The 501,924-nt window shown below is 39.6% G+C and overlaps 6 protein-coding genes and 3 long non-coding RNA genes across 20 annotated transcripts; 4 read left to right on the top strand and 5 right to left on the bottom strand.

Moving 5' to 3' along the window:
- Positions 1 to 2,395: 2,395 nt before the first annotated feature.
- On the bottom strand, positions 2,396 to 32,849 carry AMPD3 (adenosine monophosphate deaminase 3). 2 transcript variants are annotated; one of them, XM_027737149.2, is made up of 15 exons: positions 32,690 to 32,849; positions 29,301 to 29,526; positions 26,587 to 26,782; positions 25,977 to 26,142; positions 23,416 to 23,635; positions 21,287 to 21,416; positions 13,744 to 13,938; positions 13,376 to 13,507; positions 12,322 to 12,485; positions 11,025 to 11,151; positions 10,047 to 10,210; positions 7,912 to 8,032; positions 5,751 to 5,924; positions 4,587 to 4,697; positions 2,396 to 3,653 (listed from the first exon to the last, which is right to left on the bottom strand). In XM_027737149.2, the coding sequence occupies exons 2-15, from the start codon at positions 29,519 to 29,521 to the stop codon at positions 3,477 to 3,479; spliced, it is 2,298 nt and encodes a 765-aa protein (XP_027592950.1). In that variant the 5' UTR covers positions 29,522 to 29,526; positions 32,690 to 32,849; the 3' UTR covers positions 2,396 to 3,476. The 2 variants fall into 2 exon arrangements, with proteins under 2 accessions (XP_027592950.1, XP_027592947.1); XM_027737146.2 differs by lacking the exon at positions 32,690 to 32,849 and adding an exon at positions 32,301 to 32,366.
- Positions 31,155 to 40,428, top strand: LOC113996288. The gene is made up of 3 exons (XR_005563964.1): positions 31,155 to 31,300; positions 33,933 to 34,052; positions 40,341 to 40,428. It is a non-coding gene; the product is annotated as an uncharacterized LOC113996288 (long non-coding RNA).
- Positions 40,429 to 40,460: 32 nt separating this feature from the next.
- LOC120323483 lies at positions 40,461 to 54,129 on the top strand. Its single transcript, XR_005563966.1, has 3 exons — positions 40,461 to 40,481; positions 45,878 to 46,116; positions 53,200 to 54,129. It is a non-coding gene; the product is annotated as an uncharacterized LOC120323483 (long non-coding RNA).
- Positions 54,130 to 66,449: 12,320 nt separating this feature from the next.
- On the bottom strand, positions 66,450 to 69,385 carry ADM (adrenomedullin). 2 transcript variants are annotated; one of them, XM_027737289.2, is made up of 4 exons: positions 69,313 to 69,385; positions 68,609 to 68,719; positions 68,145 to 68,285; positions 66,450 to 67,641 (listed from the first exon to the last, which is right to left on the bottom strand). In XM_027737289.2, the coding sequence occupies exons 2-4, from the start codon at positions 68,704 to 68,706 to the stop codon at positions 67,326 to 67,328; spliced, it is 555 nt and encodes a 184-aa protein (XP_027593090.1). In that variant the 5' UTR covers positions 68,707 to 68,719; positions 69,313 to 69,385; the 3' UTR covers positions 66,450 to 67,325. The 2 variants fall into 2 exon arrangements, with proteins under 2 accessions (XP_027593090.1, XP_027593096.1); XM_027737295.2 differs by having other exon boundaries at positions 66,450 to 67,638.
- Positions 69,386 to 75,503: 6,118 nt separating this feature from the next.
- On the top strand, positions 75,504 to 334,181 carry SBF2 (SET binding factor 2). 5 transcript variants are annotated; one of them, XM_027737251.2, is made up of 42 exons: positions 75,504 to 75,711; positions 124,300 to 124,385; positions 183,983 to 184,120; positions 196,271 to 196,384; positions 198,039 to 198,149; positions 200,433 to 200,538; positions 220,937 to 221,069; positions 222,642 to 222,750; positions 223,487 to 223,600; positions 224,409 to 224,486; positions 226,708 to 226,821; positions 227,339 to 227,467; positions 228,236 to 228,334; positions 230,517 to 230,721; positions 232,939 to 233,048; positions 234,577 to 234,726; positions 259,924 to 259,992; positions 277,366 to 277,536; positions 278,828 to 279,090; positions 280,330 to 280,502; positions 280,762 to 280,835; positions 281,218 to 281,413; positions 282,578 to 282,705; positions 284,945 to 285,120; positions 286,033 to 286,178; positions 289,971 to 290,169; positions 291,774 to 291,970; positions 296,872 to 297,009; positions 298,152 to 298,247; positions 301,709 to 301,780; positions 304,406 to 304,590; positions 307,808 to 307,984; positions 310,940 to 311,041; positions 312,225 to 312,410; positions 318,765 to 318,891; positions 319,942 to 320,069; positions 321,994 to 322,227; positions 326,843 to 326,947; positions 328,340 to 328,533; positions 328,941 to 329,028; positions 331,221 to 331,352; positions 331,629 to 331,858. In XM_027737251.2, the coding sequence occupies exons 1-42, from the start codon at positions 75,657 to 75,659 to the stop codon at positions 331,725 to 331,727; spliced, it is 5,706 nt and encodes a 1,901-aa protein (XP_027593052.1). In that variant the 5' UTR covers positions 75,504 to 75,656; the 3' UTR covers positions 331,728 to 331,858. The 5 variants fall into 5 exon arrangements, with proteins under 5 accessions (XP_027593052.1, XP_027593043.1, XP_027593070.1 ...); XM_027737242.2 differs by having other exon boundaries at positions 75,505 to 75,711; positions 124,297 to 124,385; positions 331,629 to 334,181; XM_027737269.2 differs by lacking the exon at positions 301,709 to 301,780 and having other exon boundaries at positions 75,505 to 75,711.
- A 37,140-nt stretch (positions 334,182 to 371,321) lies between these two features.
- Positions 371,322 to 383,405, top strand: LOC120323484. The gene is made up of 3 exons (XR_005563967.1): positions 371,322 to 371,398; positions 379,891 to 380,134; positions 383,337 to 383,405. It is a non-coding gene; the product is annotated as an uncharacterized LOC120323484 (long non-coding RNA).
- Positions 383,406 to 391,139: 7,734 nt separating this feature from the next.
- SWAP70 (switching B cell complex subunit SWAP70) lies at positions 391,140 to 430,300 on the bottom strand. Of its 2 annotated transcripts, none has more exons than XM_027737626.2 (12): positions 430,106 to 430,300; positions 421,519 to 421,659; positions 415,878 to 416,051; positions 406,783 to 407,010; positions 403,576 to 403,722; positions 403,207 to 403,315; positions 402,326 to 402,507; positions 398,096 to 398,203; positions 396,461 to 396,627; positions 395,476 to 395,674; positions 393,937 to 394,033; positions 391,140 to 393,228 (listed from the first exon to the last, which is right to left on the bottom strand). In XM_027737626.2, the coding sequence occupies exons 1-12, from the start codon at positions 430,202 to 430,204 to the stop codon at positions 393,119 to 393,121; spliced, it is 1,761 nt and encodes a 586-aa protein (XP_027593427.1). In that variant the 5' UTR covers positions 430,205 to 430,300; the 3' UTR covers positions 391,140 to 393,118. The 2 variants fall into 2 exon arrangements, with proteins under 2 accessions (XP_027593427.1, XP_039238403.1); XM_039382469.1 differs by lacking the exon at positions 430,106 to 430,300 and adding an exon at positions 423,245 to 423,295.
- Positions 430,301 to 443,021: 12,721 nt separating this feature from the next.
- On the bottom strand, positions 443,022 to 453,562 carry WEE1 (WEE1 G2 checkpoint kinase). The gene is made up of 11 exons (XM_027737305.2): positions 452,875 to 453,562; positions 450,588 to 450,796; positions 450,026 to 450,092; positions 449,770 to 449,942; positions 448,778 to 448,899; positions 447,996 to 448,142; positions 447,511 to 447,606; positions 447,344 to 447,429; positions 447,073 to 447,243; positions 446,837 to 446,982; positions 443,022 to 444,389 (listed from the first exon to the last, which is right to left on the bottom strand). Exons 1-11 carry the CDS (start codon positions 453,433 to 453,435, stop codon positions 444,239 to 444,241), a joined length of 1,929 nt encoding a protein of 642 aa, XP_027593106.1. The 5' UTR covers positions 453,436 to 453,562; the 3' UTR covers positions 443,022 to 444,238.
- A 7,753-nt stretch (positions 453,563 to 461,315) lies between these two features.
- On the bottom strand, positions 461,316 to 500,478 carry ZNF143 (zinc finger protein 143). 5 transcript variants are annotated; one of them, XM_027737337.2, is made up of 16 exons: positions 500,405 to 500,478; positions 487,728 to 487,846; positions 486,888 to 486,980; positions 486,348 to 486,431; positions 486,046 to 486,126; positions 484,804 to 485,000; positions 480,901 to 480,975; positions 476,501 to 476,620; positions 475,390 to 475,465; positions 473,491 to 473,616; positions 470,338 to 470,517; positions 469,012 to 469,239; positions 467,710 to 467,858; positions 465,891 to 466,052; positions 465,294 to 465,440; positions 461,316 to 463,296 (listed from the first exon to the last, which is right to left on the bottom strand). In XM_027737337.2, exons 2-16 carry the CDS (start codon positions 487,837 to 487,839, stop codon positions 463,213 to 463,215), a joined length of 1,914 nt encoding a protein of 637 aa, XP_027593138.1. In that variant the 5' UTR covers positions 487,840 to 487,846; positions 500,405 to 500,478; the 3' UTR covers positions 461,316 to 463,212. The 5 variants fall into 5 exon arrangements, with proteins under 5 accessions (XP_027593138.1, XP_027593111.1, XP_039238381.1 ...); XM_027737310.2 differs by having other exon boundaries at positions 487,716 to 487,846; positions 500,405 to 500,473; XM_039382447.1 differs by having other exon boundaries at positions 487,716 to 487,842; positions 500,405 to 500,455.
- Between the last annotated feature and the right edge of the window lie 1,446 nt (positions 500,479 to 501,924).

Below are 501,924 nucleotides of genomic sequence, written 5' to 3'. Positions count from 1 at the left end.
CCTGGTGCCCAGTTTGGATGATCAGGGAACTGGGGTGGGCACCAAGAGAGGGGGGACAAAATGCAATTTCACCTTCAGAACTTAATGCCAGGTCTGAACAGCTGGTTTTCATTAATAGCTTTAATTCAGCTAAGCTTTTAGCACCTTTTCTTAAAATATTGCTTGTGATCTTCTTTCTCTCCACTGGGGTGTTTTTCAGTTTTCATGCTGTGGTAGTCCTTTAGTTTGGTTTAGTCTTCTGTACTGCTAACAGTTTAATTGCACAGGTTTTTAGCTCTACTTAAATGTGGAGATTTTGAGGAGCTGGAATTTTTTTGAGAGGTACGCACACAAGAAAATGTAACCATATTCATTGACAATTCATTAGTTTAATGCTTCCACAAGAGGCAAAAGATAAACATCATTTAACCCCGGCACAGAAAGAAGAAGCAGTTTTTACAGACACCTTTTCAGACTTGCATTTTAACTAGGCAAAGAGAACAGAAAGGTTTAGCCACATAAGAACAATGATATGAGAAGATAAGGTGACTATGGGGTGAGAAAAAAATTATTATCCCGTAGCAGAGCAAATGCCTGAAGTTTGCTAAAGTAACAGAATGGAAAAGAATCACTAGAAATCGTTCAGGTAGATAGGCTGTAAACATCAAATAACCATAATTAACCATTTCAGCTGAAGGTATAAAATGCTCTGAGCCAACAGATTTAAGGGAGTCTTGAATAATGTTTGAACCTTACCCCCAGTGCAAATAAGAGAAAACAGGATATTCTTCCAATCTGAAGCCACATTTACCCCATTCCCCACCCACAGTGATGTTCTTTCAGTCCCCTTCAGTGTGAGTCAAACGGGCTGTGTTGTAACCAGGGAGGAGTGAGCCACTGCCCTGTCCTGCTTTTGAGCCAGTGTGGACAGCAGTGACTCACACTGGATCTCCCTTTCATTCCAGCCACAGCTGAGACCACGAGGTTATTGGGAGCAGCCTCCCATTAGCACAGAAGTGCAACTTTTTAAAGAGAAAAGGTGGCAAAGATGAAGAACTGAACTTGGGAATTAATAACTTCTGCCTAATTAAAAGAGGACCAGAAGAGATGCAGTAGTGGAAGCTTGAAAGGATGTTGCTTTGTTTCCCCAAATATAATACTATTAGCCCAGTTTATCCTTAAAAGCAGCACACAAGGAAGCACAGAAAGCAGAACTTGTGGTCGTGACCACTTCTGTGTTATTGTGGTTATTGTCAAAATCCCAGTTTCTGTCCATCAACTGAATATTCAAATCCAGTTTTCCTTTTTTTTATTTTTTTTAATAAGAGCTACAGACCTATTAAAACCTGATGTGTTTGAGGTAAGGAAAGCTGAAAAGGTATTAAACATACACAAATTTGGTATAATAGTAAGAAATGTGCCAACAAAAGCAACACTGACAGTGATCTTCAGGTAAAACAACCCAAGTAAAGCAATGTTAATCAGATGGAAATACTTAAAACTGAAATTCTTCAACCGGTCGTGTTGCTTATTTAGCCTGGATGCAGATGTTTTTCCCAAGTAAATTATGTTATGTTGATAAAAATTTATTAGGAAGTTGTACTGATGAAAACAAGATATCTGCATTTTATGCAGCTAAAATGCTTGAACCATGTTTTCAGACTTCATCCTAAGAACAATTACACTCACCAATCCTGAGATTGCATTATATGAGCTGCTAAAGTTTCTGACAGTGAGGCCAACAGGCACTGCTGACTAAGAACTTTGGACCATTTTATTCTCATACAGTTGAGCTGCATTACATGGTTGCACTTGATTTTTAGGTGTACAAGGAATAGAAAATCTGGCACTAGTTGTACACTGCAGACATCAGGCACTGAAGAGCCTAAGTCAAGTCTCCCACCACCTGTGTGCAGCCCTGTTTTTGGATGAAGAACACGTGCAATCACTGCAGGTCCCTGTGCATGACAGTGGCTGCCTGTGATGGTGGCTGGAGGGCCAGAACTCTGCTCCTGTGTCTCGATCTCCCTCAGAGCAGCCTTATTTCCAGGCTGCTTCCTAACAGTCTTTAGGTTTCTCTCTCTCTTGGGGTTCTTGCAGGGCTGCACAGCCTATAGGAGGTGATAAGGAATTCCTCCTTCCCTTTAGTGCCAGTTCCCTGCAATCACCACTCAGGACAGCAGGTACATTAAAAAAGTGTCCCAAGGTGTCCTACCTTAGGGACTGCAGGCCTTTGAATTGAGCAGTGCAAGGTTGGACTCACAGGACCCACTGCTGCCCCTGGCCTCGAGTCTGTTTTGCTGTGGAACTACGTGCAGCTTCTACAATACACAGATGCCATCATGTTATTACCTTCAATCCTTTCTGAATGAGTAGTACTGTGTCTTAAGGATGATCAAATAGAAACGAGATGAAAAGTGATAAATTTTCCAATAGCTGTATTTTACTAACTGCTCCATCACAAATAAATAGTTTAACATGACATGATTTGAAACGACAGATTTCAAGTGGAATAACTTCTGTATAAATAGACAGCTTGACTTCCCGTTCAGCTCTGATCGACTAAAATACAGACTAAAACAAATGTGTAAAAATATGTCAGAAGTAGGACCAGAACCCAGGTCTGGCGTTTCTACCACTGATTCATAAGAACACTTCCTTTTTTCAAGTAAAAAATTTCCCTTTACACGCAACCAAAATTATCTGCATAAGTAATTTGAACTGGCATATCCACATATTCCCATTACAAAGCAATAAAAAAAGTGTTGTCAACTTTCAAGGCAAAATTTGTCATGATATAATTAGGCTCATTACAGTGTACAATAGTGATTTTGACACCATGTTTTGTACTTGCTAGATTAAAAAGCATTTATCTGTTGTTCTTCACTGACATCCTACATAACAGGAATTAATTAATTAGTCACCGAACAAGATTACCCGATTTTGGTTTTCCTTGTTTTCCAATATAACTGCTGAAACATTAAGTTAAAAACTGTGTCAGAACACCGTCCAGAACGAAAAGGTAGCCTTAAAATTATGCACCCCCATACAAACTGTTAATGAATAAAGGGTTAAACTTAGGAGTGCTAAATGCCATGATTGGCTTGCAGGACAAAGCCAGGTGTGTGTGTACTGTCAGCATCTGTGGCATCCTCAGGTGCATGTCACAGATGCACTATGGATGTTCTCTCTTGTTTCCCAAGCTACAATGCAGGGCACAGTTAAGACAGTATGAAACAAATATTACATGATTCTAAGTTTGCATTTAATATTTACAGCAATTTTAAAAAGCCTAATGTTCCTGGAAATTGAAGTCTTTGCAATGAGAATAATGCAGGAAAAGACGGCAGCAAACGCTGATTACCTTCCACAGATACTCTCTTTTTTCTCTGTACTGCTCAGTTCTGTCCTGGTAGCATCAAAGACAGATGATTTGATGTTAATTAGCATCTTATCCTGCGTAGGGGTGAAATGTTCTGGTTTCTCTGAGTTCATAGCTACTTTGACAGAGTAGAAATCTCTTCTGTTCTCATGGCATCTGACAGGAAACTGAGTTCATTGCACAGTGTCTCGTACCTGAAGGCCATCCGGATCTGTGCAACATTTGTCTTTCGAATGTCGTTTCCCTCAGGCCCTTCTTTACAATAATTCACCCCTAAGAACTTCTGTTTTTCCTGTGAACGGGATTAAATGCGAAAAGGAAGAAGTCAGTTCAACTGCTTTGATTTACTGCAGAAATGAGTGTTTGTTAGTTGAGTGAGTCCAGTACAAGTGAAAAGAGCAGCTTCGACCAGCTGGCCATTGAACTCTACTTCAGAGTCTTAACCAGTTTTGGAGATTTTAAGGCCAAAGTTTATACTTTTAATCACTCAGAAGTGCACTCAGTCTGGCTTGCTAAAACCCTCGGTGCTAGTGTTTGGCCTTCACTGCTACATCTTTCATGTTAGAGGTCAAAAAGAGGCTTAGGTTTCCTTTGTTAGTTAGATGTTGCACAAGAGGAAAATGAGTAGTTGTCACTAAGGGAGTATTGGAAGAAACAACAGAATATACTTCTGAAACCCCTTCACATAACAGCTCCTCGAGAGAAATGTTCAAAAGTGACAGATGAGAGGATGTTCTAAAATAAGTCCTAGAGAAAGCCTTGGCTGTATAGAATTTTAAAGCCAAAAGGGGATTTAATCTAATCTGACTGCCTATCTAAACTGGAATATTTTCTGTAGTTCTCTCTTCTAAGCAAAAATACGTCTTGCTTATGACAGGCAGTTTGTTTTTACTTAATGCAAGATATGATGTATAAAATTACTGGCAATGGGATATCACCCAAATAATTAAAAGTTTGGAACTGGAGACAGAACTGAGTTTAAACAGGCATCTGGTCTCTCTACATGTTTTGGGAATTCCAAAACAAAGCTAAAGGGGAAAAGTAACTAATACTTTACACGTAAGGAAGACTGCATAGCAGATAGTCTGTGAATATTTCTGGAAAAGAGGACAGGGATGTGCATAAATACACCACAGAAGCACCTGCTATTCAGTGTTCAGACTGCTGACTGCTCAGTTCCAACTTGTCCTAACATTCCCAAAAGGGATTTTCGAGCCATAATTACCTTATCTGACAAGCCACTCTGTAGGACGCTGTTTCTGGCTATCTCACACAAGTCACAGGTACTCAGTTTCCACACCTGGGCTGCAATGGCATATTCTTCCATGAGAGCTTCCTGTAGCACCAAAATACATTTAAATTATATGTAAATAAGATATAAATGGGGATATGTACTCATTACTAATTAAGGAATTTATACATGCTCTTTAGACAGCTGTGAAAAATTAGAAGTTTAAAACTTTAAAATCACAATTACTATGAACATAACTGTTTATTTCAAGTTTCCCAAGGACTTCTGTTAAAGAATTAATAGGCACGGGGGATCCAGTTGTCCTAGTCTAAGAAATTACAGCCTGCAGTCCAGATCCTTAGAGGCATTTATTAGGCAATTCCAGAGGAGATCCCAGGGTATATAAACACCTTGGAGGACCTAAATCTTCACTGAATATGCACATGGACAGGTAGCAGGGCAGTGTCTGGCTCTGGCCCTTCCACACCAGGTGTGGCTCTCGGGGGCTGTCCCAGCTGGGGCCCTTCCACACTGGTGTGACTGGGCTGGTGCTGTGGGACATCCACACGGAGTCTTTTCCAGCAGAGACAGGTCCCAGGCCAGGAGCCAGCCCGGGTACAGCACACCAGAGCTCAGCCTGTCCTCGGGACACAGTGGCTGTGGCACAGCACGACTCCAGTCGGTGCCAAGCACAAAACGAGGCCATCAGAACCAGTGACCAGGCACTTCTGTCCTGCCAGGCCACCCAAGGGCAAGAATCTGTTCCAGTTCAGTGAGCAAACAGCTCATATGTCATCTTGAGATTCCACATCATGTTTCTGTAATGTACTTCCCCAGATTTATTAGTAAGGAAACTGGACTTTCCTGGCACTCTAGAGGCTTGTTTATGAAGGCTCAAACCTCCCTTCAGCCTCATCCTTCATTCTATACTTCAACAGCCAACACTGGAGAGGCAAGAGTACAAAAGAAACATAATTAGGAAATCAGACATTTCCCTCTGAAGCCTAACACTGCCTGAAAATGAGGAAGAGGAATGAATGAAGTGACTGAAACCCATGACACTGTATCCTAAGCATAGATACAAAAGAGCTTCCAGGTCATTCCGGACCTGCGTGGTACTGTCCAAATTCAAAGCCAATGCTTTTTTACAACTCTTACCTTTGTGTAATGAAACTGCATCGGATCATCTGTGGAGAGAGAGACATGCAGTCCCTTATGGAGAAATTCCCTTAGTGGATTTTTGGAGTACTCCAGGAATAGGCTGTTGTTACTAAGTGGAGACATGGCAATGGGTATTTGTGCAAGATAATAAAGGTACTGGAGGACAGGACTCTGCAAAATAACACAGTTGGCATTTAATGGTGCTATGGGATAATGAAAAAAAGAAGGATTTCCTTTGGATGAAATGGAAACAGCACTACAGAGGGAGGACTAAGATAAAAAAAGTTGACATTAAACCCTGACTTCTCTAGAAAATACTTAAAAGTCTGAATTTTAAGTGTTACTGATCTTTTTAAAAATAATTTACATTCTTCAATATATGTCACCTTTTTAAAAACAAGGTGATGTAATACTACTGTCGATTAGTAAGTGTATACAACTATTATATTGGCACTGCATTTGATACTAACTGTATGCCTTCCCCCAAAACCTGAAATTCACGCACAACAGATGTACAGGAACTGCTAAGCAATTTGTTATTTTCAAAGCTGCAGTCCAATAGGTCAGTTTTAGGAGCAAAAGAAGTTTTAATTAATTAGAAGGCATGTGTTGCTGTTGTACGTAATATAAATGATCTGTGATTGCCTCATCTTTATTATTATTTTGCCTTAACCAACCTAGGAACCTAAAAAGTGCCTTTATGAGTGTTATTATTTGTAGTATCTGCTGTGCCAGCTTATTGCACCAGGTCAAACAGGAGAGAGTGAAGAGGACAATGCTTTGGTCACACACAGCCTTAGTACTACTTTATTTTAGGAATTACTAGTTGTGAGCATAGTATAGACATAATTTTAGGCCAACTTTTTCTTTGTTCTTGGGTACGTTGAAAAATACGAAGATTTTTCCAGCATTAACCAAAAAAAAAAATACAACTTTTGAGGGAACTCTTTCTAAAAAATTACAGTACATTCAGTGCAAGTCTGCCACCCACTGACCGATTATTTTAATTATGAAACAGTGCCCTGCAGATGAACTGAGTGATGGTTTTTATTAACTACTGTGCCAGGAATTATAACATTTGTTCTGTCATAACAGTCGAGTTCTGTCTAAAATACTGCTGTGTTGTTCAGCTATGTTAAACTTCTTGATCAAAATAATCAAACCCGAATGAACCCTGAAGTACAGAAATGCCAGTCAGGCAATATGACCTTTGTCCCTGTCCAGAAAAAACCAGAGCTTTCCTTAAGCTCTTCTGGGACCTAAACCAGGGAGTAGTAACAAGTCTAAGCAAGTCTTGAATTTTTTCTATGTAATTTTAGCTCTGCTTGGAGTAACCAAAAACAGGTGCTGCCAAGTCTTTGACATATCTGAACAGTTGATCTTCCCTGTAAAGACATAGCTTTAAAATACATGCTCAGGAAAAGCTCTCTTTTTGTAGCTTAAGAAATAGGAAGTTCAGTTGAGCTTATTAATTTCATTGAATCATGAAATAGTTTGGTTTAGAAGGAACCTTAGACATCATTTATTTCCAACACCCCTGCTGTGGGCAGGGACAGCTTTCACTAGACCAGGTTTCTCGAAGCCCCATCCAGTCTGGCCTTGAACACTTTCCGGGGATGGGGCATCCACAGCTTCTCTGGGCAACCTGTTCCAGTGCCTCACCACCTTCACAGTGAGGAATTTCTTCCCAATATCTAATCTAACCCTGCCCTTTATCAATTATTCTTTGTCTATCACTGCCTACCCTTGTGAAAAGCCCCTCTCCAGCTCTCTCAAAGCCCCTTTAGGTACTGGAAGGTGCTACATGGTCTCCACAGAGCCTTCACTTCTGCAAGCTGAACAACCCCAACTCTCTCAGCCTTTCCTCACAGGAGAGATGCTCCAGTCCTCTGAACATCTTCATGGCCTCCTCTGGACTCTCTCCAACAGATCCAATGTGTTCTTGTGTTGGGGTCCCCAGAGCCCCCAGCACTATTGCAGGTGGAGTTTTTGACCAAACTGAAGAGTTACTTGTGCCTTGCTAAGAAAGTTAATTAATGAGGCAGCCCAATAACTAACGTGGGCTGCCCAGATAAAGTCAGTTTGGTGGCTGCTGTTTGAACCAGTGACTGATATCTAAGCACACAGTGATTAGTTTAGGTGAGCAACCAAACAATACCTTCTTCAAGAGCAATCCGTGGGAGATGTTGTCTGCAGTCAGGAAGGCTGACACAAGGTGTGTGATAGACCCAGCTTCTCCACAGTGAGGGCGAAACAGGAAAGTGCACATGCCTCTTTCCCTGAGGAGATTAAAAGCAAGTTCCACTCACAAAAGTGCACTGTTCTTTATCTATTTGGTATATAATTGTCATTAATGTAGTAACTTAAAAGAAGAAAATTAAAAGTTACACATTCTCATAGTTGGACGTGACATCTAATCAGGCCTACCTGTGGGCTGCTGTCTAAATGGGCCCCTTCCACCACCTGACATATTTGTGTCTTCCTCCTTCTTTCCTGCCCCAGTTACACCTCATTTAGCAATTGTCTGGCTACTGGGTGAACAGTTACTGAACAGAATTCAGTTGAGGGAACTGACAGATGGAAAACTAAGTGAAGCCATGCAACTTGTGGCCACAAAATTCCTCATTCAAAATGAGGGAAGAAGTGAAAGCACATTGCCAAGAGTTACCTAACACTACCTAGTGTGAAGAGAACCTGCCATCTAACCAGGTTAAGTGTAGCATAAAACCACACCCTGAGAAGCAGAGATGACCCTGGAGTGTTAGGTATTACACTAGACTGTAATTTCTAGAATTATGTTATCATCTATACTAAAAGCAATGTTGGGGTTTAGGTTTTAATGGACCCTGTTATTCAGTGTAGACAAATGTCCCATAAGTATTTGGAGATGTTCAAAACAAAGAATTTCAACAAGGAGTGCTAGAGTATAAGTACAGATGTTTAGTAACGTTTCTCCTGAAAATAGATGTGAGGATGTAATTAATCCATCCTCACTAATACCACCAAAAGTATACAACAGTCTTGTCGTGGACTGGCTGTCTGGACTCAAATACTCAGTATGTTTAACAGGGTGAACAGTTTTACTGACTCATTGATTAATTGTGTCATTACCTCACCTAGTAAAGAATATTTAATGATTATCTGGGGGGATTTTAAAACAGTAGTTGAAATGACCTTGAGGTAAAAAAGAAATGTGTAAGTTCTGACAGAAACTGTCTTTGGAATAGAAAAAGCATGTAGACTACAGAGAATGTAAAAGAAGAGAAAGGGATGACTTAGTTATCTAAGTCACATCTTAGTGTGTCCTTTCCATTACAGAATTAAAACTAACAACCAGGCCTGTTTGTTGCACATACAAGGTAATTTAAGGTGGGCGTTCTTATTGTGAGTTTGGATCAAATAGGACGATAGAGAAAGAAATGCTTCAAGTAGCAGTGGGAGAGAAAAACTAACATTTTGAATGTTAACTTGGATGAAATGGTAAAATGACAAATCTATGCACCTTTTGTGAGAAAATCCCCAAACGTTTTACAAATAATAATGAAGCAAATCCTTGCAAGGTAAGTGATGGCACCATCATATCAATGGACAACCTCACTGAGCCTCAGCTGGAGTCAGTTGTGCAGATCACTCAGTGAGGCAGCTGCAAATTTAGCAACATAACCTCATGCTGAATTTCAGGCTTTACTGAGCCTGATGCCAAAACCTGCTTTGACAGTCTGACCTCACAGTCCTGCATTACTCCCTGCATTACTTGCCCAGACACTGGGCTCAGAGGTAGTAAAACTGAGTGACTCAACAAGCATGCTAAAATAAGTTAGCTAGAGGTGCAGTTTATAATTGTGTCCTACTTTGTCTGATAGCAGCAGCCCTTAAACCAGTATTTTACAACAGAACTTAAATTACTCTTAAATGACCAGGAAGCTACCAAGAGGCAGGTACATTATATTTGGAAATCCACTGTGAAACCAAGCAAAGATCAGTAAGTCAGCTTTGTGGGGTTTCTTCTTTTGTTTTGCTTGATATATTCAGCTTTAAGGAATTAAAAAAACCCACAAAAATACACACAAATATCAAACCAAGATATTAATCTGATGACTTTACAATTTCTGAGTATTTCATTTGAATTAATTTTGTAGTTAGTATTTTCAAAATAACTCACGTACTCCTCTTGGACTCTCTAAAATAATTCAAAATAACTCTTGCTTCAGAAGATATGTAATCTAGACATGTAGTTAGAGACCAAGATACTGATTTTCTGGAAGCTTGCAAAAGAGAAAAGTGACTACTTACCTCCTAAGGTTGTTTAGCAACATGATGTTCACATACATATAATACAAATAATAGCTATATGGGGGATTCTTCTCACTGGTCCAGAGGTCAGGGTTAAGGCTCTTGTCAGAGAACATATGGCCACTGTGTTTGGATTCATCATCAACACTGTCAAAGCCAGTCACCTGGTGGGAGGAGAGAGTCACAGAAATCAGAGTTTTCAAGAAGCAAATTTGAAATGTCACTCTTGTTTCAGGACTTGCTTGAACAAAGCCTCCACTCCCTCTTCCTTCGTCTCCCTCCTGTGCCAGCAGTCCTGCTGCCCTGCCCTCCTACCATGCCATGCAGACAGCAGGAATAACATGTTTTCTTGAAAGAAGTTTCACCATTTTTTAGTTCTGAGACAAACAGGAAGCCCAGGTGCACAAAAGCCTTCAGGCTCCTGTGGGGGCTTACAGGGCTGTAGGACTCCCTCAGATCCAGACTGTAATCCTTTGAACTCATCTGCTTTGTTATTTGATAAGCAGCTGAAGGCCAGAGGCTCCCAGGAAACCTCAGAGTTCCGATTTGGGGCACACTCAGACATGTCTCTCTTAACCTTGTCCCAGCAGCGACATCCCCACCTCCCTCCTGAGTTCCACCAGGATCTACACAATGCCTCCTTTCAGCTGCCTCCCTTTTGGAGGCCAGTCCCAGAGGAAAGCTCCAAGTACACATCCTGGACTGAGATGCAGGAGAGCATGCAAACATTTTTGGTCATGGCTGAAAGAATAAATAAATAGCTGTTGAGCTGTTTCAGAGGAAACAAACAGCAACTATTTCACAACAGGACCTCACTCAGACTTCTATTAAATTACAAGCAATACAGTAATCTAATAATACAAGCAATCCATGCAGAAGGAAACGTTTTTAGTGTTTGGGAACAGCTGTGGATGAAAAAAGAATTATGAGTAGAAGAGGATCCATTTCATATAAGACAGGAAACCCAAACATACTTACATATTTAAGGAATAGGTGCAATTCTTTGTGGTCTTTGGGATTGATTGTTGCTTCAAACAAAGGTAAAAAGATGTTCTCCAACATCTTCCCAAAACTAGGCAGAATATTTTTAGACCTAAATATGTCACTGAAGGGGAAAAAATAGACATATTTTTTAATTAGCTTGCATTTTCCTCCACTTTCATATTTTCTGTTATTTGTGTATATTCTACAGCTTCAGTTCCACCAGGACTGAGAAACTCAAAGTTTATGTCAGGGCAGGGATCGTCTTTGTGCTCTTTTTCCTGCACTGCCTGGCACTCTGCTTCATCCAGGCTCTGCTGAAGCTCTCGAGTGCTCCAAAAATAGAGGCAGTATGCAGGGGTAGATGGGGTCTAACAACAACCTGCTGCCTCGGTGGCCCTTTCCCTTACAGCAACCCAAATACTAATGGGAGATAAGGAATTACCTCCCGTGAAAGCTGCTGTTTTCTGGGGCTGTAACTACTCCAAATGAAAGCAGAATGTTCTGCTGTAGTGAGCCCCTCAGAAAAGAGGGACAGTAGTTCTGTGAGCCCTTAAGGGCATGACTTACTCCAAGTGCCGACTGCACTGTGTATGCAAGGAATTGCTACGTAAGAAATTAAAGGAGAGAAACCTTCTCCCCAGCGAGAAACACACTCTGGGGGATATATGTGACTGTGACAGCTCTGTCTCCACTCATATTCCAACTGTGCCATTTCCAAACATGAAGCTCAGCTATTAAGGCTGACGAGATTATCAGGGGAGACTGTATTACAATACACAGTATTGGAAACAATGAAATCCCAAAGGATGCTTAAAAACTAAGAAAAACTGATACTGATTTTAGCTTGTAAATCATCAGTCTGGGTTGTGTTTCCAAGTTCGCTGTTATTTAGTCACTGATCTTGACAGTAACAATTTTACAGAGCATTTTCTACTCCTTCATGGAATTCAAGAGTTGATTTATCTCATTAGTAAATTATATCTTAACTTGCCTTTGAATGCAGCTTGATTTCACCCAGTTGTAAGTTTTGGTTTCAGTGTCTTCAGACTTACAAATAATTCACAGTAGTTTCGAGTAGCAGCTTCATAAAGAGTAGATTCAAACCCCATCTCCTCTATTCCACCCCCAGACTGTCAGGAAAACTGCACCAACGGCCAAAAATAAATTCCCCAAGCTACTGCTTACAAATAGAACTACAGGACAGCTAATGAGCCATCTAAATATTATCAGAAATAAAGTCATTGGTATGATTTCAAACTATGAAAATTACCAAGAGCTCCTGATTACTTACTAGATTCTGGGAACCTGAATTATCCAGCGCATATTAGGGGAATAAACTTTATGCTTAATGAACCATTTTGCCAAGTTCAGCCATTCATCTGGAGACCGTCCATAAATGGATAAGCGGGGTTCTGTATACTGGTACTTACTTTCTTCTAGTTCACGGGCTACTTCCTAGTAAGTAATAAATATATTTGCTTTAATATGGATACTGAAGATCATTTACAGCTAGTAATAGACTTATCACTGTATTTTCCTCAGACCAGACATAACTGTATTGACACCCTTTAAAAATAAAGGGAATCTCATGTCTACTAAGCTACTATTTTATTTTAGGCATCTTAATAATCTACCATCAAGCTATCTCATGTCATTTGAGTATAACCGTATATATAACTGAGTATAACTAACATCTAGATTTAGAGGACAATATTCTTGTGCAGTTATTACTAACACTCTTGTCAAGCCCATGTTTAAAGTTGGTAAATCAGAGTTACACTATTTAAACTGCAGTAAATGTCTACATAAAATATGCAGACCAATTGAGAATCTGACCCAGAATCCATGGTAGTAAGCAATTTTAAGGAAATTTATTTTAGACAAGTACTTCTATGCATTTAAGAAGAGGTGACACTACATCACAAAACCTACTGATTTTCTTGTTCTGAGAAATTAATTTGAAGCCTGTTGCAGGCGTGTGCAGACAGAGATTTCTGCAGAGGCACTTCCCTAGCTCCTCCTTCCCCAGCAGATACCACTAACCAACTACATCCTAACAAAATATTAAGCCAGTGATTTGACCCTCGGCCACTCTCCATTAGTTTGAAACTGCCCACAGCTCTGCTTTGAGCTCATACACAGCTTATGTGCATGTTCTAACTCATCAAATTATTCAGAAAGCAGCAGGGGCTGACTTAGCAGAGGTCTTTCTCTGAGGAATTGCTGGAGCGAGACCAGTACTTGGAATCACTTAACCACAGTGTTACCTCTAGACACAAATGTCATCACAAATCTATTCCAAACCTTCATTTCTCTACAGCTGGAAAAGCTTGAAACTTATTTACCTTGACCATACGAGCAAAATATTCACCACCAATATAGTTCTCAGTTTTCAAATACAAGTCCCTCAGCTCACTGGCACCAACTGGATTGTACTTGGAATTGAATTTGTCAAATCGATGAAATGTTTGACGACCCTGGAGGAGGAAAAAACCCAAGTAACCATGGTTTTAAGAACACACAATAGTTTATAAATTAAATTGCCTAGCAATAAAAGGCACAAAAAGAAAAAGCCTGTGCAAACTTCCTTCAGACATGCAATGTAGTCAAATTCTGATTTAATAAGTTATCACGCAAAAACTGTAGAAACTAGAGTTTCACACTTGGAAAACGTCTCTTTTTCTCATTTATTTTGTCATTTTACGAGACTTACTGCATGGACATCTAAAGAGTCCACAGTGAGGTCATAGGGGTCCATGTGAAGGCTTTCAAAGACTTGCTTTAAAGTCATCTTCCTGCCTTTTTTCTCTGCAACAATCCTGTCAGGCTCCGTTTGATAGGTGTGCTTAATAAACCTCAGTAAGTGCTTCTGGTTCATGCAAGCAGCAGCGTGGATATGAGTATCAACCTGAAATCAAAAGGTTATTCATGCTTATCATCCACAAACTTCAGTTAGCAAAGTATCCATGTCAGTGACAACAGCGACTAAAGCCTTCTAAAATATTCCTTAAGTAATAAATGGATTCTTGCCTAAGCAAATCAAAATGTTTCAGAACCCTGAGATTTTGATTTGGGGGGAATTATTCAATAAGCAGAACTATAAGTAAAGTAGCCCTAAGAAAATTTCAATGAGATACATTCTAAGACCCTGGGTTCAGATTAAATTGGATACTTCCTTAAAGGACACCCTGATCCTTTAGTATCCCTTTTTTCCATTCATGAATCAACAAAGTCTTTCTAGTTATAGACTGCAATTATAACTATCTTTTCTGACTGAAAGGACCTGGAGTTCTCGGCCATTTCCAAAAGCACAGTTCATTTTTGTATTTCAACCATATGAAGTACCTTAGGTCACCAGAACCAAAGAATATATGCGTGAGAGATTTTGGTCACTATTTTTTCCAAGTTTAATTATAATACAGCAACTCATAATGCTGATTTATTTTTCAGATCTCTTTTCTTAGATCTCCTCACACACTAAAGGAAGTGCATATTCTAACTAAAGACCAGAATGTAAACTTAATCCTAATCACTTAATTGTTTATCACTGCCTAATTCAAATATACCAGACACATTAAAGCTAAATGAACAAGCAAGAAACATTTTGCTATCTCAAAGTACAGAACATAAAAGTACATTACTAATGCACAATAAATAATACTGTGTCTAAAACAGTAAAAAAAAAAAAAGCTATGCTTAACATATCACACTCCTCAGAGTACTTGTATAGATATTTGAGCCCAAGTGCATTTTATACATGTGTTAATTCAGGTTAATAAACATTTTCTGGTTTAGCTTTTTGTTTACTATAAACTATTCCTGGATCAGTGAAATACTATTAGACTTGGTCAGCTTGTATGGGAGAGTGAAATAACAGTTAAGAGATGCCCCACAAGCTCTAAACATTCAGGAAAAGCAAGTCACAAGCACAGAATACAGGTGTAAGGAACCTGAGTAAGTGTAGTTTATTTAATTTCAGAATGCCCTGGCCTCAGCAGTGGCTCAGCTACTGGAATTAATGAGTCTTGAAAAAAAGCCAGAACAAAACACAACACAACACTTCCTCTTTATTTAAATCCACATGAATTCGCTGCTGTCAGGAGAGGAAGGAGGGAAAGCAAGGACGGGTTTTGTTTCTTTTGTTTGCCTGTATGCAAGGATCACATGACACGGTAGTAGCTGCACTGCTTTTAAAATCCTGCTTCCCCTTGAGAAATCATTCTCTGTGCCTCTGCCAGTCAGTGAGCTCCTGTGACACCTTCTCCACTCACCACAAACACATCACATGCAGCCCTCCAGCTCAGCTAACCAGGTTTATTCTGAGAACCGAGATCTTCTTTGTTGTTTTTTTAACTCCTCCTTCTCCCTAAACATGTATATATCCCAAAAGTTAAGAGACCTTTCTGAATCTCCTTCATGCTTTTTTTCCAGAGAATATGCAGTACTTTAGCTACCTTTTTTTATTACCCAGTATATTCTGACCTTTAAGTAAGCAGCAACTTCAGTAACAAAGAGTCGTAAGACTCAAGTCAAAAGTCATAAAAGTATCACAAAGCTTTTTGACTTCATTGTTTTTTAGGAGCAATGCAACTTTTTGGAAAGTTTCAATGACTTAAGCTTTGAGCTACCCAAGGACATAGGAAGTTACTGTTAATGCTCTTGTGTATTTTCACCATTCAGGGTGCAATCCTAGCTAAATGAAGTATCTGAACACAGAATCCTCAGACATAGCATAGATGGGCTGATTTGGTGAGGGATATTGTCATTATTGTTGTTATTTGAAATGTTACCATGCTAAAGGACTGTTACTAATTTCATTGTTATTTATTTTGAAAGGCTTCTACTAAAAGAATTTGAACGCACTGAGTTCCTATAAGGGTGACAAATGCCCCCTTTGCCTCCTCCCTGTCCCCAGAAAAGACAAAATCAGTTCCATTTTAAGCTGTTACTATTTCATTCTTCATACACTACATGAAGTAAGCTGAAGCTTTTCTGGGCCATGAGTAACAAGCCCCTGCCACAAGGCCTACTTGCTTCTATTTGCAAACATTCTGCTTGCATTTTCAAATTAGCTACAGTGCCACTCCAGCCCAGTTTCTCCTTAGTGGAAAAAAACAGGGCTGCATGCCCTTAGCCAGATTTCCTATTGCATTTCTTATTCTCCCATCCCCCCAGGACAAAACCTTTCACTCAAGGTCACATTAATCTTCAATGAAAGGAAAAACAGAATGACCAACAGAAGCCTGTCTTGGAATACAACATTGTATCTTCAGTGAACTCATTGGTTTAAAAAATGAAAACCACTGTTAACATAAAGGTTTAATTCTTTTAATTCCATCAGCTTTCTTGCAATTAAAGGATGGTAGAATTCCCTTCACTCAGCAGTTCTCCATGTAATGAAGACAACCTTTCTTCTTCTGCGCCTTTCAGTTCAGACTGAGAAGGGGCCACCTTCCTTTCCTTATTGACCTGCCCACCCCTGCACTTCTGCCTGCAGGCTTTGGGCTCAAATGCACACACTTCTCAGTCAAGGTGGCTACATCTGTGTACGACTTACAGCTTGAAAGAGTTCCCATTGCCCTCCAAATCATGTCTCACCAGCACCAACTTCCATAAACCACTCTGCCTCCTCCCTTATCTTCCCACATTCCTTCCACTGTCTCTCAGATCTCCACAAAACATCCATCTCATATCTATTTGTGGATGCTTATCTGTGCATATCAGACACAGTGTTGCACTGAATTAGGCACATGAGAAGTGGTAAGTACAGCAAAAAGAAATGCCGAGGCTGCCCCAGTGTAATGCCACTGAACTTTCCCAGTGTGTAGGTCAGTTGTACCCAACAGCTGCACGCTACTGTGTTTGCTAAACACATAGACTTGAATTTGGAAATACTTCCAGCCCAGGAGCTCTGGGCTGCATGGACTTGGCACTGAATCCTCTGCAGGCTTTACTTCAGTGCTGGATTGAAAGGAAATCATTCCACATCCCACTGCTAGATTCCCTGCTCACCAATACATCCATACTGCCTTAGCTCTTCAGGGAAGATGGCAACAGCTTTATACAACACACTCCATTCTCTCCTTGCAGTTCTGTAACAGGCATGACAGAAGCACAAAATACTCTGCCCTAGGGTAGAGCAGGGATGCTCCTGGCAGCAGAAATAGTCCCTAGAGCTCATGAGCTTGCCTAATTCATAATTATGGCATCCAGAGCAACCCAGAAACCAGAAGAGACGAGAATCCCTGTGCCTCCAGCTTCTTGTTTGGCTGTGCTTGCAAAACATGGAATCAACCCCCAGAGTGTTTGTAATTCACATAAGTACAAAAATACACTGCTGTGAAGAGAAACAAATCTCTTTTTCTGTTACTTTGATTACTAAAAGAAGGGATAGAGGAAAAGCTTTCTTGATGGTCTCTACAGAAATTCTGCATTATAACAATTGATGCCTTTACACCTGATCATAGTTTGTGCTCACTTGCAAGACTGAGGGTGGACACAGGGATTTATCTCAGCATCTATTCAAGACAGGAGGGCAGAAGTAGCACTCCCAGTGCTTTGAAAGCACAACATACAGCTCTGCTGCCAGTTAGCAGTGGCAAGGCACCACCACATGTCATGCTAACCAAGGTGCACAGGGGCATTCCCTTTGGATCTCATGCTAACCCATAAGTCTTCCCATTCACTGTCACTTTGGTTGATATGATGAAACTGAATTTCAGCACCCAAGTCAGTAAGTAGGTACTGAGGAAAAAAGAAAAATTAAAAAAAAAGAAAAAGAAAAAAAAAGCTAACTGAATGAATCAAAGTTCAGGGAAGTTAAGGTATAGATTCAGTGTTCATTCATGAGGCTTGTAATCATATATTTAAAAAGCAGACATCTGTTAATTTAATTCAGTATTTAGTGAGATCTATAGAATTTAGTATTATATAAACCACTTGAACTTCCTTTCTTACAAGTAACAAGTGGTATTTCAACTCTGTGGTCGTAAAAACCAGCTAGAATTTACTTCCTTCTTGTCTAACCAATAGTTACTTAAAAAAATCAGTTGCAAGAGCCTAAATGCAAACAGTGAGTCACAGCAGCAGCCGGCTATTGCAATACAGCCTTCAGCAGGGCTGGGTGAGACACTCCAGCAGCTGCCTTCTTCCACACCCAGTTCCCCAGCCCCAGCCAAAGCTCTGCTGCCACACAAGGCTGGGCACCTGAGGGAGCCTACGGGCAGGAGAATGTGACATGCAAGGGTCACTGCTAGGACATATCCCCTCAGGTCTGGTTTGCTGACACACTGAAATAATGGCTACACAGAGAAAGAACATCGGAAGAGGCTTAGGCTGTAATTGTTTCATCTTTAGAAAATTATATCGAAGCTATTTGCAGTGAAGGAAACCTCCTGCAATTAGCAATATTTTAATAAAACTAAAATAATACTCATGTGTAGGTCCTTTATTTGAAGGTATAGTTCAGCTAAAAAAATTAACTGTCTGCTCTGAATTATCTGAGGCTGTTGGGCACTGAGGTGTTTTGGAAGCCCTGCTCAAAGAAAAACCCTCACCTACTTGCTTTGGAGAGCAAGACACTCTGATACCTAAAGGTTAAAACCCAGTTCTGAGTTTGTCTGCCATAGACCTAAACTCTTATTCCTTAATTTCTTCCCTAGTACAGGAGTTATGTGGAGAATGTGTGTTGACTGCACTTTGCTGTGCATCAGCTGGAGGACATGGGAGAGCCCTGCTGATGGCACACCCAAGGGTCTTCTCTAGAGTCAGCACTGTCCTATATAGACACTTGTCCACCTCCTGTGGGGAGCCAAGTGGAGCCAGCCACACTGCCTTACCACCTGTGGATTCTTGCCTGTCTAGAGAAATATGTGCATCTCTATTAAAGCGCAATTTTCCAGGTCCATCTTGATCAAAACATATCTTTGGTTGCACTCTGGTTAAGTTCAATACAGAAGATATACACATACACAGGATTTATGAAATAGGTCAATTCACTGGAGGAAAACTCCTATTAAATCAGGAAAAAAAAAAGGAGGGGGAGTGGGCAGGGGAAAAAACCCAGTAACCTTTGGTTGTCATGCCAGCAATTAATCCTGGCAAGCTTTCTACTGTACCTTCCTAAATGCAGTAATACATGTTCATTGACTGACCTTGCCACTGCATTCACAACTGTTCTAATTTTGACATTTTCCACCAGTTACTTTGGCTCTTTTATACAAGCAGACAAGTTTTACCAGGATCTCCACACTAGTGTCTGAGGGGTGTGATAGACAACTTCACCAACCCTTTTGGAAGGTGAAGCTTGTTTCTTGCTTTCCTCGTGAGCAGTATGCACTGTCTAGGATTGACTAACAGAGAGACAACTTGAAAACATAGGCCAAGAAGTGTTGCTTTCAAAAGTTTCACTACTGATACTGTTATTAGGGAGGAACCACTTCAGGGAAGTTACGGTTTCAAACATTACTTGGGTTAGCAAGAGATACGGAAAAAAGATTATTTAGGGGCTTACAGGAACTCTGTCTTTCCTGAGTGCTTCAGAAAAATACTACTTGTAACCTTGCTTCATAAAAATACTTTGAGTAAGATTAACTCTGTGCAGCAAGAATTTTTAAAGCAGTAACTGGCAGTAGAAATGATCTCTGGCAGAGGACAGCAAGCTTGTTCCTGCTCTCTTGAATGTGGGTGTTGCCAGAGGGGAAGCAATGCACATTTTGTGCTTTTGAACAGCATGAATCCATTTGTAGATGGACTTATTTAACAGTATATAATTAAAAAATAATTAAGATACGCCCAGAGACATTGGACAATTGCTTTTAAATCAAAAGCTGAACTTAGCAAGTACAATATTGTTAATTACAACTTCTCAGCAATCAAATTGATTGTGGGAGTTACCCGACCCACACCTCTGTCCTCTGTGTGTGTCAGTCACCATGTGTTTTATTATTAAAGTCCCTGTCAGCTAGTGAAGTGTTTTATCTGAATGTGGCACAAGGAAGTATCTTGTCCAGGGTTATGTCAATTTAGGAGCTGAGTCTCTGCCACTTGAGCCCTGCTTGAGTGAATTAGCTGACAGATCCTCCCATCCCTACACTTAACAGATGGAAGTGTGCAATGCATTAGAATCTACCTGACAGCTCATCTGCTTCTACCCTTGTGATGGCCACTGGAACAGCCACCAGGCACTTTTGTTTAGCAGATTTTGTCTTTGACAGTTTGTTATCACAACAGTAACAAGCATTCAGTAGGCAGCAAGCACACCGAACACTACAGGGAAAAGCCAAGAGGACCTTTCCACGTACTAGCACTAACCAAAACCTAACGAGAAGGATTAGTAAACCCTGAAGCTACAAAATAAGGATTGCCATTTCCACTTGCATATAGAAACAATGCAAAATGGACCTGAAGTGGTTAAAAACACCAGCAACAATTACTGCTTTGTGAAGAAATCTCACCTATCAAACCGAAGCATTATCGCTTCAGTAACTTCCTCTTCACTTCAGGAGAGGGAAGCAAAGGAAGCAGCCTAACACTGTTGCTTCCACGCTTTGAAGAGAACACAGTTCCCATGGGTGTGAATATGACAGGAAATTAAATCAGCTCCTTGATTCCCTACCTGTCTCCTAATTACATCCCAGTGCATCTCAGAGGCAGCCAAGACTATGACTCAAATAACAATCTTTTTACTTAATATTTCACAGACTTTCTGTACCAGATACTGGTGGCAGCATGAACCCTCAGTTCAGTTTCTGTGGGAGGCCTTTTGACATGTATTTAAATATCTATTTTCAATATGAAGTGCAATAATTACCTAAAATCTATACAGCTGTTCCTACTACAGTCTGGTAGGATTTACCTACATGAAAGCAGAAAAATGCACTTGACTGTCTTTAAGTGAGTTCATTAAAATTAATTAAACCTCCACGTGGATATTTTTATACATAATCCAAGTGAGCTTCATTTGATTAACTCTGTTTCACTGCTTTAAAGCAATCTACATACAATTAAGCCCCTTTGATTCTGAATAAGTAAACAAATTAGTTTAGCATAATCCATTTAACCCATTTACATTCAAGTTAATTTTCCTGGAGTGTTCCCATGTAGAAAAATGTTAATATTCTTAAAATAACTTAATTCTATTGAGTGGTATGCACACACCACTTCATGCATATCATCTACACCTCCCATAAGAAAGGCAAAATTGCTGCAACTCCTACTAAAAACAATGTCATGCCTTTAATCCTTTTCACACTTACCTTTCTCACGTTATAAAAGTCTCGATGGGGATTACTCTTTAGTTCTTTAAATTCTGACATTTCATTTAACATCTCATGTAAACTAAATTTAGACTCTAAAAAGTTAAGCCTCCGGTGACAATATGTTTTTCTGCAAAAGAAAACACAAAAATTAGCTGTGACTTAAAACTACTTGTATTTTAAGTCGAGAAAGAACACTGAAGTTTTTGCAGTAAAATCCTCACAATTTATTTGCTTTTTCAATTGAATATGAGAAGTCAAGACAAGATGCGATATACTTTCATTTTTTTATGCCTTAAGAACACATATATTGTGTGGAAATACCTTTTTTTCCCCACAATAATTTCTTGTGCCCTTTTTAGAAAATCATGCTGTTTTGTTCCTGCTTGCCTACTCAGAGCTCTGCCTTCACTTTCATCTTCTGTCATGTTTCTCATTCTATTTTTAACCAATGACACGGTTTTTCTCTTCACCATCTGTCAATTCATATTGACTCCACAATATTTTGGTAGCACTATTAATGTAATAGCCTTCTTTTTCCTGCTTTATTGTTGGCAGTCTCTCCTCAATGGGACACAAATCCCATTATGGTTTTGAAAGTCCGATTCAAGCATGGTCTCACTTTATCCCACACTGATCAAGCCCTGTTTGCCCACTGCAGGAAATCTTTGTTGGGTTATATTATTATCCAAGAGACCAGAAGCCTGAGGAGTAGGGGTGAGATTTCATCAATTTACCAGCAGCAAAGATTAAAGAACAGTGGTTCTTGATCTCCAAGCGGCCCCATGTGTGATGGGCATAACTGAGGAGAGCACTTGCTGCAAACAGGGAAACAATACCATAAGAAGAGCTTATGAAACAGGATTACTGGAAAGACCTTTTTCTTTTGGTTTCTGCATATTTATCAGAGAGTGGGAATCAGCCTGCAAAAGCTTACTGTGAAGAAGTGAAAGGACCAGATGATGGCTCCTACATTGCCAAAGGTGCTGAGTATTCTAACTTGTCCTACCAAGGCCCTTCTTACTTATGGCTTCCTGTTAAGACTGTTAACAGTTAACTTAAACCTTAGAAGACAAAAAGAAGGGTCTTCAGCACGACTTTTGTTTTGAGTTTTTCCTCCTTGTCCTTTTATTGTCTCATTATCTGTCCCCTGGAATATAACGCACTGGAACTGGAAATGCATTTATCCATTGCATACTGTATCCAAAGCCTACTCAAGCTAGCACAGAGTTGGAGCAGGAGTGCTGATAATGCTGGCAGAAGCACAGGGTTTTGCTCTTGAAAAAGGGCCTAGGGAATGGGACAGGTCTGTTTAGCCCACATGCTCTGCCACTATCAAAGCACAAGGCAGACAGACGGACACAGGTGTCAGACACAGACTCGAGGGGGAAAGAATGCATCAGGTGTGACCAACTGTTCACATTGGCAGTGGTGATCTCTTCAAGGCAGAAGGACTCGGAATGCAGTGCTGGCAGAGAGGGCAAACAGCTCAGAACCATCTGGGTTCCTGATTAGTTCCACCCTAAAATGGATTCTTTTCCTTTCCCAGTGCTGAGGCCATGCTGTTTCCAAGCCCCAGCTGGGAAGTAAGCTTAAAAACTGGATGCACATGCTTTTATTATGCACTGGGCAAGGACACTGCTTTGTCATGAGTGTGTCTGTAGTGACTGTACTAGACTAGTATATTTCCAAGAGACTTTTTTAGAGACTTCCCAGGAATTTGATGGTTCTGGGATATTTCAGGACCTATTTTGATTGTGCAGGCACGAGGCAGTTTCGCAGCATATAAGCAGTTATTTCACATGTGAAGAAATTGGAAGTTTCAGTTCCCATGCTTCAAGAAATTTGGGTCAGATTTGACTTGAATGCAAACATTTGACCTATTTCTTGCTGTTAACTGCTTCTTGTTTTGCCATGGTTGATGCAAAGACACCAAAGAAATTAAATATAGCCATATGTGGCATCGTATTTCCTCCTTTTAAGTTCTTCCACAATGCATTAATGCTCAAGAAAGGCAAAACAAAACATTACTGAGTATGTTGAGGACTTAAGTATCCCAAAAGAGAGAAGTACTAAACTAAAGGTAACCAGCAGCCTGAAAGGCAGAGAATAACAAAAGAGAAACATACGTTGGACCATCTGCAATCAGAGCAAGAACGTGGCTCAAGTCAAGGGTGTAGGTCTCCAGGTCGGGATACGGCAAACTCCGAGGCTCATTGAGTTCCATCATTTCCTTGTTATCATAAACAAAGGGAATGCCACCTTTCAGCTTGATAACATAATCCAAGTTGTCTGGAGCATCATCAAGATTGTAAGGATCTTCATTTTCTTCTGGGGGTGAATGGAAATCTGAAAATAAATTTACATTACATTTAGAAGAAATAACCTACATAAAAGGCAAAACAATTACAAAAAGAACTTTCTGCTTCTATAATGCTTCATTTCCAGCAGATCTTCATACTTTCATTAAAATCACATTTTCAGTTACTATAAAAGATCTGCTGTTACAACACAGCTTGATTCTGACAGGCTTGAACGGCAGTCCCTTTCTAAATTAAGTGCCTATCTTAATTCAAATGTCATATGTTATAAGAGTTCTCTTCTGAACCAATGTATACACAGATTTAGTGCTATTCTTTAGAACGTACGATGGAACGATTTTCAAGAAGTGTTTAAACTAGGATGGTTGAAAAGTACGGTTGAGATTTTCGAACAATAAAATAGTTGTTGACTTCATACCCACCTTCATTATTTGCTTTTCAGCTTCTGACTCACTGCAGCAATTCTGGAAGTTTGTATTTAACCACACAGTAATGCAGGTGTTCTCACAGTGAGAACAGCAGTCAGGAAAGAATAAGCTGTGCCTTACTGCTTCACCTCTGCCCTCTCAACTGCCCTCACCACTTCCTCTTGACCATCAGTGAATGTGCCTCACTCATGGCTGAGAACGAAATAACTGGAACACTGGGGACTTCTCCCTCTCATCAAAGCAGTGGCCGGTTGGCAGGTTTTGGAGGGGCCTGTTTAATCAGTTGGTTCTGTTGTGTTTTGATTGGAGTTTTTCGGTTTGTGGGAGTTGGTTTGTGTTTGATTGTGTGGTGTTTTGGGTGGGTTGTTTTTTTTTTGGTTGGTTGGTTGGCTGGGTTCTTTTTGTGATGACGATCTTGTTTGAGGTTTTTTTAATAAAACCTTTTTTTTTTTCAGTTGCTTTTGAATAGAAGCAAGAAGCATAGAAGCCAAAGACAGTACAACACAACTCTAGTTTTTCCCTTGACCAGAATCAGAAAGTGCCAGAAGCATGGTTGGGATTTGTTCAGCACAGTTTTGTAATGCCTTTACAAAATGACGATTTTCTTTTCCTAAGAATCAAGTAAACACACATACTTCTGTCTAGGAGATTCAGCTCATGTGAACTCAAACATTATCGCTCATGTTCGTGAACATACATTGCTTCTTTTACAATATCTTACTAATGCAACTAGCACAAAATAGGCTTCTTGACTACATTTATGTCAACTGAACTACGTTCTTGCTCAGTCTTATCAGTTTTACCTGCTCAGTTAAGCCAAGACAGACAAGTAATTAACCAGTCCTTTTATTGACCCAGAGCACCTGAACGTATGTTATAAACTGATGCCACTCTTATCTCTGATATTCGTAACTATCTAGCTCAAACTTGTGCTAATTAAGATACTGTGTAATGAGACTGGTGTTGTACATTTGAAACCATAACTGTAAAAAAGTTATAACGTAATAATAGCCTGGAAATATCTCCCTGGCAGCTGTTCCAAAATATTTCTGTCGTGAATATTCAGTATACTGTCCTCTTTACACTCTTACTGGATAAAAACCACTTGAAAACACATTCATTCCCCCTCTTTCAACCACTGAGCCAGAAGGTAATTGATTCAAAATGTCACTTTGTGGCTGAGAATAAATTGCCAGCAATATGGACACATCTGCAGTGGCACATCTGTACAGACCAAAGGTGGCTCCTCACAGGCTAATCCAAAACCGAGCAGCACAAACAGCTGAACGCACAAGCAAAGCTTTCACGACACAACCCACCTAAGTGACAAATATAGTTTGTGACATACAGTGGGGGAATATGTTCAACCTAATAAGCCTTGTTGAGAAATCAGAGTTTATTTATCCAGGCAGAATGCCCAACAAATATGACTACACAGCTTCCAGCCTTGACCTGGCAACTGTACCCTGCCTGTGAAATTCCTGAGTCAGGGCTTGCTAACTGGCATGTCTGTATCATGCTTCCATTTACGATGTAGATAAGCTCATCATCCCTTTTATGCTTTAGTTCTGTGTGCCAAGATGAGGAGGAATGACTTTTCCCTTTAAACCATATCCATGTAGCTTTTTCCTGGGGGAACACAAGTGTACTACTTAACATCCCATTTGCTGCGAGAAGAAAATAATCAATGAGAGTCTAGAATGGGTTTTTAAGTTTTGACAGCTTCAAAGTTTCAGATTAGACCCAGGATTTATAACTCAAATCTGTCAGTGATTCTCCACTCACTAACAGAACAAATTACAGAGGCAAAGACACTCCAAAGAGATCACCACAAAAATCCAACTTCCCTTTTACTACAGCAGTGCACGGGTTTAATTCTGTATTTTAAAATAATTTTGAAATTTTTAGAATATAATTCCCTGTTTTAAAAAGGACATTGACCTGGACACACTTCATCTTCAACCTTCCATTTTTCATCCCTCATGCTGCACAGGTACTGAGAGGTTGTCCTCGGGAAGCGATGGTAGGCAAGGCGGGAATACTTTTCTCGAATGAGAAGAGCTTTCACCAGGCTCTTGGCAGCTTGTTCATAGTCATCAACTGTCACCTGAAAGGAAAACCCGGATAAATACTGACAAAAATAAAACAGCCCTGTTAGCAACAAACCAAATCCACGCCAGTGACAAGGAGACTGAATTCCCAGAAGTATTAGTGTATGACCATAAGGATCTTGCCCCAGGTGTCAGGAAGCCAGTGATAGAAGCAGAACCTAAATACCATAGGCAAAACAACACACATGATTTTTTTCTTCCTACCATACATTACCCATTTGTTGAGTATCTGATTATGTTTTTACCCAATATATTACTATAAAGAGTATAAAACAACCTGACCTTGACTTTAACTGTTTTACAAATCACTGCATCCACAAAGCAATTTAGAGTTTGTTGCAGAAAACCATCATATATTGGCATTTTACACTTCATATACATATATGGGATTTTCTTTTCCCCCTCTAGATATAGAAGGGGGAAAACCAATGGTTTCTTACCCCTGCACAGTAGTCCCCACTAATTGAAACTCTCTGGAATTCTGGTACATCATATGGCACTTGGACTGGCACAAAAGCACTTGGAAGAACTGGTGTTGCTGGAGACAGGACAGGATTGGCCGGTGGTGCTTTCCATTCCTGAGATGGAATTTGTAATGACAAAGACTGGGATCGAATCATCTTGAAACTTTTCTTCCTAGGGATTCACGGTATAAGACATAAAATAAGCCATGGTATAAAACACTAAATACACTGGAAAACTGACCACATCAAAGAAGTCACTCCCTAGGAAATTTTACAAATTAAATTTCTCATACCGCAGAAAAAATGTCGGTCACAAAGTATTTGTGCTTTTAGCTTTTTCCTATTGACATTTCCCACGATATACAGTACACACAATTGCACTTACCCTCCACGTGAATCCAATATGCCATAATTTATTTACAACCACCCTAAGATGCTCTAAGGTTTTTGTTTCACTTCTTACAAATTCAGTTTCAGCAAGTCACTGTACAGAAGGAAAACGTGATCACTGTGCTCACTTCAGTAAGAGTCAATTCTTAGAGACTGGCAGCATCAGAATTTGTGAAGTATGAGACAGAAACAAGTGAATGTTACCTATGGTAAATCTCTTAAGTTATCATGCTTCTACACACTCTTCTCATTCTTCCCAAAACAGCAAGACTTAAATCTCATCTAGCTGTCAGACAAGACTATGCATCAAAATGTCACATATAGTCATTCAGTTAAGAATGACTTGTAAGTAAAACAAGGAGCACCTAGTTATTCCTTAGGCAGTGTTTGATGAGATTGGAGCAAAAGGCTGATGTTGTTTATCAGAGTGATAACATAGTATGGCTTTCATATGTGAGTCTTTTCCTCCCCTCAGGAGGAACTCCCATGAATTTAAAAACGTTGCCCTTTCTCAGCAAAACTGTGATAGATGTGCACCTCAGATAAACCAGCTGAAAAAAGAATGCTGTGGTTTTTTCAGTGAAGTAATTGTAATGCCTGAAGTGGAGTTTTGAAATATCTCTGAAGATTTAATTCATTTTCCTTACTCGGTTTAAATGTATTTAAATGTATTTTAAATACTCATATAATAAATAAACATAGTAGAAAATAGTCCCTAATTTTATAAATTAGATACTAAAACCTTAAAATGCTAGTAAGAACCACTAACAAAGAAAAAGGAACACAGAAATAGTCCATAGTTTTATAAATTAGATACTAAAACCTTAAAATATCAGTAAGAAGCACTAACAGAGAAAAAGGAACACTGGCATACTCTCTGAAAGTTGCATATTACTTCTTAAGAATAAGAACATGCAGTGCTGGTACAATTAACATCCTATAACCAAATTCCATGTTCTTCAGTACTTGTAGCCCTCTTGATATTAGTATGAAATTCTTGGTATCATTGATCAAATGCAGCTGAAAACAACACAAGTTGTACTGGTGTCACTGTCCTCTAGTATGCATCAGTCCTGCAGGACAGGGATGAATACTTGTTCTGTTCCCACATGTAAACAATATATATATAATATCCTGATTCCCACAGCTAAACTTGTACAAAACTTCAGTTTGTTTGAGAGAACATATTTCCACGAGATAATTCCCCAAATTAAAGTAAAACTTATTGGTTCAGGAGGAAAGATATACCAAACATTTGCTTGAATGAAAACATCTGCTTTTCCCTTCTGTGCCTGTTTATGTCTATGAACATGCCAACTGGGAAACCCACTTGCACAATTCAAAAACCAGAAGTCTCAGCCTGTATCATCAGTGAGTCATACCTTAATTTAACTAAATTGACTCTTCTCCCTTCTGTTCCAGAAATATGATTCCCAGTGTTGCCCAACTGACTGCGTGCAGCTAACCAGGTACATGTGTTTAATATCACTTTCAAAGGCTTTCTTGTTTGCCTGCTTTTTGAAGAGTCTGTACACATCCACCCCATTTGGTGTCAGGCTGCTGCTGGGCTCACGTGGCTCCAGGAACAGCCCAGCAGTCCTCTGAAGGGAAGACATGGGAACAACCTGACATCAGGGGAAGGCTGCCTCTCTCACAGAAGAAAAATCATAAACCAAAGCAAGTTTGGCTTCATTAGAGTCCTGGATAAACCAGAGGTAGAATGCAATTTATTTTGTTTTAATGTGCACTTTTATGGCTGGCAGTGGTTAGATTTTCTCTCTGTGAGTAAAGGAAACCTACGAATAACCTCATTATGCCAATACCACTTTGCACCTTCTCCCTTGATCTTAAATGTAATGTCTCGGCTTTCATCTATTTTTACAGAGACAAAAAGAAATATCATGCCACTGTCATTTTCTGTGTGTTAAAATTTTCCATTTCTCTTAATGAAACTAGAATAAGGTGAGGGGAGTGTTTCTTTTACTGACTCTTCTTACATTAAAGAGTCTTAGGGTTGTGTTCATTTCTACCCAGCTGTGCTGTTTGGTAAACTTGCATGAGCAATATCTGCTATTGCTGGAAACACAGCTGAGAGAAGCTCACCAGTCCAAGCTCCCTAGGGCCCAGCCCCACACCTTCTCCCTGGGACAGAGGAACATCACACAGCTGCCCTAGGTACCTGCTGTTCACCTGTCTCCTCAAGTAATAAGAGGCAGAATGTTATTTCCCAGGTATTTCAATATTAACTCAACCTTATTTAAAAAGTTATTTTCCACTAAGAAAGCAACTACTGAACAAACCTCTTAGCTGTTTCCAGGGACTGCTGTTCTGCCAGTTCCTTCTGCAGTTCCCTTTCCTTGGCCTCCTTCTGCCCAATAGGGCAGTCCTCAGGCACAGTGAAGAGTGACAGTGCATCTTTGCTGTCTTCTTCCCGCAGAACTTTAGCAAAGACCTTCTCTGCCAGAAGTCGCACGTGCTCGTCAACCTCCGAGATGTTCAGCTTTGGAAACTGTCGGGGCATCTCGGCTGGGAAGGGAGATAGGTGACAAAGTTATATAGCTACAGGAATGCAGATATGAGGGAGACTGGGCTTTTTTTCAGAGCTTAGGGCGAAAGCAGAACAAAGGAGAATGCATAATTTAAACTAGTATGAAGTACGCAAGAACCACGGATATCCACTCCACTTTTGGAGCCATGCTAGTTTTCACGCCAGGAACTCCTCAGTATGTCCACAAAAATTCCTAAGAAACGTATGTAGAGCTGTGCCAATAGATTCCACTTACTTGCACAATCAGACAGGCTATTATCTGTGATATAGTGCACACTCAGCTGTATGTACTTGCACTGAACGTGGAAATCGCATTCACTCAGTTGCCTGACTTCTTCCTTGCTCAGCAACTTCAAACCAACAGGCAAGTTAGAAAAGAAGGCTGCACATTTCTACCAAACCCCCTCCCTTCCACAAATCAGTAAGTCACAGAGCTGCTGTGAAGTAAAACAGTTGCAGAACAGGAGCAAATATGCTGTAGTTAACTCCGTGACTTTTTTCCGTTCGTTTTTAGCAGTTCATATCTTGCTTTTGAATGCATGTGGGAAGCAGATAGGATATGGACTTTCATTTCTGCTTGGCATTTAAATATTATTTTTCAAAAAGAAAACGTTTTATACTTTAAATTTTTAAATAGCCTTTCATCACAAAACACTTCCATTTTTTTCCAACATCACTACTAAAACACCATCTTTAGAGTTTCTTCTGTAGTTTCCTGGCTTTATTTTTATTCTGTTTTCATACAACGAAGAAGGTGAATTTTAACATAACTTGTAGGATTCCACAGGGAAAAAATACAGTGCTGGTAAGCTACTGACCAGCATTATTTATTACGTACTGTAATGCTTTCTGAGTGCCTTCAGTATGATGGAGTTTGTAACAAATAAGATTAAATTCTTATTACATAAGTTAAAAATAGCAACAAACATGTCACAACAAATGGATCCAAGCACTGCCAGAATGTGAAGTCTGGGTCCAAAACTGGAATTTCAGAATCCTTTTTGGTTACAAAAAGGGAAACATATTCAGTAAGACAGTATTCATTAAGTAACGACATATGCTGGAAGTCAGCACAGAGCGTGGCAGTTTTTTATCACTCCAGGCACAACTTATCAGGGCCCCCATTACAATTTTTCTGTAGGCATGCTGCAGGTTTCACATGCTGACATGTGATCCTTTCGATACATGAGCCCCTTTTCAGCCTAAAAGACTCTAATTAATGTTTACTTGTTTTCACAGTTGTTTTCAGAGCAGTGTTGCTGTTATTCTAAAAGCCAGTATAGTATAAAAAAATTGGTAAAACTTATATTGGACCATAACGTGGCAATTTAGTGATCACTTACATTACTTGTCATTCTTATTTTGTGAGAACCAATTCACAGCCCAGTGGAAAAGCATGGTGGGTGTTAAAAGAACTGTGGATCTGACTTTGGGCCAGTTTTCTGCCTGCAGAGTACTTGTTTTTTAATCAGTATCAAGTCCTCATAAAATCCAGTATAACTACAGAAGAAATTTAAAAATGCATTCATGTTTAGCTGAATGATGACAATGCACTACAATGCCTCAGAAGCATCCAAACTTAGATTCACTTTCTCTATTTCAGCCCCCAATGAAGTCATAGCAGTCTTTCCACTGACCCCAGTGAACACGGCTGTCAGCAACAGTACCTGCCTCACATGCTGCTGCCAGCAGGAAGGGCCTTTGGGGACACTTCAGCCGGGCAAAAACTGTCTTTGTGGCTACTGAACTACGGTAAGAGTTCTAGCAATGCTAGTTCAAAGTGAAATAATAATGTTTCTGCTGCTGCTAAATCAGCAATTTAAATATTTTCGGTACTAGCAGGAAAAAAAAAAAATCAATGGGCTGTATGTTTATCATTGGCTGAACATTTTTCTAGTCTAAAGGAACTTTTTCCTAGAGCATTGTGATCAGAACCAGAAAAGCAGTAGGAAACATACTGCATGAGAAATGATACTGTATTTTAAATCCTTACAATAAGGCAGTGAGAAGGCAGAAAGTATAGACATAAGTACAAACCTCTACTGATCAAAGTTTTTTTTTCTTACTCCATTCTCCACTCAAGCACAACAGAAAAAGGCATAAAACAGTTTGAAAGGCAGGTTCAGCCACATCACTGATAGGTCATGTCACTGAAATGAGTCTAATAAACCTAAAATAGTCATAAGGCACTTTGTGCAATACTCGTGCAAGCTGTGCCATCCCGAACTGGAAAAGGGATGAAGCCCTTGTATCCAAGTATCCTTCTATAGAAGTGCTGTCCTTTGCCCAAGGTGAACGACAACTACACATCTTAATGGGATGGGGAAGGGTAGGAATGCCCTCCAGTAAATGCTCTTTTGCTAAATATCTCGGTCTCACAGAAAAGCTGCTTTGGGTGCTCTTTAGCTCTGCACCTTTGCGGAAGAAGAGAAACCTATTTCCCCTGAAGCAAGCCGCATTAAAAAAAAAAAAAAAAAAAAAAAAAAAAAAAAAGCGATGGAATGATTACTTAAAAAGCAATTATCGAGCAGGAATTTAATGGGCTTGCACACATAAGGAGCACACGCCGCGAAAGCCGCCGCCGCCCCCGGTCCCCCGCGGGCAGCGCCGGGCGCCGCATCCCCGGGCAGGTGGGGCCGGGCCCGCGGGCGCCGCCGCCGCAGGAGCCCCGCGCGGGTCCGTCCCCGCCGGGGCGGCGGCCACCAAGGTCACCATCACCGCCCCCGCCCCGGGCAGCCCGGCGGGCACTTACCGAGCGGCCCGGGCAGAGCCATGCCGGGGCCGCGCCGGGCCCCGCACCGGGGCTCCCGCCGCCCGGAGAGACGCCGCCGGAGGAGAGGGAGGAGCCGCTCCCGCCAGATGCCGCCGCTCCCGCTGCCGCATCCACCCGCCGGCCGCCCCGGTACCGCAGTGCCGCGCCGGCCCTGCCCCGGCCCTTTATGGCCCCGGGCGGAGGGGCCCCCTCGCCGCCGCTGCCTCCGCCGCAGGTGGGGCGGGCAGGGGTGCAGCCCCCGCCGGGCGAGGCTCCGGCCCCAGGGCCGCCCCCCGCGCCCTGCCCGCGGCCCCGGGGGGGCTGCGCTGCCCGGCCCGGCCCCGCCCCGGTACGGGGGGCGAGCGGCGGGCGGGGCGCCCCGTCCCTACCTCGGTGCGGGGTCTCCGGGAGGACGCGGCGCTTCGGGCTCCGGTTGCACCTGTGGCGGGGCAGGGACGGCGCCTCCCCCGCGGGGCCGCGGCCTCGGCGGGAGCCGGAGGAGCGGAGGGAAGTCTGCTTGTTCCCTTCCCCGGCCCCTTCCCCTTCGGCGGCTTCGAGGCAGAAGTGGCTCTGTCACATGTCCCCCGGCCGGCGCGGCGGGGAAGGAGGGCGGGAGGGGAAGGAGGGACGGAGGGAGGGAGCTGCCGCCCGGCCCACCTCAGCCCGCCCGGGCTCGCCTCAGCGGTGCCGCCTTCCCGGGCGCCTCTTTCAAAACTCCTCAAAAGGCGCTTTAATGCAGAAAAACTTTGGTTCGAGAGCAGAACATCGCGAGGCTGGTGCGGAGGTGACAGCCGAGGGGTGTGCTGGCCATGTGTCCCCACAAGAAGTGTTCTCAGCGGTGTCCGCCCCTCAGCGGAGCAACGCGGTTGAGGCGCTCGTCTATATTTAAAAAATAAGAAAAAAACCCGCCAAACCCCGAAAAACTTAGTGGGTAAATAGCCCAAGGCAAATAACTGAAGCTCAAAACAAGCGTGACTCAGCAGGTATGAGGATATTAATATGTGAAATATTTTGACCTTATTTTGAGAGGTTCTGGGCCCCAAAGCTGAAAACTTTAGGCACATGTTTGATAAGTTTTGGTTACAATACTTGGAGTCCAGTCTGAAAACATTTAGGTATAAAAGTATCTTTATGATGCAGGGAGGCACTGGGAATGAAGTGAGTGAAGAACAAGATACTTTCTGTAAAAAGACAATCAGAGTAAAGGTAGATCTCCCAAAACGTGAGGGATCAGGTAGTTCTGCGTCCCCCCAGCTTGGTAAGCATAGAAATGCTCCATTCATAAACCTCAGGGGATTTTGGCTTCAGAAACTCCTTTACTTCACACAGCTAGTGAAAACGCGGAAATGAAAAGAAAGGAGGTGACCATACCAAGTCTGAGTTGCAAAGAAGACCGGATATTTTGACTCTTTACACTGATATCAGCACAATCACCATCATATGCTCGTAAAAAAGGCTAAGGATTATGGCCCCAGCTGTTGTATGAGACGTGCACCAATCCAAAGCATTCAAAAATGAGTCAGCCATAATAATAATAAAAATTTTTAGAACAGCGTTAATGCTACAAAAATAGGCATTGTTTCTTAGCTTGAGAAAAAAGACTTATGCTGCGTGTACGTGTTTCTCCCACAGTCACTCTGAATGGCTTCATCAGCTGCTGCCGGCTACACCCAGACGAGCCAAACACCACCCGGAAAACTGCATTCTGGAAGTGTCTGTGTGTGACTCACGGCTGCCCTGCCCACTTGATATGTGAGTAAAGAACACCTGTTGCTGCTGCCCATTCAGTGCACCCCTTGATTGCTGAGCTGTTAGTGCTGCATCCTCTCTCCCAAGCGCCTGCCTGAACTTGCCCAAACTTGCCTGCTGTCGTTTGCCTGGCAGTCTGGGCTCCTTGCTGTCCCTCTAATCGTAACTGTGCCCTGCCTGCTGGACTCGGGTATCCCACGGCTTCTCTTCTCAGCTTGACAAATGGGGCTTGCCTCCACGCTTGATCTAATCTGCCTTCTGTGGGATGCAAGAGCCTGGAATAGTTCCCTCTTGTGCTGACTTCTGCCAACCGCAGTGAAAAAAATAACGGTCTCGGAGATAACTGTGTTTCTGCAGTTTTCTTTCATGAAAAGGGACAGCTCCGTATTCCCCTAGTGAAGAAAACCTTGCAGTGTGAGTTCACATATTACAGAAGCCAGAGAATTAACACGGAAATGAGACCTTAGAAATGCCTTAATAAAAAGAAAAAACAAACACTTCTATGGGCACTGAAGTGCAAATCCGTAAAGATATAGGACACTTTTTCTAGGTAACCACGAGTATTTAAACGAACTTTCCTTTTGTAAGAAGTTGGAAACTCTTAAAGGCAAACTGAGATCATAACTTAGTAAATGCATCTGTAGTAATTGAAGCATTCAAAAGATACTATTGCAAAATTTGTAATAAGAGCAGGATGGATTGTAAGAATAGGCTAATGGTAATAAATTAACGAGAAAATACTTCAAGTCCTCCCACATTTTGCAGCAGCAATTACTATGACCAGTAATTTTACAAGCTGTGTTCAAAACATACATTTGACTGGTGGGTCCAGTTTCCTGTCCCATCTCTGCTCTCATAACGAACAATTCACATGTATCTTTGGGGAATGGAAGTAACATTAAGCTGACAGCAATGAAATAGCATATTTTCAACACAGATGTTGTTGTACTCTTCCATTGGCACCTGCAAACCATAAAGCATTAAACTTTGCATCCAGACTTAGAACACCTCATGGTTACAGTCAACACCTTGTTAAACATGTGCCCTCTGCCCCATGAAGGAGTCTTTCTGCCAGTCCAGTTTGTGGGTAGGCTATACTTTTATACAACATACTGAAAGTAGTGCAAGTGTCTCCATAATTATTTCAAACGTTGTGATTCCCATTGCAAAATGTCAGTACTTTCTGAAGCCATCTGGGTGTTAGTTCTCCTCTTTTGTGTAACAAGCACTACTTCTCTCAGGTAAACTTTGCTATACAAGAAAAAAGTTATCCACTTCCTTTTACCACAAAGTTACAGCTGATCACATTTATTTATATGATTTTTTTTTTTAAAGTCTGTATTTCTCTTGTGTCTTCAGCTTGTTTTAAGCCTTATTTAGAGCTTACTCTTGTGGTGACAGTATGATTGTTCCAGCACACATGGTATTGGACTGCTCTTTTGCAGTCAGTCTATTTTAACAAAAGGAAATGCAATAAAAGTTTTAAATTCCAGCATTTACTGAGGAATGCAATAAAATAACAAAAAAGCCCTAAACATACATTATTACATTATTAACAATTATTTTTAGAAACAGACAAATCTTGTCTGGGAGATGATTAAAGCTGGAATGAATACTCATCCAAAATGGTCTCTCATTTTCACTTGAGATTGTTTCAGCTGTAATAACATACTGCTTTCATTTGAATGGTGCCTTAAAAGCTAATGGAATTTGAATTCATTTTGTAAATAGTTTCACATAACTGACTGTGATATTGATAACAACAAAACAACTAATGGATCAAATGAAATATTTCAATCTATAACGTAGCCATTAGTGGCACCCAAGCCATATTGGACCTGGTACTTGCTTTTCTGATCTTCAATCAGTTCAGTTAATGATATGCTTGGAGCACATGCATTTACTTATTGAAGACTTACTGATATTCCAACAGCAAAAAACCCCATGGTTAAATGAAGTTATCTCCAAAAGCCAGAGGGGAGGTTTGTGCCAAACGTGAAATGTAGATGAATGGCATTATCAAATACTCTCCACTATAAAGGAAGAATCATTCAACTTCTTAAATGAAATAATATAGAAAATTGTAATCGTTCAAAAAGAGAGAAAATTGCTCCACTCAGTTATTGAAATGATACAAAGCAAATCATATATGTTCTTTTTACAAAGCCAAAAAATCAGAAAGCATCATCTTTCTTATCCACTGCTTTTCATAAAGCTTGCAGAAATTATTTGGGCATATGAGTATTCAGTGCTGTAATTGAATTAGAGCAGTTAAGAGCACTTGATACAGATGTTTGGGTCTTTCTCAGTATTGAGTTAAAGAGGAATTTGAAAATCCAGAAGCTTGGTTCCTACTCTAAATATAAGCAGCAAATTTTCTGTGTTTTGGGGATTGCCCAAGGCCATTCCAGAAGGTATGTGAGAGCAGAACAAGGAGGAGAAACCTTGATTAGGCCAGTTTTTTCACAAACTCCATCTGGCATAGTGGTTGTGTTCAGAATACAACCATACAAGGTACAGCTACGCTTACAGAAAGTGCAAAATGTTTTTAAAATCACTTGCACTGACATTAGGACTGAGAGTAGGTTTGGAATCCAGTTTCTTGGGCTTTTTAAGTCAAGTGACATTCTCCCTTCTGAAAGGATACCTGTGAGTATAATTGTCCTGTAGTATGTTATTATGAAATAAAATACATATAGTATGCAAATATAAGTCTGTTTAAACCAGAAATAGAAGTGGGAACCATAGACATTGTAAAAGGATGTGACCGTTCAGCCACTGCTTTAAAGCTAAAGTGGGAAAGTTTCTGTACAGTCCGAATAATAGGACTCTGAAACAACATAACAGAAGTTTTCCATGGGTTTATAAATGGAATATACTGTAATACTTTGCTGCACAAGAAGGCTTTACAAGCAAGATGGGACATTTTGGTGTGTTTGGAATTGTAAGCTGCCCTTTGGATATTTGGAAAGCTTTCTTTCCAGCCACTTGGCAAATTCTTTGCTGGCATCAACTACCTTACCTTGTCACAACATATAAAACACTGATTTAAAACCAGCTTGCCTGAAACCTACTTAGCTTGGACTTTGCAAGTAGTTCCCCTTGATGGAAGACTGCCTTGCTCTGACTTTATACATAATTTATCTGAAATTCTGGAACTGTTCAAAGAAGGAGAGATCTGACTGCATTAGCCAAACCTGTATGTGTAGCTGAATGACCTTAAATCTGATTCATAAAACAGAGAATTTTTGGAAAGTTACATTTCACCCCAGTTATGTGCAACGCAGTAGAAATAGTTTTTAACCACCCCTCTGGTGTATAATGCTGTTTTACTCAGCTTTGTTTTAAGAGGAATTTTGTTTGCTCGGAATGCACATAAAATAAAATATTCAGCAAGCAACGGTCTAATAAATTAGACACTGCCAGGGCATGATAAATAATGAAACAGTGTAATTACAGCTCACAGAGGGGAACCCTTTGGTCTATTTTGGAAATCCCTAAAATAAAGAATATTCTGAATTAGGTCATTTCTGCAAAAGTCGGTACTGGAATCTAACCCGTATGTTTAGAATCGGTTTTACATATTATGTTTGCAGTGGAAACGCAAATAGTTCCATTAAGTGCTACTCATTTCTGCATTTGTATTACTTTTAGATGGCCACTGAATTTTTTTGTGATAATTTGTGCTAAGGGTTTGCATCTGGGTTCTTTGGCCCTCCTGTTGTAAGCTTCCTTCCCAAACAACAGGTATCTGTGTGGTGCAGATGGAGCACATAACTGCCCAGAAACCGGGAAATGCGAGATATGGTTTAGATGTGACTTTACACAAAGGTCACGTATCCTTAAATGAACTCTGGGCTACATGTTGAACTGCAGTCTTCCCTGTCCCCACTGTATCCCCCCTCTTCTCTCTGTTTTACAAGTATATTTTCCAAGTCTCTCCTTTCACAAGAGCAAGTGAAACTCTGCAGCCTCCAACCCAGGAGTTCATTTGTACGTAGGGATTCCTGCTGACCACTTACAGCCCAAATAAACCTTCTCTGTGTTGCCTGTGTAGCACTAAGCAGGCAGAGTTGGCAAGAAACCCAACACAAAATTTTTGTATTCTCATGTAAGAACCTAGACTTTCACCTGGGAGTGGGAATTGCTTTATTATTTTATCCAGTCTGTCTGTGTAAAAAACAGTCTGACTGAGTAGCCAGGCCTGTGCTTATATTTATGTTTTCACGGTGGTCAGGCACTGGAATAGGTTGCCCAGGGCGGTGGTGGAGTCACCGCCCCTGGAGATGTTCAGGAGGTGTCTGGATCCAGTTCTGGGCAATGTGGTTTAGTGGTGTAGGGCTCATACTGGCGGTGTTGGGCTGATGGTGGGACTGATCTCAGAAGTCTCTTCCAACCTTGATGATTCTACGGTTCTGTGATTTTAGATGCGAAATGACTTACAAAGCCCCTGTCCTCTTTCCATAAAGCCCGTCTAAGCTGTCAGCCGTGGCGATCCGCAGCCTGTGACACTTCCCATCTTTCTTGTTCCCTAGCCCGTGGGCAGAGCGCGGCACGGTTTGTTCCTGGGGGCGGTTCTCCGGGAGGGCCTCTCTGGGATGCTCCGTGCGCTCCGCTCCGCTCCCGCGGGGGCCGCTCGGCGCCCTCCCCGCGGCCGGGGCCGGGGTTATGTAAAGAGCCGCGTTACGCAAGGAATGCAGATTTACCTTACGTAACAGCCCGTGCCTGCCGGAGCCTCCTCTGTGCGTGCCACCAGCGCCCAGACATTAGAGGGAAAAGCGGTGTCGGCGCTGTCAGAGATCGCTCCGTCCGGCTCCGGAGTGACCTGTTTGCTGCTGTGGCTCTTTTCGCTGGGGCGGTTTCCTCTAACTCCCGCCTTTTCCTTAGCCTTGGGGGACATTCCCTTCGGTGAAAACAAACAGCGCACATACCTGAGTCGTATTGGTGCCCTTCTCTGGGGATCTAAGGAAGACTTTACTGGTTTATAGTTATTGCACGGAGTGAAGTTAATCCGGTGTGGACAAAGGGAAATTGCAAAGTCCTGGGCATCTCGAGCACTATGTTTCAGCTGCTGCCACAGTCAGAGGACCTGATTCCAATGCCTGTGTCCAAAGGAAGATTTCCAAGTCACTTAAGTGTCTTCAGGGCTAGAAAAAAGACCCCTATAGTTCAGAACTCTGTCTCTAGGAGATATTCGGAGAGATTCCGGAGGTGGGGGCCTGTTGCTGTTTGTTTGCCCTCTTGTGTGCAGGCAGAGCATCCTCGAGTGCTGAACACTTGGGATACTTTCATGGGGTAGTAGGTACTGTCAAGACTTCTGTGCTCGATGCCTCACTCAGTTCCCTCTGTACTAATTTTTGATCTTGCAACTTTGCACATCTTTCCTTCCTGATTTAGTGACTGATAAGTTAGGGTAGGTGTGTGCTTTGTTTGGGGTGTTTGGGTTGGTTGGGTTTATGTGGTTTGGGTTTGGGGGTTTCCCTTTCCTTTTTTCTCCATGGAAAGGCCCTGAATTCCTTAGGCACCTTGAAGGATTGGTGTACAGGAGTGCTCAGCTCAGGGCTTTGCTCTGGTTCTCTTCTTGGACATTTTTGACCACACACCTTCATACCCCTTCCCTTTTTCACTTGTTGCTAATGCCCAACCTACCCCATCAGGAAAACCCTGGATGAACAGAAACAACAGTCAATAGACGGTGTCAAAGACAGAGCAACCCTTTTCCTGTTGTGCCTCACCTGTATTGCTTTATAATCTTTACGAGCTGGAGCTGGAATCTGGACTGTCCTGATTGTTATCAGTCAGTGAATGTCTTCCAAAAATGAGCCCAGTTCCGTTTTCAACTCTGTGTGTTTTGGTGTCCCAACCATCCTATGCTGGTGAGCTCCTTCTCCAGCTTCCCTGAGCGCTGTGAGTGGGGGGGTGGACGTGAGCCAGCCGTGACCCAACAGTTGTGTGACCAGACACAGCACAGCTCTTGGAGCTTTTTGCTTTTGCTGGTTAAGAACAGCCCCAACCTGGACTAATCTCTTGGAGACTCAGGTAGCCAAAAGAGACTGGAGTAGGTGAAAGCAAATATGAAATGAAAGGTGACCTGCTGGGTTAGTCAGCTGTTTGAGTGGCTTATTCCTGTTGTCTCCTGTACAATCCAGTGGGATAAGCAGAGAGTAGGGAAACAGCCAGTCTGCTCAGATCCAGACAGAAGTGGGAGAAAAAAAGAGCTTTTAAACTGAGTGCCTGCCTTCCCTGTTATTGAGTTTCTGAGTTTCAATGAACTTTTTGTTTCCAAAACAGGAATATCAAAGGAGTCCAGAACCACCTGAATTTCAACAAGGGGAAGTGCTGGATGGGGAAACCCTGGATGTACAGCCAGCCTGGGGAATGAGAGGCTGGAGAGCAGTGCTGCAGAAAGGGACCTGGGGGTCCTGGTCAATGGTAAGTTGAAGGTGAGACAGCAGTGCCCTGACAGCCAGGAGGGCCAACCCTGTCCTGGGGGAATCAGGCAAAGCATCACCTGGGGTCACCAGGGATCACCTGGGGTCATCCAGCAGTCAGCCAGGAGTCATTTGGGGTCATCTTGGAGTCATGCACAGGTCACCTAGGGTCATCCAGGAGTCACCTGGCATCATCCAAGAGTCATTTGGGGACACATGAGGTCATCCAGGAGTCATTTGGGGTCATCTAGGGGTCCCCTGGGGTCATTAAGGTCTCATTTGGAGTCATCCAGGAGTCACTTGGGGTCATATTAGGTCATTCAGGGGTCACCTGAGGTCATCCAGGAGTCACCTGAGGTCATCCAGGAGTCATCCGGGAGTCACCTGGGATCGTCCAGGAGTCACTTGAGGTCACGAGATCATCCAGGGGTCATCTGGGAGTCATCCAGGAGTCATTTGGGGTCACCTGAGGTCATCCAGGGGTCACCTGAGGTCATCCAGGAGTCATTTGGGATCACCTGAGGTCATCTAGGGTTCACCTGGGAGTCATCCAGGGGTCACCTGCAGTCACTTGGGGTCATTCACAGGGTCACCTGAGGTCATCCAGGAGTCATTTGGGGTCACATTAGGTCATCTAGGGAGTCATTCAGGAGTCATTTGGGGTCACCTGGGGTCATCCACGGGTCACTTGGAGTCACCTTAGGTCATCCAGGGGTCACCTGGGGTCATCCAGGAGTCATTTGAGATCACCTGAGATCATCCGGGGTCACCTGGAAGTCATTCAGGAGTCATTTGGGGTCATCTGGAGTCACTCGGGGTCACCTGAGGTAATCCAGGGGTAACCTTAGGTCATCCAGGAGTCACTTGGGGTCACCTGAGGTCATCCAGGGGTCACCTGGGGTCATCTTTGGTCACCCAGGTGAGTTTGAGGGTGTCTCTGGTGAGGTGGGTGTAACTTTTGTGGGGGTTTGAAGAAGGTGGGTGGGATTTAGGGGGGGAGGGGCTTCTTGGCTGTCCCGTGTGTGAGTGGGCGTGGCCTGTGAGCTCCTCCAGGTGAGAGGGTGTGGCCTTTGGACCAATCCAGGTGGATCTCAGGGGGTCTCAGGTGAGGGGATTGTCCCGCTCTGCTCTGCACTGGGGTGGCCGCACCTGGAATATTGTGGCAGTTTTGGGCACCACAATATAAAAAAGACATGAAGCCATTAGGGAGTGTCCAAAGGAGGGCTGTGAAGATGGTGAAGGACCTTGAGGGGAAGCTGTGTGAGGAGCAGCTGAGGGCACTTGGTCTGTTCAGCCAGAGAAGAGGAGACTGAGGGGAGACCTCGCTGCAGTTACAACTTCCTCGTGAGGGGAAGAGGAGGGGCAGGCACTGATCTCTGCTCTGTGGTGCCCAGTGACAGGACCAAGGGAATGGCCTGAAGTTGTGTCAGGGCAGGTTTAGGTTGGATATTAGAAAAAGGTTCTTGCCCCAGAGAGTGGCTGGGTACTGGAACAGGCTCCTCAGGGCAGTGGTCACAGCACCAAGCCTGACAGAGTTCCAGAAGCATTGGAACAACACTCTCAGGCCCATGGTGTGACTCTTGGGGGTGGTCCTATGCAGGGACAGGAGCTGGACTCAAAGATCCTCATAGGTCCCTTCCAGCTTGGCACAGTCTGTGATTGTGTGGTTCTGTGAAAAGTTACTCACCCATAGTGACTGCCAATGCAACACAACTCTGAACGGTATTTACTTTTCAAAACTCTTGCAGGCTTGGGAAATGCTGTATTTAGAAAGCCAACGGAGCCATCTAGTGTTTAAATTTAAAATTTGCAGTTCTATGTGTTTTGGACTTCTGTGTGCAGGAGCAAGGTCCAGGTGCAATCTTAACAGTAAGAGAAGGAAAGCAGCTCATAGAGTTTCATATTAATCCCTGACAGCTCTTGATCCTTACAAACCATACAGTTATTGTGCTGGAATTAAGAGTGTTATATTGTAAGTGAAGATTTCTATTAATTCGTTAGAGACGCTCAAGATGGGAAAAAAGATTTTTCTGGTATTTATCCTTCATATTCTCATTTTCAGTTATACGCTTTTGTTTCTGCTCGGCATTTCAATCCTCCCCATGCCTGTGCTGCTTTGTCACCTGCTGCTTCAGGGCATGGACTTGATCAGTTGGTTTCTGTGGGTTGACCTTCCCTTCTGTGAACTGTCCTTTTGGCAGTCTGGCCTCTCACATGCTCTGGAGTTGGTCAGAAAACTGGGAAGAGGCCACATCAAACGTTTCCTACTTTTTCCCTCAAAATTCAGCACCAAACTTCAGTGGCTGTCATCTCCCTCCCCAGCAGTCAGCATGCAGGCAGGCACAGGAGACATGCACATGGGTTGCACTAGGTTTTTTCCTCATCATTTCTCATGCTGAGCTCAGATATAACTGCTCCACATTTGTCACCCACAGTCATTCCCCCTGTTACATGTTCATGTTGTCATTTCCTGCATCTGCAGACAACCTTTAGAGAAAAAGAAACATGATTTTTATGGTTATTTTTTAAATACTTGGGCTGGCTTTGTTCTCCTGATGTAGCCTTGGAAGGTGAGTGCAAATGAGCCAATGACCACAAACAGGCAAACCAGAATTTTGCGGCCCTATGGATTAAAAAAAGGGGGTCAAAGCAGAGCTGGGACCGTGACTGAGCCAACCCAACCTTCTGCTGGCACGGGAGGTGCAGGATGGAGGACAGAAGGAAAAGCCACTGATGTTTCTGAGGCAAAGCACCTCTTCCTGGGTCCATGTCAGAAGTCACTGTCCCAGAATCATTCTACTTTTTTTCCTTTTTGTCTTTCCTTTTTTTTTTTTTCCCTGTCCAAGTCTGGTCTAACCATATGGATTACCCAGACAGCATGCAGTGAGTCACTTAAATCCCAGTGTCTGCCTAGCCATCCAGCATATGTGTAAATTCAAAGGTAGGGCAGGCTCTGGGGGACAAGAACTGGTCTGACCTAACTTTAGATGTTTGAAAGACAGTTGACTAAATCTAAGCTGGTGTTCTAAAATTCTTTGTAGTCCATCAGTTGAAGCAAACACTGTCAAAACAATAGTTTATTTTGGTCTCTGCATGGGTACCTAAGGATGCTGGAGTCAATCCCACATGGCCAGCAAGAATTACTGAAAATCAGTTGCTTACCAGGAATCTCAGAGTGAGTCAGAATTATCTGAGTTCTTTTGGAAGCTACTTCTGGATGGCCATTTTAGACAGGAGGGACTATGATTCTAAGAATCATTTAACAGCTGGACTCCTTTAAGGATTTGCCCAGTGTGGTCAAGAAAGAAAACTGAGTGAGTCTTGTGCTTTATAAACCTGTTTTGGTTATCATTGGTGGTTCTTCTGCCCACTATATATTTAAAGGTTTTTAAAACATTGGGAGTTTTGTCAGTGGTAATATTGCCAAAAGTCAAAATTAAGGTTCTGATAATATCACAGAGCATTGCTGCTGTGTTATGTTTACTGAATCCCTTCAAAGGGACTATCGTATTATCACCGTGACCTCAAAAAAATGTTAGTCTTGTTTAATCATTAGAACAAAGAGCTGGAGGCCAGAAAGATCATAATACAACCATTAAGGACAGAGGAGAGCCAACAATGTGGTTCATAGAAAACAGAGACCACAAAAGACCTATCTGAGTCTGTGGAGTGTTTCCATTTTCCCCAGCTGATGTACTGCACAAACCCATCATAAATCCAGTTTCTCCAGAAGTGAAGTTTACATTAAAGCAGATCCTGTGCCAAGCTGTCCTGTTCACAATGCTTTTGTCCACACGAGGAAATGGATGGGTACATGGCATAAGCTACTTCTGAGCTATTCTAAAAGCTGCAACTAGTTATTTAAGAGCAACTATTGTGGAATAGCTTATGCTACACTGGTTACACCCATCACTTTCCCTGGAGAGAAGAAAATCCATTGCAGTATTCTAAATGTGAACTCATTGTAAACTTTTGCAGCATTTTCTTCAGGACCTCACAAATAGGCGACTTGAAATAATATTCTGAATCACATCAGTTGTCCTCGACCAGTTAACTCTAAAGTCTAATGGCATGACTTGGAATGCTTAGCAAAACTTTGATTGGAGGCAATTAGAATTAAGCATGAGAAGAAAGAGGAATTATTACAGGGAGGAAAACTCCAAGGGAAGGGAAGAGAAAGACAGAAAAGCAAATGGAATGAATGAATAGCAACAGAAGGAAAACTGTAAAGAAAATGCAAGTGCAGAAATAACAGTGGAAGTCAAGATGGGAATGTTTCCTCAACTGAGAAATAATCATGGTTGTAAGCCTGAGTCAGCTCCCACAGCACAAAGGGACAGGATTCCTCTAGAGTTTAGTGCCTGGGCCCCACTGGTACCAGTGTGCCTCGTGCTGTTCATGAATTCAGGCAAGCAGTCACTAAACGTGGCATTTGGCCTTCTCTGCAGAACGACTTTTCACATCCCCAGTGCCAAGACAGTATTTTCTCTACTGCATGCCCATGTTTGTTCTGCCAGCCTTTTCATTGCTTGCTTCTTTTACTCACAGTATGTCCAAGCCTGACTCTGGGACATTTCAATCTGAGTATCTTTTAAAAGAACTGGGGGCTTTCGATCTGTTTTGAACAGGACAGAGCAACTTGCTGTTTGCTTCCATCCCAATGGCAGAGACTTCTTTCTCCCTAGCAGACTTAAATATCATGACAGATTGAAGGAAAAGGAGCTGATTAAAGGTTACCTTGATCAAAAAATATAATCACAGTTGTGATATTTGAGGGAATGTAATCTACGTAATGGAAATTTTGTGCCCGGTTTTTAAGGTTTAGGTGTGTTTTAAGTACCTGTGCGTGAATGTGCACCCACATCTGCTAAGAAAGCTTTTCTGTCTGAGATTAGGAATGAAAGGGAGTCCTTTGTTTGAAACCTTACGGTTTGACCAAGCAGGGAAGTTGGATGAACGTTTTACTCCAAATGTTTCTGCAGGGGAATGAAACTTCAGTGAGAAACCAAAGAAGCCAAGTGGTGTAAATGGATATATAAAGTGGAAAAGTCTCAAGCACATAAAAGTACTGGAGAAAGAGATGGAAGGACTTCATATAAGGTGGAACCAAAAACAGGGGATAGGATGTGTGAATTAGCTGCAGGAAGTGAGACCTGAGCAAGTGAGCTGGGCAGGACTTTGGCTGGAGCTTTCAGAGCAGGGTTCTGGATAACTCCAGACAACGTGGCATCTGCATATAACAAGTCATTTAGGATGTGTCAGAAAAATACACACTGTGTCTCTTAGGTTATCCAGGGGAAGAGCAGTAATGTTTTAAAAACCCATGCAATGTGTGTACATTTTCCACCTTGGATACTCCCTGAGGTGTAAAATGTAATTTCAACTGTTGCTTTGCAGGAAGTGCCTTGAGGCTCCCTTGGGGTTCTGAAAAATTGGAAACAGATGAGTTGTTGGGCCTGTATCTGGGAAGGGGACCAGAGCACCTGAGCCCAGGAAATGTGTGATGGTGAGGATTGATGGAAGAGGTGATGCTGTAGGCTCCTAAGAAAAGCCTGGTACTGCTGGTGGTGTGAAATCGAGCTCAGAGGTTTGGGGAGCTCACGTCGGTGCAGTTTGGACAGATCTGTGGACCAAAGGTGAGTAGAGGAGTTCACAAACAAGTTCTTTGTGTGAAGTTATCACAGCATAAAGACATTCTGGCATCTTTAATGTTGCAGAAAGAGGGAAAAATGAGAACCAAAGGCAGTAGGGGGAAACCAGCCCATTCAAATGAAAAGCTGCACATGCTTTTTAACAGTGTGAATGATCATAAGTGTCAATTAAGTTGCTGTTTTCTACCTCTTGGTGTTCTCACTTCAAAGCAGTGTAATTTTCTGGAAGCAGTGCTTTGGCTGAACAGAGTTGTGGATCTCAGCATAGTAGTAAATGGGTAAAATGTAATTGCCTTGACAAACAGAGGTCAAGCTAAGAGAGCTATTGTTTCATCCTGGCCTGAAATTCTCTCAATCTGTGAAATTTCTTAGACAGTTTTGACTTCCTCATCCTAGATTTCATATTGCTTCTTTCTGTATGCAGTTTAATGTTTTAAATTTGTGCCTGAAGGCCAGAGGTGCCTTTTTTTTCTTGTTCTTTAAACACTAACTGAAGGCTGAAAACATCCCTGTTTTTCCAAATCTGGAAAAACTCAGAATGGTCATATTACCAAGGGGAGAGAGGGGGAAAAAAAAAAAAAAAAGAAGGAATACTGTGTACCCAACAAAACAGAGGCAAGAATGCAAGAATGCAGGAATGTAAATGTGTTACAGGCTGTTATTAGGATTTTGGATGCAAAAATAAAACTTAGAAAAGACTGAAGATTTGAAAAGACATAATACAAACCAATTTATTTCGACTAGAAATTGCCTTCCCTAGATTGCTAAGGTGACAGGAAAAAAAATATGAAAGGAAGGTAATTGTATTTGTTTTAAGTCTGGCAGTTTCCACTGAAATGCCTGTCTCTCTATAATAGTTTTTCTGAAGAAGTGCCTTGGGGAATTACTAGAAAAATGATCTTTATGGAGTGTTCATGGCCATCTGAACTACCCACCCATCCAGTATAAATGTGTTCTGGCAAAACAAGTGTTTGTGTTGCCATGGCCTTTCCCGTGATGTTATTTTCTTAAGCAAAAGCATTTTTCTAGCTGAGATCTTAACAAGGACACAGGCAGGGCGCCATGATTCAGTCCTTGAAGAGAAAAATAATGATTTGGAGGGAATGGTGAAGGAAAGAGATGGTCTCAGAGGGGGTGGAACAGAGGACTTAGATATCTGGTGACTCTTTTGCCCAAGAGAAACAGTGATTCCTTCCACTAATCACTCCAGCTCTGCGGGAGACTAGTGCGGCCTCTACCAGCCCTGCAAAAACACTGATGAGCCCAGTGCTAAGATTCTCCTGAGGCATCCTCAGTACAGGGAAAATCTCTCTTAAAAATAGCAGCTCAACTGTTATTTGCTGAGCAAATCGTGTGCCTCAGATCCGGGCTTCCAAAATTCAGGTCGTAGGGCCCTGTGCTGTGCTCAGGTACAGGGATACTGCACACAAATATGTTCCTGAGATCTGTGTGGGTCCATATGATGTATCTCCAAGATTTTAACTGTTCTGTGTGCTGGTTTGGGGATTTTTTCTTCTGTTGTCCTGCAAAATCACTTCAGGAAGGTCCTGCCTAAGGGTTTCACATTGGTTTCTGTTCTCCGGTGAATACTTCTGCAAACGAAAATGATTGTGAATTTTACATTGTTTATGGATTTATACTCCAGTTTTAAGTTAATATCAAAGTGTTGTATCATGAAAACTAGTAAGCTGGTCTCATTAGCTTTGAACAATATTATTATATAGTTAGTGTGCATCACAGTGACTAAAGCAAAACTAGGCTTACATGAAGTGCATAAGGACAAGGCAGGTATTGAGTCACCCTTTCTCTGCATATCTTCCCAAATTCCAGTGATCATCACCGTGTGAGGCAGAGGTCATATCTGAATCCTTCTGCTTCCCATCCACCATGGGGCCACTCCTTTCTAAAGGAATAAAACACAAAAAATAAACAACAGCAGCACCAAAGGCTGGGCCTTAGATCTCATAGAGTTTTGATGAGATCTGAGCATTTTCCTTCCTTCAGCTCCTGTGAGACACCTCTCTCAAGCTACTTTCATACCTGTGTAGCTCCACAGGTCACGTCAGGACATTGATCTCACCAGAGAAAGTAAATGGGATAAGGTCCATGAGTGCTAAATGTAGGTCCAAATCCAAATCTGTTTGTAGGAGAGAACACATTGCAAAAAAACCTAAGTAAATAAAAATAACAAGGAAAATAAAAATAGAATAGGCCTCTAAAAATAGAGCAGGCAGGGTCATCTTATCCCCCCCAAATTAATTTTCTTTGTAACACAAACCACACTGTGGGAGGATGAGCAGTTCCCCTTCTGTTTGAAGCAACCCAGTTCACATCTCACTGACACCTGAACACACAACACCATTTTAGCAAACAGATCAAGCACAGAACTATGGCAAAACAAACAAAGCAACATAGATTATCTTATTTGCCATTAAATACAATTAATTAGCATGAAGCTAAGACAGCAAATAGCAGTTGATATAAGTAACAAAATATGCTAGGACTTGGCTCCAAAAAATGTGTGATGTGTTCTCCTAACTACTGAGACCCATTTAATCTCATGCTCCTGCATTGGAATTACTTTTAGAAATCCCAGGAACTGAGCTCTGCTCCATCCTCTGAGAAACAATTCCTCAGCCTATCACCTCACACCTCACCTAACATCTCACTGATCTTGCTGAAGCATCTTCAATAACTCATACTTGTCACCTCTCATATTCGTACTCACTGGAAAAAAAATCACAAGATACCTAATCTAAAGCTAAAAATCCACAGAAAGAACTTGAGCTAAATCCAGCTTGCTTTGTGAACTAATTCCAGTGAAATTAAAGAGCTACTTAGGGGAGGGAAGCCAACTTACAGTATTACGTAACACCAGACATATCTTTGATTTTTTTAATATGACCTTTTGAAATTAGATTAGAAAGAAAATTCCAAATCAAAATTGAATCAGTTAAGTCTCTGGCTTTTGCAGTTGAGGAGGGACATGTCTGATGCATGAAGCAATACTGGAACTGCATATTGTGCAGGCTCATGGTCCTAAGGGGATTTAGTTATCACGGTGTGGTGTAGGCAGTTTCAAGCTCCATTCAGCAAGAAAAGATTTAACCTGGATAGTGATTCTGGAACAGAGGGAAAGGGGGTGAGCTGTAGGGGATGACAAGGCTGCCAGGAGAGCAGCAAAGATCACTCAGAACATAACATCACTTTAAGGGAGGCGTTTCTAAGCTGATGCTGACAGGAATTCAGAGAAGTGGGCAAACCAAGACAGGGATCTAGAAGCTGGAGATAGGGCTCTAAATTGAGTAACTGGTGTTTATCTTCTGCCACAAACAGTGACAGGAATTTATAGGTATACCTCAGTTGTCAGAATTCCCCCATGTTGCTTGTAAGAACTCTGGAGGGATGGTCTGTTCACATGCACTTCCCCTCTGGAAGTTTACAGCCCCTAGAGCAGTAAGTGCCCAATGCAGGTAGTGTTCTCTACTTCAGCTACAGGTGAGGGTATTAGCAAGAGCTGCTTCTGGTTTCATCTTTGAGAGGATCAGTCTTCAATTTGAGACTGCTGAGGGAGTGGATATGCTTTCAATTCAGCCATTCCTACTACTGAAACCATAAACCACATGGCTGGGGTGGACCAGGCTCAATGACTTCAACATCTGAATAGAAAAAAAAAAAGGGATACATTTGTATGTGTTAGGAAAATTGAGTTAAAATAACCTCATGAACAGTGAAAGCAGTAAAATAGTCCACCTTCACAAAATGCTGAAGAACACAATGTAATTAGAGTTTACTTCCAATTATGTACTTTTTTATTATGAAAATTAATAGTACATTTAATTAATGTGGAATTATTTGGAATGACATGTTTTACTGAGGAAATAATGATGGATTTCTGAATGTTAGATATAAGTTATGTGGTTCCTATGATAAAATATTTTTAGCTGCTTAGCATATGGAAGCACTTAGAATTGTCCCAGTTTTTTTACTGGAAAATAATTTACTTCATGAAATACTTTAAAACTATTCTTATATAATTTGTTGGGAACTCACTGGGCTTTTATTAAGCTGGAATGTTAATCAAGCACACACATTGCCTAATCATAGAATCATCAAGGTTGGAAGAGACCCTTACTTTCCAGGAAGTGCCTGGATATCACTTGCTGATAGGAAGCAGAGAATAAATCTTTTAGTTTTCCTTTGTACACAGCCTTTGGTTTTGCTTTATTAAACTGCCTTTTTCTTGATCCATGAGTTCTTTTCCATCTTATTTTCTCCTCCTCTGTTCTGCTGAGGAGCGATAGAACCTGGCTGCCAGATAAGGTCAACCCCCTTCACTATCTCAGAGATGTTACGGAGATGTTGTGATGAACTTTATTCAGGTTGGATGCATTTTTATACCTATAAAGATTGTGATAAGGCCCAGAAATGGAGGTGTACTCTTTTCCAAATTCTGTGCTTTTTCTCTGTGTCTGAAGGACTAAACAGGGTTCAGTTGTTGATCAGAAGTTGGAGGAGCTACCAGAATATGCTCCTCTAATACTTATGAATTACATGATTTCAAGTATCATGTTGCCAGCTTTTGAAACGGTGCTGAGGTATGTAAATCTCTGGTATGATCCAGAAATTACCTACAGTGTGAATCTAACCAGTTACTGTGAAGGAGGACAACCTTAGAACACTGTGGCCCCTCACTGATGTTACTCAGGAGATGTTTGTGAATTTGAGAATGCGGATCCCAGATCTCCAGTGGATGGTGGATGGTCACCTGCACTGCCAATGTGCTTGGGGTGAAATCTTGGCTCCTTGCAAATCAGTGCAAGCTTGCAGTAGCTGCTTAGTAGTAAGAACATACAGCTGAATGGAAGGGGTGTTTCTCTGTGTTTTGTAGTTGGTTTTGATCTGAGGCAAATTAGCCATCAAGGTGTTACCAGTTCTGTAAAACAATGACCCCTCTTGTTCTGCTCTCTGGGATTTCCTGTAATTGCATGAATGAAAACCAAAGAAAACGGTCTCTGTATCTTGGAACCTTCGGAAGGGGAACTGAGGCCAGTGAAAGTGTCTGCTCCTTTCAGGAGGTTGTGATGTGGTTGCTAGTCTTGGAGATGGGTTTGAGTCACACACTATCTCAGAGACAGCAATTATAAAATTAAGCCACTCGAGGTCATGTCAGCGTTGCCAGGCACTAGACAGCCAAGCTTCTTGGTGCTGGGCCGTTCTACAGAGCCTGCCTTGGGAGATATCCCAAGGATGCCCACTGAATAGGAAAGGAGCACTCAGCCAAGAAAAGCAGGAAAAAGTGTTCTTTAGAAGTGGGGGAAGAGATGCTGTTTGTTTTCTGATTTTAAGCTGTAGGAGTCCAAGAAAGGGAACCAAAAAAATTAAAGAGTGGGAGGACTGAACAGGAGGGGTGGAGAGTAAAAGTATCTTTTTACATCAAGAATGGCCAGAGCAAACCACTGTTTAAACCTTGGAACTTCATTATTGTTGATCCAGCTGGCAGACTGTTGGAAGAGTCCTCCTGACTCCTGGGTATCCACATAAGTTTGGAGAAATGCAGGTTTTCCCATTTCCATGCTTGCAAGAGCAACAATTTCATTACCAGAAACACCCACGAGGGGAAAGCTACATATCTGAAACTCTGTCCTAGAGTAAGGACAGAGAGAGCTCTGTTGCTGTTTCAGGAGCCCAGATGGGACATCCAGTCCATGGCCAAGAGGAGTGTGTCAGTGTTGTTGCTGAAGACAGTTAACTGACTGCATTGTGCCTGTGCTCACAAAGATTCCCTCAAAGTACCACATTAGTCAAAGCCTCTGCTGTAATGTACCAGTTAGACTTCCAAAGGTTAACTGCTCTCTGCCAGAAGAGACTGGTTTCTGTCTCCTCGTTTCCTGCAGAGTTCCAGAAGTAGGACACAAGCCTGTCACTGGAGCCACAGGAGGTGGGTGGTTTGTCTTGCCTGGCAGCCCCTGAAAACCCACGTCTTCCCAGATACTTTTTTTCCTGACTGTTTGAAAACATGTCACTGGAAGGTGCTTGCAGGCACTAGACATTTCTCTCTACTGTTTCAGTAAAAATGTCCATCATGGCAAAATGTAATGAGACAAACTGTGATGCTGCCTAGAGAAGGAGTGTCAGCCAGGGGCTTTTTCCAGTGGCCAGTGGCAGTGGGAGCAGACTTTACAGTTCTCAAGGTGAAGTGGAGGGTTTGCATCTTCCCTGGCACAGCAGATCCAGGTTAAAGTGTTCCTTGAGATTGCCATGAGACCAGGGAGTGCTTCTCTTTATTATCTGTATTCTTTTCAGTGCCTTCTAGTAACCAAAAAGACAGGCAAGGGGTCCATCAAATGGCATATAAAGGACAAAAGAGAAATATGGGTCAGAAAAGGGCACTTTTCTGAAGGAAAACTGAAGATTGTGGGACATAAACTGAGCTTGATTTTGTTAATTGTAAGTTCAGCAACATAAACCACAAGCCTATGACTTTTTAAAATAATACTCTCTGTTGTAATATAAAACAGTCTTTATGAACTCTCTTACTACCTTGTGTTTCAAGACATTTTGAATTTAAAAGTCTGCTGTCCAAGCAAGGACATATCTGCATGCACCAGCTCTTTAACCACGTATATGTACAATTTTTTTAAGAATTGTACATAGAGGGAAAATAACCAAAGTAATAAAAACAGACAGTCCTGAAACCTTAATACAACAGGTTCTAGCTTGATGCATTTCCCATTTTCTTAAACTTCCAACCAGCCTTTTCCAAAGCTAAACAGTAACACATAAACACTGCCATACACATGCAGATTTCATTTAGAATTTTCAAAGGTCAGTTCAGAGTAACTATGTACTTTGGAAATCCATTTAGGGGCACAGATACTATTCTTGGACAGTAAACAAGTGAAGATGGACATTTATGCCTCTAGCTGAACATTCCACGAACTTACAGAGAAGTCCACACCTAAATACATTTAATATTAAATATTGTGGTATTCTTGGATTCTATGTGTTCTATATATTTTATAACTTCTTGGATACATTTATTTAATTCTTGTTATCTTGGCTCAGGCACCAGGGATTGCTCCTTGGAGAAGATGTCTTAATTCATGAAGGTGCAGCTGCTCTGTGTCCACTTGGCTCACACGTTCCCCAGAGTATCCTTGTTTCCTGTTCTCACCTTAGTATAATAGTGGTGACTATTTCCTTGCCCAGTGAGTTCCATTGCTTTACAAAATGAGTGTCAGGTACGCAGTAGTATGAGAAACCATAAACAAACAATCTGTCTCCAAGCCCAGGAAGAGTAAGGTTTTGCTAAAAGAGGTAATTTATCTTAACAAGTCAGGGAGAGAAACATCCCCACAAGCTCATCATATCAGCTGTGCCATCATACCACCTCAGCTTTCTAATTCTGTAATTTCTGAACTATTTAGCTGCATTGAAGACTGTTACCTCAATTCCTAGGTTATCTGTGTAGCCACATTCTTCAAAGGTGGCAGTGAGTCAAGAAAGTAATTATAATTTAGCATTTGGAAAGTTGGCATACACTTTTATGTCAGCTTCCCTTTTTAGCTAAATGCTGTTTCAAAACTCTTGCAAGTTAGACATGGGTGAAAACAACTCAAAGGTTGGAGGAGCTTCTCAGACAGGAATCAGCAGAAACAAAAATCCTACTCTACCTCTGCACAGTACGAGCAATATTTAAATAGTCCAGGCATTTTCACAACAGTTGGAGTTGCAGAAAATCTGTACTGAACACAGACCATAATCTTTGTAATGGCATTTAAAATTCGCTGAGCACGTTGGCAGTTAGCCAGTTGTCTGACAATATTACAGGAAAGGGGTTAGGTCAGAATGACCTAGACACATCCAGGAAAACCATCTCAAGGCATTCTGCTTGGGATGATAATTGTGAAACCTACAGCAAGGAGTGGATCATGTCATAGCAGTGAACTGAGGACAGAACACCTGGGCCTAGGAGTGCTGCAAACAGGCAGAAGTGTTGATACTCTTGTCAGTGCTGCCACTGAGAAAGAGCCCTGAAAGGCTGAATGCTGTGTAAGTGGAAAGGCCTGGCAGCCTGTGTCTGGAACCAGAGTTGCTTACTGGCTCAGGATAATTCTGTCAGGCAGCATCTCAGGGGACCAGTGTGGGCTTTTGGGCTCAGTGGGAAACGCTGTGGTTCCAAAGTGCTGTATCCCTTTCAGACTGGGAAAGAACAGCTGTGAGCAGTATGACTGAGAAGTTGCTACCAGACTGTGCTGAACAGAGCTCTAAAGCTCTAAAGCTATGCCATGGCCTCAAAACTGCAGTTTGGTATGGTTCCACCCCACCTATTTGGGGGACAAAAGCCCTCTGATATATTTATTTTTCCCTCTCATTTCTGTGACACTAAATGTTTGAGAGAAGTCCCAAGAAATCCAGAACAAAACACTAAATGTGTCATGATAAGCAAAAATATTTCCCTCCTCATCTTGATTCTGAGGCTGTGAGCTAAATCATGATGTTTGCTTTCCTTTGCCATCCACTTCCAACACACAAGTAAAGCAACAAGTCTTCTGTTGCAGTGTGTCTGAGGTAGCTGTGATCCCCATGCTGGCTGACAGCAATTGGTATTTGCTTTGATCAGATTTAAAGTCATGCTAATTAAAATTGATCTTCCTGCTCACACATTGAAGGGAACCAGTATCTGGAGGCAAGATCATGTTGTCCAGGGAAAACTTGAATAAACCCTCAGGCACCAAAGTCTGCCTCCCTCAGAGTTGACAGCAGTAGCTTTCATGTTCCAAAAGAACATCTTGTCATACTGTTGTGATTTAACCCCAGCCAGCAACCAGCACCACACAACCACTTCCTCAATCCCCCAAGGGATCAGGGGGAGAATGGGAAAGGTAGAAGCTGGAAAACTTGTGAGTTGAGATAAAGACAGTTTAATAGGGGAAGCAAAAGCTGTGCTCACAAGCAAAGCAAAACAAGGAATGAATTCACCACTTCCCATGGGCAGGCAGGTGTTCAGCCCTCCCCAGGAGAGCAGGGACCCATCACATCTAACAGTGACTTGGGAAGACAGTGTCACTCCAAACATCCCCCTCTTCCTCTTTTCTTCCCCCTATTTTATATGCTGAGCATGATGTCATATGGTCTGGGATATCCTTTGGTCAGTTTGGGTCACCTGTCCTGGATGTGTCTCCTCCCAACCTCCCCCACATGTCTCCTCCCCCACAGCCTCCTCACCAGCAGGGCAGCACAAAAAGCAGAAGAGGTCTTGACTCTGTGCAAGCACAGCTCAGCAACAACAAAAACATCTCTACATTATCAGCCCTGTGTTCAGCACAAATCCAAAACACAGCCCCACACCAGCCACTGCGAGGAGAACAAACCAGCACACATATTCTCTAGGCTCTTGTCCTCTAATTGTGCATCAGTGATTCTACTAGTAGGACAAGGAAAGTTTATTCTGTCCATTGGGCATTTGTGTGAAAGCCAAAGATATTTACCATTTTTTCTGAAGTTTTCTTTCTCCAGCACTTCACTGGAGCACTTTCTTGAGCGTGCATACCGTGGCCAGAGACCTGTAGAACGGGGATTAGAAAATACTGAAACAGGGGGGAGGACTAGGGAGCACAGTGTGCAATTCCTCAGGTGTGGGTTTTAGTCAGGGCACTGGGATCAGTACAAAACGCCTAATAAACTCTTTAATTGTGGCATGATTTAACAATGTCTTCAGTGGTCTGTGGCCATCCTTGTTAAGTTGGTTCCTTATGGAATCAGCAGGAAGCTCTCACCCTTGTGAAGCATCAGCACTGTGTTGTGCTGCTTCAGCTGGGTGGGGGCCAGTCAGCCACTCACTGGCTACTGACATTTGATGAGATTGGAGTCAGAGGCCTCAGAACAAGAGGATGTCCTTGTTTTGTAACCTCTGTAAAGACTTTAAGGTGATTTGAAATCTAGCAAAATAGTTTTCAGAGGACGCCTTGCAGTTTCTTAGGGTGTTACGTGTTTTCACTTAAAAAAAACTTGAAATAGGTGCCAGGAAAACTAAAATAAAGAACTTGAAAATCAGATTAAATAGATACCGGTAAATTTTCCAGGACTCTTCAATCCTTCATTTTCTAACTTATTCATACAAATGCTTCACAAGAAGGAGGTCAGTACTAAAAAGAAAGTTATAGTGTTTGGGTCTTGTTCAATTTTAATTAATGCTGTGTTATTTCATCACTGTTTTTAATAAACCACTGATAAAACTAAAGATGTACTTGCTTTAACATCCTCCTTGAGATGTTGCCAAACTCATGTTAAGTATGTACAAAGATTTTAAAACTAAGGATACATATGCATCATTTTATGTATGCTATCATTTGACAGCATTGTCATAAAATGCTATTTTTAGTGCCACTGTTGTCTCCTTTAATCATTTTAGAGTTTGTTATTCTGGCAGATGCGAAACTTGCCTGAAAATACACAGAGAACCACAAAAATCGTAGGTTCCAAATGACTACAAGAACTGCAAGATGTCATGATTAATCCAGATTTACAGCATGAATGTTAGCTTTTTCATTGTTCCGTAGTATAGGACCACGCAAAGAAAATAAACTTATTATGCTGGTGTCAGACGTTTTGACAGCTTGGTAGACATTGCATTCCTATTTTCTTTCCTGTCTCATGTGGCATTACTGTCTTCCATACCATTTAGTAGTTGCATAATTGTTCCCTTTCAAGCATACAAACAATGAGGTCAACTTGAGTCATGTCAAATAACTGGAGCAAATACCACATATGAAACCATTTAAGATAACAAGTCATGTGATCACATATATTACCTCTCGCCTGGATTTTTTGGATCATACTAGAAGTGTGTTGGAACACACAAAAGCAACAGAGCTTACCAACTGACTATGATAAGCAAATGTTGAGCACTTTATTGCAAAGTATTTAAGACAGACAAGCTGGAATTGAAAGTTACCTTCCTCTAAATCATTATGCTTCTTCTTTACACTGACCTTTTCAAGGCAAAACCTGTTTTCCTGCACAAAGAAAAATATGACAGGGATAAAGGTTTAATTTTATTCTAGTGGTTTTAATAACATGTAGCTATGTTACATTTTAAAGCTGCCTAATTATCAGATGTAACATCTGGGATACAGTATCTATCAGACTGTGTTTTATCCAAACTGGGCACAGATACAAAAAAGTGTTATTTGTATTTATTAATTGGAACATACAGAGAAAGGTCAACACTTTCCCTATTCATCCTTCATCAGCAGAGAGGCTGGTGAAAAAGCAGGGTAAAAATAAAACTCCCTAATCAACAAAAACTTGTGCCTTCAAAAATATGCAAGACACATGAAAGCAAAGAATAAGGTTCTTACCCGAGCATTTTTTCTTTCATTGAATGTCATTCAGTTCAGTTTTGCTCATAGGGCACATCACAGACCTCTGCTGTTCTCAACTGAAGCCAAAAGAAGTGGTTTCTCTCTTGCTACAGTGGTTGACAAGAGGAAAGCATTAAAACACTATTCATAAACAAGCAGCCATTAAGAGAAAGCAGAACATGGTTAAAGCAGTTCCTATTAACATGTTTTATTCCACTCTGAAGTACTTTTGAAGTAATTAAACTGGTGAGTTGCTTCTATAACCCTCCCAAGTGTTTGTGGTAGTAGTAACCATTACTGACTCTTCAATGCAAGTTGTTCTGCCTCTTGTCCAGAGATTTTGTGTTTCTCTTTTGCTACCTACACTGCAAGGCCTCACAGAGAAAAGGCAACTTTCTTCTGACCTTTTTGTACTAGAGAGTTTTGAGCTGCTGCTGGAGGGTGTGTGGACAGAGAGATGGAACAATCCTGAGATTCTTCTCTCTCTTCTTTTTTTTTTTTTTGACTTGCTAATGCCATCTACCTCCACGGCCTCTCAGGACAAAGAATTCCAGGAATCCACAAACGACTGTGTAAAAAAAAAAAAATAAAATTTCTTTTATCAGTTTTAAACCATTTCCCTGCTACTTTCAGTGAGTGACCCCCTCCCCCAGCTGTAATATTACAAGATTTGATGAATGACACTTCTGCATTCACCTTACCAACCACCTTAATGATTCTCAGTAACCTTCCCAATGATGTCCAACACGCTGATTTCTTGCTGCTGCTGGACACTGAGCTGCATATCTGATTTGGCCTACAACACCTGTTCTTTCTAAAAGAACTGGGCTTTTCCGGTCCCTTTCTCCATCATAGATATTTTTTTTCCTCCAGTCTCATGTACTTTGAGTACATGAGAGCTGCCAGCGTTAAAAAGCAATCTAATTTAGCAACTGGTAGCTTCAAACTGCTGTGTTTTTAACCGGAAAGCAGAATGGAATCCTAACTGGAAACCAAAACTGGATCTAGAAAAGAATTTGAAAGACCATTTTGAAACCCTTTCCAGACGTATATACAATTTACTGTTTCAAAATATGAATTTGACTGAGATCTGACATCCCCTGGCAGGTATTTGACTGTCAGATCAGGAGATCTGACATCCCCTGGCAGGTATTTGTGCAGTAGAAGGGCTGTTTAGACTAGGTTTTGTTTCCAGACTGGAGGAAGGGTGCCCTGGCTGCTCAGTGCTGTTCTTTAGGTTCTCACTGGGCTTGTTCACGCAGGGGCCTCCTCCAGGGATCTCCAGTAAACAGCCTTTAATGGAAGAGGGCTGACAGCAACTTTGATTTCTGTCTTCCCGGTCTTTCAGCTGTGTGGTTATCACTGATGGTGTATAGATGGCAGGCCTAAATCTCTCGTGCCTGTGCCTCACTGGACAGGTGTGTTTTCATGTCTGTGTTTCTGGGCTTCCATGGTCAATATGTGAGTGCATTCATCTCTTGAGTAGTGGTGGTTCACCCTGTTCATCAGTCCTGTCTCCCACTCCTCTCCCTGAACTGGCAGTAGTTAATTGTGATGCTCCACCGTATTTGCAGCCTTAGGCCGAGGGAAATAGTTTTTCTGGCCTGGGAAAAGGACTGATGCCTGTCCTGAGGCAAGGAAGCAAAGATGTGGGCTGAAGTGATCTCCTGGCTGAAGGTCCATGCTCCAGGTGCGCCCCTACAACCATTCCTACATTTCCATTCTCCTGTTTGTAACTGTAAACTGGGTGGGCTGAATGAAGCAACTAGGGAATCACTGTATATCCAGCAGAGAGCAAATTTAACCAGCACTGATTCCAAACCAGATGTAAATAAAAATATACCATTTCAACTACTTGTTTTAAACCCGTTTTGAGTAAAAGGCTGAATGTTGTATGTCAGCATCATATACAATATAATTTTTGAAGAATCTCTGTAGTCATAGAGATGAAAAGAGATACATTGATGGAAGGCCATTTTTCAATGCCTGGTTGAGTTACTCAGCAGGATTAAAAATAAAATTTAAAAATCCCTCACATAAGCCAAGAAATCTTTACAATCTTTTACAAGTCATCTCTGTCTTTAGCTTCCTCAGGTAGAATCTAAAGCAGTCTTTCATACCAGATATACTACTTTCTCCTTGTGTGAGTATCACTGGATTATGTGTTATAATGAAAGTATTTTGCAGTATTAAAATAAGAATCCTTGTATTATACTGTGTATAACACACAATTATGTAGAGTGATTTCAATCCAGCACAAAAATTATATTTTTTTTTTTAGAAAATAATCTCTTCTATTTTTAACAGAGGAACAACTTCAGTTCTGTGATCACAGAAGCTGACAGCTCACACCTAACTACTGAGATGGTGTGTTGTTTATGCCTTAGGGAGATGGGAGAAGCAGTTCAGTCTGACTCAGCACACTGTTCTGATTCCTGCCTTTTCAAGAGCTCTGTGTCTAGAAATGAAGAGCATGTGCACATCTCTCTGATCATGAGTTCTCGTGAAAAGGCAACAGTGGTCTTTTCTAACTTCAGCCTTCTTTACTCATCAGTAAATAGGTCATTCCTGTAACACAGGAGCCAATGTTCCCCTTTGATCCCTTCATGTAATACCTTGAAAACAGTATTTTCTCAAAAAAACGCTGCTGTGTTCAGTGTTCTCTCGGTAGCCCACAGTGGCAAAAGTGGTATCAGGACAGAAGCATCCAGGCATCCATTGGGCAAAGTGTAACCCCTGGGCTTACTCAGAACAACAGAAACAACAGAATAGCTCCTTTCTTCATCTCCTTGAAATAAGTAAATGTATTGTGCTGTTCCTGCTTTTTCTGAGTAAAGCTCAGGAGGAATGAAAAATGTCAGTCTCTGCCTTACTCAGCATATTGAGTAACCAGCCCAGGCCAGCTATAAAGTGCTTTTAAAGCCAGGCCTCCCCCCGATTCTGGCAGCAGCGCCTGCCACTGGCATCCAGCTCTCATTTTAGAGAGTGATTTGTTTGTCTTCAGGAGGCAGCAGATGGCAGCAAAGTTGTACAGATGTGCCAGACCAGTTGAAGAAGAAAAATATCTTCGTGCACACGCTCTAACAACATTCCATGGAAAAATCGTCTCATTTGTTTCTGTCTGTCTTGCAGTGTGGTTAAGACAATAAATCAGGTTTAATGGCCCTCATGCACTTGTAACGTGAGGGGTTGTTTTTCCCCCATTACCAGGAGTTAATGAAACCAGGTTGGGGTGAGAGGATGTGAATTGTCGTTCAGCAAATCGTCACTGTACGACTCACTTCTTTGTGCAAATCTTTTTGTATCCTTCATTAAACTGATTGCTTCATGCAAATATTATCACAAAGTGCTAGTGTGTGCACCCTGAGGGATGCAGGAGCTTTGACTGCCAATCTCTGCTGTGAGCTATGTAACCACTCACTCTGATTCGAGTTGTCTGGACACATCCTTTTCCGGTGCTCCAAAACAGGTAGTGAGACTTTTCTTGAGACATAAAGAGAAGAAAGAGAGGAGGAAGGAAATGCTACTGTATAAAGTCTTGATGTTTAAAACACTTCACAAAGTCCTACTGCATTAAATAAAAAATGAAGTCTGGGTTTTGGACAAGAACACTGGAAGTTTCTGGGATTCCATCCCTACTCACGAACACATTTAGTGACGCACTTGACACATGTATGTTTGTTGAAGTTGTCATTGCCAGCAGCACCACATCCACTTAAGAGCAGCAGCAATAAGCATACATTGCTGAACTCACTTCAAATTGAACTAAGAGTCTGGATTTGAGTTGCTTCTTTTTGACACGGATCCCATCCCTTACTTCTATCTTTTGGTAGTTTCTTCAGTGTTCAAAACCAGAAATTGTGCGAATAAGTGAAGTATAAAGCAAAATTCAGAATACAATCTTTTGGTATAAAAATAGACATGTTTTTGAAAGAAGGCTGGGGCTTAGATTTTCTTCCTGCTGAAGTCAGTAGAAGTTTTGTTTCAATTAGATGGGATCAGTTTCAGGCCTGGGATTTGGTGTTGAGATTCCTATCTGGCTCACCAGTTCATCACACCAGAATGCCTGATGTCTGTAGGCAGTAAGGAGAATAATGATATATGCCAGTTGCATATTTGTCATGTTGTTTATCAATAAAGGGCCAGACTATGAATGTGTTCCTTATGCAGAATGAGATGCAGAGCTGCACAGCCTCGGGAAAAAAATGACTTAGAAAAAGTGATTTAAAAATCCATCACTTTTTCCTTGTCTCCAAAGAGAACAAACTTACTTTACAAGGTGCAGCTGTCTTCTCCCAGTGTGCAGCCTCAGATCTGAGATCCAGGGCGCTCATACACAGGCAGGGAAGTGTGGTGGCCCAGATCTGAGAGTCTGCTGCTTTCTAGCAGGGAGTCACAACAGACTTGGGTCACGTAAGGGGAAGTGAGGAACCCACACACCCTCCTGTCCTCTGCTGTGACAGCGCTGGGATGAATTGCACGGTGCCCTTTTAGTCTTTGAGTGATTCAGTCTCGTGGTAACCCCCGTTACAGCACCCACCTATTAAAAGGACAATAAGCATGTTTGTTTGATGAACTGCTTGGTTTGCTCCTGAACTAACAGATAAGATCCGGTTTGTTTGTTCTGCCGTTTCTGCCAATACTACTGGACATCAGAGATTAAGACCCAGACACTTGTTTGTTTATTTTTACACCATGCAAAGTATGAAGAAAATATAAACCTTTTTATAATTGATGGAAAAGTTGCATGTAATTCACAAGAAGTGACAATTGACTGAAAGTATTGGAAAAATATTTATTTTGCAAACCTATTCTGAGAGTCAGAATTTATTACAAAATATGTGCCTTCAGTGGGGTTGATCTGTCCTGTCTTTGGAAAACCCCAGGATTTTGTAAGTGGATGGGAGAGTCGAGGAGGTCTAGTTAAATGTTTTGTAAAAGTTATCACAGAATCAAAAAAAGTCAAAAGATTTCATTTGGCCTCCTCATTGCTGTTGCATTTGCAAGGAATGTTGCAAGCAAAACACTCCAGTCTTATCAAATCATTAACATTGATTCTAGTCTTAATGGGACCATTTGTTTTTCATTTGGAGACATTATCAAGCATTTTGACTGGTGTATATATACTTGTAGTAAAAAGGCTTTTACACAGCAAAGTTCTTTACCTCATGAAAAAATTATGCTCCTTCTCCTCGTGAAGGATACATGGCCTCACTCCAAAGAATTAAGTATTTTAAAATTAAAACAATTTCAAAGCTGACACAAATTATTTGGTGAAAAGTAAACAACTGTTCTTTAAAAAACATTTGGATAATAAAAGCAAACTCTTGTGAACACAACAAACAAATTTTAGTTAGGCATAAGTGGATTAGTTATTGGTTGTACTCAGTCATGCTGGAATTTTTCCTCCTGATGCCTGTGTGCTCTACACTACTTAAGTATGATGTGAGATAATATGAAACGGTGTATTGACGGCACAAGGAAACTATTTGGATGGCTGTCTGGAGTTGCCATTATTGGCTTTAATTATGACTTGCTGTCCTTTGGGTACTAAATGAGCCAGAAAAGGCTTCATATGTGCCAAAGTATTCATTACTATTCCCCTTTCTGTCGTTGTACTTGCAGAAGAAGTTTTAGTCTGGCACCTGACTGCAGTTCTTCTTAGCATGGACCAAGATGCTTTGCAGATTTTGATAATCATCTAAAAGCACACCAGCGTCTCTACTTTTTGGATACAGTAGAAGTTGTTCCTAGGTAACAGTGGCACAACTCTGACCACTTTCTGATGTAACTGGAGAACAAACACTTTGCGCAGTCATCCAGTGACATGGCTACTTAAAGTCAGTCTTGTGGTACCAACTGGAGAAATAAAAGTAATTCCTTGTTTCCCTCTTCCAGGTTAGGGGACCTGCATACCTGCATTAGGCTTTTTGGGAAAGTTCTTGTATATCATCATTTTAGGCCCCTTGCCACAGTTCCGTATAGACTTAATAATGAAGCCACAAAAATCTTTCTGAAATAAAAATAGCCTTTGGAATCCATTTTGGTAATGAAAAATTGTCTATAGTGAAGTAGTTTTTTCTCTGCCGTGGAGTGTCTCTTGGGTAGGTACAGAACAAAATAATCCCTCATAAAGAATATTCCATGAACTCCTCTGACACTTCACTGTGGAGGCTCTGCTGAGTATGGTGACCACTCCTTTGGCATCCACTCTTGAACAGACCAGTGGACAAGGATGAATTCCTGCTCCAATACATATTTACCTTTGCAAAACTTAATTTTAATTTAGAACCTTGTTTGAACCGAACTTCAAGTCGTAGTTTTAGCACCCTTTGAAATACTGTCCTGTGGGACGCCAGACTGTTCTTAGAAATCAATATTTTTACTAAGGTGGTGTATAAACAGATGCTCCTCATTTTGGAGGCATTTGATGACATCTTCCACTTCTCATCTGTCACATTAGAGCATAAACTGGCCTTGACTTAAGCACATGGCTCTTCTTGAACTTCTATGACTACAGGAGGATGCTTACTTTCGTGGGCTGTTTCACAGCCTTGTTCTCCCTGAAACCTGAGATCCTCACACTTTTCAGAGATTTTTATCTAGTTCATGTAGGGATTTCAACTACTGTTTGAGCATTCCTACCCAATATTTGCTTTGTGGGGTGTTTGTAGTGAAAAGATGCTTAGCCAGAGATCTTCAGTGTCATCCCCTGCTTGGGCAGGAGGAAGAGCTTTCACCTGGACAGCTTGCACCTGGGGCTGGTGCGGAAATGGATGAGAAGGAAGAATGCTATCTCGATATATTTCAGCCCTTATAAACCCATGGCCTGGAACCTGGAACTCAGTTGTGATATGGGGTTAGCTGCACAATGGGAAGGAGTCCCTGCCTGCCTGCTCTGTCATCCTCCCCCTCCTTATCTAGCCTAGGTTAGCCAAAATACTCTGTTATGCTGTTTCTGGGGTTTCCTTTCTTTCTTTCAAAGAATGTACAGAGGCACAGGGCTCCTCACTACTTTCTGCCACTGTTGCTCTTTATACTTTCTGAAACATAGTTTCAAAGACTGGTGGGGGGAATGGAGGGAAAGCAAATCTTTCTTTTCTTTAATTGCTGTTTATTGCAACTGCAGAGTTTTGCTTCTCCCTACAAGCGCGGCAGGTGGTGCTCTTGGTCCTTCCAAACACAAGCAGCAGCACTTCCTAAACTCCAGTCAAGTCAGAATTGTGCCATCCTGCACCAGCTGGCTGGTTTTAGCCCTGTCACATAAGGGCAAGATCTTTCAGCTTTGGGTGAAGTGTTTTCTACCAATGAAGGGGAAAGAAGAGAAGAAAAGGTACTTTAAGTAAGGACTGGATGTTGGCAGTAGATGAAGAAAAGATCAATACAAACAAAAGTAACTAGTTGGCAAGTACATCCTTAATTACCACACTATAGCCCAATCCAGCATCCTGTCCCAAATTTAGATGTATAACCCATAAGGAAAACATTGTAGCTATTAAATTGAATTATTCTGTTGAGGTCCTTTCTGTTTTGCTGTTGTGCTTTAAGTAGCATCCTGCTCTCACCTACACATTGTAATTTCCCACTGCAGGCACCCCAAAACTTGTAACAGCAACTCTTCCAGTGTCAAGGTGTTCCAGGATTTTAAGAGTAGCCACTTGCTTGTTTCTCAGCTGGTAGCCATACTCTGCCCTGAAGATCATGCATTTGCTGTCACCCCTTACATCTTACAAAATCTGGATCAGAAAGGCCATCATCAGTAGAGAGGTAAATTCTCTTCCAGCTGTTAACAAAGAGATGGTAATTAAAATTGGCAAGTGTTATTATACTTGCTTTTTATTTCTTTTAATAGCATTTCAAGTGGAAAACGTGCCTCTCAAGATTTCGAAATTCTTAGCTGAAAATGTTTAGGAAAGTAACTAAAAATAGGCAATTCTGAGCAGAACTTCAAAGTTTGGGGAGAAAAATTATGAATACATGCCAGATATGTAGTCACTCCATCCTTACCCAAGCTTTTTTGCAGCAGTCTTCCTGGAAAGGCATCATTGCCAGTTCTTTCAAATTTTTCTTGTAAATATATGTTCCTGAGGCATTTAGTATTAGGTGAAAAAAAAAAGTAAATTCCCACTTCATTTATTCTAGCAGCATTTAGTTCTGCTGTTCTCCAGTCCTCTTCTGTGTATGTTAACTGTGCTCGGAGATATGGTAAAATAGGGGAAATTGTATGTGTCACCCAAGAAGTTATTTAAATACACTTGTTTTTAGGTTTGTTTTGTTGGAGTGCAAGTAGTATGTACCAATAGATGGTGCTGTTGGTGCATTAATTAGGTTCGGTTTCACATTTGTTTTCTGGTCTGTGGTTGGAATTTGTTTAAAAAAAATAGACAAAACGAAACCCGAAAAAAAAAAAAAAAAAAAAAAAAAAAAAGAACAAAACAACAAAATCCCCAATGCTAAGCTTTTATCCAAAATGTTCTCCCTGCACTGAACCGGTCACCGTTTAACTTTAACCTGAACTGTGGCCCAGGAAATCCTTCAACATAAATAACCTTGGAAGCTGCCATGACCGTTTTTGGAACGCGCTCCCTCAATAAATCTGTTACTTTGTTGTGCAATGTTGAAGTGTGCAGTTGTTTCTCTGATTAATTAGGGCAAAAAATAAACTTGCACGATCAATGCAAGCTGTGACACGTTTCAGCCCTGGCTGGAACATGTGGGCAGAAAAGAGCCTTAGAGCCCTCTCTGCAGACCTGCCCTGGGATTTTAAGATGCATGCTGGTTTGGAGTTTACTCCATTTGATGAGATAAGGTGGCTGCTAACAAAGTCCACAGTGGAAGAGTTTTGGTCTGTCCCAGAACTGCCACGCTAGGTTAGCACGGGTAGGACTGAACACAGTAAGAAATGATTCATCTTGACCACTGCCCCCGCTAAAGACAACATAACAGAACTGTTTTATGTAATTGTGTTTATTTTATTTCACATATTACCCATGGAGAACAGCTGATACATTCTCTACATCTTTCACCAGTCTGGAATGCAAGATAAAAAAAGGTATGGAAAAAGAGTTTAACGTTTGACATTCACGATATGAAAAATAGAGGGGATACAATGTTTTAAAATGCCCGTATGCAATATATATATATATATATATATAAAACGTATAAAAATAAAATATATTTTTCAAAAAAAAAAAAGATACAAACATGACATGACACAGAACAACCTTAAATACCGATACGTATCTCGTGATCCACACACACCGCACTTATAATTAACAAAAACCACGTACAATTGCACTTTTCCTCTCTGTGACGTTCAAGTATATCGCAGTCCCCGCAGGGACTAGTGAGTGTCCGATTCCCTGCCGGGTGCAGATAACGCAGAGGGTAGAGCAGATGTGGGCGACCTGTCCTTGCCCGGGGCTGACGGGCACCCTCAAACTCCCGGAGGCAGAAGGCGAGGCCGGGGCCAGTCGCCCGCCAGCGGGTCCCCCCCGGCGGCGGGGCTCCCCAGAGCATCCCCTCCTCGGGGCAGGGCTCCGGAGGGACCGCCCGGCCCCCCGGGTGCAGCGGCGGGCGGGGGGCGGCTCGGCGGCGCCTTCCAGCCCCGGGCGGCTGGTGCGGGAGCCGGCGGGGCCTCGCCCGGGGAGGGTCGGAGTGGGCGGCTTGCGGGGGGCGCAGCCCCGGCGGGCCCGGCCCTTCACAGCTCCCCCGCGGAGGGCGCGCCGGGTCCCGCCCGGGCGGGCGCTCTCCGCGGATCCTGCCGGATCTCGGTCCGCGCCTCAGTCCATGCGTCGGGGCGGCCTCGGCCGGGGCGTGCGGCGCTCACACCTCCAGGACGGGGTCGAGGGGCTGCGCCCGGTGCGTCCGTGGGCGCCGCCCGGCGCGGGGGGAGCGCGCTGGGCTGCGGCGCTCGGGCAGGGACCGCCGCCGCCGCCGCCCGTAGCCCTGCGGGCTGATCTTGTTGGGGGGGGCGGTGTCGTCCTTATCCTTATTGCCGGTCGTCCTGTGGATCTCGTCGACCAGCCTCTGCACCGTGCACGTCCCGAAGCGGCACCCCATGCGGATGGCTTGGAAGTGGGGGAATCTGTTAATGCTCTGGCGGTAGCGCTTGACGCGGATGTGAGCATCCTCCCGGCTGCTGCGAGGCAGGAAGAGAGAGAACGGGCATGAGAACAGCGCAGTGGGCCCCGGAGGAGGGGACCCGGCGGACGCGGGAAGGGGAGGGGAGGGCAGGGAGCCCCCCAGGCTGGAGACGGGGTTGTCCCGAGGTGCCCAAGTGCCTCCCACCACCCCCGGCTCTGCCCTCCGGCGAGCGGCGGGAGCGCGGAACAGAGCTTGCTGTCCATGGGGGGAGAGGCCCCGCCGGTTTATGGCTGTTACTTTATCTATGGATCCAGAGCTCAAGTTACTATTTATATCTGGCTTTCGCAGTAAAGGCGCTACTATCTCCCGCCGGCTAAAGAGCGCGGGGAAAGGGAGGCGGGAGGCTGCTTTCAGCGCGATGTGCAGCCCGGGCAGGACCTGCCTCCGGGTCTGGGGGGACCTATAGCGAGAATAACCCGAAACACCCGGAAACGAGGGACCCTGAAACTTTGCACCGCCTCGAGCAAGTGCCCGAGCCCAGAAAGGGCTGGTATTTACCTGGGATGCGAGACTCGGAGATCCTCTTTCACGTCCTGGGTTCTTACGAGAGGCAGCACATCGGCGGCTGCCCCCAGCCCTCGGAGCACGCCCGCAGGCTTCACGTCCCGCTTGGCTCGGCTCAGTGCCCATTTTGTCCATCTGAAAGGAGCACAAGGGAAGAGGACAGCCTGTTAGCGCAAGCCTGCAGGGCGGGAGCCAAACCAAATAGATTCGAGGGGCCAAAATCTTTGCCAGCGCCGAGATTTCCCACCCCCCCTTTTTCTTTTCTTTTCTTTTTTTTTTTTTTAATTTTTTCCTCCCAATGTTTCCTGAAAGGGCATGAGGCCTTCAAGGAGCTGTGCAATTCCCATAAGGAGTCCGGTCCCTCCGATCGCGGCCGGAGCCCGGCGCGGGGGCGCGGAGGCTCCGCAGCTCCACGCGCGGTACTGGGCGCTGGCAGGAGGGCGCGCTCCGATACTCACTTTCTTTTGAACTCTGTCGCTACGTCCACCCTTGCAGCATCCACCCCGAAGAAGGTCACAGAACCGAGATAGAGCAGAGCGACGTGAACTAGTTTCATTCTGGCTGGGCTCCTGGTGGAGGGAAAAGTGAAGAACCGTAAGCATGCTTGCTAATAAAAGTCAAGTAAGGACTGTCCTTTATTTCTGGTGATTCCAGAGGGCTCCTTCCCCCGCAGAGCCCCCAGGCTACCGGGGACTTTGTGTCTGATATGAACCAGAAGCTAATATTTGCTCAACAACTTATCACAGAGCAAATAACAGAGCCTCCAAAGTTTACGTTTGCGGAGAGTTTTACTTGCAGAGGCGGCTGAAAACCAGCAGGATTTCCAGAGTACCCCCAGCGGCTTGCACTAGGATTTAGCAAACCCATGAGATTAGAGAGCTGGCTATCGGACGTATCGTTTCCAAACTCCAGCAAGTGTTTTGCTGCCTGGAAGTTTATCCCCCGATAGCTCCTCTTCCCACTTCACACGCAGAACCAGCTAGTTCTGGATCTTATGTTGTAAACTGCAGCTGATGCCAAGAGCCAGTGCAAGACTTCGCAGCATAACTCCAAGCTCTTCAAAACAGTCCAGATTTAGTAGATTCTCACTTCCTCTCCACCTCCCCTGAATCTTTTTGTTGTTGTTGCTGTTAAGGTGGGGGGAAAAAAAAATAGTTCTTACCTGACAGTGAGGATAATCCACTGAGACAAATGTTTTTGTAGTAGCGATCCGAGCTTGCAGGGTTTCCTGAGGAGCGAGAACTCCTCCTTTGTGTGTCTGAAGTAACCACTGCCGAGCTGCGCTCCACCGCTCCCTCTTATAGAGCAGCGCGGGGGAAGTGGGTGGACCTTGGCGTGGCTGGGCAATTTTTCTTTGACACTTACCCCCACCCCCACATTTCAAGCACTCCTTAAGCATTCTAGCCTGGATTGGGGGCAACATATACTAGGGTAAAAATAAGAGGATTATTGAAAATTATCTTAAACAACCCTCTTGGTATTTTGTTAATTATAACGGCAGCTTTTAGGTGTGGATTCCGAGTAATGGCATAACTTGCAAAATCTGATAAGCCCCTCAGTCTGTTTTACTGGGGAGAGGCTTTGTAACTGCTGATATATAATTATATTTGCATGGTCTGTAGCATAATTTCTCATTCTAGACATCTTAACTTCAGGTGGGTGGAAGCAGGGGAGTGGGAACCAGACTTGATCCATTTCAAAATCCATGAAAATCCATCAGATACCAAAGTTCCAAAAATAAACCCATATTTGGACAAAGTGAATTATAATGAGTAACTGTAATGAGCGCCAGCCCTCTTTACATAATTAAGAAATATCAGACATCATTAATATTTACGACCCAGCTTGGGTGCATTTTTTATCTAACAAAATGTATTTGATTTACTTGATCGATTCAAATAAATCACAATTCAAATGGTTTTGGAAGATGAAAGTTAGAGCCCAGTTCTGTACCTTGGAACAGAGGAGGCGATATTGCTTTGGGGCAAACACGGGGTCACTGAAACGCTTGGGATTAGGGAAGACCTGCCGTGCCTTGTGCTATTCCCAAACCTTCACAGACGTGAGTGCGCTTACTTCCCCGGACATCAAGCTAAACCAGCTCAGGATCAGGGTCTCTAACAGCATTCTCCTGGCTGGCCAGCAGCAAAACCTTAGTCAGATCACCTTGTTGTTTGGGGGTTTTTTACAGTTTTTGAAGTCTTTGCTCCGTGACGCTTCAGAAATGCAGAGGTCCGGCTTCGCAGGGAGTGCTGGAAGCCATCCCCAGATGGACCGTGTCCCTGCTCGCATGTCACCATGCAAATTCGGCGAGACCGAGCGAAAAGCCTCGGGAGATCTGTGCCCTGGGGCGTCGAGGTCCCCTTCCCAGCAAGAGACACTCGGGAGGAAGGAATGAGCCGGTGAGATGTTTCTCTCACACAAAAACACTTTGTTTCGCCCCAAGCAAAGTGTTTCAAAAATCAGGTGAGCATGTGCTGGTGACTCTGCCTTTTGTAGATAACCACGGTGGATAACAACACCCTGGAGAGGTATGTGCAGGGGGATGACGGAAACTTTCCTGTACGCGCGGCTGACTCGGTCTAAGGTGCTCCCTCCCTCCCCCCGCTCTCCAGCAGCGTCTGGGCATCTGGAGGCTTCAGTCTCCGGCATCTACCTGTGCGGGTCAGGCTGGCGCGGCAGCCGCCACCCCGCCGTCCCTCCCACGCTCCCAGCACTGCCTGTCTCCGCTCCCCATCGCATCCCCCGGCCGGCCGCCCTTCTCCCCCGAGCCCCCGGCGCGGTCCCGCGGGGCGAGGCGGGTTCCCCGGCCGTGAGCGGCCGCCGGGCGAGCCCAGATCGGCTCCTCCGCCGCACCTGCCCGGCCGGAGCGCGGGGCGGGACCGGCGGCGGCTCCGGAGCGCCGGGAGCCGCCGGGGCAGCGCGGGGGCAGCGCCGGGGCTCCCCCGCGTCCCTCCCGCCCGCCGGCTCGGGCAGCTCCGCGGAGCCACAGCCCCCCGTGCTCCGGAGCAGGAACGCTCAGAGCGAGGGCTTGGGCTGGAAGCTGGGGGAGGAAGGAGTGGGAAAATAGGTGGTGTAGAACGGGACCGGTGTCATGACCAGAGCTGCCCCACGGCATCAGTCCGCGATGGCTGGGTTTTAGAGACCTCATGAGGCAGTTCAGGCTCGAGCGAGTTCAAGCGTTTCCTTGATCAGCAGAAGCTGAAACTGAATCTAACTTTTTCCGAATGGGAAGGCAGGATTTGGTGTGATAAGCACTGCTTTGACTCAAATTAGGTCTCATGTTCCAGTAAAAAAAAAAAAAAATCACACATTTCCTCAAATGCTGGAAAATCCCTCATTAAAATCCTTGTCTAAACGGGAAATGTATTTTGTATACTCTTAGCCAAACAATGCAGAAAGAATCCTACACTGCTTTAGTAATAGTAAGAACAGTAGTAACACAACTCACATATGACTTCCATACTGACTACAAATCTCATCTCACTGATGGAAATCAGCTCGTTCAAATTCATGAGGTACCAAACTTTGGCACATAAATTATCAGTTTGTTGCTGATGTGATTTTTGAAAGGGTTTCAGCAGGTAAAGCTGGTTCAAATCTGACACAAAACATTATGTTCTTTGTTCAGATGCTCATTTTGTTCTTCCTAAGAACTTGCATTACCATGCAGTTTGGAAATGAGCAATAGTCACAGAATTTGTACTATGAGGTAACAGTGATCACTTCTAAAAATATATATAATAAATAGTGAGTTATTTCCACTTGAAAAAAAAGTTACATGCAATGTTCCACAGAAATATTCACAAACTATCAGTCTGAGGCAATGCCATGCAATTCAGCAAGACTGGGCTCTGATATGAAGTGTAGGATCTCCTCTGGATGCTGCCTCATCCATTGTGGGAAAGTTATCCTGGAGGAACATCCAGCTCTTGTCCTTGTTTACTCGGGTGTGTCTTTGAACCTCTTGGTGTTGCCATATGTACAGAAGACTTTACAACATGCATCTCTTCTGGCAGGGAGATTGTGATGATTAGTTGCTATTTATAGAGCATTTTATTCAGGCTGAGATTTATTCCAAAAGGAAAGGTCTAAAATCTCTAGATATCGATGGGGAATCAGTTTGAGGCAAATATTCTGTGCTGATTATGGAAAAAAGCTGCTGTTTGAAGCCATTGGAAGTGCTTTTGCATGTTTCACTTTGGCTTTAAACAAATTTACTGAATTCATATGCCATAGACTTGACTGTATTTCAGGCTGTATGAAAACAGCAGAAAGACAATACTAATAGAATGGCACCCTATGAAGGATATAAAACCTCACTCAAGCTCCACACAGAAAAGCCTCACTGTTAGTGTTTGCACTCAGCCCGTTTCCTCTATGCTGAGGGCACAGCATCAAGGAGCACAGTCTGGTAGTGCCACTGGAGGTTGTTTTGGTGAGCCTTATGTCTGATAGGATTGGGTACATCAAACAAAGCCTCCTAAATGAGGGTGGGAAAACCTGTTCAGGATCACGGCTGCTTCCCTGTTCTGGCATGGGGTGAGGTGACACTGGATTAAGAGACTGCAGCAGTGTGACTTTTGTGTTTCTCGAAGGAGTTACCTGTAGAAGGTATTGTGAACCTTCACAACTTTTTGTTGGCAAGTGCACAGTTTGAGTGTGGCAATAGTGTCCCTTGAGTGCTTTCAGACTCTTGGGGAGGCTGCAGCCCCACAGTTCTTCCCCTGGGGTAAGTACATGACTGTGCTTCTGGAGACCTAGGCCTTGGTGTCCTCTCAGAGCAGATGGTCTGTGAGCCCCTGGCTCACAGAGGGAATTCAGTTTTCTATGGTTTGGATGAGTATTCAGTTTATTTTGCATTAGGCTTTAGGTGAAAAAATACTGTGTCTGTTCCACTTCTTCTTTTGTCCTATAAGAACATAAGATTTCTCTATACTTAAAGGAAATTGCTCAGAGAAGTTGTGGCTGCCCCATCCCTGGAAGTGTTCAATGCCACCCAGGCTGGATGGGGCTTTAAGCAACCTAGTGTAGTGGAAGATGCCCCTACCCATGGCAGGGGGTTGGAACAAGAAGGTCTTTAAGGTCCCTTCTGACCCAAAATCACATTTCATGTGATTCTATGAAATAAATGAGCTCAACTGTACTTCCTATTTCTTATTTAAGATGCACTACCTCTTATGACATGATTTATAAACTTTGGCTGTATTGGTCTAGACAGAAGAAGGAGCAAGGCTGTAAAGTGGGCACAAGCAGTATTGGGGAATCAATAAGTAAACAACTTCCTCTTGAGCCAGCATTTGTAAATGCTCTGGGAAAGGTGTGAGCTGAGAGACAATATTCTCCTGCTAGAGGTGCTGTGTTAAAAGAGCAGCGAGACTTAACTATGGAGAGTTTTTATTACATATTGAATCTTCTTATGAGTGCAGATATGATAACCCTAAGGTCCCATTTCAGCTCCAAATTAAACTTTCCCTCCAGGTTTAGCTGTACAGAACATCATCCCTCGTTTTTGTAAACTGTTGCATGTCCTGCAACCAAAATGCCCATGCATGATTTAACAAAGGTACTCCGAACTCCTACCTAGTGTGACTGACCCCACAGAGTGCAGCTCTTCCTCAAAAAGTGAAGTCAGTCTTTTCAATGCATATATTACATTTTTCTTTACTCCTAAAGTTAACAGGCAAATGTATTAAGATTAGATCTTTATACATGTCATTTGCTTCAAAACAGCCATGCCACGAAGTTGATTACCCCGAGGAGATGTCGACCACTTTGATCCACTGGGAAGTCACGAGTGGGAATTCTGCTGGATTGTCAAAGCTTATCAACTAATTTGCATCTGGCTTATCAGCAAGACACTGCATCGGTGTGTCCCAGCTAAGAGGTGTAAGACTTGCGTGTTTGAAACAGAAATATCTCTGAGACCACTAATGACTGACTGCTGGGTCCCTTGTCATGATGAGTGGTCAGGAGCAAATCCAGCGAGTTTGCTGCAGTTCCACATGCATCCTGGTACCCATGGCTGCTACAGCTCCTCACTGTAGTGCAACCGATGTCCTTAGTGCTGTTCGTTCTCTCCATGCTGTCAAACAGGACGTACATGGGAGCTCATCAGAACGTTTTTGCAGACTCCACCAGCTGTCCATCATCATCATGGCTAGGCTTTATGAACAAAGATTTCAGAAGGGCTCTACCCACATTTGGTACAAGCGCGCTGGTGGCTAAAGAGGCCAATGTGAGATAGACAAGACCGGTAGCAAAAGGCACAGCAGAAAGACTCCTTGGACGGTATCGGCAAGACACGATTCTTTCTGCGTTGTCTTTTCTCTTCGATGGTGATCCTGCGGGCGTTCTCAAAGGAAGCAGCAGCGTTACAGACAGTGTGTCTCCAGGACTCCCGACTGGATGCCAGAGTAGACCAGCGATGAAGATCAATGTGACCAGCTACCCAAACGCTGTGCTGTCAGACACCACGTTCGTTCATCGTGAGCATCTCTGCCACTGCTGGCAGAGCCCACCGGGATTTTGGGGGCGACAGTCCCAAAGTTGTCGGCCTCGTCTGTACAGTATAAGCAGCAACACGGCACCTCCGGCACTGCCACCGCCCGTGCCCGGCCAGCCTGTCCGGGACCAGGCGGGTCAGGCCGAGGCACCGCCGGCCACTGCCCCGCCAGGCTCATCCCCCGCCTGAGACCCCCCTCCGGGGCCGCGGCCGCTGCTGTGAGGGGGGACGGGGGCCGAGACCCTCCCTGTCCCTCGGCACCGCCACAGAGCCCGGCCGAGCCGCGGGACGGCTCCCCCCGCGGCGGCACGTCCCGCACATCCCGGACGAGACGTAAACAGGAAACATCCTGGAAGCGCAAGTCCCGGTTCCCGAGGCCGGGCTGGCGGGGATGGCACGAGCTCGCATTAGCCGGGTTCCATTTTCGCGGAGCCTCGGCGGGGGCGATGCCCGGCCCCGGCAGCTCCTCTCGGGAGCGGTGAGGTGCGGTCCTGCCCAGGCACCCGGCTCTGCCCGGGCGTGCGGAGCGCTCGGCCCCGCCGCGTTTGTCTTCAGTAACGGGGAGCGCGGCCCGGTCCCGCTGCCCCCCGGGCGGGCACCGCGCAGGGCGGCTGCCGGCACACAAAGCCCACCGCGGGCGGGGCACGGACCTCCCCCACCGGGCCCTCCCCGCCCGCGGGGGGCTCCGAAGGGAGGCACTGGCGCTGGCACCGGTTCGTGCCGGGGCAGCGGGCGGCCCGGGATAGCGGGACAGCCCAGGATAGCGGGACCTCGGGAGATGCCGGGACAGCGCGGCCGGGCCGCCCCAGCCCCCGCCCAGCCCGCGGGGTCACGGCGAGCGGTCCGGGCGGCGCGCAGGCGCACGGCGCGCCCGCGCCTCCAACATGGCTGAGGTGCTGCCGCTCCTCCTGCGGCGGGCGCGGAGCGGAGGATGCTGAGCCCGCCCGGAGCCGCCGCCGCAGCCGCAGGGGTGGTGAGGCCGAGGCGCGCCCCGCGCAGCCATGGCCAGGCTGGCCGACTACTTCATCGTGGTGGGCTATGACCACGAGAAGACAGGTAGGTGTGGCTGCGCGCAGCGCTGCCCCGCCGCGCCTGGCCGCTCCCCCCTGCTCCGCGCTCCTGCCCGGCCCCGGCCCCCGCCCGCCTCCGGCCGGGCCGCGGGAGGAGGAGACTGCGGCGCACACGGGGCGCGTGTCCGGCCGCGGGAGGAGGGGGCGAGGGCAGCGGGGCCAGGGGAGGGTTAATGCCCCTCTCCCGAGGCGGAGCGGGGCCGGCGGGGAAGCGGAGGGGCTCTCGCACCGCCCGGCCGGGGCGCCCCCCGGCCCTGCCCCGCCCGCCGGGAGCGGCGGCGGATCCTGCCCGAGAGCGCGGGCAGGTTAAATCGGTGCCCACCTGGGTCCCGGGGCTGAGCCGCGGACAGCCGCGGCTCCCGGGAGAACAAAGGCCGGGGGGGCCGGGGAGCAGAGAGGTGTTTGCCCCGTCTCATTGATTATCTGCCGCCTGTTGAGCTGTGCCGCGGGAACCCCGGCGAGGCTCTCGGGAATGGCTCCCCAGGAATGGCTGCTTTTCCTTAAGGCTCGGGATGCGTTCTGTCTGCTCGGGGGGAAAGGGAAGTGGTGTTATCGGCTGTCGCTTTGTGGGGAAAGAGAGAGTGGTTTGTGTTACGTAACTGCCCGTTGTGATGCCAGGGAGACCTTAAATCAGTGCACGAACCGATTCGAAAATGAAGTGATTGTCAACTGGTGTGCGCTTGTCCGGGTGTTTCAGAGTGATCCTTTGAATGTATGTTGTTAATAAACAATATTTTAAACAGTTGAATGTCCCCTGATTTATTTGTCTGTGCATAAACCAAGCAACACTCAAGTTTGTTACTCAGAGTAGTTCTTTGAAGTAGCAATTGCGTGTAATCCGTATTTGTTCATTCTAAAAGCGTAGCTAATAAACTCGGACTAAGAATTATTTTTCTTTTAAAGAAGTATAACGTTTAGAGAAACCGTTGTATCTATGTGTTTAAAGATACAGTGTCTTACAAAGTTCTGCTAAGGGTCTCTTGGGTTTTACTATACCAGTATTATTATTCCTTTAATTGTGGCCTGGTTCCCCCTCCCACCCCATTTGGTAATAGGCTTGTCCTAATTGTGCTGTCAAAATTAAGACGTGAAATGGAGAGTATTTTATGTTCAAAATAAAGATCTCCCTTTTTGCCCCTCTCCTGTTTGGAACTTTTCCCCGACAAGGCAGAGAGGCCCAAATCAAAACAAAGAAGCAACCAAAAAATCGAGGTGTGCTTTTAAGAAGACAAAGCAAGTAGGCTGCTTACTTCAAGGGTATGATCAATCTGACGTAGCCAGTTTGTGAAATGAAATTACAGATTGCATTGGAAAGCTTTCTATTTGTAAAATGTCTTCATCTGTAGGTTTAAGTATGTGTTTAACTTCCTGTACATAAATTGTCTCGTGAAGGTTGGTAGAACTGCTTGCACGGATGAAATTGAGCAGATTCAGAAATAAATCCAAAACCTTAATTTGAAAAGGTCATGCCCAGAAAGTAACTATTTAGACTTCATTATTTAAATTATTTGTTGCTACTTTAATGCTTCATAATAAAAATGCTTGAAGGAACAACATTCTGTTGAAGACTAGGCATGCATTGTTTTCCAAATTCCTTTACCCCCACATGCAATCCCATAATACATGGAGTACTGACCTTTATTTTTCTTATAAAATGGTAGTTTCTTGATGCATTTATTATGCTTCCTCCCATATGAAAAGCACAGACAAGCATTTCTAGGATTATAGGCTTGCTGCTCTTGAAGCTTTTATATTTTTAAGTATGTTCTCCTTTTTTTTTCATCTTCAGCAACATTCTGGCTTGGGTTTAATGTGTTTGATTTTAATGTTGGGTGTAATTACATTTTATAGTGTTGTGGGTTTTTTTCAGGCACAGTCTGTGGAGTAGCTTTGTGTAAACAAGCAAACAAAAATCCTGTAATCTTCCCCCTTTTCCCCAACCTGTATGTCAGCAGCAGTTGGGATAATGTGCGCTTGTGGTTAATGCAGAAGGAGGTTTATGGTAGTGACTGTTCTCCCAGAAAAGCCCCACTGTGTCTGCAGTCTCTCTGTAGGAGCCATCATCTGCTCTGGCTGGTTATATGGATTTATTTACATGTGCCAATATCTGCAATACCACTGAAAATGTGGTAAATTTATTGCTTTCCTGCGCAGATTATCTGGCTTTATTCAAAGCCAGTTTGCTATAAATGTCTAAAATGCAGCGTCTGTGCACTTGTGCAATTTAGGAGCAGATTTCTACAGTTTTCTTGTTGCAGAACAACTTTGTTATTGAGGTACTACAAGTTTTTGTCCAACACAGTCTTAAGAGGAAGTGAGCGTTTTTTTTGTCCTCGAATAAACCAAAGAGTGTATCCTTTGGGAGTCAAACATATGAAAGTCCATTCCTGGTCTGGTCTAGGCCTGTGTAAACTGATGTTACAGCAGTCCTAGTGCTGTCATTCCTATTGTGTTAAATCTTCCTTTCATTTTCAGCTTGCTTTAGGATGGTGACCTGTCAAAAAGGCCATTCTTGCTGAGCATTTTGCCTGTGTTGCTGTATTATTTTGTTCTTGGGCTACTTTTCTGCTAATTTTTCAAGCAGAGCTGGCTCACCGGGATGTCAGATGAACGCCGGGATTGGCATAAAGGATGATCAGGAGCGTGCCGGAAGATTAGTGCACCCTGAACGTATATCAGCTTAAGTGGTCCTGAAACCTTGGGCAATGTTAGTGAGGTGCCTTAGTCTCCTACATGCTCCAGGGAAAGTAATGGAGGCCTCTGGATAGTTTGCCTAACAGGCAGTTTATTCACGCTTGGCAGGACGCACGGACTCCGCCTGAGCGGAGAATGAGCTTTGCTGGTGACAAATGTCAGTAGAGTTGCAGGCACGTAGGAAGTTGAGAAGGCTTTGTGTTGTAAAGGATGACCTGATTTGCCCAGCTTTTTACGTTTTTCAGGAACATTTGTCCGTGTTCCTACTTAAGTCTGTGCCTTTCACCACAAAACTGAGCTTAGATATATCACAGTTTTAATTGCTGTTGTGTATTTTGAGAACTCGTTCTGAGCCACTACAAGGAACTGCAAGAGCAGTAGCTCCTGTCAGAAGTTCATGTTCATTGTCCTGAGAAACCAGATTAGATAAATCCCCCAAATTTAATAAAACCCCATTTTTTGTCTGAACAGTGGGAATATGAAGGATTTCAATCATAAACTAAGGTTGATTGCTTTTCCCTGTTTATTTTGCCTTCAGCTGAACCTTGTCTAGGGTAGATAACCACATTTTCCCCCAACATATCAGCACACTGTAAAACTATTATGTAACTGTTATGGCTACAAAAGGCGCTTACAGAAGTCTCTGAAGGGAACAAAGGTGCTAGAAAATGTAGGCATTCTGGGTTAACAGCTAGAAGAAACCCCAGAAGGCCTTTCTGTGTATCCATTTTATTTTTGCATGGATTTTTGAAGTGCGTTTGATGTGCTTCACCAAAACATTCCCATTTAATATGTTTGAATAATGGAATGTGGATGGGATTTAGGAAGAACACAGATGTTTGCAAAGATCGCAGAAGGGCATGAGAAAATGCCTTTTTGTTTGGTTTGGTTTTGGTTTTGCTGGTATAAGCCCCAACCATAAATCTCTCCCTAGAGAGATTCCCTAGAATATACGTATGGTGATACTTGGAAAAGGTAGAAGAACATTTTGTGTCTTTCTTAGCTCAGCAGCTGAAAGGTAAGGAGAAAGAAGTGAGGATCCAAATACTTGCCCATACACCCATAGCAGCTTTCCTGTAGGGTGCTGTTGTGTACCCAGCAGTTCACTGAGAAAACCTGTGAGGTGGGACAGGGTATTTTTCCGTGAGGCTTGGTCGCTGTAAGACAGAGGGATGTTTTGTTCTTTCTTATGCATGCAGTTGCAATGTGTATGACAGAAGGCTTGCAACAGTATAGCAGTTTTTTTTGGCTGTTGTCATAACTGATAAATGCTGGTATAACATGTGTAGGCTCTGTTGTGGTTGTTTCTGTTCTGATTTTTATCAACTTCTTTTCAGGGAAGCCTTTGTTGTCTAACATAGCTTCGTATCTTGGTGGATTTTGAAACAAGACAAGTGATTCTTGATAGAGGGGGAGAAGTTCCTAAATAGAGTTGTCTGATTCTTTTTTTCTTTTTTTTTTCCATGAGCAGATTTTACCTGTGGAGAATAGAATATCATGGAGATTTTTTGGTGTATTTGTTATATGTTCATAGTTGGGCTTTCCCCTGGGCTAGCATATGTATAAGGAGCAGATGATTTCTCTCTGTCTTGATATGCAACCTCTGTAGAAGAGAAAATGTAGAAAAATAAGAGAATAAAGCTGTTACTTCAGTGACTTTCTTATCTGTGCTGTGGCTTAATTTAATTCAAATACAATCCACGGAAATCTGAAAGGGGTTAAAAAACCCAACGAAACCGAAGTCCTTCGTCTTGTGGCAGGAGGTTCTTGTACCTGTTATGGGATGATACATCAACTGTCATTGCTGTTTCCCTCTATTACAGTGTAGTATCACAACTGGAGCAGAATGTGTGTGTTGGTGAGAGATGACTGTAGTTGGCTGTGGCCGGGTAGGGCATGGCTGCCCGAAAACTTCGTCAAACAAATTAGTTGCTCTAGTAAATGAAATTATCTCTTCCTACAGACCTCCTCCTCTTGTTTTCAAATACAACAGATTCCACAATGCTATGCTGAAATGAAATGAGAAAAGAATATTTCCATTGCATGTGGTTTTGTTTGTTTGTGAGGGTTTTTTTGTGGTGATGTTTGTTCATTATATATATATATTTTTTTTTTTTTGATGAGCTAAGGCTGTCTTGAAAGTCTGCTTGGAGGAAACCTCCCTCCCAGTATTTTTTGGTAGGATGTCTTCATAAAAAGGTATTTGAGCAGTTTCTTCTGATACATAGTGTTGACTCAAAAAATATTGTTATTTTGATTCATGGATTTGTTTTCATTTTAGAGAAATCTTAAAATCAATACAGATCACGTACCTTTTCTTTCCCTCAAATGAATGAATGCTAATGAATATTTCTAAAGAATTTACAGTAACAGCAATAAAAATACATTTTTTTCAGCCTTTCATTTTAAACCAAGACATTCACGGAGGCTGAATTTTTTCTCCATGAGTTGTCTTCATTGGTTCTCAAATACGAGGACACAGACTGTGTTGAGGGAAGTAGCCTTTCATATCTTTTTGACCAAATTGCCATCAAGGAACTCTCTCCTCTTTTCTGTCCTGGATTAGCTTTGTGGATTATTAGACAAAAAGACACCTTTCCTGCAGCGTGTTCATGGAAAACAGATTGTTATGCAAGTTTGTTAAGCACTGGCCTTCTATGACCACAAGCATATTTTTCAGTGGAGGGACAATGAGACTGACATTTAATTTCTGCAACGTCACAAACATAATAGTCTTGTCTTATAACACTGAGGACGATAATTATACTGCTGTGGTAGTTCACTGACATGAATTTAAAGTACCAACCTTCCCAGCTGCTGGTACTTAAAAAATAAAAAACAAAGGAAACCCCAACATCACTGTGGAATCATTTTGAAAGTGTGTAACAGTAGATTCACTGTTCAACCTTGATAAATGTCAGTGAAAGTGGTATCATACAAATATAAGTAAATAGGAAGCTTTCCTTTGATTCATCTCTCCTTTTACTCCTCCCTGGCAGTAACATGAGACTTTTAAGCTCCTTGCTTATATAGTGAAAAAAAATTATTTCTAACAATAACACTATCAGTCTTGATGAGATTAATTTTCTTCTGCTTGGTGTTGTATTCCAGTTATATGTATTTGTTGAAATAAATTACTCCTGTGGTGTCAGTGGTATATTCTGAAGTCAAGGACAATCCAATTAGTGTTGATTGGGATTTGGCAGCTAAATCCCTGCTCATTGAGCCAAGAACATGCTGGTTATTGCTTATCTGTTAGTGACTAGATAGATAATGATTTCATGTCTCTAATGTTTACAATTCTCAGTTTTCAATCTTCTGCAAGTTGAATACTGTGAAAAAATGAAGTCATTGAATGCAGTTTGAATTCTTTGCTTTGTAGTAGTCTTGTGCTCAAGGTGACAAAGTAACTAATCACAAAATTTCCACTAAGCTTGACATAAGTGACAGGCTCTCAGTACTGCAGCCAAAACCAGTAGTTGGTGACAGTACGGTCTGAGGTTTTGTGTAGCTGCCCTAGAGGAATGCTAATATACAGGAAAAACAAAAATCATTGTAATTTTGGATACAAATTCAGAATAGTGTCATCCAAAACCCCATTGGACCATGGGAAGCCTCAATGGATAAAAAGAGACAAAAGGAATGTTACTGGGCTTACAAAATCAATCACTCAGAAATTCAAGGGGGGGGGGGAAAAGAAGGTGGGAATAATATCCTTTTACTGTGCTTCATATGTTGTTTCCTACGATTTAGAACCTCAGAAAATTCATTATCTGACCCTTGGATAGATCTTCAGCAATATTGGAAACATCTTTTTAAATGTTGTACTTACACATTGAGTCTACTGGAATAGCAACTGGAAGGAAAATGAGACATTCTAGCAGAGGATTTCTCAGATACTTGTGGATGCAAAGGGGGATGACAACTTTTCTTTCTAGAACCTTGACTTCAGTTGTGGAATATTGTGCATTTGGAAGATGGGTTTTGTTGAGCTACTTTTACCAGATGCCATAAATAATAGTGCCAAGAGTATTGAGTGTTGTTGGCAGTGTCCCCTTCACACTCTGGAGTGGGCTCCACATTGCTTCCATGTGGTTTGGGAACCCTGCTCCATCAGACTGGCCACCCCCTCTCATTACTCTGTTTGACGCATTCTGGTATTTGGAAATTCTTTGTCTTCTAATTTGGTTTTCTAGGTTTACCCCAGAAGAATCTCTTACAGTCTCTTTTGCTTTCTCCTTCCTTCTCTCACTCTTAATATCTGTTTAACCCTTTTTATCTGCTCTGGTTTTCTGACATGAAGTCCTCTTGGCCAGTCAATCTGATTTCTTATGGTTTTGATCTTTAAATAAAGAAATGTCAATTCATCACATAAACGACAAGGCCAGGTTTTGTCCCTGCTGTAAATTTTGGGCCTAAAAGAGTGTTTGGTAGAATTTTAGTTAAGGCAAAAATTGTGCTTTTCCCTCCAGTCTTATTTCTTAGAAGCAGAAAAAGTATGTGGTGTGAAGTTTTATTGAAGTAATGGAGCTAGAGACAGATGTTAAGCATTGGAACTTTAGATGGTACATTTAGTTTGGCTATATAAAAAAAGAATTGAAAATAGCTATAGAATAAGAGGTCAGACCACCATTAGTGATGCTTATGGCTGTGAGCTATGTGTGTGCCTAAAAAACATCACACTCGTGTTTCTCAGTTTCTTGTAGCTGCACCAGTTGTAGCACAGTAAAGCTTTTAACTTGACCACTCTGTTGTTAAACTCTTTCACAGCTTAAGTTTGTACATTTAACATGTGTATTTTTGCTTTGGACAAAGAAATGCAGACACTCATCCTTTTTTGTCACTATTGTTCTGTGAACTATAAATCTAATTCCTAACTGGCAGTAAGCATAAGCTGACTGTGTGACTAACAAAATACTCAAGACTCAAAGGACAAGGTTGTGATCTTGTCATGAATACAACTGTAATGGACTTTTAATTCTTGGAATACTCTTGAATGGGCATACTGTATTTTTTTAAGAAAGGTTAAATTAGGAAATATGTACTTTTTCATTCTCTTACACAGACTGCTTTTCATAAACACGCAAATTGCAATTGCATAAAAACAGAAGAAGAAAGCCACACGCTTTGCTCCTGCAGAGCTGTTTCTTCATAAATAGTGTATTTTCCCAGAAAAATATATAGTAGTTTTGTGAAGCTTGTGTGATGACTAGGCTGTTAGTGGTCTATATTGTTTGTATATGCTATTTTTAAACTAACACAAATCATTCTAGTAGAAGTTACAGGAGGATTTCCATTTTCTTCCTTTTTTGATAATTTCTGAAGAGAGAACTAGTAGGTTTCATATTTTTTAAGAACGTAGAATTTTTTTAAGAAGATTTCAAACAAAAATTGATCATACTTTTCCTTCCTAAAGCACAGATTTAAACCCGCATTTTTTTCCCCATATAGGTAATTAAATCTATTTCTGAGGTCTCTCTTTTAGAGAGATTTCTTAAAACCTTCAGTCTGTGAGGATTTTTTCTCTTCACTGTATTTTGTTTAGTGATGGACATAGCTCTCAATACTGATCTGTAAGAGCTGGTAGTGGATCCTAATGTGGCTGATGGGAAATTGTTCTTGAATTCATTGTGCCTAGTAGAAGGGTCTAGATGTGGCCTTGATATTGTCTTCTATCCCAGCTCTGAAAGCTCACAGTGCTGGTAAAGCCTGGAGCTGGCTTTGTGCAGTTGGGAAGGTCAGTGCTCATTTGGTGGAGCAGTGGGGCCTTTCGGAGTTCCTGCTGCTGTGGCTGCTGTGGCTGCTGCCAGGCTGCCAGGCACAATTTGCTTTTTGAAGGTATCTTAGCCTGGGGCCTCTGCCTGAGCCATAGATTGTGCCTGGCTGCAGCTGAGGAACTATCTGGAATTCTCTGCTAAGGGAGGGAAGAGCTGCTGGCTGAGTGCTGCCTTTGGGATTCACCCCACGTTTCTTAGAAATGCAATTATTGAATTATTCTTAATTCGATAGATTCAGCAGTGGTAGAAAGCCCAAGATTTGGAATGGATGGTGTTTCTGAAACAAATAAGATAACGAGGCGTATACACAGAATAAAAGGCTGTTTTCTGTGGTAATAAATAGTCAGAGTTTGCGTTCAGAAATCCTTGCAAGGTCTGAGGGTTCAAGGGGCTGCAGAGAAGTGTTTCTTCCCTAGATATTTTATAGTAGCTAAAACTTAAATGCTTATTTTCAGTAGTAAATTCTGGTCCACTTTGCTAAAGTGAGTTAAGGTAATGGCTGTGAAAGTCTCAGATGTGCCCTTTAGCTGGAGGCAGCTTCCCCTACGGCAATTTTAGACGCTGGTGGCAGTTCAGTGCTGCTTCCACTACTGAGCTGAGGTTTTGACTCAAGCTGCCAGTGAACGTGCCTTAAGCTGGGACACCTGGAGTGATCGAGGCATGGGGCATACATTCCCTTTTCCAGCTCAGAGGGGTTAGTTGTTAACAGCAAAGAGGACTAGAACATCCCAAACTCCCTCAGTGGGCTGTCCTGGGGCCGGAGTGGCCGAGCCGTGGTGTGTGAGCTGAGATGGCACCGTGATTCAGCGGGACGGCCAAAGCAAGTGGCATGTTGTTTCAGTTACAGGCAAGAGAAAAGAAAACAAAGCCATGGAGAGCCACATGTTTGTGATTTGGAATTCAAAACTCTTCTTTCAAAAGATTCTCTTTCCTGTTTGATTAGTGTGCATAAATAATGATACCAGGTTTGCCACTGAGTAAACAGTGTTGATTCAAGTAGTGATACTTTTGTGAGGTTGTTGTTTCAGTACTGTGTTTTCCAAATATTTTGTTTATAGTGTTTATTATTAAGAGAGATGAGATCATACATATTTAACAAAATATTCTTGTGGAGGCTGCTTTTTATTATTTTGTTCTCTTTTGCCACATGGCATCTTTTTGGAAGAAACAAGCTGAAGCTTTTTATTTTTTTTGTGAGAGAGTGGTCTTGAAAAGTACCCAGAAAACATGCTTGCTGCCTTTCTGACCTCATGAGATCTTTTGGCATTTAAAAAAAAATTGTTTACGTGCATACTGATGAGTTTCTTTCTTTGTTTGTTTTTAATTTTAAGAAAATGTGGTTCAGTTTTTTTAGTAAATGGCCATTTTTAGAAAACTGCAGTTCAAGAACGTGGCTTCACTTGCCTAGTCTGTAGACATGGTCATTGATAACCATAGCTGCTCTTCTTGCTGGTAGCCCAGTAGAAGACAGAAGGTAACAATTTACATCCATACTTAATTCTAACAAAGATGAGGATTGTTCCACCTTACAATGAAGTAGGATTTTAGAGGCCTGACTCAGAATAACTGTTGTTTTCATAATCTGTTGTTTTCTTCAGAATATGTTTACCATTACTTGAAGTTAGAAAACCCAGAGGTGAGATGTATATAAAAGGAATAATAACAGTAATAATTTTTTTAAAAAAAGACCTTAACTGGACTGCACCCATCGTTTCTGTCTTACGGGAGTGACCTTGGAGATATTCTGTTTTACAGAGTTGTGATGGTTAAGGATAGGATGCTGAAAACTAAACCCATGCAACTCCTATCTTCCTCTGCAACTGAGTGATGTGTGTTCTGTTTATTCTCAACCAGTGTTTCTAAAGTTATAGTAAGATTTGTGGGTTGCATTGTCTTCTTTTACTGACTTCTTTCCTCCTTCTCCTCCCTGATGCCACAAAAATCAGTAATTTTTCTTGTTTTAGGTTTCTTATAAAACTTAGGTCATGGCTACTAATAAAATACTTTGAAATCCTGAAGCAGAAGACTCAGGATATAGTTCTGAATTAAAAACCAGTTCCTGTTTTATAAAGAGCATTTTTACCGATTCATCTTTGGGTTGAAAAATCTCAAGGGTAAAAACTTAGACTATAAAGATTGATTAGATATTCTGATGAGTTTCTGTGATGTATCCTCATGTTTGATAATCATCTTTATCTTCCTGCTATCTGATTTTCCACTTTTTTCTGCCAAACTACACAGGTTTTGTAGCAAGAGTTATTATTCTGCAAAACTCTGTGAACCCCGAAAGGACAAGCATGTGGCTTCTGTGAAAAATCTGATAGAGATGTCTGTTTTAAAAATCCCCTTATGAAGTCTAGAAATCAGCAGTAGTTGTTGAGTAGTAGGAAACCCTCATTACTTACTGTCTGGTATGTACTCCCTACCTAATGTGTTTTCTTAAGGATTTGAAAACAGATTTGCAAAGACCAAAATATAAATTCTGTGTTTTATTAGATTTATGATTTTATCAAGACTGAATCTTCTTTAATTCTATTGCATTTGACAATTACCAAGAAGAGATTTGGACTGCAGTGATCTTAATGTAGCTGTACAAAGCACCATATGCTTTCTACATTTTTTAAAGCAGATGGACAAATATGTTTATCAACATGGTCTTACCAAACTTAATTGGCAGCACATTTTCATATCTGAATCTAAGCTGTTCCTGGTTTAATGGTGAGAGTCTCAGGAGCTACATATAGATGAAAGGATCGTAGAATCATGGGATAGTTTGGGTTGGACCTTAAAGACCCATCTGGTTTCAACCCGCTTACCTTGGGCAAGGACACCTTCCAGTAGATCAGGTTACTCAGAGCCCCATCCAACCTGACTTTGAACAATCCCAGGGACTGGGCATTCACAGCTTCTCTGGGCAACCTGTTCCAGTGTCTCACCACCCACACAGCAAAGAATTTCTTCCTAATATCTGATCTAAATCGTCCCTCTTTTAGTTTAAATCCACTGCTTGTCCTATTGCTACAGGCCCTGTTAAAAAGTCTGTCTCCACATTTCTTGTAAGTCCTCTTTAAGTACTGAAAGTCTGCTCAGGTCTCCCTGGAGTCTTCTCCAGGAAGAAGAGCTCCAACTGTCTCAGCCTGTTTTCATAGCAGAGGTGTTTCAGCCCTCTGATCTTGGACTCCAACAGGTCCACGTCCTTCTGATATTGGGGCTCCCAGAGCTGGATGCAACACTCCAGGTGGGGTCTCAAGAGAGTGGAGTAGAGGGAGAGAATCACTTCCCTTGACCTGCTAATAAGTGATAGATCCAAGTGGCCATTAGGCAGAATTGGTAGCATGGATCTCAAAATTAGTTTTGCAGTCCTTTTTTGTTCGACTTGTAAATATCTAGTAAGAAGGGAGGTGGAATGGTTAGTGAATGAGACTTGGAGATGATTAAAAGAAATAATTGAAGTAACGGCTGAATCTAAAGCTTGTGCTGAAGGGCTCCAGAAAAATCTCATGATACTGATTGACTAGATGTTAAAATTTTGGATGAAATGCAGTTTTGATAAATGCAAATACAGTCAGTGGTGAGAAAGGATTCATAGCAATGGTCTCCAATTTAGCTGTTGTCACTTAGTGGAAAAGTTCTTGGAATTTGCTGGGACAGTTCTCTGTAAAATTCAACTTAGTGTCTGGTGTGGCATCAGTAAACTCAGACATAAACAGTTTGGAATTGTGGAAAAGAACCCGCCCAAAAATATTGTGGTTTTGCAGCCTAGGGGACCTGAATGGATTGGGTGAATCCTCGAGGTCCTGTTTGACCCTGGTTTCTGTAGTCCTGGGTCTTAAGAAAATCTGGACAGGACCTCTGGGAGTTGCCTGATCCATTCTTCTCTCCCAAGGCACAATTAGCAGCTGTAGCCTTTGCTGGTTGGGGGGACAGCTTTGTTTAACTCATTCTCAGAACCCCTCAATAACAGCACTTCCACAACCTGCTTTGTCAGTCTATTCCAGTGCTCCTCTGGCTGACTTTTTAGAAGGCTTTTTGTAGTGTTTGAGTCATGTGGGTTTTGGTATAGTTTTAAGCCTGTTATTTCTGTTCTCCTTGAAGTGTGGTGACCAAACTGGATGTGGTAATTTACATGAAATTGTACCCAAACCGAGAGAGAGACACTTATTTGCTGGTTTTTCAGGCAGTTTTGTACATAGACATGACCCTCCATTTTTTTAAAATTATTTTTGTTTCTCAACATAACAACACCGAGGATCACTTTGTGGTCCACTTTAACCTTGTAACTAAACCACTGCTTGGCCATCCCATATATGTGCAATGAGGTGTTCTGACCTAACTCTGCAGCCTTGCAGTTCTCCTTAGTCATACTCTTAATGTTTTTTCATAACTTTTTCCAGTCTTTCAGGATCACTTTGAATTCTTATCTCGTCCTCTACTGTGCTTATTATCTGCATTTTCAGAATGTAATAAATTATTTATGTGTATATATAGACATATAAAATATATGAATGTATATATGCTTATATACATATTAAAAGAACAACTTCAGATATGCACCGTGTACCTGCAGTGACTTTAATCAAAAACAAAACAAAACCCACTGCAAACCATAACTTGAGCATTAAAGCCCATAATAACTCATATATCATGTCTGGGAGATGGAATTAATGCTGCTGTAAATATGATTGACTGTGTAGTGAGTAAATTTGCAGAAAGTATATTCAGTCAGTGTTCCTGAGCATATTAAATTTGAGGTACTTTGTGATATATTTAAATAGGATTATATTTTAAGAGTGAGAGAGTTTCAGAAACAACTTAGCAAATTATTTCCTAAACAACAGAATTAGTCACATATTCCTGCACATTTTTGTCTTTTGTCTGGAATGGCCCTGGTAGTGCTGCTACGGACAAGGAACAGGGTGTCTTGAATACTAACTTTTCTTCACATCAGGATCATCGGATGTTTATTTATTTGGGTTAAAGGCAGTTGGTCACACAAACCTCGTTTCTGTAGAAAACCTCTCTGAAAGTAGCAATCTTACTTGAGAGAACATGGTTTACTGTCACTTGGGAGAATATTTGCCTTCCTTTGTGACAGACACATTATAGTATGCTCCAGTTAATATTCTGGGCCTGCCACAGCCTCAGAAGGGAGAGGTTATGTTCTATTAATTAATTATGGTCTTGTAGTCAAGTGGCATTTAATTGTTTGCTAGGATATGAGTTTGGCTCTGTTTTCTTCATTTGTGCTCTAATTTCAAACAGCCCATTCCTTCAGTTTCTTACACTTGCAAAGTATGGATTGAGGATTAAAAAAAAATATTTTTACTGCTGATGGTGCGTGCACTGGAAGTGCATTTGGATGTGTAAAAATCTTGGCAGTGTAGCTTATTTAGGGGGTAGGAGATGGCAATAAGGAAATGGATGATTTAGCACATAAGCACGGAATCACACTTTTTCCTTGCATTACAGTTTTAGAAGAACTGTCAAAAACCCTGAAATAACAAAATAAATTTGTCATTTAAAACAATTATTATAGGCCCTTCAATTTGATTGTTTTTTGTTTGTTTTGGTCAGGTAAGTATTTAGCAACTTTTGCTGTACCTGTTTGACTATGCTTGGAGATCAGGTGAAATAGTGTTATGCTACATGGACAAAATACAATTCACATTATCCAAAGGTCAGCTATAGTGAGGACTGCTGGTGTTAGAAGAAACACAAATACGCAGTAACACTTGTAATGTTTCGTAGTTCATGTCTGTGGATTTAAAATAAATTTGCATACAGCATGTTATTTTTCAGCATTCACATTCTTTGTGTTGATCCCCACTTAAATTAAGTCACTCTGGCAGCAGTGTTTTTGGGCGAGGAGGGAATGAAATAAACTGTTAACCTTTGGGAGTCAGAACACAAACAAATAATGCTTAACTCGGGGGCAGTTGTGGGTATTTCGAACAATGGTGTTAATTTTGATTGCCTGTTTGAAGTAGACCCTTTCTTTTTGTTCTTGGTTGGGAAGAACTTGTTGTTTGTAACTTCTCTGCAGCTGCGAAGAACAAAGTTTGTCATACCGTAGTTGAGCAAGGTGACATCATGAGATGATTTTGACTCCTGTGGCAATCTGCTTGGGTTTGCCCTTGTGTGAGCGTGATCAGTGGCATGTGTGGGTTTCCTTTGGTATAAATCAAGCAGGCACTGGTGGAATTGCATTCTGTGGCTATTTACTTGATCCCTTGTTCCGGGGCTGTTGTTGTTTTGACCTGAAAACCATTCCACTGCATCTCGGTTCCAATTTGTTGTCCAGGTAAGTCCTCTTACTGTAGACAGCAGAGCATTCCCGTAAGGCTCCGTGGGGCTGTCAGTGGGTAACTGGGGGATGTCTGCACGGAGACACACCGGCTCTTTGGAATTCTGGCATGACAGAAGGCCAGTGCCTTGGAGCCTTGCTCACACTCCCCCGTATCCCTGGCTTATGGAGCACTGGAGAATGCGGAGCAAAACGTGCCTAAGCACTCGGGGCCAAATTCTCTTGAGATCATCTCCCATTGCTTTACAATATTGGATTGCACATACCAGTTTGGGGCTTAACTGGTACATAGCATGACCAGCCTGAGTGTTGGCGTTAAAGACATTCTGGCAGGTGGGTAAGGAACTACTTTTTACTAAATACATATGGACCATAAGATATGCTCAACTTACTGGAAACTCTTTGTTTTTGCTCTGTTTTTAGTCTATAGTCAGTCCAGACAAAATATTTGGCCTACCAGGATATGTGAATCATTCTTCTTTGTAAAGCATCATTTATCATCTGTGCTCTGAAAGTGTTTAGTATGAGGAAAACATTGAATGCACTCAGTAATTTTATTGTTAACGTGCGTTTTTACAGCTGCTGTGTAAAAATCTTGCTTTGGTAAGATCAAAATATTATTTAATTGTTTTAGCCTACTGGAATCACAGGAAATATACAGGGTGGGAAACTCCCAAATGACTTGTCACTCCTCATCACCTGTAGGTGAGCAATGACACAACGACTTAAATAAACAAATCTTAGCAGCTGGTTAGTTCTGGGAAAAAAGAGAAAAGTTGCTCCTTCATCCTTTATGTGTTGCTAATATGCATTGAGTAGAAGAAGAGCTTTAAAATTCCCTTGATCAATGCAAAAGTAAATGTGCAGTACAAAACTGTTGTTAAGGCTTGAGTGAACAGATTGACTTGTGTGAGGGATTGTCTTTGTAGTCTGGTGTTAAAAGAAGCTAATGCATGTGAATGCAGCTGAGGAGGGCACTGGCTAAAATTCCCTATGGACTTTCAGTGTGCATCTCAGCAGCCAAAGGTCTGCAGCAACTGCTAGGAAGTTAAGGGGAGAATAATGTTGTAGTAGACCTTCCAGTCGCACAATTCTGTAGGTTTTGAACAAATTTTAAATTAAGTATGACATCAGGATATACAGATATGTGAATGATGTCTGCTGGGGCATGAACATGTATGGCTCTGTGTGCCAGGTCCTCTCACTCAGGGACTGTGGCTCTGTAAACGCTTGGAGACAGAAAGCATAATAGAAAAATGGTATTTTAAATAACAATAAGGAATGAAAAAGAGCAGTGGAAGAGGAACTGAGAGATTATGAACACTGTCTCTTAGAGAGCAAATGTACTGAGGAAGAATCCTGTGAAGGTAGTGGAGAGATAACTAAAGGACTTGGAAGATGAGGCAGCTTCTTGTTGCAGAGGATTGGAAAGAAGATCAGGAGGAAGTGAATTTCAGAGCAAACATCTTTCATGTTGAGATCTGCTAAAAAATATTTACGGGTTGGGTTTAGATGTGGGTAGCTTGAGCAATCTGTGAAACAGGAATTTGCAGTGATGTGTGATATGGAACTACAAATAAAGACTGGATTTAAGGCTAATGTGGGGCAGTTGGAGAAATGAGTTGCATTGTATCTCTGTGGCACTGTCACAGTGTGGGCTGTCAAAAAAGCCCCTGTGAGGATGATTCCTTCTTTACAAATTTCAGATTTGGGGAGGACTGTTTTGATTTGGGGCAGAGGAAAGAGAGATGTGTGTGAATATACTGCTTTCAAAAGAAGGAAGGGAAGACAGAAGGGATTTATCTGTGTTTACTGTCTCAACTATGTTGTCATTCACAGGCCCCGTGTTGAAAATTTGAAATTTGGCTTGATCTTATATTGCAAGAATATCTTGAACTCACAGAGATGTTAATTTTTAACATAGTTGGCAAATAGTATTCAAAAGTGATTTTAAATCATGATAGTTCCCTAGCTCTAGAGTGACAATATGTCCAGTGTAAAGCACCATTAAGTTACACTGATGTTGCAATTTAACAGGAAATGGGGATCTTTCAAATAAGATTTGGGTCAAGTATGTATTTCCTTTGATTCCAAGCAAGTGCTTTTTGCTAAACATCAATGTGTATATTTTTGATATTATGGAAATATTCCTTTTATTGGTCAATGAAATGACCAATAAAATGGTCAACTCATTTCCCAACCTGGAAATGAGTTACACTTTGCTGTTTATGTGGAGTATCTTTGTGGTATTGAAAACATCAACCCACACTATATCTAAACGTCCAGTAGACTTAGAGCTTTGTTAACCTTCACCTTGAACTTCAAAAAGTTCATTACCTTTGGTATAAAGAATGTTATTTATGAAGGATTTTCCCATGTATTTTAGAGCAAGATGCGTATTTAACACATGCTTATTTTGGTTTCTGGTTTCTTGGCTTGAAGAGAGGACCACTATTTTGCTGCTGTATCTTTTACATAGATGTGCATTTTGCTTCATTTCACTTTAATCCTTCATGTACACATTGATGACAAAGAAGTAAAAGAGCCTCCTTTACAAAGCAGTTGGATGCTTTACTGTGTACCAAATCATCACTTTGAACTCTGTGAAAAAAATGAGTTTAATGAAACAGCTGGGTTCCAATCAGGTCAGAATTGGATTTGAGTATAAACATTCTGCATTTTCAGCTGCTCTGTGCAAAAATAGTATTTTGGAACATGAAATATGTAAATACTATGTGTGAGAAGATGCAAAGCACTTTTTATTTGATGTAAACACTATCATAATGCTCCATGTTCTACTTTACTCCGGTGTTTATGATTACTTATTTACACTTTATGTTATTTGGTAAGGAGGTATAAAGAACTTCTAAAGAAACATCACAAAATATTCTAGATTATCTCGAGGATAATAAGGAGATATTCTTCATAGCAACCTTTCCTTATTTCTGTGGGAAAAGATGTACAATTTTTAAAAAAAACAGAATACAAGCCTTTGCCTTTTCAGTCATTAACCGGACATGAAGCCCAAATCCTCAAATTCAGGGAAAAAACACTACTCTGTCACAACAGAACTTGTCATTTTGATCTGGAGAGGTCTGTAGAGCTTGTCAGCGCAGTCCAAGGCAAATCCCGCTCTGCCAGTGGGACAGTACAGTGAAACAGTTGAAGGAACTTGCACTGGAGGATATGCCTGCCTAGGTCTCCACTGTGAGTGTTGCCATGAGGGGATACAGTTTGCATATGTAAGGATGTCCAGAAAGACCTGGAAAATCTTGAGTAAAATTATGATTAGTTCATACTCTGCCTATAAATACTCAGCTCTGAGGCAGCAGATGGAATGTGTGTGTAGGGGCAAAGGGAGAGTGTAGAAATTCCAGTGTGCATTGCAAGTGTTCTGTTGTAGGTGAGGATGTGGAGGTGCACAGGCAGGTTGCTGGGACTGCTCGGTGTTCTGCTGGTATGTTCTGCTCTGTGGATCAGCTCATCAAGTAAGATGGTGTGAAGCTGGACATTCATGCTGCCAAAATACAGATCGTGTGACCAGGGGCATATTCTGGGTCCGTTATGTTGTTTCTGCCTTATTAGATCTTGTAGCACTGAACTGCTGTTTTGTCCTGGTGGGGAACACAAGAAGAGTGGCTTTGGCCTCTTCAGTTTAGACTGAAGGTCGTAATTAAACTTTTTTCAATAGTTGTTCTGTTTGGTTATGTTCTGGTTTGAGTCATGAAGGAGTTGCTGAGTTGCCTTTTTTCATTTATTCTGATGGACACAATAGAGTTGGGTCTGGTAGGATTAGTAAGGCAAGAAAAATTCTAGTTGGAGATACATTGGGAATTTTTTTTTCTCCTTTTTTTTCCCTGGAAGGGAAAGATGCTTACAAAAATAAGTCAGGATCCATACACTTAGCACAACTTTTATTTTTTTCTTCTTTAAAAAGGACAGTAGTTATTCTAGTAAGTTCATAACTTCCTTTCTGTTTTCTATAGCATTTAATGTACCTGCATCAGAAAAATTGGGGGCTTGCCATTTTAGTTACCTGTCGTGAGATTTGTTGTTTCCAAAGCAATGGCTGAACATTCTGAATTTTCTTTAATGCAAAGCCTTGGATTTTTTTTTTTAATTTTAGAAGTCAACCCTTAACTTTGAGTACTCAAACTTCAGTACTTTCAGTCTCTAACAAATTCTCTTTTCCTCTGCTTTTCCGTTGACAATAAACTTAAGAAAAAAGTCCATGAGGCTAAATAAATAATGACAGGTACAAATACAGGAAAAGGGTAATAGAATGACGTGTGCAAACCCTATAACTCCTTTTTTGTACACGTCTATTAAATTACGTACTTATTAAGTAATACAAGTCCTCAGAGGCCTATTGTGTGTGAGATGTGCATACAACACTCAAAAGTCATGGTTATGGCAAAGAATATTGGAAGTTCCTACTAAAAATTAACACTGTTTTCACTGTATAACTGGGCACAGAATGTACTGTAAAGCCAGGGATACTGTTTCATGACTGCTGAGTTATCAGTGTATAATCTGTTGAGATTTCTGAAAAACAGCTCCTCTTGAAAGGCTTCAGGTTTTTACCAGCTGCTGATAAATTATTTCTGTATGACTGTTTTGCTAAAGCAAGAGAATGACAATAAATTATGGCTGTTCCGTAGTAAAAGGTCTGTTGTATCTTCTCTATCTGCAGGTTTTCTCAATAATTGTAAAAATATTTTTATTCCTGTTAGAAAGCTTTGAGTAACTTTGGTCAACTGCCACTTGAACAAAAGTCAACCCCAGAATCCATAGGGTAGACAAAAACAAGAGAGACCTTGAAAGTCTCACTTCAGTGCCTGGTAAAGATATGGAGAAGTTTATTCTGGGAAGTATTAAAAAACACCCAAAAGACAACACAGTCTTTGGTCACAGTCAGCACAGCTTCATGAGGGGAAAGTCCTGCTTATCAAACCTGATTTCCTTTTATGGGAAGGTAACCTCTCTGGTTGATCAGGGGAAGCCAGTTGATGTAATCTTTTTGGATTTCAGCAAAGCTTTCGATACTGTCTCACAGGATCCTTGAGGACAAAATGTCCAGCCCACAGCTGGATAAACACATCATGTGGTGGGTGAGCAATTGGCTCACGGGTCGAGCACAGAGGGTGACAGTGAACGGGGTGACATCAGACTGGTGACCTGTCACTAGTGGGGTTCCTCAGGGCTCTTGGGCCCTGTGCTCTTCAACATCTTCGTAAAGGACTCGGGCCCAGGACTGGAAGGGATACTGAGCAAGTTTGCAGAGGACACAAAACTGGGAGGAGCTGCTGACTCCCTTGAAGGCAAGGAAGTCACTTGGTCTGTGCAGCTGGAGGAGACTGAAGGGAGACCTCACTGCAGTTACAGCTTCCTCATGAGGGGAAGAGGAGGGGCAGGCACTGATCTCTGCTCTGTGCTGACCAGTGACAGGACCAAGGGAGTGGCCTGAAGTTGTGTCAAGAGAGGCTTAGGTTGGATATTAGAGATTCTTCCCTCAGAGTGTGGTTGGGCACTGAACAGGCTCCCCATGGAAGTGATCACAGCACCAAGCCTGTCAGAGTTCAAGAAGGATTTGGACAATACTCTCAGGCCCATGGTGTGACTCTTGGGGATGTTCCTGTTCAGGGCTAAGTGTTGGACTTGATGATCCTCGTGGGTGCTTTCCAACTCAGCATATTTTGTGATTCTGTGAAGTACCACCACAGAAAACCAACCAAAGAAAAACTCTCAAACCACTACCACACAACCCCTCCCCCAAAACCAAACAGAAAACCCCAAAGCCAAAGCCATAAACTAAAAAAAACCCCCAGCAATAACTTCTTTCATTTTCCACATATGCGTTCTCTAGAGTTTTGGAGCCTTCAGATCCACAAGTGGATCCTGTAATTTAATTCATTTAAGTAATGGCTAGCAATGGGTTTGGTAGTGAATGTGTTCAGCCACTTGAGGAGGCAATACACAGAAAGCAGGAGAATGAAAAGACAAGACCTGCTTCTGCCACACAAGAGGGTTTTTACCTCTGTGTCAGGAAGGCTTTTTTGTTATGTCAACCTCTTGTGTGGTTGAGATGCTGTTCAGTGATAGGGTAATGACATGTGGAGCATTGTGCCTTGTTGAACTTCTGTTCTGCAAGCTGGTGCTCTAACTGAAGCATAATGAGAGTATGTGCCTCGTTTGGTGCTGTGTACTCTGCATGCAAATTAAAATACTTGTGTGTTTCCAGTTTCCAGGATGGGGGAAGGAAGAAAGCAGTAGGGACAATATCTTGATTTTTTTTTTTTTAAATGTGTGTGAGCTGCCTTTTAGGGATTGTTTTGGATATGTTTCTCTTTTATTTCATTGTAGCTCTGCATTTAAATCTTTCTCGCTACTATTAATCTCAAATTAATGTATTTTATGGTTGTATTGTGCGTAAGTAGGGCACAACCTGAAACCTGGCTGGAATACATGGAAAATTGCTTTGGTTTAAAGACAAATGATTTCTTTGTGAGTTACACCTTAGAATATTTGTGTTGCCATATTAATTATGTTTTTGTCATAGTAATTGATGAGGTGTGACATAGTAAGTCTGTTGAGGGCCAGCGTACTGACTATCCACAGTGCCTTTATGATTTAAAGAAAAACCTTCAGGACTCACTGGTGGATTTTTTTCACCTCTTACATTCTTTCACAGTACCTGAGACACTAACAAATAAATGAGGAACCTAATCTAGCGGGTTTTTTTTCCTGATTAATTTAAAGTTACTTTTATTCAGTGCCATACCTATTTGACATACTGAAAAACAGGTCTGAAGTTGTAACTCAGACTTTTCTGTTGCAGTGCACTAATAGTTACACTTGTCATCATGGGTGCAGGAAAGTAAAAGATAAGTAATGAGGTGGATTTGAGAAGGTTTGCTTCCATAAATTTGAGACTGGGGTAAATGAGAAGCAAAGAGGAGTGAAAAATAGAGGTATGTAGGGAGTGTGTGTGCCTGGCTGAGCAAGGTGGGCAGGAGCTGTGCTGTTACCTTAATAGTTGAAATAAAGTAGATGTTGTACCTTCAGGTAGCTCTTGCTGTTTTATTAGTATTGATGCTCCTCAGACTCCTTTTCACTCTGACAGAGAGGTTCTGTTTTTCCTCTTAAGTCTCCATGGAGACTTTTTGGAGTTGAAGTTAGGAGAGGTTATGTACACACAACGTTGTCTTGTCATCCATAACTTCTTGGTTCTCTAAACTAATCCCAAGCATTTGTTAAGTGGGTGATGGCTGGATTGTGATGCTGCACGTAAGAGAAGACATGTTAGAAAGAAGGCGTCTGTTTGTCTTGGGCAGTGTGTTTCTGCCATGCTCTTTTTTGGTGTCAGGGTTCTGACTGATGCCAAATGCTGGTTAGATCAGTAAAGAAGCTTGCAGCTTATACACTTAGAGAGCAGCTCTCATATGTGTTTCAGTTATTTGGCATGCTAAACCAGAAAATCAGAGAAGTAGATTTCAAAATGCTGGGACTTTTGCTGATAGCAGAGTGCTAAAACTTTTTCCTTTCGCAAACACACTGTTTGCAAAATAGTGTTTTAGGTTTTGCTGATGATATTTATCACGTAGAATACCTGTTAATCCTTTGTTCTTGTGGCCCAGTGTTAAAATGTCCTTTACAGAAGGTCCAGGGGAAACAATTTTCAGTGTATTATGTGGCATATTTCCTGAATTTTAAGTTTACAATAGTTTCTTATTTCTAAAATAAGATGTACCAAGATATATATTTCTAAAATATTTGCTGTGTATGGATGTATTTTTGGGGTGACATCTGCAAATATTGTCATCCTGAATAAACTACTAGGCCATAGCTTTGTTTGTTTGTTTGTTTTGTTGGGTTTTTTTGTTTGTTTTATATTTGTCTCCTTTCATGTTGCCTGTATCAGATGTTTCAGTGGGAGATGTAGTTTGTGTAATTTGTCTATGTTGTGGAGGGATTTTTTTTCTCCTCCCTCTAGCCCTCCAGTAGCCACTGGTTATGTAGGGAAGGTTGGAAAAATGAGGAAAGGATAAACCTGAAAGTGTAGGGCATTTTTCTTACATTGTAAAAAATAATTTCCTTAGTGAATAATGCAGTTAAACAAGATCTTCCAGGTCAAGTGAAGAGAAATTCAGAGCTGCTGCTGCTGCTGATTAATATTATTATGGAATTATAAAGCTGGAAGCTTTCACATTATGTCAGAAATAGATGTGACATAGAATACTCTGGTTTTCAGTGGATTCATTAACTTAGAAAGGAGAGATTTCAGGTTGGCTGTTACTACTGATGTGTTTGCTTGTAGTACAATGGTGGGAGAGTTTCATACTTTATTTGTTGGGTTAAGAATGCAGAGACCTAGAACTGTGGTGATGCTCAGTAATTTTATAGCTGATGAATCGTCAGTGAAAGAAACTACTGTGCTCACGCTGTCCTGGCAGTTTCCAGCTTGTGAAACAGCCTCTTGAAGGGCATGTTTAAGAACAGCCCTTGGGCTTTTGGAGCACAACACTGAGGATTGGTCTTATTCCTACCAGGCCAAGGGTAAGGGAAGTGAAATGGTGGCTTATAACCAACATCCACTTGCCCTCTGGTCCTGTGCTGCTGTTCTGGGGCTCTGGGCCAAACAGACATAATGTGAAAGGCTTGCTAGTAAACCACAGTATTTGAAGATAGAGAATATATGCAATTTGCAACAATTTGTACATATTATGGAGAAGGTTGCATTTAATAAGCAGCTAAGAAACAAGGTTATGCTAGAGACTCGTTTAAGTATGTGAGTATTTAATGATAATGTGCAGTTTGCATCTTGGTAGTCTTAAAAAAATTAGTCAAAGTACTTCCAGACATGTTAGTCTCATGTGACAGACTCTTCATTCATCAGGAGTTGAAATCTTGCCTTTCTTTTCCCCCACTAGAAAGTAGTAGCTCCTCTGTACTCCCCTCGTCCCAAAGGCATTGTACATTCTAAAGAATGTGAAAGGTATTTCTTAAAGTAAATTCTTTTGTACTCAGGGAAGGTGTTTACCTCCACTGTTTAAATGTTTAAACTTGACTGAAGAACAAAACAATATTTTAGTGTGATTTGTAGTTAACGCGGATTCTGTCATTCTGGTTGTTCTATACTTATTACTCGGAACATTTTCCTACTAGTTTCAGTTTTTTATCTTGGACATCTCTGCTATTCCAAGGTCTAGAATGTCCTCTTCTGCAAAAAAACCCCCAAATGACTCACCCCTGCAAGGGAAGCACCTCCAGCACCTGCCTGTCCTTCCCTCCCCCCTTGAATGTTGTTATTCTCTCATGGCACACCGGTGTCCCTGCTACAGGTGAGGCTAAAGTCGTTCAACTAAGACTCTTTGCAGGTCTGTCTTCTCTCTCCTTCCTTTTCTGTGCAGGACTCAATTTGTTACCAGTGGAGTATCATTTTCAGTGTATCAGGACCTAGTGTTGCCTTTATTAATGATATTGTGTCATTTGAAACCAGTTTTTAAGTGTGTTCTGTCTTTGGCATGCTAAGCTACAGCATTAGCTGTTCTCCAAAACATAATTAAATGATTGGAAATTATTGCTGCTAAGGGAGAGAAAGCATCTACTGTTCATCCAGAAATAAAACATTATAACAATTCAAGCCAAATAGGATAAATAGCCCCAGGCTATTCTTATAAAATGTCTAGGTCAAATGCCTAAACTTTAATCATGAAACTTGTTGGTATGTATGGAGATGTTTACAGATATTTCTGTGTTTTTTCTCTTCAGACTTGACTTGTATTTGAAGGCTTTTTTTACTTTTACTGAAAACAATAAAACTCTGTGCTGGTATGCATTGGTTTAAAATATATAGCATATTTATGTAATAACCCAGCTCTTATGGCTTTGTTTTCTTGCTTTTGTAAAATGCTGTGTGATTTAAAATATTCTGATGCTTTTACTCAAGCAGAAGAACTCCAGAAGGACTGCTGAAGTTGAATCTTTTTGTTGCAGTTACTGTGCAAATTGGAGTTGTTCCAGTACAGGAATCCTTGAGGTAGATGCTGAAATAAGTGTGCTGTATTTAATTTAATATGGAGTAATTGCATCATCTCTGAAACTAATAGTAGTGTGAAATAGATGAGAATTTTTAAAAAAGTTATTTAAAGCTTAAAATTATTTAGAGTTAGGTCATTCCTTTTTTTGTGAACTCAAAACTCTCCTTTCTTAAGGTAATGTTTACTTTTAAACCTATGGCAACCTTCCTCTAAATTGTACATTGTCTACCTCAAAGCTGCATTAGATCATTCATTCTTTTGTTAATGAATCACTAGAATTATTTGTTTGACAATGAATCACAAAGCAGGTTTGAATGAAGCTTATTGAGGAGTGTATTATTATCAAATTTGCATCACAAATGCTGCAACATATATTTCATTTGGTTTCATAGAGTAACTGATCCTGTTTTTCTCTGCTGCTTCTTTCTCCCCACCCTGCCTCAATATTATCTCATTCTCTGAAAAGACTGCTTGAATTCAAACTTCTTGCCTCTGATAGCCCTTGCATTTTCTTTCTATTGCTTTAAGGTGATAATTTGCCAACCTATCACTTCTGTAGATAAGAATCTGCCCTGGCTATAAAGTGCATCATATACTAATACAGTATTTCTTACAAGGTTAGATGAAAAAATATTTTTATTACACTGAAATTACCTGAGTAGATGTTCAGAAATCTATTAAAAGCAGAATTTTGTGCCATAAAATTTGCCAAGAACGTAGATATTATCTTCTAGGTCGTGTTAAAAAGAATATGAACTGCTAGTGCCTGGATGTAGTCTACACTTCTGTGTTGTCTGTGGAGGTGTATTATTCGAGTTTAGGAGTTAAATCATTGGTAGTTTCTAATAGTACATTTTTTTTGGTATTTTTTTATGTGAGTCAGATTTTAATTACAGGTGTGCTTTGATCTTCAATAAAATCTATGCTATCTTCAAGAGCTTTTTCCTGTTCTTCAGACTTGCAGTAGTGTGCCCCGTTGTAACAGTTTCACAGATGGCATCTTAGGTGGCATTAACACCTCTGAGAAAACAGCATTCTGAACGTGTTGGTCCAGTCAGTAAACCCCCAGAACATCTTTTCTGCTATAGGTGTGCCTGGTTGGTTCAGCATCTCTAGCTATTTCTGAATGTCCTTGATTCTTGATGCAGGAAAATTGGGTAAAGGTAAACTGCTGTGAAGTAATGACTGGGAAGTTCATAATGTGCTGAGATTTTGTGTGGTCGTTTGTTTTTTTTCTTTTCAGAAGAGGAAAAACTTTAAAAATCAAAACAGAATAACAGAAAACTTTCAACACAAGTGTAGAAGTTATGGGTTAGCAGAAAACCCAAGTGTGTATATGTATTATAGTAACAGGCATTACATTTTTATTTACTATATGTCTTGACACTGTGTCTCTGTACAGACATTTTTTCCCCTGAAAACCTCTGAGCTAAACAATAGGCAATCAGAATGTGTAGTTTTTTCCATATTCATACCCTTCCTTCTGTTTCTCCATCCGTTTGTCAGGATGTTCAGGATCCAGCCACTGAGATGTAGAGCTGTTTCTCTCTAGGTGTGATATTTGGGTTTGCTCTTTCTCGAGGATGTCAAGACATGCAGCAGCCTCTGCTGCCCTCTCCTGCTGTGCTTTCTGGCTTCTGTGCTTGGAAAAGTGAGTAACTTCCAGGATGGAGCCAGGAATTGGCTTTGGGAAGTGACAGCGTAGAGGGTTCCATGCACCCTGGTGCTCTTCTATGAAATGGAGATATTTAGAGTTTAGTACAGATTCCTCTTCCCCCTCATCGGTGTTAGTTATGGGCTGGGGAGAAAGACCTCAAACACATGACTTAGATTAATGTGAAGGTGAATAAAAACCATGTGAAATTCTCATGGTAGTTGTGATGGTGGCACAGTTCCTTACATTTCAAGTAGTAGGCTAATCTTGCATGTTCAGGAGCTGGTAATATAGTTTTTCATATTCCTGGGTCACTATTCCTAAAGTAGTAGGAAAATCACCTTAAATCTATTAGTGGTACACGAAAAGAAGATACTGGGCGAGTGAACGTTTTGTGTGTAATTTTGGGTGATCTGGGCAGTGTTTGACCAGATGCAAACTGGAATAACAGTTTCCTTTCCTCTCCAAAAAGGCCTAATCTCTCATTTCATAAAATGTTTGCGTATCTGCTTAAAAAGAGGAAAATATTATTGAAAGGTTTGAAAATGAAAATTCTGTGTAAAAAATATGTATTAAGATACGAAAACTTCTATGACAATTCCTTCTCAGGAATTAATTGCTCTGAAGATAGTTGGTGGGAGCACTAAGGAAGGGATTAAAAGCATGTTGTGGAATAAGAGCCATTTGGGGTTTTATGTATATACCATTAAATGGTTTAACAGTACTTTTAAGGGCTCCTGTTTTGGATAACAAATAGAAACACAATTTAGAGAGAGTGTTTGAAAACTCACTTAATTGAGTGTTGTATAAATATGCACTGAAGACAACTGGGACTTGGATGACATTGTACAGGACAAAGAGTACTTGAAGTGCAGACCTCTGTGGGAAAAGTAATGCTTGCTGCAGAAAGTATGGTCTGTCAGCTTGATAAATAAAGTTTAACTGGTGTAAATTTCTGTTATAAAAATCTGCTTATGTGAAGATGCTACTAGAATCTAATTGCTAGTAAAACTCTTCTGAGTGTATTAATCTGAGGTGGGAGTATCTGTTTGGTCGTTTTTACGTGTTTGTTCTCTCTAGCTATATTACAAAATATGTTTTATTTGTTCAGCATACTTTTGGCTTTCAAGTTCCGGTACAAGAGACTTCAGCACTTTGCTGATTCCCAAGGCATTTGTCTCGTGTGGAAATTGGTCTGACAATCCTGAAAATAAAAATACCATGTAAGCTGTTATCTCTCCTCTGGGGAACATTGTAGGTGCATTTATGATATTATCAGTGGCTGCTGGCACGTGCTTGAACGAGCAGCCTGAGATCACAAAATCATATTCTTCCCACAGCTGAGACAAGTTCCTTTTCCTCTGTGCTGCAGGTGATGTGGACTTCACTAAAGGATTTGGGAAGACTGTGTATTCTACAGTAGGCATTGAGTAATTAGTTGGGTGTCTAGTGCATGCTGATTGACTCTAATTTCCTGAGTCTAATTTGCATCAAAACTCATTCTTGAAGGTAAGAGTTTTGAAAAGTTTTAAAAGTAAAGCTAGGTAACATCTTGTTTAACTCAAGTTGCTGTGCTGTACTGTTAGACAGCATTTGGTAGGTTTTGGACAACCCTGAAAAAAATCCATTCTGAATTAAGGTGACAACATGTGTGAGGAAGGATATCTTGAAATAGTGTGATGGAATATTTTTTTGATGTGGCACATGCAGAGAAATTCTTGTCTCTTTGTAGTGGTGTTGATCTGGAAGGATACATTTAAGAACAGTTGGAAGTAATTTGGCAATTTGATGCACAGACTGTATTACATGTTCAATTCCCACAGGATTTCACAGTTTGTTGGGCTTTTGCACTTTAATAGCCTTTTGCATGTAGTGGCAGGGCTGGATAGTAGTGTAGTACTTTAGTTTGGAGGTTGCAGTGGTGCCTGTAGCCCCAGGAGTTCTTCAGTGATAACCTTCTAGGTCAGGAATCTGGGAAACAATGCCATAACAGTTTGTTCTTGTTTTGGTTTTAGTGTTTTAAAAATAGAAGTACCACTTCTAATTGGGGATTTATAGTGGAGTTATGGGCATAACAATAAAAGCAGATGAATAAACTCTAATGTCTGTATTGCTGGGTGATGATTCTGAATAGTTCCTTAACATTTCTGTTGAGTGCTATGATTGTGGTATATGCTGAATCCAGGAAATTACGATTATTTTTGACTTGGACATTTAGACACTTGTAAATGACCTGTAGATCAAATAGAAGACATGCCAGAGTCATAGCCAGTAGCTGGGATTGGAATATGGTAGTTTATATGAATACATGAATGCTATTTTTTTTGTTTGCAGATAGCATAATTTTAATAGTAACAAATCTGGTGTGCCACAGTTCTTCACCATTTTGCAATATGTGCATATGGATGAGATACAGAAGTGAAGCAATCCTTAATTTTCCTAGTCATTCATTGTCTCTGAGGTTAGCTCAGTTGGTTGAAGCTAAAAACACCAAGTTCATGGGTTTGATCCATGTATGGGCTGTTTGCTTTGAGAGCTGGACTCGATAGTCCTTGTGGGTCCCCTCCAACTCAGAGTATTCTGTGATTAATCACTCTTGGGGCTTTGTCAGCATGTTTGGACTAACAGAATTTAAGATGATTCTAGCCTAAGTCAATATTCTTTATATACAGGTGATACTTATTTCTGGAAAAATATTTGGATAGTCTTTCCACAGAAAATCCTGTCCAATGATTTTCCTTTGAAACAGTTGCAATTTTCATTTAGTTTCTTTTGGGAGGTAAGAGTGACACGTTGGCTTCAGTTTCTTTCCTAGACTAGGTTTTTCCCCTGGGGTTTTGTTTTGTTTTGTTTTTTAAATTTTTTTTTAAATATTCTCTCTGAGTGACTGCAGCTTGTCACTGATAAGTAGGCAGCTCTCCCAAATTAAATATTTAAAGCTTAGTCATTTTTAGTCATGTAAAGCAGATTTTGCTGGAGTGTGCCAAAATGAAAAGACTTATTCTGATACATATGGTTCTGTTTCACTATTGAAATTCTTGTAGGGTTCAAAAATAAGAACAAAAGGTAACAGAGAACACCAGTACAGAACAGTTGTCCCTGATTATACTTTTTTTGTCCTTTATTCCAGAGGGGTAAAAATCCTTTTGGTTGATACAATTTTTCTGCAGTTACAGAAGGAAGGCTTCCTGAGATCTTTAATAATAATATTTCTTTTATAATGCCTTTTTCCTATAAAGTACTACCAAATTTGTAGTTTTATATTTGAATGTAGCCTGCATGAATTTGAACACACCACTTACACTTGCAAACTTGAGAAAAGGGAATTTTTTTCCTTGTACAGACTCTGTAGATGGAACATTCATGCTCCATGCGTGGAGAATGAGAAAACACATGGACACAGTAACTGGAATGCATCTGGCACGTCTCTTCCTTGGGGAGATGGAGTGTTCCATAGCTGTGAGTTGTTTTCTTTTCGGAGTGGCAGAAGGTTGTTCCATATTTGTTCTTTTTCCAAGATATTCTGGCTCCCTGAATTCTTCTTTTGCAACTTTAGAACTGACTCCATCTTGTACTCCACATGTGTTGTATCCCTATTACCACAGAGATGGAAATCTTAAGATGCTCCACTGTTCATCTTTAGTCAAAACAAGAATGACCAAGATCTTTACATTGGAAGTTGTCTTCTTGGAAGGGGTCTGAACGTCTCCCTGGATCTGAGGGGCCTGTGGGTGTCACGAGTTGACATCACCTGAAGTCAGAGCATTTAGCACTACCTTTAGTGGCAGGCAGCTTTTGTCAGCAAGCTCATTGGGTGCTGCCATCCTAACAAGTCCATTTTGAGGGTATTACCCCTCTGAGCACATGATAAATTTGACAACTTCTTCAGCACGAGGCTGTTCAGTAAAACCCAGGAAGAAAAAGTTAATGTATGCTCGAGGTGCTGTGTTTGCATACCTTGGAGGGCACGGCTACTTGTGAAACCAGGAAACTGGAACTGTGACAGTGGCAGTCATCCTCCTTCCCTGTGAGTTCTAGATTTGCCTCCATGACACCCATGTTCCTTTTCTGTGGCTACAGACCAGCCATTCAGCCAGTGTATAGTGGTTACAATTCACTATCACAGAGAAAAATAGTATAAATTTACTTCATTTTAAGCAAGTTTGTCTTTACTTTTTCAATGAAAATTCTTCACCTCTGTGGAATTAGTATCTCAGAACCTTTCCAGTGGGCAGTGTCTGTTGGAACTGTTATTTTTGTCTTGGAAAAGATGTACTGCAGTAATTAAACTTGCTTAAATAAATGCAGGATCCTACACTGAAGGAGTCCTTCAGTGTGGAAGTGGAACCATGCTTTGTAGTCATGGTGTATGCTGCCTGGATGTCACTGGCTGTGAAGGAAATCTGATTAACCTCCTGAATCCTCTCAGTGGTGGGTTGACCCTGGCCAGGGGCTAAGCTCTCACCCAGGTGCTTGTTCACTTCTCTACAGAGATACTGGAGAGAGAATCAGAAGGGCAGGAGTGAGAAGAACTTGTGGGTAGAGATAAAGTTCAGTAACTGAAGGTGTGGGAAGGAAGGAAAGGAAGCAAGGAAAGAAAGGAAGGCAATGCAAAAGTAATCAGTCTCCATGTCCCACCAGCAGATCAAAGCCCAGCCTATCTCCAAGCAACATCTGCTTTGACTGGAAAAACTCTCCTAGTTTAACTAATGAGAATGATGTTACATAATGTTGGAATATCTCTTTGGCCAGTTTGGGCCAACTGTCCCTCCTCCAAACACCTTGCCAGCCTCCAGCCCTGCTTGCTGAGGGGACAGTGATGCTGTGCAAACTCTGCTGAGTGACAGCTGAAACTTTGGTTTATTATCAACACTGTTTCACTCACCTACCTAAAACACAGCACCCTACAGGCTGCTGCGAAGGAAATGAACTTCATTGCAACTATATCCAGTACACTCTGTCCCAGTACACTCTGTCCCAGAAAGCCTCTAAATTATGTTACTTCACTGCCCACAGAGTAAACGGGGAATACCTGGTTTTCAAGGAAGTGGACACTTGCTTTAATCCTTCTTCTTAGCTAAACCTTCCAGGTCCAGAAGCATTTGCAGCACGAGGCCGATTTCAGTGAAGGCGTTTGTTCCTTTGGCTCAGTGCAGTGGGGCTGTCAGATTGTTTAACGCTGCTTTCCTGAAGTGACCAAGCTGTTCTTCTTTGACTTCTTGCCCACTGAAACCAGACAGAATTAATTCTTATTCCAAGTTGTCTTCAGGACATTTCTTCAGGAATTATTAAAGGAGACCTAGATGATACTGGTCTCTGGAGTTAGCTGTTGTGCAAAACCTTAAACACTGTACAAGTTGTGGAGTAACTGGATGTATTCTTGAATCCAGAGTCAGGAGAGATTTCCTTTCTATAAAACTGATCCCATTCTTTAAGTTTGGTTCTGGGATTGCATACTTTGCTAACCACTATGGTAAATTGGTATGTCTTTTGTTTAAAACAGAAGACCCATTTATCTTACGTGACTCATTGCACCAAACGTTACCTCAGATGACTTGAACTATCTGGAATTACTCTGAGTTCTTCTGGCAAGGATTCCTTTGGTCAGTGGGTCAACATTGTTCCAACTTGTTGTGATAATATTGTTCAGCACTTGAACTTCCCTGAATCTTCTGAAAAAAGTGACATCAGTTGTGTTTCAGCTGACAGTTTCAAATGACAGTTGGGAAGCTCATTTTCACTGTCACGTTGTGCAAGGTCTGTGGTCTTCATTAGAAGAGGCATTTTACATCAATGCTCTAGGGCTCTGCACTCTTGGAAATAAATGAAAGCTTAGATAAGATGGTCGACCTCAACTGCCTATTACTAGATTGACAGGTAACATAATGCAGTCATTTATCTTTTAATAAGCAAATTGTTTTTTGGGATAAGGACGTAGAAATGCGCCTGCCAGCAACTAACCCACGTGGAGCTTCAAACTGTGATATGCAAATAAAAATATCTTGCTCCTAGACCATGAGCAGCAGATTCTAATTACAATGTTGAAAGTGGGGTGTCAATCTGTTTTCCCTCCTACAGCAACTGGAAGCTCTCCTGCTCCTTAATGAGTTTGTAGCCAAACTTTCTTGGGTACGCTCCCAAATAAATCAGTATCTGCCCATGCTTAGTGCTCCACTGTTGAAAATCTTTATAGCCCAAAGAAAGACAAGGTATGTCACTGGTAATCCATATAGGTGAGAAAATTTTGGGGTTTGGACCTTCTGCTATTTTTTTTTTGTGTGAAAGAGTAGAGAAAATTCAAAGTCTTGCTCAGCCTTGTGGTCTTTCACATGTGTTTATGCACCTTATTTTTCAAGACTGGTTGAATGCATTTCTTACTGTTCTCCAGACTCATGTGACAAGGTATTCAGCACTGGATGAGCACTGCTCAGGTTCTTGATGAGTAAACTTCCTATAGAGTTATTGCACCTCTGTTGTTTTGTGATATTTTGTGTGGAGTGTAGAAGTCTCTTTCAATCGCAGTAATTTGCCTTGTTGTCTGTCAAGTAACTGAATTACGAGGCTTTCTATGACTTAGAATTCATATTGGGTCATTTAATTTACATCCTGGCAGGACTTCAGAAGCATATAAGAGTGTTCTTGGCTGATGTTTTCTTCAAAACTACTGCATAACCAAAAACTCTCTTGGAGAATCACCATCTAGTGCCTGTCATACCACTGAATTCTTCTCACTGTTACATTAAGAAAAATGTTCTATAGGTGGCCTACATAAGAATGCCACAAAACTAAAGAGAATTATTTATTAAACTTTAAAGAATCCCTGTTATTAGGCCACAGCTGAGAAAAGGTTGTGGTAAGAATTGTTTTCTCTGGCAATAGTACTAATTAATAAAAATGGCTTTTGTAAGAGTTTAACTGTGTGGGGACATGGGGACTAAACCCCTTAGTAGAGACATTGGACATAAGTAGCTGTAGCTTTGTCACTTGTGGTTTTACGCAATTAATCTTTCACTGAGTGTAAAAAAGGGGGGGGATGTCCCTGTTTTGACAGGTCATCTGTCTTCTGTTAGAAGTGTTGTGATATTATAATGGAAAGTGTCTTATAAGTTGTGACATTAATTTTGTGTTCTGACATCTGGCGCAAGAAAAATGTCTTCTGAGAGTAGCTGTTAAGCTGAAGAGAAATTAGTAGGCAAAATCTTTGAAAACCAAACAGTTTCTCTTTAGATGGGATGGTCCAAGATAATGATGTATTTAGTAGGCAAAAAAAAGAAAAAGTGTGAGGGATGAGCAATTAGCTTCCATCTCTGTGAGTCACCCAAGGCAACACAGCCTCATGGCACACGTTTTCTTACCTCCCACTATGTGGCCACTGCTGGATTATACCCAGTTTGCTGCACTGAGGTTCAGGGCTGCATCTGCAGCTGGGGTAGGGATAGGTATTTTATATCACACTAATGAAGCAGCTCAATCAACTCAGCAGCACTCATTACGAGATTTTGAAAGAAAGTTTCTAAAGTGATGCAGATGCTTCTCCTTTATGTGAAGTAGGGTTACTAGAAGTAAAAAGTTTCAAATCTGAAGCTGATATGATTCTGTTCATCTGATGAAAAAATTCAGTAACCACCGTTGGATCTGTGTGTGTGTGTGTGTGTGTGTGCTGGTGTGTTTTAACTATTGGCATCCCACCTATTAAAGTTTGTAAGGTCAAGTTAATTTAGGGAAAATAAAAGCTGAAGGATGTTAGGTTGTAGTTCCTCCTTACTTATGAGTATTTAAGCACTGCATATTAAATTGGAACCTTACATTTTTCCTTCCTTTTCTTTCCATATTTAAAACAGTGTGCTCTTACATTCCTTCCCCTTGACTGCCTTAAGAATCATAGAGCGGTTTGAGTTGGATGAGACCTTAAAGGTCACCTACTTTCAACACTCCTGGCCATGGGCAGGGACACCTCCCACTAGACCAGGTTTCTCAAAGCCCCATCCAACCTGGCCTTGAACACTTCCAGGGATGGGGCAGCCACAGCTTCTCTGGGCAACCTGTTCCAGTGCCTCACCACCCTCACAGTAGAGAATTTCTTCCTAATATCTGATCTAAACTCATTCTCCTTCAGTTTGAAGACATCTCCCCTTGTCCTGTCACTACATGCCCATACAAAAGGTCTCTCTCCAGCTCTCTTATAGCCCCTTTAGGTACTGGAAGGCACTCCAAGGTCTCCCTGGATCCCTCTCCAGCCTCAGCAGCTCCAACTCTCCTACACTGTCTTCATAGGAGAGGTGCTCCAGCCTCTGATCATGTTTGTAGCCCTCTGGATTTGCTCAAACAGGTCCAGCTGGGACCTCACTAGAGCAGAGGGGCAGAATCCCCTCCCTCGACCTGCTGGCCACAGTCGTTTTGATGCAGCCCAGAATACATTTGGCTTTGTGGGCTGAGAGCTCACATTGCTGGGTCATGTTGGTCTTCTCATCGACCAACACCCCCAAGTCCTTCTCCTCAGGGCTGCTCTCAACCCGTTCTCCACCCAGCCTGTGTTTGTGCTTGGGATTGCCCCGACCCAGGTGCAGGAACTTGCACTCGGCCTTGTTGAACTCCATGAGGTTTGCACAGCCTCACCTCCCCAGCCTGTCAGAGTCCCTCTGGAGGCCATCCCAGTGTGCTGACCACACCTCAGCACGCCACAGGAACTTGTAAGTGATGGATAGGATTATTCCTATGGAGAGCAGGGTAATACAGTTTTCATCTGAGATCTTTGTGTGGAAATGGAACAGGGTCATGGATTCTCTGCAGTGTGTTGACCAAAGAGAGTTACAACTGGTAACTCAAGTAACACCTGTGTACCTGCTAGAAGAGTTAGAGGAAGCTCTTTGGTTTTCTGCTACTGCAGTAAGCTTAATTTATTTGCTCAGCTAGATTTGACATTGGCATCAAACCAATAAAAGTGTTAAAAAAGAGATTCTGCAGGTCTGCCTCATTAGCAAGCTGATATTCAAGGAGATTAACTAATATAACTTAACTCTGCAGAAAGAGCCAGCATTTTTTAATGTATGAGTAATCTTTCAGGTGATTTACATAAAAATGAGACATCTAAGTAGTGACCAATGGCTTGGCTTTAAAATCTCAGTTTGTGAATTTTGTTGATTTTTTATTTTTAAAGGAAAAATCCATTTCTTATTAGCTTTTTATGTGTTACAGATAGCTGCAAATGTTTGGCTGTCAAGATATTTTAAAAAACATTCACAAAGGTAACTTGAAATGCTGTGCCCATTTATCTCAGTATTTTTGCTTGGAGGTCAGATACGTGAAGCTATGAAACCTATAACTTCATGTTTCTTTTCCTACCACAGCTGTGTTCTTTCCATAAGCCAGTTAACTTTAAAAAGTATATGAAGATTTAAGGAAAGGTAGAATGTATTCAGTTTAAAAGGGGAAAAAAGATGTCTGATTTGTAGTAAAGATTAGTCTTTAAATATAGAGTCCAGGTCTTCTAATTCAAATATGTGAGGTTGGTGTAGCTAGAACTGTCTTCTAATGCTGTGTTTGCTCTTCTTCATGGGATGGAAAATCTTTCCAGAATCTTCTCTGTGCCTCTCAAAGAATGTGTGTGTCTCTGCTTCCTTATCATGGGTCTGTGTGTTGGGGAGCCCTACACTGAAATGCAGTTATCAGCCAGCTCTGGGAAGTATTTTGCTTACTCTTTTGCAACATTGCATTCCCTGTTAATTAGATACATCCGACTCCGTGGTGCCTTTGAAACAAGTCAATGCTTGAGAAGACACATTTGGTCTTGTGCAGTGACAGTTTTTCTCATCAGCAGAATTTTCAGGTGATAATTCACACTGGCAATCTAATTTTATCTTTTTTTTTTTAAAGATAGACTGTGGTAGGGACAAGATTCCTCTTGCAATCTGAGTATTTACTTCAAGTCCTTCTGACAGCAGGTCTAAATGGTGTTACTCAAGCCACTGTAATTTTTGAGCAAAAAGTATTTGTGTTCCTCTTAGTGGTTTTTTATGCATCTCTCTAACAGGGCAAGTATGTAATTTTATGTACATTTTGAGAACCCATTTGCTTTTCATTGTTTCCACTTTTTATTTCGACATGCAGCAGGCATGAAATCTTTGTCTTTTGTTGGGGAACACTCTTTTGAATCACCATTTTTATGAGACATTTTGTTTCAGAGCTCTTTATGACTGAATTTGAGCTCTTTGGCTCCCTCCCTCAAACAAAACCACTTGTTCAGACCATTGGATACAAATGTGAGCTTCAAGGGAAGTCTCATTGTTTGCCCAAGAATGTCTTTGTCCAAGAGTTTACACATCTTTTCTAAAAGAAGACCCAACCTCAAACTTTGTGTATGCTTATTCCACCCTGTGTATCCAGCTACTACTGATCTTACTCTCCCAAACAGAGTAGATCTAATAATATTCTGTTACCAGATGCATCAGTTTGGGAAGCATTTGTTGAACTCAAAACACTGTTTCTGTAAAATAATTGGATCTTGGAATACGCAACACAAAAATAAGTGTGATGATGGGTTGAATTTAAAAGTAACTTTATCTTATTGATATACTTCAGGGTTTGCGTTCTGCTTTTTTGTTGTCAGTATGTTTATAGCTGCGAGCTGAAGGGGGTGGAGAGAAGCTGATAGACAGCACAGTGTGCACTGCCCAAACCTCATTTCCTTAGGAAACCAACTGGGGGAGGGTGAAGATATCCTGCGAGAGCCAAAGGGCGGCTCAGGGGATACTGGAAGCCCTGAGTTCAGACAAGTCTCTGGGAAGTTGGTGGACCAATAGGAGAACTGTACAAGTATTCAAAGTTAGCAAAAGCTCACAGTGCAGTAGCAGTGCACACCAGGCTGTGTGGAGCAGGTGTTACAGGTGCCAGAGAAGTTTATCAGAGCCTTAGAGCGAGATTCTGTGTGGGATCAAGGCTTTCAGGAATTCAGCCTTCAGTAGCTTGTTGCTCACAGTGCTGCTTGTTCTTCCTCACCTCATCTGGATTTTTAGTGTGTTTCTGTAGTGAAGTTTTGTGGATTTTTTTGTTTGTTTTTTTTCCCCTTATTTTTTATTGAGCAGTTTTTAAAATGGAAATAGAATTGCAGTGTTAGGAAGCTTCTTTAGAGTTTTTGTTTAGAATTTAGGCTGCAACTTGCCTAGATTCTATAGGGCTTGAAAGGACTTAGAAAAATTTTAATTTCATGATGATATATATATGGATTTTCAAAATCAGTAATTTATTATGATACTGTAGATGGCTCTTAAAATGAAATTACTTCGAGTAGCATTTTATCTTTGTCACATGACTCTCTCCTATTCCCACAGAATGTCACAGAAGGAATCTCTCTTTGTATTGGCTTTATAACCTTGTTTATCAATGTTCACACAAGTAGGAATGATGAGGATTTCAAAAAACCCCTAAACTGTATTCTTAACAATTTCAGTAGAGCACAGTAACATTTTTCCATATTCAGTTTGATAGTCTGAATATTATTTAGGATTTTTATCTATATTATGTCGTTCATAGACCTAATTATGACTTCTCCTGAATATGACCAAACGTGCTTGCAGAAGTTATTTTATATATCTGAACAAGTAGCATATAGTCAGTAAAATTATAAATGTGGGATTCCTTCCCTCCAGCCCCAATTTAGCTTTGTTTCCACTCTGCTCCTAGGAAAAAAAAAATGTAATAGGAAAAAAACTCCACATAATAGAGGTTAAAACCTGATTTACTTAAATATGCTGAAACACTTCATTTATTTTTTAATTTAGGGTCTGTTTTAATTATTGCATTTTGACCTGAATATTCATATTCAGGAATCCTGTAAATGAATACTGATAGAGAGAACTGTTGTAGATAGTCTTCCTTACCTATTATTCTCCTGTAAAGCGATTTAGAAAAATAAGTTTCAGCATAGGAACGTACTTCTTTAAGAGTTAAATGTAGAAAGCCTTTCTGTGAAGTCGTGTCCTTGCTGAATTTTAGAATATGAATAGCTTTCTTTATACTCAGCAAAATCAGATTACAGTTACAGCAGCTTACATCTCTGGACTGTAAATGTCTGTAAACTTATTGTAACCTTGCCATGTGTGTTTGGTTAAAAAAACAACCATACAAAAAGTAAAAAAGGTAGAAGGATTTACTCACGCTGGTTTTTTTTTTTAATGCATTCAATTTTTCTATGCTGTGTTGATTAATATGTTGAAATAATAATATTGAAAAGGTAACACCATTTTGGTAAACCTAGAATGTTATATTTAGGAAATTTCAAAGTGGAGCTTAATTTTTATTTATGGGATATCTCAGTTAAAGATAACTCCAAAGGATGGTTGTAGAAGGAAGATAACTCGCTGAAAACAGAGATCGTATTTAGTAGATAAGGCAGGGTTATTTTTAAAGCTGAGTAGTACATATAATTTGTTAGAGCAGTATATGTAATTTGTTAGAACTGAGAAGCTGCCTAAATTTTTTTTTTTTTTTCTGTGAGCAGTCTGTGAAACTTGAGACATTGATTCAGAGTACAAAGCTGAGTGTGGTTTTGGCATCCTGTTTTTTATACCTTCCTTGAAAATAAATAAAAAATATTTTCTCCAGGACAGCTGGGAAGTCTTTTTCAGTCCGGTGTGTTCAAAAGACTGTTTGTTTAACAAAGCATGTTTATTTTGAAGTCTGATCTTCCCTTCCTATGCAGAAGCTGGCAAAAGTGATTTGTTTGCAAACAAGAAGGGGAATTGTCAGTGAGCAGGAAACTTTCTCCCTGCCAACTGCCCAAGCTTTTTCCCAATTTCTCGAATATCGTGCCCACCACTAGATAGGGAATTACTTGAAAATTATGTAACATTAATTGTTGCTTTCTTGTCTGTTGTTTTCTTTTAAGACTTTTGGAAAGCCCTGTTACTGTCCACCCAGCAAAAATACAGTGTTTGTCCAGAAGTGTGTTATGTCCCAACCTTCTGTTTGGAAGGAAGAGTCCTGAGGTCCAGCTATTGCAGCCAAGCTGCATTAATTGTATCAGTAACTTATCCAGGTAAAATTTTGGAGGAGTTGGAATGCTAGTGAGGGTTCTTCAGTAGTAACTGGCACCTTCATTGGTTTATAGGACAGAAAAGCTTTTTAAAGGACAGCTCATGCCATTGCAGAAGTTCCTCCACGAGCTCTCAAAGACAGTGGGTGCAACGGCAGCAAAAAGAAGCAGCTTTTTACAGAACTCACAGTTGAAAAACATCAGTGAGGTCATTGCCACTGGTCAGTACAGTTTTGTTCTCAAGCATGGCTTTCTGAATGAGGCAGCACCTTGCATGGCTGACGGTTTTCCAAGGGTAATACTGAATTTGTGATGTTTGGTACGTTCCTTCAGAAGGGTTGGACACTAATGGAGCCTTGGCCGACCAAATCATCGTGTGCACCATCAGCCAGTGCTGGTGGGCTGGATCCTGCTGAGCAGAGTTAGAGGGACACTACTGCTGTAGCTAAATATGCATCTAACCTATGGTGATGGTTATGACATCCCCTGTTCTTCCTCTTCCTTCTGCCCATGCTTCACTTTTCTCTATTTACTTCCTCTTCTGCATTTTATGGTATTTATCCACTTTCATTTCCCTTGGCATTGGTACAACTTCAGTGGTTGAAGTTCATCCATCAATGTGAATTTTCCTTAGACTTTTCAAACCTCTTTTAGAGGTTTCCTAACTAAGTATTTGCCACTAACCTCCTTTCAGCAGAAACACCGGTTGATTTAGTGGAATGAGATATGGCATGTATTGCCATTCCCCCTTCTGCCACCTGCTTTAACTTAATCAAAAGCTAGAATAGTTTTCTTCCTTTATTTACAAAGCATAGAAATGACTTCTGATACTTAGGAGTAATGAAGATTATTGTTGACCTGTGTAGGAGAATATCTATTGCAATAGTGGGAAGGATGATCCTGTGAATAAGGTGCTAATCTGAGATTCAGGTGAGGTCAGTTGAGCCTGCTTTTTGTACATCCTTGGGGTGTAGAACCCTTTTTCTGTGCTTCCTTCTCTCGTGTATAAGATGGGTTAATGGCTCTGCAAATTACAAAACTGCCAAAGTCAAATAAATATTGAGGCATTCAGGATTTTGGACCATCCAAGTATTTCAGGTAGTCCTGACTAACAGTGCCAGTACACTTTGGGAGAAGATTGAAATGCTACTTTTTCTTTTTTTTCCCTGCTAAGTTCAACAAATTTTTCCTGTTTACAAAGAAAAGGGCCCGAGGATCGTCTTATCCTATTATTTGTTGCATCCTTGATAACATGGCGAGCCTCCAGAACGTCTGTCGTTCAAATTCCCGGGATTGTTGCATGCGTTTCTTTGACCTGATTAAGATGAACTGACTATGAGTTGTGCCAGTTGTACAAATAGTGTCTGTGGTCACTGTGCAAAGCCTGTCTTCATTCCATCTTCCTAAACGTGCCAGCATTTTGTTTAACCTTCGGTGGCTATTAGGCTGCAATAAAATCTTTATTCTCTAGAATACATCTGAGTTAAACACTTTTATGTAAATGTCCATGTCCAGGCTACTTCAGACTTTGGGATGCACATGGCCTGTGTTGTAATGGGGTTGGACAGATTTTTTCAGAATGCCATGCCATGTGTTTTAGGCCTATCAAAGAAATATTTTCCCTTCTAGTTGTTTAATGTTAGTTCTCCTTTGGCCTCTTGTTCACTTAGGTTTCAGCTCTGATTTCTGTAAAGGGGCTGAGTTAAAATGGGGATATCTGTGGTATTTTCTGTCTTCTGGCATCATGATTTCTGTAGTGATGTTTTTAAAGGTAGAGGGAGACCTCTGGTACATTTCTGTTCCCTTTTACAAACGGAGATACAAGATGGAACATGAGTTGTCTTCATGCTTCCGTGAGGAGCTTTTCCGGAACTCCTAAAAGTGACAAGAATCCTGGATAGTTTAAAACTTCTGCTGTTTTGAAACTAAGAACTTTGATTTTACCTCACAGCAGATTTTAGTGATGTCTTTAGCACTAAGTACTATTTTGAGAAGGATAAATGGTACTGTGCTCTGCCACCTGCATCTGTGCATCTTTCACACACTGTTTCTAACTCCCAACATGTAAAGTTGTGCTTCTGCATACTGAAATTATTTGTTACCTTTACATGTAGGATCTATTAAAGTATTTTCTGTGGCATAGCTGCTGATGTTCTTTGTGATCTGTAGTGTTCTTCTCACACCTGAAAATGATACCTTTTGTATCAGATCACCGAAGTGCTTCCATTCAAAGCTTTGTGTGTATGGCTAACAATACTTAGTGCTCAAATGCATTTTTATCAGGGGTTTGTAAGTGAAAAGACAGAGTTTATCACAGTTCTCATTAATTTGGAATGTAAGTTGCATTAACAGCTCGCTTCTGGAATTTCAAGGGCAAGCAAGAGATGGCATGTGACCTTTCATGGGGAAAGATTTATATAAGAAGGGAGTTTAGGGGACTAGGGTTCAGGAACCAGCAAATTATGCCAGAATTTTAATGTGTTGCATGCTTGTATTGTTTAAAGGAAAAGATGGGAAAAGGAGAAGGAGAAAAAGGGCAGATCAGAAGAAGTTAGTTGGGGAGAAAAGTTGCTTCTTCCTTACTAGCTTAAGGTATAGAGTGCTCGTTCAGAATTCTTACAGGCTGAAATTTGGGGTTTGGTCTTGGGCAATTCACTGCGTGTATGTATTGTACAGGGACAAGAATGAAAGGTCTAAAAATTTGAAACCTGATTTATTTTCTAGTCAACTTCGATGGATTAAAGAGTTAAACCATCTTAAAGGTAGAGATACTGTTGGATGGCGGTGATGATGGTGATTATTATTACTTGGCACCTTTAGTGAAAATGAAAATATGATTTTTTGCCTTAGGCGCAAAATTACAACTTTGAAAATTGCTGCAATACCTTTACATTGTCACTTTATATGATAAACAAATACTCTACTACAAAATGAAAGAAAATGCAAAGTGCTTGAATTATTGGGATAGTTTTGTTTTTGTAGGAATAACTTTATTAAGAAAACAATGTGGGTCTATTTATGGTTTTAATGATAATAATGGCAGTAGTTTTGTTGGAAATATGTCTTTTGAATTCATGTTACTTCCAGGCATGTTTTGTAAATATAATAAATAAAGAAAGCAATTCCTGGTTTACATGGAACACATTGTTAATATGCAGATTGTTTGTGCTATGGTCACACACGTGTACTGTATTAAGTAGTTTGTTTTCTGAGTGGTGTGTATAGTATATCTGAGTTTAAGTGGTTTCAAAAACCTCCAAAAACTTCTGTCTAATTGATTTGAATTCAGTGAGCAGTGCTAGCTATGGGCTTTCCAGCATGTTTTTGGGGCAGATTGCACATTATTTGAAAGGATACCAAAAGACAGGAATCCTGGTGATACAAAGGTCCTTCTTGCTGGCTGTGGTTATCTGAAGTCATTGACACTGGACTAACCTATTTTCTAATTTAAAAGCAAGGTGTCAGTGTTAATGAGTGCCAGTTCACAGAATCACAGAATCAATTAGGCTGGAAAAGACCTCTGAGATCATCACCATGTCAACCAGACCATGGCACTAAGTGCCACATCCAGTCCTTCCTTAAAACCTCTAGGACAGTCACTCCACCACCTCCCTGGGCAGCCAATTCCAATGTCTAATCACCCTTTCTGTGAAGAAATTCTTCCTAATGTTCTTAAAACCTCTGAAATCTTGGTAGATCTGTGATCTGTAAAGCGGATACGAGCAGGCACAAACTGAGGAGGTTGCTGCTGGTGTTCACTGTCTGTTCACTGTGTGTGTGTTTTTAATGTGGTGTCACATTTGTTTAATTAGCTTTAGTTAATAGCAGTTTCACTTGGATATTGAAGGAATGTCCTTCTAGTGTTAATTAATAAAAAGTGCTTGAAAGAAGACTGGATACAGAGTGGAGGGAATGTGGTTGAAATATGAAACTTATTAATGGGAAAATCTTCATCACCTTTTTTTTTTATTTTGTCATCATGTGGCCTTGATATTTTTGCAAAGTTGTCAGTAGTTACCAGTAGCATATATTGAAACAAATGATAGTTGTTGAAATCCCATGGTCTGTTTTTATTTTGTTTCTGCCTGTTGTGCTAAAGCAGTTGAGAATGCAAATTCACTTAGGTGTTGAGTTGCAGCCATCTCTTGAATGACCTGTTATCTTCAAACATAACTTCTCTGCTGCAAGTTGGACTATTTAGTAATAAAGTCAGCTGAAGGCAGCTGTCTTTCACACCCCCTCACCCCAAACCATGGGATTTAGGGACTTAGTACAATTCTGCTGTTATGCAACTAGTTGGATTGAAAAATGCCAACAGAGAATCAACAGTAATTGAACTATAAAGTATTGGGAAAATGTGGTGAGCAGACTGTACTGAATTGGTGTGACTATTAAATAGAAGTGCAGCTACCAGGTCTTCTCTTGCACAGGTTTTAACCTGGTGTAGCAGCATTAAGGGAATTAACTTTACTTGCATTCATGGGAAGGAGTACAGTCAGTCTATCAGACAGACCTTTTCTGCTTATCTTTTTGCTTCTGTATAAGGAATAAATGGAAATTTCTGTATTTGGGTAAAGTACACTTCCAATCCAAGTTAGAAGCTTCTTGTGGCAAGAGCAGGCCAGGTCCTTGCTGCTGTAGCACTGAGATTCTTTCAAGTGATCCTGGGTCTAAACTTCTCACCAAGTAATTTCTGTAATTGAAAAGAATAATTCTATTTATTTTCCAAATTTATCAAATTACAATGAATTCTGTTTCATAATTGCAAACATACAAAACTCTGATACTCGGAAGGATTGCCTTGATTTTGGAAGATTGCAGATTCATTAAAAAAAAAAAATAAAGGCAAACACAACAATTCCCCCAAAGCAAACCAAAGTTTAGTGGGATGGAAAGAGTGTTTCCCATCTATCTGTATTTTATACAATTTAAGAAATCATGTGAAATAGTTAGATTTTATGGATTATTAGTAGATTTGTAAATCTCTATCACAGGACTTTTCTGTGGAAGGATTAACTGTGCTTTTTCTGTTGGCGTTTTGTTTTGGTTTTATTTTTTCACTCACATCTGATGGATGTGAATACTTATTTTTCTCTTCTAATGCTCACATCTTGGATACAGAACCATTGATTTTTTTTTTCCTTTAAAATGTTGCATTTCTGTGATATATTCTACGTACACCCTTCCATGAACTCTTTTTCTAAACTTTGAACTTTCTCTTTACTGCTGTGGGCCTTAACTTTGACTGTTTAATAACTGGAAAGTTTTTGAGGATCCTGTGAGCTGTTCAGAAAAGGATCCTTTTCTAAAGTTTTTGAGAACTTGGATACCAAATCAGTTGCACTTGAACTAGAGGGAGATAGAACATGTTCCTGTTTTTCAAGAGTGTTTTCCCAACAGTGACCTCCAAGACATTTGATCCCAGAAGTGAACCGAAGTGCAAGTTCAGGTGGCATAAGAAGTTCATTCTGGCTTTCAGAAAATGTTCAAAAGTGCATTTCTTTCAAGTAAATTCCTATGGAGGTTTAGAATCCTTCTTGAAAGCAAAATGGAATTACATACATTAAGGTCTAACATTGGTGGCCAACATTGGTGGCCTTCTAAGGAAAGTAACCTAAAAAACCTGATAACCTTTTGGCATAAAGGAGAGACTATTAAAAATTTAGAAAAAAAAATTGTGCATTTCTTCATTCTGAATTAAAAGAAGTTCCTATACTGTAATGTAGGGAGGGTCTTTGTAGCAGTCAAATAAAAAGAGAACTGGAAGGATTGATAGCTTCAAAATATGATTTCGTTATTTATAAGTGTAGTTGGTCGTGTCAGAGGTCTCAGTCTTTTGAGATCTGCATTCAGAGTAAAAGAAAAAGTCGCTTGTGTTCCCACAGAGAAACTTAGGGGGCTTAGACATAGCAGGGGCTGATTGCTGCTGTAATTCTTTGATACTTCCTTTTCTAGGAAGTCTGGATATCTCAGTTCACCTTGTGCCTTCTACCCTTTCTTGCTGTTGGCTTCTCAACCACAAGTCCTGCTCTGCCTGGAAGGTGTCGATGCTCACTGATGCCTTGGATGCATTTGTTTGCTGTATCTTCTTTGTGCCACCTGCCAGCCCTAGAGCAACTATAGGAAGAAGAGATTTGATAAAGATATGACTTAGAAAAGTAGATAACATGGTAATTTGAGACTTTTAAGTCAACAAGAGAAGAAGTTCTGATACTGAGTCTGTGAGGGGACAGCCCTCTTGGAGTGAAAAAGAGAGTAGTAGCATCTATCAAGTAATTCACTGCATAAAGGAAAGATGAGTTCTCTGAGAAGGGTACCAAAGGTAAAGGGTGAGAGGAAAGCACAGAAGGCTGAAGGCTGTTTGTTGCATGCTGGCAATAAAATACATATCAATTCCTGGCATATCTAGTTAAAAATGTAGCTGTTCTGTTATTTTTTTACACGAAAGAAGAAAACAGAGACTGGATGTGTGTAGAAGAAAGAAGGAATGCTGGAGTGTGTTTGCCTGCCTTAGGAGGGAAGGTGTGTGGCTCTCTGCTCTTCCCAGAGCTGTTTAGGGAGGGAATGGTAAAGCCTTTCCCTTTATGCCTCCTCATTTTGGAAGGATGTTGAGATGAAATGGTGGAGGGGAGAAGAATGCTAATTCAGTAGAAGATGCTGTGAAAGAGTACATAAGGGGAACACTTGATCTTAAAACAAGTGAAATGAGCGACTGGTGACCCTATTCAGTTCCTACAGTCTAATAGATATGGAGCTCTTTTTCCCTACAAAAACTGAGGCTGTAGCCATATCTGTATTTGTTCCTTGGTTTCTGGTACATCTTAGCTCTGCTTTCTGGGCATCTCTGCAGCTTCTCTGTAATGGAATGTCTCCTTTGGCTTTTGACTTGCCAGTTTTATCTTTTACTGCTACTTAGATCTCATGGCTAACCCAGTCTGATTGCAGTCCTTCAGCAGGCTGCCCTTGGGAATCACAGTCAGTGTGTGCTTTTGTGGGGGTAAGATTGCTCTTGGGAGTTTGCTCTTTGTAGTTGATATGCCCGTTCTGCCAAGAACATCTGTTCCTAAATTATTTTCAAGAGACAATCAGAGAAGGTTAAGTGTAAATATTCATAAACTGGAGAAAATGCTTCTTAATAAACCATAAGATTGGGTTTACCTAAATATCCTGCAAAAATTATGGTGGGTTTTAAGATAGCAGCAAACTCAAACTGTAAATTAGCAGGCAGCTTAAAGGAAGCCTATTTTTTTTTTTGCACCATAGCACTGATTTGTGCTGGCAGACTTGAATCGTGTCAGACTGAAAATTGTTTTCTGTGGTAAAGTCAGGAGAATAATGTATTCATTGCTGCTGCTTGGGTGTCTGTGGAGGAAGCAGCACATGGACTGCTACTACTAATGCAGAATTTGTACTGCCTCATAATATCAAAGTATAGCTTTGAGAATTTATAAGAAAATGTTTAAAAATTTTAATGTTTAATCTCAATTTTAATTGTAGTATGATTTTAGAGAAAAGGTGATCCAATTGAATGCGATGGGTCAGCTATTAAAAGATGGTTTAAATGGTTGCAAATTTCAGCTTTGCTGTTGATGTATTTACAGACTGGGGAATGAGAGACTGAAAAGCAGTGCCATGGAAAGGGACCTGGGGGTCCTGGTCGATGACAAGTTGAAGATGAGTCAGCAGTGCCCTGGCAGCCAGGAGGGCCAACCCTGTCCTGGGGGGCATCAGGCAAAGCATCACCAGCTGGTCGAGGGAGGGGATTGTCCTGCTCTGCTCTGCACTGGGGCGGCTTCACCTGGAATATTGTGGCAGTTTTGGGAGCCACAATATAAAAAAGGCATTAAGCCATTAGAGAGTGTCCAAAGGAGGGCTGTGAAGATGGTGAAAGGCCTTGAGGGGAAGCCGTGTGAGGAGCAGCTGAGGGCACTTGGTCTGTTCAGCTGGAGGAGACTGAGGGGAGACCTCACTGCAGTTACAACTTCCTTGTGAGGGGAAGAGGAGGGGCAGGCACTGATCTCTGCTCTGTGCTGACCAGTGACAGGACCCGAGGAAATGACCTGAATTTGTGTCAGGGGAGGTTTAGGCTGGGTATCAGGAAAAGGTTCTTCACCTAGAGGGTCATGCTTGAAATGTGGAAAACATAAGTTGGTGGCTATTGATTGCAAACTTTATCTTGTGCACTGCTCAGTTCTAAATGGTCCTAGTTTTCAGCATTTCTTCTGGATAGTATTGATTAATGTCAAAATGGCTTTCACTTTGCCGTGTTCATTTGTTGGTGTATCCCAGAGCTAAAATCCAGTTAAAAAAAAAAAAAAAAGAAAAGAAAGTTATAATTTTTTCAGTACTTACTCCCGACTTCAGAAGGTGAGGAACAGAATTCATGTTTGTATGTGCATTCCTGTACCATCCAGGATGATGCAATGCTACAGTTGTGGTGTATTTGCGGTGTTTCCAAGGGGCTTTCTATCTATACCATTGTGCCTTCCTGAAAAGGAACGGGTAAAAAAAGAAGACCATTGCATCAGAGAAGTTATCAGAAATTAGCAGCTTTCTTTACATCTTTCTGTCTGGAAAACCACTGCTGACTTGTCTAAGGAAACCAACGAGAAATACTGGCAAGGAGCTAGTGTGTCCTAGATGAATCATGTTGGTTTTTAATCTGTAGACTTCTTTCAGTCTGTAGGCTTCTTTTGGAAGACCGCCGGTTGACAACTGTGTGCTTTCTTTTCTAAATATCACATTATCTGTTTTATTAGTTTTTAACTTACTACTGTTTGTAGAGAGAGACTAGAATTATCAGTAATCATCTGTCATTTTGAAAAGACACACGATGGGCAGAGGCTGGATGCAGCTCCTGGCTTTTTTTCATGTAGTGACTCCTCGTGTTACCGATGGAGAACGTTAAGACTGTGTTTGTTATGTGACGTGCAAGACATATTTGAGGGTCCTGTTCTGCCTCTTGTGGTGAAAAATTTCCTAATATTGAGTATATTCTAAAAATTTTCTTAAATGTATGGGTGATTTAAATTCCACCAGTTTACCTTTAAGTAATAGAATTTTATCTTTCAGCAGGACCAACAGAAGGTTTGGGGAAAATAATACAACGGTTTCCTCAGAAGGACTGGGAAGACACTCCTTTTCCACAGGGAATAGAGTTGGTAAGTTTGCATTACATTTCGTGATTTTTAGAATTTCTTTTGCATCCAATTGTGAGATACATCTACCTCCATGTAATGATCTGCCTTATCTTACCCAGCAGGGAATGGGTGGAAATTATGCGCTTAGAGGGGATAGGAAATAGCTTTAAGAATAATAGTTTTGGCTAACAGAGGCTAGTTTATTCTGGTCTGTGAACACTGAGTAAACATTCTAGAGTGTGGAAAATGTCTGCTGCAAATTTAGAAACAGCGCATTTAAAAGAAATGTTTGTTTGTGTCAGTAGGTGTATAATTGACTACATTTTTAGGAGCATCCCTCAGACAGCAGATGACTTTTCATTGTCATGTTCAAATAATTGCAAACGTGTATTTGTATATTGTAGATTTAAAAAAAAATAAAAATAGTTTCCCATATAAACTGAATTTATTAAGGTGGTCAGTTTTTACCCAGCATTCTGTCCTTGACAGATGCTGTAAGAGCTGCTTCCACGAGCAGTGCACTGAGCAAGGCTGGTGAGCAGGGATCCATTTTAAATAGACAATTCTCAAGGTGCCGCTTCTTTCCTTTCCTTGGTCTCATATTGTGAGATGCAGTGAAAAGGTGTATCTTACTTATCTGGATCAAGGATTCACTAAGCATCTGGTTCTAAAAATCCTGAAGAGGAATGAAGGACTGTGGCCATATTCTGCAAATTAGGTTTCTGAGAAGTCAGAGTGAAACTTTCACTGCTGTGAACTTAGTAACTTCTGGGACAGGATGAGCTAGAGAAGGAGATGGCCAGTAGAAAATAGAAGTCTGTACAATGGGGCAAAATCAGTGGCAGAGGACAAAGACACTTCACTGAGTTGGTTACACCGATACAGCAAGCAAAGGGAGCTTTTACCAGTACGATCCCTCCCAGCCAGCGCTCAGCTCCCTGGCTGCTCCCCGGGGCAGCAGAGGGGGGTGTGTTGTTCCCTGTGCTGTGTACATGACGGGGTGCTCGTTTCCTTCAGTGGTGTGGTTTCGTTTCTTCACGACCAAGGCCAATCCCTGTGTTTCAAGGGGATGTCAGGCAGGAATTGCCGGGGTGAGCAGCGCTTCCCACACACGTGAGGGATGGTTACAGCGTTTGCGGTACACTTGCATAACTCTGCATTTGGCAATGCGCTGCTGTGCTGAAACAGGGGAAGCTCCTGCCTTCTCTGAAGTGTTTCTATTACTTTACAACATTATACCACTCTCTATAGCAATTGCTGTTTGCTCTAGCTGGTAATTCTCTACTTAATACATTCCTGGCCAGCATATGCTTGCTGACTGCTGCCCAAGTTCAGATAAGTACACACAGTTGTAGTTCATTAGAAGAGAAATAAACTTGGATACCAAAGCTTAGAGATGTTTTCTTTTTTTAACAACTCTCTTGAGGTCGAATTAGGTGGTTTGATCTTGCCTTAAACAACTGCAAGAGTTTGAGTCATAGTAAAATTTATACTGTCACACAAATCTCCCTTACCTATTTCAAAGAAAGCAATGTGTCTGACTTCCAGTGATAATGTGAAATAAATAAGCACAGCTTCTCTTAAAACAGTCAAGCTTAAGGGATATATCTGTACCCATTTAATTTATCTCCCATGTAATTTTAATTCTAGGATGTTAGCACTACAAAAAACACCTTTCTAAAGGAAGATTTTCTTTTTTTTTTTTTGATGGGACAAAACATTATTTCTTTATCAGTTCTCAAGTGACTCAGGCAAAGCCATTAAGATTTTAAACTTTCCAAGTAAAACGAAATTTGATGACTTAAAAGTTAAGGACATTGATTCAGCCAATTGGCAAAATCAGTCAAATTTTGATCTGCTTTCCAAGTGTGGTAATAAAATTTTAGTTAATGAAGATTGAGGAGTTAGAGATATTGCAAAGATCCAAGTACTAAAGTAAATCACTTATGAAAGTCAGATTTTGGCAGGATGTTTTTTTCAAGGTTTTGGATGAATGTAACATGAATCAACATTAATTCATGGAAAGGAAAGGAAGAAAATCTGCGTTACCATTTTCTGTTTGTCACCTTAAGGGCAGCTTTAATATCATTAAGGGGGTAACAGGCAAACCTTGAGGAAAAAGAAAAGGAAAAAAAGGTAAGAATAGAATAGCTGACAAATGTGTATGAGACTGAAGATAGACATATTTATTAATAGCACTTAGTTCTATGAGTAGTTTGCATTAAAATCCTCTTAAATGTACTTCCTCTCCTTTGAGTGAAGGATCTATATGGAATTAAATGATTTCTGTTAAATGAGAATAAAAGCAATGGTTTATATCTGAAAAACATGTCAAACTCCCTTCTCTATCTTCTTATGAAGGAAAAATGCCAAAGCTTTTCATGCTTAGTGATAGCACTGAAGGGAAATTCGGTGTTTGAATCTTGTCTTCTGTCAAAGTTAGTTCTCCTGCTGTGAAGATCTTCAGCTGATTATTGGTGATGATTTCAGTGTGCCACACACAGAGCTCTTTGCAGCTCTTTTCACAATGTGAATTCTTTGAATTTAGACATTTGGAGGGGTTTATAATTTCGAAGTAGTAGAGGTTGAATCAGGTAATTTGTATGGGCATGTAGTGGGTGATACGATCACAGAATCACAGAACAGCCCAGGTTGGATGAGACCTGAAGTATGATTTGGTCCAGCCTTTCATGGGAAAGGAAGCATAGCTGAGATTATCTGCCACCCTGTCCAGTCTCCTCTTGAAAACTTCCAGCGATGGGGACTCCACTACATCCCCGAACCGTCTAATAGTTGTTTCCTATTCGTGTTGTTAATGGCATTTTATGAAACAGGGTGGGGGGAAATAGTGGAAAAGAGCTATGCACACCCCCACCCCTCAGGCTTTAATACTTTGAGATGGAAGATGCCTGCTTGGACCCCTTGTGATCTCTGTAGCTTCTAGAGATGCTGTTGGTCAAGCTCCAGCCAAAAAGCTTATAGACAAAAGTCCTCTGAGAGTTTTTTGGAGGGCTCTTCTCTTTCCCCAGCCCTGCGTGTCCCCCACCCTTCTGGGCTTGGATTTATATAATCAGATTTCTGAGACATAAAGACAGTATAAAGAGTGGAGTTTTGTAGGTAATTTTAAAAGTTCGATAATAAAACCAGTGCAAATAATATTTTTCATTTTGTTGAGGCCAGTTTTGAAAAATGGGCTAGCATGGGAAAAACTGTGCCTGCTGGACCTGCCTTTGACTGCGTGAGAAGGGATCATTTTGGGAACATCTTTTCTAGGAAAGATGAGGACCCAAATTCAACTTTTACTTTTAGCCTTGACTGTATTTGTAGTTTTGGTAATTTGACACAACTATGTAGAGAATTGGGCCATTATAAAATGTAATTGCAGTTTGAACTCTACTGAAGAATGTTATATTTGGTGTATATGTATTCTGTATTAAAGGATTAAGAATTACTTAAACTGTTTCTATTTTTGTGTGTGCAGCATGATAGCTATGTTCTGGTCACAAACACATGAAGTTAGGGAACAAACACATTGTCCAAAATTCAACAGAAATGTACTTCATGAAATTTTATTGAAGTCAAGTACTTTAATTTGTCTTGTTAAACAAGTTTTGTGTCTTCTGGTTGTCAGTGATAAATGAGCAAAGCCATGAGTCCCTGTTGAGGGAACGATACTGTCAGTAGGTCTCGGTCAGTGTGTCTTCTTAGACCTTCTGCTTGTCTGCATCTCCTCAAATGACCTAAAGAGATTGTCCTTAATCTTACACTCTTTGCATTTGCCATTTCTCTAAAGGCTTCACAGCTTTTGGTTTTGTTCTGCTTATAACTGAATTTGATAAGTGAGCCACCTGCAAACTGCTGCAAAAGGTGCCCAAAGTCTTTTGTAATGGATTATTAATAATTACAGTGATTCCTCAAGTTTCATGGAAGTAAGTTGACTTTGAGGAGTAAAGAGATTGATATTTATTCTTAATAAAGCATTTGGCTCAGAAAAGCCTTTTAAGTCGTTGGTTTTCAAAATAACGCATTTAGAATGTACCAGTCTAATAGCTGCCCCTCCTGATATTTTAAATGAACCTCTCTGGGTGTCCTTCTCCATAGTCTTTTCAAAGAATTTGTTTCAGATACAGCTTAAGTTTAAAAATAACCCTCTAAAGTCAGCTGAGACATATAGAGCAGTTTAAAATTAGGATAATCAAACTTCTTGTTCTTGCTTGTAGAAAGAACGCATGAGAGAGTATGTTGGGTGAATGAGTTTGCTCTACATTTCTGCATATTTTCCATATTTATAATCCAGTTTTTATTCCATTGTATGCCTTTCTAGACATCATAATTAGTTATACATCAAAGAAGGAAGCTTTGGTATGTAATGTTACACTGTAAACTCACTTTTGCCTCAGGGCTAAATTAGCTAAACTGAATGTCATCTGCATTACTCAGTGTTGGGAGGCTAATATTAATGACGCCAATGAAAGTCATACCTAGAAATAGGTACCATGTCTGAAGTTTAAACTAGATAAAATGTGTTTGTGCAGTTTGTGAGTAGTAGGGAAGAAAATTTCCCACTGCACGGGGCGGTGGTAGTAGTAGTAGTGTCATGAATTAGTAATTTGCATTTAAAGTGCATGCAAGTATGGAAGTTAACATACATTTCTAGACAAGCTAATCACTTATCCAAATAATTACTTAAATTAGAAAATGTAATTTGTAAAAGCAGCTGTTTAATACACCCATTTGAAGACAGCTTACCTGTGTTATGATGCTAAAAGAAGTGCTTCTGAAGAAAGAAAGGCTGCCTGTTGTCCCTTTGAGATCTGGTAGGATTCCTGCTTCCTCCTAGAGGAGGAGGAGTTGGTGCTGTTAGAATCAGCTTATTACTCTTTTGTGTAGAGCCTTTGCTGCAGAGCTTAGTGTTTCTGCACCTTTGAGTAGCTTCAGATATGAACTCTTAAATTGATGTGAAGGATGTCTTTTATGGAAAAATGGACTCAACTTTCAAGTTCTGACTAACCTAAGGTGTGAAAAAACCAAATGAATTAGAGTAAGGAGTGGTATTTATATATTTTCAAAGTATATTTGTATTTTGATTTACCTTAGTCTTGTACAGATATCCCCTTCATTCTGACATACATAGATTATGAATGAGAGCTATATCTCTGAGACCTTAACTGATATTCACTCCTGCTAGAGCTTCACAGTTGGGTTGGGGAGAAGAAAGATATCAAAAATCCCCCACCAAACCCCAGCTTGTTTGTCTTCAGGCTTGCAGCCAATTGAAGACATTTAAAAGTAGGCCAGAATTTGAAGTAGAAAAGTTTTCAAGAACTCCTGAACTTTTGGAGATTCCCAATGCAGAGTCTCTGGAAATCATTACACGTGCAGTCAAAATCAATACTTTTAAAATTCAAGTGCTAGTCACTTAGTGCTGTTTTTGTTTTGCCACTTTGGTATAAGGCATCTTTTCTGAGAAAAAAATCTGATGCTTGAACATTTTACTATTTATTTTAAGTAAGACATGAGAGACAAACTGGGTTGCAGATTAGACAGTTAAGGCCTGAAGTGATTAAAGTTTTAAGGGAGTTAATCTTTAAATGCTTCAGTCTTAGCTAGCTGATCTGTAAGCCAATTTTCCTGCAACATTAATGCTTTTAAGGACCTGAATAAAGAGTTGTCTACAGCATCCATTTAACCTTCAGTGCACTAGGTCAGCTGCAAAGATTTTGATTTTGTTGAGGTTTTTTTCCCCCCTCTTTCCCCTCAAACTTTTTTACCTCTCAAGAGTCATTACATTATATAATTCTTTAATGAACAACTGCATGGTAGAGCTCAGTGTAGCACTTATAAGTGCATTTTGTTGTTTTAATTCTCATTCTGTTACAGTGCAGGTGCTTTCAACATTAGTAGAAAACAGATAATAGCAAAAGTACAGTGGTTTTTTTTATCAGAGTGTTTCTGGACTCAGCTTGTATTTCTTTAACTTGTCTGTACTTGCCTCCACTAGAAATCCTGGAGCACCATAAATGTGATGTATTGTACAGTAATGTTTCTGCTGTGCTGTAAAACAGTTATATTCTGGTTTTAGAATCCCACTGCTTTTACTGAATGGATGTTAGCTTCTGGATTTTGTCGACTAGTGGGATAAAATAATTTGATATTGATATCTAAGGACTCGCAAGTAATCCTTGCTTAGCAAAACTTCAGCGTACTTAAGTGCTGTGAAAGGGTGCAATTAATATGTTTTGTCAATTCTTTTTTGTTTTGTTTTGAGTTGGGAAAAAAAACCCAGAGCACTTTGTATTACAGTCAACGTTTTTAGTAAAAATGGTGAAATATTGAAGTGACACCTGTTTGGAATTTCAACACTCTAATCTTTCCATGAAGTATATTGAAGTGTAACCTTTTTTTGTAATTATCAAGGTGTTTTAAGATACATTGCTCCCTCATTTTCAGTTAAATTATTTTCAGATCTTCTGGAGGAGAAAGCCATTTTTATAAGCTTTCTTAAGAAGTGCAGATGTTTTTAGAATCATAAAATGATTTGGGTTGGTTTTCTTCAATCTTTGTAGCTGTCATCTCCACAAATAATACTTGACTGCATAAGGTGGTCTTGTCCACCTAAGTTTTGCATTTGATTCAGTATCTTTATTACCTCTCCTTAATTTTTCTCATCTTCTTTAAAAGTTAGAGGAAAGACTACAGCGTGGACTTCTCTGTAAGTCTCTGGTTGTGGGATTTTTTCACTTAACAGTCAGCAAAGGAGATTCTGAGACCTTGGTTAAGCTGAGTTAAAGTGGTTGCATGAAACAAAACTCTGGGTGTGTCTTGGTGTTTCCACCTCATAACTAGTAGACTTGTCTGTGAGAAGTGTCCTGGAGACCCTGCTTTTTCTAAATGTTCTGAAATTTTGAGTATTAAATGTTTTTTGATGTTCCTTGTTAAAAAAAACCAAAAACAAACAAAACACGTGCTTAGTATGTAATGAGGGACGTGATGTAGGTACTCACTGAAGGTAGTGATGCAAATGCAGTTGTGCTTCATTTAAACAGTGTTACCTTGATGGGTCTGTATCAGTATCATCTTTCTTCCTCTTTGAGTTCCCTCTCCTGCAGGTGTTTGAGAGTGATCTGTAATTCTTCCTCTCCACAGTCCTGTGTGCCTGTGCCCAGCCAGTCTGGGTTTCTCACACAGGTGTGGTGATTTTCTCTCACCCTGTGCTTTGCTGAGATTTGAGTCTGTGGGATTACAGAATGTTCTTTATGCTCTTAAGTTTCTCAGGCTACAAGACTAGACTGTATAATACCCTTGGAATATGTGGTTTTGTGGCTAATATGTTTCTGTAGGAATTTTTTCTCTATCAGTTTGTCTTGTTATCTCTATGTACTCAGTGTGAACATGTAAACATTTTTGAATATTTTACATGCTTATTGAGAGGAGCTAAGAAATTCTCTTGACTAAAAAGGGAGGGCACCATATGTGTCAAACACACTATATGAAAATGGGCTATATCTCCAGAAACTGAAAGAGCAGAAATCCTATTGTATTATATATGAGAAGAAAAATTATAGGAAAAAATGATGGTTTTAATTATTTTCAGCTTTATGTGTAGCCTGTTTGTGGATGTGCTTTGTCTTTTTCCAAAAATATTCGTTTATACTTGAAAGTTAACTGGATGAATGCAATGTGTGACAGTATAGCGACACATTTTTGAATAGCTGAACATGTTCTTAATATCAGAGGAGGTTCTTTAGCCTAAATGACTTATTCCACTTTGGACTAATCATCAATGAAAATTATTTCAGAATAATTCTGCGTGAAGACAAATCATATAAGTTTGGAATGCAAGCAGCATTTGTCCAGAAAAACACAACTCAATGTACACCTTTAAGTCAGTTAAAAGTACTGTAGGTGCTGCAGCTTCGGAATTTACAGCACTGTTTTTATGTTGACCCAAATGCACAGAGATTAACTGAGCCGTATTTTTGTGCACTACGACATCTAGACCTGCTGTTGTACAAAACTTCTATTTTCCAATTGTTCCTTGTGCCACGTGCAGTTGTGACTGTACCTGTCCAAGTTACTCGTGTACAGGTGCCAGCACTTCTCCATCCATGGTGTCTCCACAAGCAAGAGTGTTGTGCATCTTGAGCTAAGCGTGAATCAAAGCAGTTAAGCTTTTGAAAAGAAGGTAAGCACTATTCTGAGATGGCCAGGAGTTAGACATGAGAAGACTTCAGATAAATAAAATGAAGAGAATAAACTGTTCTCCTTGTCCTGCAGTGAGTGATGGTGAATGGATTCGCTAGCAAAGATTTGGTGTAAACAGGAAGAAACGTTTAAACAGATGGAGCTCATGCTACTCAGAATGAAAATTTTGAGCAAATTTTGTTTTTAATGTTTGATACCTAGGAGGAATGACCTGTGTGAGGCTAATAGAATTGGATGGAAAGGAGAATAACCTGGATAATCTCTATTGCCTACTTGTTTGCTTCTCTGCAGAGAGGGACCCTATAAATCATTGGGAAGGTACCAAACTGAGACGTCAGAATGGTGATGAATGAAGAAATCTCTGTGAGTTGCCATGAGAGATGAGACCTGGTCTTTAGATGGGATTGTCAGGTGTTTATCCTTGCTGTTAACTCCAGCAAGCTTTATGTCACTGTTGGATCAGGTCCCTGTGACTACCAGAGAGGAGGAGAGAAAACTGGACAAATGTAACAATCCAGTAAAGCACTGAAGTACCTCAGAACCACTTAGCAGTTTGTTGTTTAAAATTCTTATGTTTTGTTTCAGCTCGTTATTACAGATTATCTGTCAGCTTTCTCCAAGAAGCTGGAACTTCTTTTACGCTTGAAGTGCTGTAATTTAGACAATTTTTTGACTGACGCTCCTGGGGTTTTTTTTGTTTGCTTGGTTTGGTTTATCCATGTGTTTGTGCAGGGAGCTGAGAATTTGTGTGGGTTTGGAGAGCCAGAAAGCAAGACTGTTGTGTATTGAGTTTATAACTATATATCCAGTTGTCACAAAGCAATCCTTTCTTGGGTTGTGCGAAGGAGCAGAAAGGCAGATAATGTGCATCTAATCAAACACAGTCTATTGGGCTGAATACAAGATTGTGAAACTTGAACTGGGTCGTTGAATGTGTTCTGGGAATCCAGAAATAATTTATCTGTGAAGTTGATTCCTGTGACTGTAAATCAGTTTGGAATGTTTTCTAATAGCTCAAGAAAACAGACTAATGGAAAATAATGGTTGTTTTACGTTTTTTCTGAACGAATTTGCTAATGGTTTGTGTTTTGTTGAAGCCGACACTTTTCATGCTAAGAATTTCTAATAGTACTTGTAAGTGATTGTACTCCCCCAACCCCCCAATTTGATTGACCTTGTAATTTATACTCTTCACGTAAATTTTGTAGCATTTTCATGCAGGTTTCTTCTGCTGGCTTAAATCATCTCAGTGCTTTTAAAGCTTGACTTGTTAAACTTGAAAACTTCTTTGAAGCCTTTATACAGTTTAAGTCCTTATTCATAATAGTTTATAAAAGGTGTGTCCTGGTTGTGTGCATCAAAGCAAAAAAGAACGTTAATAAATCTTATGATGATCCCTCACAATTTTGCATATTCTGTGTGCTCATTTTATCGTTGTATTATCCAGTTAGAAGCCAAGCAGAAACATCAGTGCAGAGACTTTTTGCTGTTTCCAATTCATATAACTCCTGATTTCAGGACTCTGCACGGGGCAGAGTGGGTGTGTGCTCTGAGCATACACCTGGCACAACACCTACACAGCAGCTGATTCCAGTGGTTCAGTGGCTGACTGGGACTGAGCCTTTTAGAATCCTTGGGAGAGGACTTGGAGGATTACTACCAATTTTTTTTTTTCCAAAGTAACATGTTGGCCTCCAGCACCATCACTAACTGAAGTCTCAAAAGGAGCTCAATTTATTAATCCTGAGGTTGGGATGTTGGTTTCTTTGTTTATAAAGCAAAGACTAGTTAATGTTGTTTCAGTACCGCATGTTGGTGCTCTCTTTTCACTTAATTGCATGGAATTGGAAAAATCACTTTCAGATCCTTCAGTTTTTCTTGTACAGCATTTTTAGGCTCTTGTCTATTTCCCAGTAACATACAACAAATGGTTTTCTTTTGTACAAAACCTGAGATTTGTAGATGGAAAAAGAAGTTTAGGAATGAACTTGCAGGTTAGAAGATCTGTAAGGGAGCTAGGCTATTTAGATGGCCCTCTTCCTCCTGTATTATTCTTTAATAATGTGGTATTTCATAATTTCGGTTATAGTTCTGGTCCTGATTTCTATATGGATTTGGCAAAAGACTACAAGAATTTTACTGAAGAAACGTGTTTTTAAGTAAAAGTCAATAAATAGTAATTTACTATATATTTGTTATAATAGGTGTTTGCTTTATGGTCATAATAATGTAAAAAAGTAAAGAGGTAATGTACTTGTATGTATTGAGAGGAAGAAGAAAAAGATAAGTATATCCGGATCTGTTTTGTCAGTGCTTATTTTAGGGCTAGTCACCAATGAAACTTTTTGTCTTTGATTGAAGCTCTCCTGAGTGGGGATCTGCCATAAGCATGGCTTCTTTTAATGAATTCCAAGTGTGGAACCAGGACTGTGGAATCAGTAGTTTTGCCAGCAGTTTACCTGGACTGGTCCTAACAAAATGTTTTCTTCTTTCTCTGTCTTTGTTGCTCTGTGAATGTCAGAAATAAACTGATGCAGGCCAAGACCTTTAGAAGTGGCAGATTTCTGAGATGAGAGTGTTAATGGTGCAGCTGATCCATGAAGTGTAAAAACTTTATTTAATGTTGCTAAGAGAGACCTCTCCTGGGGATGTTTGGTTGCAGTGTCTTTCTGTTTTTCAAGGACGTACTATCAAGGGATCACTTGAACAGGTGCTTTTATTTAGCTGCCATGGATACCAGGATAAACTAAAAAGGATTTTTATTATTTTATCAGTAATAGAGTAGTACATTAAGCATTTGAGCTGGCTTCTAGTATGAGTCTCTAAAGCTCCAACTTGCAGATTTGGAGATGAGGCAGTTCAGGCTTCAGTTGTGGATAATGCTACTTGTATGGGGATCCTTTTACAGTTTGTAGTTCTTGCTCAGCCTGCAACTCATTAAATCCAGGCTGCAGAGGGAACTTGGGCACAGGGGGAGAACCCTGACACCCAAGTCTTCCTTTGAATGGCATTTGGAACTTGTTCTCAAGAGATTCCCTGTCCATAATACATCACAAGTCTTGCAGCCTTTGAAGTGTCGCCTGCGCTCTGTACGTTTCCCAAGCATAAAGCAAATTCCCTCACCTCCCCCCATCTTTTTTAGATTTATGTATCTAACTAAGGTACCCAAATTACTTGCTCATCTTTCCCTTGCACTCTCTGGTTCCTTAACCTTGATGAGAGATGATCTTTTCTTTATGTCATGAAAGGAGATTGGAAAAGGAGATCACGCTCAGATGCTGAAAGGTATCAGTTATCCTCAAGTAAAAAATGTCTTTATTCTTTTTTTTTGTTGAAAGTATATATTCTGATTTGAATCTCTGCCAAGTTACTTGAACTAAAGCAACTAGTACCTATATAAAATTAAGAATAAAGCAATTTTATTGTGATAAATAGTGGGTAGTCACACTCCCCACCTCAAAATAAAATGATATGCTGTATTATGGTGCTGCTAGTATTCCTGTTGTCAGTCTGCCATAAATTGTGAGGAATTTAATATAAGAACTGGCTTTAACTTTCTGGTCATGTCTCACTACACCCCCTCCCCCCCCTCCCCCTTGTCTCTGTGCCTTCAGAACTCACAGTTTTAGCTCATTGTCTAAATAAAGGCAGTTCAACACAAATCCATTCTAGAGTGTCTGTAAAATAAACTGGTGGGACAAGGTCAGATTATGTAATTAGTTTTTATAGATTGATGCAGTATCATAATCAACCAGATATGTTTTTAGTAATAAAATGCACAGTGCAGTTATGATTTTGGTACTTTATCTTAGGCTCACCTGTGAGCTAGGAGTGGAGGGAGCATTATTCTAAAAAAATATAAATAAATTCAAAATTTTGATCCGAGAGAGAATATCTGTTTTCATAGTTTACTGAAAAATCTGTGGTATAATGTAGTATTTTAAAATCAAGCAATATTCCCCTTCTCTATGTGGCATATACAAAATCAACCTCACTTCATTTTTTAACTGTATTGTTTCCTTTTTGACATGTGTTATAGCATGTGGACAAGAGAGATGTTCATTAAAATCATGGCTTATAAGCTTAGAATGAAGAATGAATTAGATTTAATGTCAAAATAGTGGGATAAGAAGTGAGTACTAAAGTTACAGCGTGCATTCGTGACCTCAATGTTTTTAACATTCTTTGAATACCAGATTTGTCTAGTTCTCGGCATCACCTCATGATTATTTGCTATAACTGCATACCAGAAAAGCTTATTTCACAAGGATTTTCCTGCATTCTGGCCCAGTAATATACTTGTGGAGACTTGTTGGCATTTGCAATTTCGAAGATTTGTTGTTGGACCATTTTCATATCTGTTTTGTGTCTTGTATATTGAATTTGATCTCCCAAAAAGCAGAGGAACTGGCAAGACCTCTCAAAAAGTGGGTGGAGAGTACATTTCCCCCTCTGCCCCCCCAGTTTCAATATTTTGCTCATATGTCCAATGTGTGTTAGCAGCAGCCACTTCTGTAGGAGGCTTTCAGTACCCACAGCGAGTTGTCATATTTGCACTGAGTAACAAAAATTACTTGGAAAAAAAAAATCACTTGCTGGTTTTGGTTGTGGCTGAATTATATAAGCACGTCTTTAAGTTTTCGGTTTTGAAATTCAAGGTTTGATTCTTGTTACACTTTGATCAATACTGTTGCTTAAAAAGATGTGTTTTGGTCATTTCATTTCTGAATGTCTTTCATCTAAAAGATTAGCAGCATTTCCAGCTGTGTAGCTGAAAAACTGGAAATATTGTAATAAATGAGTATATACAATTTTCTTTGGTTTTGGGTAATGCAGTTGTGAGAACTTCACATGATTTGGGAAACTGTTTCCATTGTATATAACCAAGAGCAGTTTAATGAATGGAAAGACATTGAATAACACTATTTTGTCAAGTTTGATTAGGCTTGAAAGATTGTTGTTGTTAGTTTTTTGTAACATTATGCCTTAGCTGAAGAAAGTAAGTAGTTGAGTGGTTGAGTTGAGAAAAGCATTTTGCAATAATAAATTCTGTAGATTTATATGTGATTAATAAATATTTAAATATATTTCAGTTTGATTTAAGATAAAAGCATATCAATGTTAAATTTTGTTTATTCTGGCTGCCACAAACATAATTGTGTTTGTATTTTGTGTGGCAAAGTCTAAGTAGATAGTATTTGGTTAAGTGTTCTATAATACATTTTCTAAAATGTTAGAGTTTACTTCCAGGGTGAACAGTTATATAATTATGGAAAATTAATTAAATGTCAGATTTTTGTGCTGACTTTGGCTTTAGACTCTAAGTAGTTCAGCTAAACTCTAAGAGTTCAGCTAAAACCACTAAACTCCTCAGCCCCTGAGCTCAGACTGAGAATTAGCAGAGAAAACCAAAGTGGGATGTTTTTATTGGGCAGTTTCTTGGGCTGTTGAAATGGAAAGGTGGAACCACTTTAACAAAAAAACTTAAGAACTTATTTAAAGGTTTTATCTGCACCTTGTCTTTCAAAACTCATCATTGAGCTTTCAAGGACATTTCAAAATTGCGCAAAACAAGAGATTCTTCTCAGTGGCTGTCCTTCCTTTTTTAAACTCTTTTTGTAGGAACTGAATGCATTCAATGATGCAAGTATTTTTTAACAGTCTGCGTTTGTAATTTGATGATAAAAAAAATGGTTGGAAGTGGTCACTTGAGCAGGAATATTTGGTGGTATGTTTTATGGGGTTTTCCTGCTGGGCAGTGTTGTTGGGTTTTTTTGGAGGGGGGGAGGGCAGTTTGTTTGGGTTATTTCTATGAAACATTTTGATGTTATCAGCCACTAAATAGACATCTTTTCTGCATATCCTAATTGCATTTCTTAAATACATAGATGTGATCTATGCTGAAGCAGTTTAGGGTGTGTAGTATGGGATAATGGTGACATACTTCTTAAGGTGTGTCATTATTACAGCATATGCACACCCTCTTATGTGTTACTGCTTAAATATGATAATGCCTATAAGCTTTCCTTTTTAAGTATTAATTTACTACGATGAGTTGGGTAACAGCATATTTATGTACACTGTTTTACCTATTATGGATAATACCTTACCTGTCTGTTGCAAGAGCAACACTAGAGTGGAAACCATATTTAAATTAGGCATTGAATTAGTGGTGGTTTCTGAAGGGCGTTCAAAGAAAGAAAGTTAATGACTCCTGCTCTTCAGATTGCTGATTTTAAGTGTGGCAGAAAAGAATGCACCTTTTCAGTTTTAGTTTCACCATATTTTATGTCTCACACTGAATGAAGTAAGAATGTAGTGGTCCTGAGTCATCTACCATTTTGTTTTAGTATGACTTAACGCTTCTTCAGGTTTTCTTGTCTCAGAGTGTGAGGATCCTCTGTGCCAGCACTGATCCAGAGTGAGGGGAGAAAACAAATTGCCTCACATAAGTTGCAATCTAGAAATGCGTAAATGAGACTTGTGAAGTGAACTTACATATTTCAGACCCCAGTAAGAGAGGCAGTGCAGACAGGGTGTGTGCTTTCTGCTGAGACAGCACAGGTATTGTGAGAAGCAGGTGGAGGGAGTTGATTCTCCCTCTACTCCGCTCTTCTGAGACCCCACCTGCACTGCTGCATCCAGCTCTGGGGTCCCCAGCACAGGAGGGAGGTGGACCTGTGGGAGTGAGTCCAGAGGAGGGATATCAAGGTGATTAGAGGGATGGAGCACCTCTCCTGTGAGGAAAGACCAACAGAGTGGGGGTTGTTGAGCCTGGAGAAGATAAGGTTCAGGGGAAACCTTCTAGCATCTTCTAGTGCCTAAAGTGGTGTTACGAGAGAGCTGGAGAGGGACATTTACAAAGGCAGGGAGTGACAGGACAAGAGGGAATGGCTTCAAACTGAAAGACAGTAGGTTTGGATTAGGTATGTGGCAGAAAATCTTTACTATGTGGTGAGGCACTGGCACAGGTTGCCCAGAGAAGCTGTGGACGACCTATCTCTGGAAGTGTTCGAGGCAAGGTTGAATGTGGCTCTGAGCAACTTGATCTAGTGGAAAGGACCTCCATGGCAGGAGGATTGGACCTAGAGGATCTCTAAGGTCCCTTCCAACCCAAACCCTTCTATGTTTCTATGAATTCCTGTTTAAATTTCAACCTCGTGGCAAAACACTGATGGTGCAGTTTCTGCAAGGTTGTCTTCTTGCTAGTCTATATGTGTTACCTTCCCCTTCCTAAATTGTCTGTTTTACTGCTATAGGAACCATATGAATTTTGGAAGGCTATGCATTAAACAGCAATTTTAGCAGTGTAACAGATAAATAGATTTAGATCTGCTCATTCTGCTACAACTAAAGATATTATGCTGTCGACTGATGAGCTCGTTCTGTGGTCATGCAAAAGGCTCATGGGAAGATGCTGAAAACCAAGTCTTGGCTTCTTGAAACCCTTCTGATAATTACATTAAATAGCAATAGAAATATTGATACCAAGGTCAGAATAAAAGTGGATCAAGCTTATTGTCCAGAATTGAATGAGAATCAGCAGTGAATAGTTTGGGAACGAGTGTAAGATATCATGAGATGAGACACTGTTGCTTGTTTTGCTAAATACACTGGCATGTGCTGCTCCAGGTTTAAGAGGCTTCAGCAGTAGTGGATACTTTTTGGCCAAGGTATATGTGAGTTCCTCAGGAGCTTCTCCCCCATTTCTCTGTCTGAAAGTTTTTAAGCCCTTTACATTTGTCCTTCATAACAATCTGCAGTTTTACTGTGTTTTGTGGAAGACTTCCATGCATTTTATACCAACGCACAATGATTTTATATAATGATATCTATTTAATTTTCATGAAAAATCATGAATTATTATGTATTTATATTGTTGATTCTGTTCATAAGTACAAGATATCTTCTTGTATTCCTGTCTTAGAGCATGTTTTTTCCAAGGTGGAGAAACCCCTCTGATACAGTCTTTCCTTGTAAAGACCTTTCAAGGCTCTGCATAGGGTTGTTTTTCTCTGTGACTTTTAGTTCAAATGTATCTTTTTGAAATGCAGGTAGCAAAATAGCGAGTCTTACAGTATGCATGTACCTCCCAGTTCCTTTCCTGATGATTTTGAGCATTTGAATTTTTTTTCCCCATGGTTACTGCAGGTTAAAGTGAACCACATGTCAAGTTCCCTTTCCTGAGTGGTAACAGTGTGTGCAGTCTGTTATTGCATATACATCTTTAGGATTTTTTTTTTAATTGGCTTTAGTTTCCTCTACTAAGTTAGGAAACATGTAGTGCTTTTTTACCCAATTGTCTGGTATTGGGAGACCCTTTCATGTACTATCACAAAAGACTTGAGCGTTGACTGTTCCAAATACTTTTATTGTCCATAGACTTGACAAGTTTATTGTTGAACCTTTTTGATATGTTCAGAAATTGTCTGTAGAAAACAAAACAAAAAACCTAAAGTCAATCAGCCCTTGCTACACATGCACAGAGCCCAGCAGAGATCTGATCTGCCTCCCTTGGGGAAAATTAACCATTATTCCTACTTTGAAAAATGGGTTAGTACTTCAAAAGAGAACTGTTCTCCTATACCGTGACAATTTAGTTTAATTGAGATTTTTTTGTTGAGAATGTTCTTGCTAAACGATTTTTTATTAAGTGACTCTGTAGTTCTATTTAGTACATCCATGTTAATAGATGAATGACTTACGATCTTGCTGTAGAGAAGCCTTTCTGATTTTTTCCAGTGTAATTTTTTTATCTGTAGGTTTACTAGTTCTCTAACTTGAAATTTTCTGCAAGTTTGCTACATCTAAGCAAAGATTCTGCATAACTTCAATGCTCTTTAAAAATGGACGAAACATTTACCCATCTTCCAATAACCCTCTCTCGTCTCCAGAAGTAGAAAGTGAGACCCACAGTCTATAACTCTCTAACTTTACATTTTGATTACACAGAACACTTGGAGTCATACTGTCTGATCCTTTCATTTTCGTTTTCCAAAATCTTCTATATCTTCCCCTCCAAAATACAGTTTTGTTCTAGGGACTTCCTCAGATATCTCTCTAGGGAAGTATAATATAGAAGGAATTCCTAGTGGAGTTTTTTTGAGCTCTAGATTAGTTCTCTTTGAGTGATCATTTTACCTTTGTACTTATTTTAGCCATTGTCATCATCAGTTTTTATAAGCTTTCTACTTCTGATGCATGTTGAAACATATCTTAGTGGTAATTGAGGTGATTGTCCTGCTCTACTCTGTGCTGGTCCAGCCTCACCTTGAGTCCTGTGTGCAGTTTTGGGCACCACAATATAAAAAAGACGTTAGGCCATTAGAAAGTGTCCAAAGGAGGACAGTGAGGATGGTGAAGAGCCTTGAGGGAAAGCCTTGTGAGGAGCAGCTGAGGGCACTTGGTCTGTTCAGCTGGAGAAGAGGAGACTGAGGGGAAATCTCATTGCAGTTACAACTTCCTTGTGAGGGGAAGAGGAGGGGCAGGCACTGATCTCTGCTCTGTGGTGACCAGTGACAGGACCAAGGGAATGGCCTGAAGTTGTGTCAGGGCAGGTTTAGGTTGGATATTAGAAAAAGGTTCTTCCCCCAGAGGGTGCTGGGCAACAGGCTCCCCATGGAAGTGGTCACAGCACCAAACCTGACAGAGTTCAAGAAGCATTTGGATAACACTCTTGGGCACATGGTGTGACTCTTGGGGGTGGTTCTGTGCGGGGCCAGGAGTTGGACTTGATGATCCTTGTGGTCCCTTCCAACTCAGGATACTCTATGATTCTAATTTTTATTTCTTTGGAGGTTTCTCCACCAAATTTCTCCATTAGTTTCAGTGCTAGTCTTAACTTGCTGGAGTTTATGCACATATTGATTTTCCTTATCTTGGACAAGACTTTTTTTCCCCTCTGATGCTTAAATGATTGTTTTCAAAAAATAATTATGACTACTGTGTAGTGCACTCTGACCTCAGCAGACTTCAAACTCATCACCACTTCTTTAGGAACAGTCAGGTCTACGTGAGGTTTGTCACACTGACATCCAACAAGCCAATTGTTACAGTTCTTGCTGGTATCAGTTCCATTCCTACTCCCCTGCCTTTAGAACACACTTTCCTTACAAGTTGTGTTCATTGCTACTGTGAGAGTGTCCTCTATCGAAAGAGGTCCAAGGCCTGTGGTACGTAGGGTCCTGTCTTCGAGTAGTGCTCTCTTAATGTGAGACTTTTCTGTACTGAGAAAGAAAGAGAGGCTTGAAGTGGGACTGCGTTGTGTGGCCTTGCCGGCCCAGCATGGCCTGACTGACCTGCTGCTTTCCTGGCACAGCAGCAGCTGCATCATGTTCCAAGGAGCAGTGCCTGGACACAGCTTGCCAAGGGAACTGTGTGGGCCACCACTGGGATGTGGCAGGAGGAGGAGGGAAGATAAAATGGTTATTCTGGATGTTGATCTTTCAGCTTTTGTGTACTTACTGTCAATTTTTTTCTTAACTTTTCAATTTCTGTTTGATTCAGGAAAGTGTAATTAAAAAGTGTTTAAATGTTGAAAAGAGTGAGTTTTAATGAATTTTCCCAAGCAGGAAAATTTGTCTCTAAACTTTTCAACCAAGCTGGCAAAAGTGTGCTTCCATAAAAGCCTGTGGCCAGCTCAGCTGTGTTCATTTGGAACAGAACTCTGGAGCTTGGGGTGCTTGTCACTGCCTGAATTTTCCTCAGTAGGAAAAGTTTTGAGATTCCCATACTCAACCTCCTGTGGTTATCCTTCCTGAAATTAGTTTGTGTACTTTTTCACTGCATATTGTATCTTTATGCTGTGTTTACATTTTCTTCAGGTTTTACTTCAAAATAATGTACCTTTCCTGAAAATATCTGAAATTGTGAAAATGGTGTTAATTTTTTTCTTGCTTAGACATGTATTTCAGGTATTGTAGTAAAGATCTCTTCAACAAAGGAATATTGCAGGTATTTTCATACCAGAGTGGGAAGACTGTACATGGTACTGTTAAACTTGAGTACTTGTCTTGACTTACTTATACATCTTTTTTGGGATTCAACTGTGCCACATGTGTGGACTTTACTGAGGTGGGAAAACAGAGATTTCACTTAAAAGCTGTAGCAGTATTGTGGCACAGAGTACTGTTGTTGGGGGCCTTGGTGTCTTAGGATTTTTGTTTGTTTTTTTTTTTTTCTTTTAAGATTTCAGGCTCTAGTTTCACTGCCACATCCCATAAATTTTGCACAAGACTGCAATTTACATGCAATGTTTTCTACTACAGTAAACATTATTAATAACCTCATCTAGAAAAGAATTAAAATGCCAGAGGTCATGAACCTAATTGTTGGAATGCCATGGGTCATAGTTAGATTTGACTTCAGTCAGTGTGACTGAATGAATACATGTATGAATATATGTGAAATAAAAATCTGATAGTTTTTTTCATATATTCCTTATTTTTTAGAATTTCTGGGTAGTGAAAGAAAGGGTGACTGAGAGTTTTATTGTGTTTTTACCATGGCTTTTAAAAGGCATGTGAATAAGTAACTGCATACTTTAAATGGAAACAACATAAATGCATGGAGTGCTGTTTACAATTTTTGTCTCACATATACTATCTCAATATGTTGTTTTCAAGGAATAGAATAATTTATTCACTATTCAGTAGCTGGTATTTTATATTTAGTTTGGTTTTATTTTGAATTAAATTGATCTTGGTCTTAAATTCTGTTCAAGATAAAAATTTGTGTAATACTTTGTTTGGTGCAGGAGGGAGAAGCTTTTTAAAGGTTGTTGAATATTGATGTACATTTCCACTGGACTTTGTGAACACTTTGATGTAGATTCATTGGAAATGACCAGACAGGGTATTTTTCTTAGAATTTTTTTCCCTTTCAGTTGCCAGTATTTCCTTCTAAGTTTGGTTTTTTTTAAGATTGTTCTTTTCTGAGGATACTGTTTTTATATTACAAACCCAAAAACCTGCTGTCTCTGGAAACAGTTATCTCAGATGAGAGATTAGAATTATCAATAAATATTGACACTCCAATTTTTTCTTAACTTTGAAGACTTTACTCCTTATGTATTTTGAAAAGTAAATTTACTCGTTACTTTTGATATGATAATTTACTCTTTATAGCATCATTATTAACACTAGTTTTGCAAAACAGACTAGCAGGCCTTAGGGAAGTCATTCATGAGTTCTGTTTGCACGTTTCTGTACAGCATGCAGTGCAAATATGCAGGAGTGTAATATTTTATCTTGTGCTTTTTCTGGTTCTGGTGCTGGCATTAAAAGAATATATTTAGTCAGGCATTTACCATTTCAGGATATTTTCATTGTCTTTTTCAAATATCTGACCCTCAGCGCTCCAAAGTGTGTCTTTGTTGAAGTGAATTGACCTTTAGGAACCCCTCTGTTGGAGGAACCAGTAGAAGTTGGTTAGCACCGGTTACAGGAAGAAACCACAAGTATCTGGCTTCCAGCAGATACTGAAATCTGGTACTGGAAGATACACTCAAGGGCAGGGCTGCCATCCAGAGGAGCTTGTATAGGCCGGAGCAATGAGCCAGTGAAAGCATTATGAAATGAATCAGGGAGAAAGGCAAAGCCTGTGTTTGGGAGGGAAGAACCACCTGTAGTGTTTCACCTTGGAGACTGACTGGCCGGGAAGCATCTCTGCAGAAGGAGCTGGAGGTCTTGGTAGACAGCAAGTTAAACGTGAGCCAGCAGCGTGCCCTGGCAGCAAAGGTGACCGGCAGCATCCCAAATGGCATTAAGAGGATCACAGCCAGGAACCTGAGAGAAGTGATTATTCAAGTCCTTAACTCAGCACCTGATAGATCCCATCTAAAAAACTGCATCCAGTTTTGGGCTCCCCAGTGCAAGAAGGATGTCCATTAACTGGAGCTATTCTAGAGGAGGGCAGCCAAGATGGTCTGGTCAGGGCCCAGACGACTTGCTCCATGAGGAGAGCCTGCAGGACCTGGGCCTCTTCAGGCTGGAAAAGGGACATCTTTGGGATGACCTAACAGCAGCCTTCCAATACCTACATGGAGGCCATCATGAAGATAGAGCCAGGCTCTTCTCAGTGGCACATGATAGGAGAACAAGAGGCAACAGGTATAAATTGAAGTAAGAGATCTTCTAGCCAAGTAAGGGAAAAGTTTTCATCATAAGGAAAGTCAAGCATTGGAATAAGTTGTTCAAGAAACTTTATGGTCTCCGTCCTTGAAAGTTTTCAAGTCTGACTTTGTAAATCCCTGAGCAATCTGGTCTGAATTTGGCATTTATCATACTTTGAGCAGGAGGTTGGACTGTACACCTTCCTGAGACCTCCTGCTGTCAGCACAATCTTGTGTGTCATACATGTGCAGAGTCTGATGAGGAGAAGGAAGAACTGTGCAGGGAGATTACATCTGAGTTAAAGCAACTGCTGCATTGCAAAATGGTCCTGCTACTGAGCAAGAGGGGCAGAGAGGAATCCCAGCACGTAGCTCACTGAATGGCTGGTTAGGTCACACACATCATACGATTAACTTTGTGGTAGGTCTCTTATGAATAACAGTGTAGAATTGTTTTCCAGCTCTCCTTGTTGTCCCTGCCCAAGATCCTAAGGGTACTTAGTCCGGGAACTGTTTCTGGGTGCTGTTCATCAGTCTGACCGTCAGTACCAGCGGATTTCCATCAGTGGCACAGAACAAACAACAGCTGCATTTGCTGCTGTGGCCTGGTAACAAAACCAAAGTGCATATTCCACCTTGTAAAAGTCCTTGTTGGAAATAAGTGCTTTTTTAAAAACAGAGGGGATAGACCTATTTATTGCAAGATCTCCAGTGTTTTCCTCTAACTGTTGGCCTACTTGACAACTCTGCAGGTGAAAAAATGTGGAGAAGAGAGCAACTAATTTTAAAATACATTTTTCCTTCTTAATATTAATTATTAACCCATCAAGTTATTGATGGGTTGTGATATGGTTTTCATTACTCCATCCAGTCACTTGGTTTCTGTCACTTTTTCATGTGTAGAAGCAGATATATAAGGTGTTGTTTTAGTAATTGCTGTGCCTCAATTTGTGGTATAAAACAGCATCTCTTTTACAGTGATGTGCAGTGTTCCTAGAAACCTGCAGAAGCAGAAGATGCCACTTGTAGCTTACCAGATTCCTCGGTCAAAAGTTATTAAAGGCCTGGAAGTTCTTCCCAACAGGCCTGCTATCAACCCTGTCTAGAAACAGAATACATGGTTCATTGACTCAAGATAACTGTTCTTATGATAAATCACTTTGATTCACTGGTAGATTGTGTGTTTCTTAGGTGAGCATGGTTGTCTACTGAGAAGGTAACATGAAGGTAAAACTGGCAAAGTTAACAAGTGGTTGGTCTGAATATGTTTTCACATTTTGCTGTAGAAAGAGTGTGTGTTTTCCATGGGAGGTGAGGGAGGTTGTTGTGTATAGTGTGGTCCTTCTCTTCATCACACGTGCATTGCTTGTAGTTGTGGCACTTACAATGTGAGAAACAGCAACTGTGAAGATTGAGGAAATAAATTCATCTGCCTTATCACACAGTGATGTGATTTTCAGGGAAAGAAACCATAAGTAGAAATTTGTTTCATTGTCAGTGTGTCAACTTGCTAATTTTCTTATATCTTCTTTAAAAGTATTGAATGGTTGCTCTTTTCATCTTTCATATCAATATCTTTTGCATTCAAAGAGTGCCTATTAAAAGTTCTGTGGGAATTGCTTTGAAAGACATCTAGATACCTTGAAGATGTAAACTGTGAAAGTGTGGTTTTGCATCTCATAGCAGAAATCTAATGTTTTCTTTCAGTTGAAAATAAGAGGCTTTTTAATGTGCCATCCTGAAAAAGTGTTATTAAAACCAGGAAAGTGAAAATATCTCAATGTTTATATTGCATTTATTAGTACTGGAAGATTTCTTTTACTATAGAAAGAGAGTGCTCAACTTCAGGCTGAGACTCTTTTCCAGTCCAATTCGAGTTTCAATAATTTTAGTGAATAGGTTCCATGAGGAAAATGAAAATGAAACTTAGACATGTGCCCCCCTGCCTCAAACAAGAATGTGATACAGATAAAGGCAACTTTATGGGTAATCTACGGTTCATGTAAATATTTTTTTAAAAAATCTGTCGCGTATCTGTGTTTTATTTCATGCGAGGCTTGCGGGGCAGACCTGACTGGGGGTTCAGCAGATAGTTATGCATGGAGGTATTTATCTGGCAGAGGCTGCTTGACTTTTTAAACTCTTCTCATTGTTCAGCGCGGTCCCAGCTGCAATGTGGAATGCAGCACGAGCTTCCGGGAAGCACTCGAACACTGCTTTAGAAAACGCCTAAATAGGAGTATCATCAGCTGGTGACTAAGGGCAACTGAGCTCAGCTTAGCAATTCTTTATTTCTTTTGTTTTCCTGTCCTGCCGTGAGACGTGGTCTTGGCAATGGGTGTTGTGATAAAGGAAAAGAAGGGTGAACGCTGCTCCTAAAGCAGGAACTGTAGGAGGCTGTGTTTGTTTCTCTTTCTTGTTTGGTAATGAAATCTGTTGTTTCAGTGAATAAGCAGGCGGCAATGACATGCAGAATTGCACGTTCTAGCGAGATACTGACCTGCCAAGATTCCTTTCATTTACAGCATATTCCAGAAAAAAGCTTTTGACCAGAAGCATCGTGTTACTACTTAGAAAGCTCATCTTAGAACAAGAGAACCCAGCGTTTCTGAAACTGGTTTAACATCTTAGTGTAGGAGGATAGTGTGATTGTAATCAGAAGATTGTTTATGTAGTGTTGTAAAATTCAATATTTTACATGTTTTTTTAGTTACTGCTCTATATACTACTTATAGTTGCAATATTTGCTCACATTGTAGTAAAGTTTTGAAAGTTCACTTTGTTTTTTCCATTGTTTTAAGATCTTTCACGTGAAAAGAGGTACCATTATTTTTCTTTGCACCTTGAGAGAAGTTTTTTTGGTGCTGTTTTACTGATGGTGGTGTGTTAGAGTTAAAATTCATTGTAGTTCATAACTGTACCTTGCAGATGGTAAATGAAGTCTTTTATTTAGGCGAGTAGTAATATTTTCATGACACAGAAAAATTTATAGCTGTGTGTACTAGCTGCCTACATGCTTCTAGTAATACACTTAATGCTTACATATTTGTAGTAATTAAGAACACCAAATCCTGCAGGAAAGACATCATTACTACATAAAACATGCTGAATGATTTAATGATTTAATAAGTACTGTACATGTTGGACCTTAATTGCACAGGTGATTAGAGCTCTGTATGGAGAGTGAAATGGGCACTTTTTCTTAGAGACTGTCTAGTGCGTTCCTTTTGTGCTAATGAAGCTGAAAGCATCAAATCGTAGAAGTGTGTGCCCTGAAAGGATGGTAGAACTTAACCAGAACAACTAATGGAACTGATCAAACAGCAGATTTACTTTTTTTTTTCTTTTAAATAAAGAGGAAGAAGATATCAAAGAAGAAAAAGTCAATGGTTCCACAAATGAAACTGCCTGGTGAATCTGTTCACGTTTGGGTGCACATTCCAAACTGGATTCAGCTGTACAGTGATTCATCCCTCTCTCCTGCATTCCATTTCAGTAAATACTTCCATCCCCATCACCATCCAAAGCGATTTTGTTGGTTTGTTGGGTTTTTTTTTTGTCGGTTTTGAAGCTATTTAGGGAAAGCCCAGAAACAGCGTCCGCATACAGAAGGATGCATCCTGCTGACATGTTCTTCCTTTTCCAGGAACTGACGTTCTCTTCACATTGAGTGACAAACGCAAGGGATATTAAGTTTTTAATAGTTGTGTGAAATAAAATAAAATAAAAAGGGGGGGGACTGCAGTGTGTGGGAATTTGGTGAGTAACGTCAGTTACAGTCTCAGGAGTTGTTTCATTTTGTAATTAGACTGCTAATTCAAATACGTGGTTTTAAAAAATTATAGCTGAACAAAATACAGAGCAAAGTTCTCTTGGTTCCACGATGCAAAACTATGGCTTGCTAGTCTGTTAATATTCTCTGAGTGCATAAACCAAACAGTGGATACAGCTGAAGTCGCCAGCATAGTTTATTTGAAGATTCCGAGTCCTTTGCCAAACCCCTTCAAAACAGGTCAAGGAAATTAGAAGGCAAGGGGCAGTCAGGACCAGGAGAGCTGAAAGGTGCAAAACAAAAGTGTTCATCACAGCAGAAGTGTTCCTTGTTAGAGATGAGAATGTTTATATGCAATAAATATCAGGTATGGGATTAACAAAATTGCAGATATTAGAAAACCCTCGGGGGAATTTTGTGAGAGCAAGTTAGTTGGATAATTAGCAAGATGGCAGATGAAATTCAATGCTGATGAATGCAAAAGCATGCATAGTGAAGGAAGTAATTTGAATTGTACATAAGCTTTGCTGTGTTAGGAATTAATTTTACAAATTTAGAAGGTATCTGAGCAATGTTTTGGACAGCAGAGTTGAAGATCTCTGGCTTGGCAAGCAACAGTTTGTGGTAGAAAAGCAAAAGCTAAGATCTGCTAAGAATAGAACTATGGTAATAAAATGCATAAACCAATAGTTTGTAAAACCACAGAAACAAGAAATTTGGGTATGTTTACTACAATGACAAGGTAGATGAAAAGTTCATAGAGGTGTGTATTGGAGGGAATCTGAACATTTGGACCTTTTTGCCTTGAGGAATAGCTGTTACAAATTTGGGAAAAGTGCAAATTTTGATTGAGAAGCTCTGAAACAGCACAAAGACCTTTCTGCTCATTATGAGCACAGCCAGTTACTAGAACACAGAGCTTGTGAATGCAGACCCTGCAAAAGCTTCTGCTCTGGGTAATGCTCAGCTGTGCTCTGACAGCCACCCCCAGGGGTTTATTCTGGAGGTGAAGAGTTTATTTAGATTTTAAAATAATTCCTTGGTAGATGCATGAATGTAGACAATAGGAATGGCTCAAGAGAAGAGAGTTTGAAAAGATTATAATTTCTGTGCTGTGCAAGAACTCCAACACCTAATCCATAATAGGTGGAAGGAAGCATTTATTGAGACATGTTATTTCATTGCAACACACATTAGGTGGGCTTTTTCTTTCCAAAATGGCACTCAAACACTATTCAAGTTTAAAATATGAATCAAGAGTAGCCAATTTGTTTCAAATTACAGATTGTGTACTTTCTCCATCAAATCACCTTTTTTTTTTTCCCCTCGACTGTTTTACAGAAAAGTAATACTTGAAAAATTTGAAAATATGTTGGCTATATCTTTCTCTATCTTCTGGAACCTGGTATATTTTTATCTCTTGTGTAACAAAGACTTATGTTCCTATAGAAGATGAAAGTCAGAAGACAAAAATTGGAAGCAATGTTAAATGCTCAGAAAAACATTTTTTCAACAAGAAGTAGTAATTGTAAGATCCTGTTATATGTGTAGGAGAAGAACAAGTTCCTTATTTTCACCAATGGATGCTTGCATTTCCATGTTTATAGAGAAACATGCAGAGTAGTTTTAAAGATTTGCAGGTCAGTGAAAAAAACCCTTTTAATTCAGCTGTAGTAAGTTTTTGCAAATCCTTTAACTCAGATACATTTAACTTTGGATAGAAATTCCATAAGTAGGGGAGGGATTTTTTTTTTTGTATTTTCTGTACTATTGTAACAACCTGTGTGATTTTATATTTGCAGTGAGGTACCTGTATGGCAGCCAGGCTGGAGCTGAGCATTGTGTAGGTACACTGTTAGCCTGACTCCTCACTTTCTTACTCAGTGCTCATCTTTGTGGTTTAAAAACTGGTGGTGGCCTTTTAATTTATAAGTCACAGTTTATTAGAGGAATTATATCTGAGCATCTCATCTGAATAATAAATGTTCTTCTTCCTGCTTGGAACAAGTGAAGCAGAAATCCTATTAAAAATTATGGTACTAATCAATGAGGTGCTTTTGATTTAAATCATGTCTATGAGTAAATCCTTTGTAATACTAAACAATCTTGTTAGATGCATAAAGTTAAATTTGGGCTTCACAGTGAATTTTAGGAAACAGCAAAATGCAGCAAATACGCTGGTGCCATTTCTGAGCAGCAGGAGAACTATTTTAAAAAAGCTTTGTGGTTCAACTAAATTTCTGCCAACAAGTGTTTTTCTGTCGCCTTCTCAACGGTGAGAATGACTGTTATAAAGAAATGTGCTGACTGCCATGGCCACTGCACACCTTTCTGATTCTAGGTTCTTGCTTGGCACCATTGCCAGAAAAAACCAAACCATTACAAAGGTGCACATGATACCGTCTTGCTTTGCTGAGTGATGCAAACAATTGTATAGATAAAACAGATAACTGAGATCCAGGTATCTGTTACTGGTAATTGTATTATATGCATTATTAAGGCATAGATGGATTAAGCATTGGTTTGTTTTCTAGAAACTTTATGTTTTGGAGGAGAGACTGACTTTACAACTGTGTCTGTAGGAAAGTACTTTGGAAGCAGTGTGGCTCTGTGATACATTAGATAAGTACTAATGACTGCCTTTTTGAGAATAATTTCTCATTATTAAAAATAAATGTTCTTCATATGTTTGTAGCTGATACAGGATTTTACCATTTGGATTCTAAAAATTTGTGTCCTAAATGGAAACTTTTCGTATTTAGTGTGTGTGTTGGTGACGTTCTTATGCTCAAAGGTATAACTAGTGAAATAAAAGCTTGGAAAAGCCACTGCTTCTTGATTTTGGTCCAAGGCTAATATAATGTTTGCCAACTTTCATTTCTGAATGTGGTTTTTTCTTTCATCTAGTGTGTTTCAGTTTGCTAATTAATTATAATTTCCATTGTGCTAGTATTTCTTCTATGTGTATCTCTCCTAAAGAGGTTGTTAGAACTCAAAGTCTTTGGTTCTGGGAATTACTGGGAGTGCAGCTCTTGCACACTTAACATTAAGGATTGCCTTCACTGTTCAAATCCTTTAGCAATATAATGAGTGGATATGTAAGGAGCAGAGTGACCACTTTAATTTTTCAGGAATTAATCCAACAGAGTGTGACAGAAGACAGAGAAACCATTTCACATAAAACTGGACAGAATGATCATCCTAAAATACAGACCAAGGTGTAATAGACCCTTCTGTTCTGAAGTCAAGAAAAGGAACAGGAAGGAACACATCATGGAATATTTGGTCAATCATCAGATGATTCTGATAATTACAAAATGCTATTGCTCTGTATTTGGCAAATGAAGGTAAGCAGTGATTGCAGGATATTGTTGTACAAGACATTCTGTCTGTGGAAGAAGAGTGGTCGGTAGCTGGCAATATCTGTCATAGTTCTGCTGTCCTGGCCATTGGGTTGTTCTTCCAGTTCCATTATCCTCATGTTATCCTAGGAAACCCAGGATGCCAGGGAGGGTAATATTTAATGAATACGACTATTCAAGTTTTCAGGCTTGGTGAATCCTTCTATTCAGTGCTGTAAAACTGTATTTGATATCCCCAAATTCAGGGATTACTTTTCAAAATGTCTTTTCTGCATTCCACAGCATGGATTAACATATGGCTTACTGACACGTCTAGAACACGTTTTTCTGAAAGGCAAGGCTCGCTTATCCTGGATAGAAAGCACAAACCAAGTAGCAAGTGCAGAGATTTGCAGTTAGGACTTCATGTTCCCAGTGTTTACACAATGCTCAGCAGGTGTAGTGTATCACCTTCCCTTTCCAAGAGCTATGGCCTTTCTCTGGGCTCCCTGGATGCCCCATCGGTTGTCTCAGCTTTTCATTCTGCAGTTGAACTGTCTGACACTCCATGTCTCAAAGAAGCAACTCCTCTGAGCAGCTTCCTATGCTCCCCATTCGATAGCTTCCTCTGCTTAGGTTGTCATTGGTTTCCTGAAGGAGATACTGGGTCTGCCTCTGTGCCTAAAGCTTGATGCCTCTAAAACATCAGTCCTTTTAAGGTTGGCACTAGCTGTAACAAGGGAAATTTTTCTGTAGGAAGGGAGGAAGTTATGTCAGCATGTTACTATCCCAGAGGCTGCAAGTTAAAAATGGAACAAACCAGAAAAGCCTACCATCACCAGCCAGAAAACCCTTAAAAATCTGCAAGGCTTTTCCAAGGCTCATTAGGCTTGGCAACAGTAGGAGAACTTAAGGTTATATATGTAGAGCTGGTGCCAGAATAGGAACAGGTATGCACAGATACATGTGAAGCATTTACCATTCTCTCTTGGGCAGTACAAAAGCGTTGGGAAGCCATGGGTGGCAGGTTAACTCAGTTGGATTGTCTCCTGGATTTTGGTATTGGCTAAATGCATTTGGCTAAGAGTGTACAAGGAGATCTGTTTGTTCGTGTGATAAAGAAATTCTTTTGCTTATTAAGCTGAATTCAATCTATCTATATATGCTTATGTGTGTTTAAGTCATGCAGAAATGATCAGCCTTTGTGCATTGCCACCTGTTTTTAGTTAGAGGAAATCTAGGGTTGTCTGAAGGTACATATTTTCAGGCCTCATTTCCTTTGGCAAAAATGCAGGCTGGAGATGCATATTCTTCTGTCCTAGGAATACTGACTGGTTACATTTAGGACCTTCTTAAGTTCCTGTATACGTTGTATTTAACTGCGTAGCGGAACTTTTCAGCCTTCATTAGAAGATTAAATGTATTTCTCTGCATGGCTGGTTAATGTCTCTCTGCTGTTGTGAATATGTGCATTGCAGTTCTGTCATCTAGAATATTGATTTTTGAATTGTGTTCAAATGAGAGTATCACATACTAGCGTCGACTCAATTGACAGATTTAGGATATGAGAATATATCTCTGTGTGTAATTTCACTTATGTCTGCCTCTTTAATGCACAATGTTATTAACCCTTATTAATGTTAATACTTTTAAGCATCATAATTACATTTAAAAAAACCATTCATCCTTTCTGTGTTATATCAATTTCAGGCAGAAGTGACTGATATGAAAAGTGCTCTGCTAATTAAAAATAGCTTCTCTGTTTATATGCTTACACTACTTTATCTTATACAGACTAGTGATTTGCACTGAGGTGGTCATATTAACATATTCGTGCCAGTGGCAAACTTCTAAGCACATATATTGCTTGGAGGATTAAGTGTTCCCTATATCATGGAGCTCTTCATAAAACAAACAAACAAACTCCAAGGTTTGGAATGTAGTCTCTAGTATCACATTGCCTATTTGTCTCTGTACTACTTATGCAACTGCTTATGCATTGTGCTTTTTTCGTCAGAGGAATGTATGGTGGTTAATTTCAACTTTTGTTTTCAATTTATTTGTTTTATAAGTATAACCCAATTATTTGTCCTTTTGAAAGAGAAGAAAGTAAAGATACGTAGAAACATTAGAACTATGCTTTTAAAAATCTGACATTACATGGTAAAAGCTAGTAAAAATTGTAATTTAGTGAATTGTACCATGTGTCTCTGTTTTTGATGCTGAAGCTTGTCAGGGAAGAACCCTGTTGACTGCAGAAAGATATATGTTGAGTCCATCATCAAAAACTGAAAAACAGTGTCTGGACGAGGCAGACTGCAGCACAGTCAGGTTTGCAGATGATATGAAACCGAGGGGTGCAGTTTGATGCAAAGATGTCATTCGGATGAACCTGGACAGGCTGAAGGAATGCACTGACAGGAACCCCAGGAAATTCAGCAAGATCGTGTGTAAAAACTTTTGTACAGGTCAGCTTCATCTGGTTAAGTTTATAGGGCTAAATGAAGCTACCATTCAGGTCCAAACCCCCACAATGTTACACTCTGACACCCAGTTCAGTCACCAGTTCCATGACATAGTTAAAGTTTTTGGAGCAACTCATCTTGGTTTCTCTATTCTGGGGTATGCAAACCCATAAAAATGTCCTGCTGAGCTGCTGTCCTTCTTCAAAACAGCCCTGCTTCACTGATCAGCAGCTCCCAGACAGGACAAACAGCTGAGGGTGCAAACCCTTTGGCTTCTTTGAGCTTTCCACTCAACTGAGTCAAAAGAAGCGTTGCTGCATCCAAAGCACCGTGATGAGCAGGTCAGGGGAGGGGATTCTCCCCCTCTACTCCACTTTCATGAGACCCCACCTGGAGTGCTTCATCCATCTCTGGGTCCCCAGCACAAGAAGGACATTAATCTGTTGGAATGAGTCCAGAGGAGGCCACCAAGTTGATTGGGGGATGGAGCACCTCTCCTATGAGGAAAAGTGGAGAGGATTGGGATTGTTCAACCTGGAAAAGAGAAGTGTTTCGAGGTGACCTAACTGTGGCCTTCCAGTACCTGAAAGGACCCTACAAGGAAGATGAAGAGAGACTATTTAAAAGAGCGTGCAGTGACAGGACAAGGGTAAATTACTTCAAACTGAAAGAGGGTAGGTTTAGATGAGATATTAGGAAGAAATGCTTTACTGTGAGGCACTGAAACAGGTTGCCCAGAGAAGCTGTGGCTGCCTCATCCCTGGAAGTGTTCAAGACCAAGTTGGATGGGGCTCTGAGCAACCTGGTGTGGTGTACAGTGTTCCTGCCTGCAGCAGAGGTTTGGAACTAGATGATCTTTAAACCCCAGCCATTCTTATTATTCTATGAACTTTTATAAACTATTGACTGATAGGTGTACTGTGTCCCTGTGTAATTCTTCACAGAGACTCAATTTCTCCTTTTCCTCTGTTGGGTCTGAGCTTATTCTTTCACTTCAGAAACCTGAGAACCACTGACCAGCACGCCTGGCGTTGCGTGCTTCATCACTGATAGAAGATTTTTAAGTGATGAAGACTCTGTTAATGCTGATATGAGTAGAGATTTCCCTGTAACCATGAATGGTTCCTATTAAACAGAAGGACTTTCATATCTGTTGGGTTTGACTGACTAAAAATAGCTATCCGATATGCAGAATTTATAGTGGTAGTGTAATTTTTGTGTTTGTAATGCCTTTCTGTTAGTACTAAAAAAAAAGGAAGTTAATTTTTCATTTAGATATACTGAACTTGAAAGTTGTGGAATGTAGTAAAGATTGCAGCAAGATTATGACGTGCCTGGTCAGTATAAATATGCATCGTGATGGTTTTATGCTTTAGTAAAGTCTGCTAAACCTTCAGCAGCGCATTGAGAATCATCCAGAGTGAATTTTCATTACACTTATCCAAACAATTTTTATAATCTTAGCAAACATACTCCGTCCTGAGGTTTATTTAGATGAATAATGGTTCAGATTTAGCTGATCAAGATAACTGCTTGGGAAAAAATAGCTCTTTATGTGGAAAGATTGCTGTCCTTTTCAGTGCTTGTCTCTCTGTTTGCTGGTACTGGGCTCAATAAAAATAACTTTCTTCATCAGTACACTCAGGGTAGGTGTGTGTTCCAGAGAGACCTGCAAACCCAGCTCCCACTGAGTGCAAATCAAAAAAAAGTGTAGGAATGCATGTTCCTCCAGCTCAGGGGAAATTCCAGAGCAAACTGGGTAATCTCTCTGTTGTCTCTTCAACTCTTCTGGCTGTTTGGTGTTTTCTAAACCTTAACAGGAAAGTTTCCCGTCACTGCCATTTTTCCAGGATTCCTTAGTGGGCTACCCCCTGTAGAGCACCAAGAGTGCTTTATTGGAGAAGGCATAACATGGCTCTGGCCTCTCTGGCAGCCCTTAAACTATGCCTGGTTCATGAGATTATTTTTATATAGGCATTTTCTCAATTTTTAAAGAGCAGCATATTCTAGGGAAAAGCTGTTGTTTTCAGGACTTGTGCCTAGAGGACTTTGCAGTGGTATGTCTGGGATCACTTGAGAGGATGGGAGGTGGCAGAGATGGACTATTTTGGGAAATTGGACCATACTGGAGTGATTCTTCTTTCGGGCTGGTCTGCTGTCCTCTGTTGTCTAACAGAGATTGGGGCTGTGACAGGGAGAGTATTCATTCCTGAGATCACTTGCTGTTTGGGGCTCCAGATTTTAGGGTATTCTTGCTCTTTCTCCTGGTGTGTGAGGTTGGAGACTTACCTGTGTCCTTGCTGGGCCACCATGAATCCTGTCATCAGCTTTAGGGCTACACTAAGCTGTTTGCATCATCAAAGATAGATGGCTTTCCAAAATTGTAATTTCAATAATGAAAAGGTGGTTGGTAGTGAAATTGTAGATTTGAACTGTGCTGGGGACCTGAAACATAAGGCATGCCAGTTTTATTCTGCATTCCATACGAAAATGTGGTAAGGGGGCCAAATTTCTATCTTCAGAGGTTTTGTCCTGTTTATGCTGTCTTTATTTTCAACAGAAGAGATTCTAATTCCAGTGACTGTAAATGGAGTTAGACCAGTTCGTCACTGGGAAGTCAAGATTCTTTCTCTTTGTGTTCTTATATCCGTGTTTCATTTCTTAGAATTTTAAGCCGCAGCTGCTGCTCTGCAGAGCTTTGGTGGTTGGTGGTAAGTTTTCTTTAGGAGCAGAATTGTTGCATCTGCCAGAGGAAAGCAATTTGGGGTAAGTGCAAAAGGATTTAATGCAAATAATGTGGAGGGTTCCATATGAAAAGGGGTGGAAAAAACCACTAGAAGGTATGTTCAGTCAGTTTCTTATAGTAATTAAAAATACAGCTGATAAAACTAGGTTTATATTCAATAAAACTTAATAACACTGCCTAAGATTTATAAAAAAGATACGTGTCTCTCTATTTGCATACAAATTTCTTACTATGGCAGGACCTTTGATGTGCTTCCGAGGAAAGCAGGGTACGAGTCCTTCTCTGGGCTGCACAGCTGCTCTGACATGAGACAGCCATAGCCCTGCACAGAGCTGTCCATGCTTAGGGCAACTGAGTTACAGATTAACCGTGGCCTTGATGCAGTTCCCGTAAAGTGGTCACTGCTTCCATGTTACCTTGCTTTAGGAAACAGCATCACCCTTCTCTGCCTGTGTGCAGGGGAAGTGATACTGGCCTGGGGCTGATTCTGCCTAGAATCTGCTGGGAAGTGTCGTGTGTCTAAATCTGGAGCAGTGGCACGTGCAATGTAGAAATTATTTCAGCGGTTTCTGCGTTGTCAGCTGGAGTCTCGCTGGGTTTGTTAGCTTCAGATATGAGCTCAATCCCTGTGAGACTATTCTCACAATATTCACTTTCCAATGCTCAGACTCAGGCAAGCTGTCTAGAATTGGGGTTGTCATGGTCACTCTGGAGTGAAATCAGTAAGTTCCACCCCGGAGACTGTGTAAAAGTTCTTCCCAAATGGCGATGTTGTTGTTAGTGTTATTGATCTATAAGCAATTTTGTTATCAATTTGTAACCTAACAGAGCGAAAAGCAGAAAACTTGAGTCTCTGAGTAGAGCTGAAGGAGGGTTGTTTTTTTGTTGGTTTGGTTTTTTTCTCTTTGTTTCTGAGCTTAGAAAGGAACGTAGTCGATTGAATTCACATCTGGTTGGCTGATTTTCTTCATGGAGAAACTCCAAATTCATTGTGAAGATTAGAGTAAGCGTTTATGGGTTTTCAGGATTTTGAATGGAATTTGAAGTATTGTGTTTTCAAGCAGTGGGCAAATCAGTTTTCTCATAGGTATTTGTTCATGTTCTAATTTTGGCATTTCTTTGTCTACTTTCTAATTTTAAAATTTTTTTTTATACTTCATGTTTTGTCTTGGGATTTCATAATGTACTCACTCTTTTTGCAAAAATGCACACAAATTCATTGGAAGTTCCTCATGACAAAAAGTTCTCATCTAAAAATCATTGCCAAGTTAGTTGGAATCAACATATTTATCAAAATAAGCTGTTTATTAATGAGAGTGGAATTTGCAAATCATAAAAAATTGATGACTGTGTTAATATGCACGATTTGCTTTAAAAGAGTACAAACACGCTATCATACTGTTGCCTTATTTACCTCATCATAATGGTTAACAAATGTATCTGAAAGAGGTCTCATGAGCAAGATAAAGAAAAAATGGTTAGCCTGTAGAAAGTGCTTGCCAGCTAAAAAAGTTTTTCCTCTCAAGCTTTATGAATCCCCTCTTTTGCATTTAAATTCATAAATTATTAATTATGTAGGTTTTTTTTGGTACAAATTCCTCTGGAGTTTCTGAATGTCCAGCATTGCAAAACTTTAGAGTTTTCCCCAATTTTTGGCTGGACATTATTGGCTTGTTTCTGGCATATCTCTACATCTTTATTCATGTCTATTTCCTATAAGTGTACTGTTTTCCAGGAAGTTCAGAAAGTGGAATCTCCCAGTAAACTCTTCTTGATCCTCTCTGAAAAATGAAAGTTTTCCTTGATTAAAATTAATTCAAACTAATGCCTCAGATTTTCTCGTTCTTCGTGTTTTAGATGTCTGTTGTTTTCTAAAGTGTAAGATTGTATAGAAATTTTTGTCTGGTCTGTGCATCTCTCTGCTTGTACAGTAGCCAAAAATTGTGTTTGAACCTTTGTGCTATGTCACACAGGCAGACCAGTTAGGCTACATTATTTCATATTAAAAAGCAACCATTTGAGCCATCAGGTTGATAAAAATATCGTAAGTATCTTTACTTGACTATAAATAAAACAAAACAGTTGTATGTTAAGGATGTGCAAGAGTGGGATGCACATATTAGTAAAATACTTAATTACTCATTTTGATAGTTGTGATGCAAATGGCATCACGGTAAAATGACCATGTGGTCATATTTGATATTTGAATTGGTTGGTTGAAGATATGTTGTTTATTCTGGCTAAAGAATCACAGAATCACAGAAAGGATGAGTTTGGAAGGGACCACAGAGGGTCATCTGTTCCAGCTTCCCTGCTCAGGCAGGGTCATCCCAGAGCACATGGCAAAGGATTGTGTCCAGATGGTTCTGGAATATCTCCAGTGAGGGAGATTCCACAACCTCTCTGGGCAATCTGTTCCAGTGCATGGTCTCCCACAAAGCAAAGAAGTTCTTCTTCATGTTCAGGTAGAACTTCTGTGCATCAATTTCTGCCTGTTGCCTCTTGTCCTGTTAAAAAGGATACACGTTTTTATTGGAAGTTCATTTCCTAAAGAGGCCTAACAATATTTTGTTGTTTTTTTTTTCAATCTCTATTATCTTCAGTTTCAGGAGGAACTTGAATATTGTCAACAGCTTATTGCAAGACATCTATGGACCTGAAATCTAAAGACTAAGTTCAAGAAAAACTCTCGCTGCCAAGTGCCAGATATTTTTATAAGGAAGACTTGAGGAGGTTTAATTACTATAATATTTCTGGGACTTTTCCCCAGGTCCTCCCTGTACTTTACACAGTCAATGTAGGAGGCATTTCTCTAGAAATCTGTCTCTAGTTAGCCCTGTCAAAACAGAAACACCCTCCCGAGGTTTTCGTTACAATATGGTTATCTAGAGAAAGAACTGCACCAAACAGTCACTCAGTGCGCTGTCCTTCTAATTTCATTTTAATTTCTACCCTGTGTTGAGCAAGAACATCTCCAGATTTGTTTCGACCTTGAATCGGTTCAAAGAAGAGAATACCAATAGAATGATGCTGTTCTGGGTTGATGATCAAGTCTGTGTTGTCAAATTCTCTGGTGTTGGTCTCGTGTCCCTGAAGTATTGTCACCATTTAGCTGTCACAGTTGATGAAATGAATGGGGTGTTGTGGCTTGACTAATGCTGTTTGTTCTAGAAATGGTTGTCATCACATTGTCCCGCACTTCTCTCTTTAGAAGGACATTTTTAATGGTTTTTTTCCCCCCTAGGATAAGTATTAGAAAGTCTTAACTTTTTGTAGATTAGAATAAATTTTAGTTCAACACTCAGACTGAAGTAGTGAATCCCTTAGAGGTGATCAGAAATGAGTAAGATCACTTAAAATTCTAGGTAAATCTAGATCGTCATCTCCTACTCCAGCCTCTGATGTGTTGAAGGCCATTGTGGAAAGTCACTTTCTTTCCTGTAAATTGTTGTTCCTGACACAGGGACAGTTAGTTTTTGTTGAGATTTGACAATTCTAAGTCTGCAGCAACTTTGCCAAATCTCAAATATCTATGACCCAGTTTTTCCATACGAGTATTATTGCCGAGTTTCCTGCCAAAGGTTAAAATGCCACATGTTAAAAAGTATGTCTGCTCAGCATTTCTGAAAGTCTGGCTCTGTGACTGTGGTGTTCAGTTGTAGCAATCAGGGAATACCTGTAAAAAAGTGTCTTTTCAACATCACAGGGAAGATCAGTGGCAGAGGCACAAGGTTATGTGCTAGTCCCTGTGGTAGCAATTGGTCACCTGTGTGGCTGATCAAACACATGTATTGTTTTACCATACAGCACTTCCCTTGGTTTCTTTTCTGCTTATGACTGCCCACCTGTTGCAGCTGTTCTTTTCCTCTCTTAGCAGCAATGAATGTTCTTTGGAACATTTGCATGATTACCCCTGGAATTAAGAAACTGCCTTTAAGTTTCAGCAATGTCAAATACAGAATTATGTGTTTTTCTTCCTTATTTTACAGGTTACTCACAAATGCTTTTAGAGCAAGGGTTGTCATGAGATGTGTTTGGATATTTTTTGCCTTTTTGTTTTTGTTCAGTTTTAGGTGTTTTTTTTTGCTTTTAATTCTATGCCACTGTGTGTTGTGGCATAAGATAGAGTGGCCATTTACTTCTTGGCTTTCAGGGTGGTTCTTGTTTCACAGTCTTGGCTGTAGGCAGTCTTGGTTTCATTATGTAGGTTGTAGAATATGTCCTTCAGTGGTCTGGGGTGCACAAGAGCATGGTTCTGCCACAGCAGGGTTGTCTAAAATCCTCAACAACTCTCAGCTTCATTGATGTACAGGAATCTCAGTGTGCATTATACTGCCAGTGTTTTCTATCCAAATCACCTCACTTCTTTTATCAGATGATATCAACTTTTGCCTGCTCCTTCACTAGTCCGAAGTTTCTTTTGCTCACAAGTGATACATTTGCAGGTGCAGAATTTGTATCTAAAATTGGCTTGCTGTGCAACAAGGAACTGTGAAGTCATCTTTATATTCTATCTGAATTTGCTCATTTCTATAAAATGTTTCTAGTAAACTAATTAGCAAATGGCTGTAGTCAGTTGTTTGGGGAGTTGAGTAATTCTCCTCTCCCAGCTTTCTATTACTGGGAAGTAGTAGTATCAGTTTATGCCCTACTTTCTGGAGTTTGGAACAGTTTCCAAATCAGTGTGGAAATATTGGATTTGAAATAATTTTCTAGTTACGTGTGGCTTTCTGATGTGCTGAAAGATGCAAAGTATGTAGTTGAGCATCATTTTGTCTCCTTGAACTTGTTCTGAAGTACAGTTGTGAAATGTAAAAAAAAAAAAAAAGACGAGGGGGAACATTTTGTGGTTCTGTAATGGTTTTAGAGAAGTGCAAGCCATTAGAACAGTTGAAAACAATTCTTGTTGCATTTAAGTAGTGCAAGAGGTCGATGACACTTTGCAAAGATGATTAGCAAAAATGTTAAGTGAAGGAAAAATGTTATGGTGCAACTTTTAAATGCGTATTGAAGGTGCATTTAATGTTACTTGAAGGTTTATAGCTTTTTAATCCTAAGAATACTGGCATCAAATCACGAAGTGTATCATTAAATCTGCATTCACTCATGAAATGTGTCTGGTAATTACACCGCTGTTCGCAAGTCATGGGGCTTAGAGAGACAAGGATATGATCCAGGCTTTGTGTTTAGCACTTATTTTCCTTCTAGTAAGTTGTTTTGCAAAATCTTGAGTTGCAAGCTGTCATTCATACTGGACACTTTTTTAAGGCACATGTAATTCACAGTATGAAAATATGTATAATTTTATAAATAGTTTTCTTTCTTGGCTACAGTTTCTACTTCACTGTGGACAGAATGTAAACTGAACTGTTAGAGACTTGGAAAAGTGTCAGCTGGTGTAAAGATTCCCAACTTTTTTGTTTCATTCCTAATTTAAATCTTTTGAAAACCAAAGTAGTTAGTTGTGCAATATTCTCTTTTTTTACTATATTATAAGCAAGACACTGTTCTCAATCTTTTTCTTCACCCCACAAGCACAGCTTAATTTTCTGAGTAAGCTGTCTTGGCGGCTGGTGTTGAGCACTTGGAAACAAAAAGAGAAAATGGACAGTGGAATGATAGTTTTGAGGAACAAGTGGACCTAAAGACTATTAAGATCGGAAGAATAACTCTAGTTTTGATTGTAACCACATTTATTGGCTATCATGCTTTAAACATCACTGTATCTGGGGATTTACATTAAATCCTGCAGAAATAGATGTGTTTTGGTTTAGAGAAAGAAGACCTGTGTGTTCTTGTGTATGTTGCTGACATTGCACTGGTAGCTGTGAACACACCTGGTGGGGTAATGCCACATTCTCAGTGTTGGGGTGTTCTTCTGTTATGTTTTTACCACCAAGTAAATCAGAGAAGTAAGGAAAAGTCTTTAGCAACTGGAATTAAAGATGTTAGTGAAGATCTGAGTTATTTCATCCGAGAATATTAAGCAAGTGTTCTTAAAACTAGAAGAGTCTTAAATCATTTAGCTAAGCACAAGTGCACCTTACTAAATGCACAGTCACCACAGCAGTGGAAGAACGCCCGGATTGTTCCAGTCCCATCATATCATTCCAGAAGTTGTAATCACCATTATTACTGTCAGAGGGTGCGGTCAGTGCTTCAGGCAAGAGGTCACAAGTCGTGGAGTGCTGTGCCAGTTTTCTGGAGATGGGTTGGCGGAAGTGTACAGCGTTAGGCAGTTTAAATTGGACATCATTTTCTTATTAATGTGTGTTGGAAGATCTTTGTCTTGTAATCGACAACTAAAGAACTGTGATTTTGTCTTTAGGGTTACTTTGATGGGTTACTTTGTTTGTGAGGCAAGGTGCAGCATACCAATTTCATTTTTACCAAATGTGAATTCTGTCAAGGAATTGTTCATCCCCAAGACTCTTTGGGGTAGGATGCTCGATATATGCAAAGAAGCATCAAATACAATTCACAGTGGTACAGGGAGAAGGTGACAGTTCTCTCAAGGCTGACTTATGACTGCAGCACTGCTGTCTCTTTGTGCTTTTGAGGGAATATTTTTGGAATGGCAGCTTTCTGTCAGGCATAAAATTGAGATCTGCCCACTCTAAGCACTGAAGATCTGTCCATGCAAAGGTGGGAGTGTTATCCACTTTGTTTTCCTTAAACTTCTTCCTTAAGTAATGACATTCTGCCTACATTTCTCCAGCACCTTTCCTGTGAATTGTGTTGTGTCCAGCTTTAAAAGTTTTGAAATTCCTGAATGGAGGAAAAAGTTTCAAAAAGGGCATATTAGTTGCTCTTCTTTAATGGGACACCACCAAAGTGTCGGATCAAAATGAGCACTGTTGAAAATCAAACTGGATTGGATTGAAAAAGGTAGTGAAGAGAGAGTTCTTGAGCTGTACAAATGGCTAGAAAAAGAAATAGCAGGACTCTGTTACAGCGTGAAGTTTGGATTACAGGGAAAGATCTTTGTACAGTCCCACATGAAACTGGTACAACTGTCTGTAACTGCTGTGGTAAACGTGGGTCCAAAGGCAAAATGACTAATGAGAAAAGAACTGGAAAGTAGCATTGCATCTCATACCTCACTACTAGCAGAGATTTGATTTTAAGGTTCACTGCAGTGCTGTAGGTGGCTGACTGAATAAACTGAGGATTTAGAAGTGCTGCTGCAAGAATTAAGGGAATCATGACCGGAAGTCTTAATTTAACCAAACCTTTCACAGAAGGACAGCTGAGACATGACAAGGTTTAAGACACATTTGAAGGCTTTCCAGTGTATAATTATTTTGGGAAGCTTTGAAGAAAATGAATACCTGCATGAAAAAAAGTACGTTATTCCGAAGTGTGAACATGCGTAAGGGTTTGTGAAAGGGGAAAATAAATTGTTGGTCTAGTTTTTAAAATCTTGATGTTGCTAAGTAAGAGATAACACAAGAAGGGGTTCTGCAAAGGAGCTGATGTATTTGGAGCAAAGATAAAGCAGTTGCTGAGCAGGATTTAAAAAAAAATAAAACGGTTAAAATTACAGTGCTTTAGTTCTTGAGTAAAGAACTTATTGTGTACTTATAAATAGAATGTGAAGGGAAGATGTTTCTTAGAGGTTATAAAGGAAATGGTGTAAGGTAAAGTAATATTAGAGTCAGAGGTAAGTGAAGAATGGGTCAAAAAGATCTGAGTCACTGGGTGACAGGAAGAGAAGGTAGTCAGCTATGGCAGAAAATTATGTTTTCTTGGATGCTGGTGGGAATATCAAATGAAACAGACTTTGTGGATAATGACTCAAATTTTGGTCTGCCACTCAGTCTGTAAACATGTTTGTATACCCAGTTCTTACTCTGAAGTGCTGATGGATCTTTGTATATTGCTAATTTCTTTTGGCTTAACGGAAATTAAATAGGTGACATCTCTTTGACCTTTCCCTTTTTCCCTAGTGTTGCTTTTTATCTCACTGGTTTTGAACCATAAAATATTTGAATCAGTTGGTGAATTGAGGGCAGGGTGTTGTCAGTTTTGTTACTGGCAGTGTGGAGGGGTCTGTTTGACAGCTTTGCTATTTTATGTGACATTTGGGGGCAACTTCTGTGACTTGGAAGTACTGCTAAGCTGTGGTTTACAAATGAAGAACAGCAGTCTGTGAGGTCTCTCATAACCTACAGTTTCAGAAAACATTGTCTAGATCCTGACAGAACTGTACTTCCTGTTCCCTCTCCCTCATTTTGATCTGGTATTGTGGTATGTTTTTCTTTCCCATATCTGCCACTCATCTGCTTAAGTCACTTTTCTTTTTCATTCACTTGTTTATTTTATTTCATTAAAAAAAAAAAAAAAGGACTTATGGGGCAACATTTTTAAAATGCGTCAGTTGTTCCATGGTAATACCAACAAAATTTTTCCAAGTTTAGCTCTGAGAGGTTAAGTGATGAGAAGAGAGTTCAGAATTTTTGATGGTTTAGTAGATTGCGGTAATTGCTTGGAGAAGGCTGCAAACATTTTGAGTAGGCTTGTATGTCAGCCTGTCTGTGTTTGCTGTATTGCATGGCTTTCTGTATCTGCAGGGAACTGGAAGTTAAACCAGGTCTTTAAAAATCACTGCGCAGTAACATGTAGGTCAATGCACTTGTGTAGTTTTCTTTTGAGAACTTCCTGCGCAAGCGCAGGACTTTGCAGTTCCCTTTGCTGAACTTAATGAGATCTTCTCTACATGTGAATCTAGGAGAATTCTTGGATATAAGTTGCTTGAATCTAGGTTCAAGATTTATAAAAGTCAGAACTATAACTAGTGTCATTGAGTTGGCATTTTCAGTATACACACACTAGAGCGTTTTGTTATTCCAGTATGGACTATCTCTGAAAAGACAAATTTCAGTCTTTCAAGCCAGCAATGCCAGTGTGAGTATTATTAACAGTAATACCAGAGGAGCTGGTTCCTAGCTCTAGGCATAATTTTGTGAAAAAGGAAAATCATTAGGACATTTGACTTTCAGGCTTACTTTGACGTATTCAAGATTTGAGCTCAACTAAAAAGAAATTAGGACATAGTTCTGGCTTTATGTGGGGAGTTCTTTTTGTTCTGGGTGAAGAGTAGTTTACAAAATGAAGTACAGTGACTTTCTGACCACTTGCAGAAATGTGTAGACCTGTGTTTATGACTTGGTCTCCATACAAGCAGTGTTTTCAAGTTGTAGTGTCTTAGATTTTTAAGGACACAGTTAGTATTCTAAATATCTGGGGGGTAGGGAATACTATTTCGTGAAGAATAGTCTGTTGGTTTCTATTTTAGTACAAATCTGTGCATAATCAAAACATCACTTTGGCAATCTACTCTGAGTTTATCTGTGTGGGCCAAAACCATTAGGTAGTATCTACTGCCCGTTACGCCTTTTTGTAAGAAAAAGGAATAGTTTCTCAAATCGCACGGTGTTGACTAGGAAATATGGAAATGGCAGGAAATTTTTGTAATGTTTTAGAGGGTCCCTGAATCCCCAAATACTCTGAAAGGTTGCTTTTCTTCTGTGCCTTTGGAGGTTGTGCGTAGGACACTGTTGTTAGCTGTTCAAGTGTCGTAGGTCAACACATGTTTCCTGGTATGCAACTGTTGAAAGGGGGTTTTTCTGCTTGTTTTTTGGTCCTTTTTTTCTAATGTAATCCATACACACATTGTCAAAGCTCATCTATTATTCTTCTAATGTTTGTCCAGTACTACATAGTTATTTTCAAATTTTCACTTAATTTGTTTGGAGTTTACAGCAAATATTTTGGGTTTTTTTCTCTTTTGTATGATCTGTTTCATATTTTGGAGACTTAGGAATGTAGGAAACATTGATGCACCAGGAAATGCTGCATGCAGTAGGGTATTTCTGCTCATCTTGTATCATTTCTCCTGAGACAAATGGATGACTGTGCTAATATATTTGCAGTCAGCTTTGCAGTCCTTGCTGCTCAGACGAGACCATCATGTCTGAGATGTTGTCATCGGCGGCGCTTACGGCGTAGTCGTCATCTTACTGACCTAGGTTGTGTCTTGTAGTACCATTTTATAAATATCTTCCTGCTAAATTGAATTTTAGTTTTACTCTGAGCGTATCACTCAGTATCTAAGCTGTATGCAATTATTTCTCTATTGAAATGTTACCAGGCATTTTTTGTTTGGAGCAAAGGCTTCAAACCTTTCATGGCCTTGTATGTGTCAGTGTTGAACTACTAATGCATTTGAAACCTTAGGTTTCACTATCCTTTCAAACTAGACCATAGCAGCAGTGATTTGCTTGGCTGTGGGTAACTTCTATAAGTTTCAGAGTCTTCTAGAGGTGTCTTTTGCCAATATAGTAATATTTTATTTTAGATGCGGGATAAAAATAAAAGAACAAGAAGTAGTTCAGTGTTTCACTGGAACAGTGTATAATTTATTTTTAGTTGATAAAAAAAAAACCCTGAAAGTTTTCAGGTGATTTTTATGTTGTCTGTATCATGAAAGAATAAGTAGTCATTCTTTTAAAAGAACATGCTGTCCTGGATAGCTGTATTGCACAAGTGATGTCCAAGGCAAAAGTATGATTTTTTTTTTTTGGTTGTTTTACTTTTTATTTTTCCTGCAGATGGCTTCCTCTTGGGTATAATTTGGAATAAAATTCAGTACTGTTAAGTGTTTTGGCTCTTTATTTTATTCAAAGTATGTAAGGCATTACAGATGCCTTGAAATATTTCTATTTCCTCTGTATGCTTATGGGACAATAGAAGGGAACCCCCCACGGTTGACTAGTGTTTCTATTTTTATATATAGGAGTACCACTAACATTTGATTAATTTGGGGAAGGAAACGTGTTACTTATTTAATGTTTTCAATGAGAATGTGATCTTTACAATGTAATTTTCCATGTATTAATTCCTACTATTCAATAGCCTCCTCTGTTGTGTAATAATTATTTGGCAATAATTTGACCCAGATGATGATGATGATGATGATGATGATAATGATGATGATGGTAATAATAATAATAATAATAATAATAATAATAATAATAATAATAATAATAATAATAATAATATATTCTCCCCATTTCTTGTGAAGTTTACATGTGCTTTCTCTTTCTACTCCCTGTATCTTATGAGATGATCTATAATTGATGATGTTCAATGATATTCAGCTTCAAAGAACTGTAAGGGCAGCCCAGGTCCCTTTGGATATAAGAGGCTGAAATTATCCCACCAGTAAAGAACTAAGAGTAGACCCTTTCTGGGCATGCTGTCCCTGCAGAGGGCACTTGTATGCAGCTGGAATGTGCAGTTCTTTCCAGGGGATATTTCGTCTGCACTTGTCAACTCTCTTGGGACACAGGGGGAAAGGCATGTTTTTTCTGAACAGTAAAGTTACCAGCTTACATTTTTCAACTCTCTTAACATTGCCTTGTTTTAATTAATTACCAATAACTGGCATTTATAAGCAGTAAACTCTTTTACAAGTATTGAGTCTGACCAATTGTTTTGCATTAAATTATCAAGACAAGATAGAATTATATAATCCCTACCAATCCACTTGAAAAATGTTTATCCCTTCACGTCCAGTCCTGCTCAGAACTTTCCAAGAACCAAATTTTATGATATGAAATGATATAATGATTTAAGTATGTTGCTCAGAAACAATATATTTTACTTTCTTTTTTAAACATTTCAGTTTATTTTAAAAAACTTTTTTCCCTCTTTTTGGCTTCACAGAGGAGACCATATGTGATACATCAGTTTATTTAGTCTGACTAGAGTCTATTAATTAGCACCACTGATTTGTGATACGATGTTCAGCAATTCTAGTTATTCCGGCTAGTTTCAGTTCTGTCCAAATTGATAATATTCTTGAGATTAGGATGAAACCAGAGCATCTCCTGAGTTTAAGGGAATTGATTATGCTGATGATACTAACATGCCATATGTTACAAAGGAGAAGAAACAAATAAAATAAATCCCTGAATTCCTCTCAGATGATTTGGTAGAAAACTCCTTCTCAGCCCTTGGTTTGGCATACAACTTACAGTCACATAAGCAAGACAGGCCAGCCAGACTCCTCTGCAAGTACCTGCCAGCCCCGTGAAGTGCTGGATCGCTGCCGCTGGCTCTCTTGCAAAAACCTGGATGTCCAATTATGTATCCAGGTGGAAATTCTGTCTAAATCTCTATGCTTGAATGGTCAAAGCTCTGAAGTATGAGATCTGATTATAATCGTATCATAATGTAGAGCTTCAAGTGCTAAGAGCACGTTCAGACCCTGAAAAGGAAAGAACAAGGGGTTTCATATACAGATTTCCAGGTCCCACACTGATCTGAGCTGACTTGTGCTGGCACACATGGACTAAATACTGTCTTCCAAAAGCTGTTCAATTTTACTTGAAGGACTCCAGCTCCAACTGAGAGGAGCCTAATGCTCACTGTCTTACAATGCTTACTTGTCTGATAACCTGGTACAGTTTTCTGTCCCCTTAACTGACTAGAGAGTGACATCTTACTTTGAGATTTGATTTTTTATGATAATGACTTCTGGATCTAAAAGACTTAGTCTGAAATCTTCCTACTAGCAAACAGCTTATCTACATATAACCACTTTATAATTTACTTCTCAGTTGTCTGCAATAAACTCCAAAAGCTGAGCTCTTTTAAACTCATGGTATGACACTTGTTTTCCAACCCCAGCATTGGTTGTTTTCTTTTTTTTTCTGTCTTACTTGGAAAACCCTTTTGTATTCTCTACACTGTGTTCTAAAGTGATATTTTTGCCAGCTCTGTGACTGCCCAATTATGACACATGGGACAGGATGAGGATTTTTAGCTGGGGACAGGGTGGGGAATTAGAGAATGCTTCTTCAATAGAGGTGACTCCACTGGTGTGTGTCTCTGGTAAGGGTTATCTTTTCCAGTCTATCAGCAAGCTCATCTTTTAATCTATGGAATATGTGCTGTGCTAATGACATCCAGTATGCTTTTAAAATATAATTGCCACAAAGGATCAAGTCAAATACTTTTAAGAAGACAAAAAGAAAAAGTCCGGGTATATACTATGTGGTTGTGACTGCATTTATCAGCTGCATTTATTGCTATTACCCCACCCCCCCAAAATTATTTTAATGCCTTGGTTTAATACCAGCCATCATTCTATTTGTATCTTTAATTTTTGTCTCTGATACAGCTTTAAATTACCTCCTGTTAATTTACATGAATTTACTGTTGTGCTGAACTAGTAATTAATTTCTTATGGATCTTCTTTTTTACCCTCTTAAAGCATAAGAGTAATGTTTGTGGTCTCTAGGCCTCTGGGATTTCCCCATTTTGGAAAACTTTTGGAATACTATGTTTATTGGTGAAGAGCTCCTCAGCCCTTTCCTTTACCTGAACCAGTTTGCTGGAAAATGTTGACTTTTATCAGAGGTTCTCACATTTTGTCTTCTATTTTTTTATTTTTTTTTTTGTTCCAGTAACATCTTACGACAGAAGCCATAAAAACTTCTAATACTCTGTTTTGTTCTGTTTTAATTATCATGTGGTGGAGAACAGAAAACATACACGTTGAAGTTTTCTGGTGATTGTGCACAATTCAGGTTTAGGATGTCGTCCAAACACGGAGTACACTGGAGAGAAGCCGAAAGGGAGGAAAAGGCGACTACCGTGGTTAGATAGGAACTTGCAAGTACAAACTTCCTCAATGACAAACCTCCCTGAAGTTTAATTTTGACAAGTTTTGGAATCTCTTATGATCTTAATTCAGAAACTGCTAAATTCTGCAAACCTACCTGGAGGAAATGCAGTCTCTTCATCAGAATGGCTGTTTCCTGGCATGCCAGCAGTGCATGAGAACATCTGCAGTGGCACAAAGCCTTTTTGTTTATAGTGGAGCTTTTGCCAGACACGCTTGCTTACCACACCCATTAAAGATATCCTGTAATGTAGTCCAGTAGTAATGCCCACTGGTTATGATACAAGCCCCAGTTTTATGGGAAGAGAGGACAAGTATGTCTCATATTGTTGGTCCCAGTTTTCTGCACAGGAAACTGAAACTCAGTGGAAAGCACCAAACTTTTCAGCGGTCTTTTCATGTTACTTATTTTACTCTGTTCTTGGTGAGAGTGCTGACAGGAAATACATTTCATATTTTTCTTAATTAATGCTGTGGAAATGTAGAATTGAGTAGTAGCAGCCAATGTACAGAACTGCATTAGTGGGATACATTCATGTCACAATCCAGTTGTTTGTGGTTTTTTATTTTAGCTCCCAGCCTCTATTTCACTTACATAAGATGTTTCTTTGTGAGATTTTTAGTCACATTAATTTTTCTGTGTTTACGTACTTACTCTTCTGTTTCTTTGTAGAAACTCACACTTGCAAAAGGGGAAAACGATTGTGACTGTAAGTGGGAAACAATAACACAAAGCATATAAGAAGTACCGTTACATTCCCCAAATTAACAGACCAGAAATACGCTGTCCTTTCTATAATTTCCTTTGCTTATTTTTAATTTAAGTTCTCCTGACTGAATCAAGCTTTGGGTGCAGTGAACTGCTGTTGTTCAGAGGTGCAGGAGACAGAGAGATCTGAGGGCAATGCTGAGCAGGCAATGTGAGGTGTGGTGCTGGTGGGAGTGGTTGCTGCCACTACACATTTGACAAGGTGGCAGGTTTTAGGAGGTGGGTCTGGACATGCTCTCCTTTCAGACCTTTCACCACTTCATAGAATCACAAACTATGCTGAGTTAGAAGGGACCCACAAGGATCATCAAGTCCCGTTCCTGGCCCTGCACAGGACCATTCCCAAGAGTCACATCATGGGTCTCAGAGTATCATCTCAACACTTCTTGAACTCTGACAGGCTTGGTACTGTGACCACTTTCCTGAGGAGCCTGTTCCAGCACCCAGCCACTCTCTGGGTGAAGAACCTTTTCCTAATATCCAACCTAAACACTCCTGACAGAACTTCAGACCATTCCCTTGGTTCTGTCACTGGTCACCACAGAGCAGAGATCAGTGCCTGCCCCTCCTCTTCCCCTCACGAGGAAGTTGTAACTGCAGTGAGGTCTCCCCTCAGTCTCCTCCAGCTGAATAGACCAAGCGCCCTCAGCTGCTCCTCACACGGCTTCCCCTCAAGGCCCTTCGCCATCTTCACAGCCCTCCTTTGAACACTCTGTAATGGCTTAATATCTTTCTGATATTGTGGTTCCCAAAACTACCACAATATTCCAGGTGCGGCCGCCCCAGTGCAGAGCAGAGCAGGACAATCCCCTCCCTCGACCAGCTGGTGATACTTTGCCTGATGCCCCCCAGGACAGGGTTGGCCCTCCTGGCTGCCAGGGCACTGCTGACTCATCTTCAACTTGTCATCGACCAGGACCCCCAGGTCCCTTTCCATGGCACTGCTTTCCATCTCATTCCCCAGTCTGGCTGTATATCCAGGGTTGCCCCATCCCAGGTGCAGAATCTGGTACTTTCCCTTGTTGAACTTCATGTGTTTGGTGATTGCCCAGTCCTCTAATTTGTCGAGGTCTCTCTGAAGGGCCTCCCTGCCTTTGAGGGAGTCAGCTTTTACATGGCTAGAGGGCTCATGCTGGGCTAGGAGACTGCCAACCCATTTAAACTTCCCCAGGCCTTCCAAAAGCCCCTTTCCCATGTCAGCCATCCCCTTCTCCTTTCCTTGATTTCCTCTAGCTGGATGCAAGCACTGATGTTGGGATGGACATGCTCTCTCTGGGATAAATTGGCAGAAAGGTACTCGGGGTGTACCTGTGTTCCAGATCTTGGAGGCGCCCTGGATTATGACATTATTTGGATTTGAAAATAAAGGAGTAGGACAGGGCAAGTTAGATTATGTATTTTAACTTGATGTGTGGCATCCAAAACAATTAAAAGAGATACTGATAATTCACAGAGGTAGATGGCACCACCATTTCCCTGGCATTATTTCTGGAGGATGGTTAGACCAGAAGACTTAGATCTGTTCTCAGGAAACCCATTTGTTTCAGTCCATGGAAGGGAGATTTCAGCCAAGGTAAGATTCAGAGGTTGGTTGAATCTTGTGCAGGTTGAGTATGACCTACCCAAAAGCATGGAGATTTTATATAAAATGTGAGCTTTGGAACAAACTCTCTGAGAGCCAGATCTATATATCCCTTCACAGTATTATATTTGCTAACTTGCAGCCTGCCTCTTGTATTGATCTGGGTTCCTATCATGTGTTCTGCTGCACCAGGCACTTTTTGGAACTCAAAGTGAGCTTGAGAGTTGTGTTGTGAAGGAGTATATTTCAAAAAGAAATTGATTATCACTTTGGACCAAGTGCATTTTATTTAGGGAGTTTTAGGTATATCTTACCCTTTTTGTGGTTTGCTCTATAAGTTTATGTTCCAGTACAATTTCTACTCTCTATTTTAAGAGCAAATCCTGACATCAAATTAATTTGCCTATTTCAAGACTTCCTGTTCTGTATTTTGTCATCTTGAGGCTGTTGGCATCTCTTTTGAAGCTCTTAAGTCTATTTTGCTGCAGCAGTCACAGGCCTTTTAGTTGCTGGGCCTCTGTCAGGTCAGATCAATGTTCTGCATTGCCACATACTTACACACACTACCCCCGGCACCTGTGTGCTTTTTTCTAAGTGTTGAGACTTCAAAGCTGTCTCTGGCAGATATATTCTAAGGAGTTGTAAGATGATGAATACAAAAATCCTAACACAAGGCTGCCTGAGCTCTTTTTACAATTACTAGAGAGAAACAGAAGGAATCTTCAAATTGTAGCATCGTCATATTAATGGTGCGGTTCAATATCTGATTGTAGAGGTGTAAGCTATAAAAATAAGATAAGGAGGACTTTGTGTATTACAGTAGTATTTTATATAACATTGAGCAGTTCTCTGGAGCAGTATTAATCATTAACATAAATCAAAATTTATGTTTGTCTAAGTAGCTTACTGTTTGGCAGTTGTAATGGTTGAGTGATGTATGTTAATTACTCTGCTGTCCTTTTTTTTTTGGACCTTCAACCAATGCAATAATGGTACTTGTACATGCTGTATGTATTTTGAAAGCTAGTTTATAGTATTATCTAGTAAATGAGTTGGGAAGTCACTACAAACTGAAAAAATTTATGGCTGCTGTTGCAACACAGTGCTACTACTGCCAAAAGAGTAAAAGAAAGAAAGAAGGAGAGAGACAAGAAGAGGAAAAAGAGCGCATTAGGCAAGGTTTATATTTCATGCTTGACTAATAATTGTGCATAACATGCTCATTTATGTTTCTAAATGGAAACTGTTTTTCTAGGTTCCTATAGCTCAGATGACTACCAATCTTTCCAAGGGTATAGACAGTGGTCATTAAAAATAGGACAAATCCCAAACCCCAAAATAAAAAAGCAAGCAAAAAAACCCCCAGAACAAATTAACCATTGTCTCAATGTCACAATGTATTTTGGAAACCACTCCTGAACAGTGGTTGTTGAAAAAGTTGAGGGACAAAGATGCCTCTTTATCTATTTAGTGCTGCAAATTAAAATGCAAGTATTTAATAAAAAGAATCAGTTTCTTTGGTAGTGGTATTCTTTCATAGTCCTTCAGTGTTGCCTCAGGAATATTCTAAATATCAGAAATTTTCCAACCATACTGTCTTTTTTGTCTCATAATCAAACACAGTGCATTCACTGTAGACCTGGATTCTTCAGACTGAAGTATAATTTGCTAGTCATGTCTCACTTTAATTTATTGCTGCATTGAAATTGTGTTTTCTGCTTTTATACATAGTTGAATACTTAGTTTCCAGACTTCTCATTATTCTTTTGACAACAGTGTTGTTGGCAGCAATTATTGCTGACTGGTAGATATTGCTTCATAAAAAAAATTTTGAAGATGGAGCTCTGTGTTCCTGAATTTCATTTGCAAGACCTGAGTTAAAATTTTTGACTTCTTAAATCTTTGATGAAGTTTAAAGTGAATGTTTTAAAAAAATATATAAAATTCTCTGGCATAAAATATGTGCTTCAGACACCTAATGTACTGATACTTGGTTTGACATACTGATGTACATCTGAGAATTCCTGGTTACTGTCCACAGTGCTTTCTTTGCCTGAGGTAGCCCAGAGCATGGTATTGGGTTTTGTTGGGGGTGGATGTGGTAAAAAAATATTCTGAGTCCAAAGATGTCAGCATTTTTAAATTTCCATAAGATTTTCTTCGTAGCACTTGGCTGAAATCAAGTAGAGGGACCATGGTTTAAATAGATTAAAAAGTCCAAACTTAATTATTTGCACAAGCCCACTAAATTTATAGTCTAAATAAACTTGATTAGAGTAGAGGTGTAGGAAGTTCATTTCCTGAATAAAACCCCATTTAATGTAACCATTAATCCTGTACTATTTCTAAAATAAAGGCATTAGCATGCAGTACTTACTCTAAATCACCATATCTGTAGTCTAGTTTGGTTTTGTTCAGAAATGGTCAGAGGATGATTTCACAGATTTTGTTGTTGTTGTTTTAAATAAGGCACTGGGATGGCAATACTGAGTGTTCTGAAAACACAAGAAGAAACTGTTTTCCCAGTGGGTATAGTTTACTTCCTAAAAGCCAGTGCAACTATTTTTTTAGAAGATAAACTAGGAACACAGTTGTTGTACAAATGCTTTTTGCAATTTGGGTTTTCTTCATAGCAATTCATTAAAATGACACAGTGTTATGAGGTTTTAAAAAGACAAAGCAATGCACTCAAAACTGATTTTTATTTTCATGTGCATGTGTAGATGTTATATATTTACTAGTACGTGGGGGAAGTTAACCAAGTGCTTCAGTAAAAGACTTCTCTGTCTCGGTGACTGGGGGATGAATTAACTGGTTTTAGTTGAGATGTTCCCAAATATTTTAACTTTTCTTGTTTTGTTGAACTTTACTGCAGGGTGTCTGTGACAAGCTTGAGCATCTGGTTATTGAGGATCACTTTAATCTGTAGCTCCAGTTAGAGAATACCTCGTCTGTCACTTGTGCAGGATTAGTGCCACTGAGAGATCTTTCAGCAACTTTCAGCCTTAGGAAGCTCAAGAATGAGGTTGAGGATCTTTTCTCTGCAGGGAAGCGTTTCTTAGTGTCTGTTTTCACATGTTTTAAACGTTTGAATGAGGAGCTGACTGCTGAGGTGGAAATGTCCACAGTGCCTGGGGAGAGTCTGTCCCAGGCAAGGAGGGGAGAGATAATTCACCTCTAATATTCTTGGACATGTCACCTTTAGTCACAAACAACCCTCCTGCTGCTTCTCATGTGATTTCCCCTAAGTACTGCAACCAATTTCAGGGTGAGAGGCTAAGGACAGGTAGTATCCGATTACACCAGCCCATGCAGGCACCTAAGTGTGGTTTTTCAGTTTGCCAAGGGGAGAAAAGCAGTCCCTTGATTTTTTCACATGAACACTGCCTATTCACACTCATTTTGGCTTTCCCCTGTCTCTGGTGTCATAGGTTAGAAAGTGTGAAATTAATGAAATATGTTAATGTTGGCTTCTTAACCTCTGTTCTGGCTTCAGCACCCCGGTAGCCTCTGGACTGGGTGAGAGAGGTGGGCAGCTGGTTTGCCAGGCACCTTTGTGGGAGATCCTGGCAGCAGGTTCACAGTTCAGGGGTGCAGGCAGGTTCACAGGTGCCACAAGATGAGTGTGTAAAGGTTCATCTCAGAGAACTCTGCATTTCAGTTGATCCCAAGGTAGAAAAAAAGGCCTTTCTTTTCTATTTTTTATAGCTTTAAGATTAAAAGCTATTTTTTTCTTTATGAGTGAGTTTAATTGTTTACAGTTGATCATCAGAATATTCTACAACACTTGAAATGGGCTTTTACCTGGAAATAATCTAGAGTATACTTTAAGTACGCTGGTTTTATTTTAGACTAGGCTGAGGATAAATACAAGGTTTCTTAGATACAAGATGTTGAAAGGCAGGAAGCTGTTACAAAGATCGGTGTATATTTTGTGTTCTGTTTACATTCAGAGATATCCAAAAGCTCCCAGCGTTCCTTCATATTTACAGCTTCATAACATTATTTTTTTATTATGCCAGTGAGCACTGTAATTGTTTTGTTTTGTTTTAGGTAGAGGTATGCATCTGAAAAAGAAAATTCCCTGTGCCAAAATTCCATACATAAGTGAATGGAAAAATGGTGAAATACTCAGCAGCTGGTGCTAGGTCATGCAAGTCCAGATGGAACAAACTTTCTTCACATAATGTCCAGAACATGGCCCTTTATTTTTAGGAAGGCTTGTAGAAAAGATGATGATGATACATGTTAGAAACAAAGCATGGTTAAAGTAAAAGAAAGCCTACGGAAGCAGGCTTAATAAAATTAGTCTTTGCACCCAGGATGGTTCAAGGGAGAATCAGATGTTTGGTGAAAAAGTTAAATTAGAAAGGAAGGTAGATAACTCTGTCAGATGTTTTAAATTCTAAGATCATTTTGGGATCTTCTAATTCAAGTCTTGTCAATGGAGTTCCTGTTTTCTATTTTATGTGCATCCAGATAGCTTTGGCTTTTATATGACAAGAAAGAAATGCACAAATGTATTTTGAAGAAAAAAAACAGTGTAAGAATATATTTTAAATATAACTATATTAGTGCAGGATTCTGTAATGCTGTGTCACAGACCTTGTCTACTGTTCTGTGTAAACTCTTCACAAAATGCTTTCAACTAATGACTTGCTGAGAATGTATCATGTCTTAAACTTTCTGAACAAGCTTTTTCCCCTTTCTACTTTGGTAGTGCCATCGAAGGTAGTGAATTTCTGATGGAAAGCTGACCGGATCGTTGACACAGAAAACAATATAAAGTGCAGAGAGAGCAGTCTGTAGCTACACAGACCCAACTAGAATATTGGTTCAAGTTTTGTTGTGGATTTGGTTGTGCTCGGGGTGCAAGCCCAGGAGAACATAAATACCTAACATGCAATTCAGCAACTGAGTAATTTCTGATCAACAGATCAGAATGTATTATAGTTCTGCCATGATAGGGATAAAAAAGAACTAAAGTTTTTCTTTAATGAGACTTGAATACTATATAATTACTATTCATTACAGTAATACTACTTAATCTTCACATTCACAGTATCTAGTAAGCCTTCTACCTACATCCCAGTTCCTCCAGTGCTTTAATAGAAATTGTGACTATTTTGACATTTTCTTCAATTTTCAACAGACTGGGTGCCCCAGGGGAATGGTCATGGCCTCAGGTTTGTGGGTGTTCAAGCCCTTCTCTGGACATGCTCTGCTGTCTCCATGTCGTTTTTGAAGTGAGGGGCCCAGAACTGGACACAGCACTCGAGGTGTGGCCTCACCAGTGCTGAGTACAGAGGGACTTCACTTCCTTGGTCCTGCTGGCCACACTATTCCTGATCCAAGCCAGGATGCCCCTGGCCTTCTTGGCCACCTGGGCACAGTGCTGGATCATGTTCAGCCGCTGTCAACCAGCACGTCCATGTCCCTTTGTGCCGAACAGCTCTCAAGCCACTCCTCCCCCAGCCTGTAGCACTGCAGGGGGTTCTTGTGACCCAAGTGCAGCACCTGGCACTTGGCTTTGTTGGCTCTCATGCAGTTTGTCCTCAGCCCATCGATCCAGCCTGTCCAGGTCGCTCTGCAGAGCCCTCCTACCCTCAAGGAGAGCATTCTTACCCTCCAGCAGATCAACACTCCCACCCGCCTGCAAACTTACTGAGGGTGCACCCAATCCCCTCTTCCTGATCGTTGATCAGGGTGTTAAACAGAACTGTCCCTGACACTGAGCCCCGGGGAACACCTCTTATGCCTGGTCACCAGCTGGATGTAACTCCATCCACCACCACTCTGGGCCTGGCCATCCAACCAGTTTTTACCCAGTGAAGGGTGCCCCTGTTCAAGCCATGAGCAGCCAGCTTCTGCAGGAGAATGCTGGGGGAAATGGTGTCAATGGCTTTACTGAACTTTAGGTAGACAACAGCCACAGCCTTTCCCTCATCCACTAAGGGTGTCATTTTGTCATAGATGGAGATCAGGTTGGTCAAACAGGCCCTGCCTTTCCTAAACCCATGCTGACTGGGCCTGATCCCCTGGGTGTCCAGCACGCTCTGTGTGATGGCACTCAGGATGATCTAGTCTGTGACCTGTCCCTTTCAATTCAGGATTTTCTGGATTCTAGACACCAAATCTGTATACGGTATAACTAAGGGATATTCTACTTTATGCAAATTATTTCTTTTAATAGAGAAGGACAAAGCAAGCAGTAGGAATACAGCCATGGCTCTAGGTTGGAGAGAAAGAACAAACCTATGAGTCAAGCAAAGATGATGTTTTTAGCTCATAAAAATTAGAAGAAAGAAATGTCACTTTTAAACAATTAATCATGTCTAGACTTTAGAAAGAAGGCTTGTGGTGATGACATACAAATTTTTTAAAGGTAACAAACCCAGCTACACTGTTACAAAACACTGCTTCATTTTTAAATCTGTCTGGTCTCTTGTTTAGTCTGAAAGCATTTGTGGGAATAATTAAGAGAAAGTTCTTTGCTTTGGTGGTCCCCTGCAGTTTCAAAAAATACAGAAAATGTAATTTCAGCACCTTGAGTAAAATATCTGTTGCATATTTTTCAGTGCAATTTCTGGATATCTGCACCAGATTTCACAAGGTAATCAGATGTAACGTGGAGTTGATCTGAAGCACTCACCACCATTAGGGCCTTATTCCTATGAATAGTGAATTGGACAATCTGATTGATCCTAATTTTCACGGTCTTTGATAGAAGTTACAGTCTGGTTCCAAGAATTCTGGCAAATAAGTGAAACAATATGGGAGCACATTCGTTCTTCTGGGTTTTTTCTTGTTTACTGAAGAAGCACATGACCTTTGAATTACATTCACAGTGGTGATTTTGTCTGTTTTGGTATAGCATCTGGTTTGGTAAGGAAACATTTTTCTGTTCTTAGTAGCCAGAGCGTGCTGGTAATCATACTGGATAGTAGCTTGTATTTATACTAATTTGGAAAGTTCTTCTCAATGCTGTTTGCATTTCAAATATTGCACTAGTATTTATTACCTTATTTTAAGGAACTGAGAATCACTCATTGTTTAATCTCTTGGAGGAGCATGTTGTCTTTATCCTCAATCTCTGTATTTATAAATTCCTTCCAGTTTATTTGAAAACACAGATTCTCTGTGTAGCCATTGAATGTACTCTACTTCAGCTGTTTTTTTCAACAATCACTAATTGTTGTTTTCTAGTAAAATACTTAAAACTATAAAGCATATGTGATACACAAGAGCACTTGGAAATTGGGAAGAATTCCCACTGAGATGTGAGTAGGTTTTAGACATGCATAAAGACTGAGAGATTGCTGTTGACATCAGCCTGCCCAGGTCCACAGTCTCTTCTGATAGTTTAGCTGTTTGGTTTCCCTTTGCATTTCCCAGTGTACCAAGCAGATGTTGGTCTAAATTTTATGCAGAAACCTGCTAATAATGCATTATTACAATAAAAATAATTATTTTAAAATTTAATTTTATTTCAAAATAAATACAAAAAGTATATTCAAAATTAACTTACCAGTACCTCCAAGTTCAAAACTGGTGGATTTTGAGTGTATCATGTGGAAATCAGCTCTGCATAACCCAGCTCCCTCATTTGTCATTTGGGTGCAGAATAGCCTGTGGATTATTTGGATATATCAGCTCTTCTGAGAGTGTTTGATGTGTGCAGAATGGCCCTTTGTCCAGGAATTCCAGACACTCCAAAATCTGATAGATTGCCATTTACAGGAGCGAGATGGGACATTACCTGTAAAGCTGAAGGGCAGTGGCAGCAGCAGGGAGCTCCTGTCAAAGCTGGTAGACTTGGCAGATTTGAAAGAGTGTTAAGATTGTAAACTCCTTAAGAAGCTCAAGCTGGGACTGCTTGAACAGCCTTTATTTGACCTACCTTGTATGGATGATTTGGTTCTAATGGCATAGGTTTTATTTATTAACAGTCTTACTGCATTCTTTGCATTTTGGCTCATACTTGTTGAACAAATTCAGAGTTTTGGGGGTTATCTTATTGAACCGTGGACTCCAGGCTTCATTTACTACACAGACCCCCCCTAAACTCTGAAATACGTACAGAACTCTAACGATTTTATTGTCAAAGTTTTTAGTGATGTTTTGTTATAGTGTCTGTATATGTTGACCATATTACATTATCTTTATAGCAGTCCTGCAAGATTAATAGCAGTATCTTCTTATTTTTAACTGACATGAGATGAAAAACAAAGGGAGATTAGGCCAGTATTATCAAAATCATGGACTAATGCTGGATGCTTAGCTTGGAATGACTAGGATTTCTTTTCTCAGAGTACTTTTTGATGTTCAGAGCAGTTATTTTCAGATGCAGAAGGGAGTGCTTAGCACTCCCAAGGATACAGACTCAGAAGTGTTAAGCTGACTATCTAGAATTTGAAGAATGTAACATAAGAAAACTTTGGTTTTGAAGATTTTCCCATGATCATAAAAGAAACTGTATATCAGAGGCAGAGTTTTAACTGCTGTTCACCTAAGACTACCCAGGTTTTATTGTAGAGGCTCTAAAGATGAATCTGTAGTGAATGTTTGTTTGCAACTTACTCTTCATGCTCTCTCAGTTTTCAACATCTGTCTAGGGAAATGAAGCAATTTCTGGAAAGATGAGATTTTAACCTAGCTCTTTTGTTCCTTTGGTATCTGCACTGTTTAACAATCTTAGAAATTTTTTGTGTGGTGTTTTGGTTTTTTTTATTATTTTTTTCTTATTCCTAATATGTCCAGGGGCTATTACCTTTGCTGCATGTAAATTCTAGGTTTATAATTTTGCTATTAAAAATGTGCCTCTGAATTCTTAGTGTATGTGAATTTAGCCTTCAGTAAAAGAAAGGGAGAATACAATATTCCATGAAGGGCATCTCAAGAATGTTCAGCAGGCTGATTTCTGAACTTCAGCACATTCTTCCATTATAGAGGACAAGTTATTAAGTGGTGTTGTACTCTAGTCATCTAAAAACAAGAAGAAAAAACATACACTTTCCACTTTGCTGTTGAACTGTATTTCTCCTTTTGTTCATGCTGCTTGTACACTTCTCTTTCGAGGTCAGAATTGCTGCCTTTGGTGCTGGTGGCTTGTACTGCCATGGCCCTGGTCAGCTTGAAGGAAGAAGTACTGAAAGGACTTAGGCTTATTTGACATGTGTTTTAAGTTCTGCACAGATTTAGTCACTGCTCACTGGGACAAGGACTTGGAAACGTGCTTATGAAGTATCTGGAGAGCTGCAGCAAGTGATTTTCTTTGTCCCTGAGAGTTATGAAGTCAAGAACTTGAATGTATTTTTCACAGTGGTGGCAAAACTTGTATCTCTGCTGTAGTATGACTTCTTATAAAATTTCGAATGTTCACAATGAAGTTTATAGAGGTAATCAATAAATAGATGAAAAACATTGCTCTATGAATACTCTTTTGTAAGAGCAACTATTGAATAATTTTGCAAGCAGGTGTAAGTGCAATATCTTATGTTTGATGAGGTAAATTAATGAAGAAGTAGGAGAGAAATTAGAAATGTAGAGACATTCCAAGTCACAAGAATTGTAACTTCAAATTGAAACCTGTTATCCAAGTAAAAGCTGCATAATGTATCAATCTTTTCCTGTTGTTGCCTGTTGAACTCTGCAAAGATGATCCTGAATACTGAATTCAAAGGAACACATCTTCACTTTGTGCAGTTAATTATATCTCCCTTGATGTTTATAGGGTTGGATTTATATCTGGCCAGCTCCAAGACCTACTGGATTTTCCTCATTTTCTTCAAATTTCGCAGCCTTGCATATGTTCACTTCAAATGAAATGAGCTTCTTGATAATGATCTGTGACATTGTTTAAAAATCTTTTCCACATTTCATAAAACAACTGGTATTACTGCTTAACTATATGTCTCTTTTCTTGTTTCCTTAGTTTTGCCAGCCTGGAGGATGGCAGCTTTCGAAGGAGAGGAAACAGCCAACGTTCTTCGTGGTGGTTCTGACTGACATAGACTCAGAGAGGCACTACTGCTCCTGCTTAACTTTCTATGAAGCAGAGATTAACCTGCAGGTAAAAACTTTACAATAAGTTACAAAAATGCAGAAAAAGGTGTCTAGAAACAATAGAGGGCAACTCTAGAAAATATTTTGCTGTTCCTCTCATACAGAAATCCATGTATTTGCACGAAGGTGAGCTCGGTGTACTTCTTTGTGGGTTTGGGGGTTTTGTCTGTTTTGCAATAAAAAAAGCAACCAAAAACATCTCATAGAATTTCTTGTGGTGGTTTTTTGTTTGGTTGGTTTGTTTTTGTTTTTTTTTAATGAGACAGGCAATATGGTGTTCCTTTTATTTCCCTTCGTGTTTGACATAGCATGGATGATTCTAAGCCTTGTTCTAGGAAAAAGTTTATTAACTTATGCTCCCTCTGCTGGCCTGCTCCATGGATATACATATTTCTGTAAGTGCATTTATTGGCAAGGTTTGTGTGGGGGTAAATGGCAAGATTTTAAAACTGATAGAGTAATTATTCAGTTGTTAGTTAGGTCAGATTTTAGGTGTCAGCCACTTGGCAGTGTTTGTTTTTAAGCATGTATTTAATTTTTCTTTTGGCAACCTTGTTCTTTCAAAAATAGACATTTTGTTTCCCATTTAATGTAAAGTCCTCCCTAGAATCTCTGCTGTGACTTAATACTTGGAATCTTTAGAATCTATAACCTAGGGAAAACCTAACCCAATCTGTAATTGCAGACTATCATTGTTATGTTTTGAAATATTTTCTTTCCTACATAAAAATTAAAAAATAAGTAAGACCTTGGCACTAAGTATAATAGAATTAGTTCAGATTAAATAGATTGCTAAGTAAAGTATTTTTTTGTTCTTTTAGTGAAGAACTGTAACATTATTGATTATTTTAAGAAAGTGGTTTTTAATAAAACAAGAGTACTCTGTTCATTTAATACTGGAGCTGAAATTTTATTTGTAGAATATTTGAAAGATGTGGTGTAGTAATAATAATGTTGTGCTTTTTCTAGGCACAATTGGAAGCCAGAGAATAATAGTTGTTCTTATTTCATTAGCACTACAGTTTAGGTGGATATTTTTTGTAGATTATTAGAAGGAGTTAAAAGCAGAAATGTACCCAAAAATTAGACGTATTTTAGTCTTAAATTTTAGTGTAGATCAACTGACACATTCCTATTAAAAATTCTAATGTCTAGAATTCTAATGTCTAATTTCCTTTATTTTGTAAGTAGAGAGTGAAATATTCTATAGCAATTCTTTCCCAGCTGATAAAAATTTACAGTGGTTGACTCTTCCTCCACTCGATGTATTTCATAACATATACTAAATTTAGCAAACTTGTTATTTATCCTGTGGTTTCCAGCAGCTGCTTTTGATTCCCTATGCACATCTTTGAAGTAATGGTCATCACAAAACATCCAGTATTAACTACAAGGGGTTTTTTTCTTATATTGCCTAAGTATTAATACAAAAAAACCCAAAGTTAAAAAAACCCAAAACAATAAAAACTGAGTGCAGCAGGATGTTGGTTCTCATAATGCCATTCCTGGCTGTGTTGTAAAGAATGCATATTTTTCAGATGAACTTGCTGTGGTGAAATTTATTCTATGACTGCATTGTTTATAGCCAAACTTCCTGTTTCTTTCTGAAACCCAAAGAGAATAATTGAACGTGCCCTGTTACATGGTCATTAGGCAAGAATTCAGCACATGTACAATCTGTAATGAAACATAAGCTTGTGAAGCACTGGACTATGACAGTAATATTGATTTAACCATTCAGATTCATGCCTCATTAAACAGTCCATGAAACATAGGGTACAGGACTTGAAATGAAATATGGGCAGTACTTTTCACAGTTAAATACAGTTCATTCTTTTTTTTTAACTGAATTATATAACTTGCTAAGACAAAAGTTAGATTAAATTTCAAAAAAAACCCACAGAACCACTTCTTTCCCAGTAGGTTTCACCAGGTGAACCTTGCTGATACACGAGACTGGTCGGAATTCAGCCAGAGCAGATCAGATATTTGGCTTGGCAGAATCATCTTCACAAAAAAAAATGAAATCAACCACTTGGAAGTTTCTGTGGTCAATTAAAGTGGGAATTGAAAACAAACTGATTTCTTTACTTGTGAAAGCTAGAAGAGAGCAATCAAACCTTTTTTGAGCTTTCTGCTTAATAATACAAGAACCTTTTAGACACAATGGGTCCTGAGAAGACTCCTCCTGTAGCTTTGGTTCCCTTCATTCCTGCTTCAGTTGTTTGTTACAGGATGATTTGTAAATAAATGCCACCTGAAAAGTAAGGAGTTTGTACTCACATGGAATACCTTGGTGGTACCCATGATAACCTAGGGTGCAAGATTAAGGTAGCAACTATAAAAGCTATATAGTCTGCAGGAAAAAGATACCCTCCCTGAAAGGCTTTTTCTGCAAGCCCTGGATTCAGTTTAATCTCTTGGCAGTTGCATGTCATAACAAGTTTTTCAGAGGAAAGCACAGGCTCTAGGTGTCAGCTGATGGCCTGTTTTCAACTTTGTACTCCTAGATAGAAAATAAAATGTTGTTTTATTAGTTGGTATCTATGAATCATAGTGATGAAGTGACCCAGAGCTTATTATCTGCCTGGGTGCTGGTCAGTTTGATTGGCAGTCAACTCTCATAAAGTTGTGGTAATCTATAAAAAGGATTGATGTTATCTTTAGTTTGATTAATTCTCCCTATCTGTGCTCACGAGGAAGATGAACATGTGATATTCCATTAAATAGGGGAATAGAACTCACTTGGTGCTTTGTGATTTCAGGTGATACAGCTTTGCCATGTAATCCTTCATGAATTGTTCTGTTTTATGATGCCAGTCTCACTTAATTGTCCCAGTAACATTTGCTAAAGCTGTATAAGGTTATGTTCCCTATACATCTGGGTTTAAAAAGGAACATTAGAAAGTTTGACCTTACCAGCAGTCTAAATTTTGGAATGTGAGTATACTAGTAGGGGCAGTCTAATACTGAATGAACAATGGTAAAGCTGGTCTCATTGAAAGGCATCTCTAGTGTGTTGCAGAGTAGTTTTATGTGCAAGATTTCTCTCCCACCTCAAGTCCCTCCTTGAGTGTAAAGAAATCTGAAATACTGAACTGATTTCTCCTTCCAGCTTTTTATGTTTCCAGCACATGCTTAAGGTGCTGTTCAGATGCTCTAGCAAATAGAGCTGGATGCAGTATTGACTTGCATGTATCTGCAGGAATTAGGAGGAGAGTAAGTTGAAATATATTTTCTCTTCCCTCACAGTGCCTTGAAAGCTGATTGGGGTTTTTATGGGGGTGCTGAGGGAGTGGGGATGGATGTGGAGTTGTGTAGTGTCTCATTGCTGTATTTTGATCATTTCTGTGGACTTCAAATTTCATTGTTTTGAAATCCACTTGAAATGTCATTGTTTTTCTCCAATGTCATTGGAGAAAACCTTGTCCTGTCAACAGAAAAAAATAGTCTACCCAGTTTATTTTTCTGGCAACTGAAGCCAGAAGCTGCTGAGCAGCCAGTGGGTATTGAGAAGAATCATAACTGACATCTACACCCATAAAACACTGTTTGTAGCTTTATTAGTCATTAAAACAAACAAGAAAAAAGAAGCATATATATACACACACATGCATGCATACGTTAATTTATTAGTATATGTAGTTCTGTGTGGTGTACACACTGCTTGCAAAAATGGGGCTCTTATTTCTAACAGCAGTTTCTGGATGTTGCCACTTAGAAGACAAAGACTTGATTTAATGCTTTTGACTCAGCAGATACTTCTACTGACCTCAGCTGTGCTTCTTACCAGTCATGCAGTTAGAATTTATACTGACAGTGCTTGGAAGGGCACCACAGATAGAATCTTTTTAAAAAATGTCGACTCGCATAATTTGGGAACTTAATGGTCAATTTGTACATCGCTTCGCACTTGGAAAGAAATTTGCCCTCTCTTCCCAACCCCACCATCAACAAATTAGAGAATGATTTATGCCGGTAATTGAGCCTGTGCAACTGCATTTCTTGCATTACAGAAAATCTGGTCGACGAGATCAGCACAAACCCCCAAACATTTGTTTATAACAATCTCATTATAAGATTGTATCATTCTTGTGTGTTGTCTTAAGCGTATGCATGTTAAAACATTGTGATCACAAAGTTAGTAAGATTAAATATATCATTCTGGAAAATGGACATAAGTAATAATTCACAAGTCTCCTGCTTCCTGCCATTCACATTGTCTTCCTCTGTTTGCCCTCCCCTGCAAAAAGAGGAAAAAGAACTTGTAAAAATCCCAAACCATAAAATGGCAGATTCACAACATTCACAGATATTTCCTGAGTCAAGGGAAAAACTGCCAACAAAATGACTTTGCTTCATAAAGTTATAATTTTTCTGCTTGGACTGGAGGGTTGGTGATCCTGCTGTGCTAAAGCATATGCTGCTCCATGAGTCACTGATGTTTGGTTTTTGGCAGAGGATGAGAACCCTCAGTTCGGTTGTACCCATTTTGTGCGTGAAATCTGACTCCCCTCTGGATATTAGATTAGCATGTTATTCTTAAGATGAAGTTTTTTTGAATATACCAAATGTTAAATTTATTCCGAGAATTAGTTTTTACAGTCAGTGCCCCAAAATCACAATTTGTGTTAAAAAAACTCAATCTAAAAAATAATATTTGGTATTATTGCATCATCATCTTTCTGAACCTACTGAAAAATGGCTGGTATGACATCACAGAGAGATTTAAGTAATGCCTTATTTCCTTTCTATGGTGGCATAAACAGAAGGCTGCAGATAGTGTTCTATATAAGAAACAGACTTGTATTTTAATGTCCTTTTATACATTTAAGGTCCTCTTTAGACCAGAATTTACAGTTAAGAACAGCTGTACAAAGGAAAGCATATTTCCATCTTCCTAATAACTCTGGCAATAATTTCTCCTGTATTGTTTATCCTCTGGCCCATGCCTTCACACACACATCCTCAATTTGAACTCATGCTGTTGCAGGGTACAAAAACTTGTGTTGGGGAAAGGTCACCTTTTCCTCTTAACTCCTGCACCGTGTCTATATAGCAGCCCCAAGTCTCAGCCCACAGGACAAGGCAATACTGTCTTTTAAGCAGAGACATTTCTTTGTCAGTGGAGTTCAGATAATTCATGTGACTTTCCAACAACAGCAATACTAGTTCAGCAATTCATTGGAAGTCTTTTCAATACCTTTCCCCATATGTAATATAAAGGAATTAACTGTGTTTTAATTAAACAAAACAATAATCTGTGCGTGTAAAATTTTGCCTTGGTGTACTTATACATATACTGTTCTATATTATTTAAAAACCATTATACTGAATTAAAATAGGGTACGAATTACCAACTTTCTTCAGTTAATTTGAATTTTCTCATTTGTTCTGCTTATGTTTCGTAGATCTCTACAGTCTTCTCATCTTAGTTTAGTATGTAAAGCTTGAAAGGGTGGAATTCATGGATCAAGTTTGCTGCCTTTGGGTAAATTCAGGAAGATTTAGTAAACTCCAAGCTCTGAAGTTATGTCTGTGTACACACAGTTCTTGCTAAGGACTTGGTGCTGTAGTTGTTTAAATTCCTCAGTGCTAAGGTTAACATGTTAAAAGCAGTTCCTGAATGCTATTGATTATTGCCCATGGAATTTCAGCATTTGCAGGGCAACTCAATGACATTACCTTGGACTTCCCAGGTCTTTTGGGGCTGGACATCCTAATGGCCTCCTCCAGAGGGATGCTTTGGCTGATGGCTGTGAAAGCTGGACTGAAAGGGGGAGAGTGTGGGTATGAGGTTACTTTTGTTCCTCGATGTATTTAGATAATAACGAATATCAGCACCTTCTGGAGTTTTCAAAGTGAGGTGCGTTGAATGGTAAACATCTAATAGATGGTGGTGGTGTCAATTTTGTGTAATGCTGGAAGGGGCATTGCAAACTCCTTATTATGACTTAGTATTACTCTGAAGTGTCACTAATATTTAGGGAGTGAGTGAGCTGATCTGCAATAGCGACTTGAGGTTGCTCTATTTGATAAGTTCTGATCTTCACATAATTTTCTATCTTTGATCCTTACCTTTTTTAGTCGATAGACTCCCTACTGTGCATTACTACAGTTTATTGTCCCATTTTGAAATAATTAAATCAAGATAATGGCTTTTATGCTGGTTTAATTTTTCCAGTATAAGTTTAGCTGCAGTGGTATGACTCTGAGTGTGTAGACAAGCCATGAAGCAGATCTGTTCACCTGTGGTTTTAGTTCAGTATAGCATATTGTAGGCAGGATGCAGATTTGTCTTCTGGAAGCAGTCAGCTAAGTTTATTTTAACTTTCATACATGTGTTAGAATTTATTGGATACATGCATTTTTATAATCTGGAAAGTAAATAAAATTAATTGATGCTGAATGTTTTTTGGCCTTTGTTAATAAACCAACTAAGAGTGTATTTGGCTGCAAGTAAGACCAGCAGAGACCAAGTCACATGAGGAGAAAGGGATCTGTCCCAAATGAGCAATTGGCATAAGATTACTAAAGTAAACTTCAAATAATTTTTCTTAAAATAAGAAATCATGCGTGGTCTCTAAATCTTTGCTGGGCAGTTAGTAGAAAAACAACAGGCCTGCTGAACTTGGCATAATTTCAATGCAAAATTTTGCATAGGGCAAACTGTTTTTGACATAATGAAGTACTAGAGTGCAAGTTTTGTAATGAAAGATGTTTGTTCTCTTTCTGGGGCTGAATGAAAGTACAATTCTGATTTCATTTTCTGTTCACATTTGATTTCCTTTGAGTTTCAAATAATGCCTGCCAGCTTCAGAACAGTAAAGCTGCATCTAATGCTTTGTGTTTTCTGACTTTTGTACTAGTTCCTCAGTTTAAATTGATTTACCTTCCTCTGACATGAAGATAAACCTAATTTTTCTCCACTCAACATTAGGCAGAATGAAATTGCACTGGCTTCAGTAGCATATTCCCCTGGAATGGAGATGTAGGGTCAGCATGCCTGGCTTGTCCTCCTGTCTGAATGTGAGTGGCATCTCTGACAAAGGGAATTCAAAGACCCAGAGGGACACAGTGGAGGCAGAGCCAGTAAGTGAAGACTGGATAGACCGCTGATAGTCTTGGGGAGTTTGCTAACAGGTCAGAGCTGCTTTATCTAGGAGCCTTCAGTGTTGGAGGTTTGCTAAATGGCAAATTTGGCCATTTGTGTTCAAGTGTGAAGATGGACATGTCCAGGGTCTGAAGATGGGGATGAGAAGATGGGAGAGTAAGGATGGTTATGGTCTGTATGTAATTCAGCTGCATGTCGATGGAGCAAATGCTGACCCGTCCCTGGAAGTGTTCAAAGCAAGGCTGGATGGGGCTTTGAACAGCCTGGACTGGTGAAAGGTGTCCATGCCCATGGCAGAGGGGTCGGAACTAGATGACCCTTAAGGCCCCTTCCAACCCAGGCCATTCTATGATTCTGTGATTCTGATGTGTTCTCAAGCTGTCTAAGTCCCTTAACACCAGCTACATTCAGTAGTAGTGAGAATTTTTTTGGGCTCTGTTGGTAGGTAATTTTCATCTTAAAAAATTTACGTTAGCTTTAATTGTAGATTTTGGCTACATTGTTGTTTTTAAGTTAAACGTCAGTATTTAGAAGCAGAGCTGACATGTTTTAATAATATGATTGCTGTGGCAAAATCAGATTTATAGAAGTTCAAGAGGAAACCTTAAAGTTTGAAGGCTACATCACGGCAATTAATATCTCTGTTTAATGAAAAATGATAAGGTTAATATGAGTAAAGTTTTCTTGGCTACCACATGAGTTGCAGTTTTTCACTGAAGTAGCACAAAATCAGTCACTTTTTTCTTCTAAAGGTTTTAACATAATTTCTTAAGCAGAAATTGCTGCTTACATGAAAATGTCTGTTTATGTGCTGATTTACCACATGCAACATTGAAGGACATTGAGTGTCAGCCAAATGTGACTGACACGAGAGATCTTGTACTTGCAATGGTTTTTATGGAAGTGGATGGGTGGGAAGCAGAAGGATGTTTCGTAGTCCACTGCCATTTGGGGGAAAAACTTGGAGTGTGGGGTCAACCTTCGTCAGGCATCAAGTAATCCACAAATGTTTTAACTTGAGACTGTGGTGAAGTTTTGAAATGGTATCAATCGTATGTTGTTAAGCTAAGCTTGTGCACTCTGCATTGCATGATTTCATAGATTTGCAGTGTTCATTACATTCCCTGTAACATCTCCCAAAACAGATGGGCACAGGTACTGAACTGGAGAGATGTGTGACTGCTCAACACTTGCTCCATTACAGTGTGTAAATCATTTTTCCACAGGACCCTGTGTGTAGCATAAGAAGAAAATATTTAATATACATCTCAGTTTTAAGAAAGTTTTTTGCTCTTGGCTGACACCCATTTATTTGAGGAAAATATGCCATATTTTATTACTTAAATTATCCTTTGTTTTATAATTTTTCTTCTAATATCAAGCTTTCAAAATCTTATCTTGTTACTTGATAAAATGCTGCAAACTGTGCCCAGCTTTACACTTGGTTATAAATGTGGAGGGACTTTTAAAGCCAAAGGACACCAATTAAGCAGTTGTATATATATTTTAGTGTAGCTGTGGATGTGAACATTTGTTAAAATACATGAAAACAATTGAGTTTAAGTATATATTGGTCTGCTTTAAATGTACAGAACACACAAACACACGCACTTTTTGGCCAGTCTCTTAAGAGGCCACTTTATAGCTATAGCAAACAAGTTGAACAAAATGAAGTTGAATCATATGTCCTTCAAAAGAAGTTTCACCATTTTCTGAGTTTGTTTATCATATATTATTTATGCAGAAAAAGAGAAGGGAAAAAAGAGGGCAAGTAAACAAAACAAACACTCTGCTGTAAAGCCAGATAAGATTTTCTGTTTGAACTTATGATATATTCTCAGCCATATCCTACCTATACAATAAACTGTTTTGCACTCTAGTGGTACATTTTTCTAATCTCAACTGTCTTCAAAGTCTGCCTTTTTGTAGAAAAAAAACCCAGAAAAATAGAAAAAAAGGAATCTCAATATTTAGTTGTAATTAAGAACATTCTATATCTGTTCTATGGTAGGATGCAGGCAGCAATAGTCAGCAGTATAGATGAGAGCTATAAGGGAAGCCCCATAGCATTAAACCAAATACCATTATCATCTTCTTCCAACCAGTAAAAGCACAAAAGCAAAACTATAGTAATCAACTAGATTAAAAACAAAAAAAAGAAAAAGAAACTAGCAATATTTTACTTCTTAATTAACCAATTCACATCCAGGCAAGGGCAATGAAGCTGGTGAAGATTCTAGAGAGTAAGTCCTGTGAGGAGTGGCTGTGAGGGAGCTGGGGGTGTTCACCCTGGAGAAAAGGAGGCTCAGGGGGACCTTATTGCTCTCTACAACTACCTGAAAGGAGGATGTAGCCAGGTGGGAGTCAGGCTCTTCTCCCAAGCAACAGCGACAGGACAAGAGGAGTTGGCCTCAAGCTGTGCTAGGGAACCTTCAAGTTGGACATCAGGAAGAATTTCTTCATGGAAGGGGTTGTTAGACATTGGAACAGGCTGCCCAGGGTGGTGGTGGAGTCACTGTCCCTGGAAGTGCTCAAGAAACAATTGGATGTGGCACTTAGTGCCATGCTTTAGTTGACAAAGTGGTGATTGCTCAAAGGTTGGACACAATGATCTTGGAGGTCTTTTCCAACCTAAATGGTTCTGTGGTTCTGTGAGTCTGTAATTTAAATTCATCTTTCAGTCTATGTATTTTTAGCAAGGTTTTCCTCAACATGCGTTTACTCTGAAGTAAGTTGTAAACTGAAGGCTACGTTTATAAAATAAAAAGCTATTGTGAAAAAAAAAAGACATAACCAACTCCTTTTTTTTGTTAATTTTGATTAGATAATATTTTTTCCTTGGATGACCAAAAGAATAAAGAATGATGAAATGTGCATGTGTCTGAGCAGAAGTGGAAATAGAAAGAATTACGTTTGTGGCTTTACTGCTTTGTAATTAGTATTGCTACATAATGCTTATGCTGTTAATACTTTGCTTGAAAAGTAGGTTAAAAGTCATGTGTTTGAAATGATTATCTACTTATTCTACTGACTCCTAATAATGTGCCTGCGTGCCTGTCAGAACGTTGAGCTGGGGAGGAAATATGGCCTGACACACTGCATGTTCTGTAAATCTTTTATGAAGTAAGAGAGAGTGGCTTTATAGTGTAAAAGATCTGTCAATCAATATTGTGCTGCTGTTGTGCCCTGAAAGTTTTAAATTAAATCTAATTATGAATTAATTCAAGACTTCACCTGAAGTTGAGTAGATTTTTATGAAAATGGTCTTTTACAGAAACTCCTCCCTGGCTATGCACCCTGAGTTTTCATTATCTCAGTACCATGTGAATATAGAGGAGCTTCCATATTCCCTTGCCTTTAGTAATGTGAAATGTGTTTTAATTTAATTTTTCCTAATTTCAGGATCCACGATTTGTCAGATATCCAGAATCTCTTGCCTTTATGCCTAGAACTCATAATTTCTGTTTAGAGCAGTTGATACAGTAAACTTGTGTTGGTAATTTAACAATTCTTGGACTTCTGGGGGCAGCGGGAGGGAACTGTAGTTCCTGTAAAAGCTCCCTCCTGTCAACATTAAAATGGATGAAAATAAATGAATGTGTGGGACGTGCAACTACTGAGTTATTGTGTTTCTCTGTGAATTTGTGCATCACAATTTTAACCTAGAAATGAGATGCAAAGTAGGCTAAACGCATACATTGCTAATGTATTGGTTGCCATTTAGGTAAAATTTAATGTACAAAGACAAGTGTTTTCCCATATGTGTATATATATTTTTGTGCCAATTGATTTTATTTTGGTATGAAAATGTTATACTGAATCAACCAAGTTATTTTGATTAAAATCTAAGTACTGTCTTTTTGAGTAACTTTTACTTGAATGCTGAGTGTGGGTTAGCGTTCACCTAAAGAAACTGTGCATTCTGAGTTGAGGTTGTGAAATAAAGCTCATGAAATAAAGCTCACAGCATTCCTGGCATTTAAGGGGATTTCTATCAGGTTTCTTCCATTTAATAGAAAAGTGATGTTGGATTTTTTTTTTTTAATAAACTGAAACGATGGCTAGTAACATGACAGAAATAGAAGGCAGATATTTCATGCTGTCATATGGAAATGGGAGTAATTCCTCTCATATTCCTAATTAATATAGTGATTTTTGCTTGGAAGAATGCTCAGTCAGAGGAACAAATAAAAAAAATGTGGTGGGTGGTGTGGGAGTGGAGAGAATTACATGCAAAAATTGGAAAGCACGGACATTCTGTCATTTGAAAACTTACTCAGTTAATGAATTTTTCAAAGATTGTGTGGAATTTTAGAAATGAAAATATTTAGTGACATCCTTAGTTTTGGCTATGAATAATAATAAACTATTTGCGATTGAATAATAACCGCTGGCAAGGAGGTTGTAGCAACTTGCACAATACCATGAACAACTGCAAGTTTATCTGCACTGTGCCTTTTTTTTTTTTAACCTTAGTGATTCCTAAGTGTGAGGAATCTTTTTGAGAAATCTGAACTAGTCTTCTTGTAAAGAAATTCCTTTAGATTCCAAATTCACTAGGTCAGGCTGGAGATGACTTTATAGATAATTTTAGCTATAATGTTTTTGGAAATTCTGAAAGAAACTGGATTATATTAATATGAGGATGCCAACCAAACATTCTTTTGTGAAATATGTGATTTCGGTATTTGGAGCATGGTTGATTGTAAATCAGCTAACACTTTGATGTGAAAGGATCCTTTCTATGGTCTACTTCACTATCTAAAATGTGAAGTGGGGTATTTAATGTGAACCATTGTCCTGTTAAACTGCTGTCTCAGAGAACTGTGTTTCAGGTACATTGGTGCACGAGTTCCCGGGTGAGTCTCAGTAAGTTGAACTACATCTAGAAACTTCCAGGGAGTTCAGGCAACCCCTGGAATGTGCTCTTGTTAGTTGACTTCGTTGCCGGTTCCAAATAATGCAGTTATTTTCTAAAACTGTGAGAATGCTAACATTTGAGGTTTCTTTCTGCCTATTAATTGAAGTGTTTTTTCTTTCAAGGGAACAAAAGAAATTGAAGGTGAAGAGGAGTCTGGTTTAATTCCGCCTGCAGAAGTATTCGCTCCTAAAAGTCTGGTCTTGGTGTCCAGACTAGATTATCCAGAAATTTTCAGGGTAAAGAACTTGCAATTGCCATTTATAATATATGTCAGCAGACAGATCTGTTTTTAATGAGTAGCTGTGGTAGTACTTTTGTATTAAAACATCTCAGGATCGATTTGGGAATTTAAAAGCAAAAGTTGGTTAAGACTGAATTAGATATAATTCAATGTCTGTGGCAGTAAGTAGCCCCTGTAGATTAAAGCAGTGCTTTTTTACCCTTCAGGCAGTTTTAAAACTATATAGAAGATGTGATAGAGCTTTTTCTGGGTTCAGTTTACTGTATAATGAAGTGAATTATTAGGACAAAATCAGACTTGCTCAGGTAAAACCAAGACATTAACAATATTTGATTAACTATATAATAGTAAATTGATAGAGACATTCTACTTTTCTTTCATATGTAAGGCAAAATGTCCAAGCCTCTTCCAGATCAAATTAAGATGCATGACAGAGATTTAGAATCTTGGATTACTCTCAGCTGATGAAATATGACTTATCAGAGATAAATGAAAAGCTTAAGTTTTTATTAAGCTAATACACAGTAACAGAAACAAATAAAGTTCAGTTTATAGATCAAAGGACGAAATCATTCAGCAATTGTCATCAGACATTAAGAATGGCGGTACCAAGTAAGATTAAAAGTCTGTGTAGCCCAGTATTTTTCTCTGATAGTGGCCTGTAGCAAATGCAAAGCAAAACATGTCAGAATAGGACTGGCTGTAGAAACAATTCTACAAAATACTTTGCTAATTCAATGTGAATAATAGTTAAATTATGTCCTGAACCAGAGGTGTCAGTTGTGTGGGGTTTTTTCTATAATTTGTCCGCTTTCTTAACATTCAGATTTTACAACAACCCGTGGCAGGGAGTTTCGCTGTTTAACTAAGTGTTTTATTAACAATTACTCTTGGGATTATTTCTAAGAAGAGAATTACTAAAATATTTGCTGATTCATCAAAGGTACAGCAGTTAAAAGGCACCAAAAGGATTCTGTGGAACAAAGTTATTTCCTTTCTTCCAAAGGCTTCTTAGAATGTCATGTTGAATGGTCTTCATTAAATTATTAGTAAAAATGCTAGAGCTGTGTCTGTGATTTCTCAATCAAAACTGGATCCATTGAAGAAAAAGGAAATGCTGAAATGTTAATAAACTGTTATTTCAAAAATATATTTATATCGATATAATAAAATAAAGAATGTAAATTAAATAACATATAGAATTGTTGAACATTGATACTAATCTTAAAATGAGCCTCAAAAGCTCATTGATTCATCAGTGTTCTACCCTAGAAACCAGTCAGGTTTAGATCCACAGAGTTCAAAGCACTGAAGCTGTGTTGATTTTTATAACTTTTAGAAGTAACTTCTAGTAAAACACTTTTTGTGTAATAAACAAAGCAAAAATATTATACATAAAATTTCTTTAAAAATATATGTATATCTACACCTGCCAGCACATACAATCCTTCTAAACAGCCAAGCTAATTTTTTTAAATTAAGGATTGCTTCCGTAGCAAATTTCTCTGTCTTCACTTGGAAAGTACTTTACTACATTAATAACTATTAAGAAGAACGTATTTTTAAAAAATTATATACGTAGATATTTAAATAATTTGACATCTGCCTTCCCCTTATAGCAGACTGATGTATTTTGTCTACCTTTCTAGGCTTGCCTTGGCCTGATCTACACCGTGTATGTGGACAGCCTGAACGTGTCACTGGAGACTCTCATTGCAAATCTGTGCTCATGCCTTGTCCCTGCTTCTGGAGGGTCTCAGGTAAATAGGGAAAAAAGGGTATTTTTCCAGTTAATTTAATTTATGAAGAAAACAAAAAATAAATTCTTGAAATATTTTTGAAGAAAAAAAAGATCATAGTTCAGCTGAGTGCTTTCCCTGTGGCCTGTGAGTGCTTTCCCTGTGGCCTATCTTCTAAAGACAGCAAAAATTCCATTCCAGGATAAGGTCAAAGGGTTAATTTTGTTACTGAGTTGGCTTTTTACAGGGCACATTAACAAATCAAGCAGTTTGTGTAAGTTTAGTTTTTAATAGTAATGTGTTCAGGAATATTTCTGCTTGCTACAGGAATTTTTTAAAAGGCTTTTTTTCTGTGCCATTTTTTAACATAACCTTCAGTTCATTTATGCATGTCTTCTCCTTGATGAAGTTCAGGACTCCACTGTTTGTTTCATAAGTAACTTGTTTAAATTTCTATTTTCATAATTTTTTTTTGAAATGCTAAAAACCATTAACTTGAATGTGGTTTTCTCAGAGGTAATTAAATATTGCTGGTAGCCCAAAAATAAGAATAAAGTTTTCCAGAGAATACACTTCTTTCTACTTTTTACCTATGCTTTCTGTAAGCAGAAAGTCAGGTTTGTGTGTTGATTTCCTTTATATAAATTATTGCTGTACATTTGTGGGTTTCTGATAAACCAGGTGGGTCTTATGTGCTTGGCCTTCACTTTGTGCTGTGACACTGCTGGGAAATTATGGTCCTTATCATGAAATGTACCTGGAAACTGTATACACAAATGGCAACATTTGAAAGTCAGGTACATGCACAGCTTCCCACTCAACCTATGGATTCTCAGCAGTCTTGAAATCCTACAAATCCCTAATCCTTTTCTGTTTTTACCTGGCTGCTTTGAAATTTCTTTTAGTGTTGTTGTGTCAGAATGTCCTCTCAGCTTAGTCAAGGTCTACCTTATTGCTCTCCAGGCAGCCACCTCTCTGCCTTTTGGTTTTGAAGGGGAGTAATTAGATTGTATCTCCTCATCAGAAACCTTCTTCAAGGGTATTTGAGCCTCAGATTACAGGTTTTGGTGATGCACTTGGAACTTCTGGCTTCACTTCTATCCTCTTTTTTATTTCTGGTTTTTTTTCCCCCATTCATAAAAACAGCTTTTCTCAGTGATTGTTTCCTCTGCTAGAAGAGGAAGGAAAAGTCACATTCCTCTGGTTGTTCCTCCTTCTTCTTTCTCTCTTCAAATAACATGCACTTTCAGTTCAAACTTTAATTCAGTTCAAACTATCATTTCAATCAGAAATTGAGGTTTCTCCTTTCTTTCTTAAGCCTCAGGCTTCTAGGGCTAAGTCTGAATTAGAATGGGCGCACTCTTCTGATGTTTATTTTCAGAAGTCCTCGAGGAGCCTCCCAGGTTATTCATGTGTCCTCCACCATTGAAATAATCAGCTGTTACTGACCTGCATCCAGGTGTGCTGAGGAAGAGCATCTCTGCTTCAGCTCAGGGGCTTGTTTTTCTGGGGAGCATTTTGGTTTCAAATACCTGCTGTGCAGCAGCTAGAGCTTGCTGCCTTCATACATTCAACATCTTTGCTGCCACACAGAGTGGGGCTGTACCACACTTAGTGCTTGTACAGAAATGCCCCCCAGCCCATGGGAGTTACTGCTTAGAGGTAACTGCTTGAAATCACTCACTGCTTGACTGTCATGTGGATTTACCCAGAGGAAAGCAAGGTTATTTTGCAATTACAATGCTGTTTGGGATGTGATACACCAGTGCATTCCTTTCACTCCCATTTCCTGCCTCCCTCAAGGGAGATATGTTCTTGTTCTGGAAAGGTAACTGAGGTTTTAATTCTATTTTAATGTGCAGAGCAGGAACACAGGAATAGCAAAACTGTCCTCTTCAATACCCACATATCACAAATATGTTCATAGTTAGTACATGGATCCAGACAGCAGATAGCAAAGAAGTTCAGTCAGTTAGTAATAATATACATTTTTCTGATTTAAATGGGTTTTAAACCTTTTGTGTTATTAGAAATATGCTATTAACTGCCCTAAAAGCCATAACTATTTAACTAATTCAGTGTAAATGCCAGGGAAACACCATGATGTTATACATTCAAGGAGACATATCACTGTCCTCAAGTTGTATTTCAGATCTCTTTTTGTCAATTCAATTATTCGTATGGACTTTAAATTTCTGTGTACAAAACAGATAATTTTTGCAATATTAATCACTTATCTGTATGATGACAGCTTGTTTCTTCTATATAAATTAAATTAAATTTTTTAAAATATTGTTTCTACAGAAATTGTTTTCTTTGGGAGCTGGGGACCGACAACTGATACAGACTCCTCTACATGATAGCCTTCCTGTTACAGGCACCAGTGTGGCTCTTCTCTTTCAGCAACTGGGTATGTCTAGGTCTGCTTTGAAAAAAATATATTTTTTTAAATTACAGAATGAGGTATTTTCTGTTCTAATTCAGTTCTAATCGTGTGCCAAGAAAGCTACATGGTAAATATTAATTTCTTTTGAATGAAAAAATGACTAATAGGGCTTTTATCCCTTAATGAGGCATTCATAGAACCTTTTTGTACATCCTGCCTGTGGTAAGTTATCTCCAGTATTAAAGAATCATGGAATAGTTTGGGTTGGAAGGGACCTTTAACTATTTAGTCCAACCCCACCATCTAATGTCTGCAAATGTACTGGGAACAGAAGTGAGCCTGGCCTCTATTTAAGTGCAAAAGCATTAATGTAAAAAGATTCCTCCCCTTTTGGTACTGTACAAACTCCAAAGAAAACCAAGGAGGTTGGTAATGAAGCTGGTGTAACTGAAAAGGTTAGTGGAAAGGACACCATGTACAGGTTTGAGTAACTATGTGGAATTCATATACTTCTGTTGTTCTCTCTTATTCCTTATCTTTCAAGAAGATGACCTAACACAGTCCTCATCAAATGCTTACTTGTTCATCACAATTACAATGTTGTGTCGCTGTTGCCTGGGTACCTCAATACTAATCTCCTGTCTGTCATTAAATTCATTAAATTTTAATGCTCTGTTAGTCTTCATTCCATTGGTTTGTAAAGTGACTTGGAAACACGAACTTGTAGTAACCATGGATAAGGGCACAATTAATAATCTTTTCTGAACCTGTGGATCTCATGTTTAATCTCAAGTAATCAAATGACCTCAGAATATGTTTTGGTCATCCATTCTTTTCATAAATGGACAGTAAGAGTAGTGAGGAACAGTAGGAGTTTATGTCACAGAAAGCAGTCTCAGATCTGATGAGCCCAAGGCCATCTGCTTCTAAGAATATTTAATTGTATCTTTCCAAGAAGAATATTATTCCAAGAGGAATGTTATAATTTTACTGATAGTAGTTTAAATTAAAAAAATATGGCTAACATGGCGTATAGATGTTACTTAGCTTCACCACAGTCCCTGAGGTTTTTAGTTGACTTATCATGTCAAGACTCATTAGGATTACTCTAATCAGATTGCAGGCAATGTTTTAAATGTGGGTAGGCCCAACAACTTTCCCCCTTTTCTGAAGACACAGAATGTGGTGTGAGGTACCGTATGTACAGTATGTTTTGTTTGGTAAATATGGTATGTAATAACTAAGTTGAGGCAGTTTGTTTTAGGCAGTTGTAGATGAAAGTTGCTATAAATTCACAGTTCCAAAAATGTCAAAGAAAGTGAGGCTCTCAGCTAGTGCTTAGGTAGGTTAACTGTCTTGTGGCACTTGGCTTTTGTATGGTAAGTTGTGATTGTAGCATTTCATCACTGGATCAGTCTCAGGAAGGCAACAAAGGCAAATAATCTGAAAAGTCATTGTAAGCATCAGATTTATACAGGGAAACTGTGTAAAGATGGAGTGGAATGTAAATATGTGGAAGAGAAAACTGAGGGAGGGCCATCTCTTCCTCATGGTTTCTTAGAAAGAGCGTTTTTTGCAAGGCAAGTTTTTTAAAATTCCTGTCATTGTGTATAAAAATGAATTGTAAAACTTTCACATGAGAATTTAAAATTTCTTTCACACACATACGGTTTAAGTTAATGTTATTAACCACATTTTATTAATGGGTTAATACATGCAGATGGATGTCATGTAACTCCCTAAATCTACTGTAGCAGAGTACTGAAGAGTTTGGAGAGTCCTGTAACCAAAACTCCTAGACTGTTGTGCTACCAATCAAAGATCCTTTACCTTTATATTTTGAATTTGTGTCATTCCTTATTAGCTCATATACACTTTCCAGTACCTATACCCCTGATTTACTCTTTATCTACCATCTCATCTTTCTTTTTCTATACTCCTTTAGCCTTTTTGCTGTCTGGTTTCTGTGGTTTTGCTGCTCTTCTGCCTTTTTTCCCCGACTTCCAGTAAATGTTTGGAGTTCCGTCTTTCTTGCTTTTTGGTGGCTTGTGAGAAGTATGAGTCAGTAAGCCCACGCCTATCAGAGGCCCTTTGCAGTTACAGTGCACAGAAGGATATGAAGATCAGCAGAAGGAGGGGGAGAGAAAGGGAGGTACAGAAGGAAAACGTGCTCGTTGCTCACTCTTCTGGTTAGTGATGCTTCAACTGGCCCGAAGAAGAGAGAGACTGAAGAAAGTATGTGGTTATAAAACTTGGCAAATCTTCCCAAAGACAAGCTTATAGGCTTACATCCTGTTTCTTTGAAGGGGATAATGCAAGTTCATGGAAAAAAAAAATTATCTCAGTACCCCTTCTTTTCTGTTGGGGCAGAATTTTCTCTTTTACAAGACTATAAGAACTATGAGGAAGAGCTTGTCTGGTGGCCTTGTGTAGGTGGTGTTTCTGTGTCTCCCTATTCTTTGGTGTGACAAGGATGGTAGTAGTTGTTTGGGAATGGGCCTGATCCTGGCTAAAGAATAGGCAAGTAAGTTTGCAGGTAAATTTTTTTTTAAAGCAGCTACTTGAATGCTTTGCAGAAGGCTACTTTTCCCACTTCCTATTTTTGACCACTGTTTTTTTCATTTCTTTGGGTTTTGGGGAGTTTGATTTTTTTCCCCCCAAATGTGCCTCCGTTCCCAGCTGATATATCTAAGTATCTGGGGATATAGTACAATGGTAGAATTGCCTTGTATCACTAAGGACACAGATTAGAAAATGCTTGTGTTTCCATAGTGTACCACACTTTACAGAATAACACAAAGTTCCTTTCCCATGTAGGTGGTGAGCTGTCATCGTGTTCTTAGTGCCAAGGCTTGTTAATGCTAAATTTCTGTTTGGATTTACTAAAAAAAATAAGTTGTTGATACAGCTGCATATGTCCGTTTACAATGGTTGTCGAATATAAAAAGAGGACCAGGAAATCTGAACAGAGTGTTTTAAATAAATTCTCACTTTTCCTGTAGTCTTAGGAAGAGTTAAAGACAGTGAGTCCGGAAGAATGTGGTAGAACCTATTGGTTCATCCCTTTGATGAACCTAAGATAAGGCCTAATCTTTTCTGCTGGAGATCATAGTTGAACTTGTCAGAAGTTTTTGTGCTTTTTGTAACAATATTCACACTCACTCTACTTCTCTTGTCCCGTTTGAACAAGAGCTTAATGTGTATTTGTCTCTACAACCTGGGCATAAACATTCTACTCCTATTGTCCAGTATTGTGTTTATAATTTCAGTGACAGCTGTTATCCCATCAAATAGGACACAAATATTGACTAGACCTTTTGTCAAGTAACAACACGTTCAGTTATTTCTCTTCTGGTACAAGTCACTTAGTCCTATCTAAATTACTAATAGAAAAGTGAAGGGTAGCTAGAAAAATATTTGTGAACTGCATAAATCACCTTTTTAAAAATAGCTCTTTCTTTGAGGAAGATGGGCAGCAAGACAAAATTTATCACTATGAATAGATACAAAAGTAATGTCAACATTTATTTTGAGAAATATTGTGCAATAGTATTCTCATCATGCTTTTTCTGCTTGGCAGGATAATACCGTGTCAGCAGATGACCCTCCCTGTCCGCAGCAGATCTGGAAACAGACCTTATTTTTATTTAGGCGTTAAACTACAGTTGGGAAAAACATCCCCAAAGGTTTTAAGCTTGATAATAAGAAACAGCACTGTTTGACATTTTAAATCGTACATTCTTTTTTTTCTTTTCATTAAAAAAAGGTAGTATATAGGAATAATGTGACAAAAGCCAGGCCTTTAGCTGGATCACTAGAAATTATTTAATCAACGAAGGATTAGATGGAAAAACAGGAATTATAAAGTTACTTTGAAAAATTATCTGTGGTAGATAGAAGACTTCCAATACTCTTCTTGTCTGTTAGAAAGATGGCAGGTATCTATAGAAGCTTCAAATGCAGGAGCCTTCTTCAGGCTCAAAGGAGATTTAGGTTATATTTCTCTGTCACTGTATTAACAGTACATTTCTGGACTTCTGCCTTAAGCTCTTTTCTCCAAGCTCCAACCCTATTTGCCTTCTCCATATGGTAATTAGGCACTGACGCATTCAGTCATTTGAATCTGAGACATGCACCTCCATCTCCCCAAGAGGCAGGTTTTTTCCAAAGAACCCAAGACAAAAGTTATATTAGGGACCTAAGAAGCAGAGCAAACCTAAGGTTTAACCAGCACTTTTAAGTTTTGCACGTTTCAAGGGCTAGTAGCATAATTCACACTGCTAAACTGAGCAGAACAATTATGAAAATTTATTTTCCAGAAGAATTAATGTTTCTCTCTCCTTTCCAAACACTTAGTCAAAGACAAAAGGGTTTTCCTTCTTTTCCTTCTTGTTTAGTCTCATATCAGGACTGTTTTCCTATCCCCTTATTTCCTCTGTTCTGTTCAGTTTGTCTGTGCTTGTCTTCCTCCTCATATCTTAAATTCACCACTCAAGTATTTTCAATAGAACTCTGACTTTATGTTAAAAATAAAGTAATATTTGGAGTGGCAAAAATGAAAATTTGAAGTAAATTCTACTTTGAATCTTCTGATGAAGACACAAGGTAAGGGTCTTTTGGAATCCAGGGCTGTGCAGAACAGAGATTCAATAGATGGAATTGCATGAAGATGAATGGTAATGCCAGGTTGAGCCAGATTGCTTGGCAAACTTGTCTTTGATTTGTCCAAACTATGATGTAACTTAAAGTGCTAAACATCGTTACCCTTCAACCTTTTTGTGTATCTTTAAATATTTGTAACTAGAAATTGTGTGTGTATATGAAGCCTCTAAAAACAAGTACTTCAAAAATAATATAATATAGTTGAAGACTGCTGTGTCATTAAATATATGTAATTCCAGATATCAAAAGTGATTGATTGATTAAACTTCTAAAGATTAATAAAGTTGCACAAAATATAAATACTAGGGCAAATGTTTTTGATGATGGCAGAGTTGCTAAGAAGGGAAGTACTTCAATACAAACACTGAAATGCTCCACTCTGCTATTAGCGTAGTGGTATTTTAATGTGACTATTCAATTCCAAATTTCAGCACTATGACTTGAGACTTGAGAATTTTGGAGTGTTATCTTTCTCCCTGCTTGCATATTCTTGCCTTTCCTTTTGCATCAGAGCAGATACTTCTCTGACACCATAGAGAGCTGCCTAAAATTAAATAATTAATCAACAAGCAAAGCAAATAGAACAAGGAAATAGAAGTGAATCGTTTTCCACATATTTCCATGGGGTGACACTGTCAGTGATGATTTTTATTGGTTTAAAGAGTCATGGAGCCAAAACCCGTTCCTGCTCTGTGGTGATAAATCCAGTCAAAACGTAATGATGGGATCATATATTAACTATCATACCCGTTTGTAATTTTTTGGGATTGTGTATCAAAGTGTACAGAAGTAAAAGAAATTCTCATTTCTCAGATTTGTTAGACACTAATGAAGAATTGATGGAGGGTTTTGGTTGGTTTTTTTTTCATATAATAAATTTACTAAAATTGCTTTGTGTTCAAAAATTTGTTTTGGGGAAAGGTCTTAATAACAGCAGCATTATTTTAATTATTTTTTATTAAAAGTACACTGCTCCAACTCTGTCTGGAAGTAGATATTTGTTTGTGTAGAGGGATTTTAAACTGATAGACTTGCACTTCATAGTTTTGGTTAACTAGCTGAAACCTACACTTTTTAAAATGGTTCTGTAGTTGTGCCAATATCATTCAGCATATGTTCTGCTCTCAGAAGACATGAAATAGGCTGATAGTTTAGCGGGCTCTGTCCTTGGTTCTTACAAGTATTTCCTTTGAAAGCTCATGTCAGGGCCCTGAGCACATGGCCAGCCCCCCAAGCCCCTCCTTGCTGCGATGAGCTGCCTGTGCTCGAGGTCAGCCCTGATGTGGCACAGCTGTGGGACCTCGGCTCAGGCTGTTGAGGAAAGAGCTGTGTGAGGGATGGGAAGTGCAGGGGGCTGTACTTAAGCTCAGGTCCTTGCCCGAGCCATGTTGCAGCGATACTTGCCCAGGCAACACACCCAGATCCTTACCCATGGATTGGACATCCTGGCTTGGTCTCAGCTCTTCTTCGTCACCATGGACCTGCCTGGTGACCACCGTGACCGACCTGGCTGCCTTCGCTGGACCTGGTCCTCACCTTGCCATTCCAACTTGACTTCCTGGCTTGCCCTCAGACCTTCCTCATCACTGTGGCTTTGTCTGGCTATCTCAACTTTTGGCTGAACCTTGCTGCTGTCAACAGACCTACCCAACTCGTCTTTCTCTGGGTACTGTGGGACTCCACCACTTTTTGGTGAGGGCACTGCCCCTTCCCACCTTGTTCCTTTCTTGGCACCTGCTTTGCTTTCTGTTATGGAGCAGTATGCCAGTGCTGATCCCTGGCAGCTGGTGGTTCTTCAGTTTTCTCTGCTTATTTCTAAAAGTCTTGAGTTGATATTTTGGTATTAGTTCTTTACAGTAAGTTTTGATCCCTTTGATGCTAAAAATCAAGCTTTGCAAGTCCTACAAGAGATATAGTTCTGCACCACTTCTTCCTGCTGTAGTTTGATCCTGAGGAAGAAATCAAGATTTTAAGATTTTCTTGGTCTTAAAATAGGCACTCTGGTAAGAATTTCAGGATTCTGCAATAGAGCTGGCTTCATCTGTTAACAACCTTTCTGACTTTTTACTTTTTCCCAACACCCTGCCTCAGATATTAAGATCTGAGCTCCTGGAGTACAATTGTTTATGTACCAAGATGCTAAACATACCACAGTTCAGTAACTGCTGACCTGTGGAGAATGCAGAGAAGTGATCTGGTGGAGATGATCTGTAATCTTTCATTTCAGTCTTAACTACAAAGAATCACTGTGCTGAGTCAGACCTCAAAATCATTAGGCAGAAGGGAAGTTCAAGTGTGAGGTATTTTGCTTTGGTAAAGAAGAGGAAGATCTTGTAATCTGTACTCGCTGTGGCAAATTATTAGACACAGATATACCAAAAGAGAGCAATGTTAGCAGTGCTGTCAAAGGTGACAGGTTTGCAGGGCTGTTATAGTTAAACTGCATCATGTATAGGGGAGAGAGTGAAGTGTTTAGTTGAATGTTATATGTAGCCTAAGAATAAGAGAACCTGAATGCTTGGGAAAAGAGCACTCTCATGTGAGATCATAACACACTGCTCCAAGTGCCTTCCATCATAAGTTCTTACCTTATTCTTTTATGAAAAAGAAGGGTGGAGGTTTTCTAAAATACTCGTATCTGAACACTAGTTTGCATTTCTGATAGTCAGCAGCAAGCAGGACACAGGTATTTTGACTTCCCCAGGAGCACAACGCAATTGTACAGTTTTGTCCTTGTGCTTTGTTTCAATCTCTGTTTTCAGTGACCCTGGAATATGACTTTCTTAGTGCTGAGCTAGCATAAACTACCTTGGTGCTCCTTCACCGATAGTCTTTAACTTTCACTGTTGTTGGATCTTTTAGCTTTTTAGAATGTCAAGTAGAGGAACTGCATTCTGGACTACGCAGAGTTGTTTGAGAAAGAACCCAATTGTATTAAAAGTATTTCACTTTCACTACTGTGAATGGAACTACTTCAATAATTCTTCAGTTTCAGAGGACAGTAGAGTGCAACATATGCAATGCTGGCTTGACTGTAAGTCAAAGGATACATGTTGGCTTAGTGGCGTGATAGAGGAATGACACTTTCTTCTAGTTTATTTTTCCAATAGGTATATTTGGTCCATAGTTAAACATTGGGATAATTAGTCATAAAAAAGCGTTAGTAAGTGACAGATCATAATGTTTGTTCAGCTGCTAATTACTTCTGATTGTATTATTGTTAATAACTTAAAATAAACTTTACCTTTTTTTTATTAAGAATGATGAAACCAAGACATTTCTCCTGTTACCCATACACAGCAAGACTGGGCATTTAAGTGTGAACTTGCAGAAGTAGCAACTGGTAGTTGTGAGCTATGCAAGATTATCTGCAGTGATTTGCACTTTGGGAAAACAAAGCTAGTTGTCTTGAATGATGTGGCAGTTGCTCCTTCACAGTGATTATGTGCCTGAGTTCCTTGGTTCTTACCATGATGGAGCTTGTATAGAACTTTAAATAAACTGGACTGAAACAGATCTCTGAAAGTCAAAAGGTCCAGTTCCATACTCTAAGAAGGCCCACTTTAGAGACAAATCAAGTTGGTCTTGTAGACACAGATTGTGGAACAACTAAAGCATATTGGGAGTTTGAGTGTTTCTTCAGGCTGTGGGCAAAAGTAGGAGACACTTTTAATTTAATTAACTTTTTAGTTGTTTGTAAACGTAAAATTTTGGCACATGACTTCATCTTTAGCAGTCCACTTTGAATATATAGCTCAGCCAATTCTTGTTCAGATACACCTCAAATAGTTCCTAAGATAGGTGGATCTTATACTGAACTATGTTCAAAAACCAATAGGAAACCAGAACTTACTACTTTTGTGGTTAAAATTTTTATGGTAAGAGTTGTCATTTTTTACTTAATGGAAAAACAACCAATGACTCTTTGTATAGTGTTTTCAAATACATTTCATATAAATTCTATAAGATTATATAACAACATGAAAATAAAATTTTCCCATTATTGTTAGAAAATACCTATTAAATCAAAAGGCAAAAACCTGAATTATAGTGTTCCTAAAATTAGCTTATTTTTGTGGTAGCTAATTTTTAAATTCACTGTACTCGTAGGACATGCTATGCTTTACATTTTTACTCTGAATTAAATTTAAAGTAGTTCTCCTGCTTAAAAAATGTAGCTTCCTTTAGAAAACCTAAATCCCAAAATAACTTAGAACCTGAAAGAAATATTTAAAATATTGGTCATATTATAGATGATATTGGCTTTTAGAGGCTGCGTTTTGAACAGTGTTAGATTTTTCTGCTGTATTTTATCTTTCTATTTTGCTCTGTATCATAGACTATATGCATTACCATGTGCTGCTTTTTACATCAGTATTGTTCAGAGAGAATTCATAAGTTACAGAAAAAAGGGAGCACCAAGAACAGGCTCATAAAAAAAGGTCATGAATCAATTAAGGCTGGAAGTTAAAAGATGGTTTCTAAATGTAGGGCAAGAAAAATTCTGAAACACCTTCTGTTTTGATTAGTAATGGAAAGCACTATCACTACATTTAAGATGAAGCTTGATCAATTTGGGGTTGTCTGATGCAGTCGTGATGGCAAAAGGCTGGACTCTTTCACTGTTTATAGACCCTTCAGTCCCACATTTCTAAATCCAATATATATTAAAATACCCAGAATTTTTGCTTTTGGCTGCATTTGTTGACACTTTGAGGAATGTTTTCTGTCATATAATAGTTTCTCTTTATTTTAATTCTGGTTTAGGGGAGATACAATGTTCAGTCTCTCGTAGTGTACTTTATGCCAACAGATGACAACACCAAATTACTGTATAAATGGGAAAAGACATTCCTGATAAATATATATGTGTATTTATATGGCTGGGAGATATTATGGAAGGGTCACTGCACAGTCAGCACGTGAACTGGCTTATACTTGTTGACTAAGAAAATCCTGATGTCTTTGACACAGAGCAAGAGTGGTTCATGTTCTAATATTTCATTCTGTAGGGCAGCGAAGCAATGAGAAATTTAATCTGCAGAGCATATGAAGTGACCAAATGCAGCATTTTCAGTACAGTAATACCTTTAACTGGCAGATGCACTAAGCATTGATGTGGTGCCCTTTCCACATCTTATGTTTGTTATGAGATTTCAGCTGTACAAACCAGTTTTTTTACCTCTATCAGGTTGTTTTCAAACTTGTTACCCAACTCACTGAATTTCTTCTCTTTCCATGAAACTTCATGTATCATGTGATGGGAACATATATGACTTTTTTGGGATCTTAGAAGCATGTGTAATTAAATTAAGACTGTTTTATTGAAGTATATAAACTTCTAATCAGTCTTTGACCTTAATAAATTTGTATGGTCTCCAGACTATGGAACCTGGCATCATGTGCTCCATGAGTGGATACTGCTGGCTTATGTTGTAGTTTCAGTTAAAATCCCACTGGGCAGCGAGCTGCAATTAGCTCTATAACCCAGCAAAAGAGAATTTGCCATTTGAGCTTTCCAAGTAGATTTGTGTAGTCCTTTCCAAGTAGATTTGTGTAGTCTGTCAAAGAACAAATAGATTACCAAGGGATTTGATGTGGCATTTACTGCTAATGGGCCCTTACTGCTGCAACAGCAGAACAAAGGGAAAGTATTCTTTTAGATGCTGTAGGAAATAAAGGTATATTGTCATACTGAATTTTGTACAGGGAATGGTCTGCATTTCCCAGTCGTGGCACTTTGTAGACAGTCACTGAGGCTTCATTTCCCCAGCAGCATAAACTGTCAGGCAGATGGTCCTGTTTGGAATGTCCAGTTCCAGTTGCACAGTGCTGCCCCATCTCCTGTACCAAAGTGGTGCTTGACTCAGCCGTGCTGAGCTATTTTGTCTCACCAAGTTAACAGAAAGTATTTGGAGGGTGGAAGGAGGGAGAATCGCATCTGTTTTCTGTCAGCAGTCCCAGGTTGTGGTTTGATGCTGTGGTTAAATCATTCTAGTAACCAAGTGTTGCAACAGGAACATCCATCCCTTTTCCAGTCTGAACTCACTCACTCTTGTGAGCTTTGCTGCAGGTGTAAGGAAAGCAGCAGTGGTGTGTGGGTGGGATAAGATCATCTCTTTCAGTGACAGCCGTTAGAGCAGATTCCAGTCAGGTAATGTCAAAACTATCCCTTCAGGAGGTGCTGCTCAGTTTTTTGTTTGCTTGTCATGTGTGGGTACCCGGAGAGCTGTGTGAGTGACCCCTGTAGTGCTGGTGCTGTGGTGGCAGCTGTCAGTAGGCAGGATCCTGAAAAGGGTTCAAGGCACTGTCCAATATTTCTTGCAGCATTCACTGTTTTGCAGAAAAACAAGGCATGTGACATAAGATGCTCACTTACTTTTTATCCAGTCCGAACTTGTAATACTCTTTCAATGAGACAAAATGTGCAGTAGTTTATTTTAAGCAAATTATAAATCTGAGAAAAAAAAGTTATCTGACAAGTAAATAAACTTGAAGCTGTGTATTTGATAAAGTGCTATAGTTAATGAGCTGGTTTTTTAAAGGAAACATTTCAAATAAGCGGAAAAATAATAAAATTATAGACTGCTGTTTGCTCTATAACAATTTGGTGAAATTTATTTCAACTATTAAGTGAAAATTTGTTTTGAGATATTTGAGAAGAGAGTAATTTTCTATTTGCAGCAGGACTTCAGAAAACACCTCTCAGAAGAGTGTAAACAAATTACTGTTTTCCAGAGATGAGCAAAATGTAAACTCCAAAAAGCAAATGTCTAATAAATAAACAAGCAAATTTCAAAAAGGCCAAAGAAGCTTACCTCTGCTTATAGAAAATACTGAAAAAGATCCTACTGGGAACAGATTGCTTTTCTTCCTACTTTTGCTGGTATGAGTGCTGGTATAACTTCTCACTATTCTAAAGCAAACTTGGTAGCTGTTAAATCATAAGAGCTTGCAAAACTATAATTTTCAAAACTTTAGTATTAATACTCGTGGTGAGAAGAAGAGAAAAACAGTTCTGTAGGCATTTACTTCTATATATTTGTTCTTGTAAAATCATGTTTAAAGCATTACTCTTTAGTTTGAGCTGAAGTATCACTATCTCAGGGGGTCAGGAGAATCTGAGACAATTTCAGAAAGAAAGAATTTTTAAAGATTGCTGAATGTTTTGCAGAGAATCCGAGCGCGATCTTTGAAGAAAATAAAGTGATTTTAAAAATTTTTGATGTTTATAGTGTTTCACAGTTTCCTCAATGGAATATTTGTCCTTTTATGCTCCATGAACATTAGCCAGCAGTGGCTGAAGGCAGCTCTAACAGAATATCCTGATCAGCCACGTCCGTTCTCGTTGTCTTTGCATTTATTTGGTTCCGTTAATGTAATGCTTCAGTGGCTGTGAGTTCCTTGAGAAAGACTTTGTAGTCCTTTGGCAGGAAACAGGTATGTTTGTAGTTCCTTGTGTATCCTTGACCATTTTTCCTGTGTACAGTTCAAGAATGACAACACTCTCCTCATTCTTAGATATTGTCTTTCTAAGGATCCTAATGGTATTACCCTTGCAGGACGTTGTTTTGTTAAAGGACATTTTTCTGCTTTGAATGAATCCAGTCAAATTACGAGTATGCATTTGCTCCATCAGGATTTAATTTGCAGAATTTCTACTAAGAATATTTTACAATCCATAACACATGGCAGTCTTTCCCATGTGTTATACCATTCTTTTTCATATTTCAGCTACCCATAATTTTGTGGGTTTAATTCTCTATTTTGCCTATCTGTTCTTCCTTATTCTTACCTATGGGTGAAATACTTGCTTTTGAAATTTTGTGTACATAAATATTTTATGTACATAAATATTAAACTGAAATTAGTCATTGCAGATCACTTGAGACTGTTTTATGTAACTGTGAAGATGAAAAAATATTCATCAAAGTAAAAAGTCACTAAGTGTGTCATACACTTCATGGGTTGGTGAAAGCTAAATATACTGATTCCATACATATAACATATGCTTTTGTATTTTCAGAAATTCTGATTTTTCACATTGTGCCTATGAGTAAATAAAGGTTAGGGTGTCCAGATCAGGCTCTATGATGTGCCAGCACACATCACCATGCATACTTTGCCAATTAGCTTATGTGCAGAATCGTTTCCAGTAGTCTCTAAAAAGTCATGGCTATGACTTTGCTTTCTTATTCATCCTACCACGGCTTTGAATCTGTGGTCAGAGAAGTTAATATTTCTTTGTTGTGATGTTTTTCCTGATTTCTGACATGAAGTTTTAAAAGCAAAGTGGGGTGTTCAAAAGCTTTTAATGCTTCTTTTGAAGTTTAAACTTCTGAACTTTAAAATGTCTGTTGATGGCTGAACAGAAATCCTCCTTAACTTTCAGACAGTTAACCATATTTGAATCAATTTGGAGAGCTGGAAAATTGCTCTATCTATTTTTGATTACTTAAATACATCAGGAGTTGCAAATAATTTAACAAATCACAATTTTAGAATAAAGATAGATAATTTTGGCTAATCAAACCGCTATAAATATTTTTTTTATAACATGTGTGGTTTTTTTCCCAACATATCTCTTGATGTATGTGGTAGAAAAGGTTTCACAAAATATTTGGTGCAAACAATAAATTCATGTTTCTTGAAAGGGCAGTTCTAAAGAATAAAAGAAAGAAATATGAAATATGGAAATACGTCGTAGCACTCTTCCACCTCTACTCAGGGAAATTGGGCAGCATTTCAAGTCACTGGTGTGTATCCATTATCCCAGTCCACTCAAAATTCTTTTGCAGAATTATTTAATTGAGTTTTGGTTCATGTGGGCCTGTGAGGGTTACACAGAAATTCTGCATACTGATATTAGTTTTGTACAGGATTACTGTTTACCTCTACTTAGTATTTTTCTCAGGGCTTCAATAGTAGATATTTATGGGATAAACATCCAAAACAAATAGTGTCCTGTTTTAATTACCTTACTAGATAACTAAATAACTAAGGAGAGGATGAGATGTGAAATCAAAAATCATATTTCAACAGAGTAGGCTGTTACCGAAATGTTAACACCTGCATACATATACAGACAGACAGAAAGAGAACAAAAACTTCTGGTTTAACCTCATAGTTAACAATTCAATATTGAGAAGTATTGCTTGCCACCCTCTTTGCATAAGAGAAGATTATCTTCCCCTTAACAGCATATTTTTTGTGCAAACCTACTTTGACATTCTTTAGGCGTTTATTCTTTTCTGGACTGTGGTTTTAATGTGTGTTCAGTAAAAAAAAAAAAAAAAAAAAAAAAAAAAAGAAAAAAATACAAACCCAACATTGAAAATAAAGTAACTAAATCTATTTTTTGTAGCACCTGTCAAACCTAACCTGTCTGTATGGGCCAGACATGCAGTCAGTAACAAGGCTTTAATTGGTGATGCAGGTTATGTTTGTGTAATTCAGCTTACTGCTTTCATGTAAATTTGGCATTTGCCTCCCTGCCATGTGAATACTTTCTGTATATGAAACAATTATATGTCTGTTTTACCTTCCTTTGTCTTTTCTAATTTGTTGAGAAAATCCACTTAATGCAGTCATAGTTACCTTGAGCTATCAGTCTGCCTTTGAATATGTGTAGCTTTAAAATGTGCATAAGAAATGTTATTGCACTTCTTATTTTCAGGGATGAAAATCTTATTACCTAAATCTTCTATTAATAATTGTCCTTAGTTTTATCGTTGTCTCTGGAAAAGTTGGTAATCGTGTTCCCTCAGTGTATTGGCAGAGTTGTATTTGAAGGCTCAAGAAATCCAAAGGGCTTTTGCAGCTTCTTTAAGTAGGTCTGCAGAGGGATTTAATTGAATTAGCAATAATGAAGTCATATCAACATGCAAATGACAGGCATCACTGAGTGTCCTCCTAAGTAGATCATACACTGTGCTTAATCCCTGTTTCCTTGTGCCTGTGTAATTTAGGGTTTGCTTGACGATCATCTGCTTGACACAGTGTAGGCAGAACACAGTGGATACTGTTGAACTTGGGGGGAGTGATAGCTGTTGGAATATTTATTCATCAGCTGAAGACATCTTATATATATATATATATATATATATATATCCCTGGTTTTGCAGTTTCTTTGATATTCTGTTCAGTGATCAGTTGGAGTTTATGGCATTTATACCAGCATCTTTCTGTCTGGTCCTCCTTTTCCTTACCTCTTCCCCCAAAGGCTGGTTTGTAGAGAAACCTTCTTTCCGACCTTTCTTACGTGGAGCATTCGTGGTTCAGATTCTGAGTTGCCTTCATGTCAGTTCCAAAATCAAAAGTGTTTCTCTAGAAATGGAGGTTGGTTTCAGCACTGAGTGTCACACCTCTGTTTGCTTCTATGGGCTCAGAAATCAGTATGAATGTGTTATTCATGAAATGTTTAATTCTTTGAGGGAGTCTCAGCTGAAGGGTCTGTGGTGTAGAGACTTCCTTCCTCCTGACTCTGACAGCGACCACATAATTTAATCTCTTGGGGTACTTGTCTGACTCATGTTCTCTGGTGCCCAGCCAGAAAGCAGGATAAATTAACCCTCACAAAGCTCTCTGCTGGCACGGCTGCCTTGCTCTCCATTTGTGAGCAAGCTTGGCTATGATTTAATGGTGTAGTGTGCAGTCCTGCTCCAATAACTGACCTGCATACTTTTCTAAGTATGAATTGATCCTGAACTGAGTGACATAGCAGTCTTTTGGGTTTAACTCTATGTAGCTGATTGGAGAAACCGTGTAATTTATGGGTGGACAAACGAATGCCATTTGGCAAGAATTACCTATAAGAGTATTGAGTACAATTGTTGCCTCTTATTATTAATTAAGCTTGTATTTTGTTCATTAGCAGTGCTATGCAGCCACATCTAAAAATAAAAATGAAAAGAGTTTTGTTTTTCTCTACTTTTTTCCTAGCTATCTTTAGAGCTTGACACTGCCTGGCACAGAACTTGTACTATGCAGTCTCCAGTGGCCTTTCAGAAAGGCTTTTCAGGCTTTGTTGACCCGTTTCCTGGATTAGTCTGGCTAAGTTATGGATTATTTTGTCTATTAAGCTTTTTCTTGTGTCCAGTAATTCAAGAATGGCATATTGGCATAATAATGTGTTCCACTAGTTCAGTTTCCAAATCCACGTTTATAACTCTTTACAAAAGTCTGAAGTGATAGTATTTTGATTTCACACAATATAGAGAGCAGTTAATAGTTTGTCAAGTACACTTTGTGTTTGGTTTTTTTTTTTAATCATGCTTAAATAAATGCTTAAATTCTAGAACAACAGGAAGCAGGCAGAATGATACATTTGTTGATGTAGGATGTCAGATAATTTAGTACAAATTACAGATTCTTTAAATACTTGAAAACAGTGAAGGTCAGGAAGCCTCCATTCAAAATTTTCCAGCGTATGTATAATATTTTACAGGATGTCTGTCTGTAGACTGCAAAAGAGCAATCTGTAAAAATCAACTTGTTTGTTGTTTTTCGTGTTGTCTATTTATGCCCTGACAAATGAGCATCGGATGTAGTGCGGAGCCTGCAGACCAGTGTAGGGTTCAAGGTTACAGACAGACACGATTGTGTCTTGTAGCATGAGGAAACTGGGCTCAGGCTGTGATTTGGAATGGTTTGTTTTCAGTAAACAACTTGCGGGGCTTGAAACAACACCTTGGTGGCTTGGTCAAATAATTTAATCAGTTGTTTAAGTGGTTTAGAAAAGGAAAGTAATCAAAAGTCATACTGTGTATAATTTGTTGGATTCTATCAGGTAAAAGTTTCCTTCCCAGTCATAATGCTGATATTCCTGAAATAAAGTATTTCAAAGTATGTGTGGAGCAATAATTTTGTATTGAGTTAGTGGCTATCATCTTGAAATTAAGAAAATTCCAGATTAGGTGTCTATATTGTACACTTTATTGTATTTATTTTATATTCTTCTGTATTGTATTCAGAGCATTAAAAAAAAAAAGATGAAGAAGAAAGAAAGAAAAGGGGAGAGAATGAAAACACTGGTTCCAAAGAGACTGTCTGCACTATACAAGCTTCTCAGTCAGTGGAAGTGGTTGGCCTGGGTTTCACTGTCCAAATGTGTTTTCAGACTGAATAGCCTGTTTTCAAGAAGTTGGTCAATGTTGGTGATTAGCTTTTCAATGGATGAGCATTCCTATTACGCAGATAAAAGCCCTAAAACAAAGCCCACCAAGATTTCAGAACCTCTCCTTAAATATAAGTTTAGTATTTCTTAGGCATTTGGGAAAGAAAAGGGTAAGAGCCAGAGATGTTCTCACTTTAAACTGGCTTTTGGGAAAGATACCAAAAGAAATTACCCTGGTTATTGGTTTGGTGTTGTTTTTTATATAGTAATGTTATTTCTTGTTATTTAGGCATTTTTAGATGAACTGATTACACAGACCAAGTCAAATACTCTCACTGTGGTATATTCATTTGTATTGTAGGTACCTTGTTAAAATGAAAACACTTTTGTTTCCAATGGATGCGCACAAGATTCCTATTGTCTTTTTTTCCTGTTTCTGCCAAGATAAAGCCATTTTTTGTGAGGTTACTTTCTGCTTTTAATACATTCAGAATGCAGGAAAGGGTCAAGAGAGTGTAGAAAAAACTTAAATGGAAATTGAAAATTCCAGATTCAGCTTGAAACCTGGAATGGACCCGCTAACTTGGACGTGTGACAGGGTTTGCCAGACTGGAGAGACGATGCTTCTTTCCCTTCTGCCACATGAGCAGTTGGCCAGCGAACTTCCTCTGCAGATTTATTAGAGATGTGTTTAGGTACCCTCAGTTTTGGTCTCTTCCGTAAGTGCTGCAAATAAAGCAAGGCTTTTGTCTAACTCAGCAAAGCTGAGGCTACATCAGGTGCATTCATATCACAGTAAACATTTCAAATTCATCTTCCATGGCCAGTTAAAATGCAGTGAATATTTGGGAGGCCAACTTGCAGAGACTGGTAAAAACATTTGCAGTACATCTTCTGCTATGTGGCATCAAAGCTTATCTATGGGAAATAGCTGCTAAGAGTAGTCATCTTAAATATCAAATTATGTTGGTGCTGATTAAGCTGCACTGAGAAATGCCTTTGTAGAGTACAAACTGAATCTTTATCTGTAGCCGCTAAAATGCAGCAAAACCAGACTAATTTCCCCAGTGAAACTATGAAAACCTCACAGACTGTATCATCACTGCTTAGTAATTTAAATGAACTTTGTGCTCCATTGACGAGACGTCCGGAATTTTCTGTAAATTGAAGACATTCAAAAAATCCATTTCTCACAATGGTAAAGATAAAAATTGGACAGACATATGGTTTAACATTACATATGAGCATGAAGATTCCCTATATTATCCATACAATAGTGTATCATTTTAGTAGTCCCTAGGAGGCAGTGTGATCTACAGCCACCATGTTCAAATACTATGAAGTACTTGCAGGTGTCCTCCTTATACATAAGCAAAATCCTGATTTACACTTCATTCATGTTTTTTGTTAGTAAAATTTTTGCAAAAGCGCTCAGTTATTGTGTACTCTTGAGAATTGTGTATTGTTTTGGTATCTGATGAGGAGGCCTATATTCACAAGAGATTTCAAGTGAAAAATGCTGATACTGGATAAGTTATAGGACTTGTAAAGGTATTAGAATTGACTCTTGAATCCTTATAATTCACAGCAAAATAATATAGCTAAAAATGCTATTTTTTTACACAGCTTGATTTCAATTGAATATCCTCAGTACAGGAATGCTCTTTAATTCTTTGCAAAAAAGAGTTCAAAATCAGTAACATCCAGAAAATATTTTAGAACTTTTACCTCTCAGCCTAGATTCGAGTTTTAGGATGTGCAGAATGGAAAACCATCTCTTTCAAGAATTTTTAGTTATAGCTATTTTTATCACCAGACGGGCTTTTTAAGAGCATTTCATTGTACAAAATGTTGTGAATATTTGTGATTACTTTTGGTGTTATTTTCCTCAGTAATAGCTGCCAAAACATTATAGGTTTATAGAGGGTTTTTTGAGAATTTTTGTATCTGATTGTCAGAAGAAATTGTCAGATGTTTTAAAAATATGTATTCCTAAATATCTTAAGAAGATATTTGATGTGGAATGAAATGGTGTAAAAAGCCCACTTAGCTTGAAAACAAAGACTTAGCTTAAAACAAAAAGTATACTCCAAAACAGTCTTTAAAATGTTCTGGGAAAGGAACAAGGGCAGTTTTGCATAAAAGGGGCAGTTTGAGTTTTTAGACTCTTAGAGAGACATTTTTAAACAGGCAGGAGATTCTAACTTTGTGTTTAAATAAGTACATGCACACAAGGAAGGACACTATGTCCAGTTAGCTTCTAGCCATTCACTGCTGAGTGCTATTTCATTCACTTAAGGAAACTTGTTGGAATTTTTTTCTTTAACACCCTCCTCACATTGTGTATTACAAAGCAGTTTGTTTTCTACTAGCACAATATTAATTATGCCACTGCAAACAACAGCAGTCGTTTGCAACAGTAACTCACTCAGCCTTATAACAAAGCCTTCTGTCCTCGAGTCCTCTCAAGCCTCTGCCTTTGGTTGTGCGAGTGTCTGCAGGAATCCTGGAGAATGGAGTTCGAAAGCACAAGCTTTCAACACAGGATTATGTTGCTGGTCTATGTTCATCCTAAGAATTAAGTCTTTTTTTGTTCAACAGCCCTCTCTGAATCCTTGTCCCTTTATGTTTATGAACTAAGCTTCACTCCAGAGAAGAAAATTTGCATGTATCATAAAAGAAAAAATATTTATCCGAACATAAAAATTACATAAACAAAACTAAGTGTTAATTGTCATATGAACAGAGTGGCTCTACATAGTCACACTTCTTATTGGGAAGGTTATTGTAAGTTAAGCAATAGTTTTGTGAAGGTAATAGAGGCTGTCTTACTGATAACACAAGCCATGTCCTCAGGGAAACATCATACATTCCAGCATATTGCAGGAAATTTCATAAATTTCAGCATATCTCACATCTCAGACATGTCTGCTTCTCAGGATGGGACTTTGTTTTAAAGGAAATATATTTTTGGTTTTCCCTGAAAGCACACAGCTTTGTCTCCTAGGTAAATTATACTGTCTTAAAAAATCCTCCAAAGCTCCCCATCGTCTGATTCATGAGTCTTACCTAAATCTAGTGGGGCTTGTTTAAACAGTCAGACCTTCTCAGTGACACGTATTCTCCTACTGCCCTTTTATAACCTTGTGACTCCTTGAATGCTCTTTGTGGATAAAGTATGAATGTATTTACTAGGAAGTCTTTGTCATTTTCTTTTGTGCTCAGCAGTATGATTTTATTATTTTTTCCCTGCTTGGAGATACAGAAAGGTTTAGAAGTTAAGCCTGGATCAGTGACCAGAATTGAATACTGGATACAGAGAAGGCTATGCAGAAGATACACATAATACTGTTTGAAGTCATTATTGAGCATTGCTGGGATTTGTGCTGAGAAGTGGAAATCCTTCAAAGTGGTATTGAAAGGGAGATGTAATACAATATATTTGAGATGTAGAAATACATTCAGATAGTATTTTAGCAACCTGAAAAACAGAAGGAAGCTGCACTAGTTAAATAAAAGGTAGAAAAACTTGGTACTTGACAATTTATGCAGTTATCATAGGCTTTTTGAAAATTCCTTTTAATGTCATTTTGATTCTTTTGGCATGTTGCTACAGTTCTTTCTTATTACTTTATTTTTTTTAAGGAATCCAAAATGTACTCAGCTTGTTCTGTGCCGTGCTTACAGAAAATAAGGTTCTCTTTCACTCAGCAAGTTTTCAGAGGCTCAGTGATGCCTGTAGGGCTCTGGAGTCTTTGATGTTTCCCCTCAAATACAGGTGAGTTGGGTTTTGATTCTTTTTACTCGTTAACTAATTTTATAACACATTTTATAACTTCTGTTACACTGTCCTGTACAAAAGGAGTTCTACTATATTGTTCAAATAAGCAGAGATTTTCATGATCAGACATGCAATTCCTAGTCTGTACACATCATTAATAAAAGTCTGATTGCATCATGGCAGTGGAAACAATTAAGGGGGAAACACCCCACCTACAAATACAGTAGAAACCCTGCTCACAACGTCAGTTGGATGGTAAAACTTGACAGCGATGGCCCATGAGTAAATCATGGAAAAGATATGGAGGAGATCTAATAACAACCTGGCAAAAAGAAAGAGGAGGTGTGTGGCAGAAAACAATGGGGTCATAAACTGAAACAGGGGAGAGGGAAGTTTCTGACCGTACACAGGGAAAATGTGTTTTATTATGAGGATAATTAAGGAGTGAAACAGGCAACCTGTGGAACTTCCATCCCTCTAAGCTTGCAGGAGCAGCTGGACAGAGCCCAGGACAACTTAATCTGGATTCAGTCTTGACCCTGCTTAGAGCAGTAGGTTGGATGAAATGATGTCCTGAGGCCCTTTGTAACCTGAAGGATTCCGTGGCTCAAAAGTAACAGCTGCAGTGATGTGTGTCACAGTTTTAAGTCACTGACAAATGTCCACCAGAGAAGGAATTTAAGTCAACAAATTGATGCTCTCTGAAAAGCTACATGTGGATGCAGCATTTTGAAATGGAAAACTTAATGTCAAGCTGTTTGTTTTTTTTAGGAAGAAGACATCTAATCCTGACTCACCTGTTTCAAATCATGTCGTATTTTAATAGCTTGCTTTATTTAAAATATTTCAGAGATGGGCTTCATTTTAATATAGAATAGGTAGGAAGAAAATGGAAAATTAGTTTTGGAATGTGTTTCTTCATGCTAAAATAGTAATGAATGTGAACTTTAATAACTATAAATTAGATGTTGAAATGCATTGATCAATTTAGATCCGGATTTTCATGTTGCTCTACTGAAACCACTGTTTTATTTTTTTTTAAATAATGCAATCAAGTAAACAATATCTGAAATAGAGTTCTGTACATAATATTTAGTTGTCATTTCAATATCAAAGCAAAATATTTCCTTTAAAGATTTCTTACTAATGATATTTTACAAAAGGCTGAATTGTAGGTGTCTGGCCAAAAATTAGCCATGTTTCTAAAATGAAGGTATTATCCATAACTTTAGTGTCCCTGGCTACTTAAAAATTGTGGACAAATGTAATGTACACATAACATAAATGTTACAGATACAAATAGGCTTCTCTTTTTTTGAAAAATACACTGGTTTGCAATAAATTGTGGACCCTATAATAAATTATGGAGTTTTAATGACATGTTATTTTAACAGCATACTAGTTAATAAAGAAGTATTTAATTAATACTTTCATCTTTTGTATTTTTGGAATAGTTATTTCTAGTAAATTTAACGCGTTAAGAGGAAGGGGTTTTTTTTAAGAAAAAGGTTACCCTATGTGGAAGGATAGCCAGAAGCTTTTATTTTATTTTATTTATTCTTTTCACAGTTATCCCTATATTCCAATTCTTCCTGCACAGCTGTTGGAAGTTCTCAGCTCACCAACACCTTTCATCATTGGTGTACATTCTGTCTTTCGCAATGACATTCATGAGCTTGTAAGTATGTCTGGCCAGCTCATTCATACTCACAGTGTCTTTTGTGGTGCTCAGCTGCAGAGATTTTCTGTGCTTCAGAGATGTTTGTATGAGAAATTCATATATATGTTCAAAATATTATTGTAGAAAGCAAGGCAAGACAATCAGGAGAAGAAAAAAGGGAAAAATCATCAATTCTTTGGTAAATACATTGAGGCTATAAAGTAGAGGAGGGAACCTGTTTGATTCTAGTGCAGGATGGGAAGGAATGCATCCATTTCCAGCTTTGTCATCTGTTTGTTGTGAGTTTGAGCATTTCACTCAGGATTTTGAAGTGTATTTTCAATGGTTTTATTTTGTCCTTTTTAAGCATCTGCTTGGAGAAACTGAAGCAGGGTTACGAGTGCTTAGAAACACATAATTTTAATTATAGTTACCCTCCCTGTGTTCTTTTGCAAAAAGCTGATTAGATATCACAAATCTCTGAACACAGACCTGGAACATCCAGAAACAAAAATAATTTTTGAAAGTCTGGCCTCATTTCACTTTCTTTGGTTTACATTTGTTTTTCGTGGCTAGATTCAGTAATAGGAAGTATTTGGAGTATTTCCTTTATCAAAAGCATTCTGTACATTGAAGTTAGTACTGGTTTTAATTTGTTTACTTTAACTTATGTGCAGATCATGAAATTTGAACTGTTGTGTTTTTAAACTATGCTCACAGTATGCACTACCAATAATGTGTTTGTCCCTTACAGTTAGATGTAATCATAGCAGACCTGGATGGAGGAACAATTAAAATTCCTGAATGTATTCATCTGTCTCAGCTGCCAGAGCCACTGCTGCATCAGACTCAAATGGCACTTTCTCTAGTATGTTTTGATACAAACCCCATTTTCCAACCTCTCACCTCTTTGTAAAAAACGAAATATAAATTTCAGTATTAAGCTTTCAAACATGTGAGATTTAAAACTATGATACATGCCAACATTCCTGGTTTTAGAAGAGTTTATTATCTGAGTTTAGAGTTAATATAATCAATAATTTAATACTAAAATGTATTTTTTACTATTCAGGAGATAGGTAGTGATTTTTCCTTCTTAATAATGATTTTTTAATAAGAGCATTGTTACCATTCAGTTTTGCTGCTTTTCTGTTTTTATAAATTCATTTCAACTGTACATTGTCTTGAAATTTAACAAATTAATTACCATTTAGTCTTAAAGTTTGTTTGTGTGATACCCCTTTTTCACTATTCAAGAATGATGTATTCTACATTAGGGAATCACAAAAAAATGTAGTTCAGTTTGTTTTTTTACTATCATTGTAGTAAGCTAGAAATCACCTTATTTGGAGGCTTCTCAGCAAATCTTTTTATCTTAAAGAGAAGAATTATCTATCTGTTAATCTGTTTCAGATGAATTGACTCTAAAATCTCTAATGGTATTGACTACCTTCATGGGCTGCAATCAGAGTTTTTGATAACTAGCTCATTTTGAGAAACCTGAAGCTGAGAAATTAATCCCACCTTTATTTCCATATAGTCTTCGTAATTTAACTCTGTCTCTTACTTGAGGTACCTAATATCAGTGAATATTACTTTGAGAAAGAAGAATAAAAGTAATTTATCTTTTTATCAGCAAAATGAGGGGAAAAAATTTCTTTTTAAAAATTCCCTAGGTTTTGCATCCTGATTTGGAAACAGCAGATTATGCATTCCCTCCCCCACGAACAGCTTTATCACACTCAAAAATGCTGGTAAGATTTCTGTGTTATGTCTGAAACTTTCTTAAGTGGAAAACTGTTGAAATTTAAGGCTAACTTTCTTTTAAGGATTTCTACTTTGTGTTTTCTTTTCCATATACTTTATGGTATTATTGGTGTAGCAAAGAAATTAATCTTGCCCTCTAATAGCATTCTAATGGGTTAGAAGTTTTATAAATATATTTTTATTACTACGGGAGCACCTAATTTTGTTTTAATACTGCTGTCTGTTGAGTTAAATCTGTGTCTCTGTTTCACAGACCAGTAAAGCTGCAGAATTTTACATAAGTGGAGAAACTGGTCTTTTTCTGTGCTTGTGTAAATGTTAAAATGACACAAAAATGTTCTCTTATAGACACACTCCCCCCTCCACAGGAAAAAAAACTTCAGAAACATGAAAAATGTCATTTATCTGGATTTTTAGAGTAAATGTGGGTAAAGATAGGAGTGGTAGCTGTGTGAGCAAAACATAAGTCACTGGTTTTACAATAATTATTATACATGGTATGGTTGGATGTATTGGGAAAGGAGTTATATGGGTTTTAACCACATATAGTTAATTGCCTTTAATGAACTTCAACCTGAGTGAAACTGTATGTCTATAGTTTAGTCTATAGCTTGTTAGGAGTGTTTAGAGCTGAGCTCGAGTTGGTGGTCCAAACTAAAATCCAAAAGCCAGTTCAGTTTAAGAACACATTTGAGTAGATATATTTGAAAATGTAATACTCTAATGTGGTACAATGTATTTGTTGTACTTATTTGTTACTTTAAGATTGGGGTTTTTTTCGTTTTTGAAGACAGGGAATATTATCCAGATTTCATTTAAACTAATGACAGAATTCAGCTAATTCTTACTTTGAATAGGGAAGTTACAAATGAATATAATTTGTATCAAAATAAGTATTTTGTTAAGTCTGAAAGAAGCAACTGTGTGTTCAAGTAGTCAAAAAAGTCAGGGTACAAATGTACCTGTTAAAATCCTGCACAGCAGCAGAAAATAGGCCTATCTTATAAGGAGTAAAATGGAACCCTTACAAAATGAAATTAAAAATAAATAACATCCATAATGTTCCAGTGAAGAATTAAAAAACATCTAGTAAAATATTCCAGTTAGACAGTATTATAGAATCTTATATATACCTTATCTCTTTAAAAAGTCATTACACGCTTTACCTTATTTAGGTTTTATTTACTTGTTAATTATCTGATCAAATGGTTACCTGATAGTAAATATAATATTCTTTACTGTGTATAATGTATAAAGTTAGTTTGTTTAAAACGTCCTTTGAGACACCATGAAACCTGAGGTCATAAAACAATTTTTAGGACCTTAGGTTTTCGACATGGTTGCAGTGTGAGTAGATACCTGAGCTGAGATGAAATAACAGGGTGACACAGGGTTTGATGTCAGTCTTTAATGGCATCTGGGCCAGATGGAGATGTCACTGCCCCAAGCCTGCCCCCAGCTGTTCACATCAGTTCCACTATCCTGGTAGCGTATATGTAAGCGCTCTCTTAAATAAAACAAACCAGGACTTTAAAGATCTACTATTTAAAACTTTTCAAAGTAACTCTGGCTTATTTTGGCAGCTGTAGATTGGCAAGTGAAGATGTGAGTTGGAAGAGTCCTGGACAAGTAGCTGAGCAAACTTAGAGCTCTGCCTCATCGGGCAGAGCCGCAGCTGATGGCTCTGGTGATGCCTGGGATGCTCTGAGCCTGGTTCCTCCAGCAGCAGCAGTTCCACCTTAGGCTCCCATGGTTCCCTTCCAATGGCACTGCTTGTGTAGTGCTGCAAAGCCCTGCTTACTTTAAGGAACAAATCCAGGTTAAAATATCATCTTTCCTTTATTTAGGATCAGCTTTCTCTCGTGGCAGTTCATTCATGTGGTTCAGCACATGGCCACCCCCCTGTTACACTGGCATTGCCCAGAGCCTGTGGTGTGGGAAGGATCAGCAGGAGTGGAGGGGTGACCATGTGCTGAATTTGTCATTGCCATCTGAGGACAGGGCAGGGGAACTAGATGACCTTTAAGATCCCTTCCAACCCTAACCATGCCATGAGACAACCTTTTATGTGTACAAGTATCTCTGCTTCATGTGCTTCACTTGCTACACCGATGAATTTGTAGGCATTTCTCATATAGTTTTATACCAGGTGTGGAAAAGCTTTCAATAGAAAAATGTTTTGACAGCATATTTGATTACTGCTTACAGGATAAAGAGGTGCGAGCAATCTTCCTTAGGCTATTTGCACAACTTTTCCAAGGATACCGGTCATGTCTTCAGCTGATCAGGATTCATGCTGAACCAGTAATTCATTTCCACAAGGTAAAAGAGAAGCAGACACATGTATTTAGTTAGTATTCGCTTGCACCATGTTATTCCCACAAGCCTGCCTTTTGAACAAGTGGTTTAAAAAAAAAATAAATAAAATTATCTGCATGTGATAAGCATATCATTTTGGCATAGCAGGATATCAATGTGTTTTGGTGGGACTAATTGCAGGGACAGTGAGGAAATGTAAAACAAAGTTAACATTTAAATTTAATACAAATAAACATTTGAGGAATCAGTTGTCAAATTTTGAAAACATATGAATGCAATAAGAAGATATTGCTTGAAGGTACTAGTTTTCTGTTTTATTACCTGTGAGATTTAAAAAATATGTGCATCTAACTTCCAGTTCTGAATTTAGGTGTAAAAAGATACTATGTATAACAAAAGATTTAATTAGAAAGTACCACATACTCGTATAAGCTGATAAGGTGGTGAAAATGTTTAACTGCTAGTACAGAAATCGTTGTGGTTTTGATACTTATAAAATTTTTTTCTGTCTTTGCTGCAGGCAGCCTTCTTGGGCCAGCGAGGCTTAATTGAGAATGACTTTCTAACCAAAGTCCTCAATGGAATGGCATTTGCTGGTTTTGTGTCAGAGAGGGGTCCTCCCTTCAGAGCCTGTGATCTTTTTGATGAGGTGAAAACTGTTTCTGTGTTCCCAAGTAAATTATGATGTACCTGTGATATATCAGCATGTGAAAAACTACTGAAATGCTTGTGAATCCTCACTGTTTATTAAATCAACTTTATACTAATCTTCTCAATTCTCATTTTATACTAAGCAGATATTTCTACTTTACATCCATAAAATTGTGCCCTGCTCATATGTGTGAAATTAAATAGTTGTATAAATCTTGGTAATGCTGTTCCTCTTGTCAGGTTTGTAGCTTCATAATACATCATGTGTACTAGTACAGAATTATTTTGAATATTTTAAATATATTGTGTGAAACACTAATGAACTCATTGAGAAATATTAAATACGTATCCAACAATATAAACTGAGACAAACAGTTTAAAATTTTAAAAAGTAATGCCGTATTTTTACTATGTTGGCTTTTAGTTGAATGAAGAGTAAAAACAGAGTTTGGTATTAATTCTGTGTAGTAGTAGTAGTAGTAGTAGTACATACAAGAAATTTGGACTGTGGTATAGAAACCTGATAGGAATGTTTTAAGTATGTAGGACTTTCTATATTAGGTAGGACTAAAACATCTGGTAACAAAAGCTCTATATGAAACTGAAAATGTCTTATGTTCCAGAGCAACGTGACATTGCACATTTTTTGGTGTTCAGCTTTCTTTCCTTTGTTTCAATTTAAGATTAACTTTCCATAACTTAAGAGGAAATAACATTTTTTTAGTTGAATTATAAACATTTTTATTCTTTCTTTTTTCAAAAAAAGTTGGTAGCCTTTGAAGTTGAAAGAATTAAAGCCGAAGAGGGCAATCCACCAAAAATGATAAAGCATGTTAGAGAACTTGCAGAACAGCTCTTCAAAAATGTAAGTTTACTATACCTGCTGCACTTGTAGAGTTGAGATGGTAACATTGAAAATTCTTATTTGTGAGATTGATCCAGTATCTGAAAATGGAAATGACAACTTGTGGTAGTCATCATCTACATTATGGCAAAAGACTTTGAACTTTAATAATACTGGTTTACATATAGCTACTGCTACTTATCACTCTATTTTCTTAGTGTGTATTCACATAATGTATATAAACTGGTTTTTTCTCTGCTGTAACCTCTCTTCTTGCCTCTCGATAGTTTTTCCTCTGAAAACTATATATCCAGTTAGGCATAATGTACACTTTCATCAGATCTTTCCTGCTGTGTGACCCAGTCCCCATGGTTTGTGTGCTCAGCAGGCACTACTTACTATTTTACAGCCTTTTTCTTGTACCCTTTAGGTTCCCTACAGTTCCTCCTGGTTTCATTCTTACCTTCCTATCGTGTGTTTGTGTTACATGGTGCTTTTGTAAAATCTCTTACTCTTCCATTAGCGAGTTTTGGGTTTGGTTTTTTTTTTTGGTTTGTGGGTTTTGGGGGTCTTTTGGAGTTGTTTTTTGGCATTGACTACTCTCCCTCCTTCTCACACTTTCTATGGTTGTTCAGACTCCACAGAGCATTATCTATTACACAGTCAGTTGACACCTTTGTCACCCTTTCTTTCCAATGTCTCACTTCCCCAAAACTATGGTTTACAAATATACTTCTGTAAAAAAAGCACAAGAATTACAAGGTGTTTGGGGGGTTTTTTGGGGTTCTGTTTGTCTTGTGTGATGATGAGATTTATTTATACCATTGCGATTTTCCTGCTACTTCACTACCACTAAGTCAATGACTTAACAGGAGTATACACTTATATTCACTAAGTCAGTGAGTTGGGGCATTTAGAAGTCAGATTTCTAGTAGTTATGCATACATCTGTCTTTGACTAAATATAGGTGATGAGTAACATTGCTTCTTGAAGTTATGCCTAGAGCTGCCTGATTTTAATTTGACTGCATGACATATTTTGACATCTTGTTCACAGTTTTGGTAGGCATCATATTGTAGCTGTGGCAGTTTAGATACATGTGAGAGATGTGGTCTGTTATGGAGAGATAATGTTTGTATTAGTCTAGGTGGTACAACTGGAAAATCTAGACAAGTTTTTGGCATATACCACTTCAGTAGTTCAAGCCATTAGACCTACATTGCCTGATAGCATATATGTCTGACATGATGTTTGTGCTGTCCAAGGTTAAAGTAACTCTTTTTATTTCCTCTGAATCTCTCTTCTTAGTGAAATGGATTGTGGAATAGTTATTCTTCTTTTCTGGCATTTTCTGCTCTGTGCCCTCTGTTACCCCCTGCTGAGACTGCGTGCCCTTCCTCTGCTTTGCTTCTCCTGGAATCTGCTGCTCTCATCCCCCTAGCTAGATTTTTGGCTTGTTCCATTAAACTTTACTTTGCAGAAAATATATGTGGCCGAGTAACTGGTCTGTTTTAGTGCTATTTCTGAAGTTGATGCATCTGTTCTTCCTTGTTGCCTTTTGCTCCCATAAATAAAAGTATTAAGCTGCTGTTTACAAGTTTGCTTCCAAGCCAGTTGTGCATTTGCAACAGAAACTAATTGATGGAGTATCACTCTTTGGCAGTGGTATGTAGCCAGTAATAAGTAATAGCATGGAGTCAGATTGGACAACAGTAAATTCAGACGTGATTAATGATAACCCCTGGTACATATGAATGAAGAGAGGAAAATATTCTGGTTTGTTTGACTGACTGTTATACTCCTAAAGGTATGTGATGCTGTGAATGTTGGTAGGTAGTCTTCAACCCTCTCTCTAATGAAGAAGTTGATTGTCAAATTAATTTCTATTCAAGTCCTAAATACTCATTAAGCTGCATAAATCAACCCAAGTTAAGCAGTGATTTTCTTTTGCCATCTTTCTTTTTGAATTTTGCATGTTGACAAAAATAATTTTATAAAAGCCTTTAACAAAGTTGGAAGTATTACAGATAAGGAGTTAAGGGTGATATCAACATGAAATGTTTTATTAGTCATCTACATCAGATATTTGGCTTCTTAGTCTTTCAGGTATGAGAGATACACAAAACAGCAGTAAAATTAGAGTAGACCAGTGGTAGCACTGTGTGATACAATTTGTGTATAACCTTTTGCTCTTGACCTGCAGGAGAATCCCAATCCCCACATAGCATTCCAGAAAGTGCCACGGCCCACGGAGGGCTCCCACCTGCGTGTTCACATCCTGCCTTTCCCCCGGATCAACGAGTGCCGGGTGCAGGAGCTCCTCCAGGAAGGCCTCGCCAGGAGTCAGGGGGCCCCCCCTGCCACCCGGGGGGACAAGAAGTGTGTTGTCCCAGCGGGTCCCCCCGTTGGTAAGTTCATTTGCTCCCCGACTTACCCATTTCTCATCCAATCTCATGAGTTGAATGTATAGTTAGCATGACTACAATGTGTTGCTCCCAATTTTGTATTAATACTGTATTTTTAGTGATTGTAGTAAACTCTGGTACTTAGACTTGCGTGTTGGCCTTTGCAGTTTTAAAAGGCATTTTGTATCTGTCTTTACTAAGAAGTCAAACATCCATAGCATGAGGGGCATAATTGCTAACAACAAAAAAGGTTTTGATCTGAGTTAGATTTTGAGTTGAACTATTAAACTACATATTGTTCTGCTCACCTAGGTCTGATAAATATCACCACAGGTTACTTGTAGGACTGGCTGAACCAAGCTTTGAACTGTTAGAGTTTCTCCTTTGATACTAGTGGAAGGCATGTAAATTACTGGAAAAAGGCAAAGAGCAAACATAGCATCTGTCTCAAAATTAGTATTTAAATATAAAGAACAGATTTAATTTTAGTGACAGAAAAATTCTATTAGTCCTAGTCATCAACGTGAATGGTGGCGTAAACCAGTACGTTTAGTAAACTTGCAGGACATGTGAAGCTGGCAGAGCTTGCAAAACCTTTGAAGGGTGGGATCCAGTCTTTAAAAAAAAGTAGAGATCTTACCACTGGTCTCTGTTGAATTTTGTCCTTTTCTACCGTTTTTCTTCAAATAAGGTATTGCACTTGCATAGACATGATCAGCTGACTAGCCAGCAGTGCTTCAGAAATTAATTTGGGCATTTTAATGACCATAAGGCAAACATGACCCAGCTATATCAAGCTACTGCAAGAAAGACAAACATCTTAGTAGGATGTATAAACAGGAGTGCAGTCAGTGAACCCCATGGAGAAATCTTTTCATTGTGCTCGGTAAGGCCTCAGCTGGAGTGTTTGTATCCATTTTTGGACACTGGAACACTGTCTCCATTTTTGGTTCTGTTGGAGGGAGTCCATAAGAAAGCAGCAAGAATGACCAGTGGTCCAGAGAATGTGACCTACAAGGAAAGATGGGGAGTTGTTTAGACTGAAAAATAGAAGACTGAGGGAACACATAATAGCAGTCTTCAATTATATAAGAGGCAGTTAGAAAAAGAAGGGGAATAATCTGCAATGATAAGAAATAATGGGTTTAATTGCAGCACAGAAGTAGAGTTATTTTTCAGCAGATGTGGTAAAATGAGGATTGTGAGGCAGTTGAGTGGATTTTTTGTCAAGCCATGGAGTCTCTGTTATCGCAGAACATTGGGAACATATTAGACAAACATGAGAAATAACATAAATAGAGTTGATCCTGTCTAGGGACAGCAGGACGAACTAGATGGCCTCTTGAGGTCCTTTTGGGGCCTGTTTCTCTTTGGGTTTATGTAAGAAGAGGATGAACTCTCTTCACCTGCCTTTGCTGTGAACTGTGTCATTGAATGTGTTTCTTACAGAAAAAGGATGTGTGCTTGTGTTCTATCATCTTTCTTTAAAAGGCTTGATGCAACAGAACATTTTCTTTTTAATAAGTTAATTCTTATATCAAAAGGGTTTTGTGGGTTTTTTCGAGGAACAGCTTTCACACTTACACTCCCTGCTGTCCCGTGTCTCAAAATCTTTGGATATTAGTAGCTCATTATTATCTACAAGAAAGGCATATTCTACATTTAGATTCTATTTATTTGATACTCTAAAGAAAAAGAGGATGTTAGTTCTTCTCTTCTGAATTTTCTTGAAAAATGATAACTAAACAGTGCATTAAGAGAATAATCTTTACATGTCAGTAAATTGGAATCTAGATAAGAGAACAGGTCTGTCAGGTTTTATTCCATGTTGCAGAATTCTTGTGGCCAACTAAAAATAGTTATCTACTGCTACAAAGTGTGCAAGGTTACATAGTTCAAAATATATATTTTCAAAAATATATTTTTATATTTCATTTGTATGTTAGAGTTTGTAGTCTCTTTGGGCCTGTAGGAATCAAATAGAACAAATAGTTAAGAGAATCCAGTTAAAATTCAGACTCTCTTCTTTAGATAGTATAGGAAAACCAAAGATGTAGGATCTTATGTTCCCATCTGTATATGCCTACTAAAGGTATTTGCTTAACAGAGTAAAATGGAGGGCACACTAATTTTAATTTTTTTTTAAAGAACTTTTTGGTATTCTTCGTGGCTCTTGCAGGAGACATTTTACAGATGCATATTCTTCTTTCTCTTTGTTAGTTTCCATAATGGAAAAAGGAAGCACAGTTTTCAACAGCGCTCAAAGGCTGGAAGTTGTTAGAAACTGCATCTCGTTCATTTTTGAAAACAAATTTTTGGAGACTGAAAAGGTAATAAAATGAAATTGTAACTTTCCCAAATAACCCTCTGTTCTGTTAATGAGCAAATGGAGACTGACCTGGTCACAAAGTACACTTTGAAGTCATGTTTCAAGCACTAAGGATTGTTTTGACCATTTAAATGAGTGAAGTAAGCAATAAAACTAATCATCTAAATGCAAAACTGTGTGTAGTATGAGGCTAATGAATTTGAAAACCTGTTTCTTATACTACATGGGTGCATTGAAGCCCTTTCTGCTAATTTATTACCATTATAAATAATATTGTCCACATAAATTTTTTTAAAACAATTTATATATTTATTAATTTTATATTGCTCTAGCAGTATTAATTAGAAAGAAGGCAAACAAAAGACATACATATATGATTCAGTGTTGAACGACCAGTGGTCTTTTTAAATTTTTGGTACAGTAAATTTTGCTGGTTGTAAAAATCAATAATTTGATAGAACTCAGAGAGGAAGGTAAATATTTGGCATATGTGCCTTCACTGCAATGTACTAGTGAGTTGTTATCCTTGACATTCTTATTTTTTCCACATTAAGAAGTTGCCAACTTTTGTAGATTCTGTCCATGGAGTTTTCAGTTATTGATTCTAGAACAGTCACTCAAACTTACATTCAGACCTAATTCTGGGTGTGAAAGTGACTGTAAAATTATTTTAAGCAATTTTTTGATTTCTCAGGGAAGTATAACCTGTATATCTCCGAGGCTGTGCAGCTCAAGATAGAAAATGAGCTTTGCTTGATTTACAAATTATGGTTTCAAAATGCACATGGGAAAAGTCCTAATAAAATATGTGACTCTTTGTAAGAGTTTTGATCTGAGTATAGCACAGTAGTTTTTAACATCTTTCAACTTACAGGCACTTGGGAAAGTTCAGTAGTTTTTTTGTCCCACTGCATGGTAAATCTGTCCTTAGCCAATAGGCTACCTTTTGTTACTTACCTGTTACCACAACTAACTCTAGTCTAAAGGGCCACTGTTGAGAATCATTGATGTAGTACTTGCTGCATCTTTAAAATGTTGACATAAATATTCTATTGGCACTGTTTTAGGATAAACTGCATGACAATCTTGTGTCCTCATTGCTATGAGAGGTATGCCACTTCTAAAACCATTTGTCATCCACTGCTTATCAGAAAACATGCCAGTTGGCCTTGGTGGGCGAACTCAAGACCTGACCTGGCTGGTACTGAACAGAGCACTTGCTTTCATGCACGATAATCCATTTCTGATTTCACATCCATTCAATGACTGTCTTTATAAAATGATTTCTATTTCCACATGTAGGCGAGAAATCCTCTTTAGTGCATTTGAAAAAAACATAGGAAAAACTTAATACTTGATAACTCAAGCTAAACCAATCATTATGTGAAAGTTTGATATTCAAGCTGATGAGTAATTTCCAAATTATTCTTTACTGTCACTTGCAGTTTCTTGATAAAGGAGGAACGATATTCAGTGTGAATAGTGCCATTTAATTTCGTTTTCATAAAGCCAGGTGTTCTTCTCTCCAGACCCTGCCTGCAGCTCTGAGAGCCCTAAAAGGGAAGGCAGCTCGGCACTGCCTGACCCAGGAACTGGGCCAGCATGTTAAACAGAACCGAGCAATACTGGACCATCAGCAGTTTGACTACATTGTGCGAATGATGAACTGTGCTTTGCAGGTACAGTATGGCAAGGCTTTGTTCTTTGGTTGTCTTTCTTTTGTTATAATGATAAGCAGAATTGCTTGGAGTGATGTGGAGAAGCAAAATAATTAAATTATAGGACCGTGTCCTGCAGTGATGTAGCAGATACTACTTGATGGTGGATGTACAATATTTTGTTGTTGAAAGGATAAAGGACAAAACACTCAGATCTGTACAGATATGACAAACAGAAACAAACCTTCCCATTATTAATAATTTAGATACAATTTAGCTTTGGTAGGTATTGAAATGATTTAACTTAATGGCTTGAAGTGCTTTCTTTAATGAGTGGGTCTTAGCTTTTCCAGGTCGTTTTCGACTCTGAGCTCCTACAATGTGTATCACCCAAAAGTTTGTCCTCTTTGTCATCACATAGTTCAAGAAGAAAGCCTGCTTTCTGCTTCCATGGTTTATGGTGGTAGTTCTGCTTGTCATGGTGACAATTTGTCAGAGACTCACTGCAAGTCTTTGCAGTTCATCTCAGTTATTCTGCTGATAAATTACTTTGTGCTGAATAAACATCAACATATGGCGGCGGCTACCGATGAGAGCATAATATGTGGATAACTTCTTTTCATTTCAGTAATTATTCTGGTTTACCTTTCCTTGATCTCAGTTCATTATCTCAAATATTTTATAGACTTACATGTTTTCAGCCTGTTGTCTGAGAATGTAGTAGTATTTTTCTTAATTTGTAATGTGATCACATTTGGTTATAATTTGTCCTTTGTTGACCCTGTCTGAGTTATTGTATCAAATTAGGGATTTGATTGAGGCATTAGTATTTTAATCCCACTCTCATCTAACCTAAAACCCACTGAAATTGTTTTGCAGCAGTTTGTTGACCCACATTTTTTAAAAGGTGAGTGCTAAATCCAGCTTTCACTTAAGTGTAGAAATAAATTAACATTGACTGAACAAATGGTACCTCAGCTCACCATCAAATGCAAGTTTTGTTGTCTATTGCATTTCTTGTTTGTTCACAGTAAGATATTTTTCTACTGTTGCAAACAGAGTTCAGCTTTGCCTGAGCAGCCTTAGGAGCAAAATTACCTGCAGTTAGCAGATGAAAACTGAAGTCGACTGGCTAAAATTGCACAGCATGTAGATTGTGCTTTTATTGGCACAGGCATTGTCCTTTTCCAAGCCCAAAGTTAAGCCTTAGAGTAGGAAAATAAAATTGAAGTTATCTGTGAAACTGTATTTATCTGCCCAAAATCATGACTAATGGAATACTGCACCTGCTGTGTATTCCAGAGTTGAGAATTTTCTTTCAAACCAGAAAACAGGATTGTCTAGATGTGCTGTGCATTTTGTTTCTACTTTTTTGATTGTTCCAAGTGTTAAAAAAAAAATCAAGATGTTTTTAGACAATAGGGACAAAATACAAATCCCATATATTTTCGTGTCTTATAGAAAACATAGCAAAAGAAAGTGAGAAGTTGTGGAAATTTTCTTTGCTGAGGAAAGAAATACTGACATCACCTTTTAATAAAATAATAAAATCCAACTTTACTCTAGAAGAAAAACGTGGGTTTTTTCTTCCCAGTGGTTTGAAGGCCCAAGAAGGACCTTAGTGTTCAAGAAAATGAATGTGTCTGGAGTGTTACTGAAGTTAAAATAGAATTATTTTTTTTCTTTAATGAAACTATTGACTCAAATCATGCAGGGGAAACAGATCAAATAAGGAGGCACAGTTTTATGCTTTTTTCCCCCCCCAACTGTATTTTCATATCTTTGAAAATATGAGATGGAAATTTTCATTTCTCAGGAATAAGCCTGGCCAACGTGAAAACATCTGAACTCCTGACACTGGGCATCTAGTTAGAAGCAAGTATTTAGTACATCTACTTTTATGACATATAAAATTATTTATAAAGATAAAAACATGATTTATAATTTCTCTGTGCACTTTGTTCAAGTGTGTTATTTTAAACAATGTGTATATTGTGACATTTTTGGGGCTCCTCTGTATCAGTTCAAGAAGAAAGTACATTACCAAGACCTTACTTAAGTTTACCCTTGCTGCGTTGGCACTCAGCAAGTCAACATTTTGCTGTAGAGACATGAGTTCTGTAAGCTGCAGGTCACGAGACCAAGTAATTTAAACAGTGTCTGTTAAAAGACACAAAAATCTAATTTAAGCAATGTGGTCTTAACTGGAGATGTGCTCAAGCTTTAGGGAAATACCACATTAATTATGATGGAGTTTTTGGGGAGAGTTAGATGGCAGTTCGGCTTTAAGACCTCAGTGAACTGCTGGAGTTGTAGAAACTGCCTCAGTCTTATCACCAAACATCCCGGATTTTTCTGTTGACATTATTGCATGTTTCCATTGGCTTCTGTAAGAGACAAACTGAAATACTGCTGTGGCCATGGGGAATATAGCAGGTGATCCAACGGCTGAGAGGAAGGGAAGGCCCTGGGCACAGCTAACAGGTTGGGCAGAGCCCTGGCTCCCTGCTGGACACACTGGGTTAAGTGGGGATGTGTGTGCAGCATTCTACAAATCTAATGCAGATCCTCTGTTACTAGTCAAGATTATTCTGATTGTTTAGTGTCAGGTTTTTTCTTTTAATAGAATCTATTATCTTGTTTTGCTGGAGTCCATAAAAATAAAGGGGAGATGCTTTTTGGAGCTTCTCCATGCTCATCTTGTGCAAATAAAACACTAGTCATAATCCCACCATGTATATTGTTGCTGCTCTCATTATATCTGATGTGACACGTCTGCTACCACAGTGGCTGAGAACAGATTAAGGAAGAGAAACGAAATATTCCTACCATTGCTTCAAGTCAATAGCTATTTTAATTTAGTGAAAAATTACTTAGGCTGTATTTCCCCAAGTGTCCAATCCAGACATTTTGCAAGTGGGAGGAAGGCAGGATGGTATTTTGCCTATTTCTTTAGAGATGGCAAAACTTGGGCTTGACACATCTCTGGTGTTTGTCAGCTTGAGCCTCTCAGTCCAAGAGGGACATTCTTTTGAACTAATCCTCTTTCTACTGTTTACAGTCTGAAGGTAATGGGTAGGACCTGCAAAAATTAATAGGTCTACGATGTGTAGCAGTGCTATAGAATTTCATATTAATCTGCCTTATTTAGCAGGCAGGCAGCTGTGGTAGACTTCAGGTGGCTTTACAAATACAGTTAAGGTAAGGCATGATGTAGCAAATGAGTGCTGAAATGGTGCTGAAATGCCCTTTACTGTGTCCGCTGGGGAAGTACTGACAATCTACTGCTGCTGAAATGGAAATGAAAGAAATATTTGTGATCATTTTTAGTAGGAGGAGGATCAAAATTACGTGGAGATTGTATTGTTCACTGATTAAAGCAGATACTTTATGATGAGGGCAGGTAAATTCCCAGCTTTTGTCTCTGGAAGGAGTTGTCATTGGCCACTTGCTAAAAACTTTATTGTCATGCCCTAAGTAAGACTTTTTCCCCTGACAAATCATATACTGTGACAAACATTTAAATCAGCCTGTCTTACAGTAGTGATTAATATCTGTGATAGCAAAGCAGGAACATTGTATTCTGTTCCATATGTTAGATGACTAAATTACTGCTAAAAAACATCTCCAGTGTTGTGAAAGTTTAGTATACTGATCAACAATTCAGTTTATTCATACAGATACCACTACAGCTAAAAATGTGAAATTATAGCTCTAGACACTATTTCAGTTGTTTGCTCTCCTCTGCTGTCATCTCAGAATAATTTGCAGTTACACATAAATTACTATTTCAAAAGTTTTTCTCTTCCCTTTTAATTTTCCGTAATGAAGTTTGCTGACATTTCAGAAAAGACTACTTAACTTCTTTTGCAACTAAAAATGCCTATTTTTTACCAGAGAAACACTTCTATGTAGTTATGTTTTCAGCAACACATTGCACTTTTAATGCTTATTAAGAAATCGTGTCAGAAACCATCTCAAGGCTCAATTTACATACTTCTCCATTAATTTATTGCATACATGACTTGTCCAGAGTTTCAGTTGTCTCTCTGACTTTCCTCAGGAAGCAGCAAGTGCACATTATATTTTGAAATACAGTAGTACTTAATTTGATAAAATGGTAGAAAAGGCAAGAAGAGACCTCAAGATATTGTGGGGATGGTATTTGATAATTGGGAACAATTTTTGTGTTAAAGAGACATTCTAAACAATATTGCATAAATATTTGCATAAAATATTTAACAGGAACAATAAGGCTTAAGAAAATTTATTTCTGTGGAGGGATTTCCTTCAGATAATGCAGGACTGCAAGATAACTTCCTTAGGTAGGTGGAGCAGATGAAACTTTTCGTTTAAAAACAAAAGCTCCAAAATTACAATGTTGCGATATAACACTGCCTCTGTAAGATGTTGGTCAGAGATATTGCCTAACTGCATATTAATGCATTTGTTTGGTAAATATGAGTCAAACTGGAAAACATACGTGCCCCAGACATCTGGATTCTTAGTCTAAATGTGGTTGGAGTGGGAAAAAGGAGCATAAAACCGCTAAATACATAAATACTTTGAAAATCCTTGGGTTTAGGTGTAGGAAAGGAGTGGGATCTTCTATAAGCTGACAGTTTACAAAGTCATTGATGCTGGTTTAGGACCTGCTTTGCTCCAGTGTCACATCTGTGTGAAGAGGCATGTGTTGTAGCAGTGTAACTGAGAGGATATCTTTAATAATAGACAAATTAGTAGTTGTTTTAGTGCTTTAGATAATTTCTGATCGATCACTGTGGCTTTCCATAGTAGCAATAACCAGATAGTTATCTTTCAAATACATTGTACTGAATCTTCTAAAAGTATACTTACAGTATACAGTATGAAACACAACTGTAGGAAGTCTTAGAAGCAACCAGGGGAAAATTAAAAGCTTAACCTATATAAGGTTACAACAAAGGTATATCTGGGCCATCATCTGTTCTCCAGCATTGGTCAAAAGCAGATGAAAGATTGTACTGATTAATCTTGCCTATAACTTTGCTTGTGATTCTTATGTGTTGCTTTGGTGTAATAAAGGCCTCTTTCTAGCACTTACTGTACAGTCTGTTGTGAAAGAAACTTTAATATGCAAAATTTAAAAAATGGCATTCTATAAATAATATTAAATTTATTTAATTATTTTAATATTTAAAAGCAAATAGCTTTTGTATTATGTTCTGCCACCAGATAAAGTTTTAAAATTTTCAGTCAGGTCTCAGAATTCAGAAGTTTGCAAATACTTTCTAATAACGAGAAAGATTTTAATGCTCTTGAGAGAAAATCATCTGTGTATGTGTGTCATATGATTCAAATTCTTGGCAATATGAAGGTTAAATGAACTAGCATTTCTTGTATTTTATGTTGAAAACCATGTTGCTAAACATTTTTATTTTGGAGGGTTATAGTAGGTTTCTTTCCTCTCAGATTTTTATTTCATGACCTGCCTTTTGTTACTCAGTTTGATTTACATTCCTGGAAGCAGAGTTTCAGAATTCATGCTTGAATAACAGTATTTGAACATATTTTAAGGTACTTCAAAGCATAGAAAATCTATCAAGAAGAGAAATCATGGGAGTTTAACAGGGTCACATTTAATTCTATTAATTCATAAGTTATTAACAGTTTGATCTTCCTCATCATATTAGACATAGTCATGGTATTATTTAAGTAAAAGAAAGGAGATTAGAGTGTTTAAGGCTTGGACTTGAAAATTCCAGGTTTAATTCTCTACTGTGCTGCAGATGATCTTTTAATTTTTTTTTCTAGTCACGTCATATAGTTTCTCTGGTCCATGGTTTAATACCCAAAAAGTAGAAATAACAGCTCTTTCATTCTGTTGACTTTTTAGGGGTCCACCTGTAATATTCTGGATTTAATAAAAGAAGCTGCTGTTCCTGAATCTTTCTGCTGATGTCTCTTTCCCGAGAGATTGCACAGTACAAAAATACCATTGCATTGATGTTGAACTGATGGTGCTCACAGAATTTCTCTAGGGAAAAAAAGTGGAAATACTCCGTAGAAAATCGTATTGTTGATCTGTTTTTATTTTTCCTTTTTTCGCTCTGAAGAACATACTGTTGCACTCATCCCGTCTCATTGGACGGCCACAGAGTCCAGGAAAATTCCATTCACAGGCATCTGGTTATGAAATCCAGAAAACAGAGTTCCTTTCTTTGCGGGGTTGCCTGTGTGTGTGTGTATTCATGCAGTAGGTATGTGTGTGCTGCTGTCACTCAGCATTGCAGACTTCCCAGCTTCACTGCTGCTGCTGTCAGGCCAGTCAGAGCCACCTACACTGCAGGTGTCAGGGGAGGTGGCCACTTTGACATAGCCATACCCATCCTTCGCTGGGCCAGGACTCTCCCCGTGTAGGTGACAGTGTCCCAGTAATTCCTTGTGGCATCGCTTCAGGACATCTGTGTGTGCCGTGTCTCTGCAGTGAGGTGTCTGGCTGCTTCTCCATGTCTGTCCATGCACCAAGGTGGTTGCTTCCAGTTAAAGTGCCTCTGTGGTTTTAGTGAGGAGTTTTCTTGATGACCAGGCAGCAGAAAACTGTGGCTGCTTTGCACACTGGGGCTGTACCAGCAGAGCTGTTCAGGAATGAGCTCGTGTGTGGCAGGGAACTTCCTAAATTGCTGTTTCCCTGAAAACTTCCATGACCCTGTTTCTGTTAACCTGAAAGCGTTTCTGACCTCTGTGTGGACCTGCCCTCCCTAACTATTGCACAAGACTGTTACTTAAAGAAAGGAAATAAGAAGGATTAGCAGAACTGAGTCCCATAGTGTGTGTTGTCCATGCCTGCATCTGCCTTTAGCCTCCCTCCCTCTCGACCTCTCACCAAAACATGTGGTGTTCACACACTTCCTCCTCCCCTCCATGTACACACATGTGCACGTGGGTGATGCAGATATCCATGTCTGCTGTACAGAGAAATATATGCACATATGTACACATAAATATCAACTCAGTAGTAAATAGAAGTTAAAATAATCCCCCAGTCCCACTACGGTCAGAGCAGCCTGTTCAGGGTGTGAATGATCATGTGTCTCTGGAGGGCTCTGGTTGCAGGGAATCCCCTGGTTTGCCCCAGGTCTGTTGCTGCTAACATGAAAATGGATGAAAAATGCTAGAATAAATGTGATAGCATCCTACTTTCTCTTGATATAACTTGCCATAGATGTAACTTGATTTCTAGACCACACTGTGTGAGGATACCGATTATGCCTTCATTACGTTTCTGTGCAGTTATCAGAGCAGGTTTAGCCTTGTTTTAAGGGTCTCTGTCTAATATTCTATAAATATATCAGGTGATAGCAGTGTATTGGTTTTAATACAAGAACAAGCAGAGCAGCACCAGCAGCTCCTCTGGCTGGTTGCAGCTTTGGGGCTCACAGCAGCTCCCTGGCATTAATAAGGAGGGTGGTACAAACCCACCCATCCCAGATGGGTCTCTGGGCCGTTGGTCAGCTGGAGCAGGCTTTACTCAGGCTTTACTCTTAAGGGATGTCTCCTGTTGCTGGCCTGTCTTCAATCCTCTTACATTTACTGTTGATGCAGGACATGCTCACACATGGGTATCTCACTGAAACCATGTAGCTCCTTGGAGTGTTGACATGGTAGGCTCTGACTGTTCTCAAGTGTTCATTGCTGCTAATTGTGGCCTTGTGGTTGCCAAGTGTTCCTAATAACTGTGTTCTAAATAGTTTTGGTTGTCTTGATGAAAAGCAGACGTGCTTGTGTGCTCCTCACTGCTGTAAATAAAACAAGTCTGGGTTAGGAGTTGTGTTGTACTGCTGTGTAGTTGCTCTCCAGCCTGCCTTGGAAAGAGGTGGACTGATGAAAGGTATTAAAAAACAAAACAAAACAAAACAAAAGTCCTTGGTGTTGGAAATAATAGGGTTTTTGCTAGTATAAGTTATGTGAAATCAATGTCTTCTGTTTTTACAAGTTTTATATATATAAAAATAAGGAAGTAATGTGAAATTTTGGTTTTATTTTAGATTTTGTGCATGTATATAATGTGTATTTCAGTACAGGTCCATAATTCCCTATAGATAATGTGTTAGGTGTGTGTACATGCACTTAATCTGTGCTGTCACTTTATGTATACAGTAAATAACAGAATATTGCACAGTATTGATTTACTGTACCCATTCAGTGAACATACCTCTGTGACCACCCATATGCACAGGTGTATTTAGCTGTAGTGCAGTCTTTTATGAGGAAAATGAATGCCTGTGTAATGTAGTCTCTGATCTTCCTTCCCTTGCACTTCACCCTCCAAGTAACTGTTATGCTGAGGTAGAGCAGCTGCAGTGGGACACTGCCTTGACCACTGATAGTACTTACCAGAAGAAATGGGCCATAGAGACGACTGGCTTGTTGTTTCTATAAGGAATTTCATGAAGCTTCTGTTTTTATCTGTTTTGTTTTGCAGGAATTTGCATAAAAGGTACTGATGGGTGCCTGTATGGTCTTCATTATTTCTTTTTCACATATAGTCACTTCTAAAGCAGAAAGAAAATTGAATATCTTCTAAGAATTTGGTTGCTGTCATGTTTGTATAACCTTTGGTTTAAACAATTGAGATCTTTGCAGCTTGTACTCAAAAACTGAAGTGTGATTGTGAGATAAATACCATAAAACAAAGGCCAGTTCTGGGTTTTGTCAGTATTTTGTGTAAACTTTGGCAAATACATTAATATGACAAACAAACAATAGTGAAATATTTGATATTTTAGAATGATTTTTAAGGGAAAAGAGCATGAGAATCAATTTCTTTACAGTAAACGACCCACCTCTACTGTTACATTAAAAGTGTGTGCAGTTAGAGAACAGAAACGGAAAGTAAAGGTGTAAACAAAAAAAAAATACAATCTATGTATGCTGTTAAAAATTCTTGCAGCTGTTGACATGCTTTTTCAATATTCTAGCCCAGAATTATGACTGAAATTAATTGGTTTTTAGGATGCATGGAAAACACCATGTAAACATGCTTTAATGAGAATTACTTTTAGTAATTCCCTCCCTGTACACAGTCAGGGGTAGGATTTGGTATCTAGTCATCCAACAAAGTATTTAAAAATTACTTCAGCTAATGTCTATTGATAAAACAAACAAACAAACAAATTCCACCAACCCTCTTTCCCACCTCTCCCCCCAGTTCTTCCACTTGGAAGTCCAAATCTCTGCTTGGCAGCTAGGAATTTAGATTAGAATTACACATTTAACAGTCTGAAATCCCACAGTGTTTGTAGGTGTACAAATTGATTAAATCTTCTGTCTAGATTATTTGACTTCTGAGAACAAAAGCAACTTATTTTGATGAAATTAACTCCTCTAGTCAGTTGAACACCTTTGTAAAAGGTGCTTTGAATCTTAATTGATTAAATATCGCTTTAGAGGATACATATCCTTTGCTGTGCCTGAATAAGTTGCATTCAATTGCCATAGAGTATTCTCTATCCCCTCCAGATGTATGGAATTAAATATCTTACTCTAACTGCAGTAACAATAATACACTTAAAATTAGCTTGGATTATGAGGATACCATGATTTTCAGCACTTCTTTAGAAACTGTAAATTTTTCCTTATCTGCATTAAAATATTCTGTCTGCCTCTGAACCATAGACATCTGAATTTTATGTATCACACATACACCTTCAATAGCACTACAGCACTGATTATTTTAATTCTCAACAAGTTTATATTTCTTCACTTTTAGTACATTAATGTAATTGCTAATATTTTCTGTTTTCCTGTATTTTCAAGTCTCGCAAGACTTGCTTCTGTAAATATCATGCATGCTCTGATAATATTTTCCACTTGTACAAGAACATTAGCATTAGAACAGTCTAAATTCACAGATAGCAAATAAGATGCTACCCACAACATTTCTTGATCAGCATTTTATGTGCCAGTAGACACATTCACACACTGAAACCAAGTAAAGTCTTTAGTGTATTTTTTTTCTTTTTTTAAATTAGAACAGAGGCAAAAGAAGTTATTGGTTTGGACATTTTTTTCTTCATAAGAAGAGAAAAAATATTAATCCAGGCAAAGACAGTGGACTTAAGTGGCCTTTAATTTATTGTTCTGATGCCAAATTTAAGATTCTAGACTACTGATTTCATTGGAATTTGACCTGTTATATTTATGAAATTAAAAGGTACGATTGCTTTTCTGAAAAATAATATAAAGGAAAATATTTATTTTAATGAACAATTTTGGAGCCTTGCCTTTGTCGTTTGGAAACAGCTGAAATACTAACCATATGTGGTTCTGTCTGAAAGCCACAGGCCACAACTGCAGTTATGGTAACACAATTTGCTGCTCAGCCTCTGAGTTGCACATGTAAGAAAGTCATAGGCTGTGATCCTGACTGGATTGTGATGGATAGCTGTTATTCCCAGTTCCCTTTCCATTTAGCCTCCACCTTGACAGAGCTTGTTACCATGTAACAGAGTCCTTGTGAAGAAAACTGATGGCAGGCTTGGGATTTTTCAGTTACTTTTCACATAGTTCAGCTCAGCTTTATCAATGGGACTGAAGCTGCCACAGACATTTTACACACGCTCATTGCAAAGAACCCTTTCAGAAATAAACGGTTATAAAGCAGAATATCACAAAGATTTTAATTCCTTCGATCTTGTCTCATTTCTTATTTCAAATTGAAGGTACAACCTGCATATTAAAACAGTAGGCTTTGGAACTGATTCATTTAAAATCAATCCAGCAAACTATAAGTAACTATTCCAAACCATAATTATCTAATAACGAAAAATGGACTTATGGAAATATGGAAGATCGTACCTGAAGTCTACTCAGAGTGCCATTGTTGGTGTTCAGGGGGTAATGTTTTTAAACTAAAAAAGAGTCAATTTAGATTAGATATAAGGGAAAGGTTTTTTACAATATGGGTGGTAAAACACTGGAAGAGGTTGCCAAGAGATAGGTGGTTGATGCCCCATCCATGGAAACATTCAAGGTCAGGTTGGACAGGGCTCTGAGCAACCTGCTGTAGTTGAAAATGGCCCTGCTCATTGCAGGAGGGTTGGACTTTAAAGGTCCCTTCCAACCCAAAACATTCAGTGACTCAAATTTGGAGGCATTCTGTGCTTAAAGGTAAGAACAGGTATACTAAAATACATGAGCATTCTGATTATTTCTTTTATATAAACATTTACTTTTCTCAGTAGCCTACTATGAATTCATCTCATCTGAGAGATCACATAGGAGTAATCAAAATTGTGGGAAGAATTTCTGATTTCTACAGGCAGAAATTTTCTGAATATTCCACAAACATTTTGGGGGTTACTTGTTGTCCATTCAGGTTTTATTGACCTCCATTAATACTGTTTGTGGAGAAGGGGATTAGGATTTGTAAGGAGCGAAGTGATTTTTTTTTTTCCCGAAGTCATTTTGAACCAAATGAAGTTTAGCAGATTTACCTAAGTCAACATATTTTCCTGGTGCGTGTTGTTTCTGTGATAGTTTGAAATTTTTTTGTTTCAGTTACTGGTACTACATGCTCTTGGGAGTACCAAGAGAAACAAAGATGCTTGCTAAGAGAGAGAAGGGAGTATTACAGGGAATGTCTTGTGTTCCCTGTTGCATCTTAGTAAACGGACTGTGTTCCGTTTTTTCCATCTTAACAAAAAATTAAAATGTCCTATCTAATTTTCAAACTTTGAAACAAAATTATGCACTTAAAAAACCCGAAATGAACAAGTGGCTAGCTCAGGTTTCTAGTCAGTAAAACAAAGCTGACCTTAGAGGTCCTTGGGCGTAGTTGAAGTTCTGGTGGAGCCACGTTAGTGCGATGAAATATCTTTGGCTACTCAGGCGACAATCTAATAGGAAAGAAATGATGAAAAATTAATTTTCAATGAAGTCATATTAAGTCATAACCTAAATACTTTCAAAATTCTCCAATGAAAGTCTTCCCGGAGAACTTTAAAAAACTTACTGAAAAGACTAAAAATATAATTTAGTGCAGAAACCTTCAACTTTTAACATACCACAAATAAAACTTGGTTCTGTCACAATTTTGAATAAACATGTAGCTTTTTTTAGAAATAAAGGCTGAAGTACTTATTCTGAAAAGAATTTTGGTTAACACCATATGTTTGAACTACAGTGGTTAGGAGCATTTAAAAATCTATATTATTAACAAAAAGTGTTGCTATATATCTTTTCTTAGTCGGCATGAAGCTTTCAGTTCAGAACAGGTGCCCTTGGATGCAGCTAAAGCCATGTTCTCTATGCTTTCTTTGTCTCCTTTTCATTGTTTTCTGCATTCTTTTCACTGTGTTTGTAGTCATCCTTTGGCAGTCATTTTTTAGCTAATATCGAATTTCTTGCATTTATTTTATCATCACTCCAATTTTTTTTCCTTATGACAGGCTACCAACTTTACTAATCACTTTTGCAAAATACTTGAACCTGTTGATTCTGTTTAGGAAATCATATGTCAGTAAAAGACAAATCTGGAAACCTGATATTTTGAAACTTTCTGCAATTCAGCTGAGAAGCGTTTCCTTAATTTAAGATTTTTTTCATGTCTTGCTTATGGGACTTCAACCTATTCCAGAAATTGTTGCAGTACTGTGGTCTCTGTGATGCTTGTAGGATTGCCATACAGATTTCTTCATCTCACTTCTGTGGTTACTGGTGTGCTACTAAAAGTTGCCAGGTAATCTTTATATATACCTTTAATTTTTATTTAATTCTCTCTTTGCCCAGATGAAGTAATATTATTTTAGGTATTCAAAAGCTTCCATTCATATGTTGATCTTGCTAAGTTCATTGCTGTTACAAGATGAAATAATTTAATCCTTATTTTGTTGTGTACTGACTCCAGTGATGCCATTATTAAAAAACTAACTACATTAAAATGCAGCACATAGTATGTCTGTGTACCTAACTCATTCAGGATGAAGATAAAGGATTTGGGTCCAACATTTAATGACAAGGTATTTTCTAGAGATTTTCCTCAAAATCAGGTATGCAGCACCTCCATGTTATTGTTCCATCAGTGGTGAATTTTGGCTGACAGTGAGCTGTCATATTTAAGGTCAGAAAAAAATCATGTACTTCGAAGGCAATGGTGAATTCTTTTAAAAACTTGGTAAAATATTTTTTTAGTTGCATACCAGATGCTTTGTAAATTATCACGAAAAAGTAAGATCTTTTTGTCTTTGCATTCTTTTAATTTCTAAAAATACTATAATGTGGCTTAAACTTCAGGGATAGGCAAGGGGATGGGGAGAGAAGAGAGGTTGTTTTGGAGAAGAGTCAGGCTAATGTATTTATGAATTTAATTTATTAATTCACTAGGGTAAATTAAATATAACAGGATCAATTGCAGATTGAACTGTAGGTGCAAAATTATAAGATAATTTTTGGTGATATATAGTATATGCAATGTTTGTCTGCAGTGTCAGAGGAACTTTGTCTTCTCAGAAGGAGGAAGGTATTATTAGTCCTTCACTCAGCTGTGGTGTAAAAAGTGTTTCCATTCACACAGTCAAATCCTTGGAATACATCACCTGGCAAGATAGCTTATTTTCTGCACCTCTCTGAAAATGCAGCGTTCGCCGCTCAGTTTATGTGCCCTCCTTCCGGTGGATCCAGTGGTACTGTTGCAAGTGCCATACTAGTTGCCACCTTTCCAGCCTGACTTCATCCATTTACATGCTGTGTGCTCTCAGGAATATCTTGACCTGCATGTCACTGCCCTTCCTATGCTCCACTGCATCATTGCAGTCACATCTCACTCCACAAATGGGCTCCAGTGGACTACGTAGTAGCATTGTGCTGTGCTTGTGCATCCAGCTCTCACCCTGTGCATTAATATAGAAAGCTCAGGTCTTTATTATTTATTATTTTAGTTCTGCGCAGAGGAGAAGGTTCAAAGAAGAAGGAGAAGGATGGTAAACAAGAGTATTTGAAATTTGTATTAAATCCTCGACTAGCAACATGTAGAAGGATGTCTCACCTAGCAGGATGTCTCACAGTACTGATTCACAAGCTGCCCAATTAAATGTCCTTGCAAAACAGCAAAGAACTAGTTCCAAAATTTTTGCAGCATAAGGAGCTTGGACAAAATGTGGCCATGGGACACTAGCATGGTATTGAAAGAGAAGGCAATGTGGAATTCATGTCAACTCATAGTGAAGGTCTTCCTGAAAGCTTAAGGATTTCTTTGCTACTTAAAACTGAGATAAGATGAAAGGAATGAGAAGATTGTCAAATGTATCAGGATATCTGGTCATATTTCTTGTTATAAAGAGACACAGATTAGAAATATTTATCATTTGAGTCGTCACATTTATTGTGCATGGCTGACAGGTCATGCTGATACAGTGTTTTGTTCAGTATACCCACGGAATAATACCATGCTGTCCTGAAATTGGCTATTGATTTTCAGAATTCTGTTCTGCACTCATCTGGTGATTTGCTAGTGTGTTCTCTGGAACTGGAGTCATGCTGTTTTTAGGATGCCAAAGCCATTGCTAATGCTTAAACTTCTCACTTTTTGTTTTTGCTGCCCGCTCTTTTTTTTTTCTGGCTCATCCTTCTGAAAGCTCCAAACATGAATTGTGTGGAAAAAATTTCAAACAGCATGAGTATAGTTGGGACTTAGTGCTTCACTAATATTTCATTGTACCCTGAGATGCCTTTTATTCATGTGCTTATTGCCACTTACTGTGGTTACATAACAGAACTACCCTTTCTGCATTTTTTCCTATAATTGCAACAAGATAAGAAGAAAACAGAAAGGTGTTTGTAACAAAACCTTCAGGAAGGAAGATGAGATAGCCTAGGAGAAGATCTGTCAGGGTTTTAAGATGGATTAACTGGAAACCCAAAAGCTGGCAAAGAAGGCTTTCTCTCTGGCTGGATAGCCAGATGTTACTACTAGCAGTGATTTAGAAGGCTATGGAACAGAAAGGGGTCATACCAAGATTTCCTAGAATTTGTATGAAAGAAACAATTTTGCTGGAAGACAGTGCTACAGCCAAGTTCCCTTCTGCGCTTCTGCTTCTTTGGTCCACACAGCAAGCTCAAGGATTTCTTCTCTCCTCTGGTAGTCTTTGCCCTGCCGAAAGGTTTTTACAGGAATTTGCTTCAAGGACACCCAGGCGTGCCTCTTCAACTAGAAGACAAACTAGTATGTTTTGGGAGCTTACTTTTTCACTTCTGTAGCCAAAGTTGGGGAAGTTACTTCATTGAATTCTAACCTTTTTATTTCCCGAAGCCATTCGAAAATCCCAGAGAAAAGTATCAATTCAGCAAGCTTTAAGACTGAAGGATTCAGAGGGTAGTTTTACAATTGCCAGTTCGAAACTGGTTTACTGTTTCTTCCATTGTCTTTATTTACCTGTTTAAAAAATGCTTCATACTTGTTTTCACTTGGATTCTTAGAAAAACAAATATTTTATTAATAGCCAAGAAAGGAATTTTTAATAAAAGTTTCATAAGAAACAGTTCTCGCATCTCCCGTGCATTTATCATACTTTTATTATTGAACCACCAAAAAGTGTAAGATTTGAAATAAAATCTCTATCCATATGAAAGAGGCTGTTACCCATGCACTGAAAAGTGCAGTCTGAAAACTTAAAATACTTAACATTTAGTTAAATAAAAGGACTATACTTTTCTATGTTTTCTTTTTCATAGTTTAAATATTTTCATTAGAATATGTATTTCATTGATGGATGTTATCTTGGAGGGAGCACTTTACTAAATCAAGCAGGCTTGAAATCTCTGCATCTCTTGGGCTTTTCAGGCTTTGTAACAACATTCTTCCTTGATGACACAGATTTGATGTGTTAATCAAGGTGGACACTGCTCTACAACATGCTACCTAATCACGCACAACATATGTCCTTCTGTTTCCCAAATTTGCTCTAGGTATTCTTTTCTATGAACCGTTTATCCTTTAAAAGTCTTTATTGCTGGAAGTTTTTTCTCCAAAAAAATGGGATATTTCTGATAACGGCTTTAGTAACATGATTTTTTCATGATGAGCCTGTTCTGGTGTTGTTGCAAGGTTGATTTTTGGATTAAGCAACTTCTACAACAACTTCCATTAATGTTGTTAAAACTGAAACTACTCTTTGAAACATAGTAGAAAATTTACATTCCAGTCTATTAAAGAACAGAGGTCTGGCAGCAGGGTTGGCAACATGGGATTTCAGGTTCTGTCAAATTCACCAGCGCAACTAATACAATGTGTCATCCATGCCTGAGCATGGAAAAGCCCTTGCTGGATGAATTCAAGATTCACAACATTATAATCAGAATTACCTCAAAAAAACCCACAAACCCCCCCTTTGTCATCCTTGAAATTCTGCAGCCATTGCAGGTCATCCCAGAAATATCTTCTTCCAGCAGCTGACACTTGTTTCATGAATCCAGAAATGGAGCTGCACCAACAAAGCAGATCCAAAAAAACTTCTTCCAGAAGCAGCTGGTCATTGTCGTTCATGTTGTCCTGTGTTGCAGCTGTACACAGACTAGCTGGTGCCTCTGCCAAAACTGTAGCAAAACTTTTCAGTACTATCAAGGTTGGCTTAAAGGAAGCAAAGCTGTCGGGCAGCGAGATGTCAAATACGTATTGAAAAGAGACCCCACTTCAGCAGTTTGTGGAAAATACATCTCCCAGAGGCAGTGTTACAGACATGCAAACATGTGCTTTAGTTCCCAGGAGCACCTGCCAGAACCCTGTGGATGCTTTCGAGATAGATACAGCTATAGATATATAGAACAGGCATCACCGTTCTCTCCAATAATTTCTGTCTGTACTGGTTGCGAACACTGTTTTCCCTTTCTATACTTACTTAGTTCTTTTGGGATTCTTTCAGTTGTGCACTCTCCTGACAGTTTCAGTCTCTTGGATCAGATCCATAAACTTTCTGATTATTTTGTTCTTTTGCCCCTGCTGCGAGTATAACTCTTGGTGAGACTAATGTTTTAACATTTTTGACTTCGTACAAGATATTATTCCCCCTTCTGTCTCCCATCAGTCTGATGCATTGTTTCCAAGTATTTACTCTTTACCTCACAGATTTCTTCAAGAAACTTAGTATCACTATGCAGATTTGTTCATCGCTTCTGTCTGTTGCTCTTCTTTTAATGTGATTTATTTTTTTTCTGATATCAAGGTACTTCACAATATTCCCCTTTCCTTTCACGTTGAAAGGAAATTTTCCACTCTCTCAAATTTGGTGTCATTTGGAAATGTGATGAAGATGCATTTCATGCCATTTTCCAGGTTTTTTGTGAAAACATTAGGTGGCATTTGCCACAGTATCCAACCCTGAAAACATGACTCAGAACTACCTGCTGTTAAACTCAGCACCAGAACCACCTGCTGTGAATGCTGTTAAGCCATTCACCACTGTCTTTTGAGCCTGACAATGTAATCAGTTTTCCACTCTTTCATCCAGACCATATCTCCCAGCTTGCCTACAAGGGTACCAAAGGAACCTGTGTCAAAAGCCCAGTTAAAGCCAAGGTAAATGAGACAGTCAGTTCTTTCCTTGGCTACAGAGTTTGTTGTTTCATTGTAGAAGATCATCCATTTTCCCTTGGTCAGCCAATGCTTTCTGTTCTCAATCACTTTCTTGTTCTTCCTGTGTCTGGAAATGCCCTCTGTAGGGATTTGCTCTCTACAGTCCAGCCAACTCTACTGCTCCCCTAAACCTGTCCTTGCCTTCTTTGAATTGTTGTCCAAGATTTTATTTCCGGTTCCCCAGAAAATCAGTTGACAAGAGACTAAGTCTCTCAGGGGGAAAACTTCGGGGATTAAAAGTTCTCTTTCCTAAGATGATGTCATTGAGGGTTTTTAGCATAAATAAAAAATTATTTTGCTATCACATGCTATTCAGTGGAAAATTTTCAGTGAGCCCTACTTCCAAGTCACATTTCATCAGACATTGTTTGTTCAGTTTCTCTATAGTGAACTAAACCCAAAATCTTTTGGTAACTGGTTTGAACTGAGTGTAGACTCTTTGCATTTCAGAAGATGGATGTAAAATTCCACTTCTATCCAAACATTATTCTTTTAAAGTGAAAAAGTGATTTTTCAGTGAATCACTTTACATACCCATATAAATCTGATATTTTTTTTTTAAGGAGTTCATTCCTGTTAAGTTGTAAAAATTGTATAGAATGTGCACTGATGATGTGATGCATTTTTATTAAAAGTATGTGAAATTGGAAAATTGCATGAAACTTAGAGAAGAAAAGTAAAATTAAGCAACATGAATGTATTCATACATGTTTAAAAGTTTAAGACTTTGCTTATAGTTTAAAAGAGGAAATGCTGCTTTGCACCAAATGAATGCTAGAATGCATAAGAATGCGTGCTATGTACTTGTGAACTTATTCACTAATAGATAACTGGACTATACTGTAGTATTACATCTATTTTAATAGTTCTTCTAATATTTGAAGTGTTTTTCTGTTGTTCCTTAACTCATTTAAACGGGCTGTCTGTACAGCAGTGTACAGAGTATCCTGTATTAATGTTTTGCAATTGCTGCAGAAGTGCTTTGGTCTACCAGAGCTTTAGGAGTACACTGCAGTTTGTAGATATATTATGAAATAATTGCCCCTCTCCAACTGAGCAGTTAATGGATATTGATCACTGTTTTGTCATGAATCGCAGTGTATTCTGTCATTTGAGTGTTGTTTGTCAAATACTTTTTACAAATTACTGTGCAGGACCTTGTATCACAGCTGGTGTAGTTTAAGGTTTGGACAGAGTCACTGTGAATGAAGCCCTGCTGTGAAATAAAAGTCAAAAGGCATCTTGGCATCCCAACCATTTCCTTGGGAGAAGATTACAGCCTGAGTATGTTGAACTTTATTGCCATGGGCCTCATGACAGTATTCAGAAACATGCATGGCATTTCTGTTAAAGAAACTCAGATGTGCTTAGACGCAAGGGATGGCATTCTTGTTTTTATCAGTATCTTGCAAAAAAAGTTAAATGTTTTTAGGCTTTTGGGGTACAGTGAAAATACAGTGACAAATGTGTAATTTATGCACATAAAAATTGAGGTTCCTGATTTCCTAAACGTAATTTGTTACAAGAAGGAGGAAATGACTAATCTCAAACCTAGACGGAAATGTGTTGAGAAAGAGCTGGGGTGGCGGGGGGGAGCCTTGACAGCTCTTCTTTGAGCGAGCTGTCTTGCTGTGAGATCAGGAGTACAACAGAGCTGCACAGAGAAAAGAAATGTGTTTGTTAGGTCCTGAATGTGTGCAGTAAAGCAAAAGGAAACTTAAAAAGCAATGAACGCTGTGCTTGTGTAATTCCATCTAAATTGCATCAATCGAATTCTGTTCCTTATACCACTGTGTTTTAAGGACAGGCAAACCTAAGAGAATTTAGGGTCAGGTGAAGACAAATATGAAGTTCTTCAGGAAGTAAAATCCCTCTAAAATGGAATTGGGTCTCCTGCTACCTGGAATGGCAGGCCTACAATATCTTGCATCCTATAGCTGACCTGACAAGCTCCTTAATTGAATGGTCGTTACAAAGGTTTCTAGTCAGGCCACAAAGTCAGAACAAATTGGTGAAGATTCTTCTGGGTTGGGTTCAGTTCCTTTGTCTTCCATGTTGGCAATCCGATGGATGTGATGGCCATAGAGGACGAAGGAAGTATTACAACTGGCAAAATTCAGAGCACAGGTGAAGTCTGTGATGTGAACTTTGTGTTCAGTTACTGCTGTCAGATAGTAACCAGAGAGCAGTCTGAGAATGTGCTCCTCAAAAGCCCAAAGTGTGGTTCTTACCAATGATAGACCTGTAAACAGCAGACAGTAAGAGTGTACTTTTTTTGGGTTTATTAACTGAATCACTGGAGCGGTGTTTAAGTACAACAGAAGTTAAATTAAAAGCTTGTGTTAATGAGTAACACATAAAATCTGTTAAGGTCATTTATGAAGTTGGTTTTGTCAATTAATAATTTTGAAAGAGTGTCTATATTCTTATCAAAATGAGAATTTTTAAAAATAATGAGAATTATGTAAGGTAGTATCTTCCAAGTTTTGAGTGTGTTCTTGGAGTTCTGCTGGAAGATAAGGTGCCAGGTAGGCAGCCTGGGCATGTCTATTTTCTGTCCTGTTTCTCAGGTCCCAGAAGGGTTACATTTAACAAAACTGTAGCTGTCTCAGGAAGGTTTGATTTCATCTTTGGTGAAAAAAAAAAGAAAAAGTTTGATCCCATTATAAAGGAGAACAGCAACTAGCATTGATGTTAACTTCACTAGGAAAAACTCTATATGAACATTAGCAAGAAAGTAAGTACACATTAATTTTCACTGAAAAAAATAATTTTGCGTATGAATCCAATGAGAAGATTACAAACTTTCTTTAGAAGTTAATTTTTTGCTGTTAGTAACAAGTAATATAGATGATTATTGTCATATTGGCATTTATTCTAACAAAATGTCATTTTGACTACTGCTTTAGATGATGCCTTTAACTGTGAAGTTAAAACTCGCAGTTGAAATACTTTTAAAAGTTGCTTTGGAAAGTTCAAAATGAGACTTTTTTCACCTTTCTTTCAAGACAGGATATAATTATATTAGCTACAATTAGTTTTTGAGAAATTGTCAGTTTATTTACTTGGATTTTTACCTCTGCGAAGACATTGGTTGTAACATCAATTAACGTGGAATAGGTTTTCTTTGATCAAAACTGTAATTTTAAATAGTTCAATTGTGTTGATATATGGATGGATATACTTTATTCAGCTTCTCTAATGAAAATGAAAAATCCTCTCATTAAAATTAAATGATAGTTTTGAATAACATTGCAGTTCTACATGATGAATTCTTATTCCTTTTAACAAACAAAACATTTTTCCTAAACTGGGCTGCTGAATTCTCTCGCTACTTTAGACAAAAGGAATAGTCTTGTGCATTAGGATGGAGAGTTTTTATTTCCAAAATATAGAATTGCATCAACAATAAAAATTCTGTGATTCAGTAAAACTCTGTCCAGGTAATATATCTGTAACAATAAGGATTAAATCCTGACAGCAGTGAAATCATCTGTTGAATTTGGAACCAGTATTGCACCTGTAATTTGTAGCCAATGTACTGAACGTAGTTACACATGCTGACTTAACAATTCTTGTGTTAGTGCTTTAAAAATACATATGACCCTGAAGTTTCTGGCGGTTTTTTTTTTTTTTCTGGATTCATTAGGAGCTTAGTCCTGCAGGGTGGTGAATGCTCTTAGTGTGCATGAAAATCGACAGCATTCAGTTATTCTCAAGAGGGACAATGCAGGTTAATTGAGCAGTATTTTTAATAGAGCATGCAGGCATCACACTGTACTGCCAAAAAGGTATGGATCAAGAGCTGCCACATTGAACTTTTTCGCTGCACACTACGTTGATTTCATGTGAGTCAGACCTGTGGGGAATTCCGTATATTTATGGTGTTGCTGAATCTAAGGCAAAATTGGGTCCCAAGTTTTCAGCATACTCAGATTTCTGTAATTATTAAAAATGTGGTGCCTGTTTAAAAAACTTAGTGCCCAAAGCAGAATGGGGTTTAACACCGATGCATACCGTAGCAGGGAGCAATTAATGAGAGAGACTGTCAAGATGGATATAAAAAGAAAATTGCACTCCAAATGTTATGAGGTATTTCATATGTGTCTTCTAGATTTCTATTGTGTGACTAAGAGAAAGCAGAACTCCTAAGTTTAAGTTGTTGTTTACTGCAGGAAGATGGATAAACTTGTGCTTTACTATCACTGTGCTTCACTGACTTGGGCTTGTTCTTGTAGCCACTGGGACATCAAAGGGACGTAAGGGCTTTCTTGAGTCTGGGCCTGCACATTCACAAGGAGGCACCTTTACCTGGGGTGACTTTTCTTAGCTGTTCTCTGCTATTACCAGATTGCAGAGGGCATCTCAACTTGATGATATGTAATGCCTTGTTTTCCAAACAAAAATTCAGGGGAGTGCTTGTTCTTAAGTCAAGAGTGAGGAGAAGAGTTGCCTCTCCTCTCCAGTACCAGAAACCTAAGCCACCTACCAGGTTCCAAAAACCAGTCACCATAAACTGGCAGCCCCATGTGTCCGTCCAAGCAGTCAAAATCTGTAACTTCCAATCTGTCAGCTCTGCAATCTAATGACAATATCTAACCACCAGAGTTTTGCTGCATATTTAAACTGATCGAAATGTAAAAGTAAATCACATGTGCTATTAAAGTAAGTGATGTAAGGAAAAATATTCTCCTTTTATTATTCACTTGTCAATTCAGTACAGCAAAGCTATTTTAAATGTACATGAATTCCTGTAACACTTCCAATCTGCTACAGAGTTCAGCAACTGTCTGGATATATGATCAGTATGGCCAGAACAGTGTGCCAGGATTTCACTCAATTAGGCGTGGATTCAAAGCAGTGCTCTGCACGTGGCATGGTGGAAGTCCCTATTTCACTGTCACAAGACGTTGTTTTTAGGAGATTAATTTGCTGAAAATAATTCCTCTTCCCCAGATGTGTTTCAGCTTCATTTTGTGCAAATTAGGGGGAACAGCTTTAATTATTTTATGGTATTTGATTTGTGTACTTCTGTAGCAGCTGTAAGAGATATTTTTCACAATTGGTAAAGACATTATATATCAGGCAGCTGGATTGCTTTGTTTCAGGCATCTAAATTAATTGCCTACAACACATTTGCAGTACTCTGGTTTACTTGTAAAATCAAGGAGGTGAGATTTCAGTGCAACATCTCTTTTAACTATGGCATTCTGTCTTGCAGCTACAAAGCAGATAAAGAGTTAATTACTTCCACTAATCTTAAAGCAGCATTTATTCCTAACTGAGATCACTTTCCATTCCTTGTCATATAGTGGAGAAGAAAAAGATATAGATAGATAATACTTCCATACTACGAGTCCAGGGGGTACTGCTGACATAGAATATGTGGAGAATTTCATACTTGCAAGAAAGAATGGAAAAATAATTTAATGTGTTGTTTATATGGTGATGATATATATCTTTGAGACATATGTTAGCTCTTGGAATACTGAATGCTCTCTAGGTGAAGATACATTGCTCAGTTTTTATAAAGATATTTTTATGTATATTTTGGGTAAAAGCCCAAACTCTTACAAATAATTTGAGCTGAGGGATTAAGTAGATAACTTGAAATTGAGGATGGATTCATTTTATACCTGGTTATAAATAAGCACGTACAGAAATAAGATATTTATTTCTTTGAGAGCTGTTGCTGATTCCCAAAGGTTGTAAAGTCTCATTTTAAATGGGAAGTTTTCTTATTAAGTGGAAAAGCACTAATAATATTTGTCATATATTTATATTAAACTAAAAATACATGTGCTAAATTCCAAATGGGGATTAAGAATGTGGATAACAATAGGAAATAATGCAGAAATTGAAAATTAAAAGCAGCTGAGGCTCTGTCCCTTAGTCTTATGTTCCTGACATCTTACAAACTAATTTGGAGGGTTTTTTTGTATATATATATATGTCACAAACTAAGAGACATCATTGAAACATATATTGAGCTTCTCAGTGTCCACTTTTCTTGCTGTTTTCCCCTACCAGATTGGAATGTGTTATGAAGTGTGAACACTTGCACACCCCTTGTTGCCCACGTGTAGGTAGCACACATGTATTCATGTGGGGATAGACATGTTAAAACCTTCAGTAACTGTGCAGAAATAAACCTTCACAGTTGTGATCTTGTTGTGTGCCTTTTCAGAACATATATATAAGTAATTTTCTAAATGCTGCCATGCTTAACTGTGATGGACATTGGTATTCTGTTTAAGTGAGCTTGGTTCAAGTAATACAAGATGAAGTATTTGTTATTGAAAAATCACAAAGGATGAAGTGGACTTTTAAAATTACGAGAAGCAAAATAGTCTTGTGATGAGTTTCTTGGTGTATTGTTTTGAACCTGCAGTCCATAGTCACTCAGCAGCCATTTAAGAAAGAAGAGTGAGATGAATACAAATAACATCCTAATGATCCTTAACGTGCTTGTTCATTTAATGTAGATTTTATATTTCTGCTATCACAGTTGTCTGGTGCCAGGTTTTTGCTAGTTGCTCTCTTTTAGAGAACTCTTGATACGAGATAAAGATATAAATGAAAAATCTGGCAGAGGAACACCAGAGATCTGGCATTTGGTCAGATGTAATAGTTAGTAGGAGTGTGGTTTCAGTTGGAGGGTACCCACTGTAAGAATGGATGTTAAAAATACTGAAATGAGTTGTACAACTGGAAATGTTGTTTTGCCATTCATCATGGAGGGGCACAATGGTGATACATTTGTCTAGCAGAACTATCTGCATTATTGTGTTCTTCGATGTTGGCAGAAAGAGCTAATGAAAAAGCACCCAATGACTTTTTTAAAAAGTATAATTTTTAACTCTTGTTGGATATTTTTTTGTTCCTTTTTTTTCTTTTTAAAAAAGTCTTAAAAATTCAAGTAGTTTGTTTTTTAAATATTAAGTTACATTCCAATTCTGGTTTCTTTTAAAAGACTTCCGTAATAAAGTCACTACTTTCATCAGTGTAATTATGACTTGATTTACTTTGGCATACCCTTCTCAGCCTAGAGAGACACGAATGACACACTTGACTGTTGAATGAGGCATTCAGGTTGTGAAGAGAATGGGTTTTCATCTTCTTTTAAAGTTAACCTTGTGCCAAACTTTTGTAGAGTCTGTGGAGGTGATTATTTCATATTACATAAATGTCCCTTCATGTAAACGTTTCGAAAGTGCATTCTTTGGTCATCACATCACTTCCATTTTAGTCAGATTTTCTGTTGACCCAAATGGAAGCAAGCTATCTTTTTATTCTTTCCTAAATGAGGAATTCTTTCATTTTTATGTGTAAACTGTGGAGGTGAAATTGTATTTCAGACATGGGAGCGAGAAATCTGCTAATAAATTTCTTAAATGGGAAAAATCATAGCAATACCTGTCTGGGAGAAATCGTGAGGACTGTGTATGTGTACACACACATAAATATATGTTATTCTTACATGATATCGAGTTGTTAAAAATCACATGTCTCAGAAGGATGTTAGAGGGACTCCATAAGGCAGAGATGAAATTATAAAGCCTAACGTAGAAAATGGTTTTGCTTATTTTCTTCGTATGTTTTTCTTGCAGGATTGTTCATCTTCAGAAGAATACAGCATTGCTGCAGCGCTGCTGCCCCTGACGACTGCTTTCTATAGGGTAAGTTGGTATTGAAAACCACTGCTCTTTTGTATATTTTTTTCATTACATACATTGCTGAGATAGAGAAAGGGATGATGTGAGATACGTCACAGGTAGGAAGATTCATTCTAAAACTGACTGATGTCCATGGAAGTTGTTGACCGGACTATTATGGACATTGCTCTAGAATTACACTTACTGATGTTGGCCCATGATGATTGTGATGTGTGTACCCAGAAATAAATGCAGGTTTACGTGATCAGTTAGAGAATTATCACTGAATTATATTTAGTCACTAAAATAATTGAAAATAATAATTTCTGATGTTACTGTGTCAAAACTGTTTGTTGGAGTACTGTTTTCTTTAATTTGGCATGTTAAACATTGGCCAAAATGTACATGTTAAGTTTTCAGTCTGTCGTGTAGTTGCTAACTCCAGAGAATATTATGAGTGGCTTGTTTTAACTGTATATTTGTTTTCAATTTCTTGTACTGTTGTTTGGTTGGGGGGGGGGAGAATACACAGTGTTCGATGGTGGCAAAATATAATACAGTAAATATGAGAATGCAGATAATGCAAAGTCTTCAAGTAACTATTTCAAAAGCATACCTCTTGTAGTATGACTGTATTTATTTCAGTGTCTCAATACAGCAGTGTTTTCACCACTTTTGGGTAGTTCAGGTCCTGCTTTTTAGGATGTACATCTCTGATAAATTCAGAATGTGGACTTGCTTGCTTGCAGTATTAAATAATCCTTGTTTAATGTAAATATTGTCATACAACCCAGCTTGAGAAATATGTGTTTAATCTTTGGTAATTGGTACATTATGATACTACTACAGTAGTTACTGTGACAGTTTATGTAGACATTAATAAAATAATAGAAATTGAAAAATACAACCTTCCATCCTTCAGATGGTGTGTGAGGCATTTATGAGTAGCCATAAATAAAATGCAGAAAGTTTCCTATTTTAGCTGAATAGAAACTAAGGTTTCATGCAACAGTAACCTGAGAAATAAATCAGTAATTTTAAATTTAAATTATATATCCTAATCAAACAATTTCTGGTTGTTTTAAATTAAAAATGTTATTCTGACATGTAGTTTTCAGAATAAAAAAATGTGGAACTTTACCAGTCAAAGAACACAGAAACATCTGCTGAGGACGAGAGCGGTTTTGACAAAGTTAAATGTATAGAAAATATTTTGAAATTTCCTATTTAAACTAGTACTTAGCAACATATATGGAGCATAAAGTGGTAGATTTTTTTTCCCTTCTAATCATTTAAATTGAAAAAAAATTTATTTAAATGGGTTTTATTTTAGGGGTGTACATAATACCTCAAGACTGCTTTTGGGAAAGAATCTACAAAATATTTTCATTCTTTTATGTAAGTTAGCATGGTGAGATGTTAAATTTTTCAATCCTAGCAAATAAACTTTCTCCCATCTTTAATTATGAGTTCATCTTTCTTTGCTCCCTCTCTTTTGAGGCCCTGAGGAGCAGAATTGTGAGTTGTTTCCCCTTTGTTGCTACCACTAATACTTAATTTGGAGAAAGAGCTAATGAGCTGTAGAGATTTCCCATTTCCCTGTTTTATCCTTACTACCTCATTAATCCTACATTATGAAGAAACTTCAGTTTTGTTTCATTTTCTGATTTTTAGTTCTGCTAATAAAAATAACTAAGAGAGTCCCCATAGCTCTTTACCTTGAGAGGTACAGAGGGTATTTTGGGGTGTTGTAGCAGTTTGGTTAGATTCCACGTTTGGTAAAGTTTGAACAAGGAGGGGAAAAAAAAAAGACAGTAAAAAAAAGCTTTCTTTTTTTTTTAATGACATATCATGAGTGTTGAAATAAGCTTAAATAAGTTTTGATTTCACCATCAAGAAGAGCAAAAAGCTGGATTTTTTGCCCATCAAAAGCTCCCCAACAATACACTTGTATTTTTTGGTAGAGGTACCAATATCTCACACCATTTCTCTCACAAAAAGTTCTCTGAAATCTTTGTTTAATATCCTAACCCCATACTTACTATTTCACTCTAAAGCGTTACACTGAGGAATCTGTGAGTCCCTGAATGGAAGAAGCATGATGAGGTCTTTTAATGTTTCCTGACCTGAATTAAAAATTAATGTAACCTGACTATTAACTTGCAAAAGCCAGCTGTTAATGCATAATAGAAAAAGAATTTTGTTTTTCCCAGATCTAATCCTCAGGTTCAGTGATGGTCCCCTTTGGTATGTCCCATTAGATACAATTCTTTGGCAAAAGTACTTATTTTGGTATAAAACTATTCATACTAAACACAAACTGACATGTTGTTCAGAACATAAGATCATTAGAAAAACTTCACAGTGATTAGTTAAAATTAACATTTTAAGGTTCAGTTTGGAATTTGAGTTAAGAATTACACTTTTTAGAGCATTTTTCAGCTTCTCTAGAGGTCTTCAAAACTGTTTCGTAGACTAGAGTGAAAATATTCTACCTGGCATGAACCTGTGCTTCAGTGTGCACAACTGTCTTACCTTTGCTGTGTGATTGTGTTCATGCTTTCCAAAGATGAAGTAGTTTTTGGCAATGTGTACTTGTTTTATTGATGTTTCTGTTACCAGAATACCATGTTTAATGCTGGCAGCATATTAAACCTTATTTCACCTAACCCTGTTGAGACTGCACAATGTTCTTGGTAGCCAGGAGTAGACAGGAATTGTGAGTCTAATAGCGGCACACGTTTTTATTTGTGTGTGCATTGGTGTTATTGCACAAGCGATATTCCAAGTTGAGTTATCAGTGAAAAAATCTGCAGTAAATCTAAAAATGTTGTAGAGTTAAATCAGTCAAGTGGCAAGGTTATGGCACAGATCATCTTGAGTGCGACCACACGGCACCTACAGGATGGATGGGGGATCAGACCCAGCCAGCATGGATTTAGGAGGGGGCAGGTCCTGCCTGACCAACCTGATCTCCTTTTATGACCCTCTTGGTGGGATGAGGGGATGACTGTGGATGTGTCTACCTGGACTTCAGCAAAGCCTTTGACACTGTCTCCTACAGCATACTCCTGGAAAAGCTGCAGCCCACGGCTTGGACAGGGGCCCTCTGTGCTGGGTTAGGAACTGGCTGGAGGGCCGGGCCCAGAGAGTGGTGGTGAATGGTGCTGCATCCAGCTGGTGGCCAGTCACTAGTGGTGTCCCCCAGGGATCAGTGTTGGGCCCAGTTCTGTTTAACATCTTTACTGATGATCTGAACAAGGGGATTGAATCTACCATTAGCAGATTTGCAGATGACACCAAGCTGGGGGGGAGTGTCGATCTGCTGGAGGGTAGGAGGGCTCTGCAGAGGAACCTGGACAGGCTGGAGAGATGGGCTGAATCCAGTGGTATAATGTTTAACAAGGCCAAGTGCTGGGTCCTTGACCACAGCAACCCCATGCAGTGCTACAGGCTGGGCACAGAGTGAGTGGAGAGCAGCCAAGTAGAAAAGGACCTGGGGGTACTGATTGACTTCAGGCTGAACATAAACCAGCAGTGTACCCAGGTGGCCAAGAAGGCCAATGGCATCCTGGCCTGTATCAGGAACAGTGTGGCCAGCAGGACTAGAGAAGTGATTCTTCGCCTGGTACTCAGCACTGGTGAGGCCACACCTTGAGTCCTGTGTCCAGTTCTGGGACACAGTTTAGGAAGGGTATTGAAGTGCTGGAGCGTGTCCAAAGAAGGCCAACAAGGCTGGTGAGCACAAGTCCTAGGAGGAGAGGCTGAGGTTGCTGGGGTTGTTCAGCCTGGAGAGGAGGAGGCTCAGGGGAGATCTCATCACTCTCTGCAACTACCTGAAAGGAGGTTGTAGCCAGGTGGGGATTGGTCTCTTCTCCCAGGCAACCAGCAGTAGGACAAGAGGACATGGTCTTGAGCTGCACAAGGGGAGGTTTAGGTTAGACATTAGGAAGAAGGTCTTGGCATTGGAATGGGCTGCCCAGGTAGGTGGTGGAGTCACCATCCCTGGAGGTATTTAAGAAGAGACTGGATGTGGACCTAGTTGACAAGGTGGTGTTGGGTCAAAGGGTGGACTCAATGATCTCAGAGATCTTTTCCAACCTAGTTGATTCTGTGATTCTGTGAAATAGGTATTTTACCATCTATGTTTGCTATAGAATTTTGATGGGAAATTATATGGGATTTTGTGTTACAACATTTTATTGTTAATATAATTCCCGTTGCTCCAAGTGAAGTAATAAAAAGTTACACAACATGGCAGTCCCTTTACGAAAGGACTATTGTTTATATGAAATGTTAAGTTTCATTTTATTTATCTAAGACAAAGCAGAGCACAAAGAAACAATTAACTCTTCTTCCTATATAACTTTACTATATGTGACCATATGTATTGCAGCCACCAAGTGTTTGAGGCATATAAATAATGAGAAAGATGTGGTTTTGTTTGAGTTCAGCAGATAAACCAAGAAACTGAGTAGTAAGGGAACCTTACTCCTAGAGGTGATATTAGTAAGATTCTGGAACAGTTGTCTCACAAAGTAGTCAATGCACTATCGTTGAGGTATTTTAAAATATTCTTGGGAAAACAGCAAAAAAATTATAGAAAAGAACAAGCTTGCATGATGTAACTGGTCTTGTCTTAAAGTCTTTGCTTATGTAAAAACTAGGCTAGGGTATTTCTACAGATCCCATTAAAATTACAAGAAACATCACGCTGTGTACAGCACGCTATGAGCTCTTGGGATGGCTGGTGAAATTTCAGAATTCTCCCTGAAGTCTGGTGAGTGATCTATTGTGAAACTTGATCAGGCAGGATTTGATCGCACTCTTAACTCATAGCTGATGGGATTAAGTTCATAGACAGGAAGTCAGCACTGGTTGCATATTTGTGGCCTGGAGTAATAATTGAATTTTTCTTGAAAAAATAGTCACAATGCTTTTTAAAAATTTTGAATATTGGACACAAGCTGTTAGCAAAATGTGACTCATCAGTGACAGTGGACTTTGGTGTGTACTGTTAATGTCACAAAAACAAACAAATTTTTGCTTCTGGGTTAGAAAAAGGTTTTAGTTTACCGTTAGTAATACTGTTGGAATTTTGTTTAAAATTGAAACAATATAAATAAAAAGTATTTATACATGAAGATAAAAGAATTTTTCCATGTTTTCTCGGTACGGATGACCCATGCCTATTTGGTATGCGGTCATTTCTTCTGTGTATAAAATACAAATGTAGTATTCCTTAGTGCTGCGGAAAAAAGGTCTTTTTCTGCATGTTGGAGGAAAGGACAAGATGAAAAGGACATATTTTAATCGTGTTTTCATTTTATTATCTCATCAAGGAAGACAATTTGACGATTATATAATTGGCATCGTCAAATTCCCAGGGTTTGGACTCCCTGCTTCAGTTAAGAGTCTCTGCCAAGGTGGCAAGATGTGGTGTACAGCATGCTGCATTTCTGGAAGGTTCAGTGTGCAGCCAGAGGGATGATCAGTGGCAGGCACCAGTTCCGGCTGCTGGACAACAGGCAGAGGGAGCAAAAACTGTGTCCTCACTGCTGTCCCATGGCAAGTCACAGCCAGAGGCCACTTCTTCATCTTCCCTCCCTTTGCAGCTAAGGTGATGTTTGACAGTATGATCAAACATTTTTCTTCAATCCCTCAACCGCTGTAGAACCTGAATGTGCAGATTGTAGTACCATTTCTTGAGTTTCGGGGGTGGTTTTGAAAATTTTATAAATAAAATTTTATGGTAGAACTGTGTATAATCATCTGTGTTTCCATACCTTTCTAAGTATATTCTATCACATTACATAGTACATAGTAACAAAGTTGCGAATTTTTGTTATTTGGCATTCAGAAGTGTTTGAATAAAGGAAGTGGCATAATAAAAATATACTATTCTGACAGTCAAGTTTGCTTTGTGGTGAATGAAATATGATGAATGGGCTTCCATATTATATATACAAACATTTCTTTGAATTGCAGTAGCCAGAGCAGTACGATACTATAGAATCACAGATATTTAATTTCAATTTCTGAGCCAGTTGTTGTTTTGAATGGCTTGTTGTACATTTGGATAGTGCTGATCTGGTTTCATCAAAAATAACCCAAATGAAGTAAACTTTCTCAGTTTAGGTGTATTACATTAAAATTTACATTTGTCATTTAGCATAATGCAGTGAGATGCACTAGAAACTGCTTCATAATTTTTATGTTATTAAATTACATAACTCTTATGAAGGATGGAAGGAAAGATTGGGGGGAGGTTGGTTTTTTTTTTTTTATTTTCTTTCATTTTAATGCTTCTAAGCCATAAAATTTCCAATAAAACTTCAGTTGGATACTGATGCTGATTTTATCCTAGAACTTGAAATGAAACATGAGAGAAATATTTTGCAGACGGGGGCTAACAGAAACCCTTAGGATATGCTATCTTTTGGCTGTTCATCTGTGTTCATCACTCCATATGCCTATGCCTTTCTTTATTGAGAATGAAATAAAATTTCATAAAATAGGAGGCTTCCTTTATTCAGTGTTTTTAAAAGGTTACCAAAATTTGGTAAATCATTTTACTTGAAACTTTTGATTATAATACAGAACATTTATTCATGTCATCTTACAAATTATCCTGGTAGCATTTTTGAGGTGAAAAGGATTTTAGTCTAGGTTTATGGGAATTGAGTTTTGTGTAATTTTTTTTATAATCTTCCAGGGAAGTACAAAATTATGATTTAACTAAAAAAAATTGAAGTTAATAATAAAATGTGAAGCTGTAATCATTCCATGTTAAGACATCAATAAAAATAATTCTGTTTTCCATAGTGAAATATATTATGCTCTTTTACATAGTATAATAATAAAATGAAAGTAATTTGAGTGTATACTTTTCTAGCTGAAACGGATTACCAAGTTTCAGTAACAGTTACATCAGATGCTCAATGAAGGATAGTCTTTACTCCTTGAAATACCTGAATAATGACCACTTTACTCCAGAGCCTTTTAGGTGTGGGAAGAATTCCCAGTTACAGGCCTTTCTCTGAGGGTTGAAGGCAGGACTAGAGAAATTCAGAATAGTTTATAATATTTTAACTAATGTCATCAGCCACTTTTCCAAGAGAGAAATTCAAGGTTAATTATGTAACAGAAGCATCATTAGCTGAAATGTGCTCTCTGTTGTGGAGCATCAGCTACAAAGCCACAGGGAAGTTACTCAATGTAAGGCTGATGTGGAAATCTGTGATGATGGGTGAAGAGAGGATTCCATTTTTATGTCTTTGTCAGGCAGATTTTACAATTAATACCAGCTGGAATCAGTGGAATATTGGTCCAGCTGTACTGTGGAAAACAGTGAAAATTTTGGTACTAATGTTACCTCTGTTACTTTATAACAATATTATATTAATAATTGTTTTAGAATCTCTGTAAATACCAGGGCAATGCATAAAGTTATTGGATTATACAGTTGATTTTGAAAAGCAAAATTAGTGCAGTTTTCTACCTTTACCATGAGTTTTGATTCTTAACTTCTGTTTCTGCAAAACTATGATTTGCCCAAGTAATTCTCATAACCATCAGCATGATCAGCCTTCTAGAAAGCCAGAAGGACTTTCTGTAATATGTTAGCTTTCTATACTGAAATATTTTCATTCTTACACCTAGTTGCTATATTTCCTTCTAAAAGTTCCTGTTCTACTCTGGTGTGCTTGCATTGAAGTCACTTCTGCTTTAAAATTCTCCACTCTTGAATTGCTGGCTTTAATTTAGGAAAGTCCCATCATGAAAGACTTCCTTTATTGTCTTGGCAAGAAGTTTTGTCTGCTTCCATTAATTTTCTTCTTGTATCTCTATCCTGCCAGTTCTGATACTATCTTAGTCTATGGAATTGTTTTTGTGACTGAAATAGTATTAAGCACCATTATTTTTAGTACTAAATTTATTTGTATTTATCCATTCTCAGAATGCTAATCCCTTCAATATAGAAATATATTAAGTTGCCTACTTAGAAAACAGCAAAAGCATGTCTGTATCATACAGTAGATAATAGGAAAGAAGCTGAACCACAAAAGAAAATATATGTAGACACACTTTGTGATTTCTATCCTTTACATAACTCTTCTAAAACGGACAACAGTGAATTGAAGGGCATCACACAAGAGAAAAGAAAGCTTTTTCTGCAGGACTTCAAATGAAGTAATAAGGATCAAAAGAACATATATCAGCCTTCATCATTGGATTTTGCTGTTCTTTCACTATCAGAGCCCTAATGCTTCTTTATGTCAGCATAGTCTGTAATGTTTCAACTGCAGATACCAACCTGGTTTGTTAGGAGAAAGCGAGTGGTAATGTGGGTGGAAAGTGTAAAAGGGCATGATATACCTGCCCTGTTTAGCAGGGGTAGGGTTGGGTGTTAATCCTTTCAGGTTATTCATGTTTTCTAAGGAAAAAAATATGTGTTTGTTATTTAACTTGTTGTCAGTTCCTAGACTTCTGGCACTAGTGCAATTAAAAACACCATGTAGTATGTTTAAAATATAAGATCAATTATTAAATCTTAATTTAATGTATAAAATGCTTTTCCATATATCATCTTGTTTAACAATTCTTCATTCAAAAATCTTGCTCATTTTGCACATATTCAAGTTGACAGGCAAAAGTTTGATTAAGGGCATTTTACAATATTATCAAGTTGTGTATATATTGGCATTATTTGCATTCCTGGAAAATCCAGGAGCCCTAATTGTGGACCGGAACTGCTGGGCTTGCTTTTGTACAAAAGAACAGAAAGATGATGATACTTATCCTCAAGAGCTTACAATATGTATTTGAAATTAGTGATAATACTTGAAACCAGACAGTTTGAATCATTGGAAGGAAGCTGTGGAGTCATCATTGTTGTTCATGATTCATAATAGTTATCATTTTTCATAATGGTCATCATTATTGTTGGTGATTCTGTCCACCAGTAAATTAATTATGGCTGAAGTTTTTGTAGACATGATCTAAAAGCAGTATTTTATTGAATTTTGAGAGAGGATAATGTGGTTACTTTGCAGGTGCTTATGAATACGAGTGGGGTCATGGAAGAGAATTTTTAAGGCGATGGTCAAAGTTCTGTCAATATTTCCAAACACTCTTCCAGTCAAGGGTTTTTATTACATCCATGAGAAGTTATTTTCTTATAAATATTATAGTTCAGTAAATTTTTTTTGTAAAAGCAAACATACTTTTTAAGTTAAAATAGGAATCTGAGGATTCTTATTAGCTCTGACTGAGTGCTTTTACAGTATCACTTGCAAACATAGATGCTGAAATGTCATCTTTTAATTTGTACACTTTGCTTTTGAATGCATACATAATATATTCAGTAGAACAGGTCTTATGTCTGTGCAGGTAGAGAATATCCCACTTGCCTAGCTATTTTTAGGGGGGGGTGTGGCGGGGAAATCAAACCTGGAAGTTAAACAGGGAAGTATAATATGACAATATATGGCATATTAGTAGGAGAGACTAACTAGAGGATTTTTTTAACATGTTTCTCTACAAGGAATTTTGGAAATCAATTACTGTAGTAGCTTTGCTCTGTTGAAGACGCTGGCTTTCCCAGAATGATAACATCATGGGAAACATGGAAGAGAACTTTGCAATCTGTAATTCCTTTCCTTCGTGGTTTGTGGGAGGAAGTGCTTGGGCAGGAAAAAAGCCCCAAACAATTAAAATAAGATGTAATGACAAATTTTATAGTAAATGCTTAGTTCTGTAACTGAGGAACTGATCCACTATCTCCTAGAATAAACAGAAACCTTCCTGTTGTATTTCCGCTGTTATTGGATCACATCATTTGTGACTATCCCTGATTTCACTTGAGCTCATTTTCTAGCCATGATACGGAACTCTGGTTTAACTGTAACAATTTTAATTTACTTATAGCCCATCTCTTTACGTTGTTACTTCTAGGAGGGATTACAGTGTTACAGAAATTCTGATTCACTTAGAATTTTCACCGTGAAAGAATTTCTGGTGGTTTAATTAAAATTTTTGGTAAAACTTCTGACCTTAAACTGTAGGAATGTAAATGAAGTAACAGAGTCCCATGCATTTTCCATATGTTTCAGTTTCATTGTAGCATTATTATCTGTCATGATCTGTAGCATTATTATCTGTCGTGATCTGAGCAGCATTATTTTACATTTCCAAGAGAGAGCAAATGCTTACAGATGGCAAGGGAGAGAAGTTGCTGATATATTTGTGTATATTGCCTGCTTTTTGTGAATTTCTGTGTTGCCATCCTAGATAACTCATCAACAGTTTGAACTGGATGTGACCAGAGAATTGAGCTGTCACAAATGCTTTCCTGTCTTACACTTTTTCCTTACACATTATCATCCCAGTGATTCAAGCCCATAATTGCAGTTTGTATCTCCTACTCTTGTTTTTGTCCTTTTATGCATTTGCTGCTTCTACATCCTTTATGATAGTACCTCCAGTTGAAATTCTTGGTAGGATCTTCTTTGCTTCCTCTGATTTGTTACTGGCTTTCTGAATACCATATCAGCTCTTTGTCATTAGTTCGTAGCACTCTGACAATAAGAATTTATTGGGTAGATGTGCAGCTCTCCTCTTCCTCATGCACTGCACATGCCATAACTGGATCTTATCATTTGGCAGAATTGTTCCTCACAGTACCCTGCTCTGTAAGGCACTTGCATTCAGCACCCCCACATCCATTTTCTTTGCCTGTTGGTCAGACTAGATCTTCAAATCTCCCAAATGACTTAGCTCAGAGTGCAGTAAGTTCAGTTTTCTTCTCCTTACTTGCAGAATTCTCCATAATATTCTCCATTTTGCCCATCCTCTCTCTTTCACCTTCTGAACCATGTAGTATATATAATATGACTTGCCAAGGTGAGATCTACAACTGTTCTAATTTTATTAATTTGCAATTTATATTTTGTATTGTACTCTTACATATTTCTAATTTGCTCACCCTGTTCTTGAGGGCTACTTGAGGACTATTGTTTTAGTAGTTTCTTCAGATAGGGGAATCCTGTATATCAAGAGAACTTCAGAGAGAATTCTACCACTGAAGACAGAGAAAGCTGCCATAGGAGAAGGAAAATAGTAATTAAAGAAATACTTTGGGGGATTACTTAGATGCTCTATTTAGCTGGGCTTACATATCAGGTCACCAATAATTCTAAGAACCACTATCTGAATATAAATAAAAAACCATAAACTTGTGAGATTTACAGGGTTTATTTGGTTCTGAGCACAGGCCTGGGTAACAGCTTTGTTACTCCAATACCATCATTCCAATGCAGTCACAAGTGCACATGCTCACTGCTGAGCCACCTGATGCCAAAGGAATACAATGACATTTTAGAAGATTTTCAAAATAGCTGTGTCACTATTTAAAATATTCCTCAGATGGATTCAACACTGCAACTGAGAATTTGTGAAATCTATAACTTAACTAATGAATTTAAACAGTGGTGAATAGTGTAATGGAAAAGTCTATAATGAAATTACATTAAAAAAACCCCAAAACTTTATTGTACTGTATACTGGGGAAAACAATCAAACTATTTCTTATCCCCTTCTTGGAACCTAACCATATTTAGAATTGTAAAGTTGTGGTATGAAGATGTCTTCTCTCTCTTTTTTTTTGTGGGATCTGAATATACTTCATTCTAGATGATTTTAATTTCCTTTCCTTCTGTGTGTAACGGAACTTTTAAAATATCTTTGGTATCTTTTAGGAGAAAGAGGTTTCTTATTATGCACATTATTTAATGTAACATGGAACTTTCTGTTAGCATACATCTGTCTATCTTGATACATCTATATAGAAATGTGAGATATTCTGCATGGCTTTAAGTAATTACATGAACTTCAGGAATCTAGGGTTAGAGACCATGAGTAATTAGATGTTTAAGTGACTTTTGCCAGAAAATGTATGCAGTAAATAAACCTCCATCCAGAATTACATCCCATTTTTGCAAAATTCTAGAATTCTATTGCCCTCTGCTGGTTTAATGTACCTGTCTGTGATTTGGTAGCACTGAATTATTAGTGAATTGACCTTCCTTTTATTTTTCGTGGTGAAATAATAATAGATAAACAGTGTAATGAACTGTTTTGCAACTAACTTTATTTTAAAATAGAAATCGATCTTGGGTCCTGTCTGGTTTGGTGGCTTTCTGAAGGTAGAAGAGGTGGCAAATTGTTTTCTTTTTTTTTTTTTGCTGGGATTTTTGGGTTGGAAACTAAGTTTGATTTAGTATTTCACTTTTTTTTTTCTTAAACAGTAAAAATCAAAACTTTAAAAAAAATTAACGGAAGCTTCACAATTCTTACTTTATGCTTTTATGATCTTTCTCCACATTTGTGTGTACAATACGTAGGGTATAATTTTATGCTTTACACCAAATGGGAAAACCATTCGTTGAGTTGCATTTTTTGGCAGATGTTATCTATGCAGCACACAGTCAGACTTGGAAACATATACACTTACACTTGTTTGAGTATGTGCATGTAACGGCTTTAAAGTGAAAGAGGATAGATTTTGGAATAGATATTAAGAATTAGTTGTTTGTTGTAGGGGTGATGAGACTGGAGGAGGTTGCCCAGAGAAGTTGTGGATGCCCCATCCCTGGAAGTGCTCAAGGCCAGGCTGGATGGGGCTCTGAGCAACCTGGTCTGGTGGGAGGTGTCCCTGTCCATGGCAAGAGGGTTGGAACTAGATGATCTTTAGGGTCTCTTCCAACCCAAAGCATTCTATGATTCTGTGGTATATGTACAGTGTGATGCAGTGTTGTCTGTAAGTAATATATAGATAAGGTCAATAGATGTAGGCTGATCCTGTGGGACAACTTTGAAGCCTTTTTGGACTTACCAGATGTCTGTGTGGGCACAACATAGATCTGAATGCAAGACTGGCTCATAGAATGTGTTCACATGCAAAACTTCATTTACACTGTCTTGGGCAGGGGCAGCGTGTTGCCTACAGAAAGTGGTGCCAATTCATGATATGCAACAGGTGGTATTTGACTGAATGTCTGTATAAAACAGCTCCTGGATAGGGAGTGACCCTTTAAATTAGCAATGCACTATGTCCTGGATGACCCATAAGCTTACATTTGCAGGCTTCCAGGGATAGCCTTAACCAATACAGGAGGGGAAGTGCTGTGATCTCCTTTGGTATGCAAAGGTGTCACAATAGTTTTCTCACAGAGGTCAAAGGGATAACCCACAGCCGGTGATTCCTCAAGGAGCTGAGGAGGAAGCTATTTTTTGCATTCAGCAGCAACCTCCTCCTCGCTTCTTTTCCTTCCTTTTCTCACCAAATACACCCAAACCAATAACTTGGGCTGTAAGATGGAGACAGAAATCTACTTTATTTCTGAAATAAATGGGATTTCTCTAGAAAAGAGTCCTGTTGAGTTTGCCTCTTCATTTCCATAGCTAAGAGGCATGCAGCAAAATTGTGTGATAAAAGAGCAGTCTCAGGTATATTTATATTCTGGTTTTTATTCTTTTTGTTTTGAAAATCTTTTTCCAACTTTACAGTCAATAACTGCATCCTTTGTTTTACTAGAACAAACTTGCTTTGTTCTTTAAGCTTCTATGGTGTAAAGGATGGTAACTGATAAGTGATCAGCACAACACATACTTTGTCAGAAACAAGCAATCTAGATAATATAATGTCATAGAGAAGCTCTTTGAGGGCCTGCACCTCACAGTAAGTTTGGGAGTCTTACAGTTGGTGCACGTTTTTTACTGAGCCAGGAGTATCATTGTCAGAATCAGAAGGATCCAATGTAGGGAAGCAGGGAAAAAATTCTAGGCGAGTGTTATCCAGTACCCCTCAGGTGGAAATAATGAAAAGATAATTCCTGAATTCAAGAAGTTGCCTGTATTATAGCCACATGTAGCAAGTCCCAAATCTACATTGTGTTTCAGAAACTGTAGAATGTAATTCATTCTTTTGATATGGGTAACATCTGTTTCATACATAATTTGTGAGGGAGCCGTTTGGAGTTTTTTAAGTTCTGTTAGTCCATTGGAAGTATTCAATGTCCTTTGCAGAAGTTAACCAATTTCCTTTTGTTTATTACAGTTTACACCTCAATGCTCTTTTAAGCTGTCAGAAAAGGACTTCAGCAGTTCAGAACTACTTTTATAATTTTCTTCTGGGGTCCTTTTTAAGCTGTCAGTCCCTAAATCCTCCCTTACAAGTAGGAAATTCTTTTGCTGCCTCCTACGTTCATTCTGTCTGGCAGAACTGAATTATCAGGACAGAAAGGAAGAGCATAAATAGCAGTGTAGTTTAGCTGTCCTATGGAAAACTGGGTGAATATATGTTTTATATGTGTAGTATTGCTTGATGGAAAACACTGAATTACTGTTTTAATTCAATTGGAAAAATTCTGAGCAGATTGTTTTGAATACAACAGTAAACGTTGGGGTCCTTTTGATGTGTTAGATTAGCTTCTATTCTAGTCAAGTGGGCTGACTAAGCACTCCCAGAGTAGAGAATATAGACATTGCAAGCTTTATGGAATGCTTATATTTGTACCAAGAGTATTTTTAGTCCGTGGAACAACAGTGTACTTCTTGAGGCTGGTATTCATATTCCTCTTTTGCAGACAAACTGACTGAAAAAAGAGAATCCAAAGTGATTTTGCCCAAAATAACTGGCAGAGCCAGGAACTAAAAGTCCTGATTTTGATTCTGTGCTCTGGCCAATATCAGGTTTTGCCATTTGTTTCAACACATGCAGGTGATGAGAAGGATAACATTTATGATCGCTGAGCTTTTTGATGTGGTTTTTTCATCCTTCCTTAAACAAAGTGGTTTTAGTTTGTCTAGGACTTATTGTCAGCGTTGATTTATGTTGTTACATTTGAACATAAATCTCCATTGTTTAAAAATTATCTATTGAAATGGCTGTTCATGGTTTTAAATTATGAGCACAGGAAGAGTATCTAAAAACCCCTTAGCTTTCCTGTCATGTTTGTCCCTGTGTGAAAATCATTTATTTCATTTTTATATCTGCAACACTGTTGCTGTGGACCCAGAGTTATGAGCTTGAACTTTCTTTTGGGTTTGTGTCAAAGATCACCCCCTCTTCACCTAGTTTACACAATTGCCTGATTTGCCGAGACATTGAAGGCAACAGGAGAGGTTGATAGTCAATTCACTCCTTTGTGTGGCATTTACTACACAGATTGGCATGAGCTAACTACCAGCTAGCTGGGCTTGAACAGGTTGTTTTCCTTTTCCTTTCCCCTTTCTTTCTCCCTTCTCCTTTTTCATTTCCCCCTTTTCTTCCCTTTTCCCCTTTTTTTCCTTTCCCCTCTTCCTGACACATCGTATTCCCTTTTTGCAGATCTGTTGTGACTGGGAATTACTGCTGGTGAAAAAAAACCAAAGAATAAATCAAAGTCATGATATGGCTTTCAAGACATGTTGTCCATATTTATATTCCACGATTTACCCATCATCCCCATTCCTCTGTAACACAGGTTTTTGTGCATCTGGATTTTTAATTAGGTGAATGATTGGGCCAAATCCCTTCTGTGGGGCCTGTGGTAATTAGCATAGCTGAACCAATGAGACCATTTTGAGCTACCATTATACACATCTTCAAACAGTGAAAGATGCACAACGTGTCCTGCTCTTACAGAAGTAAGATTGCTGTAAAGGAGGTGACTTTAGAGGAGGAAAGAGGTAGTCCTCCTTTATATTTTGTAACATTTTCTTATTTTTTTTTAGTATTAGAAGACTCATTTTCATGTACAGTTAGTTGTCCTGCTAATTAATAGGCTTGACATAGTGTATTTTGTATATATATAAAATTATATATCTTATATATAGTAAGATAATTGTATAATATTTATATATTTTTATATATAAAAATATGAAAGAGTTAGTGTATATTTTGTATGCCTTAGGTTTTTTTAAGGGATGTTCAGCAGTCACTACAAAGATCTGTAATGTTTGTGCAGACCTGTTCTGTGATTTAACAGCTGGATCAGGTGTGGGAGCTGTTAATGTGTGATCAGTTATTGTTTCCTGTGAGCTGCCATAAAACATCACCACAACTGAAACTTGGACATCTGTTAAACAAACCATCTATCTTCTCTTTCAATCTGTGTTGAATAAACAAAATCACATTTAGTATAATTTGAATCTTCTACATGTTTAGATTTTGTAACAGTTTACCAAAAAATTTTGATGATATTCTGCATGATTAAATAAACAATTTTTTGCTCACTTTTTGATGGTCAATCACAAGGAGGTATTTTGATTGGGTAAATTTTATTAGCATGTCACATAGCATTTTCTCAACATATAATTTGAAAGGACCTTGGAATAAGGTCCTTTGATAAGGAATGAATACATGGCACATGATCAGGACTTTTAGTTCGTGATGTACTTGGAAGAGCATAGTGTGGAAAACACGGTTTGAAGAATTGCAAAACCAGAAATCTGTAAACCAGACTCTAAAATTTTCAGTTGTAATTTCCTAGCCTTCCATTTGGATGCCCAAGTGCCTGCTAAGAGAGTTTTATGTGTACTGGCTGTTGTGAACACTTGTACCATTACAAATATTAAATTGAGTAGTAGTCATGCTCTCCAGGAAAGTGGTTTACAACATAATCACCAAAATGAAATTTAAGTTCTAGATACAGTGTGTATTTCAGGTATGGGTAGTATTGTGAGTGAAATTCGTTAAATGGAGCACCCAGTAATATACTTTATTCTTCAGTTCTGCTGCAGAAATAATCAAAGCAGCTATTTAGATTACCTCCTTCTTTGCTACATGCAGTATACAACACAGATTTTTTTTTTTGTGGCCGCCTTCTTTTCAAAAAGTAAGAATATATGATAAAGGATTTCATTCTTCATGATTCAGATCATTGAAATAAATTTCCTTTCATTGTATGTTGTTATCAAGAACATTAAACAACTCACTGGGAGACTAGTGCAACCTAAATAAATAGATCTACTTGAAAAAAATGGTTCATTCAAAATGACTAATGCTGTAACAATCCTGGGTTTGTTTGAGACCTTACAGTGATCCAGACCCTTGTGACTTCAAAGAACATACCCAATTTAGCACACTTTCAGAAGCTGGATTTGGGTCATAGAGTACAGTAAATAACACTGAAGATAACAATTTATCTAATCTTCTGCTGTTGCAACAAATGAGGTTTTTTGGAAGAACTTGGTGGCATATTTCAGTCTATACAACTAATTTTATGTATATGTGTGTATATATATGTATATATAAAAAAATATGTGTTTATATTTCAGTACTCAAGTCATAGCCTTTGAAAGAAATGAAAAAATAGGACTTATTTGTTAACTTTGCACATTTTTTACTTTCAGAAATTAGCACCTGGCGTTAGTCAGTTTGCTTACACCTGTGTACAAGATCATCCTATCTGGACTAACCAGCAGTTTTGGGAAACAACCTTTTACAGCAACGTGCAAAATCAAGTTCGTGCCCTTTACCTTACAGCCAAAGATGACAACCATGCAGTACAGTTAAAACAAAAGGTAAATGTTAAAGTAGTATTTTTATTCACATTTTAATTGTCTCCTGAGTTACAGAGAGCGAAGTTATTCTGTGTATTTTTCTTTCATTCTCCCTGTATTACATAGCATACAATAACACGAGAAACAATAAAAATGTACATTTATTTGCAAAGCATTATAATCTGATGTTGCATTTACGATTTTTCAAACAAGGACCTTTTGTAGAATTTTCCACGCTCTAATGTGTATATTTTTTCTGAGAGTAGTATAATGAAGATGCCTTGCAGCATGCTAAGATTAGATTATGGAGTTTTTTTAAGGAGCACATATACATAGAAATCTCTCTTCTTTTATGAAAATATCAGTATCAACTATGTGACTGAAAAGTCTATGCTACCTGAAGTATACAGTGTTGTAAAGAGAGGAAGGAAAACAGACAGAGCTGTTCCCAGAAACGTAGTCAGAATGAAGAACTGCAAAGACATTTCAGGGATAAAGAGAAAAGGACCATGGGTTTGTGTACAGGGAACCTCCTCCAATCTGTCACTATGTAAAGAAAGATGTGAAGAACAGTAGCACTTACAGGGAAGCATCTCCTTTAAACCCTCACATATGTTTATATGGAAAATTAGCTCAACTTAGTATGGAAAAAGCATTTGCAAGGTTTCTAGTCTTTAATTAATTTAACATCAGGCATTAGGTCACTAATATCGGCTGCCAGATTCCTTTATTGTAGTTTGATTGTGTGCCATCTACCTAGTTTGCTTCAAGCTAATGCTAGAATTGGACTCCAACATATTAAAACATGAATGTTTCAGCTGGTCTGGAAACTATTTACAGACAAGCTTCTCTCACCTGAGCATCCTAGGAATTTGGAGAATATCTCCTGAATCAGGCAATGAGCTGCATGTTGTTTCTCAATCTGATTTATGCTTGTTCATATGTGAGCTAAGTGGATAAGCTCAGGAGGGGAGCTATATTAAAGTCAGTAAACCACTCTGAAGAAACAAGGAACATTGTATGACACAGAAAAGATCTCAAAAGAAATTATGTTATTTAGATCTGTCTACATTGTGCTACTTGTGTATTTCAGTAAACCACTTTCAAAGCTCATTTCCCATAATCATAACTCTCCTTAGACCCTACTGAGTGTAGTTATTTGCTTTTTCTTTTTAAATGACTGTGTCATTTAAATAACTGAAGAGTTTTATTAAGAAATTAATTTAATGAAGTTTTGACTAAACAATGTTCTTTAACTTATAGCTTTATTATTTCTTCTGTGTCTTTATATTTCTTTCTGTATGTGTTCTAGGAGAAGAATTCTGCAAGCCCAGACCAGGATAAGACAGCAATGGACCTGGCTGCCGAGCAGCTGCGATTGTGGCCAACTCTTAATAAACAGACACAGCAGGAGCTAGTCCAGAATGAGGAAAGCACAGTTTTCAGTCAGGCAATTCATTTTGCCAACCTCATGGTCTATCTGCTGGTACCACTGGACACGAGTAAGAACAAGCTGCTGAGAACTTCAGCCACTGGTGACTGGGAGAGCGGAAGCAACAGCATTGTCACAAACAGGTGGGTCTGCGAGGTCAGTGCTCATCAGTCAGGTTTTGCACGGTTTGCAAAGTGGTCTTACCTTTTAGGGCTTATTCTAAATACCAGATTGTTTCAGTTCCTTCACTTCTTTTCAAGTTCATTAGTTAAGGAGAGCAGAAGTCCGATATCATTCCTCTTGAATAACAGAACTTAATCTAGAGTAATTTACCACCATTTAAAGGAACATAAAAGTTGTATGGCTGTTGAAGACAAACACAGGGTATGGTGAGAAAGAAAACAACAGCCTGAAAACCACTCTGTTAGTTTTTATGTAACTTGAAAAAAACCCTGTGTATGAACCTAAAATCAAGAAACCATTTGTATAGTATCCATAAAATCACAATTTCTGTGCAACAGCTGCAAGGAGGAAAGGCATTGAGGCCACAAAAAGCAAGAGGGCTAAACCACAATGGCAAAGGTTAAATTACTAAGGAAGCAGGAGGAGTATAACATCAGTTATGTTTCCTAGCATGCAAATCCAGAACATTTCATAGCAAACCTTCCTCCCTCTCTGTTTGTTGTCTTATTATCACTAATCTGTACAAAATTCCCACCTGATAAAATCATAGAACACCGTGTGAAAACCCTGATATCAAGTAAAAGGCTATCAGGACAAAACTCCCCATGCTGTTACTGATTTCTTCTGACTAAACACCTCTAATCTCAGGCATGCTCAGTATGCCTGTGAGTTGTATGTGGTTGTGGTGTATGTTGCAATCTATGAATCTGGCCCTTAATATTATGGGAGGCATTTTTAGATGTTCAAAGTGCATCTACCACTGACTTACTCGCTTATCTGATGCACAAAAAAACTTTTCTTAGGTCTTTTTAGATTTTGATTCCTTTGCTCTGCAACCAAAATATGCATTTAATGTATATTTTTCTGTATAACTGAATATTTTTTTACCATGGGTTGTAAATACTGTACTTGACTTTATGAAGAGAAGACATAGAGCTCACTTCAAAAAAGCTGTTTTCTCTTGTGGGCCTCTCTGCACTGGGCTCATGAAGGGAAAGCTCCTCTGTCATCATCCTTGGAGTTTTGACAGTGTTAATGCAGGTACAATGTACCTGTGGTACCACCATACACTTTTAGCAAGGTTTGTGAATTGTAACTAGAGGAAAAACCCCACAGCTTGTCTTTGTCTAGCCAGGTATCATATGTACATGAACAGCTGAATTTTTCACACTTGACATTGCTTTTATTTATGCCTGTAGTATTGCAGGCAGTGTTGCAGAGAGTTATGACACTGAGAGTGGATTTGAGGACTCGGAGAACAACGACGTTGCCAATGCAGTTGTGCGCTTCATCACCAGATTTATTGACAAGGTCTGCACAGAAAGTGGAGTTACCCAGGATCACATCAAGGGGCTGCATTGCATGATACCAGGTAGGAATTGTGACAAAAAGGTGGTTTGTACTCTTTTTTTTTTTTCCTAGTGAGACAAATGCACTTTTTAGTTTCAGTTACTTTCAGTTGTATCAGAAGGTTAGATTTCTTTTCCAGGCTGTAATTGCTGTTGAATTTTAGATAATCATTCCCTTGATGTTTAAATTTAAGAATCTCAGAGTATCAAGAGTTTTAATTAGATTACAGCTTTCTTTTTCACGTTGTGTGAGACTTCACTTATGGTATTACTGCTTTCCAGGCATTGTAGCAATGCACATAGAGACTCTGGAGGCTGTCCATCGTGAGAGTAGGCGGCTTCCACCAATACAGAAGGCAAGTATTATGAAACATATTTGTATTCCTTACAAGTATTAGAATCATGCAATTTAGTAATCTTTTTTTCCTCTCATAATGTTAGGAGGAAACATCAAAACATTAGAAGAAAATTTCCAGCAGTGATAAATAAAGTGCTTGGCTTTGGTCTCATGAAATATGAAACTACTAGAGCCAAACCTCTGATCATAAACAAGCCATTGCATGCCCACTGCTTTTTGAGACCCATTTCTCTTAGTTGAGTCCAAACTCCATCTCCCTTCTTTGGACTCAGTCTCATAATAATTTTGTTTTGAAGCTTTTAAAACCAAATATTGTAACTAGACTGAGGTATGACATTGATATTGCCATTACACTTACACATTTCATTTATTTTCATCAGCCCAAAATTCTACGACCAACTTTACTGCCAGGAGAGGAATTTGTTTGTGAAGGTCTCCGTGTGCTGCTGGATCCTGATGGCAGAGAGGAAGCTACAGGAGGACTGCTTGGAGGTCCTCATATCCTCCCTGCTGAAGGAGCTTTGTTCCTTACCACTTACAGAATTATATTTAAAGGCACTCCTCATGATCAGCTGGGTAAGAAAATCCAAACAGTTATAATTGTGATCCTTCAGGATAGGCAGGATTTTGAGCTGGCCTGTCCACCTATTCAAGTATCAACATCAAAATGCACATACCTCACAGTATAATTTTTCATGTTTGTTACATAAAAATAATCTCTTAATACAAGCTTTTATCACTGAATATGACTGATTTTGATTTTGCACTTAACTGCAGCTTACTTCTTCAGATGCTAAAGGTTTGTTTATTCCTGTGTATTGGTAGATATTTAGAGTTCTGTCTTCAGTCATTTATGTAATATAAAATCATATATACATGGCTTAAAGGAAACTTCAGTAGCTGTCACATGGCACCATGGGCTTTTATGGACTACCTAAAATTGGAGACAGAAAACAGGAACATTCCTGATCATACTTTAGTAATTTTCATAGACTTTAGAATGGACAAAATGCTTGGTATCTTTATATCTCTGTTTCACCTGTAAGTTTGGTTTAATATTGCTGCTTTGCACAGCAGTGTTTGTAATCTTCACCACTAAGAGAGAACATAAAATCCATGTGAGATCTGCAGCTTCCACTACTCTTAGGTTTCCATAAAATTTTTTTTCAGACATTGGAAGCAAGTTAAAGAAAAAATATTCCTGTGTTAGTAGTCTACCTAAAATTATTGCTTGTAAATGCAGTATTTTTTTAATGTGTAATGGAAATAGCTCTTCTAAATGATAAATTTTCATGTTTTGACATCTGCCATTTCTGAGCAGATTGCCATTCAAAAGTATAAATTTATTGTGGAAAGTTTGTGATCATATGTAAAGATATCAGTGTATACCATTTCTTGTTTATAAGTTGTATGATGCAACATGAAATTCAAATAAGCTTGAAATTGTTTCTTTACCCCCTACCAACCCAGATTTTGGAGGTGCACTTCCATCGTGTAGAAAGACTAAGAAGGAAGGAGACTATTTTTCTAATTATCCCAGCTGAAATTAAGCAGAAATTCACATTACAAATAATGCTTTAGAAATTAACCACCTTTTCAGGTATTTTGCCTGAAATTTATTCTCTCCCATTATGTTCATGTTGCTTTGTACTTACTCATTCCTGTCTATTCAAATGACAATGTGACTGAAGCAGATCTGACTCTGTGATCTAACAAGTGTCTGTGTGTTGTGGTCCTCAGTTGGAGAGCAGACAGTGATCCGGAGCTTTCCTATTGCATCTGTTACGAAGGAGAAGAAGATCAGTATCCAGAACCAACTGCAGCAGAGTATGCAGGAAGGGCTGCAGATCAGTTCAGCTACCTTTCAGGTAAAAGGAAGTTTTTGAAAAATTTATGTGACTGCACAGTCAGCTCAATACACTTACGAGCAGCTATTTGTCCTGCTGTTTGTGAAGAGTCCAATTTTCTGCCCTGCAAAGTCGACAGAGAATGCAGTCCTCCTAGAAACCCTGGCCTTTCTTGACCCAGTTGATATTTACAGAGGGTTACCATTTTCACGTTGGATTTCTTTCACTGCTTTCCTCACCTGTCTGTTTTGGATCCAGTAAGGGGCTGCTTTGGATCCAAAATATCTTCATGTAAGTAGAGGCCTAGGCAGACCAATGGAAACATGCATTCTCTCTCTTCCAGCTACATGGAATGAATATGGAAAAGCTATAAATATTGCTTTCTTATCGGCACTTGACACTTTACCAGCTTTCTGTTAAAATCCATGACAGAAAGTCATGGTATATTGCACATGGAAGCTGCACTTCCAGGTATCTTCAGAGTAGCCACCATTGGCCAGAACCAGTGAGTCTCTACATGACTGGCACAGATCCTGGAATTTTTCCATCTGTAGGATCCCCCTTGGTGTGTTCAACAGAAGCATGTACTGCAGGGCAATTGACAGAGATGGACTTCTAAGAATTAGGAATCCTGAAGTCTTCCCTGAATTCTTCCCTTTGATAGTGATATTAACTGTGGTGAAACCATAAGAGATTGAAAGTTGAAAGCAAAGAATTTTATATCATGGACTGAAAGTAGAATGAAGTACTTAAGATATGAAATACTTTGTTGGGTTGACTGACTGCAGAAGTATATTTTCATTGAGAACAATAACTCTTAACATTTGAAAACATAACAACCTAGATCATCAGCATTTTACTAATTCCTTACAGTAACCAACATTATTTAGCTAATCATCCTTCAATATCCTCTTCAAGAGCATAAGATTAGGAATACAAGGGAGTAAAATAAGCAAAAAAAGCATTGTTCTTATGGACTTGTGAGAGGACTCTTATTTTCCAGGAATCTTTTTACCAGAATAGTTAGCATGCTTCAACAATGTGATAAATACAGACACAGTGTTTTTAGTGCTGGATTCAGGTCAAACATCATCTTTGCTTTTGTTTAGCATAGTTTTGTATTAGGTTAGGAGAACAAAAACAATCAGCAAACAGTTTACTCTCCATACCCTATGTAACAACCAGAGTTCAGTGCAGTATGAAATAGCCCCTCCTCTTTGTTTATTACTAATGATTTTTCAGATGGTTTTGTGCACAGTTATGCTATTTAATCTCTTTAAAACTTCAGATCAGCATTACCCCGAAAGAGTGAAGAGCTCCTTTCAAGGAGGTCCTAGAACAACAAAGTTATTAGTCATTTGGAAAGTATTTACAAAACAAGTAGAATTAGAAAAGCAAGGATGAAATCCACCTTCTAGATGGCAAGCAAAAGACATTCAAAAGGGGTCTAGGTATGCGCTCGAAAGTAAAGCTCTAGGATATTTCTTTGTTTGCTTTTTCCACATTCTTGAAGTTCTTTTGGGCCTTTTTATGGATTCCGTACTTTCTGTCTCTTTTTCTTTTTCCCTGAATTGTTGACTGTCTTCCTTTTGGATGAGGATGATTGGATGGGATTTCCTTTTCTCCCCAAACTTTTCAAAAAAGCGTTTTTAGTCAAGTGGAGGGATCAGCATTGAATAGCACAAGGCTATTTCCTTTTTAAGGACCAGATTTCATGATCACATTTTTGTTATGAGCAGTCTTCTATAGTTTGCAAGGTGAGGCAAAAATTGGACTGTCTAAGTAATAGAAATATAATGGTTATGACATATGAATGCTGAAATCATTGCCTTGGTGAGAGTCTTTGAAGTGCATTACCAACCTTAGTTCCCAGTATAGGGGCAGAGCTGGGAGAATATTTCCAAGCTAAGCTGTCCCATGTGACCAGTATTTGAACTGTTGCAGACATCTTAGTGCCAGCACTACTATGTGGATTTACCAAAATATTTTGTGTTTGATATTATGAGAATTCCAGATGCTTCTTAGTGAAAATACCTTAGTATTAGGGCATAAATTTAAAATGTAAATAAAAAATTATTAAAATTTGTAATATCCCTCAAAATAAATAAGATGTATGTAAATATATTTGTATTTTCTGATTGGCGTAATACTGCATAAGTATGAAAATTTTGCTAATGAATTTTAGAATCTTTTAATTTCCGTAATTCTGTAATTTATTTTTTTTTTCCAGTTTCTAACATGTCATGTCTTTAATATGCAGTTAATTAAAGTAGCATTTGATGAAGAAGTAAGTCCCGAAGTGGTGGAAATATTTAAGAAACAGTTAATGAAGTTCCGTTACCCCCAGTCCATCTTCAGCACTTTTGCATTCGCAGCTGGGCAAACAGCACCACAGATAATTTTACCAAAACAGAAAGAAAAGAACACTTCATTCCGGTATAGACTTTCTTCTTCTTTCATTGCTGATGTTCTTGTTTCGTATTAGTCAAACACATTGAACAGTCTGAGGGCTTTGCACAAATGTAGATCACTTTTCAGAAATGTCAAAATAAGTGATTGCTATTCTGCATCTCTTTATATTTCCTGAACAAGAGGTAGATTAGTATGATACAGATGTTTACTTGATATGGAAATTGTATTATTTATCTAAATTTCTTGATGCAGTAGGTTTGGACAGGCACCTTATTACATTTTGAAACATACTTATATTTTGAAAATATAAGTAGCATCTTGAGCTGTGCAACCTGTGCCAACATGGAAACAAGATTCATAGTGTATTGTAGGTTAACAACCTAATCTGGATTAGAATTCATTTTACCCTGTGCATTTGCTTTAGTGGTTTTTAATTTAGAGTTTGAGCTTTAGGTCTACTTTTAAGTTTTATATTATACATTAATTTTACTGGACCAGCAGCATCATTAGTCTATTCCAGAGTGATAGCTCCTGTGATTCTCTGTTGATTATTGCATTGTTGACACAGAAAAGTAGAATCCCAAGGTAGTCATGAAATCCTAAAAGTTTAAGGTAATTTCTGTCTTTCCTGCCTTTACTTTGTCAACTTTCTAGATTTATCACATTGCTAGCAAAATAAAAATACCTAAAGAAAGATGATATCTGCTTATTCATTGCCATTAGACATTATAGACACAAATTTATCTCAAAGTAATAAAATTTGTGTTTAAAAATTAATATAGGAAGTAATTTTTCTGAAGTTTATAATTACTGACTTCGTATTAAGTGAAAAATTATCAAATACATTTTATTTGTGTTCATCATAGAAATCTGTAAATGCTATTAGGGAGAATCATATGCATCTTTCTAAATATTCTTCTTGCTTTGAATTTATAGTACCTTCTCAAAAAGCATTGTGAAAGGAGCAAAGCGTGCCGGGAAGATGACAATTGGACGCCAGTATTTATTAAAGAAGAAGACAGGCACAATCGTGGAAGAAAGAGGGAATCGCCCGGGCTGGAATGAAGATGATGATATCTCTGGTAATAGTAAAATATTTTTTTCCATGTTGGTTAATAACTCTATCCTATTATGCTTCCTTTCCAGTCTGTTGAATAAGAAATGTTTTCAAAATGAAATCGAAGAGTCTTCCTAGGCAGGAAAGAGAAGGGTTTCAAATCTGTACATTTAGTGAGTGTTTTCTTTTGCCATGGCGAGGCAGAAGAGGAAGTTGACTTAATTCAGTGGTATGGTGAAGTATGAGATTATTTTTTATTATCAAACTATTTAAATATAGTATCTTTTAGATCATTTTTTTTACATCATACTAGCATAGATGAAAAAGCACAGAAGCATGCTGTAACCTCCATTTATCTTTAAGCATCTGCAATTAGTCTACAATGAGAAAGCAGTAACTGGTGAGATGCAAGAATGAGCAAACATTATTGGAGGCTTTTGTGGATGTGGAACTGACAAATGATTTCTGAAAGCAGCAGAAGTCATTACTACTGAATATAGCACTTTCCAAAATTTTGGGTGGAAGGATTTGGGGCAGAAGGTAGAAGGGGATTTGGGCACTTTGTCCTGTTTGTGTGATGGAGTTTGACTTTCTCCAAAAATGTTCTATTCTTTCCATGTGCTGCTGTCAATATATCCTTATCTGGATGGACCACTGCTAATTTATAATAAACCACTAGAGGGAACCAGATTCTCCTGTACATAAACAGGTGGTGTTTTGTCATACCATTCTTTCTTTTTAAAAAAACATAAGCATCTCAGATAATTAAGTGTTTATCAAACACTGATACTTTCTTCAAAACATCAAACAAGCCAAATTTTCTTTTTGAATATTTGGTCATTGAGCAAGGCAACTTATGTGACATATGAGCAGATGCGTGAAAGTTGTCCAAAGCAGGACTAAAGCACTGTCTCTGATCTCTCCAAAATGGAAGAAAGCCATTGCAGTTGAGCTGACAAATATTGATTCTCTTCTTTCATTCCAGATAAAGTGGTGAGAAAAAGGCAGAAAATAAGATTTAGAAAATACAGAATGTCTTTACAGTGCTGAAAAATTACTTTCTTAATTGAATTTCCAGCATTTTCCTTAAGGGCTGAGTTAGCACGTATTCTGATGTTGCAGATTCTTTGGATCAGAAGCAATTCTGCAGGCTGTACTTGGGTGATTTGGGGGTGATTTTGTGTCCTTCACCCAGAGACACAAAGCACAGTCATACCTGTGTAGACATACTGCCCTTGATGATGAAGAAATTTTAAGGTTTTGCATTGCTGATACACAAAACAACTGTGTTCTTCCATGAACCCAGGTGTTATATAAACATTAGTGAATAGTCACTTTTTTCCTCCCCTAACAGAAATATAAAATATAAGTTATGGTGAGTCTTCAGGCCTGCTGTTCTACAGATGTTTTGGCTGGGAATGTGTAAGGTGACCAAGGGCTAACAGTTTGCTTTTCTCTCCATGCAGCACTAGCACATCAGGTATAGTCAGCTGACAACAGTGGTGGCTCTTTGCTTCAGACAGAGTACAAATAGCCATAGGAAGTAATCACTGCAATTTCTTTTATTTTGACTGCTGTATTTTTGACTTTGTTTTTGACTTGTTTGCAAGTCTCAAAAACTGAAGTATGGGAAATTATGCAGCTTTACCAACAATGAGTCAAACAGGAACTATCTGCAGCAGGTGATGCATTTGTCTTAAAAAAGAAATGTTAAAGATGGGGTTGGAAGGAACTTCAAGAGGTCAACTAGTCCATCTCTCTGCCCCAGGGCAAGATCAACATACATCAACTGTTCCTTGTAGGTGTTTACCTAACTTTTTCTTAGAAGCTTTCAAAGACGAAGGTTTCACAACTCTAGGCAGATCATACAACCATCCTTAATGCTGGAGAAAAACTTTCTGATATTCAGGACTAAACATCATCTTGCTGCAATTTGATGCCTTCGTTTCTTACTCTGCCTCTGTATACATATAGAAGAGATGAATTCCTTCATTCTGATTGCAGTTTAATGTATTTATAGCCTATTGTAATGTTTCTCTGTTCTTTTCTGGATATTAAATACCCACAGTTCTTTTTTTCAGTTCTTTGTTTATTAGTCTTGATAGGCTTATGATCATCTTCAATGCTCTTTTCTCAGACTTCTTAAACTAGTCCACATGTAACTTACAATGTGATTTCCAAAACTGGACACTGTAGTTATTATTTGTTGCCAGTGAACACCTAACTTCCCTCCAATTCCTCCTCATCATTTTATTTTCAGAGTTTATAATCTCTAAATCACTAATAAATTCTGTTTCCTATAGGTGATCATACTAGTGTGTTCAATAAAACAAGAGACTGCAAAACCTGCTTTTGCAAATAGTCACATCTCAAGAACAGTAAAATAGAGGGTTTATCCCTCGTCTTTTCAAAATCAAATAAATCAAGTTGAAGATATTGTGTTGTCTCTCCAGGTTAAGAACATTGATATGAGCTCTTATCTCTAGCTTTTTATGCACAGGAAAGTGTTTTGCAAATGCTGATCACCAGTATACCTCCTTTCATGAGAGAAAAGTACATTTAGAAAAAAGTATTTTAAAAAGTGCAACCTCATCTTACCTGAGTCAGTTATGGTTTTCCATTGAAATCTGTTAAATACCAAGTTTCTGTATGACAAAAAATAAAATTATTTCGAAAACTGATTTAATTTTGTTTCTCATTAGTACACTTTATACTTTAAATGTTGTGTGACTTCTTTCTTACCATGACAAATATGAAAACACAGGAAAAAGAGGAGATATCCACAGTATTAAACTCTGTTATTCAGATCAAATAGAGAATTTTTGATTTTGTTTGATGAGCTGAAAGGGCAAAAAACATGACTCATTCAGCTTTTATGCTAAGATGCACAGAAAAAAAAAATCGTATAGGTACTACTGTAAATTCTGCCAGTAAAATTTTAATTATATCATAATTTTATTTTTTTAATAATTTTAATTTCCAGTGTTATAAAGTATTGTTTTAAATTTAAATCCTTATGTACTTTCCAGGGCATCATTCTTGAAGAAATACTTCTCATACGCACATATCTCAATGCCTGAGGTGGTAGCAAGTAACTGATACGTGCTGTGAGCAGTAAATCTGCTTTCAGAAGCATTTGGAAATAGCTGAGAAGTGTCACTAACAGGCAGGTGGCAGGTTTTGTACGAAGACCTTGCTTGACTTGAATTTCAGAGTAGTTTGAACTTGTGACATAGTTTTTTATCTCTCATAGTTGAAGGTTTTTCTGCTTTGAGAAGTGCAGCTGATGTGCACGGCTGAAGAAAGCTGCTGTTTGACACTGAAACAGAGACATTAAGAAACCAACAGTCATCTGTTGTGAAATTAGAACACTGAAACATTTTTTAAGTTGAACCAAGCCTTTAAGAGATCATACCTCTTTTGAAGATAGTTTAAAAATAACAGAATTGCGTGGTCCATTTTTATCTTGAATGTGTAATGAATTTGTAAAGAATTCGTAAAGAATTTGTAAATTTGCAAAAAAATATTATCTGTCTTTGGTTCAAATGAATATGTGAGATGACTTTTCCCAAGATTTTAGCAAGAGAGATGTCAGCCATGCCAGCCACAAGTGCTGGAGGTAACTGTGCAATATAGTCAGGTTTCCTAAGATACTATTTTATTGTTTATGAATTTTATAAACTGTGGTTTGTGTGTCTTAGTTCTTGCCACTTGTCACTGAAAGACAGAATAATATATTGTTTAGAAGAAAGTAGCACTGTTTTTTGTGTACCTGCTGACCTCCCCAGTCGCAGACTCCTAAAGATTTTTGATTTAGTTTCAGACGACAGCGAAATGCACACAGGCGGGACCCTGAAAGCATCAGAAAAATCAACAATGGAGCAATTAGTAGAAAAAGCCTGTTTCAGAGACTACCAGCGTTTGGGACTGGGGACCATCAGCAGTAACTCTTCTCGCTCAAAAACAGAATACTTAAGAATAACTGCACTGAACAGGATGTATTCACTTTGCAGGAGGTGAGTTTACCAACACAGTTAAGGAATTGAAAGTAGAGGCACGTATATGTATATTTGCATAAATATATTTGCATTTGAAGTCTCTTCTGTTCCTAAACAAAAAGCAAGCCTCAGAAAGAATTATAAATAAATATTTTCTTCAAATTAAAAAATACATGTTAAAATTAAATTCATGAAAGTATCTACTTTCGAAGTTTGTCATGTACTGAAAGTCACATAACTCTGTTTTAGCACATGAATGTCACTAACTCCTCTTTTTGTTGTGAAAGCTGATGTAGTTTACTACCATGGCCCACAAACATTCTTTTTAATACAAAAGCATATCTGCATGAGTCATATCAAAAGACATTTGCATTCTCTAAAGCCAGTTTTGACTAGTCATTGCTTTCATTATGGACAATGGAATCACCAATTCTTCGTGGAAGAAGGACGCAGAAGAAAAATACTAGATCCTTTCTTGTTTTATGACTTATCTAAAGTACTGTTTTTGTTTAATCACCACTGAGTACAACTCAGATGAAAGCATTAAATCTCTGCATTTTCATTACGCATTGAACATTATGCAGACAACTCTTTCCTCCCCTAAAACCACTGGGTTTTAATATTCTAGAGGGCGCTTTTTTAAAAGGTAATTAATATCCGAGCAGATTAAAAATCTCAGGATATAAATACTAATCTACTGCTATATTAGTTTGGTTACTGCATTTTAAGAAGCTTGACTGTAAATGTCACGTACATTTATTTCGTCTGACTGCAGTTCAGCAAATATTAAAGAATTGAATTTACAGGAACAGTGTATATTATAGAGAAACAAAGCTGTTTAGTAAGCAGTAACTGTTCCCTATGTCTCAGCTTCTTCTTAACATATGAAATTGGCACTTAAATTGATTTTTTTTTTTGAGGAGGTAGAAAATAGTATTTCATATTCCTTGAATCCTTCTTTCACAAACGTGAACACAACTACAGTCTTGCTGGGATTTCCACCTTTAAAGGTATTACATCGGTGAATTTCCTAATCTCTCCCTGTATTGTAGTGTTTTTAAAAGTACACAAACAGTTTCAAGCAGTGTTCCAAGGAATCTGACTGTAAAATTTAAATGTATTTTGCCATAAACCAAAAACTATTGTTTTCATTGTGATACTTTAGGCAATCTAACATTCTTTCCTTTCAGTTCTCATATTTCATATACAAGTGTCAAAACAAAACTACTGCATCATTTGCATGCCTCAAAATTCTGTTTTCTGTCATGCTTAAAAATACGGCTTCATTACAGTGGCAGATAAGAGATACACTAAGAAAAAAAGTACTGCCAAATAAAATGTAACCTTAAATGGAAAGTGACTAATAGTGATAGTCTTGCAATTTTTTCATAATTCAAGTTCTATTTAAAATGCAGTTTTCTTTACAAATTGAGGTATTTACTGGGATTGAACTAAAAATTACTTAGTAAATAAAAATCATTCCAACAGGTAAGGCGTCTTTTCATTAAGATGTATTTTCAGCTTGTAATTTTGTGTTGGTGTTTTGTTGTTTGTTTTTTTTTCATCGTTGAGCAGTTTTAATTGTTGTTCAATTTTTTTTCCCCTCCTTCTTGTCCCTGCAGTTACCCTGGGCTGCTGGTGGTCCCCCAGTGTGTCCAGGACAGCAGCCTGCAGAGAGTGGCTCGCTGTTACCGACACAACCGCCTGCCCGTGGTCTGTTGGAAGAACACTAAAAACAGCACTCTTCTGCTAAGGTCTGGGGGCTTTCATGGAAAAAGTGTTGTGGGCCTCTTCAAATCACAAAACACACATCCTACAGGTGAGTTGATGCAGCTAGGCTTTCTCTACAAGGACTTTTACATGGAAATACTTACTTTTCTGGAGGAAATCAGTGATTCAATTGAATCAGAAGTCTCAGGATATGAGTGGTTATCTGATATTATTAATTACTGTATGTCAAGAAGCAGATCCTGAATGGTATGAAAGTGGTTCAAAAATGTCAGTGAATAATTTGGACAGAGATTACAGACATACCAGAAGTCTTCAGTAAAATCTGATATCTCTTAAGTACAATGCAAACTTCTCCTGTTTCCCTTAAATTAACTTTTTCCATTACATGGTTTATGTAACGAGTGTATGATGTCCCTTTTAATAGAGGACTACATAAATGTTATAGATATCATTGTCTATTTGATTTTTCTCATGTTTTTCATTGTAATACTAGTTTAATTTCTTTCTTTTGTAAAAAATAGACTTGAAAGGTTCTAGTTGGAGTCTTTGCATTAAGTAAATCTCTTCCTTTGTGTGATCAAGACTGGACCAACACAAGATTTATCAGAATAGTTAGTTTTTCAGAAAATAGTATTAGGGCAGCATTAATTTTGGAAAGAGCATTATTTGAGTTTCATTATTCACAGGCAGCGTTTAGGATGCTTATTATGACTGCCTGGATTTCCATGTCATATGCTGATAATTTTTTCAGAGTTAATTTCATGCCAAGAAGGAGAGTCAGTATTTTCTGTAATCAAACCAATAGTTTTTTAGAAATTATTCAAGGATTAGGCTATAATTTTTCTTTTTTGAGTCCAGGAACTCATTAAGGGAGCAAAGGAATTCCTCTGTCCTGTTAATGTTTACGTTTCACTCCAGTATTGACTGAAGCATAATTAAAAGGTCTGACTTTACTGTAGTTTATTCTGTAGAGTTTTTCAAAACCTATAACAAGCATACTGTACACTTATATGCAAGTCACATAAAATTAGTTTGAAGATTACATTATTTAAATATTTTCTACATAGTCCTCCTGAATTTTTCCTTCACAGAGTTTCTTTATGAAAACGACATTTTTCTTACTTGTAAAGAGCAGTTTACATCAGACATAATGAAGTTTTTTATCTGTATCAAATGCACCTTTAAAATATCATGATTTCAGAGCTATTAGAAAAATGCTTGTTACGTTAGACAGCATCTGGACTGGCTATTAACAGTAATTTGTGAATCACTAATTATCTGCTGAATATTCATTGCTATAGCATTGATTCAGTGTACCTCTGCCATGTTTTGTGGGGGCATTTTTTAGTTGGAGTGGTGAGCAAGGTAATGAATTTAAATTTATGTATGGCATTTTTGTTGAAAGGATTAATGAAATGTGGCAGCACAAAGCTAATGGCTACACCAGTTCTTCCACAGGCTTATGGTGTGAATCTTAAGCATGGCAATTCAAATGTTAGTCTTACACTGATTTAATACCATTTATCTTAGCTGAAATACTGGCTAGACATCTTTAACCTGGTACCAATAGAATAAATTGAAAAAAATGTGCAGAAATAGTCTTGAAATTGTATAAATAAAAACACCTCCATGTCTTCTCTAGTAGCTATCATTTCTATGTGCATGGGAGTAAGAGAGCCTTCCCAAACAAGATTTTCAAAGCCTGGCCCAATAAAATGTGTTTCCTGTGTGTGATCTTATTGCTTTTGTAGGTGATTTCTTTTTAAATTTTTTTATGGTCTTTTATATTGCCATTGCCACACTTCCAGCAGAATATTAGGCAGTAGGTGAACTGATTGACAGTAACTATATTTGACAGAGATACTTGCTTCTGGAGTTAGTTTGTTTTCAAATGTGGAAAAAAATGGAGACTCTCCTCAGGAATGTACTGCAAGGAAAATTGAATATATTTATAGGATAATTATTTTATTCAAAATGAAGTTGAAGCCTGGTGAAACAAAACTGATGAACAAAAGTAGTTATACACAGGTGCATGTATTTGCCTCAGTAGGAGTTGTGCACAATGAAGGAAAGTTTATATTGAAAAATGCATTGTGATGCAAGTTAAGAGGGCAACGATAATCTGAAGTTAAATTCAAGCTGACAGATTCATACCTTCCTAAGCAGAGATTTCATAGGAGTAGATTTTTATTAGGATGGATTTTATTAGGATGGATTGATACACGGAAACAAAGAGGACCTGCTGGAATTCAATGAACATTTTTGTGATCTCCTGTTACATGACCTGTTAAGCTTAAGTTTTCAAAGCATAGTTGGAGATCCATATGTTATATAAGAAAAACAGAACATGCTTTTTAGAGAAATTATGCACAGCACTGAATTTCTGTCTGGAACTAAACTACGTGTGCAACAGAATTGTATTTAAAAGGATTATTAACAGATGTTTGAATATGGAATGGAGAGTATACAGGTCTTTTGAAAAGTTCCTTTGATACATGAAAGTTGGTTTCTGAAATACACTTTGACCTTTCTGGGAATTTCATTGCAGAGCATCGTAGTTCTAAATTTCTAATGTTGTTGTAAACATTCTACACCTGAATTACAATGTCTTGGTCAGCTGCCCTGTAGGAAGAGCATTTCTGTTTCTTGTATGTAGTAGCACTATCCAAGAGAACAGTTATCTTGATGCAGGCTGGATTATTGACTGTATTAGGAGCAACCTGCAACCAGGCATAATAGAGCACGTTAGCAGAGAGGCAGTCTTAGTGCATTGCTAAGCAATGCATTTCTTTCCTGGAAAATGGAAAATGCTTAAATCCATTTTGCTGTAATGACCTTCGTGATACAACACTTGAAAGATTAGTCATTTTATAGAAAACCCAGTTAACCTGTGCAGTAGGGGGTTCATGCTTTTGAGTCACCTGTAGTCTTTCACCTCTTTATACTGCTGTTAAGCCCTGTGTGATGGGATGACTGGTGGTAAGGATGAAGGGCAAATTTTCCATCTCTAGTCTTTCACAAGGACATTTTTACTCTCAGTCTTTAATTCTGATATGTGCCTAGTTCAATGACAGACTTTCATATAAGTCAAACTGTTTGTCTTCTGAATCTTTTTCCTAAAACACATGCGACACTCTTCAGAAAAGAAAACTGTAAGTGCAAGTGGTATGGACATCATCCTTTCATTTAGAGATTTCACTTCCTTTCATTTAACTAAATCGTTTAGACCTAAATTGACTTTTTGTGGCATTATTTCAAGGACTAGGAGACCCAGAGATCATTCCAGGCTTAGGAGTTGAAGAGAAAATAATGTTCCTCTTCAGGCTGTTTCCACTTGGTCAGGCAGAAACAGCATGTACATTATCTAATCACTTCCTAATTGTACTTTCAATTCAGACAGTAATTTTAACAGGGCTATCATGAAATTTCCTTTGCCACCTCCAGCTAATTAGGTTACTGTCTATTAGTCTCCAGCATAGAATATGATTGTATCATCACAGGAGAACACGATTTACAGGTTACCATGTTTGTTTGTCAAAATGTGTTCAGTCAAATTCTTTGACTCTATCTCTTATTCTAAATCTTGGCTCTTGTGGTCAAGCTACTAAATTCTGTTTAAACAACTATGAAATTTTTGTCCTTTAGTAAGTCCAGAGCTGGCTGCAATAAACAAGAATTCCAAAAATTTTGTTAGTAATTTAAAAAAAACCCTGACTTACTGATAATGGATACTGTTTTTGTCATTGTAGTATGGCACAGGACCTGATCTTCATCTCCTTTCCTTCCTTAAAGTCCTTGCATCTGGGCATAATGGGTGTAGGTTTTTTATTTTTCTTATTTTCAAGGGTTTTTTTCCTTGGTTCTGTGTTTTTGTAGTGGTTTCTTAAGTTTTAAGATGGTCTTAAGTGAACTGTCTGCTTAACTTCAGCACTTTCTCAAGGCATCATACCTTCTTATCTTGCTTTTTGTTTCTCTGCCCTCTGTTTTTAAACTCTCTGTTTCCTCTCTGGCTTTGCTTTCATCCAGTCTTTTGGAGCCACTTCTCTTTCTCTGAAGTAGTCCTTTTCCATGTCTCCAGCAAATTAAGGAACACTGGTAACAGTTGGAGAATGATTCTGTTTCTGAGATCTATGGTCATCTGAAACAACATTCTTGTAAAGGATTGTTCAGGGGTTTTCAGAGAAGGAATTGTGGTACTCTCAACAGTGCATCCCCCCCTCCTACAAGTTACCCAAACATGTGGGAAGACACTTCCTGAAGTTACCTGCTGGTCAGCTGGTGGACTGTCACTGGGGAACAGGAGTGTTACTTTTCCACATTGGAGATCTCTTAAGGTGTATAATCCAGGTGTGCATGCCCTGTCCATCCTCTTTCCTCTCTTCTGTAATCCATTGAAATCATCAGGTTCTGGGGATAGGGTACCTGAAGGACATGTGGATTGTGTCCACTGATGTCTCTAAATACAGCAGAGTGTATGAACACCAGTGTCTGGTACACATGAACTTCAGTGAATGGGCACTGCATCTCAAGGAACCTCCAGGTACAGGTAAGTAGCCTTCCTTTTCCGGAATGAGGAAGAGCTTCTTGAGTATGATTTCAACTTACTTTTGTCTAAGAAACAGTTCTGTCTGTTGTTGTCTGCACATTGTTTTCAAAGGCTGAAATTTGCTGACAAGTAGCACAAACTTAGAAATGTTTTTCCTTTGGAGAGTGAAGGGAATGCTACATTATTTTCACTGTTTGTTTTCATCACTGGCTAATGGTGGATTTTAAGTAGTGACCATGAGGTTTCAGACGTTCAACCTTGTGCAGAAGAGAACATTGCTGAGTCCTGCTCTGCAGCCAGGTGATGAACAGCTGAACCTTTGAGAGACAAACTATGACATTTTCAATGCTCTGCTTTACAGAAGAAGCCTTTTGTTTTGCTATTCTGTGTATTTCTAAATTGTCTTTGTATTTTAATGTATTCCATTCTTCTTGTGCCTCTAGCTCCTGCTTCTTTAGAATCTTCAAGCAGTATAGAACAGGAAAAATACCTACAAGCCTTACTGAATGTGATATCCGTCCACTGCAAAATGAATGGCAGTAATACTCTAACTGTTAGCCCAACAATTGCTCTGTCTCCAGGTAAAATTGGTTTGTGTAGTGCTTTTCTGTGATTAAGTTGAAGAACGAGTTTTCTCTGATAGGATGTTATTTCAATGTCCCATATGAATTCTGTTGTTTCTTTGTTGTTAGACTTACCAGATAGCCTGTTCACTCTTAGCTTCAGTGAATGTGTTTTCTGTATGTAAAGGATGTTTATAATCCTTCCCAAAATATTTTTGGTATTAGTCTTACAGTAAACAATCATCCACCTGTGGGTCATAGTTTTTGGTGGAATTCACTTGAGTATGATGGTCAGTCTTGAGGCATTAGTCATTTATTACAATTCTGGAACAAATAAAATAAAGTTCTCCAGAATGTCAAGATGCCAAAACTTTCCAGTTAGTTTTTTTGTTTGTTTTTTTACGATACAACAATTACATGATATGAAGAAGCAAAACTAAAAAGTAAAGTCTTTTACAGCAAATTAAGCGCATTGTAAACTGCATATTGAATAAGAGACTGCCAAATTGAAAAGAACACAAAATACTGCTCTATTTCATATAATGAAGCAGTAATGTGATTGCAAGCTCAGATTTTGTATGAACAGATAGACTGTTTAACTGCAGCAGCAATGGAAGGCATGTGGGCATTTTTATGTGTTGCATACTCATAGTGGGTTTCTAATGTAATTTCCCAATAGAGCTTTTCTCGCAGTGAAAACTCTTCCAAAATACACTGTTTGAGTTATGCCTAGGTGGAACCACCAAGAAATTAATCCATGTTTTACTTGAGTTATTTTGTGATGAAACCTGATAAGGTTTATGTGAAGGTAAAGCCAAGGTGTCAGAAAGGACCGTGTAGCTTGAAATTGTGTCTGTCTTGTCTTAGTTGTAATTGACCTAATATTGCCAAACAGTGGCTTTTCATGTAAAGTAACACCATTCCCAAAGTGTGCATGCTTTGCTTCATTTATTATAAAATATGTTGATTGCTTAGCTGTATCTAACACCTCCATACTGCTGCCAATGGACACATTTGTCTTAAAAAATAAATCTCAAGTACAAAGTTGGCAAGAATTAGCTCTATTGTGTGAAAAAGGGCATTTTATCAGTTATGATAAGTGTTAGTCTGGTTAACGCTGTAGTTTTTTAATCTTCTATTCTTTTTTTGGCTGACTTTAGGCACTGAAACGAGGGCTTCAAGAATGTCTACTGTGTTTAAGCAGGTAGTGCCAGGACATTTGGATGTAAATCTATCCAATAGCTTTTCTCGAGGAGGTTAGTAAGACTAGCTCAAAGTCTATTATTTGAAGTATTAAATGATAAAAAAATGTTAATGAAATAAAAATAATTATATTTCTTAGTGATTCATTGCTCTGTGAAACAACAAAACAGAAATTACAGATTAGCCTTAGTCCACAACATTATCTAAGTATGAAATTTCTGTTCAAAACCTTTACAATTGAAATAAAGTTTGTTTCATGTTGGAATTAGTGAAAAATAAGGCATTCGATGAGGAATTATGTTTCTAAATACTTTAGAATTCATCTGTGTTTTTAATTTGTCTAAACTGTGTTGCCTGAAAGTGCATATTTTATTTTATCATTTAATACACTTTAGAGTCTCCAATTGCAGATCATTCCAGTATGTTGGCTGAAGCTTAGCTGATGCTTCATAAAGTTGCAAATAATCCATCTGAATAATTTTACTCTAGGTAGCAGTTAATTATGTGGCCAGGCATAATAAGTAGGGAGATACAGTTTGGAAATAATTATTCTTAGGTACAGGAGCTCATCAGTGTCATTTCTACAAGAACCTTTCATTCTGTTAAGTGGATTCCAAATACTTTTTCACTACTTTTACACTTCTAGTCTGATGAAATTGTTATGATTTTTCTATCTGCAATATATGCATAAATTAATGCACCAAATTCCTTAAATACATGTTTGTTAATATAGGGATTCATCTATTTCCTGAAAGGGAACATTTTATATTTGATTTATTACCTTTTGGCCCTGAAAGCTCCTCTTAAAATTATTTCTAAGCATCTAACAGTTGTTTTTCTTCCTTTTTGATACCTCATCTAAAATTAGTTAGACCTACATTGACCTGCTGAGGTCTATTCCAACCTAAATCTTACTGTGTTATACAAAACAGGTAGCTTCATAGGGGGAAGGATAAAACAATTCTGTAGAGAAAAACCTCCAAAAGAGTTGGATGGGATTAAGGAAATGAAAGAAGGAAAAATGTTAGAGGGAGGGGAAAGGGAAAAAGAAAAGAAAATGCTTAGAGCTATATAGAGAAGTGATGTGAGAATTGTAGCAGAAGGGAAGAGAGGAAGGGCAGGAGAAGAAATGGTGATCACCAAAACCCAGAAAATTCTGTGCATCTTTATTAATCATAGTATATCCATATTTCATATATAAAAGTTTTGTGTATGTTCCCTGCTCACTGTCTTGTTACTGTGTTGTATTGTAGTTGGAGATGAAAAAACAAAGTGACTTTAGCTGGCTAGGTAAAATGATTAAGGACCAAAGAGAGCAGGGGAGAAAGTGCCTGCAGTTCTTAAGATAAAGTGATGGCTGTGCCCAGCCCGACTTAGTACTGAAATAGTGAAAATGCTGGGTAGCTGACAGCAGATGTTTGGTTGGATTCCATCCCCTTGTGCTGGGACAAAAGTGCCAACAGTGAAGTGGTGCTGAGGAGCAGAGGAGGTGCTCCAGATAAGTAAAGGAAAGCTTGCTGGTTGACTGCATGGAAGTTGTCTTTTGAAGATAAAAGGATTACTGAAATAACTATTGCTGGTTTCTAGGATTAGAGTTTGTGCTAAGTGTGATAGGATGAGTTTGTTGCTACTCAGCAAAGAAAAAAGGAGCCTCAAGGCAGTATTAGGTCACAGGCGTGTTGTTTTGCTGGACTTTAAAGTCTCTTGGCTAAATTTGAGCAGTAATCAGGAAGAGGGCAGAGAAGTTATCTTGTGTCTTGCTGGATTGATGCCACACCTGCTCTCTATATCTGAAAGGTGTCTATTCACAGTTCAGCAGGATATGTGAGGACTTTGCTGAAACATAAGAATGTTTGACAAGTACAGTGGGAGCCCTACTGAGGGTGAGAAGCTGACAGGGTAAGAGGGAACAGAGAGAGGGAGTATCTCCCTGCAGAGAAGTAAACACTAGGTTTTTTAGATTAGTTGACACAATTCTTTTAAAAGAACTTGTAAAATACACAAAGTATATGAAATCTTTAAAATTGTTCTCAAATTCATTATTGCAAAGTTTCTTACTACTTTTTCATAGCTAGTTATATTTCAGATGTGAAGTAGCAAGCAACCATGGATTATGTATTACACTGTACAAAATACAATAGCAGTACTTTTGTGGTTTGGATTCTGGATCACTCTTTCTTTTCTTGTTTAAATTATCACACATACCAGGGCTCAAAAGCCAGGTTCAGCTATGATACACCAGCTGAAAATTACATTTTCTGTTTTTTGTGCTATAGACAATGTATTTTTAATACACGTTATTTTAAAATTTAAGTTAAAAGATACATTCCAGTGCTTGAGGAGTATTTCGCATTTTTTGAAATCATCATTGTTCTGAATACTCATCAATTGTTCTGATATTTGTGTCTGTGTCAATGTGGTTTTTTAGTTTATCTGGAACACTGTAACAAAGTATCTGCCCAAAGCCCAGTCAGGTTGTTTTTGATCTGAAATATTTGTTCAAATACTTATATTTCATAATATTATATTTCATTATATTTCATTCTTGGACTTTTTTTTGGCAATACCTTGGGTGATATCTTTCATAAGAATTGCAAGTTCACTCAAAATCCATAGTTTTTCTTCTTATATTACTTCATAAATATAGTGTGGCTCTACAGAGCATCACTTCTTACCTGGCATTGTTGTGTAATTTAGTAGAATAATAAGTTTTTTAAGTATGATTTGCTGTTATTGAAAAAATACTAGGATATTTATAATTAATAAATACAGACCCAGCTCAGAGAATTAATAGCAGGTGACATTAACATTTTGAGTATGTTTCAACAGAATATTTGATTTAAAAGAACTTGGTTGTGTTGATGTGGTTTTTGAGCCAAAGATATATGCACTGATAAACATATCAGGCTGCCACAGAAAATGAGAAGTTTTGCAAGGGGAGAGGAAATCTCTTTGTGTGGTAGATATTACATGTTTTCTAAATTATATACTTGTACATGGTCCTCTAAAAATGTTTGGAGGTGCATAGAACAAATGTCTTTCACTCTGCTTTGATTTTGAGGTCCAACAAATTATGCACTTAATGCACCTAGATTAAAACAGTTTTTTTTAAAAGGCATTAAGTTTGGGATTTTTAATTAAGCTAACTTTCAACTGGGTAGAAGCTTTCAATAAGAATGATTTAATTGCTGCATTTCCTTTGGTATTATAATTATGGAAAAGCATATGGTGGCTGTGCTACATGTTTGAAGCTATTGCAATGAGAATGAAAATTATTCCTTTTTGATAAATGAATGCCTCCTTCCCATTTTATATTGATTTTGTGGCTTGATTAATGTTTTGTCTTGTGATGACTAAGATTTGTGCTGTCTGATAAATCGTGTACTTTAAAGAAATGCAATATATACTAGACCTTTGGAAATTAATAAGTAACCCTTTTCTTTTCTCCTGCAATGTGTTTCGCTGCAATGTACATTCCATTCCTCCTCCTTCTGTCTTAACTGTTATCTACCAGTGCTTGGGTACAGAGATAAATGTTTCACTCATTCAAATTCCAAATCAGCAACTAAGGAAAGAGTCCATCAAGGTACTGTATTCTGTGTCCTAAAAGCACATTCTTTTCTACCATCTTCATAACTGCTACAATATCCTAATACATTCTAAAGTGATACTGACAGACAACTTTGGTTCTGCATTAACAAAATTTTTAATTTTTTAGCTCAATGTTGTGATTTGGTTTTGTTTTGGAATTTTTTGGCCATTGAATGTATGATGCAGTGACACTGATCTAACACAGAGTGATACATAGAAATTTTCAGTGTGAAAATTTTAAACAGCAGTAAATTAATTCTGAAAAAGAGTATTTAGTATTCCTACTGCTTTAATAAAATAGCTAAGAAATACTGTTACCTAGTCAATTAGTTTCTTTCCATAATTATTGTCAAGGTTAGTGAACAGGGAAAAATTGATTTCTGTCACATCAGAAAGTCATAATAATGCAGTATATGCTAAATAATGAATGCTAGATACTGCTAACAAAAAATAAGGTACTAGGCAAAATTAGGATGGAAACATAGTTGTTCCTTTTAATCCATGCTATCCATCTCTGGTAAGCATGTTCATCTGCATGTATTTGTAACCAGTTTTGTTGCTTTTGGTGTGCTCCAGGTGCTAATGATGGCTGCTTTTGTGAAATGCTCCCAAGTGTCACTGTGTATTTCTGTGTATGTCGTCTCTGGGGACAGCAGTCTGTGTTGGAGCTAGCATTTTTCATACCAAATGACCGAGAAGTTAACTTCTCTTATTCAATGTTTGCTGCAAATTCTGCTTGCTAAAGTCTTTATTATTTCATCTGCAGTAGTTGAGACGTGGAATAGAAGTTTATACTAAACACGCTACTTTACTGGGTGAGGTGTTTATAAAACTGGCTGGCTGTGAAGTGGGAGCTGTTTAGAACTGTTACTGATTCATGAGCTCCTGCCAGCCATTCCCAGTTACTCCGATTCCTTTGCTCACCTCTCGGGCTAATAGCCAGACAAGCAGACAAGCTAAACTCTACAGACAAGTCCCTGTTGAGGATTACTGTACAGAATTATTTTTTCAATAGAAATGTAATCCTGCTTCTAAAAAATAGAATAAAATTATTTTGCTGGTTGAGCTATCTCAGTGGAATTTACTGTTATCTGCAGCTTTTTCTTCTTTGCAAGAAATGTTAACTGTGCATATTATTAGATTTTCCTGAAGAGTGTGGGGTGTTGGTCCTATAGTATCTAAATTTCTACTACTATGAGATATTTCTGGTGCCTCTTTTCGATATCTTTCTTTGCAGATTTGTGGACAAGAGTCTCTTGTGATAACCTGATTAGTGCATATCGGGTTAAAGAATTTCACACTGCCATTTGAAAGCCAAATTTAGTATACTTTAAGGAATTTGATTTTTCAAGTAGTGCTGTTTATATTCTGAAAACCCAGTACCTTTCAGCTACCTCACAGTGGACACACGATGTCACAAAATCATGGTTATTAACTTAGGCACAAGAAACAGAAAAGTATTTACGACTTGTATTTTCTTCTGCTAGTGCTAAACAGGCCTCGGCAATCTGATTTATTGCTGCTTTATCATGATAAAATCACAAAACTTACTTAAGCATGATCAGATCAGAGCATGTCTGTGGGCTGTAGAAATTTCCTCCTCTGGAAATAACAGTACAGCTGCAGCAGCAAGGCAAAATATGCAAACTAAAAGTGCTGCTGAGAGGTTGATGTGAAGCCATTCAAATATTGCTGTGCTGCTTTCAGATGCGAGTCCATGGTTCCACATTTCCACATCACACTGCACTGTTTCAAGCTCATGTTGTTGCTAATTTTGGTATTTCTGTACCATGCCCTGCTGCCAGAGCAGTGATTTGAAGTGTAGGGCTGTGATCTTCTAGGCATCCTTCTCTCTGCTCACACAGCTGTACCACTGTCCCATCTGCTACAATGTGATTAAAAGAAGAACTTTCCTAAATTCATTTTGATTTCTAATTGTCCATTAGAAAGGACAATTAGAAACTAAAATTTGTGGCATTCTGCATTTTAGTCGTGGCATTTCAAGAGTCAATATGGAATACTTTATCCTGAAATGTAATATTTGAACTGATCATCCTCACATACATTTTCATTAGAGTATGATATGGTTGATACTATTACACTGTGTAGGGTGAAAAGAACATAAGAATTCTAGGTAATAGGGAATTTTAAGTGATATTATTTCCATTTTTAAAGAAAGCAATTATGTAATATTCTTAATAGTTAGACTTCCAAAATAATATACCTGACAAGGAAATACTTCAAACTTTTGTCCCACTTTCTGAAAAGAACACTAGTAATTTCATTTCTGTACACTTAAATAGATGTTATTTGCAAGGTCTGATTCATTTTATCATTGTATTACTGATATCATAGCAACTATTTTCTCTACAATAGAAAGTGCTGGTGCAGAGCATGATTAGTATTTTAGGTTACATGATAATGCAGTAGGATGGTTTCGACAAGTTTTGTTACGAAAATATTTCTTTCCAGTATGTGCTGTTAATTATGTCCTGTGAGGGGTGCACGTGACATGTTTAAGCACTCTACTTTCTAAATTATGTTAAGCATATGCCTTAATAATTATGATCTTCAGTGCCTCACACAAAGAGGTTTTTAAATATTTCTCATCCTTATGAAGGTGTATGGGCGAGTCTTCGTTCAAGCAACCGATTTATCAACACTCAGACTCCATTCATTGATGTTGGTGCAAGACTCGCAGGGAAAGATAACACCCCTTCCTACAGTAGCAGCAGTTTTCTGCAAAGTCAGCTTTTGAGAAGACAAGCAGCCCTCTATATATTTGGAGAAAAATCTCAATTACGGGTAATGGCAATTTTTTTTTATTTTATGTTAACATAGTTTTTATTTGGCTTGAGTTTAATAACTCTAATGTTACAAAACAGGAAATAATACTCTAGATAAGGCAGATGGATAACTCTCCTAAAGGTCTAAAGTCTTATGAGAAGTATTTCTATATGCAGAATAGCAGTTAATGCTGTATAACTTGGTGGGGGCTAGGGTGGTGAAAATCAAGCTCTGTGGTCATGTAATATAACAAAGTTAACATAAAATATACTACATTATCTTGAAGAGCAGTTAAAGATCAGGCTCAAACCCACAAAAGTTCTGTGCATTTATCACTTTTGGTCAAATATTAATGTATAGTTGAAGTAAGAGATGCAACGATGGGCAACAGATGACTGGAGAGGAATGGAATAGCTTTTGTACAAGGTAAGAGCATTCAAACTGGGAAGAGCATGGCTAGGAAAGACATGCCTTGCTATGCAACAGAACATCCAGAAAAGCCTTCATATTCAGAAGTCACTGTTTCTTCACTGTCTCGACTGCTGTCCTGCCTTGGCTTTGCAAGGAGCAAGGGCAGCACAGTTGGGCTCTGCTCTGTCACTGCTGGGATAAAGCTGAACAATGGGACTGTAGGCAGATGGAGTGGGGCTGGTGCAGCAGCAGTGGAGCTTGCTGCCCCTTCCAGATACCATTCATATTCCAAGGGAAGTGCTAGAGCTCTGCATTTACAAGTCCTTTCTTTCAGAGCCACACTTAATTACACCTAAATACATACTACTGTACTCTGAATCTGCTGACTGCTTGTCTGGTGTTCAGCTGAGTCATCATCTCGGTGGTTGCTATTTGGGGAAATAGGAAAACAGGCTTATTTGGTGATTTAAAGTGCAGTTTTATTTTTCCCGATGTGTTGAAATACGCTATGAAGGAAATGGAATGCTGTAAATCAGGAAAGCGATTACCAGAGGAGGAAACCTTCGTTACTGTGGGCAACACTTAAACTCACGTTAAGCCAAATTGATGAGAATAGAACTCTGAGCATCCTGATTTGATTACATGAAAAGAACCATGATGTCTGCAGTTTCATACACCTTTTTGGGTAGATTTTAATATTTTATTTTCAGTTGTTTAAGAAACAAGTATCCTCTACATGAATTTTTGGTAGTTTTACTTGTTTCCGAAAACGATTGCAGATTTTTTTTTTAAGCCTCTGCATTTGAAGATTGAAAAATCAGTTGTTTTCTACTTTCTCAATCAAAATGTGAACATACATAAAATAATACGTATTTTTTGAAATACATAACCTTCAAAAACAGTTACTGGTAGTAGGAAAATACATCAGTATTCAATTCTTTCTGAAATTTTGTTATTTTGGGAGGTGGAGGAATCATGCTGTGCCAGAATAATGCATCAATTACACAGAATTGAATTGCCGTAATCCAATAATAACAACTATTCACATTTCTATTTATTTGATTTCTTAATGAATGATTGATGAAGAGTTCAATCATGAATCTAAAGTTGTACTTCAGTCTGCTGCTTTGATGTGACCCTTTAGGCCACTTGTGCAAACAGCGGAAGCTGGTTAATGTATCAGCAGTCACAAACAGTTGAGGATAATATGTTAGTGCTTGGTATAGATTAAAATATTTTTAATCTATTACCATACAGTGTGTATTATTATGCAAAATATTGAAAGAGCTGACTGTTGGATGTACAAGCAACAAGCATTGGGCAAAATCAGCATGAATTATTCTGAAGTACAGTAGGATGTATATAATTTGGAAACGTCAAGGGTCATTATGTTATGCTGAATTATTTCCTTGCTGGTTTAGAGTTCATGGGGTTTTCACTTGCTGTTTGTTTGTTTTGCTTAATAACACAGTTTTGCAGAAGATTAGTCACCTTTGGGCATTTCTAAAGAAGAGTGTATTGTGTTAGCAAATGTAAGAATAAAATTGCATAGTGATTAGGTGTTTTAAACCTTCTATTAATGATTAGTATTTATTGTATAAATTCATTCAAGTTTTGTTTTAGTATAAAGAAATCTTGTTGATTTTTGATTGTGAAGTACTTCCCTAGTTTTTACTAGCATCCTACTAACTTGGAAATTTTTAGCTTTGTAAAGGCATGCATTACTGATGTAGACTCCTATAAAAACCTGCTTTATTCTGCTAAATATCATGTCACATAAATTGATGATACAAACAGAAGCGTACAACATTTTAAGGAAATGGTGCTACTTTTCTCATTGCTTTTTGTCATAGATTATTACAACTTACATTCTAAGAAAGCAAGTTTGCTAGGTGAGTTATTAAATTTGGATTTGAACCATGACAAAATACAAACAGAATTAAACCTGGGCTTTTGCTTTACCACATATTCACTTGGCATCCTATGAAGGAGCTTAATGAAAATTATTTGCAGGCCAAGTTGAATTCAATGAAAGAGCAAATTCTAAAGAAAACTCAAAAAGTTTGGCATTAACATCTTCAGTGGTGCTTCATACATGAGAATTGTTTCTCCTCTTAATGTTCTCCATATTATCGTTTTCATCATAGTCCATTGTTTTGGATTTTTTTTTCAGTTAACTAAATTATTTTCTTAATTTGGTCCTTCTCTATTATTACTGGTTCTCTAAATGTAGTAAGTTAAATAAAACGAGGAATTCTGCTAGGAAAACTGTCTGGTATTCTCTGCCTGCTATTCTGTGCTGAACTAGGTACTTCAGACAGACAACTGTCTCAGTGTACAGTGACTGCTTAGATGAGTCAGCTAGTTTGTAGTTGTGATAGATCTTTTTGGGTTTGAGGGGTTTTCTGCTTTATTGAACTCCCAGAATCTGTCCTGCACTGTTGGTATGTCATTCATAGTTATTTTAATTTTTATTTATTTATTGCTAATTTGCTTTAAAAATGCTAAAGGAAACACATTATGTTGTGTATAAAGAACTCAACAGATTTGTCACTCAACTCTAGTTTTTCACTAGTATTACTACTAAATTTATTATTAAAAATATGACTGCTGTGCAGTTCATTCTGCTGTTGTGAGTAGTAGAAGAGTACTTTGTTATGGTACATTTTCCAAGTGGTGTAAGGATTTTTATTATCCTGGGCAGGTGAATTAGGAATTAAATTATTTAGCAATAAAGCAGACAACACTTTGGGATTTAAGGAGTCTGTCAGTGAAAAATATGCTTCCCTTTTAAATTTCATCTGCTGTTGTCCTTTTCATACAGGGGTTCAAACTTGATTTTGCTTTGAATTGTGAATTTGTTCCTGTTGAATTCAGTGACATCCGACAGACAAAGGCAAGCTTTAAAAAGCTGATGAGAGCTTGTGTTCCCAGCACAATTCCTACTGATTCTGAGGCAACATTCCTTAAAGCACTTGGGGAGTCAGAGTGGTTCCCACAGGTAATCTATATGACAGATACTTCTGATAATCTATATGCAGTACTGCTCACACAAAATAAATTTCAGGCTCTTCTGACAGAGAACTATTGTGTTCTAACCAGCTGTTCTTCTTTGCTCATTTCAATTATTTCACATACTATCAATTCTGTCATTACCTAAGTATTATTATTTTAATACAATCATAACATTGACTAATCTGGGAGGCATTTTTTATAGCATAATTTATGTTTTGTAGCATGGAACACATACACAAGAAGAGATCACTGGTTTTTCTGTCTATATAAATTTATGGTCTTGGTTTTAACTGGTTTTTCTTATTTTATGTATTTTAAAAATCAGGAAAAAAATGTAGAACAATAAATAAGCTTTTTTATTTTAAAACCAATATTCTACTCTTCATATGTGTTCCCACCCTGAATTTCGATATGCACAAGTTAACAAATAAAGCAAAAATCTGTTGCCTGTTGTGGGATATGGGGAAGTGCTTGTTGAGAAGAGAGGATTTGTATGTGTGTTAATCTGATCTCTTTGAATCTGTATCTTTATTTCCCTATGCCATATTCCCTTACTTAAATATTAACCAAACAAAGGCAAGACTGGAACACACTTTGCAAGATTCAAATGAAGAAGGATATGGGAAAGCCAGCTCTTTGTAAATCTAAAACCATTTTAATTATAGTGAATGTTTTTTAACAGTTGCTTGTTGTGTGTGGAATCTGCTGCTGTATATATTCTTCTCAAATGCAATTAATCATACAAAACAGAATTTTTTATGCTGATTTCCCAGAGAGGAAATACATGTGAGTAACACAGTCATTTCAGTAATTCCACATTTGAAAATACACTCCTGATTGAAATGTGCTGTAGTGCAACAAGTGGCTTAACTTCTTCCCTGAGGTGTGGCCACTCCATAGAGAGCAAGGAGCTGGTCATGGCTGTGCCTGGCCAACATGTCTTTCAGAAAGGGGAAAAGTGGGAAGAGCATGAGGACGTGACTCCCTCGTTGTGTGAACATTTTCAGGTGCAGTGGAGTTGAGCGAGTTGATAAGTGTAGATAAAAAAATTGAATGTCACTTGGAGGAAATAAACATGTCCCTATAGCAGCACAGAGACTGAGGGGAGATAACACTGGAGTTACTCCCTTTTGGCATGTTTCAGAGGATCACTCTTTGCATTGAGTGTGTCACTCTTTGCTCAGGACTAGATCATAATGTCACACATTAGCTGTGTGACATTTAAACCACATCTCTCTGCTTTAAATCATGTCATATGTGACTTATGTGATAAAGTTAATTTATGATCTGGCACATTTTCTACTATTCCCGTGAAAGAACACAGATCTGTCATTTAGGAAATGTGTTTTTATTGTATTATGCTTTCCTCTTCTGGGCAATAGAAGTTTAACGTTATTGATTTTAGCACTGTAAGGACTAACTCTCTCTTTATAAGAATGTGAATACATAAGAAGAAATTTGAAATGCTGCCCTGTGTTCTGAATGCAAATTATAAAAATGTGTGGTTTGCATTTTTAAAACTGAATATGTCTAACCAGATTGCATATAAGTTTCTTCATTAAGAATGGGAAAAAACAGCCTTTCTTCTATTCTACTGCCTGAGAAAGTATAGAACAATAAACTAGCTGCTTGTGGTTGTAAAAGTGGTGCTTTTTTCAGTGGTTTTCTATAACAAATTGAAGGAAACTTTGTTTAGGTTTTTTTTTCCTAATTAATGGCTGTTTGAACGCTTAGAGGAGTCAAGGTTTTTCCATCACAATTTCCATGGTAATATTCATCAGATTGGTGGTTTTTTAAGAGGAAAAAATCAGACTGCCCGAAACAATAATGAATTTTCTAGTGTTTAGCTATTTGTTTGGTTGAGCATTTTTCCTCTTATTTTCTTCAGTTTAATTTTCTTTTCACTTTCCTGTGCCTTCTGTCCTTTCTGAACTTACTTTTTCCTTGCATAAATGGTCTTAGATGTTTCTTGCCATCTCTTATTTGTCTTCCTATACTGTTTTCTTCCTCCTTTCTGGCTTTCATCTTTCCTACTGCTTCTATTGGTTGGTTATATTCAGTGCTCCACAAAGAGCAATACTGTAAAAAGCTGAATTGTTTATATGTTATATTATCTCATTGTTTACAAGAGTGCTGTCATAGTACGACAAAAACAGTGGAAACACATATAGTTTTTCCTTTTAGTAAAAACAATGTGAAGTCTCACTGTAAGATAAAGTTGCTCAGATTCACCTGAATTTTTTCAACCTGCTTATACCTATCACATTTGAAATGGCATCATTCAAGTCAATAACTCTTCCAGAGAAATTAACTAACTCACCTGCTCAAGGAATTTTAGCATCACTGCATAATGAGTATGAAGTTCAAATAATTAATGTGTCCTCTTTCCATATGTTTTAGCCTGCTTGCCCAACTATCTGAACTGTTTCTGGGTCTATTTTTGCATTTGTGGTTTGATTATAAGTAATGTTATTATTCTTCAATTCATTAATTTCCAACTTCCATGAGAACTAAGCATTAAAAATATTACCTTGTAAATATCTTACATAGGTTCTCCATCAAAATACTTAGTGACTTTATGGAACCTTAACATTTCACAGGAAATTATTTTAGTGTTAAGCCCAGGATGGAATTTCTCTACAGTAAATCTGTCAGCCATTCTCCTTTTTATGACAGCTATTTTATTACACTACTCATTGACTTTAATAGTTTAAGTTCCTATCTTCAAAAATTTCCCTAGTTTTATTGTAGTTCAGATGGAAATTCTTAGACGGCTACATTTTATTGTTGTCTAATCGGTTGCATCAAGGTGTTTCTCTGTGCTGTATGTTAATCTCAGAACACCTTTTTAAATATTAAGTGCTAAAATATTCTAGTTATTGATATTACCTAGAAATTTATCTTATACTTGAGTACATTATTCATTCGTAATGCTTTATAGCTTCACAGGATAATGCAACTGGGTGTGATCATCTCTGAACTCCTGGAAAATGGTTCTTCTGTTATGGTTTGTTTGGAAGATGGCTGGGATATAACTGCACAAGTAAGATGCTATTAAAACCTTTAAATAGCTAAATATTAAGAAAAAACACCAAGCATTACTGTTTTACACAAGTGACAGATAATTTGCTATAACATTGATAAATTTGTGTTGTGGCAGCAGAGACGAAACTAGAATGCATGAATCCTTGCATTCATTTGCAATTTACACCATGAAATAGTTCCTTGAAATGAATTTGTTCCTAAGGTCCAGATGTACTTAACAATTCTAAGGCTTAGATACAAAATCAGCATTCCTGCACCTGACCGTATGTAAGAATGAAAACTAAAAGTTGCCACAACTGTTCTTTTTAAACATACTACATCTAAAGACAGAAGAAATTCATTCTCTTCCATTCACTCCATAAATGGAGTTAGGAGACCACACACAGGGAGAAAACTAAATTTGTGCCAAAGTGACTGTAGCACCTGCTGCAAGGACAGATCACCACAAACTATAAATTAAGTGAATGAAGACCTGGTGCCTCATTTTGTAAAGGCATTGTGTCCATGCAGTTGTTTCATAATTCAGAAGATAAACACAGATATCAATAAGTCTGTAAATAAAAACCTCATGTGCAGCCAGCATCCTCATACCAGGTAAACAAACCCACAAAAGAATGTTAATGTAATTATTAGAATCACTGTCAAACAGTAAAGAATAGAGAACAGGACATGCATAGCTGGAAGTGGAAGCAGTCTGTGCTGTATTTTCAAGTCTCCTGAGATGCTGCTTATAAAGACAGACTGAAGTTGGCTGGTAATCACCATAGCATGGCAATGCTGCAGGAAATCTAAAGTCAAGCTCAGGACCAATTCTTTAATGCTTTCTTTGCTGAGGTAGCAGATTCTGCCTTAAAACTGTTTATGATAGAAGTGGTTTTATTTCAAACGTCATTAAATGTAGTAATCATTGTGATGACTTCCCCAGTCTGTAGTTGCTTAGGTTTGACTTTTACTGATATTATAAAGCCTCAGTTTAATTGAAGCTTTTTCATATGAGATATTATTTGACTTGTTTTATAAAAATACTTAATGTATGTGATAAAATACTTGCCATTGACTTTATATGAAAGCTTTTGTTTTCTTGAACGATAAACAGATTATGGAATGTTTATATTCATTTACTAAAGGGTTCTCCTAACTTCTGTCACTCTTAACACAATATATCCTGTCTTGTGATCCAGGTGGTATCTCTGGTGCAGTTACTCAGTGATCCCTTCTATAGGACGCTTGAAGGCTTCCGAATGCTGGTGGAAAAAGAATGGCTCTCTTTTGGTCATAAATTCAGTCAACGTAGTAATCTGAGTCTCAATTGTCAGGGTAGTGGATTTGCTCCTGTTTTCTTACAGTTCTTAGACTGTGTGCATCAGGTAAGTCAACCTCTATCTAACTTTATTTACAAGAAGGATACATAAAGAAATGTGTATATGCCAATATTTTAGACGTTGTGGATAAGGGTTTGAGAAGGCTAGTAATGTCCTTCTCTAGTTTTTGTTAAATTGAATGGAGTGCACCTCAAGAAGAGGAGTGGTTGTCTAGAGGAGACTGACCCATCCGCACAAAGCAGACTAAGAAGGATGATTGGCAGTATGGATCTATTGAGGTCATATATGTGGAGATTTCAAATAAAAGTTTTTTAAGCTAAGACTGGCTTTTGGCAGTCTTAGCTTAAAAACATCTTTATTCAGAAGAAGGAATTGACTGATTTTTACAGTGACATTTTTTAATGCCTTGTGCTGATGATGAGCCTTGAAAAGGCCTTGTACTTCATTAATTCTGGAAACAATGATAGCCATAAACCAGGGGTCCTGAGATGTTCTGATTTTTTTATGTAGTACATGTTCAGAAGAAGAGGGACACCAACAATTGTGTTGTGTAGGAAGAGGTTAGGTTAAGAATATTATACTCATTTCAAGTTGATTCTGAAGTCTATCCTTTTCTTGATTTGAAACCAGTCAATGTAAATTCTTCACAGAGTTTCTGTGTATGCAAACACAGGATAGGCGCTTGCACAGTTCCTTTGTACGTGTGTCCTTCTTGTCCCACTTCTCTCGTTTTTCTCACTGGAAAAGCTGAAAGTCTCCTTAACATTATTAACCTGTATTAAAATTTATGGATGACCGTGTCTCACAGAAGATAACTGTTGAAGCACCAGCCTTTCTTACTGGGAAGACATGTTCATAGTGAATACTTGCATGAAAGAGAAGTCAGTAAGTAGACTTACTCTGCTACCTGAAGCAAACTCCACAGATTAAATAACTTGCTAAACCAGTGAAAAACCATCTTCAGATATGAGTCAGATTGATAATGAATGAGCTTATAAGAAGATGAGTAAAGACTTAGAGAAGAACATGTTACTGAAAAGAAAAACTATTTGCATCCCGATGTTAAACACCAACAGTCATCATTATTGCTATCTTGGAAGTTAATGAATCATATCCTCGGAATTTGGATTGATTCCTACAGCATTCCCCTTAGGGAAACCTTAGAAGTATTTGTCATATCTTCTGTTCCATCATTCTCTTTCCCAGTGGTTGTGGTCCTCTGGTTTGTTTTATTTGAAATAGGGAGATTTCTCTAAAAAGAATCAGTACTGCATCTCTCATTCTTAATCTGCCCAGTTGTCACACTAACTATTTCTTAAAATAGGCTTAGGGTTGTTGCTCCTTTTCTGAAGTAGAAAAAAATATATTCTTGGTTGCAATGGCAATTCAATACTGAAACCCATCTTCAATACTGAAACCCATCTGCCTGGTGGTTTGTTCAATTCTGCGTGTAAATCATACATTTTGGTCATGGTGCTGTATTCTCTCTGCTGTCAGGAGTCTTCTCTAAGCTTAAATTACCTGATTGGATAGCTCTGTCTATTAGTGGAATGGAGTGAACTTACATTTGATTTTAAGCAGTAGTATAATTTCAAAGTGAATCACTCCAGCATCTCCCCATCAACCATTTGTTGATGCCTACATCCTCTTTCTGACCCTGGAAACACTTTGCTCCAGTTCTACTGTAATAAATCTTAGAAAGGTGGCATAAAGAAAAGCAAGGAAATTATCCACGCATACCTCTATGGTGTTTTTTTCTTGAGTCCAGAGATCACACAAACTTTGAAACAAATGGGTTATCCAGAACAAAGTTAAAATTTAAATTCAACGATTTTGGTTTATTGTAATGAAATAGAATTTACCATGTTTTCTTCATGGCAGAACTCTTGGGGTTTCTTTTAAGTTATGTTTAACGCAGTCTGCAGCTCTAGGATCGTGTAATAGTGAGTTATAATCATCCCACCTTTAAAAGTTAGGATGAAATGTAAAGTGGGATAAATCCCTGATGTTAACAACTGTCAGGTATGATTTTGCCTCAGGCTGCAAGGTGCCTAAGATACTGCTGCTTGAAATGTGAACGTGTCAGGGAAACGGAAGAGCATTGCCTTTGTAGTTCGTCTCAGACAGCGGCTTTGATGCGCGACACAGATATCTGACTCTTCTCTATCCTTCCGAGGCATTATAAAGGGTGCAGGTTATTAACAGACACATTTTACAGAAAGGTCTGTATTTCCTGGTCTGTGAGTTTGGGCTGTGTCCACATGCCCTGGCTGCAGCAGTGTCAGCAGGAGGATTACCTCCTGCAGGCCATCTGGAGCTGTTCATTACTGCTGCTCCGGTGGAGTCAGCACCCCTCCAGTCTGTTAGCTGAGGGCTTCACGTGACCCTGCCTACCTTTTCCAGCCAAAATGATAGAAAAGATTTGGTAGAAAAGACCATTAGATGCAGTTCAGTAGCTCAATCTGAAGGAGGCAGTAACTTTGTGTGAGGAAAGGTAGGGCTGTGTAGGGGTTATAATCTTTTTACCCAGTGTTGTCTTTATCCAAGACATGGCATGGGAACAGAGCTTTATTGCATAATCAGTGTAATATAGATAATTTATACTAGTTTGCTGTTAGAAAAAAATCTGTAAGATAAATGACTTAGAATCCCATTGAGAATGCAATTCTGAGTAAGTTTTCTAGAACCAAGTTTATGAAGATTAGTCTTCTAACTCATGATGGCATACTATTGACATACCAAATTATAACAGTATGGTTGTAAATTCTAGGGGAATTATTTTGGAGTCAAATTAGTGGAAATTTCCTAGGAATTTACTGTAAAAAATAAATTTAGTAAACATTTGTACTTGAAAATTTTTGTTAAGCTTCATTGGTTTCTATGCAACTTGTTAGACAACTACAGAATCCAGCTAGATTGCAATTTGACCCTGAATATATTATGATCAGTTTTTTAAAATTGCCTATTAACTGGAAATAGATGTTTGGTCCTTTCAAAATATTTTTAACCATTAGTGTCCATATAGGAGGTACAGTCAGAAAGTTACCGCAGAGCCATTACATGCATTAATGTCATGGGTTAAACTAAAGATACAGAGAAAACAACTGAAGCAGTGATTCCTAAATTAGAACTGCATCATCCTATAAAAAGTCATTGTTTATGCCAATATCTCCAGGTGTCAGCTGAATTATTAATGCAAAATCAGTCTTTCACAATAGCAGCATCTGGCACATACTTTCTCTGCTTCTAAGGAGACTGAGTTTATGCAAGTGATGTCAGTGAGGAAGCTTTTCTTATTTTTCTTCTGTGTCTATTTGGTAATTTATTAAATATAATTAAAACAGGATGATTTTCTAGAGCTGACTTCTCTTAAGCTCAATAAGGAGCTCTGTTACAGCACCCTGTGTAAGAGGAGGTGAGTGTGCTACTCCCATGGTAGATATATGCAGATATTCCAGTGTTTGCAGGAGTAGCCTAGTAGTGATTACTAGCACAGGATGTTTGGAGTACTGTATTTCTCATTTATACTAAGTAAATATTGATATATAATGGAATTTAGAAAAAACAGAATATTTTAGAAAACTAAGGCTGATAGAAGTTTTGGAAAACTAAAGAAGGCTGATAAATGTGCAAGATTATTAAATACATTTGGAAAATACTTCTGTGGGAACAGTGATTTTGAAAAGAATTCTAAAATATTGAGTTTCTTTAATCATAATATTAGAAACACCTGTAGGTCTAATCAGGTTTAAAATGTTCATATATTATGGAGATTAAGCATTTTAAAAACTAATGCAGTTACTTTGTCCCTGTAGACTTATCTTTCTAGGTGGTAAGTGTTGAAATTATAAAGTGTAAAACATTGCTTGTAGTTTACATGTAAAATTTGAGCATATCCCTTAAAATCAACGAATTAACTGAAATGCCACCAAAGGATTATCAGAGAAAAATCAGCTATATTTAACCTCAACCTAAGTGGCTGTTTTGCCGACAAGTAATAAAAGTATCTCTTTTGTAGTTATTTTTAATTGCTTAAATTAACACAATTATTTTCTCCTATGTTAAATTTCTAATTTATCATGTCTGATGCTGGAGCTTCATTTTATCAGCAGCTTTTATACCTAATATCTTAGTTTAACTGCGCTGCAGCTAAACAAATCAGTAGTAACAGTATTCACTTCACCTAACTGTGGAATCTTTCCCAATCTCCAAGTGTTCTGAAATCAGCCACAAACATTAAAACACAGACAACATCAATGACTATATTATTAACTTTTATCAAAGAAATGCCATATCGTTGTTTTCTCTTAAAAAGTAAATTGTGTTATAGTAACTTCTAATTGCTTCTAGTTCCAAAAATCTCATAAAGGAGATCACCCACAACACTTAGATCCATGGCAGGATTTCACAAGCAGCTTATTCTTGTAATTCTTGTATGTATTAAAATAATGATTGGACCATAAGTAGAAATTAAGAAAGTAGAAATTAGACCCTGTATAAATCATGTAAACTAGCAGAATATCACCTTTCCTTCTTACAGTATATTAAAGAAAACTTCCCCTAACACAAAGAGAAAATGTGTACCGAAGTACTTGTATGTGTGTGTCCGGATGCACACACATGCAGAGCTTTTTTGGATTTCTGCCCAATAGTAATTTTTGAACAGAATCAGTGTACTTGAATTATATTTTAATTTAATATGTGGCAGAAAAAAATGAGGTTTTTTTATAAAGAGAACTACGGTGTTGCTTAGTTTATGAAGTTGGAGCCTTGAGTTTATTACAGAAAAAATTCTGCTTAACTTTGTTCTTACAAATCAGTGCAGGAATGTAGTCATTTGTATGAGGAGAGAAGTGGGGATAAAATCAGTGTGGTTATATTGAACTGAGACGTCTTAAAGTATTTAGCATTTGCAATGCCTAGCCCCAAGCTAATAGTGAGATATGAGAGCAACAAATTCTCTTGTCTGAAATGCTGTGGATGTGTTTTTAGGTCCTTTCAAGGGATTTTCCTGTCGCTGTTTGGTAGACAACCTTTCCTTGCTAAACACTTTTTTTCCCTTTATTTAGCTGGTTGGGGTTTTTTCAGTTGGTATATGACAAAATCTAAACATAAGGAGCTTCAAGTAGTCTAGTACAAGTCCCATAAGTATTGAAAAAAGCCCCATTTCTCCACTGAGTAACTGATCAATAGAGACTAAATAGAAAACATGGATTGGGAAAATGAGTGGTGGAAATGAAAAAGATAAGGCAGGGTAAGCTTGCAGAACTAAAGGTATTTTACAGGTTTGATGTGAAGCTAAATAAAGCACAGTGGGACATATTTGAACTGTGAAATTCAAGCAGCAATTTCTTTTTCAATTGCAAGTTGTACATATTTCCACTGTACTTAGGAATTTTCACTTAATTACCATGTTTAATTCTGAAAATAATGATCATGAGTCATAAAGTTATTTGAAGAGTAATTTTTAAATTTTAAATTAACATGGAATTTCTCTGAGCAATATCTCATCAATATTTTTAGAATTGTTCATTTTATGTGGATATCAAGTATGAATAACTAGTGCTAAAAACTTTTGCCATGAATATTAAACTTCATGTGTAAAATCTTACACCAGGGTCTTTAGGATAATGTTAAAGAGGAAGCAATTGTGAAGAATCAGCTATCCCACAGTGCTGTACTCTGATGATCTTGTATAGTTTTCTTAAGTATTTGCTCCTGACTCCTGTTGGAGACATTCACTGAATTAGATAGATACCCAGCCTAGTAAGGATAACCATTTAAGGTGTTACATACATTTCACTGTTTTAAAAGAATAATGGCAAGGCACCTGCTCAGTGTGAGAGGTTTTTCATATTGTAATATTTTGGGTCAAATTTTGAAAAGGAAGAAGTATGTGTAGACTAGAAAGTACTTGAGAAATTAGCTGTTTCAGGAGTGGTAGATGGAATATCATTTGCAGCATTGTCTCTGTACATGTCTGCTATGTGGGGTTGTGAGCAATAGCAAGAAATCCTCTGCAAAACCTTCCAATTAAAGCTTCATTTCCAGCCACATCCAAGGAGTAGCATCTTTGACTGTGAAGTTACATGGTGTCTCAAGAGTCATCACAGAAGATTTATATCCAGTTTGATTCCTTTGAAGAATCCTGGGGTTTGTACAGAGTATAATACTGCTTATTATACAGTACACTCTGTTCTGAAATGTTTCTGCAGCATAGACAATACATGAATTTATCTTCAAAATATTTTTAGACAAAATGCTTATGGATCCATTCTTTTTCAGCATTCACAGTGGAATTATTTTGCCATCATTTCACTTTATTATTTCTTACATATCTATTTGTATTATACCTCAATATACATTTTTTCCTTTTTTTTCTTTTTTTAATTTTTTTAGATTCATAACCAATACCCGACAGAGTTTGAGTTCAATCAATATTATCTGAAGTTTCTGGCTTTTCATCACATATCAAATCGATTTAAAACATTTCTTCTGGATTCAGACTATGAAAGACTAGAACATGGTATGTGTGATGTTTGTTTCTTGCATATTGCTTTTGTAGTTTTTGGTGTTTTTCTCCTCTGTTTGGTTTACAAAACTTTGCCTGGTATAAGGTGATCCAGTAGTTTCATGGTGATGATGTAATGAATTGCATTTCAGGTATAAAAAGCAAAATGGAGGTAAAGAACATGTAGAATTTTCTGCATCAGTGATTCCTGAGCCGTGCCATTGATGGGACTAAGAGAAAGTGAAAGAAATTAGTGCCTTGCCTGAGTGGTTTTTAGCAATTTATCCACATAGTTCTGTTTCCCCTACTAAATACCTTCTTTTAACAGAAACAGAGTCCTTGGGAATCCTTCAGAGTGTGCATGAAGTTTCAAGAAAGAAAAGCCTTTCCATCTGTTATCTCTCGCTTCTTTCTCTTGCATTCTCTTCAGTGTTTCTCTTTTTGTATTTTCTTTTTTACTCCATCTGTCCTGTGCAACCTTACTGGTTCCAAGGCCTTACCTACCTTCTTAATAAGCCTACACAACCACAGTCAAGGCTGTTCTTGGAACTTGTTCACTAAACACCTGCTCTGAATTCCTTTGCTTTGTGGGCTGGTTCTTGTGGTCAGCTGGTCAATTGTAATGCTTTTCTTAGAACCTGTTGTACCTGGGGACAGACTAGATTTGAGCAACCATTTTATTTTGACAAAGAAGTTAATTTCTATTATTTACCTTCATTTTAACAAAACCAAAGAGTTGGAGTCAATGACCTCCTATGGTTCCTTCCAGTATGGATTGTGGAGTTGGTGCTCTGCTGAGTCAGCAGAGCTGCAGGCAGAGAGGGACATTCAGAAACACACTCAAGTATCTCAGTAAATTTTGTAACGGGCTTATAGATATAACCATACTGAATAGTTGCAGTTGCAAATCACAGCAGTTGTTTCATCAAATACGATTTCTTGTCACATGGGCTTTAATAGTAGATTTGACTGTACCTTTACTCTCTGAAATTCCTTTAGGCTGTGCTTTAGCATTTGTTATGTGGTATCATAAAGTTATCTTTTTGCTACTCTTATTTTCCCTAGGGACACTGTTTGAAGATAAAGGAGATAAACATGCCAAAAAAGGAATTTGTATTTGGGAATGTATTGAAAAGATGCACAAAAGGAGCCCTATTTTCTTCAATTACCTCTATGCCCCTGCTGAGATGGAGGTATGATTTTTTTTTTAAGTACAAGTGTTTTATTATCCTGAGTGATTCCTTGAGTATATTTTGATATCTTAATTGTTCTGATCTGAATTAAGCATTTGGTGGACAAAACTGACCCTACTTGACAGACTCGTCAATGTCTCATAGACTGATAATCTCAGTCATCTTAGTCATGGAAATATCATTTAAAGGGCCAAATTCTGGAACATGCATTTATGGTGATCTAAATAAAGATCATTGTTTGATTTCATTAATTATATGAATTATTTTTAAATTGTCTTAAAGTTTACACATATTGTTAAAAAAAAAAATTGCATAGTCCAAACCACAGTTAAGGGGAACTGAGCTTAGAGTCATAATGGGACACTTTTCATAACAATCTGATTGAATCACATTATCTGTATTGCTGTCTCATGTGATATTGTATGCCCACTAGATTGGACTGTGTCTTGAGTAATTACATAAAACTCATAGTACACTCACCATTGTAGAATTCTGCAATAGCCAGGTAAGAAGTCAAGATATCTCAAGAGCTGCGAGAAAAAGGTGCTGTTCTTAATGTAGTTCTGGAGACAAGGCTGATTTAAGGTGTCCTTACCATCCACTGTCCCACAGATATTCATTCCTGTGCCACTCTCTCCTGCTTTGGCAGTGAGATTCACCCTAATAAATCATTTGTTTGTGTGTCTGTCCATCAGAAAACATAATGACAGGACATCTCCACTGCCTCTGAGGCCGTGGCACCACTGATGTTTTTGTTGGTGTTCGTTGGTTTTCCCTTTTCCTTCAGTTGTTCACCACATTTTATCTTAACATACTTTGCACTCAAATCTGCTATATAGACCAAACTTATTTAAAAAGAAGAAAAAATAAGATTATTTTCCTTAAGGTGTCTTGAATCTGCATCAGATCATTATTGCAGTCAACAGTGCAGCTGCTTTCAGCCCACACATGACATTTATATTCACCTAATAATGTGGTGGTGCAAGAGGGAACAGGGAGAAAACAGGATGATGTCAATCAGTAGATAGAGTGGATAGAAAGTGCTTCAGTTCTCTCTGTTTTAGAGAAACATCCATTTTCTCTGTAGGACCATCACTGATGAGTTTGAAGTTTGCTGGGTGCTTTTTCACTGTGTGCTCTATCCATTTTGCTGTAAGCAGTCAGGAGTAGCTTTCAGTACTTTGGTAGTATTTTCTTTCTCTTTTTTATGAAGAAAACATTTTTCCCCATATGAAATGGTGTCATAGTTGCAGAATTAGTCCTAATAACAGAATCAGTCATTATGACTGAGCATCAGTCTTCAGACTTCAAAATTGCCCATTCACCTGAATCAGTCATTCCTTTCGAGTAAGGTGCATGCAAACTGAAATTCTTATCCTATTTTTTGACAGAAAAGAAAACCCCACATTTTTAATACAACAATCTGTTTTAAACTGCTCTGAAAGACCCTAAGTCTCTGGCTGCCTACTTTATATTACTGTGTTTTTTCCAAGTGGCACGTCCACCTCCATTACACAGCCTATCTCCTTTCTCTGATGGTAGAGAGTCTTGGATTTTCTGCTGAGAAAAATTGAAGGGTGATTGCTATTGGGCTCCTGTTATGTCTTTAACAGGAGGCACAAAGACTGTGAGGGTGCTAACTACATGTGCTGAATTAGAGTTCTTGGAAGGCACTTGGTTTAATAAAGGATAAAATTGAGTGGTATATTCCCAAAGCTTGGGCATATTCCCAAACCTATTAATTTTAGGTTTTGATGTGACTGAGCCAATTAGCCAATTAGCAGATTAGCAAACTGCAGCACTACTCACCCAGTGCAATATGCTGTCCAATTTAGAATAATCTAAAAAATGCATTTTTGATATTCTAAGTCTGAAATTCAAAGGCTTCCTTTCTGTCATTATAATAACCCTTTGTTTCAAATAGGCACTGAAACCAAATGTAAATATGTCCAGCCTCAAAAAGTGGGATTATTATGTAGAAGAGATTTTGGCTACAGGTCCTTCTTATGACTGGACCATGGTACCTGCAAAGTGCAGTGTTTCAGAGGAAACGGACCAAACAGATGGTTCACTCTCTCAGACTAAGAGGAAAATAGTATGGCCATGTTATGATGATGTTAAAAAAATACAACCTGATGCCATCACCAGCCTTTTAAATGTAAGTACATGTGTTACACAGAACAGTAAGTTCTCTTATGCTCGTGAATTTTACTTTTTATTTAAGTTGTTACCTTATAGATATGCTGTATTAAAAGGATCATGATGTCAAAACAGGTGTGTAGTAAAACTGACTGGTTGAGCTTGAGGAATTATGGGTTTTCTGTGAATTAATGAGACTTCCTGCAAAGTTTATGTTGTTCTGAATGAACACTTTTCTGGGAGTATGCTTCAGTTGTAGTTACTAACTAGTCATGGATTCATTTTTTCCCTGTCTGTTTTAAAAAATAAAATTTTAGATTGCCTTCTGTAAGAAACTGTTATTTTCTTTTGGGCAAATGTTGAATCTTGCTTTCTTGACCTCTCTAGGTGTGTGGTAAAATAACAGAGACACAGATTTCCAGACAGATCAGAATAGAATCTGACACTTGTTGATTTTTAAGCAAGTGGGAGGCAGATACACAAATATAAACTGAACAACTTGGCCCAAATTTCTCAGAAAATATTTCCATGATTGTTCTTATTTTATTCATGTTTACTAGAACTAAACTGGTAAATTTAGATTCTTCAAAATATTTTGGTTCTTGAAATAGATGCTTGATTTTGTCTTTTTTTTGTTTGGGCTCATTTAGGCTGCTTAGGTTTTGTCCTTTCTTCATCAGCAGATGAAAAATGATCCCACTATCATGGTAGTTGATGTAGTTATTTAGAGTGATTTAACATCTGTCTTCTCTTAAAGGTTTGTTCGTTGATTATAATTAATTAACAGTCCTAACATTTGGTTATCATCTTAATTGATGGTGCAGGAAAATGACAAGGGCATTATTCACTTCCTGGAGCCATTGTTTCAAGCCACATATATATCCAGATACACATCAGCATGCAGCTTTTTATTTTGAAAACTCTTTGAAGACTTTACCTTGTATTAAACCTGGGTTTATGGAGCCTGATATTGCAATGCTTGGAAAATTGGGATATGCTGTTGGACCCCGAATTCCCCTGAATTGATGATTTTTAGCAAAGTCTTAATGCAGGAAGTTTCTGAATGGATGTGAGTCCTTGAGGATAGACTTGCTTTTAAAAGAAAGTTAGCTTTATTCTGGCATATTCCTCAAATTTCCTTTGGTCTATTCCTTCCAATCCTAATCGATCAAACACAGGAACAATGCCCAATTAAAAAAAAATAATCTCTTGTAAAACTCCCTTTGACTTCTTAGCACTTGTAACTTCACAAATACAAAGAAAGAACAGTCTGTCAGCAGGGGTCATATCAGGGATTGTTCAGCACAGTACAGAGCACTTTCCTATCAGGTAACTGGAGGCCACAAGTACATCAGGAATACAGCAACTATGTTCTTCTGCATTTCTTCCTGGGGTAGATGCCAAACTCTCCATATACACAACTGTGAGAAACTGCCATATAACAGGGAAATTAGCCATATTATATTCTAAAGATATGTGGGTCAGGTTTTATAGAGTTTAAATGTTATTTGTGAATTAGATTATAGTAATAAAAGATAGCGATGGAAAGAACATTTGGAAAACTCTGAAGAGGTCGTATAAAGGTTACAAAAATATTCTTCTAAGTTTAAAAAGCAAAGAGAACTTTCTTTTAAAACAAGTTGTTAATTTAGTGGTATTGCTGATGTGAGAGAAAGACCTCTCTTTAATCATAAATCCACTGAGAATGTGTTGGTATCCAAAAAATGTTTGAACTCAGACCATATTTAGCATCGTAAATTGCTGGGGAAGATTGATTCTCACTTAGTTTATAACGATAAGCCCAAATTTGTTTGTTCTAAAGATATTTTTCAATCAAAAACTAGACAGTGCCCTTCAGGATGTAAAGCTGAAACAGAGAAGTTATTGAGTGGCTTAATTCAGAATTTTCATGGTACAATCTGTTGCTCTTCTGTTAAGGGTGGATCAGATTCCAGTAGTTTTAAGAATTGTGAGAGATGAACCTGTGTATCAGTTACATCACTGAACATTAAATGGTGATTGCTTCGAGCAGGGCTGGCAGAGATGCCACTTCAGGGTGCCAGTCCTGAAATTACCTGTGCTGCAAATATACACTAAAGAAATAAAGCTGTATAAGGCGTCAATGAATAACTAGCAGAACAATAAAAATGGCACTTCTGATTGTGCACTGTTTTATGACTTCCAGTTATGTGCCAAAAAAGCTGATATGTCCAACAAGACCATGAACCAGAAAGTTTATTCCAAATATTGAACAACCGACCATGTGCAACTTGTTGCACTCACAAGTCTGAACACTTGACAGAGGCAGCATCTGGATCACGAGATACACATTCAGCATCTCCCTATTTGTGGTCTCAGAAACCTTTTAGCCCAGGAGTTGAAAAGACAATACTGACAAGGAAGGACTTCCAAAATAGAATTCTCTGTCGCTCTCAGGACAGTTCACTGTGTAGGACTTTGTCCAGATTGGTTTGTGTGTGCACAAACACACTGTGGATACAAAGAAGGTGATCACTCTCCATAGTTCTGGAGCTTCTGCAGAGTCAACTGCTGTCTCTACCATTCAAATATTACAAAGAGGTTACTTAGCAGATCTTTTGAAAGGCACAGTAATGCTAATTGCTTGTAGTTGCTAATTACAGGAACTGGATATTCTTACAATTGTATTTGTTGTAACCTTTCTTTATGCTTCTGTAAACCTGCAACAGAAGAGGAACCAGGGAGATAAATTTAAGGATTTTTTTTTCTCTTAAGGAAATGCATCTATTCATAGTCCATTCCACACATGGAAGAAAAAAAATCTGGCGTTTTCAGTAAAATTTAAAACTGAAGGGGCAAGAGTAAATCTTAGTGATTTATTGACATGTATGGTTTTTTACATGGGGTTTATTGAAGGAGAATTTATTCCTAACTTTTCAAGTTATATATAGGAGATTGTTGAAAGTTTTTCATTTTAAGTTCTGGAAGCACTACTCACTGTGGAGCCAAAAAAGATGGAATGTGACCCAGTTGCTAAGTAACAAGTTTCAGTTACTTCCAGATTCTGCAGAGAAAGATTCGTGCTCAGAAGTCAAGACTAGGGCAGAAAGAGAATGATCAGATTAAAACCTGACTAACTTTAAGCAATAAAGAGCTTGTATCCTTTTGCAGCAATTTGGGAAGCCTTTGAACATAAGAAGTCTGTGGTAAATTGATTCTGTTTTATGTCTCCCATCCAGAAGCATTTTACATTCAGCACTTTGAAAGAGAAACAAGTAATCTAGAAAAAGCTTTAGTCTGGCTTCTGTTCATCATTCCTTATTTTTGTATCTACCTGTGAAGATACTCCAAACAAAACTATTCTGGTTTTATTTTTTAACAGGAAGAGAGCCTATGTGGCTTGTGTAGCTTTTAACTACCAGAATTTAAAACTTCTGGTTTGATTCTTGCTGTTAAACCACATTTCTTATATTTAATTTCACTTCAGAGTTTTCTAATTTACCTTCAGCAAGGAAGAGTTTGACTTTTTTATTTTCACTTATGAGTTCAAAATCTAGTTTGGAAGTTAATTTCATGGTAAAATGTTTTCTTACTTTAAAAATATAATAATTTTCTGTCTTTCAATCAATAGCAATTTCCTGAAGAATTTTTTGATCAAAAAGACAATTTGACTTGGAGAATATTATGAAATCTACTTTAATTATTAGGTAGAGTAGAGACTTACTACCTAATGAGTAGAGACTTACTTTCTCTACTTTGAAAATAAATGTCTTGGGGTTTAGTTGACTTCTGTATAGTATGGGAAGTCTCTGCCCTATGGCAGTTTTTCATTCCATCATCAATTCTTAGTTGAATTTGCAAAATTGAATTTTTAATTTTATTTTATTAATAATCAGATTTTCATAACAATACAGTTGTTGAAAGTAAAAATGCGGAAAGGAAGCACGGCAAGGAATATGGACCACACATCAAAGTCATGACAAATGTATCAATGAGTGTCCACAAGTAAACATAAACTAATAAAATTGCCTCTTTTTACTTAACTTTGCGCTATCTTATTAGCAGGAAATAACCCTAACTAGAGGTTATCAACATAGGTCATATTCCCAAGGTCCACAACAAGAACATGTTGTTACAGTTTGGCATCCAGATTGAATAAATCTTTCTGTTTCATTTCCTTCTTTTATTACAGCTTTGTATCACATTTTATAAACCAGGGTAAATGTTAACATTGGCAATGTGCAATGTTGGCGTCACGGCACAGAGTTTGTTCTTTGTAAATATTTTCATAAAATACAGCCTGTCCTTATCACTGTTGTGTTTCTGTTGGGACAATTGGTGTTTAATTTTGTGTGTTCAGGAGAACTAGCAGAGAATTGAAAGCATAGTGGCTCCCCCAACCTGGGATATCCAGGAAGAATGATGTGGCTGGTGCTGTACTTGGTTGCCTTTGACTCCTGAGTCCGGTGGATTTCATTTTATAGCTCATTTGACAGAGGTTTTTGAGCTTTATTGGACAACATGGCCTGAAGGGTCACTGTGTAAAAACATTGGCTAGAAGATGGTTGTATAAAGATGGTTGTATAAAAATGATTGCCAGGAAGTGATCAGTTAGAAATGTTTATCCTTAAGAAAACCCTTGTTGTTTGTTTCAGGAAATCGAAAGGTTGGAAAGTAAATTAAATCAGAGCCCAGAAAGGTGGCAGCTCTTGTGGGAAAGGGTCAAAATGAATCTAAAGGATGACACCAGACAAGACAATGTAAGTAGTAAAAGAGCTCGTCCAATAGAATAATTCCATTCCTGCTGTATAGGCTACCTGGGGCACTGACAAAATCGCTGTATTTCTTGGAGTAAAATACTGCTTTTGAAAAATTGAATATGTTGTTCTAACCCATGATACTGGCTTTGTATTTCTTCGTGTAGAAAAATATATTTATACTTGTGCTATTTATCTAATTGCTTTTCCAGAGTAGATGAAGGCATATGGAAAACGAGCATGAGTATTTTACTAATACACAAATATATGATTTTATCTATTTAAAAGATTTTTTAAGTACAAAAAAAGCTCATTTACTGAAAGTAGCCAAAAGGACATCACAGAGTTTCAGAGATAAGTAAAGATATTCCCATGAGTAAATGGAATTATCAGTTTCTAAATAAAGGTAGGAAGTATTCATGCTTGTGTTTCCATTTCTTGGCTGTGGTAAAAGGAATAGCTGACAATATAGATATTTCCTAAGTCAAAGGCTGCCTCTTTGCTATCTGTGTGCACTAGGAATAATGTTAGATTTTTTTTTTAATGAGCTTTCCCTATGAATTTGTCACAGTAATTACCAGCTCAAGACTGTACCCCAACTCTTCAGCTTCCTGTCCTTTTTCAGATTTGCTCCACTCCATGCAGTGGTTAGTCCACAGCACTGCTTTGTTATCTGTCCTTTGCTGTCAGGAAAGCAATATGCTTTATGTCTGTCAGTCATTCACATTCACTTCATATCCTAGACAAATTCAAGATGAAAAAAGTTTCATCCTAGCAAAGCCGAGTTGGAAGCAGAAAATAAAATGCAAGTAGAAATATATCTGATGTCAGTCTCCTGTCCTAGCTGTTATTTAAGGATGCTCAGATACATACGTAGCTAAGGCTGAACTCCAAAGAACTCTGTCTCTAGAACGCTGTCATTTAGATTAAGACCACATTCAGGATCCCTCTTTTGCCAGGTTATTGAGATTCTAGTAAAATGGTATGAATCTGTAAAGTAACCCTTGGAAACTGCAGTCTTTTTCTTCCCTCCCTTCCTTTGCCATGAAATTAGGTAAATTTATTGTATCCAAATATCTGATTAGTTCTAGGTGCTTCTGAGAAAGCAAGGGAAATATTGTTCAACGTTCCATCACCAGAATGCATGAGGCTTTTCTGAAAGACTAATTTCTCACACCTTGTGAACCCTTCTGCTTAAGAAAAGCATGGAATTGCCATCCCTCTGGCTTCTTCTCTGAGGCAGCACTGACTTGTATTAAGAAGATTTTTTTTTTTGGCCTCATAATAATTCACAACTTACATGTTGTACCACGTATTGTCAGTATAATGTTGAGACAGTCTCACAATGCAAGACACATTGCATTACCTTTTTTCTTTTATTATCATTTGTTTTAGCTCCGGAAACATCCTTCTGGCTCCTCAGGGATGATGTCAGCTAATCTACATTCCTATCAAAAGAGATCTTTGTTGGAAATACCTGACAGTGGGCTGGGTGAGGAGCAGAGTGCAAGCATCTCTCCCTCTAATGGAGTAGACAGAAGAACAACAACGCTGTACAATCATTTCACGTCAAAGAATGATGAAAATAGGTAAACCAAATAATCATAGAGTATTTATGAATATTTTATTAGATCGGTAAAATCTCCGCCTTAGGAAAAAATGAAATTTTTATAGGCATAGAGTGCTTTGTGACTACTTTATTCCTTCTTTGTGGTTTTGATTACATTAGTTGTCTTGATTGGTGGGCTTCTATCTTTTAGCATCATCTTTCCATCTTCCCTTTTATTAAGTGCACAAGCAACTAGCTGTACATTTAATGCATGCAAAGTACTGAAGCAGTATTTATCACAGTTACCAATAGCTAAACGATAGGCTTAAAACTGATTAGTTTTAGTGCAGTAAAAGAGGTGTTTGAATATGTATGTAGCCACTTTGGGGCCTCTGTATATCAGCTTATTCATATTATGGAATCACTCGTATTTTCTGTACCTTTCAGGTCTTTTGAAGGTACGCTGTACAAAAGAGGGGCTTTGCTAAAAGGTTGGAAACCTCGCTGGTTTGTGCTGGATGTGACAAAACACCAGGTAAAAACCTTTCCAGATAATGGACTTCTTTTATTATTAGTTTGCTCCTTTTTTATTTCCTGGGTTTGTATGGATTGATTTTACAAACAATACTAATAATGATTATTTTCAGATGTGATTTGTGTTACATTATCCTAGATGTATCTATGTTTATCTTGAGTATCTTGTAGCTGATACAGCACTCTACATGGACAGAGGGGGTTTAATATTTTGCTTTTTTTGAAAGAGTGATAACTATTTAGCATATAATCATTAAAAGACTTTTTGGACTGGAAGTCATGCATTTTTGTTTAGGCCCAAACATTTTTTGCCTACTTCACAGCTAAGGGGAAAAAAAGCCATGCAGTGTCTGAGGACATTTTCTGGGATTTGTGGTATACAAGCACTACAAGCAATTTTTTTAAACACTGCTAACTCTAGAATATAATTAAGCAATTAAGTGGTGAACATAATTTGCCCTTTAACATGACCTCTTTATTTTCCAGAAGAACTGAAAACTCTTTATTTGAACTAGAGGGAAAAACTTAGAAGGTATCTCCTGGAGTGCAATTGGGCTGCTGAGAGCTAATATCATAACTGAGCAAGTTTAATTCAGGCATTTATGTTGAATCTGTAGTAGTTATTGTACGCTCAGTGTGTATTTTGTAGCCTCTTTGCTCCTCAAGCACTTTAACATGAGCATTTTTCTTTGCAAATAAAAGGGCATTATCTGCTCTGGAAAACCATAATCTGAATTACTTTAGCAGAAAAATCCATTTACCTCGCTTGACTTTTTAGAGCTTTCTGTAGCCTATATTTCAGAAACCTGACCTGGAATCTCCGTGTGAATGTCTAGTGTGGAGAGCAGGAACACAGATATCTCTGAAATGAGTTTTGTGAATTGCTTAAAATGGGTTAAAATTTCATCTCAAATCTTTATTTCTAAAAATCCTGAAATGCCAAGTTCCTGATTGCACAATCATTTCAGGTGCCATACATAGGAGTACTTTAGATTAGTCATAGTCACATAAATTTAGTAGCAAAATTATTCATATATATTGCACCTAATCATTGTTACAGCAAAGAGCACCAAAACCAGAAAAGATCTGTTGGTCTAAGCTTTTTATCCAATTTACAGTGTATGCCAGAATTCTGCAGTAGAAATTTTTGGCCCTGGGTGCTTCAAATAATGGTGGGTCATGAGGCAGTAATCTTCACTGAGCCAAATATTCCACACAATAGGGGGTGTAACCTTTGAGACTCATGTCATGCTTTTGTTTAAAAATATTAATTTATTGTAGTCAATACACTTAAAAATATGTAATATAGATAAAGACAGTCATCTTTTGAAATGCTGATTGAGAATTTTTAGATTAGTGTGGTAAAATATCAGCAAAAAGTGCTGATTGTAATTATTCCTCCTGATACACAGGAGAGAAGGTTCATTTTGCAGGAGAAAAAAATACTTTCATTTTTTTTATGACCAAATATCCTTCTGAGTATCATAAATGTACGAGTAATACAGGTCAATCTTAGTTGGAATTCTGTTGTTTGACCTTTGCTGTGAAGATTTGTGTTACTGTTTTGCATTGGTTTATGGGAATTTATTGGGGTTTTGTCAGGTTTTTGGTTTGGGGTTTTTTTGGAACTGGTTTACATGTTGAAACTCAGTTTACAGAGTGAATAATATTCATATCAAAGTATCTTTGCAAGGAAAAAAAGAAAAAGCAGACTTTGTTCAACCACTATGTACAGTGTAGGAAAATGTGAGTTTTCTATGTAGTTTATAATTACATAAAATTACACTTGAATTTTTGCTGATCATTTTAAATTCTTGAAATACAGAGGGAAAGTGTTCTGTTAATGCCTTGGTGAAGTAAAGCTTTTGAGTTAGTTTGAATGTAATGAACAGTGAAGAGCTGGTTCTGTTACAAAAACTAAGAAGGAATGCTGAATCCTACAGACCAGGTTCTACTTTCATGCTTCACATGCTTCACATGTCCTCTACCCAAAAGCAATCCACGACTATTTGCTTCTCTGCCATGAAACCCTGGTGACAAAATACTTTTCCCCCCATCTGCTCGGGTCCTAATAATGTTTGTGGCTTCCACCCTTACCACTCCATGCCCCCAGGCTGTACCCAGGAAAATGGAAGAAAAGTGAAAGGTCCATCTAAATAACACATTTGGATTTCTTTACCTCTTGTGTTCCAGCTACGATACTATGACTCTGGTGAGGATACAAGCTGTAAGGGACACATAGACCTTGCAGAAGTAGAAACTGTGATTCCTGCTTCTCCAACAATTGGAGCCCCGAAACATGCAAGTGAAAAAGCATTTTTTGATGTAAGTACATCTGGTCTTTACTTTATGTCAAACTGTCTTCCTTTGATGTGTTTAACCTACTACTTTCAGCCCTTTTGAAAGGTGTGAGCTGGGAAGGAGCTGTCATACCATCTCAAGACAAGGTTTTACCTAGCTAGCATCACTCTCAACAGCAACAGTTCAAAAATGTGACATTCACACCCAATTAGCACATTGATTATTACAGTTCAGAGTTTTCCAGTTTCCTTTTCTGTGTGTTGACTTGTCTGTCTTTGTGTTCTTGTTTTTCCTTTGCAGTTGAAGACAAATAAACGTGTGTATAATTTTTGTGCCCAAGATGCACAGAGTGCTCAACAGTGGATGGATAGGATCCAGAGTTGCATTTCAGATGCTTAGAAAGGAAAAGTATTCCATGATAAAGTCACGTTTAAAGCACCTCTTCCTGGAAGAAGCTAAGTTCTGGAATGTTACTGACAGACAACCCGCGTTCCTTACATTTCAGCCATTAAAGTTCAAAATATGTTAAAGTTCCTTTTCTGTTTAATGATTATAACCACTGTAACTGCTATTTTTTTTTCTGCAGGGAGGACTTGGAAAAATAATAATCCATTTATCCTGGATTTCCTCTTTCTTCAGTACAATTCCTAGCTATAAAAATGGGCTGTACTTGCACTATCATCTAATCCCGGTTTTCTCATTTCAGAGCTATTCTATTAGGAAACCTGTCTAAAGGAATTTGTAGAAATTTTCCCTCCAAGAAGTGCATTTTTACTTTATTTAGATTTTTAAGCAGAATGTTCTTATTTCCAAGCTAGTCACGAGTAAGAGGGAACATGTCTGCAATTCCTCAAAACAAATAAATAAATAAAGCTTGTGAGTCCGGTGACATACATATCAGGTTGCCAATGTTTATAGACAGTTGATATTTTTTAAAGACCAAAAAGTGACTTTCAAGTGTCTTCTCAGTGTGCAGGTCATTCTCTAATCTTGTGCTCTGCTGAGTGCTTCTGCAATGTTGTTATGGAATTTCAAATTCTAGGGATTATCTGAAGACCATAGCACTTTTATTTTGGATCCTGTTTGCAATTACAATGGGATAAACGAAAGAAAACTGGCCAGGAGAAATGGAAAACAACAAACTAGGAATTCAGTAGAAGAAAGATCTCTTATGTGTGAGTTGTATATGTTAATTTATATGCTGTTCTGCTCACTGTAAAATAAAAAATAACGAACATGATAATGCACTAAACAATGAAGCAAGCACTTGCACTGAAATCTTTAAAATGCAGACATTTTGCAGGACAGAGGTAAGTTATTTGTAGCAGAACAATACTAGCTAGTTAACAACATTTACAGATATTAAATATGTACATAATCCAGTTTGATGTGTTGTGATTTGATACTTTTTAAACATTTTTTTGCACATTAATTGGAAGACTGTTTATAGATTTTTACTTTTGATGAAATTGTGTTTGTTCTGCTTAAAATCCTGGCAAAACATTTTTAATAGCCCCAAATTAGTAGAAATTTTACAGTCTACGAATAGTGAGAACATTGAGTAGAATATGTAGGTAATAAAGCCATTGTTTTTACTTTGAAATGTTAATATGTTAAATAGCACACTAATATTACAAAAGGTCTGTATATATGATTCACTATTTTCTCATTTTTCCAGACGTTCTGCTTGTAATTTAATGTCAACCTAACCAAACTGACTATACTTACAAGATTTTTCAGTTATTAAATTTTGTGGGTTTTTTTATAACTAATGTATTTTGTCAGAAAGGAACCTAGATTTCTCACCACACACAATAGGAAATGCAGCTGTTTTTAATGCCTTTGCAATTTCAAAACAAAAATATGAAGGATTTTTCTAGCATTTTTCAATTGACAAATTTCCACCTGTGACAATGGTGTTTGCACATTTGTATTTTTCTTTGTATATGAAGTACTTTTATATGTACTTTGTAAAATACTGATTGTGTTCTTAGGTTATATGAAAATATACATACCACTGCTTATTTTGTAACTAGTTAATTTTAACTCTTGTATGTTATGTGATATATGTATGCTAACCATCTTGTAATAAATACACTTCTTAAGGAAGAGTAAAACCTTTCCTTTTACTGTAAAAGAGAAAAAAGCAAAACCCACATGTTGAAATGTTCCATGGGCACAAGACAAATCCTTATTTACTCTGTATTGAGAATAGTGGGTGTATTAAAAACTATGTGGTCTTTTGTATACTTGTAAATATTCTTACATCAAAGTTGCACTTGAGCATCCTTAACTCAAACACTTGTCAACAGTAACACTAAAGAAATCAGAATTTAAAGCAAAATTATCATTCTAACAAGTCTCAATGTATAGCCTTTACTAAAAGGCTAAAAAATACATATAGTGTTTGTACTAAGTCATGGAAAAATGACGTTAAATAGATTTTTAAAAGAACATTCTCTGTTGTGTTGCATCATAAGTCAACTGCATACTTTCACCCTGAAACGTCTCTCACTCATATCACTTTATGCAACAATGATCTAGTTCGTAAGAAATAAAATCTAAAAAAATGGCAAGGTCTTGCTTGAGAATGTGCATCTAAATTGAGTAACTGAGTGCAGCGTGGGGTAGCAGAGGTAAAACGGAAAGGGAACGTGTGACGGAGGTAGGGGACCTGTGACAATTCTGGGATGCTGTGGTGCTTAGATGATACGGTTTGCATATTGAGCTTGGCATGGATGCTAATGTTGCCTTAAATGTTGATCTCAATTTTTAGTGTCTGTATTGATGGAAAATGGACTTGAGCAACTTAACTTAAAAATATCCAAATAAAAGCTGAAATGAGATAAATTATATTTGTGGTGTTTGTATAAGGAATACATGAGGGAATAGTAGAAATAGGCTCTTGGTGTGAAGACGCAAGGTTTGCAGTGTCCCTGAGGGTCTCTTCTTTGCAAAATGAAGATTCAAACAAAGACTTAGGAAAAAATGTGGGGAAGTTTTCATAGCGTGAGCCGCAAGGTTTGCCTGTGTGTTTAAGTTGTGGCAGCAGCAGTAGAGCATTAGAAGCTGAGAATTTCTTTGGGAAAAATTCTGTGTACAAAGGGATTCATCTTCATATTCTGTGAAAAATTTTCCAGAAAAAGGAACCCATCCAGGAGTTGGGGATGAGGCAAACGTGCTTCCTCTGGTGTGTCATATCACTGTTCTTGTGCTGTGTATCGTAACATTCCTGCTATAGGAAAGAGAATTACAATGGGCCTTACATAAGAGAAGAAGATTGTTTGCCCTTCTGTGCTCAGTAATAAAACATCCACATAGTAGGCGATGGAATGAACTGAGTTTAAGCTTTGAAGAGTCGTTACTGGGATATTATGTTAGTGATTTCTTTTTCCTATCTAAAAAACAAGTGTTTTCTATAAAAATTCTTACTTTTCATGGAACCTTAGAATTAGTACGCTAAAAAATAAAATACTTAGCATGCCACAAGTGTGGGTCAGTGGTTATGTAATGATACACAAACAGCTAACAGACCCAAGAACAAATGTTCAGAATTTTGTATCACATCCCACACACGTTATTTGTATCTGATATTTTGTGAATTTCAGACATAACAAAAATGTGGCGATCTTGTCCAAATACTGTCATTTTGCCTTTTCATCCTGTGATATTCTTGGAGTATGTGTAAGTGGCTGCACCACATTTCTCATTTTTCATATTTGTGATCATCCAAATATTTTGTCTGTTCATGATTATCCTGTGGTTGCTTTGGGGAGTCAGAAAACTGAAATTAATCTACCCATTCCCCAGTTATGCTAAAGTTCATGCTGAGTATCACTGTCACCCCTACTTTCTGGGGTATTGTCTGCACTTGATCAGTTGCTTCCCAGATTTTGCCTACTGGGCAAGCCAGGGGCAGTGTCAGCATCCACCCTCTCATTTGGGAAATTTTCGTCTTTGAGTTTTTTCACATACAACTTTTTCTTAATTGACTGTCAAATGAAGATGCTGCATTGTTTCCTCTCTTCACTTACTAGTCCAATCAGCCTCTCAAAGGAGTGGATTACTAATACAAATGCTGCTGATGAGAATTGGTTTTATGTTTCTTTTTCCATAATACAAAATCTTCAAATCAATTAAATGTAATCAGCGAAAGCTACCATCTTTATACACAATCATATTACAATAATTAAATAACTCCTCTTCTTACTACTGACAGTTATGGAAGCTTCTCCTCCATCCAAAAGCTGCCTTTGGGAGCCAAAGGGACTAACACTGATGTTCTTTCCAGTTTAGCAAACACGTGTGAAATAACACAGCTCTTAATGACTTGAGATTGTCATAGCGCTCATCTAAATCACTCCTGAGAAGAAAAAGAGTCTTTCTTAAACTGAGATACTTGATTTCTTACGTAGACTCCATATGTTGCTTCTTAGAAAGTTCCCAAAACCCCATCTTGGAACAAAAGGTAAAAGCCGTTTTAAAGGCAGACCCTCCAACATATTTTTTTGGTTTATACCTTAATCTCTATGCAGACCCTGCAAACCAGGAGATGTGTGTACTATGTGGAATTATAATTCCAGATTGTTAGTCATATCTAGCCAAAATGCTCTCTTACTTATCTTTATTTGTGGTGGTCTAATCAGCTCTAATCTGATCTCTGCTTCTCTCAGATATTGCTTGTTGTCACCGTCAGTGGGAAATGGCATTTTGTCCAGTTGAAGGTTGCAGCATATAGTTCAATATTCTTGCTTTCTCTTCAAATTTTGCTTAGATGTCAGAAATGTTGCTTGATTTTGGCATGTTTGCTGTTTTTTCATTGTCTGCTCTTTGGTAACAATGGTTTTTTTAAGTATCTTCTAGGGGACTCATGGAGAGCCTTTATTTTTATCTCTAAAATAGGCAATAGTAGAAGATGGAAATAGTTAGGCTAAAAGGAGCACAATACTATGCTGAAAGGAGATACAAAGGTAGCAGTTGTTTCAGGTATTAAGTAGTACTCCTTCCTTACCCTCTTAATCACCTAGAAGAACCTGAGGCATAGTCTTGATTTACTTGAAGATTTATTTATTGATGATTATTTATCAGAGTATATTGACAAAATATCAACGGATGCCTTGTTGTTTAATGAATTTCTCTCACTGTTCGATTCAATGAGGATTCTTGTGTTTCAAGCCTGTCACCAAACAGGACCTCAAAAACTTGGTAGTGTCCATTTGTGTTAAAAATCTCAATTAATTGTCCAAGTTTTATACTAGGTACAACATCCCTGTTTAATGATGGACAGATGAGACTGCTTTGAATTTAGTTCAAAATGATAACTTTATAAAGTTGTGTATAGTTATGAATGAAGCTCAATATAAGTTACAGTATAGGTAAAATCACTCTCAAGTTTAAATACTTGCATGCACAGGTTTTGCATATGTTGCATTGGTTTTGTACCATCACAATAGTTAAAACTGACTTTTATTTCTTCTGTGCTCACATTGTCCCTCACATTAAATATTTTGATGGAGTAGTTGAAGCAATTGCTTACACTAACTAGTCAAAAATGCTTATATTGTATAGTATCTTTGTAGCATTTCATCCAGGCAAATGATTTAGGATTGGAACTTTGAAAAAAACACTGGAGAGTTAGTGCTGGAATTACCATTGAACTTTGGTGAAGTTGGGCAGCCTGTTTCTCTGAGATACCTCTAAGGTATTTTTCTTTATTATATTTTTTTTAAAACTTTTGAAGAACTTTCATTTTCAGTGCCTTCTGAATTTGTGCAATTCCTGTACTTTCTTTAAAGTGAAATGAAACGAAGTTGAAGTATCTCTTCTACTTTTCTTACTTTGCTCATAACAACTAGTTTTCTTCATCTTTAGAACTGTTTTCTGACTAAAAACCAGTCAAAATTTAAGTCGAAATTAACTTGGTTTCTTCCACTTCAGGCTCCTGACTAAAAGAAAAGCTCGCAATAAGTCTTTTTTTCTGGTGTGAGTATGCAGCAATGCCTGAAAACCTGGAAAATATCCCATCGAGTGATAATGAACCAGAGCCAGGAATAAATTGAGGAGCTGGTTTTGGTATGTAGAATCGTGTCGTTGACCACTCTGTGTATGATGTATGTTAGCAGTGTCAGGACAGGCTATAGGTCTTGTGACAACCTCAGAAAGTATCATGCTGTTGCTATGGCATCTGTTTTTAACCCTGAAGTATCTAAGTTTTGTGTGCTCCCTGCATTTATAGGCTTCTGAGGCTTTGTCTCTTTAGTGACACAAATTTCAGGAGAGAAAATAATTTTTCAGCTAAACTCATTTTTATCAATTATTATTTCAGTTGTTAAAACCACACAGCTGACCACACAGTGACAGGTTTCTCAGCCTAAGAACAAAAAACAAACCTGTAGCTATTTCCTATGGTACTGAATGTGTTTTAGTTCAAAGACTACTGCACACAGATTTTTGTCATGCAAGCAGATTTTCCATTTTTGCTGTCAGTAAGGTCATGTATACCTTAGCAACTTGCTAAGGACTACCACTAAATTTTTTAGCTGTTTTCTGAAAGGCCTCAATTTAAAAATATTTCTCCCCTGTTCTAGGTCACTGCATGCATGTTGCCTTTATGGTGTTCATGGAAACACAATTCTGTGAAACTTTCCTGCTTTTCGTTTTCTCAGACCTGCTCACCATTCCGCAGTGAAACACTGCGTGTTTACGTTGTTTTAAATTAAATTCATATAATACTTGAGATAAGGACAGCTTTCCTTATTTGATGACGTCTCTCAAGACAACTTGATAACTTTATTTGAAAAATGAGTATGTACATCCAAAAGAGGCAGAGATCCTTTCGTTTATCTTGACATTCCTGCCCAGTGATTCCTGTTAGTTTTCATTATCAGTCTGAGTTACGTGAAAGTGTGGTGAGGCCTCCAGTGACACCTGAAATTACAAGTGATTATATTAGTGCTCTCATTGGTTTTTATTAGAAGTTAACATTTTAGATTAACCTTTGTATATATTTTGTTCTCACCAAGCCAGGATGAAGAGAGATTAGGAAGACTATGGATGTCAAAAAGTAGAGAAGGTGAGGGGAAAAGCAGGCCCCGGCTGGTAGTTGGTGCCTGACATAGCAATGAGTTGGTGCCAGTGTAAAGCAGAGATCAAAACAGCAAATGTAAACAGCTGTAAGTGCATATCCATTAGACAGAGGATCAGAAAATTAGAAAGGAAAAAGGTATCTGTGACAGAGCGGAGTGTTGGAAAGCTCACAGTGCAAATGGGAAGAATTGCAGGTAAGCAGGCCCTGGAAGTGGATTCCATACACCCACATCTCCAGTAGCAAAGGAAGACTTCCCATCTCCTTTACTTTCCTCTGAGCAGTTGCATTATCTGTTCACCAAAATCTCCCTCCATACTCGTCTCACTCCCTGTTTTGTGGGTTTGACCTTTACTTGTCTGATTGTGTCTAAATTTAGATGAGAAATTTTTGAGAAGCAAAGATGATCGATGTTAGCTTGTTCCCTGGAGATGCCTAGAATACTTGCAGGTGCTGTGATATACTTAAAGCCAGAAGGAAAAAAGTCTTTGTTTTTCCAAGTGCTCTGAAATTAGTGGCTAATTCAAGTTGTACATCTACATTTTGCAATTTTGGGGAGCAGGGAAAACAGGGTTGGTGATTGAGTGTGGTGTGTCATAAGGGATAAGGGGCCAGTTCATAAAACTGGATCTGAGCCTGGATTTCAGACACTCTCAGCATTTGACATGTGATTATCGCTCTTTGGAATTAGATTTAACAGCACTGGGGAAAGAGGTTAACGTGAAGCCAACGTCAAGTATGCTGAACTCTGGTCATTGAAAATACCATTGCTAATATTACTATAAGTGTATTTCCAGTAGAACATCACAGCTTTGTTTATCAAGCGCAGACTTAGCCAAATTATTATCAGCTGCTGGAGATGGGTACAAAGAATGCACTGTCAAGTCTCTACTTGAATTTCCAAATTTGGGCCATTCTTTCCATGAGGTAACATACTTATCTGTTAAATGGATATTCTCCAATGTGCAATAATTAATAATATAGGATTTTATGCATATAGAAGAATATTGATGTCTTTGCTTTATGTTTTTTGCTTTAACCAGAACAATTCGGTTATAAATTTTCTTGGGGTTTCTTCAGCATAGCTGAGCATGAGCTACTGTCAGAGGCAGCACAGAAGACAAAATGGACCAGTGGGCTGACCAAAAATTGCTAATACAATGCTGTGTCTTACTACTAATTATTGCTAATATTATTTTAAGATATTATGTCATTAATATTGTTATTTCCTGTAGGACAGAATTCCCAGCAGTTTGAAACACGAACAGCACACCTAAAGTGAAATATCCTTTGGTATGTAAACTGAATGTTTTTCAGCCAGAAACCACACAGCAAACATGCCTCTTTCATTTTATGTGCAAAGGGAAGAAGCAAAACGTATGTTATGGCAGTAAAAGTGGGCCCAAATATCAGTCATTGGTGCTAATAAATACCTGAGGAAAGTAGTGCTACTCAGAACTGTTACCTTTGCTCCTCTTAAAGGAACTTGGTAGGTAACATAACCACAAACAAACCTGAGCTTCTTCTGTGTAAAGTAAAGCTGTTCCTTTAAAGACACAAGCACAGTGACACTGTGCATTAGACACTTTAACAAGAAATAGTTGTACAGCCCTTGAGAAAGTTTACAATAAAAACAATATGCAGAATTTCTTGCAAAATCAGAAGTGAACATTATCAAACACTGATTTGCAAGGCTTGAAGGGAATGGGAAAGGAGAGAGAAACCTGTAGACTTTTTTTGAGAACAAACATGGATAGTAGTTAAAAAGGGAGATGTGTACTTAGGAAACAAACCCTCATATGGGCCAACATCTGAATTAGTCACTGCTGAATTAAAAAAAATAAATGCTAATATGGTACAAAATACTTTTCTTTTAAATTATGAGTGTTATCCTGAATTTTTATGTAAAGTGCAAAGTCCAGGCCTTTATGAGAGGGCATTTACAAATACAACACATGCATAATAAAAAAAGTATAAAGTAAATCCTAAAACTGTTAGTCCTCGCCTTGTTACACAAGGTAGCATTAAGCGAGGAGGAACTGATCTGGAGTGGGCTGAACAGCAGCCAGGCAAATGGAGAAAATGGGAAATTGTTTTTTACATACAGAACTTGTAAAAGGCTGCCATATTGCTTGGTATTGCACAGGCTGGCAGAGAGCTTAGGAGAATGAAAGACTGAAAATGTCAAGCCTGGGATGGACAGAAATTGCAAACTACCTTTTTATATAGGGTCAATGTGTGTGAAATATGTTGCAGGAGCATGGCAATCTTTTCTTCTAAAGGAAAAGACTGAGAACAAAATCAGGGGTAGAAACACTTGTGATTTGCATTAATTTTACCATTTTAGTAAATGTTTTTTAAATTAATACTTTGATACTCAGAAAGGGAAAAGAGGACTGCCATGAGATTGTTTAAAGCCCTTGCCAGAAGCACATTCTGGATGGACAAAATGACAACTTGGACACAAGGCACCTGCCCTGGGATGGTGGCCTAGAACAGCTGAAAGTGGGCAACACCATAGAAATCCTTGGAAATGGTTAATCAGCCTGAAAGTGTTGGCAGCTGCACGTGGCTCTGCTCAGCTGTGCCTGGTAGTGGGGAGGAGGAGGAGGAGTGTGGTGCTTCATCTCCACAAAGATCTGTTTTTAAACTTCAGTCCTTAAAAAAAGGATATACCATAAACAGAGCAAACATGTTAGAAGAGAAACATGACTAATGTATCCTGAAACACTCTGCCCATACCAAGTGGGGTTTACTCCTACATGTCGTGTAGAAAGGAAAGGGGTGCAGGGCCCAGGTGCCTCTGATGCACAGCCCAGATGGAGCTGCAGATCCAGACAAGGGACACCTGTGCCTGGCTCTGGGGCAGGGCTGGTTGGGCAGGGAGAGACCTGCAGCAGTGGCCATGTCCATGAGTCTTCCTTTGTTCCTGCCTGGGCACATGGAAGTCTCTGGCAAGAGTAGCCCTCGGTACCTGGAGAAAAGTGGAGGCTGTGGGGCAGAACTCGGTGGTCAGGGAAAAAGAGAAACTACTCCCCAGGCTCCAAAAGGTAAGTGAGGGGCATGTGGAGTTTGAAGGGAAGTGTTGGAAGTTTTGGTATCTTGGTGTAATTTGAGTAATTGCTAGAATATGAAGGGCTTTTGAGCAGTAATAGTTCAGTACGCAGCAGTATTTTAGTGTGGTATTTTGGGAATATGGTGTTGCTGTGCTTGAGGGTATGTTCTGCTCTGGATGGTTTGTCTGCAGCCTGTGTTGGGCAGATAGTCACAGATGTCTCTTGTGTTAAAGAACCTGCTATCTGAAATGAGGAATTCCCTGGTGATCTTTTTGTGTACCATTTAGCATGTCACCTTCAGCTTCGTAGGGAGCTCTGAAGTGTGTGGTGTAAGACTGAAATGCCATGACCCAAGTGATGAACTTGGCCTTGAGAAGTTTCTACATACTGTTCAAATAATTGTTCAAAGACCAGCTGCATGACGTGCTGGTTAGCGTTTGGGGTGTGTTGCACTGGTTTCTTACAGTATACTTTATGCAGAATTGTTAAAGCACGTGGATACGTCCTGCTTGAGCTGATCTCTGTCAACTTTGAGGTAAATTCAGAGGTGTTTTCCTTTCAATGGTAACTTCTGGAGCTTTGCCAAGTCCTAGCAAAAACTGCTAATATGCTATGGAAATAGAAACAAGGCAAAAGGTGGCTGCAGCTGTTGTTTACTACATTAGTACACAGTTTGGTTCCATATGTGCCTCTGTGGAAAAGAAATGCTTCAGAATAAGCAAATAAGAATTATACAAATTGGAGAAGATAAGTGCAGCTAACCCACCTTCAGCATCTAATTTCTGCGTTACAGCAGAGCCTTTCTGTATCCAATCCCAACTCCCCAAAGGATTCAGTATAGATCAGAAATACCTCTGAGCCCAATCACACCAGTGGAGTTCTTCCACAGAAAAATAAAATACCAAATCTCCACACGTGCTGAACGTGTTGAAGTTGTGTAGAATAAAAGTTTGGACAATCTGTTAATGTGATGGAGAATATTTTGATGTTGTAATTTGCTTTAAAAGCATGTGTAAGTAATTGCTGTATGAGGCACTGAAATCAGACTGACTGTTCGCAGATGTAAATGTTTCCATCTCCCAAACAAGGATTCTTGATTCATTTTGCATTACAGTGTGTTAGAGAGCACTCATAGGTACTCAGCTTTTTCCCATTGTTAACTATGTCTTATGTTTTATCTGAAAAATTTTCATGCTTCTGCTTACTTAGAAAATATTTTATTTTTTTTTTTTTTAATTCTGTTACCATTATGAACAACAAGAAATCTCGTGCGCTCAGAAGGGATAAGATATTCTGATCAAGGGATAGGTATACTTGCATACTGGCTGGTTTGGGAGTCATGGAATAGGATGAAACCTGCAGTTAGCCCTCTCTTTCTCTGCACAACAGGATGAGTACATCATCTTAAAACACTTTTTAAAGATCCCTCAGCTACTGTATTGTAATGGCTGTAGCAGTAACTTCGGATCACAGCCTACCATCTTACATGAGGTAGGTGGATCTTCCTTTGCAGTACTTCTGGGTGTAGCTAACTCTCAGAAGGGATTAATTGCTCTGCTCCTAAGTGATATTATAGCCACCTAGAGCATTTCTCTGTGGTTACATGAATATAAACATCATATATAGGATATTACAGCTCTTAGTTTGACTTATAACTAACTTCCTGAATAGTATTGTCAACCATAAAAATACTTGGAGCTCTCCGTTTTCTTGGCACGTTTTTTGACAGGCCTGTTTCTTTGCTGTCATAGGTAGCAAAATTCAGGAAAACATGCAGCTGAACAGCTGTCATAATGTGGGACCAGGAAAAGGGCTATTCTTAGTTTACTTGGTTTTTTACTGTTATTCCTGAATTCTTTTGGGGGGGGGGTGAATTTATTGCCTGCTTAACTGTTTGGCAAAGCTCGCCCTGAGTTCAGCAAAGAAGAGGTTCCATCCCTTATGAAGGTTATCATATCTGTTAAATTGAGTTTGAGGTCTAGTCACATGGAAACCAATATTTGCTGTTATTATTAAAGTTGCTTTTCTCTCAGCAGTGTGCATTGGAACCATGTTTCTGTCCTCTCTGGATTTACCATCATAATTTCCAAAATACTGCGTTTTGGATAAAGAACAAAAATAATACATGTTAATAACCATGGGATGAAGGGAAACTTCAGATGGGTTTGAGAGTGACACCATAAATTGCTTTTAATTCTGTAGATTTATGATTTCACAAATGATGAGATAGTGTTTGTCACAAGTAGTAATCAAGATGAATATATGGGGCAGGAATTATTTTATTGCAGAGTCAGCTAGTTTGATTGTAGTTCTTCATTAATCCAACAACTATGGAAACTAGTTAATGCTTTGTGTGCACTGCGTTCTGGTTATCTGTAAAATACATACAAAGCTTTTATGTCAAAGCATTCAGCAGTCTGACTGCACAGCCCAAGGAGTGACACTGAGATCTTGCTCAGGTTCGTTACGTTTGCTGTGTTAAATGGGACTCAGTCCCTCAACACTTACTTACAGAGCTCAAAATAAACTGGTTCAGAGTCATAATTTATAATATTGGCCACAGAATTTTTCCCAGTTATCTCTGGAACTATTTATAAGTAAAACATATATTCCTGACTGTCAGGTCAATGTCTGGTATGAGGTATATAAAATTCATCACTATATATAACAAACAATTGCCCCTGGATCAGCAGAGGCTTTGACACAGGCTGAGCTGCCAAGGAGGGATTCAGGTCTGTAGACATGGGGCTGTGGAGATGAAGGGACCCCTCTCAGAGGCTGGGATGCATGTGAGTGCACAGGGACTTAAAGGAGACATCCACTTGTGGTGAGTTTCCCGGAAAAAAACTACCATAGTGTGTTAGTATTGCTCTCAGTGTCACTGAACATTTTAAAATGGCCAACTCTACTATTAGAAAATGGAGGTTGGTCCAGTGAATAGGACAGAAACCTGTTCCTGAAGTGATGTGCAGGGCAGCTCTTTGGTACTAGTACAGCCTCTTAGAGTGAGCATAATTGTTTATAGCTAAAGAGAAGCATAAAGTGGGCTGTTTGCTCTCCTGATGTCCTGTGCTGTGAGATATCCACCTGGATAAGTAACACAACTCGGAAACATTTCCTTGTGTCATGATTCAGTGCAGAGCCAGAGTTGATGGATCACTCCAGTCAAGTTACAGACTAACTGAGCAGTTTGAATCCAAGAAATTCTTTAAAAGCACAGGGAAACTCAGAGCTGTTGTTCTGGTTCAAACCAAACTTCAGTGAAGCCATGTGATGTAACTTACACTGTTTTATGGCAAAGAAACTCAGCATTCCTAATATTTTATGAAGCTAGTTGATGTTTACATAAATTTGAAAGGCTATGCCATGTGACGTGTGTCCTGTTCTAGCCTGGTTGCCAACATGGTTTGCCAGTGACATTTTTACTGGGGGAGCAAGACATGCAATCCTTTCAAACTCAGCTTTGCCAGTATTTCGCTACCTCAGACTCTTCAGATGGAGATTTTTCATATGGTTTGCATTGAAAAACTATTTACATTGCACTTCATATGGTTTGCAATGCATATCCTGCATTGCTCTCTATTTAAACATGACTTTATATTGGTCAGTCCTAGGGTTGCATTTAAGTTTTCTAGACTATCGTTACAGTGTGTCAAGACACCACAAAAATGCTTCTGTGTCTTTGGCATCTGTGCTCTGCATGCTGGAACTATTTATTTAATTTACATCTTTTTCCTTTTGAATATCCACTATTTAGAATGTGGAAACAGTAGCACATCTTCCTTTTAACTCTGGTTTTGATATAGTTAGAAACATTCATTCTGAAGGGTCTGCGGCTCTGTTCATTGGAAGGAATCCTAGAATGGTTTGGGTTGGGAGGGACCTTAAAGATCATTTATTTCCAACCCCTTTACTACAAACAGGGACACCTTCCACTCAACCAGGTTGCTCAGAGCCCCATTCAGCCTGGTCTTGAACACTTCCCAGGATAAGGCATCCACAGCCTCTCTGGGCAACCTGTGGCAGTACCTCACCACCCTCAAAGAATTTCTTCTAATATCTAATTTAACCCTACCCTCCTTCAGTTTGGAGCCGTTCTCCCTTGTCCTATCACCACAAGCCCCTGTAAAAAGTCCCTCTCCAGCTCTCTTGTAGCCCCTCTAGGTACTGGAAGGGGCTGCAAGGTCTCCCTGGAGCCTTCACTTCTCCAGGCTGAACAGCCCCAACTCTCTCAGCCTACCTTTGTAGGAGAGGGGTGCTCCAGCCCTGTTATCATCATCTTGGGCTCTTCTGAACTTGGACCAGCAGATCCACATCCTTCTTATGCTGGGGGCTCCAGGGCTGGATGCAGCACTCCAGGTGGGGTCTGAGGAGAGCTGAGTTGAGAAGCAGAATCCCCTCCCTCGACCTGCTGGCCAGGCTGCTTTTGTTGCAGCCCAGCGTATGTTTGGCTGGGCTGTTTTTCACGCCATTGCCAGGTCATGTCGAGCTACTCATCAACCAACACTCCCAAGTCCTTCTCCTGCTGCTTTCAATCCATTTCTCCACCCAGCCCCTTATTTGTGCTTGGGATTGCCCCAGCACAGGTGCAGAATCTTGCACTTGGCCTTGCTGAACTTCATGGAGTCTGCTCAGGCTCACCTGCCCAGCCTGTCCAGGACCCTCTGGATGGCCTCCCTTCCCTCCAGCATATTGACCACACCACACAGCTTGGTGTTGTCTGCAAACTTACTGAGGGTGCTCACAGTCCCACTGTCCATGTCCCCGACAAAGATGTTAAACAGCGCCAGTACCAACAGTCCCAGTACCAACTCTGGGGAATGCCACTCATCTCTGGTCTCCACCTGGACCTCGAGTCATTGACCACAACTCTGAGTGTAGTCATCCAGTCAGTTCATTATCTACTGTAAAATCTGTGTGTCTCCTGTTTGGAGACAAGGATGTCATGCGGGGCAGTGCCAAAAGCTTTGCACAAGTCCAGGGTAGATGACACTGGTTTGATATTACTTTCATTTTTCCAAAGACACAAATTCACACTCATCATGGGGTCAGCTTCATGATTTAAAAAGAAACTAAACCAAAGCATAGACACATAGCAAAATAATAAAGTGTTAGTCTTCTATAAGGAATTTGCTCGTACTTATGTATTTAACCCATGAAGAATGCAACTAGTTCTGGAAGTGCTAACCAGAAACACTGTTCTGTAATGGAAGAGATAGATCTTGTGAATCGAGAAGCAGCAACAGCAGAGAATTGTACCTGAGTATCCTTTGCTTTTTATCTTAGCAGTCATTTATCTCAGAAACAAAACCCAATCCCATCTGTATCCCAACATCAGATTTGAGGAAGCTGAAACAGTGTAATGGATGCTTGTAAATGAGGAACATTACATGATGGCCTGTAACTGTCCATTGATGCAGTGAAATTTCAAGTGAGAGTGTTCTACGCCTGCTGCTTGGCCATAGGGGCAAATATGCTGGATTTCTGCCTATTCCATAACAAAATACTGTTGTTGATAATACCAGAAAGTATTTGCAGTCTCTGATGTCCTACAAAATTATGCACCAGGGTCAGACTTTCAGTCTTGCAATGTGATCGTTTACTCTTACATTTTTTTCATAGTCATCCAGATGTTCTACTTATCCTGATTATCCTGAGTTTCTCATCTTGTTGTCATTATCTAGGGAAATTCTTGGCTTGACTAAAGCAAAAACTTACATTCTGTAGTTTTTCTGGGTGGGCATTTCCGAAATTATGGCGTGTATCAAAATTATTCATGTACCCTTGTTCTAGATCTTCTAGTCATTTTGTGCAGTAAAACCAAGAGATCAGACAGTGTAGTTTATTTTTCTGTATGTAGCTCTGTGCACAGTTATTTTTTGTATGCTCTAGTTTAAAATACAGAGGGCATCTCCTAATTTACAGTGAAGGTGGCTTCCACTTTGGGTTTGTGATTCTTTTTGAGACTTCTTTTCCCTTCTTGATATGGAACAGCTTCTGGACTGCAAATATGACCTTATGGATTATAAGAGATAAGTGCTTGGATGAGAGGGGTTTGGTAATTTTGCTTGTTTTTGTTGATGTGGGGGTTTTTGTCTTTAGGAATCTTATTAGAGAGACACTAAAAATTCTTTTTACTGTTAATAGTATCTCTGTTATAGAGCATTTATGAAAGTGCTGCAATATTTGGTTTGCAACCAAACTCTTACTCTTGAGTGAATCCTAGGACTATACAGTATGTTTCTTAATGCTTTTGAGAGAATTCCTCGATACATCTTCAGATTGTTACGCACTGTCCTTCAGAAACTTTTGCAAAATATTCAAGCACAAATATATCTTTCATACTGACTGAAATTCACTTCATGCTGTTCAACAGAAACAACTAATCCTAATTTCTACCTCTTTAATTCCTAAAAATATAGATTTTTTGAGGACTCAGACCAGTTCCTATTTAACTTGCTCAATTTTCCCACATACTTTATTCCAGATGACAACAGTTTGTTCTTATGTCAGACTCCGAGATATCTGTAAGATTGGATTTCAAAATGCCAATGCCATTATAGAGTTTATATCAAATTTGTGCAGGGGGTAAGGAGAGAGGGAAGGAGTTACTGGATGAACCTAGTTTGTTTTCAAAGGACTTCACATACTCATGTGGCCTGGGACATACCTGAGGTCATGTTTCATTAGCCTTTGGCAATAAATAGAGTTTAGCTCTCACTGATACTAAATAATGCTTATCTAACCTTGTCTAGACCTGTAAGGGTTTTTTTTCTCCCCACTCCATTCCCATCCCCAAAGATTAAATGGATTGTCGTACTGGGTATGGATATTTATGCTTCAGCAGTGCCTTGTGAAATCTTCCACAGTGTGGTTTATTTAGGAGCAAACCATCTGAACCTAATTCAGTTTCTTGTTTCCAATTTGTTCGGGAACTATTATTATAAACTCTTCAATGTGGAAATAGGCATTGGCTTTTGCAGTGTTCTAACCCTGTCCTCTTTTTGCCTCTTTTAGTAACCTCGTTTAATGAACTCTGTTGCTTGCTGGGATATGTGATTAGCTGTAGCTTCCTCTTTCTTCAGGGTTTATCTACATTGATTCCCTTAGTTTTCATGACAGAGACAGTTTTCTTTCACAGCCTCTACCTGCAGCCCAGCTTCCTCTCTGTTCTGTAGGCAGCTGGCACCTGCTCTGCCCAAAAGCAGAAAGGACAGGAGCACAGCCATGCTCCACTTTCTTTCTACTACTTCTGACAGTGAGGCAGCCTTTAAATTTCAATCACCCTGCATATATTCCTATTCTTATTTAGCTTTGTGTGGTTCTTTCCTGTGGTGGTCAGCCAGAACAAGCAAAACCTTAAGATGTACTATCTCTCTTTTAATCTGTCCACATTCCAGAGGAAGTTTCCAGAGTAATCCAGGAAGTTACAAAGCTGTATAATACTGAGAATACTCCAGTGCTTTCTATTAAACCCAGCTTTAACGTGCCCTGCTGTGCCTCCTCTAGTGTTACTTTTCCTTGAAGTCTACTAAGCAGTAAAAAAGGATGTCAAATTAATCACATTGGTACAGGACTACCTAAGCACCTGTAAAGCCTTCAAGTACTGTCTTGGTTGGTTTTGATCAGTGCACAGTTTCATCCTGATCTCCTGAGCCGCTTCTGCTCCCATCCTCAGCTGTGCCACTCGTTTGGGGCTCATAAGGGTCTAAGTACCCCTGTGTCTGGAAAGGATTGATCTCTGTGAGTTGGTACCAGCTTTACACAATGTATGTAATATCTTCTAGAAAAAAACTTACCAAATATAGAATGGTGATTTTCAAGAAGATTCACTACTACAATCTGAAATGCAGCTGCAGTACAAAGTTTACTTCTAGTTTTATTGCAATATCCTTCCTCAAGGATAAACCTCAGATAGCATTTTGTGGTTTATTGAGCATAAATCCCTTGACCATATCAGCATGGGGAAGTGTGTGGTGTTCTGCTCTGATCTATTTATACTTTGATAGTGCATTTGGAATTGTTTTTACCTCTCCACAGGGTCCTAATTGTAAGAACAGATGAAAATGCAAATGTTCTTGTTCAAAACAGCAGTAAGTGTGTTTTTAACTTGTTAACTCAAATGGAACTTAATTAGGGCAGACATGTATTTACTGCTGTCCTGAACTGAGGTCACTAAGACCTGGCACTGTCAAGTTTAGTCTTTGATTTGGTTGCTACAAAATGATTTATATAGGTGAAAGAAAAACTTGTTTTTGTCTGGAAGCCTTCGCCTCTCGACACGCTATGATTAGTTTCTTGGGAATATAGTTTTCAGTACACTCTAATAGTGTATATTAGTTATAAATCTCTGTCCTTCTACACTTCTTCAAACTAGCCTGATAGGTAAAAACTTCTGCTTATGCATACCTCTTCTGCTCAAGAGAGGTTACAACTGCTTTTAATTGATCTCATTCAAGTGAATGTTAGAAATGTATCTCAGCTGGATCCCAGCTTTTTCAAAGTTCGAGAATACTTCTGGACACATCTATGACTTCCAGGGGAAGAACTTGTGAAGTTCGAATTCAGACCCAAATGTTTGGAAAGAGCAGACACCAGTTATAAGCCCTATAATAAATACTGCAGAGGAGAGGTATCCAGCTGGAGCCTCCTGAAGCTCACTGTTAATGGCTGTAGTTCATCGGACCACATTAATGTGTAGGAATCCCACCTTGATTCGTGAAACAGAACATTTCCTTTCAGGAAAGGAAGCTTTCCTGTGAGGGGAAAGCACAGTCTGGCTGTGCCCTTGGCAAGGGAGCTGATCTTGTTAAGCTGTGGTTTGTCTAGAGGAGCTCAAGCCTTGTTCTCCGAGGGTGGCATTTTTCTTATTTATTTGTTCTTTGTTTAGCCCTGCATTTTTACGTGCTGGCTGCAGGTCAGTCATTGCTCAGCCAGCAGCTGTACTGGCCAATTCGGAGTCGCTAAACTGAACTAAAACATCGGCTTGTCTGTTCATCCCTAGGCTTCCCAGGATTTTCTGCACTAAATCTGGAAAATGCATCTAATCCCACTGAAGCATTCTCCAGCTTTTTTGACATGAAGGATTGTATGGTGACTGTTGTGATTTGTGTGCAGCAATGGAGTCCCTGGGACACAAACCAGTGATTAGGAGCGGTGTGATTTGCAGGGAAAGGGGAGAGGTTGTTTGCTATTTCTGGGTTCGGGAAGGAAGACAGTTAAACTTTATATTAATGTACTGAGCAGAGGAAACAGACCCAAAATCCAAAAATCCTGCCAAATATTAACTTTTTGTTGACGGTAGAATTTGTTCAGTTTATACACCTGCTGTAGAAGTGCTTTTTGTCGGAAGTTGGCTCATTTCCAGAGAAGAATATAAGCCTCTGGCCAATAATAGACAGAATAATAGAGAAACAAAAACAAAATCACAAGCATCTGTCCATAATCATTTATTCACATTTTCATTCACATGGAAAGCAAATGTTTTGATTAATTTGCTGCCAGTTTACTTCTCTTGTTTTCCTTAACATTTTTCTTTATTATTGGATTTACATCTTAATACAAATAGTCTGCTATATATTTAGGTATATTGTTTAGCTTATAAGAGTATAATTGGAAAGAAAGATGAAATTGAAGATAGCAACTGAGATACAATAAATTCAAGTTTGTCAGATTTGTTTTCAGATCCTTGCTGTGAAAGGTCTTAACTGTGAAAGGTAGAAACTCAGCATTTCATCATAACTTATCCTTGTAGAAATGGTGGTGCTGACAGAAAGGTTGATGATGGCTGAGTAAATTTAATCAAAAAAAAAAAACCAGAGAGAGAAAGAGGGAAATACTTGCGATTTCTTAGGATGGAATGAAAGGGGATCTCGCCTGGTGTTGTACTACAACTTTCTGTCCATAGATATGGTACCAGATGGAAGCGTTTGGCTCCAGAATGGTCTTGCCACATAAACCCAAGTGGGATTTGAGATGTTTGGTCTCGTGCTGTAATTCCTTGTGAACTTGGACTCCCTTGCACAGCTGGTGCAGAGAACTGGGAAGGTTCTGTGCAAAAGCAAATGGATAGATATTCCTTGCTAGGCATTTTTAATTTGTGTATTCTGGACTGTTGGATCTAGTTTGGGACAGAGGAAAATCTAAAATGGTATTACTTGATCTTATGAGTTGTTTTCACAAAATTTGTGCAGTTATATGTTTCGTGTACCAAAATAAGCCCGTTGACTGTTGGTTGCTTGCCTTGGGAAAAATGCCCAGCTCTTAACAGCTTCTGATCTGCCCACTGTTGTGCTTTCACAGTGGCTGATGTGGAAACAAGCAGCTCTCTCTCTTCCAGCCTCTGAAATGAGCAGAGTGACTCTCCCTTTTATCCTCTCCCTTGCCACGTGCAGGGAAGGGGTGGCTGGCTCTGGCTGTGTGTGCCAGCTCCAGCCTGGGGAGGGCCGGCCTCCTCCTGGCCTCCTCAGTTCCAGGAGAGCACTGCAGAGGCACATGGCATCCAGGCTCACCTTTGCTCTCCAGGACAAGCTAAGCAATTCCCACCAACTGCTTTGATCTTCAGGAAGTAGCTCTAATGTATTTAAATCAATGGCACATCTAACTTTCCTGTTTGCTGTCGGAAAAGCTGGATCCTATTTTCCGTGGCCTTACTCCTCCTTCCACCCCCTTCACCCAGAGGAGGACAGTGCTGCCATACGGCATAGCAATCCTCGGTGCTGGAAGTGGCCAGTTCAGGACAACTGGAAAGGAATTTGAGCCATTACTGGAATTCTAATCTCAGACTCTTCTAGAAAAGAGCTTAACAGCTTTTTGCTTGTCCTCTTGGGTCTGATGTTTGACAGGAAATGAGTTTGAAGGGTTCAGGAGCAGGTCACAGAACTCGCCTTGCTGCCAGCTGCTCTGCCGACCTTAACAGTGTGTTTGCAGAAATCTGATACACTTGCTTATTATTAAAGCCTTTTCTCTGAGAAAAGTTACTTCCAAAGCCAGGTCCTACCAGACGTATTGCTCACATATTGCATCCTCGCCTCTCCGAATTCTTCTCCACTGACACTTGTTATGACCTAAGACTCCAGCCACGTGAAAAATGCTGTTTTGTAATTCAAGGCAGAGTGAACAATAGTGTTTGCAGGCATGTTTATGTTTGTCTTTTGCAGCACTTATTTTGTTTGTCCTTTATGTGCCCATCTGTGGGATCTCAAAGAAACCCAGATCTTGCATAATTAATATTAAGACTTCATAAAATACCTCAAACCTAGTCTCAAAGCAATTTTAGTGGATGGGCTGACTGTTTCCTGTGTAGCAGCTGAGAAGTATATTCCCAAGCAAATTTAAAAATAAAGCAACCTCCATACTTTCTTGGAATCCTATTGGCAAGTCAGTGTTTTTCAGACTAGTACGAAGTTCAAATAGGCCATGGAGACTGATGGCATGTCCCTCTTTCTTCACTATGTTTCTGATTTAGAAATCACTTTCCAAATTAAAAATATCAGCGCAGACAGACCAGATCAGGACAGCAGGGAAGCTACGGAGCTGTGCTGGCAGGAATATTGCAAACTAAAAGCTACAGCAGAAATACTCTTGATCACCTGCTTTGAGAGTGTTCTCTTTCCAAGAGAAGTTCTGCAACTTTGTATGTTATCTTGTAGAGGGACATGTCTAGAGAATAATCCTTGCAGAGACCCTCTACTTCCAACCCAGTAGGCTTGCTTTTCCCCTCCTCTTCCTCCTGCCCAAGAAGGTTAGGGGTTCTTGCAAAATTACTTTAGGAGATGAGATTAAAATAACAAAAAATAGGTAAGACTAACTGGCTATATCACTGCATTTTTTGGTGTCTTTTTATTTCCCTCTCATGTGTTTGCTTCTGTAGGAATTTGGCTCATGTGCAGCTTTTGCTGCTTTAATATATTGGTCAGTTTGCACTTCAGTTCAGCCTTCTCAAATATCTGCTCTCTCTCCAGAATCAGCGTGTCCTGGAAAACTAAATGTGTGCAAATACGCTGACAAAAAACAGACACATAGAATACACAAATGTACCATTATTTTGACTTCTTAGTTTAACTGGTGAAAAGTCTTCCAAAAATCTTGACCAAAAACTGAAACAGGCTTGCAAGCTCAAAAGACCTATCATTCATGGATAACAACTACTTCAGCCCTAATCATTTGTGGTTCCTGCCCCAGTTTAAAAATTATTGTGCAGGCCAGTCTATTATTAATGCAGACCTGAACAGCAACCCTCTGATCCAATGGTGTGATTGCCAGACTTGGTAGCACTGAGCAAAAATAAGATATACTGTTTGCTTCAGCACTCATATGTACAGCACTCTATAGAATGGAAAAGCCAGGAATTAATAACAAGTGGGATTCTGACTTGAAATTTTTCTGGTCTCCTTGTCTTTCTTAGGGGTTCTTAAAAGTCCTGCTGCCTGTCCTTGGCTGCACTATTTGAGAGGAGCTACTTCTGTCTTAACAGGAACTCTCATTTAAATAAATAGTGGAAACACAGCAAAACTATCATATTACTTTCTACTCAATGTCTGCTGTGAGTATGGGTAAGTAGGATGGGTCATGAATGGCACAGATTAAAGTTAAAACCAGTTAAAGAAGCTGAAACTCATTGCTCAGGACCTCCTCCTCCTAGGATACAGTCAGGGTTTTCTGGGTAAGAGCTGGAAAGGGGCCATCAATGCTCCAACAGTCTAGTCCTTTTGCAAGTTCCTTCCCTAAAAACAGAACCAATTCCCTTGCTGTTGATGCAGGAGCTATGACAGGCTGCATGGTTTCCATCAGAGCTCTTGAACTTAGAAACAGTGAACAAGCTCCTTAGCAGGAACACTCTGTGCACCTCCTTGCTACCAAATGAGGCAGCAGTCCCATGACCACATGACCCCTCAGGTAAAACCTCCACACTTCCAGAGATGCAAAGCGGCAGCTCAAACTCACATGGGATCCAAGTACTCACATGCCACAACTGAGTATTCAGAGTAGAGGACATGTAGGCACAAAGAATCACTCGCTTTTAGATATTTATGAGCCTCTATCATTTTCTGTGGTGTAACAATGTTTGGTGATGCTGTCAGTGCATCAGGAGAGATGTGTTTAGAATGTGCAAGATGAGAAGTTTTTGGGCAATGTGGGTAGGGATTAGGCACACTGATAGTGGAGTAAGTGTGCACATGACATGCCTCAGGATACCAGCCATGTTAATTATTTTTCTAGATGAGGTGAAACATGAGACCAACCTTAGCAGCAGGAGTCAGTACTAACTTTAGAATCAGAACAGAACATGGAATTTTTTTCTTTTTTTTCTTAATTGCTGAAAGATATCTTGTTGACATAGGCCTAATTAAAAGATTTCCTCCCATAAACATCATTATTTCTAAGACTTGTTTTGAGTACAGACACAGGAGGCAATTTGTGCCACACTTTCATTATGAATGTGTTTCATTCAGTGTAGGTTATGAGGAAATAAAAGTGTCTGCTAGTACAGCAATAATGGAGTTGTAACATGTCTCTGTAGTAAGACTGGACATATCTGGAAGAGCACCTTTTCCAGCCATCCAATGAGTATGAATATTTATTTGCCAAAATAACAAAATTGTCAAAATCATCTTAATTAACAAAATGCTTCTACCTAATTCCTTGAATATCATATTCTTCTCGTTAAGGAAATTGAAAAGTTGACTTGTATTCATCTGTAGGTGGACTCATATGTGCAGTATGATGAAGGCAACAATGAGACTGAAGGTTGGCTTAAGCACACTGAAGTGAGAATGAAGCAAGTGGAGGACCACCAATTCATTGCTAGAGGAAGAGATGGGAAGAGACACAAAACCTCATCTCAGTAACTTGATTTAGAGCAGTCATACAGTGACAAAAGCTGTAATAGCCTGGTTCTTGATCAGTGGTGACCTGCTAAGACAGGGATTGAATACGCTGTTCCTTTAGGCCATGTAAATTGTCTGTGGGTTTGCTAAGGACTTTTATAAACTTGGGATTAAGGTGTGAGAATCCACAGACTCTAATTCCTTAGTGAAGGGGTGGTCAGCCTTTCTGACCACTTTACCAAAATATCTGTGTGGCAGGGGCCATAGGACATGCCTCCCTTCTACATCTGTATATCCAAAACCAGGGAATGGATAACCTTCAAAAGTAGCTCACAAAAAGGAGAGAGCAGTATCCCTCCAGAGGCCTTATCTTCCTGTTCCACGGGCTGTGATTCTGCTTACAGATTTAGCCTAATCCCTGCCCAGGCACAGCCCTGGCATGATCATGTTCTGTGGACACTGCCCTGGAAAATGTGTCAGTCCCTCAGGTTTCCCTCTTTGCCCATGTGAACATAATTAGCTGATTCTTTTGATTGTTCAGCTGCTTGTCTGCATCTTAAAGAGCTAAGAACTGCAGCTTTTAACTAGTTCTCTGCTGGCTGACCAACTTTAAATTTTCAGGTAGTTTAACAATGTACCCTGATGAAACAGACATCAACAAGTTAGTTCAGTCTTGGAAAGGTTGAAGGCAGGAATGTTTGTACAGGAGCTCCAGAGCACGGGCAGCTACTGACCCAGTGAAGTCACCTGGATGGAACTGCTGAGCATTGCTTCACTGCATACAGTGTGGCTCTGAGGGATTCTTTTGCTTATGTTTTTGTGGGTTTGTTTTCTTAAAGAACAACATTCCATTTTACCACAATGGAAACTCAGAAACCAGTACTGGCCCTTTGTTTCAGAAAGTTCATATCAGGGGAAAAAAAAAAAAGAAAAAGAAAAACTTGACCCAAAAAATAGTAATGATTCCAAGAATCATTAGTATTCCCCTTCTGGACAGAGGCCTGAAAAAAACTCGCATGTAAAGGCAGAATTTCGGGGGAAACTCCAACTTAAAGAGTCGTCATTGACTCTCAAGCCAAACAACTGTAAATGATGAATTAAGAGTAGTTTAAGTCAAATCTGCATGTGGATTCTCCCATTTTTGTCATATGCTATCAGCTTTTCACGTTTGCAGGTTCTCCTCACTGTTGTAAAAGAGCTACACAAAAGTTTGAGGAAACAATGAGCTGGACTGCACAAGTTCAAATGTGCAAGTTCACTGGGCTGGAGAGAAGGAGCAGAGCAACACTCTTTTCTATTATCACTTCTAGTCATCCTGGGTATGCGAGCAGTAAATGGGTGGAGAAAATGTTGAAAACAAATGTTGTTTTCCTAAATTGATGCTATTCACAGCAATTCACCTTTGAGTGCTGAGGTTAGATGCATTGAGTTTTTACTGCCTCATGGGGGTCTGTGATTACCTTAAAGGAAAATGCCGATTAAATATATTTTTCTGAAACAAACTTGATCCTTCTTGCACAGCCGCTTTAGTAATCATCTCATGTGGCCTGATCGAAAAAATCCAGTGGAGCTGGAATGGGATTCATTTAATTGACTTCAATAAGCTCTGGATCAGACCCATGGGGAATGAAGAATGACTTTCTCCTAATCTCTTAAATTCTTCTCCTCTCCCGTTCCAAAGCAATTACAAAACTGGTGAAATGGAAGGAATGGTTTCTCTCGGTCTCGTGTTCTTCATCAATCTTCAGGTTTATTTTAGGCTATAAATTGCCCTAATCATGGATGCTTTCTTGTTTTTGTCTTACAATGTTTAGCTGCAGAAGGCCATGTTTACTGCCTTTCTGCAGCTGCTGTTGTACTGAGATTGTTTATCTGCATAGTGCCTGTCTGCTGTGGCTTCTTAGGTATTTCACAATCTGAGAAGCTCAAAACTCTTTAGTAGAGTTTTCAAATTGATAAGAGAACCGAACCACAATGTTCTCAGAAGAACTGTCAGACTGAAGCTACGGGTTTTTTTCTCCTTTTGTGAAAGCGTTGCTGAGGGCCAGCAAAATAATAGCCATTTTTTGTGGCTGTACTGCCTTGTGGTGCTACATGCCTCACTTCATTGCTGCCAGAGCACAAATGTGTGTAGCCAACGTTTTGCTTGAGGGTTTGCATGAGGCTGGTAACAAGATACATGCTGTAGTTTCGTATAGTTAACTTGTGTAGCCACAAACATTGTGCAGGGAGCACTGCCATTCCACAACCAAAGTAGTTTTAGCTGTATATCACTACAACTGTTCAGTGTTGCAGTGTTGTTACCAAACAAGTGCTGGGCTCTTTAGCCAAGCATTGCCACTGCTGTGTAAAATCCTGGGATTTTACAGAGTGTGCATTGTGGCATTCAACTGCAAGAAGACAGAATTTTGAGGCTTGGAGTGAAATTTAAATTCCCATGATTCTTTTTATCCTCACATCCATCTTGTTTTTTGCAACCCAGCCAGCACCAGTTTAAAAACATTGGCAAGCATCAAGATGTTCATGATGATGAATATAAACAGGCTGTTGCAAACATGTCTGAAGACATGCAAAGTTGTCAGGACCAGGGCAATAAGGGCAGCCAAGGAGGAGTCTGGCACGAGGCACAGAGAACCTCACCCCTACCAGACAGCCTTGCTCGGTGGAGTGTGGTCCATCTTGGGCGGTCAGTGATGACTGGCAGCAGGTTAGTTTTGTAGATCTGGGATTGCAGATGGATAAAATCCCTTGTGGCCAAAGCCCTCTGCAGGGGTAGCAGGGGATTCCTTATGTAAATGCAGTTCTGCCTCTCACTCGTGCTTCTCCGTCGTGAGTTAGCTGCTGACCATCTGTGCCAGGCTGGATGACTCCTGCACAGGACCCATGTGCTGCTATCATGGACATGTGGTAAGCTGAACAATCCATAATAGGTACTTGCATGTCTGTGCATTTGTGAGTCCTCAGGTTGTTTGATTTGGGTGACCCTGTTACTTACTCTTGGAGCCCCTGGAATAATTCCATAAAGAAGGGTCCACAAAGCCTGCAATTGAAGGTTCACCTTTGTTAAGGCATAAGGGTCTTGAAAAGCCAGGTTTCCCACGGCCACACTTAGGATCCTTGGCCTTGTGGCCTCTGGTCGTGTCCCTCGCTGCTACTGCAGAGACTGGTTTGTTTTCCTGTTGTCTCCATGTCAAGCACGTCACCACCCATCTTTATAGTGACTGCACGAGCTCTTCTGCACAACTTTTCATGAAAGAAAGTGCTGCAGCCTCATGCAATAGATTGGGAGGGGGGAGGCTGATAGACCTTGAAGGCAGACTTATCCTATAGCAACTCAAAGCCCTAAACAAATGCTGTCACGACAGGGCTATAGTCATTCGTGCTCCTGCTTTGAGGATTAGGACTGCTCATGGAAAAATGTGTGTTGTGCTTTGTTTGGAACTCATCCCGCATGTTAACGTTGTGATGTATAACCTCCATCCTCCCCTTAAGTGTGTGGCTGGAGTGGTGAACATGCAGAAACGCTTTATATGGGGGAGAGTTCATGCTTTGTACCAAAAGAGAAGATTTCTAATAATAAACACATTTTGTGTGGGTGTGTGGTGAGTTGTTTGTTTGCTTGATTGTTCACGGGTTTTTAAAACAATTATTGGTGAAAAATCATAAGTATGTGTCCTCAGTGCACACTGGTCATTGAATGCTTGGGATAAACTGTCCTATTGGTAGGATTCAGGAAAAATATCTGCAAGTGCTCAGAATTCTCTTTGCCATCACTTCATGCAGAAATGCACGCTGATGGGTGCGGCGTGCTCCAGAAAAGGGTGGTTGCAGAAGCAGGGGCTTGCAGAGGATGCTCAGGATGCAATCTGTCCTCTGCAGTGGACTCTTAGAGCCTGAGTGCCTGTCTGGGTCAAGCAGTCTGACTCTTCAACCTCTGCAGCAGCTGCATCTGTGAGCCCACTTCTCTGTCCCCTGTTTTCACTTCAGGAACCCTTTCCTCCACTGCTCTGTCTCTTTATTCGCCTCCTGGGATGCCCTTGCGAGCATTTTGAACATGTCGTCATCTCTGGAGCTCTTCTTTTTCCTACGTAGATTGGACAAGTATTTGCTTAACGACAATAGCAGCCCTGTCCTTAGTTGCCATGAGTTGTCAGCTGTTGGGGGGAAGGAGAAAATGAGCTATTGTAAGAATGATGCTTTCATGCCAACTGGAACAAAGAGCTTGGGTTGCTCCCCCTTGCCCCTTTGTTTTAGCTTTCTGGTTCTCCCCGGTCTTGGAGACAGCACGACATTCTCAAAATGTTTTGCCTTTAAAGAATGTGGGGGGCATCAGTCTACCTTGAGGGGAGGAGTTTAGAAAAATTCAGTGCAAATCAGACTAATGTCTGCGTCTGTCCTTACAGAGCTTGTTGTGGCAAAGGGAAAACAATTTTGCCTGCAGAGACACAGTAGTGTTTGTTTGCACGTTGGTACTGGCTGTCCTCACTTAAGCAGGTATCTCTTTTCCAAGAGGCATCAAGCAAAAAGAGCTTTTGCATTGGAGTGGAAGGACACCACTGGCTCTGAATGGTACCATCTGTTATGAGTCACTTTGAGAGAACTGCACCACTGTGCAATTCCCTTCTCTAAATTAGATTTCCTTAAGGTTGCTCTTATTGTTTGGTTCTCTTACCTTTCTCAACAACTGCAGTCAGCATGAATTGCACAACAGTTAAGTGACCCAACAGTCCAGAAGGAGGTATGTGAAACCCTCATTGTGCCTTGAATCATTTGTATTTTTGCAATCTCTGGCTGCTTTTTTCTAATCCTCGGCTGCTGTTTTGCCACCACAGTTACAGCTTGTCTTTTTGCTCTATTACTTGGTGTAGTGTTGTAACCTTCAGTTAGGTGACCATGTAGGGGGAGGAGGAAGAGGAAGTTTTTAAAAAAGGATGGTGTAAGCAGCCAGATGGTACAGTGCAGGACTGAGCATGTGAAGTGGTCACTCTTGCTCATCATTAGGAGGAATCCAAAGAGCCTGTACTTTTTCCGGTGTGGCCTCTACTTGGAGTGAGTGAGAGATACTACCTTTAGTTAAAACAGAAGGTAGGGATAGTGTAGATGAATACAGCAGCCCTTGTAGGCTGTTTGCAACCAGGCTGTCTTAATGATACAGCTGGTAGGGCAAGAGGAGCTCTGACACAGTAGAAACATTCCAACCTTCAGTTCTGTGGTGCATCCTGTTTTACTGATCAGCACCACAGATTGCAGACTATCTCTACTCCAGCTGAACGTACTGAGGTTGAGGGTTTCACTGTTACATTGGTTCAGTTTGGCTCCCTAATCACCTGCAGCAGGGACAGATTTCTTCTGTGATGCCCACAAAGTGCTGTGATGGGTTTTATTGGAAGTATATCCCACTTCAGGGAGCAGTAACAAAATTTGAAGTCACAAACAACTTTGGGGGGTTGGGGTGTTTGTTATGTTTGTTTTGTTGTTGCTGTTTAAGTAGAAAAATTTTCTGATCAGTGCATGGTAAATAACAGCTACAGATAAGTCCTAAAAGATGTGGATCATACAGTCTGCTGATAGAATCCTGGCATGGGGTTATATTGAGGATTTGTCACAGACTCATCATAGTTCAGACTTTATCTACTATAAGTTTGGGTCTGATTTCTAAAACAGTAATTCATACATGTCATCCTTTCCCCGAAGTCTCCCTTTCTCTCCCTGAAGTCTCCCTTTCTCTCCCTGAAGTCTCATTAAATGTATATCTTAGCAAATTGCTTTTTGTTTCTAAGACAGTTGACTGACCCCTAGTGCTTAATGGAATTTAGCAGAAGTGTTGGAGCTGCAGTGGGATGACGGATACCATCAAACTATAGGACAGCTTGTGAGATGCATCAAATGTGAAGTCCAAATGTGTGCACGTATGAGGGACAAATAGGCTCCAGCAATAAAAATAGTTCCCTAATGCCATATGAGTTAGTGTGTTACAAGAGCATTAATCAATAGGTTTACTTCAGGAATTATTCTAAGGCTGAAGGGTAATCCAATCATCAGCAGAAGGATAATAGTGCTGCCAGAAATAAAGCTGCAAACAGCATAGGAATTTGAGAAAATGCATTCAATGTTGTATTTGTAATGGATTTACATATTTGTATAACTGCAGAATGAATTAATTTTATTCCCACTGCTTACAATACAAGGAAATCTGGGGAGATAATATTTTCCACTCATGGTGATAATAAATGTGATCTCTATTAAGTAGTTAAAAATTACTGGAGCCAAAATTCCATAAAAATTGGAAAATCATGTAAGGACAGTTTTTTTCTGAAAACTGGCAAGAAAGTGAACTTCAGGAGTGTTGATGGAAGTCTGTATATTTATCTATACTTCTAATGCTCTTGGAAAAAACCAATAGGTTTTTATACTGGCTTATGCAAAAATATGTGCAATGATGAAACGCTCGGGAAACTCAAATTATTTCCCCACCACTTCTATGTTGCTCAATGCAGCTGCTGTGCCAGCCACCTCATTACTGGGGCCAGGAGGCACAGCCACTTTGTCAACCCTCGCGTCCCTCCCTGCCAGTACTGTGGTTGGCAGGGCTCGGGTTGCCTGTGCTCTGCACTGCCAGCCCCTGGTACCTGGGAATTACCTCCTCGAGGACTCTGTGGATGTTTTTGAGGTGGGAAGCAGAGATGTTTCTTTCAAACTCCTGTGGGAATTTTTGGTATTTCCAGAACAAGGGGTTTTTTCCCCTCATTGTTTGTGAGGGGAAGCTTTCAAAACCTTGTATTTATGTGGATATGTAAGTAAAGATATCTCTTAATGTGTATGTTTAGAGCTATATGGATCTGTAAAATAAAGATATCTCTGGACATAGATATTTAGAGATGAGACTGAAGCCAAATCTACCTTTTAAGCCCCAGATTGCCCCTGTCCCTTTTCAGTCAGCAGACAGGCTGCAGAGCCAGCTGCAGAGATAAGAGTCAGTCTCCCTGCAGCAGGGTGATTAAAACCTCCTGATCTGAACTCCCACAGACTCCAAGCACTTCTGATCCAGATCTGAGCTTGGTGGCACAAGCCAGTTTCTAGCACCAGTGCAGATAGCTGAACCACTACAGCAATCGCAGCTGAGCACTAGAAAATGGAAGGAGTGAGTCACATGAGGGAGATGAAAGCCAATGCTAAGTACTGTGATTATTCTATCAAAAGACCGCTATAAACATGTAGTTAAAAAAAAAATCCCTAGCTAAACAATGCCATCAGGTGATATTAACTGGTGACACTTTCTAATCTGGGATTCTGAACTGGCTGGCTTTGTGTACTCTCTGGTTTGCAGGGGTGGCTGCACTCGCCAGGCTGGGCCCATCGTGGCACAGGACACCAGCGCTGGAGACAGGCGAGCAGCTCCCTGACCCCTGTCACACAAAACTATTTGTGCCAGTACCACCCTGGAAAGGGTCTTGGCAGCACCCCAGCAATGTGGCGGTGAATTGCACAAGGACGTGCTCAGTTCCTCCTCCTCGGGGCCCTGGGTGATCCCTGCGTGGGGAAGGGCACCGTGCCACAGGGCTGCGGTGGGACAGGAGCATTTGACTAGGTGCATAACACTTACCCCTTAAATGGGCTTAGCAGTGGTAGATTCTGATGCAGTTATGTAATCTGATAAATTATTTGCTACCAGAGCAGATTTTGTAATGCCATTTCCTGTACCTGTGGTAGCAGCAGACAGAGGTTCTCTGCAACCTGTAAAACCCAACCAGAAATGAGAGTGAATTTTTGGGGCCTTGGCTGGCATCGTTTCTGTGTTGCTTGGGGTGGTAGTTTGAAACTTGTTTGTATGTCTCTATACACACTGCCACACTGTGGTTTGAGCTGTGCTGTCACTGTAACAGGCAAAGCTACACTTGGGCAAATTCAGAAGCCTGCTGTGGTTTGGTCGAACACCAATGGCTCACGCAGCTATGGCTACTACAAAGCCAAAAAGTCCAGTTGTGGTGCTTTGATGGGTGGATGAAACCCACTACTTTGCCATGGTGGTTGCACTTGCAACTGCTGCATGTGGCTCTCCTGGCACCTCACCAGCTGTTTGCTGGAGCCCTCCTCGGCAGGAAAAGCCTCTGTCAGTAGTCAGAGACACTGGCTGCCTCTTTCAAAGAACTCAAGAACGGGAGAGAAGGGAGGGATTTTTCTCACACCACCAACTCTCTCCATGAGACCAGGAGAGTTAAACTCTGAAAGTCCCTTTAAATGTCAAGATGATGTAAGGTACCTGCGTCCCACCCTTCTTGGGTGTTCTTGGCTCCACTGTCCTTGACCTGAGTAATTTCAGTACTATTTGTTTTGAGTAATTTTGGTTTTGCTGCTGCATGTCCCTCTGAATAAGAAACAATGTTTCCATTGGCAGCAGTCAGTTCTCCATCCACCCATGTCTGCTCCTCAAGTATGATAAAAGCACAGAACAAACTCTGTCTCTGATCTTTCCAGAGTGTGTGCACTCTTTGTCCCCCGAGTGGACTGAGAGCAACACTTCATCCTTTCGATGTCTGTGTGTCCATGCTAACGGCAGAAATCATAAGGTTTGGGTCTAGACTTTGAAGGTACCTCAGGATTTGGAGGTTTGGTTGATGCCACTTGTAAATCCAGCTCCAACTTCTGTAACTTGAGAGCTGACAGTGTGAAATCACCGGGAGCTCTGCCATGCCTATTTGGGCATGACAGTTTCATACTCATAATTTCCTGGGTTTGAGATTCAGTGTTTCTATCCGAACCGACATTAAGTAGGGAGAAGCAGATTATTATAAGGTTAGCTCTCCAGGGCTATTTTTTTTTTTTTTTGTATGTTCGTATTTCTGGGAACTCCACACTGCAGAACTTTGGACTAGAGGTCTTCTCAGGTTTTAAAAAGCAAGAAGGGTTCTTGCAAGTCTGTGGGAGGCATCTTTCTGGCATCCGTATGTGCTTGGCTGCAGTCTTCAAGCCTACTGGGAAATGAATGAGAATCTAGTCTTCTGCATGCAGTGTCAGAATGCCTGCTAGTTCTGAAGTTAAGGGGTTTTTTAATGCCTAAAATTTGTCTACTGCAAATGAGGGGACTGCACTCCCCATAAGCTTCTCCGAAGTTGGATGGAAGTTCCCTGCTAGATCTGTAAGCACACTCTATCAAGCTCTGAGTTATAGAAAATATCTCTGGGTTCAGATTTCAAGACCATTTGTTCACTATGATTTGCTTACACTTCACTGAAATGTTGAATCACTAAATTCATAATGTTTGTTGACGCCACTGGCTGCAAAAGGCAGAACCGGTCACTTACTAGGAGTGTGAATAGGCTTGTTGGATGATTTTGTGGGATGCCCAGATTATTTTTCTTAGGTACTGCTGAACAGCCATGGGTTTTTTCTTGCTGTGTTCCTAGAACCAACAACAAGGCCAGCTCTTGCATCTCCCCCACTCCTCCCTTGTAGCCTAGAAAGGGAAGTGTAATGCTGCTGCTGTTCATAGCAGTGCACAACTCTGTGACAAGAGGGGTGCATGGGGATAGGGACTTAAGATCCTTCTATGACTGTGTATCTACCCCAGAGCATCTTCAATTCCAAGTTGTTGTTTCCTTTTCCTAGATGAGATACTCCCAGTCAATGCTAGAGTACCTGCTTCTTGGTACATGACTGTAGCAAGATAATTATCTTCTAATGTGACATTCTTGCTTGAGCTGTGCCCTGGACATAGGTTGTTATTATTCCAGAATAGAAACATATGTATAAAGTACATACCTATCGAGTATATATAAAAAGTATATACCTGAAGAGAACTTCTGTTGTTTGCAAGTGAAATGAAGTGAGGCTGGAGTGATTGTTTTGATGTTGTATGCTTACCTGGGTCTTGTTTCCTTTTTTTCCTCCCCTTAGAAAAGGCAGTAAGAGCCTATATTAGAGAAAAGAACTCTCTGAACTATTTATCAGGGTCACATAGTGGTTACATGATAAAAAAGGAATGTATATCCTTGAGCAAACTGTGACTTACTTGACCTGGGGCCTGTGATCTTAGGGCCTGTGATCCCATGAGAATTAGACAAACTGTGTGGTGGAGTGTGAACTTTTTCCTGTGCATCCACATTATTTTGGTCAGAGGCTCACTTCACAGCGCTGCTGCTTCTGTGCATAAATCCCTAAATTTCTCAGCTCTTCAGTTTTCTGCTCAGTGAAATACAGAAAATGTATCCTTGCCTTACAGGGTTAACATGTGGCTTGTTTGCGCGGTGTGGTGTGATCCCCTGACGAAAGCTATCGTGTAAACTCTGATAATCCAGCATGCCCACACTGAAAAGCATGCAGTCTGGATAGTCAGACATGCTTTCTTCTCACTTTCAGAGAAGACAAGTCTTTCAACATGTTTTGTTTTCCAATTTTGATCTTTAACCTTAATACTCATGATGGCTGGAAAAGGGAGAGGGTTGGCAAGTGTCTTTCTGGTAGAGATTAACCAGACCAAGAGCAGTGGAGCAGCTGGGGGGGATCCCAACTCTTTCCTGTACAGCACACCTAGCCCAAGAGTAAAGCCTGTGTCATGTCAACAAGAAAAGATCTGCCTCCACTTGGCAACAAGTCCGTAACACTAAACTTGCTTTCTTGCTGTTCTTTCTCTCAGTACTGCTGGTATTTTCTTCACCTTCCTATGTCAGCTTTCTTCTCCAGGCACTCGGGGGGTCACTACTGTGTTCTCTCAACAAACTTGAGATGAGGAAGTGATGCTAAAACTTAGCCCTTTAACAACACTTAAGAATCCTTCTTTACCCCCTTGTGAGAGGGTAGAAGATGATGTGGGGACATTTTAGGGGTTTGACTTTGATTTGCCAAGGTGTATAAACTACATGAAGCAGCCCAGGGTTTTAGTTTCATTTGTTCTGTCCTCTGGTTTCGTCATTTTGGAAATACAAACAATGCACAAAGTATCTTGTTGCAACATCTTCTGATAAGACCAGTATAAAATAACCCTGGTTACGTGACTCTCTTAAATCCGTGTCACCCATAATGTTCTTTCCGATTAAGTAATTCAAATGTATAGGTCCAAATCAAGATGTTCGTGATCTCTCTTGCAGCCATGGTGGCATCTACCATAGAAAAGACTGTAAGACTTGACACACTTTCTGCAGTGGTCACTCTGCACTCTGGTTAGTCCAGTATTTTGAAAGCATCTTTGTAACACTGGGTGAAGTGCTGCAGCACTGCTCTGCTCCCTGGCTTGCTCCAGGATAGGGATAGGGTGGAGAGGCATGGTCCATACCTTCCAGGCTAACTCCTGGATGTGCAGAGAAACGCTCACTGGGCATATTGTGAGTGACTCACACCTATATCCCCTAAAGGCTCTTTCTGAGTGAGGTTTTGCATGTGTCTGAGTGATTTCCTGAACAAAATCCTTCAACTGTAAATCTGGTACATTTGCTTTATGCCAGTAGCACTATGGTAATAAACAAGTGACAGTTCACACATTTAATGCCAGCACATGACTAGCCTCTTTCAGTCTAAAATAAGTAATTCCATGGTCTTGTGAGGGCGACTATGAGGAAAGAGATTCCGAAATACTAAGTACTTGAGGGGATTAGCAAAAAATGCAAGCGTTTGTCTTTCAGGTTAATAGCCCGTGTGGATGCTGTCATTCTGCCCTGGGGAACCTGTGGGTTGGCATCAAGGCTGTCTCTGAGCATGTTGAGAGAAGTTAAAGTATTATTAATATGGGCCACGTTCCACGGATGTGCAGCTTCGAGGTGCTGAGGACACCCTTGTTAAAACCTTGGCAGATCATCACAAGCATCTTCCATGCTTCTGGCCTGAGGGAGGCGTTCCTTTATGAGCTGCATGAATCAGGAAAAAAGGGGAAGGTTCCAAAACAAAGCCAAAGTTCAAACTTGGGAGAAAAAAAATCTAACTTTTTAAACTAGCATATTCTTCTGGGGCATGTAGTTGCAGGCATGTGCAAAAGCACGGTGAGTTGTGAGGAAGGTGTAAGGCTTGCTGAGAAAGGACCTCTCGAGTTTTCTGCGTGGTTGACCAGTACTGATTCCTCTGCTAAAGACTTGCATTTTGCCAGGAAGTTTTCCAGCTGAAGTAGACATGTTCCTACCACTGAGATGAAACAGCTTACTGAACTTTGATGAACTTGCAGAAAATATCTGAATTTTTTTACTGTAAAAAGCTTTTCACCGTGCAAGTAAATGGAATGCATAGGACTTATGACTAAAGGCAAGAAACTTTAGAGCAAAATGAGGGTGTCATAAAGTCCAAAGTCAAAGCCTGTTCCTTAGCACCTGGCCTGCCCAGAAGGCTGCTCTGGGGGTATCCTCTTTGGTTGGCCTCTTGCAGCTGCATGAGCAACCTGTTGAGAAGTGTCACTATAACAGGTACCAGTTCTGTTCACTGGGGAACCTCGATAGCTGGATGAACATGTCAGGAGCAGTGTCCTATGCAGTCCTAACCTGCTAGTCCCTCTCCTGTAAGCACAGGTTAAACATTCCTACAGATGAGTGTTAATCCTCTGGAAAGGGAACAGACAGGATGGCAATTTAAAAAGAATTGTCCTGTTACACTAAAATTTATCTCTGTTGTGCATTTACTTTGAACAAGAACGCTGGAAGCTGGTTTAAATAAGTGAGAGTGCTTTAAGTTCTCTGCTTTGTACTGAGTGTTTTCAACCCCAGCTTTTGTGTATGGAAAGAGAAGTCCAAATCAAATGTAACTATAGTATAGAGTTATCCTTACTCCCCCACCTCAAAGCTTGGCATCTGGTCATTTTTACAGTTTGTGAAAATTCATAATGTTGTCAGGCTTGGTAAAGCCAACTTCTGTGTAGCTGAGGACCTTCATTCCCCCCTGTGTTCTTCACAGGAGACAGTTCCTGGCCACTGTCAGGACCATAAAGATTCAAGTGGTCCCTGGAGTGGTCACTGGTTCAGGTAGAGCTGTAATTTGAATATTGCTATAGGTTTTATGCCACAACTTGCTGGTGACTGAGACAGCAACTGAACCTGTGGATCTGCTCTGGCATTGGTGGTAGACCTCCTTCAAGCAGGAGGCTGGGCTGAGTAACATCCATACAACCCATGTTTTGTGGTAGTTCATGGAGGTGATGCTGAGCAATATGCAAGGCCAAGCGAGCAGGCAAGATGCAGAAATAGAAGAAATCATTCCAATAGCATCAGGACACAAAGGGTTGTTGAGGGATGGCAGTTCACATGCCTGTACATATGTTGGGGTTTGTCTACTCCCACCATATTAAGCTAGAAGTGAAAAAATTTAATGCTCCCTCTCAAGAGACATCCAACCTCCTTGAAATGTTTATAGCAGTCAAAGTTTCTCTGCTCAGAATAAGCCAAAAAGATTGGTGTGCTTTGGATGAGTATGTCTCTATTCATATTTCAAAAAATGCCTACATCTTAAATTACCTTCTGCAGGCTGCTGTGAAGAGTGAAGTGCCAGGGAGGGGCCTTTATACATTTATAAAGTGATGCATCGTGCTGATGTTGTATCTGTCATCTGATTTTGAAAAAATTAGCGCAAACAGGGGAGAAAACATTTCCTATTTTAAGTCTGTCTGATTACTCGCCTGTGAACAGTTTATTAATCCAGTTGGCCTGCTGCAACTCTGGGAGGGATTCTTTGGACAAAACACCTAGTATATTTTGTACTGTTTTAGCTGAAAACAAATCATCTTTCTAATTATCCGCTTTGAAAAGATGTTCACTGGCTAAATTCAGCAAAATTTTACATGCGCATTGGGAGGTGTTAAGAGAAGCCTGAAAACAACACTATTTGCTGTTAAAAAAAAAACTCATCAGGGTGAAGAGAAATTACTTGGGATTGATACTGAACTGTTAGTTATTTCTGGAGGGCAAATAAATTGACGAAAAATCAATTCTGCCCCTTAGCCTATATTGGTAAGTTGGGGCTGGTCATGCTCAGCTCATTGCACAGAAAAGAGAAGCCACAAAACAAGGATTCCCTTGTTCTCTCTGGTGCATTTTCAAGGGGACTTGGTGGTTCAACAAATGAAGTCTGAAAAGCTCAATCATCACACCCATTTTCTCCCCTGGGCCTTCAGGTACATAATGCTGTGCTCTCAACCATCATCTGGCACCCCAGTAACATCCTGGGCCTGGGCTTCCCATCCTGGGGGAAGGAAGGTAAGAGCTCTCCTGCATGGGAAGCAGGGCTGTATTTGCAGCTTTCCAGCCTGCCAGAGTGACTGCATCAGTGGCAGCAGCAAGCATGTCCCCAGCAGCCATGCTGGCTGCAACCCACCACTTGGGCACAGGGGGAAGCCACAGCCCAGGGAAGCCCAACAGAAGGGAAGCTTCCAGCCTGTGGGAAGGGAGAGTGGTGGTGTGCTGGAGCGGCAGGAAGGGACACTGCAAGGAGGAGTTGCCCAACCAAGACAGTCTCCCACAGGAAATTTAGGGCACGTTTAAAGTTGATTTGTCCAGCATCCGCCAAAGGCAGAACCAGGAACTTGGTTGTGTCCCCCGGGGTCTTGTTGAGACAGTCAAACGGATATTCAGGGTATGCTGGAGCAGAGCTAAGCCCAACAGCACACAGCTGTTTTACCATCGTAGAAAGTCTAACTTACAAAGAGGAATTTTTCCTTGTTGATATGTATGATTTTCTTTGGAGAGTGATGGTCCTTTGGGCTCTCTGCTTTTTCACTCATCTGTTAAAAAAGCCCCATTTTGGGACATCCCAATTCTTCCAGCCAAGAAAATCTGGATTCTGCTCCTGGCTTGCTCAGAAATGGTTGCTCAAGAGCAAAATTCCTGTCAGGAATTGGATGCACAACATCCAATGTGCTCCTGGGGTCAGAAAAATAGGTCTTAGGCTCGCAGAGAAATCCTCCGCATGGCAGTACATTACGTCAGTACAGAAATGGATCATCCAATTTTGCATTCCAATAGGAAATGCAGCAGCCAGGTGATATGTCCAGCGATATGCAAGTTTAATAAACTTCCTGCTCGATTTGTGGACAGAATAAATAGTTCCATGATGTCTGCCTGACAAAGCCAAACTGTACACCTCTCTGTAGTGCAACTAGAAGTGCTACAGTTAAAGGACTGTCAACATTTCCCATCTGGATGGATGATTTAGCTGCTTTGCTTCACATCAGGGCTAGCTTGGCGTTTGGCTTACCCAGTGCTGCTACAAGACTCTGCTTTTATTGAATATAACTTTCATCCACTGGCTATGTCATTCTTGGGCTTGAAAAAGGAGTTTTAAGCAGTATTAGACTAGAAGGATAATGAATATTTAAACACATAATTTTGAAAATCCTTGGAGAATAGGAAGAAACTTAGAGGCGGACACACACGGAGTCTGGAGATGGCAAACGTTCTCCCCTCCTTGTTTTTAGTTTTAAAAAAAAAGATCCATGAGATTGAACTATTACTCATTAGTGCCTGCCCCCCAGCTTTCTGTTCCACGCCGGATGCACAGTGTTTGTATAGAAAGCAAACTTATTGCACTGTGTAATAAGATTTGAATGCAAACATTTAATTAACATTATCTGTTCAGAAGCATTGTTTAAACACAAGTTAACCTTTCTGTGCCAAGGCTGAATGAAACTGTGAAACTTAAGGTTGGGTTTTTTGTTCCACTGACCAGCGCCATGGATTGATGTGCTGTTGATACAACCACTTTCTCAGGTTTCACGTATGGAAGTCTATGATGGAGTAGTAACTTCATTAATTTGGCCCATAGTGATTCAGTTGAATACTAATATTTTGACCTTATTCCCTAGGTAATATTCTTTCCTGCTGCACAGACTTGGAAAGCGTGGCCATCCCTGTGGTGTGAGCCACGTTTATGACAAACTTTCGGAAAAATAATATTTCACACATTGGTTCTTAACACTTTCTGTATTACCAGAAAGAGGTACAGGTCCTCATTGTTCTGTAGTTGTTGAGTGTTCCTTTCTTTCCCTTTTTTTAGTATCCTGACATTCACAGTTCTGCCTGCCCTGTAACCCAGGAAGGAGAAGGATGTGGGTCCTGTGCACAGCTGACCTCACCTGGGCTTGACACAGCTGTGAACCTCTGGCCCCAGCTCAGAGGATAAGGATGCATATCTACAAAGGTATTTAAGCAACAAGCTCCTTTAATGCCTTTGTGCATCTAAAACCCTACAGTGGATCCACCAGGCTTTCTTAAGCAAGTATGTGGAGAAGCTGGACATTGGTTACGTGTTGACTGACCCTCATAGTCAACTCAGTAATCACTGAGGTGGAATCTGCCTGCCTATCTCAAGGAGGAGGTGGAAACTGGGCTAGGAATTATGTTTTGTGAAAATACAATACAAATTCCTAACCCAGTTTTCAGTCGGGAGAGCGTGTTATTGTTGAACAATTGATACCACTTCATGGAAGCTTATTTTCTGTGCCTTAAGGGAAATTCAATTAAATGAACTTCTATTTTAAAACGCTGCTCTTTCCTGTCACCGATGAAGCAATAACAGTTGCAGAACATGGGGTTTTCTGGGAGTGTTGGTTGTTTGTTCTCATTTATATTAATTTTGCAGCCTCCAAATGAATCTTATCTATAATACTCCCTGAGACAGCCCACTAGAGACCTAACTGATTTCACTAGTGACTTCAGGCTGGTGCGTGCTTGCTGCCCACAAGGCAACAAGAAAGGCATGTCCCATAGCTGCAGGAGGTAATGCTTAGAGATACTGTGGCCCCAGTAAATAGGGCTGTACATGACAGTAGCTGAGGTTTGTGGCATACTTCTACCCATAGGCTGTTGCTGACACCCAGACGAGCTTGTTTCTCTACATAGTGAACTGCTTCTGTCATTATCCAGCCCAGAAACCAAAATGTTCACAAGTGGTACGAGTCTATTGTCTAGCCTTTGCCTTTCCATGCTCGTTACAGCTCAGCAAATGCAGAGATTTGAATCTAGCATGACAAGAAGTGTCAGAGTTGGGAGTTAATTCTCTGTGAAATAATTTTGGTGATGGGATGCTGCCAGAAAGCTTGACTCTACATTTCTTGGACACCCCAGATTCCCACAAACTGCAAGGAGAGATCTGTATGGGCAAGGAATGCAGCTTGAGCTTGCAAAGTTTCCAGCTAGAGATATCTTAGCACCTGAGTGGGATGCACTTAAGAGCCTGCTGTGTCAAAAAGGTGACCCTTCTAGGACTGGAACCATTTATAGAATGCTGATTTTTAGTGCAGAGCACATTTTTATAACTGACTTCTATAAATTTTAAATACCAGGTCAATTAAGCTTGATAGTGCTGACAGAGTCTTAATTAAATTAGTGTGAACAATATCAGTCTTGCATAACTCTGTTTCAATCAAAAGCATCAGAAATTATGATTTTTCTTCATTGTCCCTTGTATGGGATGATGGTCTGAGAGCTTTTTCCCATTTCCAGTACTGGTGGCTCATTAATTTGTCCATAATTTTGAGCTTTCTACTCCACTCCCATCTCTCTTCGGTTCTCTGTTTTGCTTCCTTACCACTAACACTTTGGCTCATTCCCTACCATCCTGTATAGTGGCTACAGAGAGTTCAAGTGGCCCTTCTGTCCCTCCATTTAATAGTGGAGGGTGCAAACGTGCAGTCTCTCAACAAGGATGGATCTTGCAAAATACCAACTACCAAGAGCTTGTACTTGGTGCCCAGCACTTTTTTTTCTTTTCTTTTCTTTTTTTTTTTTGGAGGCAGACTGAGTCCCTGGACAAAACTGTCATTTAAGCACAGTGGAAATTCAGTCTGCAGGTAGATTGTTGAGCCAGGGTTGCTCCGGGATGTTGGCAGTCCAGGTGACTTCAGTGAAAGGGGTGCTGATTAATTGCTTGGGTACATAAGAGTTAAAGGTAATGTAATGTCTGGTCTTGCTGTCAGAGTCTCCTACCTGTCTGCCTGTGCAAGGGGGACAGCTCACCTGCCAGCCTTTGAGTCATGGGCAAGGGCAGCCACACGTGCAGATGAGCACAAGCCAGAACAAAGCCCTGTCCTCGCTCCACAGGTGAGGGGCAAAGATCCTGGCAGGCCCCCTGGTAGGAGCTCACTGCTTTCTCTAGTTTCAGTACCTGTGCTTGTGGCACACAGAAGCAGCTGTTAGGTGAGGTGAACACAGGAAATGCTTATGTGATTCCTGGAACTTCAGCTTACCTGGCTCCTTCCTGGGGGACCACAACACTGGATGCCCGTTGTCCCCTCCTGTCACCAGATAGCTGGGGAGCAGACAGCAGAAGTCTGGCTTTGCCTGGCCTTATGCCACCCATGGGTCAGCTAAGGAAAAGGAAATCCCCAACTGCTCCCACGGACAGCTCAAATCTGAAAATGGTGCGAGGGGAACTTAACCTGGACATGATAGCTGACATCTGACCTGAAATCTCCTCTTCAGCTCAAGAAATAGTTTACTGTCTCTGTCTAAATGTTTTTGTCTGTCTCTGCTTGAAAGCTTTAAATAATTTCACAAAACTACTCACACATCGCACACTGCAAAACAGATAAACAGGGAGAGGAGCTGCGTGTGTTTAACAGGCTGGAATACAACCAAAAAAGGACTTAAAGTCCGCGATCAACTTGGTAGCACACAGGGGCCACCAGGGGCGATCACAAGGGTTGACTTGAGTTCTGCTCCCTCTGCTGCTTTCTTATCCCAGTTATGTCCTTGATCTCTGAGTTAATCATTCTCTGATAACTTAGGCTTGATCAAACCTTCAGCTCTTGTGAACAAATGTTGTTGCCATCTTCAGGGAACATGTGGATCAAGTTCTCAGCATCTTGAAAGTGCTGCCATGTCCTGAAATCCTATTTCTTAGACTGCACTTCATCTTATCTGTTCTGCATTTAGTGCCCTCTTGCTTTGTGTTCATACTCAGCCCACACGATGTAGAACACAAATACAGAGGTTTTGTGTGAGACTACTAGAAGATTGTAATCTTCTGGTTTTATCTCTCCTTCCAGACATATCCTGAAATGACTCGTTCGTTCTTCTCTTTTTATTTCACAATGTAAGCATTTCACAGAGGAGGTGACATCTTTCAGTGCTTTAGCATTTCATCTCCCTACGTCTTCACATTTTTTTCCACTTTCTCATCTGCATGTTACCAAATTAATTATACTGCACAATGACTTTAAAAAGACAAACAAAGGCTAACAAGGATATTTCTTGGCAGTTGGTCGTTGTTTTGCCTTGGGCCCATATCTTTGCTTGCTGCTTTCCACTGGGTGCTGAAGCCGTGCTTGTGTTTAAAGATAACTGCTCTGAGCATGATTATATCTTATTTTCTGCATATGCTTTCAGGAGGGTTTAATGGTGGATAATCTGCCCACTATAACCACATTTCCAGACAATAGCAGGCTGCAGAACACAGTGCGATAACGTGTTGGCAAATCTTGTTTATGTTCGTTCCTTGTCATTATATTTAGATTCCAATGGTTTAAGTGCACACAGGGAAAAAAAAAATAAAAGAGGAAAAAAAGAGCTGAAATCAATGGCTGCAGATATACTCGGTTTTTGTAGTCCACAACCAAAGATGACATGGTTTCTAGGTGAGGTGCAAGATATTTTTCCATCTGAATCTGTCTGTAAAATCAGCATAAGCTAAAATAAGATCTTTCTATCTACTCATGCAGATTGACTAATCATGTTGATGTGACTGGACCAACTTTCAATAATGACATTGGAGAATAACTGCAGAAGCTATCATCTTCTCCAGGGGACTCCAGGTAAATTTCTGAAGCTCAGTGTGTCTCTCAAGTGTGAGCAAACAGAGGCTGTTGAGAGCAGATGAAACTTCCCATTCTTAGTGTCTTCTTCTGACACATTTTGCACAAGCAATACCACAATGCTAATTACTTTTGTAGCAGAGTAATTTCTCTTCATTGACTTTTCTTCTGTAAGCATAGTTAGTAATTGAAATAGTCAAATTCCATTTGAGATTGTGCATAAGTGACTTTGCTTCAGTTTCCTGTCTTGTTAAAGATATAGCCAGTGTTTAAAGAGTTAGGAAGTTGTGTTTCTTGAAAGACCCGTTCCTTTAAATTCCTGCAAACATATTTAATTTCTGAGTGCCACGTGTCAGTAAAGTCCTGAAAACATGCTGAAGGCGCATTATTTCCACACGGGTCAGAACCATCTTTTGCAAGACTAAAAAAAGATCTGATCTTGTCTCAAATTGTACTCCTGGTTCCTAGAAATACTTTGCTAGGAGATAAGGAAAATGATGTAACCATGGATGTCCACTGGGTATTCTGGATTGAATGAAATCCTCCTTGTGTACCATGGGAATGGTCACAGAATAAAAATTCCAGATGGGCTAATCATAACACATTTACTGAGGTTTCAAACTGGGACATCTGGGAGAAAAACCATAGAGCAAAATGCTAAAAAGAAAACGTACATTCATCCTAACTGGGGATGGCTCTTACCTCGGAGTGGCCAGAGCTCCTTACTGAAGGGAAATGCCGTCTTCATTTGACCAGCATTAATTAATGACAGGATTTCCCAGCCAGTCCACACTTGGACTTGAAGGTGAGCTCATGAAGCTACCTCTTGGGCATGAGGAGGGGTCTCTTGGGGAGCCTTGTCCCTGGAGAAGTGCATTGTGGAAATCTCTGGTGCCTGGGTGAGGCTTCATAGTGATATTCACTATTTGTCTTCATTAATGTTTAAATTTGTTGTATGGAGAATAGAGCTGACCTTGAACTTGCTCTCTGTGCCATCTACAGGTATTGGGATGAGAGAGGCTTCTCCTGCTGCTGAAACCATCTTTATGCTTTGCATTTAATGTAAACAGTGTGTTTAGAAATGTATTGTCTGTGGCAGATCTGACACCACAACCAAATTCTTTAAAATAAAATGTTTAGGGGGAATCGTGTGTCAACTGCCTAGCACTGAAATGTATGGAATGGAATTAAGCAAATCTTTTCTTAATTAAAAAATGAAAATGGATTCTGAACTTTATCTAAGGGTCACTTTGGGATGATTTTTAGACAGAAAAAATCTTGGCTTTCTGGCAGAACAGCTGTGAGGGAGTGTTCTATTCATTAGAACACAATTTGTCCAAGAAAATATGTTCCAAGTCCTAATCAATTTAGATGAAAACTTGCTGGACAGGGTTCAAGCAGGCCAGTTATGGAGTCTTATAAAGCCAAACCCACATGTCTCAGTGGGCAAGAGGCAAGATAATCTTAGCTTACAATGGAATGTTTAAATTTATACAGCAAAGACACTGACATAGGCACAAGGGTTGGTTCTTTTGTGTTTGGTTTTTGTTTTTTTTAACCAGAAACGTGTGAAGAATCAGAATTTTTAGAGAGAGGGAATATCCCTTTAAGATATAATCACTCAGGATGAATGGACTGTGGCCAGATTCATCCTTGCTCTAGCGTCTATAGAAAGATTTCTGGAAAAGACCAGCTTCTGAAGCACTAGAAACATAGGTGTGCCTCCAAATGAAGGTCCTTGGCATCACACGCTCTTGCAGAGTTTTATAATTCCCAGCTGTATGAGGGGTTTTTTTTTGACAAACTGCTTCAGCAGTGGAAATTCAGCAGTTTGGAGAAGCTGTTGCACGGTTAGCCCTTGGGAAGGTGACAGCATGCACAGCATTGTTCAGTGGTTAAATGCACATTCTTTATCGTGGCACATCCCTACCGAGCACAGAAAACCACAGGCTAACACACCCCCAGCCTTCCTGGTGTTAATGGTAGCTATTTTAGGGTCTGCTTCTCTGTCATTCAGTTAGTTTCTTCATTACTGCAGCTAGTGTTTCATGATAAAAAAGGGTGCTTAAATAACTTTGAAACAATGCATTTGCTGAAAATTCCCATAGGGGTGAGATAGAACCTGAGCAATCTTTAACCTGGGGAATATTTCATTTTTTAATTTGAAGTGGTTTTCTACCTTGCAGAGTCTTAGCTACGGTTAATGTCCACCACAAACATGAATCAAGTGTGTCTTTCACAGTAACTGTCCATGCTTCATAGAAAACCATAGCGAGAAGCTGATCTCTGAAGTGGCAGCTTATATTCGCCTCTTTGCTGATGAATCCTCTGCTTTCCTGCATCTGTTGCTGGGAAGTGACAAATACACCATTTCTCTTCTCTCGTGACTCTCTTCTGGCACTTGAAGGCCTTCACTAGTTTCAGGGGGGGGAAAATAAGTTCATTCTAGCTGTAACTGGCTCTACACCATAGGGCAGTCCCTCAGTCCCAAACTTGTTACTCACTAGCCTTCTCCTATCCAGGGACTGAGACCTGAGTCAGGAGCTGTCTTTTCTCATCATGACTCTGTAATTTCAAGGGGTAGCGAAACACCCCTTCTGTCAGTCCTCCTCCTTCTCCTCCTTTGTCCAACAGCACCATCCACAACACCACCCATGCACGTGCATCCACCCTCTTGACTCGATCTGAAAGAGAAGGAGCATACAGTATGATTAAGCAATTTGTGGTTAAAGTCGCAAACTCTGGAGACCTCTTGACTACTGTAAATGCCAGCAGTTCGTTGTCCCACAGCCTCTTCCTTCCTTCACACCCCGCTCTGCCAAGTCAGCCACCTGAGACCCTGCTTACTGCTCTTGTTTTCCCTGGCTTTCTTCACTTGTTTACTTAGAAATCTCTTTCCCTCCCCTTCCCTCCATTTGAATTTCTTGCAGGAGGGTCTTATAAGGACACCTACTTTTATCAGAATTTCCTGTGAATTAATAGGCAGCTTTTTTTGAGGCTTATGTGTTTTGAAATATAAATGTAATCATTTCTTAATTGCCACTTTCCCAAACTGCTTTAAAACAAACCCTTTTCTTACAGAAAGTGGTTTTAAAGGGCCAGTTTAAAAGACAGACTCTGTACTGTGGAGGAGGAGGGGTACTTTGGATGCAGCAGGACAGCCTGTCACCCAAGGGAAAACAGCCGACATGCTGCTGAAGCTGGCTGCATATTTTCGTTTCAAAAAGCACTCCAGACTAAAACCACCTGTGAGTTAGTCTAGCCTCTCCAGCTGATTTAGTAGGGCCTGGTGCAGAGTGTCCTGTCAAAAGGCACACTTATTTTCATAAGGCAAATGAATCAGTTTTTATGTGGCACAGTGACAGCTCATTGGGATGAACTCATTAAAACCTTGTAAAACAAACTGTAAGTGAGAGGTACAATATTTCATTATTGAAACCTGCAGAATTGACAGGCGTCCTATGGAAAAGTGAGTCATATTGTCTGTGGTACATTCTGTTCATTCTGTTATGATAAACATGGGTGTTTGTTTGCTGAGTCCATTAGCATCCAGCTATAAACTTGATTAGGAGGACATGTTCCTCAGCCCACTGCTGAGTTTATGTGTTCACTGCTGTTTGGTTGCTGTGTTGTATAACAGTACCAGTCATGTCAGACTGCCATGCCAAAAGGAAATAACAGCACTTTCCTCATTTCTTTCAAATCCATCCTGAATTTCTATTAAAGACATCAAAGCAATTACTCTAATACTTTCCATGCTTTCCGAGCGACTCATCTTTTAAAGAAACTACTGGAAAATAAGGCACAACCAAGGTTCCTTAGTTTCAGGGTTTGAAACTTTTAAGAATCTCATGGAAAAAAAGTCAAAATAAGAACCACAAACCCATCTTCTCATGAAGCTCTCCTCCATATTTTATATATTAGTATTGATTTCTGTGCTACCAATTGGAGTTGGTTTTACAATGCCAGAAGATAAAACAGGTCATTAGTCTATTAGCGACTGCAGAAGGTAAATTAGCTGACCAAATGTGGTTATTGCTCCTGTTGTTGGAAGACAACAGCCAAGAGAATGACTTTTAAATAGGATGATGGTTGGCTGCATCTAGAACCAGCAGTAAAATAAGAGCTTGTCTGCTGGAAACAAGGGGACTTCTGGGAAGGAAGTTTCTATGCAGGATAAGTAGCACTTTGAAAAATCTAACTTTTGTCCCGTTATAAGAATGGGCAAGGTCTCCAAATTTTTAAATGTTTGCTGCATTTCTAACAACTGTAGATGGGGCAGGAGGGATTGGTGCTGACTTCAGCAGGAAGAGAGCTGGACATTAGCCATGGGTTAGAAACTTGTTGGGTTATAGCTTGAAGCATTCTATGTTTCCATAGAATGACTTGCTCACTACAATTACTTGTCTGATGCAGTGCTCCAAGGAAGTGAGGTTACTATCCTACAACTCCTGAAAGGAAGGGCTGAGGACAGGGAGCATCCCCTGTCTAGCTCTGACATGTAGGCATTCCCAGCTTCTGGGGTGCACAATGGTACCCTTAAGACTGTTTGTTTTGCTGACCTTTTTTCTTCCACATTCTGTTCATACGTCGAGGGCGCAGCAACACGCTGTTTCAGACTCTCTATAGTGCAAGAGGAACCCGTGCAAAAAAACTTTGCAGTAACAAGCACCATAAGACTGCAGGCAAAATAACTGCTTCACTCCTCAAACTGAACCTACCATGGGGTACTCATGTAGGAAAAAAGGAATCTTTTGCCTTTTTCCTCTGGCAAATATCTGGTAGTAGCTTTTGGGATGCTTTCTGCCCTGATAATAACTTCTTTTTTTAATTTTCTCTTCAAGTTATCCAATTGCTAAAGTCCATTCCTTCTTTTCAGTTCCATTTTACAGGTGTTTCTAGTAGTCCAGGAGAACTGTGTATTGTTCCTCCTCAGAGCCTCCTCGTACCATCTTTTGTTGAGGCAGAGAAATGCTTCAGAGCCATGTCAGTGCTTTTCAGCATGCAGCCACATGGACAAGCCAGCTCCAGGAGCTACAGGTTCCCAGAAAGCCACCTCCCATCCCACAGCGAAGCAGAAGCTGAAGACTCTCCTCACCCACTGCAGCCTCTCACCTTACCTCGTGAGTCATGTGTCGCAGGAGGGCATCTCTTAACTGTAAGGGGGATGTTTAATAAACCTGAGATTTCTTAATATTTAGATGTTCACAGTTGTTCACAAAAAGTAAAATACACAGTCCAGCATGATCAGCTACATGCTGGGAAAAAATACACAGCACTGTACTCGAGCAGAGCCAGGATCTCTGTGGGTTCTCTGGCAGGAATGAATGGTTGGCATCGTATTTTTCTAGGTAAAATACAAGAAGTTTATCTAGTAATAGAGCCTGTTGAACCTAGAGCAGCCTGAATTCTTGTAACACCCCCTGCATGCACATGCCTGTGTTGCAGGTGGAAACACTACATTAAGAAACGAAGAGTGACTTAGAAGCATGGAATAGCTTAGCTTGGAAAAGACCTCTAAGATCATCGACTTGATCTGACTTGATTTCTGCTATTTATCCCTTACTATTCCCTGTCCCTATTAACTGTCTTGTTATTGTGGAAATTGTCACCCTGTGACCACATGGCTGAAGTGATTTTTTCTTTTTCATTTTTTTTTAACCTACTCTCCCTGGAGAAAGGTATACTGTGCATGTGTAGGAGCTTAGACTAAAGCAGGGAATGTTGGAAGCTGCAGGTCCCGGTCTTTGCTGTGCTGGCTCCTGATGAGGCATGGATGTGTAAAGCTGTTTGGTATGTGCTGTTGCAAGAAATACATGTGCAAACATGATGAGATATCTGCGGGTACAGGAGCATCTCCTTGGGAACTCCAGTGTTTGGTTTGCTGACAATATTGCTCCAGTGAAGCAGCTTTTAGTTTCTTTCTACCTCAGTTTGTTTATCTGTAAAATGGAAATAGAGAACTTCCTAGAGAACCCAGAGCTACATTGTTAATTACTCATAGCTTTTGCATACCCTTGAGGAGAGTATAAGCTATAAATCTCTGAAGCTACATACCAACATTTCTGTGGTTTAAGCATCAGGGGAGCCCCTTTTCCAAAGACACTGCTGTGTTCTCCTGGCTATGTGTTCCATGGCAAGCCTGTGTTTGGCCCTTGGCATGTAGAGTCTCGGCACCTCGACCCCACAAGCCCTTTCTGTGTGCACAGCCAAGTGTTTCTGCAGAGCCTGTCCTGCTGGGGGCTGTAGGGTGGAGCTGGGAAGGTGCTTGTTGTGTGTGCTGTGCTTCAGAGGTGCTGAAAGCAGCATCTTGTAGACCTGAACAGTCTGCCAGGGCACAGTAGTGCAGTGGCCCTCTCCCAGCACCAGCACAGCCCTTACCCGAACCAGGGCCAAACACTGCACACAGGGCCAAGCACTGCTGGGACTGTGGGCATGCACAGAGCCTCCCAAACAGGCTGGAAGGTCAATCAGGTCATCCCGTGCCTCTTGGTAACAGCCCCCAGTGCTTTACCATCGGCTCCTTGGAGACTGTGACATTTGAACTTACCCTGGCTGCCCCAGCACAGGGAGGTCAAACAAATTAAATTTCTCTTCAAATTAGCAGTATGTGGCTTTGATCACTGTCCATTTGAGACTGTGTGTGTTTTAGCTGGAAAAATGCATGCCACGTTCCAGCCACCTCCTCCAGCCAGGGGAGCCGTGATGCCCCTGGCAAACGCGTGCGCTCGCTGAACGTTACTGAGCTGGAGAGTTATCACTGAAGCGTGTCCTCCTCTGTCCAGAAGGATCCCAGTTCACTGGGCCTCTCTCTTACAGATGTTAATTCCTTCCTACTATCTTTACAAGTTCTAACAGAATAGTAAGCTGCAGTAAAGAGAGGGGATATGTTCAATTTAAGCAGCAAGATTACTATGTTCTGAATAAAGCTGTATTTATTAATGATTACCTCTGTGCCATGACTTTAAATTCAAACAGCTGGACAGCCTCTGCTCTTTATTAATTTCCTTGGATCTTTGGCACGAAGCCCTCAATTCCTGTGATGTAATGGTATAAAAAGTTGGCTCCTGCCCAAGCTTCCACCCACAAGTTCTAAATTTGGAGCATGGCAAATTTCTGCAGATTCCAGAGACAGGCTATGCTCAAGACGTGCCGATGCCTTCAGTCCCATCCTATTGCACCAAACAACAAGATTGTGTGCTTTTTATAACTGGGATCATAAATATGACTCAGATGCACATGTTGTCTATGTAAGCACTTGGGGTTGGCTATCACTTTATGGCACTGGGAAGAAGCCAAGCCAAATAAAAATTGTTTTGAGTAAATATTACATTTCTAGAGCATGAATAACTTTTCTCTGCAGCCAACGTGTCACTAATGGGAATAAGGAAGAAGACGGGGTGGGGGGAAAACAGTAACTAAATCATCCCACTAAACACAGACTGTCTGCAGCAAGACCTGTTGTTTCGACTCGACTGGGGTGTAATATCCCAGATAATTCCTAGCAGGTCTCAGCAAGGACATGAATGATGGAAATAAAAATAGCTATATAGCTCAGTGCCATCCTGCTGCACTGCTCTCTTTTGGGTGGGATCTCCATCAGTGGTATGTAAAACAGGCAACCAAAGAACCGAGTGTCCTTCTCTCCCCCACTCCCAAATGTGCAGAGGCTCAAGCATGTGGATTGCTCCATGGAGATCGGTGTTGCTACTCACATGCTCAGCACTAAGCATGTGCACATGTCTGTCCAGGATCTGGGCCAAAAGGAAGGATGAGTTTTTCATCCTGTACCTTTGGGACCCCGGGGGTGTTTGCATTGCAGAACACAGGGAAATAGAAAATGAGCCCACATGCAGCTTTGTGCTGCTGTACCAGAAGAAAGCAGCTGACTGGCAGCTCTACGAGGCAGGGATATGCCATCCCACCACAGGCAGGACCACTGCATGCCTGCTGGCTCTACTCCAGCTCTTGCAGCAAGCTGATAAATCTCAGCATCCCCTCACCGCCCAAAACCCCAATTACTCCTGCCCTTGAGTAGGAGCAGCTTCACCTACCTGAAATGCAAAGGAAATAAAAAAAAAATGCTCTTTCTGCAGGGCATTTTCAGGAAACATCCCCTGATAAAAGGAATCTTCAAGTGTCTCAAAAATAATAACCAGATAGAAATAATACGTGAGAGTCTAGCTTTGAAAATCATTAGAGCCTTTCCCATTTTCCTAATGGGCACATAATCCTGAGTAGTGCATTCCTTCCCATTGCACCTGTGAGCTTTTACATATCAGATAACTGCTTTCCTGAACTTTGTTGTCTTTTCCTTTTTTATAGGCTTCTTTCAGATAGCAGGCAGAAAGCCTGGCTTTAAAAGAGTTCAGACAGGAAGCAGCAATGTTCCAGGAGGATTTCTGAGTCCATCAGAAGAGCAACTGGCTTCTCAAAGTGTGGATTTCAGAGATCCCTAAAATATTTGGCTACACTGTCGGAACAGGTGAGTGGGGAGGCGTCAAGAGCACTTGACATTCTCATGTCCCAGCCGTCCCTATCAGAAGGGTTTGAAGAGCTGTTCTGTGCAGTGGGCTGGACTGGGGCTTGCAGATAAAATGTTTTAAGGGCTGTGAGTCCTGCAATAACCACAGCAGTCTTGACGTCAGCAGACCTGTACCTCCAGGAATTAGTTCTGAGAAATCAGTGCTGGTTTGCCCAGCTAAGGCCGTTTTGACTGTGTTTGAAGGATCTGGGTGATAAGTCCTTTTTCCATGCCTTGCAAGCTGCCAGTGGTCATTTTCTGCCAGAAGAGCAGCCCAAGCAGTGTACAAGGGACTGGCTTTCTCCCCTTTGTAATGCATTTTATGATTTGGAGAAACATTTGTAATGCAAGAAAGTGTTTTCACATATTAGAGCTTCTAAGTTGTTAGAACAGTTGGAAAATCCTAATTGCCTTTAGAAGTCAAGAAAAAAAAAACAGCAAAGAAAATATTTTTGGACTGAGAATTAACAAAACTGAGAGCTAAAGATTAGTTTCCAAGATCAAAAATATGTTCAGGGAGTCCCGTTGTACTTGTGAGTTTAACACAAATACTTGAGCCTTTAAAAAGTGATTTGCACCTACCCCCAAACTTGTTGCTCTGAGTTGCAGAGCTTAAGCTCTGAAAACTCTCCAGAGATGTAATGTCGAGGTTGGTCATGTTTAGATTTACCCCAGGATGTTTCCAGAACTCCGCATGCACAAAGGAGGGGAAAACCTACCTGGGATTGATTTAGAAGCCTGAATGAGAGGTGACAAAAGGGGGCTTGGCAGGAGTGCTGGCTTAATTTTCCTGAAACTATGTGGGGTTTCGCTCCAGTTAATTAGACAGTTGAAGGTTGTTCCAATCTGCAGTTCTTTCCCAAGGCTCAGAGGAGGTTTTCTGACTGCCAGGGATGAGGCGTATAGGTGGAGGTGACCCTGCAAGGGCCTGGCAGGGGCTGGTGCCGGGGGTTCTGGCTGTACAGGATTTGCCCTGGTACACATGGCCCTTCCCAAGGCCTCTTACAGCAATCTGATTTGCACCTTGTGGACACAGTTTCAGGATATCACTTAAAGAGCCCTCTTTTCAAGGACAGCTTCCTATTTTGCAGATGTCTCTGTGCTTTTTTAATGGGTAAACATCGCTCGTGTTTCATCAATGGACAGCTGAGGCATAAGGAGGTTAAGGGACCTGACGAAGGTGATAGCAAGTCAAATTGTTTGGAATTTTCTAGCTCTGACATATCATCTTTCTAAAGCAGGAAACCCTCTCAGGAGTAGTAGGTTTTCATTAAAACAACAGTTCGAACCTGTCGATCTCGATATATCAGGAGAAAGAGGAATGTAGAAAATGTGAGAGGTAGCTTAGCCTCTCTTAAACTAAACCACCAGGTTCACGTTCCTATGGAGAAACAAATACCCTGCAGGCATCATGGTGTCTTTGATTTATTTTTGGAAGTCGAAAACTCCTCCTTTTGGTGTCTGAGCTAAGAAAAAACCGAGGATTTTGTGGGCCAACAAAAGTTTTCTGGAGGAAAAAAACCCCTCCAGTTCCACTTCTCAAGGGCTTATGGCATGAGCAGTTGAGCTAAGGTTATCCAATTTATCCTCCCCTACATTTCAAAATTGGATTAAAGTTCGTAAGTCATTGAGGGAAACTGTTACCCAACAGAGTAACTGTATGAGTCTCAAATTAGTGTGTCAGGCCTTTGCAGCGGCGGGTGCAGACCCTGGTTTCAGTCACCTGAATAAATCAGTGTGCCCAGAGCACAGGAGGGAGCGAGGTGCAGGTCGGTGAAGCCCCCCGAGCTGTGATGACTGGGTATGCTGACAGCCTTGTCCGTCATCGGCCTGGTCCTCCCTCTCTTTCCTTTTCTTTGGTGAGATAAGTCATCCCAGCCCTAGGAAGAGGTTTTGGCTCGGTGCTAGGTGTGGGTTTTTCCTCCTGCCGCAGCAGTGTGCTGCTGCACGTACACAAAGTGACGCGGCTCCAAGCGTGCGCCCGGCTCAGCTGTGCAACACCCGCGCGGTGCCGCATCCCCGCGAACCCGCCCCCCAGAGCAGGATCCGCAGATGTGATTCATTAGGAGCCTGCCGAGCAGGGCTGTGCTCCCCGGGCTCTCCCGGGCCGTGCGGCGGTGTCCGGCTGCCATCTGGTGTCCGGCGCCCGGGGGGGGCCCGCGCATCTCCCGCCACCGCGGGACAGCCCGAGCTCAGTGGCATCCCCTGGGCTACGGCCAAGCCGTGAGCAAATCCTGCCCAGACTCCCCAGGGCCCCCCGCCACGGTATCTCCCGCATTCCTGCGGCAGATCTGGTATTTCTTATTGTTCTCCCGGTCTCTGGGGGAGCAGCTGCCGCTGCCTCGCTGGCCTGCCGGGGTAGGAGCTGGCGGGGCCCTGGGCTGCGGGTTCCACGACTCGCCAGGGGCTTTGGAAAAATCGTGTCAGTCTTCTCGCCCTGCTTCGGCATGTAGGGACTTGGGGCTCATCAGGAGGGGCAAGATAAAAATTAGAAAAGAATGGAAAACTGGAAGAGCAGCGAGCGGTCGTGCAGCATCGCTCTCCCAGGGGTGGTGTGGGCTCAGCACACGCTTCCCTGGGTCTGGCACACACTTCCCTGGGCTGGGCACAGGCTGCCCTGAGCTCAGCACTCACCCGAGAGCTTTCTGCTGAAGTAGTTGAGCCAGCCTGCAGCAACACAGCACCTCAAATTTGCTGGGTGGGAAATGCCCCTAACTGGGATGCTGGCGGGCACAGGGACACCAGTAGCAGGGACTGGTCAGAATGGGGTGAGGGGAGAGGCAGACACAGAGATGTTCTCAAAGCTGGATGGGACCAGTTTGTGCTCTGCACCGACAGCAGAACTGCTGGAGAACAGCCTGGCCCAGCAAGGGTGTTGGGCACCCGGTGTTGTTTTCTTGTTCCCTCTTCCTCTGGTGAGCTGCTCTGCCAGGCTGGTTCTTGTACCATGCCTGCGCCGTTCCTTGAAATACGATTTCAAGGAATATATGCTCTGGATTTTCTCCTGCTGTCGGGGAGGATTTTCTGGCTGGAGGTGATCTGAGCAGCTGTAGGTTTGGCTCTTGCCATCTGAAATGGTGACAGTGAAGGGAACATGCTGGAGCACAGGCAGGCAAGTTTCTTTTGTGAGCAGGGCCACGTGCAGCTATACAGTGAGAAAGACTTGGGGTGATGGGTGTTTTGGGCCAACCATCTTCCCAGGAAGCTTCATGGGCCAGCAGCGACCCCCTTGGGCATCGTACAACCCTCACAGGCAGGCAGTAGCCATGTTAAAGCAAAGCAGAAAACACAGAAGATGCCACCTCCATCCCCACAGGGAGCAGCCACACCACTCAGCTTTTGGTGGGGCCTGTATGTGAGCAGGCCATACCCTGCCTCCATCATTTCCCACCTTCTGCCTGGGAAAAAGCAGTCCAGGGCCAACACAATCTTTCTGTCAGGGAGGGAAAGCCTGGCTGCAAAACAGAGCATGCTTCTCCCTCATAGGCAGATGTGGTAGTTGACTGTGTGTCTGGGAGAGATTAAAATGGCCCAATGCATCACTGGCAAAGGAGATGGTTCAGGAAACACAACCTTGGGCAGCAACAAATGCAAAATTTCAGTCCCAGTTATGCTGTGAGAGGGACTTCGTAAAGGTGGCTAAGCAGAGTCTGACCGTAAGTAGATTTTTTAAGTTGTTTTTTAAAGTTGGTTTTTTTTTTTCTTGTTTAGTCAGGACTGAGGAACCAGCACCCCAGAGGACCTGCAGCTCCCCAGCACTCACACCTTGAGTCAAGGCTGAGCTACACAAGCCGCTTCAGAATGGAAAGAGAAATCCCCGTGCTCTGGTAGGCACTGAAACAACTAATCAATGTCAACACCAAGGAAGTCCAGGCTGCTTTTGAAACTGTCTCATGTCTATGCTTGAGTTTTTAATCCCATCTGAGATGCTAATGTGTTCAAATTAGACTTGCTGGCCAAGGTAGGTGAAAGGACACGGGCGCCTTGTGCAACTGTGGGCGAGATCTGCCAACGCAGACCTGTGCAAATCACCTCAAACATCCCCACAAACACCCTGGTAGGTTCCCCGGGGTGAAATCTGTGTTGCCTGAGCAAATCGCTGTTGTGTGCTCAGAAAACAGGCGACAACAGGAATAACAGCGAGTGTTTGCATGAAGACATTTTTAGGCCCAGATCCTGTCAAAACTGTTTGTGTGCCGTAGCCATGGCAAGTAGCTCTACTAATTAGCAACGATATTAATAACAGAGAATAAAGCTGGTGCTAGATCAAGCTCCTTTGGTAGGTGATGTGAGCAATAAGCACATTGAGTAGGATAGAAAGGGTTATTTTTTTTGTGGTTTTCTCATTTATTAATGAATTTAAAAGAACAGTTGATGGGGAGAAGTGAGTGCAGTTGTTATGGAGGTTGTGATTTCTTTTTTTCTTTCTGTCAACGTTCTGCCCAGTCTGCCATGGGCTTTCCTCTGACCCGCTGCTCATATCCTTTTACATTTCCTCTGTCAAGTAGGCTAAAATATGAGAAGAAAAAAAAGCAGAAGGGCTTCCAGGGCTGTGTATACAGGTGTTAAAAACCGCCTCATTAAATCTCCCTCTCAAGGCTTTTCAGGATGTTTTTAATCTACTGTTTTGCATCATACTGGTCCAATTTTAATTTCTTTTGGAGGTGAGAAGCAGTCACCTTTTTCCAAATCTATTTTCGTCTTATGTGTTAAAACAACCACTGGCATTTCCTTTTTCTGAAGGATGAGTATTTTTGACGTACCCAGAAAGCCAGTTCATAAAACAGTGCTTTTCTGCACTTTTGCTTCCTGGCATTTCCAAGTAATTGAAGTTCACAGTGAGACTCAATGTGTGGAAGTCACATCAGCCTCTGAATTCAAGTAGTGTCACAAATTTCTGTTTGCATTTTATTTTGGACCTCATGGCCACATTAGCACTAGCAGGAGTCCTCAAGATATGATGTTTGTATAGCTGCTCACCCTGCCAGGTGGGGAGCTCCAAAGTGTTTCAAACCATGGGCTGATATCCCCTCCTCCTAACACCCACCCTGTTTGTGGTTTGAAGGGATGAGTCTGAGTCCTGCTCTCAAAAGGGGAGTACGTGATGCTGAGCACATCCTCCTCTCAGCCCCAGTCTTGCAGCCTCGGGGCATGTGTAAGAAGCACCTGGAAAAACACTGTTTGCAGCTAAGGAAACTTCCTTACCCATTTTTTCTTGCTCTGCTTTACTGCCATTAAGAAAGCTCTATGGCAGCCCAAGCTTTGCCTGCAGGTGTGAGATTGCTGGATGCTGTATCCAACTGTACACGTTGTCCTTCTGTGCTGCAGTGGGGGTTTTCAGGGAAAACATGCATGACTTAGCTCCAAGGCTTTGAGCCTAAATTTATCCTAAGCCAGTGGTAACATTCATAAGATCTTTTTTTTCCTAGGCTGATGGGATGTCTCTGGGATCAGGCATGCTGAGCTAAGAGAGGAGCTGAACTGGCGCATGAACCCAGGGACAACAGGGAGGTGTGTGATGGTGGTGCAACAGGAGACCTGGCTCACAGTGCTTTTCCCTGCACTCCCTGCTGCGGGGGAAAGGAGAGGAAGAGTGTGTGTCCCGGGACATCTCCACAGGTAGGGAACACCGCAGTAACGAGGGTTGGGGACGCTGAGCTGGGCCACCACGAGGTGGCAGCCGGAGCCAAGCGATGAGGAGCTCCGGCCCGACGTGTTCCTGCCCCAGACCCCTTGGTGTTCCTGCCCTGGGAACTCCGGGGACAGCCAGGCGGGGGGCGTCGGGGGCGCGAAAAGATTTATTTTAAAAAGCAAACAAAAGAGAGCCACAATTATCAAAAAACCAGCATGGTGCCGACAGAGTTGGAAAGTCCCGAAAATCTTGTTAAGTGTTGAAGGAATTTGTCATTCTCTGAGAGGGGACAAGTGTGCGGCAGAGTAGAGTGTAGTACTGCCTCCTTTCTGTGCCCTTTCCTTTGGGAACAAATAATGACCTCTCTCCCCGAATGACTTTATGGATATCCCCTTTCCTGGCCCTGCACTGGTTTGCTCAAAAATTTTTTACTTAACTGCTTCACATATTTGAGATAAAAATCAGAGCAGTTATTTTCAGTTCACTTTTACTGAGATAGATGATGCAGCTCGTGTTCTAGGAGGCCTGTGTGACTAAGCCATAGGATCACAGAATGGCTTGGGTTGGAAGGGACCTTAAAGATTATCTCATTCCAACCCCCACCCCCCCAATGAACAGCTACAAACAGTTACTGCTTTGTGGGGTTGGGTCCCCCCATCAGCCCCAGGATACGGATTCTATCCTTAGACACTCTTTCTTTTCCCCACATGGGCTTTGCTTTTGTGGATGTTCATGCAGGACACTGAAACAGAAGTAACATAAGTTGCTGGAAACTGGCCTGTTAGTTTGGGAATGTGTGATTCACTATGCACAGCTCATAGATCAACTCCATAAAATGATCACAGGGCAAAAAAAACCATCCCATCCTGTTTTTAGAGGGAAAAGCATGGTACTGTGGTATTAGTTTGCAGGACTGTTCCACCAGCAGCAGGTAAATTAAACCTGAATCTGGTGAACAAGGGAAAGCCGGCTGAGCATTCCCAAGGGTTTAGGAACAGCAGCCACAGCTTTCCACTGGCCTCTGCATGGCTAAGCCCAGGGTGTAGGTAAGGCTTCCTGGGGCAGAACAGAGCTACCCCTAGTCCTACAGTTCACTGAGGATATCCTCACCATTAGCAGGCTCGTTGGTTTGTTGGAATAGCAGAGCTGGAACCCTTGGCCTCACCGGAAATGATACCACAACGGGATGCAGCTTCCCATGCTCACTGTTCCATGAGCTGTGGTGACTGACTCACAGCTCTGTGCTCCCTTTGAACGCTGTTCAGTGTCACTTTAAGGGGCTTAGTCTAAAGCGGTATTTTTGCTCAGAATGCAAATGGTTTAATTTTTAAACCAACCTCTCCCCTACCTTTAATGTGCAGTGCTTCACACAAAGCTTTCTTAATTTGTCAGAGCAAGCAGGGCCGACAAAGCTAAAAGGAAACTTGTCTCATTTCCTCTTCTAGCAGTGAGTAAGAGCTGACTCCAGACAGACATATGGGGCTGACATGTCCCCCCTGACGGGCTGTTGTGTGTGTCTGTGCCCAGGTGCCTCTCGCAGCAGCCGTGTTCCCGTCAGCTCCTGCTGAGCCCTGCTCTGCCCTTGTCCCAGGTTCCCATTCCAAGGTTCCTGTGCTGCTCTAGGCACAACAGCTGCATCAATTCATTTCCCTCCTGGCATCCTTGTCTTTCAGAGACAGCTAAACTGCACCCTCCAAATACTGTTCCTGAGCAAGGCTGGCTGCCAGAGCTGAGCACCATGATGCTGTACCAAGGTGTACTGAATACAAACATGTAAGAGAAGCAATGCTGTTAAATTATATTTGTGTTATCTGTGTGACCACTGCCTCTATTACAGCTTTAATCTACATCCCATTGATCCAACCATTAAACCTTTTCCATCAAAGTAATACTTCCACACAACAGTTACTGGATTTTGAACACCAGTAACCCAAAAAAAACCCAGGCGAAAAGACACTAATTAATTCCAAAATGTAAATGACTTTATATTACTTTATTAAACAGCCAATTCTAAAGAACAGTAAAAAATATCAAAACATGCATCATTTGGTGTTCTTAAAAAACAGTTGTCCAAAATAAAGACCGTTAGAAAAATTAAACAAGTTTAGCCCCAATACACCTTTTGCTCTCCACATAAAAGATATTGGTAGTTATAAATACTGTTCCAGCTCCTTTAGCAAAGTTTAACCACGTGCACATTAGTATTTCTATTACAGTTGGATGTTTTTTTTCTTCACAATGCTTCTGTAAACGTGATCAATGTTTTTAAAAAAATGCCTTGTTATCAAGCTTAAGGAACTATTGTTTTCCTGTACAGTAAGTACAAATACAAAGATCCTGGATTTTCGTGCCATTCTAATTAGCACTCTATTTACTGAATCATTAAAGATTTCAATTAGTATAAAAATATAACCGGAGAATAAATGTCTGAGAAGATTCAGTATTTGAGTGAGTCTTAGTTAATAGGCAAATAAAATGGTATTGACTTCCAAATCTGGGCACCACTTCTGTACAACTTCTGCTTTTCCAAGATCCAAGTATCACAGTGCTGCACGCAAAGGCACTGCTTATCCACCTGAAAAATTCACTTCTTATTTACGAAAAATAATTTAACATGTAGCTGAACTAACAAGCAGGTGCTAAGGGATGGATGTCTGGGGTACAGGCAAAGCTGACTCAAAGCCACACCAGTGGGCACCTGCTCCTTGAGGGGGGAGTTCTCAAAATCTCTGTACAAGTTAGCAGGGATCCTGTTTTACTGAGCAATAGACAGACTTCTTGTCTGCTGTGGGAGATCTACAGAGCAAAGTCACAGAGTTGCTGCTTTTCCCTAAAGAAACAAAAATAATTGGCTCTGTCCCTGGAAAGAATTGTGAGGCAGAGCAGCGGGCTCTTTGGGAAGCTCTAGTACTAGAAACACTGAAGTTAATTTACTGACAGGAATGATTTTTTTTTCTAAAGCTGTTATTTTTACACATTTATCATTTTTATTAAAAAAAAAAAAGTGAAATTTATTTTTCCTTTTACTTTTTTTTTTAATCTGTCCTCCAATTAAGATAAAAGTGCTACATCTAAAAATGGTGGTATGTTCTAATCAGATTTCTTGCACAAACACAACCTTGATGCAGATGATATCTGGACTGTGCTACCACCTTCCATTCATTTGCTTCAGAAACCTGTGAGACAAAACTGCATCTTTTAAACTATTAAGAGAACTCTCAAGGCTTTATTTAGCACTTCTCAAGTGTGAGACAGTACAAAAACAGTCTTCAACGACTATTTTTTTTCCAAATGTCTTCCAGCAGCATTTTCTACATGCCTATTTCTAGTTCTTTTGTTTGTATTCTTGCAAACAGAGGAAAACAGGACACCAAATCCAACCAGGCAGCATGTACTGCCAGCCCACCCTCACTAAAGGATGTGTCTGAGCACTAAGCACCATGCAAAGAGCAGCAGATGGACAGAGTAGAAGGAGGCTCAGTGGAAGGAAAGGTAATGCTCTGTCTCAGAGTTGGACACAATCTCCAGGACTGACTTATCCTGGGTTTAAATTATACTAACTCAACCAATGGAACAATTGCTTCCCTCACTTTTTGGAAGGAAAGTGATGCTGCTTGATTGGTTAGCTGCTGTCAGATTGTTACAGGCTAGTACATAAACAACTCTGTCACAAGCTACATTTCAACAAAAATCTTCAGTTGAGAAGTCTTTTATAAAAGAAGAGAATTTCTGGAAACATGAGCGAGAACAAACTGCAAGTAGTGTCAGACACCACATATTGCAATTGCTCAGCTCTCAGCAGACACACTGACGTGATAAACAGTATTTCATCTGTACAAAGGCCCAACCTGCTGAGCAAACTAAGAACTTTGCAAGCGAGAGGCTGCTCTGTGCAAAGCAGGACGAGGGGAGGTGGGCTGCCATTCACAGACAACTCGTCAGCCACCGCCGTCACTCAGAAGTGGCTTTTTTCCCTTTCCAGCTCTTTTGTCTTTCCTCCAGTTCAGCTTCAGTGAAGGCAGCTGGGCCCCAGTTTGTGATTAAGTGAGGATTCTTGGAGCCTGGAAGACAGAGTGCAATACCTGAGAGGGCCATTTCTGACAGGGATGTTGCACACCCACCACAGGAGGATTTGGAAAATGCTGCCTCTTCTGTGACTGGAAACCTACTCAAAGGTGACCCAAGGACATGCCTGTCCAAGGAGGAAGGAATGCCTGGGCTGCTGTCACTGAAGGTGCTTAGTGTGAGTTGTCAACTGCTGCAATCTTTTGTATCCTTATCTCCCAACTTCCAACCCCCACCCTCAAATAGTTCTGTCTTAAGAAACCCCTCTTCTTGCCTTTAGAGGTGTCCTTGAAGAAAAGTGATCTCTCCAGAGCTGCATTACGAAGCCACTTTTCTCTGGGCTGGCATGCTATTAATTAAGCTAAGAAATTAAACTTTTTCAAAAATCAAATATTTACTTCACGGTTTTGAATGCTAACTGCATTCAACACCTACACGATGCAATGTTCAGGCTGATCCTTGCTTTGTTTTAAACATAAAAGAAACAAACAACAATAATAACGACAATAAAATCTTTATAGTAGGGCCAGTAGATGTAAAGACTTGAAAGTTACCATCAGCGGTTCTCACAATTGTGTTATTTATAGGCTGCCATGAAACCAGTAAGTCACAGGAAAAGGCAGACTTCAGTAAATCACCAGGTGATCTAAGTACCTGAGACAGAATGAATGCATATTTTTGTAACTTTTCTGCTGATAGCTTACCTGGCTCTATTAGTCGAATTAATCCCTCATGATGAGCTACTTTATCTTTCCAGCTCTTGGTGTTATTAGCTGCCGTTTCCAACTTCTTCTTAACCTCCTGAAATAAGATACAGCCTGCTTGAAAACAAGAACAACTTTACTCTGTTTATATAAAAAGATAAAACATCTTTTAAACCCAAAGCTAGAACCATGCTAATTCAGTCAGCCCTCTGTGTTAGTGAGAGCTTAATTTCTAACCATCCCAAATAATTTAGTCATCGCTGGGGAAAAAAAAAAAAAGTTGTCAAACCAGAATCCCAAAATAACTTGGTTTTAAAAGATTCTGTAGCTGTGTAAGCAGGGCTCATCTTCATAAAGACTGAAAGTGTAAACTGTAGTTTCAAAACAGGAAGATGCACTTTCTGTTCCAAACTAAGTATCTCTCACTACGAGAAATCATAAAAAAGGAAAAGGACCACTGCTCTTACACCCAAGCAAGACAGAGGCATTCTTCAGTCTAAACTGGGCTTTTGGGCAATTCCAAATGCAAGGCTAAAATGTTTAATTATTTCTATATTAATTGTTTTGTGGATTTTTTGGGGTTTTTTTTAAATGTCTATTGTATTCAGCAATTCCTTCGGAGTACTAAGTGATGTTTCGCATACAAAAAGGTGAGATGTCACCTAAAGAAATGGCAAGTACCAGTGAAAAGCAATCTAATGATGGTGTGAGATATAACACCAACATGGGAAGTTGTAAAGAGTCCACAACTACCCCACGTGGGCCCTTGTTCATGGTCACTGCAGCATTTGTATTCTGTGCCAGTCAAGAGCTCATTGGCTTGTCCTTCACAGAGCTCACCTCAATGGCAGGGAGGCCAGCATAAACACTCCCTCCAGTTAAACAGAAACCCAGCCAGGTTTTGTTTCCTGACCTAAATACATGCAGGATCAACACCTCCCCAGTCCTGGAAATTGTGCCGCACTTCAGACTCTGTACTCGCTGGATTCTGGCTCTTATTTCTTCCACAAACTGACTTCCACAGCTACTGACCTTCACCAAAAACACTCAGCAGAGCAGAGAGCAGGCCTGGCATTTGGGACAGGAGGCACTGCTACACATTGAGAATCTGAGCTTAAATGCATTTTCGAGTGCCTACAGTAACACATTGATATTTCATCTGTAGAAGACAATATTGTGCAATTACATCATCAAAACACTGCAAGAATAACTAACTCAGAAGCAAAAGGCATTCAGTTATGAGAGCAATGGGACTGCATATGAAGTGAGTCTACAGTAAAAGACAAATGCACACAGAGTGTTTCAGGATATGACTGAGCTGGCTTGTATGCAAATTGGGACAAAAATAAATAAAGGAGGTGGTGTGTCTGAAATAGGTCCTCTTCTTCAAATGTATCCACTGGTCTAGACCAAGAAAACCTGACCCAACTATACTACCTCTCATTATAATCTTCGTGCCATACCAATCCTTACAGAAGCATAACAGTGATGAACTTCAGTCAATCTGTGGATGAGAGGTTGATGCACAGAACAGCTCACCTCATACTGCTCAAGGGCCTCCTTCCTTTCCAGTTCAAGTTGTTTCAGTTGCTGCATAGCAACTTGAAGAGCCTGTTCCTTTATAATTCTCTGGTTTTCTAGCTCTTGCTTCTCTGCTTCTGTCATCTGAATGGTCTGTTGCTGCTGCAAATGCCATTTTTCCAGTTCAGCTCTCTTTGCTGACTCCTCTTCCAGCAATCTGCAATGGGGATTGTTTTGTTAACTGCACTTAAAAGTAAGTTGTATCCATTACCTAGCACACATGTATGGAAGCAAAGTTAATTGTTTATTTTCCCCTCCCTCCTTTTTTAAAGGGTAGGAATATATTGTTTATAAAAAAAGAGCTTGGGAAGCAGGGAAAAAAAATTATTGCTTGCTGGTTTGCCTTCAGCATCAAGCTGCTGATCATGCCAGCAGTGCAAGCAGTCTGACTGCTACAAAGGGCTATTCAGAAAATGTAGTCAATAATGCAAACACGCAACACAGAGCCCTAGAAGAAACAAGCATGCATAAGTTATCTTCATTGTCTTAGTACCGAATATATGAAGAAACAAACCATGGTAAAAAAAGCCCAAGTGAATAAGAGGAAACTTAACCCTTTATCAGTACAGTTTAAACCTGCCATAAAATACAGTAGAACGTCATATTTACAGTTAGTGCTTTATAAAATAAACAACTGACAAGCTTGTACAGAGTGATCTCAGTTTTCCACATGCTGACAAGCACACCACCTGATGGAAAAATAAGTGTGCCTGCTTTTCTGAAATTGCTGAGCACTCCCTCAACTAAGCACTAATCGAACATATTTAAATACCAGCTTGAGCTTTCATATCTTGAGGGAAAATAAAACCTGTGTTTTGACTTGAAGGTCATTCCAGCAGCATGTCCAAGAGGCAAACAATCATTAGTGCATGGTACAGTTACCTACTATTTGCAGGGAAGGGGTGGGGAACTGAAATACTTTTCTACCTGGTCAAAGCCATACCTGGCCTGAAGTTTCCTCACAGTCTCTTCATCTTGACGTGCCTGTCTCTCATCCTCCAATGCTTCCTGTAGTTGTTTATACATTTCTTCCAGTTCACGTACTCTTTGTAAATATTGTTCCAGTTCAGATGATTTCTGAGCAACCTGCTCTTCCATCTTTTGCCTTACCTAGCAGCATAAATTGGGGACACATGAGCTAACATTCAGCTCAGGGTTCCAATTTTTAAAGGAATTGCCAGGTTTCCCTCAGATGATGTTTTCAGAGACAAACCTTTTCCTGCCGCCTGCAGAGCAGAACTGTGGCTAGAATTGTGGCTAGAACTGTAGATGTGTAACTAAGAGCATTAAAAAAAAAAAAATTAATATTACAAGTTACTTATGTTGCCCTACTTCCTGCAGCACAGGATTTTTACAGGAGGTTCAAACCTAACTTTGGTCAGTTTGATCTTCTTGCTTAGTTTACAGATACACACTAAACTGAAGGAAGAGAAAGCTTGCAGAGTGGCCAGACACAAAAATCAGGCTGATTTAGTAACAGTTTCCACTCCCTTCCTCAGGCAAGTCCTCCCTTGGCAGCAGTGTATCTCACACACGTGTCTGGATGATGGCACCACATCAGCAAAGGACTGGAAAACAGCTAAGGAGGTTGGCTCTGCTAAGAGAAGAGCCACTACAACAAAGAAAGGTAAGGGACGGAGGAAGGTGAGGGAATGCTGCATATCCTCAATCCCCCAGTCTCTGATCCTTATCATCCTTCTTTCACGGACCAGAGAGTGAAACCAGGAGCCTGTGACTCCCACAGAGGCCATTCCTGTGCTGGGTCAGCAGGAGGCAGCTGGGATAAAGCACCAAGCCCTTGGCATTTACCAACACAAGGCATGTCCTGCATAGCCCCGACAGGCTACAGTCACGCGTCGGAGGGTGGCATGTCCTGCCCCACTGCTCTGCAGTCTGCTTTCCCTCAGCTAACCGAAATCCCAGTGACCCAGAAAGTGATTGCATTCAGGAATTCACACTCACCCATAAAGCAGCACTGTGTGCATTTATGTCCTGAGATGTCCCATCACACTGACTTAACAATTTCTGCTTCTTTTCTCCAGATAACAGAAAAACTCATTATGCCTGACAAAGCCCTTGAAGATTGAGAACTAGTTCTTTTGGAAATTCCCAGTGTAGGTTAATAGCAACTTTACTTTTTATATTTGTGTGTGTGCATAAATGTAAAAGGACACAGCATAAAAAAGCAATAGTTCTGGGAATATATAAAATGCATTTTGATTATGCCTGATTCATTTTGCATATTCATACAGCACGTACTGGCCTCAGGTTCTCCGTCTTTGAAAACTCCAAAAAACTCAGCCTGCATTTATCCTTCGAACAGTCAATATTTTTCCCAGTTTTCCAGTAACACTTAAGCCTTGGAAGCTATACAAATTGTAGCCAAGCTGTGCCAGTATTTGAATTCACCAGTAAAAATATTTTAGTCCTACATCTCTAGCAAATGCAACACAGGTTGCATTCTCCAGCCTCCAGCAAAATCTGTGGAATCTTTTCAGTGGCTCCTGTGAGGGAAGCCCTTGCTGCAGGCACGGCTCACTGTGTGTAATCATAGCAAAAACCCACGTGCTCTGCTCACCATTTTTTCTCTCTCCAGCTCCAAACTGAAGCGATCTTGTAATTCAACTTGAGTCTGAAGTCTTTTCTTCTCCTCCTCAGCAGCACGAGCAGCTGCTGCTTCCAGTTGCTGGAAGAGAAGGGTGTGAGGTGGGGGAGGAAGAAAAGGAGGACAAAAACAATTTGTCAAAGCTAAAACAAAAATGGAAGAAACCTTCAAACGCATTAAGGCACCATTGTGGGGGGTTTTTTAATGTCTGACACTCTTCTCAATGTCTAAATATAATTTTCCATCTTGTTTATTTGCATGACAATTTGAAATTTATCAATGAAAAGGTAATTATCCCAACTACCTCCAAGTTTCCTTTGAGTCCTGCCTTGCACAAGTGAGAGAAATCACTGTATTTCCTTCTCTACCTCATATGGGATAGAAAACTGTTATGGAAAACCACATTTCAGGCAGGATTGCATCGGAGTTCCCACAGTGAAAACATGCCAGCATGCATAGACTTCATACAGAAACAGAAGTGAGAAGCACTGAATTGCCATGGCAAAGCAGAAGTGCCATGAACTTTGACTAGAATAAGTGATTGTGCTATTGTGAATCACACCTCTCTAACATCCCCTAAACTGCCAAGTAAGGTAAATAACATTCTGGTTGATAATCATCACTTGAAATTAGAGGGAGAATTAGCCTACTCAGAGCTAAGGCCTAGGAAAGAGCTGCTGGTAACTTCATGCCTTCTTGCAACTTATTAAACTTTTGTCGCATCTTCATTTTACAAATAAAAGCAGCTGTCACCGTTTTTTCTTGCATAAGGATTTTGATGCACATAAGGTTAGAAATCTTCAAGTACCAGCCAAAGCTTTACCAACAGTGAAAGCAAAACAATTCTTTCACAGAATTTTCTTAAGAAACTTATCTGATGCTTCTTTTATAGTATGCTGGGCTGGGGAAATTGTTTCCATAGACCTTCAATACGAGTGGGACACAACATAAAAAGGACATGGACCTATTGGAGTGAGTCCAGAGGAAGGCCAAGAAGATGATCAAAGGGATGGAGCACCTCTCCTACGAAGACAGGCTGAGAGAGTGGAGGTTGTTCAGCCTGGAAAAGAGAGGGCTCCAGAGAGACCTTAGAGCACCTTCCAGTGCCTAAAGAGTCTATTGGAGAGCTGGAGAGGGACTACTGACAAAGGCATGTGATGATAGTACAAGGGGTAACTTTAGGAAGGCAGGCTTAGATTGAATATTGGGAAGAAATTCTCTACTGTGAGGGTGGTAAGACACTGGAACAGGCTGCCCAGAGAAGCTGTGGATGTTCCATCCCTGGAAGTGCTCAAGGCCAGTTTGGATGGGGCTTTGAGCAACCTCGTCTAGTGAAAGGTGACCCTGCCCACAGCAGGGGGGCTGGAAGTAGATGATCTTTAAGCTCCCTTTCAAACCAAACCTTTCTATGTTCCATCATGCTCATTAGTATTTTTGGAAGGCACCACATTTAAAGCATCCTCCCTCACACAACCTAGATGAACTAATGAGATGCCTAAGCAATTAAAACTGCCACGCTAAAACTTTCATTCTTATAAGTGCTCGTTATATCACTCTAGTCTGAAACAGATGGGAAGAAGTGAAGGAGAAGGCTCAAGTTTCTGTTTTTAAGCTGCAGAACATAGTACAGAATTGCTCTCCTTTGAAAGGCTTAAATGATGCCAGTGCTTTAGAAGCAGTATTCCTCCTCTGCCAGAACATTCAAAGGCATGTAATTGTAGTCAAATTCAAGATGCCTATTTAAGTGAAATTTCCTTTTGATTTCCTTCCCTGCTTTGAAATTAAACAAGCATTGCCAATACTGAGCCAAGAGGGCGAACGTGCAGAGTCCCAGTCAAGGGTGGGTGCCAACAAGAAAACACTCTGTTTGTCCTCTCCATATCAGCAACTTCCTGCTTAATTCAGGAACATCAGTTCCTGGTAGGTAAGGTTACTGGGAACTGTGCAGTTCAGGGAAAAGTCACAAATGTTGGGGAGGGGATCAACAAGAACACACCATTCCAGGACATGTTTGTTAGATAGCACAGAGTCTCTGAAGCCCATGCAAGACCCCAAACTGAAACAGAAAGGGTGCACACATCTTGTGCATGCTCTCACAGTTAGAAAAACTTACCTTTCAGTCTGTTCAATGTGCACATCTCAAAACTCCATTAAAAATATGAAAAAAAAAAGTCTATTTTAGACAAAAGTTCTTATGCTTTTGAAGCTTTCTACTGCAGGAGCTATCAAAATACAAACCAGTTTCAGAGTGCAGATGTAAATGGTGTGCAAACGGTGGCTCACTGCCATCAGGAGCAAATCAATCTCTAAGCTTTCCAGAACAATTTAGTTTCCTGAACCATTTACAAAGCCTTTTCCTTGAAGAACATTTTTCTAACTAATCAAACACTTTCAGTTCCTACAACACTGTACTTCCCCACTAATTCCACTTGGGTAAAATGCAGTAGTTCATGTCTGAGCCTAAGCTACTTTCTTTGAGAAGTCATTTTAATCCAGTCCCCTTCAAAAGGTGCTTCTGGTCACAACTCCCTCCCTTTAGTTTGTGATTTTTATAAAACTCCCTGAAGTCTGTCAACATCCTACCGCTCCTTGGGGGTTGCTCTCGTGTTCTCTCTCCCCTTAACCTTTTCTCCATAGAGTCAACAACACAAAAATCCAGCCTTATGATTTCTGTTAACAGGTATATTACTTGCCAGTTGCAGGTAACACAGGCTATCCTTTAAAGTCTATTTTTCATACTGAATCTTAAACATGTGGTAGATTACAGATGCTAAAATTAAATTAAAAAATGGTTTTCCGCTCTTGGATTCCATTTAAGGTGAACAGAATAATACCCACAACAGTACTGTCACTGCAGGGTTAATTAAAAAAAAAAGACAAATTTGTCCTTGCCACAAATTGTGACTTAATGACAAGACTTTTAAAAATATGTTTTTTGGATGGTTTTATTTGCTTTCTAGACTCAAAAGCTTTGACATGCTCTCACAGTATTTACAGTTTCCCCCCACTGCAAAGATCATTAAAGTTTTTTCTAAGAGGGCTAAAATTAGTGGGTTTGATTTATGAAAAACTCAAGCAATTATGCCGACTTGTTCTAAATGGGAATGTGAAAAATGATCTTAATTTAGGAAGGTAGTGTCGAAAAGACTCTTCAGACTAAGCACAGAGCAAGTCTGTCTGGTCTGCTCTAGCAGCAGGGACTCAGCAGGTGAAACGTGGGACAGCAGAGGGGAGGGAGGTGTTTGATGTGCTGTTTTCAAGGCCCACTCCACCCTAAAAGCTATCACGGCAATAAAAGCCACAGTAACTCTTCTTGCAAGCCTTTTTTTTTAAAAGATAGAGATTATATCTGGATACTAATCAAGTGTCTGTGGAGAACTACTGCAGAGACACCAGTTGTTCCGAAGTCCAAAGATGGATCAGCATGTTCAATCTGCTGTTGGAGCGTGCAGCCACAGTACAGGCACCTTGGTGTCTCCTGCCAGTCCTCAGACTAAAAGACAGTCCACAAGGACAATGTATTCACCAAGTCTTCTTCTAATTTGTGGAGATTTCTAACCCAATTTTCAAGCTTTCAGAAGTTAATCCAGTGTTTACGGGAAACATGTATTTAAACATCACTATGTGCCTCAGCTCTACAAATCTCTCCCAAACTACTCCAATAAAATTATGCCTAGACATGCTCATAAAATCACTCCCTCTTTGGAATCTTTGTAAATTAAATTTACATCGCTAGAAACTACATCTGTGTAAAAAGAACAGTTCCCATACAAATCACATAACATAACTTTAGAAAACTATGTAAGAAAATCTTAATGGAAAGCCCTAAATTTGACAGATACATCTGACAGAAAAGGAAAACAAAAACCCCACAAGTAACTGAAAATATTAGTCTCTCCAGTCACCAAGGCCCATCCACAGCGCTGGCATGTCCTTCTACAGTAGCTTGACAACACCCTGCTAAGTACAGGGGGCAGGGCTGGGCCAGTGAGTTCCCTGAGCCTGCTGAGCAGTCCTTGGAAAGGGCTGCAGTCAGTGCTGGAGCATCACTGCAGGCTCCACCTGCAGATCCACATGCTCAGGGCACTGGTGCTGACAATGTGCCTCAAACACCTGAACAGGAAACAGATGCCCGATCACGCTCCAAGAAGCCCAGCTCAACCACAGGGATTGAGCTTAAGGCTTGACAGCTCCCACTCCCACCTTTCGCACGGCCTCCAGTTCCTTCTGCTTGCTCTCATTGGCCGCCTGCAGTTCCTTCATCTGCCGCTCCAGCTCCTCCTGCTCGGCCAACAGCTTCTGCCGCAACTCCTTCCGCTTCTGGCGCGCCTCTTTGTGGGGTGGGGGGCTCCCTGCTCTCAGCAGGTTTACCGTGGTCTGGATGGCTGGAAAGGACAGACAAAGGGACAGGAAGAGAACACCATTGAAGGGAAGTGCTCGACTTTCTGGATGGACTTTGCGAATGAATACTTGCGGTGTTGTTCGTTGGGCTGGGGTTTTTATAATATCTTTTTAAATGTGAAATAACTGGTGTCAGTCTCCTAATTCTCATCAGGCTAGCTGTCAACACAAACCAGGACTGAAAGACACTTGGCTCTCAGCACTGGCTGTGTGCCACAAGGATAAGGTCTGGTAATTCCACAGCATTATGCCAACGCCAATATTGATTTCTAAAAGGCCATAGACTTACATATGCAGCTGCAAGAAAAAACCCCTGACATTTCAGGATTTCTTACTACCTAGATTCAGTGACTCTCATCAAGGAATAAGATGTTATCTAACATACACATTACTTAGCTCCCTAGAACCAACCCTGTATTTTTACTGACACTCCAGGGGAAAACTTTCTCCCAGTAAGACAGTAGCTCTCATTCACTTATGTGCAATGAAATATTCAGAGAGCAAAGCTGAGGAGTGGCAGATGGTTTTGGTATTTTATTTATCTACTACAGCTGCAAAAAAATATCTCCTTTTTGGACCTATGTAATCATTCATCATACGTCTGACTTTGGTGCAATGAAACACATGCTGCAGGTAAAGAGGGAAGGCTCAGCTCCAAATATTTAATTGCTGCACATACTCACCTTGAATCCATTCCTGCTTCTTCTTCTTATCAGAGGCACTGATTTCAAAGGTTTTATCAAGACATTTTATGAGAAAAAGGCATTTCTTTCCATCTCTGTCAGGCAAGGCCTAGAATGGGTAACAAAAGGATTAGCCTTGCAAATACTGAAATCAAGTTATACAGTCAAGCTCCACGTATGCAGTTATGTGAGCCACAGAGTTGTAAATACCAGCACTAAGAGCCTTTATTAAAAGGGTGTTTATGAATTCTTTTTCTATAAAGTTTAAAAAGCTCTGTTAATAAAAGATATAAGGAGTCAATCCCGCACACACAAAAAAGGATTAATTCTTATCTTTAGAGACATACTTAGTTTTTGGAGTGGTTTTACCTCTACACAACAGTTGCCATCCAGTATGATGTCTCCCTTCTTGTCCTTTAAATCTTCACTTACGTAGTAGGAAATAATATTGGGTTTTAGCACAAACCATCGTTCCATCCAATTTTTCCTTTTGTGACCCTTTTTCAACATATAGCCCTGTTAAAAGCAACACATCAGCTGAAATACCTGACCTCTGTTCAGCCACCTGGTCTTTTGGTTATGTGGTGTAAAGGCCCAATAGAGCACATGGAAAAGTGACCTCATGGCCCCAGACATTTCATCTACACGCTCCATTCCTAACACCAGCACACTGCTAGCTCTTTAGCCCGTGAGGGGGGAATTGTTCTGTCCAGAACAATCATTATGTCATTACCCATTCATTATTATGAGTTTTTGGTCCTCTCTGATGACCTTCACTATTTAATTGTCTTCATTGAAGCAGAGACATTTGCCATCACTAAGATTCACCTGTGACACTTCAATGACAGCTCATACAAACAGTCAGTCCTGTGTGGGTGCTCACCCCAGTGACTGATGTGGGCCTGCATCCATGCACTGTAAATCCAGCCAGGTATGGGATATTCCCACGGACAAAGCAGAAGCACCTCTGTCCTGGGAGTGGCTCTGCCCTGCCAACACACTCCTGCAGCTGCATCCCACTGAAGAAGTGATCCCATACAGGAGACTTCAATGAGTATGTCAGAGAAACTTAAACAATGTCAAGATTTCCCTCACGGTATTTTATTTTCCTTGAAAGATGGTCCACTCAACTTCTTATACGAGAAAAACATTTGCAAGCCTTACCAACACTACTTCAAAAGAAGAAAGACAAGCCCATACTTTGCCACTGAGCTCTACAAAAATAAAAGAATAAAAATTACAGTCTTCCATAATTACAATAAATAGGGCTGGTATCACGATCAAATCATACAAGTTTGCCTCTACTGAATATTAACATATCTAAAATATAAGCAGCAATACTAAGTGCAGTTATGAAACTGAAACACCAATATAGCTATGAACAAGCCATACAAAAAGTATAATCAAAGTATTCCAGATTAAGAGATGGAAAAGTTGGAAAGGAGACCAAGGGACATTTTTTCTGTAATGGCTTTCATCTGTAACAATTTTTGATACAAGCAAATGTGGCACATTTAAGCCAAAGGTATCTTTCTGTGCAGGTCTGAAGGGGAAAAAAAATTCAGTACCATTGGAGAAGCGTTTTTGTTTAAAAAACAAACCAAACCAAACAACTCCCTACACATACATCTTATCTGTACTCAGCTCTTCTAGCCACTTAAGCATGTCCAGAGCCAAGGCCGTGCCTATTCCCATGTGCCACCCCGCTCCCTTGCTCCAAAACAGGAATGCACAGAGAAACGGCTTTGTCTGCCGCCTCCATACTCGGGTGTGAGGTCTGGGTGGGTGCAAGGCCATGTGAAGGACTCTTGCAGCTTCAATCTCTCATGCTTTGCACAGTCTAAGTCATAACCAGCTATTTTTTCCCTTCCTGACATACCGGATTTGCTTTCAAAGCCAAGTCAGACTGATATTTTCCCCCCCAAATTTCTGCAAAATCTTTCCCTATTATTTCAGTGTATCAGCTGCTTCTCATCTTCCAAAAGCCCATTGAGAGCTCCTGAAAAGTTGGAGCTTTTTCACATGGACCAACTGTCACATGGACACATCTCTCAGAAAATTAAGTATTATAAATTTAATTAACACTGCTGCCCTCCATAAGCCTTGGAGATCCAGAAGGTGTACAATAAAAGGGGCAGCACAACACTTGGCTACAATACTGTGTGTCATTAATTAATAGCTTGAAGTAATCACATGATTACTACAATAAACAGGACAGGTCTGTGAATCAACAAGGTATCAGGATACAGGCTGTGACTGAACCACATCCAGAAGACACACAGGGAACTCTGTTCTCCACTGGCCCAGTGACTCTCCAGGAGATGCTGGGCCAAACCTTGACACAAACTATTTTTAAGTGTCAAGCAACCATTGAAAGGCATGCAGACATCCTTGAGTAAGAGGCCTGGGCACCAAGAGAGGAAAGAAAGGAGACAGTTAAAAAAAAAGGGGGGGGAAGGAACACACACAGTGCAGTATCAAAACTGAAAAGAAATCTGACTTCCTCACAAGTTTCAAGAAGGACTGATCTGACACTGGTTATTTTATTTTCATGGTATCAAAAACCAGAATGACTTCATTTTGCCCTCAACTGACTATGTGTGTGTGTGTCCCCAGCCCTCACCTCCAACAGGCAACCAGCAGTTAACAAATTAGACTTTTGCATTGTTCTGTGGATATTCTGAAAGAATTTCCTGTGCCAAGACTTTCTGATGACTTCTTCAGAACAGCTTAGGAAAGCCTGCCAAGAAAGCCTTTGTTTCTCTCCTCACCAAGAAATCAAGGATGAAAAAAATTCTTTGCCAGGTAGAAGTCAATTTTAAAGAGCTCTCTAGGCAAACTCTGCTGTGACCCCTCAGGTTCCTGTGATGTTTTTACGTCCCATGAAAGAAATGCAGTTTTTAAAGACATTCCTAAACTGATAATCCAGCCACTGGAAATCTGAAGAAAGAGTTTGCTAATAAAGGCCAGCATGACTTCTTGTGTTTGAGTGCAGGTAAGCAAGCTGTCAGTCACGTAGCCTGCAAAGCAGAACAAGAAGGGAGAGTGCTCTGGAGCTCTTCCACAACTCTTTGCCCTGTTGAAGTGGGGCAACTTAAAAGCAGATCTTTCATCTGGAGCAAAATCCTTGTCCAGACCCCCTAGTTTGAACACAGAGGTTATCACCAGCACAACTGTATTTCCTGAAACGTAACTGAAACTACAGAAAGCATTATCAAAGATTGAAGAGCTGTCACCAGTTGAAGCGTGTTGCAGCTATTCTGTCAACTAACAAGCAGCTGATAGTAGCATAAAAAAGGCCATATTTCAAGTCAGAGCCCACTTCTTTCACTTTGTAGAAACAAGCTCTCCCAACAAGCAACTCATTCATAATACTGCAACAACTACAACAATCTGAACAGCAGCACAATTTCTCCTTTATAAGAATAAACTCATATTAAAGAACCCTTACATGTAATTTATCTGATTTCCTCCTGCTCATTATTCACTGGGTGAAAAAATTCCGGTATAAACTGAGCATTTTCTAATTACCCAATAAATCGTTGCTTTAAAATACCAGTTCTCTGTGGTTCTTACCTGTTTGAGTACATCTAATATGAGCTCATTAAAGACTTCATTGATGGCCATGGACACGGTCTGTCGGTCCATGCCTTTACTGAACTGCCCACTTCCGATGAGGTCAATCAGCTCCCACGCAGAGAGACCCTCTCGACTGGTGTTGAGGGCAATCTTGTAGTGGTCAAACTGCTCTTGCTGCCAACCTGCTCCCATTGCTTCGGTGATTTTTTTAAGTAAATATTCAATCTGTACAGAAGTACAAGCAGAAATCAATCATTTCCAGCAGGCCTGGAAGTCAAGTGCTGCAGAGCTGTAAACTAAGCTTCTCCAGAGACATGACAGCGAGATTCCTACGCTTACGTGTAGGCCCTTAAGCGTAGGTGGTTTAATTATCAAAGGTTTTAAGCTCCTGTCTCAGTTGAACTCTTGACTGCCAAGCCCATCCCACAACTACTCTCTTCATAGTAAAACAAAGAATTGAACCTGACAGCCTCATTTAACATATCAGATTCCTACAGAACACAAGGGACCTTCCCTGCAACAGCTTCCAAACTGTGATGACTGAAGCGTGAGAAAGCAAGAAGTTTCAGAAAGTATTCTTGCAAGACAAAAAGAAAACAAAGTAGGAAAAAAATAAGAAAATATGGCAATTTAGACATGAAGAGAAATCAAAAACTACCAAGGTATGATCACATACCCTAGTCTTCACCTGACCCTTCTTCTCTAGCTCTCAAGCACTCCATCCCTGGACACAATCTTGGCAGAGGTATCAAGAGAGAGAGAAATTTTTCACGTCCGTTTTTATTGTTTAGAAAATAAGCTCTCCTTCTTTAATCTTTCATCTTTCTGTAAGCATTACCATACACAGGATAATAACACCAATAACACTAGTCAAAACAAACACAAGAATGAAAAAGAGGGAAAGAAGGCTCGGATTCTAGCTTTGTCTGGATTTTTATCGTGGTTTTAAACTCGTCATTGTTCATTCACAGTATTTTAAATTAAGCCCATCTACAGCTTTGAGTACATGCAAAATGCTTTTAATTGCTCTTTAAACAAAATAACCAGTGAGGACCTTTCTAGAAAGACCTCTGCACAGCAAAGTAAAAGCCATGCTTCTGAGTTTCTGTGACTTAGAATAGCAGGATACTAATTACAGCACTTAGACCAGTTTTGAAGACAGACCAAGCCTTTTGCTATTTTGGGTGATGGCTCACTGCATTTCCTCTCCAGCTTTGCAGGGAACCAGACAAGGCAGACAGGAAACCCTCCCAAGGGGAAAGGCTCGGGAGAAGGTGCCCAGTAATCCCACACCAGGGACAGGGAAGCAGCAGGTCCCCCAAGGGTTGGCTCTTCAGCCACCACAAGCCCAACACAGAACCACCTCCTGGTGGGTTGGTACACAAAGCCACAGGGAAGGGTTCATCCTGGATCCTGGCTGCCCCACTGCTCTGCAGGCATGAGGGATGCGACGGCGTGGGAACTGTGGGAACTGCCACTGCCCAGTGGAGGCGGGGAGAGAAAGCAACAGGATCCTTTCACGTTCTCTCTGTACATGTGGAAAAAACATGGATTTGCTCAAGTGCTGCTTTTCTGATGGTCAGTCCTTCAGGACAGTCTGCTCCACTTTCAGTTTATCTACTTTAGCTATGGTTTTGGAAACACTGAGTGACTTAAGACTCTGAATCCCATTATGATCTCACGAACATGCCTCACTGAAAAGTGGTGAAACCAAATGATTTCCAGGACTTCAGTTTTCTAATCACCAGTGGCGGTTCACCTCTCTTCCTCGGCACTGCTTAAAAACCCACTGTAATTTCTCCTACAGGTAAGAAAAACCCTGGCCAAGAGAGCCAGAGGATGTTTTCACCACAGAACACATTAACTTTCTGGCTACAGCTCAGAGTCACCTTTCAGCTGGTCTAATAGGCTTTGGAGCACCCAGCCGTCTCTACACAAGAGATTTCGGAGTACAAGGAAATAAAGAAGTGTTTTTGTCCCCCAACACATTTCACCACAAGGACTCCCAAGGTTTTGATGCAGCACACATACTAATTTTGTGGCTGTTTCTCTCCCTTGCAACCAGTACAAGCAAATGCCTCCCTTTCCCTCACATCTACGATCAGCAAACACACAAACGCGTAGTGGAACACGTATCTGGTGAAGCAGTAGATTACCAAATTCACCCTACAGAGAAGTTGGGGTTTCTTACTATTTCAGCTCAGTCACTGCTCTTGGTCTCACAGCCCCTGCTCTGGTAGCACATGGGCTCATGCTACAGCAAAATGGAGAAGCTACAGCAAGCTGCTGCACTGCCAGGAGGAAAGTTCCCGCTCTGCTGAAGGAGCGGGAAGTGCATATACCTCCAAGACGTGGCTGTCATATCCTCCTTGTTAAATCTGCCTTGGAAAACAGGCCAGCTAGGCACAGAATATGCCTCCACAGTGGGTCCAGAAGTTGTGGAGAGCATTGCTTTTCATTTCAGTTAACAGAGGCCTCTGCAAAAGTGACATTCGAATGCAAAATCTTTAAAATATGCTTTGCTGATTTTCACTCTCCTAAAACCTCAAGTTAAAAAACTAATTCAGGACTTACGAGCATCAGCTACCATAAATCCTCAGAATTCAGTTAAGGGCAGGAAGCAGCTTACTTCCTATTCCAGACAAGTTTTATAGAAAAAAACCCCAACACAAAAAAGCCTTCACAGCATGCAAGAACAGGAGCACTGCAAAGTTGTTTCAAAACAAACCTCCTAAAACCTGCATCTGATGAGCTGGAACGAGCTTTGGCATCAATGCAGGAGTAACTTTTTTACCCACTTTTGTTCCTGCCACTCAGCTCATTCCCTCTGAGCAGCATCATTTCTGAACTACAATCCTGGACTTTAGCTGGAAGGAAAGCTAAAATAACCCAGGTTTAATTACGTAGATAATATACCTACCAAAATGCTAGACAGTAATAATATTTTTTAAAGTTCCTAAGCTTCAATGACTTTTTTAACTTTAAAATGTATTGTTCCAAGATTTCACAACCTCTTACACTGCTTGAGGCATGCAGCTCTGAAATTCCTTTGGTTAATTATCTCGAAGTACTAGGACTCACTTGCTGACAATGGAACACACACAGAAAAAAAGAGCATACCTGAATAAATTTTTTCCAATTTTTGCTCAAGCCATATGAATAAAATGTGTATCAAACTAATGGTCTGGAAATAAAGCAATGCAAAACTCTTGGCTAGTACACATTATCATATAATACACTAAAAATAAGCCAATACATCCTTGCCTTTAATGTAATTGGTACACATTTTATCTTATTTTGATTCATAGAATTAAACACTTAAGTCTGCTAACCCCCCACCTACAAGTCACTAACATGACCACAAATATCCTATAATCCCACCAAAGTACATAAAATATCTCGTTATTTTAAAATACATTAACTCTTCTTTGAAACTGAAAAATTACCTGTGCACCTACAATTCAATTTCTAAAATTAAAAATACCCAAACAACTACGTTTCAAGCCTTATCTTGCCTTTACTTAAGTACATGGTTAACCAGTGTCCCCACAAAAAATTCAACATATCTGCTCAACATCAACAGTGCCTGTTGCACTGCAGTATGAATATGGAAGTCTGAGGCAAATATAAAGAAATAAGATGCATCAGTGTGAAAGCAAATAGAGACCATTCATTATGTGCTCAAATGAGGAACCTCCGGGCAAATGGCATTTCCCCCCCTTCACAGACACATGTCAACACAGCAAATAACTGACAAATTAAGTCTCTTCTCTCACATATAACCTACTCTTGTAGTTAAAAAGCAGTGTTGAAAAGCAAAAGTGAAGCAGCTTTTCCTGCTATTCTGACTGGACACTACTTCCAGAGATAGGTGTAAAAATACATGGGAGTTACACACACCACTACATACATCAGTATGGACCAACTGGCTCCACAGTATGAAAAACAGCTTCCATCTCAAATCAACAGAAACTTTTCAGCCAGAATTTTGACAAGAGAGGGCAAAAATAATATAAAGAACAGAACTCTAACATGAGCTATGCAGCCTGTTTGGTATCTTCTTTCAGAGGGCACTTTCTTTTCCCCATATTTCAGTACCTATTTCTTTTCCAGGTATTCCTGGCACTATCCTCCATGGGGAATGAAGTATCATAGATGTTTCACATATTTTTCTGATATACAAGTGGGTCTCTCAGAATAAGAAAAAATAATGCCAAGGAGGCCTTCATGCTCAGCAGAGCACAGCAGACGAGGCTATTCTGGTTTATAATATTCAAATAACCTTTGTGATATTAACAGAGCAGACATCAAAAGTCTACTCACAAAGTACGAAATTCTGTAGAAGCATATGTTATGGGGCAAGACACATGAAAGCAATCATATCCCTTTTCACAGTCATCAACAACCCCTTTTTTTATCCCAACAGAACATCAGTTACATTTCAGTCAAATACTTATTTCTTCCTTTTCACCAGCATAACCATGTTCATTATCCACTGTAAGCCACTACCTTCTTTCTTTTTTACAAAATTAAATCAGCATTAAGTAGTATAATAGAGGCCAATCCAAAAAAAAAACCTGCTGCATAAGCTGAAAACTGTCTTATTTCCTGCAGCAATCCAGGAAAAGGGTAGTGAAAGGGAAAGAACTGATGCAAGTTGTAAGGGACTAAAAATCTTTCTAATCACTGACATCAAATAGTAGAGATCATGGGTCAATTAAAACCCCACACATTCTTTCTGTATCAGTTTTGAAGTTATTTCTGAAGGGGCAAGGGTCAATTCCCAGTACTTCATTACTGTTTCAGTTTCTGATACTAGAATGCAGAACAAGGAAGCAAACATGGTCACAAAATAACCTTTTCTGCAAGAAATGCTTCCAGAAGAATCACCACCAGACACCTTCTCAGGCTAAAAAACTTCATCTCCTTTTGAAATGCACAGAAAGCCACACAAGGTTTGGTCCTCTTAGGAGGATTAGAAATGCCATGTGTTAATACGGTTGAAGGCTAAAGGACAAGTGAAAAATGACTGTACAAATCTTTCCTCATGAAGCCAGGCTTAAGAAGTAAAGACAGCAAATATGTTTGGCTTATTTGAAACCAGTTGTGTGAACGCTAGATTACAACACAGGGAATGCAGCTTGCAGTGGACATATCTGTGAGTTCCACCATGAGGGACGGCCCAGAAACACAGCTAAACCACAGACCACAGCTTTCAGGCGACAAAGCATTCCCAAGGCTGCAGTCAAATGTCCAAAAATAAGAAAGGGGAAGTGTTCGGAAACCTTTTTATAAAACAGAAAACGTCTGGTTAAACAATCCCAAGGCACACAAATGAGTCTGTAACAAATAAGAGGCGAGTTGTAAGGAAAGCTCATGACAAAATAGAGTATTTCGCCTCTTATGGCTTCAGTTCTCTCCATCTTTATTTAATCCTTCTCATGGAAGAGGTAATGCCTGCAAGAGCTGAAGGAAACACACACTTGGATGTCTGCATCTCAGATGATCTAATGGAAAAGACCAGCTGTGGGGAAGGGAAGGAGCTCCCACCTGGCTCCCTGTTTTCTGGGAGTGTTAACAGGATAACTGCTTGGTAGAGCTTTGCCCCCTGCACCAGAAGGTAGTTCTGCTGTTAGCCAGGAATTGTATCAACACTGAAAGCTTTCCATCAGGACTAGTTTTAACTACAGCAAACAAAATACAGCATTGTTTTCCTCCAGTTCACCTGTATCTTTTTGAAATACCACATAGACAGTTCACAGGAGTGTTTCACTGCCTACCAAGGCCTCTCATTTGAAAGGGGAGGAAGCTTTCAGACTTGATACCATTTGCTTGGGACATGAGCATCTTTGCAAAACAAACATTCATGGATTTCTGCTCCTTTCCAGCTTTCCAAAGTGCTGCCCACCAGTACCCAGCAGAAGTGACACTGGGGTCTAAGGCCATTACCAACTGAGCCAGTGCCCTGCGTAGCCACCAGCTCCTGCCTCTTTGTTATCTGACTTCTCTCCATAACATAGAGGGATCCTCTCAAGCTTGAAGTCACATGCCACAATTGCACGCCCCATGCTGGATTTTACTAACCTTATTTCCCTTAAGTGCAGGGCTGACATCTCTCCTTCCAGGGCAGGTGAAGAGCACAGGCCAGTTAGTGCCTCTGGCTTTCAGCCTGGCCTCTGCTAAACAAGAAATTTCTGGCCCTTGTGTCACCTCTCCACTGCTTTCAAATTCTCTCTTGATAACTTCTTTCCTTACTTTGCTCTTTCTAAAGCTGTTCTCATTCTGCACCTCAGAAACCTTTCCAAAGTAGCCTGCTTTCCCTTCTCTGGGAATGGCTGCAGCCTGTTCAACACCTCAGCAAGGAATCAAGACTTAACACTTTGCAGATGGGGGTGACAGCCCCACCACAATCAGCTGTCTAATATGAAAGGCCCAGCACTGCAGCACTAATGCAGAAGTTCTTGACGTGGGTAAGAAGGAAGGATAGCAGCTTCAAAATTTCATCAGGCCAGTGCAAAGAAGGGAAAACTGTACTCAAACTGGAGAATTTTCCAGATATGAGATACGAAATGACAGCAGAAATCACTTATCTCATTTTAAAAATTAAAAAAAAAAAGAGGAAATTCAGACTCCTGAGCATGTCCCAAAGAGCAGTTCCTGCAAGGAGGAAGAAAAGGCATCCTTTTAGCTATATGAAATTGTGTTAATACATTCACTGGAGATCTAAGTTTTGCCATCCACAAGACAGGAGGCAAAAATCTTCAAGGGATCACCCTTCCAACCTGAAAGTATGCAGCAAGTTTCTTAGTTACCTATAAAGTGGGAAAAAAAAAATCCCCAAAAGCCAACAGGGTGGAAGGGAGGGAAGAGGGGAAACAGCCGGATACCACACAAAGGACTCCAAGCCAGAAACTGCAGCAAATCGTGTGTTGCAATATTCTCAGCCAACGATAAGGGCCACAGCCAGGCAGGGAAGGAAAGCCTGCTCCCTGGGTGGGAAGCTGTAGTCACACATGAGTGGCTTACATTGCCCTCAGCAAAACATCAATATGACAGTGGTGCTTCCATTGCCCTTCTCCTCTCTTTTCATTTTGCAAAAATCCCCTCACTGTACACATGACGTGCAAGCCATTTTGTAAAAAAGGCAGACACGAAAGGTCACGCAGAGAAAAAGCAAAACTGACTGAAATTGAGACTTTGCATCTTTACTTTTGGAATTTTGTGTAAAGGGTGCATGAGTAAATGTGGAATTTTCCAGAAGCACAGAGAACCTGACAGAGGATCAGTGCAAACCAGAAAGGAGTGTTTTCAACAGCCAGCATTCCTCCAGTGGTTGATTACATTACCTGTGTGGTCTGAGGCAGAAGGTGGAGTGAATACAGGCATTGTATATGATAAGAACAGAGCAGCCTTTCTTTGTCAGTCAGGCTCCCGTAAGCTCCCTTTAAACAGATTGCACAATTTAAATCCTGCTGCAATCAAAGAGATGCAGACACAGATCCACACTGAGAATTTGAAAAATAATCCAAGTAGAAGAGCAATACAGGTTAACCCTGTGCATTAGGGGCGGTAAGGAAAGTAAACAACAGCAGATACGAAATCTGGAAATATGAAAAACCTTGGCTGGGAGCCGACTCTGCAGCCCATCTGCCAACACACAGACACATTGTCATCACCTGGCATCAGCTACAGGAGGCAGCTCGAATCTGGGGCTTGCTTGTGGAGGGGGAGCAAGGAGCAACACCCCAGAGCTGGCAGGTCTGAAGCTTTTAACCATGCCAACAGTTTAGGAGATGTGAAATGTCTGCCCGTAGGTAAGGCAGGCTGCACGGTGGGGAACAGACTGACAAGTCAAAGGCCTGCATTTGAGCCTCAGTTTTCACATTTAATAGTGGCTCTGACCTTCTACCAAAGCCAAATCTGGCAACACTAAGGAGCTGTCCTACCTTTCAGAACCATGATCCCTATCTCCCAGAACCAACATCAAAAACAGGAAAGCAAGCAAGAAGACTGTCTCATTTCTCATGGGAATACAGCATGCCAGGTAGGGCCCTGGCAGGGGCCAGACTGGCAAAACCAGAAACGCTGCACAGAATGAAAGTCTCCTGCTAAAAAGTGAGTAAGAAAGCAAAACTGAGCAGTTTATTTTGACAGGCAAGTTATCTGTACTTTATGGTTTGGCACAACACCTTGGAGTCCAACGGTTATGTTGTTAGTGGCATGTTAATCACACTGTTTTGATCTCTGGCTGTTCAACAATTTGCAAATATTTATTATTCAGTACTCCAGTGCTAAACTGCAAACCCCTGGGATTCCTGTACATGGTTCTGCAAGGGATTATTTATGCCTGCAGTTCTGATCTTTCCGCTTCTTTCCCCACCCTTCCCAAAGGGGAGAATAGTAGAGATACGGAAATCTTGCTTTAGGATTAAAATACCTATCTGAGCACTGCTGATACTTGTTCATGAACTTAAAGTATAAAGACATCTCTGTGCTATTATTCCTTTAGCCATTTCAAGCAAAAGTGTTCAGGTGGTGGCTGTTTTTGATCAGAAACAGACATCATCAGAAAAGTCAGTATGTCTCCTTTTCATCAGGAGGGTGACATGAGACTGAAGACTCATCTTGCAAGTCACGATAACACAGAAAAGAGGGGGGAATTTTTTTTTTCAAAATCACACTGATGAACTGGCTGTGCAAAATTTTAACTACCTATAAGCAAGCACAGTGATTAAAGATCACATCCATGAACTACTCATGAGTGGAGCAAGAACCTCACCAGCTCTGAGTGCTGGTACAGGAGCTTGTGTCCCCAGCACCAGTCGGTCCTCACATAAAGCAAAATAAGCTATTTACTGAGGACAAGCAGCACAGAGCTATCAACATCTAAAGTATCCTGTGGAAATCCCCATATATGCACCCTGGAAGACAAGAAAAATGCACCCAAGGCCTTACATTATTAAAAGAGGGGGAATAAAAGTTTTATATTAAACAATATTTTATCTTAAATATCTAAAGAATAGAAAACTAACATAGTTCAACTGGGACATTAAGCAAACTGGTGTTAAACAGCTTAAGTTTTTGTTTCTTACCTCCTCGGGTACAATGATTAAAGGGTATTTGTCCTCTGATAAGAAGTTAAAAATAACCCACACTTTAAATGCATCTTCATCACTAATCAGCAAAGGACTTTTAGAGAGGTTCTTTTTAGCACAGAGAGTCCAGCACATCCTGTTGAATTCAACTTTGTCAAAGTTTCCTTGAACCTAAAAAGAAGAAATTGAACAACAACAAAAAAGATTGATATGCACGAATGACACAGAATAGCAGACAGACAAAGTTTAACAGGATACAAAAAGCAGCGAGAAAATTCTAGTTTGCAAGAACCACCAAGGTCCAAAAAGAACATTGTAGCAGCCTAGTCTGACTTTTTGCATGGAGTCAAATAAGGAGTTTTTTCCAGCAAAATTAACATCCAACCTCCAATTTCTGGTTGAGTTAATAGCACCCTGACTTCATGTGAAGGAAGCTACATTGCATTCTGCATCTCCTCTGGCACATTAGCTTTAGCTTCCAACCCATCTTCAGAACCGTCTTAGTTCCAACTGCCCTTCTATTGCGCTGAGTTACTGAGATTGTATATAGCAAATCTGGAAACCAGCACAGCCAAAACTACACGTGGATATGCTAAAGGCAATATTGGAACAACAGCTGGGAAAGACCTCTAATATGTTTTTCCACTTCACGTTACTCAAATGTAACTCTTGTAGGATATTCATCAACATAGAGCCATTTTTTCTTGAATGCTAATCCACTTAAAACCTTCTCCTTTTCTCAGACTTGCAAATCTTCACCTCACTGATAATAAAATGCTTCCTGTTTTCATTATCCTTTATTATACCTAGCAACTGCACATACTGATCAGTGAATTATTTGCATATGCAAGAGCTTTAATGTCCTCTGTTTTCTTTCTAAACCCTCATTTATGTTATAAACTATTTATCCTCTCTCTACAGCTTAGCCATGATATTTCTTTGCCAACATGTAACTGATAAAGGTATGTTTTGCATTGTAATGGAAGGCCCTTTGAGATTTTGGAAAACATGTCTAAGAAACATGTTCTTGTACCTCTTGTGGTAATGGCACCAGCAATGGTCAGTGATATTTTCTTATGACAGGTCAGAGCATGCATCTCAGATGCTTCAAGAACACCAATGCCAACTGTATGATTTCCTATCCACTCTGGTAAGTGGTCAGATATAGTGGAGGGTGAGCCACAGTGGCCAAGTCAAACACAGACTAAGGAAGTCACTGAACTGATGTGGGTGGAGGGAAAAAAAAGAAAAAAGACAGAAATAAACTAGAAACCAACCCTATGCCAAGAAGCACTTTACAGAACAGTTTCCAGGCATAAAAGTGAGCCTATGAAAGAAAACCATAGACTTTGCATGCTTGCAGAGCGGGCCACCAGCGTCAGTGCTGATGCAGGAGGCTGGCTCCAGGCTGGAACTGTCCTGTGAACGAGGTGCAAGTTGTAGGAGCCACAGCTGCTACAGCTGCTTCAGCATCTATCTTGTTCACACAGGAATCATAGAATCATAGAATCACAGAATTACAGAAAGGTTTGGGTTTGAAGGGGACCTTGAAGATCATCTAGTTCCAACCTCCATGCCGTGGGCAGGGACACCTTCCACTAGACCAGGTTACTCAGAGTCTCATCCAACCTGGCCTTGAACATTGCCAGGGATGGGGCATCCACAACTTGTCTGGGCAACCTGTTCCAGTGCCTCACCACCCTCATAGTAAGGAATTTTTTTCCTAATATGTGATCTAAACCTACTCTCTTTCAGTTTGAAGCCATTCCCCTTGTTCTGTCACTACGTGCTCTTGCAAATAGTCTCATCCCATCTTTCCTGTAAGTTCCCTTCAGGTACTGGAAGGCCACAGTTGGGTCACCCCAAAGCCTTCTCTTTTCCAGGCTGAACAATCCCAACTCTCTCAGCCCCTCCTAATATGAGAAGCGCAAGAAACACGGGTCTTGAATGAAACACCAACTAAGCGAACAAACACCCTCTGGAAGAAGGGCTAGAAGCCGTGTTTCCTTCTCCTTCCTTGTATTTGTCAGCGCTTCATCCCTTGGCTACTCTTGCCTGTGCTTTTTCTGTCTGTCCTCCCCACCCTGCCCAGTGAAGCCTGACTTCTTTTCTAGAACAGCTTCTCCCACCCAGATGATGAGTGGTTCCACCTTGGTAATGTCCTAGTGGTTATGCTACTCCTGAGGAAGACGCCGACAGGCTGGGAAACCTCCTTTCCTACAGCCACCACCTGGCAAGTGCTCTAGGCACTGTAAATAAGATGGGATGCCCTCTGAGCAGCTCATGTTTTAAGGCATGGCAGCAATCAGTGACCACAGGGAGACGGGTGGAGAAAGGCACAGGCCCTGGCTGGGCAAGTGCACAATTCCTGCTGACACAGAAAAGTCAGACTGCACTTGCCTCAGGAACTCGTGTCAGAGCCCAGGTCACCTGTTACTGCCGTCAGGACTACGCAGCAGTCAAATAGGAGGTTTCAGAATCATTTTGCCACAGGGGAATAGGTTCTTCTCTGCCACCAGTCCCACTTTAGACATATAAATCCTTTTCACAGACTTAATTCTGAAAGGGACTTTGTGGAGCCCACATGTCATCCAGAGCAGAGGCACCGATTAGGAATTTTTCAGGAACAATGATTACATCAGCACACGAGCCCCAGCTTTCCAAAAATATAACAAGCATTGGTAGTGTAACTAGCACTCATGAAGTTGCCTGGAAGGTTTAGAACAATGTCCTTCTTTGTCTCCCCCCACTACGACTCTCCCTTGCTATAAATAAGGCCTGCTGTAAAATACCACCATTGCTATCGTTGAAAAGGAAACATTTTCAACTGGTATTTGAAGATATAGATTGAAAATAACAGAACATACTAAAATATAGTCATGAAACCAAGGAAAACAAATTATGAAAAGATTATATTGGCAAATGATAGCTCTCTCCTGAAAGAGACACTCATAGAAGAAGGCAGATTTTGTTTCAGATGCAAGAAAACTCTAGATAGATCTATCTGCTAAGTAACAAGCTGTGTGATACTGGAAATCATCAATTAGGCAATACTAATTATTCAAACTGTTTATTGAAATTCCCTATGTGGATAAAGGAAATCAGTTGCAACCAATTTACCTCATTTAACTACCTTGTCTCTCCTGACAATTGTGTCTTTCTTGACAATTTCTTGGCTCTATATAAAGAGGCTTTAGTGCAGAGTAACACACAGCGTAAGCCAGCACCAAAAAACATAAAAAGCTACAACTGCATTTACGAGTACAACAGAAGTTATTTCCAAAGGTTACAAAGTCCTCCCAATAAAATTCGTAAGTCATAGTTACATAGTTTTAAAAGAGCTCTAAAAATTCATTCTTTTTTGTAGGTCATAGTTGCACAGTTTTAAAAGAGTTCTAAGAATTCATTCTTTAAACACTTTAAGAATATCTTAAAGCAAAATATCTTAAGATCAAAAAAATCTCTCTTAAGCAGGTGGCTCTTACTCAAATCAATTAATTTACCACAAGATGTATGACTGGAAATTGAGAGGATTTCCTCTGTATTTGGGGCTATAAAGCATCACTCCTTTAGTAGCTCTGCTCACTAGCACAGACTAAGAGCATTTCTTCTACAATCACCCCAGCTAAAAGAACAGATTACACCTTGGAAGAATGAAGAAAGAAGGAGTTTCTTGTGTGCTTTTTTTGCTTGTTTGTTTTAAACAAAGGAGACATGCTGTGAACCAGTGACTTCATCCCACTGCATGATGTTTTCTGGCACTGATGTAAAGTCATCTCTAAAAGAAGAGATGGCATAGTCAAGATTTTTCCCATCCAAAAAGACAGCCTTCTGTCAAAACAACTTCACTCATTCTGAATAGTATATATCTAAACTGTTTACAAGCATTTAGCTAAGATTAAATAACATGAAGTTACAGGTAATTTAATCCTGTTCCTTAACATTTTCATCTTTCAAGATTAACTAATGGCATGGGTATATCAGTCAATCATTGGAGGCCAGATCAGTGTCTGAACAAAACAACACAAGAAGCTATATGCAGCCATGCTCTTTCCTTTCATGAGAAAGCAAGGTAGCTCCTCCTTTGTTTTTACCATGGAGTAAGAAGGTGCCCCAGGGTAGCACTGCAAATTCTCACCTACTTGCTTATATAGGCGGGTCTGTCGTTTTCAAATTAAAATGTTATTTACATGCAATTGCTCCTCATTTCCTTAACTATTTTTCCTATAAACATCCTTTAACAATAAAGCACTTTCATATTTGAAAAAGCCTTCCATCTCTCTCTTTTTTTTTTTTAACCTAATGACTTGCTACTGCCTACAAACAGTATAAATCGACTGTGCTTCAGCCTTTCCCACTGTAATCCTTTGGTCAAAATAAATTAAGGCCTTTTCTTTTTTCATAGATTTTTTATCTAAACTGCTTGCTCTCTGTTGAACCTTACAGGAGCTCAGACTGCCAACATGAAGCAGAAATGAGATCACAACTTCTTAGGGACATAGCAAGTCTTCAGCATGTCTCAAGACATCAATCTGGTACCTTTTTGTGTATTAATGGCCAACAACTCCCACACATCAAATAGGACACTCTTGGGGCGTCTCTCACACTCTCTGGGTACAAGAGAAACACAGACTAGAGAGGCAGAGGAGCTGATAAGTCTTAGCTAGATATGCTTCTACTACTTCCAAGCTGCCAGACTGCATTATATACATATATCACATTTTCCACCAGTATTACACATAGAGTAAAGAAGGAGCAATATTCAGCAAATCAGGCTAAGGAATTTGCATCACCTGCAATTGCTGCTTTGGGCTTTTCGACAGTGTGTCAGTTCAGGACTTTTTAGCATAATAAAAGAAAGCAAACAGCTCTGTATGTCTGCAGCCACAACATCAAAGCTTGAGGGTTTCTGGGGTTGACCCCAAGTATACGAGAAACCAGTGGTATTGAAGCTCATATTAGCACTATCATGTGGGCTGCTTTTTACTGTCCAGTACAGTGACTCAACATTAGCTCTCAGAAAAAGAGCAGGAAGATAGTTGCTTGGGATTTTTTAACTTTCAAACCCCATGACTACCTCTCTTAGAACACAATGGAGAGGAGAGCAGGGGAAACCCTGCTGGCTTTACAGTAGGGTTTCCCCCAAAACAAGGCACAGTAGAAGAGTGAAGAGTGCTCAGACACGAAAGAACTTGCAAGACAAAACTTAACAACGCTGCCTGATGTCACCCACTGTCACTTATCTGAAAGGATGTAGTTATTAGAATATCTTGTGAAGAACATTGAAGATATTTTTGCCCTTTTTGTTTGCAAAGGAGTCTATGACAACATTCTGTTGTAGCTGTAGTATAAAGTAGGACAATCTACAGCTCCAAGACCCTTTCTGATAAATTCAAGCTGAAGTGCTTTACTGATGTGAACACAGTCCTGCATGAACACAGCTTAGACAAGGGCCAGATGTAACAGGAAATAGAAACCAAGGAGAGAAGAAAGAAGTAGAAAACAGTGCACCCTTCCATTTTTAGGCACAGGCTCTCCAGAGTACCCACCCTATCATGACCCCATACAGATACACTCACCACCAGCACCTTCACACCAGCATGCTTCCTGCACACACCAGTTTTACTTCAAAACTTACCTTTTCCAAGATGAATTTGTTTAGGTAAGGCATGTAACCCTGATTGGAAACTGGCCCTTCATCATCGTCCCTAAAGTGCTCTTCCAAGGCCACCGGGTCGTGGGGGACATTTAACACTGTACACAAGTTGTGAGAAAGGACCTAGGGACAGAAGAGAAACCAGTGACACTGCTGTCAGCCTCAACCACGAGCAAAGTGACACTTTGATGTCAGCACAAGTTCTGCCCCACGAATTTTTGTCAAAAAACAAAACATAACTAAAACAATGGATTCAGTGGCTTCAGACAGTTGCACGTTTCCAGAAGCAGTGCGAGCACAGAGAGGTCCAGTCCTACAGCACTGCAAAGGCAGCTACAGAAGTTCCCCTTTGTACACATATACCCATGTGGCTGAAAACCAGGAGAGGCATGCAGAAACACTGGAGCAATACTTACAGAGTGAAATCAGACAGCTATGAAAAACAACCACAAACACCTAGCCTTTTAAATTATAAATATTTATATCTACTGCAAATGAGTAACAGAGAAAACAACTCAATATGTGCCTTTAGTTTACAAAGATGTGACCACTCAGATGAAAGCATTAACTATGGATTTCTCTCATCTGCTTTTGGGCTGCTTCTCAACATTCACCCCACGTTTCAGCTGGCAAATGAAAAGTAATGTTACAGAAAGGGGAAGGGTTTAGCTGTGCTTCTCAAATTTTTATTTTAAAAAGGTATTTGCATGAATTATATCAAGAGCATAACAGCCACCAGCACTCGTGTCTGTTATTGAGAAATGACCTTCAAGAAGAGACTACACACTTGACTAATTTTAAGGAAGTGCTGAGTTACTGAAAACTAATTGGTAGCCGACACACCTCAACTTCTTCAGCTTGAGCTGAGCTTTGCACACTCAAACCAACACCTCAGTGCCAACAGGAAGGCAGAGCTTGGGCAGCAGCTACTCCTGTGCCACTGGCACTTTCCCCAGAAAAGGCAAAGCACCATCCCTTTCGTTGTTCACACTGTCTGGAGTCAAGTCAGTCCTGCCCATCACGTCTTAAGCACCCTGTCACTGGGAAGCCCTCTCCCTTGGCACGATGCAGAGCTGAGCCTCTGAAGACCATGTACCAGCTACATGAACTGGGTTAAGGATTTCACTTCACATGCTCTGGAATGGTCTGCATGGAAAAAAAGGTACCAAAGGCAAAAAATAAAGGTAAAACAAAATTAAGCAGAAGTAAAACAGATCACATCTTTTGAAAAGGTGTGCTGCTGGTGGTATTATTTTTTTTAAATCAACAACTACATGGAACAGACTGCAACTGAATTTTGGCATATGTTTTAGTTTTTCATAAAATTAAAAACAAACAAACAAACAAACAAACAAACAAACAAAAAACAGACCCAAATGATGCAAATAGAGAGCAGTAAAAAAATGTGTAGAAAATTATAAGCATGTCTGTTTAGGTGAGAAGACATAGAGTGGTCAAGATGGAGTTAGCTGCAAAACAAGAAGTGAAAGTCTGAAGTTCTCAAAGCCTAGGAAATCAAACCAATGCTACACACTTAAAATATCTGGGCTTTCCCCCACCCACCTCCCTCCCCCCCCCCCCAAAAAGTACACTTACTTTTCTTATGTATGATAAGGAGATATGCAGAATCTAAGTTAGTTAGCAGAAAATTCTACAAGGATAGCCCAAAATGCATGATTAGTTCAGAGGAGAATTCCTCTCTACATACCTCCAAAGTTAAACTTTCTTTTAGAAGAATAGACATTTCCATGAGAAACACATATTTTCAACGATGAATGCTAGCACTAAGGCATTGGAGCTTATGAGGTGTAAAAGTTTAAAACCACTTAAAACAACAGCATCAGCCATACTACAACAAAAGCTGTATTTCAGAAAGCAGCAAAATAGCATTTAGAAGTTATCACATTTCACACTACCCTTCATCAACAGTGTATTTTCCTTCAATCTATCCTTATTTCTAACCACAACATCAAATCAAGTATTTGAGTCCATGTGATTTACATATAGGTTGGGGGAACATACTATCATGTGTGTTTCCCCTTCTATTTAAGGCTTCTGTTGTTATTTATAGAAGCCTGAGGGATTCTTGAATTTCTGAGAAATAGAGATGAACACCATTTCCCAACCACACTGTAGTTGCTATTACTATAACAAAAAAACCACTCAGCTAATAAAAATATCCTAAAAGCATAACTCATTTAAGCTTACTACCAAAGTAAACTAAAAGTCTCAATAAAATACTTTCTTATCACGTCCTTTCTACCTATTTCTCTTCTCCTTTTTTCAGCCTGCTTGCTGTGCGTGGACTGTCAGAAACCTAGGTGGTTTCCACATTAAGCAAGCAATTTACCAGGAAAGAATTCCACTCTCAATGATTTTCTAATATCTGCCTTATCTGCGAACTCTCCTGTGCCCAGTGCTCTCTTTTCATAGCTGAGGAAATTCCTCGGTGCCTGCCAAAGCCTGCTGTTCTCCAACGGGGCCAAGCGCCAGCTGAATTCTTCAGTTGCAGGGTAAGCCTGAAAAATTCTGCACTGAGGTCTCGTTTTGTTTTGGTTTGTTCTCTCAAAACACATTATCTGGACCATAAAATACTCTATTCTAATGAACAACTTAAAAAAAAACAAACTAGATGAGCACTAGATTAACTGGGGTACAAAAAATCACCTTGTCTTGCAGAAACACCATGAAGAAGTTTTCCACCACCAAGGATTATTCCCCCCCTCACCATGGCCACAGGGTTGCTAGGCAGCTTTTTCTTTCCTCACTTACTATGCTCTGGATGCCACATTTAACAATCTACCTTCATGCCAGAGCCAACTCCTACCCCAGCCCAGGGGCTCATCTCTGTGCTGCAGCACATGGGTACAGAGGGGGTCCCCAAACTGGAGTCCATGAGACAGCACAAGCAGCCTGTACAGAGTTCATGACACCAGTGTACTCCAGGTGCCATTCCTTCATTTTCCCTGAGAAGTTTTGTAACAAAGATGTCTAGTGGCATCCCATCTTTCCCTGGGAACACTGAAGGTGTTCTGCTCTAAATACAAATATCCAGATGAAACATGCCAGCTGAACACCAAAGGTCATCACAGACTTTGGATTTACTTTATTCATGGCCCATTTCATGTTGCTTTACATTCAGCTCTACTCTGCCATAGCTGCTCCCCTCTGAGCTCCTATTTTCCAAGACTTCAGCACGTGTTGAATTGTTACCATCTGAGTAGTTCCATTTAACCATGTTTGTAAAAGTGACCTGTGTTTCTACAGGGAACGGGAAGATCTGCTGGACAACTTATTGCTCAGCAACAAAAATTTGGCCCAGATGACAGTAGGAGCATTACCAGGGCAGACTAGTCCTGCAGTGTCTATTGTCAGCTTCTTTGGTGTTTTTTTTGTTTTTCTTTTCCATCTGTCAAGGGGGTCTTCTCCTCCCCCATCTCTTTTTCAGATTTTAAAATGTTGGCATCACAGATCCCGACAGCTCCATTCAGAGGCTTTGTGTGAATTCATTCCAAGACATTCTTGGCTCATCTCTCTCTGACATCCATGTCAGCAGCCAGCCAGCCAAAATAAGGCTACTCACAAGTGCTTTCCCTTTTCCTTTTATGACCAGTGTGAAAGTAGCATCGTATATGCCCCTTGTCGGAGTCTCATTATTTAGCGCTGGGGTTAGTGCAATAACCTCTTTCCCAGTCACACGAGTGTATTCCAGCCCAGCCTCCACCAGCTCAGGTTCACCCACATCACCTCTCTGTTCCTTCTTTTGCTCCCTTCACCCTTTGGGCACTCACAGACCCCTTGTCACCATTTCCAACAGGCTCACTCTTCCTCTTGCCAACATGACCAGTGTGCCCCCCTTGGCCCCCAGACACATACTGGTGCCAGCCTGCATCTGTCCAGCTACCGAGGGAATTGCCTTTCTCTCCTGTGGTTCCCAGACCTTAGGAAAAGCTCTTTGTAAACATACTCTGTGTACTGCACCCTTCTTCTACATCTCCCCTGAAACAGAACAAAACAGAATCACAGAATCAATTAGGCCGGAAAAGACCTCTGAAATCATCAAGTCCAATCTTTGACTGAACACCACCATGGTACCAAGTGCCACGTCCAGTCTTTCCTTAAACACCTCTGGGGACAGTGACACCACCACCTCCCTGGGCAGTCCTTTCCAATGTCTCATCACCCTTTCTGTGAAGAAATTCCTCCTGATGTCCAACCTAAACATCCCATGGCGCAGTTTAAGCTCTCATCCTGTTGTTGGTTCCCTGGGAGAAGAGACCGACCCCCACTTACTACAACCTCCTTTCAGGTAGTTGTAGAGAGCAATAAGGTCTCCCTCAGTCTCTTTTCTTCCAGGCTGAACACCCCCAGCTCCCTCAGCTGCTCCTCATTGGACATGCATTCCAGAACCTTCACCAGCTTCGTTGCCCTTCTCTGGACTCACTCCAGCACCTCAATGTCCTTCCTGAATTGAGGGGCCCAGAACTGGACACAGGACTCGAGATGTGGCCTCACCAGTGTCAAGTACAGGGGAAGAATCACTTCCCTAGTCCTGCTGGTCACACTATTTTTGATACAGGCCGGGATGCCATTGGTCTTCTTGGCTGGTTCAAGGACAAAGATTAAACAGGCCCGTTTTTCCACTGAGAGCTGCTCCCCTTAAGCACAGTCTCATGGTCCCATCATTTCCTAACGCCCCCTGTTTTGGTCTACAAGTTGCTTTGGTTTGCCACCTCCCGTGGAAGAGGAGCATCCCTCCTCTCACACTTCACCAACACGATTCCTCATGGAATTCCTCACACAAACGCTTCTGAGCCCCGTTAAGAGCACGAGAGTACGATTCTCTCATAGTGAGTCACAGTGACTAATTTCCTACCACCCTTCACTGCTGCACAAAGCCAATTGTCCAGCCTGGGTCCTGCCCACTCGTCACAGGCTCTCACCCCTGCCACTGCCTTGCTACATTGTTCGAGGTCTTCCTCTCCCTTCGGACCATCCCTCTTACCCCTGATTACACCCCTCTTCCTCTTCCCACCAGCCATTGACTTCACATTTAGTAGGAAGGCAAAACAAAGATAAGAGGTATAATAACCCTATAAACACCCCAGACACGAGAAAAGACTGGTTTAAATTTTCTAGGCCTAATGAGTAACTTTAGTCACTCATACATTACAGGCCCAAATGAGACAGTATTTTCACAAGTGGCTCACCGTCCACATTCTGTAGGTATCACACCAGGAATCCAACACCCTAGGACTTAGAAAATCCACCCCAACGTAGCACATAAAACAAGAAGAGCCAAATAAATTCACTTCCTAAGCAGAGACGAGCCACAAAGCAACATACAAAGAGCTTCCAGAGAGAGTGTAAAAACTAATTGATGTGTATTTTTTCCGAGACCCAATCACACACACACACTACAAGTAGTTTTGCTGGCTGTCAAGTGCAACTATATTTAAAATCGCAGTGTTTCAAGACCCAGATGAAAAGAGGATTTAATGTTGGCACATTACAGAAACTTTAAAAATAAGTCAGTTTTAAAACTGCAGATTGCAGATGGAATTGGATTTAAATATAGGAGAGGAAGTATTGGCATGTAGCTCATGCTCAAACCACAGGAGCAGCTGTACCTGCATACACAGGACTGACACTTGAGCCTTGCTGTATCAGTGTCTGAATGTGCTGAAACACAGTGACAAAATAATGACTGTGTCCAGATTTAAAGCTGTAATTTAAGAACAGAATACACAAATGTTTCTGCTGGTGTAGATAAAGGGCTAAGATCTGCAGCCAGCATAACAGTAGAATTTCTGAAGATTATAGATCAAAAAAAGTAAAAAAAAAAAAAAAAATAAAAATCAGTGCATACTGGAAGAAGACAATATTCAAAATTACACAAAGGACTGATTTGGCTGTCCCTTCTCTCAGCAGCTCAGAACACATACAAAGATACAAATGGATAAAAGACATCTCATTAAATCCTTACTATTCCAAGCAAGTCCTAGTTTTTCCTCCAAGCATTTGCTGTTTCTCCAGACCCAATTGACTCACCTCCATCCCTTTGGTCCAAATGTGTTAAAAACAAATGTGTGATGCAAACCCTTCACAGTAGGGTCTTAGCTACATAACACACACACACTTATTCTTCTCATAGTATTTAAAGAAAATTATCTATTTTAATGGAAGGCTCAAAGATCACTTCTAGGCAGAGTAACTAGAAATCACTGTCTTTAACAGTGAAACCTGTTATACTTAGGAACGTCTGTGCAACATGATGGCAGCACCTTATACTGGATTACACAAACCAAAGATTCATTGTCAGTAAGTTTTGTGACTGAGAAGGGAAGAGTTCAGCAGGCTACACTACTACCATTCTCAGAAAAAAATATGATTTTATTATATTTTTTAAAAAACAAGTTCCACTAAATTATTAAACGTATTTCCCTAATATCACAGATCTCTACTAACCTCTTTATCTCCAAGCACCATCTCTCCATTTTACAAGAGTGTTTATCTTCCTCATGGTAATGTGGATGAGAAATACTTTATTGTGAAACACCCTCTTAGTGCAACATAGACCTACCTCAATCAGATAGAAGCTTCTCTTTGCTGTCCTGCCTGCCCTTTCCAACACATCCATGTGGGGCTGCTGCCATCATGCACACCTTTTCTCCCGAGCAGGACTATCAGTTTGACACCACATTCATCATTTGCCACAAAAAGTCTATGGAAGAACAACCTCTTCCTGCGTCTCCCGAAAACTAATTCTTGGTGGCCAAAGGAGAAGGCAGCAGCCTCACTTCAGACTTGTTTCTGCACTCCCAGATCCTCCACTTGACACTTCCCTCAGGAGCCTTGATATCACAGACAGAACTGCACAGACATAGAGCCCTGCTTTTTTTTCATCCCTTCTCTCTCACAAGCAGATGAAAATACCAAAACTGTTCAGGAAGATGTCTGATAGGTAACAAGGAGACAAGTTTAATTTCCCTCTCCTTTTCACTTTTTTATCTTTTTTTAAACACAAGCATTTGTAGACATGGGGCTCTAGTGAGACAGCAGAGCACAACACTGTGCTACAGCTTGGAAACACAACTGCTGCTTTAGTCCACCTGGGCCAGTCAGTGATCTTAAAACAGAAGCAGCAGAACCAGCCCACCAGCATTCTGGCTGCTTCCTTAGCCATTTCATTCTGCCCAGCACCTGTGGACCACATTGCAGCTCTTCCAGCAGCCAGCACAGCATGCTGCAGACACACTCTCAGGTGAGTGCACTGAGCACACGTATCGCGTCAGTACACACAAGGTGTGGAAGATAGCGCGACAGGAAAACAGGATTCCTTTAAAAAGCAGGACAACGGAAAAAAAAAAGCCTCTCTGCAACCTGCTTCAGTTAGTTCTGTAACACTGCTACACAAATACTCACTTTCACAACACCACCTGTGAAAGATCCAGGACCTGCACACGTTTGCAGCCTGAGCTCAGTCAGGTCTGGCCTCTCGCCTGACTCCTGCCCCGCAGTCACTTCTGGCCAAGTTCAGCTCTATCTCACGGCCCAATCGCCCCGAGAGAAGAAAAGGAGAAGAGGAACAGGCTGCTTGCAGAATGCTGCCTGTTCTGGACACTCATTACATAATTCTAAAAAACAAAGTTCATTAGCTACCAGCCACACTTGGAAATGCCGCCCACAGCACGGCCACTCACAGAGTTAATCTCACGAAAGGCGCCAACTTCGGCTTGCTGCTGCGTCCCACACAACCCCAGCACTCAGCACAAGGACCCACAGTCCCAAATGTCAACAGGTGTTGCGTTCTTATTCAAAATATTTATTTAGCCAGATTCCTGCTATTATTCCCAGGCCAAGATGGTCCCATAAAGCAGGGCCAAGATGGGACTGGATTCAGCAAGCTGCCTGAGAGCTCTTTTAAGAGCACAAACACTACTTCAGCGTATAAGCTAAGGAAAGAATGGCACAGTTGGAGCCTCTTGACTAATTCTCCTGTTTATATCCAAATAAGAGGGCACTGTGGAACCTCATCCTCCCCTTGGCAAGCTGTGAATTTCACTTGGACGCAGCCAACCCCTATAGATGGGACCTTGTGGCTACCCCACAAAAGATTTTGGCCAGAAAGGGTACCAAGGACATGTGGCTGAAAGCGGACCAGAAGCACAACAAGGGTTTGTGCAGTGACATCTCGGGGAGGACGAAGCGCTTGCCTGGGCTGAATGAAAATCAGCCCGCTCGGGTTCCAGGGGGGGTCCGGGCCACCCTCCAGCGGGACGGAGGCGCCCAGGGGCGCGGGGACAGGCGATGCCGTGGGATGAAGCACAGCCCGGGTGGGGAACACGCAACGCCCAGCCCGAAGGGAGCTGTGAAAGCGGGTGCCCGTGCCCAGCCCGAAGGGAGCTGTGAAAGCGGGTGCCCGTGCCCAGCCCGGGCAGGTCTCAGCCCCGCGCCCCCATGTCGGCTGTGCAGGCGGTCGGCGGGGACACCCCGGGCCGTGTCACGGCCCCTCGCACCCCATCGGGCCCCGGCCCCGCGTCCCCCGGGATCGCCACCCCGCGCTTGCCTTCAGCTGGGACTTGGAGACCTTCCCGCTGCGGTCGAGGTCGAGGGCGGTGAAGGCGTGCCAGATGGACTTGAGCAGCTCCTCCTTGAGCCCCACCATGGCCGGCCCGCTCCCAGCGCCGCTCCCAGCGCCGCTCTGCCCTCGCCTCCGCCGGCCCCGCCGCGCCCGCCCCGGGGGCGGGTGCCCGGCCCTGCCCGGCCCTGCTCGGCCCTGCCCGGCCCCGAAGGCACCGCCCCGGGAGCCGCGTCCCGCCCCGGCGGCCCAGCCCGGGGTCGGGGCCGAGGGAGCCCTCGGTGGGTCTGCCCTGAGCCCCTCGAGGTCCGCATCGCCGTCGCATTTGAACTGCACACCCGCCCTTCTTCTCAGTTTCTTTCCCTCGGGCTTACTGCTCTCCAAATCTGTCTTTCCTGTTGCAGTCCTGCCTTGTTTTCTCATTAGGAAATTGAGGAGATACACACAGTTAATGAACAATTTTGTCCTTCGCTGTATGTTGTCCTTCTCAGTTTTTCCGATGTCGTGCTGTGACGCGTGTGAATAAATTAACATTTGTCACTTTGCTGTTCTCCAATACTGTTAAAATGCCAGTTGGGATTTTCACGCATCAGTTGAGATAGTAAATAAAACAGTCTTGTCCTCATAATGTGTCACTAGATAGACAAAATAAGTACTGCATGGCATTGAAAACTGTCTTGAAGGTATCAATGAGCCTGGTACTTTTTTTGTCTTTCAAAATAATTCCCCTCTAGGCAATTGTGACTTTTGGGAGAATAGGAATACAACCGGGTCTATAAATTCCATTCACAGAAGTCTCGGGTCCAACATTCCCAGCAGGATATACACACTGAGGAGAGCAGCTTTCCTCTTGGAATCTTCCTGTCCCAAGGCTGTCAAAATGCAGCTTGGAAGGAAGGCTGCACACAGCTGAAGAGAGTGAAGTGCAATCACAGTGCAGGGGGAGATCTAAAAAAACCTCCTTCTCCAATACTTCCAGAGCTGAAGCAGGACAAAATGTGATCGCAAGGAAGGAGTTGTGTTGATGGGAGTTTTTTTAGGGTGGTAGGGTGTTTGGGGGTTTTTTTTGTGTTAACTCCTCTTTAATGCTGTGAGTTGGGAGTTAGTACTGGTCAGTGCAGCTGCTGTGCTTAGAATTCAACCAAGATTAATAAAATAAGTTTATGTGGCATTTCTGTTGCATTTTTCAGGAAAACCAACTTATTATTTATTATGTATGTGCTGTGACCTCAACAGCCCTTTTTTCTGTATATAGAGTCTCCATTTTTCCAGCTAAGCAGTGTTGGTTGTCATACTTAGCAAAAAATACTTCTTCAGACACGCTTTGAAGAGAGAAATGATGGAATGGCTGTTTTCTACAACCTGACAGATGCCTTCAGCGTTTCGATCTGAACAGCAAATACTACAGATCATGTCAGCAACACAGCCAGGATCCAAACCTCAAAGGCACTGAAGCCCTAGGCCCAAATGTCAGCCACCCACTGAGACTTCTGTGAGGTTATTTTGCTGTAAAGGACAATGGGTGAGAAGAAGAAAGCGATGGTGGGCATGGACTAAACATCAGAACGTGCAAATCACTCTAATATTTACTGACTGGCAGAGGCTGAGAAATAAGACTGTTGCATGCAATATTTCTTGCAACTGATGGCAAAGCTCAGGCTTTTCTGTTCATCTTTCTGCCTGTAGGAGTTGAATGCTGTACACTGCTTTGACTGCTGCATGTGACTGTCATTCATGGTACCTAGCCCATGATGTTGTCAAGGTTTCACTTTCATGGATTTTACGCAGAACCATTAAGATCCCAAACTCAAGACATATAAATAAACAAGGGAGGGAAAAATTAACTTTTGTCCAATTTTAGTCTTCAATTAACTGCATCACCGGAACAAAAACAGCACTCCAAGTGAAATAGTTCTGGCAGGTACAGTTTGATGGCTGTTTGTACCAGGTGGCACTGGTTCTTTATGATCCCAGTAAGAAAGGTACTCAGACTCTGAAGTGTTACTTAGAATATCATTTATTGGATCTAACATTATAATGGAGAGAACATAGTGGATAACCTTACATTCCTTGAGGTGCTGGGAACCCGGAGCTGTGCAGCATCTCTGAGCAAGGTACAGCATGTCACACAGATCCTGCCCCTGGAAAAGTTATACCATTTTGGTCATTCAAACAGTTACAGGATTTTCTCACAAGAAAGCAACTCTATACATCGTTTCTACTGCCAAACAGAAAGGATGTTCACACCAGAACCTCTTGCTGCCATTTTCAGATAAAGAGCAGGACACATGGGTTTTAATCCCATGTACCAAGTAGGAGCTGCTCTCAAGCTCCTCTGGGACAATGAACCAGGTAACATTTGTCCCACATGGACCTGGAGGCCAGGTTGGACAGGCAGCACAGTTCAGCACAAGCTGGGTAGGCACAGGTCTGACTTACATGGATTGCTAATCCTCCTGGTGCAGTGGTACCTGGACAGATGAGCAGATAGCAAAGTCCACTGCAGGAAGTACTTTTAATTCTCATAGGTGATAATTCATAAAATTAGTTTTCCATATGTGGTGAATTGAAAACTAGAATCATCCACAGATTTCCAGTAATTTTTATTTCTTTAGTGTCTAGCAGAGATGTTGTAGTCTCTCAGTACCACAGTCAACAAACACAATCTCCTTTATTCATAAAACATATTCTAGCAGCCTTTTCCCCCTCTTTTTTCTTAATGTCTTTCTCCATAATTTATTCAGGACTTTGGAATCCACAAAAAATTATTTATGCTCCTTCCTCCAGATGGATGGTGTGAGCTACACAATTAACATTAAAAATTATATTAATTAAATTTCCTAATGAACCTGATTTGCTAACATTATAGCTGTTAATATTACCGGAAACATCTTGAAATACATCAGCATTTCTTCAATTTGACCACAGCTATTCCACTTAAGAAGGAAGGAGACAACTTTTGCATATGCAGATAACCTAAAAATCTTATTTGGTAGTGAGCACTTGTAAACAGAGAACATCCTTATTTAAGTGCATTAAAATATAGTTAGATTCTGAAATGTCACTGAAGAAAAGCAATTAATATAGTTCACACATGAATCTCTTAATGGCAGGGACTTAGTTTCTATTTTGAATAGAGTACAGTGATTTTTTGGCAGCTCATTTTTGTAAAAACAATAGAGTAGAAAAATAAAACAAAATGCCCCAGAAGTTGTTAAAAAAACCAACAAGAACAGCAACAAAAAATAACTGCCACACCCCCACACATAAAAACCAACCAACCAAAAAAACCTAACCAAAACCAACCCAAAACACCTGCCAAAACAACAAGAAAACCAACACCCAAAACCTGTGTGCAGCTTTTCATTTGCTCTTAATTCTTTTTGCTGACTTCTATTATTCTTGATTTAAATGACAAGCTAAAATGCTAAAATCCTTTGCCAGAGCAGGATTTGTTTTCCACTCAGAATATAAATAGTTCCATTCAGGGCACTAGGTTAGCAGTCCACGCTTAAATGTTTCATTAAAATGAGTGGTTTATATAAGCCTCAGCTGCTCCAGCTTTCGGTAGGTTAATCAAAAGGATATTTACAAGTTATGCATAAAACTAGTACATGATTTTAAATAGTCATGCTCATATTTAAAATTGTTTGTATAGGACTGAACTAACTGAGCAAAACCAGTTAAACCGAAGTTCGTACGCAGACATAAACTCAGTGTGGAACAAAACCGTTGTTTTTTATACTTACCCAAAATAGCTTTAACAAAGTTACAGGACTAACTGCATCCACACCCAAAGCGTGAGCTATTTTAAGCAACCCTTCTGTTTTGATATGCTAGTCTGGATCTTTGCTTATCAAAGACTTTACATTCTAAACCTTTGAAGATAAGATTGACATGTAATCCATTAAACATTAATTAACAGCAATCACGCTTAACCATGAAACCCTTGATAGCACTACACAGACTCTGAATTACTTGCATAGTACAAAAGTAAGCTCTGATGCAACCTCACATACTTCTGCTTTTCTTGAAAGTTGCCTGAGATCTCAGCAACTTTATTTTAAATCTGTGCTTATTCTCATTTTGTTTGCTCACCACAGTTAAAAACATGTCTGAAGGGTGCTGAGATCAGGGAGGGAAAACTGGCTCACAGTCTCACAGAGTGACTCATGCTTTCAGGAAGGAGCTTTAGTTAGACCCTGCTGTGTCTCAGCCTTAAGAGGTCAATCACTTCTCTCTTGGTCTCCTTGCAGAAGCTTAATTACTCCTTGTTAGCCAAATAATAAGTATTTGTAAAGGAGGTTCTAACCAGAGGAAAGATTACGCACTTGAACCGTTACTAATTTTGTTTTATGCCACTGAGTCAGTTAAACTGACATCAAGGAAAGAATTCAGGCACATCAGTAACTCAGTTTTCTGCTCATTGTTCGCCCAGAGAAAAATCTTCCTGACCTGTGGCTAGACCAGTCATTTTCATTCTCCATAGGAAAACTAAATGGAAGCAAACAGAAATTGAGGACCATTAAGCCAACTTCATAGCAAATTCTATTTCCAGTATCTGCCACTTCACAGCGATGTTTCAGTAGAAAATAAAACTGAAGCAAATGCTAATGTTTGTGATCAATATTTTAGTTTCTGAACAGATTGCCATAAAACATCTCAAGGAAACATTGGGGGTCAGTGTAAAAAACAGTTAAGTGTATTTGATATTATACCATGACCCAGTCCTCAAGCCATCTTGGGACTTGCTTTTTGTTATTTTAAAATATTTCAAAAATTTTATCTCTGGCCTTATACACATGCTTTAAACATTCTCACTGGAACTATGCAGAAATTAAGCATGAAAATTGTTTTAGATGAAACAGGAAGCAGCATTAGATGCTGAATCAGAATGGCAGCTCAGTCTCTCCTACAAAAAAAAAAAAAAAGGTTAATTTTCCATTCACTTCCAAGAGTTCTAGAGCAATCTTTAAAGGGATTCCAGCAAAGCACAGCTACTTCATTATAGTATTCTGTTATTTATACACATATGCACAACACATGCATTTTTATTCAAATTTGACAAAAGAAACATAATGAAGGGGTAGAGTGTTAGGTTACCTTTCAGTTCCTCCCTGGTGTCATGGTTTGAGATAGCCCCAAAATCCAATTCCCTAGCCCTAGCCCCCTTCCCCATCTCAACCTAATGTGGGATGGGCTTTTTCCAGACAAAACACGCCAGACTCAGAATGGGGGAAAGGGAATATATTACCATGACTGTACAAATAAATATCATAACACATTATACACACCATCACAACTATCTCTACCATGACATATAGTAATTACAATGGATCAGATCTCTTCTCCCCTCCAAATAAAAGTCCAGGAGGGAAAGAAGGACAGATCCCTTCCAGTCTCTGAGAAGCAGCAGCATCTTCTAAGGCAGCAGTCTGTCTTCTCCACATGCATGCAGCAGCTGATAGCTGGATTTCTGCCAGCACTCACGAGGGAGGTATCCAAGCTCCCTCGGCCCCATCGCCTCCAACCGAGGGGTCTTCCGTGGGCTTTGTTCACCCCAGACAAGGTCGTTTCACCACGGTCATATCACGAAGACACAGGGGGTCTTCGTGACGGTCTGGTATCTCCAGGAGATTCAAGCTCCTTGCAGGGCCTCTGTGCCACTGCCTCAGGCTGCCGCCGTGGCAGCAGTGCGAGGTGGGGGGAAAAGCCAAGGTCGCCCCCCTCTGCATTCCTCTCTGTCCCAGCTTCCCAGGACGCTCTGAGCTTCTCAGCTCCTCTCTCTCTCCGCTGCTGCATGTCCAAAACTGCTCTCCAAAATAGGAGTCCATGTCCCTCTTTTTCTCAGAGGGGTCTCAAAGGAGTTTTGGGGGGTCTGGTATAGTTCTTACCCCAACTCTCTCTGTAGAGCTAGTTCTGCTCTCATCTGCTGCTGTTGGCTCTCTCTTGGCTCTCTGTCTCCTTCCAGGAGTTCTCTCTGTGTGCTGCATGCCGTTTGCTGTTTGGTTCTTATCTGTCCTGGCTCTCTGCCACCGTTTCTCTGGTCAGTGCCGGCTGCTGAAACACCTCCAGGTTCAATTTACAGACACTTAGTCCAGCTTAACACTGTTCCACGTCTCCGTAGCCCCCATCTGGGGCTGGGGGGGGGGGGCCCGGAGGCCCCAAGGGGCTCCGAGCCCCCTTCCTCGTGGCTCTACAACATGGCCACCTCTCCCAACAACCAAACTACAACTCATCTCTTCCGGTCTGCTTGTGGTATGTTTACGTTTCTGCAGGAGCGCCCATTGGGCAAAACTTCAAAACTTCCAGGGGTTTCCACCCCTTGGGGTCTACCATTTTTCTTAGCCTCTGGGGGAAAACAAAGTCCAAACCACTACACCTGGTAACACACATCTTACTCCATACTTGTAGCTGATAAGGTATTTCTCACCAAGTTACAGAACTCACCGTAGAACAGAATACCACTGATACCTTATACTTGCAGAAAGGAAGAGGAAATTAAATCCGATGTGTGCCGCAGTAACCATCTGATACCATGTTTTGGGATGGAAACTGGAAAGAGAAAAGGCTATTTAAGCAGGGTTAATGTGGAAGGCAGTCAATCAGAAGCATAGAATGTTTAAGGTTGGAAAACACCTCCAATATCACTGAGTCCAGCTGCTAACCCAGCACTGCCCATGTTCACAAAACCATTTCATTTTGCCAGAACAGGATTTGTTTGATTCTGTAACTAACTAAACCATTTCCCTGAGAGCTACATCCACATGTTTTTTGACTTCTGGGGATGGTGATTCCACCACTTCCCTGGCCAGCCTGTTCCAATGCCTAACAACCCTTTCAGTAAAGAAATTTTTCCTAGTATCCAGTCTAAACCTCCCTTGGCATAGCTTAAGGCCATTTGTTCTTGTCCTATTGCTGTTACCTGGGAGAAGAGGCCAAGCTCCAGCTGGCTACAACCTCCTTTCAGGTAGTTGTGGAGAGCAATAAGGTCACCCCTGAGCTTCCTTTTCTCCAGGCTAAACAACCCCAGCTCCCTCAGCCATTCGTCATAGGACTTGTGCTCCAGACCCTTGCCCAGCTCTGTTGTGCTTCTTCAGACACACTGCAGTGCCTCAATATAGATTCTTTGTTTTCTTAGAATAATAGAATCAGGAAGGTTGGAAAAGACCTCTAAGACCATCGAGTCCAACCCTCTTGTAGTGAGAGGCCAAAACTGAACACAGGACTCAAGGTGTGGCCTCACCAGTGCTGTGTACAGGGGGACAATCACTGCCCTGGTCCTGCTGGCCATGCTATTCCTGATCCAAGCCAGGATGCCACTGGCCCTCTTGGCCACCTGGGCACATACTGGTTCATGTTCAGCTGCTGTCAACCAGCACTCCCAGGGCCTTTTCAACTGAGCAGCTTTCCAGCCACTCTGTCCCCAGCCTGCAGCGCTGCCTGGGGTTGTTGTGACCCAAGTGCAGGACGTGGCACTTGGCCTTGCTGAACCTCATACAATTGGCCTTAGCTGATTAATCCAGCCTTGACTCAATGTCCAGAAAATCAAAAGGAGTTTAAAATCCCATTTGGTAAGGCAAGAATCAAATATATGGGGAGATTCTACCCTAAACATCCTAATACCTAAGTAGATGAGAGTGAAAAGAGGCAAGAGGAAACAGCTGCAGAGGTAGAAAGATCACCTAAGGTTGGTGAGACTACTAAAGGTTGGGAATGGGAGATATTTCTCCTGTTGTCCCCCTCCCCCCCCATCCCTATCCTGCAAAACACCTTGCCTAAACTACTTTCATTAGTGGTGCCTTCTGTTGTCTGTAATTCAATAGATGAGCAAGGTCTTCTCCATCAGGATGCAGGCAGAACCTTTGCCTGTGCACAAATGGTAATTCAGCAACAGCAGCAGATTTTATGTCCATTGGCCCACTTATCTGGCAGCAACCCTAGGGATACATAGAAGATCATTAATTAGAATCAGGCCAGTTAGTCTTTCATCTTGAAATAAATAGAAATCACTTCAGACCAGCATGATTATTCAGATGTCACGCTAAATACTGATGTTGAGTATTATAAGGGAGTCAAATGACTGGCAAAAGGAAGACCTTTAAATCCAATTCTCCAGATTTCTCAAGACTATCCAGAATCTCAGTTCATTTTAGGCATGTACAACCTCAGATCTCTGAGCAACATGTTAAACAGTAATAAATAAATTGCTTCCTGTTTAATTAGGCACAGCAATATTCTCTCCTGGGGTCACCTCCCTTTCCCCTAGCCCAGTCCCATTATACTATGGGAAGATAGCATCTTCATCCAATTCCAACTGTTTAGACAGGAGCGGGACCTCTATTTCCTATGTGCTGTCCTGCCCAGTTGCCACTTCTTCCTGCTTTCTCTGTGCCGTGTTTCTTGAGCTGAGAACCTCTGCATCAGCTTGGCTGTCATGGCCAGGAAAGCTGGCAGCGCTCCCTCAGAGCATTCCTACAAGTTCTCTGGGTTCAGGCAAGGCACAGCCCTGCTTTTGACTCTTGCTTTAGACCCAAGTCCTCAAACCCAGTGACATTCGTAGGTAGCACACACACAGAGGGTTATTAAACATACATACACGCTACAAACAAATCACACACGGTGACATCATGAGAGTGCATTTCCCAAGCCTATGGAACCGAAGGGGTGAGTGTGGATGAAAGGCCTGAGCTACTGCTGGCAAGAGGGCTCAATTAGTACTGCAGAACAAGATAATGATTTCCAACAATCAGGGTCGAGTGTCATGCCAGCACACGAACACTTTAAAGACAAAAATTTAGTGTACAGTTAACAATTTTGTCCAGCAGGTGTTGCTGGAGACTACAAAACACATTCAGCCAAGGTCCAGCAGGCCAGCTTTTGGGAGGGTGTCAAACACTGACAGTGCTCCCTTGCCCCAGATCAGCAAGGATTGGGTGACTAATTATACTTTTACTCATGAAATTTTTCAGTGTTATAGTCTAAAGTAATGCAAACTATGACATTGAAATCCTACTTTCAAATATATAAGCAGTCCCTAACTCCATTTCTAAAGCTTGTCTATAACTTTATAAAAAAGCCAACTTGACAGTAAGCTTTTCAGGTTCTACATTTTACTAATTTAGATCCATGACAGCCAATAGGACAACACGATACTTAGAAACTAAAAAATGAACCCAACAGAAACCACAAAAAGACCTTAGACAACTGCTGTGTGTCAAAAACTTAACAGAAACAAAACAAAAAAGGAGACAAAGATGACCATCACAATTTCACCTGGCTAACCCTGTGTGAATTCATGGTAAAAATTGCTGGAAATCTGATATACAATCTATGAAAGTAGAACAATTTCTAGTTATGCTACAGTTTCCAGATGGAAGGTGCCAACTTCTCTTTGCAGACGCACTCCTTATCTGACCGTTGGTGTTCATGGCTGCAATACACCAGTATTTTGCATGACTATCACAGTATTAGTTTCTGAAAAAAGTATTCAAGTAAATCTAATTGTATTTTGACAGTAATGGCATAAATAGAATTTCGCATGGTATTTGAACACCAGATGCGACTCGATATTTTTTTAAATATATATATATATATTTAAATATTTATAATTTAATAATAGTTTAGCCTGCAAACCCATCAATATTTCTATAGTCAATGGAAAGATTTGATTCACAAGATGAATTGTCTAAAAAGTGAATCAATCCTTGATAGTTGAAATTCATATTAAGAAGCTGGGGGCTGTTCATACTATTTTTGTTTGTTTCCTACAAAAATTAATTTCTGTACAAATGGAAGACAATCCATTCACAAACAAGTAACTTAGATGGAACAATTTCAGAATATTCTTTTGGAAAGCAGCATTTGTCAGTGTTAAATGGTATCATGTCTTTACAGGAAACTAATTCTGTAAGAGCTTTAGTCCACCACACCACCCACTCTTCGGGCACAAGATGCAGCAAAACTAAGCAAGACTAGGCAGGTACTGTAATGTATAATTAGAAGACAGAGAAAATAAAGGAGCAGACAAATGTCTAGTGGAGGTGGGGATATGAAATACCTGCTTTCAGGTATTTTTACATTCTCTTTTCTATGAGTTCTTCAAGAAGTCACATAGACCGATCAAAAAAGTTAGCTACTATGCTACATCTGTATTGGAGAGTTAAGCAAGATGAATTCGTGAGAAGAACGGTTAAACATTAAATGTAGCTATTTTGAAGAACACATTTGCCACCCAACCCTAATGCTTGCTTCTTAAATTGAGATAAAGCTTTCTTCTTAGAGTGCTGAAGCTCATCTTATTACACTGAGCTTGGTAGAATTTCTTTAACTGACATCTGACTTTCTACATTTTTGTGAGAGGTTAGTAGTCATTCTTCCACCTGAAAAGTTGGCTTGCTTAACTACATACCAGTTTTGCCCAAGTCTTGTTTTTGCAATAAACTTGTAAGCTATTAAAATTACTGTAAGATTGTTTCCATTAAAAAAAAGACAAAAACCCCATCAATGTCAGTAAAAATAGATACCACTTCTTACTCAGCAAGCATCTGAATCATGAATCACTGGATGCTGGGAATATTCATAGGAAGCATTAATACACACTTTCCAAATTCTCTGCCTGTTCCCACTGGATATCGTTGCAGCCTCATCATTGGCATCAGGAAGACTCATGAAAATTTGAAATAAAATGTCATCATTCTTACTGCCCCCATAAGCTACATAAGGCTGAAGCTCCTTTTTTAAACATTGTCCTTGGCACACAAGAGAAAGTTAGAACATCTGAAGTCACTTCAGTCATATAGTTTAAAGCTGGGCATCCTTTCCATGGTACACAAAACCTGTGACCAGCACTAGAATAGACCCATAGAATCCTTCAGGTTGGAAAATACCTTTAAGATCATGGAGTCCAACCATTTAACTCAGCACTGCCAAGTCCACAACTAAATCATGTCTGTAATTGCCCCACCCATACAGCTTTTAAATATCTCCAGGAATGGAGACTCAAACACTTTCCTGGGAAGCCTGTTCCAGTGCTTGATAAACCTTTCAGTGAAGAAATGTTTCTTAATAGCCAATCCAACTTGCCCTGGCACAGCTTGAGGCTGTATCCTCTCATCTGGTCACTGGTTCCCTGGGAGAAGAGACCAACCCCACCTGGCTACAGTCTCCTTTCAGATATTTGTAGAGAGCAATAAGGTCTCCCCTGAGCCACCTTTTCTCCAGGCTAAACACCCCCAGCTCCCTCAGCCACTGATGAGACTTGTGCTCCAGACCCTTCCCCAGCTCCATTGCCCTTCTCTGGACTCACTCCAGCACCTCAATGTCTTTTTTTGTAAAGAGGGGTCCAAAACTGGACACAGGACTCGAGGTGTGGCCTCACCAGTGCCAAGTACAGGAGGACAATCATTGCCTTGGTCCTGCTGGTTACTTAATTTCTGATACAGGCCATTGGCCCTCTTGGCCACCTGGCACATACTGGTTCATGTTCAGCTGCTGTCAACCAGCACTCCCAGGGCCTTTTCAACTGAGCAGCTTTCCAGCCACTCTGTCCCCAGCCTGCAGCGCTGCCTGGGGTTGTTGTGACTATAGTGCAGGACGTGGCACTTGGCCTTGCTGAACCTCATACAATTGGCTGAGGCCATTAACCCAGTCTGTCCAGATCCCTGTGCAGTGTCCTGCCCTCCAGCAGACACTCCAACCCAACTTGGTGTCACCTGCAAACTGACTGAGGGAACAGTCTTGTCCAGATCATTAATGAAGGCATTAAACAGGACTGGCCCCAATGCTGAGCCCTGGGGAACACCACAGCTGCCAGCTGGACAGAACTCCATCCACCACCACACTCTAGGCCCAGTCATCCAGCCAGTTCTTAACCCAGCCAAGACACAGCTCTATAAGCCCACAGCACTACTGCACATGGCTTGTTTGCACAGCAGTACTTGTGCTGATGTGACAGACCTCTGAAAACGGGTGATGCAAAAGTATCACAGGTAGACCAAAATTTTTTATGGTATAGGGTAAGAAAGACTTAAGTTCACTGATCCCCCACCAATTGGTATTTCTGTTAAGTATGCTTTAAGAAAGGTGTCATTCAATGTAGATGAACACACTGCAACAAAACCATGTATTCCAAGTTCTCTCACAAACAAAATAGTACTATCATATAAAGTAAAAACTTAAAGGTCGTATCAATTTTACTGATAACTGCATATTCAGTTACCTAAACCAAGCCTCTGGATTTCACTGTCATATATGAGTCAAACTGAGAACTCTTAAAAATAAAAACTTAGCAGTTATTTTTTGCAGTTGCAAAGCTGAATTTTATGATTGTCCATTCAATTCAGATACAGCTTCTCTGATAGTCACCTGCAACTCTTTAATACAGCTATGTAAAAACTTTCACAACAGACTGATCTTTTAAGCCTTTATTTACTGTATCTCTCTTCTTTACTTTTGCATCCATACCACAGAACATGCCACTATTGTGTTCCTGAAACTATTCTAATTCCTCCCGCTGTTTTCTTCCCAACTTATAAATAAGCAGTTCTCTTCCCATTCCCAGCAATCCATGAGTGTTCTTCCTTACCTCAGACCCAGGTCTTTCTTCACATAGTTTTCAGTCCTCCATCTTCAGTCATGGGTTCCACTTCAAATCTTCCAGGGGTTTCATCTTCCCCAATGCAATACTGTTCCTGAGGCTGCAGAGACAGACTGCTATAGACACCACACATGGACAGGGGTGCTCCTCTCCTAACTGTGCGTTATCTTTGTCCCACTTGCAGGAGAGGGAACCACAAGCACTAGGCATGAGAGGGAAGCAGATCTAATTGGGACTTGCCATAGTATAACCCTGACTCAATCTTTTATTTCCACAGCTACGAAGTTAAATAAGTGTTAGACAATGTTAAACAAATGAAACTTTTAACTTTAATATTCAAATTCAACACTAGTAAGAACAAATAGAGCACAAATGGGAAACATTTTTTAGAGTAAAATGCATGAAGAGACAAGCCAGTAATTAGAACAGTTCTTCTGTCAGCCTAGGTTCAGTATCAGCACCGGTTCTGATGGCCACATTCTGTTCAATATTTTGGAACTTAAAACCAAGCAGTTAAGCTGTTGGCATCCCAGACTGCAGTTTCAGTATAGTACACTATAAGCACAATCAAACTTATGTACATAAACAATGAAAACCAACCTGAACACACTAAACTATTTACAAGTACTCCAACATAAAAGAAACAAACGTACAATAGCCTCAAGAACAGGCAACTGAAGAAAATATGAACATTTTGAGAACCTTATTAAAAAGAATTACAAAACATCAATAGCAAAGACATTAACAATTGCACTACACTAATACAGAGTCCAAATATTAAATTGGTGCATTATTTCACAATGCACTAGCTTTGAGAGAAAAATGCTGCCTTCACTAAAATGCAGCTTACATGTTTCACTTAATTGTTTTAACAAGAAGCCTATTAACACAATAATGATTGTTTTAATGCTACAGTTTACAGCAAGGACAACAAACTAAAAATAGCAGCAGTTCCACATGGCACTTAATTCCACAGGTTTCTAAGCTGTGGTTTATGCAATGCCTACAAAGTGCTCCCAGTTGAATACACAAAATAAAATTCACAACGAAAGTCTACCTGACATCAGGTATATTGACTGTAGGTGGCCTCAAAGCCTGTCTTTCAAAATTTATTCCCCACTGCTCCAAAAAAAATTAACTATCAAAGCAAGGCCCCCTCCCTCCTTCTTAAAGATTAGGGATATTGCTTCTTATTACAATGCTGTAACGCTACAAAGCAGCACACCACTATAGTGGTTAACCCTGGGACAACATAACATCTAACAGTGTAACCGAAAGGCTTATGGATCAACATCCAGGATCCTCTACAGACAAGAGAGTAACCGAGTCCATAAACTCAAATGGTTAATACAGCTATAGTCAGCCATATAGTACAAGTGAAAACCCAGAAGCAATAGATGTAAAACTAGTGACACTGATCAGATAGGACAAGAAACCAGGAATTGAATGCTTCCTTCAATTCCTGAGGCTTCAGTCCAGCAGAGATGCTACAGTCATCTCAGTAGTTCTTTCAGACTTCATAGTTAGTAGATAGTAAGACTAAGTGAGCGGTTCATTTTCTTCCCAATGAGTCGAGATGGTCTGTTTTGTGTTGTAGATCTCGTTGTCATTCTGTCAGTGAACAGCGCTCGCTCCTCGGCCGCAGCCTTCGCCATCTGTGCCTTCTTCAGCTCTCTGCAAGACAGGGACAGTGTCACACCCGGCAGTACCCGCAGGGAATACGGGCGGATCACAGCAAGAGTGCCTCAAACGCACTACAGCATTTCAGAACTTAAGACTTGGCAATTTAGGTCATACTAAGATGGTTATCATTTGCATCCACCTGTTCACAATCCAGAGGACAGAAGTGGGATGCTCATTACTTGTCTAGATGTTCTTTCTTCTGAAAATCATCACACAGCTCAGATTTTGAAGCCCAGCCTGTTATAAACAGCTCAGCACTTCAATCACCAGAACACAGTAGGGTGCTGTTTACTTCCTCGCATGAGCCACGTGTTAAAACGGAGTTAATTACTGAGGTTTGCCCAAATGAAGCATATTCAGCCACAACTGAACTTCTGTGGGAGACTCAAACAGACACAACACTTAGATGAACGCACAAGTACATAACTGGCAACAGACAACTCAGGAAGCATCCTTTCCCTTTTGCATACCCACATCAAAAGCTTAGCACCACCTACATTTTTTTTGCCTAATAAAAATTTAAGCCTGCAGGGCAGAGTCACTGAAGACAGCACAGGTCATTGTCCCTGTGCAACATTCTGCCAACTGCTCCGTTTCAGAGAATTACCAACACTCAGTCTTAGGACAAACTTAAAACTCAGGACGGAAGTACAAAATAGTCTGACTAAAGAGCAAATCTATCTTTATAAAGGGTTTCCCCATACATTGCTTTTCTCCTTTCTTTATAAATACTGACATATGGCTAAGCTAAGCCCTCCTCCCATACTCTCTCCTATCTCAAACTATCTGTCAAAGAACTTTCTCTACTCTAAGAGATTTGTATTGTCACTTCACATCTGGACTGCAAAGCAAAATCAAATTTTACAAGCTTGCTGCATACTGGTGTAGGTGTATTTAGATTTAAGCTACATGTTTTAGTTTAGTAAGCCATTCCTATTATTGTAAGCCCAAGTATTATTCATTAAGAGCCGTGCCCATCTAATCATCCCCACATTATCACTGTGTCAGTTCACTGCAACAGAATACAACCAATTTTTCTCAAATTTCTGTTTCAGTGTCCTCTTCGTTGTGAACATCAGTCACAAATGCACACATGTGTGCTCACCCAACTACCACACCATTACCAGGAAATTAAGCTTTACAATATCCTTCCATTCTTCCCCTAGAAGTCTTGAATTCTTAAATTCTTCCCTAGAAATCTTGAATTCTTCCTTCCTCTGAAGAGGATGAACACTGTAGAAAAGCTGAGTTTCCTTAAAAGGATACTTTTCACTGAAGATAACTTACATATACAAGTGGTATTTTAAATGGGTCAAATGCAGGAAATTTAAAAAAAAACCATACAAAAATGAACACCTCCGCCCCCAAATAACTACCTGAAGTATTTCATGGAACACTATGCCACACATTAAAAATCATTGTGGCTAAGCTTTCTTTTTAAATCATTCTTGGATTTATAGAAGGACGTATCCTTCTTGTTGCCAGGCCAGAAGCAATTTTCACAAAACACTACCTTTGCCAGCTTTCCCTTCTATGTGATACAAAATATGCTGTCTTTATACAAGCAAGCAACTTACCTCAGCAAATCTGTCCTTTAACCTGTATAAACTGTCAAATTATTCTTTCAGTGTAATTCATTCATCAAGAAGATTATAAAGATAACTACCTAAACTGGTATGTCTGGCTCTGGTCAGACTGTAGCAATGGAGTGAACCCAGAGTGAACCCAAACATGAAATTACTGTCTTAATTCAAAACAAACCAATCAAAGAAATCAGTCTTCTATGTTCCCTCATAAAAGCCTGCCTATTATGCATAACACATGCAAAGTTAATTGCAGTGAAAGATTCAGACAATTGTTGCTTAATTTACTAGCTCTTTCTCTGAAACTTAAGCAAAAATCAGACTTTCCTAAAGAGAATCTCTTCTTCCTAACTTTAATACAGAGCTGAGTGTTAAGCAGGGGGCAGAACAAGATGACTTCCGGATACACATGATTCTTTGGTAACCCAGTAACACCACTGTGTGCAAGTCAAATTAATCCAAACACATTCCTGATGTGCCATTTCATATAAGTTCAAATTAGATCATTTCAGTCACATTTTCCAACATGTTTTAATGTACAGATGACATAGAAAAACACAGACTCAAATAATACAGAGATGTAAGTTAGGCTATCCCTGTCACAGAAGCCTGTATTGTGCTTCAAACATTTTTTTAAAAACTGTAATGTTTTGCGGATGCCTTGAATACTAATAGCTCAGTGCCCAGCAGTTCCTTCTATGGAGAAAGTTCCTTGTAAAGTTCCATGACCCATTTTGTACTCTCAGGTACACACATGCCTATGGATCTGGGGACCTTACACATGAACAAGGACACTATCACGTGAAAACCTATTAGAAATGAAGTCATATTTAAGGACCCCAAGGAACTACTTACTTCTGTAAGAGAGAGTTTTTGAATTTCTCAGCATTCAGTTCTATCCGGAGCTGCTCTGCGCTCTTTTTTGCAGCAGAGAGAAGCACTGAATGCTTGACTAGTGCCACAGCTGAAGGCCTTTTCTCTGGATCAGGATTAATCATAACCTTGGAAAAAAGAAAATAAGGCATTCCTGTTAAAGTCAACAGCACAATAAATTTCAGTTATCAGCACGCCACTAGTACAAGAGTTCATACTTTTAGTAAGTCTAGTAGTTCTTGAGAAAGCACTTGTGGTAGTCTAGGTAGTTTTCCTTGTCGGATTTCATGCCATTGGTCCCCATTAGTTGGCAGTGGTTCAGCCCCAGCAGCACAGACAACAGTCAGAGCAAGAGCGAAAATATCTGCTTTAGGCAAATGAGTGTAGTTCTTGAAAAAAGAAAAAAAAAGAAAAATAAATTTACTAATTTTTCTAAAGAAAACAGCATGCAGACCTAACATCACTGTTTTCCACACACAGTACAGTTACCTCTTGTAGGACTTCATTCGCAAGAAAACGGCTGTCGCCTTCTTCCACCTGGGGACTGGATACTCGAGTTACATGACCAAGGTCACCTGCAAAAAGAAAAGAAAGTTATCTTTCAGAAGACAACAAGATGATGCAATTCTTTTGACCACAAGTGTGCTGCTTCTCACCTATTTTAAATATGACTCTATCAGATGACCAGTCATCATCATCACCTTCTTCTAAAGTTATACTCGGGACTGATGTCCTAGATATGAAAATATTACCTGAAAAAGAATAGAATTGTATAAAAAACATTTCTGTATAATTTCTACTTCATCTAGTTTCACTACAGCTTGCTTTAGCAACACAGAAATTTTATTTGTATCCATACCCAGTTCACAGACTGAGAAACTATAACTGTCTTGCTGTGACCCCTCTGCTGGGAAGGCAGCCAAGTGTTATGCAAGTAGAGTCAATTACACAAAAAGGGCCCAAGATAAACCCAACAGTTTAGGTCTGCTAGCCAATTTTATAACTGACATCTTTGTACTGCTATTGAGAACTTCAGTGAAGAATTTACAGTTAGTAAGGTGTGGCTAACTGCTCATTTTTCTACAGCAGATTAAAGTAATGAGGAAATTGTCAATACAGAGTAAAGCAGTTACAAACTTACTAGGTTTGATATCCATGTGTACCAGTGACATTGAATGTATGTATTTTAAACCTCGAGCCACTTGAAGTAGCAGGTCCTTCAGCTCTGGTTCAGTAAAATAACGCATATTCCTGTAATTTTCACTTATGGCATCTGCTAAACTGCCACCTAAAATGACAATAGAGAAAACATTAAATTTTTTTACATCAAACAGTTGACAAAGTAATGACAAATAGCTTCCAAAATTTAATTAATATATAACCAAGAACTTGCTGATGATACACAGTAAGTGTAAAATCTAGAGCTGTATCCTCTCTTTATAGCCATGTAATATAATAAAATTATTTTCTGCTGTAGTTGCCACGCAAACATGGTATCAAAACAAGGGAAAAGGCCTCTCTCCCTCTTCCAAATCTCTGGCAGGGCATCAAAAATAGCAAAATGCTTCAGAAATCAAGTTTAATCTCCCTTTAAAATGGAAACTCTCTAGTAATTCCCTCTATTCCAGCTTGTACTATTGTACAGAAAAAAAGAACAGTTTTGCTGCTCGCAAACGCCTCGCTGTACTTCCAACATGCTTCAACACATACAACTTGGTCTGCAATTTTGTACAGTCTTTGCTTTATATCTCTGATATGGTTTTTCCAACAGAAGGAACATTAGACACTTGAAAGAAAGGTGGTACGAGCTATGAGTACGGTAATCAATTCCTAACTAGTGCTGAGAGTTTGTAGATAACTGTATATCTTCAAAAATTAAGTTTTTTGAAAGCAAGTTCAGAACAAGCAATAAACTTCACTTACCATTGCAATATTCATTCTGTATAAGCATATGATCATCTTCTGCCCATGCAGAGTAGTACCTCACCACATGAGAATGCTGTCCCAGAACTGCATGTGCATAGACCTCTCTTAAAGCATTCTGCCTGTTAGTCACAAAAAATAAGAGCACATGAGTATTATGAGGTGAAATAGTACAATTTCTTATTATAATAGTTCAGTGGCACCTTCAGCTGGATTTGTACTTATATCCAAACAGCTAAAATAACTGACACTGTATTAAAAGACTATGTATGTAGAACATCAAAAAAAACCACAGCTTGGTACAGATAATTCTTGAGGGAGCTACCACTTCCGTTATGTAATTGCCAACCAGTAGCAACAGTAAGCTCTGAGATGCATCACTGAAGTCTGAGGAAAAAAATAATGGGGATCATAAGTCAAGAGTTTGACTAACTCAGCATTCCTAACTTCTTGCCTGTAAGTCTGGTATGCAATTCTGTGCAACTCAAACTTGTGGAGTTTTATATTATAACTATTAGAAAAGTGTGGGGAAAAGTCACGAATCACAGGCTTATTCACAAATGTCAAAAATTACCCCCAAACTGACTTGACTCATCTGAGTGTCACTCAAGCTGACTAAGTCCTCAGACTTAGCTGGGAATATTACTTTCACCTCTCAAAGGATCATCACTGGAATTTATTCACATAGTCTCTCCTGCCACTAATGCAAGGAAGCTTTATTCTTACTTTCCAGGTGAGAATAATCTCTTTCCACACAAAATATCGGGACAAACATCTGCTAGGAGAAAGGCCAATTAGCCTTTTCTCCACAGTACTGCACAGTATTTGGGGAGGGGGAAGGAAGAAAAGTAAATTGACTTCAAAATTGTATCTGTTTTACGTTTGTCTTTGTTTTAGACTTTTCTCTTAAACACCTTCTCTAGACACCAACACAAAGAGACATATGAAGAAGAAGCCCCAAGAGGAGGCTTTTAATAGCAGGAAGTACTCACTCATCCACTGAGCCAGCCAAGGGTTTCTTGGATCGCTTTATTGCATAAATGCAGCCATCTAATCTCTTCACACATTTAAACACAGAACCAAATTCACCAGATCCAATCTTCTCCAGTTCATGAAATTCAGTTGCATACCGTGACTTCATATTACTTTCTGTTATTGTTATCCTCTGCAAAGATTAAAAAGGGAAACACTTAGATCTGCAGATACACAAAATGCCAAAATCAGTATCAAGTTCTAAAGATTAATTACCTTAGCAGGTCTCATGGTTTCCTCTTCAGGCTCTCCATCACTTGGTTCCATGTCCTCTCCACAAGAGCTGAAATTCACACCACTTACTTTTGCAGCAATAATGGCTTAAGCAAACTTAAAACTGAAGTCCAACAGCTACTTATTTTTTTCTAAGATCTAATTCTCCCATTCCACCTTAGTTTAACTAACTGAATGCTAGAAGTGCAAACCCATAAAGGTACCATGCTAATTTATTTGTCATTTCTTTCTTCATGTTCCATACCAGTACTTAATGTGTTTATCCTCCTCAAGAAAAGACTGTGTGCATAACTCATTCCATGAGAGAAAAAGACTGTAGGACACAACCTAGTCTATCCTCTCTGTACACTAATCAAAAGATCTAGTGCTAAAGGGTTATTTCATGGTATTGTGCATCTCCAAGCACATACTTTAAGAGCTGAATTATACATCACTGACAATTTGCAAGCAAAAATACTTTCACAGAAGCAATTTCTAACAAAACTTTTGCAGCTGAAAGTAGTTCTAAATATAAGCTTAACAAAGCAAGCTCCAAGTTACTCACTCGTTCCAGTGTATCCTCTTCCTCCTACGACATTTTCCTTCAGAGTTGTGAAGGAACATGGAGTCGGGAGTGAAGGGATTGATGTTCACATGAGGTGTTTGTCTAAAATCTTCTTCTTGCTTCTCAGATTTCCCAACATTCATAAACAATGAGCCCCCTCGAAGTTTGACTGAGCTGGAGCCTAGTCCTTGTGCTTTAGAAAGCAAGCTCTGTATTAAAAAAAGAAACAAAACAAATACATTGATATTGCCTTAGACATAAAACAATCAAATCATGTTTGAAGTCATCATTACAATATTCTCTAATCAGAGTTGGGATCAGTTGTTTAAATATCTGCATTTCCATAAAAAAATTTCAAAGAAATTATTATGCTTTGTACTCCACACAAAAATAGTTCAAGTAAGCATTGAATATTAAAATAATTTTTACAAGACAGGAAAGATGATGAAAGCAACGTTTTTCTGTCTTTAATCATGTCATCATCTAAACTTCTTGGACAATTTTTTGTCCATGAAAGGAACATAGATGAAACTCGTGGACCATACTGTGCTACATCGCCGTGATTTCCACATACAAGATAGCCAAGTTAGATCAGATGGAAAATTATCCTTGGTGACTACAAATTTACAAATTTACGTGGCAAGCTTAAAACATTAGCAAATAAAACATTTAATATTGAGGTACAGGTGCATCTTCATGAGCCCACAAAAAAAGGTTCAAGAATTGATACCTCTGCTGCATTGTCAGTTAAATATCCAATAACCAGTAGCTGGTTATTTGCCAGACCAGGCATTTTCCTGGCACATGACGAAACCTCTCCCAGTTACACTGGGAAGTTTGCACCTGAGTCTCCTTCATCCTGGTGAGGATGCCAACGACTGGATCAGAAGCAGGAGTATTGCCTTATCCTAACAACAGCCTTTGAAACAAAGATGCCTAAACCACTACAGGGAAGAAGGCTCAATACTTGGGAATCTCAACTGCGCTCCTCAAATCTTCACTACATAAAGACCTTTAAGTCACTGAGCATCTCAGGACACATTTCAGTACTTCCACTAGATACCTTAACCAACTGATTCTTGCAGATTCCAAAGATAACCCATGTAGATTCTGGGCACCTAATTTAAGAATCCCACTGAGCTACTGTGTTAAAACTGTTTTTAGTGTCACAACCCACAAGACTTTTGGATCTCTGAAGCATCTGCTCCTAACTCAGTATAAAAATCATCACCAATTTTAGCATTTTCGAACTTGTACCACTGATTTCTACCAGTGAAACCTCATTGGAGATGGAAGCTGTAGAAAACCAATTAACAAGGTTGCCTTCCTCGCACTTTAAGTCAGTTGTTTTCCATCTATAGTCCATAGACCCCTGGGAGATTATCCCCGGGGATTATCCCAGGATTACTCCTAAAGGGCTATACGAAAAGTAATGAAGAAAGGAAGCCAATTACCACTAGATTTAAATGCACTATACAATGTTTTACATGAGCGTCGAGTTCAAAAGTTGAGATGCCTTCCAAGAGTCTTTTATTGACAGAGTTAAGAGCTGCGCATCTATCCCTTTAAGCTTTGGAATCCACCAGTTTAACAGCATCGGCTACTCAAATAGCCTTTTACACTTGATGCAGGAGTGCAGACACTGAACCAGCGCTGGCACACAGCACAACAGCAACAGTGCTCCAGCAAGGCAGGATCACAGAATTAATCAGGTTGGAAAAGACCTTGAGACCATCGAGTCCAACCTGTGATCGATCACCACCATGTCAAGCAGACCATGGCAGTAAGTGCCACATCCAGTCTTTCCTTAAACATCTCGAGGGACAACGACTCCACCGCATCCCTAGGCAGCTCGTTCCGATGTTTAAATCAGCCTTTCCGTGAAGGAATTCCTCCTGGGACGTGCCAGTTCACTGACAGACACGCAGGGGGCGGGGGGCAAACCCCAACTCAAGCTTTAACTTTCTGGTTGCACACGTAGGAACGCCCCCGCGACACTACGGCGTCTATTTGAGGAGTTTCAAACACGCTCTCTTACTTTTTAAAAATATATTCTGCACAAAACACGGCCAAACTTAGCGTAATTGTATATTTAGAAATGAATAAAATACACACAAGAAGCGGTTTATTAGGTGTCGCTGTTTGCCGTCGGGAGGCGGCGCGGCCCTGCCCCGCCCGGCCGGGCCGGTGCCCCCGGCGCGGGGCCCGAGCGGCGGCCCCGCCGTTACCCAAGGGCCGGCCGGGGGGGCCGGGGCGGTGCTGCCGCCTCCCCCGCCCGCAGGCTTACCTTGGGCGTGTGCGGCGTGTCGAAGAGGCGCAGCTTGCGCAGGGTCTTGTGCGGCGGCGTGCCCGGGTAGTCGGGCAGCGGCGAGCCGGGCTCCTCGCCTCGCGGCCCCCGGTATCCCCCGGCCGCCGGGTGCGGCGGAGAGCGCTCGCAGCAGCGGCGGCCCTTGTGCGGGGCCAGCGGCGAGGGGGAGTCGAGCAGGAAATAGGCTCCGGGCGACTTGACCGGCGAGGAGCCGAACCCTTCCTCCTCCCACGAGTCCCCCTCGTCCGGCAGCGGCGCCGCCGCCGGCTCCATCTCCTCCTCCTCCTCTTCCATCAGGGGCGGCTCGCTCCGCGCCGGGGTGCGCGCGGCCGAGAGCGGCGAGTCCGCCTCCTGGAACGCCGAGTCCTCACCGGTGCTGTTGGCGCTGCTGCTGCCGCCTTCCTCCTCCTCTTCCTCCTCCTCCTCCTCGCAGTCGCTGTGGCCGCTCAGGAACAGCAGCTTCTGCCGGATCGGGGCGGCCGCCCGCCGTGCCGAGACGCGCCGGGGCGGCGCTGCCCGCTGCAGGCTGAGGAAGCTCATGGCGCTCGCTCGAGGTCCCGTCCCGCTCCGGTCCCGCTGCCGCGCTCCGCCCGCGTGCGCCGCCGGCTCACCTCGGCTCGCGCTGCCCGGGAACGGCCCCGCCGCGCGCCGTTCGGACTCCGCGGCTTTCCCGCGACCGTTGGTCACGTGACACGCACGCCGGCCAATCGCGCCCGCCCACCGGGTTTGAAAACACGGCGCGCGGGGGCGGGGCCGCGCGCGGCCGCGTCACGGGGCAGCTTTGGCGCGAGCGTCGCGGCCGCGGGGAGGCGGGGCCGGCCCGGGGCCACGCCCCGAGGCGGCCGCGCGGACGTGTCTGCCCGGGCGGCGCGAGGCGGGCGCCATCTTATCCCGGGGCGGCCCCGCCCGGGGAGGAGCGGGGATACCGTCGGGACACCGCCGGGACGTGGCGGGGACACCGCCTCACCCTGCCGGGGAGCGCCGGCAACACCGCCGGGGGACAGCGCCCTGCCCTTCCCAGCCCTGAGGCCGGGGAGCTCTGGGGACACCGCGCCGCCCCGCCTGGGTGCAGCTCCTCCCCGCTTCATTGCAACGTGGTTTTCCTCCCCTCTGGTTACTAGAACTCAGTGCCCAGAAATTTCCATAATAATGTTATAATAATTACTTAATCTATAGTAGTAATAGAGTAACTGGCCCAGAAGGAGTTGTTAAAGACGCCTTTTAAGCTCAACCAAAAAAAAAGTATTTCTGATAACTTGATTCACGTGGTTTAAAATGCAGTCAAACACTGGAGCCTCAAATACAGCACCCCGTGCACTCCTACCAGACACTTCCAAGTCCCAGCACAGCCAATGGGATGGACAGCCGATGCCGTTTATCAGCCAGGCCATCTCCCTACAGATTCCACCACTTGGCCTCCTGGCTTTATTTCCCATCACGTGACACCCAACAAATAAACCTGCCAATTTCCTGTACCAAATCACCCTAAAACGAACCCCTTGGGTAACAAAGGTCATGAAAAAATAGGTGTTTTTTCCAGCCACAGAAGTCCCAGAGAATGCCAGGTGTGCATCCGTGTTCAGTTCCTCTCTGCTTCCCCAGACTCTCTGGGAACGTACTCGATTCCCTGGACATGCACACAGTGCCAGGGTTCAGCTCTCGGAGCTGAGGGCACCGGGATGCTCAGAGGCTGCAGCACAGCCCCTTCCCTGCCTCCTCCCCAAAGCCTGCCCCTCCTTACCTGGAGGGCAAATCCTTATGTGCTGCCTATGGCACAGTGCTATGGAGAGCAGCACCTCTGAATGGGAGCCTGAAAGCTTCAGAAATGAGGAGCTAAAACCGCTAAGGACGGTGAATAGAAAATAGATGTTTGTACTTAACCACGTTTCCTTTGTTTGCTGGTCTCCTGTCCCTGGTCCCCGACGTCCATGGGGGGAGGCCTCAGCAGCAACTTCAGACACAGCTCCAGCGGATGTGCAGATGTTCCCACTGCTGAAGGCAGGGCTGTGGTCAAGAACAGGGCTTGGAGTGCCTTTTCTGCTGTCTCCTGTAACAGGATACCTGTATCTCCAAAAGACAATTATTTCCCTACCCTTTCCTTTGTAAGGCCTCCATAGAAACATTTCTGCTGAAATATCACATTCCTATGTATTTCTCATATTTCCAATCATCTGAAAGCTTATGACAGTTTTTGTTTTCAGGACAAGCAGTGGTGAGCCTCAAGAACATAATTTTTGAGATTTGCATTTTGGAGAAACCAACTGAAAAATAGTTTCAGAAAACTGAAAGTGGCCAACATAACCTATGAAAATGGGACTGGGCGGCATTTATAGAGATACAGCTACATCAAGCCAAGTGCAAACACACTCAGTGCTCAATAATTTACAATCACAATACCATCCATTAAAAATGCTCATTTTTAAAGACGAAATGCACTGTGTAGCAAATACTAACTGAAGGATTCAAGTTTTAGAACAGATGATATAAGTGAAGGTTATTAAAAACACAACCCCCCTCTTTTCTCAGTTCATACCCTACAGAAGGAGATGCAAATCAATTCTTAATAAGTGACTCAAAACTTCCCAGCCACTATCTGTGGCTTGCTTTAGAAATATATGAAGTTTCCTTTTCTTTAAAAAAAATTAAAGACTTTGAGCTTTCGATAAATCTCTCCCCCTGTAATGCCAAAGCTGCAGTTTCCTTCCCAAACTCAACCTAAACATAACCCATTCTGCAGTGCTTTCTGGAGTCTACAAACACAGGTATTTAGTTAGAGCAAGTGGCAGACTGAAATTCTGATGCCCTGTTGTACAGAGTTTAACGAATTGCCAATCACTGGAACAGTTTAAGTGGGACAAAATCAAGTAGAACAACTCAGAGCTTGTACAGAGAAAGAAGTATTTCTGAAGAGAAGACAGATATAAGAAAGGAAAAAAGGAATAGAGAAATAAGGGGAAAAACAGTAACACAGTTATTTTAAAAGAAAGTTTATTTGCAAACTAAGAGCAAATAAAAAAGGGAAGTACAGAATAAATAGGTAACTAACAAAATGCGTAGCTGGTATATGAGGGCCACATTCCCAGGCTCTACGTACGTGCTGTTCTGAACTTGCATCAGTTGTTGCTTGCTGTGGTCTCACAGGACCATAAATGGTTTTGTTGAAGACATGATTTTTTGCCCAGATGGAGTGTGGCAACTCTGCTCCCCTGTTTCCCCCACACCTGTAATCAGCATTAGGATGCCTACGGCCTGACTAATGAGCACTGCAGAGCCCATTCCCTTAGACAGAGAGCACATTAGCAATGGATATCATCACAGGAGGAAGAAAGGTGAGTGCAGGCTTCCACTGTGCCATACTCTCCAAGCCAAATTCATCCCAAATTCTTTGATTAAACTGCACCTTTGAGCCACTACAGATCTTGCAAACCAAAGCCCCGATTCTCCAAATAGATATAATGATGCCCAGGCAGTGCCTGACTGATATTCCTACAAATTTTAGTGGTTTAAGAGTTTTCAGGATATATTTGCAAAATTGGCTTCTGGATGATTTATTTTAATAACACTTGCTTTTAAATTTATATGTCTATATATATATCTATCTCAGTATGGTGCACTGAAGATTTTGCTACAAGAAACACCGCTGGGGCAGCACACCCTCACAAACAACTGCTTTTAACTAGGAGTTTTCAAGCTCAAGGGAAACTTGTTCATTTTTTGTGGGTAGCAAAATAATGATGAATAGGGAAGAACTGGAACAATGGCCAATTTGTCTGGCTGTCAGAGAAAATTGCCACAGCAGTGGATACACTGACATCTTGTCGGGATTCCTGCACTTGCAAGTTCATCTGCAGTCCTCCAAGACCACTTTCGTCAAACTGGAAGAGTTCTGCCAAAATCTGGATGAAACCCATTCTACATCGGCCAGCATAGTCTACGATGAGTTCATCTTATTATGAGAGGCATAAATGGAGTGAAAAAGCAGAAGAGGAGGAGGGTCAAGTTGCTTGAATGAAAAACAGAAACTCTACAGCCATCTGTAGATGTTGGTGGAGAACTGAGAGGAGGGACAGATTTTTGCTATTCCCAACTTTTCTCTTGGGCTTCAGCAGGTACCTGGGGGACCAGTGTGTTTGTCACCATTGCCAGTGATGGCATTCCCATGTTCACCCAAGGCTTGGCATATACAGGCCAACAGATCTCAGTGGTTGTGCGCTAAGTGGGACATGTTGCCTCTAGGGCACTGGCAGCTTAAAGGTGAGCAGTTCAAAGATTATTTTATCTGGGGCTGTGCTGCTAACAGCTCCTGTTAGCTAGCAACCTCTTTTTCTTCATTACAAGGTCCAGAGTTGAATGGGTTCCCCACCAAAAATGGACTTTGCATCCTAAGATGTGCCTGGAGGTGATGCTGCCAGTCCTTTCACTCTCTTTATCCTATAATCTGTAGGCAGAAAGAGGATTTCTCAAGGATGTGTTCACCCAGAACTCCAAATAATAAGATAACAAGGTGGAGAATAGAACAGGGAATTTGATAGCACCTGGGATGTCTCCCCCCAAAAAAGAACAGCTTCTGGGCTCAAAATCTGGGAATTTAAAGAAAGATCTGAAGATACTCAAAAAGAAGTTACAATGCACAAGGTATATTAAAAAAGCATAGGTTTTGCCAAGCAGTCACATACAATTCAGTATTTCTCTGTGACTGAGAGCAAACACTCATAATAGTTTTTAGTGACTCCCTTTTTGTCTGCATGTCTGACTTTTAACACTTGAAATCTGTTCCCAAGAGTTGTCTTCAGGTAAGAAATTTCCTCCAGAACATCTGAAAAGTGGAAGAGACAGAATGATTGCCATGACTGAAACCAGGTACAATCAGAATGTCCCATTCCTGTGTTGAAGTCAAGTTAAAATGACTGAAATGGAAAGATTTTGTACCAGCAATTAAAAACCTCAAAATGTTTAATGCAGAGAAACTATTTAGTCACTACACTACTAATTACCTGTATCACTAAACTGTTTCCTATTTCTCCTTCAGGGAACATGAAAAACCACAAAAGAGGTACTCAGCCTTTTTTCAAATCTACTACTATTCTTTTAATAATCTCTTATGCATATCATTTAAGGTGAGCCATTTTGCAAACATTTTTAGATGTGCAGATAAAAAAATATAAAAGCATAGTAAGAGTTTCAAGCAGCTCAGCCATTTTCTTCCCACTAACACCATCCTCAGGAACCTACATATATTCAAAAAGCTGTCTCTTACTACCTTGAATGTTTTGTTTAAAACCAAAAAGCAGCTATTCCTGTCAGTCCCACAAACCATTCTTGTACTTTCTGATTTTTCAGTCATTACAAACTATATTCAAATCTGAATTAGCCCTACACCAAAGAAAAAAGCCCACTGGAGATGTAGCTCTGGGACATTGTCACATCTCCAGAGGCTTTCTACAGCCACGTGGTAGTTTCTGTTATGCCAGCAGACCTGCCAGACCTTGGGAAGTCAGCCTCTTTTCCTTGTCTTGCCTCACACTAAGAAAGCTGTTCAGGACCTCCTCTACAGAATCAAGCAGTAATATGATGGAGAGGCTAAAACTCTCCAATAAAACAAGTAAAACCTGGCAGCCAGTCAACTGAAAGACTGGTGATGGATTTAAATTAAGGAAAGGGTAAAATGCTGGGATTTGACAGTAACATAAGACACGTTTTTGTTACAGAAAAAATTCCACACAATCATTTGTGCCCTAAGAGTGTAAATGGTTTGTCATTCCTTCGAGCAAAATGCTGCAAATAATCTAAACAGAACAAAAATAATCCAAACAAAATCTCTTATTGTTTCAAAACCTGAGATGGATGGGATTTAAAGGGGGGGGTCACGTTTCCATGAGAGATAAATACATAGACTATCTAAGATAAAATGCTCCCTTGTTGATACAAGCTTGCATGTTTATTGGGATAATTGATATCTTTGTATGTTTATTGGGATAATTGATATCTTTGTATGTTTATTGGGATAATTGATATCTTTGTATGTTTATTGGGATAATTGATATCTTTGTATGTTTATTGGGATAATTAAAGTCTGCTTTGAACATAACCCTCAGTTGAAAAAGTCTGGTATCACCCCACTCCTGATAGGGCAAGGTGTCAAGCACTTACTGCTAATGGTGATGGTCTAATTAGATTGTTAGATTTTCCTTTGGCCAAGTGAATTTCACCAGCAGCATGAAAAATAGAATCAAAGGAATGCCAAACTAATGGGATGTTTTAAAATACACATAACACAACAAGGAAAAACTCTTGTTTCTATGCCTCAGTTTGAGTGTAGTTTACTATTTACAACAAAAGAACTGAAAGTGGCTCTTGATTTTTGTTCTGTTGTCATAGGAGTCCAAGCTTTGGAAAGTTTTTATCAGTAGAGCACAAAATACTTTTGGGAAATACAGTGTTCAAATATATACTTTGCAAATAAAAATAATAGGAGTACCTTATTATAAACAACCAGCTGGAGTTTGAATTTCTGCATCTGCAAAGACAAGGCAATTTCCATCTTTTTTAAGACAAGAATGATGCATGCTGTATAAATACATTTTTAAAGCTCCAAACACCTGCAAAGTAATAACTGAACAGGACACAAGTTATTCGTCATTTCTAGTCTCTAACACCTTTCTGCTGAAGAAAATCAGTTTGCTTCCCACCCAACTATTAGGGAAATTTCATCTGTGCTATGTTTGAAAATTACACAGAAAATTTTACAGAACATTTGTTTTCATTCAGTGACAAACTAAGAGTGACTGGAATAGGTTTGTTACAGGGCACTTTTGCATCTTGGTAAGTAGAAGCTTGGTCAGGTAAAATGTACAGTCTGACTAACCTCAACAGCTGTATAACTGAAGTTGCCACATTCAGAAACACTCTTGATCACATCCTTGCTCCACACCCTCTTTTCTTGGTGGCTAAATAACGATTAAATAGCTCCTACCCCTGGGGAAGGCTCCCTGACTGCACTCGGACACAGCAATGCATAGTGCTTTCTTGTACTTCAGTACGGCACGACCATCACAGAAACCAGAGCATCCAGTCAGACAAATCCCGGCAGTATTTGAGGGGTTAGGAGGGTCAGAAATTAGAGTAAAGTTTAGGAGGAACTGCCTCCTGAGCTCAGACGTTCTGTTTATCAGGACTATCAGGTCTGTCCTTCCCTTGTGTGCTGAGCAGTCACCACGTGCCTTGTCTCGCACACTGTGCCCGAGATCTGCGGTATCGGTCAGCTGATGGTTGCTGGGGTTAATTAGACCATCAGGGATGACGGCTGTTTACAACAGGATTTATTCTTATGAAAACCATTAGCCCTTTAGAGTAAAAGCCGTCCTATTGTTATGCACAGTGTGTCTGGCACAATAGATCATCAGCCTGGAGCCACGAAAATAATCCTCTCTTTTACTATCAGGAGCGGCACAGTAATGCAAAACCCACCGTGGTGAAAAACTGTAGAAACGGAAGAGGACAGTTGACTGCGAAGTCTACAGAGATTTTGGTTTTACTTCTTTGTGAGGGGAATTGGTGTAGGCCTGGAATTCAGATCTGAAAGAAAAATTGTGACTGGAAATGTGGGAGTCAGTTTGTAACAGAAAGTAGTATACTGAGTTGCTTTACTTAATAGGAATCATCTTTTACAAGCTATTTCCTTCTAGTGTGCCAAAGCACTGCCCTTGAGACAGAATTTTCAAGAGGGGTAAAATCTATGGGGAAAGTATAGAGATTTCTACTGCCAATCAACCAGTCCTTTTGGTCATATTCTTTGTTTCCTCCTCCGGAAATCCCTTTCGCCAGTTTTCCTACCAAACCCGATTTTGTCCTGTCTAACCTCCACTCCAGGACCTTCCAACACCAACACACAGCATCATTTTAGCAAAACAGCTCCTTCCACTCGTGCCTGAATGGAAGCAGGATGGAAAAAGCACCCAGGTCTCTCCATGGGGAAGACAAGTCTGTTATGAATGCAGGCCTCACAGCTAAGACAAATGTAATCACCTCAGCTTCTCTTTAAACACTAAGTCACTCTAGCTTATTTATTCAGTATGTTTTCCTTTGGAGAGGTACCTAGCAAGACATGGAAGCACCACCTCTGACTTGGGAGTTTTGCAAGAGTAACTAGTAAAATAACAGTCAGAGAAATAATTGAAAAAACACTACAGCTTTTCCTGACTGAGCTGGTTGTGAATTAATGCCTTGCAGTAAACCAACAGGTATGAAAGGGAAGGAATACTCACATTTGCACAGTGGTCAGAAAGTGTCCTGGGAAATGAGAAGAAGTAAGAACTGAAGTTATTTCTTTGCTAAGTCAAAGCCACTGTTCCAGCCACCGTTTCCAGAAACTATTAGCAATGAAATTTAAGGGGAAAAAAAAGAAAAAAGAACCTTGAACGTTCATGTCAAATGATACAACTTTAATTTCTAAAAGGTGATAAGTACTAAGAAACTGGTCTAGTTGACAGGCAATTAATCCTCCTTGCATAGTACATTTATCTCCATGGGATATCAAGATTTACAACACTTCAGGAAAACTGGCACCTAAGTGAGCAAACAGCCTCAATCCTATACAAAAGTTACAGACAGCCTAATTGTTTCCAAGTTGTACTCTCTAATGGATCCAGAGAATAGTCTTTGCTTTGTCCCCATCTATCCCACAGTACAGTATTCTCTCACTGTACTTTACAGTTGGCCTCTGTATAGAAAACATAAAAGGCTGCAACCCACACTGATATAGTAATTCACAATTAATTAGCTTAATTCTATTCAAATTTGGCCTTTTTGAGGTCAAATACCTCAAAGTATGGAGTTATGGACTTTATTTTTTCATGTAGAATGTGCATCTCACAACACTTGTGATTACTTGATAAAGACTTTGTCCAGAGGATGTTTAATCCTTCCTTTGAGAAGGAAAAAAAAAATGAGGCTTCGGTTTCAGAAGTGCTCTTGACACTCATCTAAAATAAACACTGAACTTACAGGAAGTCAAAAAATTTTAACTTGCTTAACCAGCTTACTAACAAGACAAGAGTAGAAACACCTTTTCATATTAAAAAAAAAGAAAAGTTACATTTTGCTGTATGTGTTAAGACGTATCTACAACAAATTTTTTGTTCCTTTACAGAATGATCACTGGAGACTAGCATTGTACTTACATCATCATTAATTAATCCCTTTTTTCTAGTAACTTGTGTCCTGATTTTCAAAAGCACTCATTATCAGCATATCCTAGGTACTGACTGGTAGTAGCAGGCATTCAGAACTGTTGAAAATAGACTATTAGTACTTATGCTGCAGATGCACCATTTGAAAATATTTCTCTTGAAAACGGGCAACTTTACTTTTTAGTCAAAATCATTCTTGTAGTGTTTTAGCATGTTTGAAATAACTATTACCACTAATTACTTAACACACTGTAGTGGATTATGATCAAAATTAATATGTCAAAAAATTAAGTTTATGATAAATAAACTTTGGAAAAATTTATACAAGGCCGTAAATAAATAATTTGAACTTCAGTCTCATTAGGAAATAAAACAATACGTCACACGACAATATCATCCTACCTAAACAATACAATCTTGCTATATTTATTGCATAATAATCTGAGAGTAACATCTTAAGTAAAATATGTAAAGAAACAAAACCATTAGATTTACTTTCTTTAATATTGAACAACCAGTTTGTCCTTTGTACATAATCCAATTTAAAGATAATATAATTAGCATTTCCAGCATTAACAGTCTGTATTTACAATGAATGAGATGGGGTAGATAATCTAAAGAGTATTCAAATCTGTATGAAACAAATCAAAATACGAAGATTTACAGTAGTAGGCTCAAAATCCAAGACTTTTCCATTGATGGAATGCAATTTAAAAGGCTTTATTGCCTTTATTATTTGTAAGGGTTCCTGAAATGGTGATTTAAACATCTGAAATCTTCAGTAATGCCTTCATTATTTGTACGTGACATTAAAAATTAATTCCAATACTTCTATTTTTCACTTGCTTGTAGACCAGTCTGAAATCTGATGAAAGGATAACAAGAAAGTTTACTATATAATCCTAATTCCATATTCCTGAATACAACAGTTGTAAGTAGATGATGTCAGTCCATTCCAAGGGTTATGTACACAAAACTCAGAAAATGTTCTTCACTCTTGCATAAAATGTGTACATAGTATCAGTGAGTGGGTGACTTCAAAGTTTTTATGGTTTGCTGCTGGCATGGACCTTTGCTGATTGAAAATAAAATAGCTTTCACTCTATTGTTCTAGTAGCAGTTTTAGAAGTTAATCATCAATCCCCGGTGTTTCACCCTGCTGTATTCTGGAGGCTATTCTAATGGCTTCTTCCAGAGACTGTTGTTCTCCAAGCTGAAACAAATGCATTTAAACATAGGTAAATCCAAAGTTTTATACATGGATAACAAATGCATTAAAAAAAAAAGATATGAAAGCAAAGATCTAGATATCAAACAATATTTTAGCCCAAATAAGCATGATCAGCATTGTCACACCTCTCCAGGGTAATATATATCAGCAGCTATCTAATCAGCATGACAATTAAGATAGCTGCTGATAGGAATTAAACTAAGTTTCTAAGTATCTACCAAATACATTTGCTTCAAAGAACTGCTCCAAGGTAAACACACTACAGGACACACAAAGTAGGTGATATTTCAACTTGGCAGACATTACAAAATTAAAACAAGGGTTTCTGAAGTCATGGTGGCTGCTGGATTACATTTTAACACTGGTAAAGCAAATAAACATCTTCGCTTTTCGTAACTCTGTAACAGAAAGTCAGCTCTTTGGAAGACCATTAACAGTAATTTATAGAAAAAGTGTGTCTTTACTGTAGAATCTTGAGTATATAAAAAACCTGTTGTGATGACACTGATTCCACAGTAGTTTAGAGAGGAAATTATCTTGTGGTTGCAACTACAAAGTCATCAATGTATCTGGTACTACCAGAAGCAACATAACCTGAATAAAGACAACTGGAGACATGATTTGGGGAAAGAATCCATGGAATTCTATAATATAGATGCTATGCATGTACAACCATGATTGGTACAATGAAGACAAATCTCAACCTCACAAAAAAACATACAGCTGGCCATTACCTGTTGGCCTGGGAGAAACACATAGGAGAGTGTGAAAGATAAAACCAGATTATTTTACCTAATGGGACAGATGTAAGTATCCCTTGTTATTTTTACAGCCATTGCATATCACATTCTGGAGCCACTCAAATCAAGAAGACCTCTCTTATCACCTCGTTAGGACTTTAACCTGACCATCAGGCTACTGGCTTCACCAGTATTTAGAAACAAAACAGGTTAATTTATTAGAATCAAAGTACAAAAGAAAAACCTATCAAAACCTCAGGAATAATCAATAATATTTTAATCTTGAATTCTCTCTCTCTTCTATTTGTATTATATATTTTAAGTTTAATAAATGTAAAGATACTTCACCAAATGCTCCACTGTTGGTAAAAACAGAAGGGCATGAGCAAAGAGTGCCTATATTTTTGTTTAATTCAAAGGACACACTGCCGAGGGTGCAACTCTGCTTTCCTGCAAACAATTGCCTTCTGATAGGGTTTCTCTTACAAGCAGTTTTGATTACTGCCAACGTAGCTCAAAAGAGAGGAGTTCAGAATTCAGCGCTTCTCAATTTTCATTGCTCTTCAACCAGCTATTTTCCATTTAACAAAGGAGGAAATAACAATCTCTCCTTTCTGCTTGAAGATATTAACACTTTTCCTTTCAATTTGAGCTCTTAAGAGCTCTTTCATACCTAGAAACTACTTTTTCATTACAGTGTTTGAACAATGTGAGGAATTATTTACAGAGACTACTGCTTGTACTGTGCTGGTTTGACACATACACAGAAGGTCCCTATTTCCAGAGATTTCTGATTGTTAATCTTCCTATATAACTGTTTGCACCTTTTCACTGTTAGCATTTCAAGGTTCAAATAACATAAATTCACTAATTTTATAAGTTCATAGCAATTTACCCTTGAGAGTTTGGTTTTATACGTGTCAGCTCTATATGTAAAGCTGAAGGATGAATGAAAGCACATTTCCACTGAAAACCTATGACTCCATGAACAATTCAGTTGACCTGAAGTTTGACTCATCCCTAACCTCCCCCTTTTTTGGAAATGCTACAAGTAGGTTTGGAAAATCAGGTGCTGCTTATTCCTCTTCCTAACCCTATATGTTATTTAAAACATGAGACCATATGGTTATGGCCAATTTTTTTGCTGGGATGCCAAGCTTATTTGAATCATTTTGTTACATGACTAGTAACTTCTAACTCTAGCAGAAGCACTCCAAAAAACATTTACCCCCATCTTACCTGTACTGCAATTTGTGTCCCATTGGATGTAGCCAGCAATGTAACAGGTCTAGTTTCTGTAGTCACTAAATGGTGCCCGTGTTGCTGATGTCCCATTTCTGAGGAGGCACTGTGAAATGCTGCTAAGTCTTGAGCCACAATGGCAACCTTCAAGACCAAAAGAAGAGAATCAGCTGGGTGACAGATACTGTACTGTACTGACCTCATACAACCACTGTCTTCAGAGTTAAATTCAAACCTGTGACTGTTCAACTTTTCCTATCTGCTAAATAAGTTACACTCCCATAATATTAAGCAATAAAATTTTACAGTTCATACTGTATTCTATTCTTAGCTCTGCCACTCACCTAAATGAATTATCGGACTGGTACCTCGGAGTTTTGTCCTGGCAGAATACATGAACATTCTGCCATATGTTGATGTACAGCACTGGAGTAGAACACATCAGACACTTAGGAGGTGAATGCTACGGCCAGGTGCTGAAAACTGCTTTACTACGATAAATCTACGTGAACACCAGAACTGTGATGGCTTAGATGCCCATTTTATATCAGTTCATAAAGGAAGATTACACATGTATGCAGGATGATCTCTTACCTGCTGTCCTTCGGTGCCCTCTGCAGTAACCATCGCCACGGAATGTGTTCCTGCAGAAGAGATGACGGCGTCGTGGGCAGGGACGGTGATGGTGGTGCCATCTTGTGTCACCATAGTGATAGTATTGCCGATGGCCTGCATGTCTGCCTGGGATATGTTGACCTGAAACACAAAATAATTCATGAAGTAAAAATAAAAGGTTTGGTTGCTGCTCAAGTCATACTTGTGTCTTAAGGTTTTGGCAATATAACAAATGTTTTTAAGTGAGGTTGAAACAAAAAAATGATATTCCTTAACAACATTTATCAAAAATCCCTGCTAGTTGGTTCAGCAGGAATACTTCTGCTAGTTTGGTTTCTTTATTTGAAATAGTGTGTAGCAACCCAGAAGAAAAAGGCAACTTTGCTCACAATAGCATGGAAAAACATTTAAAGCCATGATCTCAAGTAAACTGGCCAAAAGATCTAGTAGGCGTTATTCCACTTCCTGACCAGTGTGCTCATTCATTCCTCCGGAATCACCATCACTCTTTGGCCAAGTCCCCATCTGTGACAAAGAGCCCTTGTTTTTGTCTTCACTGGGATTTAACAGTTCATGACCTTTCAGACACACTTATCTGTTTACAGAAATAAAAATCTGACTCCCAGTAATAAAAAAGAGGTTGCATACTTAAACCCAGAGTCTACAACTCCATGTTAATCACATCATATCCCAAATAACAGCATGATAGATTATCTATGCATGTGTCTTACACAGTGGACAATGGGATTTAAGGTAGTACCACCTGACATACTTTGACCTTAATGGAAATACTAAAGAGGCCTATGAAGGCTTAGAATTTAAACCAAAAATAAATCCATAAAAATTAATGATCTAAATTACTGATGTCTCCGGTATAAATGCATTAGGGCATCAGATACATGATTTGATGTCTGTTTTACAAGGCAATAAATCCCAGAACTGAAGTCAACCTGAAGGATAATTTAAATAAATGTAGGAACTCTATGTCAAGGCTTCTGCAGACCAACGTTCATTTTAGAGGGTAAAAATGCCAGCTACTTAGTACTGCTGCAATGTCCAGAGCTGGCAATGTAACAGCCCCCTTGAATATTTCATTTTCATTTTGAATTCAGAATATATCTTTCATATGCTACTGGTATTTCAGCTGCCCTACTATCTGAGATAAAAACTTTTCCTCACAAGCCTTCAGTATACTGCTATAGTGAATCAAGAGAGTTGTGCTGAAGTCTCTTCCCAATGAAATTTCATATTAAATCCCTAAAAATATATATCCATAGGAATCCTTACAAAAATACAGCCATAGGAATTTTCAAGTGGAGGAGGTAATAAAGCATTCCTTATCCTTTGGCTTATGTTAGGAATGGCAAGAACTGCACACTACAAAACTGCTTTTAAAGCAGGCACCTGGACTGGAAAGACTTCCCACTCCTTCAGCCCCCCAAAGTGTGTGCAGACAACAGAGAAGATGACCATCATCTATTAACAGCATAATTAGGAAATTCTGAGAAACCTCAGAAACTAGGTTGTATATATGACAATTGTTAAAACAGCTCATTAAGAGTGACAAAGATATCAAGGACAGACAAAACCCCTCCCTTTGTATTAATAGTTTCACATGTCAGAATATATGGTTTCATTTAGGTATCCCACAGGAGGCATAACACTAAATATATCCTGATGCAGCTCCAAAGAAGCTTCTTTCCTTAAGAAACCCATGTACATATTTATCAAGAATCTGCAAACACGTGCCTCAGTTCTCAGTTTATTTTTGTAAGTCTCAAACACTGTGGTTACTTACATGTTGGGTTCCATCCTGGGATATTAGTGCCACTTGTTGACCTAATCCTGACTGAGTAACTGTAGCAACCTGTGCAGAAATTACATCTTCTCCCTCTACCCCTGTCACATAGGTTATCTGGGAGCCTTTGAGAACATCTTCACCTTGACCTATTTGAGACAACGAAGGTAAGAGGATAGTTTACATACTCTAAATGCTGCCAGGAAAGCAAATAACAAGGATTAAGTCCCAGCCTGGTTTGAAGTTTTTAAACACTCCAATGGAAAAATTTAGTAGAAAGATGAGAAAAATAAAAGAGACCAAAAACGAGCCAGAAAGTCTGTTATTTTGGGAACACGGGATGTAATGGATGTAATCTTCTAGCAATGAATTTTTACACACATAAATACTACATATGAAGAAACTATACATTTAGCTTATAAGCAAATATTAAAATGGTGGCAAACATTCCTAATTTAATTATCATTAAATGTTAACTTCTCCACACAAGGGACTTCATGCAAACACAACTGGAAGCTTTTTAAAAAAAGTTATTAATTAACAAACATACAGAAGAACACAGATAACTTTGTGTGGAGATTTAAGTAAGTTCATTATCTTAAGAAATGTTTAACCTCAGCAAATGAATCTTATCATTCCTTTAAGAGAAGGAATTAGGCTATAGCAAATCTTGAGGCATTCAGTGCAGTTCCCCATGAACATGTAGCAAACCAACTTTTCTAACCAAAGCAACATTTCCGATATTCTGTCTCATCTAAATATCACCATTTGACAAGTGGTATTTGTCCTGTCACAGTATCTTCTTTGGTCTCATCTTTTATAGTCATAGGATTCAATACTCGTGATACCATGAAAAACATACTCTGAGGGGTGCTGCAGCACAGAAGCTTATTTTCATCTCTGCCTCCTAGGACACCCAACTCCTGCACAAAAGACTGTCACCAACCATGGCATTATATATACTTTCAGAAAAATCCAGTAGGTTGCAATCAAAGTAGTTTAGATTCTCTCAGTCCCTTCCCCACATTCATGTTTATTGCAGGTTTGCTGAGACTGCGACTCAAATTTCTCTCTTATCCCCAGGACTGCTATAAATGAGTTTATTATCTGATCAATTACTCTCTCAATTTCTGTTTACAAGTTGCCTACCACACTAAAGTCTTACAGAGAAATTAAGATGTCTTTTTTAAGTACTTACAATTTTTATCTATGCTTTAATTTCCTTGGTTATTGAAAACCCCAGAAAAATACTATCCAGCCCATTTTTTTTACAACAAGAGAACTGAAGACTGAAATTCTAACCTGGAGGTGGCTCAAAGAAAGCCTCTTGTTCTTCCTCAATGGGCTCAGTGTCGTTGTGCGCTGTCCGCTTGTGCATAGCAAGAGTAGAAATCTGCTTGTAGGTTTTCCCGCAGTGATTACAGTTGTAGGGTTTGGAATGAGTGTGTACAACATGATGTTTGTATAAACTGGAATACTCTGTAAAACGTTTATCACAACCAGGAACTGTGCAAACGTAGGGCTTCTCCCCTATATGAGAAAACAAGAGGGACAAAGAGAATTTTATCCAGGATGCATAGAAAAAATTTGCCAGCAAATGATATGCACCTTCATTACCAACCATACTTTCATTTCAAAGGTAACAGTGAAGCTCATCTTCACAAAGTTTATCAATGCAATCTCTTACTGCCTTTTTTTAAAAACTACTGCCAGTACAAGTTGGGCCCATTTTTTTCCCCCTTTCATCCCATCTTCTGATGAAGACAGAATGATACAGGCTGAAAGCTGCCATGTCAGTTTGCCATTCTATTGAGAACTTTTTTCTTTTGTTACTGGAAACCCCATACTTTTCCTCAATGATCAGGTATGTCCATTCACTAGTAGTATCACCTACTTTTGAGTCTGTGAAGCTCTGAAGAAATCTACAGGAAGCATATGTTTAAACAATTATGGTTTCATATAGAAACAACTTTTACTTAAAAATCAATGAAATAAATGTCTAAATTACATTGTAAAGTAAAAATATAAATTGAGATACAGAACATAGATCTAGGAAGCCTGTCTGTGTTTTATAAAATACATAATGCTACCAAGATGATATGGCTATCACAGGCTTTTACATTTTAAAATCTTCAAATTTGTGGTGATTTTTTCTGCCAACTAAACCTGAAAATCAAAGTTGGGTAAGTATTTTCACCTCCAGTCTATAAAAAGGAAGTTTTGACCACAGTTTCAGCAGCAAGGAAAACACAGCTGGGATGAAAGAGTGACTCATAACAGTGAGCCAAAGTTAAAGCTCAGACTTGTCCTTTACTGTTATTTATTTACAAAACAGCTCACAAGTGAGGCAAGCCCCAGAACCACATTAAAGATTTAGCCCAATGTCCACTGAAGACAAGGTTTTGCATGTTTTAAAAAACTTTGTATCCAATCCAAAATTATTCTGCCTTGACAGCAAGGTGGGAAACCTAACTGCTGAGGGGAGAGGAGACCCAAAGAGAAGCACCAAGCCAGGTCATATGAACATGACTATACCCAATTACAACACACCAAAACATTGTTCACAAGGAGAATGACAGCCTCTCCCAAGCAGATTCCACTTCAAAATACAAAGCATCGCTCATATACCTGTGTGTATTCTCACATGATTCTTATAATTAGTTGCACTGGCAAAAGCTCTCCCACATCCCGGCTCTGTACAATAATAAGGCCTTTCGCCTGTGTGTGTCCTGATGTGAACCTTTCTGATATTAGACGTTGTGAATGACCTGCCACATCCTTCAAAGGGACACTTAAAGGGCCTTTCACCTGAAAAAAAAAAAAGACAAGAAAAGGTACATATGCAAAAGTTATAAAAGAACAAAAACACTCAGTTACACTTAGACTGAATGTAGGAATCCAAAGCTACCAATTCTATCGTTGAGATCCTCAGTCAGAAATACCATGAACACACCACTGTGAAGTATTCTAGTTTAGCAAAAACTCGCAAAATTTGGGAAAATTATAGTCTGTAAGCTAAATTATGAAGCATTTAGATTAGTACTTTATAATGTATAAAACAGACTCAGTTGATTTGATGAGCTTCCACATCATCTGTATTCTAACAAGTACTTAATACCCTCCCCAATTCATACCTATATTATCCAAAACAAGTGTATCATACCATTTGCACATTTGTCAATTGTTAATTCATGAAATGAAAAAAAACCCTTCGTGGTTTAACATATAACCAAGATACAAATGGGTAAGTAAAACTCACTCTAACTTTAACTGAGAAGAACAAACTTTATAAAGAGAGACAGCCATGAAACTCAAGTTTCAAACCCCAAAACCAAAGCAATCACAAATATAGATTCTTTTAAAGTAAGTCTAATAATGTAATGTAAATTTAAGCACAACTTACGACCCTGCACCAGAACATTTCACTGTGAACACCAGACAAGGCCAGCCACTAATACCACAATACTCCTGATCTTTCAGGTCTATCAAAGCACACAGAGAGGGAGAGTGAAGGGGGTTAAGTTTGGAGACCTTCGAGCCACCTGACAGGCTGTCGTGCACCTCAGCACTTCTAATGCTAAGTATATTCCACCCACTATACTGCTTACCGAAGAGAAGAATCCAAGAGCAAGGAGAGGGCAGAATACCACTGCAGATACAACAATAGGTACTTAGAGACAGAAATAAAAAAAGTCATTATAGACATTAATACCACAAAACTCCAAAGCAGTTAACTCCTTGGCAGAGGAAACTCCTATTCACTCCTTCGGGCAGTTGTTTCAGGAAGGTTTTTCAAGCCTTTGCCAAGGCAGAGCATGTGTATTACGCACACACGCCTCAGTGTTGTGTTACCATGGCTCCCCTAAGCCTTGCTTCTGCCAGGACCTCAAACACGCCTGAAAGGAGCAGAGGTGCAGAGCCAACCCCGCCCAACAACAGACCCTACGCTAGAAAGGAAAACAAAGTGCTCTTAAGGAATGCCCGCAGGAATGTCACCCGACCGGTCAGAGAAGGCAGCCTTTTCAGTTTCTAGTGTCCTAGTTAGCAAAGCGACCTGTTTCCAGGTGACCGAGAACTGCAGCACTAGAAATGCAAAGCAAGTCCGAAGCCTTCAAGCTCTACCCCACTGCAGCATGAGGTACCATCCACACCAGCTTCTCTGATCCCCGAGTTGTGTGCCTGGGGAAGTCACCGAGGAACCCGAGGCAAGCATTTGATGGCACAGAAAGTGAGAGTGGACTGCTACTCAAAGAGAGGGGAAAAAAATCACTTTTCGCTAAAACAGGCAGATAATTAAGAAAGCACTAACACCGATCTGCCTGATAAAGGAAGGAAAAGCCTTCAGAGCTATGGAAGAGAGTAGGAGAGCCCAGACCTGTCGCCATCGGGTGCACTGCTGCAGCTTGCGTAGGGCATGAGCACACACTGCTCCATCCAGCTGCACAAAGGACTTGGTGCAACATCTTGTCATTCTTTAGCTTCCCAAAACTACTCAGAAATCTAAAAAAGACATTCCTGCACTCTGGTCCCTGGACTGGTGGGAGATTATGATTCTATTATTCATATTGTTCAAGTGGGTAGGTTACATAAGGCTGGCTCAAGTGTTGCCTCAACTACTAATTAAAGAGATTCAATTACCACACAACTTCTGTGGACATAAAGAAGTAAAAAAAAAAAAAGTCTACAGCTAATCACGTTGTCCATATTCCAGAAACCTTTCAGTCCACAGTCTGTACTTGATGTAGTACACAAGATCCACAGTTCTCTTCTAGAACTGAGATATTCATCCTGATGACCAATTTAACATCACGACAGCACTAATCTCAACAGACTGTCTTTGAATACAGAAGCCCAAGAAAGCACAAGAAATATCTTAATGTAATATTTAGGTTTTACAATTTTTATTGCCTGCATTTATATTCCACCTCCCCATATTGATCTTTTTAATCTGAGAAAAAACCCCAAACTATTTCTTTTGTCTTTTCTTCTTTACTCACTAAGATTCAGAATGTTCAGTGGAAAAACTTGTCAGTGTTCTAGCAGAGATAAATATACTTAATGGTATAGGCTAGCAAGTGATCGATTGTTCTTCCTGGATTTAAGGGTTGTTTTGGTTTTTTTTTTAAGATCTCAGGAGCAAAGGAGACATTGTGCAAGCTTTTTTACATGAGTGCACCCACAGAGTTTTGCAGAGTTGTAGTGTATGCTGTCTATATTTATGTTTTGCCTTTCAAATGAATCTTTTTGGAAAAAATATAAGATTTTTTTTTAATGCATTTGGAAGCTTTATTAACAGTTGGTTTTCTATGATGTTTTTGTTCATTTTTCTGCTGCATAAAGAGAAGGGAAATCAGGATAACAAGCTCAGAAGTATCAACCTTCATGAAGCTGGCATGCAATTTGTATTAAAGCACCAAAACTGAAGAACACTGATGGCATTTCAAAAAGGTGAGACATATTATTGAGGAAAGTTCCTTGTTCTGTTACAGCTGCAGATGAAACTGTAAAGGCAACAAGTGACTCAGTGACAATTTAAATGAGGCATTGCTAAAGTTAGTGCATTTACAATAGCAGTGTGGATGCTTGGGCACTTTTTCCAAGAAAAGCATGCTGGATTTCTAGTAAATGCTTACCATGCTGAAATGCTGTTGAGCTCACTGGGCTTCAGAAAGAGAATACACACAGGCTGATTTTGTAAGTATAAAGTCACAAAATGAAGAAACAGAAAAAAAAAACCCTTACCTCAGTGAATTAACAGAAAAGTACTGAGTGATAATGTACCTGTGTGGGTTCGAATATGTTTCTGCAGGTCTCCTGAAGTCTTGAATGATTTAGTGCAATTTTCTTCTGTGCACCGATAAGGCTTTTCACCCGTGTGTGTTCGAACGTGACTTTTTAACCCATACCCTGAAGATCAGAAAGGATGTTACAGTAGTGTAAACACAAAACTAGGATACTCATAAACCATCACCATCAAAACCTGCGCTTGCCATTCCAATCAGGAAACTGGATGATGAGTAAAATTTGCTCTTTCATTCTTCACAAGCTCTTCATTCTACCATACAGAGCAGCAGAACTCTAGATAACAGTTTAGAAATTCTTTCATCCTTCATTTGTGAAGAAAATACACTTCCATAATGCTTCTCCTTCCCTTCAGAAGGATAAACTTTAATCATTATAATGTGGACAAAATATTTATTCTGCCTTCTGAAGAAGCTGTGTGCTCTGCATTCCATCTAGTTTTTACCTCTTCCCACTACTGCCACCAAAATGACATTTGCTCACAGAAAAAGCAGTTCCACTAATGAAGTTAGCATTAAAAGCACATATATAGGTGCTAACTGATAGCAGTCACAGACACTCATTCTCTTTAGGATAACTTTTAGGAACTCATCATCATCAAAAACTCTACCAGTTGAAAGTGAACTTTGGATCAGGCCCTCTGTAAATTATTTTGCAATGAGCATTTTACCAAGATTTTCCTTTCAGCACTTCCCTGAAAATATGACTAAAGAAGCCTGAAACAGCCATTTTAGAAAACAAACCTGAATTTTACTTGTGCCCACAAGTGATGTGTATATTTCTACAAAATAAAGAAAGTCTGTAAGAAAATGGCATTTGCTTTAATTTCACAATGTGTTCTCCCCAAAACAACTGAAATTCCTATTCTTGATGTTCTTAAAAACACAAAGCATGTGTACCAAGCTGAGCATTAATTCACTCTTTACATCTAAAATGAACTCAATTTCCTGATCCAACCCAGGAGAGCGCTTCATATTTAAACCAAGAGCATTCAGTAATTCAAGTGAACTTTGTCAAAGGCAAAGATTGCTGAACTACAGAGGTACAACAGCTCTGACCAAAAATATGGTAGTTGTAGAAAACAGCTGTTTATAGTCATAGTCTGTTGCAAAAGAAGAGAACATTTCATTGTGGAGTTTTGCAATCCCTTTACAAACACCATGCAATTAAAGGTGCAGTTCTGTAAGTGTGGTTGTTTCCCTTCTGACCTTTCTCACCAGCATTTATGTATTAGATCACATGAATTTATTTTAAAAAAACTTATTAAAAAAAAAAGCCTAACCTTTCTAAGCAACATACTAATTTACATTCAAAGAAAAAGAATTTGAAACAAGACTTGCTCTTCCACTTTCTTCCTTGTTTCATTCTTCAGAATTGCATTTTGCATGATCAAATTCAATCTCAGGAAGAGCATCATTTAAGAGCAGTCTGTATGAAATGTAGAGTTCACTTCATGAGATGTCATTCTGATACGAATTCAGTAAAGAACACTTAAATCAGCATCTTCCATGGAAGTTCCTTTCAAATTTACATCAGAAGATCATCAATCTACCTCTAGCCAACAGCTTTCTATTATCACCCCATTTAACTTTTGCTATTAGTTGAACGTTAAGAAAGGTCTATTTTTCAACATTAAAATTTGACTGTAGCGTAACAGGTGAAGAGTAAGGGAAGTGTTGAGTGTTTCATCTCATTCCTCCTTCAGTAACTAAGAGTTAAATCCTCTGTCATTTCTATGTGCTACACTAGCTGAAAAGATTACTTTTTTTTTGCAGTTCTGCCAACCAACTTAGCAGTTTAAAAAAGACAATACTAAAACCTTAGTTTATTCAGAGACAAACAATAACAAGCAGGAGGAGCTAGTCTACAAAAGATCACCTGTTGCAAAGGCTTTGCCACATCCAGGATGTTCACACTGATACGGTCTGTCTCCTGTGTGTGACCTTTCATGCACCTGTTGACATCCAAGACAGAGACTTAATGAAACATATCTGGTTACTTCATCACAGAAACAGTTCATTCTCAAAGTCAACCTGTTTTATTTCTCTTCCTAAGATTCACATTCAAGTGTCTGTTTATATCAGTGATGAAAAATAATGAAATATGGTAACAACGTTTTCCCTAAAACTAAAGATGTCTCTTTCTGAAGTTTAAGCTGATCCTTCCAGTCAGTTTTGCACAAAACACTTCTGTAAACACAGGCAGAGTTGCCATCATGCATCTGCATTAAAGACGATATGCAAACATGCCTCAGAGCCCACTCTCCATCTGATTTTTGCCTCCACTGAATGCTTCCAATGATCCTCTAATATTGCATGAAGCCTCTGCAGCAAGGACACCAGTTTAGCATATGATCCATAGAGTCAGCTACTCACTGGCGCCTCTATCGAGTCAGAGACAAGGCAGCACTGCAAAGAGGTTACCTCATCAGCAGGTGATTACCTCAGCCTCAGCTGGAACGGGAACAGCTCTACGCCCTTACTGTTTCAGTAGTTCCTTTACTTAATTTAAAAAAGGAAGAGTATTAAGGAGTTGCCATCTGTAAAGCAAAGATGCTCCAGCTTTTCACTTTGAATGTTAGATCATTTTGAAGAGCCGGACTTTGTATTATGATGGTGAAATATTTAAAAAAAATAGAATTTTTGCACGTTCGTGCATACATGATAAAAAAGTTGATAAAGTGAACACTGGATTCCAGAGTTATTGTGACACTGCTGGTGGAATCAATCTCAACAAGTGATTTCTTATATTATGGCAATAGAGCGGCTTAACATGATCCCACACCTGCATCTACCCAGAACACTAAGTAAACTCAGCTGAGCACCTGAGACAAATCAATCCAATGAACCTGTAAAATCAATCCAATAAACATTTGACAAAACAGCCCCATTGCAACTGACTCTCTGTTCATTTCCATTACTGTTAACCACAAGCTTTGCAAAAAAATCGTGTCTACAAAGTAACAATGCACATTTGTACATCTCCTCACCTTAAGATGATGAGCTGTTGTGTACAGTTTGCCACAACCATCATAGTCACAGCGAAAGGCTTTCTCTCCAGTCTGCTGAGATTTTGCAGTCACTCTTGTTCCATGTCCTTGCAGGACAATCTTAAGGTAAAAATAAAAAAAAGAAATCAAAAAAAAACCACAATCAAACCACACACTAAAAAAAACCAACAACCAAAATGGATCAGAGAAGTCACACAACTTTATTTTGCTATCAAGCCAGAGCTGATCATGACAGGTTTCTTTTGTTTCTCTTTGCTATGCCACATATTTCTTAGTCCTCAATAAATAAACTAACTAGAAATAAATAACTGAAAAGCATAAATTCTGATGAGAGAAACTGTAAAACATACTTGTAACTAGCAAATTTAAATGCTTGCATTAATAAGCCAAATAGCAAAGACAAAATAATTTAAAAAATAAGAGGGTGGTAAAACAACCAAATGAGTAGATAGAAAAATCTTAGATTACATCTAAGGCACTGGATCTGCTCCTAAGGGAGATTAACCATAAATCAGACCACTTTCAAAGATAAAGTTCATGGAAAGGTCAATTTAAATTAAATGCACTTATAATGAGCACTTTTTGAAAATGAAGGAAAGCATTCTGTCCTTGGTCCGCAATGCCTGTATTTTGATCAAACTAATTGGAGCAATTTGAGCTAGGTTCTGGCATGACACAATAGGAAAACACACAGAATAGCTTCAAGAGGCAACTTAAATCCCTTTTAAAGGCTTACACTGACATGCAAGAACCTTTCATACAGACTGAACAGAGCAGAAGCCCAAATGTAAGCACTTTGATACAACTGTATGCAAAGTAATTGAGACTATTTTAAAAGGTCTGCCCTATTAGACCACCTCTCTTTTCTTATGGATCCAGTTCTATTCTCAACTGTACAAAAGAACATTGCACAGAATGGATGAGGAGACAACACCTTCAGCTCAAAGCATGGTCAGCTGCAGCAAGTTCCTCACAGCAGTATCCAAATGGGTTCCAAGTATCTCTAAGGATGGATACTCCTGAAGGCTGTCCCCAGCCTTCACATTCCCAACTAATTCTTCTTGGCAACCGAGGTCCAGCAAAGTGTCTCTCACCTTGCCAGCTGCTCTGTAACCTGCTTTAGATTGCCAGTTGCCATCCCTGAACTCCAGAATCCTCCTGGATTTCACGTGCTCTGTGATGCCCTTCGGCAGATACTGAGATTGTTAAAATTCCCTATGAAGAGGTGGGCCTGTGAACATGAGGTTTCTTCCAGTTGTCTGAAGAAGGCCTCATGTTCTTCCTGACCATGGACTCTGTAGCAGACCACAACCACCACAACCCACCCATGCTGGTCATTCTGACCCATCACCCATCTCAAAGCAGAGCCCTCTGCAGTCCTGCTGTTCCCAGGGCAGCTCCTGCTTCTCTCCTTCCCCACCTGGCCTTACTAAAGAGCCTGGATCCATCCATCACAGCACTTCAGTTGTCTGAATTCTCCCACCACATCCCTCTCATCCCAGCAAGACTGCAGCCCTGCAACTGCACATCAACCTCTACTTCCTCATTCAGATAGATCAGAAATTTGACTGGGAACAATATTCCTACAGATACTTCAGAGAGGATGGGATACCCCCTATTACCTTCAGACTGTTCTTAAGACTAAGGAAGCAAAGTTATATATAAAATTTTTAAGCAACTGAAACATTCAACTCCATCACTTCAGAAAAGCTACTCTGGAACCATGGAGAAAAACAAAACCTAGTGGATCAAGAAACCCATTATTAATACTATTGTTTAACCTATGATGCATGAATCACAGAAGTCACTTCAATATATTAAGGATCAAAAAGAATACTCTTGGTTGAGCACCTGCACTGAACCACTGATTTTTTTTGTCCTATCAGTAAACCTACTACTATTTCTTTGTTGTTTTAGCATGTAAAATATGTATATACTTGCAGAGATCTGCTATAAAGCTGAAGTATGCCAAAGCTTACAAGAAAATGAAAACAGTTCTATAGTGCTGATATCTGTAAGGAAATAACCAGATATAATTTTACCAGTGTTAAGATTGTTTTCTTTCCCCCCCTCTTTGTATCAAACAGAACACTGAGGAAAAAAATCAGTTTAACATTATGAGCACTGGTTTGTTCAAACAACTGTTTGCAGAAGTATGTGTTTCTTCACAATACATTAGTTGGTATGACTCGAGCATTATTAAGAATTCAGTTAGTATCATTCAACAAGAACAGATATAGTATTAAAATTACTGTTCTTAAAAGACAATACATTAGGGAAACTAAAAAATTCTGATGTTAGGAGGCACCAAGTCAGAACGTAGCAAATAAAGCACCTTTATAATAATGTGAAACTTACTGAGAGGAACTGTGTGCTTCAAAATACTTTTAAATACACAGAATTAAAAAAACCCCTATTTTTAAGAGATCATAAATGCATCCAGAGTTCAGATAGGTAACACAGGAGAAAAACAAAGGTAACAAAGAGCTCAGGTAAGATTTTTATACTGCATATGTAAAAGCAGAATCATATAACCGAAGTCTGTATTACGAACAGATGGGTATGACAGACTTGAAAGGAAATAGTGTAGGATATCCATTTGGGCACACAGAGTCTTTTTTTTCCACATGTAGAAATCACAAAGAGGTTTTATGCTTTTTTCTTTGGTGAAACACCTCACTAACCACATGCAAGTCTAAATGACTGCTTAGCAGTACTACAGCTGTTACCTCTGGACTTAAAAAGTTTATAAATATACATCTATTTAATTCTACATGTAAATATGAGTTTATTTTATCCCAAGTAATATTAATTCAGAATGAGTTACAAGTAGGTATCTACTTAAATCAAGATATAAACATGATTTGTGTTTTCATACATAACTGATAGCTTTGGGCCCCTTCAGTTGGCCAACTGAAGACACCTTATATGGGTCAGAATTTGAGACTAAGCCTCAACACCTTTTGAAACACCAGATCTCTTTTTGTTGGAACATATAATGCTCCATAAGATTGGAACACTTCCATATGGCACATATGTTGCCATACATATCTAAGATAAAACAACCTTTAGATTTACTTTGTGTGGGGCTGAGGCCAAAATCAACATTTAAGTGGATACTGGTCACAGGTAATTTTGCTTCATAGGCTCTTACTTTCAGTTAAAACCAACCAAGATCTTATCTTACTTGTCCTTGAATTTTACCTTTTATTGGGGTTGTATCCCTATTCCAACCTACAAGTGTGCAAACCCTCTGAATTTCTCAATTTCATTTTCTGAATACAGTAAGATACAGTAAATAATGCATGTATTAGGTATTCTCTCCTTCCACAGTCGTGCCACACAGGCAAAAGTAGAGTGTCTGCAGCTTTAAATGTTGTGGAACCTAACTTGTATCACAGATACTGTATTTTATGTTGGAAGATATTTTTCCTCCTTATCTAGTTCATTATTTCTTAAATTAAACACAAAGAAAAGATGGGGCTTCTCTGGGCAAACCTTTCTCAATGCAATGACTTTTCCAGTTTTGATTTTTTCATCTGAACATATGAGTGTATAGAGGATTTAGTACTATTTTCGCTGTTGGCCATAACTCTTTTAAGCCCAAAATACATTTTGCTTTGTCTTTTCCTTTAATAAAATATTATGTCAAATACATCATTTTAAGGAATCCAGGGAAAAGAAACCAGCTTGAGACTTAATAAGTTGCACCTGTATTTTCCATTACCCCTTGAACTTTTAAGATAATCTTTTCACATTGAAAAGGATTTTATATTTCTATGTACTAACAACACGAATCCAAAATAAGAAATGGAAGTATTTTTCTGCTTCTTTAAGCATTCACAAGGAACAACATTCTTAACTACTGATTCCCTATAAGACCTGCAATGAAAGGCAGAGACCCTAACAGGGCAAGTGGAATCAAAATAAGTCATCAAAGAGAGAACAGTTCCAGACATGTGCTTGGAATGGTCTCTCTTGAGAAGAAAATAAGTAATTGAGACAGCATTCTTTCTGCTTTAAATACTGTCAAAAGTCAGTTCATTCTCTGGAAAAGAACTTCCAAAATACTTAACAACTCTTACTGATGAAATACCCAGGTCAGCTTGAAAAATCTTAGAAATCCAACATAATTTCAATTACCTTTTAACAAAAAAAACCCCTAGAAAACAGTAAGTATTAGATGATCTTCTTAAAATCTTGTGACAGCATCTTGTGCAAAGTGAGATAATATAATCTATCTGTATAGGTTTGAGATCTAAAACTCCTGAGGGGTAGCAGCAGACCCCAGTTCATGGCTACAGGACTACCTATCATGCACCTTGCTGGGCAGAGAAGACAGAAGAAATTAATAGACTTATTTCGTATTGGGCACATACCTGCATTTTTTTATCTTGTTCATTTTCACCTATCATTCCTGTGCCACTGACACTGTCATTTCCATCAATAGACACCTGAAAAACAAAATTCAAATGGGAAAAACATTTACAGGTTATTTTTACTCCTTTGAAAGACAGAGGGTTACAGATGGATCCTGAGGGCTTATTATTTCATAGCTCTCTAGCTCCCTCTTGAAACATGGTGATCCTGTAGTACATTAGCTGTCATAAAACTAAAATCACCACATGCAGCACCTGCATTACAGGACAGGCAAAGGGAGTGCAAAGTTGTTTTATAAATTTTGTAAACTTAACAATACTAAGTTCTGACAGAACAAAAATGGAAACATTTATTCCTTCATAATAAGGATCTATCTCACTCCCTATTAAGCAGAAATTACTTGTTTTGAACAGTACAGGTAATTTGATTCCAAAAGAGTTAAGACAATATGTATTACATCTCAATTTGAACTAGTCAAATTACAACAGCTAAGCAAGGACTTACATATTGCTCTATGGGTTTGTTTTTAAAAACGTTCTACAGGAGAAGAAAGGTATTTCTGCTTTTCAAGGAGCTTATAAAAATATCTGAAAGAATATTAGATGTTAATGTGACATTTTTATTTAAATAAAAATATAATTACTCAGTTTAAAAAAACCAAACAAACTCAACTCTCTCACATGCAGCAACTCGAAGAACAGTCTTATTAGTCACTGTAGAAAAAATTAAAGTATACTTTATATAGTTTCCCATTCCTTAATGGCCTCTGTATTAAGCACAAGCATTCACAGTACTCTCTGCATCCATTATACTCAAGACCAAGATTAATGCACCTAAACTTAGTCTAAGTGATTTTTTTAATCTCTACAACAGCTGGGCAGGAACTCTACCTCAGCTGGGATGCTCATGTCCTTTCCCTATGGAGGCCAGAGCAGGCTCCTGAGAATGCTGGTGGTTGTGTAAAGCTGATGCCCGAAGCATCAACAGTTCGCCTGGATATGGGAGATGAACTTGTCCCATAAGAAGGTTTTCAGACTGTACCATCTCTCTAAATCAGACAATTGTGAGCAATAAACTCTTGGGAACTTCAAGGTAAAACAATGAAGAGGAAAGTGCCCAAGTAGAGGCAAGTTTACATTACAAAGAGATTGCAAACAGTCTGAAAGCAGGTAATTTTTGGGTGGTTTTTTTTTTAGAGGAAACAATAGCCATTTTGGGACCTTCTCCCGTGGAATTTTTAAAGGGAAGGGAGAGAACCTTCACAAAAAGGAGACTTAAATTACGTCATCCTGAAACTCCTGTTGTTGGTTGAGAAAGCAACTGCTGAAATGAAATTAGAACTTCATAAATGCCACTGGAAACAAATGATCCAAACAGAATGTGCATGTATATGTGGAGACATGCACAAATCCCAGGAACTGTACTTTGCCAGCAGCCATAATATTGCAGGAAAAGAGCTTATGGAAGGATAGTATGTGTTGTAACCTCTTCACAATTCTATCACATACCTCCTGACTTTATGTTGACCAAGAGCAAGGATCTCTTTCTTTTTTCCTTGGCTGCTTTGGAAGGAAGGTGGCATTGACTCAGCTCAAAATTAAGAGGACTATAGTTAAGTCTGCACATGTTTTGCAAGATGTGGGCAAGTAATACCACACCTGAAGGAGAAGTGAGGGGCAATGAAAAATGTACATATTCCACCACTTCCAGTGAGCTTCTGTGTAGTCTCCTTGGATCTTTGTATAAACTCTCTTATAGTTTCTGTACTGATCCTGGGCAGCTCTCTGATCTTTGCTGTTTCTGCCTGTTATGTAGGACAGGAAAACAGAAGAACCACCACTCTCCAACCTGCCTTTAAAATGTTCTTTGCCCTTTTAAGTTTTGAAAAGAAAACCTTAAAAAAAAAAAAAAAGATACCCAATTTTTAACCTCTCTTTTGCCATACTGTGAGAATTCTGGAAGGATTCCAAGGCAGATCTTTGAGTTCCTCCTAAAAGACTCTCTTATATTCTAAAGAAAGATTTAGTCTGCCTTCAATTAAAAACATAACACCTACAGTGAGTCAAATTAAAGGCTATACTAGTGCACCATTTCACTTCCAACAGCAGCCAATAGCAGATGCTGGACAATACTAAATGAACAGGCCAAGCATGTAGTGATGCATTCCCTAAAATATTCTTCCAACCTCCAAGTAATTTGCGGCTTATGAACTTCCTGAACCAGAAGTCACATGTTCCTACCTAATAGCCATGGACACATTTTTCTTCTATGAATTTATCTAATTACTCTTTGAATCCAGGGATATATTAGCATCCACAATATCCTACAAGCAGTGCTGTGGCTTGATTTTGTGCTTTTTGAAAAAGTATTCTTCCCTTGTTTTTCTTGAACCCATCATCTGAGAATTTCATCTGATGTTTCCAGTTCTGAAACTGGTACAGACAATGACAAGTCACTACTCTTCTTTGTGCTACTTAAAATTTTATAAGATCCTATCATACACTTACCTCATGTATTTAATTTCTTCCTGTACCTTTTTCAACGTGTCTATAACATTGAAAAGCTGCTATGGAAAGTGTACATTGCCTCACTGTGAAGTGTACACAGACATGGAGTAGAATCCCAAAACTACAATTCTCCTTTTGGGGTTCTGACCAGTGAGCTATTACTTGCTTTTGTAAGGAAACCAGGTGTAGTACTTTGAAACTCACTTCTACTGACTTTCTCCAGAGGTTTGAGCAGTACCTTTCAGAATAAAGTTCTGAGATGAAAGTTTAAAGAAAATAAATAGAATTTTTCCTAAATGTAGACACAAGTGAACTACAGAAAACAAATTCACATTACAGAAGTAAAAAAAAAAGGAAATACTGAGATAAACAGGGGAAAAATGCAAATTCACTTGCATTTCTTCTGTTTCTTCTCCACCTTCTCAAAACAGAAACCTCTCAGAAATTACAATTAATGTAGTTGCTGGTTAAGAAGGGCAAAGTTATGACTGATTTAAACCTAAACATAACAGTAGTTACAGAATGCGTAAAAGTTTGTCACTACAGTTCAACTAACCTTGAATTATCTTTTATTTTATGAAATGTTAAGGCATAGTCAAACACAACACAATTTGACTGGCTGTGTTAGGATTTCTCAATTGTAACAGACAGAAGCCTAATGGAAAGAATAGTGCATAAGCCATTTAATTATCCTAACTGGCCTTCTCCTAGGATTTGACAATTCTCAGTGACATTAGAAAACAGATTTTAAAATTTATTCTACTCTTTTTCCAGAGTAATACAAGCACTGATGGTCATTATCCAGCAACTGGGACACTGCTAAACTACAGTCCTCAAGTTGCATCACCCATTACTATACTTACATCATGCTTTACAGAAGACCAGTAAGCAAACAGCATGAATTTTGAGCATCATACTACATTTTACTATTGAAAGTATGGATCAAAGAAGTTTTTTCCAAACTCAGTAACTGTCAATTATCTGTTTTATGCTTCATACAATACATTGTCCTTGCCCAGTACACCAGGCTGTTCTCTTCCCATTCAGGAAAAAAAGAAATCCAGCACTAGTGGTAACAATAATAATTTAACTTTGTCCTTCTTCCCAAACAGTGTCCTTTCAAGAGGCTCCTTTGCAATGCTGTATTATAGAGATTATTATCTAGCTATGTAAATTGCTTTCCAAATTGGTCTGACTTCAGCATTCACTCTTTCTTTTTTCCACAACACTATGCACTGGAGCTGCTCATGATAGTGAAGCACTGTCATGACGATTTGGTGTTCTCTCTTCTAATAGTCTAAGATTCTCTTAATTATCATTTTAATTCTTAGACGACAGTTGGCTTTTGCTGCTACACTAAAACATTATGGATGGAGAAAACATCTCTCAGTGTACCTTGGCTGCATATTGCTCCAAAGCACTGATGGTGTCTGGGTCGATGGCAGCATCCCCTGTGTGAAGACCTGCCACTGTGCCATCAGCCTGAATGGCTAAAATGGTATCTGACTGTGGCATTTGCACCGTGTGGTGGATGTAGGCAGTGGTTCCATCCTCCAGCTGGACAGCTTGTAATGCACTCTGGTCATAACTGTCTGAGAAAGGGTATTACAGAGTGTTAGGATTCTAAAAGGAACAGCAATGTCTGCATGTTACATGGGAAACTACTGCTCTTTAGGAAATGTCTCCTGAAGGCATAAATACATATGAAATATATGAGAAATATAAACATTTAAAATAACATTATGAATAGCACTGAGGAAATTTTTTTCAAGACAATACCTCCTATAGTTTTATTTCTGCACTTATGAAAGTACAAACAAAAATTTATATTGGTCTTTATTTACAAAGGAAATGCTTTCCATTTCATATCCACTCACAATAAAAGTAACATGTATTGATAATACTTCAGATTTTATAATTTGTACATCTGATAATTTTAATAACAGAATCATGCAAATATGCAAAGAAACACATAAACTATATGATTTCTTTTAACAAAAAAATTCTTTATTACATTCTCTTCTCCTGGTATTGTCACACTCGTTTAAACAGACCTAAAATATATACTTGATCACTTTTTCTAGAGAAGTGGTATTATTTCCAGGACTAGTATAATCATCTTCTACAGAAACAGAAGTTATCATTTGGAATAAATACATTTGCATTCTTGACTGCCAGCTGTCGCATTTTCTGCCCTACTGTCTAATGGCAAAGTCATCAATAGCATGATCTTTAAAATGTAAGCCAATCTCTACATTCTTTAGCTCAAGTAGGATTGACTGATTCTTACCTAATTCTTTCTCTTCCATTTTCACATGCAATTATTGCTGACATCTGTATAAGGCCTTACATTCTCTACTAACATGACATACACTTACTCTAATGTGACCCTGGGTTAAAAAAAATGGGGAATATGCTGGTTTGGATTCTGTTTACAACTGCTATATGAGACCCAAAAAGGGAATCGAACCAGTCTCATTTCAACAATTTTCAGATGTCACAAAGTAAAGGCAACAAGTAATTTACAGTGGGAATCACACTACCTAACGTGATAGTTTACAAGAGTATCATATTTGATACTGCTGAAGTTCTGTTGAACACTAATGTAACGAATCACACTTCAAAAAAGAAAGTTACCTTTCGAGGTGTGATGAATAAACGCCGTAGTTCCATCTTCCAGCTGAACCGCCTGTCCATCTTCCAGGCGCAAGCTGTCCCCTGTTCACAGAATTACAGAACTTCAACAATAGTCTGAAGAATACCTTAGTTGGAAAGATTAAACACTAAATACCTAGGATTACAAAATACCTAAGATCTCTTCAGGACTGTTTCCATTAAAATAAGAAATCAAGCTATTATCACAACTGCTAATCAATTGATATCAATATTTATCAGTAATACATTATTTTATAACATATTTCTTGTATTATTGCACTTACTGCTTTTAGACATAGGTACATGTTGAACATAAGCAGCAGAACCATCTTCTAATTGAATTACTTGGCCATCCATTAATTTACCATCTGAAATATATAGAATATTTTTAAGAATTCTAATTGTCTAACAGTTTAAACACACAGTTGATACTTTCTGGATTAAAATATAAATAAAATATTAGCAAGAAATAATGTTTGGTAAAGAGTAAGCACAGTGTGACTGTATGGAGGTTTTAAAATTCTGGTATGATAAAAATGAAAAAGGTCTGCTGTCCTGTCCAGTAGGCAGAATGTTGATATTTCGGTTTGAACTATAAAGATCACTTCACTTTTGTTTGACTTATATTCTGAATTTAATTTTTGCATATTATTAGTAGCAGAAAAAAATAATTATTTTATACTATTACTGTAATACCTGTAATTTCCAACTGGAATTGGAACTTCATAAAATTGTACAGATTTTCCCTGACTTTAAACTCCAAAGAGAGGGCTAAAAAGGGGGATACCATTTCAATACTCATCAACTTCCAGTCCTTTACATACCTTTAGAATTGTGCTGTATGTAAGCAGTGGAGCCATCAGCCAGGGTAACTGCTTGCAAACTTACACCTTCCATGTTTTCTAAGTTGTCCCCATCTGGCAGGGAAAAAAATTTCATGTTCACTATAACCAGCATCAAACCCTAGAAATCTCAAAGATCTCCATAAATTATTACATCCCCTTAAAGCATACTGACATCAGAAATAATAATGGCAAGTAGTTCTTACTTGCCTTCTGGTTTTTGAACCTTGACCACATATTTGGGTCATATGTTCAAGATTTTGCTCTGTAAACGTGACAGCTAAAATGTTATTTTCCTTAACTAAAAAAATATACAATGACACAAAATAAATAACTACAAATTAGGCCACAAGAGTTAACAATTAAATAACAATATATATACTTGTATTGATAATTTTGTTTTGTACAACACTAACTGTCATTGATACACACAAAATTATTTAGATTAAAATACGAGAAAGAGTTTGTAATCATGTAAAATCATAATAAAGCTGTCAGAAAACATTAAGTTTAAGCCAGTCTCAGGTCATTAATCCATTTTAAAACTTGTTTAATACACAGATATAAACTGAAGTTACAAAGTATAAAACAGTAAGACTATACTGAGAATAAAGTCAGATTTTATATTTTGCATTTTGGCACATTTACACTTCTATTCTCTTAATTAAGAGATAATTTCCTTTCAGAATTAAATTAGTGAATCTCAGTTAACTATTGTCTGTTAGATTTTTCATTTCAAATGCACATGAATTTTAGAGTTTTATCTGAGTTTCAAAGAGGAAAGACACAATAATGTAGAGATATTTTAACCTGAAGGTTCACCTTGCACAGCTACAGCTTCTGTTAGACACAGAGTCACGTGCTGGGCCTCCATTCCTCCTCCAGAAAATTCAGTCATTCCCTGAGAGTCTCGATTTATCTGAGCTAATAACATTGTCTACCTAGAAAGAAAGCATTCACAAAATAGAAAATATAAATACAGAACCAGAACCAGTTAATCCCAGTTGAATGTGATTTTTATAGAGCTGCTACAAATATTTTGTTATGTTTTACATAAAAAAAGATGCAAAGAATTATTGACTTACTTGGAAAATACTTCCAAGGAATAAAAGTTATCTGGAATAAGTAAACATTACCTCCTGCATTAACTAAGCTGTTGAGGACTTCAGGTAATAGTTACTAAATTATAGTACATCCACCACATTTAGATTTCAGTTAAATATAAATTATTTAACCAATGTAGAAAGAGTAATGGTGGTAATGACAGTATAAGTAATGATATCTGTTTGTCCCCAGAATTAAAATATAGCTGACAATTCACCCACAGTCACCCCTGACAAGAGCGGACCTTTACCTGCATAAATTAAACATCTCTCCAGTGCCAGATAGAAACTAGCACACACTGGGAAATACACACTTCATTAGTAAGTCTAACAGAATGATCCAGCTGTTTCCCTAGACTTTTCAGAAAGGTTTCTGTAAAAAAAAAATCTGTCCTTGAAAATAGTGAAGTATCTCATGATGAAATGTGTTACATAGACAACAGCATAGTGACTAGGGAGTGACTGCTCTATCTCACAGAACCAGATACAGCCATCCCTTTGGATACTGATTTGTTACCCAGGCATGTTTTAATATGTGAGATTTATAAGTTTACTGAACCTGAAAGGCTATTAAAAATTTTCAGTATTACTAAATTAAGAAGCTGTAAAGGAAATATACAACATTGCATTCTGCTAACTCAGATGTTGGCTTTAACCACAGGGAGAAAAAAAACTTGACCACACATAAAACCAACTGAGTTCTGCAAGCCCTTTAGTTAATGTGACATCCACTTAGATGTGGATGAAAAGTGAGGGGAAAAAAAACATCACATGGAACTGGAATCTAGGCTACAGAGCATTACATTCCCCCCTCTCCAACCTCTTGATAGTCAGTTTTTCTTACAGCAAGAAGCAGATAGATAATCTCACAGAAAGGTTACAGATAAACAATCACAGCTTTCAATCCTACTATGGTTCTATGACCTGCTGGTTTATATGACCTGCTGGTTTATAATTCAAGGCTGAGAAGAATAATCTAAGGTTTTTAATTTACTTATGATTACATTTCTAAATAACTAAACTATTTTTAACTCTCGGAAATCTGCCCTTGGATAATTCATCAACAGTCTCAGAGACCACTGAGAAAACCATGCCTATATTGAAAGTAAATAAGGAATGCAAAATTAGACCATGTAGGTACTCCAGCATGCCTGCAGTATTTAAAAGGTCGGTACACTCATTTAGTAGTTGAAAGTTATACCCAAGTCATGTTTTCCAAATACATCCAAGTGTACACAGTGAGCCAGACTATTTCCTAGAGCTGCAGGCAGCTACTTCATTTTCTTAGCCTGAGCAGAGGACAAGCCGAGGCACAAGCAGCAGCTCTGGCCACGTGAAGGGCTTCAGCCAGGGCTGTGCACAAATCAGTGTGTTCCCACAGCCCAAACCCGGTTAACTTTTAATGTGCTGTTACACCAAGTACAGTCAAAATCCCCTTGGCAGGTATGAGGATATTACTGACAGCGTGTGTAACTGTTAAAGAGCCCAGTTAATGGAAAAGATAGAATTTAGAAAAGGAAGTAGAAAGAAAGGGCACCTTTGAGAAGGTTTTAGGCCTCCTGCTTTCGTGTGCTACATTGAAAATCATACAAGAAAAAAACCATGACTAATGATCAGTTTATCAGTAAGAAATATGCCTTCCAAGATTAAAATCCTCCATAATTTCTACCTGGAACATAAAGAAGATTAAAATACTGGTTTGTAATATGGAATTTGAACCTGGAATAACTCTGGCATTGAAAAGAAGATAAAATTAAGATAGAAACCAAAATATAATTCAAAACGGGTGTGAGAGATTTTTTTAACATCCAAGAGAAGATGGGTAATTCTTCCCAGCATCCTTTTCATGAAAAGCTTTTACAGAAAATGAGGCCACTAAAAGAGTTCTAATACAACCAAAAAAGAGCCAGTGCAGAGAAGTCATCCAGACTAAATCACATTTATACTAGATGCTTCTGAAGAAAATGAAATAGCAAAGTTTTTTTGGATACTATAATCTAAGGGACAAGGAATTGTATGAGGACATAAGAGATCCTGAGTTCAACCTCTTCCTCTGCGATCTCCACATCAGTGCCTTTGGACAAGTAACTTCTTTCCTTACTACTCATGACCCCCAATCTCAAAACAGGGAGAAAACACTTAAAAAGCACTTTGCTTGCAAACTAAAAATGGGACAACATGCTGTAGCCTAACCAGAATCAGCCTAACCAGGTACTGAAGTGGCCCTACTCTCAGAACTCATGTATTATGTAGCAAATAAGATTAGAGAACTGATGCAGTTAAAAAAACTAGCAGCAAAATGAGATTTATTCCAGACCAGTCTGAAGGACTGATTCTCTGGAGTATTGCCAGCTTGTAGGAAGTTAAATTAAGTAATTATGGTATTATAAGCTAGTGGTGCACAGAGGGTCTGGTCTGTCTTCTTAACTGCTAACAGAGGTCTGTGGTGTCAGTATTTTCCATTCACTGAATCTTCAGGACACCTCATGGAAGCAGGTTGCAAAACAGCCAGACCATTTCACACAGCAAAGAAAGGCTACACAACCACTGGTTTTGACTAGAACTGTACAGTGAAACAATTCCAGCAGGGACTGCTCCTCAAAGGCCTTTCAGCTCAGGTAAGCCTGACGAGTATTCCTCCAGGGCTCAGGGCTCTTCTCTCACCTTTGGGGCAGGAGTGGGGAATCCCAGCAGCACAGACAGCTGCACACTTCTGACAGAGTCTGAGCAGAACCAATGGCTTAAGGGGTCAGTAGCTATTTTGGAAGAAATCTAATACAAGATAAATTCAAGGGCTGAAGGAGCAATAGTATTTATCTAAATTGTTTCAGTGTTTGTTACTGTAGCATTGCTGACTAACAAGTATCACACATTTGAAAAGAACCAAAGTGAACTGCTGCACACAGAGCAATGTCTACTATTTTCCTCTATTCCACATGATCTGGACAATCACTACCATCTTACACAGTAACTTACACAGACTGTATTGCTGCTTTCTCCCAGTTTCATCTTTAAATGATCCCTTCCAATATATCCTTTTCCCAGTCTTCTGTCCTTCCACTAAGTTTCTTACCCTCAGCTCCATCCCTTCTCCTTGAAGTACTAATTTCCTTCTTCAGTCAGTCTTACCATGATACCAAATTTCCAGGACATCCCGCTTCCCAAATATAATCTCACCCTTCTTATCAGAACAATCTAAAATACTCCCACGTCCACACCAGCTCCTTCTGCACTACCTCCAAGTCTTCTCTTAGTGCTGGTCTGTTCTACATGCCCATCACACCACGGTCTATCACCTTCCTGCCTCTATGATTTAAGAGATTTCATGTTTAGACCCACCTTGGAAGCACATTCCTCATAACAGGCTGGAGCACTGGAACCCTCCCAGACAGCAACCCCCAGCTCTCACTCCCTTTTTGGGGACAGCAGTTTTGCTCTGTCACTGCTGTGCAGGGAGGAGAACCCTCAGCCAAGAGTGGATGTGCTGCTCCCTTTCAGCCTCTCTTCCTTCTCCCCAGTGGAGAACACAGACTAACCAGACAGGGCTATGAGCTCTGAGAACAAGGAAAGATGTAAAGTTGGCCTGTAGAGAAATGATCATCCTGTCAGAGATTGCTGCTACAGCATTATTTTGTAAGAGTGGTCAAATACAGGAACAGATTGCCAAGACAGGTTATGGGCTCTCCATCCTTGCAGGTGTTTAAGACTCAACTTGACACAGCCCTGGGCAACCCGGTCTAATGAGATCTGCCTCGATCAGGGCAGATAACTTCTGGAAGTCCCTTCCAACTTTAACTGCTCTAGGATAATTTTCATAATGCACACACTTAAAACAGTATCCCCATTCTGTTGGTATATCATCCACCCTCCTAACGTATTTTAATTTGCTTTGCTTTTTCTAAACCAGTCTGTTTTCATCAAACTCGAATCTCTTCCCTTACGTCCACCTCAGTCACTCTCTTCCACTCTCTTTTCCCTAACTGGCTTATATGCTGCTTTCTCCTGAGCTTCCAGCATATCTGTCTCCATCCTTTTTCCAATCTGGATCTCACCAGCTTTTTCCCCTAACCCACCTCATCGCTTTTATTTCTGTGCATTTGCACACTAAGCATTTTTCTTTAAACCTGTCACAAGTTTTGTCTGCAAAAATTTGGGAAAATTTCCTTTACCCACTGCAAATACTGCAACTCATTAGTTGAAAAACAGCTGAAAGCACCCATTTTTAGGAAAAGACAGGAACCCTGGGGTGCAGCCTGTGTGGCAGCTCAGCAAGATTGATGCATATGTGTTCTGCTTAATCTTAAGAGCTGTCCTACAGAAAAGACAAGTACAGGCTCAGTCATGAATTACTCACTGAAGTGAAAATTTGAGACCTGACTTCCTGAACTCTGTTGCTGATCTTCACAGACCATACTCAAGTTGCAATTTTCAAAGGCATGTTAATGGTATTTGGGAAGACTTTGACAAGGACAGTAACACATCTTGCATTCCTGAAACAATTAGTCACCAAAATACTCCTATGGTATTCATGCAGAGAAAATCTTACCATTCTTTAAGGTGGTTAGAATACTTCTCAAAAAAAGTCAGCCCCAGACAAAAAGGTTAGACTAAAAATCTCTGAACTGAAAACAGTGACAGAAGGAAGCAACAGCCAGTAACCCCAGTATAACACTGACAGATTAAGTGCACAGGGACAATTTTTATTGAAAAAAAAAACTCCAAACCACCAAAAAATCCCAAACCACCCCTTTCCCCCCTGCAAATTATCTAAACAGAAAAAACCTGGGAACTCAGGCACATGTTAAATTCTCAACACTCAGGGGAGGTGGTTAAAAACAAAGTATTTTTCATGAAGACTTCATCAAGTTGCCCACCTCTTATATTTTCCCCCACTAACACTCAAATAACATCTGGGTGCCATCACTTGTTTTGGAGAAAAGATGCAATGTTAAGAGAGTGGTTTTTACGTAAACTCAATTCAGCAACTGGAAAGAGGAATCTCCACTAAAACCAGGAATCAAGCAACTAAGACACAGCAGGTGGACTCGGGCAGCTAAAAAGTGAGGGAAGAGCTGGAAGAGAGCATGGCTGCCATGGAGCAGAAAGGGGGCTCGGGGCACTTGGGAACTCCAGCAGCTGAGAGGAAGTACTGCATGGGAAGCCCCCAGTGAAACTGAAAAGTAGCAGGAATTCATCATTTAAAGAATGACTATATCACTGCATGGCTGGACAAAGGAAAAAACCTGCAGTAGCAGAAACTCCTTAGAGAAAAAAAGATGATGCTTAGAGGATAATTAACAGGAAATGGAATAAAGTTTGTAATAGCAGTCATGGAAAACTTACTGTTATAAAATACAATCTTGAATGTGCGGAAAGAACTGGGAAAGACAGACAGGAAAAAAGCTATTCCAGACATTCAGTAACCTTGTCATTGTTCACTCCCATCGCGAAGACAGCACTGAGAAGTTTGAAATAATACCCACTTATTTCATTTTAAAAGAAACATCACTTTTATTTTTAATACACTTCTAAATAACGTACAAAACCATTGTAATTTTATAAAATTTATAAAAGTAGCAAATAAAAACCAATCAGGAAAAGTAAGACAGCAAATGACACATAACTTCATAGTAGTAGAACTTTCATTAAGAAATTTTAGAACACAGCGCTCCCATGTTTGACAAAGCTGGATCCCAAAATCAGTTCAAGTATGTCAGCACAGTAATGCAATTAAGCTTTTTCTGAATTGGATACTGGCTGCGTTAGGGCCCTTAACAACTGACATGATTGCAAATATCAGTAATTTCACAAAACTAGTCAGAGTAACAAACTTTTGGGAAAAACCAAAATTAGTACCTACAATTAACAATGTGGTCAAATACACTTCAATTCATAATTCATATGCAGTATAGCCTTCTGGGTCTCAATGCAAAAAATGTATGGCATGGACCGGAAAATTGCTTGTCCACACGAAGTTTTTTTAGAGGACCCAAGAGGACTTTCAGCATTTTTTTTTTACTAATTACATGAAGTCATTTGTCACCTATAAGCTTAGAAATACAAACACGGGAGAACTAAAGACTTTACAATCTTACTTCTGTTCCCCTATGTACCTTTATGTTAACCTTTTCCAGTATTACAGGAGAAATCTGGAGCAGGGTCAGAAATGAAATCTAGATCCTGTGGGTGCTTTGAACAAATGCTTCAATAGACATGGATTTCTTTTTTCATCAACAGCCCGTACCTTTTCCAGTACTTTACCACTGCACTGAAACATTGGGGTTTATGCTGTAATTATTCAGATTGACTTCCAACAAGTAAATATAACAGACTGTTTAATGTCAGGCACTTCTAAATACTTCTAATATCATCTCAGTGTCTTTTACTGTACCTTCTCCAGTCTTTTGTAAATGCAAAAACATAATTAAACATCAGTTTCCACCACATTAATCATCCACACGATAAAACAGAAACAAGGCTGAAACACAGAATAAAAATCTCTACTACGGAATCTGGTAAAAATAGTTGGATTCAGATAAAGGGGCAAGATATGCAATTTAACAGCAAATTACACAATCATTTTCTAATTTTCTACATGGTAAAGGTGTGTGAATTATAAACCATGGGCTCTAAGCCTGGCCCTGGAAAAGAACCTGACCAAGACTGACAGCACTGCCAACTGCATAAGCTCAATGTACATGCTCAGGGTGGCAGCACAGCTTACCTCCAGAGACTCAGGTGCCCAAAGCAGAGGCTTGCAGTCAAACTGAAGGCTCCTTTTTACAGTATTTCAACTCTTCTGTTCCACAAGAGATACATTCTGATAATAATGCAGTTCAAGACTAATTCACTGCCACAGTGTTGGTATCTCCTCCGAAATAAGAGATAAATTTATCACTGCCATAACGATGCACAAGTCTGACTTCAGTGAGAGCAGTGAGAACTTGGGCAGTGAGAACCATATTTAGCCTCACAAAATTATTTTATGTTCCAGCAGTCTTTTTCCCCCAAAAGTCATTACCATACAGTTTACATTGCAAATACCATCTACAAATTGTGAACGTTAAACCTATTGTCAGAGATCAATGTAGGCATTTTATATATAATATTATGAGATGATGCATATGTGTGTAATTTCACACTGTGGGAGTGCTTAGGCTGCTATTATTTCCAAATGTATGGCATTTAAACACAGGCAGACCCGAAAGCCACCCACCAAGAAGTCCTACACATGTAGAAAAGACTCAGGTTGATCTCAAACATGTTTGCTTACTTCACGTGCTTCTTGGATATACGAGAGAAGAAATTACTGGTTAATCAAAGGAGGTCAAAGTATTTCCACCAGCATGTGAGCTGTCAGCAGTGCTGACAGAAAGCTAATTAAACTCCTGCTGCAGCTCTGGGACAAGCACCTCACAGCAGACACCCAGTTCCATGACCACATCTGCCTTGGGTGCACTATTACAGCACCACTGCTTCCAAGTGACTACCCAAGTGGGCAGCACAGCCTTCAGCCAGCAGTTTGGAACAATTCAGGAGTCTTCCGACAGCACGGATTCCAAAAATCCTGCACGGAATCTGACAAGCAATTGAGATCCATACAGCACTGTTTACAGAGGTAGAGACACCAGGATTCCGAAAACTTTATTAATAAAGTACCAAAGTGTACTAATGCACCTCGTCAATGAGCAATGCAGTAATTAGAGGTATTAGGTGTAGTACAGTGCTGCAGAGGTCTGGCTTGAGAAAGGGCCATCCACATAATCTGTACCAAAACACCCAGTTCAGGGGAGACTGAAAACACCTGTCATTGGGAATGCTTGGCTGTGTGCATGGAATGGCCTGCAGACCTACTGCAGCAGGAACAACGGAACTCACCTACCAAAACAGGCCATCAAGTTTCTCTCAACTCAGGTGATATTCCCTGCTCAAAGCTAAGTCAAGTTTCTTCTCTCCTGGCCAAACCTGTATTATTAATGCTCAGGCACACCTTTACTAAAAAAAAAACAACAAACAAACCTCATTTTCTTTACTGTAGACTAACTGGTAATAAATCACTTGAGTTTAAAGAGTAAAAAAAAGTAGAGATAAATAAAGTGCAAATTCAGGGAAAAAAAGCCTGAAACTATGGTAGGTTATGTGATTTTCTGAAAAAAATTTACAATGTGATTGACAAAGATGAAAAGAACACCCAAACTTAAAATAATTTTTCAGCACACTAATGAGAGAAAGCACAAGATTTCATTCCAGTGAAGTTTCACCCTGAAAGTCATGAAGTGAGAAATGTATTTAAAGCACTTAACAGATGAAACTGTGTGTTTTTAAAAAAAATTGGCTTCTGTTTGTTTGTTTTTGACATCAAGTGTATATATACCTAAAATGCTGGCTATATCAAAAAGGTATCCAGGTGATGCGTGTCAGAATTGAATCCAAATTATTCCTAGAAACAATAATGCCTATTTGCAGTTAAAAAAAAAGATTCAGTTAATTTCTGAAGTACTTCAGGGAACTACTTAATCCTTAAATCATAAACCCTCCAGTTATATCAGTGATTTAAATAAAACTGGGAACATCTGGTGAATAGGTGAATACTTAAGGGCTAAAAATCTGAAAGCAACTGAGACCAACTATTTCTATCCATGTTTTACTTTAATGTCAAACAGACTTCTTTCTTAATTGTCAAGAAGTCACAGAAGTGACTTATTTACATCACCAAAACAAATTAATCCTGGCCGTGCCCTTTCAAATCCTGCCAATCCACTGAGACTGCCAACAAAAGAAGGAATTTTGAGTGGGTTTTTTTGTGCGGTTAGGAGTTAATTAGTAATCTGATAACTGCATTAGAGATGTATCAGCATTAGCCATGACAGTTAACGGCAGTGTTTTAAGCCAGGCTTGTATTTCAGGAACTGAACGGGCAGTCTATTGGATTGCCAAAACCACATTACAAATGTAAACTGAAAACCACTACATCTAAATACATTCAGTGAAAGTCTGTGTAGTACATTAGCTCAGCGTGTATATGCTTAAAATATGGGCAACACCAACTAACTTGCAAATATGGACCCATCCTCCTGTTCTAGAAAAGTCTGTCATCAGAAATGAAGTCCAAGGGCATTGGGCAGGTAACACAATTTTCCACTCAAGAAGTCTAGAGAGAAGGAAACATTCTGAAGACAGTAAGATACAGACTGAGGGAAGTGTTATGTAGTTTTCAAGTATAACTCTGATGTCAACCTTGAAAAAAATCACAAAAGTTGCTAGAACTGTAAATTCCCTTCAAAACCCAGAACTTCACTTATTTAACAAATATTATCTTGGTGAAGCAAAGTACAACCCCACTATACAATTAAAAAAGCATCGTAAACCTGAAAACTTCAACAGACTAAATCACTAAAAGCATTTACTTATTTAATCCAATTCTGGTTTTCAGTAACTGATCAACAGTTGCTGGTGAATGGAGCGAGAGAACCAAGATCATACTGTCTTAAGTAAACACAACCAAGAGCAGATAAGTTACAGACTTAGGTACAGGCAAAACCCCACAATACCCACTGTGCCATGATGGGTTGCAAGGCTTCCTTCCCCTCTTCCCTAGAAGTGGTGTCCATGGAGAGGCACCTCCCTCAGACTCAGAACAAGACCTGTGCTCAGATTCAAGAAGAGGATCCATCTGTTTGGATCACAGTCTATCTTAGGGATCCATAAGCTACGCAAAACCCTTCCTTCCATCTTTTGGGATCTTTTGAGACACAAACTACAGGAATAGACTACTCAATTCATGCTCTCTTTACCAGCTGCACGATTTCCTTTTAGCACAGAAGAGATGAAAAAACAAAATGCCCCCTATTGATGCCGAGCAGAAAATCATTACTGGTGAGCTGCAGAGATGGGCAAGAGATGTGGCAACACAGGAAAAAAACGCCAGTGGCAAGGAAAGGCTGGCCTGTGCTGTCCTATGTACATACACGTCAGAGGCTGCAGGAGTTATAAAAGCAGCAGAAATCGTGGGGATGATCAAGGAAGCAGGTACAAGTCAAAATGCAGACAGGAAAGAGTAATACAGGAATTGGAGAACAAGAGCACGGAGACAGTTCGATTTTCCTCGTGAATATTTACACTGTCCATTGTAACGCCTGAAACCGGAGAATTGCCCTGATTATTGCCTTGATTATCTGGAAAGTGCTGTTCCCTTTGTGTGGAAACCCGCCCAAATTCATCTGAGCCCTACACTTTAGAAAACAATGAGTTTCACAGGTGCCAACTAAAGACTCCTCACACCTTAATTAACAGCGTTTCTCAAAGACTCCACCTACGCTGAGCACGTTTTAACCCAAAACTCTTAAGGCTCACATGCAATGGCAAGGGAAGATCAACATCCCGCACTTAAGCGACGCCATCCTGACCAAATTTAACAGAGGAATCCTCAGCCTAATCCTGTGCACATCCCACAGAAAACTGCAGGTGAGCAAGCAGCCACCAGCAGCAGACTGCAGCTTAGACCTGTTCACTGCTCCAACTCCTCCCAATTCCCTTCTCCTGGATAGCACAGGACAGAAAAACGGGGGCCACCAACAGTTCACTTAACTGAAGCTGCACATAACTGGAGATATTCTAGAGAAAACCCCAAATTTACAGACTAATTTTGGCACCCATTACCAGGACTATTAATCACTTGGCTATTGCTGTGCCCCTCTCCTGAGAAAAGCATAATGCTACACCAGCATGAAGACATAAAGAAGTCCGCGTGACTTTCTAGTTAAAGAACCTTCTACACTTGTTTAAGTATTTGCTTTATTTGAGCCTCTAATATAAAGCAAAATTACTCTTCCTCAAATACAGTACTACAAATTAAATGTTAATTACAACAATGAGAATAGTTTACGTAAATTACGAAATCAATTAGAAATAGGTTTCTCTTTAAAATGTTTATTTTCACATCTCATTTAAGCTGCCATCTACTACCAAAACAATCATCTATTATTTTACTACATATTCTTGAGTTTCGTATACACTGATTCAGACAAATCGCTTTTGACACGTGTACAGCTTAATGCAGAAAATACAAAGAAACAAGCCATGAAAACACGGCCACATCGTACTCTGGCATTCTAAAGCTATACGGCAAATGCATAAAGCTAAAAATGTACTATGCGTACACTATTCTTTTAAAAATCTACTAATTAAATCGAATTTAATTTTTCAGGTACTATCACCTTGAAGCTACAACAGAAATATCTGGTGCATACTCCTCTAAGACTGCAGATTCATAGCACCCGAAGCAGAATCTCGATAAAACTGTATGACAGGAGAAATGTTTCCTTTGAATGACAGTAAAGCTGAAGTTCCTGTATCACTGGAAACAGGAATAACATTCCCTACGACTACGGGTATCACTCTGCATATGACGGCAAATGCAATTCTTTGATAGTTCAAAACCAACCCTTAAGAGACTTCATACAGAACTGGACCTGCTCAACCGCAGGCTTGTCCTAACAGAAAATTTAAACTTCCATGGAAGTCATGTCATTTTTTTCTCGACGAAAAAAAGCACCACGAGTAAGACCTTATCAGAAAACAAAACAAAAAAATCTTCGCGTTATTGCAGGCAGTTTTTCTAGAGGAGGCAGCTTCTCGTTATCCCGTTCTATTGGAAGTTCTGGAGGAGAAAAGCTGACGGGAACGACAAGAGCAGTCGTTAAAAAAAAAAAAATAAAAAAATTAAGATGCTCTTGCACTTTGGCGAGCTGAAAGAGATGCACTAAAACAGATGGATTCAGAGGCCGAGAAGGTGCCAGGGCCTTCTCCCGTGCGAACGCGGCCGCAGCCGCGTTAAACAGCAGCGACTCGGGGCCGGAGCGGCAGATTTTCCCTCCCGGAGCGTGCGCGGGTCGGGCCGCGCCGGGCCCGGGGAGCTCCCACGGCAACTGCTCCGCTGCCGCTGAGCGGCCAACAAAAACAAGAAATATCACTTCTTAAAAAAAAAAAAAAATATTAAAAATAAATAAATAAAAAAATTAAAAAAGGAAAAATACAAAAATAGCCGAAGCCCCCAGACCGACGCCCGCCGAGCGCGGGGCCCGCCGCGCCCCGGCCCGCGCCCCCCTCGCCCCCCGCCGCCCTCGCCCGTGACGCAGCGCCGAGCGGGCCCGGGGGGGGCAGCCCTGGGGGACCCCTGCGGGCGGGGAGGGGCAGGCAGAGGCCCCGCGGAGCGGAGCGGCTTTATCGCCGCGGCTCCGCCGCTCGGCTCGGTGCCGCCCGCGGCCGCTGCCCCTTGCCCGCCTCCCCGAGCGCCGCCGGCGGGCGCGGCCCGGCCTGGCGCGGCGCGGCGGCCCCGTCCGGAGATGGCGGAGGGAGCATAAGGCACACTGGGTAAAAGCACATTTATATACGAACCTCGCCGAGAAATTTTCCAACAATTCCTCCGTCCGACCCCACCATGCACCAGGACAGGAAACGGCCGCCTCGGCACCGCCCGCCCGCGCGGCACCGCCCCGCGCCCCGCGGGCGGGGCCCGGCCGCGCCGCCACCGCCGCTCCCATTGGCCGCGCCGCGCGCGCCGCCGCCGCCGCCACCCGCCATTGGCCGCCCCCGGGCCGCGCGCCGGCGCCCATTGGCCGCGCGCCCGCGGCCCCGCCCCCGCGGCTTCATGGCGTCGCGGCTGTGCCGCGCGCGGGGCCGCCGCCATTTTGTGCCGCGGGCGGCGCGGCACCCGCGCGCCGGGGGACCGGCGCCATTTCCTGCCCTCCCCCGGCGGGGCCCGCGGAGCGCCCTGAGGCGGCGGGACCGCGAGCGGCCAAACGGGACCCGCCGGGCGCCCGCGGGGAGCGGCTCCCCCTCGGCTGCGGCCTTCTGCGGGCCCCGGGGGCTCTCGGCGGGGCGTGGGCCGCAGGGCCGGGCTGGGGGCAGCGAGCGCCCTGCTCTTGCTGCCCTCCCGCCGCGTTAATCTGCGGCTGCCATGCCAGCCTGGCCCCTGGGGATGAGGACCCTGTGCTTAAAGCTATGCTTGGGAGTGTTTATGCTTACGTGATTTTTAGGTTCAGAAATGCGTAATAAATAGTCCAACCAGCTCCCAGTCTGAGGGTGTTAAATCAGTAGATGATTTTTCAAGAAAACCCAGTTCTGGAGTTCATGCAAATTTGCCACCATTGATGAGACAATATACCCAGTTCTGCGGGGCTTACTCCACCTTTCCAAACATGGGAGACGTAAAAGCATTCAAATTTTGCTCCAGACACGGTTACAAATTCTTGAAGCATACAAAAGGCCGGGAGAAGCTTATCCCAAACAGGCCTAATAGCAATTTTGGCTTACAGTTTTCCTTATTGTTTCTCAGTGGGAAACTTTCACCCAATGTACAAACTGCAGCCATCAGTTTGATTTGAGGTACAGAAACAGTGAAATACCCAAGATAAAATTCTGATTCCCCAACTCCCTTGTATTCCTGGATTATTTGTTAACACCTCTGTGAAATGCTACAACCCTCTATTTCCCATTCTGAAGTGCTTTATGTTTCTAGCATCAACGTTTTGATATAAAAATCAGCAATACACAAAACAGTGACACACCATTTAAGATAAAGAAGCTACACATTGCTTGAAAATAATTGAAAATCAGCACCACAACACTGGACAAAGCTTTTCCACACTGCTCCTTCTGGGTACTTAGAAGGTTCCACAGAGCACAGGGAAGAGAAGAACCCAGCTCAAGGAATTCAACTCCATAACAGCATAACATAGAGAGCCTTCGACCTTCCAACCTTATCTCCAATTTCTATAAACCTTTTTCTATTTCACTTCTGCGTTCAGGTTAAAACTTGAGTTGCAGGGTTGAAAATTCAGGCCCAGAAATCAAACATGTTTAGTGAGAGAAAGGACATGTAGGGAAGGACTGAGAGGGAGGTACACAGAAACATG

Source organism: Pipra filicauda, unplaced genomic scaffold (genome assembly GCF_003945595.2).
Source record: "Pipra filicauda isolate LSUMZ 115617 unplaced genomic scaffold, ASM394559v2 scaffold26_size5592650_pilon, whole genome shotgun sequence".
NCBI lineage: Eukaryota > Metazoa > Chordata > Aves > Passeriformes > Pipridae > Pipra > Pipra filicauda.
This window is presented reverse-complemented; position numbering and strand designations above follow the sequence as displayed.

Bases quoted from the DNA above. Each gene is read 5' to 3' on its own strand.
- AMPD3 (XM_027737146.2), bottom strand. From the start codon at position 32,322: ATGGCTCTGCCCGGGCCGCTCG. The intron at 29,527-32,300 runs GTAAGTGCCCGC...CTCCCTTCCCAG, and splicing joins GGCTCTGCCCGGGCCGCTCG to CCGAGATGCCCCGACAGTTT. The intron at 3,654-4,586 runs GTAATTATGGCT...TCCCGTTCACAG, and splicing joins AGAGTGGCTTGTCAGATAAG to GAAAAACAGAAGTTCTTAGG.
- ADM (XM_027737289.2), bottom strand. From the start codon at position 68,706: ATGAAACTAGTTCACGTCGCTCTGCTCTATCTCGGTTCTGTGACCTTC. The intron at 68,286-68,608 runs GTGAGTATCGGA...TGCTCCTTTCAG, and splicing joins GCGACAGAGTTCAAAAGAAA to ATGGACAAAATGGGCACTGA. The intron at 67,642-68,144 runs GTAAATACCAGC...CCTGCCTCGCAG, and splicing joins CTCCGAGTCTCGCATCCCAG to CAGCCGGGAGGATGCTCACA.
- SBF2 (XM_027737242.2), top strand. From the start codon at position 75,657: ATGGCCAGGCTGGCCGACTACTTCATCGTGGTGGGCTATGACCACGAG. The intron at 298,248-301,708 runs GTTAGTAAGACT...GTTATCTACCAG, and splicing joins CAATAGCTTTTCTCGAGGAG to TGCTTGGGTACAGAGATAAA. The intron at 312,411-318,764 runs GTAAGTCAACCT...TAATTTTTTTAG, and splicing joins TCTTAGACTGTGTGCATCAG to ATTCATAACCAATACCCGAC.
- SWAP70 (XM_027737626.2), bottom strand. From the start codon at position 430,204: ATGGTGGGGCTCAAGGAGGAGCTGCTCAAGTCCATCTGGCACGCCTTC. The intron at 403,723-406,782 runs GTAAGAACCACA...TGCTTTTAACAG, and splicing joins TATTAGATGTACTCAAACAG to GGCTATATGTTGAAAAAGGG. The intron at 398,204-402,325 runs GTGGGAGTGGGA...CTTCTCTTCCAG, and splicing joins AACTGGAGGCCGTGCGAAAG to CAACTGGAAGCAGCAGCTGC.
- WEE1 (XM_027737305.2), bottom strand. From the start codon at position 453,435: ATGAGCTTCCTCAGCCTGCAGCGGGCAGCGCCGCCCCGGCGCGTCTCG. The intron at 447,607-447,995 runs GTAAGTTTGTAA...ATTCTTTTTCAG, and splicing joins ACACATGGATATCAAACCTA to GTAATATTTTCATATCTAGG. The intron at 447,430-447,510 runs GTGAGAAGCAGC...TTCTTTTTGCAG, and splicing joins TAGAGTCATATTTAAAATAG to GTGACCTTGGTCATGTAACT.
- ZNF143 (XM_039382447.1), bottom strand. From the start codon at position 500,449: ATGGTGGGGTCGGACGGAGGAATTGTTGGAAAATTTCTCGGCGAG. The intron at 480,976-484,803 runs GTACACTGAGAG...TTTGTTTTTCAG, and splicing joins TGGAGCAATATGCAGCCAAG to GTGTCTATTGATGGAAATGA. The intron at 476,621-480,900 runs GTATGTGCCCAA...TTTTACCTTAAG, and splicing joins AACAAGATAAAAAAATGCAG to ATTGTCCTGCAAGGACATGG.